This window comes from Chamaea fasciata, unplaced genomic scaffold, assembly GCF_029207755.1.
Source record: "Chamaea fasciata isolate MVZ Bird 193981 ecotype frontalis unplaced genomic scaffold, bChaFas1.0.hap1 SCAF_16, whole genome shotgun sequence".
In the NCBI taxonomy this organism is placed as follows: domain Eukaryota; kingdom Metazoa; phylum Chordata; class Aves; order Passeriformes; family Sylviidae; genus Chamaea; species Chamaea fasciata.
The window spans coordinates 11,034,824-11,611,539 of NW_027094101.1; the positions used below are offsets into that span (position 1 = coordinate 11,034,824).

The window sequence follows — 576,716 nt, forward strand, 5'->3', positions numbered from 1 at the left end:
CAAGGAGCAATCAATACCCCACAGAACAGCACAGCACAGGCACTGGCTGCAGCCAATTCTGCTGCTCTCTCTGCTGTGCATTGTTCATTTTAATGTTACCCTGAAAGGAGGGAGCACGGCAGGTCAACCAAGGAAAGTGGCAGTGCTGCTGTACAACCCAGGCCTCATTCCTTGGAAAACTCTTGTCAAACCCTGTCAATCAGGCCCTTACAGAGCATGGTTCATGGGAATCCATTAAGCCTTTACCCTGTTCACTGTCACTGCCAGTGCCACACGTGTCCTTTGGGCTCTGCTCCACACCCAGCACAGCATTTCCCTTCCCACCAGCTCTCACCAGGAACAGCTTCCCAGAGAAAAGCAGGACAGAGTCCCAGGGAGTCAGGTCACCCTCCTCCTCCTCCTGACCAAGCACAGGCTGTTTAGAGCAGGATAAATGCCCAAACTGAGCCCGGGTACCTGGGGGCCTTTGCCCATGCTTTGGTATCTGGCTGTTGATTCACCCAGCACAGGGCAGCACCATAAGGAAAACTGGATTATGGGACCGAGGATGCTGCTCTGAGCCAAAGAGCCTGTCCTCAACACAGCAGCGTGGTTGTTGGGTCACAGCATCCTTCATCTCTTTGCACATCAAATCAAAATCAACAATCCCTTTCTCCCAACCTGCATCTGACTCTTCTTCAAGGCTGAATCTCCCCTTACAGTATCTTCAGTGCTTGGAGCTGAGTCTCATACTACCTGGCCTCTGTTTTAAAGCCTCAAAATGACAAAAAAGGAAAAACCCAACACCTAAAAAAGCAATTATATTAATTGCTCATTCTGGGTGCAGAAAGACCCTCAATTGTTTGAAGCCCTTGATTCAAAAGTATGGCTGTTATAGGCTGCACAACACCCACTGCTGCCATGTCCTCTGCAGTACCCAGAGGTGCTTCTCTATCCCAAATTATAGGAAATTAACATTTTCAAAAGCTTTGAGTGTTCCCAGGCAGGAAGCATTACAGGAGGCAGCAGAATCAGTATTATTTATATAGATCCCATTATTACAAACTAGAACTCCACACTGTCACTGTAATAAAGCATCACCCAGGAGGTCACTGAAAACCCTGAATAAAATCCTGAAATCCTGTAATACAGGATGAAATAAGAACAAAAAGGAGGCAGCTTTTCAGATGCCTTGATGTTATCCCTTTAAAGGGAGCTGCCTTGCACCAGCACCAGCTCAACCCCTCCATCTCAACCTCTGCAAGCACACCAGAAAAAAACCTGGTACATCTACAACCACCTTCCATCCCACATCACCCCCCTCCCACCCAGGCAAGATCTTTGCACAATGACAATATCTTATAAATACTTATTTTTAGAAATTATTTCTATTTTTATGAAGAACCATGAATTATATACATCACTCAGAAATCTAGAAAGCAAGGAGGTCAAAATGTCAGTGTTCACAACAGTGAGCAATTCCAGTCAGCTGCCCAAAATTTTCTCAGTGATCCTTCTTACCTGAGGATGCCACCGTCACAGAAAAGACTTGAAGAAACTTATTCTTCTGAATGGAGAAAAATGAAATAACCTTACCAGTAATACTGAGCTAGCCTGCCAGAAGAGAATGGAAGACAAAAAAATATGATTAATGATGCCTTAATCTTTTAATGCAATAATTTCTGCCTTCAACGGACTTCTGGTAAATAGCACAAAAAGTCTCACTGGGAAATTCCCAGACGCATTAATCTTGCTGCTGGGCCCTGGCAGGTTCCCTGTGCAGCAGATTGCAGTCAGAGGCTCCTCAGTGCACCAAGGGGGTTGCTGGGCCAGCAGACAGACATGAATACCTACTTCAGCTCTAAAAGCAGCACGGGTTCCAAGTCTGCTCCAGCTCATTCCATGGGGAACCGCATCTGGAGCTCTGCCACCCCCTTACACACTGTGAGAATCCTGAAATTCCTGCTTTCCCCATGTCAGCAGCTCCTCTGTGGAGCCTGAGGTTATTTCTGGTGCTCCACCATGGCACGCTCAGGCCACCTCTGACTCACTGCCCCTGCTTGCTCCATGTCAGGACAGCACAGTTCCTTCAGGTGACTCACATCCTGCATGACCATCCTGTGGTCCATCCTTGGTCCATGCAGTCACACCTCCCAGCCAGCAGGATGAGTGACAATCCCCCAGGAGTGTTTTCATCACTCTCCTGCCTTCATCCCTGTGGTACAAGTAGGCTTGGGGGTAGCAGACACAACAGAATTTAAAGCTGCCCAAAGTAGGGTCAAGCAGCTCAGAAGAACGAGCAGGTTCATGTGAACCCACCATGGACTGTGCTTTTCAGAGCACCTGTTAGTTTCAGGAGGAGCATCAGGTGATGTAGCTGAGGGTTGGAGCTGCAAGTCAAAGTGTCACACAAAACCCAATGAGAAGGGGCCCTGGCCAGGGATGGAGAGAGAGGATGGGCACATGTACGTAGATAGGTTGGTTTTCTTTTGACACATCTTTGGTCAATAGACACCAGAAGATTATGTAATTTAATTTACTTAAATCCCCTAATTTGCACACATTTCATCCTCTTGTACCTTGCTTCAGATAGCAGGCCTTGAGGGCATGGATTTGAAGGATTGGGCAGCAACTTCACCAAATCATTTCCCACAGATCCTTAGCCCCAAACAGGGAACAACAATCAGGTGACACCAAACGACAAACAAGGCACACACATGAGTTTGGCCAAGTGAACTCGTGCACCTTGGCAAGAATCAGCTGTACAAGAGCTGCCCACGCTGGAGGGGCAGAGATTAAAGGGTAGAACTTTAGGAAGTGCCTCCAGGCATGCAGGTGATCATGCCAGAGATGAATAACAGCAGGGGACAGGAAGCAGCTGTGGGAGCTGGTACAGGAGCACGTGAGCTGTGCTCATCCCATCACCCCAGGCAGCACACCTGGGCTTCCAGGGCACAACCACACCCCGGGACAATGGGCACTGGACTGGCAAACCCTGCTCTGGGAGCTGCCACCCAGCACACAGCTGATCCTGGAAAACATCTGAGCTGGGGATCTGCACTGGGACAAGGCCATGGCCAAGTGCCCCATACGGGGAAAGGAGGGTCCCTGCAGCAGCTTGGGATGCTCTCCAAACATCCCATTTAAGCCAAGAAACTCCACAGTTTTACAATAAGCCATATAGGGAGTTGGATACATGTCTTGCATACGTACCCTGGGCATCCCCAGGTGTCTGCAAAGATTAAGTAACTTGACTATCTCACATTCTGAAATCCATACCATGAACTCAGACAGTTGGAAAGAGGGCACCAGTGACGTTCTGCTTCCATAGGGGATGCTGCCATTTTAATGCAGTTTAAAAATGCATGTTGCTGTTCCCACCTCCTCCATCTCTCTTCATACTTTCTCGCTGCACTTCCCCCAGTCATTTCAGCACATCCCCATACATTCATTCATCATCCTCCCCAAGCTGCCTTTATTGGATCCTGCTTTGTATTTGGTGCCCCAAGACATTTCTCTTCATGCCCAAGAATAACCAAAAAAATAAACCTGTGGAAAAACATAAATTTGGCTTTAAAAGTAAAAACGTATTACCCTGAGACAGCTTAGCAGTATGTCAGTATCTAACTAATGAGCATCATTCTTTTCTAACCCCTTTGCTTTATTTGCAAGCCTTTGAAGGCCAGGCTGTGTGACAAAAAGGGTGAACAAGCTCACATAGGCCAAGTATCCAGTACCAGAAAGACTCAGAAGTACCTACAAGGGCAGGAAACATGCAGATGAGAGGTCGAAGTGGTTAAGGAGAATACTCAGCATGTATTATCAGGTGAATATTGAGGGACCAGCACCTGCTCCAGAAGAAAAGACTGTTCTAAGTTCCCAGAGCTCATAAACTCTAAAAGCTTCCATTGATGTAATTTCTCTCCCCTGTCACTCCTCCCTTTCCTGCCCATTCACGTAACCAGAGTTTGACAAAATTGCAACTAAAGTTCCAGGCTCCCGGTTGTGCCTGCTGAAACTTCCCGTCCGTGCTCATTTTGCACAGGGCTTTAGCAGACTGCACAGTGCCATCTAGGCGGAGGAAGGAGGATGTGCTGGAGCCAGCCAGCTGGAGGTAATAAATCCTTCAGGGCTGCATCACAGAATGCCTACAAGATGCTTTGCAGAACAGCTCTTTGCACGCTGCAGATTGTTTTGTGGCAATTTTTTTGAAGTACTAAAATCCTTCCGTGGCTGAATGAGCAATGGTCTCAAATGGCTTGTGGGATGAGACGAGAGCCCTTTTAGTTTAGCATTTGAATATTTATGCATTCTCATAGAAAAACATAATAGCTCCTTATTTTTTCCAGGCTATTTAAGGTTCAGATGACCACTGAATCAGGACAATTTCTAATACTGGGCTTCCAGACAGAGCCTCATTAAAGAACACATGGACCTGAATGGGGCATTGCATGCAAATTAATGAATTTCTTGCATACGTGTGAATATTTGCCTATGGGGAGGTATTGGAAGGCATAGACTCCTTGAGCTGTGGATTTTTAGTGTCAGGGTAAAAACCTTGCCTGTATCATAAGTGGAAAAGTATTAATCTGAGATGACCACAGGGATGTGGTGGGCAGCAGCTGCTGCAGCAGAAGAGGCTGCTCCAAGGGACAGTGTTCCCACAAACCTGCAGCAAGAAACCAAACCACATCAACACCAAATTTCTGCTGTCCTGTGTCAAGCAAACGGCATCTTCATTTCTGTAATAGTATGAACAGTTCAGGAAAGTCTCTCCTAAGCTCAAACATTTCCCTTATCCCCAGCTGTGCACAACCACTGCTAATCCCAACCACCCCAGAACACCAGCAGTTCCATAGCCCTTCACAAACAATGCTGAAATGCAGTGACCTCCTAAAGGTGCTTGTGCAAGACTGAAATGTGCCTTTGCTGCCCAGGACAGCCCTTCTGGTGTAGATGAGCCTGAGGATGAGCCAGTGCTTGTGAAGGTTGTCAGGGAGGATGAAGTGCCCACTGACCTGCTTGGCCATCACCTCTGTTAAATCCGGCAGGGGAATCACTCCACTGCACCTTGCTGCCTGCCCTTGCCCAAGTTCACAAGATAACCTCAGGAAAAATTCAGCAGAAGGCTGAGCTGGGGACACAGCAAGCAGAATAAACGTTCACCTTTCTCCTGTCAAAACCTGACCTAACAAATTCCCTGTTTAAACTGTGCAGCACTGAAACAGACCCATGAAATGGTTTGGGTTAGAGGGAACCTTAAAGATCATCTCATTTCAACACCCCTGCCACAGGCAGGGACACCTTCCACCATCCCAGGTTGTGCCAAGCCCCTTCCAACCTGGCCTTGACCAGGGATGGGGCAGCCACAGCTTCTCTGGGCACCCTGTGCCAGGGCCTCACCTCCCTCACAGCAACAACAGCCAAAAAATGTTTTGTTTCAAGAGTCCATATTCAAGAGACAGCAGCACAAAGCTGCCCTCGGAAGCACGATCATTTCTTTGGGAGTTATAAAACCAGGCAGTAGCACAGCAATGTAATAAATAATAGAACCTGGTGAATAATGTGAATAAAACGTTTTCTCTTCCTATTTTTCATGTTTCTAAATATATTTCCTTCTGTTGCTATCAGGCCTATTCTGCTTTGCCTTTCACAAACCTTCGTGCAGAGCAGAAAAAATATTGCAAAGGACTTGGGAGAGAAGCAACGGGGCTGCTGTCACCCCTGCCTTGTTCCCCCTTCCTCTGGCACACTCTCTCAGGACCAGGAAGTCGGGGGCTGGATTTAGATTCATCAGGAAAGCTCTCCCAGCCTGTAATTATGCTGACAGCTCCACGAAAGCTTTACTTTGGGTCTAATTAAGACTTACTAGATTTGAAAACAAACAGAACTTGGTTCTTTCCAGTGTGATGTGCAAAGCAAAAAGGTGAAAACAAAAAAAAGGATGGAAATTCAAGGAGAAAAAAAAAAAAAAAAAAAAAAAAAAAAGAAAAAAGAAAAAAAAGAGGTCTGTGTCCAGCATTTTGAGTCAGGGCATGGAGCCCTTCATGAGCATCACAACTGGGGATGGTGGCCAGAGGGACAGAGCCTGACCCAGAGCTCCTCACCCACTGGTTAGGGGCCACTTGCACACTGCTCCCCAGTATTCTGTGGTTAATGCTGTGAAGCAGGAGGGAAATTCAGCCTTTCAGAGTGTCTGATGGCTGAGAAATGGGGCAGGAGAAGAGGCAGTACATGCAGGTTCTTGGGCTGCACTTCCACAGCTGCAGGAGGAGAGAAGGCACAACCTGAGCTTGCCTCGGTCAGCATGAATGTCACCTTAGTTTGTGTACTGAATACCTAATGTCGGTGCAGAAAAAGGACACTGAAGCCGAGTTTTTCCAAAAGACACTCACAGGAGCTGCACCAGACACCAGCAGATGCAGTTCAAAGGAAAGGGGCAGGTTCCCACCTGGTGCAAGTGGATTTCCCTTTCCCCAGAGAGACAAGGACAATAAATGCAGCTCATTCACTCTTTTCATAGACTCTTTTCTCACGTTAAGAGCAGAAGATGAGTGTGAGTGTGGAGCTGCAGTAAATACCCGTCCTTCGGGGGCTGTGCCCAGCACAGCTGCTTGAGTGCCAGTGCCCTCTCCTGTTCAGTGTGCACCAGCTTCCCTGCTCGTTCCACTGCTCGGCTGCCCGCCTTCAGAGGCTGGGGAAACATTCCCAGCCTGTCGTCCTGCTCACAGCCCATTAAAAATGGTATTTATAAGGTTAAGGGAAATGTGAAAATGCTGCAGAACTCCTGTGGACGCTGTGTCCTCTTAGCTGCAGTCCAGAAGAGTTATTGCTTGCATCGGGCCATTTAGGAAGAAATAATCCTCAAACTATCCCATGCCATTATGTACAGCAGCTTCGCATCTTCTTTCCAGAGCACATCTTCAATGACATTCACTTTTACTCTGTGCGGCTGTAACTTGAACTCCAGCCACTGCCAAATGTATTCACAAAGTCACAGAGGAGGAAACCGAAGCCAAAGGGAGTCTGACATTGGGGCTTATCCTCCCACCCTACATGGACAGTTTTCCAGGCTTTTTACACTGTCCTGTAATTACAACAGCACAGATTTATCTCCATTTTAGCACAGTATTAAAAGCAGTGGTGCTGCTACAAAGTGTTTCCAAACACTCTCCTCTCAACCCAAGGATTTCTGAAGGGGACTGGTGAAGTTTTCTAGTCTGATATTAAATGTCCTAAAGCAGCTGAAGGAATGAAAAGAATGAGTAGCAAAACTTTTCACTATTGGAAAGTGGGAATATTCCCAGGGACGCGGTCCCTCAGCTGCCTTTAGAATTGTTATTGACGTGTCAACAGAGGGAACATTTTTTCCTCCTTCTGAATCACCACTGCCTGGAGCCATGCTGTCATGTGAGAATTCCAGCCACCAGGTTCCTACAATGAATGAAGGTCTCCAACTCCCATCCTTGACATGACAACACAACTCTTAATGGCTTAAAACAAGAAAAAAAGAACCCAAAAGAACTCCTCAAAACAAACTCAGCTGAGCAAGAGCGCTGCAAACCAGGCAGTGAAGGCCCCCACTCAAACAGGATTTCCTAGTTCCTGACCTGTCCTTGTTACCCCAGCAATTACCTTTCCTGCTGCCTCCCCTCGGTGCCACAGTGCTCACACAGTCTCATTTCCCCAGGGGCCAGGGCCACCCAGCAGCTCAGGAAGTAGAGGGGTGACACACCAGCTGCTGAGACCATCTCAGCCCCAGCCAGAGCATGTTCACCAGGCTGACACAGACAACCCTGATCAGTTGAACACGTGGAGAGCAAAAAACACCCAAGTTAAGCAGAGTAGGAACACGTTTAGCACATTTCAGCTTTAGGAAGCTTATCAGCACCCTTGTGCAGGAAGGAGGAGTTCCTTGAGACCCTGCTGGGCAGAGCATGGCTTTGGTGGCACCACTGTCCCCAGCACCAAGAGAAATTGCCCTACAGGCAGCCAGGGGTGCCCAGAACCTCCCAGCAGTCAGGCTCTCCTCCTAGGATGCTGGACCATCTGAGAGCTAAATTGCTGTAACTGGAGCAATACCAGTTTGCCCAACTAAAAACCAGGGCTCAGGTGAGCTGGCAGAAAGAGCTCACCCTGTAAAGTGACTCATTCTCCTCTCTCTGTCTCAGTTATTCTCACCAGCATCAACCAGCAATGGATGACAAGAGCAAGGCCTCTGTGATCATAGATGGGCAACCTGACACGATGTGTTATTTCTTGTATTTCCTCTATGTTTTTCTCCAAGTAAAATTAATAAGATCAGACAAAATTTCATACCAAAATATCAACTAGGATGTTGGTGGCACTATATTTATACAGTATCTCTCGCCTTAAAGGATGCATTAACCTGTACAGTAGCTTAAATTAATTCTGCTTTGTGTTCTGGCAGACAGAAATAACAAATACAGCTGCTCTGCTATCAGCTGCCATGTCTGCTGCCATTACCCTTTCATAAACCCATTTGCTGGCAGCTCCTGCAGGGAGCAGGGACCTGGTGTGGGGCTCACAGGGGTCACAGAAGAGCAAGGCCACCCTGCAGTCACTGGGTGACACCAGGGAGACACCACGGAGCCCTAGTCCAGCCAAAGAGCAAAGCTCAGAGCACCTGTGCAAGGGTGGTCGCACCCAGGAGGTACCCACAGCTCCTCACATGCAGATTTGGACATCTCTAACTTCTTTTTTCTGCAGCTTAGATCTATGAAGGAAAACTAATCTGTTCCAGTTTGGATGCTCACACAAAACCCATCAGTAAACCAGGGTTTGTCCAATGATGATTTTGGGTTTTGCCAGTTCTTTACATAACATATGCTCACACTGAAATAATTAAGACCAGATCTGGAACTTGCTGAAAGCCAGCTGGGGAATGGGGATTTATCCAAGAACAAGTTTTGGGACTCTTACAAAACAAGGGAGATGTTTCACCCAAGTAAACTGAAGTTTAGAAGACACTAGAGGTGTTTTCCACACCACAAACTGTATTGGTTGGAGTCTAAAATGAGTAATATGCAATGACTTGTGGCTCTTACTCCAAACTCCCAGTTTATAGGAGCCCTACTACACCACTCTGAGGAAAAGCCCATCAAGGGACTTCCACATTCACCATCTGTGGATGCCAGATAGACATGCAAGCAGGAAGCAATGCCCCATATTTCTGAGAAAATCAGTCCCAAAGTAAAAATAAGAAGGGAAAGCCATACACTCAGGAGCCTATCTGTATTGAAAGTCACCTTCATCGGGCCAGTGATGGCCAGTTTCAGGCCAATTTCATCAGTAAAATCATCTCCTGTATGTCAAACCCATCAGGTTTGGGATCTTCTGGCCTGAAGCAGCAGCAGCTGAGCTGGAGCTGGTTCCTAGAGCTGATTCATGTGCTGTAGGTGTGGGTATCCCCTCCTGCTGCAGGGCACCAGCCAGGTTAGCTCAGGGAGGCCAGAGTCATCCTTCAGGAGGTGACACACACCATGACACTCCAGGTGGGCATGTTCTCTGCTGCTGAGGCTCCTGCTGTGGCTCCACATCAGACAGTGCAGAGCAAATCCTGCACAGGCTCGGTGAAAATCCACCCCACAGCTCTGCCCCAAGCTCTGCATGGCTGCTAAGGGAAGCTGCTGAAGGTTTCCTTTCTGTGGGACACAGATATTAATTAATCAATGAGTTTAAAGCCATTTATGGCACTAAAGGTCTCTCCTGAAATTTCTAGTCAGAGCTGATGCCTGTACCTGCAAGCTGCTTTTCTCTCTGCTGATATTCAGTGTTTTTCTTCCATCTGCTCAGTAATGACCTCAAGGTCCGTGTGCTTGGGGTGAATTTAGGTAATAATTACCCCTGTGAAATGTCACCACACAGAGGTGAGAGAGGGACTTGCTGAGGCACAATGTCACCACTGCAGGGACAACACCATTCCTCACAGTCCCCATCCCAAAAGCCTCCCCAGCGAAGCACTCCCTTCTCTTGTTTTGTGGCCCAAAAGTATCACCTCACGATATGATATAACTCTATAAATAAAGATACAATGTACAATACTTGTGATAACCAAATTGCTTTCATAACAAATTGCTAGCAGCCTCTGAAATCTCTAAATACCCCAAAGCAGAAAGTATTTAATTGCACTCTGAGTCACTGATGGATTTTGGTCCATCTGTAATACTTAAACTGAGTAGTTATCTGCAACAGCTACATCCATATTAACAAATAAATTTTAAAAAAGTCAAGTCTCAAGCACACTGAAATCAATACAGCTTGAAATGTACTCATTTGAGATGAATCTAAAACCCTCACACATTAAAAAGTGCCAGCTCAACATTTTTCTAGGAATTGAATCACCTTCCCACCAGCCCCACAGGACTCCAAAGAGTGCTTCAGAGAAGAGGAAAATGTCCAAAAAGCCTTAAAAATAGGGGAAAAAACCTCAGGGTGGCAACAATGAGTAATTTCTGCCATGTACTTCCAAAGGTAAGGGAAAAACAGGGGCTACCCAAAAAAAAAATTCAGGGAATTATCCACTGAAGGGCTCCTTGGTTTGCAGTCTTCTGCTTTCTTTCAAAGGGAAGAATATTTTCTTTCAACTTCACATAATTTTAAAACATGAAAAATAATAAAAAAAAAGAAACCAGAACAGTGTAGCAAGTCAGTTAAGTAAATATTCTCATGTAGTAATATTTATTAGTTGTAAGCAAACACTGAGTCCCAAAGCCTTGAGGTAAAATGAAGTAGTTCAAAATCTTCCCCACTGCACGCAGCACTACAAGGCACAGACATGTTCACTCCAGTATTATTTTGCATGTCTTAAGTCATGTCTCCACTCCTGAGCACACCCTAAGGTTTGATCAACCCTAATCTTACATCAAAAGAGCAAAAGGTTTTAGTAGCTGTGTAAAGAATTGATTTGTAAGAAATAGAGGATGGAAAGTTACCTGCATGGACTAATAACTCTATAAGGCTTCCCAAAAGAACACGTCAAACCATTTGATACTATAGATCTTCTAATAGTTCATTCTACAGCCACAGCACATGAAAAATACGTCAGAATCTGTGCTTCCCAGTTGCTGAAATTCATCAGAATCAACAGGAAACCTGGAACAAAGCATAGTTCCCATTGAGATGAAAACACCTAATTCCTGCTGGCCCTTTGGTGGACTTTGTCTCACAACTGTACACTAGAGACTATACAGATAATCTCAACACAGACTTATTTAAAACAAAGAAAAAATCAGAGGATGTGAGGAAGGGGAAGAATGACAGCAAAGGTGAGGTATTGCTGAGTGAAAGAGTCAGGAGGTTCCACAGGGGGGCACAAGGGGGAAACGATTCGCCAGAGCAAGATGCAGATCCACAGCTCCGGTTCTACTTACAGAAATGGTTAAAAGTAAAAAACATAAACGGTTAAAAGTTTAAAAAATGTACTTGCTTGCCTGTGGCAGCCGTGTCTCCTGTTCTGAAGCCCGCATGCATCTCAGAGGCCATTCCTTCAGTCAGGAGGGTCACAATAACACAGCTGTGCTATGGATCTGGATTGCTCAGTTCCTGCGTCATCCATACCAAGGGTGGCAAAGAGCCCTGGCAGCCCCTCGCCTGGCTCCAGGACAGACGGGAGGGATTTCACAGTGTATGTAAATTTATTTAACCAGGAATTTGAGCTCAGAGCTTTACCTTACCAAGGTAAGTTCAGGGAAAATCCACGTGGTGACAGCGCACTCAGCCAGGCTCCAGTTAGCTGCAGAAAAGTGAGTCCTGATTCCTGGGCTTCACAAACATGGAGCCTGTGGAAATAGTCTGTAAAATGGGATTTCGGTTACACCTGAGCTGGAACTGTTAAAAAAAATTCCTTTTGCTTTGAAGTCCTTGATGCAGGGCCAGAACCATTAGTGTGGATTCAAGCCTGGGAATTATTTTGGTTTGAAGTGAACATCTGTTCCCTCCCTGTGCCCCTCAGGCTGGGCAGGAGCCACGTTCTCTCTCAGTGTGTGTGAAAATTTCTTGGATGGGCAGACCAGACCAAACACAAAAACAAAGGTGGCAGTATGGCCCAGATGGAACACTTGCCACAAGTTTGCTTCAGAGGGGCTTCAGCTCAGAGTCACCACGGCCATCTCTGACCCTTCCTCACCCCCCGACAGTCTGCACAGGGACCTTAAAACAACGCCCAAGTCAACCTGGCCAGCCAGGGCCGGGAGCCTGGCGTGAGCCCAGGGCTCCTCACTGTGCCTGCAGCACCGGCAACACCAGACACCAAACCCTGTGTCCCCAACACCACACTGACACCTCCCAGCAGCGCTCCTCTGCAGTCCTTTAGCAGCTTTTTCCTTGGAATAACACCTTGTGGTAAGGAGGTACACCAATGTTTAACCCCAAATGTGGCTCAGACCTGGGAGCTGCAGTGGGGCCCGGCCGGGCTGCCATGAACCCTGTGGGAGCAAACCCGCACAGCAGGCTGTGGGACAGGGATAAGGCTGTGGGACAGTGAGATAAGGTTGTGGGACAGCGAAAAAAGGCTGTGGGACAGTGCGATAAGCCGTGGACAGTGCGATAAGCCGCGGACAGTGCGATAAGCCGTGGCTGCCCACGGCCAGCACCGAGGCTCTGCTGGCTCACACCCTAGATGGCAGCAGCACCCAAGGAATGGGCTGGGAAACCCGAATCTGCCCATGCCTGATGGGGTTTCACGTCCACATAAATCTAATCTGAAGGCTTCCAACTAAAAAGAAATTCTGGAAACCTGAACAAAAGGAGCACGATGTGAACGCGGAGTGTTTCTGGAGGCTGGGAAGCGCGGTGTCAGATCCCCTCACGCCAGCACGGCGAGGACAGAGCCAGCTCTGCCAGGCAGCCTGCAGAGATCACAGGGACACTCTGCTCTTCCCTGTCACCAACCCACTTTTCTGTCACAGTAATGGCAACAAACCTGCTGTGAAGGAGTAACTGGGAGGGCTGAACCACGGGGGAGGGAAGACACCCTCACCATGGGGAAAGCTTGGCCTGTTTCTCCGTGGGATCCTTTCTAAGTCACCCCCACACCTCTCAGTGACTGCACTCATTTCAGTTCTGGTGCACCTCTTGCCCAGCTCCCTGGTGGTTTCCCAGTACCCAGACAAGAGGACGGTCCCAGTCCAGGAGCACAGATGTGGCACACAGCGGGGCAGTGCTGGGCAGCAGAAGCTGCAGGGACATTCCCGTTGCATCCGCCCTGTCAGGATTCCCCCAGGAGCACGGGGCAGCAGGCAATGCTGGCTGCCATTCCCACACTGACACACAGGACAGGCACTGCACAGCACCCGCTCCGCTCTGCAAGGTGTCAGAGACCTTCAGAGAGGCCAGAAACGCCAGACTCTTCTCTCCCTGCCCATGCTGGAACTACCTCTGCTCTCCAGTGCTCTTGCAAACTCTGCAGTCCTGCAGTGAACCCCTGGGAGTTCACTCTACTCCACCCCTCATTCTGAAGAAACATTAATATTTCAACATCAATGACTGTTGATTTTCTTTTTTCCATCTTGCATTTCTTGAGCACATCCTGGATGCAAACAAACTTGAGAGAGAAGAAAAGAGAGCAAATAATGTTGTTTAATGGACAATGTATTACCAGCTTCATGATGTGAAATGCTAAGCCTGGGCTTTTCCACATGGATTAAGTGTCACTGTGGCAGATAATGGACACAACATGTCTACAAATGGGAAACAGAATGAGATACAAGTAGCAGAACTGGGCAAGTATCACTCCATCCACGGCCTCATGCACCTCCCTGCAGCAACCAAGGCACCAGCCTGAGCCTGGCTGGGCAGTGCCACAGGTTTTACCAAATCACCTGAAAAGCATCTTGGCCATCTTGTCACCCATTTCACTGCTGCCTAAGAAAAGTTGACTTCGGGCTAGATATTCAAGAGTTACTCTTGTATAATAAAGTCATGATTATGGAGATTACACCAGCTCTACTGATATATTTGAAAGTTTAAACCCAAGAAACACACAGGATTAATAAAAAGTGACAGTTTCAGCTCCGAGGGCCTGCAAAGTTGCCTTCAGCCACTGAGAAAGTAGGCAAAGCAGGCTGTCAAGATGGATTTTGATCTTTACAAAGGCAAGGTGACAGCACACTGTGCTTCTAAGGAAACAAACACAGCCAGTAAATTCAGGATTTTCTGTTGTACAGTTCTGTTCATCTGATAATCTTAGGAGTTCATCAGCTAAAAAAAGCACTGATTCCCCACCAGTGACAAGAGCAGGCAAAGGCACTGTTAGGAAGCAAACCCACAGGGGAGGGATGCAGCCCTGCCATCACACAGGGCACAGCATCTCTTGGCACAACCTGCTGGATGCCACATTCCGAAAGAAAATCTGGGCTAAGACACAAGAAGCAGAACTCTGGACCCTGGGAGAGCCAGAACTCCTTCCCCACACCTCAGGCTGCCCATACCACCTTGCTTTTTCTCTGCCTGCTAATATGGGGACAAATGCTGCTTTTAAAATTATTTAAGTAGTGGCTGGATCACTGCCACATTATGGGCATGCTCCAGAGTGAGACTTCCAAAAAAACCAGGAGCTCCACCACCACACGGGACTCACAGGACGTGAGATCTCTGTAATCTTGGAGAGGATTCTCACCTCCTCCTCTCTACCTGCAGCCTGCAAAGATCAGTGAGCTGCAGCACAGCCACCCCTGGCAGGTTCTCCCCTCATCTTTCCTGTGAGGCTCCAGCATGGAAGAAGCTCCTCCAGTTCATTCCCAAGCAGTGGAAATTGGCAAGGCTCCATAAAGCAGCTGAAGATCTGGCTCCACTTGATAGTTTTATCTGAGATCATGATGAACTTGACTAGAGGGTGCCAGCTGGATTGCTTTGGGGAACCGTATTTATAGATAACACTTGAAAGGGCAAGTTCAAGGTGATGGCCCCTGGTGGCCCTTTTTCGTATTCCTTCAAGAGATCCTTATTCACACCTACTCAAGTGCTTGCCGGGCAGGTTGGAAAGGCAGCAATGAGAGCTCCCGGTGTTTTGTGCTTTCTCCAGCCTCCTGGCAGGAACACTGCTGCCATCTTGCCCTGCACCACAGGCCATGGACAGCTGACGTGTAGCTGCACATTCTTCAGACCAAACCTTCATTTTTGTGGTCAGAGCGGTTTGGGTTTTTCCTCTCAGAGCAATGAGATTCTCAGTGCAGCAACAGCTGATCACCACCTTTTAGAGCCACCCTCTGCTTGCCTCTGAGCACAGCACCTGTTACTTGACTCTGGGCATTTTGTTTCACAAAGAATATTGCAAAATCACTGGCAAGAATCACCTGAGGAATTACTTTTGTTTGCTGAAGGACTGGTTTTCAAAGGGGTAAAGGGACTAGGCATAGCATCTAAATAATCCCAAGGGCCCTTTGCATTGCTTTAAAAAACTTGGGAGATATTTTAAAGCATCAGCATCACTCCCATGAAAACCCCTGTGACACAGAGATGCCTCCACTGAGCCTAAACCATGAACCAAAGCCACAGGCTTAAAAAGGAGAAAGGATCCCCCTCCACACCATGGCATCAGGGCTTTATTTGGGAACTTAGAGCCTAAGTGTAGCTCTAAGTCGTACTGCACGTGGACCACTGTAAAAATGACTTTTTGAAGTCACCCAAGCCATCCATTGGCAACTACAGCCAATGCTGAACCAGGGCCAGCAGGAATACAAACCCACCCAGTCTGAACTCAGAGCTATTGCAGCTGAGGGCAATGAGAGCTCACAGGAGAAGTCCCTTCACCTTCCAGTGCTCCTGTGCCACCTCTTGCACATCACCTATTCCTTCTATTTTTCAAAATCTCCTGCTGACTATCTGTGACTATCTGGGCTTACTCAGGCATTGGAACAACTTAAAAAATCTGAATTTCTGGAGATTTTAAGATTAAATATAATAACTAATCTGGACTCCACTTTTCAGGCAATATCCCAGGTTTATGCAAAACAATTTCAAGAAGCCAACAGCCCACTTGGTGCTTTTCTGAGACACTGCCCAATAAGTAGAAAGTTTTAGACCTTTATAACAGGTTTAAGTTCAGGGTTAGGGTCTCTCAGTAAGTCATAGAAGAAACAGACATAACAACAGTTAGAGCCTTAACTGATTATGTATCTAATCCTCAGTGTTCTGCCCTTTCCCCTTATCAAATCACATCAGAATGCATATTAACAGAATCCAACATATACAACATTTCACTCCCCAGTCCACTGTATTAGTTGTCAATCTGCCAGAACATGAATGAGGAGGGGGCTTGGCCTTAATACAGAACCACTGAGAAACTTTTAATGCCTTAGAAAACAGCATTTTTATGCCTTTATCAAAAGCAGGCTCTGGCAGATGTTCTCCTTCCTTTGGAGGTGATGCTTCCATCAGGTGACACAAACTCCCAGCACACACCTGCACCTCCACAACCCAGCCCAAATTCACTCAGTTACTTCAAAGCTCATGAAATGTGCAAGATGGAGACAAGAAATCCATGTAGTCAAATTTGGGATTGGTTTCCTTTTGAAGGGCTACCTATACTTGGGAGTAGCAATTTTGATGACAACCTTTAAGTTTCCAGAGGAGCATGTGCCTCATAGGAAAGGAAAATCCATCTGTTCTTGTCAGTGCTCAGTGTCTTTGAGCAGCAAGGACAGCAGTGCTTTTTACCCCCTCACAGATAAAACGGGGTTGAGAAAGCCAGGACAGAGCAAATCTTAGACAAATTCAGGTGGAAAGGGAGCCTGGGAGGTTACCTGCTCCAATCTCTGCCCAAAGCAGGTCCAAGAACAGGATGGAGTCTGCAGTTTCTTCAGGGGTGGAAGCCCCAGAGCCTGCAGGCAATCCAAGATTAGGTTAACTTCGAAAAACCACCACAAATTATGCAAAAGCACTTACCAGAAACACCTGGACCTTGAGACAGGTGGTGCTCAGCACAGGGAGAAGCTTCTTGGGTATGGTCACACACAGGAGGAATAAAACCAGATGCAGACAAGGCTTGTGGGTCAATCAGGAAAGATCAAGTCAACCTGGAAACTTACTCTGAGGGAACTCTTAGGTCTTGTGTTGAAGGGATTAAAGAGCCAGTTGTTGGGATTTAAATACGCTGAACCCATTTTTCTGGAAAATTTCAGCACAGGACAGATGAACTGCTCATATATTGGGACAGGCATCTAGGTCTAAGGAATTCTGAATTCTGACAGGACTACATCAGAAGCTGTTACAGAGCTAGCAGGTGCAGACTAATCAGGTTTTAATTAATAACCTCAGACTCCAAATGAGTTGCATCCCTGCACTGGAAGCACACAAGCCTCTACAGCTACAACATTCAGGGCATCTTCAGCAGATTCCTGCTCTGAAAACTGCAATCCCTTAAGTCAAAGACTTGAAAATTCATTTCAGCAGCAAGACACATCTTCAGTGATTCACATTAAGGACAAGAGTTTCTCCAGGGAGAGGAAAAAAGCCTGCCTATCCCATGGGAGATCACAGATGCTCTTTCACAGGAAGTAATTTAAATGTAGCCAGGAAAAAGCAGGTTTCATTTAGTGAGCTTTTTCAGCAGAAAAGCTTAGAGATGAAAGCAAAAATACAAATTATAGTTCCCTCAGTACAATAAACAGTCGGATTACCGGCAGGGCATTCAATGCAAGTCTCTAGATGGTCCCCCTCAGCTGAGAAGTTCACTCACCTCTAAGCACATACCACGTATTTCTTTTTGTTGAGGCTTTCAGAGAAAATAGGGAAACAGGCATTAGAACACTTTTGTTGAAGACAGCATTAGTTATCTTGGGCTGTACTCTATGAAATAGATATGGCAATATCACTCTTGCAAACTTATGGTGAAGCTCTCTCCCCAGAGCTTTGAAATTTGAAATGTATTCAAAAAAACACAGCAGGTATTTTTTTAAAAACAGCCACAAGACTGGCATGTCGAAGATGCAGAGATTTTTGTGGTTTTAAAGTGATCTAGAGACCATCATTTTGCAGAGAGGCAACACTAGAGACTATGAGTTATAAATTATATGAGATAAAGTAATTACTCACTTAAACAGCAGAACTTGGTATTTTATTTTCTCCCCATCTTGACCTTACATACCCCATTACAGATGGTACTCAAGGAATTCACTTCAAAACAAGAAAGCTAGGTTTAAACAGCAATATAAAAATGGAAATGCCCAAGAAAGGAACAAACTCCAACCTCTGGACTTGGCAGCACTGGCCTGTTCTGTGAGCACATGTACACAGGGCTCACAGGGAGGGCAGGAGCTGGACATGGCCCTCTCAGAACTCCAGTAGAAACGGAACAAGGTTCTGAGCATACCTAGTTTAAATGCAAACATTTTGTATCCTCTGCTTTGATGTTTTGTAAAAAACACACCAGGTGTTCACAGTACCAAAAAAAAAAAAAAAAAAAAAACACGTGGCTTGAGTTTTGGAGCTGGAAGAGCATTGTGAGTTTTTCAAAGATGCAAAGTTGTTACACCGTGACACCACCAACAGGGACCCCAGGATTCCCCCTCATGCACAGCTTGCTGTTCTATAGCATCCAGAGACAGCTCCACCTTAAAATAAATCTGATAGAAGAACAGTGAGATATTACAAAGCATGATCAGACTAGTCTTACATGCTGTTTTAACCAGCTGATCAATGCATTTAATAGTGAATTTTAAGATTTTCTACAAGGCAGTGTCTGCCCAAAGGGCTCACAGCAGATTCCCAGGAGATCCTGGTACTTTGTGCACTCCTCCCTCACATCCCGTTGTGGCCAAGGAACAGTCCTGGTGTTCCACAACCCTGGTAACTGCTGGGGCAGCAGCACCACCAGCCAAAGTCACATGGGAGATGCTGCAACATTGGGCTTCCATCTCTTTTCTAAAAACCCCGAGCCAGGAGATGCTTCCCTCCTACACAGCAGGGACGCAGGTTGGTTTACTGACTACAGCCTGTGTGTGTTGTCCTTTGGGGACACCGAGAGGAGCCGGTGGGAGCAGGGCAGCAGAAGCAGCAGTGCTGATCAGGGCTCAGAGGGAATTCCCCATGCTCCATCACTCCCCAGGCACCCCATGCACAGACAGGGAGTGCCAGGGCTTTCCCCCTGGCCTTGCACAACCAGAGGCCCTGGAATGAGCAGCCCACGGGGCCTTGTGGCCACCACACACAACCACATCAGCCCCACCTGGGGCACAGAACCCCACAGAACACACCAGGCCTGCATTCCTCACCTCTGCCAAAGGATTACTTAGCTCTAGGCTAATAATTGAAAGATGCTGGGGTTTAGAAGCCATTTAAGAATCCTTCTAAATTCCTGTTGGAACATTTCGCTGGCTAAGTAAGCGAAAAAATGTTAACATTAATTAAAAAGATACTTTTGAAACAAACTTGAAAGCTCCTATGACATAAAGCTTTCCTTCATAATGGAATTCTAAAACCTGCTGATAAAGCAAGTGGAAAATAGTTTGCAGGTTTAAGGACACCCACATGAAGCAGGAAATGCTGCTAATTAAAGCACCTGATTTCACTTAAGTCCAAAGAGCATTGCCAAAGACTGGAAAACTCTGCTATTGAAGTCAACATCACTTAACTTCCTAACCTACGCCACTTAAATCTCTTTTAAGATGCTTCTTCTAAGTATTAGCGATGTAGAAGTCTGCAGAACATCTTGTACAAATGTAGCACACCCCAGTTTTTGGTACCAAACAAAATCCTGTGTGTAAGCTACACCAAACAGCTACCACCAAAGTGCACTCAAGGAAAGCCCTGATCCACACAGCTCACACTAATAACATCTTGTCTGGGATTACCCACGGCCTGTATTGATCAGAAACTTAAAAAGAACTACAAAGCAGTCTGATTAGTTGTATTTTTTTTTATTAGGTTTATTATGACTTAGAGTTTCTATTACTCCAGCTGGGTAAACCACATTTGAAAGTAAGTTTAACTGCAGGACTTCAATTTCAACCAAAATCATTTTTGCATTACTTTATTGTAATATAGATTTAAATTGAACATTTAAAACTTACTTCATTAATAAGCAAGCCAAGCTCAGTAGCTTCAGTGCAGGATGTACTTTATGTAACTGCCGCACATTCAGGTTAGATTGGATGTACATGGAGAAGAGACCGGGCAACTGCACGACTCAGAGGAGAAAGCAAAATTAAGCACCATTTTTACCAAACGAAACAGTTCTCCAGTCAGCGTTCCTCACTGAAAATCAACTCACTTCTGGCTCCAGGAGCTACAGTTTGGATAATAGCTGAAAGCTATTTCCAGAACATCAGTTTTCTACACTGGCACAAGAAATAGTCTTCAAAGCAACAGGTACTGGACTTTTTTTATTAATTTTTTTTTTTTTAAGAGACAACCTGTTCTCCTGTGTTTATCAGGTGAATACATGCATTTTTGATCATTCTGGCAGAGGTCAAAGAGCAAACAACAGTTGGGACTAAATGAAAAACAATCAAAAGTTGCCAAATATTTAAGGTACAAGCAAAAAACCATTAATGCAACCAGTTTAATATCAAAGTCTGCTTTCTTTCAAAGAAAAATGGCACAAATTAAATAAGAAGCCAGACAAATTTAGTTTTAGATGGTAGTAGACTGAATTAATGCTTCAGAGCATTAACAAGATTTATTTCACTCCAAGAAAGGGGAGAAGGAATTTGAACAGGCTCTGTATTTGGGCTAGACCAGCAGCACTGCTACAGTTCAGCCCCTGTGCGCAGAACTGAGACCAGCGTGATGTCACCTCTACCTCATCAACAGTGAGGTGTGGTAGAAATTGCAGAGCATAAGCATCTTACTTGTACAAGCCAGTCAAAAAATAAACAGAAGAGCTGAAGAACGGTTCTCACCCCTGTCCTTTCTGTTCAGGACTCCACCTTTCTTTCAGAACAGAAAAATCCCTCTGCCAACAGTCTAATAAATACTAACATATATTCAGATACCATCTTCAAAATCTTTGCTGAAAATGCAGTCTCCAAATGAAAACTAGCTTAATGCAGTATTAACATCTTACACAAACTAAACCTTATGAATCGTAGTTAATAGCAGTAACTGAAATTAATGTATACTGAGTCTTCAAGTGATGTGCAAGTTCAGCTATGTAACACAGGTGGGGGTTGGAGCAGTTCTTCCCACTTTGCTTTGGACAGCCCTGACAGCTGTCCATGAGCTACAGAGCCTCTCACTACAGTACTGAGCAACTGCTGACACCTTCACGGGCTCTTCAGTGTAAGGAAATGTGATGGAAGCACCACAAGGCAAGGAATTCGTGCTCAAGGAGAGAGCTTGGAGTATCTCACACAGCATTGCTGTCTTGCCTTGACTACAGACATGGATGAGAGGGCACCAGGGTAAAAAGGGCAAACCTACAGTGAAGTCTGCTTTGAACAGCAAAGATAATACAAAAGACATCTGATTCTACAAGCACGTAAGCAAAAGTCTTGAAGAGCTGTGTATTAACATGGAGCTCAAGGTGCCTTAACTTGGCCAGAAACCACAATATTTAGTACTGGGAATCTAGCATAGCTACATTTAATCCCAGGATCAGCCTATGCTTCCAGTTAAAGCATGCATACCACCTCTCTAAATACCCCTTTCCCAACATGCACAGTTGGAGCTCTTCATTTTTCTTATTCTTCCTCTGTTAGCTCTTCCTTTCCCAGGTAGAGAGTTAGAGGCCCTAAAGCCAGGGCTCTCCACCAAAGACTTTCTCCCTCTACGTATAAAAATAGTCAGAACACTCCCAGACTGACATCTGTCCTTCCCCAGTCAAAACCAGCTTTGCAGCAGATCAGTCTTGATCTCTAGTTCAGTTTTAGACTATGCTTAAGTTACGGCAGCCAGAGTTCAATCCTATGAATGTAAGCTAAACACAAAAAGAAAGCCATTTATCCTTTTTAATTCATGCTTACAGCATGTTTATCCAGAGTTTTATAATCAACTTCCAGTTTTAAATTATTTTCTTAGCACTTCACAGAACCTGCATGTCACTCCCTCCTGAAGGGGGTGGCATCACAGAATCTTGTTTAAGTTAGTCCAAGTTTCCACATGTGACCAGAAGTCTTACTTGTTAGAACACACCCCTTTTCCAACTATTCCCCACATTCCCTCTCCTCCCACCCCTCCCCAGCAATGGGCAATTACTCCACAAGAAATGTAAAATAGGATATGGGTGTACACAAAACCTACCCTTCACTAATACTGAACAGAAAAGCCTATTTTCCAATTACAGGACATTTTTCTCTAAATTTAGGTCAGCACTGGTGCAGTCTGCACTGTGTATGATTACCACAAGGATAATACCAATAAGTACATATATTTTCTCAAACTGATTTAAAAGCCTATGAAGTTAATTGGGGAAAAGTTTAATATTGCTACTTCAGAGCACTAGAACACACAAAGTGAATCCAATAAAGATCCTTGTATTGATTCAATATTAAGTATTAATTGCATGACCATCATAGCACCTCTTTACATTATCACACAATCACCAGAATTATCAACTGCTTTTAAAACTAAAAAGGGTACAGTCCAATATTTATAACTTGCACACTGTTACTATACAGAAACTAGGTGCATGGTACAGTGCTGCAAAAATGGAAGCCTGCAGTTTTGACAAAGATGCCAAGTCATGTTGTAGACAATTTCAGTCAAACTGGCAATACTGTTTAAGCAAATACTCAAAGCAGGAAATAAAGGACAAAAAAAAAAAAAACAAAAAAAAAAAAAAAAAAAAAAACAAAAAAAAGGAAAAAAAAGAATTCTATAGCCAAATAAACATCTGAAATTTCCTTTCCCTTTAATAATACAAGTAAGGTCACTTTTAGCCTTGGAACAGATACATGTTCGCCTATGATGATCTTGCTAACTACTACACAATATCTGATGTCCTCTGCTAAGAATATAGTTTAAGAAAGCCGCAGTTACAAGAGGCATCTAATGTAATATCTAAAACTTCCTTTATGGCATTTATTGAATTCTTTCTCTTAAACAGTGAATATGGAAAGATGGCCTCATGTTTCCTTTTCAATAGTACTCTGAGGATCAAGTGGCTTTCAAGCAGCATGGTGGGTTTGAAATTTTTGCAGTTTAGATCATTCTGTTGCGTTTATGAGTTGGTGAGTCTGTAATGACATCGCCACACTGGGCTGAGGTACGCTTTCTAGTTCCACCATTGTCCAAGTGGAGTGCCATTTCTTCTGATATGAAAGTGTTCAAATCAACATCATGGAGTCCATTTCTCCTTCGACTAGCATTGGAGCCACTGCTCACGTGAGTAGGCGAGCCTGGGGTACTCGAGCGAACACTTATACTAGCCATTGCACCACTAAGACCTGGGGAGAGAGAGAAAAAGGTCTTCAGTCAGACAGCACACAAAGTTCACTTCCCACCTGTGCCATACAGGATCGCGCCCAGCCGAACTCCGCTGAGATCCCAGACACACTTCACCTTACTGTTTGTACCACTGCAGTCTAGAGCACACCTCCTCAGCTTTCAGCCCGTGAAACAATCCAGTAATTACCACAACTGCTTTTAATGGCGTTAGAAGTCAGCTCATACACCAGGTTGTAACAGCACACTCCGGCAAACATTAACTCCATAAGCGGGACACGCTATTCAAAACATGGACGTACTCAAGAGCAGGTAATTTCCATTTAAAGGCTTCACGCTGGACCAAGAGTTACACAGCCCTGCCAAGGACTCTCCAGCTGAACTGACCTGGTCTCGTATCAACACCACCACCCTGCTTCCTTTTCACTCCCTGAAGGAAACTGCAGCATGGCAGCAGGTCTCACACAGGTGAACACCACAGCTAGTTTATAAATACAAGCTTTTATTTCATGGCTAACACTAGCAGTCAACACATTGGTACTATTAAATTCAGAAATGCACTTAAAGAACAAGCAAGGAAAACCACATGACAATCACCCGAAATTTGTTATCAACAGATCTGATACAAATCACTGTCACAGGTACCCTGCAAGTACTTTGGTTTGTATTCAGATTAATAGTGTTGGATGCAAACTGAAGTTTATTTCTTGCAGAAACAAGGCCATAAAAAGACAACCATGAAGTTTCATACCAATTTAACCTCTTCCTTCTGTAACAATACAATTTTACACAAGTGGGACATTGCAAAATATAAATTTAGTAAGGACTAATACACGAAAAGTCTAACTACTTGATTTCCAATTCAGGCTGTATTCAGAGGCAAACAGGAGCTCAGAGATAAGACAAACATCTTCGCTACCATAACTTCTTCAAATCTGAGTATAGTAGGAGAGTACAGAAACATCTGTTGGCCCTAGGAAAGATAAGGAAGATGACAGATCTGCGTATTTTCTAACAGTAAGAACAAAGAAATGTTGAACTATCCCGGAATATTCACTCTTGGTAACCTTCAAAATCTTAGAGAGAGCTCTCTTCTCCAGTCTCAGATATTCTATAGCTCTGTCCAGCCATCATAAATCTTGTGTGCATTAATTCACATCTCCACGTACTGTCAAATGAGCAGCCAAAAATCACTGACTGACAAGTCAAGCCTAACAAAACCTGACCCATCAGCTGCTGGGAGGCCAAACAGGCAACTTCAGAGGCTCTGGGAAGAGAGAACTGCTAAAACTACACCAATCACCAGAAACCTCAGTGAGAAGCTGAAGGCTAAAAGCCATCGGCAGCAATGGCAGGCTGATACACCAGTCAGGATGGAGCAGGCCAACCAACTTCACTCTGTTGAACATTACTGAGTGAACATTTAAAGCTTCAAACTTGTAACAGCACAGGAAATACTTTTACACAGATCTGGCATTGCACAACAACCAGGAGATACAGCCACTAATCACTGATTCTTTCTTAGGGCTTTTGTTTACAGCTCCAAGCGGTGTTCAAACAGGGCTCAGAAGCATGGTCTGAACTCCAAGAGGCACCCTGCAGATTTGATTAATAGCAAAATCATCATTCATTCACAATAGCAGAAAGCATTTAAACAGAAGAAGCTGTTTTAGTGTAAAGGCAACTCAGAAATGAAGCTTGTGACAGTATTCTCAGGATTAAGGTCAAGCTTAAATTCAAAACCATTAGGAAAAGAATTTCCCATGCATCTACCAAAGAAAGTAAAGCAGCTACTTAATGACAAATGCATGAGAAAAAGCCAATTCAGACACCATACCTTGGATAAACTACTAACATGCATCATTTGGGCAGGTAACAAATCACAATTCAAAGACATCAGTAGTTTAATTTCAACTGGCATGACATACATTAGAAAAAAAACATTAATTCACCCTGTACATTTAAACTGGAAAAAAACCTGACAGCATACAGGTGACATTTTTTCAAACCCAAACTGATTGTAGAGATTTCCTCCGACATCTCTATTCCAAGCAAAACTGCTATGACCACACAAGTTCAGTGTCATTGCTTACACTTGAGAATCAACAATCTACATCACTTATCATTAACTGCTATACAACTCATACCAAATGAGCAACACAGAAATTCAGTTTTACCATGACATCTTTTTACTATATCTAGCACCCAAGTAAGGTAAGAAAAATTATTCTAAATAAACCTCAAAACTGACCTATAATGTGAAAAGACATTTTTTTGGCACCACTGAAGAACTATGTTTTTAAGTGGAGCTTTTTCAAGTAACAAGCATTCTTTAAAATAGTTGATAGTTAAAAGATGCACCTGTAACACACTGCAGCACATTCTAAACCAGACTGGCTAAAGTTCACAAGCAATGCCTAAAGCAGTCACTGACTTCCCACTATTTAGGTAATGCTGAATCATTGTGCATTTAAATACACAAACAACCTTCGAGAGATAATTAGGAGTTAAAATCTTCAATCCAACTTGGTGTCTAAGGCAGGAGAGTAGCTCTGAATTAATTTCTACAGATGAGAATACAAGGATATTGCATCACAGCCTGGACTTTGAGCTACAGGTTAATCCAGCATCTCACACAGGTATTTAGTACCAGTAAGAGTCATGGCTGGGCACACTGACAAGCTGAGTGACAACCTCAGCTCCTGGCAGGTAACCAGATTACACAGCACTGCCCATCCATGCAGGACAGCAACACTTCCAAATGAAACACTCACATCACAGTTTAGAATTGGCTAATTGAGCTAACAGGGAAGAGTCAAAGCCAACTCAAGACAAATTCAAGTATCAAGATGCCACTTCATGGAACCAACATCTCTGAGAACAATCTGCAACACCCAAAAACTCTACTTTTGGTCAACAGGGAAGAAAAGAGTTAAGTTTTTCCTTAGGAAGCTGCGGCAAGGCAGAGGAAATCTCAAAAACCATTTACTGTGAATTACTCTGGATTTAAGCTTTCAGCAGACTCAGAGCTCTTCCCAAAGTCTTTAAAGGAGTTAGTGACACTAGGAAGTGGTGAGGTGACACAACTGTCAGCAAACACCATTTCAAACCTCAAGTATCTATATTGTGATTAATATGGCCTAAGCACAGGTAGACCAGTGTTGTCCATACCACAGGACAGAGATCCAAACAGCTGCTAACGTAGCTTAACACTTCCCATCATCTCACATCCACCTGTGAAGTCTCCCCCTCCTTTCTACCAGGGACATTTCCTTTATTGTTTAAGAAAGCACACATGGCTCTCACCCCCTTTTTAAACTGGAAAGGTTTTGAAATGGAAGGCATACCTCAAACGTTTCACAGTGCCTAGTACATTCTCATTCCTGTCATATCTTTCAGTCATCAACAATATGACATTTCACAGATAATGACTTTACAAAAAGTTATATTCTAAAGGTCTAATAGTCCTATTAGAAAGAGCTGTGACATACTAGCCAATTTATAACTAAGTACACTCCCAAACTATCAAGATATTAGAATGCTTGACCAAAAGTATGTTTCATGGATTACAAAACAGTTGAAACTGTCAACTCAAAATTAGCAAGTTTATCACCACTGGTCTAACAAACTGTAAATGCTGTTTCATCTGCACTACAACCATGCCCACGTACAACTTATTCAGGTCACCACCACAGCATAATATACCGGGTAGCTACTGTTCAGTGCAGTAATAGTAACTAACTATTGTTTTCTACAAGTTTTAATCAGGAAGTATCAAAAGGAACATTCACGCTCAGATAAGTGTGACTAAAGGAGGAATTAGTTAATAACCCCAGATAAATACAAAATGGCATGCAGGGAGATCCTTGTCACCCTTCTGTCATATTCATCCTTCCATAATACTGGCTCAAAGAGCAAGTTTTAGCAGCACATACCAAAACACAATTCCAACACAGCTATATATACACACAACCTTTAAATTAGACCAATCTGAACTCTGTTCTCCCATCCCCTCTTTCACCAACTGCTGCTTCTGCACTCTGCTAACTGCTCCTGGTTTAAACTGCACTTCAATATTCTGAGAAGCAAATCTGAAGGCCTAGGGGAAATTCAGACTCTTAAGGGGACACACTTACACATGGAAGTGTTCTCCCTACCCTAAGGAGACCAAATCACATGAATTTTATACATCAACACTAAAGCTCAAGACTAAAGCTAAGGAGAAAAAGAACTAATATTCTCTCACTGTACTGTTGCCCTATTTTTTCCCAAATTCACCTAATCTTTGATTAAGAATGCTCAAGTCAAATGCATTTCAGCATTACCTTTCCAAGCTTGCCTCTTCCCCCTCCCCAAATCCCAGCATTTTCTCCCATTCTCCTGGGAGGATGGGCTGTGAAACATGGAGGACATCCACAGTAAAGGACATGGGCTGTGCTCCACACCTGGTACAGCAGCTACAGCCAGGCACAAGGAGTCCCAGCACACAGAACTGTTTGGGAATCCGGTACTGTTAGCTCAGATTGATGGAATTCTGTCATTTGAAACTCATCTATTACAGAACTGGAAACGTCAATACACAGCCAGAGAGCAGGTGAAGATACATCCGTGCTTTCCCTGGCTGCAATCACATTTCAGGGACTAATGGAAGTTAAAAACCCAACTCTGTAATTGAGATGTTGGACAATAAAGGTATTATCTTCTACTATCACATCTTAAAACACCAAGCATCAGGCTGATGTTTCATTAAAGTTTCAGAAAACTGCACTGGCACTTCACAGTAAAACATCATGTATTACCTTGAGATAACTACTCAGCTTTTCTGAAAGGCTTGAACTTCTTTTCAAATAGTCACAATTCAAGTCACCATTTGCTTTATTTCAAAGGTTACCCATCAGCATGCTAACAGTGAAAAGCTGATAATAAGGGAAAAGATGTTGTTTTCCAACATTTACTCTCTCAGGAGTAAGGTTCCAAAGTCTCATTCTCACTAACACTGAAGATTTCAGTAACAACTGCAGAGCATTGGTGCCAGAGTTAAAAGGGAGATCACACACATCTTACACATTCTCATGCCTAATTTTTTGTCATGACAATTTTGCTTTTAGCTACTATAACAAGTTCTTCTCTACTGTTCTGTTTTCAAGACAAGTTTTCTTGTAGTAGAAAGTCTTGATAATCAGTATAACAAGATGAAATTCTGGGGTCAACACCCTGCCCAAAAAACTGTCAACCATCTTGAAGAGATAAAATACAGGTCAGAGGGCTGGAGACAGAAGAGGCAAGGCCAAAAATCCATTTTTAAGATATTTGTTTTCAGATGCAGCATACAGTTTAAGAATTGTACTAATGCCTAAAGGATGCTATTCTCCAATGGTGTAGTCTAGGGCATACACCTAGAATTGTATTTGATGTTCCAGGAAATACTGAAAAATTAGCTATTTTGTTACCACTGCTTCTGTCAAAAATTTCAATGTGCTTATGATGCATTTAGGGGTTTACATGATGAAAAAAGAGGTATTTTCCACCATCAAAGGGCAAGATCAGCAAGTTTTAACACCGTGGTCTTTAGACATATATTAGACCCATTTCTGAGAAGCCAACACCACCTCTGCTTCCACTGAGCTTCACGTGGTGCTGTAGGCTATCCATACCTATCACCGCTTCACTGGAACAGGTCTTGCTGCAAGCAGCAAAGTTTCAGCATTATCCCTCAAATCTAATTCAACCCACTCAATGAAGAAATGCCCTACTCCCACCAGGAAGCCAAGCAGCACAAAACAGCCCCCCTCCTTTAAATGCCAGTTGTAAACTCCTCTCAAAACCTCCATGCCTGGACTGCTCCTCACCATCACCAGGTTCTCATGTTCCCTCGTGATACCCACAAGCAGCACTTTCAAACATTGTGCCAAAAATTACAATTATCTACACACACCTGAAGATCCTTGGCAGGTTTCAAAATCAAAACGTAGTTTTGGGAAGCCTTACAATAAATAGGAACTGAGTTTGCGACATTGCTTAATCACAACTTCCTTAATGTTGAAGGAAAAAAAAGGGGGAGAAGCTGGAGTAATGCAGACATTGTAGGCAATAACCTAAAACCAGTTCTGAGGCCCAATACAAGCCTAGTCACTAAAGGATCAGCACAAAAGCATTTGTGTCAAGGACCAGATTGAAACTGATATGAGGAGAACCTAATCCAGAAGGTGACTGACATGTAATCTTGTCAACCAGCTGATGAAGGGGAAAAGTACATTTTGAGTCCCTGCAGTGCCATTACAGGGACAGAACTTCCTCATGAGCCTGCATTACACTGTGAAATATGGGAAACTTAACACATCATTGTTCACATCCTCATGCCATAGAGAAGTGACTTCCATAAACCACCTCTGTACAAAGCAAACGCTAGGAAATGATACATGGGCACAAAAGGAGCCATACTACCACTAAAAATGCCTCTGAGCTTACTCACAGAGCTCACTGTGCTGAAGTGAGTCTACCTATACTTCCTCTCACCTGAGACTGAGCCTTTACAGTTAAATCCAACTCCACAGACTAAACTGTATTTTGAGAAAATCATTTTTATGAGAGTGCTTATCACAGTGAGTGCCAGCTTCTGCAGTTGTTCTCATGAAATTAATTTTATCTACACTGAGTAAGCAATAGTGGTGCACAGAATTCCCTAACCCCCTCCCAGTATGAGACAGGAAACTGCCAAAACCGACATGACTGGGTGGGGAAGCATGCTTGGTTTAAATGGCAACAGAGTAGCAAGTAATACCAGATTTAGTCTGTCACCTGTACAGTAACAGTGTCTGGATTGTGTCTCTTGAAAAACCACCACAGCACAGCAGAAGCCAAGATCGCATTTTCAGGAATTGACTCTTCTAATTAACTCAACAATTCTACCCCCGACTGAGAATATCCAGACAGTAAAAAATTCATTTAGGTTCCACTTCTAGATAGCTTAATTTTTACTCTTAGAGTAGTCTAGGGTTTATACCTCAAGATATCTGCTACCCTTTTGAATTTTAGAAGGCATAAAACCCAGAGGTGAACTGCCTCATCTCACCTCAAGAGCAATTTAAAGCACATTTGTCTATCACTTCCTAAATCATAATCCAACACAGAATAAGCTACTGAATATTCATGTCTGAAAAGAGATACACCACCACCACTGCTGCTGATGGCAAGGAAGGCAATTCAGTATGACACTGGAAGACAGTAAATCTGAAAGAGAACTAGAACTAAGTTCTGACCAGCACTCAATTATTTCAAACACGTCTAATTGAATCACCCTTCCCAGGGTACTTTAAGTAGAGTGCTGAACTGCATTACCCAGTGCCTAATAAAGGTGCTAGAGAGCTAGAGACAGAAGCCTCAGATGTCAAATTCCCTCCCTAAGCCCCCCAAAATTTGCTAGTGGTCAAATCTTAATATTTAAGTAGTTGCTAACATAGCATTGCCATTTTCCAAGAATTCTGTTTACTTTAGCATTGGTATGAATGCCAAGTCTCTTCATGCTTCAAAACCACTATCAAGACTTGATAATTAACTGTTGAGTTCACAGCTGTGGAATACTACAGACCCAAACTTCACTTTTATTCAATACCTTTTCTTCAGTCAAAATACTCAACTATACAAATTTTTAGCAGCCAACACATGTCTTATACATGCAAAAACTCCCATAAAGAATGAAGGGGATACCTTCAGCTGGAACAGCAGGTACACGACACGTTACGGCACGGCAAACATGCTTTAAGAACCCCCACCCAATGTGAACCAAGTAGTATTGAAAAAGTGACTGTTACCATGCAGAGCTATGGCTTCACGGAAGGGTTGCAAATCAGTCTCTACAGATGAGCTAGTTTCTGTCGAAGTAGCTCGGTTAGGGGATACTACAGTCAGTCTTGGGGGAGCTCTAGAATTCCTTGGAGGAGGGACTTTTCCACAAAGGAAGCTGATCAAGTCTTCTCTTCGAATCGTTCTTCTGCGTTTTTTAACCCAGGCTAGCACATCCTTGTTCCGCCGCTGATAGCCTATCTGAATTCCTAAATCAAAGCTCCGCTGGTGGGCATCCACACTCTCTGCAGGAAGACAGAAAAAAGGTCTCAGTGTTACACAGCAACGGACAGCACAGCTTCCACACACTGATGTGGCTTCCTGTCAACCATGGGAAAGAAGAAGTATCTACATCTTCTACAGGTGACACCATAAGGCAGCACACCAAGGCGGCTGCAGCAGCCAAGAGGAGCTCCACTAAACCTGAAGGGAGTATCGGCCAAAACGTTCCATCCTCTTTACAAGACACAGTCAACAGCAACTCCAACACCACTTAAACAGCGCTTACTGCACTTCAGGTCAACACTGCAGCACTGTTTATTTACATTAAAAACACACTTAGAGTTTGTCAGACTGAGGAAGATACTAAAATCAATGGACAACAGACGTAGACACACAAAATGCATCAATATAGCCAGGAAGCCCCAACATAAGGAGTAATTGCTTTTCTTCATTCTGACAGGTAAGGAACTGCCAGAAAAAAGAACCTGACAGAAATCTTGAGTTATTTTCAGCTGAATTTCAATTGCAGAGGCAATTCACAGGCCATAGTTTTGAAACTAGTTAGAATACAAGTGTCCCCAATGTCCTTCAATTAGCCAACAAACCATTTAGAAAGGCTAAGAAAGTTTCCTTGCCCATTTAGGATCCCATGGCAATTTTGATATACAAAAGCTTTAAACACACCATTTACAATAAATCCTACTACAAAATGCAATTTCACTCTGTTAATGCAGTCACCTGTGCCCATCAGTTATAACTGTGTCTCCAAAAGACTTGAATACCATGTATTAAGTTGCTTTCAAACTTGGGGAAGTGTATTTCTGGCTACCAGTTTGAGTAAGTTTCAAACCACAGTAACAGGTGGGACAAATCCTGTTCACTACATAATTATGCTCATCTTGCTCATCAAAGGTTTGCTATCAGAGCTTTGACAAGACCTATTTCATTTTCATGTGAAGTACTGTTATGTTGCTCTTGCTCCTTAAAAGACATGAACATATCCACTCCAACTGTGTTTACCTGAATTCCACAAAATTTTCTCGATGTAGCAAAGCTGATTTAAACAGCATTTTATATTCTTGCTTTATTATTGAAGCCCAAGGCAGAAACCATTTGCCCAGAACATGAAGGTATTTCTTTAAGAACAGCTATCCCAAGATACTGGTTTATAAACAGTGATGTACACATGTAATGTAGCTTTGTCACACTCCAGAACCCAAAAAGAACTACCATTAAATGCTATCCTTGCACTTATATTCTAAGGCACCACTGCACAGTCCATAAAAGACAGCACTGAGATCAACACTGCCAAAGAGCAGCCCTTCAAACCTAACAACAGACCAAAACCACCTCAAACTGAGCTGAGTGAAATCTTGGAGCTTTTGGAGCAGAAACTAAACAGGTACACAAAAGACACTTCACCTGCCACTTTTATCCACTCTAGAGTATTTTCCCTGCACTACTTTGTAATCTAAAGGCTGCTTTTACAAATGCTAATTCCCCTGAAAACAATGGCAACGGGACAGATTATTCCTCCTGCCATTTTATACACCACAGCAGCCCAGACTCCCATGCACTGGCAGGAAAAGCTGCCCAAACACTCTGGAGCCAACTTGGAAACTGAAAATACTCCTTCAATCACTTCCTGAAATACCAGGAGTGTCCTTCTGAGGCTTGGAGGCCGATTTTACGTCAATACCCTGCCTTCCTTGTGTATGAGAATGCTTCACCAAGTGCTAACTGTGAACTAGGTGTGAGGTCAAACACTGACTGCTGATGCAGCCCAGAGAAGTTTCAAGCATCATTACACCGGGTAGATTAGATTTTTATGGTAAAAGCCACAACTACTTTGTTTACAAAGTTAAGCCGGCAAAACCTAAGCAGCCCAGCTGCATATATTCTGAAATTACCAAGTCAAAATTAACATTAAAAAACATTCAGGGTTTTTTTTTAATAAAAACAAGGCAAACTGTAGGCTCAGAAGTCTTACTCTAACATATACCAAGAACGTCCCACAATGGCCTTAAGTTCTAAATGCTACATTACAAGCCATGCCTTCACTTTTTTAGTGCAATCTTCAAGATAATGATGTGCCTTGAATGTAGTCTCTATCCCCAGCACCAGAAATTCAGGATGTAAGACCATCAGTGTGGTGTGATATTAAACTTCTAATCTATATGCAGAAGAAATGCTGACATTCAAGACATCATGGCATTCTCATTATGCACCATTTCCCGGGTTGCTCCTGTTAAAAAGATGATGCCTCAAAAATCCAAGTATTTATCAGATCAGAAAGCAGCTGACAAGGCAAGAGGCAGTTTGTGGTGTTCACTTCACCACACCAAGTACTCCTCCAGTGTTTTGACAGAGTCCTCCAAAACAAACAGTACCGAGAACGTGAAAAACAAGAGTTTTTTTCAGAGCCATGTTCAGCACTGGGGAAGGCAAGCTCACAGTAAGAGACTCCAGCTTGTCAGATATGATGGTGTTCAGCTGGTTCTACCAGGTTACCACCAAATTTCTACTGACTTGCAAGTAAACTGAAAGATGGCATTCCTGAGTAACTCAGGTACTTCAGCACTTCAGGATCTGTTTGAAGAGAACATTTGTTTCAGGTGCTGGTTTTTGAAGTATTACATTATACCTGACTAAAGTCAGTTTCCAACTTAAACTCCAGTTTCCCTGGTCACCTACTCACCAGTTAATCACATCATCACCAACAAAAAGGCTCCTTTTGCCTAGAGCACAAGTAATCAAACATTTTAACCAGAAATAAACAGCCTCTAAGTCCTCACACTAAAGATGCAGTAAGGGAGAGCCATGCCATTTGTAAAGACAGACTGTAATTACTCCAGACAATTTATGAACACCACCTGCTGCTACTCCAGCACCAGTCTCCAATGACTATTGTCCCCGGACATGTTCTAGTGACCCACTCCCTCAGGCCAGCACCTTCCTGCTCTGAGGTGCTGCCCCTGCCCATGACCTGACACACAGACAGAGCACTCAAATGCACTTTCTGCAGGAGGCAAAGCTCTGGCAGTGAGGGCTGTGCACCTACATTTCCTCCTTGCTCTGTCCACATCTGTCAGAAACCTGATCACCCACCACAAACACAGCAAGTTCAACTGCTTAAAGCAAACCCAAAATGACAAAACTGGAGGCAAATGAAGAAGCATAGATGTAGAACTACAGATAATGCTGTACAGATCAAGGAAAAAAAAAAAACAACAATAAGGGAAATAAATCAAACTATAAGCCAGAAAAACAAACCTCTGGAACTTTAAAGCACTTCCCCCTCCCTTAGATTGGAAGGCAGTAACAATGGGAATCACAATGTGCCAATTTCAGCCTTCACTGATACGTATCATTTTAGCACAACCTTTTAAACAAAGTTAAAACCACTGAATGATCCCTCAGCAGACAAGAATTCCTGTGACAAGCCAAAGAACTGCAGAGTTCAGAAACACCCAGTAAACCAGCACTAAAGCACAGCCACATGCTGAGCACACTGCTATCAAAGTTCTGGCTAACACTGCCTTCTTGCAGCAACGCTGGACACAGCCATAATGACATTCTAGGGCTTAAAATAAACTGGGAGGCTTACTTAAGAAGCCTCACTGCAACAAGGAGATAAAACTTTCTGTCACATAACATCTATGCAGAATTTTATGAACACTAAACCCGACTTTGCTTCAACACAAAAGAGAAGGCATTATACTGACACCCCAACATCTAATGCACCGTGAAATATAAACAATGCAGGGAATTTCAGTACTGTTTAACAAGGCATTGTACGCTCCCCTTTAATTCACAAGAAACACACACACATTAAAGATTCTCTTTTTCAAGGGTCTCAAAGTAAAACACCCTTTAAGTTTATGAGTCACGGACATGAGGCAACTGAAAAGATTCAGCTACCGTCAGCTAAAGAGGCCCAGGGAAAACCTGCAAGATTCAGGAAGCAGTCTCGGGTTAGATTTTATCAGGGTGAATAAGAGACATTAACAGGCTCTACTTATGAGTAAGCCGGGGCAGGAGGCAGAGTGGGGCCCGGCTCGGCGGGGAGGGCTGCCGGGGCAGCGGGGGGGCAGCCCCTTACCTTTGTAGAGGTTGGTGACCGCAGTGGCGGCGTTCTGGAAGGGGACCCAGAGGGAGAGCCCCGGCTGCTGGCACACCCGGTCTGCAGGGAGGGAAGGACACACGCTGTTTATTTTGGAGTCACCCGCTCCGAACGGCCATGTTAGGTTTCGCCATTTTGTTCCACCTTCCGGAGCCAGCTCCGGATCGGGGCCGAGCGGGGCGGGCGGGCAGCGGCCCGGCCGTGGCAGCGGGCGCGGTACCCCCGGCGCGGTGGGGAGCGCCCGGCCGCCCCCGCCCCGGCCCCGCCGCACAATGAGCCCGGCCCCGCTTCGCCATTTTGTCGGAGTCTCTTCCCGGGGCCGGGCGTCGGGAGCCGCCGGTAGGGCCGGGCTTCCCGGCCCCCCCCACCCGCCCCGGCACTGGGGGCTCGCCCCCGCCGCCTGGACCCTCCCGGCGCGGCCCCCGCCGGAGCGCCCCGACACCCCGCGGCCGCGCTGCGGCCCGAGCGCTCCGGCAGCCAGGAGAGGGGGTGCGGCCGGGCCGGGCCGGCGCAGGAGCCGCCCCGGAGGCCGCGCCGGGCGCTGTCCGGGCCGCGACCGCGGCTCCCCCTCCCTCTCGCCATTTTGTTTTCCCGTCCGTCTCTGAGGGCGGCCGCGGGCCGGCAAGCCGCTCCTCCCGCCGCCTCGGCCCCTTTGTACCGCCGCGGGCACCTCCCCACCCCGGCGGCTCCGCGGCTGCTCGGCGCCCCCACCCCCCACTGCCCGGGCCCCGGCTCCGCCGCGCTCGGGCCCCACCGGCCTCCCGGCCGCAGCCCCCCAGCCGTGCCCTCCCCGGGCCCCGGGCCGTGCTCACCCTTGTAGAGCTGCGCCACGGCGGTGGCCGAATTCTGGAAGAGGTGCCACAGCTTCTGCTGCTTGTGCTCGGGCTGAGCCGCCGCATCGTCCTGCAGCTCCGGCGCCAGCGCCTCCTCCTGCTCGGCCTCAGCCAGGCACTGCCGCTCCCACTTGCTGAACCAGTGCTCGGGCCCGTGCTCCTGGATCTCCGCCTCGCCCTCCTCCTTCTTGTCCTCCATCCTCCGCCAGGCTCCGCGTCCCACCGCCGCGTACACCCGGTCCCGACAGCCGGCCGCACTCGCTGCGTGCGCCGGGCCGGCCCTACCTCACACCCATGCCGGGCCCGCCCGTCGCTCCGCCGGCCCAAAGCACTCCGAACGCCGGCACCGCCCCGAGCGCACTGAGAGCCCGGCCGAGGCGCCTGGGAACGCACAACCGACCCGCCCCGCCCGCAGCTCTCGATTAGCCGCCGCCGCCCCGGCACCGCCGGTTCGGGCGGGATCCCCGGCGCTCATTGGTCTATTCACGTGTCCGTCAAGCGGGACACCCCGGGGGGCGGGGCTAACGCGGGTTTGCTTACGCCGTCACAGTCCCGTGCCGGGGGCGTCGGTGCGGTGCGCGCGCGCAGTGGGCTGCCTCGCGCGGCCCCGGCCCCGCCCCTGGCGTGAGGCGGCCCCGCCCGCGCCCCCCGGCAGGGGCCCCGCGGCCGCCCCGAGCGGGCGCGGCGCTCCCGGCCCCGGGCGGCCCCGGCGGCCGCCGTCCGCCACCGTACCGGGAGGTGGCAGCGGCCGCCGCCGCTCCGCCGAGGGGCAGAGCCCGCCCGGGAGGCAGTTCCCTTCACGACCCCGGGGGAAGATGGCGGCCTCACAGGGCCCGAGGGCCGAGCCGTGTGACACGGCCGGGCCCGCGTCCAGCGTCCGGCGGAATCGGCTGAGGGGTTTGCCCCGAGAGTTCAGAGCCACGGCATCGCTTTTCTGCCTGTTTTACACGTTATTTACTATTTCTTGATGCTGCGCTGTACCGGGCACAGTCCGAACAAGCAGACCGAAGTCACAGCTGCTTTGCACACGTTTAAAAACGCTCCTTTCCTTCGCGATCTCGTAACTTTGCTGCTGTGAAAATGCTCTTCCCTGCTGGTCCAGCCACACTTCCAGTCGAAGCAAACGTCCCCGCTGTGGAGCGAGGGCCGAGCACACCTTCACCCACCCCCGGCTGGGACCTCACTGAACCGATCACAGACACACGGGCAGCCTGCTGTGCCCATCCCACCCCAGGGGAGAAACCCACCGGCTTCATGGGCTGTTTCCTCCTCTGACGCGCTGTTTGATCCAGTCCGTATTTGTTCCCTTTCTGAGCTTCGATGTTCGTACAACTTCCTAAAGCATTCAGGAATCCGAGCCTAAGTCATATATAGTGGGGAAAGAGGTGGTATGAGGGTATAAACGGAACTGTTGTGTTTGGGTTTTTTATCTCTGAGGACAATTGAAAACTAAAGCTGCAGCTACTGTATTTCCTAAACCACTGAGAGTATTTACTAAGGACCACCTACTTTTGGGTTATGCCCTGACACTCCTTGTGAGTAGAGGGATTCAGAGCACCCATAACTTTGTACATGTCTCCTTAAACTGAAATTGTGGCATTGGCTTTTAATATAAGTATCTCAGATATATAACACTAATGCACAAACACAAAGGCATGGATATTCCCTTCCTTTCTAGGTGATGCTCTGTACAATTCTTGTTTAAGATTATGAACTTCAGCCAAATTGGTTTTGTAAACCATCCATTGATCAGAAGGGCAGTAAGTGCTAAGTAAGTATTTTGATGCAACACAGATTTTTCTCCTGTGCGACTGGTTTAAGAAAGCAAAGAACAGAAGAGGAAATCTCTGTTGAATGGGATTTCTTATAAAGTACCTACAACTTGGAAATATGCATTCCTTATACTCTTAAATTGTTGATATATTGTAAAACATCACACAGGAATGTGTGATGGGCTTCTGTTCTAGTATTTTCCAATAAATCGAGTACTGAAATTCATCTCCCTCAGCAGAAACACAGCAGAAGTTCCTGTCAGCTTTCACAGGCTTTGCAGACGCTCTCTGAGATCAGAAGTTATGGCAGGGAGCTTGATGGAAGAGGAGGAGACATGGCTATCCTGGACTTTGTCTACCACACATCTGTTTTTCTGACTATTTCTAAAGAGTTGCATAATGTTGGCAACGATGAAATAAACAGTTCATTCCTGCAATACAATGTAGTGTCAGTCATAATTTATCAGGCAGACTGTCCTGAAATTTGGCTATGGCTGATGCCCATTCAGTGCAAATCAGAAAGGGAGTGGTAATGCATCTCTGGGCAATCCTGGGTAAAAGCTTAGCACCTGAATTTCCTGCTTTAATTTAGACAAACACAGCTACACACCATTCTCGGGAGCAGCTAGAGCTGATAGGAACTGCTGGGATTCTGAGGGTTGTTTTCCTTTCTACACGTTACACCAGGTGGGGTGGATAATGCTGGTGTTGCATGAATGATTTTAGAGCTTTATGAAGTGGCCATTGGTGATTTCTGGGATAGTAATGGAGAGAGGCTTAGCTGAGAACGTAGGGATGCTGCATTTTGAAATTGGAAAAATGTCATTTTTTGGTAGAATAAAGAACTTTAACTTGGTCTACAGACTTCTTTATGCCACCTGAAGATAGAAAAGGGTGTTCAGGCCTTGGGAAGGGAACGAAGCACCTTCTGAGATTAGAAGAATATTGTACCCAATGAGTCCTGCAGGTAGAGAAGGAGAATAAAATGGAGAATGAAGATGATGTTGACTGACTTTTTGAGGTTATTTGTGGAGGAGGCAGCAAAGGAGAGAAAAAAAATGAACAAAAGCACTGTGCATGATACCCCTTACACCCAAACACTCCTCTCCCCAACAGCTCCTAGGCAGCTCTGAGCAACACTGATTCACTAAAGAATCTTTTCTCCCTAGAAGTAAAGAACAGATTTTGTGCTTTTGACACACCATCGGTGGCCTGGTACAAGCACAACTGGGCTGGTTTTGGTTGCTGGTAAAGGATTTGCTGGCCAGAGTCAGATGCACAAAGACCGTGAGGGCTCTGAAGTGCACATGGCAAATGTGGAATCTGAGTAATCTTAGTGTTTCACATCTTAATTTCCCCCATGGGAATGCTGTAGTGATGAGAGCATCCCAACTGAAGTATCAATGGAGATAATTACTGGAGCATGATGAGAATATGCTAATTGTGGAAGGCTCTGAAGACTTGTTTTATTCCCTTATGCAGACTCTTACCGGGAGTTGAATTTAATGAAAAATAAGAGAAAACATTTTTTTAAAAATATGAAAATATAGAATGGGGGAAGAGAAAGGTTATAATACAATCTATCCAAAGTGAACACTAACATTTTAAATTATCTGAATGTGTAGATGGCTGAATACAGCCATGGGAGTATTTCCACAGTGCTGCAGCCAAACTTGGACACTTGTATAAGAGAACTTTCATGATATTTTAAGAGGAGGAACTGAAGGAGTAGGTATTGATTTCACCAAAGGGAAAACCAGATCTGAGTGATAATATTTTCATTCCTCTTCACCATTTTGTCCTTTGGGATCAGATTCTCAGTATGCTGTCCTCCAGGAAAGCAGGTCAGCAGGGAAGGTGATTACTCAACTGCAAATTGTAATGTTTCTCAGACAGAATTTTTCATCCCAGAGAAGTCCAACATAGTGTGGCTGAGCAAGCAAGCAGCAGGTATTTACGAGAAGTCTAGCTCACAGCAAACAGCCGTGCACTGACTGCTGTATTCACATCATCAAGACAATTGAAGCTGCTCCTGATGTGCTCAGATGAGTTTTTATGTCTGCTGGCTGTTACTGCTGTTCCCCACTGAAAAATGTGATGATAGAGCACCCTCAGTGCAAACACTTAATCAGTCTGAAACAGAAACTGATTGACAAAGGCTGACACCACCAAAGTATGAGGGCTCCTTATGGTTGCAAGAGCTTCATATTCTCCTGGTTTTAAGTCAGGGAGGTAGAAACGTAAGGAAATAGGATTAAAGGATTTCTTTTCTAATATGTGCTTCTAGGTAATGGTTTGCTCTGAAAATCCAAAACTAGGTAAGCACTACAAAAAGGTTAGTTGAATGCTGTTTTGAATTTTAAAATGTTGTTAACCTTAAATAAAAGATGTATATTGCAACAGCATCTGCATCCTTCCTGCAATTTCTGGGAGCACTTTGGTAACAGCACTTCTAAGACCATGATCAAAATGATGTCACATAAAAGCAACTTGAAACTATGTGAGTGAGGCTTGGTCAATTTGGTTTTGCCTAAAATAGTGATCTAGAGACTTTGCCCAAAAGCCGTTCTCAGTTTGAGAAGGAAAGCAGAGTGAGACTCTGTGAGAACAAGATTCTCTAAACCTCATGTCAGGGCTCTGATGTCAAAATCATTAAACAATCCAGACAAGGAGCAAGACTCTCCTTTTGTGGGAAATACCACATGACTCCTATGAGATACAGATAATTTATGTGTGAGCTCAAACTCTGCCAAAAAGAGTAGGAGACACAGTTTTCAGTTTTACTGGGTTGTACCTCACCACATATTTGGTTCCACTGAAGTTAAAGGTATTTCTTGCATAACAGGGTAAAGCATGAGGTGAATGTGCAGTTGTCCTCCTGCTCAGTACCTCAGAGCAGCCTAATCTTTCTTCATGCCTTAAGAACTGCTCCGAAAGGAGAACTTTACCTGTCTATAAAACTTCTCTAAACAGTTTGTTTATCTTTTCTTGAAATTCAAATCTCTACAGTATCATAAAAAAAAAAAAAAAAAAAAAACAAAAAACAAACCAACAAAAAAAACCACACCAGTTTCTACATAGCACACCAGTAAAGATTTGCCAACAAGGTCCTATTGCTGAGGGCTGCATACAAATGAAAGAGATGGTCTTTGCTGTGCAGGACCAGCAAATAACATTTTCATGCTATACAATGAATGAGTAGATGACTTCTAATAACACCACCCAATTTGTCTGTGCACAGGCTGGCCATCCTTAGTGTTGTCAGCACTGAGACAGATCTCCAAGCTGAATTCAGTTTGGGAGTTTGTGCTATGGTTATGATTCATAGAACTGCTGGCCCAATATGCAAATTTTACCCAAAATTGAATCCCAAAGCCATGTCCAAGGCTGCAGGAGAAACAATATTCCATAATCTCCAACTGCTACAGGTCACATTCTAACTGTAAAACCACCTTAATTGCTTACTGCCAATACATGACTGTATTAAAAAAAAAAGGAAGCATTGGGAAAAGACAAATGTGGAGGTCATCTAAGTGTTTCCTTTGCTAGTAGATTATTTGCTCCAGTGCCTCCGTGAGACAGGAAACCAAGGGGTTTTAAAAAACCTGAATGAAAAATTTCTCCGTGTGAACTTATGGTGGGATGTTGGGATATTTGGCACTATGGAAATTACTGCAGCTGGCAGGTGTTTCAGCACTCGCTGCCATGTGTTAGTTGAAGGAGGAGCAGGATGCCAAAGGTCTCCAGTAGGTTGCCTGCATGCTCCCAAAGGCAGTTCTGAGTCACTGCAACATTTAGTTGTTCTCTTTTTATAGAGCATCACAGACTATGTAGTTTGCTGTATCACTCTCTGCAGAGTGTTTTAGACTTGCAGATTTCAAGGGTGTTTCTAAAGCTAACCCTGTGCTGAGGGTTTGTTTGTTTGTTTGTTGGCAGGAAGTCTCCATCCAATGGCTTACTCTCTGAGCTGTCAGCAAACCTGCGCACAGCCAGTTATGTCATATAACCTATCACTCCTGAAACCAAGAAATGGGCTCATAGGCAGAGCACGAGTTTATTACTTGCTGTGGTGGGTGCAGTCATGCAAACACTCACTTTGTGCTGCTGGAGTTGGCTTTGGAGGGCAGCATCTTCTCATACCTGATATTATTGCAAATGAGAACAAATGCCCTTCCTTTTTCTGGTACCCACACCAGTGCTAGAGCCGAGCCTGCCTCAGCCTCGCTGACTAACTCACACTGTCCCAGACACACACCAACAGGAGTGCTGCAGCCTCTGATTCACTTGTACCCCTGGAGCTCTGCAGGGAGTGATTTTAGTAGGATTAGATGGCTGAGTAAGCCATGACAGCCAGCTTCCTGATCCAGCCTTTGAGGCTCAGCAGAACCCCCACTGGAGCTACTGAACATTTGGCTTGCTCAAGGACAAATGAATTTGAACATTTTTCTTTAAAAGAGCAAGTGCATATATTGTGCATAGTTGTAGGGAGTAATATGAACAGAGGTTAGATATCAGATTTTGGATACCAGCTTCAATGTTCTTTCAGTTCTTCACCAAATTATTTCTCTCAGAAAGTGCATCTCTCCCCACACTTTTCTAATCAGTTGAGTAGGAAAAATCCAAACCACCTACTCCCATGTTGTAATGTATGTAAAGACTGACTGCTCAAGTTTAAAGAATTTCAAGTGCTAAATATAATATTTGCAGTCCTGTAGCTCAGTTATTGGAGGATTCAAGAGCAGTTGGAATACCAGTAATCTCTTGGGACCCTGGCCAGGGAAGACTTCATTTAGTTTGTGTGGGAGTAGGATGCACAACACTTCCCAAAATGGGTCCTCTAGCTGCTCTGCTCAATTCTCCACCTATATAAAGGAGATAATACACTTCTATTCCATCAAAAATGTGGAATAATACTTGCACTTCAGGGATCCCCATAGAGTCAGTTCTTTAAAATCTTCTTTACAATTTGTCCTGAGCAAATAGAACGTGAGCTGGGGGAGGTAGTGGAATCATTCAGCCTCAGTGGACAATGTATGTGGTTTCTCTTCTGCAATGATCAGTTTTCTAGCTCAGGGAAAAAGAGGGTGATGTCCTACTGACTCCAGAAGTCTTTCATGAAATACCTAGTCTCACCAGGCAGACTGCATAAGATTTTTGCCACAAGATGTGAATAAAATGTTTCAAATGAAACAGGATGAAAATACTCAAGAACATGAAGTTTAACAGATGAATTCTGGTTTGTAGGTATAATGTGACTTTATCACCTCTGGCTGCCAGGCTGACATTTGCCAGGAGCCTCACCCAGGACAGCAGGAGTGGCAGGACTGTGGCAGGGGTGGCAAGAGGTGACAGGAGCCCCAGCACCAGCTCCCCCAGAGCAGCTTAAAATCAGTTTCCCCAGGGCTCATGCCATGATCTGAGCCCCCTTCTTCTGAGCGGGGTAGAGCTATGGTGGTAGAGGGCAATGTTGTGAAGAACAACCAAAACTTCAGCTCTGGTCATTAAACCTCTCCAATACTCTCCATAAGGAGTGAATGCTGGGCCCCAGAAGGTTGCTGTGTATTGAAGAAATTGAAAATCCTCTTTCCCAGATTTGACCCCATTTTTCAATAGCTCTCTGCAGCATAAGAGAGCTGCTGCTAATGTTCCCAGTGGCTGCTGTTGGATGAGTGCAGGAGACTTCAAGTGGCGCTGGAGCTGGGGCTCGGGCTTCAAGTGCTACTTCAAGTCCTGAATGTATCAGGCTCCTTTGAGAAGCAGGGACACAGAGAGATGGGTGTTGCAGAGTGCAAACCTCCTCTGATGGGGCAGTTTTCTGGGTTTCCATGGTGAGAGCAGCCACCATGCTGTGCTCTGTTGTAACAGCCTCAGAAATACAATGGCCAGAGTCTATTCCAGTGCAGATTTATGAGGATGCTGAAGCACTTACTCCAAAGCATATTTTCTCCCCCCATTGCTATAGTCCATTGTTGTCAACAAATGTTCTGTAACTCTTCCTGTATTTTACTCCTGGGAACAGAGAGAAACAAACCCTAAAATCCAATAAACATGGAAATGGAATATGCTTTCTCTAAAAAGTTTTTTTTTTTCTCCTATATTCTCTTTGTCTTTTACTCCAGATCTGAAGTTCTAGTTCTGGCCTTGCAGATCAAAGTATATTGGGTCATCTCTGCCTACTTTTGCTGCCCCAGCTCACCCCATTTCACTGTGGGCAGTGTCAGCCAAACAGGGACAAAGTACAGGCACTCACCAAAAGGTCCTCAGCCAGAATTTTCCCTCCATTTCTTTTTTGTCAGCATTCCCAGTTGCCCATCACATGCCAAAACAGATCAGATTCAAGGCAATTTTTCATCTCACTGTGTTTGTAACAGTGCTGGTTTTCAGTCAGATTGGTTCTCCAACATGGTCACTGGCCTCACGGATTGTGGAGGTGCTGACACACGTTACAGGGCAGACATGAATCAATATAAAGTCATCAAGCAACAGCAGCTAAATACTGTGTTCTCAGTCATTCTTCTCTTCTGCAGGTGAAATATTAGCTGCCAAATTCCTTCACCTTTAGGTTGTCTTTTGGGAGGAAAGAAGGAATAAGCTAAGGGAAGGAGAGTTTTTTAAACATCAGCCATCCCTGAGGTAAAAATGTCTGCTGAAATGGTGAGGAAAAATCATAAATAACCCCAGTACAACTGATAGAACAAATAAGGCATTCTAAAACTCAGCTTCCATTTGTTTTATATTCCCTGTGCCCCCACTGGCACACAGTGGTTTCAGCAGGCTGTGTCAGCTGGAGCTCTGCCAGCCCAGGGGTGATCACTGCCAACCATCCAGGTTGTTTATCTGGAATAAAGTACCAAAGTACCCTCCTGCCAGCCAGAAGGTCCTGTCTGCAGGTGGGTGCTGGATGCCAGGTGTACAAGAGCCTGTGGGATCTGCTCAGGCTGTGAATTCCTGGGTGTTATCATCATTTGGAGCATTGGGTTGGTTTCCTTTGATGCCTCAAGTCTGCCACAGGTTTGAAGAGATTGAACTTGCCCACTCAGAGCAGAGCAATTTTGGTACCTTTGTGTTTGCAATGAGTACTGTGAGTTCTACCTGGCTGCAAGGTACCCATGATGTGTTTTCAGGGACAGCAGTTGGGTCTTGTTGGATATTTTATAAAGTGTTTTTAGGTCTGGGGTTTTCCTGTACCCAAACCCCAACAGTTGTGGAGAGCACAGCAGTGAGATCAGCTATTTGATACATTTCCTTTCTTCCCAAGAATTCTTACTATTCTTCCTCTGAAGTTTTGCTTTCCTGCTGTCACCTCTTTTGTTGTTTTTTGGGGTTTTTTTCAAAACTGAATTGTTCTAGTCCACACCATGTTTTCTACATAATGTTTTCTCCATTTTGGGGAGAATGATTATCATATATCATCATATATCCCTTTCAAAACTTCATTTGTATTTATTTCTGTCAACTCAAGGTCAGTGTGCCAGGTCCTTCCCTCTGAATCAGTGGAAACAGATTGTAAAAATACATATGGGATATGAGATGTCTACATTTTCTCCTCTGGAGCAGACTCAGGGTCTTGGCTCATGTTGTGTCACAGCTGGCAGTTCAAGGGATGTTGGGGATGAGGATTGAGGGGAAGGTGTGTGTCAGTGCACAGATGTTCAAATATTTTGGGGGAAAAAGATAATTATTCTGTTCTAAAAAGCAATATATTTCTCTAAACAGCCTAGAAGCATCACATTGAGTTAGAGTTGGGAAGAGATGTACTGCTGGTTTTCATTTGGGGAACTTAATACTGCACATATGCTTTTTGTAACTGTTTTATCTGAATTCATGACAGTTAGATTATCCCTTGGCTTTATATTAGTGTCTAATATATTTAATATTCATAGATCCGTAGTTCAGCATGTGTAATCAAATAATTACAGATGCCATTAGCTGAGTTATCACACTAATCTGGGTGTATTTCTATGGATAATAATTTAATGAAATTATCACTTAATTTCTGGAGCCCTCTGCACAGAAATGAAAACGAAATGAAAGTGCTGCTCTTTTCCTTCATTAAGAAACTCCAGCTTTGATTAACAGGATCTGAACATCCAAACATTTAAAACTTGGTTTCCTGAATTTCTACTCCCAGTGGCATTCACAGGAGGACACCAGATTAAGTAAGTAGAACAGAAACTCCCCATTTACACAAAGGCTGTGTGGGAGGGAGGAGGGAGCAGTGGTTCCTCCTCCTCCTCCTCCTCCTGCACTGCACTCCTGGAGCAGGGAACACCCCAAGCTTTGCATGGCAGGAGCAGCCACGGCAGGAGATGCTACAAGGGGGAAAATCTCTGTCTGTAGGTGACTGCCTTTCACCCCTAAAGCCTGTCTGTGGAAGGCTCATCAGAAAGGCCAGGACGACAAAAACGTTGGGAAAGGAGATCTGAGGGGGAGAAGGGATGGATGGCAGAGAGGCTGTTCCCTGCAGAGCCTCAGGCACTGACAGAAGGCTCAGCCCTGGCTGTGATGGGGCCTCACCTCGGCTCTGTCAGGGCTGTGTCCTTGCTTTATGTGGTGCAAGTCACACAGTAAATGGCTCCTTACTGTCATTGACAGCAGGGGTTGTTTCTTCATTGCTTTTGAACCAGCTTTGAACTCATCTTCTTTCTCAAATACATTTGAGAACTATGATACGAGCTCAGTGCAAGGCCAGCAGCTGCAGAGCAGTTGGATCTTCAGGTGTTCCCTTACCTGATCCTCCCATCACCTCAGTGCCCATATCCTCCACCTCTACATACCATACAAAGGCAGGCTTGGAATCCCACAGCATCCACAGGGGACAGCAGCTGGGACAGTGAGCCTGGCAAAGCACATTAGGAGCACACACTCCTGGATACCCCAGCCCGTGGGGCTGCCTTCCACTGGGGAGCCACTGCAGCCCTTTGGACAGGGAATGCTGCACCTGGGAGAGCCAAGGGAGATGGAAACAGCCAGGGATCTCTTCAGGAATACAGGAGAAACAAAATAAAGGGATTAAAGAAATTAATGGATTCATTATCGGCATCACAGTGGTCTGGATGCTCCTGACTAAGGAATTCCCCAGATTCCCCCTATAAAGCCTGCAGGAACAGGGTCAAGGAGCCTGGCAACCATCTTCAGCAGTGAGGCAAGTACACAGCAGCCCTTCCCTGGTGCACACTCCCACAGTAATGGTTTATGGACTTGCTGAGCCCATGGCTCCATTCATTTCCAATAATAATAATGCTGATCTGCCCCTTTATAAATTAAAGCAAAGCTGTTGGGAAGTTATATACTGTGAGATCATTTTCAGCAAACCAGACTGTAAGTAGCCTTTTTTCTTCTGTTTGACCCAGGAGTGAGTGCAATTGGATGATACAAAAGGATGCTGTGGTACCAAGGTGTGAGTATGGGGACCCTGGCCTTCAGCACCCTTGACACTCCCTTGGTCTGAAATTTTTGGCTGAGATCCTCTGCTTTCTCATATGCAGAAAATCAGATTTTCATAATAGCATTTCTGGTAAGCAGAGAAAATAAATTGGAATTCTAGATCAAGGTTTTGTTGAAGCACTACCTTATTTCTGGGTTTAAATCCCTCCTCATTTTCAGGCCTATCCTTGGATGTGGCTCTTCACATTCTATGCTGGGTATTGCTGTGTGCTATTAAGGGAATGTTATGTTCCACTTGAGAGGTGGTGAAGTGAAAATCACATAAATACTCAGGAAGAGCTCTTTGAGATGCTTCAGGACTTAAAGACCTATGAATTTGCAAGCTCTTACTAGCATGGTTTCCTTTTATGGCACATGTTTGTATCAAAATATGGTATTTTTACATTCAGATTTGACATGTGGATTCCTTCCAACAGGAATAGAAGGACGGCATCAGTCACCTGTATTTAAAATCCAAATGGAGGATGTTGCATATAAGAACTGGCATTAAGTAATGAGAGGGAAGTCACCAGTGACTTCTATTGATCCTCAAAGTGTGACCCTGAGCAAGTCCTTGAATCTTCTGTGCCTCAGCCTGTGATGCTCAGACATGATTAGCATGTGTACTTTATCAGCAAGGTTGTTGTGCAAGTTATTTAATGAGTGCTTGCAAAATGATTTGCGGCATCTGAATGGCAGAGGCTGTGTAATTGCACAGCACTGCTCTGGTGTATAATTGCAGAGGCTGCAGGGAGCCTGTGGCGAGCCACTGCCTGCCTCCCTGCTGAATAAACCATGAACAAATGAGCATTTTAGTGCTGGGAGGAAAATCCAGTTACCCTGGAGCATGATTGTGGATCCTCTGTGTTTCTGGGCACTTCATGTTTCCTTGTGTAAAACTCAGGGGTAGAAGTTTGCTGCTGAGTGCTAAGCAGATTTTCCTAGTGCCGTCTTCTGAGTTGAAAATATTATTTAAGCAGAGAAAAATCTGTCAAAGTCAGCAACAATCTTAACAGCAGGGAGAAAATACCATACTTTGAGTGTGTCTCCATCATGTTGAAGAGCTTGCCTCTGGGGGTATCTCTGTCCCAGAGAAGGAGTGCAGTCCTTGCATGGATTTTGTCAGGCCTTTCTCTATAGCCCTGTGCTCCTCACATGTCCAGCTGGAAGGTCAGCTCGTGGATAGCTCTTTGCTGTCACATAATACTAAACCCTGCCAAATAAACATGTCCAGCTCTGGATCTCCCACAAGAGCCAGGATCCTGCTTGCCTCTCCCTCTGCCACCTCTGCCTTCAGGGCTGATGTCATCCCTGATGTCCTGGCCCTGAGGACACCAGACATGGCTCCAGCCAGGGCTTTGACCTTCTGTCTGTGTAAATAGAACAGCTTTTTTCCAACGTTTGCGCTAGAACTCCCAAACTGCAGCAGTGCAGAGAGGGAATGGTTCAGCTGTCACTTTTGTCACTTTTTTTCTCCTGAGTAGGTGCCTTTACAGAGAGTTCTTCTGGTTTAGACTTCCCAGCTGTGTCAGGAGGCTTTGACATGCACCTTAAGACACAAAATATTTACTGTTAAAGAACATCTGTAGGACCTGCTCCAAGCACCAGCCTGTGCTGAGGAGATGAATTCCTACTGATTTGGCCTTTCATCCCATACCAGTTTTATTAAAACTTTTCACCTTTTGAATTGTGCTGTTCCTGTGCAGAGCCAGGGCTGTGTGTGTGTCTCACCCCATGTATGCAAAGCCCTCAACACAGGGTTAAAAACACTTGTTAAAAATTAGCATGTGGTTCATTTTGTTCCATGTAAAGGTATATGCCCATTAATTTTGAATGTGAGTATAAATTCCATGGATTCAATGTAATCTGCTTCATTCCTCAGTAGGGATTTCACTAGGATGGAAGGAATAAAGCTGCTGCCCACCCTTGGACACAAGCTGACTTTGGAGGGGATTTACTAGCATTTAAGCTTTAAGGTTACACAAAGACAAGAAGTTTGGATTGCTATAGCTATCTCACCTGGATTTAGTTTCAGTCCATTTCTTTAAAGAACTACTTGTGAGCATAATTTGAATAAACAGCCTTTAATACTAAGCCCAGATGTGCTTATGATCGTAGATGATCTGTTTCTATGGTGGATGTTGAATTACTCTTTGTGATTTGGGAAAAAAACTCCTGAAAGAGATTTTTAAACAAATAAGCCCATTTTTAAGGCAGATGCCAGTTTAGGTGATGATCTAGAAATAATTATTCTTTTTACCACTACAATTTAAAACAGCTATGGCATGACATTGTAAGCTGTGCTTTGGACAATGTTGTCAAAAACCATGCCCAAAGTCGCTAAAGGCCAGAAGGCTTCTTATATGGAAAAATCATGGGCAAAACTCTTAATATCTTCCAGAAGGAAAGAAATCTGTGCAAGCACTTCAGATTTCTTCATTCTGAGTGCAGATCTAATTTTTTAGGCCAGCTGAACAAAATGTCTATATAGAGAGCTCCAGAAAGAGGAACAAAAGTAAACTATAAATATTCAGCTCTTGATTTCAGATTTTAATAAATTATGAGCTCTGGGAGAAGTATTTTTTTCTTCTAAATAACAACTGGCTTGATTCATTTTATAATTTGGTTGTATAGTGCTTATCCCCCTCTAATCTGGATACAATCCCTAAGTCTCTGGCAAGGCTTTGAGATGACACATCCTGAAGGAAATTGGGACCAAGGGTCTAATGAGGAACAACCACTCCCCGTGGAAGCTGCAGTCTGTATCTCTGTTCCCGTGTCTCTAGCTATAAATAAAGTCTCCTGCACCGGCAGCTCTGATGTGTGACACGATGCTCAAAGATTACCTGACCCATATAACAATCAGGGAGGGCTCCGGTGCCAGCCCCGGACTGTGTCCCCGCAGCCGGGCCACGGGCAGGACGCTGCTGCCACCCGGACACCCGCTCTGTGAGCACACCTGGTCTGGGCACACCTGGGGCACATCTGGGGCACACCTGGGGCTGTCTGACCGCGCGTACCGCTGCCTTGGATTGACAGCCTGGCTGCGGAGACACTTCCAGCTCTCAGGGAGGCGAAGCTGAGGAGTCTGAGGAGATCCCCCTTCCTGCATCACTGTTCTCACCTTGGAAATATCTCTGCAGACACGGGAATTCCGGTGGGAATCGTTAAGTTGCACCTTGTTGATGCTCCCCTGACACAGCGGTGACGGCGGGGAGTGTGGCAGCCCCCGGGCTCCCCGCGGGCCCCGCAGCTCCCCGGGGGAACCGGCGATAAATTATTACCCCGCCGGTTTAGAAACTGCCGATTGATTTTCAGTGCTCAGAGGCGGATTTGTGGATGGGTAAAAACCTCCCGCCAGCTGAGCTCTCCCGGGGCCCGGAGCACTCGGCGGGAAGGAAAGGCTGAGAATGCCAACTGTTGCACGCGCAACCCAGGGAAAGAAATCTGGGAAGGTGAATGACAGGGGACTGGCTGCCCTCTGCTGTCCCCTGCCCGCCGCTGCTGTCCCCTGCTGCCCGCCGCTGTCCCCTGCTGTCCCCTGCCCGTCACTGCTGTCCCCTGCTGTCCCTGTTGTCCCCTGCAGCCCGCTGCTGTCCCCTGCTGTCCCCTGCCCATCACTGCTGTCCCCTGCTGTCCCTGCCGTCCCCTGCCCGCTGCTGCCAGGTCCTGTGTGTCGCTGCTGTCCCCTCTCGTCCCCTGCCCGCGGCCAGCCCCGTGTCCCAGCCTGGCTCACAGCCGCTTCCCAGCGCTTCCCCCGCTCCCAAGGAATGTTTGCAGGGAGCGCGTGTGCCCCAAGCCAAACCGCTGCCTGTGAGGAGGGTGTTTCTCTGGTGACTTTGAAATTATTTCATGTAACTTCAGGCTAAGCAACGTCTCCTCCTCTCTTTTAGCTTAACGCCCACCTCCAGGGCAGGAGAAGGGTCGCCACGCTTCCCCGCAGGCTTCCACCTACTGACCTTCCACGCGGGTTAATTATTTTAAGATCTACCCGAAATATATTTAGAAATTCCAACAAATAACTTCTCCTCCAAAATAAACGCTTCCGAGCGCTGCGGGGTTTACCACGCCATCACCCTACACTTCAAAGTGAAAACATGAATAACTAATCATAAACGTGACTCGCGCACTCCGCTGAACGCATCGGCAAAATTTCACAGGGCACCTTTTCCTTTAATAGAAATCACCAGAATAAATTCTCTCTGCTGCTCTAAGAGGGGGAATTCAATTTACCCTCAAAGATCATTAAACACTAACGCAGCTCTAACTTCGGGAACCTCTTTAAGGGTGCTTGTTTCCAGGAAAGAAAAGCCTTTTGGAGTTAAAATAACGAGTTGTGTCAGGAGTGACTAAGAGAAATACTGGAGAGAGAAATCCCGGCGTATCAGTCAGGGCTCCAGGTGACTTGTAGGGACATCCACCCCCTCTTGCAGAGCGCTTGATGAGGGAAGCTCAGCGCCTTTTGTGTGGGGCACAGAGCGGATGGGCTCACGTTTAGCACCTGATTGTCATCGTTAGTGCTTGTGGCGGGTAAGGGAGGGTCCCTCACGGTCCCGGAGGCACCGACAGCAGTCCCTCGTTCCCTGGGACTTGCAGCTGTGAGCACATCGTCAGCACAGGTTCTGGTCCGCACTTATTTTGTGGTTTTTTTTCAAACTTCTGCGTCCTCTTCTCTCGTTCCGCCCGCTGCTGCGACACCTTTGTCTGCTCACGCTGAAAGATGTGCTGGCAGCACCTCTTCTATGGGGTGGTGCCAAAAAGCTTTCCCAAATACCTTCCTCTGGATGTAAGGAAGATTCCACTCCTACTACCACACACACTCTGGACATGACAAAATAACCGGGCTGCTGCCCTTTCGGGGGGGTCACGTTTGGTTCTGGAGGGCTCTGCCCAACCCAGGAGCCCCTGGGCCGCCTGCACAGCCCGGGCTGCTCCCAATCCTTGCTCCCCATCCTTGCCCGGCCCGGCCTCTCCATCCTTCCTCCCACCCTGCAAGGGCAGCAGCAGGCCGTCAGACTCTGCTCCGCCTGCCCACCTCACCCTCAGATTCCCAGGTTTTAGGGAAATTGCTCTTCGGGTTGATGGGGCTGATCCCGAGCTCAGGCCGTGATTAGGAGCCCTTTTGTGGGGCACTGCCTCTAAAAGCACAAAGCTTCCCAAATCACCTTCCCCTCCTCTGAAAGAGCAAGCAGCGTGTTATGAAAAAAAATTATCTAAAACCGGGGCTGAAATTCTCATAATTTGAAATTTGACATAATTCCAGCGTGTGAAACTTTAAAAAAATAATAATAATAAAATAATTTTAAAATCAATTTCTGCGAATTTATAAAAATTGATTTATGCAAAACACCTCATATAAAAATTGAGAATTGGCAGCGCCGCAGGAACCTGTGTACCTGAAAGGCCTTTTTTGTCCCCTGCCAGCCCACTTTAGGGACAAATAGCTGGTTGTTGTTAAGATCGGGAGATTAGGGGAGCTGGCAGAGCCCAGGAATGTGGGCTGTTAAGCAGACATTTCCCATCCATCCTGGCTGGGGGTTTGCCCTCCCCCCGACGCCCTTCCCACACAAAAGTTACATTTGCAGCCCCAGAGCTCCCTTTGCAGCCTTTACAGAGGTTTAGCTCTGCCTTGTTTTCAGCATCCACCGAGACGTTCCATGGTTTACTCGTTCCTGGGATTGCGTCCCTGTGCCTGCGCTGTGCTTCATCCTCCTGCTCGGACTGACAGCATCCACTCGCTTGATATAAAGGGACTTTTTTTTTTTTTTTTTTTTTTTTTTTGGCTAAAAACCTGCAGCAAGGGGGACTCGCACACAATACCTGGCAGGAGCTCCTTGCAGGCTGACTCTAATTGTCAGAAATTCTTGTTAAGGCAAGGCTGCAAAGTTCTAAGCACAATCTTCTGTCCTTCCCATTCCTGCTGAGCACTCAGATGTGCTTAAATCCCTCTTGGTGACTCTTGAAGTATGAATATGCTCGGATACAGAGTATTTGTCATTGTGCACACTGAATGTTTGTGTCAGTGCCATCGCCTGTGGGCAAAACAATGCAACTTCCTTTTCTCTAGAAGTGGGAGCAGAGATGCCCCTCTGTGAGCTCGTCTCTGTCTAACATCAGAGAGGGATTCGCAGATTTAAGGTGCGTTCAGCAGGTCTGGGGAGGTTCCCCTTCCTGCATCACTGTTCTCACCTTGAAGATATCTCTGCAGAATTGAAGTGTTTCGGGCGGGGCTCTGGGGAGGGCAGCCACGGGGCCAGGGATGGGCTCTGCCTGGTGGTTGAGCTGAGCACTGGCACAGCTGTGGGGGGAGGAGGGAGCTGCTCCGGTCCCGCATGAAGGGGAAGAGAAGAACCCCAGCTCCCTGTGTCAAGGCTGGCTGTTACCCGCATTAATTGGGATCGGGTTGAAGGGTTATGGTGATTTTCGATAAAAGCCAATTCCTCGTGGACAGAGCAGCCCAGGAAAGCCCTTCAGATCATGTCAGAGGTCTGTGCACGGCAGGCTTTGGCAGGCAGTGGGGAGCTGGGTCTGTCCCGGGAATGCTGCTGGACTCCCGAGCCGGCGGCGCCGGGAGAGGCGGAGCACACGGGGATGTGGTTACCTCACACAGGATCACTTTGCCTTTAGAGAAACGTGAAAAGCCTCAACAGGCACCTTCTCACCAGAAACACTCTCCAGTGCGTTTGCCTTTAGGTGTTGCACAGTCTGTGTGTCTGTTGTGCCTCTGTCCCTGTGTAGTATCTAAAGCAACATTACAAATTCAAATGGAGCACTTTATGGTCCTAATTGGGTTAGGTTTGGTTTTTTTCATTGTGCAGCTTTACAGCTACGTCTTTCTAATGAAACAAGAAAACCAAACCAGATCCTGACTGACTAATGTCACTGTAAACGCTTCTAGGGCAGACCTTCCTGGGATAACGGGTGCACGCATCTCTTCCTGGGAAGAAATAATTTTCAGGGACCTTCATGCTGATATTTCACATAAAACCTCTGTCTGACACCTGCTAACGGGAACAGAAGCTCAGCTGAGGCGGGGAGGAGGTCAGGGTGCAGGTAGAGTGGAGGGAGGGGATGGATGAGCTGACCCGGGTCCTTGTCCGGCCTCCTGAGCACAGCTTGCCCCTCCAGGGTCGGCGGGATTAGCTGGGAGCCGATGTGTATTGAGCAAAGGGAGAAGATTGAAAAGGTGTGCACAATAACGCTGAGTGCTTTGGAAATCACGGCCATCAGCTCAAATTAGCATTAAACCGCTGCCCTGAGCAGCGCCTGGGGCTCAGAGCGGGGCGGGGAGGTACCTGCGCCCAGAGCCAGCATCCAGCTCCCTGTGCCCAGCTCCCTGTGCCAGTCTCCTCCTGGAGCCTTCAGCAGCCACAGAGGTCCTGGCTCTGTGCTTGGAACACTCAAACCTGCCCTCAGCTTCCCATCCAGGTACTGAACTTCCATGAAATAAGTAAATGAACATGTACTGGCCACCGGGAGCTGAGACATGAAACATAAAGTTACACAACTCGTAATGTCCATTTACCTTTTGGCATTTTTCAATAGTTACAGCCCCTAAAGGAGAGCAGTGATCTCAGAAATTTCCTAACCCTTGCAATCAGTCCTGGGCTGAAGTGCTTGGCAAGGCAAGAAGAGTCTTACAGAGGAGTTACATCACCACCCCTCTGTCATCCTGTCATCAGTCTCAAAATGTGGCTGAACCAAAGCCATCCCAAGCGCTGCACTCGCCGCTGACCTCTCACAGACCTACACAGGGTCCTGTACTCTTATTAGTCCAGAAGCTTTATCAGGCGTGTGTAATTTTTTGCAGAATCCTGCCGGGATGGCCCCGGGGGCAGTGAGAGCACAGTGTGTCCCCCTCGGGTGGGTGCAGGGCACCCCAGGCTCCCTACAGAGCTGCCCAAAAAGGGGGTGCTGCTGGGGGTCAGCAGCTGTGCCTGAGCCCTCAGGGAGGGGCTGTGAGCAGACAGATGTAGGGACCAGGCTGGCCAGCTCTGCACTCAGGGGCTCCTCGGGGCCATCTCTCAGCAGCCTGGGACCCAGGGCCCTTTCAGAGACACTGGACGAGGTGACCTGGAGGGGACTCTGTTGTCATCTCAGGAATTTTCTGTTGCCTGAGCACTGGCTTGGAGCAGCAGCACACAGACCACTCCAAGATTTTTAGAAGTCAGATCTCCAGAGTCAAGGAATTGCTACTCGCTACAGGAGGGGAAACAGCAGAAGAGATTAATCTTCTCCGAGGCAAGTAAGTGTTCAAATAAAATTCATCACTTAGTGAAATGGCTGCCATTAAAGCAATACCCTCTGAACCTCACGAGAGTGGTTTTGCTTTAAGTACAGCCTGAACTGACAATTAGGAGACCTGTGGCTGATGTAACTGAGACCCCAAGGGGTAACAGAGACCACAGGGAACTCAGTCAAACACAAGGACAGGAATTACAGGACTGGAATCCCCATGAAACCAAGACAATCCTATTAGACTTCACTACTTATTTCCCAGTAAAAATCCATGACAGTCCTACCACATCATTTTTGGAAGTGAGAATCACTCAGGAGCCTCAGCAAAAGTGCATGAGATTTTTTCCTGTTGGACAAGGAGATTGCAGGAATCCCCAGTGCCAAGATTGTGCTGACCTGCAGTGCTGACCACCCGGGGCCAGTGGGGCTCTGCACTTCCCACTTCTCCTGGGAGTTACACAGGGAAGGTGATGAGGGCAAGGATGGAGTGCATTCCTCTGCTTCACAGCAGAGCTCCATATGCTGGGACAGGTTGCAGAAAAACCTTGAACTTTATTTTATAGCTATGCTTGGAACAAGGTTTAGGAAACACAAGTAGCTCCACTTTAGAAAATTGGAAAAGTGCCTCCTTGGGAATAGGGCTGCATTAGCAGGGCGTTTTGGCTGATTAAGTGAATTTGCATGCAGATTTTGCTGTTTCAACAAAGAAAAAAGAGAAGATTTTTCATCCTTCTTGGCTGTTAATTTTTCCAGAATTTGCCTGCCAGGGCAATTGTTTAGGATGGCGAGCGATTAAGATCTGTTTTGCAAACAGAAGTATAATGAGGTTTTAATATCTGGTATTTCCACAGCAATACCCTCAAATCCCCATAAGATAAAATACAATCAGGAAGAACAACAGACATCTCCTGGGTTGTCACCAAGAAGTTTCTGGCTTCGGTGCTTTTGTGTGGTTTTCAAAAAAAAAAAAAGAAACAAGATGTAAGATTATAATTATCCATGATGGCAACACAATGCTCATAATGAGAAAACAATGCTCTTTGGACTTCCACCCGGGGCAGCACCCGCCTCTTCCTCTCTCCATCCCTCTGAGTAGCTGAATTAAAAATAAAATGTGAGCTGGAGGAGGAGGCACGGTGCCCACAGGCAGGAGGAGCGGCCCCAGCCCCGTGGCCCCGCTTGTGATCCCGAGTGCTCTGGGCCCACGCCAGCCCTGTGAGGGAGGATATTGGATCATTTTTTGCTCTGACAACAGGAAGCCCCAGACAAGGCATTTCCCATTCTAGTTCCAGCATTATATGAATGGCCTTTTTAAAAAAGGAATGTCCCACAAAGGAGTGGTTTTAACAATGCCCCTGCTCTCTCTGTACTCGACCAAGCGCGCTCCTCACAAGTCAGAGCAATACTGCTCATCAGAGCTTCCTTGGGCACCTCCTCTTCATGGTACTGGCCATGGAACCACCTGCACTGTAAAGAACAACCCTTTATCTGAGCCTCCAACACTAATGGTCCTTACCTGGCACATTTCCAACAGGATATTGGAGTTGGGATCCATGTGCTGCCCAGACCAAGTGCTTAACGCTCACTTCAGTCACAGAGGGAGAGGAGGGAACATCCCAGCCATGCTGGGGTCTCACTTCTGGGGTCCCACCACGTCCTAGGCACAGCTGAAGAGATTCCTGCTATCCTTGATGCCCAGGGAGAGCCCCTACCAACTCTGACCCTGCTGTCTGACTCTTACTGTCTCCTCTCCCCTTTTGTCATCTCCCTTTTTCCCACCTTATCCTCTTCTGCAAACCCCTTTTCTTCCCAGATCTCTCTCCCTACCTTAGTCCCTTCTGACACTGTGTCTCTAGAATAAGGTCTCATGTTCAGTACGTCAATGTACAGAACAGCTTAGACTTCTCCCAGTCATCGTGTCAACAGCTGGACCCATGAGAGGATAACTGATGCTTTCACTACTGCCCATCCCCTCCTTTCCTGTAGACATGGATCCTGGCTGCCTCCAGACACACTGTCCATTAATCAATGCTTAGCTAAGTCATAATTTATCCCTTTAAACTCTTTTTGCAAGTCTTCCAGCCTTTGAACTGCTCTGTAAACTTTGCTCCAGTGCATCTTGGAAAGAACCTTTAAATGATTCAAATATTGCCTGAATTTTTCATGCGTCCTCTGCAGAGAGGTGTCATTCATTTGAACAATCAGCTTTCATTTGCACCACGTGGGCAATGGGACAGGGAAAAGTTAAATGTTCTCCTCAGAGTCATGCAACAGCCTAGACAGAGATGTGGTTCCTTGACCCCAGTCCCAGTCCTGGCCCCAAACCACGTGGCAAGTAGATATCTATCTCTTTAGGAGGATTGCCATGCTGATCTCATCACTGGCATCTCACCCACCCGTTTTTTTATCTCTAATTATGTACTGACACAATTATCCTTCATTACAGAGAGTGCCCGCTGTGCACACACAGACAGAGAAACAAGCTCTGCACTGCAGCTGGGCCATGCTTTATTCTGTCTACAGCAGGATTTACCCACCAGCAGCATTTTTTAACTGTTGAGTGTAATAGAAACCAGTGAGGGGGATGGGTCTTTGTTTTCTGGATAGAACTGCCCTGGCGTCATAGTTTACAGCTCATCCACAGAGATACAAATTGTTTTCATTTCTTCTCGCTTTTAGCACTTTCTGCAATATTAAGTTTATCATTAGACATGATAAAACTGCCATCACTAAAGCCTTCTGCTTGGTTCAGGGCACTTCCCCATGTCATCTACCTGTATTTATTTCTCCTTTGCAAGGATATAAATAGACAAAATGCATGGCCTGAGGCAATCTGGGTATGGCAATCACTTCAGAAGTCACCAGACGTAAATTGATCAGATCTTAACTGCATAAGAGTGAATAAGGATCCCTGGCCTGATGACTGCCATCCATGGGTCATCCACGAGTGAGATTTTGGAGAGGAGAGGGGACTGCAAGTGAGGCCGAGGTGCAGCCCCACACCTCCCACTCTCTGTGCTGTCCTGATCGTCCAGCCTGGTTTCCCCCAGTGAGGTGTGGGTGGTGGGGATGGCACCAGCCCGTGGCTGACCTCACTGCCCCAGCTCCTGCAGAGATCTCCCTGCACAGGGACTGCCTCTGCCAGGCTGCACAGTCAGGGTTATTCCCTGGCAGTGAGAACAGCTCTCTCCTGCCCACGAGTGTGCCCCTGGCATCTGCAGGAGGGGCCCAGGGCTCTGCTTTATGGGGGTCCAGGCCCTCTTGGGTGGCTTCTTGTGCCTCTGGTTACTAACAGCTCTGGCCCAAAGCCTTTCCCTGGCATGTGGCACCTTCAGACAGCCAAGGCATTTGGTGACAGAATTTGTCCAAATCTGTCATAGGTCAGTGCTTAAATAACTCTATTTGTATCTTAGTTCCTGTTTTGTTGCATCTTCATTTTTGAGTCTACCTGAGAAAGAAAGAGACAGTTCCTGGTATAGTATAAACCTCTGTTTTAGCAGCTGAGGGTGTGAGCCTCTATGTCTCATACCAGAAGGGAACTTCTCTGCTGTCAAGAGCTGGCTTTCCCATTTAATTCAGTCCTCTGTCCTGCTGCCAAGGCAATGGGTTTCAGATTCCTCTGAATTTTCTTGGATGAGTGGCTAGACCATGCTGGTTTGCAAACTTACTAAAAAAAGGAGGCAGGGCTGTGTTTTCATTTGCTTGTATTGTTTTAAGGAAGTTGATATGTTCCACAAATAAAGATACTCTTTGTTTTTTTGCATGACAGCAAAAGAAGTTGGGAAGATGAAGCTCCAGAAAATCCATCAGGAATTCCCCAGCCTGGTTTTTAATCTGCGTCACCTCACCAGGAGTGAGGTGCTATGTGACTGATTCATATTTTGATAGTGCTGTATTTTATGTGCCATTTATCAGGTTTTGGCACCATCAGAAAAGTTCTAGTGAAACATTTTTGTGGAGGACAGAATGGGAGGAGGACTGAATCGGAGGTGGACAGGAAGATGATTCTCCCCTGACTTGGTGGAAGAAATGAAAAATATCTCCCATAAAAAAGAAGTGACTCTGTGAGTTCACAGGGATGTAATGCAGTCTGCCTGTGGCTCTGCCATGCACTGTGCTCAGAAACTCTAAAAACTCTCCTTTTCCTTTTTCTTTTTCTTTTAGAATCAAGAGGAGCTGTATAATATTTACACCCTTCTTGAACAGGGCAGAGGAGTGAGTCATCACACTTATCTCACCACAGTCCCTGACAGCAGCGTCTGAGGCACTGGGCAGCATCACTGACCCAGAGCAGGGTGGGGGAGGCAGCACAGGGGCAGCCCCTGCAGGAGCAGACACACACCTGGCTGCTGGGCAGCAGTGATGTACACGCCAGAAATCCTGCTACAGCACAGCCTGTGTCTCTCCGGACACTTTCTTGATTTGGGGCACACTATTAAAGATTTGAGGATTCTTCAAGCAGTTTTTGTTTTTAAATGAAGTTTTGGCAAAGCCCAAACAGCTCTGGCTTGGTGAGTCAATGTTTCTTTCAAGCTTTTCATCCCACTGGCAACCTGACTGGTAGCAAACTGTACTTGAAGGACTATTTTCATATTATCCTTGATGTTATTTCACCAGATCAGTGTAACATTAGTCACCATGTAGAGCAGAACCAGCTGGAAAACAGCACAGAAGCCGTGTGTTGCTCTTGTTCAGAGTTCAGAGAAACACTCAGACACAGCTCAGCATCCAGCTCTGCCGATGCACCTTAAACTGATCTTTTGTTCCTAATCCTAATTCTCTGGAGATAACGTCCAGTGAAATTGCTCTAACTTTATTTGTGTTGGTCTAATGCTGATCAAAGATCAGGATACTTTCACATACAGAACATCATGAGATAAAGACCAATTTTAGAACCAGAGAGGGTGCAGAGCATGCCATGTCTTTTCATAATGAGCTGTGACAGGGAAATAAAATTACTTGTCTAATACTTCTGAATCTGGGAGGACTGAAGACAGGTTCCAAATAGGCCCCTGTGTTACTTTGCTCAATGAAAATTACATTATTTTATCATGTTTTCGTACTAAGAGGTTGGTTTATATCCTTATGCATACCAATAGCAACATTTCTAGTTCAGCATTCACGACTTTTTATCTCCCCTACCACTCCATTCCACATATCCATTTCCCCACTGAGAAGCTTCCAGCACGGAGCTGTGTTACCATCGTCAAGCAACCACCTCGATATTTGAGTGTTGTATCTCAGCTGCCTGTAACACGAACTGAGCTGCTCAGGACAGCACTGCAGCACACATTTAGAGAGTGATTTGCCTAAAAAGAGGGAGAAGAGACGGGCTCTGGTCTCTACTATTGGGCCTTCCGACAACCTCCTGCCAGCCCTTCCACTCTTCTCCACTGCTGAGCTTTGCCTCTCATTATTCCCCTGGAGCACGGTGGATCCCTACAGTCTCTTAATAAAGCAGCACATTTTGTTTTTCTCCCTGCAAGATGTCTCACAGTTTGGAATTTGGGAGCTGAGGCAAGAGGTAAGCAGGTTGGTTTTGGATGGTCTCACAGTTTGCCACTATACCAGAGCTAGGGGAAGGCTAAACCAAAATGGAAAGCAAACAGCACTAAGCAAACTGGAGGTGATGATGATGGGAGTGGGAAATGAACGCTTTGGGGGCGGCCAGATATTTTTTGAGCCACTCTCAACCTACAAACTTTGCTTTTTGTTAATTATCACCCTACTGCTCTCGGTATCAGGATGACAAAGACTGTCTCAAGCATCTGATAACGAGGGAGACTCTTCCGTGGTCTCCCATGCACTGCAGAGCTCACATTGGTGGCCCGGCAGGCTGTGACAGCGTCCTCCTGCATGTCTCCGAAGAGAAATGACAACTGAATGTCGCACAGAAACTTTGGTGACATCTCTGAGCATTGCTGAGAGGTTTGTGACATTTGGCATGCTCAGGGCTTTACGCCGGGCTTTAATTCTGGATCTAGGACAAGGTCCTTGTGCTTGGGCAGCACATCTCAAAGTTTGCCTTTCTATCCCCCAGCTGGCTCTGGCTTGGACTCCAGTGCAGAATAGAAGCCTTTCTCTCCACGAACAAGGTAGCAGCGCACTGGAGACTCCGGTTCTCAGGTTCGGGCTGTACCTGGCATCTACATTTGCTCTGGTGTACCAGTTTCTGAGTGTGCCCCTCTCATGGGGAGGGTCACATGTTAAGAAATAGGCCTCCTAATTAGCCAAATTCAGGCTGTAGAATTGAGTGGCTTTTCCACAATGGATCATTTACATTTACCCAGAAGCGGTACCCCGGGTACTTGGAAACTGTCAAGAAGGTTCTCACCTTCACTCTGGGAAGAGATCAAGTAGACAGTTAATATAAAATTTCCTTTTATCCTTTGATATTTGCCTATTGCCTCTCTCTTTTCAGCCCATTAGGAAACAAGGTCAGCATCACCTCAGAGAGTACGTGTCATGCTGTTTTGCTGTCCCCTACTTCTTTTTGTTCACCAAAAGCCATGCTGATCTTGGCTGAGCTTTGCCTCAGCCCTCACATCTGGAGGGTTCGTGTAGTGAGGAACCAGGAAGACTGCATAAAGAAAAGGCACTTTCACAAAACAGGAAAGGTTATTCCCCTTAAAATTCTTCCTGTTATTTTATTTTCAGTGAAGATTCGAAAATTCTTCTACAGAAACGCCCTGGCCACGAGGCAGTGAAGTATTTTCCTAAGTCTCTTCCCAAGCTCTTGTAGAACATTGAGTCCTTCTGCTGTAAGGGCTCCATCTTCCCTGACGCAATCAGTGGTCTTTCCAGAGAAGCTATCAGTTTGATGCTCCCAAATTCTCACTGCTTCCTAGGCCCCGAAGGCTTGGTAATAATGTCCAGTGGAAAGTCTTCTAACCTACTGAGCTGCTCTCTGGTGCGAACCTATGCGTCCTGCTGCCTCTCTGGTATCGAGTCCAGGCTTGTCAGTAAGTGACTCTTCCTTCTGGAGTCCTACATGCTGAAAGCAGATTTAGTTTCATGATTGTTTCCCATGAAGCCCGGATGACTCTTAGTCCTGGGAAGAAGTAGGTCGTATTAGCGAGGCTAACAGGATTAAGCACAGTTCAGTAGGACACTCAGATGGCCACGGATTTCTGCCCTGCTGACAAGCACCGTGCAGCACATCACAAAGTGCCAAATGTCCCTGGCAAAGGAAAAACTTAAATTCTCCTTCCCTTGGTACATATCTACTTCTACCTTGCATAAAGAAAAAAAAACGGGCAATCCCATGACAGGGTGCTGGGAGCCCTCAGACAGAAGATGCAAAACGATTCCCATTTTACCCTTGACTTGTCTCTTTACGCATTACTCCTCGAAGCACCCACCAGCAGAGCGGGAGCTGTGAGCGTGTGGGGGCTGCGGGGCCGGGCACAGCCCCCAGCCCTGACTCCTGTCTCCATCAGAACCGCAGCGATTACATCCTCGCCACTGCCTCTAGAGGGTAGAGCAATCATGAGTCTCCACAGGGGCAGGCGGGCTGAACAGTGCCATTTCAGGCTCCTAAAAGCTTTAAAATTTCCTTAGCAACCCTGCACAAAAACCTGCCAGTCAGTGCAGCCAGCCGGCAGACCTGAGACTGGTGATGCAGCAGTTTCGCAGCGCGCTGCCAGATTCATCCCGCTCCAAACATATTCATAGCAGTCTCATGGACGTCCCAGGACTGCTTTGGCAGCAATTGTGCGGGATAAATAAAGCTCCCATTGTTGCAGATGACTCTGCTTTCAATTGCACGGGAATTCAGGCCAGCGGGGACTTCTGCCTGATAAAGGCTCGCCCATTTCGCACATTTGTGCCACTGCTCTGCTTAATGCAGGGCTCAGCTGCAGCGCTACACTGCACCTTCCCCAGTTTATTTTGGGGCAGCTGTTTCCTAGTCATCTGCAGCACTTTTCTCAGCAGCTACACCTCCACTATAATGTTTAATTTCTGCGTCCCCAGCCTCATTGCAGTGCCATTTGAACAGGCAGGAGTTGATGTATTCTCGGCCATAGGTAGATCTGGCTCTGCATATAAAAACAGAGGGTGTCTTTGCCTCAGAAATCTTTTTGGGGAAGAGGGGTTTATATCATGGGATATAAGTCTATAATCAATAGATTATAATCTTGTGTGATTTCTGAACTACTGAGTGGAAGGAACAGTGTTCTTTCTATGATATGCCTTGACAGAAAATCTTTTTGTAGTTGAGTATGAGCTGTGCGTGTTCACTTACAGCAGTCCTGATCATGACCTCTGAACATACGCCTGAAAACTCCTTGGATTTCACTAGCTGTAAATATTCCTTTCACAGAAGAAATTAAAAGGGCCTGATGCAGATGTTTGCATTCTACCTTAACTTAACAACGCATTTATTTGCCCCTCCAGCGATCTAGGGAACAATTACTGCTCCTGACTCACGTACAGCCTGAACAGCACAGGGGTACAGCCTCCTCAGAGAGAAATACCAGTCCATCTTCATTTGCTTAACTACCTTCCTCCTAAAACACTTCAGAAACTGCATGCAACTTCCCTGGAACAGAAATTTCTCACTAGTAGGCACCTGAATAATTACAAGTCTTATTGAAAATTTTATTCCAGCAATCTGCTCTGCCTATACAGCACGTGTGTTTGAAGCTAATCAGAGCTCAGAAGGCAGTTTATATAAGTCAGCCTGGGGATGGTAACATGATAGCAGCCGTGCTTGTTTATAACACAGCCTTCTACATGGTGCAAAGTCTGAGTTTGATTGTTTATAGCAGCAATGAAAAGCCATGCCTCTGCCTTGCCCTTTGGTTGCTCGTCTCATCTGAACCACTGAAAGCTGCAAAAAATTCCAACAGCACTTTTTTCTAGATGTTTAATCCACTGTGCTGCAGGCTGTAGAATAGGGGAAAATAAAAAGTAGTAAAGTTAAGGTAGACAGTTTTTCAGGAGTCTAACCTCTCTCACAGGGGCCAGAATGAGTGTCAAAACACGTGTCTCTCACTGGAGCACCGGGACAAAGCTCCCCATGGCCCTGCAGTGCTGCAGCAGCTCCTGGCCTGTGCACAGCCAGCACACACAGCCCAGCTGGGCTCACAGGGCAGGCAAGGAGTGGAATGGGGACTGTGAGAGAGTCGTTTGTTTTCCCACTTCTCTGGATGCCAGACGTCTCAATCTGCTTGCAATTTGGGGAGGGAGAGATCCCCAGGGGAGCAGGAGGGAAAGGAATGGAGGAGGCTGTTTCCTATGCTCTCAGCATGGCAACCCACTGAGAAACAAGGGAAGACAGACAAGAAACTTGCTAAAATACAGTCAATTATGTCTAAGGACACTACAAAAGGGAGACATGTTGCTTATAAGCAATGCTCTAGGAACAAGAGAAATGGCAAGACTTGGTTTCTGCACATTGTCCCGTGCAGATCAGATTCTCTGATGTCTGATAGCACAGCTGTGCTCTCCTTGCAGCTTTTATAATTGGGGAGGCACGGTGGGGTTCTCCCCTGCACAGGACACTATAGGAGTGACACGCAGAGCACTCTGGGTGTATTAATTTGGGAGCTAATCTCTTTGCTGCTGTGGGGAAAAATGACAAATGTGTAGAATGCAGCCTGAGCCCTCACAGACATACTGAGGACCAGCACAGAGGGCACTTCCTCACTGCTGGAAGGAGGGTGGCACACCTGACCTTGGTCCCAGGCAATAACAAGTAACACCACGTGTCTAACTTGGGGCTCACCTTTGCTTTTCTCAGCCAAACAGGAAGCTTTTTCCTCACAGGTTTCCCATGGCCCTGCTCCAGCCACGCAAAGCACACGTGGCTGACAAGGGAAGCACAGAGCCCTTCCCAGCACTCCTGGTTCATCCCACACTGAGGAGCCACAGAGCTCAGGTCACCAAAGGACTACCCCAGCGGCTGGCACAGACCCTTCTAAAGCCCTGAGTGAACAGATCACCCCTGAGTGTGCAATGAGCACCCCATGAGCAGGCCTGGCTCTGCAGGGAAGGTGTCAGTGTCCCCCATGAGCACAGCAGGGTGGGTGACACAGGGCTAAGGAAGGTGTCAGTGTCCCCCATGAGCACAGCAGGGTGGGTGACACAGGGCTGGCTCATGGCTGTTGTAAAGGCTACGTGGTGAAAAGCCACCTGAGCCTGGTGGCTGAACACGACCATGGCTTATGGCACACCCCATTTTCCCCTTTACTGTGCTTCTCCAGGAATAAGGTGTCACAAGATGCACCCTGGAATGTGTGACAGCCCCAAAGCCTCCAGTGCACTGAGTTCATGCATTGGCTGTGCTGAACTGCTCGTGTTCCAGAGCTTGAGGATGTCTCTTGCCAAGCCTGTAGCATGTTAGCTATGTGAGCTCTGCATTTATTTTGTTATCAGACTCTTCTGTAGCTCCTGGGAGGGGGACTGTGCCACTCATGGCTGTCCTGGGCTCTTCCTGCAGGGTTAGCTGCTGCTGGAGGGTGAGCTGCTGTGTGATCCTCTGCTCTGCTGCTCCAGGCTGTGCTCGCTGTGAAAGACCAGGATATTCAGAGGACATGCTCTAGTAATTTTATTGGTTCTCTTCATCAGTTTTCAGCATCCATCTTTAACCTTAAAAATATATTTATATTTCTGGTGACTGTAACAACTGCCTTTCCTTCTCTCAGTATCACTGACAGTAATAGTGTAAATCCACAGATGTATTTGCTTCCTTAGTGTATAAAAATGAGTTTCAATCCATAAAGAAAATTAGACTTTAAAACTGCTATTTTGGTGCTGGCCTTTTTTATTAGAGTGAGATACAAATCACAGAACTCTTAATTTTCTTTGTGCTGCTGCCCAGTTCCCTCTGTTCATGAATTAGCTGGCATTTCTCCTAGTCCACCATCAGTGTGCTGAGATGATGATAAACCTTACAGAAAATTATTTTGGGAGTAGGAGTAGGTAGTCTGAATTTGTGAATTTTTAATTCCAGATATATCTCAGAACCATTTTGTCTTTCTGTGACAACATTCCTCTGGGACAAACTGAGATTGCCTACAGGTTACTGCTATCAATTTGTGCTTCTTTCACTTACTTAACCTATTTTTCTGCTTCCTGGATTCAACCATTAAGCCATCCAGTCCTTCAAGGAACGATTCAAACTTCCTAACAGGTAAGTCATTGATATTCAAAGACTTGTATTTCCTGGGAGCAGCTGTTCTACCGGGCCTCTGCAATACCTATATGTATTATTTATTTCCAGTGTAAGGGTTAAGGAAGCGTCCCAAGCAGCAGAGGCCACACTGGCTGCTGGCTGCAAGCCACCACACAAACACCTCCCATTTGTAACACCCCCACTCCAGTGTCTTTTGCACAGTAAAAACATTTAGCAATGAACACAGGCCACGAGGAGTTTATGTGAGTCACTGTCCAACACAATAAATGTCAAACGCGAGCATCTAGTAAACTGGAGGGGTTTTAAAATGTCACCAAAAGGGGTTTTGGGAAAAGAATCTCCATGAGTGCTAAAGTAAAGCAAGGTGACAGGTCTGGATGGGAGGATGTGGTCAACACTACGGCTCTGACAGCCAGTCTTCCTCCTTTTCACTGATATGAGCCTGTTTCATGTAATTTCCATGGTGAGTTTTCTGTGTGCAAACTCACAATTACTACAGTATGTGTGTAATTGGTTCTTCTGTTAGTCAATTGTGTGGCTAAATCATCTCTCCATAAATAAAGCAGGAAGAATCACACCCCATCAGTCTAGGAAAACAAATTAAAATAAGATATTCTACATGAAGTTTTGTAAAAAGGCTTAATTCCCTCAGTCTCAAGAGGACACAGAGCGCTCTGTCAGCCTTGCTGTTGCTGGGTCTGGTCATCTCCTGCTCCCCTATGGTGCCAGCTGCTGTTCCCAAAGGGATCCTCCAATCCTGGGCACTGTCAGAGGGGCTCCAGCAGTTCTTGCTTGGTGATAGGAAACCTGAGATTTGTTATTTTGTTAATTGATCCGCTTCACATTCTCTCTTTTGGAAATGGAAAGAAGTGGATTGAAAAAAAAACCGAGAAAGAAGGAGGAAGCTCCTTTGGGCAGGAACAGCCAGAGTGCTGATGAGCCAGAAGAACAGGAAGAACAATAGGCCTTTGTCCTTGTCACACTATTTTGTTTCCCTTGAAGTCTGATATCCCAAGAAACCACTCCCAAACCAGCCTTGGTTCCCTCCAGTTGCCCCATAAGATGTTTTCTGGTGGGAATTTCCAAAGTGCTCTGAACATTTAAGCTTTGAAAAGTTTTGGCTTCCCTGACAGTTACAAAATGTTGCAATTTTAATTTTTTTTTACCAAAAAACTGATTTTTAACTAGAAATAAAAGTAATGAGCCTGAATTTTATGTAACAGAGAAAGAGGAGAAGGTGACTGTGGGAGCACAGGCATTGCACAAAGCACATGTGTTGGCACAGGTCTCCCTGTGCAGCTCCCTGGCAGTGCCCAGACCCACCAGAGGCAGAGAACCAAGGCTGGGCACACAATGCCCAAATGCACAGATCCCTCCTGGAGCTGCACCCTGGCACAGCCCCTGAGTGCCTGCCTGGGCTGCCCATCCACACCAGGACTTCAGCCTGCTCTTGGAGATTCTCTTCCATTCAGGCCTGGGCTTCCACTTCTGCCTCCTTCCACCTCCACACTGAGATGTAGCTCCCCCTGCTCAGCCACCAATTCCCAAAATCACAGTTGTCTCTACAAGTCCTCAAGAGTCAGCTGGAGTCCTTCCAGCTGTGACTCCTCCACGTTTCCTCGCTGCCCTGCTGCTGTGTAGATCTACTCCACTCCTCCGTCTCCTCCATTGGGGCAGAAGATTGAGGGTGTCCCATAGATTTCCAGGCAGCCAGTCCTCAAGATTTTGCCTGGCAGGATTCAAAAAGGGCTTGTCTGTGTACAAGCTCTCCACAACCAGACACATCAGATCAACAGTCTACCTGGCCTCTAGCCCCTGCCACGCTGCCCAGAACCTCTCCATCACTGCCACTGTCTGATGCTTAACCAGGCTCCAGCATGCTTGGGCCAGAAGATTAAATCAGCAGTCTGAGGTCACAGCACCTTCAGCCTTGTTCCTCTCCAAGGCAGAGATATCTGATCCTCTGGGGAACCAGGTCCTAGATTGCCACTGTCAGCCCAATACACTGAAGCACATAACTCTAGCCTAGATTGGCATTAATACAGAGTTGCAGCAGCCCCAGTGCTGATTCACAAAAAGTTCTGCTTGTTTTGAGGGCAGTGACAAATGGCAAGGGGATGGGAAAGGTGAGCACAGTGGTGACGTCTTCAAACATATTGACTTTGGCAATGTAATATTTCTGGGACTATGTGACACTGCTATAAATTGTTATTCACACACACAGGAAATGAGGACATTGGACAGGAAAAAGTATCCTACTCCCTTGAAACCAGTGCCCAGCTGTTGGACTGAGAGATGGTCAGTAGCAAGTTGGAAGAACCTTTGAAAAACAACCTATTTAAACATGAAGTTGCTCTCACATTTGGACAACACTTCCTCTACTCTAAGTAATTTTCAGCTCTCAAATTGTAGGCTATAGAGAGGAAGAAATCAATTGCAGTAGATTTGCAGGTCTGCAAATGGCCATGTGTGAAGTTATGCATAGGAATATCCTCTTTGGAAAGCTGTGTGAGCCTGAGGGCATCAGGGCTCATCCTCTTCTAGCTGTACCTGTGCTGGCTGAGGCATTGTCTGCCTTCCTCAGGTCCTGAGTGTCTGTGTAACCTGTGCAGGACTCCCTCCTACTATTTTAAACCCCTTAAGGCACAGGCTTCCACCTTTTTCCTGGAAAGGTGTGTCCATGATTTAGTACCTAGCACTAATAAGGCATTTTTCATGTACTCACTGTAAAGTCTTTGAAAATATTCTTTCTCCTCTCTTACCTTTACTCGAATTCCCAGAACCAATAATAGCTCTTTTTTATTTTGTACCTGTGTAAATCTGAAATATTCCATCAAATAAGCCATTTCTGAATTAATATATGCATGGTTTTTCCTAGCTGTAGGTTTGTACTCTAATTCCGGTTAAGCATTAGTGCTGTGAATGCCTAGTGAGATCTTACAGTGTACTAGCAACACCCAAACAGCATTGACTGTGGAATATCAACTCCTTAAAAAAAAAAGGTTACTGTTGGAGGAGAACATTCAGATCCTCATTTCAGTGAAGATTCTCAGTTCTATATCTTGACTTCTCAGAATGATATAAACACAAGCCTTTATAACCCAGAGAGGTACAAGTGCCAAGCACAAACTCATGGTCGCCACAACAGGATTGGCTGCTCCATGCAGCTCCCAGTCTGAGCAGGACTCGATGTTTTACCAGAGAAATAAATCAGAGGGCAAAAAATAAAAGAGGATAAGAGTGGGAAGGAAGTCTCACAGAACAATACAGAAGTTACAAAATCAATATCTATCAGACTCTCCTGTTAAAGGACAGGAGTGAAGAGTCTCTTCAGAGAACTCAGCTCTAGTGAGCGGCTGCCCTCTCTAGAGGGCTGTCTGGGCTCTTAGCCCTGGAGTAGCAGGAGGTGACCAAAAAGAAGATACAACTCTGAGAAAAACCATGTCAGGATGGAATTATTGGGAGAAAGGGATGGATACAGAAAGCAAGCCATATTTGAAACAAAAGGTGCGGTAAATCAGAGAGATTTCCATCATAGCATTGCATTCTCTGAAAGATGTATGCAAGGTTACAGCAAAAGCAACTCAGAGCTAAGGAATATTATCCTGAAACAGATGAAATTTCTACTGGCTTGAGAGCCTGATTTATATAATATCAGAAACAAATTCCACAGCACTGGATGACTAAAATAGGATTTCTTGCTGTAGACCAAATCTAAAGCATAATGGTTTTGTGGAGCCATGGAGAAAGTCTACACAGCGCACCTGCAGTGGCCTTTACAACTTTACCTCTGGTTGCTAACAAAAATTTAGACTAGGGCTTCATTATAAGATTCAGGGTAAAAATGGCAAAGTGTTTCAAGTCTCCTCTTTGCAGGGAGATGAGTTCCAATGTTCCTTTTTGCAGGGAGACCTCTCAGATGAGTTCTCTGCAGCACTTTACCATTTAAAATCTGAAAGATGATAAAGAAGTGACTGATGCACTTTGAGGTCAGCAAAAAAGTATTTAAGAAACCAGACAATGATTGGATCCAAGGAAGTCAGCAATAGCAGACCCTCATAAAGACCCTAGAACAGACCTTTTTGTCGGAGGTTTCAAAAATACCCATTGCCATATGAACTCACAACAAAGTCTTAAGAGTCTGCCTTGGAGTAATTCAGTTCGGGTAGAAGTTGTTGGCATTTTTACATCAAGGAGCCAGACTGCTTGGATGCATTGCTTCCCACATGTATTGGGGAAGGTCAGTGCCCTAACTTGGTGCTATGATGGGCTAAGTCACCTAGGAATCATCAAATGAAAGCACCAGCCCCTCTTCACTTGCAGCTGTAAGTCTTCCCAAGTTTGAAATCCAGCTGATCATCACTCAAAAATCTTCTCCTCATTTTCAAAGGGCAGAGGCAAAAGATTTGTCTTTGATAGAAAGCTGACAAGAACTTTAAATATTCCAGCCTCCTGGGGCTTGGGCTATGCTGAAAGATGGCTTTTGCTCCTTCATCTTCTGCTGTGGAGGATCCCTGAGACCGATTTCCTTGAAGCTACTCAGAAGCATAAAATCCTATTAATAAATAAGAATCCCTGTCCCTTGCTGTGACCGGTGCATTCAGATGATTCTGTGAGTTAACCCTTGGCAGAAACATCCAGTATATATCTAAAACTGCTCCAAATATCTTCCTCTGACCCTCTCCACAAGTTTTCTCCATAGAATCAAGTGTGTCTTTGTTTTTATTGTTAAAACCCAAGCTCAATCAAAATGTAGCCCGAGTGAAAGGCCAATTCACTCCTACTCCAGTGGCCATAGGAGGGGTTGCCCAGAAAGCACGGTGTGCTGAAACAGTGCTGCCTGCTCTAAGCTGGGATGTCAGCACTAGCTGAGTGTCTCCTATCCAGACAACAAACCAGCTTGATTAAATACAGTTAATATTCATGGCTAAATATTGAGGAGAAATAAAGGTAGTTAGATGCCACACTTGGCTTTGACTTCATCACTGTGGAAATGTTAATTCATGCCCTCATCTTGCTTCCCACACTATTGTCAGTTCTCCTTCTTTGTTCTTAAAAGTCCAGCTTCCCAAACTCCTCTGAATGTAAACTGCCACTGACAATAGGAAGAAGTGCAATTATGTGATTCCACCAGCAAACAACTCCAGTTTCAGTTCCATTTCAGAATCCCAGTTAAATTAATCCTTCCTATTTTCAAGTCTTCAAATGCAATTGCCTGAAGGAGCCTTCCAGATGCTTATCTCTGTGCTCCAAGCCCTGCTCTATTACTCTAAATGGTATCTTCCTCCTCTCTGCAACAAGCTGCAAAATCCAGGCATTTCTGGGGTGAGAAACTCCTCCTCCTCAAAAAACACATCAAGAGCAGTTTTTAGCAATTAACACTCAGTTTCTGCTCAAATGTCTGTAGCATTTACCTCTGAAAATTACCTTAAGGAGGAGGAGGCAAAAAAATCTCATTTGTTTCTCAAGACCTTTGCAACAAAAGACTAAAGATAGCTTTTTTAATTCTGTCCTGGTTTTTTGGCTTACACTTTGACATCCCCAGCTTTGCTGGCTGGCAGATAGCATAGGAAAAACGGGAGGGTCACAATGGCAATAAGGCTGATATCTGAACAATCTAAGGGCAGGGGGTTCTAATCAAACTACCTCTTCCTCCTACTGAACTCTAATTGTTAATAATAGGAGAGGACTTACTCTGGGCTAAATTCAGCAGTCACATCTTTGTCAAAAGCCAAAGGGCTTTTACTTCATGAGTTTCTTGGAGGAATTGTGAAGCTTCATAATTCTGATTTTTTTTTAAAGGAAAAATACTTTTGTTCATTTTACTGGGAATTTCTGACCTGAAATAAAAACTGGAGACACTGAAGGACACTGGATTGCTTCTTGGATCTTCTTGCCCAGAGGTCCCCGCAGGATCAGGGCTCTCATTTGAAAGTGATAGAGACTTCTGTCTTCTAGGACCTAGTTCTATTCACTTCAAAGCAAAAGGTGTGTCTTCCCAAGCCTATCTTTTAAAAGTTTCTCTCTGCTACTGGTTTCACTTCTATTTTATTCTCTCTCTAGGACCTTTTCTCTGCCACTTAACAAAAATGGATTAATTCAGACAATGCTGTGCCACTCATATGAAGTAAAAATGCCAACTACAGATGTCACTTTCCTTGTTCATTTAGTCATTCTGTGAATAGATTTTGTGAGCTTTGCTTGTGAAAGAGTTTACAAGAATAATCTTCAATACCGGAATCTGATCCATCCGTGCAGACTCCACTGACTTCATTGGGTCTGCTGGGGCTGATCAAATTGCAGGATCAGTTCCTACATTTGTCCTGAACTCTGCCAGGTTGTAAATAACACATTGGAAAAGAAATCAAATCCATCTCTTAGTATACAACAGATTATTCTAATATGACAGATACAGATTGGATGTAGCCATGGCATCCCCTGGTTACGCTGTCCTTGCCCTGCTTTCAGTTTGTTAAACTGTCGGGATGAAGTGAAGGCCAGGGTGAAGAACCAGTGTCAGAGAGAAGCTCATCATCAATGTGGAATCTTGAAAGTAGGAAGGGATTTGTGAAGGCAGGTTTTCCTTTGAGGAAGAAGGCACAGGAAGAAGATAAGGAAATTGCTGGAGTTAGATGGCAGGGGGAGTCTCAGGCTGATGCCTGGGCTGCCATCAGCTTCACAGTACACAAAAGCTAAACTGAGCATCCAGGCTGGGATGTGACATGCAGTCAGGCAAAGGGAGGTGATTTCAGAGAGGAGAAATGACTCGAATTTCAAACCCTCAGATTTTTCATGTTTTATTTCATATTCATTTTCACTTTAACATAGTAGTTTCCTTAATAGTTTGTTTGCCTAGCAGCACTAACAGCTGGCAGAGAAAAAAAAAAAAGTGTTTTGTTTAGCAGACACAGTACCTGCCTATCTCTCTGTTCCTTTCCTGCACTCAAAGCAGAGAAACACATTTGTGGACACACAACTAATGCTTCTAGTTAGCAAGGCCAACTTAAATGTGTGCTGTGGTCTTTAGGGTCAGCCATTTGGTGCTTTGCAGAGCACGTGACACAGGTGTGACAAAGACAAGAACTGAAGTACCATTTCCTAAGTCTCAGAGTGGTACCTTAACTGGAAAGTTTTTGTTCTTGTTTTGTTCAAGAACTCTCTGGGCAAAATGCACAGAAATTCTTTGGTATTCTCAGTTGAATAGAAAAGTGGCCAAATGCCATTACAGGTGATCCTTGCTTTTGATGGCAAAAATCAGGAAAATTAAAAATGAAACAATTTTTAGCAGCAGGGTGATAAATTGCTATGTCAAATGAAGAATTCACCTCATTTTCATCCCACTGCTCTATGCCACCTCTGTTGGGGTGTGTGATACAGGGATGGACAGAACATACAAACCATTAGTTTTTCTGAAAAGGCCACTAACTCACTTTAATAAACACCCAGCTCACATTCTGGACTGGTAAAGTACCTTCCCTTCCCTTTTTACTTTGGATGTCTATCGCTGTAATACTTGACTTTATACTTTACAGTGTCCAATAAAATATGATGAGAGAAAAGAATCATTGGACTTTTCAAACAGAGACTGATCACCACCTACCAGTTTAGGTGTAAACACTCAAGTTTTCAGCAAAACAGTCCTGGTTTTATTGTGAAAATTAAAGTTTATCAATTATTATTTTTTTTTAATAGTTATGACATTAGATGTCTCAACTGCCTGTAAAAGCCATATGAAGATTTTGGCTTTGAAAAACTGTTATAAAATATACTTTAAATCATGTAAATCTTTGAATTATGGTGTACTCAGTTGTAATGGGTTCACCACATTTTATTACTGAGGAATAAGGATTTATATCTCTCCTTAAAATATAATGTTTGTGTGATTAAAGAGAAACCATCAAACCAAAGATCTCTGTATTGAGAATATCCTTGAAAAATGTTGCAATTATGTATTTTACTCTAGTTTTCTGAGGAAACAAAGCTTAGGGTATTGGACTGTCGGCCTGTCCATCAGTCTCAAGAAAAACCCCCAATCAGTGAAGGGGTGGGAAATACATGCATACTTTGTGGAAATTGCCGGCACATTAAAGAACCATGGAATTATTGCAGCTTGGAGGGACTTTCAGAGGTCATTGAGTCCAGCCCTTGCTCAGAGAAAGACTGGGGTTATTTGGAGCCATTTACCACTGGAAAGAAAAGCCATAAAAGTCTGAGGTTATTGCAGGATATTGAGTGTTACGAAACGTAGAAAATACGTTTACAGGGCATGAAACTTCATCCATCTCACTACTTGTGGAACAAGTTGCTATAGCTAAATACATACATTGCAATCAAACAAATAACCTAGTTCCCTCAGCTCATTTTGAACCTTTAACAACATTTTATGGCTTTTGTCTGTTGGCTTCCTGTCTCACCTGCTGCAGGAGGCTTGTGATTGTTTCTTTCCCCACCCTCAGTTTGAAGGTGTTTGCAAGAGCCACTGATTACCTGATTCAGCTGGAAGGTCTCTGGTTTGCAATTATGTTTATCTAGAGCACCTGGGACAATGGATATGACTCTCTGGGTCCCTAAATGAAGGTCCCTTTCACTCTTTCCAGCTACAAAGCAACCCAGCCAGCGCAGGCAACGGGGCAAAGCATTAGAACGACCATGAACAACAGAATAGGAGGCTTCTGGCCACTGTGAGAACTGTAATAGCAAGTGTCTGATTGTGCATATGTGAGATGGAGGAGAAAAACAATGAGAGACCAGAAGAGGCTGCCTGAGTGGGGCACACTCAGTGTCTTGAGTGTGTGTCAGAGCCTGCTGGCACAGAGGCACGTCTGCATTAATGGATATTCACCCACAAACACAACAGAATAGGCTGCACAAGCAGCAACCCCAGTTCTGCTGGTTTAATGCATCTGTATTAAGGGTGTGTGCTGGTGTAACTGCCCTTGTGTCATTAAACGGCCATTCATCCTCTTAATTATAGACACAGCCACCTACACACATTATGGAGCACCATCCGTGGTGCTGGAAATGACTCCTCACTGGCCGGGAGAGGCCATCCCTGGGCTGAACCAGGGCAGCAAATGGAGCCAAGTGGGAAGCAAGGTTTCCTGCAGCACGGAGGAAATAAGCAGGCTGGCAGAAACACGCCTGGTCTGGCTGATTCTGCCACGGGGCACAGGATGGGCTGAGCACCCTCCTCCTCTCCTTCAGTTTTCTGCAGTTCCCTCCCACAGTTTTCCAAGCGGTGGCCATCAGGCCCTGCTGAAGATGGGGGGACCACGGAGCAGGGCGGGATGAACCCCTCGGCTCTGCCACGGTCAGGATCTCTCTCCTGGAGGGCAGAGGCACAGGGAGACAAGGGGCTCTCTTCGGTTCCCCAAGGCTCAGCCTGGAGCACAAACACGGTCTTGGGAGTGTTTTAAAAATAAACAGCCTGACTTGGATTTATTTTTACATTTCAGGGAGGCTGAGGAGCAGGTCAGCCTCTCAAAACAAAGCCCATTCCTTCAATGGCATTTTAAAGACGATAGCACCTCTTTAACTCCATCTCATTAGGATGACTAATGTGGAGGGAATGTGGCGAGGCTGCAGCCAGTCCCGGCCCTATTGACCACACGGGGGGATCCCCTTTGCCTGCTGATACGTGGCCGGGACCTGGGAGGTGAAATCCCGTGCTCAGGTGCAGCTTCACCAGATTGCCCTGTGGGCAAGAGACCCAGAGGGAGGGTTGGGACACGGGATGGAGGCCTGACTTTAGCGAAGATTCTGTCAGTGGGTGTAAGAAATGAAAGGAAGGAGTGAAAAAGCAAGGACAAGAACGAAAGGAGTGGATACTTAGACTCTATTCACAATGTTCCTGCTAATGGTATTTACTTTAGTTTTTTGTAAATATCAGCAACCCATGCCAGAGATTTGCCCAACTTTCCTGCACAAGGAATTTACCATCAGAACTACAGTGGATGGGAGTCGCAGGAGGATGTGATGTGCAGCGCAGAAACAGATTTGTAAGAAAACAGGAGGCATTTATGGATCAGTTGGATGAGTAAGCGATTTGGAATCAGTGCTGGAATGGAGGCAATGGGAAGTGCTGGCAGCAGTGACAAGGCCAGGTGGTTATACAAAGGTGACCGTCCTTTCCTTTAAAGGACAGAGCCTTTGTGTCTTGTGCTGGAGAGCAGAAAATTTCAGGAGGGAGTGGCAAAGGGTCAGGAATATTCAAGAGACGTATTATTCACATAGTTAGGATAAAGTGTTAGCACATGTTGAGATCTAGACTTCACCTTAGGCTCAACAGTTAATAAGATTTTCTATTTCCTGCTCAGGAACAATCAAATCACACTGCTACAATCATCGGCTGATGGTATAAAATGCCTCCTATTTAATTATTTCATAAATGCATTTGACATTGCTACATACCCATACTTAAAATTTATTCCCTCTTAAATATAAATGCTTGAATCAATTCCAAATAGATTTTTGCTGCTTTTTGCACAATGTAAACAACACATTTTAATATGTCTTTTCAAAACATTTTAAGGTACTTTAGACCTTATTGTAGCTGGACTTTCAGAAGATAAAGTTGACTTAAATTAAGAATATACAATCAAGTGCTGGATTTTGATAAGCTGCCTTCACGAACTGATGATGCATTGTTCCCACATGCAGTTAATGACAGGAAAATTCCTGCCTATCTCTTCAATACTACCTTTAACACTTTTCCACGGTACAGATGAATTTTGCACAATTTTTAGCACCCTAAAACAGTAGGAATTTTGGAACGTTATCTCAACAATTTTGGAAAATCATCTACCTTAAAATGAACTGAAGCTCAGAGAAGTTTTTGCACACAAAATCATGTTTTTAAGGCTTATGATAACATGAGCCTACAGTTAATTTTAGGGACTCGTTCTTTGCAGTAGTGAAATTGTTTTCCTCAGTTGTTGCTTGCCCACAAGCCCAGTGTCCGTGGCTGAAGAATCAGGTAATAACCCGTAGCCACCTTCTTGTGACATACTGGTTCATCCTGTATGGGGGATCACTGGGAAGGGAGGATGGAGGGATGAGTTTAAACCTGTGTATGATTTAGGAGGTTGGAATGGAAGTCGTTAGGAAAGAGTAATTGTTCTGGGAGGTAATTATAGGGAAAGACTGGGAAAGGGGAACTCAAAGTTTAGGACATGAGGAGACTAAAGATGTGTGCATCAATCTCTGTCTGAACCTCTGCCTAATCTCCCTCTTTTGCTGAGACACTGTTAACCCAGATTTGGCAGATTTGTCATGTTTTTGCCTGGGTCAATAGCAACAAATAATTTCCAGATTTGTAATTAATTTTTCTTTAAAAAAACTTTTAAAAATTCAGAGGAACAGCAGGGAAAGTCAGAATATACATTCTGAGAGGCAAGCTAGCAAATTAAGTGCTTGTAAAACCTGATCCCCCCACTACAATCCTCATCTTCACTTATTTTTCCATTTTCTAGACCTGGAATTTACTTCTTAAGGGAGGGTTTCACACACCACACCTGGAAATTATTCTCCTGCCCTGTCTACCCCTGTAGACTCCTGTGCTGCTGAGAAGCCAGACACATTGAATTTTCCCCTCAGATTGGTTTTGCTTTGCTCATTTTATAAACCAGAAAAACAAATAATTTTAAAAATTGATTTATCTACCTGCAGGCAGACTAGCACTGTCTGCACAGGCACATTTTCAGTCCCTTCAGGAGGCCGAATTTTGCATGTTCTGAGTCCTTCCCCTTGGAGACTATCCTACTGCCTGTTTCCCAAGATCCTGAAGTAAACACGGGACTGTTTAATCGAACTCTCCACGGCCTTCCAACTACACTTTCACCCTTAAATGATGCAGCTTCCTTCATTGCTCTATCTAACCGCAGCCTGGGCCAGTCAGGTATTATCTATTCATCTGCACCCCTGCCTTCTCCATCCATCCCGGGAAAACAGATAGGTCTCTTCCCAGGGAGCGACCACATTCTGCAGCCAAGGCTCGTGACAAAACAGTGGCACGAGGGCGAGGGACAGACTTGTTTACAGCAGATTCTTCTCTTTCCACTCATGACACAGATCCGTCCTTTCCCCGCCCGTCCACGCCGCCCAAGAGGCAGCGGGTGCCTGCGAGGGCCGGGCCGAGCCCCGCGCAAGGCCCACCTCGGGCACGGCCCCGCCAGAGCCCCCGGCCCGGCCGAGCCCGGCTCCGGGTGCAGCCCGTGCGGGGCAGGCTCCGCCGTGAGCCCCCGCACAGCCGCGGGCCCGGGCGCAAGGCGCCCACGGGGCCGCTCCGGGGCCGGGCCCGAGCCCCGCGGGTCCCGCGCGAGGCGGCCGGTGCGCGGCCGTGCGGGGCTCCCTCCGCCCCCCGCCCGGGCCCGCACGGCGAGCGCAGGGCGCGGCCCCCGCCGCCCAGAGCCGGGGCGAGCAGCGGGCTCGGGTCTCGGCCGCAGCGGGCAGCGCAGAGCCGCGGCCTCGGCGCTCCGCACGCAGGTGCCGGCGGCCCTGCGGGGAGGCCGCGGCGGCGGCGCCGGCCGGCCCCTGTCCCCGCCCCTCCGGCCTCCTGGGGCGGCGGCGGCGGCCGCGGCGCTGTTCCCCTCCCTCTCTCGCTCGCTCCCTCCCTCCCCGGCTGCGGGGCTGTTCCCCCTCATGCGGATGTGACATTTCACGGCGTTACCGCAGCCGCCATTTTGAGGCACAGAGCGCTGGCGGCGGCGGAGCGGCAGCAGCGCGCCGGGGCTCGGGCGACGGGGGCGGCCCGCGGGCCGGGAGCGGCGAGCCGGGCGTCGGCCAGCGGCGGTGCCGGGGCGCCGGGGGGGGGCGGGAGGGCACGGCAGGGGCCCCGCGGCGCCTCCCCGACTTCGCAGCGCCGCGGACACCTCGCCGGGGGAAGGGGAAGCGCCGGGCGCCGCCGGGCCCTGACTCCGGGTCTCCCGTCCCCCCCTCCCGGTCCCCTCCCCTCCGGCCCCCGGGGAAGCCGCCGCCCCCGGCCGGTCCCTCCTCCCAGCCCCTTTTCCCCGACCGGGTGCCGCCGCCGAGATTGGGCGAATAGCGAGCAAATACGTGCGCGTCTCGCTGCCTCCGCCGGCGCCCCGCTCCCTACTCGCCGGAGCCCCGCCGCAGCCCCCCGAGCCGGGCGCCCAGTCCCGGCCGCTGCCGAGGCCCCTCCGCTCCTCCGCCCCTTCCCCTCCCGACACAGGCCCGCAGCCCCCCGCGGGAAAGGCCCAGCCCGCCGCTACCGAACCCCAGCCCCTGCCCGACATGAACCACCATCAGCAGCAGCAGCAGCACCAGAAGCCCGGGGAGCAGCAGTTGAGCGAGCCCGAGGACATGGAGATGGAAGGTAAAGCCGGGCAGGGCCCGCGCCCTCAACTCCGCGGAGAGTTTCCCCCTCCGCCCCGCTCCCGGGGCTCGCCCAGCGCCGCGTCCCCTCGGGGCTGCTGGGCCACCCTCCGCGGTAAACATGCTCTGCCCGGGCCGCTCCTGCTGGCCCCGGCACCTCCGGGGCGCGGGGAGCGCTGCCCCGCGGGGCTGCGGGGGGACGCCGGGGAAAGTTGCGGTGCGGGCCCGGGGGAGGCGGCCCGGGGGGCTCCGCAGGAATTCGCACCGCGGGAGGGGGAGGGCGCGGGGGAAGCGCCGCTACAAAAGGAGCCCCGCGCCCCCGGACCCTCGGAGCCTCCCGCCGGCCGTCGGGGCGAGCCGGGGGGGTGTCCGGGGGTCCGGTCAAAGTAGTTGCCGTGGTTCCGGGGCAGCGTTTTGCCTGGGGCGGGCCAAGGGGACGCGGCTGTCGCGGGGCTGCCCGGCGGGGCGGGCGGGCGGGGGGCTGCAGCCCTGCCCTGCCCGGCCGCTCATTGTATGCAGGCAGCTACGCTGCTCGCCATTTTTAATTAACCCTCCTCGGAGGGTTATTTACAGAACCCGCTGCCGGCCGGGCCTGCGCGGGTCGGCGGGCAGCGCTGGCCATGTGTAGCGCCTGCACAGCCCGCGGCCCGCATCCTGCACCGTCATGCAGTTGCGCTGGCTCCATAAAGGAGGCACTACGTTTGCATGTTCCCTACCACCGTCCGGTGTAGTCTCCAGTGGTGCCTTTAGCGGGGCCTTTTTTTTTTTTTCCTTTTTTTTTTTTTTTCTTCTTCTTTTTTTTTTTTTTTTTTTTTTTTGCATTGTGGTGTTGTTTTTGCACGCCCTCCCCTCTTCTGACCAACACCTTCCATCTGAATTCAACGCTGTAAAATTATTTTGGGCAAATGTACGACGGGGTTTTCGTTCCCAAAGGAAGGACGGCCACAGTGAGGTAGCTACTCCTACCGATTGACTTGGAGGTCAAAATCACTCACTACCTAAATATCGTTTAGAATGCCTGGCTGTGAAGATGACAATTCTCATCCAACCGTTTTAGTGAAGAGTGACATAAATACTCGCCAGCACAAGATATTTTGCTTGAAAATGGGACAATCGACTTAGCAAATGTACCTTTCTGCTAAATAATAGCCATTGAAATTGGGAGGAGTGAAGGTGTTTCAGTGGAAGTTTGTCACAGTGACTGGTGAGATTACATTTCAAGATTAGAAGGTCATTACATAAAGCCTGGCTTTTTAAAACATGTGTCTATTTCATACAATACTGGCTAAAACTTATTTACTATCTAAGTTACTCTTCATGTTTGTTTTAGTAAAATCTCCAGATTGATGTTTCTGTACAATGGGAAAAATATACAAAAGGAGGTGATTTAAAATATACCTCCTATTTGTATACATACAAACATTAGCATCTTGTGAGTTACAGTTTCCAGCAGATTGTTTGGTAGTCTTTAGTAATCTGCATTTCTCAGTGTCCTTTTCAAGTCCTTTCGAATGTTGGCTGTATTTACTCTTTTCATTTCGAATTTTGTGGGCTGGATGCTCTACCATGCTAGGCTCATTGTGACATGCTGGACATTTTTGTGCAGTTTAAGGGTGTCCTGAACTTCTCTGGATTGCACCCTCTCCGCCAGTGGGAGTATGGGAGTCCAAAATGCATGCAGAAATCACTGTGGTGGGTGTGAAAATCATGCTGATGGCCACCTCCATTGGAGGGAAGAGTCTCTGCACATGTCAACATAGTGACACTGAGAATTCATCATTGTCTCAGAAATCTATTTGAAATCTGTTAGACCACACACAGCTGATTCCAACTGATGTGACAAAATTGGTAATTTTTGAGACTTTACAGAACTGTCCATTTATGTAAAAACAAAACCAGAAAACTTTAGCCTTTGGAGGTTTATTCCCATACTTGATTTTTCTTAGAGAAACATGTTAATTTTACTGGACTACAGAGATCAGATTATTGCTAACTTTTAATAAAAGTTGACATCATGGGTGTATAATAATTTAATGTGCAAAACAATGTTCATCGTCTTAATATATGGATGTTTGTGCTTTCCTTAGAGATGTTTTCAAGCAGTGAGGAAAAGACTTAATAACATGTAGTTAGCTTAATTTTAACGTGCAGAGAGCAGTATTGGATGCCATTCTTCAGTGAATGATCACATTAGATTTAGGAGGCATGTGAAGAATGCACAGTGGAAAATTGCACATCTTGATTTTAAATTACTTGAAGGTTTGCTTAGTCCGTGTACAGCTACACTAGATGAACAATTTTTAAAGAGTGAAATAACATTTTCAGATGTAGTAATCGAAGTGTGGAATTAAACTTTTCAGGGTTGAATCAGTTATGGTATTTGTTTGCTCTCATGTCCCTGTTTTTTCCCCTCCTCTTTCCCTTATGATTAATTTACTCTTCCTTGATGACCTTATGGACACTCTGTGTAAATGAGAGTACTACTGGACAGGGCTTTTGGACTTCACAAGGGATGAAGACATTCTCTCTAGAAAGAAAAATTAATCTCTGCATCATGAAGGAAAGCAGCAGTGACAGCGCTGGTGAGGGCCGGGTACCTGCTCAGCAGGACCAGGCTGATGCAGCCTCCCTGCTTGCAGCACTCACTGTAATGCTCTTGTGTTACCAGCCATCCCTTGGTGTATTTAGTCCTGTCACCTGTGGGTGTTGGTGATCAGCTTTACCCTTACTGGGTGATACATGGACAGAGAAAGTTTAAATGTCAGAGCACTGTAGGGGTTGTGTCCCTGTGGCTGAAGGCAGCTGCTTCCCAAGCTGAGGGGACACCTGGACGTCACAGTGTTTGCTGCTGCTGGTTGTCTGCTCATGTGCCACACCAGCAGCTGGCCTGCTGCACCTCCCTGTGACTATTGCAGACAAAGTGGGGGGTTAAAATGCAGTTCAGGTTGTTATTGGGTTCACCCTGCAGCCCCATTTACTGTTGTGTGGATGTGGTGGGGGTTTGGCACTGGGGCAGGAAGGATGCCGACAGTTACCTGGCCAAATTCTGTCACTGGTCCTGGATTCCGTGTGCACCCTTCATTTATTCCCTGCTGCATAAAAGCATGTGATTCTGGCTGCCTTGGCTGCCTTTGGGCCGAAACAGAGTGGGAGTGTGCAGATGAGCCGTTGGTGCCTGGGTGTTAGATAAATTAACAGTTTGGGGTGGTGATTAGTAAATTATCCTGTGGAAATTCTGCAGAGTTTATTTGTATGCTAAATAAGTTTAGTGGAAGAAATATTAGTTTTTTCTGTACTGTAAGTAGGGTGTGTAGTTTGCTTTATCATGCAAAGAATTAGGGCTCTAGTGTTGCTAGTGAGTTGCTCTATAAAGTGAAATTGAATCCAAGTCTGATACTTTATATATGCTTCCTCTGTAACATCTTCTCACAAATGTGTGCGCTTCAAAGAACTCAGCTTAATACAAATCTAGTTACATGTTGCACAGAGTTCTTTCATGAAAAGTCTCATTTGCAGTTTAAAAACTGTAAGTTTCTCTTGTTTATAATTTGTTTTTTTTTTTTTTTTTTGGTAGTTTCAGCCTCTGCCCATAGTTCCATAGGTACGTGTGTTTCTCATTAGGGAAGTTTCTTCCCTGAAGCAGCCAGCACAGGCTTAGCAACACAGTGTAACAGGCAGGGAACATGCAGTCACTGATAGGTAGTTCAGGTTGCACACTTGTGTTCTGTCCTTGTGACAGCTCTGCAGCCTCTCAGGCAAATGCCATCTTTTAAGTTTTCCCTTAGTTTGGGCAATTTAAAGTTGAGACTTGAATTGCAGGTTAAATGGTGCAAGATATGTACCAAAAAACCCCAGGAAAAACTTGACGTGTCTGTGTGTATGTGAAAAGTTTAAAATCACTGTTTTGCAGTTTTCATGAGCTGAAAGTTTATGCTCTTCACTCATTCCTGTTTTGCTCGTTACTGACAGAATTTGCTAGATTTCAGACCCAGTGTGGAATACTGGTCTCAAATACTTAACTTATTTTTGCCTATCTTCTAAATGCTTGCTTCCCTCTCATATTTTGTCCTCATTAGTATTCTCAATTCCTGGCAATTTAATATCATTTGCATACATAACCCAGTGTACACTTCTTTTTCTGCTTTCTTCTGTGCCTTCCTCCTGAAGGCCTGTATCCCTCTTTTTCCCTGCACTCCTTTACTGTCTTCTAGGTTGCTGTTAGCCAGGTGGTGATAAAATGGGGCTGTGTGTTTGAGAGGAAAATATGCAGACTAATTTCATTATCCAGCTGTGGATATCTACTTATTTATGTGTTCTTCCTGCCCCTTCACCTCTCCAGCATTTTCCACAAAATAGATGATGGTCAAGCGACGGAATATAAAAATGCTGATGCAGTGGACAACAAGCAAAATTAGGTTAATTCTGGTGTTTTACCTAGTGCAGAGTACCAGGCCTGGCCTCTTGCTGCCAGTAATGATCATGTTTGGTAGCTCTGGAAACAGCTTGCTTGGCCTTGGGAGAAGATGTGCATTGGATCATTCTCAAGTAGCCCCTTCATGCCAGCCAGGAAAATGGCCTTGGTGGCTTCTGAAGAATACAGGCTATGTCTGGAGCTCCTTCTGTGCATTCTCCATACACTGTTCTCAGTAAGTTGTAAGCTTTAGTAAACTCTCTGCGAAGGAGTGGGAATAGTGGAATAGTGGAGAATGTGTGCGAACTTTAGAGGGAAGTGCAGATCTCACAGTGCTCAGGATGAGCTGGTGTATCTCAGACTTCCTTACAGCACTCCAGTTGTTCCATGCTGTTGACTGAATTCGGAAGTGGCTAAAACTGCTCCCTATTGTTCCTAGGGAGTTCAACAAAGCAAAGGAGCAAGCTGTCAAGTTGTGTGAGGAGAAGTAATAGGAGCCCAAAAACTTTAAAAAAGCAGGTGAAGATAGTTGTTTAAAGCTAACTGAATCAGTTTCATTGCTGCAAAGTAATTTATCACAAGAGAATCTGAACAGTGCATCCAGCCTGTAGCAGTTAAACCAGTTTAACCAGTACATCTTGCATGACATCATTTGATATTTGGGGTAAGGGTGAAAATGAACTGGTTTAAAGCTTGTGAAGCCTCCAATTTTTCTTGAATGGTAATGAATTTAAAATAGGGGATTGTTTGCTTTAGTTTATGCTTTGAGGTGTCTCAGAGCAGTTGCTGTTGTTTGACTTTGTATCTTGGGGCTGTAGGGCTTAGGGCTGTTGATTGTGAAGGAGTAAAATATTGAGTGGCTTGCAATACAAGTTATTAGTAATCCATAGCGAGTGTGCTTTTTCCCCTGAAATACATACCTATATTAGTATATTCAAAATCTACTACATACTGATTTGATATTACCAGCAACAAGGTTAACAGTTACTAAAAGGTATTCTGACAATTATACACGGGGCTGGAGACGGGCTATCTTATTTGTCAGGTTATTAAATATATAGTGTTGTTTTCTGAAACATTTCCATTGGTCACTTAATGTGTTTTGCTGTGGTGGTTATAGCATTTTAATTTCATAGAGTAGCAAAAAGAGTGAAAGTGCATCTAATCAGAGGCAATGGCTGTAGCATGATCTGTATTGTTGCAGGGTTAGACTGCAACATTTTAACATTTCTGCTAATCCATTTATTTTTCATCTTGCTTTGCTGATTGCAGTAAAACTATTTTTATAAGTTCAGAAACATTGAGTAGGGTTTGAATGACTTGCCAGCAAAATGAAGCCTGGTGAGCTTGGAAATAATCTTGTTCTGACTTTGATTTGCCTTGATTCCCTAGAAGGCTGAGATTTTGTCCCCTAGAAATAATTAATTAGGCTTTCGGAAATTAGTAGATGGATTTTGAAAATATTGTGCTGACTAATTCCAGTTTGGGGAAGACAGTGTTAGTCTTACTGTAGTGTCTAAAAATCTTGGGGAGTCTCTTCAGAATTTAAAAATATGTTTGAAAACTGTTTTATATTTGACTTGTTATGATCTAGAATGTCATAATTTGATTGTCCAGTGTAACAGCATGGGCATATTTGTTAGGCAAAATGAATTAAAAATGTGGTGATTAAGTGATGAATTTTGAAGAAACTTTAATTCCATGCTGTAATCAATACAGCATAGCTCAGTTAGTGTTTTTAATTGCTCTTTGACAGCTGTTTTAATCATTACCAAAATAAGTCATTCCTGACCCATATAACGGTGAAGATTTAAGCAAAACCATCATGCTCTGTAGCATCAATGTCTTAGGAGAACAGGATGTTCACTCTCTGCAAACTTGAGTTCCCTCTGACTGCAGCTGTGAACTGAGCTCCAGAGTGATGCCACTCAGAGAAGGTGTGCCAGGAGCATCCTGCTTAAATTGGGGAAGGAAAAACACTGTTCCCTCAGCCTGTTTTTGCATATGTGCTGGTGTGTGGATCCTGAACACCATCAGCTTCTCTGCACCACAACCAGCCCTTGGCTGGCACCCCAAACCACGTTGCAAGCCAGAGGAAGACAATGTGGATATGAGCTGGAATGTCCTGTAAGGAGAAAGTTCAAAATAGATATATTTTTTTTTAGCAGTACTGCAGTGTTTTGCAGCCTGGGAGAGGTGATGAGTTTTTTTAATATAGTCACATCTCTTTGATATGAAACATAAAACTGCTTGGAAACAGAACTTGGAGCTTTATATGTTGTGTGTTAAGGGGTTTAATGCACTCCAGTAGAACTTGATTAAAATGCAGAGATCTGTGAAAATTATTAAGGTAATTTTTCATAATTTCCCTTTTCCTAGTGTAAATAGCAAAGAATGTGTAGGAGTATCATTGGTGTTCACTGAGCTCTAATCTTGATCATCTGATGATTTCACAAGGTGCAATGTAAGGATGTTTTTTAAGAATATGGCATCTCCAGCTGTGCGTGTGTGTTTTGGTAAAGGTCTAAGGACAGTTCTAAATGTGTATCCTAATATAACAATTGGATGAATTTCTGCCATGTTTGAAGAAAGGAATGGTTGGGTATTCCCACAGCAGAGATTTTCCTTCAGTGAGTTTTCTAATGTTCCTGATACTGTTCAGCAGAACCTAGGTGGAGATTTTGATAGTAGTGTGAGAGTACCTATTAAAACTTGGTGATGGTTTTAAACTCCAAATACAACTTAGCAGGTTAATATTCTTTCTGATAAATAGATCAGGCATTAGTGGTGTAAATTGATTTAATAAAATGCCTACTCAGTGAATTAAAAATGTACAGACATTACATCTATCTTTAGTAGATTAGGTAATAAGGGCCCATTATGGATCTGGTCCTGACAGGCTGCCTCAGCCCCCTGTATGACTTGCTGTTTAGCACTATGCAGTTTTTGGGCAGTAACCTGTTGCATTTTTTAGTCTTGACAGTCTCTGATTGCTGGAAAAGAATGAAGAGATTAAGAAATGTTTGGAGAGTGAACATTATTTTTTTTTATTTTTATGATTTTCTTCTTCCCCACCATGTAAAATGCATATTGTCTCAGTCAAGGTGGAATTCTGAGTCCTAGTACGGGGCCATGGTGATTTCTGCATCATCATTGATTTTTTTCAAGACCCAAGATCGCTTCACTTGGAGGTGGGGCAGAACTTGGATTCTCCCTTCCTGCTCACAAATCCAGACAGTTCTCTTGTGCAGCTGCCTCTGCTGCTCAGTAGTTGTGAGATGTGTCTCAGTTACTTATCACCAGATATTTCTGGTAACCACAGTCAGGTAACAATTTTTAGGCACAAGTTTTCCTTCAGAGTGTATTTTAATTCTTCCAGTTAGATAAATGGTTAATTTGCTTCTTTTACAGGTGTTGGAGCTGGCTGGACACTCACATGCTGCTGTGTGGGTATACAGACTTCAGGTCCTAAGACAGTGTGAGATGTGCTTGTTGTAAAAGGAAACTTGCTTAAGCAGAATCTGTGTGAACCTTTTATTGTTCATTAAATCAAGCTAAGGATGAGTTAGATTTCCTTCTTTCTTGGGAATAGCAAGGAATTGACCTCTTGTAAGGAATTTTTCAGCTGGTTAAGTGTTAGTTGCTTAATAATATCAAGGGGTGAACCTAATTCTGGAGAACAGGAGAAACTATTAGAAGTTTGAACACAGGGATAACTCAAATGTGTCTTTATATTATATGAATTAAACAGTGGGTCACAAGGCACATGCAAAACCCTCCCTACTAGTAGCAATTAGAGTAGTGGTATTTCACAATTTTCATCTGCTTTCCTTCCCATTCTTCCTGTGTGGCTTTCACCTCCTCTATTTCAGTCTGACTGTTTCAAATACTTCTCACAGTCTTGCATCAAAAAACCAGTCCCCTTAAAAGCTAATATAACACTTAGTAATATTTCTGTCATGCCACGAAGGTAACCATAACCTTAAGTGTTGGGTTTTTTCTTTTCTATTTTTCTTCTTTCTAAAAGAGTCCTTATGGTTGAGGATTTAAAAATAAGCAACAGTAAAATCAACCCCAAATCTGCCAGAACTAAAAACTGACTAATTCTTTAAAAGTAGTTTATTCTGAAAGTTTAACCACAGAATTTTATAATAATTGAGTTTTTTCTTCAAATATACTGCTTCAAAATTTTTAAATATTTCCTTATCCTGAGCAGATTTGTCTTGTTTTTTCAACTGATTTTGTTCATCAGGCTAATACCTGTGCCCTGGAGTGTATCACCCAAAGCAGGAGAGAGGGCTGCTGTGGGAAGGATGTGGTCTCTACTGGAAAGGATTCTTGTGGCTTCCCTCTGAAGGAGGGAAAGCTGTGAGGCTCCTTTGCTTATCAGCAGAGCTCTGCTGGGGAAACCCTCTTGATTTTGATAATAGCAGAGATTAATGGGAAACTAATTAGAAAGTTGCACAACAATGGACCTCGTTGTGCCTGTGTCAGGTACCTGTTGATAAGCCATGACTGTTGTGTCCCCTGTGCTTGGCTGGAGATGAGGAGTCACACCCAGGGGCTCTTCAGACCCTGCAGCTGAGCAGGAGCTGAGCTGCCTCTGGGCTCTAGAGGTGGGACTGAGCCTCTTGGCATTGCCACTGAAGAAAGGTCTGTGGAACCTCAGCATCTGTCTTCAGACCTTTAAACTCGGGATAAAAACACTTCAGCTTTATTGGTCAGTGACCTCTCTTGCTGGATTAAGAAAACATTCCAACTAATTCTGTAAGACCTTTCAGCATCCTGCAGCTACAGTGAACTGAGTGCAGTGAGAGCCCATGCCTCAAGTGGTTCTCCTCAGCATGTTTATCTGTTTGTTGTCTTTCAGATCTTACATACCCCAGAAGTGTTTGTGTAAATCTGTATTCCAACTAATAAAGATGAATAAAAATATAGATATTTTATGCTGCCTTTGAAGAACAAAACTGTGGTCAAATCCAAGAATAGTATGTGATTGCTTGAAGTAAAGCCTACTCAAGGTCTGAACATGAGCCATGGGAACCTTACTTATCCAAATGCGTAAACACTTGCTTTTGCTGGAGAAGTTGTACCAGTAGCACTGAAGTCAACACAGGCTGCAACTTGAAGGCCCATTTTGTTAAGATTATTATTATTGTTACCTGGCTTTTGCTCAAATGAGTCCAGCAGAAGCCCACTGAGCAGGTGTGTGCGCTTGACCTCTCTGGAGCCAGAGGCATCTCCCACATCAAGGAATCTCTGACTGGTGCAGTGTCAGGTGGCTGTGCGGCAGTCCGGCTGAGAATAATGCCTGCAAGAAAGACAAGCTTAACCCAAAATTGAGCACGAGCTGCAGGGAAGGTCCTTGATTTTGGTCTGGGCACCAGACTTCATTATGTCAGATGACTTTTACATGCTGCTGAAAGCCAGAGAAGAGTTGTGTCTAGTTCACTTGAACATTGCTACAGAGAAGAGGTTGTCTTCTAGAGCAGGTTTTTTTGACCTCTGTGCTTCCCTTTTGCCTCCTTGCTCATAAGAAGATGAATGAAGAGATCTGAATTTACAATAGCTTCCTTATTTTGTGTATATTTTTAGCCTAGCTCAGTTCACTGGTCTGCTTTATTGTTTGGCCCCACAGACAAGTGGATCAACTTCACTGAGGAGGCAGGAGGATGAGGAAATTCTTAAGCCCTTAATGGCTTCTGTAACTTGTTTTTAAAACATACCCAAGACCCTTTATTGAGCACCTGGGCCTGTCTCGCCCAAGAAATGCATTGCAGGGCTGTAGCAAAGTTCCAAATGTATAAAATCCAAGTTTACTGAGCTTTTAGTGCAGACACATGGTTTTAACATTATAAAAATTGAATGCTGTTCAGATGCAAACCACTTCTGGGGATGAAATTGTTCCTATTACAGGTCTGCTTCTGAATGTCTTTACTTCTATTACTTTTTTTTTTTCTTCCCACAAGGGTATTCCTTGTAGCTTAATATAGTTTCTTGCATTTTCCGGCTTGGAGATACATCTGAAGGGTCTTCAGTTTTTTCACCTGTACAAAGTGGGTTATTATTTCCTGATTCAAGTACATATTAAAAGTCAAACAGTTACCTAATCTAAATTATAAATTTAAATGTTAATATCAATTATACATTTAAATAATAATTTGAATTAAATTATTATCTAAATGTATTTGTGGGGGTTGTAGTCTCCTGTCCAAGTTGTCTTTTTGTGTGGGATAAAAATTTCCAGCTTGCATTGAGACCTGGAGTTGGTGTTTACTGCAGCTGTTTGATCAGCCAAGGTTCCTGCCCAGTGTAATGGTACTAATTTAAACAGGAGACACAGATTTCTGTAATATGGTTGGATAATAAAGGTTTTTAACAGGTGTGTTAGAAGCAGAGAATTTCTGAGTTAACCTGCTTCCTGATCTGGAAAGTTTGCAGAAGAAGATGCATGAAATTTCTGTCATTTTGAATTCATCTTAAAGAGTGCCTATTGCTATTAGCATCACATTCACAGGTTAGGCCTAAGAAGGTAAAATTGGCTTAGAACTGATGAGCTTAATTCTAGACAGGGTCTAGTTAGCAGAGCTGGAGCAAAATGTTGGCAGAGATTACCTGGGCTAATGCTAATTTTTGATCTCTCATTTTTAATATACCTTGCAATGCACATTAACCACCTCAGATGCATGCTTTATTAAATCAAAGGATGGGTGTACAATTGAAGTATTTAAAATCTTGGCAGCATACAGCTTTGTAAATAGATGTTTGTGTTTTCTGGAGTAAGAAATTTTTTAAAGTAAGTGGAGATGCTGAGCAATTAAAGTCGATTTCCACCCTAAATATGGACCGTTGCCTTCTGTGAGAAGCTTGTTAAACTCTGTGTTGTAAACCCACTGCTGGTGATGTGCAGTTTTGATTTCTACATCATGCTCAGAAATTTGGGGAGGGGTTATTAATTTAGTAACTTGCTTCTCCTGTGGGGATGTACTGTACCCCATTGCAGTCCTGTACCTGACAGCACTTCCTTCCTGGAGGGCCATCTCCCAGCTGGGTGACCTATTGGGATACACCAAAGGTAGAGAGGAAGGGCTGCCTTGGGGTGAGAAGATTTGAAAATAGATAACTGCTTCCAAAAGAGAAATGTGCCCTACCTCCTGGTCCAGTTCAGAAGGGCACCTGGAGAGGTGGGCATGCCTTGTTCTTGGCTGCAGCGTTGTCTGGGTGCTCCTTGGTGCTCCCTGAGCAGAGAAGAGGCTGGAGGGGTCCCTGCTCCTTTTTCCTGCTGCCACTGAGAAAGAAGATGGTGTGTTCACTGCCTGCCAGGCAGGGAGTGCTGCCAGCACTTGCTAACATGGAAATTTTAGTGGTATATGTTCCCTTCAGAAGTTCAGCTTATATTCAAAAGATAGCTTTATACTTGGCTGTGTTGAGTGGGCTTGAATTTTCTGGGAGCTGGAATGCTTCCCTCACCTTACTGTTTTTCTTTCCCATATTAGTTCACTCACCAAGATCTGTGACTCTAAGTCCAGAATAACTCTAGTAAGTCCATGGAACTGTAGTGGTTGAATGTGTGCAGCTGCCTCTTTGGTCTGCAGAGAAATTTGGTTTGTCTCTGTAATCTTCAGGAGCAGCAAAAGCTATTTTAAGGTGCTATTTTAATGGTAGTCAGCACCTGAATATACCTGAATAATTTGATTTATGGCCTACCCAGATTGCTTAATCACTTTCTGTGTTGTAAGATTTGGGAGAAAATACAAATTGCTGTAGATATGCCATTTGTAGTGGTGAGAAATACCTTCTCCTTTCTACCGAGTTCTACCAGCTCTTTGAGATGTGTTTTTTCAAGCTATGATAATAAAATACAAGGATTGGAGTTAAGTTGTTCAAGCTCTGCTGAAGTGCATGTTACCATTTAAAAAAGTTTATAGAGCACCAGTGAGAGCAGGAGCCAGCAGTGGCAGGAACAGCTCTTGTGTGCACATCATGTACCTGCCAAGGTTTTCACTCTCCTCTCTGGATTTCTGAACAAAACTCAAAAACTGAAAACCCTTAATGTGCCAGAACTCATGCTTTTTGTCTCCTGGTTTTCTCTGTTTCTCCCTGAAGATAAAGCATCATGAAGGTTATGGGCCTGTGTAAGCACGGATTCTGGTTGATGGATGTTGAGAAACTGTATTGCTGGCACTTGGATTGCTGATCCTGTTCAAGATCTGGCCAGACCAAGTACATTAGTATATGAAATAAAATGTAGGGTGATTTCTTTAATCTCAGATAAAGTGTTTATGTAAATCAAGTATTACAATAGTAGTGTCAGTAATAGTAAAATAACCCTGAATTCTGTAAATAATACAATACGACTGTTTCTGATTTAGTCCTCACTTACAGAACAGGAAGTGTGAAAGCTGTATCTTTGTTGAGCCAATTTGCATAGTTGTTAAAACTGATAAAAATCTCATGGAAACCCTGCACATCCAGCAGACTTTTTCCTCTAAAAAAAAGGTCATAATTGTCCCTAGAACAGCAGTTGTAACATGCAGTTAATGCAGTGCAGGCAGTGCTGTTGGCTAGAACGAGTTTGTCACTCCGTGCTGGTTCTTAACCTCAGCTGCAGAGGGATGCCAGGATTCTGCTGGAGTGCTTGGGACCAGTGTCTTGAGTTTGTCTGCACGTGTGCAAATGCATGGGGGCTGCATTTACTGGTAGGTGTGGGATAATCTTCCTCTTCCCCAGTAGCTGGAGCTCAGCAGTCAAGTGAAAGTTCCCTGTACAGCTCAGCAGGGTGAGTTCAGAATTGTGCCTGAGAATGAAGCTTGCAGGGGTTGGGAGTGTGCTCAGACTTCAAGGCTGCTGGATTATATTCAGACAGGGAATAAGCACTATTGGCATTGAAATCCTTACAGTTGTAGCCTTTCCGTTTGCTTGAGAAATTTGTGGAGTTGATTTGCAGAAAATACTGGAAATACCCATCGCTCCAATTAGAACCCCAAATTTGGCTGTGAACACTGTATGTGTTAGGTATGATGGCAATAGAAAAAGCTAAAACCAGGTGCCTGTAAGTTAATTGAAAGGTGTTTCTCTTTGTTCTGGGGTCATTTATTCTGTATCAGCACTTCGAAGTAAATTTTTTAATTTTCAAAGAAGAGAGGGTGGCACTTGCAGTGTTTTGAACACGGAAGGAGCACCTTTTTGTCTTGCATGGTGCAACCCAGCAGTAGTGGATATGGTGTTTTTCCTGTGTGTGCAGCCTGGGCCTTGGGATGCATTGCCTCTCTCCTGCAATTCAGCTGCAGGTGGCTAAAATCCCATGGCCCTGCCTTGAGAAGGGCAGTACGGGGAGATCCTACAGCTTGATAGAAGTTTTCTGATAAAATCCCAGAGATCCCTAGCATCCCACAGATTATCATCTAGATATTTAGTGATATATCTTGTTTACCCAGATTGTCCAAGTCCAAGTGAGACAGAGATGCACTCCCCGTCTCCGTGTCTGTGTTTCTCTTTTTGGTCTTGTGGGGTTTCTTTGATCCTAAAGTTTGCTGAAAATGCATCAATAATAAAACATCCACAGGGACATTAAAATACCTGAGCTTGGCCATATGAATTAAGAGTTTATGTTTATTTTAACATTTTTATGGTCAAAGGATGTAATGGGGGGAAAAAGATACATCTGCTAGGTAAAAATCTTGACAACGTGTGTGTCTGATGAGGTTTGTGTACAAGCTTAAACAGGTAAAAACTCCTGTTGCATGTGCACAGATAAATTTCCTGTTGTGTAGTTTAGCTGTTTGGAGTATGCCAGTGTTGTGTTACCACCCCGATGAACACAGCACTGCCACTTGCAGCCACCTGGTTTCTGTAGGTAAAATAACTGAATATTCTTTCAAAGGGGTCGGTTTTGTTCTTTTGCTGGTTTGAGAGCAGCTTCTCTTCCCTGATAACCTCCAGCAAAATAACCACTGAAGTAACCATTCTCTTTTCAGTCCCTGTCTATTTTATCTTCTCCTTTTTAAAAATTGTCTTTTATATCTCTTCTTATTCTTTATTGCAAAGGCACAGTGTGTCCCTTTCTTTCAGAGATAAAGTTTCCCCTTCCGGAAGGGATAACAGTTGCAGTTAAATTATTACTGTCTCTAGTAATTCTTAAATCCTGCTCTAATTCCAACTTTGACCAGTAACATCTGGAGCTTATTTCAGGTTTGGGTCAGACCTGACTGTAATGGCATTTAAATTGGAACTCTCTGGTTCAGTTAGTTTAATGAATAAAACAATTAGTCGCTTTTGAGTGAAAACCGTACAAATAATGCACATTAATTGCAGATACTTCTTTTCTTTATATGTACTTCTCTTTCTTCAGCAAGATCTCTTAAATCATGTCTTCTCTGCTTCTGAAAGAAGGAGCATCCTTATGTCTTCTTAATTGATTTTTTTTTGGTGAAAAAGGTCTGGAGCTAAGAAGTGCCAGGAATTGCATACTAGACAGTTTGTGGTGTACCTCTGTGTTTGGGTTTATTTTTCCCTTGTTCCCTGTGATCCACTGCCATGCACTATCCCATGCTCACACCCCTTCAAGGAAAACTCTTAGCAGTTTTAAAGAATGGAAAAGGAGTCCAGGAAAAAGAGAGGCAATGAGGATCCAGTCGTGGGGAGGACAGCCAAAAAGAATCTGCTTTTGTGTGCTCCAGAGATATACTCCAAATAGTGAGAGCATTTGTGGGGTAGAAGTTGTAGCAGGAAATGTGAATGGACTAACTGGAGCAAAAGAAGTGAGTGGTGAGGGTTTCTGTCCCAGCTGTGTGTGAGGTTGCAGTGGCTGCTGATGACACAGACCACAAAATGCTGCATTATTAGAGAGAAAAAAACAGGGTGTGGAGTAAACTTAAGGGACTTTGGGTTGTCCTGAGACAAAGGAAGAATCGTTCATCATCAATAGAATAAAGAATTTGAGATACAGCTCAGTTCAGTGGTGGTGTTTATAGCAGCTTCTAGCACGAGGCAAAGCAGGGAGGCAGTAATCAATTTTGGAAGTCCTCAAAATTTGCATCAGGTGAGTGGCACTAGCAGTGGAGTGAAAATAGAAGTAGCTGGGAAGATTTGCCAGAAAGAATAGAGTGTTGAGATTGGGAGTGTATTTCTGGAATCAGGGTGTTCTGCAAAGCATAAGAAAGTTGTTGCTCATTGAGTGACACGCAGCAGCCAACTGTCCTAATATGTGCTTTCAAGTCTGTTTTGTTGACTTTATGTTCCAAGAATAATTGACCAGAAAGCTATTGAAATACTGTCTGAGGATTTGGCTTATGAAACAAAAACTAAATGTAATATGTAGTAAGAAAGTAAATATGCAACAAACATGTGAGCAGTGAAATGCAATTTCCTCTTCAGAATGTATTTCTGGTGAAAAATGTGCTAATTATAACTGCTGCCACATGTGAAGTAACTCGGTTTTCCAGACAAAAAGGGGAAGAATTTTGACCAACTTGCTTTGTCTCCCTTTACAAGAGGGAACTAATTTGGGTGATTATTTGGGATGGTGACACACCAGGACATTACCAAGAGCACTGAAATATCCAAGAGCCCCACCATATACAATAACCTCCATCAGAAACATGATTATCCCTCCACCCCTGCCATTCGATTGCTCTTTAAAATGAAATGGAAATTAAATTACATAGGTGTGAGGTCTTCCTTCTTGAATGCACCTCTCATATTTCTGTTTCTGAAACAGTTGTTTTCATGAACCATGTAGTTTTGAAGTTTGCAGCTGCAGGTGTTACTGTATGAGGTGCAGGGTTCAAGAAGCTCTGTCTGTGATACAGTTCTAAAAGATTGCTGATTTAAAGGTGTTGCAGTGTATACCAGTAGGTTCTTCTTTACTTTTGTTTGTATTACAAATTGCTCAGGTTTGAAGATCTGAATTTGGCTGCGCCTGTGGAGGAGTACACAGCAATTCCTTTGCCTCATGGATTTCGGTGTGTTTGCGTTAGGATTTGGAAAAGCAAGTTAGCCTCAAAATCTGTATATGGCTGGGTCTGTATACTGTTTTCTCTAGAATACAAAGTGTAACTTCATTCCTGATTGTGATTGCTTGACTAACAGGCCTTGGGAAGCAGGGACTTGGTGCCGTGGTCCCATGGCAGCCTGTTTGGCACCAGAACAGCTGGTTGGCTATTTAACACTGAATAGTTAAACAGGAAAAGCTTTTTCAGTCACTTAAAAGTTTTCTTTTGTTTTCAGTAAGAAAAGAATGCGACTCAAAATTGCTGACAAAGAAAAGTGATAGAATTGTCAGTGGAGTGCTTAACTGAGGATTATAAAGTTCTCCTGCTGCATTCTTTTAAGAATTCCATGGTAAAGAGTGGAGACTGACACCCGAGATTCCATCCAAAACAGTTTTTCAGCTGTGTTATTTGTTTGAAGGAAGTTGTTCTCCATGTAGACAGTATTAAATAATTAACACTGTTTAGTGCTAATTTTGGTGTCTGCTAACATTTGGATGTTTTCAGTACAGTAACTTTCATCTTCAAAGCAGTAAAGTGAAGCTGATCTTCAGAACATTTTACAACAATAATCAGCTCTTTCTTAGAGCCTAAGTCATAATTTTCTTGCATTAACACTTGGGGGTAGAAAGGTTGCTGTCAGAATGGAGAAGGAAAAGAAAGGTTAAATCTTAGTTAAAAGGAATGCTGAAGAAAGTGTAAACTGCTTTGGGATTTAATGGTTCTGTTGCAGAGACTGAGGAAAACTCTTGGATCAGTGCTCGGTTAAGGCTTCTAAAATTATTTTAATGATTGCTAACGTTCGTGCTACAAAGTAGAAGAAAGCAGCCACATGGCAGATGATTCAGTAGATTAAGGCTGGCCAGAAATTTATTGGCTGGGGTTTCTTGGGAGTGTCTAGACCCCAAAATCTTTCTGGAGACTCAGTCAGAATAGGGACACTGATGGAGGGAAGGGGATTTCCAGATGGGATCGGGATGGGGTAAACCACCCCAGTCTGCTCCGTGGGGCACCAGCCCTGAGCCTTTTTCATCTTCAAGGCGGGGGCATCACCAAATCTCCTGTCCCTCTTCCATGCACAGTCATTCTGTGTTCCTCCTCTTCCTTCAGTGACGCTTTTGTAGACCGTGGCACAGTGCTAACAGGCAAGGCTGAAAAATTGAGCTTACTAAGGAACAACCTCCAAAGCTCCTGGGAGCCATGTCTTTTAGGAATTTGGGAAGCTGGTGGAGAGTAGAACTCGAAAGTGTGTGTATTGGAGAACAAGAAAGCTTCTTTTCCAGATCATCTTATTTGAAAAAATGAACGGTTCTTGTTTTGCTTATTTTGCAGTTGTTAATTTTAGATGAGAGCGTAATTACTTGTTAGTTACATCAAAAACAAACGTTAAAACTAACCTAAAATGTCGATTTCTTTTTTTGTAGTAGGAGTCTCTTAAAATCATGGTTTACTATTATGCTTGAAATGTACCTGTAACTAAACACAGTGAAAAGTGAATTTCAGTCGAAAATAATGATTTTGTCAGCAGTGCTCCCTGCGTGGCTGGCAGGAAGCAGTAAATGTTCCTGTGTTACCAGGCAGTGCACGTGTGCACGTGTATCAGTTCACATAAAGGACTTAACAAAACAACCTCAAACCTCAGGCCTTGAATGGTTTAATTGTTGTTGTCGTTTTCCCCACGGTTAATCTACACTTGTAAAAGCGACCCTGATGTGAGGTTAGGATTTATCAGCACCGGGCACCCCACGCTAATTGGTTCAGCTCTGCATTTCACTGCCTCGGCTCTTCCTCAGAGCAGGAGGAAACTCACCTGGGCGAGCAGGGCTCATCCTGCTGCCAGCCCCACACTGCCTGGGTGCTTCTCCGCAGCTGGCAGTGTTTGTCCTCAAGTAGAAGGGAAGCATGCCTTTTCCTTCGTTTTGAAGGAAAAGTGCCAAACACTTTGGCAATAAGCAGTTTTTTCTACAGTAAAGTCTTATAGATTCTGCAAAACTGTGTTCTCAGTCAAGAATTTCAGGGGTGTTTTTTTTTGTTGTTGTTGTTTTGGTTTTTTTTTTTTTAATACTTTAGGCTAGCAACAGGGGTTTTTGTTTGAATGTTCAAAAGTTCCTTATGGAAACCCTGAATATTTGCATAGGATTAGCCACTGTGGATTGAGCAAAAATTGTTTAACCTGGTGTGTTGAGGTCTGTCAGTGGCAGATGCTGATGTTAAAACACGAGTGCAGGGGAGGGATGGCGAGTTCCCTTCCCTGCTGTGCACACCCCGAGGGTGTCTGAGCCTGGCCACGCTGCCTCTGTACCTTTTCACTGGTCCTCACAGAATCTTCTTCCATTCACTGCATCGCCTTTGGAAGTGAACTGGGAATAATGAATGCTTTGTGCAAGTTCACTGTGCTGCTGCATTTGGAGCGCTGAGCGCAGCCTGGTTAATGGCCTTGCTTTCCTCCTCCATCTTGAAAAGGTAGCTGGGAAGTAAAGAAGTTACAACAAGGAAAATAAAGATGGTACAAGGTATCAAATGGCTTTTTAGTGATATTGACTGAGTAGATTAGGAAGGGTCCTGGATAACTGAGGAAAGATGTGCTAAAAGTCTGGAGAGCAGATTTTGTTTCTTTAGATTACATTCTGGTAATTTAATATGAAGTCCCTTGTGTATTACAAGTAGGAGCAAATCCCGTATCCTCCTCTAGTCATGAAGAAGCCAAAGCAGCACATACAACAGGCTTGATTTATGGTTCTTTTGTATAAACAATATCTTTCTGCTTCCATATTACATTCCAGATTGCTCTAGTACTCAGTGGACTGTGCTAATTAGAGCCTGTAGTAGTTCTTGGTTGCAGAAAATCAGCACCTCAAGAAGAGCTAAAACAGTAGTCAGTTACTGTGCTACTGAGATCATCCAGTTGTGCATCCCAACTGGACAGTGTATGCATCCAGTGGCATGGCAGAGGTCACCACTCTGTGTGTCCTCAGGGACAGTGTTTTTACATTTTTCTGGATTCACCATGGGACTACCAGATCGAGTCTGGAGATGCTTTGGCCTGGGATTTCAGGGCTGCTTTGGTGTAACAGCCACCTCTGCGACACGTTCCGTAGTTATCCTCAAAGGAGTACTTTCTTGTGAGCATATTTGATTTAGACTCCTTTACTTTCCAGCAAAGAAGCCTGGATTTAAGCTTGTTTGTGTTGTCAGGCGAGAAGGAAATACAATTAACTGTGCTTGCCTGCTTTTTCACAGTTTTATGTAGTTTTTAATGTTATTTTCCTGAATCTGATTTATTTGCCTTTCCCTCTTCTCACCAAAGCCTAGTCTAGAACTGCCAGCTACCTGCAACCACTGAGTCAGATTCCATGAACCTGGAATACCTTGTGTGCCTACCCATTTCTCTGCACAGCTGGGAGCATAAGGAAGAAGAGGGAAAGCAAGATCAGTGTTAGCAAATCTCCAGTAATAAAGGAAGACCTTTAAAAGCATCACTGAAAAGAGCAAAAAGAGATGCTGGAAATGTTAGATCCCTAAACGTGAGGGGTTTAGGCACATTGCACAGTTTCTGTGGCTTGGAATGATCTTTTTTGTTAAAAGGTAATTTAAAAGTTGGGGCTAAAGTAGGCGGTTTGTATTTTTTGCTCCTAGTGCCTATAAAATTAATTCCAGTGCAAATCCGTCTTGTTATCCAGTGTTGTTCTCTACTAGAAAATTAAATTTGCTTTTAAACTCCGTCATGGACAGATCAACAATGTTTCAACAGTTTAAAAATCACATCACCATTAGGAAAATACTGTCAAGCTACCTTCCTGTGCTACTGGTATTGGGAGCAAAACTCAGCGTGCTTCAAGGCTGAGTTCAGGAGTGAACAGTGCAATTAGCATGTGCTGTAAGGATGAATCTGGTCTCAAAACAGAGTTACCGAATTTGAAATAGTGATGAATAATATTTTGACTCTGTAGCAAAGTAACTGCGCAGAAGCAGTGTACCTTCAGAGCTAGTTTGGGCAAGTGGTGTGTGTGATCATACCCATGTAAGGCAATGTTTTATGCTACTGGTAAGTGTGCAAAACCTTTTTGCTGCTTAAGCATATTGTGAGTGTTCAGTTCTTGTATTTAATTAAATAGATGTACCCCAAGACTCTCTGAGACTGTGGATTATACTCATCCAAAATGATGCAGAAGCGAGTTCTGAAAAATTTATATATCGGAGTAATAAAAATTGTGCTGATCCAGGTGGTGGAGGTGTGTGCCTTTCTAGACTTCTGCAAGGAAAGAGGGAGGTGCTAAGGGGAGCAGAATCACAAATTCCATAATGTGCTTATATTATTGTCCATATAAACTCATTTGAATTGCTTTTTAATTGTCTGTCTTAAACACACCAAGGACACGTCCAGGCCCTTGCACTGCCCTGACTCCAGCTGAGGGTACATCCTTTTCTTCCCCCTTTCAGAACTTCATTTTTTGTGTGAGTAGTTTTGCAGCCTCTCTAGGGATGCCAGAGCTGGGAGCCTTTGTTGTTGCAGCAGGGAAGGCCATTACTCAGTAGAGCAGTAAAACATAAAGAGGGGTGTGATACTGGAAAAACACATTGTTTAGGGTGTGTTCGGAGGAGGTTGAGGAGGTTGGGACCGAGTGCCCGACCCGCAGCAGAGATGTAATCACACTGCCATCTCTGGAATGTGCAGAGACAAGACGTGACAAGTTGGGGTAGTTGCTTCTGTAGTCTTGCTGCTCTAGATACAGCAAGGAGAAGGCAGTGCAAGTCCAGGAGCTGCTGCCATAATGGCTCGTGACACTTCTGATGTTTTGGCCTTTCCTGATCATGGAAGAAAATAATTTAACTTGTCAACTGTTCTAGTTACTGTTTGTTGAGTGTTACAGGGTAGCCAGAAGCAGTCTTCCTGCCTTTCTTCATGATATGATAGTTTTCTAGATGCATAGCCTAAGCTAAAAGAGCTCTTTGGACTAAGAAAAGGAACTGTGAAAGATTTTTTGGCAGACTGTCTCTTGTCCTGATGACTGCCAAAAGGTTGGGACACTGTATAGTGCATAAAGCCAGGATAATAAGACAGGCAGGTTGGTATCCTTCTGCTAAATAATTTCACTGTACTGAAGGAAAACTCATACCAGGGCTGCTGCCTACCCCAGTTATTAAACACCTGGGGCTTAAAAAGTATTTGAAAGATCCCTTAAAATGTGAAGGCTGCCTATACACACTCTTCACCACGAGCATAAAGTTGTAAATTTGTTGGATAATTATGGGTGTGTTGTTAGTGTCCGAACTGAACTCTGGTTCATGCAGTCTTTCATTTGACACTGAATTATTCATGAAGCAAAGGGTTAAACTGCTGAAAGCAGGTAATTTAGTCACTCTTGGTTTCAGTAAGTTTTTGGGGTGACCTCTTCAATGGCAGCTTCAATTCCCCTGAGGTATTGATAATACCCTAAATGCTTTTTATGTATCAGTAGGAAATTAATCACATTTTAAATGCATTTTAAAGGTTTTATTTTGTCAAGTGCCATCAGACTGCTCCTGTCTTTGAAGATCAGCAGATAAATGAGTTGCTGCAGCAAACTGCTTAGTTATAGAGCAGGTTCTTGGTAGGCTATTTGTTCTCAGCAATTTTTTTATGCACAAAGTTACATTGTACCCCCTGTTTATTTTTGCATGAAGATAACTGTGTCAGTGGGCTGAAGCTTCTGACACTATTTACCTTACAGACTGGTATTGTTCATGCATATTGTTCCGTGTTCAGGGACTTCTAAGAGTGTAACTGCTTTGCTTTATCTAAGAATAGAATAATCATGCAATCTAGTAATACAATTTTGTTCCCATTCATTAGTTCCATTGGCGCAGTTAGGAACCAGTCTGGCCATGCTGTGCTTTGTCAAAGTGTCCTCTTTGGCCGGGCAGACCCAGTGCTGGGAATGAAAGGCAGCAGCAGCAGCATAGTGATTGATCAGTGTAATAAGTGGTGGCTGCAGTGTTGTTATGCTCTGTCTAGTCATTGCTACATCTTCTGTGGGCATGGCAGAGATGAGTCTGCTTCCAGGAAGTTCTCCCATCCCAGTTCTTCATTTGCTGTCTTGTGTAACATCATCTCCTTCTGTGGGAGATTTGCAATTCCCAGTCAATAATGCAATAATGACTTGTTTCAAATGACAATAAGAGAGCAAGAGACTTCCGTAGAATACTGTTTCATTTCTGTTTTGTTTTTTTTTTTTTTTAAAAAAAAAAGATTTGGTGTTGATTACTTGCTCTTTAGTAAATAAATGTCTTCTCTCTTTTGTTTCTAGATGTAATAGAGCACATTTTGAAAGGGTTGAAGATCTCTAAACCCTTTTTCCCTAGCTGGAAGTCTCCTCACTTCCTATGCCCCTAATACCTTTCTCCCTTAGTTTGTAAGCTTGGCTCTGCCTCCTAATACTTCCCTAGAAGCTTTTCCCCCTTAAGACAGTCATTGTCCTTCATAACTTTCTTGTTAAGGTACATGCATTTCTAGATACACCTTTTGGCACTGGATCAAGTAATAAACATGAAGAAAGAAAAGCTGTGAATGAAACCAAAGTAAGTTTTCCCCAGTTTTGCTACTGGGATAATTACCTTTTAACTGCTAAGCCAAATGACATAATATTTACAAGCAGTTATCTACATCTTCATCCATAGGATCACTTCCCTTTCCCCTCTTCCCATTCTTCTGGCCAAAATAATCTCTGTTACTGTTAGATACCTTTGAAATGTTGTAGGTGAATTGCTTTATTTTTGGATGCCTTTTGAAAGGCAGCCACAGTACAGGAATTGCTTGATTCCTCTTCAGATTTTTCATTATAGCAACCTAGGACTGTCTTGGAGAAATGAAACTGTGTAGAATGCTTTTCATTTAATTCCTTTTCTCTTGAGTCCCTTTGTGCAATAAGTGATGTTTGTATTCTAACTGCAGGTAGGGATTAGAGGCCAAATGGTTTCTCTTACTTTGGAAAAACTGAGTTCTTTCAGAGCAAATGAGGGGAAATTTTTCCTCTCAACACTTCTAGTAGTTCAAAGATTGACTACTGTAAATTAATTCCATTCAGATCATGGAGTTGGGAGCTTGTTTGGGTAATTTTGGTATGTGTGGTTGTTTTGGTTTTATTTTTTGGCCTGGGTATTTGGTTTTTTGTTGGTTTGGGTTTTGGTTGTTCTTTTTAAACCCTGCACTCCTGGGAGCCATCCTATTCATCTGGCTTTCAGAGCAATGGTTTCCAGACTTCTGGAGAAGCAAGCTGCTGGAGCCCACAAGTTTTCTTGTGAGCTGTTACAGCCACATAAAAACCAGTTGCATGGGAGTGTCTGCAGCCCCCTTACAGACATGGTCTGGGCAGATTTGCTCCAGAGTTGTGAAGTAACCTGTTGGCATTGTTTCTTCCAGCTCAAGGCAGGTATCTGTTCATCATCTTCTTCATATTTTTCTAACTTTCTTGTTTACTTTTGAGAAGTAATATTCTTGCTTTCTGTTTGAGTCTATTTAGTGTCCTCTTTGCACCACCACGGTTTGGTGACTGCTTTGGAAAGCTTGGCATTTACTGCTTACTTTAGGAATTTCTCATTTCTCAGTTATGTAGTTTGATATGCTGCCCAATGGCTACAATACCAAGGATCAATTTGGTGGTTAAAGAGGTGATATTTATTTTAGCACTTGCAGTCACAGAATGTTTATTCATTATGATTTCTAGCAGTGATGATTTCTTAATTTTTTTTTTTTTTTTTACTTGTGTGCTATTATCCAGGTCAGGCTGGTATTTTGAACTATGCCCTGAAATAAACTTGTAGATGTTGATTTATTTAATATACTGGTACGTTTTAAAAGAATAATTTTTAAAAACTTTTGAAGAGATAATGGTTTGTTCCACAGTAGAAGTTCTGTAGTGAGTGCAGAGGACCATGACTCTGCTGGGCTGCCCCGGGGGGTGTGACAGCTTCAAGTCCTGACACTGAGATGCACAGCTAGACCTGGAGTGTGTGTTGAGCGTGCAGTGGATATCCTTGATGCTGATGTAGATTGACTGCTACAGCATGGACTTTGATCATTTGCATTCTCTGGCTTTATTCTTATCTCCTGCCACCTGATATTTTAGCTCAGTAAGTCCTTTTCCTAGAGTTTACTGCAGGTTCACTCATCCACTGGAATTCACACACACTTGCCTTTATATCTGTATATAGTGTTGTATTTGTATTTAAAAAGAAAAACGCCCTTTTAAAACTTTCATGAAGGCTTTCATTCTGGAATGTATGTCCATTTAGTCCAGCAGAAGAGGAGAAAGTTGTGGCGTTTTCTGCTTTCCCCCGCTAAAAACAAGACCCTGGATGTGAAAGTTCATGGTATTCTCTAAGCTGCTGCCAGCAGTGAACGACTGACTCCCTTCAGGCTGCTGATGCTGCCCTTGGGGTGGCTCCCTGCTCATCTGGGGATGGCTGTGGCACTGCTGCGTGGAGGGCTGTGCAAGCTGTCTTCAGGGACTGCAACAGCCCTCAGTGCCAGTGATTGCCAGCGTGAGGCGGATGTGTGTGATAACTGTAACCAAGTTTTAGTATCGCTATTACTCCTCCGCTGTGGTCGCCTTAACCTCAGAAGGAAACAAACGTTTCATAACCTGCTGGGGACACTGCTTCAGTTTCTCCTCTGTGGCTGCCAGCTCCAAAAGCTAATGACAAACATTATAGATAATCTTTCAGACTTTGACTATGGCTGTGATGTGAGTCATGACTGAAAGCTTAGTAAAGTTACAGCTTGCCGTCATCGTTGTTAAATAGAGGCAGTTTGTGCTGTAGTGGAATTGCTGCGCTTGTGGAGTCATTCTGGAGCTTTGGGCCACACGTGACTGCAAGCACATGTTTATGCTGAGCAACGTGTCCTGCAGCTCAGGGACAGAGCACTCTGCAGTGCTCCTGTCTTAGAACTGGATTTAAGTTATGCCAGAAGTCACGTGAACTTGACAAAATTTTTCCCACTTTCTCATCAGTAGGAAAAAGAAATGGCAGCTTCCTTCCTTGTAGATTTGAATGTTGTGAACAGTAGAACAACAGAGCAATGTATCTTACAGTGACACTTGAGTTCATGTTGTTAAACAGACTGAATCCACCAGAACAGGTTTGTTTTTTTAATATAAGGTTGTTTTTGTTTGTTTGTTTTTGTTTTTTAAATCACTGATGCTATTTTAGTTCTGATTGCTTAATAGTGTGAGTATTTGTATATGATAATACTGAGCTCATAGTCCATAACAAGCAGATTTTTTCATATATATACTTTCTATATGACAAGTTTATAGTTTCAGAGAATTTAGTTTTTTCCCTTCTCCCTCCCACTTTTCCCCTGCAGCAATTGCCACAACCATTTTGCTTTCAGGCTTTCATCTCAACACTTCAGTGAGAGACTTAGTTAATGAGCGATGAGAAGTGTGTATCTGCAGAGTCATTTATATATAATCCAGTAATGTGTCTGTGTAAGGTGGCTGACACTTCTCACCAGCTTCCCAAACTGTGGTGTCACGCTCCAGTTTTATTCCAGTTGCATATCTCAGTGTTTAGACTTATTTCAGCATTCATGATCTTTCAGTAACTAAGGGGAAGCTCTTTTTTGTGCACAAACTCACATTTGTGAGTTTCAATATCTGAAATGTTTCACATTTCAGTATCTGAAATGTCTCTTCTTGGAAGTTGTCTTAACCTCCAAACTCAGAGACCCCTGTAAACTTTTCAGGATGTATTTTTCATTTGTAACACAGTGCCATGGGCAGAGAGAAAATGGTGTGAGATGTTAATTATTTCAGAAGAAATTGTCATCTCTGGTTTTTGTGTTGCCTTCCATTCCTTTTTGTAACGAAAGAATATCTACAAAAGTTTGTGTTGCATTTTGGGGAGGTGGAAAATAAATGCTTACAAAACAGTCTTACAGTGTCTACAACTTTGCTATTGAAAGCTGTATTCACTTAATATTGCAGTAATGTATTTAAAGAGTTAAAAACACTTCTTATTCCTAAAGTCGCTTTGTGATACTTCCTTAATTGATGTGGTTTATGTTAACTTTCAGTTGATTCATAGACAGCATGTCAAATTTATTCCAGGGATATCATTAAAACTGGGTATTGTGATGTGGGAATGGACAGATGACATGACTGGAGTGATGTTGACACACTGTGGTTTATTTAAAGACAGCAGTGTATTAAGTAGTATGTTTGGTAGCAAGGCTTTCCTGGCCAGTGTGGACAGGTATTTTTTCTCTTTCTTAATTCTGTAATGTATAATTTGAAAAAGTCTTTGGCATTGCCTCTGCTTGAGGCAAAGGAAAACATGTTTCTTAATTAAACCTTGGTATGATTTTACAGTTTTTTCCTATGAGCTCTTAAGGACGAGAGAGAAAACCACAAATTACTGGTTTTCAGTGCTCCAGTAGAAAATGCATTTTGTTGTACTGCTTGCTGGTACATCTGTTGAAGAGGGATTGTGTTTTGTTTGTGTAAAGGATTAGTTGAATTTTATTAGCATTTAGAATGTTTCCTTTGTTTACAGTAGCCAAAAGCATTGACTGGTGTTATCTGGTTTCCATATTGAAAGCTGTGTCACAAACTTTGTGTCCATCTATGTCAGGGGCATTCATCATGGTTCATTTGTCTTATCACTGAACAGTATCTCTCGGAAGCTGTCTCTGTTGAAGTTGATTGCTGTTGCTGTGATCTCTAACTCCTCATACTTTCTGAGGATATAGAGCACTATTTCATAGAAAGCTCTTTATTTTCTTCGTTAAGGACAGTTCTTTCCCCATGAAACACGGTGGCAATATTTAAATTCCCTGTTAAGAGATAACATTGGATGTGATTTAGTGAGGAATAGAGCTATTCCTCAGGTGTTCGCTTCAGTTTGTTTCCAGATACTAAGTTGCACTGATAATAACTTTTGGAGGAAAAATAATTTTAAAAAAAATTAGTATCAGTTTATTGTAAACAATTGTTGCATTTTGAGAACATGCTGTATGCTTCTAGAATGCAGTGACCCAGAGGACAGCTTTCTGTTTAGACCAGCACGTGCTGTTGAAAGGTTAAAAAAAACGGGACAGAAGGCAGGATGTTGAAATGAAATTGGAGATCTTTCCTTCTCACTCTTGATTGTTGTCATTTTTCCCGCTCTTAACTTGCAGGAGTTCAAACCTGTCCCCCCGTAGTTTTGTTGTGGTAAATGTTTAACTTGCTGTTCTGCCACAGCATTGCCCGTGCCGATGGCTGCTGAGGGGGCCCCTGAGGCTCCTCCACACCCGAGCCAGTCTTCTGCAAACCTTCCTCTTACGACGTCAAAACTTCAAGTCATACTTGATTTTGCTTTTGTTCTAAAGCTGAGAATTTAGAAAAGCACACGTGTTGCTGTGGGTGCTGCACAGTGTGTGTTTCACAACACCTCTTTCACTGGTACCTCCGTGAGATCTGCTGCACCCTAATAAGTGTCCAAAAGCCGTGTGTGAACATTACGTTTGTGATCTAGGGTAGCTCTAATCCACGAGTAAGTCTCTAACCTGAGCTGTTTCTGTCGTGCTGAGGGCAGAGGTTACTACTTGTGCGGATTTACTAGGAGAGTAAACAATCAAAATAGAAGTGCTGGGTGTGAAAGTATCTTCCTGTGTGCTGTGAATTGGAATGAGGCTGCAAAAGCATGGTATGCTCTGAGGACAGGCAGGACTCCGAAGCACCTGGTGACTGATGCGACTGCACTTCTCCCGTGCCTTATCCTACCTTTGAGACGAGCTCCCTGGCTTTTAAAACACTCGGGAGATGGTCAGTCTGTTGTCACTTGTGTTTGTCTCTTTTGCCCAGGAGAAACTCAGCTGCAATCTGGTAGAAGGCGAGTGTGCAGGCTAGTTGGCAGTTCTTGCAAACAACCGGGCCACCCGGTCTCTGGGCAGCCCGGTCCGTGTGTCCCCAGGTCCGTGTGTCCCCCGGTCCGTGTGTCCCCTGTGCCCGTGTGGAGCCCGGAGCCGGGGGGAGCTCGGCAGGGCCGGTGGCCAGGGCAGCTCTGTCCAGGGTGCTGACGGGCGAGGGCACGGCCCGGCTGCTGTGCTGGAACTGGGATCGTGCTGTGTCCCTTGGGAACGGTTTCCAAGCTGTGGCCCGGGTTACCCTCATCCCTGGCAGCGCACACAGTCAGTAGCTTGTGCGTAGCTTTTGGGTATAAAACTGTTCCTGGTTACACAGATCAGTGACCTTGGGGCTTTTGAGGGGTAGTAGAATAAGTTAATAGCATGAGTTGTATAGCGATGAGAAACTCATCAGACCTTTTAAATTAGAGTGGCTTTTAAGTAGTGCTTGTCCTTGAGATGGTTGCAAGGGCTTATAGGTTTTACAGTTTGATGATGAAACCCAGATTAGTTTATCCAAGAATATATCCACTTTTCTGAAATCATGCTGAAACTATCCACTGGCTTTTGGTGTGGAAGCAATGGAAGGAGGTGTTGTTCAGTTGTTGAAGGGATCAGGAAGGTGCTTGTTCAGTCAAAGCAATGCATCTTGGAAATAGTGGGGTTTCAGTTCATCGACTTGTCCCATATCTCTTGGTTTAGTGGCATTTACATATATAATGGTCACTGGAGCAAAACTTAATGGCAGTGATGGCTAGAAACTGGAAAATGTTCCTTAATCCCAAAAGATTTCCTTTCCAATTTTCCCCAAGTAAGGTTTAAATCTTACCATTACATTTGATTAGAGATTCAGGTTTTTTCTTAAAAAAAAATGTTGAAGATGTCTTAAAGTAACTTTTTCATTTAGAAAATCTGCTATTAGAAACTTGATCTTGTGTAAAATTTTCTTGAATTGTAAGAACACAAGAAAAGGTAAAGAAAATGTTCTTATTTTGTGAGACTTGATTGTGAGATGCTGATTGTAAGGCCATTTGGAACCTTAAAAGTCAGTTTATGTTCTGTGTATGTGTATTCCACATTAATGTGGACCTTTTTCTTCATCCATAAATATTCACCTATATGGGGAATTTCGGGTATCAGTACAGCTGTTAAACTGTAACTTTATTAAATACTGTTCTGTGGAAGTGTACACCATTCATTTGTCTCGTAAACACTCCCTGAGACAAAAAAGTTAATTTCTGATCAATAATTACATTATTAATTTTTACATACTTTGTTTTGTTTTAGCTGGAGATACAGATGATCCTCCAAGAATTACTCAAAATCCTGTCATTAATGGGAATGTAGCGATGGCTGATGGACATAACAACACTGAAGAAGACATGGAAGATGGTAAGTAGATATTTAATAAATATGATTTATGGTTTTTTTGGCTTCTTTAGTTTTATAATTTTGAGGAGAAAATGGTCCATCTCTTATCTTATGTCCTGTGATCTGCAGCTCATTAAAAAATGAATCCCTCTGTAGTTGTGGCTGCTGGCTTTCTGTGAAGGCATCCCTTTGACATAGCTGTACAACAGGATTAGACTTCTGAAGGCTTGGGATTTTTTTTTCTTGTACTCTTTCTAGGTACTCATTTAAAAATTGCTGAAAGTGCTTCTGTCCATTGTTAAGTTTTGTGATACAGCCCTTTAAAGGTGCTGCAGCTGGGCTTTGCTGAATAGTAATTTTATCAGTTATGCAATTCCTTCAGGGTATTTAGAATCCTTATCTGTCCTGCTCTCTTGTCAGGTGGCAGCTGTGCTCTGGTTTTGTCTTTGTGTGGTAAGTCAGTGGTAACTATTCTGTTGAAGAACATCTTTTGCTCTCAGTTCTGATGCCTAATTTTACTCGCAAAAGGAAATAAAAATGATGTGTTAATGTCCTGTTAATAAAAGGAGACGTGTTTTTGAAGTCTTTTTCTTGGTCCATTAAATGAAGATAAGGGTGTCCATTTCATTGCAGAAGATCAAATAATCATAACTCTGGGTATATTTTAAAAAGAGTAGCAAGTTTCTAAATCTGTTAGGTTTTGTGAGGAAAATGTGCAATGATATTTCTTTTCTTAGGAAAGGATATGGGCAGGGGCTGCTCATTTTGAAGAATGAAGTAAAATTGAGTTGGGAGAAGGGAAACATCATATGAGTGGGATTTGTTCTATTTCCCATGCTGTCTTGTGAGAGTACATTTAGGACTAGGCTTAAACATTTAGTTAGATTTGTGCAAAAACGTTGAGATTTTTTTTTTTTTTTTCAGAAAAATCGGAGTTTGAGGTTAAAGGTCAAAAAAGTGCTTACTTTCATGTGTTCAAGGAACATAGAATACTGATAAAAAATAGTAATGTTCCATGAAGGGAACAGGGCTTAAATTCAGAACAAGAGCCATCTCATTGTTGAATCACCTCTAGATCATTGGCAAAGATAAAGTTTTCTATGACTAGAGTCTTGCAATGAAAGAAAAATTTAGTTTTCTTAGCCTGTGAATTTTATTTGTGTGATTACCTAATCTCATTCAGATGGTTTTGGTTTGTTGCTCAGAGCAAATAGGTGAGACTGAAACAGGGAATCCTGTTCTTACCAAAAGCTTTTATAAAAGATGTTAAATGTCTGTCAGGCCATGATATTTAGAGGGTGACAAAAGAAGAAAGACCACATGGATTGGCACCAACTGGCTAGAACAGGTCTGTTTAAGTTCTGTTCTTGGCAGGGATGTTTATATGTAGAAAGCCTGATCATGTTTGCTGTTGGTACAACCATACATAACGCACTGGTGAATTAGAAAACTCCTTTGTCCACTAGTTGGTCTGTATATACTTGTACAAATGAGCCAAAATGGGGACTTAAACTGCAGAAATAGCTGATGAAAGCCAGGCTATATCAGATATTCACCTCTTCATTCAGAATGACACTGACCCTTTAATCACAAAACTACTGTGAGCCTGTTTTGTGTCAATTCCCAGCTGTTTGGCTCCTCTCAGAACTGGATATTGAAGGTGTTGCACCAGGGAGAAGTATCTGACAGGAGGCTTGTGAAAGCTTCTCATGCCTTTATGGACTTCCAGCCTGGTCTGGAGCTTGGGCCACTCTGCAGTGGGACATCCTTCAGGGTTCCAGTGTGATTATTAAGCAATACTGTTAAGAGTTCCTCATTATCACATTTGAATAAGGAGTGTCTGGCTACATGTTGGTGCTGCTACAGCTGTGCATTGACACAGATAGAAAAGAGTGTTATTGCAAAATGTTGGAGTTGCAAAAACATTCCTGAAGACTTGCATCACATAAGTGGATGATGCCTCTTTTCCAAGTCTTGTAAATCAGCTTAGTTGCTTGCTGTTGCATTATTTACACATCAGTGCAATTGCTCTCTTGCTGTTTGTGCTCTTGCTAACCTGGTTTGCAGCATGATGTGCATGGGTAATAGGCAGCTCTGAGATTCCAAAGACAGGGAGAATGGGAGAGACGGGTTTCTCTGATAAACATGCAGTTTTCCTTTGCTGTTACTCATAGCAAGAGGCATCAATCTGAGCTGATACAGAATGCACGAGGAGAACTTAGATACCTCTTCAGTGAAATTAAGGAGTTTAATGGTTCCTGTGAGAGAGGTGAACAGTAAGATGAAAGCTTGGTGCTTCCAACTGGATCATAGAAATCAGCTTTCTGGTGATTTTCTGAGTTCAAGAAACTTTTGAGGTGATTTTGTTCTTCCAGCTTAGCACATAAAGAAATGACTGATAAGATTGGGGTAAAAAAAGTGCAGCTCTCATCCCCTTTGCTAGGCAACAGGCTGCAGGCATTGTGAGGCACAGGGAACGGGAGCAGCAGTGGACCAGCAGCAGGACTTTCAGATAAGGCTGTGTTCTCTCAAGCGCTGTGACCAGTACCTGTTGCTGCTCTGTGTGAAGTCTGAGCAATTAAAAAGAACCTGCTGAAGGGTTGTGCTGTGCTTTGTATGGAGAATGACTTAAATGAACCAGACTTTAAAAGCTGGAATAGCAGCCTCTGCAAATAAAGGAAAAAGTAATACAAACAAGGCTCTGATCAAAACTTGTTTGCAAGTGCATCAGTATTCAAAGCAACACATAGAATAAATTCTCTTAGAAGTTAAAGTTCAAACAGAAGGTCCCTAGCTGAACATAAACTCACAGCTTTGCCATTACCTCCTGAAGTCTCATTTCTGTGAAGAATTGCAGAGGCAAGAAGGTTTCAGAAGCATCAGTCTTAGCTGTATGCTGGTATTGCATGCTGTATTTGGATCATTATTAAAATATTCATAGAATATTCAGCCAGTTTCTCCATTAATAATTCAGGTTCAGAATATTTTAATAACTCCAGTGCACTTTCAAGGTAGCAACATTTACTAAGAGAATAAAGAAGTCTGCTTTTCCCAAAAGTATCAACATTTAAATAAGTGTTTCATCCTTAAAATGGATCATATTCAGTATTTGGATCTCTGATTAGAAGGATCTTTTTTCTATTAAGATGCTGAATGTGACATTCATCACATCAATGAAAAAATGTTTTCCACACAGCAAAGACAGTCCATTGCATGTAATTTCTGCAGGTATTGTCAGCTGGATCAGTCCTTTTTACCTTGTGTTCAGTTTGTAGTTCTGGGATTTATAAAAGTCTCACTTGCCAGTCACTACTAAATTATCCTGCTGCCAATTGCAGTCTTTAACTGGCATCTGGAGGACATGTTCATGATGGCAAGAAAGGCTTTATTTATTGATATACTCAAAATAATTGTCACGTTGCTGTGTAAACTTCTTTTTCTAATAAAATTCATCCTTTAATCCATTTTATTTGCTAAGAAAAAAATGGGCTTACTGGAAAGAAAGAAAGGTTGTTATTTTTAAAGAAACTTCTATTTTAGTGTTGACCTGTGTTACAAGGCTGCATTTTTATGGAGCAGTTACTAGTGCTTGCTCAAATATTTTACAGAGAAGAGTTCCCATTCCCTGGTGAGCTCTCATGCATAGGCTTTCCTGAAAAGAAATCAAGAAATACAGGCAAACTTTCTCTGAAGCATCTGCAGATGCTGCGTGGGCTGCATTTTTTAGCTGACACTGTAGCAGCACTGCTGCATCCTTGTGCTGAAGTGCACTGAAAGCTGCATCAAAGGAGGCGGAAAGCAAACTTGGCTCGTTTTTCAGCAGCTCACACTGAGCCCAGAAGCACTGATATCGTGATTGTGAGTAGGGAGGTGGCCTCGAGTTGGTTTGAGGTACACGTGATGCCAGACTGATTTTAAATTGTTCAGTTACAGATTTGTTTTATCCTGGCTGCAAATCAAGTTAGAGCTCCCCTGTCTGCAGCCTGTCAGGTTCTTGGTTATAGATGATCAGCTCTTTACTCTGTCAGCGGGCAGTGAGTAGTGAAACTGGGAAGAGCATAGAGCATTTTTTATGTAGGTGTGAGACTGCTAGTTAGCTGCACTTCCAGGCAGGGAAAAAGGAGAAGGTAATCCTTTGAACTCTTGTGTTATTGAGGAAGCTGACAGCACAGGGCAACACGAAGGTCTTTGCAGGAGTAGAGGGGACAGGAAGCAGGTTTGGGCTGTAGTACCTTCAAGAGACAATTGGAATGCTCAGGGCTCTCAGGCCATACACAAAAAAATCCTCTGTGTTGCAGTTCAGGAGTAGGACAACTGCTTGAAAAGTGCTTCACAAGGGCAAAGAATGAAATCTGTCATAGCTCCCTGGCAGTTGTGGATAGAACTTGGTAATTTTCTGTATGAAATGTATAATCTTTACCCTGTTGCATGTTGTAATCAAGAGTGTTCCATTTTTTAAGTAGGGTAGCAATCAGGACTCACCTGTGTTTAGGAAAAATGATTCAACACTGTCTCTGGTGCTGTGCCAGGCTGAGTAAACCACTGCTGTCCAGTATGGCAGGAACACAGTTTGTTGTACTGTGTGCATTGTCACAATTTCACAATCTGGTTTCTGACTCCGTGCTGTTGTCCCTCAGTGCTCTTTGATTTCAATGGGGTGTCGCAGCATTTATGACACACCTTCAGCTGCGATTGAATTGGGTGTCACTGCATGTGTGACACACCTCCAGCTGTGCATCCCCCGTGGGTGCAGTGAGAACAGCAGGGTGACCATGGGTGCTGCCTGCTGCCCTGTTTGCTAGTCCAACCTCCTTACAGCCAGGAGGATTCCGTGTTACACAGGTGTCAGACTGGAGCCATGGAGGCGGAGGAGAGTGTCTTGTGCATCCCTGGCCTGTAGAGTTGTTGGGATAAGTTGCAGGTTTTTCCTCCCTGAGTGGAATACGGGGCGTGTCACAGTAAGGAGAGCCTGGCCTTGCGCCTTGCTGAAGCTGTCACAGTCTCTCCAGCACCCTGTTATAGCTGTGTACTACAGAAGCAGAACAGATTGTGGTAGGTGAAGAGCTGGGTATGTGGGAAGAAGGCAAAATTACTTTAATTGTATGTGTCAAAATAAGCTCTTTGAAAAAAAGAACTCATTTAATTTTGTGCTAGACCACTAAAAATCTAGTCTTTGCATAGCACAAAGAAAAGAAGACCCTACTCTTGAGCTAATTTTCAGCAAATTGATACAATTTTATAAAAATCCCAACAACCAACCTATGGCATTCATCTGTTTTAAAATACACTATTGCAAGCCAAAACCAACTAAATGGTGGCATGATATCAACAGAGCATTTGAAGAGATTGTGAAATTCCTTTGTGCCTCTGGGTTCATGCAGGGAAGTGACTTAAGCTGGGCTGTGGAGATGCTGCACAACAAGAAGAGTTAGAGTGGGCTGTGATTTAGTTGTAGAGCATTTGATGTCTCTGTCTTACTGCACCTGCTGCTTTAGAAGAAACTGGAGTGGTAACAAATCCTGCTGTTAAAGAAGCATTTAAGGAAATCGTGTACAAAAGGAGTGCGTCTTGCAGTGCCCTGTTTGCCTGAATGGAGTTGCAGTGTTTTTCAAAAAGAAAAAATTGAAACGTCAGTAATTAGGTAGTTCACTGTCCCAGTGGGATGGGGATGTTTGTTGCTTCCCACATCCCACTACATGAAACATGCTCAGGTTACACGATGTTGGTCATTTTGGAATGAAGAAGGTGAGGTGTTTCAAACAATGGGGTGTGTGTGTGTTACAGATACAAGTTGGCGATCAGAAGCAACATTTCAGTTTACAGTGGAACGCTTCAACAGGTTGAGTGAGTCAGTGCTCAGCCCTCCCTGCTTCGTACGGAATTTGCCATGGAAGATCATGGTAATGCCACGGCTCTACCCGGACAGACCACACCAAAAAAGCGTAGGATTCTTCCTTCAGTGCAATGCTGAATCTGATTCCACGTAAGAGCCTTTTAATTATTGTACAAGTCCTCACTTGATACTGGTTAATCTATTGCGAGAAATACAAACATCTACTAAAAAACTCTTCTCCTTGCTTTCTGCAGGAGGAAAGAATTCTTGCGAGGGTTTGAGCGCCCTTTACCCCCCACCTTTCTAAATCTCGAAGCATGAGAATAATCCCCTTTAGGATGAGCTAAAATCAGCTTGTGTGACTAGAAGTTTGTGGTAGAAATTAGATATATGCTTGCTGAAGAAGTCCTTGACTGACAGTTTTCTTGGCATGGAAAGAGTTCTGGGTTTATTTCAAATGAAAGTGGAGCTTCTCTAACCATGCTAAGCTATAAATGGTGCCCTGTGAAGCATGTGAACAGGTAACTGCTACCAGTGCGGGCAGAGCAGGACATGAATCCTCTCCTTAAATGGAGTTCATCACTCATCCAGCAGGATCTGAACATGTGTCTGTTCTTGGAGTCCTGCATGCAAATCAGCATTGACTACCTTTGACCACTTTTGTAAATAATACAAAAATTTTAAAAGATAACTGCAAACTTCCGGGCCATTCCTGTTGCTTATCCAGGAGTGCAGATCTCTCAGGTCTCCTTCCAATAGGGTAACTCCATTCTGGCACTGAATCTCACAAAGCTTGTTGTTTACTCTGAATAATATGTTGCACTTCCTCATAATTTTTATAGTATAGAGGTGAGTGCTCAGGGCAGAATGTAAACAAAAAGTTGTAAGTGTATTAACAAGTCACAGGACATGTGATTCACATCCAAGTGTTTACAGAAGAAGGATAACGTGATCTTCAGAAGTACCAACCAAGGTGCAGCTGGTGGAGCTGAGCAAGCAGTGCCACTGCATGAGGCAGTGACAGGACCTTGTCTGAGCTGTGTCCAGACTGATTGCCGTGCACAAGTTAGGGTGGTTTTGAACACCAGTGGTCATGAGGAAATGCTGCTGAGACAGTTAGTGTTAGGGAGTTTATCTTGTGGGAGGGAGGGTAGAAGCTCCTTATCCTTTCCTCACCAGAGGCTGAGATCTCCCACTCCATAGACACCAAGAGCACTTGAAGTTGGCCCATCCTTGTGCAGTGGGGCAGATCAGGACTAACTCACCTGGGAGAGCCGTCAGCTTCTTAAACCAACCTGCAAGTCACTGACACACTTTCCTGTCAACACTGCTGCCGTAAGAAAATCTCAATTTCAGGTTCATAATGCGGCTTCAGAAAGCCCCAGAGGTTCATGCCCTCAATAGCAATTAACATCTAGTAAGGAAAAAGAAATCCGGTGTGAGAAAGTAATGTACCAACAATCCCTAACAAAAAAAAAATTATGTAACCACTATAAAAAGCTTGGTTTTGAAAGAGTTTCAAGTGTTTCTTCTGTATTTATAGGTCATGGTCCTGTCATGCACAAGCAGTTCTCAAGATAATAAACTACAAGGATGATGAAAAATCATTCAGTCGTCGTATTAGTCACTTGTTCTTTCATAAGGAGAATGACTGGGGCTTTTCTAACTTCATGGCCTGGAGTGTAAGTAATTGGACATGTATTAATCTATTGCTAGGTAGGATTCTGTGCCTGTACTCCTGCATAGTGACATGCTGATAGCAAAGGGATTTTTCCCCCAAGCTGTTATTTTTTTCTATCTTTGCTGTAGATTTTTTCTCAATTTCTTACTCTATTAATTTGGTTTTTGTAGAGTGCTTCTACTTATGTTGTAATTTAAATACCCCCTCCTTATTTTCTGCCTGAATGCTTGTGTTTTGTTATCACCATGTGATAGTGAATGACATTCTGAAGCAACATAAATTTGCTTGCATTTCCATATGTTCTATGTGTATATGTACATGTATATTTAATGCCCTGATAATAGTACTAAGGTTTCTCTTGAATTGTGACAACTTTTGAAGCATTTGCAAAGGTTTTGGAATATTGTCCAGAAGAAGCAGAATATTTGATTACCAACTCTTACATCATTGAAAGCTGAAAACCTACTGCAAAGTCTTAAAAGGAAGGAACAAGTTTCCTGCACTGAGACACTAAAAAAGAATTCCAATGTAGTAAGCTGAAAAACAACTGTTTTGCTGTTCTTCAGTTCTCCTTCTTCAGTTTTTTACTACTGATAGCTCGGACTTGGACATTAGAAAGTGATGTCTAGCTGGATGCTTCACTGCAGTCACGTTGCATGTTCCACTTCTCATCTTCCTGTGTCATTTGTGTTTTACAGGAGGTTACTGATCCTGAGAAAGGCTTTATAGAAGAGGACAAAGTTACTTTTGAAGTCTATGTTCAAGCAGATGCTCCACACGGAGTGGCGTATGTATCATTGATTTAAAACAAAGCAATATTAAAGATTCTTCATTCTAATTGGGATCATTAATTAATTTTTGGTTGGGATCATTCAAGTATTCTGTGTTACTGCCTTTTGTAGCTTCCATCAGACATTCTCACTTTGCCATTGCTAGTTGATGAATTCTCACATGGCAATATTTTCATAGTCACATAGAGATTTTGTATAGCTTAAATTTCTGTTTGCATCAGTCAGCAAAATGTTGTGGAGCCTCAGCTTCTTTGTGAGTTGATTTGTGATTTAACACCTCTGCAGTTCTGGCCTGAGCATTTGTGGTGTGCGAGCTGATGGGGTTTCAGGTGCAGCCAAGTGGCTCTGCTGTCTCACTTGCCTTGGTTTACAGTTGTTGTGAAACCGCTTCATCTCAGTTGTTCTCCTTCATGGCACTTGTAAACAACAGGGTGGTACAGAGGTGCAGACTTGCCCTTTAAAGCACTGCTCTGAACTCCAGGACACTCTCATAGGACATCATTTTCCTGCCATATAGAACATATTAAAAAAAAAAAAAAGTCATAAAATCACTAAGCATTTAATTGCAAAGACTGTTGTTACTGGCAGGCAGCAGTGAAATGTAGTTTATTTGAACCTTCAGTAGCAGTGGAGAGTAGCTGATACCTACCAGCAGCACTGCCTTAGAACAAACACTCTTTATTGCTGGAATACAGAACTTTCTTGTTTTTAACTACGAACTATTTTCTAGGTGGGATTCAAAGAAGCACACAGGATATGTTGGCTTAAAGAACCAGGGAGCAACCTGTTACATGAACAGTTTGTTACAGACTTTATTTTTCACAAATCAGCTACGAAAGGTAAGTAATACATGGAAGAATATGAGATTATAACATTGGCTGTTTAAATCAGCATTTATAAATGCTTCAAAGCAGACCTTTGTGATCCTTTTGCCTCCTTTATCCTTTCAGAGGAGTTGTGACTTATGTGGTGATGCGCGTCTTACTGCAGGCAGAGAACAGGAAACTGCCTTTTGTAGTTTGTGGAACACAAGCTTTTGTCTTTTTTGTAGCAGGCAGAGCACCTGGAGAAGACCTGAGCTTAGGGGTATTTCTCTGACTGTATTATTTGTTAATATTGCTAGGAATTGCTGGGGGCGGGCAAGATAAAAGATGGAAGCAATTTCCCTTTTCTGAAACAGTTAAAATAAGGAATTATGGCTTCTCAGCCCATAAACAATGCACAAAGACACACGTTTGCTCCATCTTGAAATTCCTATTATGCAGCAGAATTTTTTGTTATTATGGTTGCCATCCTTGTAGTGATGGAAAGCATTGTATTTTCAGTAGTTTAAACAATGTCACTTTATATTTCCTTTAGTAGTATTTTTTTTTCTTTACTGTAGATGTTATTTCTTTGCTGGAAAGAACTTCTTTAAATACCTTTTAAATAAATATCTCATCTAAAGCCAATATAAAGTACACTAGATAATGTATAATTTTTAAAATGTTGCAGTACCCTTACTGGGATTAAAACCAGAAGTGATGACTTGATATTGGAGGTGGCTATTTAGAAGAGGGGATGTACTTGGAGAAGGAAAACAACTTGACACTATTCAGTGTATTGGAGTTTCCTATTGATCCTAATTCATCCTTCTGTGCATTTCTGCACTTACTGTCTGTCTCTTGATGAAAAGGGAGTGTTTTAACTTGGGCTTTTTTTATGTAGACCAGTGGTTGCAGTTCAGTTAAGCTTCCTTTTCCCTTTTTAATGTACCTGCGTTCCGCTGTCTTTAATTTCCCACCATCTTACTATTTATATCCCTGTGGCCTGTAAGTGTCCCAGTTGGCATTTCTTTTTTCTCTTTGCAATGTGCTGTTTACTCTGAAGTGCTGCAAAAAAAAAATAATGCCTCAAACTCCAGTAGAATGTAACTGAGATCTTCCCAATGCTATGGACAGCAAACTCGACTTGTTTTACATGATGCACCTGTTCTTTTTTTGCAGGGTGTGTAATTTACTCATTCAGTTTATCACTCATTATAATGCCTGTTCTTTTTGCTCAGCACTCAATGTTTGTGCATTTTATGTTTTTGGACAACTTCACTTTGCTCTTGAGAGAAAAAAGCGTTTTTGTGATAAGCTCCATCTAATGCAGTTGAGTAGTTTGTTCAAGAGTGTCTTGTAGTCACAAAATCAATATGTACCATGAAGTAGTGAAGAAGTTCTTTTTGTGATACAGATTGTTTCAACTGAACTTATCTTGCCAGCCGTTCCCTGCACTTCTTCGCCAGCTCCAAGATAAAAGCACTTTTAGCATCTCTTAATATCTGGCTAGTGACCACATGAGAAAACTTAATTTACTAGAGGTGGTAGCTGCAGCTTCCTTTATGGAAATGTTCCTGGACATCAGCTGGAATGTTCAATTCCTTGCTCATTCCTCAGGCTTTCAGAGCTCCCCCCAAAACAGAACAGATGATAGCGGCAGTTTTAGACCCATTTTAGCACCCATTTGCCATTGGTACAGATCAGGAAGAATCAGTTGTTGCCTTGTCTGAAAAAAGTATTTTTTACATTTTTGTTTTTACTTTGACCAAACCTGTTCCTCTTAAACCAAAGTAAAATAAAACGTGCAATATCCTTGGTTTGCTTTTCACCGTTTCCATAATTTCAGTGAACCAACCTTCCTTGGAAGAAATCATGATTTCTGTTGCTGTTACTTAGAGCTTTGTTCAGAGAGAAGCTGCTGTCAGGAGCAGAGCTGGGGAAGCAATGAACAATAGCAAAGGCAGGCACGTACCTCTGGAAAGTCAGGCCCTGGGGAAGCGTGGGTGAGGATTGATGGAGAGGTCCTTTCTTCTCTGCTCTGCTTCCAGATAACAGATGGGAGGTTCTGGGCTGTTTGAAAGGAGACCTCCTTTTTAAGCAACAAGAGGTGGCGTCAGTGGTAGGGAATAAAGGAACTTGCACATTAAAGCATATTGTTATTTGTTGTTTGTGACTGATAAATATGTGCTTAACTACAGTCCAGTAGGCAAGGGGCAGTGGACACTTCCCAGTGGGTCCAGGTTTGACCCTGGGCTGTGTTATCTGAGCTGTCCCAGAATTTTCCCAGTGCCTGCAGCCTGGCAGTGCTTGTGGCTGCATTCAGTCCATTTTGGAACTTTTTGCTGGTTCCCTTGCAAAAGTCCCTACAACTCATTAGAACATTACCAAATGTTTATAGAAATGCATTAAAATAATAAATACTGGTCCATTTCTCCCTGATCTGGCTCTCTTCAAGTTTTCCAATATATTTTACCTAACCTTGGAATTTCATGCACAGTATTTGTTTCCCTTCTTTAAGTAATTCCTGGCTTTAGGCTGAGTGTTCAAAGTTACCTATATCATTCTATTATTATATAAATATCTACAGTTTTTCTCATATCTGTCAGTATGCCTGTACATGTCCCTATCCCTCTTTGTTTTAGTTTAGTGAGGGAACTTCTCAGGTGCTAAATAAGAAACCCTGCTTTTTCACGTGGATCAGAAGGCCTCACTCCTTTATCTTGAGGTCAAGCTTTCAGAATTTCAGAGAGGGTAAGGCAAAACAAATAAAGATTTGAAGAGGATAATATTTAAAAACTGGTAGTGTGGAGAAAAACTTAGAGAAATGAGCTCCAATATTACCTAAATACAAAAACAGAATGAAGAGCCAAGAAAGGCTGTGTTAAATGTCTGCTTTGTCATAACATATGTAGAATTTCCAAGGAAATAAAACTGGTGTTTTTATTCAATGACAGCTGGAATGTAGTAATTATAAGTAAATTGTAAATTATTATTTGAATATAACTTGAGAGATATAGGAAGGGAATTAATCGTCCAGATGGTATATGAGAAAAGCATTTTTAAGAACAGGAACTAAAGGCAAAGGACTTGATTTTGATTAATTATCAAGGTATTCTGAACTCCAGTTTATGCATTTTTGATGGAAGAGTCAATCACAAGGTTGATTTTTAGCCTGCTGTAGGTTTAGCATTTTAATATTTATTTTTTTGAATGTATCAGCACTGACTATATTTGCATTTTTTCATGACTTGATTTTCACGCCTTGTTTCTATTTGTTTAAACATAGCAACTATCTATATATTTGGTTTTTAAAAAGCATTTATAAGATGTTCAAAAAAGTTAATAGGGGCTAATGATAGAGTTTTGGAAGATTTGAGACTTGGTCGTTCAGCTACTTCTGTTTCTACCTTTAGCTAGTGACACCCAGTCTTAAAAAGGTTCATAAACCAGGTACAGGAAGAGGTTTGAAGTTGACTCTTCAAGGCGCTGACTTGTTCTGGTGTTGATATTTTAAAGCAAGAAATAACTTTTGCTTGTGAAATTGAAGGTGTAAGTCTACCTAGTGATATTTGGAGTTTGCCCAGATTGACCTGGTTAACTGGGATTCTGCATTTAGTTGATAAAAATAAAGCAGTTGGGAATTATTTGCTTTATTAGCTTATTTGAATTGTTCTGATATTGAATGTTCTGAGCTTTGGAAGGAAATTTTCATAATCAGGGCGGTCCAGCTTTGCATTAGGATGTATGGAGAGGTGGTGGGATCTCCATTCCTGGAGATGCTCAGAACTTAACTGGATCTGATCCTGAGAAACTGGACCCAAGTCTGAACTTGGCACCTCTGTGGGCAGAAACAGAACAGAACCTACAGAGTTCTCTTCCTGACTGCATCACTATAAACTCTTGAAGCAGTGCTTAACACATTACAAAAGTTGAAGGTTTATTGAGTTTCAACAATTAAAACCTGTTGCCAGTGATAAAATTAAAGATGCAGTTTTCTTCAATTTATTAAATTTTTAGAAGCAGTTTAGGCAAATCTCAAAGTGGAGCAAAAGAAGACCTTTTTTTGTTGTCATTAGGGTGAGGTTGGGCTATTGTTCTTAAAATTACCCTAACAAAGACTTCTGTTGACTGTCCTTCATAAAAAAGTTGTTGATAAATTTCAGCTTATTTTTATCAATGTTTCCTTTTTATATGTGTAACTACTACTAATGGTGTAGTTGGAACTACACCATTGTAAAAGTTGGAGAAGTAAATTTTGGAAGTTACTTGTATTCGTGATTCTGTTTTAGGTCATCTCTATTAACTGGTAACTTCTGAAAATTAAAAATTTTAAGGGTACCATCATGTGAATTATCATATTACTTTGTAATTGTATGATTAATCATTGTTTTTCTGTCAGACTATCAGGGATTTGCTTTCTTAATGAAATTGTTTCTCTTCATCTTACTGTAGCTATTCTGATGATATTCTTTATTCTTGGAAGTATTTCTGTTTGCTGTACTTATGGAAAATGTAGTGGATCCTCAGAACTGTAATAGAAAACTGGTCTGTCAGCATTTTAGGCACTTCTTTTGTTGTTATTCTTTCTTATTTTGTCTTTTGCCACGCCCTTGTATTGTTTTTGTGTCAGTGTTGTCATTACCTGGTGCCTGTCCCCTGTGGTTCCCATGGCTGTGCACTGGGCTGTCCTGGAGCAGTGACTGGGCTTGCCCAGCAGTTCCAGCTGAGGTGCTGCCCTTGCTCTGTGTGTAGGAACTGCAGTCCAGGCTGAGTTAGATGTGCTGCACACCTTGGGAATTCTGGCTAATGCCCAGACTGAGGGAGAGTCACTGAGGTCCACTTCAGCACTTCACTCACAGAAATGGATCATTCCCTATTGTTTCACAGGCAGAAATTCAGTCTTTTTTAGTTTCACTTGTTGCCTAATCTCCTTCCAGGGTTGTCTGTTTCTTTTTACATTTACGCTTCTTGAATGAACATCCCCCTTTTGTTTGCTTTTCCTTTCCCCTAGATGTATTGATGTACACTTTTTAAAAAGTAAATCTCATTTCAGTGACTGTTGAACTCTCCTAATCCCTGTTTGGTCTATTTGTGTAATTTCTTTGTTCCCAATCCTTCCCAGATCAGTATAATCAGTGAATTGAATTGTTAAGCTGTTTATTTGCTGGACAGCGATGACGTTAAGTCAGAATGAATGAATCGGGAGCTCTCAGAGCTTCCTCTGACACCTTTCTCCATGTGGACCATTTCTGTTTTCGTTCACTTGTTGTCCTCTATGGTTTTCATGTGGTTGCTTTTTCACAAAACTAGTTATTTTCAGAACTCTCTAGTACTGACTGGTATATCTGGTCCTACTGTAATGATTGCACAGACATACCGGGCATGAAAGGTATTTGTAGGTCTTCAATGCTTTAGTGCATTTACTGTTCTAGGCTGGAATAAGGGAACTATTGAGATAAAATAACCATGAATGGAATCTGTTGTTCACATCTTTCTAACCAGTGTGCTCTAAGAAGAGTTGGTCCAGACAATTAATGTTTTTACACTACAGTACAAGATTTTTTTCAGACTATATTGAAGTGTTGATTAAATTGAGCTCTATGAAGGAAGTCACTGAAGAGGAAAGAATGCATTAAACAGGATGAGCAATGAACTTTTCTGATACTAATTGAACTAAATGCTTTTTCAGGCTGTGTACATGATGCCCACAGAAGGAGATGATTCATCCAAAAGTGTTCCTTTAGCATTGCAAAGGGTATTTTATGAGCTACAACATAGTGACAAACCAGTTGGAACTAAAAAGTTAACCAAATCATTTGGGTAAGTTTCAGAAACTTGGACTATTTATTGGACTTGGGCTTCATAAAGCTTTTCTTTAAAAAGATTCTATTTTAATAAGGTTACTTCTAGAGAGGTGCAGAGAAGTGGTAATATAACATGGTGTTAATTGTTAACTTTCTGTAGTCTACTTGTAGTCTATGGGTTTTTATTTGTAGCCAGTACTAAAGTCAGCTGATACAAAAGTCAGATTTTTTGGGATGGGGAATGGTACAGAAACAAAGGTGTTAAAAGCAGGGTTATAATTTACCTGAACATTGTGTGATGCATTTGACTTATGTAAAATTCAGAACACAATAGTCATTAAGACATTGCTGTTCATGTATTGTTAATGTCTTTAAAAAATGGAATCTGTTTTAGCTTTAGTGCAGTAGCAGTAATTTGCATGTCCGTGTTGTTGAACATTGATGGCTGCTGTAACATTTTAGTTAGGACAGAAAGATTAACATTAGTATAACCTTTACAAGTCTTCTCTTTGCATGTCTGGTAAGTGTGGAGTAGGATTTTATTTTTTATTATTTATTTATTTTGTATTACTTTGTCTCACTGTATTAATAGGCCAGTCTTGTAATAATATTGACAAGCACTGTTTTATTTCAAGACACATTAGGAACACATTTTATTTCAAAACACATTTTATGTCATCTTTTTCGTACAATTGTATTTGTGTTCATCCTGCATCTGCTGCTACAGCCTGTAGTTGTGCTCTGTCCTAAAACCACTCCTTGTAACCTTGTGTCTTTGCAACCTTGGCTCTTCCCCTTCAGGGGAATCTTAAAAGGAAATCAGTAGCCTTAGTGTTGTCTGTTTATTTGGCCATATCATCTTCTTACTAGCACATTGTATATTTGCTTTATCAGTGCTCCTGCTGTCCTGTTACAGGACAGGACTTGGTGATAAATATTTCATCTTGAGTTAAGATCCCAACTGTGTCATATTAAGTATTTTGAAGAGGCCTTTCCCAAAGGAGTTGTAGATGCTTAATTTTGTATCCAACAGCAGGGTTTTAAAAATGTGCTCATGCCTGCTTTTGTTGTTGGAAAAGAATTTTAGAAGATTTAGGTTTCCCCCTTCCCTCATCATTGAATCAGAGAAGGTTTTGGCCTTGGGAGCGCTGGGTGCTGGTTAGGGTATTACTTTTTACTGAGTGTTGTGAATTTCTAGGTTTAACTTCTTTAAGTAGAAAGTGATGCCATATCTGAAGGAGCCCTTCTTTATCCTAATTTTAGTGGGTGACCTTTTTCTTTGGTTTGTCCTATGAGCTGGCTAGTGTTTATAGCCTAGAGAGTCAGGGCATTATTTTCTATTCTTAATTATCTGACAGGTCACTTGATTCAGCTTGTACAAGTGTGGACCCCACACAGTTGTTGGCACACTTTGGAGATTAGTTTGCTGCCCCGTGACAGTGGGGGTGAGTCACTGAGAAGAGAGTGGGAGGGAGGATGAAGACAGTACTGCTCCTGCTCACCCTGCTGCTGCTTCCAGGGCCAGGGTGGGACATCACACTGTAACTGGAGCCTCCGGTCAACAGAGTTTGTTTCCTGTAGTTGGGAGTGATGACTGCTGCAAAAGAAGTTGTCAGACTTAGAACTAAAAAAGCTTTCTTGAATTGAAGTTACAGTTCTCACAGGTGTATTTAATGCTGGAACTAGAAACACTTTATGCTTCTTGTTTTATTGAAGGCAGGAGTGCCGCAACACTTGTTGCAGTGTGCCATGCTGGCTGTGAGGCACTTAGATCCTGCTGCCCTCGCCCCTGCTTTCACACCGTGTGTTTGCACATGGACAGTTCAGAAAGCTGAATGCCTCCTTGGAGTTACTGCATGCCCAGGATTAACTGTTTAGATGAGCACAAAGGAGCCAGTCTTTCCTGTAAATCCATTTGCTTCCTTTCCTGTGCTGAAATAATCCCTGAACACCACTTGACTGCACCTGAAGGGCCCTTGGAATAGAGGCAGCTGGGAACCTGCTGTGGAAACCGATGGCATTGAATTGCTCCCAAGCCCTTACTTAAGAGTTTTTTTGGCATGAGCTGGGGCTGGATTGTAGACTGGAAGAGCAACAGCCTGCCTGTGGCCTCCTCAGCTGTCTCTAGTGCAGTCCGTGCCCCAGTCCCACATAGGAGAAGGGTTAGGGAGAGGGCACAGAACAGCTGCCAAAACGTCCACAAGTTTCACTGCCCCTTCTTCTGCACAACTAAAGAACCTGTGCATCAGCCAGGAGAGATGCACAGAGTGAGATCCCGAATCTCACTCTGTACATCTTGCTGTGTATTACATTCTTGATCTGCAAAGAAACAAAAAAAAGTCCTTCGAGGGGTTCTTTTCCTAATTAGTAATTTTTTATTTATTTGCCTTACAAAGGTGGGAAACTTTAGACAGCTTCATGCAACATGATGTCCAGGAATTATGTCGAGTGGTATGTTTATACTGTTTCTTGCTGATCTGTGATGTATAAATTTCTTTTGATATTCTGTGTGTATATATATAATAGAGCTTAGAGACGATCAGAGTAATAGTGGCCCTGATTAATTTAAATTAGATCTCAAAGGCAGAGTTTTTTGCCTTGGTTTCTCTTTAAGAATGGGATTGCTTGTGGCATTTGTGGGTGAGGAATTTGTAAAGAGTAGGGAAGCTTGAAAATTGCTAGAATATGTGCTAGTAGTAACTTTTATAGCCATGGAGAGAAAGTCAGTTTTGAAGATGGAATGCATTGTTACATCAGTGGGGGTTTCCAGACTCAAAGAAGTGGAGTAGCTGGAGTAGACCTCACTTTAGGGGGAAGAGGAGGATTTAAAGGACTAGAAAGGAGATGGGAGTACAAAGAGGACTTGGACTAACATTTCATTTTTGTCCAAGTGACTTAGCATCTAATCAGTTAAGTAGTTGTGTGTGTGATGAATAAATTTAAAAACTGCAAGTTTATCTTGTGCAAAAACTGATTTTTCTTTCAGCTTCTTGATAATGTGGAAAATAAAATGAAAGGCACGTGTGTAGAAGGCACTATCCCTAAATTGTTCCGAGGGAAGATGGTGGTATGTATTTTATACCTTTCTCAAAAATAATTTAAATTAACTCTTGTTACTTTTATAAAATTGAACTTCTGTGTTGTTTTGCTTTTGTTTACAGTCTTATATCCAATGCAAGCATGTAGACTATCGATCTGAACGAATAGAAGATTATTATGACATCCAGCTAAGTATAAAGGGAAAGAAAAACAGTAAGTGATACATTGTGATGTGTACCAATCCAGTACTTCAATATGTTGGACAGCTTTAGTGCCTGTTGTTTTCCAGTGAGTTTGTTGGTGAGCAGTGTTTGGAAATATGTGCTTTAGGACACTTTATTGAGAACATTTTCAATGCAGAGAATGTTTTTGCCTGCATTACATTTCCTTTTTTTTTCCTTATTCCAACCACTTTCCCCGCTCCGTCCTCCCTAATTCTCTCACTGCTATCTTTTCATAAAACTCTGAAGAACTTTAGGAGTTTTCTGGTGTCATAAGACTGTGCCATGGTGATCACAGTGGTATTGTTGCAATAATTATAATTTTTATATAAAGATGAATTCAGATGAAAAAGATTCTTGTTTAGACATGGCCGTAGTAATAAGAAAAAAACCCGACTTACTCAGAACAGCATAACAGTGGTCCCTTATCATCTCTGTACTGACCACTTGGGGTACAAGGCACAGGAAAGGATGTGTAAGAGTCCAGCAGAGGCCTCTGGCTTGATGCTTAACGGTTGGAAAGTGAGGAATTGTGGCAGGCAGCTGTAACTGTGGGATTTTAAAATCTACTGGTATTCTTAGATACGCCTCTGCAATATGGTGCATTTCTTGACATTCTTAAACAATGTAAAACTTTACTTAAAGTAAGGACAGAAATATTCAAACACAATCTCCCCTGTCCTAATGTTTCATTTGATGAATATCTTGCAGGCCTAGAGTAAACTTACACTTTTTCCTCCTTCTGTACAATTCCCCAATCTTTTTTCATTCAGTTTTTGAGTCCTTCATTGACTACGTTGCAGTGGAGCAGTTGGATGGTGATAACAAGTATGATGCAGGAGAACATGGCTTGCAGGTATTCTTCTTTTTTTAAACCTGGTTTTAAATCCTGTTTGTTTATCCTTGATAAAATAGCAATGTTGCAAAACCCATTCTAGATTTTATCAACTGATCTTGGCGATGTTTCTTCTTAGACAAGCTTTTCATATAGTTTCTTTTATTTGGTGTTAGGTTTCTTAAGATGGAGCTCAGATTTTATAGCAATTTAATTTGTAGTGAGTTTTATGTGTCAAAGTCTTCAGTTACTGGAATGGTTTGCTTTTCCACCAATCTCAAGACTGAGAAGTTCTTCCTCTATGAGTAATTTGTTCTTCCACGTGTCAAGTAAAAAAGCAGCACAGCTCTAAAAGTAACTTTGGAGAGCTCGTGTTTGTATTCTCAGCAAGAACACCAAATGAACCCGTGGAGATTAAACATTTATGTGTGTGCATGTGTTTCTGAGCTCTTCAGTTGCACTTTGGTGCACCCACTGGAGTAAGCTGAAGTCCTTATAAATAATGTTTTACTAAAGCTTATTTCTGCAGCTTTGACATACCAAGTTTTGTCAGTAATGTTCTACATATTCTTTAGCTGTTCTTAGGCAGGTATAGCACAGTAGCCAAATCCTTGTTGGCAGGATGCAATGAACACGAAATTCTTAATTGATCCAAAATGAGCTTTTGCCTCCATATTCTCTCAATTTTATTTATGCAGGTAACTTGCTCTTAGTGCAGTGGGGAGTCCACATATGCTTGTATGAGTGGCCTAAATTTAATTTAACTGAGTTCTGTGTTACTGGAGTAGTTCATGGAAGATTGGTGCAGCATTAGGATACTCAGATTGCACCCATGTTTTGAACTATTCTGGTGCACATTGTGTCATCAGATCTATAAAAGTCCATATGAAGAGTGTCTGCAACAAGCAAGTATTTTGAGTTGCTGAAAGTGCTGCAATTTCTGCCCTCTGTTTCCTTTAAAATGTCTAGGAGGCAGAGAAAGGTGTGAAGTTCCTAACATTGCCACCAGTATTACACCTACAGCTCATGAGGTTTATGTATGATCCTCAGACTGACCAAAACATCAAGATAAATGATAGGTAAGTGAATTGAATTTTGTTGTAGAATTTAGACCTGTGAATGTAATTTACCAAAAAATAGCTTCCCAAAATTCTGGTTCTGACTAAACTCTGAGAGGCAGGCATGTGCAGTCACACACAGTGGAGGTCCCCTAAAGGTGTACTGGTTGAATGTTGAAGTTCAGAATGACAGATCGAATGCTTGGTAATTTGTAGTGATTGTTTTGACCATGAACTGCAACTTTTAATAGCTTGTGTAGCATTCTTTGTGCGATGTGTGGATATATTGCCACCAGAGTTAGCAGGTTGAATAAGGAGTTACCTGCTTGCCCTCCATCTGTTTCCATGGATGGACGGAGAGCCATTTGCCCACTCACTGTAAGCAGAGGCTGATAATTTCTCCAGGAGATACGTGGTTGGTTGTAAGCTGAATGTGTATTGCAATTATCTCATTCTCACCAAGGTGAGATATTTCAGAGTAATGTTCCAGTTCCGTGGTACCTGTGCTAGGAAAGCTGCATTTGTCTGCTAGAAAATAACAGATTTTAAAGCTTTTGCCTTGATGCAGTGAATCCAAACCAGCTCTAATACAGTTGAAGTGCTCTTGCCCTTGTTACTGAGGGCATACTTTCCTGAGCTACTTGAAAAGTTTATTTTTATTCCATATTTAAACAGTATAAATTCTGCCACTGTATGCAGCATGTCCTGGATAGAAATGGCGTTGTAACAGTAACGTTCCATTTTCATACTTTGCTTTAGGAGTACACATAATGTTCCATAATACTGCATAATAATCTGTGTCTATCTTAACTACAAGTACAATTGTCTTCATTCTTTTCAAAACTAGGTTTGAATTTCCTGAACAGTTGCCACTAGATGAATTTTTGCAAAAAACAGATCCTAAAGATCCTGCAAATTACATTCTCCATGCAGTTCTAGTGCACAGTGGAGATAACCATGGTGGACATTACGTTGTTTACTTAAATCCAAAGGGCGATGGCAAAGTGAGTATTGAAAAGCACCTAAAAGTATTTGTGTGTTTTAAATGCATGCTTACAGTTTTTATAATGGGCAAATATTCAGGATTTTTGACCCCTAAAAGAAGAGTGCACATACACTTGGCTTTTAACAAAAGACTTTTTAACTGAGGAAGTCCATTTGCTTGTGTGTGTATGTGTTGAAGTTCTTTTGCAATCAGATTTTATCCAGCATGTTTCTGAGGCTGACTTTGCTGAAGCAAATATGAGCATTTCCAGTGTTTCTGTGTCTCAGAAGTTCAGCATGTTTGTGTATGTCCCACTGTTCCAGGTTTAGGTGACTTGATTGGATTGGACATTTATAGGTCAGGTGCCTCTTCCCTTGAGTTGACTGGTTTTGTGTGCACATGATTGTTCACAGTAAGAGTAGAAGTCATGTTTTCCTGTGAATTTATTGCTATTTGTAATTTATTCAAAATTGTTTTAATTTAAAATTTGACGTACATTGCTCTAAATTTACAAAGAATTGCTATAGATGGCTTGTGCATCACTGCTTTTTATTTCATTTTACAACAGATAAAGTCATTTTTCTGTTTCCTACAGAAATATTAGATATTTGAATAATAGTCTTTAGAAAAGCTTTTTGGAATAATTATTGTGCTTTAGGTACTCACTGAAAAACATTCAGTAAAGGTTTGGTATTTATAGACTTCCTTATGCTGAGCACAAGTAGCAGGTAGCACAAATTATACTGAACTAGGTTTCCTTTTAAAAGCCATGCCACTTGAAGGTAATTTTAGTCACTTCAAAGAGCTGAAAGACAGGCCAGAAATAGGATTAATTTCTCATTCAGGAGCATGTTTTTACGTGTAAAATCACCTTTGTATAAACCTCCCTCCCCAGTGGTGTAAATTCGATGACGACGTCGTGTCGAGGTGCACCAAGGAGGAGGCGATCGAGCACAACTACGGCGGGCACGACGACGACCTGTCCGTGCGGCACTGCACCAACGCCTACATGCTGGTCTACATCAGGGAGTCCAAGCTCAGTACGTGTCCTGTCTGTGCTCAAAGGGGCCTCACAGGCAGGGGTCAGGGCTGCTTTACCTCTCAGTTGTTGGCAGTTGTTCCTACACAACAGGACTGCCTTGTCTACAGTCGGGACGTAGAGATGATCAGCCAGCCGTTCTCTCACTTTTGCGAAGTGTGTTCTGCTCTGGCTCATGTTTTAGCTCACTAAGGCACCTGCAAAGTGCTTCAGCCTAGGCTTGTTGATAGGATGGGAAAGTCAGTGATGAAACTGACTTCAGTGATGGAATTCAATCAAATTGATTGAAAACATGTGGATACATACATCTGTAAAAAATGGAGTGCTGGAAAATATTTTTTGACTACTGAACTGAATATTTCATTCAAAAGTCAATGATACATATTTCATGGAAGTAGTGCATTTTGGCTTGTCATAGAAGTGCTTCTTTTGCTAAAGCATGATGATATCAAACCATGTTTTAAAGTGAAAGATGAGGAAAGCTGGTTTTGACTTCAAATCAGAGGGAAGTCAAGCATGTATGGAAAAGAACCTGTTGGATGTAAATCTTGAAATATCGTCATAAAATCTGCTTTCTAGGTGAAGTTTTGCAGCCTGTCACCGACCATGATATTCCTCAACAACTTGTGGAAAGGCTACAAGAAGAGAAAAGGATAGAAGCTCAGAAGAGGAAGGAGAGGCAGGAAGCTCACCTCTATATGCAAGTGCAGGTCAGCTTTTGAAACAGATTAAGTTACAACTACTTTACCGTGAAAATTTAGAATATTGAACCACTCTGGAGGCAAACCTTGATTTTCTTTTCTTTTTTTTTTAAACTTTTGTTCTGAAGACAAATTATGATTTTAGTGTTTTTAAATATATTTACATATGCAACAAACTGTAATAAACCACACAGTACTGTATGTTATAAACATTTCTGTTTTCTTTAAAATTTGTTATGCTTGTGAGTAAAAATAGTAAGTTCAGGTGAAAGGGAAAAGGACCAGGTTATTTCAAATGGCTGGCCAGCCACTGCACTTTTATCTCCTTCAGGAATTATTTTCTAAAATTAGAATGTATCTAGCCATAGGCTGCAGGTCTGGACTATTGCCAAACTGAGCTCATCAAGTAGAAGCAGAAGGAGAGAGTGCTTATATTTGCAATTATCTTTTTGGAAAAGCCAGATGGACTAGATTGTTATGAATTGCCTTAAGGAGCCCTGTTTATGGCTCTTTCCAGAGCCCATCTGGCACAAGGAAATAGAACCCATTTTCCATGTGCCTCCATGTTTCCTTGCCTGTTCTCTCTGGTGGTGAGTAGCAGAGATGCTGGTGAAGTCCAGCTTGTTCTGCACTGCCTTTGCACTGAGTTTGCAGTGGGACGCTGGCAGCATTGCACTGTTTGTGCTTCTGTTAACAGAGAGTGCAGGGGAGCTGTGGGAAATACGGGGAAAGGGTTCTGTGGCCTCCTTGCATTGTACCCGTCACAGAATTACGTAGCCTTTTTATTTTCTCCAAGTGCCAAGATTGTTAGAGCACATTCCAAGACTTGGAATCTGAGCACGACTGGTTTTTAATTGCTTGGGATTTGTAAGAATTAATGTATTTAATTACTTGCACTGATGAGATTATCAATCACGATTTTTTAATTTCATTGTAATCTGTATTCTTGCAAATTTGCTCCCTGAGAACATAAATAGTGTTAGCACTGTGCCAGAGGGCCAGAGGGGTTGCATAGTAAAGCATCCTGAAGAAGGTATTATGTGGTACAGCTGGGCTAGTCTGAATGGTAACCTTTAAATGTAATTTTTCAGATAGTGGCAGAGGATCAGTTCTGTGGTCACCAAGGCAATGATATGTATGATGAAGAAAAAGTGAAATACACTGTTTTCAAAGTATTAAAAAACTCCACACTTACAGAATTTGTTCAAAACCTCTCTCAAACCATGGTGAGTTTTCTGTTTTTCTGAGGTTTTTTTGGGTTTTGTGGTTTTTTTGGTTTTTTTTTTTTGATGAGTTATTCAGTTTTCTGAATACCTGCATGCACTTATTTTGTTACATTATGGTTGTTTCATAGCCCTTACCTTTTCCACATATTGACAGCAATCATAATTTAGACCTTTTAACACAGAAGACCTGTTTGAGTTTAATAAAAGGATCTTAGCCTATTTCCCCCTTGTTTTGATTTAGTTTCCTGTCACAATTTTTGTTTATTTTAGGGATTTCCCCAGGATCAAATCAGATTATGGCCAATGCAAGCTAGAAGTAATGGAACAAAAAGACCTGCAATGTTAGATAATGAAGCAGATGGCAATAAAACGGTAAGTAGTCACTGAGAGGTGATATTACTACTGTACATCTCCCGTGATTTTTAGTTCTCTTTAAGAATATCTAACTTTAAGACATAAAAATTTTCAGGTTTTTACTTTAAAATTGATTGTATTGTATCTGGTGAGGTTTGATATTCGGGAAGACTTTTAGGTCTAGTGGTGTTTAGTGGATTAATTTGAATAGGAAGCAGGGGTGTGGTTGTTGCATGATTTTTCTGCTGTGGAAGAAAAAGTGTGATCATGATTTGTTATGTTAGATTAGAACAGAAATGTCCCTTTTACAAAAGAGGCAAACCCTCTGGATTTAAGGAATTCTGTTGCTTAAAATGTAAAACCTGTCTAAATACCACCGAAAACAGAAATTGGTTTCACTGTCTTTTGATTCTAAAATGAAGTAATGCCCTTGCCATTATAAAGGTAGCTGTAGGTAAACTTTTAAAAGATAAAGAAGTGGGTTCATTTTAAGTAAAACCTACTATTACTGCTTCATCAAAGTTTTTGGTAGTTTTATGTATATATTTGTTAGTCTTAATAAATTTCATCAACTTCTTTGAGCACAACTTAAAAAATCCTCTCCCTCTTGTAGAATGTCATAAAGTTCTTGTACCTGATTAAAATGCAGATACCAGGTTGTATTAAGTTCTTCAGAGACTTTTTTTTTTTCTTCTTTCACATCTTTTTATGTAGATGATTGAGCTCAGTGACAATGAGAATCCATGGACAATATTTTTGGAAACAGTAGATCCAGAGATGGCTGCTACTGGAGCAACGTTACCCAAATTTGATAAAGATCGTAAGCAAATGGGCTAAACATTTCCAAAATATAAAATACTTGAATTTTGGGTGTATCTCCAAAAACAGTGTGCACTCCTTTTTTCAACTATGTCATTGATGTATCCATCAAACTACTACAGTGCTGAAATAAGTTTTTCTCGTGCAGTTTTGCCTTCCACTTGAAGTAGAAGACATGCTTTGCATTTTTTAGACTCTCTGAATAAATTTCTCTCTACATTTTAAGGGCACTGAATTAATAAATCAAAGACACATTTGTTACTGTGTAAATAAAAACATCTAGGTGATCTCCTTTCCCCTCCCCAAGCCTTACTTAAAATTAAATCTTGTTTTTTTCATTTGTAGATGATGTAATGTTGTTTCTGAAGATGTATGATCCGAAGACTCGGAGTTTGAATTATTGTGGACATATCTACACCCCAATATCCTGTAAAATACGTGAGTTCTGAATTTCAATTTCATTGTAAGCGTTGAAGTTTTTTAAGTAGATTGCACTTCCTTTTCCTTTAATAATAATTCCATCACTGAAACCAAAGATACACCACAGAAGTAAATTCCTATTTCATTCAGCACCTGAGAGTTTTCTTCCCCATGTGGTGTCAGTGGCACCTCCTGCAGGTCTGAGCCTCAAAACCGCACAGGTGCTCAGTTCACTGTTGCTGTACTCACCAGGTGTTACAGCTGTTTCAGACCTGTTGTAAAGCTTTAGGATTTGATGCATCTCTCCCAGTAGCTTTTCAAATAACTCTTCTACAACCTTTCACTATGGCAACCTGAGCAGCTTCTCAGCCTGAATTGTGTGTGAGCCTTGATCTTCATATGGGTCAATTTGAGGAATTCAGCAAATAACCACTGACTGAAAATATTTCAGTTTTTCATTTTGAATGTCTCATTTTGTTACTTACACATATTTTTTAATTTTGTATTTTAGCTGTCATTAATTTTTTTTTCAAAGATACTGTACCTTTTCTCTGGTGAAGGAGCAGTGTTATTTCATCTCTTGGATTTTCAATGAACTTACATGTATTTTTGTTGTTCAAATGAAGTGGAAAGAAATCGGAAATGTGTGTGTGGTCGAATGTCAACAAGGGAAACCTTAATGTGGAAGACTCTCTTTCTTAAGCATTGTAGAACCATCTACCCAGGGTAAAGAAGGGGATTCTGTCCCTTCTGTAGTTGGTCTCACTAGCAATTAGTGCAACACATTTCACATTCCTTTTTTTTCTTCTCCAACAGGTGACTTGCTTCCAGTTATGTGTGAGAGAGCAGGATTTCCACAAGAAACTAACCTTATCCTCTATGAGGTTTGGATTGATAGACTTTTTGTAACTTTGTCTTTTGCATGCTGAAAAGAAAAAAAAAATTGTTAATTTAAAAACGTTGCTCATGACAGTGGCAATTTATAAATTATCAGCACTGTAATCTGTAACTTTGAAGTCTACAGTGCTGCAAAAGAGTAGCAGCAGAGAGTTAACTTCAAAACAGATTTTATATCAAATAGATAGAAGTGTAAAGCTTTAAAACCAAAAAAATATCTCCATGAGGTCCTATGTGAGCAGCTTTGCAGTGCTAAACCTGTGTTGCTGAGTTAGAGGAGCTAATGCTGCTGACATTATTGGCCATCCTGTTCTCAGTGCCCACCTTAGTGAAGTTGAGAAAATGTTGCATCTTCTTCCTTCCCCAAGCCAAAGTCAGCAAACAAAACCCTTAGTCTACTGTGCTGTTTCTGCCCAAATACACAAGCAATGAATCTTCATAACTGCTACATTTATTGAGTGCTGATGATGCAGATCTTGCCAAGGTAAAGTCCTTGCTCGAGTAAGAACAAGGAATTGGGTTTTTGTTGCAATTTGTGGTAACAGTCCTGCTGCTCTCTGGTGGTTCCAGGGCAGCACACACACTGCCTTCCTAAAAAGCAAAGCTGTACTCCTTGCTCTGGGCAGGTCAAGGTTACAGTGTCATTCCAGTTTGTTTACACAGCTGCTTTTATCCCTAGGTCAGCCCAGAGGTCAGCTCAGCTGCTAGTATAAATATGGAATATGCATATAGATGTTTAATAATACATGCATTGGATTTGTATAGATACATATCTATCCATTTGTTTCAGTTGAAAGAATGTACAGGTCACCTTATCTGATGATTTCCTCACTGTTGTGACCTTTATTTGTGACCTTTATTTTTGTCTTTTATTCTATAATCAATAATTTTTGTTCTTTATTGCAGGAAGTTAAACCCAATTTAACAGAAAGGATTCAAGACTATGATGTATCTCTTGATAAAGCTCTTGATGAACTCATGGATGGTGACATCATAGTGTTTCAGAAGTATGTATTTTAAGGGGGCACCTAATTGCAATTAAATTACCTGTTTCACTTTGAGAACTGAACTTCCTTTAAGCTTTTTTATCAAGAGCAAAGTATTACATTCCAATAGTAGATGTGTTCTCCGCAGTTCTCATTTGTTTATTCAAAGGGGAAATGAGCAAATATCAGTGGTATTTGAGTGTCACCTGCCACATTGCTTAAGGAAATGGTGTCCTCCCTAGTTTAGAAAACCAGTAACCTAAAATAGCTCATAGTATTACCAGAGTGTGTTCAGCAATGCATCTGATTTGTGCAGCTTTGTACTGGAGCCACTGTAACACAGACACCGAAGACCCTTCCAGCATTTCAGATCTTGGGCTCAGTACCATGGCCACTGGACAAGGCTCTTGGAGCTCTTTCAGCCCAGAACTACACTAAACTGCTTTCCCTTTTTGCCTCTCCTTATGCTCACAGTCAGGTCCTTACTGCTCTGCAGTGATGAGATGCTCCTGGTTTGCCTGAGCACGTGCCACTCGTAGGTGAACTGGTGCTTCAGCTGGAGATTTCTCCAAGGCAAAGGGGAGCTCCTCATCATGTATCCAATAAAGGGAACTTTCATAAGCTTGGCAGGGCTATAAATCAGCATTTCTATGCTCTCACTCCTGATGGTCACACCCAACTGTGTTGCTCTGTTTCTCTCCATGAGCTGACAGTGGGTGGAAGCCAGCTAGTCTATCTTCAGCACTCTTACCCCAGATTATGTGAGATGAATGTATTTCTCATGTCATGCCTTGGAACTCGCATTCCCAGTTGACCCAGTTGGTGTTATGCACCCTTGGCTGGCTGCTGACTGCTGGGTAAGTGCACAGCTTGTACCCTGGTGCTATTTCTCTGCAGAGAAGTTGGGGTACCAGTCAGGACTGACCCAAACCAGCCCCGGTGCCCACTGTTCTGCCTCTCCGTGCCAAGGCATGTTGTCCATCGGGCCTCTGTGCAAAGTGATTGATACAGGGGTTCATGGAAAGCTGTGCAGCATTAGTACAGACACCCAGGGATGTACCAGGGTGGGAGGGAGGGCCAGCTCCTGCTGCAGTGGTGCTGTGAACCCACAGGAACCAAGAGCAGGGCCAGGCTGCAAGGGAGCAGCACAGCAGGCACGGGCCCTGCAGTGCACAGACACACCGGGCTCTGGGTCACTGCTGACTGCACCAGTCCTACTGTGGACCAGTGGTGGCTCTTGCAAAAGGTTTCTGAACTTCATCTCTCTCTCCACTGTTGCTGACATACTGTAGAACATGTTTTTAAAAGCACCAACTGTCTGCGTGTGTAACAATGTGATGTGTAACGTATCATCATCTATTTGCTCTTGTAGGGATGACCCAGAAAATGATAACAGCGAGCTCCCAACAGCTAAGGAATACTTCCGAGACCTCTATCACCGTGTGGATGTCATTTTCTGTGATAAAACCATCCCCAATGACCCAGGCTTTGTTGTTACTTTATCCAATAGGATGAATTACTTTCAGGCATGTGTCCTGTTTCTCTTTTGTTTCCTTGTTTGGAAAGTCACTTTTGCACTATACATACTTTTCTGAAAGTTCTGAAGCTGTCTGTGTACGTTTTTTGCATTGTGTATGTTTCATTTTAAATGAAAAATTTATGGAAGCCACTAAGGCTTGTGAGAAGAATATACTGTAAACTCCCCTGTTTTATTAATAATGAGTTATTTGGTAATTGGGTTCTTTCTTGGTAGACCATTCTGCTCTGTCAGGGAAATGATATTCTCATGAAATTATGCATTTGCTTTCAAAGTGACATGCTAAACTTGCTCAGCTTATTTGGCCATTAAAAGAAAAATGCCTTGGGAATCTAGTGATTACTTATTTTGTGCCTGTAATATCAACAACAATATTTTGTAGACCAAGCTGTACTGCTTTCTTCACACAGTGAAGTTTAATGCTCAGTGACACTAACAGATCAAGCCTGTTGTGTTAATAATAGATGAGTTGGGGTGTTTAGATGAGGAAAACTGGACATGGAAACCTAAGAAAAAAACTGAAATAAAGCTGGTCTGGTCTATGAAGACCCTGAATAGATTTGACTCTCTGCAGTTCTCCTGCGGTTGCTTTTGTCAATGTCAAAGAAAGAAATCACTTAAAACCAGATAATTTTATTTTCTGTCCCCAAAGACAGAAACTTTGAGCATCTGCATACACAGGGAGAGTCAGGGATGAGTTTTGCTGTGCTGTTCTCATCATCTGTTTTTAGGCCAGTTGCTCTCTCTTACTTTTTTTTCACTTGAAGTGTAAGGTCTGTATGGTTTGAATTTTTTTTTTTTTTTTGGTAAGGGAAAACCTGAATGCCCCTGTTTTTTGTGAGGCAGTGATGTGAAGTGTACTCTTGGGAATAATGTGGTATTGTTACTCAGCACGCTAACTTACTTGGGGTGAATTAGAGGAGTGGGAATCTTCAGAGCAAGCCTTACTTATTTCCCTAATAGTATAATTTTAAAAAACCAAAAACCAGCAAAAAGCAGTCAAACAGCAAAACCAGGCAAGATAAGAGTAGAGCAATTGTTGTGGATTTAGTGGCCTTTTGGCAACAGTAACATACTGTATTAAAACAGCTTCCTATGGCTTCCTATTTTTTTTCCCTTAGAATATCTTATTCTGTGTCAAGTGTTCAGCAACTAACAATTCTAGTTTATTTAGCCTTGGGGAGGTAGGCATAGTGGGTTCTCTCAGAATTCCAGTAGCATAATGTTCCTGTCATGGAATGAATGACTGTATGATTGTAGAGCAATGTCATAACTGTGTGAAACAATTCAGAACTTACCAAAAATTTATTTTCAGGTTGCAAAGACAGTCGCTCAGAGACTTAACACGGATCCAATGCTATTACAGTTTTTCAAGTCCCAAGGGTAAGATGAATTCCTTAGAATTCTGTGTCTAAGCTGTTCCTCAAAAATTAGTCTTTTCCAGGTTGTTAACTAATTCTCTCCCAGTAAGATATTAACCTTTCTGGCAAGCACAGCAGGTTGCTTTGACAGCTGAGGTATTGCAATATCTGTCTCTAGAGCCTCCAAGAATTGCATATTTTAGAAGAGTTCTAGTAAATGTCATTTTAAAAATCATTAATTACTTCAAAGCCTGATGCTGTGGGATAAATTGCTAAGCTGATGGAAGTGCTGTTTCAGTGAATGCAGAATTTCTAGAATGGAGGAGAGCAGACACAAGTGCACATAAAAGCAGTATTTTTGCTGATTTTACAAGTTTAAATGCAGTAGTTACTTCGCTGAATTCCCCTCTCCTCCCTCAAAGTCTGCAAATGAGCTTTTATGAAGATGATGACAATTTAACAAGTTCACAGGTGCTCAAAGGGATATTTCCGGTTAAAGTGGTGGTTTTACACGTTTGTGTAAAACTAGATTTGAATCTGTATAAAACTACAGCAGAAAGTAGTGGATTACAGCTCTGTGTATGTGCTTCAGGAATAATGCACACACAAAACTTAGAACTTTCTGTATTCATGGAAGTGGAGATGCTCTTTAGTTACCTGAGGCTGTCTCCCTTCATCATCAGTGGGAATTTGAGTAGCTGTTTGTAGTTTCCAGTGCTGCGGTCACTGTGGAATTTGCTGTGTCACATGACTCCACAAATTAACCTTTCACAATCTAAAGCATGTGCTGCTATGCCAGTAATTTCGGAGGAATGTGGGTCTGCCAGCCTGCAGCACTGACATGAGCTTGTAAACATCCAGGAGTGTTAATACACACCCTGAATGTTCTTCTGTTCCCACAGCCCAGCTGTGTTTAAAAATCACTCAAGTTCTGTGTGTTGTGCTGCTTAGGCTGTGTTAGCAAGTACTGGAAGCCAGTAATAAAAATGGTCTCGGTGCTTCAATGTACTGAGCAGTGATGGATTTTGAAGAGATGCATTTTAAGAGCATGTTTTCCTTCCTTCTTTAGTTATAGGGATGGCCCTGGTAATCCTCTTAGACATAATTATGAAGGTACTTTAAGAGATCTTCTGCAGTTCTTCAAGCCTAGGCAACCGAAAAAACTCTACTATCAACAGGTAAGAGTCTTTTCTTTTTATTGGGGTGAGTTATAAAAAATAATTCTGCCCTATTCAAAGTATGCCTAAAGTGTTTTTCTCTTCTTTCTTAAGCTCAAAATGAAGATAACTGATTTTGAAAACAGAAGAAGTTTTAAATGCATATGGCTAAATAGCCAGTTTAGGGAAGAGGTGAGTGAAGCCATTACACACTTGCTGTCATTTCTGTGTCAGAGCTGGTATGGCTGTTATGGGTCACACACTCTATGCCTGAGTAACACAGAATTAGAACGAAGTTGTACATGATGTTAAAAAATCTAAAAAAACAACAGCAGAAAGAACCCAAAGAACAGAAAAAATGTTTTAAAAAAATCAGATCTGTTAACAAAAATTTTGAAGATGACATAGGTGTTGACTTAAGTTATCTTTTCAAGATGAGTGTTTAAGGAGAACAATCCAGTGTGTTCTGTGCTTTAATGTGGTTGTTTAGATTTTCAGATTTTCTAAAGATTTTTTTTGTGTTTCAAACTCCACAGGAAATAACAGTATATCCAGATAAGCATGGGTGTGTGCGGGACCTGTTAGAAGAATGTAAAAAAGTTGTAGAACTCTCTGAAAAAGGTTCAGGGAAATTAAGGTAAAGCTGGAAGAATATGATTTCTTCTATGATCATATAAATTTTATGCAGCAAAGTATCTGTAGCATTTAAAATACTGTAGAAACCATTGTTAACAGATGAAATGTAATACTGTGTTAAAAGCTTCCAGATTGCCACTGTTAAGGGTTTTTCTTAACTATAAATATAAATTTTACACAGTTATTTAATTTTTTGTATGATAAAGTTACATCCTTGAGTTTCATCAATTGCATTTGTTAGTCATGACTTATTAATTGCATAAAATCCAAGCATTTCATGCTATTAATTTCTCAGGAGTTACAGGGGTTAAAAGTGAGGTCATTTAAAGAGAATATTTAAAACAATCTCCACTAGAAACCTATATTTTGTAATGGCACATCCTGGCTTTTTGCCATGAGCCAGAAATAATTTAACCTCTTATGGCTTTACTGCTTAATTTTTACTAAAGATTGGATTTAAAATTTTATAAATACAATAGCAGCATCAGTTTCCATTCTACACTAATCTCTGTCAAGGTTTGAGAAAGATGTTGTTGCATTGATGTATTTTTTAAATGCTTTGAAAAATCACTTTTTAAAAGTGCTTTTGCTATTTATCTTTAAGGCTGCTAGAAATTGTAAGTTACAAAATAATCGGTGTCCATCAGGAGGATGAGCTGTTAGAGTGTTTGTCACCTGCAACAAGTCGAACGTTTCGAATAGAGGTGAGTCATGCTTGTCTTGGCGAAGCTTTAAAACCTGACTTGGAGACGGGAAACACTTTCAAGGGGTAATTTTCTTTTTCTGGGTGCTGGTCTCCAGATAGTGTGATGTCTGTTCAGATTGCATAATATTACCTGTATTTTTAAAAATAATGCTTTTTAAAAGATCATCCTTTGTTCCATCTGCTTTCCTATAATGGTTTCAATCTTTGATTTTTGCATATGTTTTTATAACAATACATGAAGACTTTGTAAGAGCCTGTCAATAAGACATTTAATGTCTTGGTAGTAATTCCAAAGTTTGTTTTAGAGTTCATGGTAGAAATGAAAAGTTTCCAGTGTAAAACTGTAATGAGGAGCTGACAAGAGGCCTGTGTCCCTGTCAGCTAGTTCTGCACTGATAGAAGATTTCTTGTCAAAAAAGCCATTCAGGGAAGCCAGGAGAGTGTTTCCTGAGTAGGGGAAGCTGAAGTGCTGTCATGTCAGGGATGAGGGACTCTGGGAAAAGACTCTGTCAAACAACATGCCTCTTTTAATTGTTTTTGAATAAAATTGTCTGAAATCCGTTACAGTACATCAATAATGCTTTCAGTTTCTTAATAACTGGAAAAATAACTTCAAAACTTTAGTTTCTTTTTGTGGAAGTTTAGCTGATTGGAGTCACAATTCTCTGTCTGGATCTAGGAAATTCCTCTGGACCAGGTAGATATAGATAAAGAAAATGAGATGCTAATCACAGTGGCACATTTCCACAAAGAGGTTTTTGGGACATTTGGAATTCCGTTCTTGCTGAGGATACACCAGGTGCAGTATGCCTCCCTCTTTCCCCCTCTGGGATTATACTGATGATGTTTTCTTAAAGTACTGTTGAAGAAATGCATTAGTGTAAGAGGTGTGTAGGAAAATCCAGTTCTTGTACCAAAGGTTCTGCCCCTCTGTGCCCTGCAGAGTCCCCCTGCAAACCACAGCCCCGTTTCCAACAGCACTGGAGTAACTGCAGTGCAGAGTTGGGAAAAGTTGCCCTGCCATGGCTGCTCACACTGAGACATGATTGTGGAAAATGGGGTTGCTTTCTCCATCACTTTCTGAGATGACTGCATTTCCTCCCTTCTGTAATTTGATGTGCTTTATCTTCTAGGGCTGAAAGTTGGTACAAGAACAAAAGCTAATTTTGAAAGCTTAATTTAAATTCTCAAGTTTTTCTGTGCTGCTGCTCCAGCTGAATGTCACCCTGATTCTCTTCATATCAATATGTATTTCTGGGAGCAGTTAGCCATTTGCTTCTAAACTTTTTCTGGTTCGTGTATGTTACATTGTATGAAAATTACTTTAAAAATTTGGGAATGAGAAATATGTCCATATCTCTCTACCTCTAAAACTCTAAAATTATAATTTTTCTAATTTCCATATTTTTGATCAAAGAGTAAAATCTGTGTGCTGACTTTTGGTGGAAACCATTTTTCGGCATTTCCTAGTTATGACAGTTAATTTATATTACTCATCTTTAAGTTGATAGTATCTGTCACTTTTTTTGGGCAATGTACAGGGAGAGGGAGCAGAAATATACTACAAAAAGTATTCTATGCTTAGCAAGGATATGGGGATTTTTTACAAATTCATGTTTTGCTGCTGATTTTCTAACTTTGCTGCTTAACTTTAACCTGACTTGCACATATTAAGTGGCAGTGCCTGGCCAATTTATGGGGCAGTTTGCATAATGTTGAATCAATAAGACTTAAAGTTCCTGAATTTAAGCAAGTTGCCTGCTGTTGTTCCATATTGTAGAGAATGTTGTTATTTTGTAAATAACAGAGATATTGAGGCAATGTTTTTCAATGAAGCTTAAAGGAGGAAATACTAACAGCCTCCCTTTTTTCCCCTAGATTTTTCTGACATTAAAAATCTTGTTGTAATTATTAGGGTGAACACTTCAGAGAGGTTATGAAGCGGATTCAGACAATGCTGGACATACAAGAAAAAGAATTTGAAAAGGTAATTTCAAGTTGGGAGAGCTTTTATTGCTGACTGTAAACCCTAAATGAATTTATTGTAATCAGTTGGAACACCACAGACTTGGGGTAAGGGTAGGTTTTGTGTGATAGAACAGCTGCTTGACTGAAATAATGCTTTTTCTAGAGCTAATTAGTTAGGATGGGTGGGATCAGTTGAGAGATCAAGAGAGATGTTCTGCAAAACATTGAAGTAACCTAGAAAAGTGTAGCTGGTGTGGGACCTTTAGAAGCCACCCCCACATCACATTCCTGCTCACAGCAGAACGTGACTCAGTCAGGTTGTGCAGGGTTTTTTAGTTGCAATTTGTAAACTCCTAAGGGTGGGAATTCTGCCCTGTTCTGGACACGGTGTTTTAGAGTATTTTCACTATCATTGGGAGGGCTTTGCTTTCCTTGCACATAATCAGAATGTTTCATTTTGCAACTTGTGGAGGTCACCTCTGTGCAGTTTTTTGAGAAGAGCCTGCTCCTGTGCACCATCCTTCAGGTGGTAGAAGGCTATAGATACCCTGTCAGCCTTTTCATCTCTGGGCCACACAGAACCCATTTCCCAGAGGTTCCTGTACACCAGGTTCCCCCCAGTCCTCTCACAGTCTCGCTGGACTGTTCCTGCACTTACTGCAGATTGTTGTCCTGTCTTTTTCCCTGGAGGGCTTGAACCTGGACACAGTATTCCAAGATGTGGGTTCATGACTTCCCAAGCATTTAATTTGTCCCATTATCCAGGTTGTTGATGAGGGTTTTAACCAGGATTGGCCTTTTTCAACCCTTGAAGAACACTTCTTAAAACCAGCTGCAAGTTAGACTGTGAACTTAGGCTTGTAGATTTAATTTTAATGTTGTATCCTACCACTTGGTTTTTGTGTTTTTTTTTCTCCTCGTAGTTTAAATTTGCCATTGTAATGATGGGCCGACACCAGTATCTCAATGAAGATGAGTATGAAGTGAACTTGAAAGATTTTGAGTCCCAACCTGGTAAGTTGTTAAGCAACCTCACTTTTCTTTTGGCCTGCTGAAGTTGCTCTGCCAGCTGTTAGAATGTATTCATCCTTGACTCAGGATACAGAGAGTTTGTTCTTTTTACATGACAAACATTAGATGTAGTGACTAAGCAAGTATTTATATACACCTGTGTGCACACTGAGCAGTGTTACATGAATGTGTTAGTCCAAGAATGTGTATTTTATAGGCATATAGATAAATAATCTGTTTCCTTTTGAGTTAAAAGATTGCATGTGAATGACCAAATGGGTCCAGTATCAGTATAACACACTTTGCAGCATCAGTTGCACATTGTCTTTATTGTCCATCTACTCCCTTGCATGTTTGATTCTCATGGAGAGTTAGTATTTGTTTTTGCTTGATATCCACAATGAATCTGAAGATTCTAACAAGAACATTAAATATGTCAATTTGATGCTGGTTAGATTTCTCCCTCCCCCCCACCCCAAGATGATTCACCAAGGTGAATGGAGCTGAATTTAGAAAGTGGCTGAAATGCAGCTCCATTCTAAATTTGTCTCTGGATGGGCTGCCATCTTGTTTACTTTATTGAAATTTAAACCTCTATTTTCTTAGACATTTACACATGGGAGAAACCAGGTTAATCCTTCAGGAGTTCCACCACAGGAGTGTTTTCATAGTCATAGGATGGCTTGGGCAGGGAGGTGCCATAAAGACTGTCCCTTTGCACCCTGCTGCCATGGGTGCCACACACCACACCCGTCACTCAGTCACCCATCAAACCTGGCCTTGGGTGGGGCAGCCACAGCTCCTCTGGGCAACTTGCACCAGTGCTTCTAACTCCAAATCTTTTCTTTTTCTCTTTGGAGAGTTCTGTTTGGGAATGGCACCTTTGGATCCACAGTCAGGGATCCATTGAAACCCTTGAATTCATTGGGGTTTCTTCTCCCAGCTTAGCGGAGTGTTCCTCTCTGTGAGTTGCACTGACTATTGGCAATTCTATTTTTCTGATAATTAGGAATTTTGGTTTTTATTGGTGGGTTTTGGGGTCGAGCTTTCTCCAAGCTGTGCTCTGAATTGATGTAACAGCTGTAAAGAAATCCTGTAGCTCTCCATTTATTTCAAGACCTGCAGAGAGTTAGTGCTGTGTCATTACTGGGCACTTGCAGGAGCCCAGCAAACAGTGCTTTTGTTGTGTATGAAGCACAGGCAGGTTCATGGCTCGTGGCTTGCCAGAGCTGTGAGTGTCTGCAGCTGCACAAGTCTCACACACACACACCCAGGAGTCACTGCAGGACCTCTCTGTGCACCACTCGTGAAGGGTCTCTGGATGGTCAGCTGGGAGGTGGACATTTCTCCACAGACAGATGAACTCTCTCTTGTGTGGTCAGAGCCGGCAGAGAACTGATTTTATTCCGGGCGTCATCCCTCTTGGGCCAGGGAGGGAAAGGCAGTAGTAAGGAATGAACCACTGGACGTGGTGAGCAAGGCAGAGCCAGTGGTGCCAAAATAGCTTGAAAAACTGACCAGGTCAAAGGCACAGAGCATTTCAGAATGTTGAGAAGAGAAAACTTGAACTGCTTGTAGGAATTGTAGGGAATGTGAGAGCAAAAGGTTTTAATTGGAGAGTTCATGGAATTCACCCCTGTGATAGAATATGCTTTGATAGAATTAATTTCTACAAATGCCAAATTCTAACGCACACTGGACTGATGGAACCAAAGCTGTGGCATTGTCCAGTTTGATTGGCATAGCTGATGTCAGTAGTGTCCCCTCTGCTTTTGCCAAGCTACACTAACTACAGTCATGACTGCTGACACCAACGTTCTAATTCCTTTCTTCAAAAACATTCAAACTCTCCCACTAAGAATGGCAGTTCTCTTTTAATTTGATATTGACCATTATGTCAAACAAGAAAAAGAAAACCAAAATAATTGTGATTGAAGAAAATATATCACGAAATGCAGATGCTGGCAACCAACAAGCTCACGTGTTTTATGCTTTAGTGGTTGCAGTTGATGGCTTTGAATGCAGAACGTACTTTCCTTGCTAGGAGCCTCTTTAGTTTCTGCCTTTATCATTTCACTTCAAAGACCATTGGATGCTCTGCATTGAGAACATCTTAAAAGGGAATTTCTCCTATTTGCAAGAAACATGTAGACTGTGGTTTTTCATGAAAACTAGCAGTAGAATAAACAATATTGGCTTGAACAAATTAAAAAATCTGTATATTTCCTTTGCAATCTAAGTGACTAGGGTTTTTTCTTAAAAATAAAGAGGAGGGTCAGTTTCATGATTCCTTAATTAGTATTATTTGCATTTTACATGAATTTACCAGGTAACCCCACTTAATCCAGGTGATAGGAATAGCAGAGTTTATGGCAAATCATGTTGGTTGTCATGTTTCAATGGCAGATTCCTCCCTGTTTGGAACAGGCTGGGCACTTTGGTGAAAGCTGGTACTGTGATGTACCTCTGGCCATAAGTTATAACAGTGGTTCTTTTGCTTTAGCACGCCCTTCAGTGCTGTAAAGTCCTGTAGGTGGCTGAAGAAGAGAAGAAGCAGGTCCCTGATGCAGAAGGAGCTGTGGAATGTGCTGTTGGAAGGAAAGCCCTGCCCTGCACTCCTGTGTGATTCCCAGCAACCTGTGGGCAGGGCACATAGCAGTAGTTTGTGTAATGGAAATGTTTTTAATTTAGTCTTAAAACTTCATTGTATTTTTCTCTTTTCTTTTCTAGGCAACATGTCTCATCCAAGGCCATGGCTAGGGCTTGACCATTTCAATAAAGCCCCAAAGAGAAGTCGCTACACTTACCTTGAAAAAGCTATTAAAATCCATAACTGACTTACTTAACCAGATTGTCAAGGCAAGGGACAAAAATAAGTGTGTGTGTGCACCTTTTTAACAACTGTAGAACTTTGGTACACGTGCACTATATCTGAAGTCTTCAGCAAGAGGATTTGCTGCTGATGTTAATTTTATTTTGTTGAGGCTGTTCAGTTTGGCTTCTCTGTATCTATTGACTGCCCTTTTTGAGCAAAATGAAGGTGTTTTTATAAAAGCTTGGATGCCAATGAGAGTTATTTTATGGTAAACGTAATGCAAGGCAATTGTCAGCATAATGAGGGAAGAGTTTAGTAGAACAGTTGACATTGGCAAAATTATTTGTCTGTAGTACGTTTATAGATGGCATAAGCTGACTGGCTGCCCTTCCCGTGTGGTGTTCACCATCACTGCAGCTAGTAAGTCTTATGTTTAGACTCACATCAGATTTATTTCCTTCAGTTATACTTTAAATGACATTTTTGTGCATTTGTAAATGCAAAAGAAAAACTCACATCATCAATAAATAGCAATCTCTACTTCATTGTGTACATTGTTGGCACTTATTCGGGATTTTTGTCTCCTCCAGCTTCATAGAATCTTTTTAAATAAACTAGTTTTCATTTAATTTAGTCAAATACTTTGCATCCCGTTTTGTCAAGTGGATGCCCCGAGTCCTAGAAAGAGATATTTGGGTCTTTTTATTAAATTTCCAACCATTGAGAAATACCGTTGTGATTGATTATGCCATCTTCTGGCAAACAGAATGACACTCAAAAGTTGGCAAAAGCAAGTGAAAAGATTATAAATATCATTAATTTAGTTACCATGGGAAGAGATGGGGAAAACACAAGAACTAGCCTTTTAGCACAGAGGGCATGCTCACTAGTGTTTAGTAAGCTGTTGACTTTGTATAAAAAAGGAGGAAAAAAAAAACGAAAAAAGAAGAAAAAAAATGAAAAAAGAAATTGTATATTTAATGAATTAACATGTACAATTTAACACTTGGAGGTTAATTTTATTGGGTGAGTCTGCAAGTGAATTTCACTGATGTTGATATTCATTGTGTGTAGTTTTATTTCAGTCCCCAGACTGCTTCCTTTTCTTTGGAGCTAATGCCAGCCGCGTGTCTAGTTTTGAGTGCAGTAAAGATAGAATCAGCAATTCACACTTAATTTTACATTTTTTTCCAGTATTTTATTTTGTTTCTGTAGCCGCAGTGTACAACTCCTCTTCCTGTATATTGCCTTTTTTTGCTGGAAAATGTTGTATGTTGAATAAAATTTTCTATAAAATTTTTTTTGATGAGTGATGACATGGACATTGAAGAAGATTTCTCCTCTCCTTGGAAGTAGAGTTTTGGGAAACATTTTCATTCTTGAGATTTTGCTAAAGGTGTGGTTTTCTTTTTCCTTAAGTGTTGACAATTGTATAATCTTCATTGGTTGTTTTGGGGAAACTTTGTGGGGGTTTCTGTTTAATAGTTTTGGGGTTTGGAGGTTTTTTGGGGGTTTGGTTTTTTTACGTCCTAACTCGTCACATTTGAGCTTAACAAATAAAAGGTTTTCCAGGAAAGGAGCCATGTACAAAAAACACAAATGGAAAAAATTATTTTACTAGTTTGTTTATAAAGTTTGTAGTAGAGTCTTTGTGGTAGATTGGACTCTTCCTGCCTGTACAAAATTTTGTGGTCCAGATTCTCAAGTCTAATATTATAAATGGTGTAAAGTGAAATCTGGAGTCTCTAAAGGTAAGGTCTCTTCATAGAATAATAGATTCCCTCTGTAATGTGTTCTCTGTATTCATAACCAAAACAGAAGGTGCAAGTTCTAGGTATGTTTGATTCTCTCTTTAGTTTGTATCTTGCAGTGATTTTAACTGTCTCTTATTTCCAGTCAAGGCAAACTAGTTTATTTTTGTTTTGTTGTCTGAGTGTGTAGGTTAGAGGTAGAGGGAAGTGCTTAACTGGCATGCCTTAAGTGGAGAAAGCTTTCCTTTGCTTTGCATTTCCATCGAGCTGGTGAGAATTGTACCATCCCAGGGATGTTTTTACTGGTACTTGGATTGTCTCTACAGGCTTTCAGTAAATGTCAGGATTTGTTTCCAAACTGTTTCTGTGAATCAGAGGCTCTGGTCAGCAGTAGTAAGCCCTAATTATATTTAGTGTTGTTTAGATTGATATAAAATTGAGTTTGTATCTGAATGTCACTAAGTTTTCACATTAATTTATGGGATGGTGGCAGCTTTTAGGGACTATCTTAACACAATCCTTCCTATTTCAGAAGAAAAAGCCGCTAACAGTACATTTTGGGTGCCTTCTGGGTTTTAGATGACTGGATTTTATGTGCTTCAGTATTTGTGCTATTCCCACACTAGTTTGGTGAAGTCCATACTTTGAGGCATTCCATATGCAGTTTTCAATTACTGAAGGATTTTCTGGGGAAAAAAAAAAAAAGTTTTGGAGCACAAGTGACTTGTTACTCAAATGTGGAAACACCTTTGAAGAGAAGAGGACAGGAGGGTTTCTCAGGTGCAGTATGTTTCAGTTCATTAAAAAAAATTCACAATGCAGTCTTCAAAACTGCCATGGCTTTTCATTTCTTTATTCAGAGTTTGGTATTACCTGGATAATAGACAGTGAATGCATTTAATTAAGGTAATGGTAATGTAAGTGTTAAGCAATAAGGATGTAATGTCACAGTACACAGCATCACAGCAACATGTTAAGGGCCCATTCGAATTCTCCCTACGAAAACAGAGCGTTGTTCCTGTAGATTTACAATAGTGCCTTTTATCCTAAAGGAGTCCAAAGCATTCTTTGAAATGTGAGCAGATCACACCAGTGATAGCTGCTGACTAGAGAGTGACAAAGCCAGCCCCAGCCCCCTTCACCCGGCCGGGCTGGCACAGCGACCCGAGCCGGCCGTGCTGCCGCAGGACGAGCAGAGCCAGTGCCTCCCGCATCCCGGATCTACCTCAGCTGCTGCCCTCCGGAGCTACTCCAGCATCCCTGTGCCAGCACTGCCAGCATTGTCAGCATCCCCTGTGCCAGCATCGCATCCCCTGTGCCAGCATCGCATCCCCCGTGGACCCGGCTCCGGAGCTCAGACCTGGCTGCGGGCGGCAGCGCCCACATGGGAGCCACGCTGGGGGTTGCTGTTTGATATCCTCTGTGAGAAATCGTTTTCTGTAGGAACTGTACATATTGTAAATAAACAGCCCAGGGTAAACACTGCATTGGTGTCTTGGCTCTTGATTTTGGAGAGAAGTGGGAGTTACAGCTCTTGGGTTGCTCAGAACTCAGAGGGGTTTTGGTTGGATCAAGTAGATGAAGTTTACAAGGTTCAGCTAAATTGTGTGTCAGGAACGGCATTAATAATGTAAGGTGTGCTGGCCAGAAGGTGAATTCTCACTTGTACATCAGCTTCCACGTTTTGAGCCCTTGTTTTTTCTGAAACATTGTGGTGTTGAGGTGCAGAGTGTCGCTGTTTGATATGTGAGCAGCAAGTGTCATTTGTTGTTGGCAGTTAAACCTGCCTGGTTTTTGGGGTCAGGAAAAGGGGGAAATGTTCACATGTGATATGTCCTAATCTGGCTCCAAATCTCCAAATGTGTTCTATTTAATTTCTGCCCCAGGTGATGTTGAAGTTAGCTGTATACCAAGCACAGCAGGAAATTAAATTTGCTATGGCTGGAAGCCTTTATTTTTTATTAAACAGTTGTGTAAAGCTACTGTGTCTACAAATTGTGGTGTAAAAATATGCTAACTACTTCTGTTAAATACCTTTTGCACTTCTCAAATCATATATAATTTCTTTGCTATGTCTGTATTCATGTGGATTTGGGTTTTGCACCTTTCCTGATTAATGTCGCTGACTTGGTGCATTATTTACCACTAATTAACAGCAACGCTTGTGGTTTCACAGATTTTAAAATGGAGAAAAATCCTAGCATCCTAAAAAATGTGTGAATTGGTAAAAGCTGTTGTGCTGCCATGTGCATTGCTGCCTTTGATCTTAGTCGGTTTGTATTCCTTTAGGTGGCAGTAGGTTGGGTGACCAGGGGAAGGACAGTCACTGACCTTGGTAGAGAGGAGTGAAAGCTGGGGCAGCTGCTCTGGGGGTGGGCTGGGTGTTGAGGTGGCTGGGAGGTGTTGGCTCTGGGTTTCATGTAGGGCTGGCAAAGTGGTGGTTTAACAGTTTTTACATGGATTGAATACGGTTTTTTCGCGTCTCAGTCTGGAGACTGGGGTTTCTGTGGTCTAAAGGCTGCAGTGGTGTAGGTGTTGAAGTAAAAATCATAGGCATAGGCATATGCCCAGCCTAGCTTAACTAAACTGTGGCATCAGCTGAGTAGGAGCAGTTCGTGATGCAGACGGTGACAGCTGCCTTAGGGTGACAGCCCTGGTGGGCAGTGCCCTTCTGGAGCTCATTCCTATGGCTGCCTTCAACCCCGCTAGTGTCCCACAGCCGGGGCTTGCCCTCGCTGTGTCGCAGTGCCAGCCGCCGGAGGAGCTGCTGGGGGCTCTGACCTGGGCTCTGCCCGTGGCCCTGACCCCGGTGACCCTGACCCCGGTGTCCTTGACCCTTCCCGGTGTCCGTGACCCTTTCCCGGTGTCCCTTCCCCGGTGCCCCCGCGGGCGGAGCGCGCAGTGCGCCCCGTGCCCGGCAGGGGGCGGTGCCCGGCACGGCGGCCGCGGTCAGTGAGTGACCGACAGCCGGACACGGGCACTGGTCACTGGTCACACACCGCAGGGACACGGGCGCTGGTCACTGGTCACACACCGCAGGGACACGGGCACTGGTCACTGGTCACACACCGCAGGGACACGGGCACTGGTCACTGGTCACACACCGCAGGGACACGGGCACTGGTCACCGCAGGGACAGGGGTTGGATAAGGAGCTCTCCAAGTTCTTTAAGTGCCCGGTGGTGCAGCCCCAGTGCCCGGAGCAGGGCTGGGGAGCAGCCCAGTGCTGTTGCCACACATCCCCCCTGCCCTCAGCAATCAATGTGCCAATGTGAAAGCGTTCATGTTATAACATGGAAATACACGAGTTTCTTCTCTTCCTCTGCTGATTTTTCCAGCCAGCAGTAAGCTATCAGTGTTGAGAAGGGTCTGGGCTCCTCCTGGGCATTGTAATTGCAGATATTTCATTTCACAAGAAAAGTGACTGTAAAGTTCTGTGTAAAGGTAAAGTCTAGTAAGTCCTGCTTTGGGAGATGATGCACTGCAGTGAGAAGGCTGAGAGGTAAAATAAAGGCCTTGTGTTGTGGTGACTTTTTTCGAGCTGTGTTCGCTGATTTTTCTTCTTTGTGTGTTTGCCTTTTGGATTGTCATTTGTTAATGTGAAGTGTCCCAGTGACCTGCACCTCTGCTCTGGGTGCAACGGGGCATGGCAGCATTGCAGACAGCAGATGTTCTGCCAGTATTGTGAACAATAACAGGTTTATTTTCTTACCTCATACGTAACAGAATAAAGACAGTCTCATAACTTAGTGTTTTGTTAATAAATAATCAGCTACACTGTACCACCCACAGCCCTGCAGGGGTAGATCCTGGAGGGAGAAGAGCAGAGAGAAATGAAATCCCAACCAGTCAGTTCCAATGCAGAGAAGGTAAGAGCTTCTCTGAAACATCCACGTGCAAACCTTGGTTAGTGGTGGGCTGAGAAGTCCAGAGGAGTCTGTGTCACAGCTGGGTGGGAGATTTGAGAGGAGCTAAAGTACTCACCAGCTGGAAACTTCACAGCACAGGACAGAGAATCAAATAGAGCATTAATTAAGTGACATGGCAGATTAGTCTTGAAGTATTTTTTGGTTTAAAGCCAGTCCAACCATGTGGTGGTAAACTGGAGTTTACCGGGCGGGTTCACGAGCAAGGGAGTTGCAGAACCTAAGCATAGTCCTGAGGGTTTCCCAGGAGTACTTTCATGTGCAGAATCTTATGCCATCAGGAAATGGAGGCTTTTCATCATCTGGTTGCGTAAACTTTGTTCCTATAGTCTTTTGTATCTATAAATGTGAAAGTGGCAGCATGGGCAGTAATGATCTGCATCCTTGAAGATCTTCACAAAGAGAGGGACGAAGCAGCACCCGAAGCAGCACCTAGAGCCGAAGGGGAGAGGGACATGCACAGAATGATCACTGCCTTGCCTTTGCTGCTGGCCACAGCTGGGATTTTCCCCTGCCTTGTTCTGTCTGCCTTTCCACTGCATGAATCCACTTCTTTCCCCAGTCCATTAATGTTTAAAGTATCTCCCAAAAAATTAATCTTTTTTTCTGACATCTTATGCATGAGTCTGTTTCTGAGCCTGATTCTAAGTTACAGTTGGGAAGTAGACAACATTTTGCTAATTTCTGCCTGTCTCACGAAAAGTGAAACATACGGGGTTAAATTTAGCAAGTTTGCATCCCCTGTAGCCATGATGACTGTGTCTAGAAAGGACAGGATAGCTTCTCATCAAGTGGAGAAGGGCAAACTGTCTGTATGAGCACTGACTAGAACTTTGATTTTTAATTACTCATTTTTAACCTTCTGCCCAGTGCCTGTGAAAACTTACCCAACCATGCACAGGCTGGTGCACAGGAGGTAGGACAGCTTGCCCAGTCTGTAGGTGACCTGGGTGGTGATGTGCTGGCGGCAGGAAGGACAGATTGTGGATGTTGGTTTGCTGGAGAAGATCCCTGCCACGATGATGGGAGGCTGGGGCACCAAATAAACTGGGTTCAGGAGGAGAGGAGAAGCAGCCAGATTAGAAGCGCAGGAAATATTTTGCAAGTTATAAAGCTTTAATTGGGAGAATGTGGGTTCTTAACATGGTATCTGTGTTGTCTTTGTTGATTTCAGATGTATTTCTAAGAACCACTGTGCTGGTTGTTCTGTGTATCCCAATGCATTGCAGTGTTAACTCGGGGAAGGACACACACAGGGAATTGTCTGTGGGATAATCCCCAGTCAGGCAGCCCCCACCACCCTCTGGTGGATGTACTCTGACACTGGGGACTTGTCTTCTGATATTTAAAAATAATATGGAAATTCTTGCTCTCCCTGAAGAAGAGATTTGAAGGATGTTGGGGAACTTTCTGGATCAACTTTTCAGTAGTTAGGAGAACAAAGCAGTTCCTCTTACACCTAAATGCCATCAGACAGCTGCTGGTGCTGTCCCCAGTTAGTCTCTAGCTCATGTTTTTGCAGTCTAGACTTGCCTATCATATTCCCTGAGGGGTATGCCCCTTGTAGCTACATGAAGGATACTTTTTTCAGAAATGTCTTCAGCAAAAATTACCATTTTAAGGATGCTAACATGTTTAGGGTACAACTTCACACTGTAGCCTGAGGCAAAACTTGAGGAGTGGGAAGGTATCTGTTAGATAGGATAGAGCATGTCTGAATTCAAGTGCCTTCTGGTTTTAGGGATATTTAAAAATGTATGTCTCCTTTCCTTCTATGAGGTGTTATTGGCTGTTCTTCAAAGCTTTTCCTCAGCATCTCCTTTGAGCTTCTCTGTTTCCATAAATGTGACTAGAACAGGAACACTGGTCTTAAAATTATTTGTTCTGAAAGCTCTGGCTTCTGGCCTTTTTGGTTTGGTTTGTTTTTTTTTAATGGGAACTTGTGTAGATTGGCTAATGCTGGAAAATCAAATCTGAGTCCCTTGTCTTAGTTTATCTTCTGACATTTCTGTGGAAATTTTCCATCTTATGAGATTGTGGTTGGGTCAGCAAACTCCCACCCTGTCTGTGGATGTTAAAACTGAGCCCATTTCCCTCCTGCTGGCACGCAGCAGCAGAAACTTGTCAGAACACAACCCCTGTGCTCACCCGGCTCCTCGACGATGGTGGTCTCTCTGTAGGAGTAGGGTGGGGGAGAAGGGTACTCGTAGCCCCCTGTGCAAAGAAAAACAGGGGGAAATGTGTAAGTGCAAACAGCTCTGGCTCCTAAAAACCCTGTGGAGTGAGAGGAGAGGGGCCTGGCAGGGAGTGCCAAACTCAGCACGGGGAGAAACAGCCACTGGACTGATCTGTGGGTTTGCAGAGCCAAAAGAGCCTTCTACCTTCAGTGGGAACTACCCTTACCACTATTTAGAGCCTTTGTACTAGTTTAAACTTTATCAGCTTTCAACAAAGTTATGGTATCATACTTTTTGTTCTAGAAAAAAAAAAAAAGTTAAAATATCTTTTTCCTTTTGTTTAGGGAGAAGGAAAGCTGGTGACTAAGACACCTGAAGCTTTTTCAGTTCTTTTGCTAATCTTTCAAATTAAGAATGCAGTCAGCCTACCTGAGGTGAAATGAATGACTATTTAAAAAAATACATTTATGAATACATTCAAAATAAATCCATGTTAAAAGCTTTACAGCAAGCTAGCGTGGATGTGGTACCAAACAACAGGACTGGTCTGGGACAGGAGGACAGAAATCTTGGTTGGTGACACCTGGACAGCACCAAGAGAAACCCTCACCCCAGGCAGAGCAGAGCTGGAGTCCAGCCTGTGCTCAAGCTTCTCACAAACCATGTGAGTGCAACCAGGGAATGAGCCCACAGGGATACAAATGGAACATAAAGCTGGAATTTTCCAAAGATAAAATACAGTGGCAAAGGTGAAAAACATGTTAGCAATATTTTTTTGAATGGCTTGCCGGAAGTGGTAGAGATTTGCAATGGGGTTTGGGTTTTGTGGTGGGGATGGTGTTTAGTTTCTGGTTTGGAGGTGTTCTCTGATTTTTTTCGTTTGGTTTTTAGGGGGTATCATTTTTAGGGAAAAAAATGTAAAAAATTAAAAACGAAATAATTTCATTCTGCTCTAGAAAAGGAATGTGCTTAGTACAAGTGAGTTCCCACTCGATGTGTGTTAGTGTAGGATCTGGATGTGTGCAGTGCCTGTGCTTTGGCTGAGTGGCTCACAAGTGGGAGTCCTACTCCCCAGTCTCTTGCAAGCTCTGCTGAGCTTAGAAAGAGGCCAGAGAGATCTTTGAAGACAAAAATATTTCCAAGGATAGCTGATCAGAGTGAAATGCTCTGAAAATGAGTCAGGTTTAGAGGCCCAGGACTGACACATTGAGCCTTATATGATCTCCCATTTGGATTTTTTTCTCCAGTTCTGTCCAGTAAATGAAAATTTCCTCAGTCGCAGAAAGGTAACCAAGGTACAGTCACTAAAGATGGGGAGTGTTGTGAGGTACCTGTGCAGCTGTGAGAGCAGTGCCTGGTTTCAGAAGGAAAAGCCAACCCAGGAGAGCAGCAGCTCATGGCACCCTCTTGCAGCTGAATTATCAGCTCCTCCCCATGGGCAGGGATTGTTCATCCCTGTAAGGGCCTGGCTGCAGAGCTGGCCTGGGGAGGGGAGCTCTGGCCAGCAGGGATGGTAGGAAAAGGCCAGACCTCTGTAAAACCAGGTGACAATTAAAGCAGCACGCAGCCCATCCACGTAGAGTTTGCTGCTGAACATTTGCACATGAGGAATATGGAATTATTGTAGCGATACAGCTGCAATAAACCATGTTTTGTTTTGTTGTTGTTGGTTTTTTTTTTTTTTTAATATTAGCTAAACCAACAAATTTTTTTTTTTTTGCTATTTTGATGACGTTTCTATTAGGAGATCCTATCCCAACCCTGGGTTTTATGTGCTGGCACCGACGCTTTCTAATCCCACCACATGCAGGCAAGGTTGGGCCCCAAACGTGCTCGGTGATGTGCTGGAAGCCAACCCCCAGTGAGCCCAAGGCGCCTGTCCGGGTGCTGGTTCGCAGCCCTGCTCACCCTCCTGGCCGAACTCCGGGGCGGAGGGCTCGGGTCTGTAGCGCTCGTAGTGCGGCTCGTACACCATCGTGGGCACCTCCCGACGCTGCTTCTCTCCGGACATCTCTGCAGCTCACCTGCCCGAGAGAGGCCAAAATAAAACCTTCTGTACAAATAAAACCTTCTGTACCTGACTCTCCGTGCCCTGCCTTTGCTTCTGTAGTTCCTAGTTCTCAAGCTCAGGTGGTGCTTAGAGGGAAATCGGCTGCTCTCACGCTCTGGATTTTTTGCAGGCTGAAGAACAGTCAGTTCCTGTCACACTTCATGATGAGGAAGGTGGAGAGCAGAAAATACCATTTTAAAGTATTTCTTTGTGCTGGGAAGCTGAAAACGTTCCCCCAGAAAACACTATTCGAAGTGTGCGAACTCTTGACTGAAAGAGTTACCTTTGCACAAGAGTTAACCTTTTTTTTTTTCTATGGATTGTCAAACCAGCCAAGGAAGGGAAGAGCGCACTTGGGGCACCTGTGAAAAACCTTCACGTGTGATTAAGTCAGCGCAATCAGCGGCAATTCACTTCTGTATTTCTTCGGGTTATTGTGCAACCTTATCACCACTGTTATCGTGACCAGTTTTGTCCTGTGAAACTATTGTCTCATCGGTAGGTGACAAGCTTTTGTTGGGAAACATCCTTATTATGGATGACTGCGCTGCCTGAGGCTCTGAGCAAGATGAGGCCACAAAACGTGGTTTTTGCAGGTGTTAGCAGGAGCTGATCCTCGCAATGAAGGCGGGGAGGAAGAGGGCACGGATGGAGATGTGTGTTTGTATTACACACATTATTATTTGTCAGCCGAAAGGCGTTAATTATTCCTAGCTGCCCCTTGAACCCATATGGACCGGGTGATTTCCTACTAACATTTACTGTAAGAGGCCTTTGCAGAAGAAAGGCACAGCCTTTTCGCACAGATCAGCGAGTATTTTGGGGGGAAAAGGGAAGTTTTTTTGCGAAAAGGAGCACAGATGCACAAACTGCCCGAAAGTGTGAGGTCAAAGAAGAGCAGCGGAATAATTGCTGGGCAAGGCAGGATGGAATCAACAGGTCTGTTTGCACGGAGTGTTGTAGAGGAAGGATCAGTAGTGCTGAGATAAAGCATCAGCCCCTCGGGGAGAAAAAGATAAGAAATTTAAAAATATCACCAGGGAAGATGTGCCGTAATTTTCACGAACCAGGATGAACGGCAGGTGATATGAAAAATGGTAGCAGAATGAATCATAAAGGGAATAGGGTAGGACGGTGTGGAGAAAAAAAATCAGAAATACAGCACTGGCCATGTTAAGGCCAAAGATGCCGAAGGAAATCGCAACTACAAGGATTGGAGAGGATGGCTGGAGAAAAGTGCATCTCAGTATAATTGTCATAAAGGAGTTAAAACAATGGATTGGGAATGGCAGAGGTATTAACACGGCATTGTTGAAGCTTCATGAAGATCCCACTGAGAAGAAAAAAGGTGAGAGTCAAGAGAATTTGGGTAGGATGAAGCTGTGAGAACCGCGGGAGAAGAAATAGAGTCAGTAGTGACTGTGGGCTCAGGAGTGTGGTGATAGATAATGTTACATTTGCCCCCGTTGGCCAAGAGCTGCTCACCTGGGACCGGGATTAGTGGGGGAAATTACAGAGAGTCTCCAAGTTTTTGTCTTATTCCTGTCCGGGTACACTAAATACTGGGTGGTGTCCATTTGGGTGACACTTCTGCAGAGTCCATCCCGCTGTGAAACAGGAAAAAGAGGAAAGGGATTTTGAAATCCATCCAGTGCCTGTAAGCCCAGGCAGGCACCTGCAAGAGGCACGGGGTAGGAGGGAATAATAATGGCTAAGGCAGCGAGAACTTGTCAAGTGAAGCGCTGAGTGCAAGCACACACTGACTAATCCTGGCACCACCCAGCCAGGAACCAGGATAACACCGCCAGGTAAACGTGTAGGACACCAGGTGCCAGAGCGAATGAGCGGGGAATTATACCCTGAGCAGGGAATAGTGTGGGATGCCAGGTTTGTGTCTGATCTCCTGCAGCTGCCAAGCACAGATAGAACTGTGGGCTGAGGCTGTTGACAAAGCCCTGGATTCGCTCACTTTCAGTGTCCTGTTGGTGCTGCAGCAGCTGTGTGTGCTGGCAGGGCTGCCCCAGGCTGGGAGGGCAGCCGGGCTCAGCAGCCTCCTGAGCCTGTGTGGGACCAACACAGGGGTTTGGATACCCCCTGGGCCTGACTGCTGCACCTCCAGAGGGCCAGGAAAGGCATTTTCCAGGGTTGTTTGTGCAGCTCTGCAGACCCTTTAGGTTGGCATAGAAGTGCCTGCTCTCGGATCTTGCTTCCAGCCGTGTATAAGGTGCCCGAGAGCCCTTTAGGGCTGGGGCGCCCAAACCTGTAGGTGTTGTTGCCATTAGAGCAAGAGATTTCCCTCTTTTTCAGATGTTGGAGAGGAAGATAGGGGAGAGAACAGCGTGAGTAGCCCTGGAGGAAAAAAAGTCGTAAGAAGAACTATCAGGAAGCAGTTCCTGAAGAGCAGGAAAATTCCCTATGAACTTGCCTACAGTAACACCCAGGAGTGTCACTATTAATACCTTAGGAGTGGTGTGCACTCTCCGCAGTCACCCTGAGCAAACAGAGCTCTGTGCAAGGGCACAGCAGCCCCTGGGGCACTCCTGGGTTTGGCCGAAGCAGAGTGACTCAAAGTGCTCGATTTGCAGGCAGAACTGCCGAGCCCCAGGGCCACCAAAACAATTCCCCGTCTTCTCTCTAGTCTCGTCTACATATGAATATCAACCGGTTTGCATTGGAAAATAAAGCTGACTTTAAGTCCTGTGGAAGTCAGTATTTTAAAAAAGCAGTAAATCACACCCTGAGGTACATGCACGAAGAGCCAATTCAGTGAAAATAAGGTGCAAATGGCAAAGCCTTTCTGTTCCAGGGAGGAGAGATTCCGAGGAAGGATGGGCAGGCAGTTTCCGTCATCTTCCTCTGATTTGCTCCAGGGTCTGGTATTTGGGTGTGAGGAGCAGCCTGGAGCAGGCAAGCAAAGCTGATGAGCTGTGAAATTCCAGCACAGCCCCACGCTCCAGCTCCCACCGGCAGCTCTGCACGTCCCTCCTGAATGTCCCTGTCGGCTAAATAACCCCAAGGGTGGGATTGGTGCGAAATGTGCCTGCAGGGGCACGGGCACTGTCATCGCTACTTGGGAAGGGGTTCCACTTGAAAATCAAAGTTCTGTGCAGTACTAACACTCAGGTTCATACCCGGCTCTCAAGGATGGCATCTCAGCAAGCTGTGGCTTTACAAGAAGTGTTTAATCTCCATTCCAGCTTCATCTGATGTCAGTGTGGGATTTGCCATTCAGTGAGGGTGTGTTCGGAGAAAGGAAAAAGCGAACATGGAAATTGGGAGGAAACTTTAAGATTTGGGTGTTTGAAGGATATAGGGAACTAGATTCAAAACTTTGGTAGTTTGGAAGATGAGAATTAAAACATGATAGTAAATGATCTCTACGTTTCACAGACGTATGGAGGAATAGCTGGAATTTTCTCCAGGGGCCTTGTTGGCTTGTGGGATACTGGCCCAAAGGCTTTCAGTTTGCTGCAATGTGTTCTGGTTCTCCTGCCATCGCTAGTTTAGTGTTTTCCTGGGCATTTAGCCCTTCCAGCTGTGTTTATGAGGCAATTTAAATTTCTGATATTTTAAAGAGTGGCCATAAAATGCCATTGCTGGCATGCAGTTACATCTGGGTCTTGAACAATATCAAGAGCCTGTTTCACTTGATTGAAGCACTCAATTCCAGGTTTTGGCTAGCAATGAAATACTGAATTCCTCAGTGCAGAAATCTTTTCCCTTTAGTCCTGAGCCGGCCATTTCGGGTAACATTCACAATGTGCTGAGGGTTTTCAGATGTTCAAGAAGGAATAGTTCCAGCTCTAATACAGACAAACATAATTGGGGAGCAGCACTCAGGTATTTGCCTATTCTCATTCTTAAATAGAAGCTAAAAGAGACGACTGCTGGCAGCAAATGAGAAATTGGACTTTAGAAAGTATTCATTATATCTGAAGTAGACAACCTTTTCAAGGAGATGAAGAACGCTCTGCCAATTCCCCATTCTTTACTCATGAAATTAATTTTTTAACATCACAGTTATTCTGGCTTTTAAGCCTGAATCAGGTTACCAGCCTCCTCAGATGGAGAGGGTGTAGCAGAGGGGATTTGACTGAACATGCACCATATTTCTTGTTGCAAACACTTCACCTGGTCCCCTTTACTTGTCTGTTGACTGCCTTGACTCCCTCCCCGAGATGTGCCCTCACATGGCTGCTGGAAAGGCAGGCACTGCCTGGATTTTCCAGTCCTGTCCCACATCAGATGTTTATGTTAGGTTAATCCTTCATGAAGGGAGCCCCAGCCTATAATTCCATACATTTACTGCTCCTGTTGCTCTCACCTTAAAGCAATTCAAAACACTGTAAACTTTCACAAACCTTCTAGTCTGGAATTATTAATAGTAGTTTCTTGCTGTGTGCTATTGTGCCAGAATCATGCTTTTACAGAAAACCTTCTCCCCTCGAGCCAGCCCAGAGAACATTCCTGCCCCTTTCCACTCTTTCCCTCACAGGACAGAGCAAGGTTTGGAGTCCTTTTTCATTTCTGTACAGTGGATTCACCCTTCTTGTTCATGAATGGTCAGTGACCTCTGTCCTCAGTCAATGGAATGCTATGAATGTCAGCTTGTATTTAGTGCAAAAGTTGTCTGCAGAAGAATCCAGCAGCACTTATTTCCTTTTCTCAGCCACCTCATGCTGATGGTTTGTATTTAAGTTGTCATTAAGCAGCAGCAGGTCTTTCTCCTCCAATGTCATTCTGTACTAATGAACTCCCAGCTTGCAGCTGGATTTTTGGTAGTTTTCTAAGTGCACTGCTTTGTTGCATTATAATGCACACAAATACTGCCACAACAGGTCTCTAACTTTTCTTATTCCCTGTAATAGATTTTCTGCTTCCATAATTTGTTTCTTAAGTCATACATTTTATTAGCCACTCCTATATTTCTGCCAAGGTTATTAATTAAAATGCTGAATAAGATCCATCACTGCTTCCTGTGCCAACCTTTGATGCAAACCAGGTTTATCTATTAAACCTTGTCCCTCACTTTACTCTTTGAAGTATAATCCCTTGTTCCCCTGAGCTGAACAACTTTATTCATGTTTAAAGGGTGCTTGCTCTGAAGGGTGAGCACAGCTGAGCCCTGGGATTGCATTAGAACTTGTCCCTCCCTAATTACCATTCCAAAAATAGAGTAATAACCACTAAAGGGGCGTATTGTCCAGTGGTTTGTGCATTAACCTGGGCTGGAGAAAAAAAATAGGCTCAGTTCCTGTTCTGCCACAGTGACATTTAACAGTTAATTAATCTTGGTTTTCCTTAGCTCTGTTGTGGGCTGAAATACTACTTTGGGGAGATCCTGCATCAATTCTGCTGTGACATGGTCACATTTGGTTATGCCTTACAGCTCGAGCAAAGAGAAGATAGGAAATGCTGAGTTTAGATTCAGCCTTTGTCCTCTATGAACACAATTGTGTCTTTCACATTCCCTTTTAACTTCCAAAATTGAGGGGAGCCTTACACAGTTGTTTCCAGCACTTCATCATTGCTTTAAAAATTGATGTTTGCCAGCTTTTAATTTAATTCTTTTATAGATGAACATTCCCTTACCAACAGCATGAACCAAGGGTAGCCAGCACTTCATTTACACTCATTTAAAAATAATGTCCAAAACTTGTCCTTCAAATGAAAGCTGATAGAGCAGCTCAAGCAATGTGTCCTACAGAATCTGGAGCTGGTTTAGCAACTCTTACAAAGTTATTATGAATAAATTCACTTGAAGCAAGCAGGTGTGTGCTGTGCTTTTGTGCGTGAGCTAAGCCCTTTCCTATGGCGCATTAGTTAGAACTTCTGTCCTTATTACTGCTCTCATTTCACCTTCACAGAAAGCTCCTTTTCCTCTCTTCCATCTCTAATCTGTTCTAGGAGAAAGAGAAAATGTCCTGAGGAAAATCTTTGCCTCTAGATTTTAGGAACATGAGAGAGGTTTGTAGATTTTCAGAGCCTGACAATTTAATCACAAAAATTTAGCACTGACAACAGAGAACCACAGCTGCCACACTCCCTGACTCCCTGTGTGCCCCAGTCCTCCTCACCTCCCTTTCCCTGCCTCCTGAGGAGCAAACACAGGGCTGACCCCAGGCCTTTGGAAAGCTCTTACCTTTCCGTAGCTCTGGCAAATCTGGGGAGGGAGGAAAAGCTTCAAAGTGTGGTCCCTTCATCCATGTCTGTGCAGTGTCTGTGTGTGGGGAGGGAGCCAGGGCTGAGCAGTGACATGGCCCTGGCTCCTGCCCTGTGACATCCCCTGGAAGGGGAGTCAGCCTGCACAGGGTATAATTACCCCACTTTGCCACAGCCCCAGCCTGCTGCTCACACCTGCTCCGTCACACAAGGAATGCTGTGAGACTGGCTTGCACCAGAGGTTGTTTTGGTTGGTTTGTGTTATTCCCAATATCCTGGAAATTTTTCCTTTGTGCTAAGCTGAAAGCTAATGGAGACGGTGAGAAGCAGCCCAGAAATCACTTGAGGACAGTGGAGAGAAAAGTGTGTATCCTCACCCACTGTGCTTCTCTAGCAGAAAAGAATGATAAAAAGGGCCAGGTGTATCTGGGGCTCTGATATTCTACTGTTGAGACCAGTGAACATTTTAAATTTCTGACCAATTAAGCGAGCTTAGATCAGCAAAGATCTCTGTGCAGGCTGATAACCATTGATATTTTAGCTGGGATATTCTTGGTAACCAGCCTGTAGCTGAACTGGAGTTTTGTTAAATAGATGCTTCGTGGTGGATTGTCAGATGCTCTTATTCTCCTCTTCAACAGTGAAAATGAGATGGAAATGTTCTTCAGGTGAGGTGAAATCAGGGAGATCACATTCCAATCACCATCCCAGGAAAACCAGACTTGACTTGGGGAAAGCTAACTGAATTTATTGCCAATCAAAATATGTTTGAAAGGTGAGAAACAGAGACAAAACCACCTCCATCACATTTGTGGCCAAACACGCCACACGTTTGGCACCTCCAAAGTACCAAGTATAACTGGCACCAAGTATAACAGTGGCTGTGTGACCCTCCCAGTAAGAACTGGCTTTATTCATCTGAACCTCCTGCAAAACTGTTTTGCACAAAGATCTTCCTCCACAGGAGGAACCCAACCCCAGTGCTTCCCACAAGGATGATGCCCTGGGTTTGCCTGGCAGACTCACATCCCCAGCACAGAACATGCTGTTGGCTCAGCTCCTGGCCAAAATCTTATTTAAGAAAGGCTGCAGAAGTGCAAGAAGCCCCTGAGCCTGGAAAGTCGGGATTACACAATAAAGCAAAATCATATTTCATATTTCCCAGTACAGCTGGGAAACTGCCATGGGAAAAGGAAGAAAGGGAACGGCGTGCACTCCAAGTTTTCATGCCCCTTTTGTTGCCACAACTCAGAAACTCTGGAAACAGAGATTTTTGTTGTTGTTAATGGATGTTTTGGTGGGGTTGGGTGCTGTTAGCGGTGACAGCACATCACCTGCTTCTCCTCCAGACATGAAGGACCAGGTACAGAGCTCTTACTCACATTTGCTTCACTGCCAAAGTGGAGGTTCAGCCCTTTGTGCACTACACACATCAGAGTACTGCAGACTCATCTCACAAGAGTCACATCTCCAGGCTAAACTAAAAATATGAAAGGATGGCTGACAGTAACCGTGGCTGATCCCATTTCTGCCTTTCAAATCTTTGCTCTTTCACAGGTTTCTTGTGTGATATTGGACAAGTTATTCATTCCTCTGTGTTTTCTTCATGTAAAAAAAATAATGGTGTGCATAATGAACTGATCATAATGAATCAATTTTAATAGAAACGTTAAGATGCTGCTTTATGAAAACTCAAATGCTTTGTGGAGAGGCTTTATTTTGACAATATTTTCTTACGAAAGTCACTGTATGTTGATACTGCAATGTACTATTCCCTAAACTGGAATCAAGGTCTAGGGAAAACACTCTGGAAGAAAAACAAAAGGGGGGAAGAGTCAAAACAATAATATCTGTAGAAAAAATGGACTTTTAGATATATATACATATATTATATATATATATATATATATATATATATTTATAAATAAATGAATGTATATGTATATGTATATGTATATGTATATGTATATGTATATGTATATGTATATGTATATGTATATGTATATGTATATGTATATGTATATGTATATAAAAGTCCTTTTATATATTTATAAATCAGGAAATCAGTGTGGGAGAAAACGACCATTTCTTAGGGGATGGGTGCCCCATCAGCCTGTGGGGGCAGTCAGTGGTTCAAACTTTGGCTTACATGTGTATCACTGGCTTTGCTTCTCAGTCTTAATTACCCTGCTTGCTCTAGGAGAAACAGTGTGATACTTGGCAGGAGAGAGATTGTATCAGCTCCCTGTTTATCATGTTTGCTATCAGGGACAAACAAGGCTGCAATAACCATAAATTAGTCCATCAAGTGATGATTGCTTTTCCTATCCTTGTAAAAAAATAGCCACTTGCTGCATGTAGGAGCTGCTCACCAATACTGGCGGCTTCTTTCCCATTTTTGCTTACAGCTTCTCATAGGGTGGGAAAACTGGATTTAAGATTTTTGGGGGGTGTTTTTTCCTGCATGAAGCTGCTAGCCCTGTTTCTGCCTGTGGATGTCGTAACTGTGGAGTTAAGATAAAGACTCACACACTGTCTTTGTGTGAGATAAAGGATGTCAATCCTCACCTGGGGATTTCTGCTGAGCCAGAGCATTGCTGGATATCAAGCCCTATGTGACCCAGGTAGGGGAAGATACCCCTGGGGGAGCTCTGGGAGGTTTGGAGCCTGGCCCAGGACAGGGCATAGAAATTCTCTGTCCATCAGAGCACCCATCAGGGCAGTGGGGACAGACCTTGTTCACCCACCTGCGCAGGTGGAATGGGGCACAAAGCAGATTTTTGTTCGTGTGTTCTTTGAAGCGAGGTTGTCTCTTTCTTGCTGTTTTGTGTTCAGGTCCAGCCTAGCTGACTGCAACCTCTGTTAAAGCATGACAAAAATAAAACTGAATTGAGATCTTATTACAGATAACTCATATTTTGATATAACTTCTCTGCTACTGGAAAACTAACCATGGGTAAAGGTCCTTTGCTAACAAAGTTTGGAGAAAAATCTGAACCATTCCTCCAGTTATAGAAAGAAGAGACCTTGTGTAATTCTCCCCCCGTTTACACCAGCAGGTGTTTGTGTGCAGTCAGTGGTGTCTGGAGCTGTGTTTTGTAATTCAAGAAATTCAGTGTCTGTGAACATCCCCGTGTGCCATAAATACAGTGCAGGGAGAAAGAATTCCTTTCCCAGTTAAAATGCCAGTTTATCACAGGTGAACACAGCTCCTCTTGGCTGGGAACTCGCCTGTCCTGTTTGGTGTCTGAATGCAGCATTTTCTTGGAACACTGATTACTCATGAAGGATAAGGGTGACTCAGATATGCAACACCATTCTCCTCAGATAAGATCTAGGGATGAGTTGCTTTAGTGTGCAAAGTAAATATTTGGGTGACACGTGGCACAGAGCTTAAAGCAGAAACCACTTCTGCGCAATGCTTTCCACAGGAAAAATTATCTCCAATGTGACAAATTGGACACTGGCTTTTTCTAGTAATTTGCTCACTGAAATAAGAAGTAGAAAGAGCACCAACAGCACATCATGCAGGAATCTGAAAAATCACTGTACCCTCTGCAGCTCATCTGATCTGAGATCTCAGCCATTAACTAGTTTTGTTAACAGCACAAAAGTAATGGGTTTTCCCCTCCCCTCCCCCGTGTCTTTTTTGTTTGTTTTGTTTTGTGGTTTTGTTTTATTTTCGGGTTTTGTTTGCTTTTGGGTTTTTTTTTTCCTTTTAAAACAACAGTTTTAAACGCTCTGAGCTTGGTGTTAGAAAGATGGTTATAACAACCATGTAGTCTTACTCATCAATGATGTGAGGCAGAAAACACTTAACACTTTAATTCAAAATTAACCACTGAATCAGAGGAAAATGAGTGAATGTCCCTCTTGCTTTGCAAGGAATATCTTTATGAAAAGTATTTTATTGTTTTCTTATTTTTATTTTTGGATTTTGAAAAAAATCCACAATCCTAACATGGTATTTGGAAATTTTGGAAATGATACATGGGAAAAGTCAGTGAGAACATTTCAAAATGTATCATTTTTTTTAGAATTTTTTGCTGGTTTTGACCACCATGGCTGCTAATGGTTTTCAAGAGGAGGCTGTTCTGTTAGATGAGGAGCCCTTGCACTCACAGCAAGTTCTGCTTTCCTGCAAATACATCCCTGCCACCAGCAGAAATTCTTGTGCTTCCAGCCTGGAGCACACAGTTAGCTCTGGGCAGGGCAGGCAGAGCTGCAGGGGACCCCTGGGAGGTCACTGCTGAGCCCTCGGTGCCTTGAGGGGACAGGGCACAGTGTGAAACCCACAGCACAGACACCCTGCCACAGGAATGGAATTGCATCTCCTGGTTATTATCACACCTGAACAACTGCTACAGCCAGAACCGTGAAGGATATCAGACTCATAGGCTGGAAAAAAAAATCAGGGAATTGTGAAATTTCATGCAGGGAGAACAAAGCCTGGCATGCTGACGTGAGTGTGGTGCTGACAGTGGTTATTACACAGCTGGGCTGTGCTGGCAAGGTCCAACAGGTGTCACATTTTCTGCTTGAGTTTAAGGGATTTCTGATTTTTGCAACAGTGGGAATCAACAGCATTGCCACCTACATGACACACATTACAAGAGCACCTTACAGATCATCATGCTGATCTGGGAAGGCAGAGGAGTGGACCCTTAACCCTCAGGGTCGTTTGGGACGTTCATTATCTAGATCCAGGTAATTAACTTCAGTGGTGAGGACTGAGATGCCGGAAAGAGCTGACCAGCAGAGCTGGCTTGCAACTCTGGGATGTTTCTGATGTAAGAAACAGTCTGTGGTCAGATGCCTGAATTATTGTCTAATCACACACTTTGGTGCAGCCAGAGGAATAAGTATCTCAGGATTCCAGTTGCCCCTAGATCTCAATTTTATTTTAATAATCAAAGTGGACAAGGTGGGGAGGAGATTGAACACAGTTTAAACGGGCCAAGAGTATCTGTTCCTGTGCACAGGCTGTGATGACCTGCTGTACACAGAGGGGCGAGGGCACTCCTCTCTTCCACCACAAGGTCAAAGGACGATGCAAAAGGCATAAAAACACAGACTGGCAGTGCCTGATCTTCTCATCAGAGGGGCTTCAAGTCCCTGCAGCCAGGAGGAGTCTGAGCCAAGGGAGCTGCTGCAGGTTCAGCCTCGGGGAGGCTCCCGAAGACTCTGGAGTCCTCTAATTAACTGGGGCAGTAATTAACCTTAGTCCCAGCATGGGGCCCTGCACTGGCAAATGCACCCATTTGTTAATTTTGAGCATCTATAGTTTACAAGTTTAAATGGGTTAGTTTTTGGTTTGGTTTTGGTTTTTTAGGTCTGTGAGTCCTAAGTTTAATTTTAGGTAGTCCTGTGAAGAGCAGGGAGTTGGATTTGGTGATCTCTATAGGTCACTTCCAGCCTGCAATATTCTGTTTCAGCTTCTGGAAGCAAACAAAATTATCTGAAAATTATGGTGTTTTTTTTTTTCTTTTTCTTCCCAAGAGAATTAAATTTAAATCTTGAACAGCTGGACTTCCCTTCAATTTCCTCACTTGAAAGAAGCAGCATATTAGAGCACCATTTCTATAAGAGAAAGGATGGAAAGAGCTCAGCTGTTGGTTGTGGCAGGTTAATGGCTGAATCACTGACATAATCAAAGATACAGATCCCAACCAGTAAATTCCTGGAAATGCAAAGAGTTCTTGGAATTTCTATGCTGAGATTTTCTTGGAAGATTGCTTCACCTGCCTGGTACATAGAGAATGACATTTTGTAAAAGAACATATATTCCACTTTTATAGTTCATAATCATGTCTTTCTTTACCTCTTTCCCTTGATCGAACTTCTAGAGCACTTAACAAAAAGTCTGTCAGAAAGGAGGTTCCACTTAGGGAGAGCAGCATTCCCTGTACTCTGCACAAAGGACAAAGCAGCTTTTCTGTGTGCCTGGTGTCTTAATAAAGATGGTGCTGGCCAAAGAATAATTTATATGAGTTAGATGCAAAGCATAACTAGATACAACTTCAGTTGTTGAGATTGTGACCGTGATATGTAGAAAACAACATCATAAAATCAGAAACTAAAATGCAAATTAGTGTCACAACAGTAAGCAGAACCAATATTGTATTAAAACGGCAAACTCTGGCTGGAATTGTACAGACACCACAGCACTCGGTGTGTGGGAGCGGATTCCAGCCCCAGGAGCACACATGGCTTTGTCCTGGGTGCAGCTCACCCTGCTGGGGCTGGGTTGGAGGCTGCTGCCCTCTGCAGCCTGCAGAGCTCCAGAGCTCCGGGCTTGCGGCACTGACAGAACCAAGAGACTCTGCCCCCTCTTCTTCTCGCTTTTAGAAACCTCAGGTTAAAATGTATTTGTGTCTGATATCCCAAAATATCTTCTTTCAAGTAGTTCTACAGAATAGTTAACAAAATTTGGGAATTACAAAACCAAACAGAAGTAATGAAAAACCCAGAGCCATGTACTTAGATCTTTTATCTATTCCAGCAACAATTCCACCAGCAATCCGTAGTATTGCCTATTAATGGTCACTCACTAAGTGTGTAATCCAGTATCTCATCTCTTACCTGAAGATTACAGCTTAAAAGCAATGAATCCTTTCCATCACTGAGCTCAAAGTAGGCCACCCAAAGATCTGTGTGGGGACAGGATAATGGGATTTTCTTCTGTAGCTCAAGTTGGGGCCAGAACCTGCAGCCCTCCATAATCCCATTCCTCACAATCTAGGTGCCTTTAAAGTTATTTTTGGACTTGCTCCAGGAGCCCTCTCATATCTGAATGACCCTGTTGCTGAGCCTTGAGCAGCAGCTGAGGTATCAAGACCTTACTAATTAAAATGATCCCTTCTACTTTATATGGAGTGCTTTTCTTGATGGAGACAAAAGACACAGCAGGAAGTCACACTTGTGGCTGGAACGATTCCCTGAAACTTGTCCAGCAATACCAAATGTTTATCAGTCTGTGTCTGAAACTGTGTCAAGAGGGGCTTGTAGAGAGTTAAAGGTGTGCAAAAGTAGTACAGGAGATCAGGGAGGGAATTATCCTGAAATCAGCTGTAAGCAGGATGGTTATTAAGGTACTTACTGTACTGCAGAACTTGCTTAATGCTCTCCTGTCAGGCTGTGAAACCACATCTTTATGTTGGGGCATGTCCCTTCTAATTTACAAGTCACTTTTGCTTGGTTTAAAGCCATTTTCTGCTATTTCAGTTTTCAGTCCCAAATTGCTGCAGAAATTCCACCCTTTGTAATGCAGTTCTTATTCTGCAAGCTCTGTGAAAATGCAGGCCCAGACCCTGCAGATGTTGGTAGTTGTGATCACCGTGGTCAAGTGAAAACCAGACTGATCCAGCTTTTTATTTTCTGGCCAGAAGAGACAAGCTCTCTGCCCCTGCACAGTTTACTCTTGTGGGTACCAGCTGGCTGGGCTGCTGTGTCCTTCACTTGGATGGCAACTGTTCCAGCTGCTGAGAAAGTCACCAAACATCCCTGTGCTTGGTGAAAGCAAAATAACTCAAAGGCACCCCCAAGGACCAGAAATTAGACACACTGAGGAACTGGCCAGGCTGGGTAATCCAGTAACTGGGAACTGGGACTTGTCCTGGCTATGTGTGTGAGCCAGTACAGAAAGAAAAAAAGAATAAGACAAAAGAATATGTCAAAGAAAGAGGTTTTTGTGCTCTAAACTCTTTGGGTTGTTTTTGGGGAAGGCCCTTAAAATCCTGACCCAGGAAGATGGAGATAACAGCAGCAGAGCACATCCAAAGGTAATCTGTGTGAGTGTTGTCAGGAGGCACTGTGGGAGAGAAGATGATGACTGTGTGCCAGCACAGGGGATCTTGAGCACAAGCTGAGAGTTTCAGTTGTGAGTTTAGCTTAGTTTTGAAGCGTCTGAAGCTCTGTAATGCCATTTTTAATTTTTAAGTGGTTTTAAGTATGTTAGTCTGAAAAAGAAGGTACAGAGAACTCCTTCAGCACAAAACTCTGACCTAAGTCAGCTATGTTTTACCAGACACTGTTTTCAGGAGAATTTCTGTGCTGTACATGAGCTGCCCTCTTTGCTTCTCAGATCCCTCTTTGCCAAGCAAGATGCCCAGTGGTTATGTATGGAAAGACCAAGAGACACACCGGTGCTCCTAACCAAACGATTTCACTTTCAGAGCATAAGGAACTCGTGCAAGTGACAGGTCAGAGAGCAGATTAATTTGAACACGGCGTGCTTCTCTCAAGCCCTGCTTGGAGGGGAGGTGTTTCCTCTCAAAAAATAATAATTAAACAAGAGTGAGTTAGATTATGTACCCCTGGATATGCTTTGCACTGCTCTGTCTCTCATTAACTCCTGCAAAATTACTGGTCAGAGAAATGTATCTCATCTGTCTCGTGGTGCCTCTACCAATTAGCAATGATGACATTATGCAAGAAATTAAAAGATGATAAAACCTTTCATGGCTGAACTTAATCTTTTTCCTTGACCCCTTTTCTCCTGGCATCCATTTAATTTTATTTCGCAGCAAATGGTCAAATCACTGATTAATTGATCAGCCAGTGGCATTGCTGTGAAGTACAGAAATTTTTCTGCAAATGAAAGTGTTTCTCTTGCTGTGCTGTTGCTTGAGTGCTGCTCTCAGTGGCTCATGGTAAAAGAGCTCAGTGTTTCCTGGAGCAGTCGGACAGACCAGTGCATTAAGAAGCTCAGAAATACTATTTTCCCCCTTTTTTTGTCTGTCAGCTGTGACATTTTCCCATCTGCCTTCACAACCTGTCTCTGGATTGTTGTAACAACATTAATCAGCAGAGTTGACAAAACCCAAATGAGTGACAGCAGAGAAAGACCCAGAGATGCCTCATCAATGCTTTTGTAGGGGCTGATCAGTCACATCCGCTCTGCTCTGAAACACTTCTGAGTGTTCCCTGAGCAGCACAGAGACAGAGTTCAGGTTTGGGCTCCCAGTGTCTCACGGGGAGGGGCTGTAACAGGATCTGCTGGCAGGAGTGTCCCTGGCCTGTCCCCGGCCTGTCCCTGGCCTGTCCCTGGCTCTGATGTGCTTTTTGCAGAGGAAATCTGAAAACTGAACTGAAACTAAAGCAGCACGCACTCAAACACACAGAAAGTGTGAAAAATCCTATCCCTCCCAGCTGCTCTGGAAGGATTGGTTAGCAGTACCCTGTCCAGCTGGCATCCTCTGGGAATGAAGTCACTCCCAGGACAAAGCCAGGAAATGTTGATTGAAGCCCCTTTTCCTCCTGACAAAGTCACTCACCAGACACCCACCATAAACCCAAAGCTGATGCTGAAGGAGAATGCAAAGATGAGTTTCCACATTCCTGGAGACCCTTGTACCACCACCCTGACCCCCTTCTCAGCCAGCTTGGTGTTCCAGCCAGCAGTAGCACAGCCTTTCCAGCTTAAATTTATAACCAGATTTTAAAATCTTCTGCAGCATTTTTGTGTAAAATCATAATACTGTGACTTAGAGACTGCAGCATCTAATACTGCCCAGCCCTTAAAGTCAAGAAGGGTTTTAATATGTGGAGCTGCAGCATCCTAATCACTGAGGGATGGCTTGTGTCTACAGCAGACTACACCCAAAGCAAAGCTAAAAGCAACAGGCAGTTTCTAATGATGATTTATGGTAGATAATGTCTTTAGCCCTAATTGTGTTTACTGTAAGTGAGGCCCTTGAGGGAAAACCAATATAAGCAGTTTCTCAGTCAAGAACGGAGGCACAAGACAGGCGCATTGTTTAAAATAAAATCCTCTGCCTGCCACCTGCTAGTGAGTTTTAAATCTTTTGGAAGGCGGGACAATAGTTGCAGAGTAAATATTTGCCTGCTAGGGTGATAGAAAGACCTGACTGACAATCGTGCCAGCTTTGGCAGAAATGGAGACATCCTGGCTTGGCAGCTTCCTGGTTCTTGTGGCTGGGAAATAACTGAGACTTTGGCCCAGGGATAGTGGATTTGGAATAACTGCCAATAGTGTACTTTTCTGTGTTACCATGAGAAACAGTCCATAGTATCTCAAATTGTCCCCATTCCAACACCCCAAATTTAGACATAGTCCATATTATCTAGACTGTAAAACACTGGTGTGGACTAGACACACAAGGCAAAATGAGAAGCCCAAAAATAATACCAAGATTGCTCCAATGAAAGAGCGTTTTTTTGATTTCTGTGCAGAGAGTAGCCATGCAGTTAATTAGGGAAAAGGAGAGAGAGGAAACATTGAAGTTGTAAAGCTGCTTTGTCCAAGGGCCATTGCTTCTTCGCTGTCTTTTTCCTCTGACACTTTTACTTTCTCTGCCGAACAAGCTGCTGCCCTCAGATTTTATGCTTGAGAGACAGCACAGTGTTTAAAGAGCTGAGAAATGTGTGTGGCTTGAGAAGCTGGAAAAACTGCAGCAGGCTGGGGCCTGGGATGGGAGGGGAGGGAGTCTTGTGTGTGCAGCAGGCCGCTGCTCAGATCTTCCTCCTGACTTCTCCCTCATGATGCTCTGAAAAGCTGGGACGGAAGACTGCTTATCTTTGCCAAATTAAGGAAAATTAGGAGAGTGAATGCTGCAACCCAGAGCATGGAGTGCTTCTGCTGACTCCTAGTTTGAAAGACCAGGCGTTGATGGGGTATTTGAACTTCAACAAGAATAAATCTCTTTATTTTCAAGTCTGTCCTGCCAGCACATTTTCCTTTGCTATGAAAGCACCTGAGTACATCATTAGAAACTAGAAAATATAGATAATATCTGGTTTGGTTTTCTTTTCTTTGGTTGGGTTTTTTTGTTTCCTTTTTCACATGTATAGATTGTGAATGTCTCAGACAAAAGGGAGATCTGAGACTGACCAATCTCTTCAAAAGAAAAGCGAGCCTGCAAGTCACCCCTGAACAATTCAGTACCTGGTGGCAGCACAGTGGTGAGGCTGCAGGGCTGCTTCTTCAATTGCCTGGCTGAAGTGAAAAATTGAGAGTAATTTCACTCTGAATCAGCTCAAAACAAAACATGGACTGAATTGGAAAATTGCACCAAATGGAATATTGCATTTGGCATAAAGCATCCCTGCCATGATGCAGCATTTAAGACATTTACAAACTAATAATAATAATAATAATAATAATAATAATAATAATAATAATAACAATAATAATAATAACAATAATAACAATAACAACAACAACAAAAACAGTCTGAACCTGTTTCTGAGGTGGTATTGCCAGAGGCTGTGGAGTGACAGCACTGGTGGGATTGCAGCAGATTTAACATCAGAATGGGGAATCGCCTCATTGCTCAGGGAATTCATTTAGTGAGCATTTCTGTCCAAGTCAGCCCAGAGATTTTATTCCTCTCATGTCCACTGAAACATTTATGTGTCTAGGTTAAATATTGCACCACATACAAAAAATTATATGATTAATAAAATCATCCTTTATACAGTAGTTCCAGTCCATCAATCTGGAATTTGAGGTTGCAGGTGGAGGGTTAACGGAAAAACACAAGGTTACGGGAGAAAATTGTAAAAAGAAACAAAAAGCAGTGCTGCAATACTGTTGTCACCTGGATACAGCTCATACCTGGAGAAACCCTAAAGAACAGGTGGCCTCTTCTTGCTTCAAGTGTTTATGATCTGGGATGTTGATTCCTATTTATTCCTATTCACTCCCCTTTAGTTCAGCAGAAACTGGAGGTAGCAATGGGATCATCTTAATGTTTAATTGAACCAAATACTGAATTCAATGTCATTCTGAAAAAATCAGAGCTGTTAAGTGCTTCTGCCTCGTGCGTACTCTCTCTGTTTTTCCCCAGGCTTAATGATGTGAGACACATCCCAAAGTTGTCACTAACACATACAGACCTGAGCATGTATTGGGGTTGTTGCTCTTGAACATCACTGCACAGGAATGACTTTCTACAGGCTGACTGTGAAATCTTTTCCAGGGTCAAAAGATAATTAGAGATCAGCAGAAAGGAATTAAACACACACACAGCTATGTGGCTGAAAATCTGGAGAGAAGGATGAGGTGCCAACTGGCCTGATGAACTAGTAGGAAGTGTTATATTGATTTCTTTTTTAAAATATCAGTTAATTCAAACAATGTCTCTGGGAATTTTAATATTTTCCAATGACTTGTTTGATCTTGAGGAAATATGGCTGCTGGAAGGAGGGTAGGTACAGAAAATTCCCTGATCAGGCCACTCTTATTTTGGCTTTGCCCTTGCCAGCTGCCATGGTGTTGGCATAAAATTAGTTTCAATATTCCCTAAAAAAAAACCCAAGATGTGACATTTTTCACCACTGAAGCTCATCATAAGCAGGAAGGACAACCACTTTAAGCTGTCATCTTTGTGCAAACACCTCTCTTATGTTTCCAATCTTCCCCTGTTTCACACACTAGTGTGATACAAACATAAAATCCTTCTATCCTTGCATTTAGCATACAAAGAGGAATTCATTTGTATGAATCAGTGTTCCATTAATGCCTCCAAACTAGTGTTCCATTTATGCCTCAAAATTTTCTGAAAACAACAAAAAATTGTTGGACTGCATTAAATTCTTTGGTTGTTTTGTTTTGTTTTGTTTTGTTTCAAAAGTATAGAGCCAGTGGTGGACTCTGCTCACATAACTAATGAAATCAAACACCTGAAACTGTCAGTTTAAGGAGTTAAAAAAAAAAAAATACTGTGATGCCTGCCCCTGCATGGCCAGTTCCCACTGCCAAAGGATCCCAGCCTGTCACTACACAGAGAATACCCATGAACAATTTCTCCATGCTATGAGAAACAGCCCTCAGCTGAAAGGAAGGAAAGGCTAAAGCTCAAAGAGGCAGATGAGCCCTCCTGGTTCCATCCTCTTTTTGCTCCTGCCCTTTCCCCACCTTGAGGGCAGGAGGAGGGAGAACCATCGAGACGAGACGCTGAATCTGCCTCAGCGAGTGAAACCTGAACGGTAGAAGAAGCAATTTTCTTAAACACTTCTCTCCCCAAATAGGCAGAGGCAGCAAGCAGTGAAATGGGTGGCAAAAGCCTGGGAGCAAGGTAGCTGAGAATTTCCTGTTTGCTTTATCTGAAATGAAAGGGCTGGGAAGCTTTTCCTGTTGGTGATGGGAGCAGGGTCAGTGCTGGGAAATGTGGGGTGTGGAACATCCCCACAACCATGGCCAGCCAGAGCTGAGGATAACTGACCAGCCCTCTCTGCTGCAGAATGCTCTGGAGGCTCGTTGCTGCTGCACAAACAAGCTCACAGTTACAGTGAATTCACAGTGGAATCCAGTGACCTTTGCAGGCAGCAGTGCAAGGGGCTGAGGGTTTCCTGCAGGAGCTGCAGCACCCTCACCCTTGTTAAATCCTTCCCCAGAATGACTCAATACACATCCATCTAATGGACATGGCACTGCCTAGAGATTTTAAATCCTATTTACTTGTTACTTAATACATTTACCCCCTTACTCCATCAAATTTGTGCAGAGGATTTGACCTGTCCTTGACACCCTCCACACGCACACATTTTTGAGCAGTTATTTTCTGATTTTGATCTCCTGATGAAGATTCAAAATTAGATGAACAGCTTCTATTCAGTTTTTTAATAGGCAGGTTCTTTGTCAGCTTTTCTTGCATCCAGACATGCAGAAAGTACATTGAATTCCTTGCATCAAGGATTGTTTATGTTTGCCTGTACCACATGTGAATGTTTCTGTCAATATAAAATACAGACTGAGCAACATCTCTACCCACTCCATGCAGTTCCTGTGCATTCAACTAAATATTGACTTACAGGATTAAATGGTTTTTTTGCATTGAGACCCCCTTTATATGTTTGGAGATATTTCCTCTGAGGTGGAATGCAGCAGCAGTTTAAATGGAGAAGTGTGCTGTTCTGCTAGAGAATGAGTGAAAATATTCCCATCATTTTCCATCCCAATACACGAACGACTCTTTTCTTACCACTCATCTGGTGTAGAAAGTACTCTCCGAGATGTTACAATCATATTTAAACATGTTTACCTTTATCAGCTCATCCTATTGATCTGTTTGCAAGATGCCATCAGTTGTGACTGTCCTGGACTTAACCCAAAGGACTGTACAATTGTCATTATTGTACAGCCCTTTGAAATACAGCACAGCTACATTTTTTCCTAATCTCTATTCAGCTGTGCAGTAGAGAAATATGAAGTGCCATTAAAAGAACCTGTGAACATTGTGGAAAGCATAAACAAGCTTTTTTCATAAGGACAAGCTGCAGTTAAAAAACAACAGCACCACTGTTTATGGGGTGAGTTTAACAAGCCAGATCAATTCTGCTGCTCTGTACGGAGAGGTTTTTATCCTTGCAGACATCATTCCCCTCTTCCTGCAGACTAGAATTCTCACTAAATCTCTTTCAAACCAATATTGATTTCTGTTATTTAGACATGATATTCATGGTGCATCATCATCTAAGCATCAAATGCAGGGTGTGAAACCCTGGGTCCAAAGGAAAGCTGTGCTAATGAGCTCCCACAGTTCAGCTTCTGTCCATGGGGCTGTAAGGGAAAGTCAGAGTAGGGAGAACTATACAGTTTGCTTCTTTTGCTTCAGTTAGAGCAAAATAATTTCCTAGGAAATATTCTCTGCAATGCAAGATGTCATAAACCTCAGCACTTCACCAAAGTTACGGAGAGAGTGGGGTTTAGTCTGTTCTGTCTGAATTGATCTGGCTCTACATCTGGAATGTGTATGTCTTGGGGATCTATGTGGTCTTCAGTCCTGAAGCTCTGAGTCAATGCAGCTCTTTTCGCTAAGAGCAGTCCAAAGTTTATTAATCCAATGGTGGAGGAATTACAGCATCATCTGCTGATGAGAGGAATCTTCTGGATGAGAAGAGTCCAGTACTCAAGCCCCCCCTCAGATGACTTGTACATTTGGGCTAAAAGAGACCAGCTGAGAGACTGGAGAAATCTTCTCTTCCCTAGGAACTGCCCTTGCTGGAGGCTCCCACATTCATTGGGATGGGTCAGGACACTAAAAAAGGGGGGAACCACCAATCCCCCTCTGGCTATTGTTCTGCAGAAAGGAATGGGGCAAATATTTGTGTCCTGAAGGGAGAGAGGGTTGGGAAGCCCAATCAGAGAAGGAGGAGCATTTGGCTGAAAGTACCTCAGTTCTTTTCAAATGATGACTTCAGACACTGTTTTCTGACTATTTGTCAGTTTTATTTCTTATATTGCATCAGCCCCTGTGCTCCATGGGGTTCTAAAACAAACGTTGCCCCCCCTGCCTGGCTGAACCCAACCCATGTCTGTGCTCACATGCACCCACTGCACAGTTCCTCCGCGTGTGAGGGGCTGTCATCTGTCCACTGTCTTCCAAGAAAGAATTTTCCTTACTTCAACATTGTAAATGTTTCCATTTAATTTAAATCTAAGTAAAAAAATGCCACCAACATGAAGGATGTAAAGAAAAGGCCTTGTAAAAGCCAATTTATCTCAAGGTGATCTGCCCCTTTTATGGCTTCAGTGTGCCTCTAATGGAACAGGGCAGAGAGCTCTGCCTCCCCTACTCTATTCCTACCAAGTGTAGCCATTGACTGTTTGGTGTGAGAAGCCTCTACAGGTCTCCAGCACAGCCTGATTGCACTTTCCGAGGCTTGACAGACTCTACAGACTCGTATCTAAAAAAAGAATTGATTAGGACAATGAATGCTGTGTCTGATCATTAAATATTTAAACCTGGTAGGCTTTCAAGAGTGGCAGGCTTGCCAGCCTCTGAAAACACCCTTGTTTTGCCAGATCTAACTCGCAGTTGTCAGTTTTCAGAAGGCTTGAGGTAATGTGTTAATGAGATTTAATATCCACAGTTTTTTAAGGGAAAAAGAGGACAGAGACTGGGCCTTTAATTGTGTCTTGTAGATTGATACAAATAATCATACATTAAGAAATGTAGCTGGGAGAATGCATTTCTCCCTCCCTGGTGTGGGAGTGAAAATGCTGATGGGATCGTTGTCCAAAGTTAAACAAACACAAATATTCTAACCCATAAGTCACATTGATCACTAACACAGGAAATAGCATCTTGTTACATGGACTGTGACTGAGGTTCCTGCTCCAAACTTCTGGAAACAAGAGAGCACAGAACCTTCTGGATGCTGGGACATTGGAGCCTGGTACTGACCTCTCTCTATCGTATTATTTTCCACTTCTGTTTTCATTCACCTAATATTTCTAGCACCACGGCAATTTTTATCTAAGCCTTTTTTCAAGAAAAAATTCCAGTTGTTGATTTTTTTTTCTTGCTGTACAGTGTGTTGCATTTACAAGTGTTTTGGAAGAATCTATTTGTCCAGTCAATTCCTGTTGCTAATAAGAACCAGTCTTACACCAAAAGGGATAAAAAGATATTTATATCAGATTAATCACAGTTACGACAGGGTATCAATTGATAATAAAAAGAGATCTTTGCATGATGTAGAATTTAAGTGTAGATATGACCTCTGTGTGCAGATGTGGATCTAAAGAGAATAGACAGACTTGGAAAAGAGGAGAACAGTGTATAATCTGAGGATGGACAGGTAGTGAGGGAAGAGGAAAGGTGGAAACATCCAGCCTTTGTATGGAGCTCCTGGCAGCAGCAGCTGTCACAGCCTCAAGGGGTGCTGCTGGTTACATGCTCAGTGTTGGTGGTTTCCCCCCAGGCAGTTCCCATCTCTCAAGGCAGGTCACAACAACATCCCAACCCACATGTGGGAGAGGATTGTTTTGTAGGCTCTTTTTCACCGCAAAGATTTTCCTGTGTGTTCATTTGGACAGAGCATAGCTGCTTTTTTTCTTTTTTTTCCCCCTATAATTAGCTATCAGCATGTCATCATTCCAAATTATGTGATCATTATCACCAATCTTCATCACTGTGAATTATGAATATTATCATCCAATGTGGGGTAAAACAAACGCATTTAAGTGACTGCAGATAACACAACATGGTGTGTATGCACTTTTGTCCAAGAGTGGCTCAGCAGTCTGACTTGCTGCCATCTTTGGAGCATGACATCTGTCAGAACTACCAAAATATGAGTCAGTTTGATCTTTGCTCCGTTTCAAAGCTGGAAATTGTGCGAAGGCCACAGCAATATGTTTGTTGAGTAGCCGCTTTTATATTTTGTATTCCAAGAAGCAGCTGCCTGTTTCAGTGCTGTGCACTGGCAAGGCACAGTGTGTATGCTCAGAAGTTCTCCACTCCTCAGTGGTTACTTCACTACACTTGTAGATGAACCCTTGGTAACACTCTGTACCTGGAAAGGAAACTTCAGCTGTGATGCTGAGTCTTGCCTTCAAATGTTAATGCCCTTTGCTTATCAGCTGCTGGCCTGGCCCTCCAGCATGAATAATGCAAACCTGCAGATCTCAGTAAAGAGTGGAAAGCAAGCTGCTTGGCATCTGATGTTGAGTTCATAGCAAACAGGTCTGGTGGTGGGTGCCATGCTGAGCTTGCCAGGGATGGCTGGAAGCACAGGAGAAGCTGTCAGGAAGGGCAGAGGTGCAGGGATGTCAGTCTCCACAGGACAAGCAGAGTGAGGCAGCCGGTGATAAGGACTGAGAGTAAATGCGAACAACAGGAGGAAGGGGTAGAAGTTGGCAGCTGAAGAGCAGGGAGCAGGGGACAGTATTATATTTCTGACAGGCAGCCAATATTAACAAAATAAAAAGGAAATGATGGAGAAATAGTTCTTCTCTAATGCCATGTTTTTCTACTAGAATGGGTTTGTTTTATTTTAAGGAAGCCCCTTGCATGTGAAGTAAAAACACACGAAAGACAAGACATAGGGTCTTTAAACACCCCAATTTCCCTGGAGCTTACCTTGCTCAGCTTTTCTGTGTTTCTACTTCAGCACAATCCATAGATGTTATTTCCCTTGAAGTAAAAAATTTATCCTTTTGACTGTGAAGACAAACGATCTGAAAAATCAAGTTTCAGAGCTGAATATTAGGTGACTGTATCAGGACCAACAGACTGACCTTAAAATCTTTGGTAGCTGTGTGGCTTCTGACTGATTTCATGCATCAAAAGATTCCTCTGCTCATGATAAACAAAATTCCTCTTTAGAAGGAGTGGAACCTGAAAAAAAGCTAGCAAAGAGAAAAAATAATGTGAAGCAACTAGATGGATTGTGCCTCCTGCTAAGCTGCTCTTTAATGACTTCTGCACTGGTATGGAGTCCCTTGTTTCCTAATAAAGAACCTGGAACTGTTTTACTGCAAGAAAAGGAAGAAGGAACATAAGATACAAAAAAGCAAGCTTGTGCCTGCTCTCACTATTTCACTAGCCAAATGAAATAGCCAGCTGACCAGACTAGGAGTGAAGCAATACCTGTTTGGTAGGGTTTTGCTACACCTTCCAGGATGACAAAACGGGAGGTGATTACAACTTGGAGCTGACCTACTTCTTGTCCATGACATTGTGTCCCAGTCTTGGCTGTGGGGCTCAGGAACTAATTTCTCACCCTGCTATTACGAGTGCTCTGGATCTGATAACTAAGTTTGGGGCTAAATCCTCCCCTGAGGGAAAGGTGGAAAGATATTTGTTAAATTCTTGTTGAGAAGGTTGTGTTAGTGCTACTTTTAGCACACTGCTTTATTGATGACTGTATGGCAATTTGGGGCTTAGTTTTTATTGCTTCAAATCTCTGTAAACAATTTGCAAGGTTATTTGTACCTTTAGTTAACATGAATTGAATTTTAATCCTAATCACAGAGGAAGATTTGTTTCTTTATGAGCATTTTTTTTTCCCTGGGTCTTGCTGCTATGATTTATCTGAGAACAGCAAAGACGTCCTCAGTTCCTACGCTTTGCAAACCGAACAGGGCTCATCTGAAGCATGATTCAAAATTACAGATGATTAAGATAGTGAGAGCACACAATAACTTGTCAGATGCCTGGTAGGAAAAAATTGATCTGGTAAAATAGAATGAGTGTATCCCATTATATAGTAAACAGCCTTGAGTGAAAGGCAGATCCCACTCTTTGAGGCTGGCACAACAGTGGGTTCCAGCCAGCACTGGGACTGGACAGGAGAACATGAAGTGCAATAGAGCATTCTGGACTGAAGCACACCTAATATGCCACATATTCAAGGAGTTAAGGTTATTTTTCCTCCAATTATTCTCTATTACAATCTCATTGCTCTTATCTTTAAGAGCCTGTTCCTAATTTCCAGGCACAGCTCATTCATGTCCAGCCTACACTCTCTGTGCTTGTGCCAACCATAGCTTTTAGATTAAATAGTTCTGAAGTCCAGTCTGGAACAGGAAATCAGGATTGCCTTTGTGATGTGTGGAGTAATCCTAGACCATTTCATGCCTTTTTAATAGAGGTGGGCAGTATTTGCCCTACGTTGACAAGCAGCACCCATCTAATTATTTAAAGTTGCTCAAGCCACCTCATCCTTGCTGCTGCACAGGGATACGTATCACCCACCATTACTAATGAATCACATTACCTGATACATTTTCCCCCTACACACTCATTTCCTTGACTCAAATTGTGTAAGTAATTGCACTTTGAATACTTTAAATGAATGAAAAGGGGTATAATGATGCTATGCTATCAAGAAATCCTTCTGGTTTCTTGGGTTTTTTTTCCCTGTCAGGACTGAGGGAAGTGTTCAGTCCCTGCAACAGCCTAGAGCTGTGTCTGAGTAAGCAGGGGATCATCCAGCAGGAAAGGAGAGAGGCAGGCGAGTCCTGCAGCTCTGGACCTCCTCCTGCCCTCCTCCCAGCTGTGAGGTGCTCCTCGCTGGCCCAGCCCGGCAGCCCTGGCTTTAGGGAAGATCCCCAGCCCTGCCTACACCCTGGGAAGGAGCTGCCCTGCTGCCGGCCACCCCACACCAGGGACAGAAGGAGAAAGGTAGGCACGTGGGCTGGAAATGATTAACTGATGGTCTGTAATTGTTCTGAGAGAAAGGAGAAGGGGAGGAAGACAAGTAGGAGTTTGGGGGAAGCTGGAACGTCTCCTGTCTCCAGCAGCTGTTGAAAAAAAGAGGAAGGCAAAATCCCATTTCCTAACTGTGGTAGCTGGGGGTACACACGCACACACGCTCACAGGAGGGTCCCTCAAACGCCCCATCTGTTTTTGAATGCCATGGATCTCCCATGGGCTGTACATTTCTGCCTGGGAAGCAGAGGGAGAGAGGGAAGCAAGAGGGATGACTCAGGAGTGCCAAACCTTTGAGGAGAGCACAGCTGTAACCCCAGATTGTGTGGCTGGGGGAACTGCTCTGAACAGTGCTTGCTTATGTAGTGCCTTCATCCTTCTCTACCTTGGAAAAAGCAGTTTTGGCACACAAAGCAAAGGAGAAAAGATTTCCAGGAATAAATATTTAATTGTATCTTTAATTGATATTTTAAGCAAAAGAAGTCATCAGTCATGTAACTGGATCTTAGAAAGAGGTGAGATCTTGTGTGGACCAGAATGGGATGGAGAGGTAAAGTACTTTGGAAGGCAACCATGTGGTTGACACAGGAAGCTGGTTGCTGCATGCTGTGAGACTGTTTGTGATCAAACACTCTGTTATGGGTCTTCTGTTTGCTTTTCCTCATGAAAAAAAATATAATAAAATGCCAGTTCAGATCCGTGTGCAGCAGTTTTATCACAAATGGTTCAGTGCCTTTTCTTGTGTGATTATGGCTGGCTAAAAGAGTGCGTACTTATGTCTCCTGAGTCTTACCTCTGTAATGATATGAGGCCACGCTTTGTCCGGGTATCTACAAGTGAAAAAGAACTAGAATGGATTCACTTTCTAAGCTCTCTTTGTAAAACCATCTTTTAAAATACTGTGGGTTATTATCAGCTAGGAAAATTACACACAAATGAACGCATTGCTAGAACTGGATGCTGGATGAAGACAGCACACTTTATCCCAAGGTCTCTCAGTGATTTTTGTGCTCCCAGTAAAGTCCGTGACCGTGAACTGGGAGCCTGTTGTCACTGCCTCCCTGGATTGTGCCATCAGGTGTCCTGCGGCTGCCAGCCCATGCCCTGTGTGACAGGAGATGCCAAGCCCATCCAAACGGTGATAGCACAGAGCACACGTGTGTGCTCTCTCGGCAGCGCACACCACGGCCCCATCGCCACCTTCGGGAGGATTTACCAGCGTTTTTCGTCTGTCACTTCGCCTGCTTCTACTGAACTCTCTGGCCGTGCCATCCTTTCCTGAGCGCCGTTTCCACCCGGCTGGCGTGGTTCTACCTTGGGGCGGGCGCTCCGGGCCCGCAGAGCCCGGACAGGTCGCGGCGCTGTTGCCGAGCCGCAGTGGGTGTCCCGGGCGGAGCGGGGTGGAACCGGGCGGAGCGGGGCGGAACCGGGCGGAGCGGGGCGGAACCGGGCGGAGCGGGGCTCCCCGGCCCGGCCCTCCCCGGCACAGCGCCGGGGACAGCCCCACTCCAGCCCGGGGAGCGGGGCCGCCAGCCCGTCCTGCCCAGCCCAGCCCAGCCCAGCCCAGGTGAGCGGGGTCTCTCCCGGAGAACCAGGACGGAGCATCCTTTGGGAGGCTGGGGGGCCGGGCCGGGGGGGAGCGGGCTGGGAGAGCCCCCCGGGAGGTGTGCGGGGCCGCCTTCTCCTCCTTTATTTCGCTTTATTTGTTTCGCTTTATTTATTTCGCTTCAGAGATTAGGGCTAGTTTGCATTGTTTTGTTTTTGTTTCGTTTTTTAACACTTTCGCTTTTTTGTTGCGCTTTGGAACCGGGGGTGTGACATCGTTACTCTGAGAACGGCTTGTTTTAGAAACGACGAGCGAGACAAAGAGTGCCGAGAGCTCTCTCAGGCGCTGGGAGGATAAAGGGCTCAGCACTGGTTGCTCGGAGGGGCACTGCAGAACTCGGAGCCTCGTGAAGGCTCTGTTGCTGTAGCGTGAACTGCCTGCTCGTACAGTCGGCACTTCTGTTCAGGAAAACGGGGAAAGCAAAAAAAAAAAAAAAAAAAAAAAAAAAAAAAAAAAAAAAAAAAGAAAGGAGAAGCAACCCTTTTTCCGTGTTCCCTTGGCGTGATGGATGTGTGTGCGTGTCACTTCTTGCTCTTGTAAAGAAGCCTCCGAGGCTGATTTTTGGATCTGTGTCTCTGAATTTGGCTTTCAAGGAGGGGATTTAGAGTTCTTTTCTGATGCTGTTTTTTCTGGCACTGTCGAGCTACTTCTGAGAAATGTTTGCAAAACCTTTTGTGGTGCTAGATTTGATTTCTTAGAGAGTCTCAGAAAACTTTCAGGCTGCTTTGACGTGACTCTCCTAGTCGTAATTTTTGTGAGGTTGAAAAGGTTTTTTTGACTGCTGTTCTTAACCTTTACTTTCTGACTACTATCTTACGTTTGGCAAACATAATTTCCTTCCTTCTGTTGATTATTAATAATGGAAGATACCAAGGCCTGGGAACGTAGGTGCAGAGGGCTTTCACGAATATATCTTAGTATCTCATTAAATCTAAAGAGGCATAACTAACATGTAGCAAAAAAGTTAAAAAAAGCCCCAACTCATACGAAGGCTTTGGGTGTTTACAGGAAAAAAGTTGTGCGTGCCAAAGAAACTGTAGGAAAGATGAGCCTATTCTCTGACAATGGGTTTATTTTCACATTCTTCGTGGGGGTGTAAAGGAGAGAAAACACGTTTCTTCCAAGTGGCCCTTTGCAGGGGCAGAGCTGAGGCAGGAGCTCATCCCACGTCCCCGTGTGTGCTGTGACACCCACGAGTGACGTACCCCAGTGTGTGGTTGTGCCGCTGCTCTGGGCACCTGCTGCTGGCTACTGCTGCCCCTGCACTGCCCCCAGCTTCTGCCACTGGGCTTTGCCCAGGGTTGTAAATGTTCTGACCAGCACCATCCCCTCCTTTTACTTACGTGCATGTAAGTACAGAAGTGCTGATCTACGAGTGATTTGAAATTAGCCAGGTAAGGCCAGGTAATGCTGCCTTCTGTCTTCTCTTACCACTGTGGCTTTCTGGGTAGTGCTGTCCTTTGGGTGAATCCAGGTTTTATATTCAGTTAAAGAATGAAACTGACCATGAGCAGGAATGTATCTGCTGCCAGTAGAGCTCCCGTACAACAAACTGCCAGACCCTGTTTGTGCACCACACCAAATGTGGTTCCTGGGAGGAAATGTGGTGTGTGGGGTTTCTTCTAGGTGATAGGACCAGCAGGCTGTGCCAAGGTTGTTTGTGGTGTCAGGCATGACATTGACAGAAGTAAATAAATCCTTCCCCTGCTTCCATTTCACTCTGAGTGGGCTGTGGGGTGCAGAAGGAGTTGGGATCTCTTTTATTGTGGCTGGGGTGTCTTCGGGGTGAAAGCTGAAGTTACTTATGGCACCTTTTTGTCTGTTTTTGTCTCAGGTTTCTGTAAGAAACCATTTTTGAATCACTGGGCAGGGAGTAGACTTGGCAAGGATTGATAATAACTGCTTGAAACTTGGGAAAAGACTGATGGGGATCAGCATTAGCAAAATTTATTGATATTGTAACTGTTCAAGTATAGGTTGATAAATATCCTGGATGTTGGTGGTGAGAGTTGTTGGTTAATCTGCCCCTCATCTGGAAGGTTTCTGGCAAAGACTAAGGAGAGAAATTCAGCTTGAAAATTGTAAACCCCATCAACATCAGGGGGAAGGATGAGTGGGGATCACATCCCTTCCCTGAGACTGGCAGCTGCCATCTCCTAGGGGCCTGGGGGCCAGCAGGCTGAGAAAAGCATTGTGCACAGCAGAGGGGTGGCAGTCTTTGCAGAAAAAAAAAAAAAAAAAAAAAAAAAAAAGGAATGAAATGTTTATTTTTCTCTCTGCACATCAGCTTTTAAAACTCAAATCCTGCTTTTTGCAACAGGTTGATGTGGAAAACCAAACAAAAAGGCCCAGCTGAAAACCAAACAAAAAAATCCAGCTGAAACACTGTAAAGAAAAGAGAGATGCACAGAGGTGATTTGGGTTTGCATGATGTGTTACTCCCCAGCACAGTGCAGATAAAATGAAAAATAGAAAGTGTTCATCTGACTAACTGCTTTGCCTTTTCTCTCAGAGCGGGGTAGAAACAATTGTTCTGCTTCCTTCTCTCACTGAGTCTTTTCCTCGTTTTTGAGGCAACTCCCTGGACAGAGCAGCGATCTTTATTCCCTCCCCTCCCGCACTGATTGCGGCTGGTTTCCGCTCCGGATGCTGCGGGGGCTGCGGGGGCACCTCAGCCTCGCCTCGCCCGCTGCTCTCAGCGCTGCAATCGTGCTCCTCTGAGCGAGCCTCAGCTGCCAGGCAGCGCTTTCGGGATTCGTCTGTGTGCCTGCTCTCCTCTTCGTGACCTGTGTGTCCGTGGCTGGCGTGATGGAGCCCGATGGAGGCAGCGGGATGAGCGGCCGGCCCTGTGCTCTGTGCCCTGCTCGCCACCGCTCCTCGCTGCCTCCCCTTCCCGAGAGTGAACACACGCCTCTCGGCTTCTGAAAACGAGCAGAAGCGAGATCACTCTCTGCCGAGATCTTGTCTTTTTTTCCCCCTCAGCTGGTGGCTAAGGAAAAGGCTGAGGTGCAGGAGATGCAGAGATGGGATCCCCTGTGACAGGAGGTGACACCTCGGAGCGCTGTCCCCGCCTTGGTGGCAGCCGGCGGAGGAACCAGACTGACGCTTTCTTTGTCTCTGCGTCGTGCAGGAAGACACTCACTTAACTTTCGTTTCTGTCATTTTTGGGGCATGTGGAGCACACTAAAGTGGCGTTTCTGTTGTTTGCCACCCCGAGGGAAGCTGTAAAATACCATGTGAGTCAAATCGCATCTGCCCAGGCTTGGCTGTAGTGCCTGGGGGTAGGTGTGGCGTGGGTGCTGCCCGGGAGCCTGACCTCGCTCTAATGGACAGGGCTTCAACAGCCTGCAATCCCCTCCTGCTCCACTGAGATCAGCTTCGTCCTGTGCTTCCTCCGACGCTACAATCCTACTGATTGATTTCAGAGCGCTGCTGGTTCTTTATTTGCCGTTGGTTTGCACAGCAGCTTTTTTTTTATTGGGTTGATTTAAAACATAGATTATATATACTTATAAAATGAAGTAACCTATCAAATCTTTGAAAAATAACGATTGTCTTGGCTGTAATGACACTTGCATTGAAGTTCTTGCATTATTAATGCAAATTGGAAACTGAGTAGAAGTCTAAAGAAAATGAACATTAAATTTTTGACCTGTGATGTGAGCGTTAGGCTCTGCTCATCTTGAATTGTGTATTTCTGCAGGGAGGAGCTGGTGATAGGGTCAAGGTCTCAACAGATGTTTAAATACTAGGGTGTTTCAAGGACAGCAGTTATGAGTTTGGCTTTTGGGTGCTTGCTCAGCTGTTTGGGCAATAATTGGTGGCCTGTGACAATACTTCTTGCCCGGCACTGGGGTCTGGGAAGACAGACCTGGGCTTGAGCTGCTCAGCCTCCCTGTGATCAGATAGCGGAGGGGTGAAAGCACAGGGAGAACAAAACAGCCTGCAGTTAAATCCCTGGGGGGTTCTGAACTGCAAGGGAGGGCTCTATTACCTCTCTCTGGAAAAAGCAAGAAGGGCCTGTGTGCACCACGTGCTCCTTACCCCGATGGCTCCGTGCCTGATCTGATCACAGAGGGCTCTGTGTGGGACCGAGGAAAATGGAGAACCTTGACCTGGTAGTTTCTCTGGAATATTAAACCTTGCTGGTCCTTTGCCATACCTCATGAGCAGCACATGACTGGGGAAGTGGCAGAGCATTAAGAGCTAAGGCTGGTCCCGAGGATGGAAGCAAAGTGTGTGCTGGTGTTGCTCCAGGTGGGAGCTCATGGGCCAAAACTGGAGAGTGCCTGGGAGCTGGGTGAGGAGCCAGGCTGGATGGGGCACTGATGGTGCTGCAGCCATGAGGCCCCAGAGGAGCGTGGCCAGAGCTCCCACACGACGCTGGCAGAGCCTCTAGCAAAGGGTCTGTCCTGTTCAGCCACTTGTCACATCAGCTGTGGTGTACTTGTCCCATGGCGGAGGACAGGCTGCCAGTGGAGACACAGCTGCCTGCTGCAATTGCAGATCTCGGTGACTAACAGCAAAACCAAGACAAAAAATTGGAGAATTGGAGTGGGAACCTCTGCTTCTGACTGTTTGGCAGTTGGCTGTTGGGATAAGGAGGTTTGCACCCCATTCAGCATCTGGTGTTCGGCTTGTCTTCCCAGTGCTGGTTTTGGGCATGGTGGGAGGGATGGTGAATTCTCTGCCATGAATCCCACTGAGTTCCACCAGCACAAGTCTGCATCTTAAAAGTTTTCCAGAAGCACTGCTTTTCCCAAGGTTTCAAATTCTTTGCCACTTGCTATATAAGAGAATGCCCAGACAAAGGGTAGACTGTGTCCAGGAAATAAACATCTAATCTTGCCTGTCCAGTGGGGGAGGATTTTTTTTATGTCAGTCCTGGTTTAATGTTTGGTTTGTTTACATTGCACAGCCAGTCACGCTGATGGGGGCCCTCTGGCGAAATGGAATATATTGTTTTCTGAGCTCCTGCCTTCTCAGTGCTTATTGTCTGCTGGCTTTCCCTTCACGGTATGATTTCAGGAGGCTGGTCAAAGGCATTTGCTTGTTTTCAGTTACATCAGTTACTTGATGAAAGTAAGTCATGGTTGTGATTGCAACTTCTTGACAATTTCCTAAAAGGGTAAATGAAATTGCCAGAAAGCAGCGTCAAAGAATTTCCTGTTTACAAAATTTATACCTGTTACTGGAGCTTACATACACATTAAATACATGATTTGGATCTTCTCACCCAGCTCATCAAGGCAGTGCCTGTCTGTGCAGTGGCAGATCCAGAACAGGAGCTCTGCTGACCGCCAGGAAATGCAAAATTTACTCAGCTGTGAAGACTGTGACTTTATTTTCTCTAATATTTGAAGAAAATCTAGCAGTGAAAATTATGAAATGTGGTGATAGCCTTTTCATGGAGCCTCTTTGTCATGGAGACTGGTAGGAGGAGTTCTTAAAGTGATTTCAAACTATTTAAAGTACTGGGTTTTTCATTTTACTGGTAGAGGAAACAGTAAATAGACTGAATATTGATTTTCTGCTATATGGTGTTCCAGAAAGTGTGCTCGAATCTTACACAGGTCTCAGTTTCTGAATAAAATGTTCCTTTTTTTTTTCTATGCAGAAGGCTGTTTTTTCTCTATCCTGGGAACTGTGTCAGTCCTAGAAATTATTCTCACCAATGTTTAGGACACCAGGAGTAGAAAGAGTATCTTAATAAATATTTGTGCGGTCTCACAGTTTTCTGATACATTTTTTTCTTTACATTGATTTTTATTTTTCTCCCTGTACCAGGCTTAGACCAAAATGATCTCTCTCCTTGGGGGTGTGTGATACACTGCGGTGTCTTTCACCCACAGCAGCAGGGACTTCAGGACAGAAACTCACTGCTGGAGCCCAGTCCAGGCTGAATCTGGCAGAGCTGCTGCCCAGGCACTGCCAGCAGCATCCCAGCATCATGATGTCACCATGCTGCTGTCTGCACCATCCATTTTTCACATGCTCACCTTCCCTTCCATCCCTCAGGCTTTTCAGGTAGACAAACCTCACCTGAAAAACATCCCAGAGAATTAAATAAGGAACAAAGGTAGTGCAGAGCTGTCTCAGCACTTCTCACAGCCCCATGGGGACAAAAGCGGTTTTGCTGGACACTCACTAGACTAGTACAGTTGGGATCTGGGATTCTAATGAAATTTGTTATTAAATGTTTTAGTGTGTCTGCATTGCCTCTTCCCTGGCAGGGGTCCTGGGGAGGAACTGTGTCTCTCTGGTGCCTGTGATGTGGAGCTGTGCAGTCTGGGATCTCCTGGCCACCAGCACCAGGCTGAACCCACGAGACGTGCATGCACCAGTACCATGACATGACTTGCTCTGGCCTTGGGGCTTGCATCTGAGGCAGGCAGACCCTGAGGATTCTTAGCTGTGTAACACCGAATTTCACACAAAACATTGCCCTAGATAAAAGTAACAGCGGTGCTGCTGTTAAATATATTCCTGTCTTTGTTTTTTTACTGATCTCACATCTCTCTTGGTAGTGGGTCTGGCGCAGCTTTGTAAGGTCATGGAGCTATTAGCAGGTGGCTAAACATGTAAATTGAATCAAAACAATCTTTCATAAAGGCATTCGCTGCTCTTCCTGTGTGCAATGTTTGCTCTGCTTGTGTGTCCTGTTCCGTCTCTGATTGCAGATGAAGTAGATGCAGTTTTTGGATTACTCTAACACAACACTCAGTACAATTTTCTGTTAAACATGTGCTTCTATATGGAGGTTTAGTTTTACACCTAAGAAATGTGCCTCAAGGTTTGCCTGCTTATTTTCAACTCTAACATTTGATTTTTGCCTTGCCTGAAAAGCTTGAGCTGCCCGTTCCCTTGCTGTGGTCTGCGTTGGCTTTTGAGCTCTAACACAGCAGCCACAAATAACAGCAACAGTTCCCGTGGTTCTGGACAGCTCTGTCCTGTTCAGCACAGCCCCGGGGCCGTGGCTCTGGAAATCACAGCTCAGTAAATAGTTTTGTTGATGTGTAAGTAGGCACGGAATGGAGCCCGCACACGTGCCCGTGCTGGCGCTGCGGTTTTGCAGGCACCACAGCACAATAGGACTCCCTCTGCCACTGGGCTGCCTGTGAGCGCAGGCTGGATGTGCTGAGCCAGAAAGACTGGTTTGTGCACACATGATAATCAGGGAGGGCAGCCACACTCCCCACAGGTCCTTTTTCTCCTTAGTCGGCCCTGAATGATGTGTTCCCTGCAGCAGGCTGGCTGTATAGGGGGGCTGTAAGCGTCGCTGACGCTTGAAAAGAACTTTTTGTCCTAGAAGCCTCAAGTGCATCCTCGGTGGTGTTTTCCAAGCTGCCATGTGAGAGGATGTCATGGAGGGTTCGTACCACGTGTAGTTGCCAGAGGATATGGGGTGGTTATTGGGGTGGCTGGTGTCCCTGGAGCGGCTCTGCAGGCTGTGAGCTGTGGGGTGTGCTCTGGATGCATCACAGGTGTGACTGCCTGTCAGTGCGGTCGATCACACAGGCAGCTCTGTGAAGCAGCAGCTGGCAGCGGGGATAGTCGTGCTGTCAGGATTGAGCGGGGCTGTGAGGTAAAATGCAACATTTTCTGTTCAGCCAAGGAGTTGGGTTATCTGTGATTGCTTACATATTCTCTGTTCCACGAGTTGTTTGGTTATGTAAGAAAAACCAGATGTGTGGAACATGTATATTTATGTAGTTCTTATCCTACAGACTTCAGTTAAATTAAAGCAATTTCAGCTTGAGAGTTAGGAGGTGGCCATTAGTTTTACACTGTTAATGGAGAACTTGCCTCCTGCTGGAGCATGAGGACACTGAGAGGGGACTCGGGGTCACATGTGCAAACTTGTGTACGGCATGGTGGGATATACTGGAAATTGTGTTGAGGGAAAGAAAAACCCAGAAATGCAATTGTTAAGTGGCCAGTAATCTTTAAATATATATATAGTTTTATATATAGAAGTTTCTCCATTAAAATGTAGGTCTGTCATCCCATCAGATGCAGAGCATTTTCTGTTTCTTAAATTATTTCAGTCAATTTTGTATCTTTTGGTCATTAATTGATATTGATGTAAGTTTGTGATTCTGTCTCAAACACAAACCTTTTGTTTCATTTATTTCTGAGTGATCCATTTGAAACAGACTCAAGTTATTAGTCTCGGTGCTTAAAAACATGCATAGGAAGTGTCAGGCAGTGAGACTGGGATGTGGCCTATGGTTTGGGATAACCAGAAAGTGGAGCCTTGCCAGTCCAAAAGGGCATCTGGGGTTCCTGGGTGCCTCACAGAACTAGTGTGAGGATCAAGTTATTTTTTAGTGGTTTCTGACTCTGTACCCTGCCAACTGCATCTTGCTGGAAAGCTGGCAGATGAAATACCCTCAGAGGATTTATTATTTTCTTTGCCAGAACACGTATGCCTCATAAATTTCCATGGTTATAGATCTCTGTAATGTGAACTGTTTTCCCCTATTGAAAATGTTGATTAGGGAGGAAACACAGTGAATAATTGTTCTGAGTAACACTTGAGCCACATAAATATTTCAGGGGATTTCAGTAGCCTTAAAAGGCTCAAAGTTGCACATGAACAAACTTAACCACAATTGTGCCTGGAGTTTTGTGATGTGAGAGGAGGCTGAAAAGGGGAGAACTTTTCAAAAGTGCCCAGGGATTTACATATGTATAACTTCTTTATAATAGTATGACACTGTATAACCCATTTGCCTTGTAGATGAGCCTTAAGATGCTTAGACACAAGACACATGAGAGATTTTCATGTTTTGGTATAAATATTTTCTGCCAATATGAAATAAATTCTGGAATATATTCACAGGAGATGCTCCAGCATGGAAGCAATGGCAGAGGGAAAGCTTCAAACGCACTGAAGCAGTAACTGGGTTCCCAAGTTGGAAAGGAAGCACTGGAAGGGACAGAAAGTTCCCTTTTCAGCCATACATTGTATTTTATCTGGGAAACACATCAGCTCACTGTGACTGAGCATGTTAACAAGCTGAGAGACATGAAGTGTTGCCTCTGCTATCCCAGAACAGAGTTCCCAGCCCTGGCTAATGGAGGAGTGATAAAGGCAGCAGGAACTTGGAGTGACCAGCACAATGGCTCTGTGCTGGGGACCAAAAAACATTGAATAGATGATATCTGCTTTCTGGCCCAAACCAGCTAACTTGTTGACAAAGCCAAATCTTCAGAAAAAATTGACACTCGTAGGGTTTATTGTCTAAGAAAGAGTCATGGGAGCCATTCAAGTGACAAAGTGGGGAGTGCTTTGTTTTAAAAAGGTTTTTCATTTGTACTTGGAAATTTAAAGGGGGGAGGGCAAGAACACAGAAACAGCTTGTAACTCTTCTTGCTCTCTAGCCTATTTATGTCACTTCTGTTAGAAAATTTAAGGTTTGAATTATGAATAAGTCTGTACACCCTTTCTTGTGTGCTCCTCTAAGATAATGTTTTTTTCCCCATTTGTTTCTCTACATATTCCTTTTCCGTTCCCTCTCCTTTTCTAATTTGCTGTTGCCTTTTGGTCTCACTTTCTTAATCTCCCTGTGAAAGGGGCCTCTCCTCACTGTCCACTGAGAGGAGTGGAGGCTCTTTTTCATAGACAGTGAAGCTGTGAGACTCCTGGCCACAGGACACTGCAGAGGTTAAAAGATTATATGAGCTCAGGAAGGGCCTGAAAAATCCCACAGGATTTACTAAATCCCACTATGTTACTAAATACCACTCCGCAACCTTTAGTTTGCCATTTCTTTAAATGAGGATAAGGGAAAGGTGTTCAGAGTAAGCATCACTGTGCACTCACCTTGTATTTAACTCTGACCTAGGCAGCCACACCTGGCTACCAGTGTTGGACCAAGTAAAGTCATCCTGATGTTCCCCAGTTTTACAAGGGTCCTTTGTGACCTCCCTGTGTGAAGCCTGGGGACACTGACACTTGCTCCTGGAGGTGACCTGCTGTGTCCTTGGTTCCAGGGAAGGAACCCTTGGACTGGAGCTGGGCTTTGGGAATTGGTGTCTGTGTTTCTGCTCTGGGTTCTGGCCCCCTGGGGGAGGCTGGCAGTGGCTTTGGGAGCAGCTGGGCAGTGCTGTGACACGGTGTCCCTGCTGCCACAGAAACAGCCAGCCCGGCAGCTCACTCAGAAAGCAGTTGGCAGACCAAAAGCAAGGCAAGGTGCTGGGCATCTATCTCATCCCGGCCTGGTGCTGGCTCAGTGCCTCTGGATGTGCTGCGGGATCAGCTGCTCAAGGATGGGTGTAACACCCCCATCCTACGGGACCCCCCCATCCCGCAGACCCCCCCATTCCACAGTTTACTCCCACCTGTTTGGTTGGTGACAGGCTGTGGTGTCCTGCCCAGGTAAGAACCCTCCCTTTTACTGCTGTCATTTAAATGTTTGATTACATTAGCCAGTACTAGAGGTGCACAGTGACTTAAGTTACTGGGCAACACTTGCACCTAAATACCACCATCATCTTCATCCTTGCCTGGGAAGAGCTCCCAGAGGAGGATGCTTGTCTGTCACTGCTTGTCCAGGAACCTGTCACTGCTTGTCCAGGCTCGCCCTGAGCTGGAGAGTGTTTTCCACCACTTGCAATCTGTTCCTTAAACAAAAGGAGTTGGATAAGTGAGATTTTATAAGCAAACTGAAGACTTGGACTTCTCCTGTGAAGAGAGTGTGAGGGAAGGTGTGCTGGTCTTGGGACAGCTCTGTGCCATTCCCAGCACTTCCTGAGGAAGTCAATTTACCACTGGCTGCTGGTACGTTCCGCTCCCACTGAAGGTAGGATGGAACCTGGTCCTTCCCATGTGGTTGTGCACACTCTGAGCAAAGCCAGGTGTATGCTGTCCTCATGGCAGCTGGCAGGACATCTGGTTACAGCCTCCTGTGCTCACACACCAGAGGAGGACCCTGGCTAGCTCTGTTCCAGGCAGCTTGGAGCAACAGGTTTGTGCATCATCAGTCATGGCAAACACTGGATGTCCAGGAAGAGGGGATCCTGATTCCTCTGTGTTTTTGATAAAATGAGCCACAGGGTATCGCCATATATCCTTCAGTATAATCCTAAATCAGCTGAAACATGTACTTGATCTGACTAACCACTCAGTTCCTTCACCTAAACTTTTCTTTTTCTTTTTTAAGTGCACCTATCAGCTTTCATGAGCAGTGGAAAATATGGGACTGCAGGAAGTCCTGATCTCTATCGATGTGCTGTATAGGCTGCTGATGACTGAATTCCTCCCCATCCCTCTCTGTGGTCTCTGCTGTGCGGGGTGGCTTTGTGCTGCCCGGGCAGCGTTTCCTTCAGACACAGACACTGCTCACTGCAGGAGCAGAAGGGCACACCCAGCATTTGGGGACAGTGTTCAGTGCTGAGATTGCTTGGAAATAGCCGCTGCTGTTTGTAAACGGAACCCTGTTTTAATCCAAATTAATTTGTACTCCCAAACAAGCTATAGGAATTTTCCTTGTTGGGTTTTGCTTACCTTACAACCAGGCTTTTCCTGGACCTGGTTGGGCAATGTCCTGGTGTCCATCAAGTGACAAACCCCTCCAGTGTGTCTGCACCCCTCTGCAGCCCCCAAGAGCATCATGCTCATACCATAATCCTCTGTGACATGTCTCACACGTGTTGCAACTCCTCGGAGTTTCAGTGCTAATTGAAATACCAGTATTAATTGTGGAAAGTTAGTCATGCAAACTAAGCTGGAAGGGGAAGCTCTGGGAAGCCGCTGTTTCGTAACTGTTTGTGTTTTGTCAGTGCTTCACTCTGTGGTGCAGTGCTGGGACACTCACAGTGCTGGGATCCTTGTGTGCACTGGGGCCCCAGTGCCAGAAAGGGCTTTGGAAAGAGCTCCAGGTAGGAGCAGTGCTGTGGCTTGTGCTCAGGGAGCTGCTGTAGGACTGGGGACACCCTCAGCCCCTCACCTTTATCAGGGCAGGGAGCAGGGAGTCCTGGTGCCTTCACTCTCTCGGTAGATGGGAGCAAGGGGCTGTGGATTTTCTGGCTGAGAAGAGGTTTGGTAGGTGTCAGCAGAAAAGCAGGTGAAGCCGAGGGGTTTATCTGCACAGCTTCCTTGGAGTAGGAGAGAAATGCAGCTGCGTGGAATAAATTTGGAAACCAGGACGTTTGAAAGTGAAAATTAAGAAAAAGTAAGAAGAGTTTCTGGTGTTGTTTCTAAATCCAGGAAAAGCCCAGAAAACAGTCAGATTTTCAGATGTCTTTTAGACGTATTTTTCAGATTCCTTTTAGAGATTGAAATGAAAGAGAACTTTCTCCCCAAGAGCTGCTCTTGAGGGGCTTTGTTCTGTCCCTGAGAAAACCCCTCATTTCCCAGGCAAATGCAGCCAGTGCTGTCCTGTTCATGGAGCATTGTGGTACCATCTGAAAGCAGCTCCTCCAAGCAGGGTCATTTCCAGACTAGGAGGCCCGAAAAATGCATTTTCTCCATGCTGGAGCGCTGAAGGATGCACGGCAACTTTGCCTTGGGATGAGCTCTGTGCTTGTTCACTGGAGGTGTTGCAGTCTGTGATGTGGAAAAGAAACCATTCATAGATGGAGAGATTTCATGGAGTCTGCCACCCTGCCACATCTGTTTGGACTATTTCCAGGCATTTACATTAATTAAAAGTGAGACAAGATTTCTGTGATAGTGTTGTGCTGGTCAGAATGGATAACTTCCCTAAACTTGCTATTTTTAGGGTATTCCTAGAGGTATGGGGCAGGCTTTAAGAGAAATAGGATGTATAGATATACAGAGAAATTACGATGAACTTTATATATCCCCAACCATACCATTTCAATAGCTTTTTAAAGTTATTTTTCATGGAGAATTTCAGAAATTTCTCCTGCATGTATTGTGCTCTTTGTAGTTCACTTGTTAGAGGTGCTTTATAGGTCACTTGTTACAGATGACATTTTGGGGTCTCTTTCTGCACATGTTGGCCAATTTTTCTAAAAAAATTTACGGTAAAAAAAAAACCAGATATTTTTGCTTTGAAATGTTAAATTAGTCTATTGTTGCCATGATGCTACTGTAATTTATTTCATTTATATTCCAGTTCGGTGCATTCCTAAATGCAGAACATAAAATAAGAAAGATAAATGATGCATGTTGAAATATGGGGAGATTTCAGGGTAATGTGGCACGTGGCTGGAGTTTCCTAAAGAGCCTGAAAACATCACCCCCTTACATCATGTTCCATTCATTCTGTAAATCCCCTCAGGCATATGCTTTGCTGGCTCAAGCAGCAGAGAGATGCTGTGTGTGCTGCTCCTGCTCCCTGGCCTGGCTGGGATCTCACTCTGCTGGGCTTTCTGCCAGGCTGCTTTGCTGCTGGGAAGTGCTGGCTGCCCTCGCGGGGCACAGGGGGATGGATGCTCCTGGCAGTCCGGGGTGGGGACACTGGTGCTGCTGTCTGGGCTTTGGGGCATGCTGTCCTTGCCATGGCCAAGTGGAGAGTGGTGCTTGGGCCGGAGAGACAGGGGAAAACCTGATGGAAGTGGGTTGGGAGATGTAGGGGACTTCTGAGAAATGTAGGAAAGTGGGTTTGTTCAGCTAGCCACAGAGCCAGAAAGAGAGGAAGGGATCTGGGTGCTGAGGAAGGGCTGGTAGGCAGCCATGCAAGGGGTGATTCTTGGTTTGCAGGGAGTCAGTTCAGCACCCAGCATGACATCTGGGAAACATCTCTGAAGACTGCTGGTAACTGCTGTAGGAAGGCAAAGCATTTGTGAGGAGGCGGCTGGGAGGGCTGGGGCGTGGGTTTTGTTTTGATTTCAGTTTTTGCTGTAGGCTTCCTATGTCAACACTGCCCGGCCTCCCGGTGCCTCCAGCTGCGCTTGCAAGAGGGGACAGTGTCTCTGCTCCTGCAGGAGGGCTGCCAAGGGAAGTGAGCTAATCCCTGCATGAACAAGGTCAACGAGTGGCCACACCAGCACGAACTGAAATGGCCAAGCTGCCATTTGTCTTTGTAAAGGTCCAGATGAAGTGATCTTCTGCTGAGGGTCGCAGGAGGTGGGAGCTGCTGACATCCTGCTGCACACGCACAGAAAAACTTGATGGTTCAGGCTCCCAGCCTTCTCACTGCTCCTGATTTTTACAATTGTCAGGGAAGCCCAAGAAGCAGAGGGGTGAGACAGTGCACTCTCCTGTGCAGAGATGCAACATGCTGCCCATACAGACTGAGCTGCAGCACAGGCATCCCCTGGCTGCTGGCCTGCATCCCCTGTGCTGCGCTGTCCCTGCTGCCTGTGCTGGGGGAGAGTCAAGGGTAGGTGCTGCTGGCTGCCTCCAGGTGTGTGTGTTGGGGTCAGCTCTCACTGAGTTCTGTGTGTGTTTGGGTCAGCTCTCACTGATTTCTGTGTGTGTTTGGGTCAGCTCTCACTGAGTTCTGTGTGTTTGGATCAGCTCTCACCGAGTTCTGTGTGTGTTGGGGTCAGCTCTCACTGATTTCTGTGTGTGTTTGGGTCAGCTCTCACCAAGTTCTGTGTGTTTGGGTCAGCTCTCACCAGCTCTGAGCACAACACAGGGCTCATGTAATAGAAGTGATGAGAGTCGAGGCTATTCACCTACCTTTGCCGTGGGCAGAGAACAAAAAGGGTATTTGTACAGCAAAACAGCACTGAATGTTCTACATCGCTGTTTTATTTCATGTTTAAGGAGCAGAGGGCACCAAAATAATATAAATGGGAACAATAACATATGGTAGCACACTTCTAACACCATTTAGTCTTTTTTATTTGTAAATATTTTTGTTGTTCGTCTGTGTTTTAAAGAAAGGAAGGAAAATTCTCCTGCCTCTCGAGCCTTGTTTGAGGAAGGGCATTCTGTGGTTGTATTGCAGGAGATGGGTGAATACTCTGCATTTTGCTTGTCACCTGACAAGCTGGTTTATATTTAGATGAGGAGAGAAAGCGTGTGATTCTGAAAGCTGCATTTTCACTTGTGCAGAGCCCAGCCCGTGTGTGCTGAGTTATCAGAATTAGGTTTTAATTGTTTGCTCAGTTTGTAACTTACTAGAGCTATGGTCCTGCTGTGTCAAACACATTCCTTGAAAGCAAGGTGTCCAAAGCAGAGGTCTTTAGAAAATTGAGACTTCCTCTGTACCAGCCAGCACAACAGGTCTATTCTGGGGAGGAGGAAGTTTGGAAAATCCCAACTCTTTGGTGTTATCATCTTGGTCTGAGCTGAGCACTGTGCTGTGACACTGGGCAGGGCACTAGCTCATGGGTGACAGATGCCATCCATATTTCAAATGCCATCCCTAAAGCTGGGGTTTTGTTCTCAGATGAGTTGTTCTTGAGAACAGTGAGGAAAGCTCAAGCTGGTAGATGAGGGAGTATGACTGACTATTCACTTCTATCTTCTGAGCACCCTGAGCAATTAGAGACAAAAGCCTTTGTTCCCTGGTGACTTCATTCTTAGGAAGCCTTTTTAATTTTAGTCTTTATTTTCAGGAAGAAATAATATGGATTTGTCATTGACAAGAAGGCTGCATCTCTCAAATGTCATGTGAAGGATCCACTCCATAATTCATGGGCTGGGGCGTGTGGGTGTCAAGAGGAGGGGTGCATAATGGATATAAGAGATTTCAGTTCAATTAAACTATTGGTCTTAAAGGCAGCTTTTCTTGCCTTCGTGATATTTTCTTGACTCAGATCGCCACATTTTTCGCTAACTCATCCAGATAACCAGATATTTTTAGTCTTCTTAAGTAAAACTGTGGTGGGTTATTGGTTATTTTTGCACATCATCTTCCCCTTTCAGTGTGGATGGGGACTTGCATAGTAATATGAGAGCAGTGCTGATTATTTCCTCTTATTTCTGCCACTGCTGCTATAAGCCATGCATTTGTGTGTGTGGCAGTGCTGCTGTTTCTGATCCTGCTCTTTGCATGGATTCTGGGAGTTCTGCCTGTTGTGTGATAAGACATGTGTTGCTGCTGGTGTGCTGAGAAGGGGATCTTCTCCCTCCTCTGCTGTAGGACCTGAATGAGAGCAAACCTGAGGCTGCTGGGGCTCTGAATGAAGATGTCCTAGTTGCTGTGAGATCATGGCAAACTCAGACCTCCCAAAGGGGATTGCTGGGTCTGCCAGATCTCCCCAGGCAGGAGGGGTCACCTCCTCAGGGCTGGGCACTGCCTTCCAGCTTTGTCTGAGCTCCTGTCCCAGGCAGGGTAAATCAGCTGCCTGGCTGGCTCAGTCTGAAGGGAATTAAGGAGCACTCCTCTGATTCTCTTCTCACAGTCAAGCTGAAGGTGTTCGGAGCTGACAGAGCTGTGTTAATAAGTGAGCAGCAGCAGCAATGAAGTTATCATGGTGGTCACACAGCAAAACCAATCTGCAGCAGTGGAGGTGCGGCTTTGTCTCAGCATTTCTTCTCCAAGAGCTTTTTTCTTGTATCGTGTGTTTGTGTGCAGATGCAGGAGCTCCTCTGTGCTGCCTGTGGTCAAAGCCCACCAGTCTGGGAGGTGTGTGGGGCACACCAAGACCAAGAGCTGGGGCACACCAAGACCAAGAGCTGGGGCTCAGCTGTGCCTCAAGAGCCTGGGAGGGAGGGAGGAGTGAGCAAATACATTAGTTATGGAGTAATCTGTTTGCCGTGGAGCTTCCTACTACAGCTGACAAAAGCTGTGACATTTAAAAAGAAATAAACCCCACAAAACATGAACTCACTGATACAGAGCAGGAGCTTGTGGTGGAACTGTGTCCGTGCGTACGTCTGCAGGAAGTGACTCATGTTCTTACAAAATCAGCTTTGTGAGTATTTGTGACTTTTCTGACAATTCCCATTCCGGGCTAAATCAGATCTCTTCCTTTCCGCAGGCTCTCCTCAGGCCTCAGGAATGTCTTCGGAGCCCGCTCCGTCCTCCTCGCAGCCGTGTCCCACCTCTCCGCCGTCCCCCGGCTCCCTGCACCTGCCCGAGAGCCGCCGGCCCCGGGAGCGCTCCCCGTCCCCCATGCGGGGCTACCTGATCCCCAGCCCGCTGCCCACCCGCCGCACCAGGACCTTCTCTGCGTGAGTACCTGAGCCCTGCCTGCCCCGGGCACCGCCGGCCGGGGCACCGGGCACCATGGAACCGTGGAACGCTGCTGCCTTCTCCGGGCGTCTCCTTCAGGAAGCGCCCAGAGCAGGCGGCAGGAACAGCCATTTCGAGTCCGTGCACACACACATGCCTCACCTGAGGAAGGACAGGAAGGGCCAGCTGCGGGATATGTTCCAGCGAGGTTTATTTCAGCACGCCAAAGGGATCATGGGCAGAAGACACAGACCATGTGCTGCTCAGGGGTTAACTAGGGGGTCAGTGGGCAGTGGTCTGAGGGCACAGGGGCGGCACAAAGGGCAAAGCCTGTAGAGGGGTCGGAGGGGTGAACACCCTGAGGTGTTCATCTGAGGGAGGGCAGGGTTTAGTCACCAATGGGGGAAGCAATCCAAGACAGATTGGCAGTAGTTCTACAAGGCACCATGAAGGAAGTATTCCCTTTCGGCCTAGGCTGGGAACTCTATGGTAAATCTTCCCAGGGCAAAGCCTGGAAGTTTCCCTGAGGGGGTTTTTAGGGTTCCCACAGCCCGGGGCCACCAGCCCCCCTTGGGCACCTCCGGAGGGAGTGAGCGGTGAGGGGTGCTGCTGTCTGGAGGTGCTTTGGTGTGTTAATCTTCTCCTTGAAGTTATGATGCCTTTGGACTTTTTGTCCAAATTTTTTCAATGTTTTAGCAAAGGGCGTTCAAAGCCTCTTTAAGACAAGAGTTTTGCAGAGAGGGGAAAATACACCAAGATTTTTCAAAACAGAGTGGCTTGTCTGAAGCTTTGCTTCACTGCAGACATTTGGGTTGTGACTTCCAGGACCAGTTCCTGTTGGTGTTTCCTTCTCAGATCCAGATTTTTGTTTTAGTATGATCTCTCTTCTCACTGCCCCTGAAGCACTGGACCAAACCTCACTGGAAGTTTTAGGTTTTTTACTCCTGACACCTGTGTTAACATCATCAAGGTTACATTTTAGAGATACTCCATCACTTTTCAGAGGAAAGTGATGCCTTGTTTCCTTTTCTTATTCATCTTTCATATCTTCATCTTAAGATTGCTCAAATAGACCTGTTAAAGAATATGCTGGTTATCATGGTGTGACTCCTGATCTCTTTCTCTAAGGTTTTTTGTATGAGGTTTTCCATGAAACGAGGTAATATTTGTTGCTTTCTGTAGTTATTCGAGGTGGTGATGTTTCAGCAGAGTTGGCTTTCCCCGAGCTTTCCTGGGGCCCCGTGGTGCTGTGCAGGCTCCTGTGAGCCCTGTCCAGAGGGAGCTGCTCCCCAGTGCAGCAGCAGAGGATGGTGCGGGCAGGTTTGGCCATTGCAGAGAATCCCCAGTGCCTGTGAGGCGTCCCAGTGAGGGGCTGACCTCGAGGAGGCAATGTGGGCTTCTTTGTTCATCCTTTGGACCAGGGTATAATGTGAAGCTTCTGCCACAGCCTTTTATTTCTGTGTGAGGAAGGTCTGGCCGTGCTGAATGAATGCTGCGGCAGTAGGATCTCAGCCCCACAGCCTGTTCTGGGCCACTTGCTCTGCTTGGTGTGCTTTTTCCCTTTTGCTTCTTGCAGTGTTATCCAGCTCTTTTCTTCCAGAGTTGTCCATGAGGATTTAAATAATAACAGTCTCACTGATGCTTCATAGTATTACTTCTGAATTCAAAATGAGGCAAAAAAGAAGAGGAGCAGAAGAAAAGTTGATATGTTGTCAGTTTCAAAAGCCTTCAAATACCCTGAACTTCCTGATGGAAGTAGATTGCTAAAAGGAACATAATTGACTTAATAATTGGGGTTGCCCTTGAAAAGCTAGTCCAAGCTAGCTTGCCTCAGTGCTGCGTTAATAATGAGCTCTTTGTAAATCTTCTCAGCTGTTAATCTTAGTCTGGTTCTTACAAAAAGAAAGAATTTTTTATTTGGCTTCCAAAGTTCTTCAATCATTAATTAGTGTAGGAATCTTGCTGTATTTGCTTGTCCTGAAAACCAAAATAGCTCTGAATTTTTTTATGTGTGTGTGTCCTCTTTAAACAAGAGGAGCTCTAGGTGAGCAGTTGTATAAAGAGATGAATGTGACAGGCAGTGGCTTATTATTCAGTGGGATTATTTAATTTTGGTTCAGTGGAAGTGGGGGGCCTCATCCCCCACAGTGCCTTATCTCTTTAAAAGATGCAACTGAACTTTAATAGCTTGTTTAGGACAGTGAGTGCTTTTCTGTGTAACAAGCACTTGTGGGGTCAGGTGTGTTGACAGCTTTATGGAGCTGGAAATGAAGTGATTTAATGGAGATTTCTTTCTTTAGCACTTTTAACTGCATTTCTTTGTTAGTTTGATTTAAGGGACAAAGCTGTTACCTTTTTGTTAAAACAGTTTTATTTAGACTTCAGTAAAATTCAAACATTTGGGACAGTGATGTCCAAGTTGCCATGATGCAGGTAACCAAATGGCTGCACAGTCATTGTGTTTGAAGAATTGCACCAAAATCCTCTTCTAGCATGGAACCTACTGGATACTCCTGGCATGAAGAAGGTTCTGATCTAGCAATGCTCAGAGTAAACCCCATAATATGTCTAAACCAGTTGTTTTTCATTAATGGAAGTTCTTGGGTGAGTTTGGATTCCTGGAAGTTGCACTCAGTATATTTGATGGAGAAAATGATTTAAGCACACAAGTTTCAGGACAAGTCATTTTTTTTGATGGCAGTAGGTCACCCTAAAGGTGGTTCTGCAAACGTGTCTCATTTTGAAATACAGGTGCCATGGCAGTGCAGGAGGAGTTCAGACATGAGTCTTGCTGTTATGCACTACACTTCACACTTCCTGTGAAATCTGCGAAGGCACAACACTTAGGTGCACACTGCTACTCCCAGACTCATCAAGGGTAGAAGATTCTCACATTTAGGATGGTGTCTGGAGGGAAATTTGGCACAGTGGTGGAGCAGTTGAATTCAAGATGGCAACTGATGCCTTACAGTGCTAGCAAACATCATCTTCTTCTCCGTGTCCCTTCCAAAGGCCCCAGGCAAAACATGTGCAGTGTGCGAAGGGAGTGCGGAGCAGCTGCTGCAGAGCAGAGTGCTCAGTGGCAGGGAGGGCTTGGCCCTTTGCTGTGTGCTGTGGTGACAAGGGGAGTGTCTCAGCCCTGACCTGCTCTTTGTGTTCCCCTGCAGCACGGTGAGAGCCTCTGAAGGGCCGGTCTACAAAGGGGTCTGCAAGTGCTTCTGCCGCTCCAAGGGCCACGGCTTCATCACCCCCGCGGACGGAGGGCCTGACATCTTCGTGCACATCTCAGAGTGAGTTCTGCCTGTGGCCAGGGCTGCAGCTCTGCTGTGCATTCATTACCCAGTGCTTTCACAGAGTATTCACAGAATAACCAGGCTGGAAGAGACCTCCAAGATCATCGAGTCCAACCCAGCCCCAACACCTCAACTAAACCCTGGCACTGAGTGCCACATCCAGGCTTTCTTTAAACACATCCAGGGGTGGTGACTGCACCACCTCCCCGGACAGACCATTCCAGTACTTTATCACCGTTTCTGTAAAAACCCTTTTCCTAATATCCAACCTAAACTTCCCTTGGCACAGCTTCAGGCTGTGTCCTCTCGTTCTGTCAGCGCTGCCTGGAGAAAGAGACCAACCCCACCTGAGCACAGTCACCTTTCAGGGAGTTGCAGAGAGTGATAAGGTCACCCCTGAGTCTCCTTTTCTCCAGGATGAATACCCCCAGCTCCCTCAGCTGTTCCTCACAGGGTTTGTGTTCCAAGCCCCTTACCAGCCTCCTCTGGATGTGCTCAAGCTTCTGACGTTTCAGACACAAGACTGGTTTATAATCTGTCACCCCAGCAAAGAGGAATTATGCAGATGTTATTGGCAGCAATAGATTATTCTTTTCCTGTGTTATTTATTACAAATCTGTCAAGTTAAAAACTAGAAGATGATCCTTAAATCTCTTAGAATAAGCTATGATGAGTTTTTCTCAGAAACGGAAACTTGTATTCACCTGAAGCAAATATTCCATGCAGTGTCTGCTTTTAACGTAAAGATTTATAACAGTGAAAATTCATTACTTTTACTTTGCACTGCTTGTACCATTATTAAACTAAAGGTTAATTGCCTTTATTGTTGAGAAAAGTCACCCTTTATTACTTCCTTGAATTTATCTAGTTTATGCTGCGAGCAGTTCATAGTTAAAGCTGTCTCTTAAAGGGTTCCTTTTTGTCCTGAGCACACAGAACCACCCCCCCGAATTTACCTTTTGATAAACTAAGCAGATAAAGCTGTATTAGTCCCTTGCTGAGAATTTTTCTCCGGTCTAAGCCAGTCTCTGCAGCATACTTAGAAAAGAGACTGAAGAATCTAAGTATAATTTTAAGACTATACACTGTACACACACTTTCAGAGTAAGGAGGTAAAATCTCCTCCAGTTCTGCTCTGTTTCTCTCTCTGTACATCCCATAATCACATTAGCCCTTTATCCCCTGTCTTTGCAGAGTTACTTACCTGCTGTGACCTCAGCATCCTCTGCAGTGTCAGAGTTTGGTGCAGTCCCACATCCAGCCTGGCATTCCCAGCCGTGTTTGCATTCCTCATTCCTGGCTGTGAGACTCCTGGTTTGGTTGCAGAGGAGCACATCCCAGTGGGACAGGCCCTGCCTGCCCAGGAATCCCCAGCACACCCTGTGCCTGCACTGCCCTTGGTGTTTATGGCTTGGCTAATCTGCAAGGTTTAATGGGCAATTTTAATATTTGTTCCTGGGTTGAGATGTTGACCAGCTGTTGGTCTCTGAGGGGGTGTGTGTTAAGAATGCTCGATGTTTATTCTCCTGTAACCTCTTCTAGATCTATCACCAGTTTTATTTTACCTATTGTTCCCAGTATTGAAGCTCTATAATCCTTATTTGTTGTTCGGAGTGGTTATGCAGTGGTAAGTCAACAAAAGCCTTACCAAACCTACTCACTCTGCCCCAGCTGTCTTTCCTGGTTGTGTGTGCAGCACGTGACCTTGGAGAAGGAGCACTTGGCTTTCCTCCAGGTTTCTGGAATGTTACTGCACCAAGGGCCTTGACAACCCAAAGCTTTGTTGGGTTCATGGGTGCAGACAGGCTCAGTGGTCTGACTTGTGTTCAACCCAAGGAAGTGTCATTTAATGCCTCCTTTCTCTTTTGTCTAATGCAAATGCACTGTCTTTCTTCATTCCCTGAATAACTTTAAAATAGCATTTCCTATGTCACAATTAAAAAAATTTAACTGTGAACATCTAGTCTGACCTATGCAGTTACTGATCAGCAGGGGTTTAGTTACAACAGCCTTCTTGCAGAAACATGAATTTTCAGTCTTCTAATGAATTCCTTTTAAAGAACTGTCTATTTTCGGTCCTCTTTTTTTCCCCTGTACATTTTCTCTTCCAATTAGTTCAGTAAAATTTTCTTCACTTATGTGAAATTAATCCTTTTAAAACCCTGGAGATTACTTTTTGATTTGGGTTGCTGTCTTGTTTGTCTGCACAAAACGTGAACTGCTCTTTCAGGTTCCTATCCTATGGCCCAACACATCCTTCTGTGTTGGCCCAAACCCAGGACTTGATTCACAAGGTGTTCCTGCCCTCATTTCCCCTCCAGTCAGTAGAAACTCCAGGGGTGGCTTTTCTGTTTCCCTGTTTAAGACTCCCATATGCCTCCTGTGCTGAAGTCCCAAATGACATGATGAAAATAACTTTGTGTGCTGTGATTTTTGGGTGTTCCGTGTGAAGCCCTCTGACAGGAGTCCCCTCTCGTGGGCTGTGCTCTGGGCGTATTGATCCCATCTGCTCTCACGCTGCTTTGACTGGGAGCCATCAATAAGCTGTATTTCAGTAACTGTGCCCTCCCCTTCCTACCACCCACTCCCTCCACCCTAAAGCACCACTGAACGAGTCACCAGGGCTGTAAAAGTTTACAGTTCTTGAGGTGTTTTCAGTGTGTTTGTTCTGCTGCCACAGGAGGTTCTCTGCTCTGCCAGCCTTGCCCAGCCCTGCCCTCGCTCCACCCTTGTCTGGGAAGCTGGAGCAGGTGAGGGCTGAGAGGGGCAGAGCTGCTCTGGCCCCTCAGAAGCACCCCTGCTTCCCAGCTCCCAGCCCAGTGCCCACCCACGGGACCAGCCTGGCTCTTTGCCCTCAATCCAGTTTCAATCCAGTGCTCACACAAGGAGCAGCACCACGTGCTGGGCTGCAGAGTGCTGTGGCATCCCTGCAGTGTGGCAGGAGGAGGTTGGAGGGGACCTCCTGAACCCTGTCCGCTGCTGGGAGGCACTTGTGCCTGCCTCTTTGAAACCTCATGGCTGACAATTCCAACCTCATGGTTGGCAATTCCAGTGCTGAAGGTCCACTGCCTCCCTGGGGGATCTGTTCCTGCCACAAACTGACCTGGCTCTGAGCCCTTTCTGATGTTTACAGACTTGGCTTTCAATATGGACCTTCCCTTCCCCTCCCATCTCCACAGCAGGCAAACCATGCCCTCCTTCTTGCAGAAACTGTGTGTTCAAAGGCTCTTCTCCTTGCTCTTTCAGAAACATCTTAGCAAGGTTAGTTCATATGGATTTTGTAGGACTGAAGTGTTTTGTGTTTTTGCAGCTTCTCTAGGTCAATTCTGCTCTCTTGAAGTCAACAGCAGTTTTTCTATTGTACCAGGAATGGGCCACTGTTTAAAATGCTTCACATGTAGGTACTGTCTCAGAGCTTCAGTTCAAAAATAGCTGATGTTTCTGCCTCAACCTGTTAGTGAAAAGTGCTATTATTGAAGTACTGAAGGTTTCAGCACATTGTGTTCTTTAATTACTCGGAGTATATTTGAGTTGTTGGAAACAGCTTTTAGTGCTGGAGGGTGATGGTATCACCGTCTTAATTCTGATGCAAGGCAACACTGGAAGGACAAATTAGTAATGCCTTTCATTTCAGTTTATTTCACAGTGAATTTGATAGATGGCTCTTTATTAACTGGAATTGCTTTTTGTGGCAGCATTCTGTAACCAGGCCTGTGGCTCAGGGGACTCCAGTGACTGGTTTGCACAGTGTGGGTTTTGACATCCTCCTTATGTTTATCAAGTGATTCTTTTCTACCTGTTTATTCAGTTAAATCTGAGTGTGAGGGAGATGTTAGTCTGTTCACTGTCTCAGCGTGCTATAGGCATCTACTCATGAAATGAAAGCGGATTGTTTCTCCCGAATTCTTTCCAAAAGCTGGGATTTCAGGAGCTTGGATAAAATGGTTATGCCAGTTTGGATTTGCCAAGATAGGCTGTTCCTCTGTGTTCATCATAAGGTGATGATTAGAGAAGGGTTTAAGCATTGGGACCAGCTGCCTATCTTGCAGATTATTATGATTTTCAACATAAACATTTAATTTGAGGAACTAAATTATTTTCTTCTCTAAGCTTTGAGGAGCTGTGAGGTTAAACTTCAGTGAAAATGTCTTTCATAGGACGGGATGTCTGTTTCCTGTGAGTTTCTTTATGTTTTGTAAGATAATAACAAAACTTAGGTTGGTATTTCCTTTCTTATAAGTGAGCATTGGCCCAAAAATAAAGTCCAATGTGCATGGCATTCAAAAGCTGCACTTGGTGTCTGCAAAAATTTTAGTATATCTGTGCATGAATATGGACATGTTTTGAGTGGAACTTGCACCAAAGCTGCTTTATTGTGTTGGACTTGTGAGATGTGGGTAGAAATATGGGGTTACAGAATTGTTAGGGTTGGAAGGAACCTCTGGTGATTACCCAATCCAACACCCCTGCCAAGGCAGGGTCACTTAGAGCAGGTTACTCAGGAATGCATCCAGGTGGGTTTGGAATGTCTCCACAGAGGGAGAGTTCACCCCCTCCCTGGGCAGTTCCAGTCACCTGTGACATAAAGAATTCCTTCCTCATGATGAGTGGAACTTCTCGTGTTTTAGTTTATGGCCATTGCTCCTTGTCCTGTTGCTGGGCACCACTGAAAAGAGTCTGGCACCATCCTCTTGGCACCTGCCTTTGAGATAATTAAATCTAATGAGATCCCCTCTCAGTCTCCTCCAAACTAAACGGTCCCAGCTCCTGCAGTTTCTCCTCATTAGAGATGCTGCAGGCCCCTCACCATCCTTGTGGCCTCTGCTGGGCCCTCTCTGGTGGCTCCTCGTCATTCTTATCCTGACGAGCCCAGAGCTGGACACAGCACTGCAGGTGTGCCTCAGCAGGAGTGAGCAGAGGTCACCTCCCTGACCTGCTGGCCACTCTCTTCCCAATGCATCCCAGGGTCTCATTGTCCCTCCTGGCCCCCAGGACACACAGGTGGCTCACGGTCAGCTTGTCACCCGCCAGTGCCCTGAGGTCCTTCTCTGCAGAGCTGCTCTCCAGCGGGTCAGCCCCGGCCTGTGCTGGTGCTCGGGGTTATCCCTCCCCAGCTGCAGGACCCTACAGTGGCCTTTGCTGAACCTCAGGAGGCTGCTCTGCCCAGTTCTCCAGCCTGTCAGGGTCTGACCGAATGGCAGCACAGGTTTCGAAAGGTGCTTTTTGTCTGCCTGGCTTTGTTTTACTGAGTGACTCTGAAGGCTGCAGAGATGATTTGTTTTGGTGTTCGGTTACACTTGTGTGGAGCCACTTCTCCTTTATACCTAATCGGGTACAAGTGAGTCCTGCTTCCTTTGCTTACTGCAGACAGCTCTCAACTTGGTATAAATAGTTGTGCTAGGGAAATGTCATGGCTCTTTGGTGTGAGGGGGTTTTGTTTTTCTCAGATTCACACTTCACCCCTCTCTGGAACAAACACGAAATGTGCTTGCTGTAGTGAGTATAAACCCCTAGCTGGCAAGCATGGAGGCAGAAGAGTTGCTGGGATAGTAATTCCGGATAACATCTCTGGAAAGCGGGAAGCAAAGGCAAATTCATTTGCCTGGAGTGAAATTTTTAAAAAGCCCATAATTACATTTTTATTAGTGACGTGTACTGTTAATGCTTTCATGTCCACCAGCCTGTAAGACGAACCACTGTCACCAAATTGATGGTGGCATTACAGCATCAGTGTGAGAGCTTTATCCTCCTGTATGTCACCTCCTTGGCTCGTGTTCCATCCTAGGAGTCAGTCAGCTCTCACAGACACTCCCTGGTGTGTTGTCACTGGCATGCAGTGGCTCTGGTGGCCTCCCTGTCACTCTCTTGCTGTTTCACCTGTAGCTGTGGGATGTTCCCAGAGAACAGACAGGGATTCCCTGCAGTGCTGGCTGTTGATGTCCCCTGCCAGGTGCTGCCTGTACAGACAGCTTCGTATCAGCTTCCCTTCCCAGCTGAGGGATGGGGGAGGTGGGGAACCTGCAGCAGCAGATCAGGTGTTGTGCATTAGAGCTCTGCACCCACTCTTCTCCTCAGTGCATCTGGGAGTGGGCACACGATGGAGCCTTGGTTTGTGCTCCAGGCTTTTCATTTATCTGGGATTTGGCCTGAAGCCTGTGTACCTGCAAGGGCAAGGCAAGGAGGTGGCTCACCAGAGAGCAGTGATGGATGAATGACCACACTCTTGGTTTTTTAAAAGGATTTTATTTTGCAAAAGCAGCATATTTAATGAAAGAGAAAAAACGTGCAGTGCTTGTGGGTTTTCCGCAGTTTGCCAGCACTTGGCTCTGAAGGGGAAAATGCTGCATTGCAGAGAGGCCTTCAGGCTGTCCTTCAGGCTGGATTCCTGATCCCGTGGGCAATGATGGCTCTGGAGAATTGATGCTGTGCTTCCCCAGGGACACTGACTCATAGCACCCCTGGGTCCCTGGGGAGATCCTGCTGTGCTTCACTTGTGCATTGTGGTGTGACCTCAGGTTATGCCTCCAGTGTCTGTAACTCTTGGGGGCTCTGGCTGAGCTCCCAGGTGGGGATGGTCCCTCTCTGCTGTTGCATTCCAGCTGCTGGCTATGCTGGAGATGTTCTGTCAGCTGCACCTTCCTGCAGGGAGAACCCAGCTGTGTCCCTGCTGTACCGAGGAGCTGTTTGTGTGTCCATGGAGAGATCATCTTTTCACACTCCTTCCTTTCCTCTGATTTTCTGCCAGATCACTGTTTGGTGCAAAGCATTAGTGCCACATCTCCTGGCTTCTCTGTGGTGGTGTTCCTCTGGTAGAGTGGAACAATATGGGCTGGAAATCACCTGATAATTCTAAATGATCTGGGAGCAGAATCTGAGCTGAGAGAATGAACTTCTCTGGCCTCTCTGGCTTTTCTGTGACCTACCAGCAAAACAGTTTCTGCTGACTGCAACCAGCTGCTCTGAGGGTGCTGGGAAGCCAAATCTCAGCTTTCTGATTGCCTTCAAAATACTGGATGATTTACGTGCTTTGGACAACACACTTCCTTCCTGATGTGCTCCCTTTCTGATGCTTGGCTGCAGAGTGAAGTGTCTGAAGTAAGTACATTATCTGGGGCAGGAAGGAGAGGCAGCAGAATTCCAGATCTTTCTTGAGAGGGGTTTGGAAATGAACATGGATAATCTTTTTCCTAAGGGTTCTCCACCCCCCCTCCCCCCCCCCAGCTGGCTCGGAAAACTCACTTTGCAGTGGTGCATGCAGGAGCGTCAGGGTGCTGTGGTCATTACTGCAGCTAAGGCTTCCCAGAATCTTCCCCTGAATGGTGTGTCTCTAATAGGGGAGAGCCAAGGCTGGCACTCTCTCAGGCAGGCACTGGGCACTGCAGACAGTGGCTACTCCAGGATGGGGGTTCTTGGTGAGCACAGCATGGAGCTGCCCTGGGCTTTGGTTTCCAGGTGCACACAGCAGGTGGGATTGCACACAGGCTGGGTGTCTGCAGGAACAGGGGTCTGCTTTATCTTTGAGCCCTCACAGGCATCCTTGGAAAGCTCTCCTGTTCCTTCCTCACGGGCTGTGCTGTGCTGGCTGGGCTTGGATTAGCTGCTGGAAGTAGAGATGGAATGGGGACTCAAACACCATGAGCCGGTGGAGAACTGGGCAAGAGAATGGTGCAGCCACAGGACTGGGAGAGAAGTGCAGCTCCTGGGAAATTTTCTCTGCAAGAGCACAGGGACCAGGGCAGTCCTTGGATTTTAACTGCTGGGATTCTTCAGTGTCCGAGCCTCTTTACACTTGTCTGTCCCAGCCAGGAGTGTGGGAGAGGCAGCCCTGCTCCTGCCAGCCAGCTCCATAAGGTCACTGCTGGCTTTCCTGCTGGCATGCACAGGGACTACATGGGAGGGCATTTGGGATTAGTAACTCAGAGTGGTTCATTATTCTGTTGTATCTTGCCATTAAAAATCCTCAGGTTTCTTGAGACAAATGTTGAGATGTTAAAGGAATTTTAAGAAGCTCAAGAGGTAATAGAGCCCACTGACCCATGGAAGTGCTCCATGGTGTCATCCATGGCAGGCTTGGTGACCAGCAAGGCTCAGAATTCACTGAAAACTCTTGTTCCAAAATGTTTCCACGTGACTTTGGCTTTGTCTCGAGAGGTTTAACTAGAGCCCTGGAATATGAATAGCAGCTGTGAGAAGGAAGAACTAGAACATTCCTTATTTAGTTAATTTCCTAATAACCTCCCAGTTCCCTAAAAATAGTGCAGGATAAAATGCTCCACCATATCAGACTGGCGCTGAGCTGGGAAATGGGAGTTGCTGGGTAATCTAAAACTCACTCTATTGTGTCTCTCTCTGACTCTAACGTTAGGGAAGCATTTCCTATTTTTAGCTTGAATTTGAAGTTCCTTAAGATTCCTGGGTATGTAGATATTCATTATTTTGAATTGAAAGTGCACTCCAATATCTCAAATAGCAGTGAAAACCTCCACATTCTTCTAGATAAACATTTACTATATATGTAAGGTGAAAGTAAAAAATACAGATCTAAAATTATTTCATCAGTATGTAACATCAAAAAAGTCTGTGTTTAACTTCCTTTACCAATTTTTCCAGGTAACTTACATTGTTTACACAATGTCTGTTGCAGCCTGAATCTGTTCCAAGAACTCTGTTACTCTTTCTGGTCTTTTCCAGTTCATTTCCTGCCCGGTGCTTAAGGCAGTTGCTTCCTGCTGGAGGATCTTCTCCCAGCTCTGTGTAGGGCTCCAGTGTCACCATCTCATCACCTCCTGAGTGCCATCATACTGTTCTTTCTGGAAGCCACCAGGAGCACTGCACAATCTGGGTGCTGTTTGTTTCTGCTGCCAAGCATCACATGTAGTGATAGCAGGGCTGGAGTGAGTCTGTGTCTGTCCCAGAAGCAGCTTTTGGTGGCAGACACTGCCCAGGAGACACTGTTCACTCACAGGTCTGTTCAGGCTGCAGACCAGGACCTTTGTCCTCTTGCTTTACATGTGCTAATGATCTCGTGTTTGTTAGGCACCAGGAATAACTAGGGATCACAAACCTGCAGGAAACAAAAGAATATCTGATCTGTGGGAGGAAAGTTTAAAGGCCAAAAGCACAAAATGAAATTGGAGACGTTTGTCTGGCCACGACCTTTATACACAGCTGTGCTTGGTGGGGTAGGGTCACCTCAGCAAGTGAGGAAAGACAACAAAACAGGGATCAGATGAAGCCCTGCTGAGGCTGAATGAGGTTTTATCGCAAGCTCCAGTCACTTGTAGTGTCAGCTTGGATAAATGGTGAAGCCAAGAAAGGCTCTGAGGCTGTCAGCATAATGCTCAGCCCTGCCAGAAATGCTCTCTAGCAGAGAAAAGTGCACCTGTCTGGTCTGGGTATTGCTTAGGGCTCTGCAGATTCTGGGGATAATCTGATCTGTTCAGTAGAAGGAACATGAGTATTTAACCTTATGATTCAGCATAAGAAATGTGGGTCAACAAATATTTTGAGTTCTTTCTTTTTCCTTGGCAGACCAGAGGCTACACAGGCAGTGCCCCAAAGAGTCACCTCCCGAGGGCTGAGGGATGTGGTGGCTTTCAGGGACAGCCGAGTGTGTCCTGCAGTCTGGGCCTTTGCTTCTCCTCTCCCTGGCTGCAGTGTGTTGTACGTTAGGCATGTTCTGTGTGTGTGTGTGTGTGTGTGTGTGTGTGTGCGCTGATCCACTTGGTCTCATTTCCTGGAAAACCTGAATCACTTTGTTACCAGTGTACCTGCAACACACATCTTACCAGAACCTGTCCAGGTACACATTCATGTTTCAGCTTTAAACAAAACATACGCCTAACAAACCAGCAAAAACTCATCTTTTTTAATGCTCAAGCTGTATTTCTTCCTCACTTGATTTTGAATATTTAGGTGATACCTAATTTATCTCCATTTTCCAGTAGCTTGAAACTTTTTTCTATTGGTGCTTCAGGAGACTGCAAATCCACTTTCCTTTTGCCTTAAATATATTTACCTACTTTTGCAGATTTCAAACGTTTATTTTACTAACTGTGGCTTATCCTGTTGTACAGGAGGTTTTAAAAAACATGTAAGGTTCCTGTTTGTTAAAAAAAGATGATATTTCAGCCAGACCTGAGATCCCTTCCTGGGCGGGGCATCCGTTTGGTTTGGTGGCTGTGCGGTTTGGTCCCTGCAGGGGCTTGGGGCTCTGCACTGCATGGCTGGAGCACCAAGGGGAGATCATACTTTACTTTTAGTGGTTTGAGCTCTATAGCAACAATTTTTTTCTTTTTTTGCAACAAAGGATCAAGGTTCCTCAAGACATTGAGAGGTTTAAGTAGGAAAGGTGACGTCGTTTTTTTTCTATGCCATTCCTACTTCCACTTGTGGTTTGACCCTTTCAACCCTTTCCTGTGTCTCTTCTTGGGGCTTTATGTCTCCTCATCAGCTTCCAGTACATCCTTGCTGCAAATCCGCTGTTTCAAAGTCAGGGCAAACTTCTGGGTCTTTGGTGGCAAATTCCTTTGTCACGAGGAAAGGTAAATCAGTTTCTGCTCCCGGAAGGACAGTAAGGGTTGGGTGTGCAATCCCTTCACACCTGAAAGGATCTTAAACCTGTTGGAACTGGGGAAGTGGGGCACAAATGGAGGCAGTAACTGGAGAGGAGAGCCACAACACAGGTCAGACGTGGGAGCTCGAACGGAGCCTGTCCAGTGTGATACTGGGCTGGGCTGACAGGATGGCCTGGAGACTTTGGAAGTAAGTAAAGGTCAGTTGGATCAGCCTGCGTGGGTTGGAAAGGGCTGTCAGGTCTGATGAAGGAGGCTTTATCTTGATTTTTCTGTAAATATTTCTTCTGCTTTCAATTTACTCCCATTTTCCCAGGCACTGCTCTGAAGGGTTCAGCTTAGGACATGCCCTCCTGGGTCTGATTGCCACAGTCACAAGGCAGCTCTGGAGTAGAGGTATTTCTAGGGAAACTAAGTTTGAAGGACATGCATTTCAAGCCACAGGCCTTGGGAAAACCTTCCAACTCCTCATAGCAGGTTTTAGATTCATATTTAGATACAGGAGCATTTTCAATATCATGTTGATACAATCAGTCAGCAAACAATGACTTTTCTTTTGAATTTCCCGTTGGAGAAGTCATGATTTAGGGGTCACTTTTAGCTTCCCTTGCACATGCCTGGTTAACCTGTCCTGTCCCTGGGTATGGGCTGCTCCTGCTTCTCCACAGCCTGGCACCAGCTCCTTGAGCAGCACTTGCAGAGCAGCACTCACACAGGAGCCCTCAAAGGGGGAAGGAGTGGGGAGAGGCAGTGCTGGAGATGAAGCTGCAGAAGTTGTGCAGAACTGTGAGGAGAAGCAGACTCTGATGTGAGGTTAGAACTGGCAGTAGGGGCCAGTGTATTTACCTCCTATCAGCCTTGCCAGCCTTTCCTGCAATAGAAAAGCCCTAAGAATAATGGGTCACAAAATGGGAGTGGATGTAAAGGGCACTGGTAAAATCTGAGATCCCTGCTGTTAACAGAAACAAGGGGTAAAATTCCTGGGTGGGGTGAGCATGCTCCCAGTGTGCTCTCAGAGAAGGCAGATACCAAATTCAGTGGTGCACTACAAACTTCAGACCTAGACCGCTTTTTTCCTTTCCTGGACCCAAATCATACCTCCAGTGTAACAGGAGTTCACAAGCGAGTCACACCAATGTGGCATCCAGTAGAATTTGTTCTTAGTGTTGTTCTGTTCCTAAATACAAATACTGCTGAGAAACACTGAAAACCTTCAATAAGAAATGTAGAGCCAAGGCTGTCAGGACAGGGGAAGCTGAGCACGGGCTGGTGTAGGTATATTTAAAGAAAAGTGAAGTGGCATCTTCTGTGCTGTCAGAGCCTCGTGGCAACGCAGGAGGGAGGAATCTCTGCCATGTTCACTGGCACATGCTGGGATTTTTATTACAAAGCTCTGATCTCAAACACAGGGGAGGAGGTGAGGAGAGCTCTTACACTTTGCAGTTCTCTGTTTCATCAGCACCTTGTTCTGAACAGAAGGTGAAGATGCCTTTTTGGCATCTCCCACTGGTTCCAAACATGGACTCACGTGCAGTAACACAGTGCAGGCCTTCCAGTATCCCTTGGCATCACTCTGGGGGAGGCCAGAGGAGTCTCCTGGAAATCTCCCTGAGTGCTGGGTGAGTGTTTCTGCAGGCTAACACATCAGGATGGCAGAACTCTCTTTTCTCACAGCAAATAATTTTGAAATACTTGATACCGTATCTCACTCGGGCTCCTTTTTTGTTTCACACCACAAACTGTGTTATGGTGGAGTAACCTAAAGGTAAAATCTTGCCATTACACGGTACAATTCTTTTTAAGAAAAAAAGGGAAAACAGCCCACAAACTGAAACTTCAAAAGCTTAAGTGAGAAGGGGGAAAAAACCAACCAAAAAGAGATCAACTTTCTTTAGTTTAAAAACCTTGTCCCCAAAGTGAGTGGCAGCCAGTGGCAGCCCTGCCCTCTAGTGCTGCTGCAAGTGAGGTGCTGGTGCGCAGTTCTCAGTGCAAGCCTGGGTTCACCTGAGTATTCTTTAAGGCAGATTAGAGTGGGGAATTTTGTGGGTTTTATTTTGTACTTCTTGTCGTTGGTTGATTTTTTAGGGCGATGGTGGTGTTAATAGTATTTCAGAGGATTTCCCTGCAAGACAACCAAAATCACCCTCAGACTTTGACGGATGGCAGGCTCTATAAAATCCCTGAAGTACTCTGAGCACCTAAGATAACAAATATAGAAGTATCAGTAAGTTGAAGAGGAGAAGGAGAGTTTATGTGATCCACGACTAACTGGAGCTTCCCTCCACAGCATCGAAGGCGAGTACGTTCCCGTGGCCGGCGACGAGGTCACCTACAAGATGTGCACCATCCCTCCCAAGAACGAGAAGCTGCAGGCAGTGGAGGTGGTGATCACTCACCTGGCCCCTGGCACCAAGCACGAGACGTGGTCTGGCCATGTCATCAGCTCCTGAGGCGTCCCCTGGAACGTGTTGCAGGACCTGGCTGAAGGATGTTGTGCGTGAGGAAATACTGCGTTGTCAATAAAGCAGAAGCAGGCCAAAATTACCAGTTTTTTTACAGCTGGCCTGATTAAAAAAAAAAAAAAAGGCAATTCAAATGCTAATGAAAAAAAATCTAGCGTAATGTGTTTACAAGAAATGTATTTAAAGAGACCTAGTTTGTGTGCTTGGTGGAGGAGGGGAGGCTTGGGTTTTCTTTTTGTCTTGTGAACTGATTCCAGGAAATGCCCAGGGGAAGGGGGGAGAGGTTTCAAGGAGAGCTCTTTTAGTGCAGAGGGTCAAGCACAGCTCTGAGCCCTGGGTGTTGTGTGAGCCCTGTGTTCCCTTGGGCTGCTCTTCTGGGGCTGCAGTACCTTTATTGCTGATAACAGTGCCTGAATGCCTTGGCTTGGCAGACAGAGGTGTTCATTGCTGATTTGTTTTCCTCGTGGAAGGAAGTTCACAGACAGAGCAGCTGCCACAGGGTGGAAAATCTCCACCAGGTGGTTATGCTCCAGTGCCCATCAGGTGCACCACTGCAAAGGGTGTGGTTGCACAGTTGTGGAAACTGTGTTGTACTGCTAAAGCTGGGGTTGTTGGTGAATTTACTTAGGTGCCTTGACGGTTGATTAGCAACAGATTTTATAGGCCAGTATTACAAAAAAAAAAAAAATCTATCCCAAATTTAAATTTGCTTCAAGGTAAGTGGTAGAAAACTGTAGAGCAGTGGATACTTCATAGCCTCTGACTGTGTCTGAATTTTGACAAGGCTGAAGATTTGCCTTCTAGACTGCATACAGCTGACTGCCATGGTGTGCCACTGGGCAGGCAGCACAGCTGCACTGCTGCACAGCAGGTGTGTGCTGCCCGGGTGCCTGTGTGTTGAATACTGCGTGAGTTACTCAACAGGCTCAGCTGTCTTGGTGAAGGAGATTCTGCATCTGTTTCCCTGGCAAACTGGCTTGGTAGGTTGTGATAGGGCCTTCCCCAGATTCCTCATGTAGTTGTAGTGCTACTAAATTGGTTTTGTTCCTATTTGCCTTCCACATCTTTTTTTTTTTTTTTTTTTCAAATGAGCATTTTTCTCTGTTATGTTCCTAACAGTGGATTTTTATTGACTTTGCAAATAAAAAATAAAAAAGGCACAGCTCTTATTAGTTGTATAAAACAGTGTAGCTTCAGTTGTGTATTTGGAGCTTCACCAAGAGGTGCTCGCTGTCAGGACCTGTCCTGAGCCTTTCACAGCAGCTGACCTGTCCCCAGGTGTGGTGTGGTGACAGCACAGGGCTGTGGGGTCAGAACTGCTGTGCTGGCTTGTTTTCCCTTAGCTGTTCCTGTGTTACACCATGCTGTAGTGGGCTTTGGGTTTGGTTTTTATGACCCATAAGCCTTGGTAGTGGTGGGTTTATTATCACTGTGCAGCTTGTTGGAATATCACCCTCTGCTTTCTTTACAATAAATGCAACCATGTCAGTGCTTTAATGTGTTTCCAGTCTGCTCCCTGGGTAGCTGCTGCTGAAGAGGATCAGCTTTAATGAAGAGGAGAATGCAGGTGCCTGCACATGCACCCCTGTCTGGAGACATTTAAAAGTTTAAGGAAATGTTTTCACATCCATGACTGCAGTTAGCAGAACAATTAGGAAATAGTAAGGCCAGGGCATGTCAGAGGAGGCTCCCAAGACAGGGCAGCCAGAAATGTTGTTTGGGGTGAAAACAAACCTGCCTTTGGGGGGTATTTTGTGCTGGTAACTTTGTGCCAACACAGCGAGCAGCGCCACAGTAAAATAACCAAGTCGTCAGGTACAGGACAGGGAGCACACACAGAACAGCAGCTCCTAAAATGTCAGTCCCTGAACACCATTCCTGCACTAGGGATGGTTCTGGTCCTAAGTCAGCTCCATTCAAACAGGAATTAGCCGGGGAAGGAGTGTGCTAGAAGACAAACCAGTTCTGGTGCATGAGGTGCATTGTAGCTCCCCCTCCTTTTTTTGGAAGCTCTTTTGGGGATTTCAGGTGGTACACAAAGATTTTATTCTCTGCTTTTTTACTGTGCAAGTATCCCATGAACCAGGAACATTCAAATTACTAATTTCTTTGTACAGACAGGCAGCATGCAAAAGGTCTGCTTTAAGTATTTTATTTACCAAAATGACAAATGGAAACGGTATTTTTTCATGGTAAAATCAGATTTTTTTCTCCTTTACTGAATCAAACCATTCATACTCAAGATTACTTTCCTAATGCCAGATGAGAAGAGTAATATTAACATGACACAGTGTCAGGCACTAACTTGAATTTTGTATTACATCTTGTAATGTAGTACAAAAAATCTCACCTACCCTTAAAGCCCTAACCAGGAATCTCAGAAAATGATCAGAAAGTGACAGAAATATATTTTGCTAATGTGCTGAAGTTATTTTAGTTGATTTTTACAATCAATTTTTTAGATTTGGTCTGCAAAGAGTGTAGGTACCGTGACCTGTGCCTTGGCACCACATCCATCCCAAGGAGGCAACTTCGGCACCAGCTGGTCCAGCATTTCCTGGGATGGCAGTCAGGGTTCTGAACTTCTGGTTCAGTGCCATCTACCCAACCCCAGGAAGAAATAAAACCTTTCCCTTCTGCTCATCTTCCAGTTTTAGACAAGAAAATCCCATCTGTCTTTTAATTCATGTTAATTAATATAGCATAAGGTAAATATTTAAAAAAACCCAACTGCATCTTTTAAAAAACAGCCTCAACAGAAAAAAACCCTTGGGATTAAGCCTTGCAGGCCAATTTTGAGACCACGAATCAACAAGAGGCAGATTATATAATTAATTAGTTAAGGATGTTTACAGGTATCTTAAAAACCAACCCAAAATATAACCCAACCCAAACCCAACAACCAAGCAAGAAGTCTTCAATTAAAACACTTCCCTTCAGTAACGACTGACCTGCAAAGCACCTGCTAGTCATGACCAATGACAAAAAAACAATACAGAATGAAGATGATGTTTCAAGTTATTTTGGTGTTTTAACCGTCTTGGAAGTGTGAATTCTGAAAGTCTTTTATTTAAAAAACAGATCTTCACAGATTCTTCTTGTATCCTGTGGGGATGTGACACTGTGGCCTTCTGTTCTGGAGTCTGTGAAAATTTCATAGTCATTCCCTCCCTGGAAGAAGGAGAGGATTTAATTTTATTTAACATAAAGCATAATTACAAAAAGGGACACATGAAGGGACACAGGGAAAGAATGGACTTTTCCCAAGGGCCTGCAGTGATTAGGCTCAGTGAACAACAGCACTGCCCCTGTATGAGCACAGGTCCCCAAAATCCACGGCTTCATTCCCAAATTTCTGTTTGCCACACTGCCTTCACGGGGTCAGCATCAGCTCTGAGTACTTCAACTCTGGAAATGCTGCACTGCCACTTAGAGGGTTTTAAATGAACTGTCCGTAAGCTCTGTGCAGAGGGACAGGTGATAACTTTTGCAGCTGATTTGGGGGAAAAAAGCTTTAATTTCAAGCTTGTCTTTTTCTTATAAAACTTCACCTTTTAAAATGTATAAGGTCCTGTGTAACTTAAGAGTTTTATACCGGTGAGTTCTTATAAAACTAAGCCTTTTCTTATAAAACTTAGCCTGACACTGTCCCTTGGCCATATTCAGACAGTTTTTAATTTCAAGCTTGTGCTGGCCAGTGCCCTCACAAGCTCTTGTCAAGTCTCTGTTCAGGATTTTTAAAAGCCTCTGAACTGCCCTGCAGAGCTCTGCCCCATGGTGAGGGACAAAGGACTCTGTTCTGTTCCCCAGGGTGGAGACAAACAGAGCAGTGAGCAAAGGCACAGTGTGAAATAGGACAGGAAATAAAGATGTTTAATAAACACCAGCTAATAAGAAGAATCAATCCACACTGACCAAGCAGGACAATCAGTTTCACAGTCATGTCACATAGGTGTTTAACAGAATTACAGAAGTTCAATTTTAAAACAACCTCTGTTAAGGCAAGAACCCTGTGTTCACTTCAGGAAACAGAAGGAAACCTCCCAGCTGCAGCCAGGTAAACATGGACACATGTTTATATCCTGACTTCAGCTCTTGTCAGGACTAAGGTTGTAAGGTTAGAACCTACAGTCTTTGAGGTTTAATTACAGCAGCTCACAAAATTAATACATCAAAGTAATGTACTCACTGGCATGGTCCTGTCTCCAAAGAAATGAATAGTCTTGTATCCATCCTTGGCAACAATTCCTAGACAGTACCTTTTATCCCAGCCATCTGGGAACACATCAATGCTGATCTGCCCTCCTAGGAGAGAGGGGAACCAACACTTTGTTCATTTCTGAAGGGAGAGGAAGTGAAAAAAGCCTGAACTGGCTAAGACTTTAGGCAGAGGGAGCTTTGCAGAAGACACAGAAATGGTGTGAGACCCTGGAGTTAGGTCCTGCAAGTACAGAAAGTGTTTTATAGGGTATCAGTTATTACAGCTGTGATTCAGAGATTATTTATCCATTCCACAAAGTCTGAGCATGTTCCCAAATACTCCTTGTTATCCAAAGGAACCTTTGTAAAAAGAAATACATTTAACCCCTTTACTCTGAGAAAGAAAGGACACAAATGAACACAGCCACTGATATATGGACAGCCATAAAATCATAGGCAAAGACTTTCTAAGGCTTTCAGAGTAGGAAAGGAAGAAATCAGCCCTTTCAGCACACCCTAACAAGACAACAGCTGTTGCAATTCTGAGCCCTTGGCCTTCATCAATACCTAAGAACATATTCCCAGCTGAAGGAGGTGTCCAAAAGGTATTTACAACATAAAGGAGAGAGAAGAACTACACTGCAGTTCACTTTTGCCTTACTGCTTTGGCACTAATGCCAACCACACTTTGCAATTCTGAAAAACAATAAAAGGCAGGAGTGTGGTAATGTATTAGGAGAGAGGGTAAAAAACAAAAAATGCATCAAAAATAAATTCCCCCATATTATAATATTTTCCTTAAGCTTGCACTTGCTTTTGGATTCTTTCCTTCCTCCCACACAGCAGGTATAGCTGCAGAACCAAGGGCAACTGGAACAGCACTGAGGGAGTAGTTCTGATCAAAACTGATTCACAGAAACAACTCTGACTAATCTGAAGCATCTAATGTGCTCCAAAATGAGCAGAATCAGTCACACAACTGACATTAAAGGACAATGAACTGATGACAAGAAATGAAGTTCTCTTTGTTGATGGATTTCAATTAAAACATCCCAATAAGACCCTGAGAGGAAAAAGAGGCTCAGTCTTGCCTGCAGCCACCCCCAGAGACAGCTGTCATACAAATGAGATGGGATGTCACAGCCATAAGAGAGTATGACTTAAATGAAATTTAAATTAATTGATGTTTTAAATGACATTCTTTTAAAGTATTACCTATAGAAAATGTGAGGCCTTTGCCTGCAAATTCTCTTTGTAGATCAGCTACAAATTTCTCTCTGATATGCTCCTTCTGTTAAGAAAACAAAACCAAACATCAGTTACATGCTGTGCTGATTGACCCAAAATCACCTCTAAGAGAATCGTTTATTGGCTTGAATGGACCCAGGCTGGTTACAAAGAAATAATGCTTTTACCTAGGACTGGGATTTTCAGAAACCCCATGTATAGAAGCAGGATGTTCAGTACCCTGGATATTGGATTAAAAACATGAGCCGAACCCACCCTTCTGCAAGTAATCTTTGCTATTCCAACAATAAAAAAAAATTGTCTATTGCCTGAGGTCTGAATGAGGAAACTAGTTAAACCACATGGAAAGGATTAAAATGAAAAAAAAAATTGCAGAAATGATAAAAGATTTTTAAAAATCATAACCTGGCCATATCTGCCTCCTCCAGGAGAGCTGGGTATCTTTCAAGAGTTGTAACTCACTTTATCAAGTTCATAGAACTCAAGTCGTTCTTCCTGGCTGCAGCTCCTTCCAATGGGGGACACATTTAACATCCCGTTCCTGAACTCGATGAAAGTGCCTCTGCAAGGGAATTGATGAACAGGACAGAAATTAGATGACAAAATTGCTCAAAACACAAAACATCACAATAAATTTCCATTTAATTCTAAAGGCAGTGGAAATCAGCTGTCTCTCTGTATGCATAAACCCCAAACATACAGATACGCCTGGCACCAGACTTTGAATCTGGCAACCTCAACATCATCCTTACTGACTTTTAAAAGTACAGTTTGGTTTAATGAGTGTGGCTGGAGCATCCCATCAACCTCAGGGCCTGACAGGCCAGGCTGTCAGTGTTGGGGTGAAGCTGCAAGATTCACAGCAATGTGGGCAGTGTTCTGCCCTGCCTCACATAGTGCATTTCAGTGCCTGGAGCAGCTGCACCTCACACATCACACAGAGCTGGTCTGGCTGCACCTCTCATCTCTGGAAAATACCATGCTGCTGAATTCCAGACATTGCAAGGGAACACTCCTACTGCAAAACTGAATCTCCTTCTCTCTGACACAGAAGTGCTGAATCAGTATTTCAAACCCTGTGCTCCAGCTGGGAACTTGTCTTTGCCTGCATGGATGGAGCTCTGTTTCACACACAGAGCTGTTCCCTAGGCAGAAATGACTCATTTTTCTGCTGAGCACCCTGAGCTGAGCTTTATCTCCCCCGTGAAGAACAGGGCCACAGTGAGATGTCTGTGTGCACATACCTCTTCTTTGGAAGTTTAATCTTTGCAATGTAACTCAGGCAGTAGTTGATGACATCTTGAAGGATGTCCTCGCCCAGGTGACCCTGAATGCTCTAACAAAACAAACACCATTCAAGCAAGTGTCCAGAATCTGAGATTCTAAAAGCAAGTCACATGGAAAACACAGACATTGGGTAATCAGGGATGGTTAATACCACAGAGAAACAAACAAGCCTTAAATGAGTAACATCAGCTGATGCTCACACGGTACTAACTCCAGGCTCTTTTTGTTCACTTTGTAACACCAAACTGTCCTTTAATATGCTTCCTACTTGTACCTGCTTCAGAAGGAAACTGTATGCCACAGGCAGCAGCCCTAAACAAAAAGCTGGATTTAATGTCCGCTACAGGCAAGCATGAAGAAATGGAGCTTGTTCCAGCAGTAAACTGGAACCAATGGTCAAGGTAGCAACTTCAGCAATGATCTCTTTTAAATGTTTACTCTCCATTACTTATGTTAAACATTATATGCCAAATGAATGATCCATTAACAGGACTAACGTATGAAAGCAGCAGTAATTTTGATCTTTGGAAGGGTGATTACAGAGGATTACACTGTACCAGTCAAAATCTTGTTTAGAAAATTCCTTTTTTCCACTATTGGAAATTTCACACTTACCTGCTTGCTCAAGAATTTCCCATCTTTGTATGCTACCAGGCCATTTTCTGGGAACACGTAGTCATATTTTTCTATCACTGAAAACAAGCAAAAAGACAGTAACTCATCATTTCCCCCATATGCTTAATGCAGAATTGCCTTAAATGTTAAATAGGCTAAAATACAGCAAACAATAGCTCCTAAAGCATGAAAGTTTCAGCAGCATAGCATCAAGCACAAGATTAATGCTAGTCCCATTTCCCCCTATGATTAACACACACCTCAAATCACATGAAGTCATTTGTTTGACTTACCTGTGGCTTTACTTAGAGGCATATGACTCTTTGCATTAAGTGTAAAGAAATGACCAAACACCTCAAATACTGCAAACGCGTGGCACACAGCCTGGCTAGAGAGCAAGTCACATACTGCCCTTTTAGGTTTGTTTCCTCAGTGTCACTAATCTTCAGCAGATATCCGGGAGTTGTGAGTCTTAGCACAGCACAAGATGATACGGTTTTACTGGAGACCACTTAGAAGGCAAACAAACTCTGAGATGTCTGGGCGCTACAGGAGGCCATCAGTGGCACCAATTAAGGACTGATGAATTAGGACCATTAAAAATAAAGGACTAAGGCAGGAGTCCATCGCTGCATCAAAATCCCACAGTGAACAAAATCGGGTCCTCGAGGGATGTGCTCGACAGCTGAGTACCCACACGTGAATGTCACATACACGACTCCACTGTACACAGCAGCGTGAGAAATCCCTCCCAAGCTTCTGTCACCAAGGCAGGATTTCACCATTAGTAACAATCGCTTAATTTGATATCGAGATACACCTCTACAGAGCAAACAGGCTGCGATTTCCAAATGCCGGTTTAGTAGCTGCCCACAGCCTGCGTGAAAACACACCACCACCAGGAAGACAACTAAAGGCAAGGGAAGGGAGGGATGGACGGGGTTCAACCTCCACTTAACCTTCGGGGCTCCCCGCGGGCCCCCGGATTGCATCAGCCCGGCCTCACCGTCCTCGCCCAGCTGCTCGCGGATCTTGGCCAGGTCCGAGCCGCCCACCACTCCCACCTTCACCTTCTGCCGCAGCCGCTGCACGAACGCCGCCATCTCCGCCGAGATTTTCTGCGGTCCAAAACAGAGCCGTCAGATTTGCCATTCCGCAACCATCGGCACAAACCCGCAGCACCGTGCGCGGGTCTTTAAGCAGCGTTAAATGTGCTCAGTGTGCCCAGGGAGCCCGCGGCATGCGGCACACGCCGGCCCCCCAGGCAGGAGGCGGTGTGCCGTCCGCCCCGCTCCCGGAGGCCTGGCGGGCAGGAGGCGGTGTGCCGTCCGCCCCGCTCCCGGAGGCCTGGCGGACAGGACGCGGTGTGCCGTCCGCCCCGCTCCCCGCGGGCTGGCAGCCCGTCCCGCACTCGCCTGGCGCGGGGCCGTGAGGGTGCCATCCACGTCGAAGAGGCAGAGCACCGAGGGCGCCGGCGCCATGGCTGGGCTGGCGGGCCGCCCCTCCCGGCGGGCCGCGCGCGGGCCGGGCGCAGCCGCGCTGAGGCGGCGGGGCGATGGCGGCGGTGAGCGCCGGGGTTAGCGGGGCGGGCTGTTCGCCGTCGCCCTTCTTCTCCCCTTTCCCGACTCCTTCCCTTTCGCTGTCTCCGTCGCTGTCGCCGTGCCGTCGCGGGCCGCTCGGTGACGGGTCTTTGCACGGACAGGTGCCCGCGCGTGTTGCAGCGTGGCGGGGGCAGCGCGGAACTCCCTTCCTGCCTTTTCTCCTCAGTTCTGCGCGTTCCCAGCGTCTGCTCCCGCTTTCGGCCTACTCGCGCTCTGCTCCCCTTTACCGTGCTCACTCCACTATTCTGTTTCTCTGAAATTGCCGTTTACGCGGTTATTTAACGAGCCGCCGATTTCACCGAGGTAGAAGCAGCTTTCACTGCGCTCTTGCTCAGGCAGCGGGTGTGTAGGGGTCGGTCACCGAGCTCACCGATACCGGTTGTGTTAGCAAAGTTTCCCTCTCGGTGCGCAGGGAAGGATGCGAGCACCAACCCCAGTTCCCTGTCAGAGCGCTGGGTTAAGGTTACTGTGAGCTGGGGCTTGTGCTTTACTGTCTGTGGGCGCCCGAGGGACCAACTCCGAGCTCACTGATGGGGTTTTATAGGGGACTCAAGTGATGACCGGTGGGAATCTTGCCTTACAGGCTTGGCTCTGCACAGTCAGGACTAAAGTCTGCACAGCACCAGCTTTTGGGAGATGCCTGCAGAAGGAGCTCTGGACAAGGTCCTGGAGAAGGGAAGATGCTCGCCTGCCCTGGATTTTTGGCTCATGGAAGCATTTGCAGTCACAACCCCGGGGAGTTCCTGGTGTCAATAATTACCTCAGGAGACCGCGAGAGCCTTCTGTGTGTTTGTCCCACTCAGCCCCTGCTGCTGTGCTCCAGCAGAAGGCTGTGGATGGGAGGACTGAAGAATTTAAACTCGTCTACAGGTTCCCAGGGATAAAATACTGCAGGGTCCTGTCGAGACTGAAGCTGTTGCAGACTGCCACCTCCATGACCATGCTGCCTCCCATCTACTACCTCTACCTGCAGGGCCAGGTGTCTCACAATATCCTCTTCTACACCACTGGCATCGCCGTCTTTGCTGGGGCAATGTTGTATGGTATGAGCTACTTCTTCAGAAGAATTATTGGATTAATCTACTTAAGTGAAAACGGACAGACTGTCCGAGTGGCCCACCTGACGTTTTGGGGAAGACGTAATGATATTTACTGTCCTATAGAGACAGTGGTGACCTTGGATGAAGTTGGAGATAGCAAGGACGAGCTACTTCACCAGTTCAAACGATCTGACAGTGCAGATACTTTGTATTTTACAATTAAGTATGGCCAGATTGTAGACAGACAGAAATTTACTCAAATATTTGGAGAACCTGTGTGACACATTTCCCATGATTTTCCATGCTGCATGTTCATTGTGCTTATTGTTCCCTGAGGTTTAAGTAGTTTACCAAACTACACATCTCTGTCCTTTTCCTGTGCAAAACCTGCTGTAAGTGCACCCAGTGTAAAGTCAGTGGTAAAGCACAGCCCATTGGATTAAAGGTCTTGAAGCTTGTGTATGGTGTGAGGAGTGTCTGTTCATATCAGATTCAGTAATGTCACAGCATTCCAAGCCTGAACTGTCCTTGGAATGTGCTGTAGGAGGCCAAATTACTGGGGCTAACCTCTTTGGTTGGCCTCTTTGGTTGGTATGAAACATGAAAAAGCTCTTGAAATGAAATGCAGGAGCTGCCAGAGCATCCTCACTTCAAACTCAGTGTTTCTTTTAGCTAATTTCAGGTTGGTTGGGAAGCCTCTGGAAATCAAAGCTGGTCTGGCACATCCATATGATGGGTACTGCTGAATGTCAGAGATGGACACACTCATGTGTTCATGCAGTTGAGGGAACTGGGAAGGTGTCCTGGCCTCAGGAGGGTCCTGCAGGATGGGAGTGGAGCTGGGCAAAACAGGGTGTGTGTGCTGCAAGACACTGGCAGCTCAGCTGTTAAGTTAAAGGCTGGGACAGTATTTCAGGAGCCTCTTACAGAAATTGCCATTCTTCACTGGAAGGGGAAAAGCAGCACCTGAAGTCTCCATGAAGGATTGTGGTCTTGTACCAGTACCATGGAATGATTTCTCCTTTTCCAAAACCTCAGTAGAAATGAGGAATTTAAACCCAAGAAAGAACCAAACCTATCACCTATAACATGTAATATTTTCTGAATTGTCAGAAGCAAGGTAACTCCTTACGCCCCTCCTCTAGTTCTAACTTCATTTGAAACTGGCAAATAAACTGACTCTCACCAATAATCTGGAGTGTTCTTTCCTTATTTCTTCCTCTTGTGAAGTGAAACCTCTGTTTCTTGGCAGATCAGCAAAGGCAGTTAAGTAAAATTGCCATTTAAGTGCACAGGGTTACCCTGAACTACTATTTCTCATGGTGAACTTTTCCTAATGGGATTCTGTGAGTTTAAATTTTGGCTGACGCTGTGTAGCACACCAATATCGAAACAAATCCATATGTTCCTTGGTGTAAACACCATGGCAGCAAAATACAGTGGGGGCTGTACAGGTACACTGTGTTTTCTGGAGGTTTATCTTCATCAGAATGTATTTAATATGCACTGATGGTTCATTTTAGGTGTGTACTGGGTGTAAAATGAAAAGCCCCGGAGAAGTTCAATTATAAATATTTTATTTAAGAATATTGATTACACATGATTGATGTCATTTGTTATGAATCTGTGTACAGTTACTAGTTACACCATGAAGTGTACTTAAGTATTTGTTTAAACATTTATTTGGCACTGTCCACAGTATGCTGTAAACAATATTAACTTTATATGCTTCAGCTGCAGTGCTTTCTATGTATTCTCTAATGATTTCATCAACATGTTGTACACAATTATACAGTTACTGAGTGTCAGTAAAAATTATAAAAACACCTAGAGTAGTCATAATAAAAGTGAAGATGTGGTAAGACTTCAAATTACTGGACCTTTGCTTCTGTAAAAGTACAAGACTTGCTAGAGACATTCACTAAAACTACTGCACTGATATGTTGAACAAACTAATTCCCAAAATGCTGTCAAATCCAGTTCTTGGTTTGACTTTCCTTTTGCTGATAATACGCTTACGAGGACAGCGATGACAATGAAGTTTTGTTGAACACCAATTTTTACCGGTCCTTCCCCCAGATTTCTACAACCTCTGTTCAAAAACCTGCTCAGGTTCTGCCCAGCTGGCCCCAGAATTCTGCTTTCTGCAGAGTTTATAGAAATCCCACTGGGTTTAAGCTGGCAGAAGTGACTGTGCTTGAGTTTCCCAATACCAGTACTTTAAAATGGGAAAACCACGATTAACATTTCTCAAAGCAGGTAAAGAACCTTTTCACATTTTGGTAGCTGTATTAAACATGTAAATCTTTTAACTTCTCTGTCTCTTATTATGTACTTAAAAATTGTGGTCAGGTCCTGAAAGGGCAACTGTAAAAGTCCATTGTGGTCCCTGTTTTTTGGTGCACAACAAAAAGTTAAACTTAGTAAACAAAATCCAGATGCTCACCAAGAAAAAGAAAGGCACCAGATCTAGTTCAAGTCAGCCTTCAGCAAACAGTAAAGAGACATCCAAAACAATTCTCTGAAGAGAAACAAATTAATGAACTGTTGACACATTTTTTGATCCTGTGGCTTTCTAGAAGATCTCTGAAGTATCAATGACTTAGAATATACTATTAGAACAAAAATAGAATTACTTTGCATTATAAATGTGCAGTCAGGACTAGGCCTTCACTGTAGTGGCTCTGATACCAGATAATGGCATTTCTGCTTTAGTTTTACAAAATACCTCAAGTATTTGTGTAGAAGTTATAATAGATAAATTAATGGCTACTGTGTGTTCTGGGCAAGCAGTAAAATAATCTGGAATCATTCTAGACTGCTGGCAGAAGTGGAAGAATGTGCTTTGCATGGTTCTCTAAGCTTTGTCAAATTACATACTTCAGGGTAGAGTTTTCTCTGTACAAGTCTGCTTGTAAGAGAAGTCAAAAGTTTTAAAACCCATCCATGATGAGGACAAGAGGACAAGGGCTTCAGTGCCACTTGCAGTGCCGTAGGTGTGGCTGAGGGCACCGGTGAAGCAGTGAGTGCAGGCTGGGCAGAGCTGACAGTGCCCTGATGCAGTTGGTGTGGCAGATGCCTGTACTCGAGGGAATAAAGCTGGAAATTATTCTGTAAAATACTGTGCTTGGCAGTGGTGGAAAGCAGAGCTTTCCTTGAAACACTGATTTTATTCCAGCTGCCATTGGAGAATGGCACGCTGTGTGGCAGGCGTGTGGCTCTGGTTGTTTGGCCACGCTTGTTGCTGCTCCTGGACACAAATCTACCAGGGTCACCTGTGGAAACAGACTGTACCAGGTCCTGCTCAGGCAGTGGAGTCAGGGAGGGACGTGTCTGTAGGGAGGACTCTGCAGTTCACATGGCCCAGGCCAGAAGAGGGAGGTTCTAGGGAATGCACCAGGCCACGTTTTCTAGGGAATGCACAGTGAGGGACAGCTGCATGTACCTGCTGGTGACCAGTGCCAATGCTCTGCCTGGGGCGTGTGTACATGGAGCAACTCGCCTTGGGCAGGATTACAGACAGAACACAAACCTCAGTTTATGACTTTACACTTATCTTGTAAGTAGAGAAGACATGAATTAATGCAAACTAATTTCATAATCAGCTGTTCAGTGCGAGGGAACTGCTTTTTACTTGAAGTTTGCTAAGATGTCACTGAAAATGTTCAGGAAGAGGTGCGCGTGGTGATCCTTGAAGATCAGTGTTGGACGGAAACGGATGGATCTGTCTCCACAGCCTCCCAGAACAACACCTGAAATGAGAACAGAATAGGTCCTCCGGTCATTTCCATCTTGGCCAAACATCCAGAAAAATCCAGGTCTCTGAATGAGGATAGTCCCACTGTGGAGGGCCAACAGAAGCTCCCCAAATCCTGCTAGTCAAACCATGATACAGCATGTTGTGGTGTGAATGGCCTCAAGGTTCACATCAGCTTAGAAGAACACTGTAGGTGCCTGGAGCTGTTCTATAAAACACTTGGAGTCTTGGGAGTAATCCTGACAGCAATGGAAAGAATCCATCCAGCACAGAGCTCAAACAGCATCTGAGATTTCAGAGCTTCAGTACTCTCCTGGTCAAGCATCTTGGTGCCACAACAAGACACAGGAGGTTTCTTTGCATTGGTTTTTAAACTAATTCATTTTTAATGACAAGAAGTTAAAATGTCTCAGTGCCTGTAAACCTCTCCCTGCAGGGCTTTAAATGCACTTTTTAGCTCAAAATCAATTTAGGAATCTTTGAGCAGCGAGAACCCATATTACTAAGCTGAGCTTACCCTGCCTCAAAGCAAAGCCTTGGTTTACCATAAAACAAACCACTTGCCTTCTCTCCCTGCTGGCTTAGTTTCCAAGAACAAAAAATTGCGTCTTTTACACTAAAATTTTGGTTTCAGCACAGCTTAGATGTACCCTGCCTCCTTCTTTCAGGAGATAGGAGTAACAGCAAAAACAGACAGCAGCAAACACAGGGCTCACACGGTTAAATTTAGAGAGTATTAGGTGTGGATCCCAAGGTTCCCCTCTTGATACCTGTGCCTGCCTGCAGCTGTTAACAGTTCTGTGGGAAAAGAGGGATGTCACTGTGCCCATTTTAGGCACTTGTATTTCATCATTAGGAATTCCTAGGTATAGGAATTCTGTATCTATAAAACTCATCATTCTTCTCCCTGTGTTTTCCTGTGTAACGTTAACTTTCTTGTAACTTTCCTGTTTCTAGAAGTAAGCCATGTCCACGGGCACCTAAAGTCACTGCAGAGGACTCTGAACTTGATGTCACAAAAACTCACGCCCTACACAGATCTCTTCCAGTCACCTCAGACCTGCAGAGACTGGTAAATGTACACACCATGCAACAGCCTGCTCTGAGGTCTCTGACAACAAGTATCTCCAGAAAAGTCTAAATCCAGCTTTGTCATTTCACTACTGTCCTCTGATACTGAAATACTCATACACAATATGAAAAGGAAAATGTGAAGCATTACAACAATTACCTTCACATGTGAATGCCACCGTTTGTCACGTGAAGCTCATCCACACACAAAGTTTCTTACCTTTGTTTCTGGCTATTGTAATTAACTTGTTCCTAGTTGCATCATTTGGAGTGTCAAACGAACAGAATGTTCCTCTTCCTCTCACTCTGCTGATGAGATGGGGGTAACGAGCCTGCAGAGACAGGAGAGACAAGCACATGGCAGCTGCTGCAACAGAGGGCACCTGGTGGCAAGCCTGGCTGTGCCAGGTGGAACCTGCTGCCTCCTTGCTCCACTGGAGTGTGGCTCACATGGCCTCGTGTCCTGCTCAGCCTGCAGAGCCCAGCACAAAGCAGGGAGGGACAATGAATCTGACCCATGAGCTGGGTCAGGTAAAACATTCTTTGGAATGAGCATAGCACACCCTATTTACATCTACAGTGGAAAACGAGCATAAACCATCTGCAAAGGCTAGAAACCAGCTCATTCTTACCCTGCACTGAGACACTTGCCAGTAGTATCTGCATCACTTACTCTCAATCACAATCCTCATCTTTTGGAAGAGCAATCTTTTGGATAGGGCTAGTTGTATTCTGGCCCTCCACAGTATGAGATTATAGTATTTTCTGTTCTCCTGCCTGCTATGTCTTAAATGTGTGGAGAGAGCAAGGCCTGTGAGATTATTCTATGCAAAATGTCTTTGGGAGGTGAGCACTTGCAAGCTTGTCCTTAAACACCTGTCTGTAGAGCTCCACAGTAGAAGAGGTAAAGAATTTCCCTTAAACAAGGGAGGGAAAGATAAAATTTTCTTATTTCAGCAGCCCAGCAGAATTGGAACAAAATATGAAAGCACCTTCCTTTAAAAAGAACTTTAGGACAAGGAAATACCAGCTGCTTACTGTAACAAAACCTTCTAGCGAAGTAATTTAATTAGCTGCAGTACATACCTTCAGATATTTTGGGGATCACCCTTTATATTGGATTAAGCTATACAAACCCAGCATTTTTAAGTCAGCAAAAGAAAGTTTACTTCAATTCCAAATGGGACACAGTTACTCAGGCCAGTGTTGAAGTTATTATTAACGGTCTAAACCCCAGCTGGAGTTCCTCAGTCCCAGTGTTTTAACTGGATGAGGTCAGATCCTGCTTCAGCAGCCAATTTCTCCTTCTTACCTACAATCCTTCCAGGTGTTTACCTGCAAATCCAGCAGCCCAGTCAGTAGTGCTTTCCCAGCGTGGGTTGCATTGTTTAGAAGGTCTTCTGTTTTAATAACCTTAATGACTTCAGCAAGCATAAGGTTCTTGGATGGATCTCCAAGCCAGGTGTTAAAAATCCGGTAGGGCTTGGGAAAGGGTGGAAAAAGAGTTGTGGAACATGTTAACAGGCAAATCACTATAAATTAAGAAAAGCAAGGCATGACACTGGCAGTGCAAACATGTGGTGTATGAAAAGGCATGCACTAATCTCACCAACCCCCCCTTTTTTATGTTGTAAAGCAAAATCCCATTGCTGAGCTGAAACACAGGGTGATTACTTCATGCTTCTCATTTAGTGCACTCTACCTTGCTGCTCTGACATGTCACTGAAACACAGTATAGATGACAGGAAATCAGCATCATCTATACAGGCTTTTACATCAAGCTTTATCTTCTTCCCCTTAATTTGACTCTTTTTCTCATTTATTACATCTAAAATGTCATTAGTGCAAAGAAGAAATCTTGCTGACAGAATCTGTAATGCTGACATACAAGCTCTGAAGTTCCCAAGTTGCCCTACAGGAGAAGGTGTCAGTTTGTGGTTGGATTTTGTGCTGAAGGTTTATTCCATTAGGCTTAACCCAGTTCTCCTCTCCTCCCCACAAGCTTTATGACCTTGGTGACTGACAACAACTGGAATAAAAGTGAAGAGGTGATGATAACTGTTGTGTGAGCACACAGCAAGTTTCTGTAATACAGCAGCCCCATCCAGCTGAACCCACACTGCTGGAGGAAACCTTGTCCCTTCCATGGATCCAGTCACTCCTCAGGGGGTCACCAACTAGGAAAGAGTTCAAGTTTCATCAAATATCTTACAGCGTTTGGCCTGAACTCCTCTTTGTGGAAAAATCCTCCTGTCATCATCTTCTTACTGAATGTTACCACATCAGCTGGGTCATCCAGGCCCCAGTGCTCGTGTGCCCAAAATTTCCCTGTGCAGCCACCTCCCGTCTGCACCTCGTCCACCAGGAAAGCACAGCCATGCTGCAGAGACAGAGTGAGGAGCAGGGAATGTGAGCTCTCCTTCCCAAACCACAGACATCTCCCTCAGAGAACACATCAACACAATCACAGGCAACACTTCTCCTTCCTCTCCCTTCACTGCCCCAACTTCCCCTCCTCAACCCCTCCACCACGGCCCCTCCTGTCAGATTTCACAGTTAAAAATTCAGCTGTTTTTTCAGGAAGGCACTAGAAACTTGTTTACTGCCCATACTCACCAAGTACATGTTTTTATATAGTCTTGAGCATTTCTAGAGGATACCTGAAAACGTCTGGGAGGAGCAGAGGTGGCATTTTCAATGCCCGAGGGAAGCAGAGTGTCATTTCTAGGGGCTTTGTTTGTTTGAAATATGCAGTCTCTGCCCCCAGTCAGAGTTGGGCTTTATGTGGCACAGAGGCAGTACCAACAGCATGAGCTGGTCAGTTTAGGGGGTATGAAAAGCTGCCTTTTCAGCCAACTCTGCTGAAAGAGCTATTCATGTGAGCTGGCAATGTGGGGTCTTTATGTGAAGGACTATTTTGTCCAAACTTTGTGACAGGGACAGCAAGCTATATCATAATACTGTATTTAAAAACAATGGGTAAGTACTTTTGGCAGCATCTCTTAGGCACACAGATGTTTTGAGGGTGAAAAAAAGCATGGACTAAGTATTACTGAGGGTCATAGCTTCTAAATAGGCAACTTTACATTCCGAGTACCAAAATATCTGTCCTTTTCATTGTTTTGTTGGAACGTCAGCACAATGGCTGGACTCGAGTTGTCTTTCAGCTTTTTTGTTTTGCAATTAAAAACATGTCATTAAAATTTGTACTTTTCACAACCTGCTTCTTCAGAAACGGAACCTCCTCAACCAACTAACATGATCATTTAAAGAACATACCTGCAAAACTCATAGCTAATGAATCAGAGTAATTTCTCTCTCACATTGAAATTAGAGGATAATTTATTGGAGTGAGGAAACCATTAGGTGTGAATCAAATGGAAGAGAGAGCAGGGATTGCTTGTATGTGGTACACAACTACCCTGACTGCTGCCAAGGAGGCCTCCAAGAGCCTGGGGCAGGGCAAAGCCTCTGGAGACACCGACAATGAGTGGGTGCATGTTTAGCTACCACTGAGTGCCCAGAGAAATGTTTTATTACCTTTCTGGCAATGTCTCGTAGCTTTCTGAAGAAGTCATCTGAAGCATGATTGTCCCCCCCCTCCGACTGTATGGGTTCCACAATGATCCCCGCCACAATCTTCTTCTTTTTCCTGTACTTTACAATCAGGTCTTCCACCTGTAAATCAAACACTTATGGTACATCCTCCTTGCAGAACATTTGTCCATTTCCTCCCAACTAGATTAAATCTCATCAGAACTTCAGATTTTCGTGGACATTCCTGGCTATAAAGGTACCAGGAGGCACAAAGGATGAACAAGTGGCTCCTCCAGCATTTAACACTGCCTTCTTGTATCTGAATGGGTTTAAATCATGTCCTAATCACTAGCTGCACATTTATCTACAGAGTTGTGAAAGCTCTAGCCAGGTTCAGCTGGCAGTGTGCTGAGCACCACCGTAGCTCACTGTGCCATTGCTAAGTGATATGCAAGGGGATAGATTTTGTGTCAGAAACCAAAACTCTGCTAATGGATTAGAAAAGGTAATCTGGAAAATTCACTTTTTCCAGTCACCCACTTCAGATATATTAAAATTAATCAGATTAAATAGTGCAGAAATTCTGTTTTAAGGGGCTGACAGATAATTCTCATTAACCTCCTAGTGCCAGTTACTGCAATTAATGGTGTGTTTGTGCTTGAAATCCCCCTCACAGCCCTCAGGGCCACAGCCTCTGCAGGCTGTGCAAAGCAAGGGTTTCCAAATGGGGCCAGGAAGCCAAGCACAGACTTGCTAAGAAAAAAAATTGGCTTTTTGGTTTGTTTGTTTGTTTTTAAAATAATGGCTTCCAGCATTGCATTTCTCTCACCAAAGCTAGCCTGGAGCAGCCCCAGGGAAGGCATTTGCAGTGCTTTCTGTGTTCTCTGGAGTGAGGCAGGTTTGGCTAAGGGGACTCACAGGTCCACCCCTGCACAATGAGAGCTTTGTGCCAGAAGCTGCTATGGAAAAGCTGGAAAGGCTGAAATACTGTTAGGGGTTTTCTCTGCAGAGTGGGTTATCCACACTCTGCTCTCTCAGCCCATGGCCCTTTGGCAAGAGCTGGCAGACGAGTTCACTGTGATACAACAAACTTCTGAGGGTGAAATTTCACTTTGGTATCACTCCTGCAGCCCTGTATTCCCAGTAAGCTGGCAGGGAGAGGGGTCTGACTGTAAACAACAGTGAATGCTGGTCCAATCACAGGCTGTTCCAATCCCTGAAAACATTCTTTTAGTGAAAAGCACTAATCCTACCAACACTATTCATTATTTCAAATCAAAAACAACAGAAAGCTGCCAGGAAATTTTTTACCTCCTCTAAACAACGGGCTTCTTCCTGTTGATTTTCTTTCACAAAGTCTTCCAGGGGATACTTGAGCCTTGGAAATGGAGCAATAGGCCAGTCCAGTGAGGGAATGTCCAGTTTGTGAATTGCTTTAGAGTGGGTTGTAGCCAAGCAACCTAAGCCCAGAGAGAGAAAAATTAAAATAATACCTATCTAGGAACAATACAAGAAAAAAGCTACCAAGAGGTGAAATGGCCGGACTGTAGAATTCTCTTAACTGTTCTGTGTTTTTACTGTCTTCTGAAATACTGGGTAATTGGATTTAGTCAGGCTTAAATGGATTGCTCTAGATTTTAAGCACCAGTTTGCACATGCTCCAGAAGAGCAGGAGAACCTGTCAGTCTGAACAGGTTGCTCAGACAAGGTGGGTTCATCCCTTCAAAGACAACTGCTCACAAAGCTCACAGTTATAGCACTCTCAGGTAAAACATGCTTAGAACAGGGACTGAGCTGATTGAAACCAGTAAAAGTAGTGACAGCATGTTTGTGGTGATTTTACCCCAGGAGTTAGATTTTCATGAGTACAGACAGGAAGCTGCAGATTCAGAATGAAAATAAGAGCCTGTCTGAAAAGAATTTTTCCAAAACCATAAAATCAATTCCTACTGTCACTCAAACATTCCAGTGCTGGTGGGGCTTCCAAGGCAAACCTTAATGAACCTACAGCTTCTCCACTGGCACTGTGTGTCTGAGGACAAGCCCAGAGAGCTGAGGGGTGAGGGGGGACAAGGACAGCTTACCCAGAGTCCTGCCGTGGAAGCCGCCCATGAAGGAGAGCATGGCGTAGTCAGGGCAGCCAGGGGGCTGCAAGCAGAGCACACAGTGGGGTCAGAGAGGGGCTCACACCCCTCTCACTGGCCCCTGAGCTCCTCTTCCATCAGGCACCACCAACTGCTACAGCCTTCCCTTCAACAAGTACATTGGTCACCCCCCAAACCCCGGCACGAACACTGATGGATCCCTGGTGGTTTATTGTGGGCTGACATCAGTGCACAGCTGAGCTCAGACAAGGCTCAGCCTGCAGCACAGCCACCCCTTTCTACACAAATCAGGAGCACAGGGTTACGGGGTGGCTGTGCCTGGCGTTGTGGGGGCTCAGTGAGGAGAGGCTGGGGCCCCCCTGTGCTGCACCCCCATGCATTCCTGATGACTCCCTGATATTTGTTGGGAGCAGTCTGTATTTCACCGTTTCCTAAATGTACAAAGCCCAGATTCCTCTTCACACATAGCAAACCAAATGTTTCCTCCCAATCTTCCCTTCCAAGCCCAAACCAGTGGAACATCCGTAGGTGTGGCAAAGAACAAATGTTACCTGGTTAATCATGCAAGATTCCAGTTCTTCTTTTGTGACATTATTATGGCCCCTCTCCTTGTTCTGCAGAAAACCCAAACAACTCAACGTGAGTGTTCCTGTAGTTGTACCCAAAGCATTTATGGCTGAACCACAAACCAGTAATGCTGGGATTCAAGACTGGAGTCAAGGAAGACCCTGACTATAGCTTTCACATGCTGACTACAATCTGCATTTTATTTCCTTTCCTTTATAACTTCTAAAGTTGTGTCAATTTAAAGTAAAAGCTTAGACAAATATGTTTTAATAAAGATTTTATACTAGATTGAATATAAAGAACATCATGAGCGAGACAACCTCCAAGCCTCACTTTGTTTTGCAGTAACAATTCTGATTATGATTAAGTACTCATTTCTACATCTAAACCTACAAAAACATCTTAATGTTTTACTTACTCTGTACCACATGAATATTGTTTTAAAGGCATTTTCATTAGAGCAGGATCCACAAGACATGGTTATAACCTGTGACAAACCCTTAGGAGCCACCTGTCAGCAAAGACAAAAAATTACTCTTGAAATACTGAACACAAGTATAGTGCAAAATTATAATAACAGTGATGATACTAATGGTGATCAGCCCACAGGTATCTCAAACTTACTGATAGCAAAGACTCCTTCAGTTTTTCTGTAAAGTTCTCTGGAGGTAAAATCCCGAGGGCAGGTCTGTTGATAAAAGTGCTCTAAAAAAGACAAAGGAAGAGAAATTGTTAGGTCTTACTATCACATGGAAAATAGGTTGATATCAAAATAGATTATAAATACCAGGCAGAAATATGTATCATGGCACAAGTAGTTTTAAGCTAGGAATTACTATTCCTGCCTTAGCATATGTTTTTCTGTCTAATCCTTACTACTTTATTCTTGCAGGACACCTTAGGAAAGGTGCATACTAACTCACACTGACATTTCCTCTTCAACATTGCCATTTTAGCTGCTTGATCTCCATTTTCCTTATACACAGGAAATATGCTCTGAAATCTTTATTACTTGCTTTCAGTTTGAGTAGCTAAATTCAGTTAGGATAGCAGCATTTTCATCCTTGCTGAGCTTCAAGACAGACCATTTTGGAACACTGGGAAGGTGGAGCCAGGCTCCAGGCTCTACAGTGGAAGATGAGAAGCCATGGGCATGAATCAAAGCATGATTAGTACTGATTTGGGCATAGGGAAAAGGTTTTGCAGGAAGAGAAGAGTGAAGCACTGAAACAAGGCTGCTCTTTTGGAGATCTTCAAGGTCCCAGATAAAGCCCTGAGCACCCTGGTCTCATCTCACAGCCACCCATCTTGGAGCAGGAGGTCAGCCAAGAGACCACCTGAGGTTCCTTCCAGTTTCCGTGGTGCTGTGAACTGGTCACATCAGGATTCACACCTTTGGGAAAGGTAATTTTGGTGTCTGCAGCCTGCAGCCCACACAGAGGTTTCTAAGGAGCAGCTCTGGAAAAAGCCCCTCAGCCTCCCCAGTCCACTAATGGAGATGAATGCCACATTTATACAATTAATTTAAATTGTGTCACAGATTAAAATTGATCCATTGCTGCTCTTAGTCTTTGTGGGTAATCTTATTTGATTCATACCGTGCTACTCTTTCTTTTAAATTAAATTTTCTCAGCGAAGGACAAGCTCAATAAATTTGCCAACTGCCAAGCACCTTTATTTGCTTTTTTTTTTTGTTTGTTTGTTGTCTTTCTTGTTGAACAAGTAATGCCTGAAATTAAAGGCTGAGCTTTGATAAGTTAAGTCTCAGTGGGTTTCCAGAGGGGAGACACAGCCTCTCCCAAAACACTCATATTCCAGTGCAGCTCAAGCTTGCACATTTATCAACATCCTTCACTCCTCGTCCTCAACACAAATATTCATTCCAAGATGTGTGAGGCACAGCAAGAGGTGTAAGTGGTCACACTGCACCTGTAAGGACATTTCATCAGGATTCTCAGGGAAAACCAAGTATCACACAAGACAGAACACTGGATGAGCTGGGACTTTCTAAATTAAGTGTCTTACTTCCAAAACACTGTTTCAACAGACTCAAAAGAAAATCTAAGCAAGGATGTTAATGACAGGTTTAACACAAAATTTTTGTTTAGTGGCTATAAGAAATATTACTTGACTTTTTATCTCAGTTCAGAAGTAAATTTTTGTATCAAGTTAAAAAGAGAAGACCACAAATTTGTGGATTTGATTATGGGTTGTCACAGTCAATTGCCAACATTTGCCACTAAGCAGAAAGGTGTACTTTTCTTTTGTAGTTAATGAGATACCCAGAACTGAGAAAAACAGAACATTGACATCAAGGTGCCAGATGCACATTCTGTGTTCAGAGCTGGCTATAGAGAGGGTATGTGGAGCATTACAGACATTACAGACAAACCAAAACTCCCTCCAGGAAAAACACCACAATCCCTTTGCTAACACTGACTGAAGTTGGGCCACTCGTGCGGGACTTTGGAGGAGGAGTTCCTTCACTGCAGGCAGTGTCACCCAGTGGGCAAATAAACAACTGTCACCAACAACAGGACTTTTTGATTTTTTAATTGGTTTGGGGATTTTCATTTGTTTGTTTTTCTGTTTGTTTTTTAAATCTGACTATGCCTACTGCTGTATTACAGTGAAGATAATATTCTCAGAAATCATCTTTATAAGTTAATATAAGTATTCATGAGTATTAGACCTTCCAAAATATCCAGATCTGCCTTTGACACCTTAATAACTCCAGCATTTCTAGTCCCGGTATTTTGTTTTGTTGTTTGTTTTGGGTTTTTTGGGGTTTTTTGTTTGTTTGTTTGTTTTTTTTCTTGAAGTATTTTAGTCCTAAAAAAGGCAGAATTTCTCACCTGAAGATATGAGTACTCCATAAAGGAAATCAGCTCAGGGAACTCAAATGTCTGCATTTTTTTGCCCTGCTGGAGTGCACTTAGGAGATGGCATTCAGTCAATATTCTCAACTTCAAAAAACCCCCTAAACTTCCCATAGCATTCCAGATGTAGGGGGCACCATGTCCAAGATACTGCATTCTCTCTCAAGGTTTTGGGCTTGCTTTCAGGCTCAAAAATCTCCAGAAAACATAATTAAAATGGTTAATTTGAGACAGTATGTTTGAACTATGATTTAAATGTGGCTGCAAATATATCAAGTGCCTGCACCACCCAAATGTTTACTTTTTGTAAAACTTCCCAGAGGTTTTGGTGTCTTCTTAAACACTACAAAGCTCTTTTCATCTAGTGAGAAGTAAGGCAAGCAGATCCTATCATACATTAAATGGAATCATCAGCATTCACTATCAGTCTAAGACAAAAAGAGAAAGCCCACAACAAGGAGAGAGAGAGAGAGAGAGAGAGAGAGAACTCCTTCACGTACTTCACGTTCTAATTCACTTACCAGGTTCTGTGGCTGCTGTAAAAGCTTTATCAGAGAGGGATGGCTGTAACCTAATTAAAAAGAACAAGGAAAGAAAGCAGTTTTTATCTGGTTTCAATGAAGTAATGCAAAGCATAATCTAGAGAATAACCATAACTTAATGCTTGACTATTTATGTGTAACTTGTATATTTTTAATTACTAATAATGGGACTTCTTTTGAAGTAGGATAAAGCTCTGGCTCTTTGTCCCTCTGCAGCCTGTCTGGATGCAGGGCACAGCACAGCACTGCTGCTGGGAGCTGTGGCACACCCATTTCCTTACTTTGACAAAGTTTTGCAGAGTAAAAACAACCATTTATCCTTCTTAATAAGAAACTAAGATAGCTTCAGTTTTAACAACAATGAAGGTGATTAATTTATACCCATTGATAGTCTACAGGATAACTTGCTTGCTTACAGGCAAAACCAATTTATCTGTTGTTTAAAAAAAAAAATCTTCGAAGGAGGCCAGGAATTTAATTTTAAGCCTGATCTCTAATGTATGAAATGCCAACACCAGAGATTAACATCATCTTTTACATTTCCTTGTAGAAACAGTTGGAAACCTCATCTTCCTTACTGCTCAAGAAGTCAGACCACGGTAATTTTGTTACAGAAGCTTAATGTGCTTCTGAATCCCCGTTCCAGTGGAATGCCAACAGCCCTGATTATCCTGTTTGAGCAATGGAGCATTAGGTGACTGTGTTAACAAATCCATTATAAATTCAGTTTTGAATACTTTAGCTGAAAACAAGAGAATATCCATGTTGTTTTAGAGGCATGTCATGCTGATAAATCTGTTAAAATTATTATGAAGATAATAACAGTGGCTATTTGGGACACAGATCAACTATATCTGCATGGCATCTGCTGTCATGGGAAGAGCTGTTGTTCAGCTAGAGGGAATGACACATTGAGAGCTGTGTGCTTGAGAGCTGCACCTGGGGCTGCTCCTGAGAGCCCCTTTGAGAGTACATCAAGTGTTTTAGAAATCTCCAGAGGGCACAGAAATTTGTTATAAAGAAACAATGTTTAGGAAGCTCAAGGATTATCTCTGGGGTTGCTTGTGAGGATTTGGAATGCTGTTGCTAGTGTTACTGTATGTGAAAGTCTTTGTATCTTCTCTCATTATACCACCAACTTCTATTACCCCTGATTTACCCTTTTCACACACACAGAATCTCTCTCCAATTCTCTTCACTTCAGGCCAAGTGGTCTGGTCTTCCTCCTAACACTCCCTCATCCCTGTGCCTCCTTAGAGGGGCCCAGTGAAGGAAGGGAGGGATGCTCAAAGCCCAGATGCTGTCAGAGCCAGGCGGTGTGACAGAAGCTGAGCTGGCATGTGGGTTCACAGTCAGGAGCTCACACCAGGAAGAGCTAAATGCTTGAATAACCATTATATAACCGTGGTAGACAAGTCAAACAGCTCCAGGCTGGCATGGCAAACAGGCACTAACTCGTTCCAGTGCCATGGCCAGCACAAGGGTTTGCAGAGTTACAGATCTGCTCTCAGAGGTGACTGAGCTGGCTCTAAGGAAGGGCACCTGCTCCATCACTCTTGCTGTGTGTCTGGAGCAGCGTGACAGGAACGTACATGTCCTCCAGGCTCATGAATGTGCCTGGCTGCAAAAGGAAAAACAACCAGAGCCTGCTAAAATAATGAGATGGAGAAAGCCCACGGAATCATTTGAACTGAGCAGCAGGCTGCTGTCAATAATACCAAACGACACCTCTCTGCATCTCCCCAAACAGAACTGACCTTCCCAGCACTGACAAACACATTGTTTCATTTGCTATTCCAGGATGTTTGCTGGCAAACATGTCAACAACATCCCTCTTGCACTTGGCTCCATGGGGTTTCTAACTCTGTTAGACACAATAGATGCAGGGTGAAAGGAATATACTGTGCTACAAACTGCCCATAAAAGTGTGGTAAAAAACTATTTTAATATTTGTTTTTCAGCAAGAGACAGCCTAGAGCATCTTTGCCTAGAGGTTTTTTATACTTTATTTCTTATCTCTCCACACAGGCACTTATTACCTCTCAACCTCTGCTGATAAATATATTCTGTGCAACAGATCATTATTAAATCTTGGGGAGTCCTGACAGATTCATGCAAGGTTTTATTGGATTTACTTGCAGAGAGATAAGCACAGATGACTAACAAGCACCTTGTGATCTTGTTTTGCTCTCCCAGTCCAGGCCCTACCTCTGTCACCAAGAGGAACATTATTAGTAACCTGGGCAGCTTCAGATAATCTTGTCATTCACCACAACTGAAACATATAAATCAATGCTGTGTGTTTGACTTAGGTCAGCCTGTAAGTATTAAATTTCCATTTACTCTTTGTTGCTGTACATCCCAGAGCCATTACCTGAGAAGGTGCAAGAATGTACTGTAGTTCCTTTGAGGAATGTGTTCCCTAGGATAAAAACCCAGCCTGTCCTCTGGAAGGCTCCAGAAAGACTGCTCATTTTTGTGTGAAGGAGGAACTAAATGGCTTAGGAGGATCAGTCACACCCCTGAAGCTTTGTCCTATGTCACCAGTTTTGATCAATCAGAGACAGTAAACTGCAGAGCCCCTGCCCATTAATATCTTTCCTCCATAATACTTCAATATTTTACACACAAAACTATATTTAAGGAGGTATGCTTGCACCCTCCAGCACCAGAAGGTCAGAAAGCCTCAGTGCACTGCCTGCACTATTCCATTCTTTAGGAGTATGCACTGACTTTCACACTTTGGAGTGTGCATTTGACTATATGACCAAGACTTGTTTCTCCAAATCAATTTCTTGTGTGGAGAATGGGAAGCCACGAACACTAAATGCATCTCCTTTCCTAGAAACCTAAAATCCAAGCTCATTGGCATACAAGCATTGTGCTCCTGTGTCTCATCCCTACTTCCACATGAGCAGCGGCCAAGTTACTTCAGGGCAGCCTGAAAGATACAAAGTAATGAGAACTTGTGTTGGGGGAAATAAGCTACAGACACTGTGGGGTTCTGGAATGATTACACTGATGGAACAGCAAAAACATTGGCTGCAAAGAAGACTGGGATAAGTGAACACCCATCACAGTCACAAGGTCTTAGATGCCAAAAGTTTGGTAACAACCTGAACATCATCAAATTCTGTTTCCCAGGAAAGGAAGCCTGTAGGGATGATTTTGAGTCATCAGTTTCTTTACATAGCACAAGATCTACCTCTGAAATTACCCCAGCACTTCTGCTCTTTTTGCTTTTGCAGAAGTGTATTTTTAAGCAGCTGAGAGGAACCATGGGTGAGGAGCAAACAAACTGGACTGAACTCCTACTGAAATCTGGATGCCTTGCAGCTGGGGCTCACATTTCTGCCTTGCCTCAGCTTGGAAGGTCTCACAAAGTAATCAGCTGACTCTCTTGCCAGGCCCCGTGCCTGCTCCCCCAGACAAATGAGCTGCCACCTTTGCTTTCAGTCAGCATCACAGCTCAGTGCTGGGCTTCTTTCATCCTGCTGCAGCCCACATGGCCCACTCTTTCTTTTTTCTTCCCCACTTATTTTGAGATAGAAATGTTAACTGAAGCATATAATTTCATGTTAAAATGTCTACATAATGGTTGTTAATGTTTAAAACAGTAACATACTGTTACAGAATCACCAAGTCCATGAATCCAAGCCAACAAAGACAACCTGAATTGTGGAACTTGCACATTCAAACTGAGGTTAATACTAGAGCTTCTTCCTGTCACCACTATGCAGTTTAAATGAGGTTTAGGAATTGAATTTGTAGTTTCTTCAGGTATCTAAACCCCCCACGACACAATACACAGCAGTGAGCTGCCCTTGATCACAACAAGGTGCTCATTATGTCACCTCTGTTTCTTTCAATTAATCAACCAACTTCCCTGGTAGTGCCTGAGATTAGAAAATTACAGGTTGAGGACAAACCAAAACATTTTGGTACAACTGTCTCCTACCTATTGGGATGGAAGAAATCTGAGAGTAGAGATCCAACATACGATTGCCATCTACATCTACGAGGTAATTCCCTCGGCTCTCTTCATAATTGCAAAAGAAGTGCACAGCTTCTGCATTCTTCAAGGAAAAAAAAAACCAATTAGTGCTTTAAAAAGTGGCAGTATGTAGGAAGGTGCAACTAATGGTTATACAGCAAAACCTGATAAAAATATCTAATGCTAGGCTAGAAAGACACATTATATTCACTGCACGGGAATAGCTGTACAGCTATTTTCGTAACGACTGTTAAAAGGGCAAGTCTTTACTTTTTCTACAGAAATGAAGCACAGACTTGGAGAAACTGCTCATCTGAGGAAGGCACTATGTACTAAGGCTGATATACTTTTAAACTCAAGCTCTAATAAACTTTGTTTTCACTGGCCACTCTGTGACAACTCCAAGGTTTTTCTTTAAACACACATAGTTTAAAAACATACGTTGAAAAAACAAATCCTGATGCTAGCAAAATGATCCTGCAGTATTGAAAATATACTACAAAAGATTTTATTCAAATGCATATATAAACCACACATAATGTGTTTTCAGTGTGGAAGCCCAGAGTCAGTGTTTCACCTTTCTTGGTGGCACAAACATACAGACCAGGATTTTAAAACAAGTTCTGAAATCAAAGTGTTAACACCCCCCAAAACACAGAAAACTTGACAAATTACCTGAATGCCATTCAGCTTCTTCATTAATTCCTGCAGAAAGGCAAATGTCAGAGTCTCAGGTGTGTAATTAGCAGATACTGATGAAGAATATATGTCTCTTTTTTGTGATCCCATAAATCATATGCTAACTTTGTAGTCCTGTGTGCTTACCAGGCAACTCTACCAGCCACAGGAACTTTCATGGTGCATCTTGCAAATATTACAGTCAAAATTATGACCAGTGACATGCAGAGGGGCTGCAAACACAGTTTAACTGTACATCTCCAAAAAGGGAAAGCTGCCTCTTCTATATTGACCAACAGAACTCAGAGAACAAGAGAGGAATCAGAAAATAAGAGAAGACAGAGTCACACAGAAGGGATGCTGGTACATTAGTTCTAGAAAGAATGCTTATTTTTATTAAAAAAAACCAACAACCCAAAAAACCTCACAAAAACCAAAACCCGCCACAAGCACAAATGCTGACTCTGCCAAACAACATCCAGAAAATTAAAACTCTTGCTTCATTTCAGAACCAAAGCATTATTTCAGATCATAAATAGTTTCAATTTCAGCAGGAGGACAAGTGACCAAGCCTGATGAGATGTTTTATGAAAATGATGCTCTTTTGCTGTGTATTATTCCATATGGGAACTTGGCAGTTGAGATTCAGATCTGCCTCTCAGAGAGGGGCATTTTATTCATGAGCTTTTCATCCTCAACCTCCTGATAAAAGTGGGCATAGACTTATGGAATCATGTTTGTTCATATCAGATTTAAGGTTTGAAATGAAATCTGTTTTCTAGCAAATTAGACACAGCTAAAGATGCAAAAATCCAAGTTACTATACTCTGGAAACTTACTCTAGATCGTGGTCCAGGAACTTCTGTCTTCATCAGAGGTCCATCATAATCAAAATCCACATCAATTTTAGCTGCAGCTTGACTGATATACCTGTGTCCTGTAAGAAATAATGAAAACCTGAGTACAGACCATGTTTTCTGTGCTCTCCTCTCAGAAGATACATCCATACCTTGCCTGACTGAGAACACTTGACAGATGAGACCAATTACATTGAACTGTTTGAAATGATCTATGTATCTCATCTTTGACCAGTCTTAAAATAAAACCAATACCAGTGAGGTGGCTGAAAAAAAATAAAAGCAAAAAATTCCTAGGGAAATGACAAGGTAAGCCTAGAGAAACAGAGGCAAATCCTCCTGTAATGCACAGGAGGATTGAGAGCACATCTCTTTCCATCTCTTTTGTTGAGTCTCTCAATTATGCCCTGTGCAAGCCCTTGCCATAAATTCCCCACTCCTACACAGAGATGATTTAGTTAACCACCAGTAATCACCAAAAAGCCTGATGGACCCCACAGGAAAAATCCAGTATTTTGTTTTTCAATAGCTCAAAGAACACTCTTTGGGAAAGATTTGTCTCAGAAAGGAAAATGGCCTTGTCTCACATGAAAACAGCATCCTGCAGTGCAGCTCTGAAATCTGAGTCCCAATCAGTGCCAAATTCCCTTCTGATCTTGCTGTTTTTATCCACATGTGTAGGGAATCATAATAAACTTGACACCCTAATGAAAACAAAAAGGCAAAAATCTCCTGTGCTTCACTGAAACAGGCTCTGCTTCCCTTTCTGAAATAACTGCTTTAAAACACAGGCTTTAGGCAAACTTCATATGACAGAGACACTTCTGGTAAGCATGTATTCCAAATATGTATTTCCAATATGTATATTCCATTTCAGGGGTTATGGGATAATATGGGGATTGTACATTTGCAAAAACAGGAAGTACAGATACCAAAGCTCTACCAAGGCTACCAGCAAGAGACTATGAGCTTGCTCTGCATGCTGTGGTTGAACTAAACCAACATTCTTGGCAATTCCATTTTTGTCATGGAGCACCTGCAAGCCTCCACCCAGCATGGTATCAACAACAAACTGATCTTAATGCTCTTAGCTTCGGGGTATCAGATTTGGAGCTGAAAGAAGAAAGTGTAACTTTTTTTAATATTTGTGATAGGCACAGCTAAGCTGGAGCAACTTGGATGGCCCAAGATGAAGGTCCTTTGCTCTCCTTGTCACCAGATCCAGGCTCAGCATGGGAAGTCAGGCAACACCAGCTCTTGTCTGGGGCACTCAGAGCAGCAGGGTCTGAAGGTACCACTCACCACATCCTGTTGTGCCAGGGCCGTGCTGCCAGGTGCTAAACCAATAAACTGTACCCCAGTTTGGCACAGGTGCAGGGAGGGAGATGCCTGGGCAGGCAGGCCAGCAGTCAAACACATGGAAATCCCTGGGGTGCAGCACTGCCACCAGAAACCCCAGCAGCACCAGCCCCTCTGCACTTCCATCCATACCCCCCTCTCACTGCCAGAGCTCTGTTCCAGCAATGTACTGAAAATGTTTTGTGTTTGGAAGTAACAGTTGTTCAATAAACCAAATATTTATCAAGGAAAACAGAAGGGATACTGTGACACTGCTCAGCAGTGCTCCGAGCACAGCCATTCAGCCGAAATTTCCAACAGTGACTCGAGACATTTGCCTCAGCTTGTGTCAGCCCAAGCTGGGATGTCTCAAGCAAGCCTGATTTCAAGAAACTATCTGGAAAATCACCACCCTTTGAAAGCATCTCTGAGCACTTAAAGTCACTGCTCATCCTGGGAGAACTTAGCCTGCAAAGATGATTATTCTCCCCGGCTTTAATTCAGATGCGTCAGTGCCTCTCCGCAAAGCTATTAATAGATTTTGTTACAGCAACACCATTTTTGTGTCATTCTGTTTAGCATTCATGTAAATTGGAGACTGCATGGCAACTGCTCCACTGAGGGGGAAAAAGCTACTGCATGTAAAAAATCAGAATCTCCACATAGGCAATAAGGCTGCAGGTGTAGTGGACACACTCTCAAGTTTAAAAGGAGAAGAGATCAAACTTACTCTTTTGTGCACTCACTCCTTCCCCAATGGAGATCCCACCAAACCAGCTGCAAACATTTCTGCTTCTCCTATGTCCCCTTCTCTCTCTCCCCCCGGGCTCTGGGTGCTATTTCTATGACAAAGGGGAAAGCATCCAGAGGCACAGAATGTACAGGACATTTTGGGAGTCAGCACTAACAGGAAATATATGGAAACCCAGCATCAGACTTGGAATTGTTTGACACAGCTACAGATTTAAGACAGGTGAGGTATAACCTGCATGCACAGTCCTCACCCTCCTCCTCCCCAGCCTGCCTGGTGCCCTGCTGCCAGAGACCCTGTGCCACCACATCCCCCCTTGCTCATCTCCCAGGATCCTCTCATCTGGAGAACACCTCCTTCTTTAATCTTTTCAACTGAGTTCTCACAGAAATGCACTTGTTTGGACCATGATTAAAGATTTCCTCTTCTGCAAACACCCAAGCCATTCCTGCAAGGTCCTGACTGCCAGGCTGGAAAACCCAGAGCAACAGTCCTGGCCACCAGCTGGGAGGGGTGGATGACATTCCCCCTCTTCTGCTTCCCTGAAGGATGATCTGTGAGATATTGTAACGGGTAAGGATGCTAACTTAAACACAAGTTCAGTGATTTCTCTAAGCAAGTTTTGTTGTGGATACTGCAAACAGCATGATCTCCCCTAGAAATAAATTCATATTTACAGAGCTGTATAACAGGGACTTGAATTGGAGAATATTTTAATCTTGCCCTAACTTGTTTAACAGCACAAGTCAAGAGGAGGTAGCTTCCTTCAGCCCGGCTGCGTAACAAAGACCCAAGTGGGTCAGTCTGCTTTGCAACTTTTTAATCATCATCATCTTTTTGCTACAGTTTATGCCACAGTCTCTTTTGCACACGTACATTGAACCAGAGCAGCTTATCCAAACCACAATCATTTTCAATAAGTCTGTGAACCAGAGCCAGTTAAAAACTTAGCAACACAGGTGAACAGGCTTCTCTGCTCTTGCCTGTTTTCTCCTAAAGCACACCACAGGCCATCAGGCTCCACAGGCAAGTGATTTCTAGGCTGAATCACTGATACAAATTTAATTTCACGTACTTGTTTTCAGGAGCCCACGGAATGTCTCATTTTATTAACTCCAGTATAATGGCACTGTACCCATTTATTGATCTTACACTTGCCAAAGCATTGTTCCACCTCCTGACTCAGGCAAATACTGTGGCTGGCATCTGAAGGAACACCTTGCCATAACCAAAACAAAAATGTCCTGTGTCACCAGATCAAAGGATTTTGAAAAGTGGTGTTTTGCTTTCCTTAGGTATAGGATGAATAATGTAGGCTAGAACAAAACCCTCAAAAACCAACACTCCAACATACAAGCAAAGTCTTTAATAGTAAAAGCTACATCAAAGTGGAGTAAATCCTCAAACTTTATCTTTTAGTGAAGCTCTTCTCCCTGTGAGAGCACAATAAATGATTGGCATAAACTCACAAAATTTCTAGCAAGGTCAGTGGATTTATTCCAAACCCCCCACTCACTACTCATCAGATAGGCATATTTGTTCACAGGGCTGATTAAAAAAAAAACAAAACAAGCCAAATTTTAAGAACACAGAAAAGTTTCTCTGCTTCCCCCATCTTAACTCTTTTTTTTCTTCCCCATCTCTTACTCAAGTAAATTGGGACCCTGATCAGAAATTGTACTGACAGTGAAAGTGGTGGATCCTGCCGAGCTTTGTCTCTATGTGACTCTATTGGCACAGCCAGGGGACACTGTGGGCACAGCCAGGCTGTGCCAGCCACAGCACTGACACACAAGGAGCTCTCCTGGCTAGGGGCACCTGAACAGCACATAAACAAACTCTCTTACTGCCACACGGCCTATGACTTTTGCAGCCCAGTGCTCCCCTGGTGCTCAGGGACCTGTCCAAAGCCTTGTGGTGACAAAGGCAAGTTTGGAGTAGCAGAGAACTCCAGCTCAGCTGCAGGCAGCAATTTTCTGAGCACAGGTATGGCCCCAGCACTGCTCCCCTGCACACAGCCCATTTCCTCCCAGCCTCAGCACTGCCCTTGCTCTGCAGGCCAAACAGGAGCTCAGGCCACTCTCCAAAGGCACAGAGGATGTCAGAGCCCTGCCAAAGGCAGCCTGGGCACCCCTGCCTGGGCACTCCTGGCCTTCTGGCACCCCTCTCTCCACACCTCCTGCAAGGCTTTGTTCTGCCGGCCCCAAAGAACAGCAGGACACGGGTGCTGCCTCCTGCCCACAGCACAGCTCCAGGACGTGGCTGCTCTCCTGCAAAGGCTTTTCCAGGCACTTGGACATGGTGATGGATGGCTGCATCAATACCTGCTTTGTTTAGCCTGGAGGAGGATTTCAGGCCATGCTCTGTCTGCCTTGCTTCCCCCCAGCATCAGTGCCACAGTCTCCTAATGGTGCAAGAAAATGCAAATAAATCAGGTCACTCGCTGTAGTGCTTCATCCCCCGGGAAACTGCAGCAGGCTCTGCTCAGCTGGCATTTCTGTCTTGAAGGTGCCCAATAAATGAGCTGTGCAACTCAGCCCAATTTTTCCCTGTTTGACTTTTTAGTATCAACTTACCCTGCAATAGAAACCCTGAAGATACAAGATACAATGTAATTCAGGCTACTCCAACTTGATGTTTAGGAGTTTTAGACATTTGCAGGCCCGGTCAGGGGTTTTGCCTCCCAAAAAAACAGCAGAGATGGGACAGGTAAAAACTTAGATTCTCACAATGACCAAGCAAGGTATTTTCAAGAACTGAGAATCCCTGGTGGCTGGTCCTTCAGTAAACTAACAGCATTAACTTTGTAGTAAAAGTTAATCCTTTGATTTTCTGTTGACATTGGAACAAAATGCCTTAGAAAAAAGGGGATTTTCTGCTATATTATCTTAAGAACAGGAGCAAATGACACAACCTCAGCTCTCATCTTAGAAGTGTGTAGAGCTAATGGGCTCTGATCAAGTGTCCTTCTCTAAAAAAGCATTACCAAAGCTCTTAAATTACATTTAGCTAGCATGACCAAGAACAGCAGCCTTTTTCCCCTGGTAAACAAAGCTGTCTCTCTTTATCATGGCAAAAGTCAAAACACAAGCATGGGTACTGTTAATGAACATCACTTCAGAGAGCACATAGGCTGAACAATTTCCACAGAATTTTCTACCCATCCCATTTAAAAAAGCTGGGCATTATAAGTGAAATTCTACTTTTCTTGCAGACTTCTCAAAGCTCTCATCACACATCATCTTTCTGAACACTTGAATAACATCAGAAAATTATCACATCCTTCCTTTTCATCCAACAGGATGTCATCACTTGCGAGCCGGCAGAAAAGCTCATTTCCCAACTTTACCTCCCCGCAGTGCCCCCGTTGCTCACCAGGAGTCCCAGTCAGCAATTTTAACAAAGTGCCACATTGCTATAGCAACATAATTAATATAAGTGCACCCTGCTAATTTGGTGATGCTGTTCGTCACAAAGAGCTCCACTGCAGGCAGGTCTGTGCTGAGCGCTGATCTCTGGTAACACAGCTACAATCAAGGCAGGGCTAGAAAAAGCTTGAACCTCTCACGTGTCTGACCAAAAAAACCACTCGTGTTAGCACAGCTCCTGAGTGTACAGCTGGGTATTACCTGGGAGAAACTCCAGTGGAGGCACTGAAAGGACATCTGTGTCATGCACAGGAGGAACAATTCCAAGGAAAAGGAAGAGGAATGAAAGTCCATGCTGGCACAACCAGAGCTCTCAAACACAAGTGTCTTGCTGTGAAGGGGTGCAGAGGGAAAGCTCCAGAGTCCCCAGGGAGGCACAGGCCACATGCCACATCACTGCTGCCCTGTGCAAGTGCAGACAGACAACCCCCCTGGCTTGCCTTTAACTTCCCTTCCACAGTGTCGATCAAACCACCTTCCAGACAGAATTTTTAGAGCATGGGGGCCCTGACAGCCAAAAGTAGGAGGACTGTGATTTCCTCCCAGTCCTCTTTTATGTGTTACAAGTAGAATCTGTTACTAACAGATCTTGAAAGGGAATGGCAAAAGGCCAGGCTAGCTAGAGATGTTTGGGAAATGAACATCACTATTGCATAACATTGTGAAAACTGAGATTGCTATTTACAGAGTGCTTATGCTGCAAGATCAGAAGCTCTTCCACATGAGATTGTCTGTGTTTCAGCACTCCCACATACACATTTTGGATTCTCCAAAGATGAAGAAAAAAATCTAATACCACATAGGCCATAAAGAAGTGGAAGAAAGAACAAGAAAAGTTCCCCTTCACCATCCCAGCACAATCCCAAATCAGCTCCTCAGGAGAGTTACAGGAGCATCCAACTACTGCTCTTGTAGTTCTTGTGATCTGAGCCAGTCATAACATCCTCCCTCTTTCAACAGCTCAACAGCTACAGAGCTCATCAGGACACCTCTGGAGTCCACAAGGAACACCCAGGAACACCCAGGTGGGAAAACAGCCAGCACTGCTACAGCCACCCTTTGTGGCACAGAAGGAACAAGAAAACTGGATGGGAACATCACATTCACCCAAGGAACTGAGAACAGCAGTCCCAGCTTGGACTCTGCCTTGTACCAGAGCCTGCTTACAACAACAGGTTTTATGTGGTTTTTTAAAAATAGCTCAGCTTTTTGTGAAAGAGTTCGATCAGACAGAAAAGTAAAGGTTTCTTAGTCCAGCAGGAGAGGTTGCACTCCAGTTTCCAGGGCTTCAGTTGAAGCTGACCTTAAGTTGACCTCTACAATCCTAAGAGGGAGATTGTTCTCTGCTTCTGCCACACATCCCTCACACAAATCCAGGCTGTTCTCTCTGATTTCCTTAGGGAGGCTCTAAATGTACAAACCAAATAAAAAAAGTAAAAAGTCTTAGCAAGGATCAATACTGGAGACAAAAGTGTGACTGAGAATAAATCATTCTCATGGCTTTCCAGCCTCTCTGTGCTAACTGTGACGGGGACAAGTCAATAACGAGTATGACCATCTCTCAGACTTTACTGCAGCACACCCGAGTGCTAAACATTATTATCCTCTCCAGAGAGACATCAAACAGGTTGAGTTAGGTGAGGTACAGCCTCAACAAGTGCTAGTCTACTTAGTGCACTGCAATGGAAGGGCACAGACTCTGGAGGAGAAAAACTGGACCTACAAGGAGAGACTCAAGCAGTATTTGGCAGAGAGAAAAATATGAGGATTGGGGGAGACAATAATTATCAAACTAGTAAAAGGCTGCTGCAAAGAAAATATAAACATTCCAGACTCCAGGTCCTTTGAGGGCAGGACAAACAGTAAGGATTTGATTATTTTTCTTGTTTTGAAACTTAGGCTAAATATTAGAAAAAAGGTTTTAAAGGTAAGGTCAGTTCAGCAATAAACAAATTGCCTGGGGAGGCTGCAGAAGCTGCAGAACAGATTAGCAACCTAGCAGGGCATGGGCCTGCAGTAATGCAAACTGATGCCACCTTCAGGCAGCAGCCTGACCTTCTGCCATGCTTTCAGTGCAGGATTCAAAGGCAAATTCAACCCCTTGGGGTAATCAGCAGGAAACTGAACCACATCTCTGGAGTGCCAGCCTGTCCTCACAGCTATGGTACGGCCCTACCAGCCAACAACCAACTGCCTCCAAAGCACGGAGCCAGAAGAGCTTTCCTGCTGCAGTGCCCAGCTGATAAAACCAGAGCTGCCACGAAGAAAACAAACATTCACATGCGCACTGCCAGTTGGGATCGACTTGCAGCACAACAGGCTGACAGGAGCAACAGAACTCAGTTCAGGTGAGATGTAACACCAAGATACACCTTCATTTCTCCATCATCAGCCCGTTTCTGGCCCCGCCTGGCTGACACCCAGGGACAGCACAGTGCAGGAGGCTTTGTAAAAGGAAGATTAGGTTAGTTACTCACTCTATTGTCATTCTGCCACCCTTTCAAATCCTAGTGAACTTTATCTTTGAGGCAAACTATCAAGCAGATCAAACAGAGAAGAAAACAAAAGCATACCTGATTAAGGGATTATTTTCAAGAAGGGTGTGATACTGATAGGCTTCACATTTTTGGGTAAGATTTAAGTTGCGTATTACTTTCATGTGTTTTGCTTAGCTTTTGCATTTTGCTCAACTCAAATGATTTCCATTTTCTGTTTCTAGTTTGCTTGCCAGGGTTTAGCATTGTGTGAGTAAGGAGAGCAGTATGCAAAGGTTAAGTAATAAAGATTTTTCAGCTAGAGAAATAGTTGAGGATGAAAAGATCTCTTTGTGCAAATAAATTTATCATAGATTCAAGATGAACAGGATGATTTGCTTAATGCACACATACAACTGAAACACAAGAGCCTGCAGACACAAAGACCTACCAAGAGGCAATCTAATCCCTCCTCTCCACCTCCATCCCCCCTTGGCAACCCTGTCATTTCATTATCCACAAAAAAAATAAAAAGCATCAGCCCAAATGGCGCCGCAGGATTTCTGTGGGAGTAATGTAAAAGTCTCTTTTTTAGCCTGTAAAGCTCTGAACTTGAGTGCTCAAAAATACCTTTGAGGCCAGCACGCTGGAGCAGGGAGCTCCTGGATGTCACCCTCAGCACTCCCCTAAAAGCCACAGAGCTCAGCAGCACTGCAACCTGAGCTGGGGCTCAGGAAAAAGGCCTGGAGCTCCAGCTTTGGCTACAGCCACCAGAGCCTCCTGCCTGTTCCGGGAGGCAGCAGTGTCACAGGACACAGTTCATCCTGCTGAGGGGTTCTCCTCTTGTTCCATCTTTCCTCATCTCTGCTCACTCACACAAAGCGTTCAGACCCAAAGGCACACAACCTGCAGTCAAGGCCCTCTATCATTTGCTTCAGCATTTTAGCAGGCTTGGAAGTTTCCTGGAAGCAAGGATGGATTAATGGAGTCCAGGGCTGTTTTCCTTTCTTACGAGGATCTACACTCCCTCAGTAACAGTGAGAAAGGAAGAGGAGTGTGTGCACCTGCCCTCCCCTGCCCACCTGCAGTGCTTGGGAAGCAGCATGGAATTGTGCAAGACACTGGGAGGGCCAGGGAGCATGAAGTGATGCTGAGGTGACAGATGAGCTCACAGGACTGACAGCTAACGAGGCCTGCTTGCTGCAAGCACTTTCCACTGCCCACGATCGATCCCTGCTCGTGCCCAGGGTGGATAACCAGTGCGTCACTCCCAGAAATAGAAGCGCATCCTGCACTGAAACACTGACCTAATATTTTCTAATAGTTATAAGACCAGACTTGGTGTTCTTTAGTCAAAGGTCAGTTGCTTCCTGAAGTGCATTACTTAAAAGGAAATCAATGATGTTCAAGTTTCTGAGCAAATGGAAGGGTGTGCTTGGTTTATCCTGGCAGTAGCAGAAGGAGCACAGTGGCATTGCAGGACGAGGGTGGAAGGACAGGAGAAACACTAAGATTTACTCAGCCACAAAAAAGCCATTCAGCCATACTGTACTCAGTGTAACAGCACATGGAATAGTTGATTATAAGACTCCACGCCCATTTGTCCAACGCAGCCAACAGGAATTTAGTTTTTATATCTATTTCACAGAGACTGCAGGTTTAACATACACATACACATGCTAAATTTCAAGCCAGGGCCAAGCCAAAGCTTGCTATTCACTTAGGACAAAGTAGTTTGATGCCATGTAGTAAGTTTTATTTCACACTAGAGCTCACTTGAGGCAGAAACACACAACCCCAGTGAGGGTCACATCTTCATGCTAGTCACACAAAACTTCTTCACAAGGGAAGACAGGTAAGGTTATGCTACACGGCACAAAGAGAAAACCCAGCTCATTTTGATGGATGGTTGCCTCATCTCTGCACCATGTAGTGCCAGAGAGTAAAAGCAGAGTTCCAAGCGCTGAAGAGCTTTACTTCAGTTAGCATGTTTACAGGGCAAATTATTAACTTGATACATTCTTGTCTGAAGAATGAAAAAAATCAGGTATACTTTGGACCACAATTGTGGTCCACTTTGGACTACAACTGCATCATTATCTAAGATGCAGAACATACTCCTCAGGTTTTGAAAGACTCAACACCACAGGACAAACTCCAGCAATGTTCAAATTGGAATTCTGTCCACCAACGTGAAGTTAACACCAAATAGATGAAGAAGGAAAATGCAAAGAAACACCAAATACTAAGCAAATGCAAGGAAACACTTACCAAACACCAGCAGTCTGGAGTTTTGCTGCAGGCAACAGGTCAGCTGTCGACTAAGCAACATTGACGCCATTTTATCTGGTCTTTACTGCAAAAGGCTCAATCTTGAGAGATTTCTTTCTGGCTGATATTCTGGGGAAAAAAAAAAACAAAACAACAAACAAACCACTTATTCATGTCCCTATAGATGCAGCCACTATCACTGTGCTGTTCATTTCACCTCACCCTTTGATTAATTTCCATCCAAAGACACCGAGGGCATGGTTTGATGGATTAATGCTGATGTTCAGAGCAGTCTCAGGATTGAGCCCCACATCTGATTCTTGGCCTGCTCTTGCTAAGGCAAACGACTTCAGGCTAAAGCTGTGTGTTCCAGCTTCAGCAGGGCCAGGGGTAAAGGCCAGGACCTATTTTCACTCGCTCTTCCTCTCTACTTTCTCTGTATATGTAGACTATGTTGAATTTTTAAAAATTTGTTTCCAATCAGTCTCTGAAGCCAAAGCTGTTGTTTTTGATTTGACCTAAGTTTAGGAGAAAAATCTAATCTAATACAAAAGACAGCAGGACAAGCATTAGGAAATAAAAGAAAATCAATCCCTTGAAAAAACAGTTTTTACCCATTAATCACAACTCTGTGAAGAGAGAATGTGAGAGCTGAGATTGTCCAGCCTGAAGAAGGCTCAGGTTGCATCCCATCAATGTGTAACAAATACTTGATGGGAGGGAGTAAAGAAGGAGGCAGGGGCTTCTCAGAAGCATCTAGTGATGGGGTAAGAGGCAATGGGCACAAACTAAAATACTCTGAGCTCCACCTAAACCCAGGAAAACCCCAGGCAGGTTGCCCAGAGAGGGCATGGAATCATGCCTGGAGATATCCACAACCCAAATGGTGCAGAGCAGATTGCTTTAGGTGTCACTGCTTGAGCAGAGGGCTGGAGCAGACACCCCTCAGCTCCCTCCCAACCGCAGCCATTCCATGGTTCTACCTCAGCTGGTCACATATAAATGACCTTGGAAAGTCAAGCAGCATGAAAGATAACATGACTCCCTTTTCACTCTGGATCACTTGTGCAGAAAGCCTGGCTGGAAGTCAGGAATGGATAAAACATGTCATTGAATTATTATCCAGGACACAGGTTAAATTCAAACTTCACACTTCTCAGCATGGCCCCCTGTGTTCTGTGTAGGACACTGGAGCCCTCTGCCTGGCATTTGTACCTTGCTGGATGCAGACCATGGAGCAGCAGTGGACCGAGGCTTGCAGTCCAAGTGACAAAATGTCACTATTATCCATAAACCTGGAAAAAAATCTCTTTAACAAAGACACTCAGAGTAGAGCTGATCTTCCAGCAGGAAGAGATCACAGTTTACAGCTTCCATCAGTCCTAAGCCATCAATAGAACATGCCAGCAGATGTTCATGACCAGATGCAGAGAAGTAGCTGAACTATTGCTACCATGATAGCAAGTAACTCTTACCCAGAACTAAAACATCAGATATTGAGTTTTTGTATTGTCTGTACGCAAAATACTATCTGTTCTCCTTCACACTTGAGCTTTTTCAAAATACATAAAAGAAAACAAAAAGCTTCTTGCCCACAGAGATTTATAAATTCAGAGACCTATTAAGACTCAGGAACAAAATCAATTTCCTGTGCCTCCCCAGACACACAGCACTTGGTAGACATAGCACTTGGTTTCACTTAGTTCAAGTTAAAATTCAAGGTAATTTGCAACGTGCCAAGATGAGCAAACACTTGCACAACACTTGTGCACACACTGGAAAAGCAAGATTAGCTTCCTAAGGCTTTGGGTCACAAGTGCAGAGGGAACTAGTTAATTTTGTTTTCAGAAAAAAAGTAACTTCACTTATAGGACAAGATTAGTTTAATTCATTCATTATTTTTACTCTCTCAGCTTCTTTCTTCACCTGTGTTAACTTTTGCATAATCAATGTGTGAAGAAATATCCCAACACCACAGATTTCTTATCTCATGACTACCCTCTAACAAAAACCAAATGCCAGTCTAAGGCAGTAGGAAAATGCCCAGCACCTTGATTGATGTCCTCTGCTCAGAGCTGTTTATCTGGCCTATACTTCTCCAATCTCCAATTCCCTCCATAAGTTTGCCCTGCAAAGTATTATTCAGAGTCTTTAGGAAGCTGATAAAAGGTGAACACGGCTTTGCAGGACTCACAAAAGGAACAGTACAAACATACTTAACAACCCACCGAGGTTCACTCCTTGCCCTCATGCCCTTCAGTCATCCCTCATGGGGGTTTTGCTGCCAGCTGCCCAACTTTCCTTCTCCGCAAGGATGAGATGCCTCTTCACATACAAATCAAACACACCTTCCAGTCTCCACACACACTCCACAGCTTTAACCGCCAGTGTGCAGGTTTCTCTTCTTCTTCCTTCCCTAGGTGAACCACACCTATGCCTGCTCCCAGAATGTTATTTATTTCTAATTATATTTACCGTTTATCTCGAGTCCTTTAATAGCTAAACTACAGTATTCATTAGAGGCTGAAAAATATAATTGGAGATGATATTGGCTTTCTGAACTACTCACAGAAAAAAGATTACTGCATGAGGCTTAAAAATAAAGTAGCTTAGCCCTAATTTTCCTTGACAGTTCTTACATAAAAAGTTTTACCATTATCTAGACCAGAGTCAGAATAAATCATGTAGTATCACATGTGAGGATAACTAAAGCCAGCGTCCTTCCATCTCCATTATGCACACAGGCTCTCACAGGAGATCAGCTGATGTGATTGGTATCTCCGTCTAAGCACGCATTATTTGGTTATCACAATAACCAATTGAATTTTGCCTCCATAACCCATCTCCTGATCGATTCCCACGGGCCCAGCCTGACCCAGCACTGCAAGCAGCAGCAGCAGAGTTTGCCATCCAGCAGAAATCAGCTCTCCTGCACATGTCAGAGCCGCAGCAATGCCATGCTCCATCACCGCTGCTGCTCCGGAGCCACTGCGGGCACACAGATTCCCGAAATCCAGGCAAAATACAGCCACTGATTACAGATATCTGACAGGAAAGGGGATGGCAAGGACCATCAGACCACAAAGATGTGACACCCTTCCAGAAAAACTCATAAATCTTCCCCATATATTTTTCCTTTATGGCCCACTGTCTGAGCTGGAACAGGCCATGGATGACTCCACAGAACTGCTATTCTGAAGTGAATCTCGGTACCTTAATTTTCCAAAGGCATCTGCGTAATTTTCTCCGTAATTTTGCATTACATAAACTGTGTTTGCCACTGCATGTGTTTAAGTCACAGTCACATTCTTCTAGTAAGAAGAATTATTTTTATTTTCAAAGAGGAAGCTCAGTCCAGTTTATCACACACAAAACATAAGGATATGCGGATTTTTTAAATGCATGCTGTGAAACTGGATGTATATTTTTTAAAACAGCAGCTGCTAAATTTCTGTACCAAGAGATAATTTCTGACAGATAACACTAGTTACTAGGGACAACAAAAGCCATTCAGCAGCAGCAGCCTACTGGGAACGTAGAAAGAAGTATCGTTTCCAGGAGTGAACAAAATTGTGTTTCTGGGGGGAAAACCTGGAAAAAGCTTTAGAAAGACGGGGCTTGATCCAGATACACGAGTGAAAGTAGACAAACTAGGAGTTTGTGCAGCAATCTCACTTCCTAGCAGAGAAGCTAATGCAGCATGACATCGTGTGCCAGGCTGCAGCTCACCTGCCCTGGAAATCATCCTCTGGGGAGACGCAAAGGTAAAGGCAAAACTCAGACCCAGCAGGATGGGAGAAGTCAGCGCTGCAAATGTGGGGGAAGTCAGCACTGCAATTTTGCATCTCTTTCTTGCAACTCTGCCAAAGACACAGAAACCTGCTTGAAATTCACGGGGGCACATTCATCTGTCCCTCAGCTGCTCCAAACCCATTTAACCAGGAACAATAAAGTAGTTTAGAAACAGCAGCACAAGCTGCATTGGACAATTACTTCACAAGGCTTCCAAAAAGTGGATTTGGGGAGCTGGGGAGCAGGGAGGGAGCTAAAGGCAAATTCATTCCTTCTTCTACTGTCTTGCTTTGCTTGACTTTTCTAGGCTGCACAGCAAGGGTATAGTCATGCTCAGTGCTAATTGAGAGATTTCAAGCATCTCTAACTATGTCTCAGTCCTGTTTGCTTGGATCCAGCTGGATGTGAACCCAGCACTAGGCTCACACACTGTAAGCTGCACAGGGGCTGCTGCTGGGTGCAGAGGCTCCAGAGCCCTGTCCCTGTCTGGGAGCTCAGGGTAGCACCAGCACTGTGCCCAAATGCCAACCCTCCCTCCCCACAGCCAGCCTGCCCTGCACCCTCCAGGTGAGCTGGCACAGACGGGCTGCAAGGAGGGAGTCCCTCCAAGGCTCCATTTCACAGCTCAGTGTGCTTTGACACTGCTCTTTCTGCATCTGCCTTTTAACAGCAGAAGGAACTGCAAATTGAGGAACCAAGTCAGCAGTAGCTCATGAGACTAGAAAGGACAATATTGAAAAGTCAGGCAGGACCCAAGCCCATCCTGGACTCGTTAAAGGGATGCAAATCTCCTGGTTTGTAGCGTTCATGAACAAGCACCTTTAATGACATAGCTGATTCAGCTCAGGTATTTTACTTCTATGAACAGCTCAAGGAGATCCCAGAGTCTGGAACAACCCCACAATTTCAAAAAGAAATATAAGTATGGGCAAAGTAGAAGACAGTCAAGGCTGTCATCTGTTAAACATAATCATGTCCTACCTTAGTCTGCATTTGAGGAAGAATCAGGTAATGTAATGTCATCATGGTGTCTGCATAAAAAGATCCAAGGAACACAGCACTAACTGTTTGAAAATGCACAGCCCTACCCTCCTTTGGGGGGTCAACATCCAGCAGATCAAAGCAGGAAACACCTGAATGAGTTCACCAGTCAGTGACAGAGCCCAGGGTGATGTTAGAAATCCTGACTTGCTGCTTAAACCTCTTTAAATGTAGTAAAGAACAATGCAAATAAAGAGGCTTGGCAGCATGTTGATGTATTTAACTGCAGTTCACTTGGTCCCAGGAGCAGAGTTAAGAGTCCAGTATAGATTATGCATTTATGAAAGCCTGATACACACAATGAAACGCAACAGGTTCTTTTACTTCAGCTGGGGTTTTATCCCAGAGTATGGTTCTGAAACAAATTTGAATTAGCTTATAAACAGCATTTGCAGGAGAAGTCTGTAAGAGTAACACCAAGAACTTAGAAATTCAGTCAGAGCTAGGCTAAAGTTATCTCAAATTAAATAGAACAGAATCGAAAAGTCCTATTAAGAGGAAGTTGAAAGAAAATTTACATCTAGTGTTCATAAAAGGCTGGCATTAGATTTTTTCAATAAGTGTCTATACAAACTCAGCACAAAACAGAGCTGGGGCCCTCAGCTTGGAGAACAGTACCTGGCAGCATCCTCATGAGAGGGCACAGCAAGGAAAAGGAAACTGCTGATCCCCCACCTTGGCCAAGCAAAGGCCACAGCCTCGTGCTCCGAAAGTGAAGGTGGCTACAAGCACCCCACAACATGGAGCCCACACAGCAGGGTCAGGACAGAGATGGACACTCTGAAAGAGGTGTGCTGGCTCTGCAGGACACAGCCAAAAGAGAGCCCTGAGCAATCTGAAGATCAGCACTCACGTGGCCCAATTTCATGGGCAGCAGCTGAGAAAGAGCAAAGTGTGGCTCTCCCCAAGGCCTGGTAAGCTTGTGCCTGCAGAGGTCCCCAAGGCAATTCCCACCAGGAACTCCAGGAACAGACCTGCACATGGAAACGTGGATCCACCACCTACATGGATTTTGTCAAAAACTACTTCACAAGCTGACAGGCTGTTTATGCCTCTAATAATCTTAATGGCTTTGTGTAGAACAGGATGTAATTGAAAACTCCATGATTGTACTTAAGTTGTCAAGGACACAGTTGTCATAGTTACAAGTAAAGCTCAAGTGTTGGTTAATCAGGGTTGCCTGTTTATTTATTGACACCAACAGCACTGGACAGTCCCACAAGTCTTCAGAAGAATAGAAACAGAGAGACTGGTTTTGTCTTTCATGTCTTGACATAGCAGTAAATACTGCACATAAAAGCATAATAAACTGCTTTTTTGGCACAGCTCCCTTCTCTCCCTCCACATGCAGCTGGCATTCAAGTCAGTCTGCTCTGAACACTGCAGCAAAAGCACAAACCAAGCTGCACTGCACAAGATGAAAACCTCACACCTACAGCCTGGAATTACTGTCCAGTATCCATCAGGACACAACAATCCCTACCTGCTTCATGGCACCTGCACTCAGGTCAGGGCTGAACCAGCAGCAAAGCCAGAACAGGCTCATCTAAAACTTCCATCAAGTTTTAAAACTCATTTACAGTCTAAAGTCTCACTACACTCATGTGTCCAGGTTCTCCTCCTCAGGTGCCCTCTAGGCAGGGTTTGGTGGCTGGACATGAATATATGATTTACTTTTTTCTTAAAATAAAATCTTTCTGCCCTTGTCTCTGTTTACCCTCTCTCCAAAAAATATTGGGCTAAGGAAAGACTCCTGGTCCCTGATCCAATGAATAAGAACAGGTAGGAATGCTGTGATTATGGCACACTAGGATCCAGGTGACCCACTAAACTTCTGAGCAGCTCCTTTTTGATCCAAGAACTATTGGCACAGCTGAGGTAGGATGGGATGTGCCTATACCTTCTCTGTGAAAGAAGTACATTGTTTCAGAAAAAGAAAAAATGGAACTGAAAAAGCATCTAGAAATTGGGCAGGTTCCAGATGCAAAGCCAACAGTACCTACATAAATGGCATAATGGTGCATAAATGCTGATAAAAAACAATCACAACTAAACTTACATTAGCTAAAAAATTCTATATTTTTTTTTAGGAATTTCTAAGTAGTTCCCCCCCAAAAAACCTGCACATTGATATTTCAGTGAACTCTACCAGTGAGGTACATCTAAAAACATCTCTTCAAGCCTATATTAAACATCTTCTCAAGCATATTTTAAATCCATTATTTTAAATGCAGATAGCAATAACATTCCCAAGCCATGCCTGTTCATTTCCACACATTTCCCACACCAAAACAGTCCAGCTCACAATGGATTAAACAAATTATGGCACAGCCGTGCTTTTCAAATTAGTTGCTCCACAAACATTTTGTAGTTTTGAAAAAATGAAAGTGTTGCAAAATACCCTCAAGTGGTATTTCAAAGGAAATTCAGTTATATTCCTTGTAAGATTTTATTCCAGCATCTTACTGCTGCCTCCTCAGAGATCAGGAAAATAGCTAGATAAATAGCATCAAATAAAAGCACAATTTATTTTCCTGTATCATAAGGCATAAAATAGCTCATTTGGAGACAGCCTGCACCAAACCAAGGGAAACATCTTAAGCCGGGGCAAGAGCTGTGGTTTCTCAAGGTGACCCCCATTCCAGCTGAGGACATGGAAAAGCAGAGCCACGCAGGAGGTTTCCTCTACAAGGGGTCCAGAAAACAAACCAGGAGCAGCTATCCCTGCATATCCACGGCATGTAACAACACACAGAGACCGGCTCAAACACAAATCCCCAAATTGCCCTCTGGGCACAGAGTGTGGCCGGACTGTGCCCACCCCACCGCCCGCGGGCACACGGCAAAGGCACTTACAGGACTCGGATGCAAACTCCAGCTCTCCCGTTGGAAGTGCTGCTCCCAAGCTCCCCACAGCCAGCTCCTGGGTTGGAAGCGCTGCTCCCCGCTTCACTGCCTGCTTCCCTTCAGTGCAGGCGGCTGCTGCTGGTCGCGCTGGGGAGGAATGCCATTGCTGCCAGCTCCTTCCAGCAGCCGCGCAGCGGGGACAGGCATCACCCAGAGGAAGCCCGAGCTGCAGTCCTGCAGCTCAGCTCGGGGGGATGCCCCAGTTAATGAAGGTTAATGGGACCAGCTCCTGGCAGCTACAGCCTGTGCTCAGCCAAAGCCAGCAGAGAGGAACACCCGAGTCGCCTCAAACCTGAGAGCATCTGGCTCTGGAATGTGGGTGTCCCAGTTCATCCGAAAGCCTCCTCGGCAGCTCTCTGAAAACAAATTCTGAGACGCAGAGCCAGACTGCGTTAAGGTTTGAAACGGCTCCTTAGTTTCCAACAATTGTGGAAGTTGAAGAACAGGTTTTGTCCCTAAACCCCTTATTTTTACTCTGGTTGGCAAATATCCCGAGGGTGACACCCAGGCTAACGACTGTCACAAAATAACCTTGGTTTGGTCCGTTCCCTTCAGGTGGTGCGCAGGCAGCACGGCAGCCAGCACGCATCCCAGCAGCACCTCCCGCTGCACACTGCTCCTGACAGGAATGGGGGGGATGTGGACACCCACAAAACACCAGCAGCACCCCCTCAGGCACAGGGATGCAGGGAAAAGCAGCACGGGGTGCCATGGCCGAGGCTGGACTACAATCACCAGGTTGCCATGGTGCCGGGGGGCAAAGAGGGAAGATGCGCCAGAACGCGGAGAGGCTGAGCCGCTTCAGATTTAAATCCCTGTGACAGCATTTCGAGCCACTGCACGGTTGCTGTGGCAACCGACGAGTGAAAAATCACAGAGGAAATCTGTAATTATTACAAGCGAGGTGGTGATTTACCCACTTCAGTAATCAGGGCATTAAAAGGGCCGGAGCAGAGGAGGGGGAGCTCGTGCCCCCCAACAGGCAGGGCTGCAGTGCAGCAGGGACCCAGGCAGGAGATCCGAGATGGGCTCCTGCTTTAGGCTCTGTAGGATCCAGCTGCGGGGAGGAACACTTGGGCAGGATGCTTCCTCAGCACCGGGGCTGGACTGAGATGTCACACCCTGTCTGCAAGGGGGGAGATGAGGGAGCAGCCAGAGTGAGCCCCAGACTCGTGCTGCTGGTTCAGCACGAGCAGAGCAGGGCATAAGGAAGGGCCTGAGGCAGGCAGAGGCAAGGACAGATAGCAGCAGCAAGGGACAAAGATGGAAGATGCAATGCTCACAGGAAGCAGATAACGTCCCTGGCAACTGAGTGACTCCAGTGTGTGCTGTTCCGGCAGCATCTCACTTCCTTCTCCCTCCTCACCCAGAGCAGCCACAGCAGCAGCAGCACAGGTTTGGTTGGGGTGGGTGGTGTGATGGTCACTGTGCCAACACAGGAACACTGAGGGACAAAGTCGTTCAGGCAGAGCAGATACACTCTGCAGTGTCTCTGTTGTGACACTACCTTGGCCAGGTCATTTACACACCAACAGATGCCACACCAGCAACCACACAACCCATTTACATCCAAGTTTTAAAGTCACCATGTTGTTTTCCAGAGCTTTTCTAAACAAAATGGACAATTGGTCAGCACCCAGACAAACTGCCAATCAAAATGGCACTAACACCAACAAGAAAGAGAATCCAACGTTCTAGTTCCCTTTTCCTTTGCTGGAGACTGTAGCCTGGGATCTCATGTGAGTGCTGGGAGCAACTCTCAAAAAAGGAGCCCAGACTGCAGTTATTTGTAAGACAGATCCCAAAACAAGCAGCTGATTTGATCCAAAATAAGAACTGAACCTCATCTCTCACCTTCTTCATAATTTAAAATCTGTTATTAATTACATACACAGACTGTAAACAACACATTTAAACTGGCTTGTATTGGTTACCAGTCATTAGAACAAACTGGTGGCTGTAAACTGAAGCTGTTAGCCAGGTAATCCACCACAGAAAGTGCCACAATCCTATTCAGACAGATGGTTAATGCAGGTACACATCACAAAGCAGAGGGGAAAGGACTGAGAAAAGCTATAGATGCTTAGACACACCATGTACAAAACACTGAAACCAAGAGCAATTTGTTGTGGCAGTGATTTATTACTACACTTATTCAGTGTAGTAGTAATCAGGATTACAGCTCCTAAGGAAGACCGAGGCACTTGTGCCTCTGCTGAGTGGATGATGTGAGGCTAAATTCATTAAACTGATCATTAAATGATGCCGGATGTAAAGTACTTTGTGCTGCTAAGTGCTAACAAGTTATATGGCAACATCACCTAGAGACTCCAGTCAGCACTGTGCCCCATCGTGCTGAGTCATGTCGTGTCCAGTGCTTGGAAACCCATCCTGCAGAGAGACAACAATTCTGCTGTAGACTTTCATTTGTAGTGGATTTCTTTGGCTTTAACCCTTGCATCAAATGGCTTAAAACCAAACTGCCACTTCCTGGGTAGAGCCTAAATCCTTGCTGTTCTAAATTATCTAAGATGCATTAAAAATGTGCAGTTCACAAAAGTGGCAGCTGTAACAAAAACCCCATGGACTTGCATCTGATTTAACCAAGACAGTGGTAATGTAATCTATTTGAACAGTCTGTCATTGGGAAGGATGTGGCCAACCACCTGCATTAAGTTCACATTCTGCTCTGATTTGCAGTTGTCAAGGGAAGACTCACTCATTACACAACCCTCCACTGTTAAAATGTAATCTCCAGCTCCAGTAGAACCAACTGTTAGTATACTTCTCTGTATCAATGCTACAAACTGAAATGCATGATGATGATAACAGGCAAAATAGGGATCAGATTCTGGCCAGCCTGGTCCACAACACCAAGTGAAGCACATGGTTAGTATCAAAGATATTTTGTTTTTAAGGAAAATATTGGAAGGTTTGCTGTGTTACCAATGCATTTCACTGCAAATGATGGCAAATTGCAGCAGCAACTCTACAGCCCTCCTTTAACCCCTACCTCACACCCTAGAAAGCATCTGCTACACTTTGTTAAGAAAAACAAAACATTTAAAAAACCACAGCTATAACACTTGAGAAGAATTCAGTATTCAGAAATAGCAGCTCTAGGGTAGAGACAAGATGTCAAAATCTTAAATGTCATACATGTCTGCAAGAAATGGGAACAAAACACATCAGAATCACAAAGCAGAGAGCAAAGCATGCAGGATACTCAGCACCAAATCTTAATCCTCCTTCAAAAAACAGAGGTGTCACAAGACTCAACAGCAGGGTCTCAGGGTCACAAACTTGCACGAAGAGAGAAATCAATGAGCCCTCTCTTAAGGGCTTATATTTGGAGAAGGAAGATAACACAAGCTGGAGCATCATATCAACTTTTAGGTACTGTGAGCAGTAATCACTAGGTTCACCTCAAAATATATTAAAAAGTATTTCAATGCAGTTGGAAGGAAACAAAGTAAGACTATATAAATGTTGACCCCAAGTTAACGACAAAAATCTGAGCAAACGATTTGCAGACTGTAGGATACGGATCTTATTTGGCCAAAGAGGATTGCCATGAAGGGCAAAACAAAATAAAAAGGACAACTGGGATTGCTTAGCTTTGTGGGAAAGCCAGCACACTGCAGCTTTCCAGCCTGTGGCTGGCCAGGGGGCTGCTTCCTACCCTAGCACATCCAATAACTTTACACACCGTGTACGGAGGCAGTTTTTCTTTTATAAAAGAAGTTAAAAGGCTCGTGAACAGAGTGGAATTCAGCACAATCAATACCACAAACTGCAGGGATTTCATTTGGTGGGCAGATGTTGAGCTTGAAAAAGTCAGAGGTTGCACATGTGCAGGGCACACCTGAACTGCACCTGCAGTAGTCACTAATGAGTAATTGCTGTAACTCACACTGACCCAGGGACAGGGGGATCACCTCCCTCTGTTCTTCAGCTGTCACCTGCTTTAATTCCCATTAAACATGAGAACTTCACATTCCAAAGGAAAGGGATACAGGAATTAAACATAATTACTGTGAAATTCTACTATTCAAAAGTCCTAACATCTCCTGTTTATTCAGGCAATAGGTAAAAAGGAGTCTTCCTTTTCCTTTAACAGCAGTTGGGGAGTTTTCGAAATAGTTTAGGAAACAGATATGTACACACAGTGTTAAAAAGACTCTGTTACCAAGTTCCCTAGTATGTTTAGAACATTATTTTTGGGCTCCAGATGGAGAAAGAAGCTAGTGCCAATCTGATTCAGCAAGATACGTGTTTCTCGAGTGGTCCCTTTTACTTCACTGGGCCCATTCACAAAACTAGAGTTGGGAACAAGCCAAAGAACTCTGCTGAATTAAAGGCAAGGTAGAAAAACTGGGAACTGGAAGACTCTCTTGTGATCAAAACCTGGAAGTTACCCACTAGGGAAAAATCCACAAGGCTGCTGCATGAACTGCGCTTATTTACTCCTTATATACTGCCTGTTTAACCAAGCTAATGAATCTGGTGCATTATCAGACAGGCACTAAATACCTGGATACAAATTTGCGGAGACAAATTGGACCTTACTAAGTGTGCTAATGGCTAAACTCACTGGTGAAGGCTCATCGAGGTGCATCTCTACTGCACCCTCAGCTCTCATGGTAACACTGACACCCACAAGAAACTGGGCTCTGCTTTTCAGTCTGGCACATCCAAGTGCAGATTTTATGCACCACATTTAGGTAGTTAAAAGGTGTTGACCAGTATTGGGAAAACTACCATAAAGATTTGGACAAATCTTTATAGAAATTCTAATACAAGTCCAGCTTACTTTGCTGGGGTAAGAGAAGAGGGACCTGGAACCCAAAAACTGATGAAGGATGCCTTGTATAACTGTGATGTTAAGATAGACTGCTTAAACAGTGGGAAACAAACCCAGGATAACTATCCCAGTATGGAACAAAGAGCTAGTAGCCAGGTTAAACAGCTTGTTTATTTATTTAACAAAACCCTTTTGTGGGAGAAGTTTATTGTCCTAAGGGTAGCTCATAAAAGTAAGCAGCATTGGCACAATGGGACAGGGAGCGGTTCCCTTCAGAGTGCTGCCCTTACTGGTACTTACCCTCTCTCAAGAGGGCACTGCCACAGAACTTCAGGAAATGAAAACCAGCAATTTTCCCTTCTCCTTCATAAAATCAGGGTTTCACCAAACGGATGCAATTGCAGGATTTATCAGTAATCAGGTAATTCTTCACAGAAGATACATCACATGATTTGTCAGTATCATCTTAAGCTGCCCCTTTTCCCTCTTTGCTGTTAACTAGTGACAATAAATAAAAGATATTCAGAGGTTGGAGTTTCGCAAGAGATGAGAGGAACGTGGCTGCAAGCCTGCTAATCTTGCTCACCAGCCAGAGCAGAGGATCAGTTATGCAAGGCTGCATGTGGATTTTGACCAGATATAACAAACAGTTCCTTTCTCCTCTCTTTTCCGTTTGGAGCAACAAAAGTGAAGCTGTGAGCCATTTCCTATCATTTATCAGATCACTCTGATATGCATTTTCTTTGCATATTTTCTGGGGGAGAAAAGATACTTTATGCAAGTGCTGCATCCCAAAACGATGCAACAAGCCTTGGGTTTGCAGGGCAGTAGCACCTTCTGAGCTTCTTTTCTGAAGAATCCCACTTTGAGCTAGCTTTTCTGCCACCTGCCCCCATCACTCAGTCCCACAACCACACCAGAGTGATTCCTAATTTAGGGAAGAAAAATCACCAAACCCTTCTTGGTGTCCAGTGGAATCACAAGTTCAGCTCAGAGCAAACCAGTGAAAGGAAACAACCAAGCAGTGTGAGGAACAAGAAGTCCTCCCTGAGGAGCCACCATGGTTGACTCCCTGTTGGAACATCACCTACCCATGGAACCCATGGCCATTGTCAGTACTACTATTTTGACTGAACCAAGTCCCACTACACCGAAATCTACAGAGAAGTAAAACAATTAACTCTAAACTGATACACAATCAGGTAATGGTCCCATTTTATGAATACATGAACAGCAGGAATCCTACAGCCCGCATCAGAAACAAGAGGTGTTCTCCAATCACCTTCTTGGACAAAGGAAAAAATAAATTACTGGTGAGAAATTAGGCAAGCAGTCTCCTGTTACTGCTAAAAGAAAATGGCATTTGAATTTCATTACTGAAAGAAGAAAAGCACAAGATTTGTCAGTGATAGTTACTGCAATGCACAGATTGTTGCTGCAGTCAGTAAAGTCCTTCCCAGTCAAAGGCCCTATAACAAGACCGCAGCCCCCAGCACTGCTTGTCATTGTCTCCACTTGCCTCTACTCCCTCCCTCTGTAACACTAAACCAGCTCTTTCTATGTTGTGCTTCAGCTGCTTTTCACAACGGCCAAGGCAGAAGCATCATGTTCCAGCAGCCCCTTCCAATACCCAGAGCCCAAACCACAGAACAAAGATATGCTCCCCTGTAGATCCATTACCTGCTAAAACCACCCTGCAAACAAGGAATGTGGCGTTCCTCCGAGCCCAGCTCATCCTCTGCTTTCCTACCTCCACCAGCACACTCTGATTGTGTAATCCTATTTCTCTCTCCAGGAAGCTGCATTGCAGCAATAGCTGTGGAGCAAAAAACAAGGCTTGCTTTATACTGGAGCTGAGAGGGAGAACACGACAGTGAATGGCAGCTCATTGCACACAGGTAAATCCCATCCCACACTCCTGCAGCTCACTCCACACAGGTAAATCCCATCCCACACACCTACAGTTCAGTTCATACAGATAAATCCCATCCCTCACACCTAAAGTTCATTCCATACAGGTAAATCCCATCCTACACACCTACAGCACAGTCCATACAGGTAAATCCCATCCCTCACACCTGCAGCTCACTGCACACAGGTAAATCCCATCCCACACACCTACAGCACAGTCCATACAGGTAAATCCCATCCCACACACCTACAGCACAGTCCATACAGGTAAATCCCATCCCACACACCTACAGTTCAGTCCATACAGGTAAATCCCATCCCTCACACCTGCAGCACACTGCACACAGGGTAAATCCTACCCCACACACCTACAGTTCAGTCCACACAGGTAAATTCCACCCCACACACCTGCAGCATGGTCCATACAGGGTAAATCCCATCCCTCACACCTGCAGTTCAGTCCATACAGGTAAATCCCATCCCTCACACCTGCCATGGGGGCCCATCAGTGTGTGTGTGCTCAGCATTCCCTGAAGTGATGAAGCTGTTAAGGATGGAGAAGCCATGGCTTGCAGCCTGGCCACAGCACCCTGTGGCAGGATTACCCTCTGGCCCGTTGCCATAAAGCATCTTATGCCTGAAATCTGTCCAAAGCAGTTTGGTTTGGTTTCTCACAGCTTTTTTACCTGTCATGTTCTCTAATTCCCAGCAAGGCTATAATTTATATGATCAGATATATACAGTGAGAGCTGTTAAAAACGCTTCAATACAAACTTACTGCCTCCATCCTGCTCCCAGTGTCCTAATTTTTTATCTGAACATCACAACATCAGTATAAAGCAAGAACCTTGCAAAAAAAGAGTATCCATGACAGATGTGGAAGAGAGTTAACAGAGAAGAACAAGATGGCTGGTTCCCATTATTTGAGAAGGAACCTGACAGACAAATTGGTAGAAAACATAACACAAACAGAAACTATTACTGCTATTAGGTTACACCAAGTTTATTTAAAATACTTAATTTTCATTATATTTATGTTACTTATGCACATTTTTGTAGTATTGCCAGACCAGTTAAAACATATGAGTTGATTTCAGTTGTGTTTGTTGTCAAGAGATGCTGCCAAGAACTTCCTTACACTTCATCTTTCACTAAAAAAGGAAGCCAAAATTGGCATGCTGTGGTGATGTTCGAAGTCTTCAATCAAAATTGAGCTTGATGAGTTACAAATACAAATGAGGGATATTATTCTTTCCTTTCCCTGCAAACTAATTTTCTTTTCCTGTTTTCCTCGGTGGCTTCTGAAGCCTGTATTACTGCACTGCCTCATTCAGAATGCAAAAGGCCTGGAAGGGCAAGAGGGTATCTCTCGTGAAAAAAAAAATAAATTTATAGGGTTGTTCATTTGCTGGGACGAAAGAGGAAGGGGTGGTTTTATATCAAGAGTAGAGGCAACGAAGTACTGAAATCAGCCAGCACTGGAGGAGAAATTTCCATGAGGAACTCGCTGGCCTGTGCTTTGCCCAGTGCCAACGCTTACTGATGGAACATGGATGCTTTAAAATTGAGCCAAACATCAAAAATAGGACACCACAAAAACATCATCACTAATTTATGTGTTTTCCCAACACCCACTGTTCTGTTCTGTGAGAAACCAGTGGTGAAACAAAGGTTATGAGGGAAAAAAAAAAAAAAAAAAGCCCTGAATAAAACCCAACATCCCAACAAACAACTAGAAAGAAAACCTTGTGCTGGCAATCCACACTCTTGGGTAACACTTTTCCAGGTTACCTGTAAACATTCCACCCACAGGTAGGCTGTGTACTCCAGGCTGGGCTGTCCACTGCCACCACGGGCAAGGCAGCACCTCTCCCAGTGTTTCCCTCAGTTCACCCCATCCCCCTGGCAGCTTCCCTTTCCAGCAGCTCCTTCACCCAGCAGGACAGTGGATGCTCTGCCGTGCCTCCTGCAGAGCTGTAATGGTCTTCCAGGCAGAAGCATTTCTATTTTTAGAGCTGACAGGTAGGACTAAGAGTTCCTAAAACAGATCTGAGACACCATAAACACAAGGGCTGGAAAGCTGGTTGGGAAGAGCAGTGGAAGTGGAGAGCACATCACACTGACACTGCAGGCAGGCTGAAAGGCTTCAGGAGAGGAAACCTGGAGTTCATGACATGCAGATGGCAGAAGAGATGAAAGGAATTGCAGGAGAGAAGCTCAGATCCCAATTCCAGGATCATCCACGCTCCCAAACACGGCCCACAGCTGGGACAGTGACACGGTCTGTGGGGAACAGAGAGCAGACTGTGACATGGGAACCTGACCCCAAACCCCTCCACTGATCCCGCAAAAGGCACCCCAAGGGAGTCAGCACGGAACACAGATGCCCTATAAACCAAAGGAAGCATGTTCAGGTTTCTACCACAACAGCAGATCCCTCCTGAGGCAAAGGAACATCTTTCCGCTTGGGAAGACATCTCAGACAATACAACAGTCATCCTCTTATGGGTTCCACCAGCAGCCCTCACTTTGGAAAAGGCACATTGTCATGGCCCAAGCAGGCCAGGGTTAAATTGGGTTAGTGTATTCCAGCAGGCGCCAGGTAAGGATTGCCCAATTCCTTTGCTGTTATCCAGCCAATTTTCAAGGTACTTGAACTCACTAGGTTTCAAACTTCAGGCATTCTGAGGCCATTGCTAAAAAATTCCTAAGCAAAACAGAATTATATATGGGCACAACAGCTGCAAAGCAATGTATTTTCATTTGTAAAATTAAAACTGAACTTTTTTTTGGAGACGGCAAGGGAAATTCCTGCTGGAATAAGGAATATTTCAAAGGGTTTGAGATAAGGGAAAGCTGGAGATAGAAGTTTTTTCTACTCTCAGAATTACAGCTACACAGCTAAACCAGTAAATTTGGCACTTCATCCTGTCACCTGGAGTGTACTTGAGACATACTGACTTTTTACAGGAATTCTTTAGCAAGCTGTAGAACATCCCCCAGAAACATCAGCAGAATTAGATGTCAGTGTTTAAACTGCCAAGTTTCCCAAGAGTCACAAGAAGGTAAACACTCACTGCCAATGCCAAGTTGCATTTCAGGAAAATCACAAAATCTAAATGGGAAAGTCACCAAGTCTGAAGCTTTATTGCCTTCAAAGTGCCTTGTCACAGAAGTTCTGTAGCACAGTGCCCTTCAGCCAGAGCCCCAAGGAGGAGCTTGATACAAAACAAGCACTCCCCACACAAATACTTTATCTCCTGCATAAAAACTGAGAGAGGTTCACTGAAATAGTGGCAGAAGACATTACAAAGGGGAATTAAGTGTGGAAAACTAAGTTGGCATTTCTTCATGCTGACAGCATTCACTTACTAAAGGCAGTACTTTTAGTGGAGTGACTTTGGTGCTTTCTCACATCAATCAGGACAGTACAGCTTTGTAATTTCATAAAAGTTGAGTTCATCACTAGGGCAGACCTGTGTCCTGGACACTGTAGGTGCCCAACCCAACTCTCCACAAAGGCACTTAATGAGATCAGTTCCTTGCTGATGCCATAAAATAATTCCATGACTGTCCAGCCTTGCTAGGACATGCATCCATTTCCACAACAGAATTTATGGGTGTAGGAGCTGTCACACAAAATTCAAAATACTCCAAATGCAAAAACTAGGAAAAGAGAACCTGAACTTCATGCTGCAAAAAGTGGGATTTCTTTTCAAAAAGAAACTCATACCCTCCAAAAATATCCTCCCTGCTGCAAGTAGATGTATCTCTACTGGACAGCAAGAGAGACAAGCTGCTTCTTCTTCCACACAGCCAAGAGCTGCAACACATAAGCAAGGTCCCTACCGCATTCTTCTGCTGAATTTCTACTATTGGCTAAATATGGAAAATGAAGAGCAAAATATTTTGTGAAAGGAAAAACAAACAATCTAATACAAGGATACAGAACCTTACTCCCACAGATCTGAAGAGAGCCTGAAAGCCACAGAAATAGTTTACGACAATATTCTCTGTTTTAGACACTTTGAATGCTTTGGAAAACCCCCAGAATACTGTTATTTTTGCACAAACACCATATGGCTAAGAAAATATCACTTTCTCTGTTTTTCTGGACCATAGCTGTCATTTCAGGCAACAGGACCACAATCTGATAAAACAGACCACAACATTCAGAAAACCAAGAGGGAACAGAGATGGTTTTCAAGCCACAGAACCGTGGCTGGAAGAATTATCTACTTTTAGCTGGTAGCAGCTCTGACCCCTAAGGCAACCTCTTCCGTACATAAAGAAGAGAAATTTGAAAGCAGATCCATCTGTAAAAAGAATAGGGTGTTTTCAGCCTCTGGAAAGATAAATCTGTTACATAACTTTTAAAGCATATCCATCCTTCCACAGGCCACGAGCCCACTGTGATAATTATCTGTGTGGTGCATCCTTGGTCTTTCAGCTTCATTGCTCCTGATGTGTCATTTCTGCATTACTTACCTGTACTTTCACAGCTACCTGCACAGCAGCACCAGCTGCCTTCCTTCTGATGGAACCCAGCTCTTTTATGTCACTTATTCTTTCAGATGGGAGAAGAAACCTCACTATTTGATTCAGACTTACCACTATGCCTGAAAAACTCTTAAGAGCTTAAAAAGAACTGCAAAAGTAGAACAGGCCCTACTAGAAAAACCTGCTTGAACAAAAGTCGTGCACACAGATGGACAGGACGCAACATACAAGGAGGAACAAAAACACATTTGAAAATAATGATGAGAAAGGTCTTACATGAAATCTGAGAATTACTCAAGATCTTTTCCTTTCTCCTCCCTGCTCCTTCTGACAAAGGCAAAGCTAACAGCAAAGGAGATTCACCCAAGTTCAAAGAGTCCCCATTTGTTTAAAAGTTTCTGGTATACAGCCAATCCAGCAAGATTTAAAGATACAACTGGGTGTATCTTTACAACAGAGATACAACACATGAGTGCTACCCTGTTCATATAGCACAGACACACATTGCCACTCAACGGCCTTCTTTTCTGAGACACATCTACAAGCTGTTTTCATTTGGGTAAGAAAAATAAAGGAATTTAATTGGTAATTGAAACAGACAAAAAATTTTAACAGTGTTTCTGGAATGGACTCTCAATCCTAGAATTCATGAAACAAAGCTCGGAAGCCAAGAAACAGATCCAACTGGCCACAGGGCAGCTGTGAACTCTAATAATCCCTGAATTTATGAGGCTAAGCAGTGGCAGAGGTACATCATGACATCACCTGAGCTGTTTTAATTCTGGCCCAACACTCAGAGCACAAACCCAGAGGAAGACACTGCACTCCCAGGGCAGGAGTGGTGCCTGTGCAGCTCCACCCGCACACACAGGCAGCTACAGCTGGCCTGCTGCCCAATGTGCCTGTGGGGACACAAGGCATTGGATAAATTGCTCTCAAACTTGCCTGTTAAGCACCACACCACACAGACAGGGCAAGGGGAACCACCTGGAGACTCCCCAAGCTGCTGGCAGGGGCAGCAAGAGCTGGTTTCAATGAACATACACGTGGCAGGCAAGAATCTGAATTCCTCCCTGCTTCTGAAAAAATCCAGATCAGGATGTTCTCCTTGCCCAATGACAGCACAGCTGCCAGCAGGACACCTAGTGATTTGCTCGGTGTTTATTTGCATGCTGTGCTTGCTTACTGCCTCTGGGCATAAATACCCAATTTTATCCACTTATTTGAGTTTACTTTGTGTCTGGATGCACAAGACACCACACTGTACAGCATGCCTCCGAGGCCATCATCCCTCACAAGACTAAAGGCCTAATGAAAGACTAATAAAACAGTTTTATTGCATTTTCCCACACGTATCTTACAAGAGGTCAGCTCATCTAATAACACTGCACAGCACTGACTCGGGTCTCCATTTATCTGCAGGTCTCTGAATCACTGTCCTCTGCACTCGGGATTGTCCAGGAGGAGCCACACACACACTGCAGACACAGAAGACCTGAACACTGATTCCCAGTAATGTGCCCTGCAACAACAGCTTTCTTTCCCTGTATCTCTGTCAGCCTCCCCATCTGTACAGTCAGACCAGTGATGTTTGAGGAGTGCTTTAAACACTCCTCAAAGGATGAGAAACACTATAAAATCCAGGTATTATCCTTCTTTGCATGTGCTGTGCTTCAGTATGGTGAGCTGTGATCCAGCATTTGAATCACTGACCTCCAAGTCTCCATTTGTAACTCCAGGCAGAGAAGACAAACTGCCTCCCAGACAGAATTTGCCCAATACTTACACTACAGAAAAGACAATTACAACAAGAAACCAACGTAACAAGCACTGCAGAACTGCCAATTCAATTTATAACACAATAACCAGGTTATAACAGGATTCAATAGGTAATTTCCTTATTGTAGAGCTTCCAGAAGGTAACCCTACTATTACCTTCCTTTTATACCAGTTGGCCTTTAACCTTTACCAAATTCCTTGCTTCAAACTGTAAGAGCAAAGACCCATTTTAGAATTCATACCCATCAACTGTGCCTTTGAACTGTAAGGCAAAATCCAATATTTGCAAGTGTGAACATTCATTACTGATTAAAAAATAACTTGGAAACCTCCCACAGTAGTTCAGTTTCTTTACATAACATTTCCTTCTCTGTTTATTTCATAAACAGAGATGGAGAATCACACAAATAAAAGCCAAGAGGCCAGGCAGAGGCAAAGCTCTGGCTGAAGAGCCCCGTGCTACTTTAAGCACTGTAAGGGAAGTGATGCTAACGATGTATCAAACCAAAGCATGAAGTATTGGCTTGGGTTTTCCAGCACCAGCTGGAGAACAGGCACCTGAAAAGCCCAGCTGAGCCTCCGCCGAAGTGCAGCACCAGGCCTCCACTAACACCATTACTCAGCTGCCTGCACCGCCTCAGCCAGGGGCGCCCTCCACGCACAGCCGGTGCCGCACTCCCCACGGTTCGCAGCTGTTTCCTCAGGGGTTTTGTACCCTCGCCTTCCCTTGTCCTCCCTTTCCTGGCCGCAGCTCCGTGCCGGGGCCCAGCCGCCGCTCGGCGGTGCCGCTGCCGGGGCACGGAGCATCCCAAAGCCACTTCCCGGTGCGGCCGAACGCGCGGGGAACAACGCGCCCTGCTGCGCTGCGCTGTCCCCGGGGTCCGCGGGCACGGCTCCGGGCCCCGCCGGGGTCCAGCCCCGCGCTCGGGTCCGGCGGGGCACGGCAGGGCCCCCCGAGGGGCAGGACGGCCCCGGCCCCCGCGACCCCCGCTCGCCAGCGGAAGCCCCGCGGTCGCGGCCCAGCGCCTCCCCGCTCCCCGCGGGCTGCGCCGCGCCGGGGACCCGGCGGAAGGGCATCGGCCAGCGGCGGGGGACGCGGGGCTGGCCCGGCAACGCGGGCACCGCCGCCGGCGGGGATGGAGGCGGCGGGAGACGGGGGCCCGCGGGGAGCCCCGCTGCCGGGCGGGAGCGACGGGCGGCGAAGGCAGCGGCCCGCCCGCGGCCCGGCGCGGTCGGGGCGCTCACCGGGAGGTGCGGGCTGCGCGTCCTGCGGGGCTGCGCGTCCTGCGGCGGCCGCGCCGGGCTGAGCCGGGCTGGGCTGGGCTGCGCCGGCCGCGCTCCCGCCGGCCCCGCCGCCCTCGGCCCCGCCCTGCCGCGCAGCCAATCAGCGCCGCCCACTGCAGCCCCGCACCCGCCGCGACCAATGGGAGAGCGCGGCCGCGGCTCGCCCCCGGCCGGGAGGGGCGGGGCGGGGCGCGAGGGGCGGGGCCGGCGGGGCCCCTCAGGGCCGGCGGGGCCCGGCAGGGCCGGCAGGCTCAGCGGGGCTCGGAGCGCCGGTTGCCGCTCAGCAAGGGGCTGCCCGCCCTCCTCTCCGCCTGCCCCGCGTCCCCCTGCTCCGTGGGCCACCGCGCAACCGCGACAGGGGCAGCGAAGCGGAGCCTCTTTCCTCACCGCGATGGGAATCCGTGCCTGCACTGTTACAGCTCCACAAAGACCCACTGTCCTCTCCTTATTGCCTCGCATTTACCTGCTGCCACTTGGGACCTACTTAATTTAGCAAAGGCGGCAACTGAGAAAGTCTCTTGGTCTTCTAACTCTGATTAGAAATTCAAATTAAACCTAGTGTGATGCCAGATTCCGAATTTGAATCCCTAAGCTTCACCAGCATTTAAAACTGGCCTAGACAAAACATGTTTTTCTTGGGGACAGTAGTGGACTGAAGCAGCTCAAATCCCATACCGAGCCCTTCCGCTCAGCTGCTGCTTGGTTCTGCTACAGCAATGCGCTATTTGCAGACACAGTGCTGCCCCTGAAGCTCCAACACAGCAATAAATATTATTATGTATCTTGTCCTCAGCAGAACCTACGGCAAGCATGTTGAACCCTACCTGGACTCTCATCTTACAGAATTCCATGTCTCATTCACAGTCTTGGTTTTCTTCAAAACCTAAGACCTGGCTACAAAAGGCCAGTAAGAGCTCCTGAAATGCACAGCTCCGTCCCCTCTCCTGCGAGCAGCACACGGGTACCCTCTCCCTGTCCGGGTGACTCCCCAGAACTGGGATTCCTAAAGGACGCACACTGGGTCACAAGGGAGGGGAGCTGTCAGACCCTGCCCAGCCCTCAAGTGCCCCCATGGAAGGCTCCAGGGAATATCCTGGATCAGCTCTTGTGGAAGAGCAGCTGAAGGCCACTAGACAGAAGAGCTGCAGAGGACACGAGCAAGGCAGGAACTCTGCAGGCTCTGAGAGGCCAGAGCTGTTCTTTTGTGCTGCAGCACCATCAGTTTGCAGATGGTGTTAGAGGATCCTTCTGTCCCTGCACACACCACTCCAGGCTAGGCCATCTACGCCTCCTCATTTCCACTTACCCTGCCCAGAACCCTTATGTCTGTCAGTTTATTCCAGCAGGAAATATTTAATGGTCCAAAATCGCAAGAGAGGCGGCAGTTTAGCCATTCAGATGGCAGCAAGCCATTTGTATCATAAAGGATAAGGAAGCACTAGAACAGACTAATGGGAGAAGTACAGGATCTCCATGTTGAGAGTCTTTGATAACACTTATCAAGATTCTCAGATGAATATGATTCTGCTTTGAGAGGAATACAGAGCAGATAATTTCTTGGTGCCTGTTCTGATCTTCCGAAAATGTAAACCTGCTACTGACATCCCACAGAATAAGACAGAGCAGTAAACTTCACTTTTTTTCGTGCTATCTTCTGTCCAACTCTGTCAACTTTCTTGCCTACTTTATTATATGCATATTTACTTAACTTTGAGGCAGGAAGTATGTTACATCTAATTACTATTAACATCTCATATATCTTACTCATTATGTGACGAGAATCCCCTTTGAATATTTGCTCAAGAAGCTTAGAGAATACACTTGCTCAAGGAGCTTAGAGAATACACTTGCTTGCAAGCTACAGATGTTCCTTTGCATCTCTTCTTGCTCACACCAGTGGGGCTGGCCTGGGCAATGTGTACACAAACACACACACATCTGTATATGTAGGTATTAGTGCCTTGAGGTGCTGGTATTGTTAAAGAAATTCCATGTGCCATCTGCTGGGGGAAACTTTCTCTGAGGCAATGTGCTGTACTGACACAGCTGACTGCACTGCTGGCAGCATAACGATGCAGTTATTTCTCAAGAGGAAGCTTTATTCTCTTAATGCACCAACTTCCAGCACAGATGCAAAGGACACACAAAAAGTCAGGGTCAAGATGAGTCTATAAAAGAACACAAACTTCTGGACCTATATCATCACACCATGACATTCTGGCAGCAAAAGTAGCTCATTTTCAAATCCTACTTCACCTGAACCTCCAAAGTGTTCAGGTTACAAATACCATGATCACACTCAGGAGGTGAATTGCATTTTAAAGACAAATTGCTAAGCATTATGTGAATATTTCTTAATTTATTTGCGGGTTGAAAAATCTCTGCAAGCTTATGAAACAGGCAGTCATCCTTGCCATGCCATAACAAGCAGACAGGAATTCAGCACCCACTTTTCAGAAGCAGTCTTCAGTTTCCTGTACCCAACACTTAGCACCAATAACTGTCCCTAAAGTCAGCAGCAGCATTTGGCTGTCACACTTGTGGCAGTCTGACTCCAGGCAATGTGGTTTCAGGCACAGGACTGAGGAAAACCAGCTTGGCTAATACACCCTGCAGTGCCACATTGGGAGCACAGTTACACGTAACTCCAGAGTGGACCCAGATATCCTCTGCCACCAAAACAGTTCATCTGCTCTTTCCTTATACCCCCAGCAACAGATCCCCCTGATGGCCCTGAGTGGATCACAGGAGTCAGCTGGATTAGGTCTCATTGATCCAATCCAGAAGTACACCTGCAATTAGGTTTCCTGGGAATCAAACCCATCAGAATTCAAACAGCAAAACTGCTAAAAGCAACTATGGAAGGGGAAAATACACAACTGGAACACAAAATATGCTCAGCAAGTAGAGATCTCAGATGCACAGAATCATTTCTCCAAGTTTTAAGATGTTGTCTACCAGAATGAAAAAAACAAAGCAAACAAGAAAAAACCGAGAAATGCAATTGCCAGGGACAAAGCCCTTAATCCTCTGGTGAAAATGGAAAAGGACTGGAACTAGTGGTGGATGTAGAAGTTCACAGTGGTCGAATTAATGAACAATCTCATGATAGTTATCTTCTATAACACTTTGAGATCCAGTTTAAGTCTTCATCTTCTAAGGAATGAGATGTCCTCACCACACACAAAATACATTCACCTTTTCCTAGAATGTTTCCTGAAAACCCCAAGCTGCTGGAGGCAAAGCTACTGTCAAAAAGTAGGCAATTAAACACCATCTTTTTTTCAGGATTATTTCCACTGTAACTTCATCTGCAAGTCTAGGTGAGGTGCAGAACCACACATGCCACCTAAACTGTTACTCCGAAATACAATACTGTCAAACTAGAAAGGAACAGGGTGTTGAACAAACTGTAAAATGTTTTGACTCAAAGTGTTGTACAGCAGATGGAGCTACAAGGATGGCCTACAAATAGCCACCTACACTTGGGAACACCCAGCAATGACAAATACACAGAATTCATCCCACCCAGGGAGAGTCTTCAGCTTTCTTCCACTACAAAATGACACACAGACGTTCACAACAAAGCAACTCTCAAAGTTTCACATCAACAAAGATTTAAAAGAAATAAATGCAATTAGTTTGCAATGCCTATTTGGGTGTCACATAAAAATTCAAGTTCTTCTCCTGACCAGTATCTATAATTGTGTCACCTTTACTTCTCTTAAGAGATAAAAGCAGGAGAGGGGTGGGGACTGAGAAAAGGTATTTGTTGTTTCACCATACAGCAGTGACAAAAGCGAAAATCAGTTTGTTTCAAACCAGATTCCTCCTGGAAGATCATGTGTCTATCCATTACCATACTTCCCAAGAAGATTTGGACACTCCTCCCTTTTATCAGAACTAAATGCACTGCAAGGTTTCTGCAGTTCCCCTTCAATTCCTCTATTTTCCTCTCTTCAGAAAATGATCCATCTGGATGACCACTAGATTTGCCAACCAGATCCAGAAATGCTGCCAACTGCCTGATGACTTTATTGAGCAAAAGAGAAATTCACTTTTCCACATGAAAACTTAATCTCCACAGCCCAGTAGAAATATTCATAGGTTTTAAATTAAGTGCCTACTTTCTCTTCCTTCACAAAAATGAAGGACTTGCAGGGGAGTTTCTGTTGATAATTCCAAAGACTTATAGAAATCCTGTGTGAGAAAAACCACAGGATTCCCTGACTGCTCACACTATTTCACATCAGTTCAAACTGATTCTTGTACAGCCTTCAAAAAATCACTACTGAAATAAGCAGCTACGTTCAAAAATAGTCGACTCTACCAAAGTTATGAACATAACAAACCAAGAAACACTAGTTTGGGAATCTTTGGATTAAAATACAGTTTTTTATCTCTGAAGTTCAAATGAGGGTTCTGAGAGAGAAGTTTTGTATTAATCTAGGCAGGTATGTGCTAACATAATGTAATTTTTACTTTGACTGTACTCACAGGGAATGGCCACCATCATCTAATAACCTTTCATCCCATTAAAGAATGCAAAAATAGGTCTTCACAAACATTATGAAATAACTGACTTACACCAAATGTAAAACAGGCTTTCAAGAAGTCCATCAGATGCTTCTAATAAACATCTTGCACACTCCCACACGGGAGGAACAGCTCCATCACTGACACTCTCCTGGTGCTGAGGAATGCAGAGGGCACAAGGATTTCCATGGCAGTGTACATATGGCAAAGGGATATAAACACAACAGTGTATGTAACATTTATAAAAGCATGAGAAGATTTTTGGGTTTCATTAATAACATCAAACAGATTTAATAAATATGTTTTATTTTAATCCAGAAGTAAGATATTTGAGGCCCCTTTCGTGTGGGCAAGACATTCTTGGCCACGTCCCTACCCCCAAGCTCATGTGTATAGGCTGAGGGTAGAATTCCAAATATTTCAAGAGCTGTAACATCTCCCTCTATGTGGTTGGTACCTTCTCACCCTCAACCTGCCTAGGACAGAATAGCTTAAAATTCCTGCAGGACAATATAGGGTTGACCTCCTACGCTCCAAAACATCTGTGGAGTATTTTTAGAGGCTCAAACAGAATTCATCTTGTCTCCTTTCAATTCAGACAGTGGCCCTAAACTAGAGGGGATTTATATAGGGCAAACTGAGAATTAAGGGCCAAGTTTCATAAGCAAATTTCTTAAAGAAAATTTCATTCATAACAAACAAATCTTGTCCAGAACATTGTTTCACAAGTGTCCATAAATACAAATGATGTCTGGAACTGGGATAAGACTGAGAACGGTGTCCATGTTGTGTAAACTAAGAAGGGAAATGCACGACATCTGCAAATCAGCCACATGGAAAAGGTTAAATTCTTCTCTGCCATACTCTAAAAGTGAAGTCATCAATCCCAAAGAGCAAGCCACCCTGTCACTGCCACTGTCTGGCATCCAGCAGGTACTCAAACATCAAAGAAATCATGTCCAAGTGCAAAACTCCAAAAAATGAAGTGCCCAAACCAAAAAAGTAAAGCAAAATTCCATTGCAATACTTTCTGAGAACACAATTCCACCAGGAAGATGCTTTTCTTGGGATGAAAATCCTTATCTTAACATCAAAATAGCCCTTCTTCTTAGGTAAAGATCTTCTCTTTTCTCACGGGCCTGTCATATTAGGTGTTCAGCCATGATCTTCCACAATTCCTGTAGGAGCAGAAAAAAATACAGATGTAATTAGATAACCAGAAATATTGTATCTGGCATGTTTCTCAACAACAGAAGTTTTCAGCCAATTGACTTCTTCATAGATATTAGAATATTATTTCGTCAACTCTGAACTAGGAAAGGAATTACTAAAAGTGTGAAATGAAACCTCTCCTACAAGAAAATAAATGAGAAGAGGATATTAGTCCCATTTTCCAGTTCAATGACAAAAATGGCATTTTACAAAGCAGAAGACTCTTATCCTTTGAGGAACTGAGTGGAATCTCAGCCACTCCACTGCTGCTGATAGAAAATCAGCTCTGTCCCAGCCAAAACCAGGACATGCCAATCTAGTACAGATTATGTAAGCACAAACAAGGATCATTTTAAATCAAAAAAGCTAAATGGAAATAAAAAATGTTTATTCTCCTGTTCTTACTTCATGTTACATAAACAGCTAACAACTAATTTGAGATGATTAGCCTGACACATTACATTTATTTTCATGAATGCCACTTACCAACTGCTCAATTCGCTCATAAACAAGGAACTGGCAGAAATCAAGCTTAACGGGCTCCACTGTATATTTCATTTTTCCATCTTGAAGGCTCTCCAAATCATCTAGAGTATTTCTAAAGTGGCTGTAGGCTTCACATGTAACATCCATATGTCTTAAAGTGAAGTTCAGCCTGGCAAAAGAGTACTTAATTTAGAACATCTCTCCTACACTGGCATCTTAAGTGGGTGTGTAACTCCCCTGACCTAATGAAAAAATGGGTCTTGTCAGCATAATTGACTCCCTTCAGCAGCCAAAAAAATGTACACCCCCCATTCCTGAAAAGCAGAAATGATGTTATGTCAGCATCAATACACAGTAACTCTTGCATGAATCTTTCCATTGATTTTAGGGCACTTTGCCACAACAGAATCATTGGCTTGGCTTCCTGTTCAAACACCTGGCAACAAACCACAGGAAGAGTTATTGCTTACATATCTCTAGAGATTTAAGCAAAGCCTGTTTGTGTATCAGCTTTTGAATGGACTCCAAGGCACAACTACTTAAAAGCATTCATTGATTCCTTTAAAGCAAACAAGAGACACTGTTCTAGAATTGCTCAAGCTAGGAAATAAATAGCCTAATTCTAAACCACTTCATTCCACCCTGTGACCTCGAAAATATATAGCAAATGTTGTCAGGCATTTTAGAATACATCAATGTAGCCATCTATTTATTCCTATTTGCACAGAGGTTATCTCAGGTGAGGCAAAGGTAGGACAACAAAAGGCAAACTCTTGTTACACTCAAGTTCTGAACTGATAAAAATTAAGCATGTAGAAAAAAAAAAGCAGGAAAAAAAAAAAAGCTTGTCCTGAGCATATACTGCAGCCTGTGATCATCTGATACAATGAAAATCAGAAGCCAACCCTTAATTAAAACACACAAAGTGTTTAGTGCTTTTTCTATTAGGTTCTTGGTAATACTCACCTCTTTTCCAGTGCTAAATAAACTGTGCAAGAATTTCTCAAGTTGTGTGTGATTCTATACAGAGTCCTGAACAAGGCATCTGTCAGGTCATCATCATAGAACACTACAAAAAACAAGATTAAGAGCATATGTATAATTAAGGATAGAATTTACTTAAGTGTCCATTATGAAACAACAGGCCTTAGTTTGATTACTCTGATCAAACAAGTCACTCTTTTATCTAAGTGCAAAGTACATTTTTAATGACAGCAACTGACCCAGTAGGAGTATTCACAGCTGCTGTTTATGCCAGGCTTTCTTTAAGCTTTCTCTCATCAGAATGGGAATCATTTGTCAGACAATTTACAAGCTTTGACAAGAGTTCTCTCAGCCTGGAAATAATCTTACTACAAAGCTAAAAAACCAGGGTATTAGAGAGTAGACAGCCTCTTTTCTTACAAAAACCCACATCAGGCCATAATTAATTTGCCATTATAAACAAATCTCCTTTGAAAGCTGTCTTGCAACTCCTTTCAATGTCATAACTAAACCAAATTCTCCTTTATCTGTAGATCAAAACAATGGTTTTCCTATACAGATAAGCTAGCCTGTAATTTTCAAGTCGTTCACATAAGCAAGAAAAAAAGCAGAAAAGTGATATCCAAAGGGATGGACTCCATTGGAAAATGCAATATCTGGAACTGTTATTCACATTATAGAAAATCTTAGTCTAATGACCTATTTATCATTATTTGCACAGAAGTTATGTAATACAAGACAAGGACAGGACAACACAACTCTTCTGATTCCTTAGTTACTTGTGATTATGTTTAGTCACAAAGAATTAACACACCAAAGAAAAGGAAGAGCTACTAGCTTGCAACATCTGTTCTCATAATTGCTAATTCAGAATGTAAATATAAGCCTTTAGAAAAGAAAAATACAGGCAGGGCTTAAGGCAAATTAAGGCAGACCTTTGGCAAATTAGGTAAGGATCTGACCTATTAGATTTTTAAAAACAAACTAGGTATGTTTAAATTATTATTCACAATGCTCAAGTGTTTGATTTAAAAGCTTACTGTTTATATTTCCCTACCATCAGCTGCCATTATCACAGAACAGTGATCAAGCAAATCAGCAATCTCTTCTTCAGACCAGCTATAAGGAGCTTCAGGATCTGTGAGAAAGAATATGGCATTGGTGCACGTGATTAAATATCTCAAATGACTGGAGAAAAGGAACTTCTTAGCTCCTGTGGGCAGCTGCTACTCCATAAACAAAGCACACCACTCAAGGGAAATCAAAACCTTCCCTCTTCATTTTCTGAAGCTGCCTCAGTCCTCTGCTTTCTCTGTGTTGTGTCCAACCCTCCCAAGGCTGGAGGACTGGCAAGCAAAAGTTTTCTTTCACTTTAGAATTCACAATCCCGTAGCAAGATCACTGCTTTAAATACATTTAAAGCAAGCACACCTTTAAACAAAACCCTAGATGTCCTTATATAAGTTTTGATTAATCTTTCTATTTTATCATGCTTTTAAATATTTATTCTTCATGAAAAGAATCTTTATTTGAAAGTCTAAAAAACATAAAACCTTCTCAACTGGTGGTATCAAATATTATCATTAACCATAATTGTCTTTGAGGCCCAAGAGAGGCTTTTGAATATTTAACACCAAACACCAAGCCCAATCTATAAGGACTCATTATAAGCACCTACCAGTGCAGAATTCATCTTTCAGCCAATCCAGTTCTTTCACTTTTATGTCCCCTCCTGGGGGTGAAGAAAGATCACATCAGTCACAAATGGCCTTTCAGACAGCAACTGGGCTAAAGGAGAGAGTCAGGATCTGACCATACAGCACCTACCTCCTGACTCCATCAGGTGTTTGTTTAACGCAACATTTTGCTCACACATGGCCAGAAGATCTTCACCTACATCTGGAAAAGAAGTGATAATGATATTAAAAGCAAGAATATTTTGTATGAGCCATATATGCCTCCCAGACTAACACTCAAAGTTTCTCTCAAGCCCATAATATTAAGGAAATTCAGAGCAACTCCATTCCCTAATGAATGCTTCCCTACTATCCTTCTTTCTTTAGTCTTTCAGTCCCAAGCTCTGAGCAACCCTTGAAGAAAGAAACTGGATCCCTACACTACCTATTTTAATCTGGACACACTATCTTGAGTTCACTGCAACATATCTTGCTTTTAAACTCTTGAGCTTTCTCAGCCCCTGGAGAAAGTTCCTGTTATTTTTCAAATTGATCCGCATTAATAAAAAATGATTCACTATAACTGAACAGACAAGTCTGAAAATACCAGGACGAAAGCACTGCTTTGGGAAGCTTCATGAAAATATTTAACTGAAAACAACTACCTTACCTGTGCAATAAACTCTCTTGGCAACTGTTCCCATGATGATGCTGGTAATCCCAGTGCCACCTCCAAGCTCCAGCACAGAGCAAGACCTGAACGTGTCCCTTTGAAAGAGAATGTAATCAGCCAGAAGGAAGGCAGCACGCCAGACCTGGGGACAAGGGAAGCACTTAAAACTCAGTCAGTTCTGAAGTACATCCCATGAAAATCAAGACACTGCGAGGCAGAACACGTACTTGTTTACCAACGTCTTCTAAGGGGGTTGCCATAGTGTGCTCTGTGTGAAAATGAGAGTAGAGCAGAAAATAATTATCTCAAAATTGTTCACATCAAGTTCCACAGTGGCAAGTTTGAAACTAAGGCTATGCTTCCCTTTAAAATATAGAACTAAACACTTCATTCTATAGAATAATGCTAGATAATGCCAAACACTCACTCTGACTAAGGAGCACTGAGTTTCCCCATGGTATTCAACTGCTCAAATCACTTCCAGAGAAGAAAGGTAAATTTTTACTTGCAATATCACAGTATTGCATTTATTATTCTCTTTCACTTAATAAACTGCTGTTCCATTTCTAAAGAAAACCTATTATTTTTTTGTTTTACAGAAACATATTCGTCACATTTCTCCCTGAATGGAAACTTATTATTTACCTATTTTGACCACATCACTGCAAGTGCACTCCCACTCTTCATCTTCAAAAGCATCTTCTTTCCCTTTCATCAGAATCACAGGGCACACTATATCCCTCAAAAGATCCTCTGTTTGTAAATCAGAGGCACTTCGAGGCCTTCTGACCACTTCCAAGTCTCCATCATCATCCAGCAGAGCTTCTACTCCTTCACTATTTAATTCTCCTTCTTTTTTCACATTACTCCTGTCCTTGTCACACAGTTCATCTCCACTTCTGCACTGGTGTTCTCCACCTGCGGTGATTTCTCTCACGTGTTTTCCAGATGCCAAATCTTCTGTGCTCCAAAGGAGTTTGAAATATGACAGGAATACTGTAAGAACACAGTGTGGGGGTAAAAGGTTAAACACCAGATGAGGCAGAATCTGTGCACAACTTCTACATGCATGAGATTTTGGTATGCATTACATGTATTAAAAATCTATAGAGTAAAAGATGATATGGGTAACTTGAAACATAGTTTTGTTTGCTGTGAAGAAATACTTCTATTATTAAGTTCTGTCAGCAGAAATTAGTCAAGCACTTTCACAGTCCACTGGCTGACTCAGCATCCGCAGAGTCACAATGGGCCCATTCATCTGATTTAGTAATACTTATTTTAACTATAGGCAGAGGAGATGCTTTCTTACATTCTCCAAAAGTTCTGTTAACAGAAGTTCAAATTAAGTTGAAAGCAGAATTAATATAAATTAGAATTAATTTCTTTTGGTTAAGATTCCTATCTTGGAAGAAAGAAGAATGTTCCAGTGAAGTGCAAATTGAATTTTTGTTTACTGCCTTGAAAGCCTTTAGGAATTCAAGTCTTGGAATTGGCTCAGTATGTAAGAGCAGAAATAAGTGTACAGGAGACAAAGCTGACACTTCTGCAATTTTTTTAAGTGTTCAAACTGATTATTCAAAGAGATTAAATGACTGAAGCTATTCTCAATGATGAATTAATTAAAAATCTTTTACAACAATCCCTCAGTGACATCAGCATCTATTAAAATTTTAAGTTATTGAAACGTGGACCTGGCAATTTTAATTACAGGAATCTGTAATGCCTGAATACCATCCAAATTCACAATTTATGGAGTTCTATTCCAGTTTCTTTAGTAGGCAAGATGTTTCCAAGGTGGTCTACTGAAATCTGACTGAGGTTCCTCTCTAGTGAGACCATTTTTAGGTAGATCTAATAAAATCTTCAATGCCTGTCCTAGCATGAGGAATTTTTAAAGTCTCCACTGTTTTCATGGTCGCCAAATGAAACTAATTGGACTAGAGGATGCCATCAGTGGATGAAATGCTTTGTTCTCCAAGTCCTTTCTGATCTTCTGCATTTCTACAGCATGCAAAAGGTGGAAAGTCAAACTGACTCAAAGGGGAAGAGACTAAATCCCCATAAACTTCCCCAAAACACAGCAAAGTGGCACTGGTAGATTGTTATGGCATTAAACGCTGTCATGCTACAATCCAATTCTTGTCTCAATAAGCAGAGGAATTTCCCAGACAGAGCTCATTCAGAGTAGTTGGAACACACTGCCACTTCCTTCTGCTGAAAGGTTTTTTGCACCAAGCACAATCACAGCAAACACATGGCAAACAGCATGAAGACCCACAACAGCATTAATTACCTGGGTTTTGACCTGAACAGGGTCAAAATTATTATTCATTTCTTTGTCAGGCCTATTTGATAATTTTTCACATTGTCATACACCAGAACAGCTCCAGAAGTTATTCTTTTTATGTCACAACTGGGTTTGAAATAACAATTAACACCTCTGTCACTGCAGGACTTTTGTGCAGAACATTTTGCCAGCAGCTTCAAGGTCAGTTCCCTTGACAACTTTATAGCAACCTACAAGCTGGCAATCAGCCAGGGGCATTTGCTAACTCATTTCCTCTACAGCCTTGCCTCTTCAAAGTCTATGTCCCTTAAAGCCACTGCTACTTTGAGTTTTCATGTTGACATTTTTTTTTAAGCAAACACCCCCCAAAAAAAACCAACCCCACCAACAAAAAAAATCAAAATTAAAAAGGGAAAATCACAAAGCCCAAAGAAAGCTGTTATGCTCCCCTGGAATAGATGGTATATCATCATATAAACATTTAATTAAACTTGATAAATTAATTACTGATAGTTAATATTTTAAACTTAAGTTACACTATTTAAAACCCTTGGGTTCTCATCTTTTGTTTGTGTATGAGAAACATCGCAACCTTATTTTTAAGCATGATTCCCAAAGTGCTATATTGACCCTATTGCTCAGTGAACAAATACATTAAATTAAACCTGCAAGGGAGTGAATTTGGTTACTTTTTCTCAGAAATTTAAAGTTTAATTTTTAAGACAGGCTGTCTACAAGTTTTCATTTCTGGAGTTAATTTCATGAGGAGAACCCAGCCAGCCCTCTTTCCACAGCCTGTGTAGGAAATGATTCTGCTTATAACTGGAATAAAATATTTAACTATAAATATCAACCACTTAGAAGAGGACTCAGCCTTACAAAGACATGAGCACAGCTAAAATACAGCCCCATCAGAGTCACATCCATTACCTGGCTGTCCAACTGCATTCAGTCGTACCATGAGGTGTCTTTTGCTTGGGCAGTGCAAGTGGACATCAGACAGCACAGTGTCACTTCTAAACGTGGGGTTATCCATCTCCTTCTCTGCTAAATCTACCACGGGGTGCTGGTGAGAGGAACATCTGCAGTGCTCACAGTCCCTTAAGCAGTGCTGCCACAAAGGGATTCCATTCTCTTCCATCTACAGGTATCCAGTAAGTTTTGCTCACCAAGGGAACTTCAGGACATCGTTTCTGAGAAGGTGTAACCGTGTGAGCTCCACCACGCTCCAAGACAAGTTACTCATCAGGATATTCAACCTAAAACCAAAGACAGGCAGCTTTTAGTTGTAGCCTGACACTGTCTGAACATTGCTCCAGCAGTATTTCAGAAGATAAAAATCAGATGACACTTTTCAACAAAGTAGCAACGCTCCAATGCTCTCTTTTACAGAATCCTCATTTACTTAACTGTTAGTAGTTCAGTGGCAGCCACTGTGTATTTCAGGAAGAGCTACTAATTTGCTTGTGTTACAAACAACCACCTCTGAAAAAAACCAAACATTACCACGAGTGCACAGAATTACAATGCTAAATCAAGGTCTTCAAAGGGAATAAGGCCATTTCCTGTGTTGGCATTAACATCTCGAATGATTATGCTAAATTTGCTAACATCCAGTTGTGCTTGCACAAGATCACTGCATGGTTCAGGCTGGAAGGGACCACAGTGGCTCATCTGGGCTCACCTCCCTGCTCAGGCAGGGTCACTCTGGAGCACAGGATTGTCTCCAGATGGTTCTGGAGTACCTCCAGTGAGGGACACTCCACACCCTCTGTGGACAATCTGTCCCAGTGCTTGGTCCCTGCACAGAGAAGTTCTTCCTCACGTTCAGGTGGAGCTTCCTGGGCATCAGCTCCTGCCCCATTGCTGGGCCCCAGGGAGCAGAGCCCGGTCCATGCTCTGAGGCCTCCCTTTGATATGAATACACATTAAGGTCCCCCTCAAACACCTCTTTTTAACTTCAGCCTTTCCTCGTAAGAGAGATGCTCCAGACCCCTGATCAACCTAGTAGCTCCCTGCTGGACCATCATATCCACACCCAAACGACGGCAGGCTTTAGAGATAATCTCTGTATCCGTAGCTGTGCAGTTCTGTTCACTTCTGCCAGCTCCAAACCTGCCCTTTCCCAGCGCAGCGCTCCGGGCATGCCCCGGGGTTCGCGCCGGCGGGACCCGTCTGTCCGAGTCCCCACGGCGGGACCCGCCTGTCCCGTGTCTCCACGGCGAGACCCGCCTGTCCCGAGTCCCCACGGGGGACCCGCCTGTCCGAGTCACCACGGGGGACCCGTCTGTCCCGTGTCCCCACGGCGGGACTCGCCTGTCCGAGTCCCCACGGGGGACCCGTCTGTCCCGTGTCCCCACGGCGGGACTCGCCTGTCCGAGTCCCCACGGGGGACCCGCCTGTCCCGTGTCCCCACGGCGGGACTCGCCTGTCCGAGTCCCCACGGGGGACCCGCCTGTCCGAGTCCCCACGGGGGACCCACCTGTCCCGTGTCCCCACGGCGAGACCCGCCTGTCCCGTGTCCCCACGGCGAGACCCGCCTGTCCGAGTCCCCACGGCGGGACCCGCCTGTCCCGCTTTCCAACCGCTCGGATCCCACGTCTCCCGCTTTCCCCGCTCAGATCCCACCTCTCCCGCTTTCCCCCCGATCAGATCCCGCCTCTCCCGTTCCCGCTCGGATCCCGCCTCTCCCGTTCCCCGCTGAGATCCCGCCTCTCCCGTTCCCGCTCGGATCCCGCCTCTCCCGTTCCCCGCTCGGATCCCACCTCTCCCGTTCCCCGCTGGGATCCCACCTCTCCCGTTCCCCGCTCGGATCCCGCCTCTCCCGTTCCCCGCTCGGATCCCGCCTCTCCCGTTCCCGCTCGGATCCCGCCTCTCCCGTTCCCCGCTGGGATCCCGCCTCTCCCGTTCCCCGCTGAGATCCCGCCTCTCCCGTTCCCCGCTCGGATCCCGCCTCTCCCGTTCCCCGCTGAGATCCCACCTCTCCCGTTCCCGCTCGGATCCCGCCTCTCCCGTTCCCGCTCGGATCCCGCCTCTCCCGTTCCCCGCTGGGATCCCACCTCTCCCGTTCCCGCTCGGATCCCACCTCTCCCGTTCCCGCTCGGATCCCGCCTCTCCCGTTCCCGCTCGGTCCCAGCTGTCCCGGCCGCCCCGGCGGCGCTGTCGCTATGGAGGCGTGGGCTCCTTCCGGCTCCTTCCGCTGACGCGCTGCCCGGCGGCTCCCGCGGGCGCTGCGGGCCGGGCGCTGTGCTCGGGGCTCGCCGGCGTTTGAGGGTTACCCGGCGCTAAACCCCGGCTAAAAGCCTGCCAGGGGAGAGGCAGCGCCAGCAGCGCGGTTCGGGCGTGCGCTGAAACATCCGCAGGACTTGCTCGGAGTTTCAACACGCGTTTCCTACTCGCCTTCTTTTATAATTGTTTTTAGCATCGCTTGGCTGTCTCGGTTCATCTGTAATTCCATGCGAAATCTACAAGCGGCTTGAAAACAAAATGGAAAAACCTCTGCGGAGGCAAATAGGCGTTTCTTCCTTAGCCTAGAGAGTATCGGAACTCTAGTAGCACTGTAAGATTAGCTGAAGGAACAGCTCTTCACTTGTTTGGGTGATTGGGGGTTTAGTTGCCTGATTCTGAAGAGTTTTTAATTACACGTAAACTGGGTGAAATAAACAAGACTGAGTTAAGCATTGAGTGGAAACATCATAAGCAGAATCTTTGGGAGGCTTTAACAACAGAAATTTGTCTAACAGAGTTAGACCACCAGATTTTAATATCTACATTTTGGAGCATGGTGTCTTAGACAGTCATTTCCCATCGGAGCTCATCTACAGTGAGAGCTGGCAGCTGGTGTGGCCCTGGGGCTGTGCGGTCAGTCCAGAGGGTGCAGATGGTCAGTGGGCACAGGACACCTCAGCAGCTGGACACGCTGACCAGCCCTGTGCAAAATCACAGACACAGGTGCTCTCCAAACTCCCATCTGTGTTCTAGTTCACCTCCTTGGTGAGTCTGCCAGGGCTCTTGAAGTTGTTTTATCTTTTAGCAGGAGGATCTTGTTCGAAATCGGGCATTTACATATTAATTATTTATCATATGATGCTAATGTCAATTGCTATAGATGATCCTTGTATTTTTCTTGAGTAGTAGGAAGTATTAGTCAATGCTTAAAAAACTTTGGAATATAATTTATGGTCTGTATCTATTTCTAGATGTCTCCTTATCATCTGCCTCCCTCAACAAAGGCTAAGAATTATTTTTAAAAAAAATATTAAAAGAATTAAATAATCTTTCCCCATTTTTACAATCAAGAGTTTTGAGTGGCAGTGAAATGGAAAACACAGAAGCCATTCAGATATCTCATTGCAGTTTCTGTGGGGAATTCTATTGGATGACTATCTGATAAAAATGCTTTGGAAATTTGTTCTCCTTTTATCTGGCTCTTGTGAAAGAGCAGATACACTGCCACATAAATTATTACTGCAGTGTCTCTGCTGGCATGTTCCTCACTGCTATGGAGTGCTAAACAGGCAAAGCAGATTATATTTGTCACAAAATCTCACCAGTCTGCATCAGGAGGCACTTACTGGTACACAGGCTTAGTATAATTAGAGGAGTAGCCAAAAAGCTGCATTACATGGGGACTTTTAAACACAAAGGTACATTATGTGAGAAATGGAGCTGCTACAATTGCTTTTCTAAGAAATGTTGATACATATGCATAATATTTGGGCAAAGCAGGAATATCTTGTGGCTGTAGAAGGTCTGTGGCTACAGATGTTATAATGTGGGGGATCATGAAAATTGTTTAGGGAGCTGCAGTTTCTGTACTACGCACAAGAAGGCTTCAGCAGCAAATTCCTGAGATGTACCTAGTTTTTAAGGATGCACCTCAGTTACATTTCCTGTCTTCCTCACAGCCATGTGACCTAGGAATTTGTTTAAATTTACCTCATATGCCAGACAACTTTATCTCACATGCCAGACAACTTTACTGAGGTTTAACTGCTTGTTTGAAACGATGAATTGGGCCAGGGCCATCCACTGATCAAGTCCTAAAAAGTTGACTGTGCTGATTGCTTCAGGTATGTCCCTCCTGTAATCCCCCTTTGAATTCAATGTCATGTGTTGACACTCCATGGGGTTTTTTGGCAGATCAGGTAATACTGAGTAAGAGTCAGGATATTGTATGTCTTGTGGTTTCTCATCCGTGATAGATTGTGACTGGTCAGTCTTTTTTTAAACTCATTGCAAGTTGTGACTCTTCAAAACTGGATGTGTAGTAGTGCATGATGAAAAGATTAAATCTGAGAAGGAATAGCCAAACCTCAGATCAACCAGCCAATAGTCAGTTATTTCCAAGGGCAGTGAATCTGAAAATTGTAATAGTGTATATTGTCTAACAGCTTTTCTCTTTTGAGCCACAGGGGAAGGAATTGTGGTAAGTTTAAAAGAACAATAAACTCCAGAATCCCATTAGCTTTACTGGAAGGCTGGATCGTAAAACTGTGTTTGAATTTAATTCTTCATTCCACAAAAACAACAACAACAACAACACCCCAAAACACAAAACGAAAAATAAAACATAAAAAACAGGAGAAAAAATGTGATATTTCCTGGAAACAGACTGTGAAAGAAATTTGGTGTGTTGATTGTGCTTGTTGCCATGGCAGCGATTAATTACACTCATTGGTGCACGCTTGCACTGCCTGGCTTTCCTACAGTCAGGTGGGTAAACATTCTGGGAATCCCTCCCTTCTTCAGTTTACAAATAATCTACTTCCAGTAATGCAGTCACCTCTTCACAAATACAGACAGGGCAGAGGAAATGAAATAAAGAAAACAGAGGAATTCAGTGGGATTCTGCTGCACCTGCACAGCACAGGTTCAGAACAGTGGAGAGAGAACTGCCCTAGAGATGCATTTTACTCGGGAAAAGTCCTGGGAAGCAAAGCTGGTGATTCCCAGAACACAATGCCCTCTGAATCCTCCAGCACCCAAGTAACCCTGCAAGCAGAACAGAGAGGGTGAAAGTTGCTTATACAAGCTTTGCCATGCTCAGGCTGAAGGAGACTGATAATTTTGCTGCATCACTCTCTGGGGACTAATAATTGACTGAAACTTTGAGAGCTTATTCTGCATTATCTTTGTTATTCTGAGCAGCAGATTGATGTTGGCAGGTGCAACCAACACCTAGTCTATGCAAAGCGAAGTGTTCCTTCTCCATAAAGCTAAGCCTAGATGAAAATTTTGAATCTTTTATGCTAAAGATCCTAATTTGACATTCAAAGGCCTCAGGGAATTGAAACTGAGTCTTTAGAGAAACTAATTTGCACTACTGGCTTTTTTCTTTCATTATAAACATTTCTCAATGAATATGTGAAATTGTTTTGTTAGTTGTGTTTTTAGTTTTCTGACTTTGCAGGAATTGTTTGTTCCCTAGCATGGGAATGAATGCCTAAAAAAATTATGGTCATGTGGAAATGAAATCTTTATGTAGAGTGGAGTTGATTTACTCTTGATATAAATGTTTGTCATCGGAGTCTGGTCAAAAAAGGATCTGGGGTTAGCAGGCTCTAACTTAGGTTTACTGTGAAGTTAGACAAGACAGAGTCTGCAAAGACCTCAGCATATCTTGATGGCTAAAATAGATTATTTAATAATGTTTCTAAAAAGAAGCACATGTACAAACTTTGTGGGCTCCAGGATTAGAACAAAAACTCTCACAGACACAGAGTATCACTGATAGGCACCTCGCACAACACCTGATTAACAGCTTGTGACCAGCTGGGTTAAATGTTCCTGCAGGTTTCTACCCTTTGCTTTCCCTTGGATTTAACTGGGAGATGACAGTGGCAGATCATTGCAGGGGAGTGATGATTCAGGAGTACGAGTGCCTCTGGTTCAGATTTATGAGAACTGATAAAACCTCTGTCTAACACATGTTATCTGTGGGGCTAATTGAAACTTTCAAGTGACTCTACAAATGTAGTTGGAAAAAAAGAGACAAGCTTGGGATCCCAGTTGAGACCCCAAGTTTCTCAAGTTACCCCCTTGTTCATTTTATCTCCCTTCATTAGTTAGTCTAACAAAACATTTCACTTTGCTTCATGAACTTTGTATCACCCAAACATTGCAATTACAAGGAGGTAGCAACTGCCTGGTTTGTGGAACTACAGAGGCATTTTCACACATTACAAATACAACTTGGAGATGTGAGAAATAGATGGCAAGAGCTCAGAACAATGCTATAGCTGCTTAACAGTGTATTTCTGAATACAAAGACTGTTATATTCCCAGCCATATACATCTTTCAGTGGTTTTGCAGAGCAAAATGTGGTCTGTAGTGTTGATGATTACTGTGCTTATTTAAACATTCTCTCTCAAGGAAAATGTTCCTTTCAACTGATCCTACTGCTGAAACCCTACTGGTTCACAATAGCTTGTTGCCATGGATGGGTAATGATGTCACACATTCTGCCCAGTGTCCATGCCAGAAAATAAATGAGAATGACTTTTTTAATTACTCAGAGTTACTTAGCAATTCCCTGGAAGGCCTGAAGTGAATTACAAGGAAGAAAACAAGATTCCCCCTTGACCCTACCTGCACAGTATCTTTATGCCAGCGAAGAGACGCAGTAAAACACCAGAGTAAATTCTCTGCAGGTTTGAAAACAAGGTTCTATTACTGAAATTCACTTTGTTACTCAACAGATTTCAGCGGGCTGAAGATGAGCGGAAGGCTGGGTCAAGCGTGGCTTTAGGGCTCAAACACGAACACTTTGTAACTATAGTTTGTGGAAGAGGGAGCTTGTGTCTTTCCCTCCACCGTGACACTCTGACAGGACAATAATCCCGAGCAGGGTGCAGACATCACTGCACCATGTCGTAAAAGCCACGCTACTGCCTTCTTTCACACCCCCTTTCAAATTAGGTTAGAACTGGCCTTTTGGGGTGGGCATCTGGAAGGCACAGAACAAGAGGGAATCTCTTGTAAATATACCAGAAAGGCTGCAGGAACACCAGCCCTGCCTCTGCTCCCCAAACCTCGGCTTTGCTTCCTCCTCCCTCAAAGACAGCGGTGTTCGGAATGCGGGAGCTTTGTCCCCTCCGAGGTGAGCCCGTCCCGGAGCTGCCGGGGCGATGCCCGTGGCCGTGTTTGTGACAGCTTGTCCCTTTCTTTCCGTGAGGCAGCGCTGGCATGCCCGATCGCACGAGGCTCCGCGCTCTCTCCGCACACGCCTGCGGGGCTCGGGGGGCAGCGGGGTCTCTGTGGGGCCGGGCCGGGCCGGCGGCGGCCGCGGGGTCCCCGGTCCGCCCGCGGGGCGCGGAGCAGCCGGGGCGGGGCTCGGGGCGCGCTACCTGTGCGGCCGCGGGGCCGGGCGAGGCGCGGCGGCGGCGGCGGCGGCACCATGAGGGTTAACTTGGGCGCGCTCTCCCTCTTCGTGGCCCTGGTGGGACTTTCGAGCTTCATCTTCCTCGTGGTGGCCATCGCCACCGACTTCTGGTACATCATCGATGCCTCCAAGCTGGAGGCGTCCCGGAACGGCACGGACGCGCTCAGCTCGCACTCGGGGCTCTGGCGGACCTGCCGCGGTGAGTGCGGGCCCGGGGCAGCTCCGGCGGCGGGCTCCGGGGCGCGGATGCGGCTGAGGGGCTGCGGGCTCCGGCTGCGGGGTCTGGGTGCAGGGATGCGGGGTCCGTCCGGCTGTGGGCATGCGGGATGAGGATGCGGGGTCCGTCCGGCTGTGGGGACGCGGGGCTGCGGTGTCTGTCCGGCTGTGGGGATGCAAGGTCCGGCTGTGGGGATGCGGGATGAGGATGCGGGGTCCGTCCGGCTGTGGGGACGCGGGGCTGCGGTGTCTGTCCGGCTGTGGGCATGCGGGATGAGGATGCGGTGTCCGTCCGGCTGTGGGGACGCGGGGGTGCTGTGTCTGTCCGGCTGTGGGGATGCGGGATGAGGATGCGGTGTCCGTCCGGCTGTGGGGATGCGGGGGTGCTGTGTCTGTCCGGCTGTGGGGATGCGGGATGAGGATGCGGGGTCCGTCCGGCTGTGGGGACGCGGGGGTGCTGTGTCTGTCCGGCTGTGGGGATGCGGTGTCCGTTCGGCTGCGGGGTTCCGGCTGCGGGGTCCGGTTCGGGGGCAGTGCCCGCTGCCCGCGGAGCTCCGGCTCTCCGGGCGCTCCCCGGCCGTGCCCGGCACTCGTGGGCAGTGCCTTGCCAATGCCCCCCGTGTCATTGCCGATGGAGACATGGGGAGAGCGAATTTTCTGCTGCTGTAACCTAATTTTACATTAACTTTTAATTCAAGATAATCTAATAAACGTTAACCATTTAGAAGGAAGGAGATGTCTTTTCATTTGGTTCAGGAAATTAAGGGGCAAAAGTTCTGGGTTAAAGCCATTGAAATGATAAATAATAACATAACGAATAGAAACAGAAACATTATATAGTTTATTTACATAAACAATACAATTAATTTAAATAGAAGTATTATTATGTATCATAATATAGGATTATTATAATCCTGTATATCAATATATAGAGTTTTCCCCATGTAGTTAATTGATATGCTAGGCATTTAACTTTTGGCTTTGATTCCAATCTTAAAAGCCAGGAGTGAGTAATGTTTGCCATAGGCAAGGTAGGACGTTGCTTCCAGAGGAGCAGGGAGAAGGAGCAGGTTACAGGAATTCTCTCTCTGCTGTGCACTGAGCAGATGTTTCCCTGTTGACTCCAGCGGTCAGGCCCCATGGGAGCAGCTGATGCTGCAGGCTCAAACCCCTCTCATTTCCTTCCCTACCTAGGAATGGCTGTTTTAGAAGCAGCTAGTATTATATGAATTATATGTACATGCAAAAAGCCAAATATATATATAGCAAACAGATACAATAGTGTATTTTTTTTCCTCATTGTTTTTCCCCTTTTTTCTAATAGTGAGGAGTGAATGTTATCCCTTGATCAACCCCTTCTGGCACGAGAATGCAAACATCACCGAATCACACAGACAGCTTTTGTGTGAGTAGCGCTTATATCATTTTATATTTCCATCCACCCTTCCCTCCCTCCCTGGCCACTTACAGGGACTCATTTCTGATTCAGACGGGGAATTCACTGAGAAAGTGTTTTGATTCTGCTTCAGTACAATATCTGTCACTGCCTGTGGTCTTTGAGTGCGTTTACTGTGGAAATAACAATCTATTTGATGACAAGTTCAGCTAATTTCTTCCACAGGAGCAAGACTTCTCTGACTGGAATGGCACAGGAAGGTACACAATTGTTAAAAATGAAAGGCAAAAGTGTTCACAATCACCTCAAAGGAGTCTGATCACTGAAAATGCTTAAGAACACGTTTAAACTAATCTTTATCACAGCTACTTTTCTAGCATTTCAGTGGGATTCCTGGCACTGATAAAAGACATAAGTATGTGAGAATTTAAGAAAATAAATCAATGATCAAAAGCAGTGTTCAAAGTCTTTGAAGAACATCGTGTTCAAAAACATTAAGCTTCTAATATATTTACTTCTTTTTCTTTACATTCATTTGTCAATGCCAGAGTGTTTTCAAAAAGTCCAAATGGAACACTTTCAAATATTTACAGTCATCTCATAGAAGATGATTTACTGTCTTTGCATCATATATTCAGCACAAACCTTTCCTCACACACCCTCGTGTGTGGGCTTGCTTTTTACAATTTTTTTTATTTACTCACCTCTTCTCCCTGACTCTGCAGAACACAGGCAATTGTCCTGTTTCTTCAAATGGAACTCTTTCCCTCAAAACCAGCCATTCCCTGGGCTCCAGAGAGGCTTGAAGTGTCTTTAGTTTCTTGGAGCAGCATCTCATGATCCAGCTGCGGGTGCAGCACACGAAGGAGGCCTGGGAGGTGCTGGTGCTGCTGGGGCTGTGTCACAGGGGAAGTACAGAAGGGGTCAGATCCCAGTGAGCTGCTGGAGCAGCCACATAAACACATCAGCAGGTTCAGTTCTTACAGCCCAGCATGTCTCTCTCTGCTTTCAAACAGGAAGTGCCATTTCTTTAATCTTCCATGCTCAAAAGAGAGGCCTGGTACTGAAATCAGTGAAGTGATTGTCTGCTGGATCACTCCAGCCTGTGAGGGGTCAGCATTAACTGAACCTGCCTGAGCATGTTTTAGGTGTCAGCACCTCCACTGTTATGTTGGCGATAGTCCAACATTGCAGGATGAAACCGTTTGCTTTTCAAAAGTTGCCTGCATATTTGCAAAAGGTACATCTGTTATTTTTCTCAGGTGAGAGGCTGCAGCTCTTCAGTTAAATAACAAAACAAAACCAAAAAGCAGTGCTCTTTTGGTTGTAAAAATGATGTTGGCTTGGAAACAAAGGATGGCTCTTTGGGAGTCATGAAGTGTGAGAAAATAGTGGATATGAATAAAAATTGGATTAATAATTATGTTTACAGACTCTTCAGGGCCTTGAAGATTTTTTTTTTCTCTTGCTTTCACATCAAGTACTATTTTTGGGTTCCTGGAAAAAGACTTCAGGTCTGCAAAGACACTTGAATATTTTATTATAAACAGGCATAGTCTGCCTAAAAATGATGAGAGAAAAAAATCAAAGATACTTCAATTGAAAGAACCTGTTAGGTTTGATTGGAATGCCCTACTGAGTAAACTTTTTGATTTTTTTTGCTCAGCTTCAAGGCAGTTTCAGTGTGGTGAGGCTACAGATCCTCAGCAGTAGCAGCTGAACATAGAAAGTAGCATGTCAGTACTTCTTCCTTCCAGGAAATACAGATATTTATAAGTGAGATCAGATCCTGAGATAGTACCTTCTACATCAGCCTTACTCTTCTCTATTAAATGTTGCTGACTGTGGCCACTGCACCATATTTAAGCAGATCATGGCAAACCATCTTCATCTATAACACATTTCAACAAGAATTTTAGAGGGAAATTCTGTGATCATGGATTGCAGTGTGGTTACAGCAGTTTCTTCATCTGCTGCCACATGTGGCAACCAAGCTAATTGCACAGCTTTAATTGGTTACTTCAAAAAAATTACATTTTTCTCTCTGTGTGCCTGTGAAGGTGTCTGTGAGGCACAGTCACATGGGATTAATCTCATTCCGTCTACCAGTACACATGTATTTCTCACTGTTTGATTGGCACTGAATTTCATGAGCTCTGACAACATCAAACGTGTTTCTTTCTGATTATTCCTAAAAAGACTTAGAAAGGACTGTCTCCTAAAGTAGGCACTTAGTAACACATTGGTCACATCTCTCATTTTTCAAGAGTTTGAGTGCACTTTCTGGCGTGTCTAAACTAGACACAAATGCCAAAGAGAAAGTCTGTATGTAAATGCAAAGAGCTGGGCCTAAGTGGGAGCAAAAGTGCTGGCCACTGCCAGAAGACAAACCCTTCATCAGAGAATTAAAGGCCTTCATGGACCCTTCCCCCACATTTCCGATATCTCTCCATCCCAGCAGATTCCTTTTAGGCTTACTGTGTGCTTCAAATCGAGCTCCTGGCAAATTAAAATAATTGGGAGCACGAGTTAAAATCCTGTGCTAGCAGCAATATTACCCAGGCGGTCAACCCAGGCCTGGTTAAACCTGGGACTGTGATGAATTTTCATATCACAGGAGCACTCTTGAGCTACTCCTCTAATGGATTAGATGCAAACACATTCTCTCCTCTACGTTAGCTTTCCATTTCTCCTCTTACCACTCCCCCCAGTTGAACATGCAGTGTGTACCCTCTGTCCCCCTCAAACCCATGATGGATAAAATATTTCCCTGTGACAGATTACAGCATGGCCTGGTTATTTATTTGTTCAAAACATCAGCCACTGTCTAAAGAAAAATACCATTCGACTGCCTGCCACTAGCTTTTCTGAAAGTTCTGCATTAATAAAATTGTTTTTCACTGGAGATGGACAATTTCCTCTGGCCCAAACATGAATAAAATGAAAGTATCACTTTCTTTAATTTAGACAGTTTATTAGAGTCTCTTGGTGCCTACTAGGATTAAAGATAGCCCTCTGAAAATTCTCCTTAGAATTTAAATTTGTCAGCAAAGACACCTCTGATATTTTGCCTTGCCATGTGTTCTCTTGTGCCAGCTACGGCAGACAAGCTGCAAGAGCAACATTTTTCATGGTGAGCTGAATCCACCTCTCTTTAAACGACAAAATAAGGATGTCACTCACTTCAAAGGCAGCTGCGTCAAAATCTGAGCAGCTTCGCCATTTTCCAGTAGCAGAAATGTCATGTCCAAAATCAGATCTAGATGTTGAGGATCACACACAGAGAGAAGGAAGCTGCTGAGCAGAAGGAATGGCAGTGCTTAATCAGCTGAAACCTCTTTTAAAAGAAAGAATTCTTTTAAAAAGAATTTATTAAAAGAAAAACCCAAACAAGAAACCTCAACCTGTTACACTGGTGAAAAGTTGCTTTTAGAGATATTTTTGTCATATAAATATTTTCCATTTACCAAAGCCTTTGTTGTTAATAATGAGTAAATACCAGTACAGATTTAGCTGAAGGCAGCACCAGTGTAATCCTTGCAAAATGAAAAATACCGTAAACATTTCTAATCAAAACCAGACAATTTCCCTTGAATCTCAGCTTTGCACTTGAGCTGCTGCAGAGCTGGGGCTGGAGTTATAAAAAATAATGTGAGGGGAACTGCTGTTCTTGCTTACTGTCTGTGTGACACACAAACCATCTGCATTAGGTGTAAGGTAAGATTAAGCGTCTGATTTTTCATCAGATACTTGAACACCATGGCTAGCAGTTGGTTTCCTTTTACAGGTCCATTTTTAGTGCTCTCCTCTCTTCCTGACCCATCCAGAAATGAGTACTTAATGGATATGATTTCCACTCATATTGTTTTTCCTGTTATAAAAATCAAGTTGTGCCCATGCACAACTGCTTCAAGTATTTTCCCCAGAGTATTTTTATTTTTTCTTTTTTAGACATGAATGTAACTGGAACCATGAGGCTGCAGACAGGTTTGTGCTTCCTGCAAAGAAACAATCTTTGCAGCAGAGGCAGCTCTGATACCTCAGTTGTTTTAATGTAGCAGCTGCCTTGGTTTCTTCCTCAACAAAATGAGTTTAATAGTACAGATGAACTTGTCTGGATTTCCTTACAGCATGTGGACCCTGTAACAGTCATGCACCAGCTGCTTTCACACTTCACCCTGCTCCTCATGGTCCTGCTTCATTTTTACTGAGGTGCAGTTTATAATAGAGCAAAGAATGCTCTATTCTTTGGCCACCGTGCTATTTTTTCCTGAGGGATTTACAGTTCTTTGCAAATTTTCTTTTGGTTTTAAGCTACCAGAAGGAACCAGCTGCAGCTGGAGCAAGAGCCATTTCAGAGGCCAAGTGAAATAAAACCCAGATGATGCACATAGAAATTCTGGTTTAATTGATCTGGTAGGTGTGTACCTGTTTCTGAGCAACAGTGCACTGTTCCTTCCGAACATCTGCTTCAGTACTTACTGTAGATATTACAGTAAATATACACAGAAAGCTGAGATACCTGCAGCACCACTGCAGCTGAAGCCTAACAAGTGACAAGTTCTGATGAATGTTCTGGTTTTCAGATTCATTGATACCACAGCAACAGAATGTGAGCCACGGTGCATTGCTCATCATTCTACCCATTCCTGCTGCTGGAGGTTTTTGTCAGTGCCACCTGCTCCAGGTCTAGCATCATTTTATTTCTGCTATCTGCAATTGGCCTTCCTGTTTAGCTCAGAGATTTTTTGAGAGAAGCATGAAGCCCAAACATGTTACACACAGACCAGAGGCTGGCTAGTCATCCTGGAGACCCCTAACTCTGTGAGCAGTCCTCCTCTATCACCTTTTCTCTGGTGAACAGGAGGGAATCCAGGCCTTCCTGTCCCTGTGGCCCAAGCCCAGAAGAGTCACATTTAGCCACCGACGAGTTCTTTTCAGTTGTTCGTTGGTTTTCTGAGTTGTTTCCTAGCTTTTTTCCTAGCAAGCAGGTCTATCATCAGACTTTCCTCTGTGCACTCTTTCTTCCTGGCTTTGACAAGTGCTTCTGGAGCAGCCCCATTGGTTTTAACAACTGCCAGGAGTCTGTTCAGCTGGAGGCTTTTCTCTTTCTATCTGGCTGTTTAGTTACTGCTGGGTAAGATAAACAGGCCCTTAATTAAGCTCATCTGAGCTGCTGCCATGTGGAGTATTTCTGATGAGGTGATGTTACAGATTTCTAGGCACTATTTGCTGTTATAAGCTGTGCAAACAAATCCAAAGTTAGTTTGAAGCAATTAACCTCCAGGATGTTAACAGGAGATGATTAACAAAACCGCTGGGCTTGCATTTGGTTACTTCTGACACCGCTCAGTGTCTCTATTTCATTCCACATATTTCTCTCACAAACAACTCCTCAACAACTGTGTCGGGTGGTAATTTAGAGATGCCTGCCAAATTCTCAGATCTGGACGCACACTGCAGATGTCACTCCTACAGATACTCGGCCAGACCTCTAGTAAAAGAGCTTTGGCTAGCTAATGTAAAACTTCAGTAACTATGATGAAGCAATTTCATTCTTTTTTGCTGCAAAAAAGGGAATGCTTTTTAAAAGTTTGTGAGTTTGTTTCAGTATTTCTAAGATTAAACCTTTGGGTCTTTCATGTTGGACTAACAGGGAACTCAGGTGTTGAGAAATAGATGTGGGAAACTGAATTCTGTTTTACAAGAAAGTGCATATGCCTCTTCTTGTGCAAAATGCTTAAGGTTTTTTTTTCCAATACTAGATTAATTTCATCAGTATGAAGACATTTTAATGTTTAATACATAATGCATAAATGCGTATTTCAACAGAAACTAAAAAAACACTAAAATGACTGCAAAATTAATGTTTTAACTTCTTTCACAGATGATTATTGAAGACAGAAACACAGTAAAGATATTTTAAGTCATGTTCTTCTATAAACTAATTCTGTTCCTCTAATCAAGGAATATAATGGCATAATATCATATGCCAGATGGCATGAATTCAGATTCCTGAGTGGTTTCCATGGCAGCATTTTAGAATAAGTTTTTCAGGCAGTTGCAGATTTCATAGTACAAATGAGTATTAGATATTGAACTAGAACACTGGAGATTATAAAAGTACTATTTAACCAAATAGAATTCACTAAATATTTGATTTAAAAAAAGCTGCAGGTGATTAATGAGAAGTGTGATCCCAGCTGTGTGTAGGAAAAGTGAGGCTCTGTCACTGTCAGGTTTGTGGGTTTCAGCTGAGCTATCCCTAAACCCTATTTTTTCACTGAAGAGGGCATAAAAATCAGAGTTATTCTGATATTTCAACTGTCACAGATCATTAATGAAACCTAGGACACTGCCAAGGATGCTCTGGAACCTTTTTCCTTTCCTTCACAAGGTTCCATTCAGGGTTGTGTTTTGCTCACCCACACATGTCCTGGCTCAGGCTGCAGTAGCTGAAATCACACCATGACAAGAAAAGTCAAAGAAATGGCAAGTTAGTGCTGCTGTCCTGAGGTGGAGTTTGTTAGCAGTGACTTGGATTGGTGAGGGACACCTGAAAAATCCCAAGGCAGAGAGCCAGCCACGAATTTGTTCATGTTTGTTCTCTCTCAGCAAGGCCAGGCCTGAGGACAGAGTTGCACCATTCTTACATTCACACTTTTTAAATGTCAATTGCAGCCTCCCAAGATTTTATTCTCCCAAGGCTTTTCCACCTTTGACATGCAAGACCAAATCTACGAGGACACCTGGATGTCAGAATGGTGAGGAATAATCAAAATGGGACCAAAAAACCCTCAGCAAGCTCAAACGGGGCTGAAGACCATGCTGCATCTCCAGAATATGAGAACTGAATTGGGTGCCCAATCTCTATTTTGTCACGTTGAGTTTCATCACATCCCCAGCAACCACTTCTAACCACATAAAACTCCTGAACTAAGTTCCATGGCTATTTCTCACCTTGGAATTCAGCTAAGATTTGCAGGCAGTTTTGACATGCTGGTTTGTTCCCAGTGAGCTGAAGATTGATCTGGCTGTTAGCATTGAGAATTACTTTAGGTCTGTGTTTCTTAGCCAGGAACAGCAGCTGTGGCCAATTTTGCTGAAGGAAGGCCCAGGGAGTGTCCTCAGCTTTAGAATCAGAGGAAAAATACTCTCTTCAATGCAGAGAGATTTCTGAGAATCATCTGGTCCTGGTGTGAGCATATGTGAGATTGAATATGAAAATATATTACAAGTGTAAATAAGCAGGGTAAAAAGAAGTGTCACCTCCCAAAACTTTGTCATTTGCCTTTTTTTTTTTTTTTTTTTTTGGAGCATATTCTGTGCTACACAAAACAAATAATTATGTCTGGAAAACACATTCTACTCAAGTACAGACATCAACAGTGTCTGCCTGATGCCATGCAGACCCTTCCTAACCTTCCAGGCTTCTGGAACTGAGCAGAGACATGTACACAGTTGTGTCTGATCTTTATAATGCTACAGCAGAGGATGAGCTGGATCCTCAGCCAGTGGCAGATACAGTACCTCCAATTCTGTGGGCAGTTACAGTGACTTGAAAAAATTGATCATTTGATCACACACCAACTGTGAACTCTTAAGTGATTCTTTTTCCTAAACTAATGGTGTAGTGTTCCTCTGTGAAATTAAATGAGACAATGAAGCCTAGACCTCTTCAGAATATGGATTTTCATTTTCTTTTCTCACTTACTCTGCACTTTACTCTGGTATGAAAGAAATTGATACTGGAATTACTTTCTTTAGGTTATTATTCCAAAAAAAGGTTGGGTTGAATGTTGTGGATAGATGGCTTCAGAGGGAACAACGACACAATAATGGTTTATGATGGAAAAAATAGGGTGATAGGAAAAAATACATAGCAACCCTCTGTTTACACAGCTATTACAATGTTATAGGGATCAAGAAAGACTAATGTAAAACATTTAGCATGGGAGGAAGCAAGCAGGATAGGTTAATGCACTTAGTGAAGCTGCTGTAGAAAGCAGTGACAGAATCAGAGCTGGATGGGAAAATTTGCCTCTAGTTGATGGTCAGCTGCAACAAAGGAAAAGGTCAGCAATTTGCTACATCACTGCAGCAGAGGACACGTGACAGAAGAGAAACCTTTAATCCAAGCATGGCTGCATCTCACCAAACAGAACAGTGTGATTCACAGAACAGGGCTACTTTTTGTTAAGGTTGCCAGTGCCTACCTGGTATGTAGTGCACCACCTGATATCAGCTAGCTCAAGAGCTGGGAACAGTTAAATTGCTCATATTTATCTGTGTAGACATATCCTTTATATCTGTGGTCTCTGTTTGAAACACAGGCTGTGATCCTGTGAGGGCTTGTTCTGCTTGTTACTTTTTCCTCCATACCATATGTTTGTCCTGCTGATTTACTCTGAAAACCCAAGGGCTTGTCCAATTTCTTGTTTGTGCAGCACAGAATGAGGCTTTGATCCTGATAAGAGGCTCTGCACTTGATAATTATTGGTACATCCACTAATGCCAAAATAAAATATTACAATATTAACATCCTTCGTTTTTCCTCAGACATGCACGGAACATTTGTTATCCTGATGCCCCTCAGCCTGATACTGATGATTTTTGGAGGAATGACTGGATTCATCAGTATTCTTGCCAGGGCCTACCTACTGCTCCTAATGACGGGACTGCTTTTCCTTTTTGGAGGTACTCAATTGAACTCCTGGCCTAACTGTTTTAGATAATGAGGGGTTGTATTTGGGAAACATCACTTTGTTTCCCAGGGAATAAAAGGCAAGCAGGGATTTACTTTCAGAATAATGCTGGTGTTCATTCACCTGGTGTCTGCTGGGGTCCTGACTCTGGAATAGAGCCTTAGGAAAGGCAAATATCGCTCCTTGGGGAGCGAGTCACCCTTTGAAGAGTCTGTGTTTTCTGTGCCCAGTAACACAAAAGATTTAATAACTTATCAGCATGCTGCACAAATTCTTTGCAGACAGGGTAATGGGGTGATGGAAAAGAGACTGTGGAATAACTACATCATAAGGTTGCAACTATTAAGAAAACTGATGTTTTTAAAAAGGCATTTGCAGTCCGTTCCTGAAAAGGCTCTTGTTAGGCATTCCTGGGTTGGCCTCATTGCTAGTTTTGATCTAGAGTGGTGTCCCCAAACTGTGGGTCACAAAAGGAAACCCCCAGAAGTTATTTTAGTTGGAGTGTAACATTTCAATCTACTAAAGCTAGTAAAATGCTTTTACACTTCTTTTCCTTTTTTTCTTTTTTGCTGTATCCAAACCCACTGTGTTTTAGAAAGTAATTTATGAATTAAAAAACCTAAAGACATTCTGTCAAAGTAGTAAAACTGGATTAAAATCTGCATTTTCTATTCCAAGCAGATTTTCAGTGCTGTTTCACAATGTAACTTAAAGCAGAAATTTTTCCCCACAGAAAAGGGGATCCTCAGAATTGGCTCTCATCAACCGCTCAAACAGTCCTATTTTTAAGAAGAAAATGCTAAGAGACTGCTAGAAGAAAATGCTGCTGTCTCAAAGCCTTGACTGAGTTTTTAGTCTGAAATGCTCTAACACAGACCAACCATCCCCCATTATGATTGCCTCCTAAAAAGAAGAGCAAGAAGAGCAGAAAGCTGTATTCACTGAAAAGGCTGGTGAAAAACTGCTCCAAATAGTCAGTGAAAAATGAAAAGCTGGGAAGTGCCAAGCATGATTATCCCTGGGGCCTCTCTGAGCCATTTGGGGCTGCAAAGAGGGAAAGGAAACACAGAGACATTGTCAGGAGAAGGGTGGTTGAGGAGTTCTGGGCATGCAGCTGGAGCAGTTTCCCAGGAGAACATGAACAGGCTGTGGGGTGGCCTTTGGCTGAGACCAGCCCCCCATCCTGCTCTTACTGGATGCACAGAACAGTTTTGTAGGACACTCAAATTCACAAAGTATTAGTTAGATAGTTCTGTCTCAGCAGAAAGGGGTATCTGGAGATGCCATTCCAGATGTGTGGGGTTTTTTAAGCCCTCAGAACTGATAAGTTCCACATGTCACAACATCCTGTATGTTTCCCCATTTTTTAGGAAGTGGAATCACAGAATTCAATGCCCTTTGTTGAAAATGTCAACAAATCAGTCATTTCCATTTCTGACATTTCCATTGCTGACAAAAGGTATGAAGTGATTTTTTCCCCCCTCCTTGCAGAGGGCTAGAATAAGGTGCAGGCATCATGGGACGGTTAAAATCAGGAATATGAGTATGAATTTGGACTGATGGACAACCCAATATTCTTGTTTTGGTTTGCCTCTAATCAAACATATATTTCTGGCAAAAAGGCAGACTCATCAAGACTTACTGTAATTTAACAGAAAGCTATACTAAAATTTTCTCCCTCAGTTTCAGATAAGACACTATCTTGTCCTGAAAGTATTTCAGTATTTACTTTCCCTGGGCTGCAATTCTTTTATCCAGGACCTTGTTACTGGAACTTTCCTGCTGCTGATCCAGTAAAAGGTGATTTCCATCAGTATGTGTCCTTTGACTGACAGGGCTGCCAGGGCACAGGATGTAGCGTGTACCTGTTCCAGATGTGCCATTCCCTACATTTGCCTCTGTCTGTAACAGTTCTTTCATTCTGAAAACATCTGGCTCCTTGATGGAGTGCCCTTATTAGTTTATTTTTAGTCTGTCCCAAAGATGTCTTTGACTCAGGTATCTGGAACTGATGGAAAGCCATGACAACACAACCCTTGGTGGGCGGTGATAGTGAAAACCAACAAATTTACATTAAACACTCAAAACTGACCATACTGAGAAAACAGCCTCAATTCAGTGACCTGAAATAGAAGAATCTGGGTCTCTATGGGCTTTCTTGCATACAGGGAGACAATTGTACACAGTGCTCAGCAGTGAGGGATCAGGATACATTTTAATACAGTACTGAACACAGAGATGCACATGCATTAGATATCTGTAAAATATAGGGCCTGATTTTTATCGTGGGAGGCTTGCTGCCAGACATTGTGGTTCAGTCTTTAACAGTGGGAACACGTTATCCTCAATGGACACAAATAACCCTGCCTTTGCTTCCCTCTCACCTTCATTCCCCAAGAAGCCAACCTTAGCTAGATTTCAAAGACAATCTCTAAATGTGGCCAGGCTAGAATAGGGAGGAGTGGCAAAGAGACCCTAAGACATATCCAGTTGATTGTTTTTAATTTCTTCAGTGGCTGCTAAATAGCTGAACATGTTTCTCTTTTCAGCTCTTGTTACCCTTACAGGGATCAGTGTCTATATTGCATATTCAGCTGCTGCCTTCCAAGAAGCTGTTTGCCTCCTAAGGAGCAAGGATGTCCTGGTGGAAATCGATATCAGGTTTGGCTGGTCCCTGGCATTAGTCTGGATCTCCTTTGTGGCAGAAGTGCTCACTGGGGCCATGTTCCTCCTGGCAGCAAGAGTGGTGGGTCTGAAAAGGCAGCGTGAACAGGCTTTATGAGCAACAGGTGCCTTTGCAACAACAGAGCCCTGCAGAGCCTGATAATTCGGATTACTTGGTCCATCTGGTCACTAGGGCTAATAAGAGTGGCTAGGCTGAGCATCTTGTCAGCTGCTGTAAGCCTTTTTCCTCACAGGTGGCTAGAAACCACAAAGATTCTGGTAAATCAGTAAAGCATTCCAGGTGGTGTCAATTAGGAAACCCTTGTGTCCTTAGAAGAAAGTGCATTGCAGTGTTTGTATTTCCAGAATAACTTCAGCTGGCAGCTCATCAGGCATCTCCATTCATTGCTTGGAACAAGGCAGATCTCTTGCTTTCTTTTCTCTTTTCTGCTGTCTCAGCAAAGTGCCTCAGAGTACCTTGCAGGCCAGATTTTGGGTTTTCCTGAGAGTTCTAAGAAGGACGTGGACCTGTTGGAGTGAGTCCAGAGGAGGCCACGAAGATTCTCAGAGGACTCAGCACCTCTGCTCTGGAGATGGACTGAGAGAGCTGGGGCTGTTCAGCCTGGAGAAGAGAAGGCTCTGGAGAGACCTTAAAGCCCCTCCCAACACCTAAAGGGGCTCCAGGAGAGCTGGAGAGGGACTTTGGACAGGGGCTTGGTGGTTGGAACTAGATGATATTTCACATCCTTTCCCACCCAAACCATTCCAGCATCCTGCAATGCAGCAGATTGTAATGGATGTGATGCTGAAGTTCTCGAGTGCAGTGCAGTGGTGAGTGCACTGCAAGAGAAAGATACAGCTGTTTTCCAGATGTTTTAACTAACTACTGGAGACAGCCCTAATCTCTCAATGATCAGCCTACCTACTTCTCTTCTTCAGCTTATTACTAGCTGTTTTTTCGACTCAGCAGTGCAGAAGATGTATCAGATGTATTTTCCGGTTTTTACTTTGCAGTTTTGATGATTGATGCTTCTTTTTCATGAAGTTTGTGCACATGCTTTGCTCTAGAATGTTTCTCTTATGCTGAAACTGCTGAGTAAACTGAAGGTGCAGGACACATGAATTTCATTTTGGGTGCCAAGCATTCTAGTTTGTCCTCTGGCTAGTGGCATCTAAGAGAACATTTACTTCAGTGCCCACTGACGTTACTGAAGAAATTTCCCCCTGACTGCTGTGTTGAAAAGAGACTGGAATGTGATAACAGCTTCACTACATTTCTGTTAGATCACATATTTCTGGAGGCTCTCAGCACACTGCAGTGCAGGATTGTGACTCAGGAGCTGTGTCAGGCACTCTTTGTCATTGGGCAAGTCCCTTGTACATTTTCCAGCAGCACAAAGGGCATCATTCACCTACCTCTGTTAAACACCAGAACAATTTTATCAGTGTGTCCTGTGTTAAAGATTGCACACTTACTCTCACTGAGCTCAGCTCTAATCTTAGTCCTAAAGTACCAATTCTTTTATGAAAAAATAGTGGCAGGGAGCTCCTGAGAGCTGACAGTCTTTGGAGATGGAAGGGAGCATTTTAATGCCACGTTGTGAATGGAGAACTGAGCCAGGAAACTTGTCCAAGGTCACATGAAACCAGAGTTTCTGAATCCTGGGCCAAGACCTTACTTGTCAGATCTTGCTTGTTATCAGAATTAAATAAGGCTCAAAATCCTGAATGGACTGAGCAGTAGAAATTCTGTGACTAGCCAGTGTAATTTTGTAATTCTTAGTTGCTCTCACAATGGTTTTCAGGTATTTTCCATGTTGCCTTATGTTGGGACCATGTAATTGAGTCATTTTACAAGTTAAAGCATACCAAATCAGCTCTATAAGAAGTGTAAGAAAAAATCCTTTGTAGTCAAATTTCCATGTGCTTAAGTGAATTATGTAAAATGTAAGTCTCTGTTTTGGTGCTGGTGAAACTATTTATAATGCAATTTGTATGATGCTACTCAGACATTACTGTAAGGTGTAACAGTAAAATATCATCTGAGTTGTTTTTTGAATATTTATTACAGATGTCCTTTTAAAGTGGTTTTGAGTGTTATAAAATTAAATAAAGTGACATCTCAGAGTGGGAATTATTTACCAAGACATGAAAGAACTAAGCTATTTATTTTCCTTTAACTTTTTCTGCAGATTTATTCTACTGTTTTTTATGATGCTTTTGAAGTTCCTGTGTCAATGTGGTAGGTGTTTAAAAGATATTTACACAGCTACAATATAAAATACTCAAGTGATCAAATCTAATTAGAAAGCCAATGAATCTGTTATTGAATTAGAGCAATTGTCATTTCCATGGCTTTCCTAAATTTCTCATTCTGGCTTCCTGCAATATCTGGCACAATGGCAATAAAAAATATCTTCTGCCCCTGAATGTTTGCATAACCCCTGAATTTCTCTGAAATTCCTTCTGAATACAAAGAACAAAAGATGGTTTGGAATAGTCAAATTAGCATTGAACATTTTGAAAAATTATACCGGGAAGAGGAAACATCCCAGAAAGGACTTTATGTAATTTGAAACAAATGACCTTATCAGCTTCTTCCTCTGACTGAAATTAATGTTTATTTAATACCGTGTTCTTTGCTGTGTTATCCCCAAAATACTTTACTGAGATGAGGACAGAGACTGCGCCCATCACTTTCTGGTGAATTGCAAACTCATTGGTTATTTGCCACATTGAAAGTGAAGAAAAACAGATGTACAGAGCAGAGCAGCACTGTCTGAGCGGGCACACAGCTCCTGCCCAACACCAGGCACTCCTTTAAGGAATTCCTTGAGGGGTGGCAGAGAAGGATAGGGGAGACCAGAAGAATCCTTGAGCGTGAAAAACATGGAGATACACAAGATATTTAGAGGTCAGGCTGGTGAATGTAATGCAGACGTGAAACCACAAGGATTCAGTGTGTGTCTGTGCTGTCCCCGAGCTGGTTCCTGCAGAGCAGTCTGTGTCCCCACCTCTGATGGCCAGGGGGACAGCACTGGTTTGGACACAGCTTCAGTTAAAGGAGCCCCACACATCTGTTATCAGTGATCCACAGCCAATAGTTCCTGTGGGAATGCCAGGTGCCTGTCCAAGTCTCTCAATCACACCCTTCTCAACTGGACAGGGCACAGAAAATCCACTAAGTTTGGGTCAAGATAAGGGTAGGGAGAGGTCACTCACCAATTACTGTCATGGGCAAAACAGACTCAACTTGAGGAAATTAGTTTAATTTATTAGCAGTCAGGGTAGGAGAATGAGAAATAAACCCAAGTCTTAAAAACGCCTTCTCCCCACGCCTCCCTTCTTTCCAGGCTGAACTTTATGCAATTCTCTACCTCCTGCCCTTTGAATGGCAGGGACAAAGAGTGGGGGCTCAGTCTGGTCATCACACATTGCTTGAGAAGCACCTTCCTCCTCAGGGAGTGGACTCCTCACACTCTCCCCCTGCTCCAGCATGGGGTCCCTCCCAAAGGACACAGCCTTCCATGGGCTTCTCCAACGCGAGTTCTTTCCATGGGAGTTCTTCACAAACTGCTCCAGTGCAGGGCCCTTCCAGAGGCTACAGTCCTTCAGGGATTGCTCCAGCCTGGCTTCCCTGCTGGGTCACAAACCCTGCCAGTGACCCTGCTCCAGCCGGGGCTCCTCTCTGTGGGTCCTGCCAGTGACCCTGCTCCAGCCTGGGCTCCTCTCTCTGTGGGTCCTGCCAGGACCCTGCTCCAGCCGGGGCTCCTCTCTGTGGGTCCTGCCAGGACCCTGCTCCAGCCGGGGCTCGTCTCTGTGGGTCCTGCCAGGACCCTGCTCCAGCCGGGGCTCCTCTCTGTGGGTCCTGCCAGGACCCTGCTCCAGCCGGGGCTCCCCAGGGGATCACAGCCTGCTCTGGTCCTGCCCCTGCTCGGCCCGGGCTCCTCCACAGCCCCCGCTGGGTCTCCGCACCCTGGGCGCCTCCACGGGCTGCGGGGCCGCCCCCAGGGACCCTGAGCTCGGGCCTGGAGCTCTCGGCTCCTGCCGCTCCTCCGCCCTGGGCTCCGCAGGGCTGCTCCTTCCTCCCACAGCTCTCACTCCTGTCTCGGGCCGCCATTTGTCCCTGCACAGCTGCTGGTCCCCGGTCCCAAATCCGCCCTCGCAGAGGCGCTGCCCTGGCCCTGCCGGGCTCGGCCTCGGCCGGTGGCCGCTCCAGCCTGGAGCCGCCGGCCTTGGCCCGGCTGGACACGGGCAGCTCCCGGCAGCTCCTCGCAGAGCCCGCGCCTGCGGCCCCTGCCACCAAAGCCTCGCCACGGAACACCAGTACAACTTGGCCGGCTCTCTGCAGACACAGGGGGATCGTAGTCTCCTCCTTCCAAATGGAGAAGCAATCCCGGTTGGAGACCAAACGATTTTATCACTTGTTTGCATTGTTTTGCAAATGAAATTCGATGGTCTGAACTAATTAAAATGGAAGAACAAAACCTGAAGAAATCTGAGCCTCCTTCATAAATAAAGATGTCCTTTCCTCTGGTTCCTTATGTAAATTCCTTGCAGTGAAGCAGTGCCTAGTTAACCAAGATATATCAATAAAAAACCCATGTCCCCTGGCCTCCTAACTGTCATTTCCATATTAGCAGACATAATTGCCCAATCTCAGGATGAAAAAGACTAGAATAAATGCTCTGGCTTTGTGTTAGAGAGTCAAACTACCCTGAGAGTTGATATAACCATGCTCAAGAGACATTCCCTGGTGCTTTTAAGTGGGCACAGCTGTTAGCACAGCAATGACGAGCTCGCAGGAATTTGGTCAGGTGTTCTTAAAGGCCACTTAAAGGAAACGACTTCGAAGGCTATGTTCTGCCCAGAGTTTTAGCTATCCCTCGTTTAGATTACAGGTCTTTAATTACTAGAACACATCCTAGTTAAATTGCAAAAATGACGTCTTTTTCCTGTGACTAAAGCATTACAGTGCTGTTTGGCTGCAGCAGCCTTCTCTGCTTTACACATCAGCTCGAACCCTAACGAGACCCTCAAACCTCCCCCTCCCTTTCTGCCAGTGTTTCCAGCAGCCTCGTCCGTGTCACACCCAATTTTGGGCGCTCACAGTTTGTCCTGCGGGGTCACACCTCACTTGGGCGTTCGTGCTGGCGCTGCTCAGCTCTCAGCGGACAGACCTGTTCTCTTTGCACACAAACGGTGGTCTGTGCTGACACCTCCTGGCTGCGCTGAGCGCTTGGCTCTGTTTCAGAGGAGCCCGTTCATTCCTGTGCCTGCAGCCCTTGCCGGGCAGCCAGCCACCGTGGGGTTATCAAAGGCAGTGGGGCTTCCCGGTCTTAAAGGTCTTCTCCAACCTGAACTATTCTGGGATGCTGCACTAATTCTTGTATGGTTTGAAGGGCAGGGGAGACTGTCATGCTCAGTATAGCCTTGCTTCTGTGTTTTAAACACAGCATGAGAGATTCTCATTTGGGAACTGCTGAATCCCAGTCAGCATCACCTCTGAGCTGCTGGCATCTGGAGTTAAAATGTCAGCTGTTGGAAAATGTGCTGTTAGCCATCATCTGTTTAAAACAAAATAAACACAAAATGTTCTTAACGGTTGTAATGCTGCTGTTCTTAGGAAATATAGCCATTCTAATGATGGTTATGTTTTGATTTAGATCAGCCAGCACAGTTTTTTAATGCATTTGTGGCATAAATGCTGAAAGTACTAGCTGGAGATAATAAACTTGAACATCTGAGGATGCAAACAATAAAAAACCCCAACCCCCCCTACCTTTATACCATGGCTTATTTCCATAGTAAATTTATTATTATTTACAAAGATATAAATTTTAATAATTATTATAAGAAATAATCTTCATATTTATAACAATATATTAATGACATTATTATATTATTACAATACAATATAATTATATGTATAATATATAGTAATGCAATATAATGATATATGAAATATCTTATATTATATGTTATGTATATTATAATATATAATTATAATTATAGACAGGCTGTCTTAGAATTGAAGAATTCAGCCTGACTTCAGGATTAGTCCAGACAATCCAAGAGAAGTTCTGGAGGAAACAACATACTACATTTTATTGTGGCTCTTAATTTTTATCCTCTCTCCATTTTTTTTTTTTAAAGAAACTCAGGAAGTTGTGCTCCAAGTATGAGCTGAGAAAAAGCCCCAACACCACTGAATTTTGAAACTATGCAACAACTGTCAAAGCAGGGGAGACCAAATCAAGCCTCTCACATTTATGAGATTCAATCTTCCTTTCCTAGTACCTGTGGCAGCATTACCCACTCCAGAGCTATGAATATATCTCTGCACAGACTCTTCAGACACAGCTGTAATTCTCCCAAGCTCTACAACTGGGGTAGAGCATCTCCTGAAAAAGAAACAACCAAACGTTCTTAGCTGTGGTGCAGCATTGACTCTCTAGACTTACATGCTGGATGAGCAGTATTTGGGAATAATTCCTTCATCCCTGGACTGTGGTCCCCAGGCAGATGAACAACAGCTGGTTTAGAACCTGCAGGTGACTGAGGGGAAGGAAGAGGGAAGCAGTGCCATACCGCACTGTAGCTGAAGTGGCATTGACAGACTGAAGTCTCTTCTGTGTGACAAAGTTTTGCAGCCTACTGGTGAAGGAAACCCATCCTTGTGATCTTACAGGGACCTTTCAGGTTCCAGCAACTTTGAGGACAAGGCACTACAGTTAATACTTGTAAAACTGCCAGAAAGAAAGGGATATTGGGCTTTAGGAAGGCAAGTTTTCATCAGTTAATGAATTACTGCTTATCAGCCAAGCTGTCACAATTGAATGTATTTATGCTCCCGAGTCACCTCCCATCACTCTTGGATGTTAAAATGCATTAATTCAGCACAGTACCTCTCCAGCCTGGTCCTGTTCACACAATTGTTTAAGCTATTGGGTTTAATATTTCATTTGGAGCAGACCAGAGCTGATGAGCAGTGAAGTATTAAAAAGTAGCACTTTAGTGCTGGTGGTAGCCTGCTTGTTTGCCTCATTTCAAAGGCAGCTGAAAGACACCTTGGTTGGGAGTTGAAGGGATGGAAAGCAGCTTTTGGCTCATAATTTTACCATTTTTGTTTTTGCCAAGGACAAAGCAGACACTTGTCATGGAAGGCTGGGATCCTCTCAGTGTAATGCTCCCTAGGTGTTGAAAGGAATCTCTGTGCCAATAGCTGAAGAGCATTTGCTAATGGCTTGTGCTTCTGGACAACACATCTGGCTGCTGATGGGGCCAACATATTTCTCCATCCAACCTGGCCTTCTCAAATATTTATAAGCTAATGTTCTATGTAATGCCTGTAGCATACAGAGAGGCTGAACTAAATTGCTCTGTGGAGGAGTCTTTATTTTCACAGCATTTTGGAACTGACTGCATCAGTGCTGTGAAAATCCTTTGGCATCATAAACCATTTATTGCCACAGTTCCCACTTGACTAGTATTATACAGTGAAACATTTAATTATGCAGGAAAAAAAAAAGCCCCACCAAAAAGCCAAACAAAACCACCCACCATAAAAAAGAATTTTATAACTGTCAAGCAATATCCATAGATGGAACAAACTTTTTAGGGCTTGCAATTACAAGTCTTTTGAGTTGTGTGTCTTTCTGTTTTTATGAACGGTACCTTCAGGCATGGCAACAGCTGTAGCCAGCAGACTTGGCAGCTGTATCTCCTTATCTGTGGCAAAATTCATGGATGACAAGACTTTTATTAGTTCCAAGGCACTTCTGACAAAATGGAGAAGTTCTACATAAGTTGCTGAGAAGCGTTTGTTTCCTTCAGTGATCAGACAGAGAAGGCACCTATTGAATACAATGTGCAGTGAAAAAGTGTGTCTATTTTTCAGAACTCAAGAATAATGCAATATTTAATGAAAACAAAAAAAGAAATAGGTGCTTTCTCAGCCAATGGAAATCATGACAACCCCAATCTTGTCTTTTTGATTCACACCCAGCTATTTATTTTTGAAGCACCTACTAGAATGTGTGTGAACATCCAAGTGACATCACGTACTGCTGGCAGTTTCATTTTGCTGAACAGGTGGCAGGTCTTTCCTTCAATCATCCAGCCCCCTGCCCAGATGTGTGCCCCAGACCCACTGGGGTCACTTGGAGGTACCCAGCACCTCGTGGCAGGGAGGGTTTGGTGCAGCTTTACCTGGCTGTCCTGAGGCATCACTGCAATAACAGCTGCCAACAGCTGGAGAGGGAACTCCACCACTGGTGATCACATCCTGGGAGAACTCTTCTGCCTGACTGCTGTGCCTTGCCATGGGTGAACTGGCAGTGGAAGGTGCTGGTACCAATCCAGCTGATCCACACTTTGCTGGATGGGCTGACTAACAAAAAGGGGCCAGTGCAGTGTCTTCAGGGTCCTACTTTAGTGACCATTTGCTTGTCACATTAGTGTGCAGAGACACAGGACTGTGAGTCTGTGCAGGGAGCTCTGCTGGGCTGGCTTCCCTGAAAACAGGATTTGTTTTCCCCCTCAGGGGTCTCTGTGTGGGTAGGCAGGAACATCAGCAATATAAATGAGAAAAAATCCACTCCCCATACAGCTATCCAGTAGGAAAACCACTCTCCTTTTTCCAAGCCTCTCCTGGACACAGATCTGTCCTTCAGAAATTCTGGGGCTCACTTTCCTGCTTTCCTGTTCACCAGAAGGTCCTTTCACTCCTCCTTGGCAATGATAGCAGTCATGGGGACCCTCCGTCACCATAACAACCGGGCTATTTGTCTTATAATTCAAACTGCCCTCTCTAACTTCAAGGGCCTCTTCCTACACACCATCCAGAGCTCATCAATCCTTCCCGGAGCAATTCTACATTCTTTATTGGAGCAGTAACTCCCACACCCACTCCTAAAGCTGCCTCTGCCATTTGATCTCCAGAAGCCTGATGAACCGTTTACTCACCCATTTGGAAAGAGAATTGCATTGGATACAGGAAAGCCTTAGTCTTTTCAAAGACCAGCTCAGCCTGTGATTAACTCTGTCGTTGTGGGTTTGCCTGGGGGAGCAGTGCCCCAAGGAGTCCAGAAAATAACCCCACAGACAGCAAACCTCTCACACAGTAAATCCCCTTGTAACTGCAGATTCCTTTGGAATCTAGGTGACATGACAAGCATTTAAACACTAAAGACTCTTAGAAAGCAGCATGTCTCTCCAAAATGACAAGTGCAACTCCAAAATCTTACTCAGTTACTATCTTTTTGACACAGGACCAACGGAATCAGTTTCTGTGCTTCGCCTCTAATGGCAGTGTTTCTACTCAACTGCCTCAAGCTGAATAACTGACTTTACTACCCCCCCCCCCCCCCCCCCCGGTCATTTAAAGATTGAATAATTTTAATCAGATTTTCTTTCATTTTATGTGGAGACTTCAGCCTGCACTGTCAGCTGCAACCCATACATACACTGCACGTCAACACAAATATTTTCTACTAATTCGGAAATTAGGTTAAAACGTGATTACCCTCTAAATAGCACTGCTTCATGAGAGAGAAGCATGCAGTATAAATTAGTGCTTCAAACGGGGTTTGCAACACACATAATCATAACTTGGCATTTCACCAAACTCGTTTGTGAACTGTTATCACGGCGTGGGGAGCCCAGCTTAGCGGGAGCTGTTGTGTGTGAGTGTGATTTTCCGTGGAGAAGCAGCCCCGGTGATGGAGCACAGCCCTGCACTGCTGTGCTTTGCCCGAGCAGCCACTGCTCGTCACTGTTGTTCCACACAAGAGCCTCGCTGCTGGGAGCAGGCAGCAGCACTGGCGGAGTCTGTTTGCCTAGTCAGTCAAGGGAAGGAAATGTGCTACATACCAAGGGATGAAGCCAAGGGGGAGCTTTTCCCCCCAGACCGGAGGCCATCCATACATGTTGCTCTTTCCCTTTTTCCTTTGCCTGTACAGAAAAAAAAAATCCTTTTTTTTTTTTTTTTTTTTTTTTTCTTTTTTCCCCTTAAACGTATAAAAAAAAAGAGTGGTCACTAGGCAGGGATCACAGATCCTGTGAGAATTGCCAGCTCTCCATGGGAAATGTGACAGGGCACTGAAGCTCTTGATGCCCAAGTCCTGCAGCAATGACATCTGCTCATGGTGTTACTGTGGGGGCTGAGTCCAAAGACACGAGGTGCTCAGATACAACTGCAAGAGCAACATCATGTTCTTCTTAGATTTGGAGTGTTTATTCCTTTCAGGAAAAGGGGAGATTTTGGAGTGTTATGCTGTGATTATTCAAATAAAGAGCTTGCAAGTTTGGCATAACTGTAGAACCAGAAGGTTGAAAGGTGTTTTTGTAGAAACACGACACTCCAAGAAACTTTGTCATCAGCTACGTCAGGTCACCTAACTGCATAGCACTGAGCACCCCCTTCCAATACCTGCCACTAAAAGTACGGGCATATTTCCAGTTCTTCACCGCTCTTCCCCAAGTTTTCAGCAATTCCCACATTGTCTGAAAATTATTTATCAAGTACAGACCTTCTGTGGCACTCAACACTCTGAAAACAATAGCTCCCCATCCATGGGTGTCCCTACTGTGCTTCCAGCCCAGCAGTGACTGCTGCACTGACCAGATCCTCCTGCTTCAGCCTGCCTGGACTCTGCTGGCAGGGAAATTCATCTCGTCACTGGCAGTCCATGGACCTGGGGTCAGAAGGAGGAAGCCACACTTCATCTGCAGTGACACCAAAGTGCTGTGTGTGCATTCTCAAGCCAGGTTTACCCATCTAACTCCAGCTCCAGCCACCCAGCTGAGGGACACATTCCAGCATGGAGTGGCTGTGTTCCTGCCAGGTTTGTGTGGTGCATGGTGACTCCCATGCCACTGTGCTTTTCCTGATATTGCTGCCCTGATTTGTGATGATTACAGTTATTTCACAGATGCTTTCCCACATCCCCAGTCTGCAGAAGAGATAAAATCTGAGAGAAGCATTCTGCTCTCCTTCCCTAGGGCCCCACTAAAGGTAGTAGGACTCAGATGCCAGCTTTGTAATGTTGAGCCCTGGCAATTTCCATCCTGGGATTGCCTGCACTGACACAGAAATACCTGCACCTCTCTGGCTGTATGAAGAAGCTGAGCCTCTGTGAGCTCAACCTGTAGATCCTGTGCCACAGAAATGAAGAAAATTCCAATAAGAAAACATCCTGCAACCTCCAGCCATAATCTTAATCCTTCGAGAGGCCTAAAATCAGGCCAGAATTCCTCATGCAGCACAAGAACAAGGAGTTTTGTTTCTGAGGTTACGAAACCAATGTTTATTTCATAAGCCTAGATCTACAAACATGAGAGGAGATCATACTGCCAGAGGGAAGGAAACCCTTTCCTGAAGCAAATGGCTGGGCTGTAACACGGCATCCTACTGAGACAGGGATGATCTACAAAGGGGAAGACACACACAGCTGGGCAATCAAAACGGTTGCCTCAAGATTGCCGAGCTGAGGGAAGGACTGAAGAGGCACGGAAGCGAATCAAAGTCCAGAACTGAAGGCAGAGGATGGAAAATGTCCATCCTTCTTCAGGCATTGTGAGAAAATAGCTTTACCTTTGCCTGCAGGTTTTTGTTCTGCTGTGGAGCGCTCCTCCTGTGCTGCCCAGGGGGGTGTCCTGGCAGATGTCCTGCTCTCTCCTCACTCAGCATTGGGGTGATCCGAGAACTCCTGGCCTGCAGCTGTTTTCTTTCCCACAAATAACAGATGAAAGAAATCTGACAAAAAACCATGGGCCAGATTCTCCTCTTGGGCAAAAGCCTTGGCAGAGAAAGTGGGCCCTTGGGGAGCCACAGATGCTGCATAATAAAGTCCTGGTGCCCTCTGGCTCCTGAGCCTGACTGACTGCAGGTCCATCCTGGGCAAGGGAAGAGCTGTGCTTTGCCTCGTCCATTGGCTGAACTGAGAATTAGCATTTCAACCAGTAATACCTGATTTTATGGGACAAGAATCACCAGGAGAGGCTTTGCTGGTGAAGTTTTTAGCATGGCAGCTCTGAGCAGTTTCAAGTTCTTTGTGTGACAACCTCCTGGATGGCTGGAGCCAGAGAAGCCAAGTCTGGTCTTTACCTGACACCATTGTTGTTGCCTGTATAGTTGCGAGATTTATTTATGTTTTGTTTGCTATAAAAGCCCAGATGGAACCTTGAGGGTCTCTTTGCAGACCCAGCTCCCTAAAGCTCTTCAGCATGCATACTTGTAGGTCCAGCTTTGTGTTATTTAGAGTTTTTCTTGTTGTTTTATGTTTAATGTGTTTGCTGTCTTGATGGCTCTGTCAATATATATTCTGTGCTGAAAAAGTTAAGTGTCAATATATATTTAAAAAGAAAAGGGGGGGTGGGGAAGGGTGCCAAAAATACCCATCCAGAGTTTGGAAATGGAAGGCAAATTGCAGGTTTGTCAATAGTGTGTTTGGGAGCCTTTTAAGTAGTGAATCACTTGATGCTAGCTATTGTAAATATTGGTTTAAAGGTGCTATGAAATTGATGGTGCAGTTAAACCTTCCTCCAAATACTGATCTATTTATGCTGCCTCACTCAGCATCAGATCCAAAGACCACTGAAGGTAACAGGAGTCTTTACGAAGTCCTTCACAAGCACGGTGTAGTTCCAGCAAATTCACATAGTCCTGGGCTGGGAGCATTTTCTTACAGTTTTTGCTAAATTAGGCAAACTATTCTCCAGATTGTGCCATTTTATTTATTTTTTTTTTTTTAATTTAACAGTAGGAAAAAATGGTTTAGAGTGACATTCAGAGAAGGGTATCACTCTCTACCTTAGCTTTTCCTGCTGTAAGGTTAGACCCTGAAAACAGCATTCAACTCCCAGCACAAATCATTGTCTGGGGCTGAGGTCTGAATCCTGAGCAGACCTCAGCTGAACATTATTTTGAATAGCAAGTGGGTGAAGTTTGCTGTGTCTGCAGAGTCCTTCATTGAATGCTGGATCTGATCAAAGTAAAACATTTGAGTTCTGATGCCAAAACTGTGGACCCGAAAAATGATTAATGTAACTTCTAGCCGGGCCAAGCTCCACTCTGCAAAATTTGAGAGAATTCTTTATCTCACTGACCCTCGTCTCTACAAAATCTAATTTTATCTTCTCAGAGGCATGCAAAACTCTCAAAATCTGTACATTAGATTAAGTCCTAATTTAGAAATAATGAATTATTATTGATGCCTAGATTCCACAAAAAGGTTTAACATCAGCAGCACAGCCATATTTGCCAAATATTTAATGGATGTATATGGAAGAGTCTGGCCAGCACTGTCCTAACTCTGGCTTCTGGACTTTGTTTTTTGTTTCCATGGAGATACCTAAGTGGAAGAAATGTTTTAATGTAAGGTGAGCACCTGAAATCCGAATGAATAAATGGGAATTCAGGCTCCACAGAGGTAAATCAGAGCTTTGCTGTTGTTGGCCTGAGCGGAACTGGCATATGTAGGTTTGGAGGTCCTGGAATGAAAATCCATTTCTCAGCCTTGCAAAGTCAAGCATTTAAGTCAGCCCAGCCCTTATGACACCATGATTCTTGCCTGGAGTGTGAGTATACCTGAACTCCACATGGAGAAAGGAATTAATGAGGAAGAAAATCCAACAGGAGAGTTATTCATGCTCACTTGATTTTGGTGTAGCTGTCTATTGTAGCACATCTGCATTTTCACCCTTGTCTCCCCACTTTCCCCCCATCCTTTTCCCAGGGAATAAAGTGAAAGAATTCTGCTGTGGGCAAGTCTGGAACCTGTCTGGTTCTTCACCCGTGGTTTCCATCAGAGAGCAAGCCGTGATGAAGGTGACAGGGCCCCTAGGAGCCTGGGAGCTGAGATGGCAGCTGCAGAAGGAAATGACAGGTCTCTGGAATTACCTGCTCCCCTGGAACAGGTGTCAGCACTCGTGGGTCAGGAAATGCCTGAAAGTTTCAGTGCTGCAGGCGGAGCTGAGAGGGGAAGATGTGTTTGCAAAAGGGCATCTTCACTCACTTACGGAGTGCAAGTGTTGTGCTAAATGTCCTTAAATCCCGGCGGTAATGCAGTCGCCTGTAATAATAAATAGCAAATGACTGTTGTCTCCTCTGGGACCACAACTAGCATGCTTCCAAATAGGAGTCCTCCTGCGCTGTGCTGAGGTGTAAGAGACCACATACCTACCATAAGTTCTGGGGGAAAACACTGGAACATAGATAATTTAACCTGAAATCTTTGATTGCTTCTGTTTACAGTTTTGCATAAAACCAGTAATGACACTTTCAAAATCCCCAGCAGCCTGCTCCTCCCAGCTATTCTGTGTTCAAAACCACCTGAGAGGTAACAATTGCTGGTGTGTTAGGACTGAAAAATGTTATTATTTATCTGCCTTTCCATTCTACTTCTTGCCTGCTTGTTTCCAGGGACATTCTCATTTAAAATTTCCCCCCAAGTAAAGATACAATTGTAAATCCCTCATTGTGCCATTTTTGGGATTGGTAGGAGTATAAGAAAGTGGATAGATCAGCTGAGAAGTGAGGAATCTACCAGATTATGTAAATTTATTATGTTTTAAATATGGGTAGCAGCTCGCCCTCTTTGTTTTAAAATGTTCATGTATGTTTCTGGAAAAAAGGATAGCAGAACATCTAATAATAGGAAAGGGTTTTATAAGCCAAGACACTCAGTGTCTGTAAAGAATTTTACAAACATGAGCATAACTATTCTTGATGACTCATCTGTAAGTAGCTCTCATTATTTCTTTTCTTCAGATGGGGGAAGTGGCATCCAGAGAGACCAAGAAACTCAAATAAGCAGCATGTGTTAAGACAAAAAAAAAAAGAAAAGACTAGTAAATGATCTTGTTACCTCAGTTCACTGCCTGAAATTATTGGAGTAATAACACACCCAAAAATTCCAGGATCATGTTTCACACTGAAATACAGAGAACAAGAGCACCCCAAGGAAAACAGACATAATTTAATCAGAGGCTGTAAAGAACACTGAAGTTTTTTGAGATGATCACAATTTTCAGACCAGGCTCAGTTGTAACAAAACCTTTAGCAACCCTCCAAAAGCTAAGACACTTCCCCACTGCAGTATCCATACCCAGTTACACGACAGTTTCTTTCTCGTGTAAACCAATATTTCTCTCCTAGACCTGGGAACAGAATTCAGCACTGTAGATGCCTGTTGTCTCCTTGCTGTTTTCCAAATAGGTGCTTAAGCCCACAAAGGAGAACATGCTGAGTTCCATGGTTCTGAAGCAGTCTTTTAGAAAGGCAAAATCTGCTAGATTAATTCCTACATTTCTGACCACTGAACTATTTCATACTTTGAAAGGTCCATGAGAAGGCTGCCACCCAGGTGAAAGCTGAATTTTGCAGTGAGTTTGGTGAAGGACAAAACTGGTCTTACAAGAAGATGGAAAAACCTTCTGAAGGCCTGAAGAGACCTCAGATTAAGCTATTTATCTTTCTTCTCAATAAAAATGGTTTTGCTCTTGGAGTTTTGAGCTCTAGAATCTCATCCTACATAGCAGTCCTAGCTAACAGTCACTCTGTATTGATATAATATAATAATATCAATATCATTGATATAAGATATGCAATACTCACAAATGTATAATCAGGATTTCACAGCTCCTCAAGGGAAAGGCCAAGGCCTACTTTGCATATTTTCCTCTTCCTCAATTAGAGAAGTGAAAAATTGTTTTCTACTGGCTAGAGGTCTAGCATGCCCACTGTCTTATTCATCTCAGAGAGCCACATAAAGCATAGTGGAACCTTAACAAGGATGTCGTTTCCATTAACTGCCTCCAGGATGGCATTTCCTAAATCATGCCTTGACCATTTATGAAAGCACCTTGGTTATATGGGATCACTGAACTTCTGCTTCCTCCTCATACTTGCTGCACTGCCATGGTTTCATCTGGGGTCTGTTTCTAATCTCAGTTTGTGGTTTGGCTCTTCACGTTCTTTCAATTAATTTTGCTCTGCTGTTAGAAAACAAGCAGAAGATGCTTGGCCCTGCAGAAATGTTGGTGCTGCTCTAACCCCAACGAAGCCTACTGGTCCCTGCTGTTCCCTGGAGAATGATGCTTCTGTTAGTCAAGTCCTTCCAAGTGCCAGCATTAATCTCTTCCTTTTCAGAGCTACTGACTAGCAGCCTTTGTTCACTCTCTGGGCTCAGCACTGCTCTGTAACTTTCCAATATCTGGTTACATTTCTGCAGCCGGACACTGCTGTTTAACCCAGCTGCTTGGATTTCACTGAGCTGGAACTGCGCTGGTCACTGGCTTATTAACACAGCTGAAAATACGGCAGTGGGATGGCTGAGAGGCTTCTTTAGCAGTGCACGTGTGCTGGGAATCCTCAGATTTCTTCCCAGGGCCCTAGAGCTCAGGAAAGGCTTTTGAGGAGGACTGTGCTTTCCTGTAAGATTTGGGGAGCAGCGGGCAGCAGAGAGGGGCCACAGACTGTACCCAGGGGCTTTTTCTGACCACAGAGGCTGTCAGCCCTGTCTGAACCGTCTCAGGCTTCTGAAAACATCTCATTTACAAGGGGCGTGCTGAGAGGCTTCACAGGGGTATTAGCACAGTCAGTTCCATTACAAGAACATGACATCTGTCTTTCCCTCCCATGTCCTCCCTGTCTTTCTGCTGATCACTCAAACTCTGCAGAATCACTTTCTATTTTCAGCTTTTCCCATTATTTTTGCACACATCTTCCACCTCCTGTCCTGTTCTCATCCTGGTTGCTTTCACTTTCTGCGGCATCTTTCTCCACTCCCTTTCACCGCTATGCCTGTGTTTAATTGTTCTTTCCATATGAAATCCTAATTCTCCCTTTGCTTTGCATTTGCTCTTCTTCACTTTTATTATAATTTATCAGGTTTTGAACTACACAGGTCCTAAAATTATTACAAAAGGGATTAAAGTATATCCATATTATGATTAAACTCAGATGAAAACCGAATATAGGAATGTTTGAATGTAAATGGCTCAACAATTGCATTAAAAGGGACCAGTTGTACCTCAAAGCACTTTAATCAGTGCTACAGTTTGGAAAGGGTGACCGTGCCAAAAGATCATGTGTGTGTTAGTACACATGCATGTGTGCAGATACACACCCAGAAATAAACCCCATGCAGCTGACGGTTAAACTGATGAGTTTATGACATTTTTCAAAGGTTTCTGGCACACTGAAATATCCACACAGGCAACTATTCCCATCTGTGTGCTGGCTGGAAGCTGCACTGCTGCTATGTGGGCCTTTGAAAGCAGGAGGTCTGTTATATGCAAGAGAGGTGATTTTTTTTATTTTTGTAGTTCTGCTTTGCTTGTCAGAGTTAATTAGTTTAAAAATAGGCCAATTTACAATGTTTCAGAATACCACAGCCCATTTTAGAATCGAAACAGGCTTGATTTTCCAGTTAGCTGCAATTACTGGTACAGGCAAGGCAGAATGCCTCAGAGAATGACCTCCTATAATTCTTCACAGGTGCCAAAACACATGGTCAGATGCTAAAATCATTGCAATGGGCACAAACACGAGTGTTATCGAATGTCTTATTTTAATGGGTAAGAACTGTTTCTGTCCTTTAAAACACGGTGACAACCACTCATTTTCCTTTTATTGCTCACTGAGCATTTGGTTTTATTGCAGCCCGCGTGGAGGATCCATTACTGCAAACAGGGCTGGGCAGGTGTGTGCAGCAGTGATCTTCTGAAGGGGTCAAGCCATTGTTCAGTTTCTTGTTTACTATTGCTTATCTCTCTTTTGCTTATCTCTGAAAATCCCTGGTTTTTGATCCTCCGAAACCAAAGAGAAGCATCCAATCTAACTTCATAAACCTTCAGAACCTGGACCCAAAAGCGCTGGGATGAGGTGTGGCCTAAAAGGTACATAATTATGTACATAATTATGTACATATTAATTATGTACATAAGGCAAAATGAACTCCACCACTCCTTGTTTACTTCGGCCAGATGCTGGTTTCCAGAGTCATTGGCAGGGACATAACAGGTCTAGATTCTCCCATATTTTCTCTCAGAGAACCTTTCTAGATATTTCATGTTGATTTCCCCTCATGCATAAGCAGTTATACCGTTGACTTGACTCTAATGTCTATATTAATTTTGGTACATTTTTAATTAGCAAATAGCTAATTAATGTGGTATAAGGTTATCTTGTTAAATGTTAATTGAATATGTAAACATTCTTTACAAGTTAATATTCAGAGGAAAAATATGTAATATGCATTTGTTGCCTGTGTCATTCTGAATTAATTACATGACAACCAGATTTATCCCTTCCCAACTTGAGAACCCTCAATAAGTACTCTTTTAAGAATCAATTGATACTTAATTAATATGTACTGGCTGTCCTATTCAATTTAAATTAGTTTTTTCAACAAGTTACAGCGCTGCTGAAAGACACGGCAGTCGCCCAGTGACACAGAGCGTTTTCTGCAGAGAGCACACGAGGGTGCTGTGAGAAAAGGCTTGGTGCCGCCAGCCCCGCTTTCCTGACTGGGCACACAGCCTCCTCCTTCCTTCTCATCGAAACCAAAAACTGCCCACACAGAGATCTTCTATGAAAGTCGCATGTGCTGTATCTTATCCCGTGGGGCTTCCCATCGCTCAGGGCTGTGCCGCAGCTCCCCGCCTGCCCGGGGTTGATGAGGGCAGGAACCTTCTCTCCCGGTCAGGTGGGAGCCAGGGCCACATTCCTTCACTCACTCCCCTTTTGTGTTCTTCATAGCCTGCCCTGATGAGATACACCAAGATTTAGCTCGTTGTTTCAGTGCATTGATATTCCCAGCTACAGGAGAGCAGCGTGATTGAGTCCCCCGGGGGCTGAATTCTGGGCTGGATGCATGGCAACAACGTTCACGTGTAATTTATGATGTCTGTGAAATCCTTTACATCAGCAAAATGGTGGCAGAGTTTGCCTTTCCTTTCATCACACACTGAGGCTGTTAATGAATAAGGAACGTCTGTGCTGCTGCAGTTTAACACGTTCTGTGCCCAGGCAGTGGCCACAGGAACCTGACTGAGGAGATTTTCTGCCTGCCCTGACGCAGATCCCTTCCTCTGCACCTTCACTGCAAATGAGTGTGGGTTTAAGTTTGGGGTGGTTAAATTTCCAGCGATCCCTGAGCATTTTATAAATAACAATGAAGTGTCACCGCACCCGGGGGCTGGAAGTGTTGCGGGTGGGTTGGATGAAAGACAGAGGTAAAGCCTCTTGCCCAAAGCCATAATGTGATATAATAGCAGCTCCCGAGAGCTCTGACTGTCAGCTTCTCCCTGTAAACAGAAAATCACACTTCCCTTCTCAAATAACTGCACTTCCTGACCTCTCTCTGGACAGGTGATCTGTCATAATAAGAAAAATAAAATCCCTGGAATTCTGACTGGACCCTGTAAGGAGGGGTCTGGTCTGGCTCTCTGAGGGCAAAGCAAAAGATCCCTTTTAGCCTTCCGTGGTATCAGAATGACAAATGGTGAGGATTAAAGGCTCTGCTTTTCATAGGTGCTTCGACCCAGGGCCTGCTAGTAACTTCAGGAGGAGTTTTAAATCCTTAACCTTTCTAAAGCCACATGTGAAGGCTTGCCCAAGGTCACACAGGCAGCCTTTTGCAGTGCTATGGCAGCAGTAAATTTGGCCAATTGTCTTGTCTTTCAGTTTGCTGCTGTTACTAAATTCTTCTTTAAGGAGGTTTGCCCCATTTGTTGCAGCTGAAAAAGCTGTTCTTACAGCTTGGAGCAGCTGAAAGAATCTGAATAGATTGTATTGTAATCATTAAATACCAGTTTTCTACTGGATATAAGCAGAACACCTATTTTTAGTTAAAAAGCCTCTGTTAGGTTACACAATATCTTTTATGGCTGAAGTAATGCAGCAAGCTGGCACAAACCAAATGGTACTTGACTGTTTGCAAATTGAGCATCAACAGGAACAGCAGGTGGTCACTCAGCTCCAGACTTCCATGTTACAATAATAGCTGCAGTAATAATGCTAAATAAATAGCACCCAGCAACCCATGTGCTTTGTCACGGGGGGTTTGAATGCTGAAGGCCCCCTTTTACAAGTCACCTCAGACAATTATTGCTGCAGCTTTATTTTTATCATCACTTTCTCCATTTTTCTATTGTTGAAGGTTAGGATTTGTATCCCTAGTCAAGACCTTCAGATCAGATGGATGCTTTCCTGGAGCTCCAGGGTGCCTTTTTATTGTACCTGACTGCTGCACCTAGTTTTGTCTAGAGCACTGTAAACCCTAAAAGTAGGAATACATGACCCATTTTAAAACATCCAGGAATTATAGCAAAAAATTTCTAAAATAGGCATGTATGAGAGCAGTATTCTTAGAGCCTTTCTCCCAGCTTCACTTAACATGAACCATCTACTTGGCTTCCCTGTGTCCACCACTCCTGCAGAAGAACCGAAGAGTCACTCGGTGTGGAGCATTTTATGACACTGTGTAGGTTACATGGGAGGAATTCAAATTGCCAGGTAACAGCCAGGAATTTTAAACTGGAAGCCAGAAGTTAGGCTAAGAAAATCTCTAGGTGTCCAGAAATGCTGAAAATTTGCAGATACCCATCACCATTGGCCTACCTTCTTTTTCTTCTATTTCTTGTTTTTATTTCCATCAGCATCAACATCATTGTAATTTTATTATTACATACAGCCAAATTTCTACTTTTTGTCCCCAGTGAAGAGCACTACTGACCACGACGACTGCAGTGGAAGAAGATGCTTGTCCATACAGAGATGGCCCAGCCTGTCCTCAAATCATTTTTCACAGCTCTCACTGTTTGGCGCTTAAAATTTACTGTATATCTGTGAGGAGAGTTTGCTTGTCATTCCTTGGTGAGGATGAGGCTGGTGCAGAATGAAAGGCCTGAGATAAACAGCACCTTGGATGTAGAAGGAATAAGAAACAGCTGATAAAGGAAAATTCTAAGACAGCCTTGTGGGTCTGGAAGAAGAAGCTGAAAGCGAGCATTATAAAAATGAAACCAACAGAGGCTTTATCTCAACAAAGTTTAGTTTCATGTATACAGTGTTTAGTATTTAGTATTTATCTTGTGCATAAAAGCCCTCCCAGGGGTGCTACGAGACATACCCAAGAGTAATGCAACACCTAATTATCGCTATTAGAAGACAATGAAAGACAACATTAATGCTGAACACATAGAGTAGATACAAAGTTTAATTTTTAATAATTTTCAGCGCATTCCCATGAAATTTCAGATCCCCAGAAGCAAGCAATATACAAATGCAGCTTGGAAGTATAACAGAGCAGTTCAGTTCTCCCAGGAGCAGTCCAGCCCTCATCCAAATGTTCTAGCTGCCCCAAATTCTAATTTGAGGGGACTATCTGCTAATTCATGAAAAAAAAATTTATGGCAGGACAAAACCCACTGTATTGAAACATTCCAATGTTGACTGGATTGTTTGAAACTAGATTTTCCCAGTCAGCTGAAAATAAGAAGCAACACAGACCAGGTTAATAGATTCCTAGTGATAGGCCCTGAGGCATGAGCAATCTGAGCTGAAGTTCCAGAGGCTGTGGACAGGCACATCCTCTGTGACACACCTGGATGATGTCATGGGCGCTTGGCCTCAGTGAAAATTAGCTGCTATAGAGCAGGGAAAGCATGGAAAAAATTCAGCAGCACTCTTGCACGTAGATGGCCCTGGATTGCAGATGAACCTTAGCAGAGAAGGAAGCAGGCACTGTGCTCTAACAGGTGTAACACACAGGGAGGAGATTGCTGCAACAGCTCTCAAAGCACTGCAATTCCCAGAGCTGACAACCCCAAAGATCATACAAATACTTAAAAGTGAAGCATTAAACAGGGCCTTGTCGGCTGAGTGGCATGTCTGTTAAACCTTCTAAAGCAACACAATCAACTACTGTCAGAAAATTCAGATTCATATTTGTGTCAACATTTGTGCTCTCCGGTGTCAGCTGAGATATCCTCTTCTCTGCTTGTCTCCTGAAATGATTACTAGACCTTGGGAGAGCTAAAGCTATTTCTGTGAGCAGCTGGTTCTGATACTGTAAAATGAATCCACTCTGCATTCCTCTGAAATCTGGTGACAGGTGCGAGTCTAATCACAAATGGCTGGCACTTCATGGAGAAGGGGGAAAAGTAGGGACTTTACAGGAATCTTGCATTTTCCAAAGAGTGGTGGCTTTGGCTGGCGTAGAGTCAGTTTTCTTCACAGTAGCTGGTGGTGGGCTGTGTTTTGGACCTTCCCTGAAAGCAGAATTGATACTGTAGAGATGTTTTTGTTACTGCTGAGCAGTGCTTACACAGCACCGAGCTCTTTTCTGCTTCTCACCCCAGCCCAGTGAGGAGGCTGAGGGTGCACCAGGACTTGGGGGAGCGCACAGGACGGCAGGGATGGTTCCAGACTATATGGCATCATGCTCAGGGTCCAAAGCTGGGGAAGAAGAGGGGGAAGGGGGGACGTTCAGGGGGATGCAGTTTGTCCTCCCAAACTTGTGACAGAGCCCTGCTTTCCTGGGATGGCTGAACATCAGTCTGCCCATGTGAAATGGGCAACAAAGTCCTTGTTTGGCTTTGCTTGCACACATGGCTTTTGACTTACCACGAGCTTTTTCATTTTTACTGCTCCCTTCCTCTGCCCAGTCCTGCTGCTGGGGCAGACAGAGAGGGTCAGGGTGGTTCTTTGCTGCTGGCTGGGGTGAAGCCACAACACAAACCATGGCAGAGGGGGTCTCCAGTACCCACAAACACCCTCATTCTGGCCCAGGGGCTGCTGCAGGACGTGGCAGATGTGCTGTGGGATGCCCAGTGCCCACAAACACCCTCATTCTGGTCCAAGGGCTGCTGCAGGAGGTGGCAAGTGTGCTGTTTGCCCACCCTGGTGCACCCTGCTGTGTTTGGTCCCTGGGCTGGGATGTCCCCCATGGGTGCAGCACACGTCTGGGCTCCCCTGCTGCTGCTAATGAGGGAAGAGCCCTGCTCCTTGTGCCTGCTTTACTGGCTGTGACAACACAGAAGCTCTTTAAGTGGAATTAAAAGCCTTCCCTGCCCTTAATATGCGTGAGAACAAAATGACTTTCTTCAGCAAGATACTCTCATTTTGTGAAACTTCAAAGAAAGCTCAAACTCCCTGTTTCTTCAAGAATAACCCAGTTTGAGGAGTATAATACTAATAAATGCATTAGAACTATTTTTAAGTAAGCAAAGACTGGATGATAGTCATCCAAATTAATGAAGGGTATGAACCTAAAATTGATTATGTAAACTGCATTAAATCCCTGCGCAGATTTAATGATTTAAATTCAAATTTAATTTAGATTTAACTCAAACACTAACTTGAATTAAAACCACTTTAATTCTGAATGAGAGTGCCCAGAATGGGCTTTAGTATAGGTTAAAAAATCTGCTCTGTGCAAAGATTTTCTTAAACTGCGTTATTTTTTTCTTAATGCCATTAAGTCAGTAGTCAGTAGATTGAATACAGTGGGCTCTGAAAGAGAGCCTGAGCTTGGAAGTAGAGCATGACTCACCAAAATGCATAAGCAGCCCCCAGCCATAAGTATAGGAGAAAAACTCGCATTTTTCAGGCTAATTAAATCCCTAAAGGAGAGCTTATTCTTGCACTTTACAAAAGAAGAGGAATTCCTTTCTCTGATGTCCAGGACAGTGGGCTGGGGCCTTGGATCTTCCCCTTTTATCCATACCCTGTCCCCTAGGAACAGAGCTGGAAGGGAAAGGAAGTCCCATGTTGCTGACTCCTGTTGTTGGAGTTCATATAACCCTCAATATCTGAAGGAAAACTTGACTGTTGGAAAGGAGATGGAAGCTCCACCCTTTCCTCATGCTTACCTGTGGGTCTCACATGTGTCTCACACAGGGCAGGTGCCTGGTGGCTCCCCAGGAATCCTCCCTGGGGCACAGCAGAAGGGGCAGCAGAGCCAAGCAGGGCAGGGCACAGGGGGTACAGGGGTGCTGGACTGAGGAGTGAAGCTGAGCTCAGTGAGGAAGGGGGCTATGAGGGGGGGTGTGTGTGTGTGTGTTAGTTTTTCATTTCTCACAAGCCTGCTCTATTTTTACTTGGCAATAAATCAGATTCATCTTCCCCAAGCAAAGACCTTTTTGCCTGTGATGGCAGCTGGGAAGGGATCTCCCTTCTTCATCTTTTCCATTCTATTCCCTGTCGAGGAGGGGGATGTGACAGTGGCTGTCCCCGGCCACTGCTGAGCCTCACCTTGCTCAGGTCAGGGCAGGTCTGAAAAATGCTGTGAAAACTGGGGGTGGTTAAACACCCCCACCCCTCACAAAGGCATTGGGTGCTCTGGCGGTCATCTGGAACATCCTGCTGAGGCAGCTGGAGGGTTGGTTATCCACACTTGTGTGTCCCGGGGTCGCTGGTGCCACCCACTCCTATTCCAGCACTTGTCCCCCTTGGCTGAGCGCAGTCAAAATGGCAACAGGGGATGGGAAGGGTCTCTGTAAGTCACAAGCTGAGTCCTCTGGGGTGGCTGTGGATGGGACAGCTTCCCCTCTTCCACGCAAAGGATTTTGCTGGAAAAAGGCCTTGAATTCCTGAGGCCAGAAGAGAGGCTGGCTGGGTGCCTTAGCGAGCTGCCTGCCCTGAGCAGGCTGGGTTTCTCTTTAAGAAGGCACACGGTGTGCTCCAGCTTAATGGTACGTGTTAAGCAAGAACATCTGCTTATGAAGAGATAGATATGCTGAAACATTTACTGATGTTTTGCTTCCTCCCCTTGTGTCACCTGAAATCTATCATCTCACTATGGCATCCCAGCACAGTCCTGCTTGCAAATCTAGGGAAGCAGGGCAGTGGTGCACAGCCTCTAGAAAATGATTAGTGGTCTGTCAGGCTCACGTCTAAACATGGGCACTGACTCAGATGTGTTACCTATAAATCTGTTCATCAGCAGCTGAGGAACATATGTGCCTCCTCTTCCTTAAACATAAAAACATTAATTACATTATATTGTACCACGGTAATGGGCAACATAGTGACAGAAGCTTGCCAAAGCTTTAATTTTAACCATAAATCTGGTAGGTCTGGAATGGTGATTCAAGCTGCTTTAAGAGATGAAGATAAAGCTGAAGTCAGGTGTGTAGGAACAAGACTTGGTGGGGGTGGAGAGGAAAATTAGCATAGACTGGCTGAAATACTTGAAAATGAGGTAGTAAAACTACAGTCCTCCCTGGACAAGGGTCAGAGGAGAACAAATTGCAATTCACTAACAGATCCTCTTCTGACTTTCTGCAATAGTTGGGGGATAAAAAGTTTCTTCTCTCCTACTGCTGGATCCTGGCTTCCTACTGTTTGGTTTTGCTGTCCCTCTTTTTTTCTTCCCTGGTGTAATCATCTAAGCACAGAGGGAATACTGAACAAGCAGCCCTTGGTGTCCTTTTGCTGGCTGGATTTTCATTTTAAATAGAGCCGATCAGGAGAAAAGATGAGGCACAGCAGGTAGCTTGCACTGTCCTTTGTGTCTGGATAAAAGCAACGAGAAGGAACATCCAGATTATTTATCAACAGAAGCAGGAGGAATATGGAAATCTGTGTGTACCATTAAACATGAAAGGCACCAGGAATAGGTTCTCCTATTGTGTTAGGTGCTGTACCATCGACTCTTCAAAGGGTTTATCAGATGGAGCAGTCCTGCTGCTTTGGGAAAGAGCTGTAGGCAGTGCTCTGTGCCCCTGCCTGCCCCATGCCTGCCCCACTGCCTGCCCCACTCCTGCTCCTCCCGGCTCTGCCTCAGTCCTGCCTGGCTGCCCCGAGCTGATGATGCTCACAAAGATGTGCAGGTGGAGATTTCTGCTGCAGTTGCCCCAGTCTGCCTTGTTCCACCCCAGGCAAAAGGGCAATTTGTACCCTTCTGGAATTTGTGTGGATTCCCTCTGAGCTCCCTGCCTTCATTTTAGGATTTGGCTGCAGAGTTTCAGAGCCATCTGGACATGCACAGGTAACAAATCTAAAACAACACAGCAACCTGCATCAGATTGGGCTGGTTTTGGTACCAGCTCCTGAAAAGCTTGTCTTCCCTGACTGTGTCCACTCTTCTATGAAAGAGGAAATTACACTGGAGACGGGGCTCTGCTGAAGGGAAATCTACACCTTTCCCTTCTCATTTGTTTATTTCTTTTCTCATTCATAACAAAATCATCTCTATGAGAGTTGTAAATACTCAATCTTTTCCATGCTGCTTCTCCTTTCTGATGTGAAAAGCTTTCAGAAACTCAGTACTTGAGCTACAGATGTATTTGCCCTGACTGAGCAGTGCTTTAATTCATCTTGGTCCAGCTTCAACAGGCCGTGTTATCACTATTACTAAAAGGGCAAAAAGCTGGACTACCATCTACAAATAATCAGGCCAGAATTTCGGAGGTCCCAGATAATATGTGGTTGTTTAGAAATTCTGTAAGGTCCATGACTTTTTTTGTTGTTTCCCTAGGCAGGAATCACGACATGGAAAATGCTATTTACCCCTTGGCTAAAGGAATTTAACTGCCTGCCAGATGTATGAGCCTGGAGAAGAGAGAGTAGCAGCAGAATATGGCAACTCCTCTGACACAAAATCCAGGCTGGGGTGCAGGGCAGAGCTGCAGCTGCCGTGGGGGGCGTTTCTGCCCTGTCAGAGCAGCACAGGATGTATCTATCATAGAGGAGAACTCTGAATATTCACTGTGCACTGGACAGCAATATTTCATTTCATGCATCATTAAGAACCTGCATTGATTCCAAGTAGTCATATAACCTCGTCCTGCACTTACGTGAAAGCAAAAGGGGGAGAAAAAAAAATAAATGTCCCCTTCCCAAGTCACTGGATAACTTTAAAACTTGGGTACTTGGAGAAATATTATTTCTTCGTGTTGTCTCTGCTGGAGACCAGGATGTTTGTGCAGTACCCCATGACCTGGAAACCAGCAAGGACTCCAGTGAGGGTTTTGGTTTTCATAGATTTGCTTAGCACACATCCACTGTGCCTCATCTCCTTGTCAGTGGTTTGATTTGGAGTAACTTTCAGTTCAAATATAATAAAAAGAGAGGAAATAGATGGGAATAAACTGGCACAGTAGCTGGTGTTGGTCTCTGCAGCCAGCTGAGCTGGCTGGGAAGCACATGCTCCTGGGCAGAGCTTTTGGTGCTCTCTGGTGTGATCCTGCAAAGCAGAATAGCTTAAAATAAAACAACACCTTAGTACATGTTTCAGTTTGAAGCTACGTGGTGGATTTCACCCAATTTGCTGTTGGTGCCTAGAGCTACAGCTGAATTTAGGCCTGGATTTAGGATAAGAACTGTGAAAGGATTCAGTGATACTGAGGCTGAGTTTTCCAACACTAACACTTCCCTGCTGGATAAGACAGAGGCCTGTGAAGAACGGGAGAGGTGTTGGATGGTGGTGTCTCCCTCCCCAGGCTGGAGCACATCAGTTGGACCATGGCCTTCCCAAGGGTTCTCTCTGGATTCTGATGGGGCTGGTGGCCCCATTGTGAGCTCAGTTTAGGGTGAAAAGATCCCAAGCAGGATGATCTGGGAAGACTCAATCAGCTCTGACTGGATCCTTCCAATGGGCATTGCTCATTTCTAGCCACAGTCCTTGGCAGATTATTAACATTTTAAATTGAATTTTCTACTAATCACACACACTTGTCATTCTCAAAGGGAGGCTGAAAATGTTTGTCAGTTGAAGGAAGGAGCCCCTAGGACTGAAAGAGGGCATTTATGAGGAATGATGCTGCTTGCTCATACCAACAGTCCCTCCTCCTCAAGGAAAGGGGAAGGGGAATAAAGATGAAAGTTTAGCTGGCATTAGCACCAGCTGCTCTTGCTGACATCCATCTTCTCAGTAAAAAACTCTTTGAAGGCTTATTACCTGCCTTCAACAGGAGAAACTGCCTCCTTGCCACTAATCTGTACATCAGCATGTCCCAGCATGTAGAGTAATGCACTACAGGAAATAGTATCAATTTCATATATTATTTGCTTTTTGAATGAGACACACCCTCCATGAGGTATATGGACTGTCAGGGACTCTCACCTTCCATGAAAAGACTATTTCTTGTACATGACTAGTCCAGGGTAGAATAAGAGCTTTGCATTCACTTCTGACTGTAATTTAACAAAAAAAACCCTTTTCTTGTATTTCAGTCTCTCATTGCCATTGTTTGACATTTTTTTATTCTCTCTGTATCTTCAGATCCCACAGCATCTGGTGGCAAATCAAACACGGTAAAATGTTGGTTTTGAGCTTAATAATATTTTCCAAGTCATTTATTTACCAAATGCTCTTGGTGGAAGTGCTTTGTTCTGTATGTTAACAGGTGGGATGTACTCAGTGTGAATGTGTGGGTAATCAAAGCAGAGCAAGTCTCTCAGGGTGGTGTGTTCGAGTTGGACAAGTTCTCAGTGACTCAGAGGCTTCATGCTTTGATTGTCTGAGTTTCTTGGCCACTCCTCCCAAGCACGGCCATGGATTTTGCTGTCACATTTCTTTAACTGTGATTTGTTTTTCAGTGCCCGTTTTGTTTCTCTTGCAGAGCAGTGGTGGCCCTTATCAGGGAGAACAGTGAGTGGACTTATCCAGTTCAAACCTTCAGCTGAAAGGTCAAGATTTGGATAGGAAGTGTCCTCAGCTTCAGACCCAAGCCAGACCTTGGCTCTCTGTGCTCTCCTTGGCAGGCTGAGCTTGCCTTTAGAGCTTGCCAGATGTATCTTGTTCTCCAGGTGTTTACTCACATTCCCCCAAACAGAACAGAAGCAGCAGTAAAATGTCCAGTTGCTGTTCTATACATTGACTTTGGATCAGGTCACAGCCCAGTCTAACATTAGTCACCTGAATTCTGTAGGACAAGGAAATGAATAAAGAAACATTATAAGTAAAGTAGATTTTTTTTTAAAATTGAAAAACCACATCTTTCTTTCAAAGATTTTTTATCAGATTTCTTTTTCTTAGAATTTCTACAGAGTTACGGTGTTACCTTCATCACCTCTGTGGCACTAAAACATAAGAGGCCATTGCAATATGATACTATTTATTAAAAAAAGCATTAGAAATATATCTGTTAATAAACAAAAGAGAGACCCATTATAATGGTATCAGTCTGCCTAAAATCATAACCCTTCTAATATAAGAGCATTGAGTAAATTCAAACTGTAAACTTAGACATGGAAGTTGTTTGGGTTTTTTTTTTTTTTTTTTTTTTTCAATCCACCAAACAACAGGAGCAGATGTAGATTATTTTTTGGATTAGACATCCCTCTTTTGGAATGATTTCACATGCTAACTTTGCTTGGGAACTGCTCCTGTTGGTGACCATGTGTTCAGCACATCTGCTTTGGCTTGTTGTTTTCTCTGAGACTGACAATATTGTGGCAAGGCGTCAGAGTGAATTGAGGTGAAGGGAAAGGAAAAAGAAAATTAGCATGAAAGAGCTGCATTGCAAGTTCAAATGAACCCTGAGAGACTTTCCATCCCTTGATCCTCCATGTGTGTATCAGGGTAGGTGTAGAGGGATTTGGAGAGGTGGGAGGAACTGACAGACTTGAAGTAATACCTGGGCTTGTCTTGTCACAGTCAAAAACTGAGCTCAGTCAGACACACTGGGAGGACATTTCTGACTTTTAGCCCACGGGAGAGGATGCCTTCAAAAAGTTGGGAAAATCCTGCCAATGACTCATCAAGGCTGGTTTCACTGTTCACTGCATAATGCACTCGTTCATCAAACCAAAAGGATTTCAATCAATACTGTCAAACTAAAAAGTCATGTATTATCTACACATGCACCCACACATGCACTCAGTTATACATAATGCGTGTGATGGCCATCATCAAATAAATCACAGAGCTGGCTTCCAAACTGAATTTACCAAAAATCCTCCTCTCTACCTGTCTCTTATTTACACTGAGATTCACACATAAAATCCAGTGGTTTTTATCTTCTTCAAGCACCTTCATCTTCTTTCCCTTTCCCTTTCCCTTTCCCTTTCCCTTTCCCTTTCCCTTTCCCTTTCCCTTTCCCTTTCCCTTTCCCTTTCCCTTTCCCTTTCCCTTTCCCTTTCCCTTTCCCTTTCCCTTTCCCTTTCCCTTTCCCTTTCCCTTTCCCTTTCCCTTTCCCTTTCCCTTTCCCTTCCTTGCTGATTTCTCAAGTGTCACTTGGTGGCTCCCGCCACCTGGTCTGCGCAGTCATGTCCATGTGGCATCACTCTCTAGAGGTACATGACAAAAGAGCAGGCTAAGAATGGCTTTTAGAGCAGACCAGTGATGCAGATGAGGATTGAGTACAGAATTTGCCTGTTAGGTTGAAATCTTACTCATATGAAGCATTTTATATAGGAATCACAAAGACTCTTGCAAAATAGATATATAAAAACATAAAAAGACATAAGAGTTGAAGGGATTTTTTTGAATGTGCACAAAATAGAGCAGTAAATCATGTAGTAAAGGTTTAATTTGACATGTGATGTGCAGTGTAGTGCTTAGTCTAGAAAAGTACTTATATACAGATTTGAAATGCAAGGATGTGAATAGGCTCAGTGGAGTTAATGTCAGAATTCTGTTGGTGTGGGGATGGATGCACTGAGCATTCTTCAGGAAAAATACTCTCCTTTTCCTTATGGGCTTGGGCTGCATGAGGCAGGCTCAGCTCAGCTCCTCTATGCTCTCGTGTGTGCACTTTGACTGCTCTGATGTCCACGTCTCAGTTTTCTGAATTGCCAAGCCAAGCACCTCGACCAGCAGCAACAATTCCTGCCATTCTCAAAGGAGTAGCAGATATTACAAACCTTGTGATGTTACAGTTGGGCAGGGTTACCAAGCTACTCTGTTGTGGTCACCATAGAATGAACAAAGTTTTAATTTTGGGTAATTATTTTGATTGTTCTTACTAAACAGGAGGAAAAAAGTCCTGCTCTTTCCTGCAGCTCTGACTGAAGCCTTGGTTTTTTTGTCCATTAATGTAGGTGTGTCTGTAGGGACAGTTTCTCTCACCTTCTACAGAATGTCTTCCTTTTCAGACCTTGTTCCCCATCTCCACTCAGCAATCATGTACCAAATATTGAGACAGCATTTTCAGATCACAGCCTGGACGCTTTGGTAGCCTTCTGGCAAAACCATTAACACCCAGAGGCTTTGAAGCTCTGTTTTCTGGAGTATTTAGTTACTAAAAAACCTAATCCTCGCCTGCTTATTCTATTTTTGAGAGACACATTCAACATTTCTCTGCTAAATGAGTTGAACACCTTACAAAATCAAAGAATTTGTGCCAGGGTCGACCTTACTGTGACTGGAGTTCCCTCCTTGGTGAAGGTTGAAAGCTGCATGGGCAGGCACAGATGGGAGAGGTTTATTGCAGGTATGGGAACCCAGCTGATGAACTGCAGTGCTAGGTGAGGTATTTTATTCAGCATTTAGCTTTGCCTCGCATGTCTGCAGCCTATTAATCCATTCCCAGGAGACCTATTGTAATTTTCCAGACACTTGAAAATTTTCAAGCAGATGTCACTTTAAACAAAAACCAAAAAACTTGGAGAGATATCTGCTGATCCTTTCTGGTGTCTGCAAGCAGTAATTTCTACACTGAAGTTGTTCACTCTTAAAGTAAGAGAGGGACAGGCTGCAGTAGCTGACTGGCAGCAATATTATTTGCATTTGAAAACAGAAATGTGGAAAAGGGATGACTGTTATGTTGGAGAAGGAAAATTTGGGAGTGCGCACTTGGTTTTAATCCTGAAAAGGTCTGGAATAATCCAACTGGGATGTGTCTTGATAGGAGAAACCTTTACATAAGCCTTTCTTTGAGCCTCACTCAGGCAGATAATGAAATTATCTGGAAGACGAATAGGGAAACACACTTTGGAAAACACCAGTGCCGAAAGCTTTGCTAAGTGACATTTAAGTAGGGAGCTTGTCAGCAGGTGGCTCACACCTGAGGAATTTGAAAGTTTTATTGTCACAGTATGGTTATAACCTTCCCTTTGCCCAACCCCACAGAATGATGTTTGAAACTAGATAATCAATGTATCCCGCTCCTTTGCAAGCTCACAGATTTCCAGCACACACCCAGTTTTCTGCACCCTTTGTGGACAACCACAGAGGTAAGAGCATCAAGGTGAATTCCCAAGGTTTGTGTTGCCTACATATACAGGTGACAGATGAATACACTCATTTTTCCAGTTACCTCACTTGCAGCTGTTTCTGTGGGGAGGTTCAGGCTGCTGCTTGCTCAGTGTGCTGAGAGCTCTTGGGAAGCTGAGGTGATGCTGTCCAGAATCTTTCCTTGTCCTCCTGAGCCACATCAGAGCAGATATGGGAGGGCTGAACAAGAGCACAGCAAACCTGGCAGCTCGATCTCAGCCACCTTCACTGTGCCATTAAAGCCGCTCAGGAGGGTGCTCCTTCATTCATCCCTTGTGTCAGAGGAAAAGAGGAGCTTAAGCAGAATTCATTTTCTGTCTCTCCCACTCAAGAGTTAACAAAACAAGACCACGTGTGAAAGCTGGATGCTCCCTGGGTGCCAAGGTGGTGAAGTATTAAGAACTTTGCTGGCTCAGTCAGGTCACTTCACGAGCATCAGAAAATCAGGCAGTGGACTGTGTTACCCATCTGTCAGGAAAGCTACCAAACAGCTTTCAATTAATTATTTTTAGGAGGAATACAGATTGTCTTCGCCTGAGACAGGGCTGCTGCAGGCCAGACTCTTTGCTCCATAAAGCAGAGCTGTTCCAGAGCAATCACTGCAACTTTGGCAGTCTGTGGCAGCTGAGGATGCAGCCTGTGCTAATTTTTGCTTAAGCCTTGTTCAACAAAATGCTTTAACACATGAGGAGTGTTAGGTTTCTCGGTAGTTCCAGGTAATGATGAGATTCTGCTTGATCTGGGTAACTCTTGCTGCTTGAGTCTTCATCAGCAAACTTGCAACTGTTCCAGCTGAGCAAGTTGTGTATTTAATGCCTTTTCCCTCTGCGCCAGAGGAAGTGGTTTGCAATAGTTATCGAAGTAAAAACCACAGACATAATAGGTTTAATGTGCAAAATCAAATCATGTATCTATGAATATGTGAGAAGACATTGAGAAGAAATACTCATTGCACAGAGCGCTCTGCATGTGCAAGGCAAGCTCGTGCAACGCCACCTGATTTATGGCAGGAGCTTCCCAAGACAAGAAGTTTTCAAGGTTCTCTTCCCTTGCACTGTCATTCCCAGCCCCTCCCTTGCACACAGACAGGCCAATTACAGGGAGAGCTCAGAAGTTTCTGTCACAACTCCTGCAGTTTCTCAAAACAAGTATCAGTTTAAAAAAGCATAGGAGGTTGAAACTGAAGAAAGCTACAGGGATATAGCTGGAGGGGGAAAAGGGAGGGAATATCAGTTGTCGACTTCCAAAGCAATTGTGGATATGGATTGCATGGAAGGCTTCTCATCAGCAGGGAGTCTGACAGGTCTATCAGGGGAGAGTTCATCTAGTTCTGTAATAGTAGTTATTTGAACAACTAGAGATCGATATAGTTTCTAGGGGAGATGCTGCTATTTATTGGGAAATAAGAGACAAAGTTTCCTCTCTGTTTCTACAGTAACCACCATCAGGAGGACTGTGCACGGGTTTCCTGGCTGGGGTTCAAGCCTGGATGTCTCCAGAGCCATGGCAGGCTGTGTGTGCCACCTACAGACCCCGTGACTTTGCCCTGAACCCCTCAGAGCTCAGGGGGTCACACAGTGGGCAGTGGAGGGATGGGCTAGCACTGGAGGAGGACACTTGTGAAATAAAATTCAGCTTTGAATTTGCAATTTCCTCTGTTGGGGTGTTTGGGCAGGGAGCCACCCATGGCTGCCTGTGAGTGATTCCTGTGGCCTCTGCTGCTCCAGGCTCTGTGGGAGCAGCCCTGTGTGCAGGAGCAGTGTGCTCACAGCCCAGGAGGCACTCAGTGCTCGAGGCCAGCAGCTCATCCCTGTGCAGAAAGCAGAAATATCCTGGTAGGTGGAAGGGGAATTTCCTCCAGCAAGGGAGTCCACCTCATCCATTGCATTGTGTGACACACCTGGGTCTGTCACCCCGCAGGAAGGGGGGTGTGCAGGCACTGCTGCTCTCCACCACCTCACCCTACAAGTATCCATCACTTGAAAACAACACACTTAGCATGTGGGCACTTCAGGATCTGATTAAGTCATGATTAGGGAAACAGCAAATGCTTCTGCAAGATGCATCATCAAAGCCAGGAAGGAACACTTCCACTCTGCTAGCAAACATACCTGCAATATCTTTACCTTAAATGAGCTATAAAGTTGTCTGCCTCCCCTTCACTGTTTACTTTGTGTTCCCGTTTTCTGCACATGCTGCAGTATTTGCTCCTTAAGAGGTGTGTGTGATAAGCTCATGAATAACAAATGAGGATTTATGTTTGTGGATTGTGAAATGATATTAACGTGACTATTACTTTTAATCTTTGCTTTTGAATGATGTATTGAGCTGCAGGTAATCCCAGAGGGATATTATTAGGGTCTGAGTATTGAAAATATCTCCTTCTTTTGTCTTCCCTCCTTTTAAGCGTGGAATTGAATGTAGAAAAGTGAAGGAAGTAGGACAAACACAGGCTTTCTGATTTAATGCCTTATTTTATAGTCCTAGACCCCTACCAGCTGTATCTTCTAAGGCTGGGGGGAGGAGGGAGAAAAAAGATGAGAAATTCTGAAATTCTAAGCAAGCTACCTTTTTTGAGAGAAATTACAAAAACCTCTCCATGCTAAACAGTCATCTCCAGTAATGAATGCTGAAATTTGCTGTTTCCAAGAAACTTTCATTCACTTAAAAACCCAGACCTTCCTTACTGTTTGGGAAGAAACAAATTCATTTTCTTTTCAGCTTTTGATCTCCAGAACTGGGAGCTGGACTGAATTTTGCAGCCCAACATTTGCAATAAGAGTAGACAAAAGCAAAGTGCTTGCAATTCTATTGGAACAAAATTGAATAGACTGTCTCTTCAAATTTACCCTTTTTCAGCTGACTGTGATAGGATGCTATTTCTTTAAGAGGATAGTTGTCTGAAAATGTTCTGCAGGACTGTAAATATGACAGTAAAAATATGATGTCTGGGATGGTTTCATGCAAATGTCCCCCCTCCCTGCATACATATTTGTAAGTAAACAGAAAATCCTGCTATCTCTTCAAATCTACTTTTCATTTCACAACATCACCAAATGTTGGTTATTATGTATGCATATCAGTAATACTGCTGATAACTTACATTCCTACATTATTTTTGTACCTCTGATGGTAGAACTGGCTAGATACTAGAGGAAATTTGGGGACAGAAGGAGAAATAATTGATGCCATTTAAATTCTCATTTCTCATTCGGATACACTTCTACTAAACGTATTTCCACGGTACCCATCCAAACCAACTCTGTCCAACTTGCAGGGGTGTTTCAAACTTCCTGGGAATTGTACCTGGGGTTTGCACTGGACCTTCCGTAGCAGCAGCAGATGTGCCCCAGGGAGCGGGGCTGGACAGGGACAGGAGAAGGTGACTGCTCCTGGACAGGGGCAGGAGAGGGTGGCTGCTCCCAGAGAGGGACACAGAGGGTTGCTTCCCCTGGACAAGGGCAGGAGGAGGATGGTTGCTCATGGAGAAGGACAGGAGAGGGTGACTGATCCTGGACAGGGACAGGAAGAGGGTGGCTGCTCTGCTCTGCACTGCTGGGACTGACACAGGCTGGGCAGAGCCAGCTGCAGAGGAAAGCAGAGTGGCCAGCGTGGGTCACTGAAGCCCCATCTCTTCCAGAGGCCGCTGCTGTCCAGTCTGTGTCCCAGCAGCAGCCTGTGAGCCTTAGGAGGGGACTTGTCAGGACAAGTCCCCTGAGTGACTGGAAAGTTCCCATCTCCGGGAAATACTGGGTGCAGGAAAGCCTTCTGCAGGGCTGGGGGCCACCAAGCCACAGCGTGCTGTGTCACCTGCTCTTATCCCCACTGAGGGCAGGAATGCAGAGGTGTCCCCAGGGACTGCTCTATCGGCTCTTGCCTTGCACGGGGTCACACTGCAGAAGCCTCCAAGCACTGCTGGAAGGCCAGGCATGGACTCCTACCTCCCCTCCCGAGGGGACCTCCAGCAAAAACACTGCAGGTAGCTCAGCTGAAGGTAATGCAGGTTTACAAAAAATGGGGTGAAAAGCCCACAATGCTCGGGAGGCTTGCAGTGGGTGGGGATTTCAATGTGGTCCCTGCTATGGGGCTGAGCAGAAATGGAAAAATCTGGGACCCAAGGCTGCCTGGGAAGGAGCAGGGTCCCCTTCCAGGAGCAGAGTGACTGCAGGTCTGCAGCCCTTGTGTACTCACAGCTCAGGCCAGCCAGGGTGGATAAGGGGTGAAGGTTAGGTCCCTTTTGTCCTTTCTAACCTTTACTCTGTGAGACATTTTAAATTTCAGTGGGAATTCTTATTCTTAAAGCTCAGCCAGTACTGTCCTTGAGAGCTGGTAGACCTAATTATGAGAGGCTTAGAGGGATGGTGAATAGATCATCTTTGCTTCTTGAGTTAATCTTGATATATAATGCATGGCAAATATTGTCTTGTTTCTTTTAAAAACCGTCAGTGAGAGGAAATTCCAGAGACGGGAAATGCAATCTTTCAAAGGATTAAGAGAGAACTAACTAACATGAACCAGATCATTAGCTTTGTATTTTCTGTTCCACCTTCTGATGCCCATATTTCACTCATGAGGATGAGTTGGAATGACTCCAAAAACTAAGTGGAAATTAATTTCTCAAAGGCTGATCTGAAAGTTAAAATGCATTTCAAAATCACTTGCTTTACAGATCCCATCCATTTGCCCTGAAGAAAGAAAGAAAGAAAAAAAAAAGCTTTATGTAGCAACACAAAGTACAAGTTGAAATGAATGTGGGTGAGGCACTGCAGGAGGCTGGGGGGAAGCAGGGCTGCAGTGAAATGGCACAGCAGCCACTGGGAAGGTGTTTAACAGCTTTGAAAGAGATGCTTAAAGCAGAGGATTTTTAAAGGAAGCCGGGAGGACGATGCAAGGAGGATTGTACACACTGCAATTTCCCCCGAAATATTAAGATATCAGAATTAGGTTTTTGAGGACACCGCCTATATTATGAAACCTACGTTACAACAAAATCAGGAAAAAAAAAAAAGGTTTGATTTTATTTTCAACATTATGTTCTCTAATACACACCATTTAAGAAGCTATTTTCAAATTGAGACTAACACTGATAAAATGTTAAAATTCTTTTCTTCCTCTAAAGCATGACTTTTATGATACCTAAATTGAAATATTTTTAAAATAGTAAACCTATGGAAGGTTTAATTACTGCAAGATTAATTTTTTCTGTGACAAAAAACTGCTTTGCAGAAGGTTCCAAAGAGCTCTTTTGCAACTGGCTTTAACACGAGCAATTTCCATTGCTAACAAAAAAAGAGAGAGGTAATTAATTGGGCGTTCTACTCTGTTAGAAAGATTGTCTTCTGAACATATCTGAGCTCCAAATAAACACAGCGGAACTGGGACAAAAGGAGGGCTGTTGTGAGGTCTGATTCTAGGCCCAGGCTCAAATAATGCCCCTCCTTTTAAGGCTGAGAAATAAAGGGTAAAACACTGGTGCTTTGAGTTATGAATGCACTTCAGATCTTTGCTGAACTATGACATGAGCCTAACGATGATAAATATTGTGAAAGTGATTAAAGCACGGTTGCACAGAAATGCATTTGTATTATTAATATTAGGTAATTAAAGCCCTTGCATTCTTCCCAGCTATTATTACAGATAGGTAAGAGGAATCACAGTGACATTGATACTTTCATTTCCAGGAGTGCTGAAAACCCTCTTCTGCCCCTCTTTGCCATGATTACTTTTAGCATCTCCAGACAGTCACAGGGCAGCAGAACAGTGGCACAAGTCAGCTGGCTTCATATCTATCCTGCAGATCAGTTTGGAAGGGATTTCTCTTGGCATAGCATAGGCAAGCAAGGATCAAGTACTGCAAATAAGGTATGAATCATTTAATCCTGACACTTTGTACTGTGATTCACATTGCAAGTGAAAGTATGCCTTGGGGTAAATAAAATGCTGACTCTGCAGGAGGAAGTGTCAAAATCAGTGTGGATTTTAATAGCACTGGATGTTAGCACTGACATTTCAGCATGACTGACTTGGGAGATGAGTTACCACGTGCCAATCTAACTGAGAAAAATGCCCACTAAATCAGAGCTAAAGACTGAGTGGGAGTGACTGGTTCCTTCCTGCTCTGGGGAAGCACCAGAGAGCAAGAAGTCAAGCTGGCCAAACTCTCTGGAGAAATTCTTTGCACCAGTGTAGAACTGAGGTTTCCAGAGCTGCTGTGCAAACTTCTTTCTTAAAGTTTAACCTAATTTGAAAAATAAAATGCAGTACCCATGAAAAACCCCTTTTTCCCAGTCTTCAAATGGATATTTTCATCCTGCTCAACCTACTTGCACTGAGTTAAAGCAATAATTGCTAATGCTGCTTTGGGTTCAGTGTTATTCTGGACAAATTATGGTAATTATCTAGATCACAAATATATGTAAAACTCTTTGGAAATCTCTGTAATTGCCCTTGAAGTTCAAATGTCTGATGTTTAATACGGCCTATCCCATTAAGTATTGTTCCAAGTAAAGTCAATGGCAAAAGTCCCAGTGACCTCGGTGATGAAGGTTCACACCCTTAGATTTGGTTCATCTTAGTTCAGAGGGAGATTTTGTTTTCTTTTAATTCACTAGGTGGTAGCAGTGTACAAATTGTGTTGTGTGGGTTTAGGGATATTTTTTTTTTCTAGTTCTAATCAGACTTGCTTCAGGACCTTCCTTCAATTCCCAACCCATCATTTCTTAGTTTTAAACACCCTTTGGAAGGGATGCCAAAACTTGTGCCATTCTGCAGATGTTTTCTTGTGATGGCAGAAGTCACACTGTGTTGGGAGAGAACAAGCTACTGCTGGTCAGAGAATGACATCAACATCTGAGGCTGAGCTTAAACACTTCCATCCAGCCAACATACGCAAAATGGAAGTGCAAGACATTAAATCTCCACTAGTTCTGTATCCCTTCCACCAGTTTTTACTGAATTCCCTGCAATGTGTCAGGCAACAGGATTAAATGAATGTCCATTATTATTGCAGTCAGTCCTGGGAAAGTCAATGTGTTCAGCAAGGGGCACTCTAGCTGAAAATAGGCAAGAGGACTTGGGCTTCCAAACCACTAATCTAGGTAGGGTTCTTGCTGAGTGTAATCCATATTTTTCAGCAGTGGCTGTGCAGATTAATGAGAAGCTGTCATTTGAAACAGATGTTGCTGTTTTGTTCACTTTTATCGTGCCTAATACACTGCACATTCTGGGATTAACCTCCTGATCTACATGCTGCTACATGAGCATTAACCATTTCTTGGCAGAGAGGAAGGAAGGATTAAACCTCCCCCCTGTGCAGTCTTTCTCCAGAAACAAGAAATTGCTTTCAGGCAGCCAGGTATAACCTGTGACATTTCACTTCCACCACTACCATGCCCTGTCTTTTCAGTGATGATGGCCAGCTCTGGGTGGTGCTCTGAGGGAGCTGGTGACACAAATGTGCCACTGAAAGGGCTCCTTCCTGCCAAAGTGCTGCTCAGCATCTCTCCAGAGAGTCTGTGTCCCCCTGGCTCCTCATCTACCACTGCTCACCCCTTCTCTCACAGTTTGCTTTGCTGCTCAGGAACTTCTGGGGGCTGGGGTTTCTTAGTTTTAGGTTTACCCGAAAACTAACTCCAGAGAAGGTGCTGGGCTGTTGTGGACTACCTCTGGTTTGGGATCACAGCTTAGCAAGCACACAGGGGGCTCCTCTCCAGGGTCGTCTGGTCCTGCCTCCCTGTGTCTGAACAACTCTGGTCAAGCGAGCTGTCTCCCCTAGGGCAGCAACTTGAAACCAGATCAGCATTTAAAAAAACAAATATGCAGCTCTACATTTCATCCCTAATGTTCTACTACAGTAGGTCAGGGATGGATGAATGATGGAAATTTGAAAGGGTCTATCACAGAGACATTTTTAGCCTAAAAAACGTGTGATGCTTAGGAAGATGAAGATATTTATGTACTGATAGATAATGGCCAGAAGTAGCAGAGATATGATGAATACAATCCTCCAGTGAGCAGCAAGAACTAACTGTAGTTATCCAATATCTCTGTCTGATCCTAGTGGGATGCAGATAGGAGCCTTATCACTAACTAAAACAGAGTCCTGACTGAATCAGACAGGCTGACACTGGCATCACTTTGCAGAAGTTGCTCTATATAAAGCTTGCAGCAAATGTTATTTTCTGGTAGTACAATGAAATAAATCCAGGGGACATTTGCAGGAGAGCTTCCAGAATTCCTCCAGGCAATGACTGTGGAAGAGAGACTGTAATATAAGTAGACTCTTGCTTTGTGCAAAGCATGGTGACACAGGCAGATTAACACTGATAGGAGAAGGAGCACTCAGGTTTCATCAAGATGGTTAAATATCTGATGTCATTTTGCCAATTTGAGGGGCTGAGTGGCAGGAATATACTGGGTTTTGTATGCTATTTTTGGCAGCAAATGAGATACAGAATTTGAAAATGCTCATGCAAATGCAAAAAAAAATCGTTGTAAATAGATGTCATACCTAAATGAACTGTCCATTTTCTAAGTCTTTGTATAATACCTTGGGTGATATGAAACTTTAATAGTCAGGACTACAAAATAATCCTAAAATGTATGATACAGATGATGATAGAAGAAGACAGACAAGATCAGATTTCCATTTTCTTTTGGTCCTCGTTATTTCGTAATTGCTAACAAAACTTTCAGGCTAAAGGTCTCAATCTAAAACTTCAACAAGGAAATGATTCACTCCTGCAAAGTAGCAAACAAAATATCCCAGTTCATGTTGCAAACACGTAAAGGAGAGGAAAGCAGAGTATATGCTGATTCTGTGTCATCCTAATCCTACAGCTATCACTTAGGAATTAATAAAACATCCAAGGCTCTCTTGCAGCTCCATCCCTGCTGGCTGCTGCTCTGGTGATACATTGCAATAATATGCCAGTGATAATATTCCAGTAATAAATGATGGCAATATCCCATCAGATCCTCATCACTCCAGCCAGGCACTGTGGCTGTACATCAGCAGGCAATGGAGTTTAGGCATTAGTGGCAGAGGCAAATTTCCTTGTACATCCTCTGAACACAGGGTTTGACATAATGCAGCACGTGCATGTGGAATGGAGCAGGGACTGCATGTGGAATGTGCACTGCAGAAAGGAGCTCTGCTTACTCACGGAATACTTAAAATCTAAAGGGCGTGTGAGTGTGCAAACCATCAGAGAACAGGATCACAGGATCATTTAGGCTGGACTCCTAAGACCATGGAGTGATGGAACTGCTTGGGAATCAGCTCTCCAGGTTTTCACCATCCTGCACTGCCATGTGAGGGTGTTGGGTGATTGCCTCTTTGTGGTATTAATACAACAAAATGATGTGTAGGGCCCTGGCATGATAGGTCAGGGTCAGGAGGCTTTCAATTTAATTTGTGACTGCTTTGCAGCCTGTTCCTAAGACAGTGATTACTGCCAGAAGGCTTGTAAACTATTTTGGGATTGCCAACCAACTCTTCTGCAATAAGGGTATGATATTACACCTGATATGCATGCAGATGGACAAGTAATTGGAGGGAAAAATTAGAGATATTTCTCATCCCTAATTATTCTTTATTTCTTTGTTTGGCAGCTGTCTTCTCGGGAAGCTTATACAGATGCAAATCATCACAGCAGTGGCGTTTTCTCTGGAGCCTTCTCAGATGACATAATTCATGGATAACTCTCCAGTGAGATTCCCTGAAGAACTGATGCATCCCAGCTCCCAAACAGTGATGTGAGTTTGGAAAGTCATGCTGAATCACCTGCCTTCAAGCAGGTTTAAGCAGAAGGGAAGATTTTACTTTGGAAGCCAAAGCAGCAATACCAAGAGGGTTAAGGGAAGGCAGTCCATTTTGGTGAGCAAAGTGCAGTTTCAGATGTTCAGTTTTGATGACAACAGACCAGAGAATAAAGCTATGCACTTTAAAGATTTTTCTTAGCCTTTCTGATACTGAATTTCTCCAGAGGAATTCAGTACCAGCCAGCTCTGTGATCAATAAGTATGCTATTGATGGAAAGTGAGGGAAGGACTTACAGAATCATTAAAGGTCAGCTGATTTGTCCCTAAAGCTCACATGCTCAGCATCTGTTTACCTCTTAGGAGTCACAGACTGAGGCAGGGAAATGCACCTGGGAAAGAGGTTGGATTTTGTATGGCTGGCTGAAATTTGTATCTCCTAGCACTGAAGAATATTAATTTCTAGGGATGGTCATGAGGAATCAAATCAGTCACTTCTGCTCCCACTGTTCGATGATGCAAAACAAGTAAGATTGTTCTATTTGAGTTCAAATAAAAAACCCAAGCCAAGTAAAGCATCACTCACAAAACTTGGAGAACTACAGTTTCATCACTCAAAGTGCTGCTACTGTAAATTTGGTTCAGCTACAAAGATTGCAACTTTTAGTACATTATAAATAAACTTTTCAGGATGCTGTTGCAAGAGTCAGTGCCACATGCTGTAAAAAAAGCAATTAGAAGAAAAGAAAGTGAGGAGAGGTGAGAATCTCTGAGCGGAATATACATGTGGTAACCCTGCAGAGCATCTAGAGCCACGGGGGCAAACTGCAGGTCCTGCTGGGCTTGGAACATTTTGTCTGCTTTATTACCTTCCAGGAGTGATAGTGGAGCTATTGCCTGAGATGGAAAAAATATCCACCTCTAATATAAAGATTGCTAGTGATGAAAACTATCACAACCTTCACTGAATTGTTCCTCTGCTTCGGAAGCATCACTGTTAGCAGCCGGAAATACATGTCTGAAACATACAAAATTTAGGTTGCCTGAAGTTGAAGCAATTTTGGTTCTACCACAGATTTCCTTGTTCAGCAGACGTTTCTGCTTTCTGGTGGCTTTTACCTTTCCAGTTATTTACTCCACAGCCAAGTTATTGTGTGCCTTTCTATTCTGTTTGACCTTTAGTACACCTATTGATTTATTTTCTTTTAAACTTCCCAAGCCCATGGTTTTATTTTGTCAGCTGTATAGCAATGTTTTCCTTAGTGTATTTATTAAATGCTCTTCCTAAGTGAACTAGGCTAATAATCTCTCTAAGATTACCTTGAGCAGATATATTTTCCATCCTCGATCATCATTAACAGTAGCGTGCACCTTTCAGTCTCTGTTAATTGAATTAAATATGAGCTTTTCCTTTGCTGTCCCATACTGAAGTCAACTTGTCAGGCTCTGTTGTCTCAGCCACCTGCCCATACTTTTTATTGAACTAACAAGGAACTAGCATTTTTAAAATTTTCTGGAATTCTCTCCTGTCCATGGGTTACTGAAAAATGAACATTACCTGCCAAAAAGGCTTCTCAGCCAACTGTGTTAAAATTTCTCAATGCAAATTACCCAGAACTTCTGATTTAAGTATGTCTAACTACAGTAGCTGTTGATTAATATCCTCTTTAGTTACAGTAGGTATAGAAAGTATCTTATCATCATCCAACAAATACTTCATCTTTTCCTCCAAATACAGAATAGACTTTTTTTTTTTTTCAAAATAAAAAAGAAGTATCTGTTGTTTCTGTTTGTTCTGTTTGGGAACAGACCTATTGGTCTCTTTCAAGTGGGTTTTTTTCCACTCTAGAGATGTTTTGCAAAAACTGTTCCTTTATTAATGTTCTCGATGACATTTCTGTTTCTGTTGTCAATTATCTATCCTCTTTTACTATCGCATTTGTCTTTTTTGTCCTTATTGGAAAGACTTGCTTTTATGGCTGCATTCACTTCCTACTGCAGAGGTTTTTGATTTATTATGCTGAGTTTATTCTGTTGTGTTTTCACACAGATACAGCCCTCTTTCTCCTGTTAAAATAAGATATCCTTAAGTTGTTACAAAGCTCTCATATTTTCTGCCTTATTTCCTTCTTCCAGTTGATCTTGCTCATAATGCTTTTGGCTTTTAAAAAGCCAACTTTCTTAAGGCACCACTGTATTCTGAACTGGTTCAAACTTCATTTTCCATGCATATAGCAGTACTAGTTGAATTGTGACCATTCATATGTCAATAATGAAGCCAAGATTGGTACTTGGTGTAGATATTTCCCCTTTATTCAAGACCACATCAAAGGCAGGCAAAAATTACACATAAAGCTGATTCATTCACTCCTAACACTGAACTATTCCATTCTGGGAAAGGTTCCTCATCCTTCCTACGGGAAAGACCTGGCTGCAGAGTTGAACCAGGAGAAATGCCAGCCTCACCAGAGGAGTTTTATAGCTCCCTGTGGGATATGGCAAATCACTCCAGCTGGGCCCAGGCACAAATTCCCCCTCCCTCCTCCTTTCCCCATGGCAGGGTTCCCTGGCAGCCCCTGAAATGAGGACAGGCAGCTGTGAGGCGTCCTCTGCCAAGGCAAAGAACATTAACCCTCTTCTGATCACCCATCTGATGGGGGCTGTAGGACTCAGGAAGGAATCATTCTCAGCCCATGAGTTCTACCCCAAGGTTGCTGGTGTCAAGGGAAAGCTCTCCTCAGTGAATTCTGCAATGGGCTGGCTTCCAGGCTGTGCTGATGGTGGAGGTAAAGGATCAGACCTTGGCTTTTTAGAAGGCTGTCTTTTTTTGTGTTTCTTTGCAGTTATTCACTCAGCTGCTGGCCAGGAGCACAACCTGCTTTAAGGCTTTATATCTGTGTGGAGCAGGTTTGGGCTCTCGCTCTTTTGGGGGAGAGAAAGGGCTGATGTTCCCCATTTCCCCCTCTCCTTATGGCTCAGTATTATGCTCTCAAAACAAATCCCCTGTTCAGTCTGGGACCCTGGACCACAACATCTCCACGCTGTTTTCCTCATTGCACTTTACTCCTAGCTGCTGTAATTGAAGCTGGTTAATGTGCAGTGGCTTTGTTAGGTGGTTAACAGATCCAATTAGGGCCCAGGTCAATATCTGTTCTGTTGCTTTGCAAGGACAAAACTGGCTTACATCTTAACTGATTAGAGAGAGAGAGAAAAAAAAAATTCTTTCAGCAGCTGTTTCCCAGTGCACCATCTCCTCCGTCTCTGGAAGTTCTTGGATTTGCATGTGTCTTCAGCAGCTGAACAACAGCAAACAGCAAACTTCCTGAGGGGCTGCTCAGTGCTTTCACTGGGGACAGTGAGTGCTGCCACTCCCAGCTCACACCATCAACCCCTCCCAGCCCTGCTGGGTGAGGGAAAACACGTTTCCTGACCCTTTGCAGGGGCTCAGTGGTCCCTGGAGCTGCCCCTGAGTCACAGTGTGCCCAGCTCTGTGCTCCCCTCTGTGGTGTGGGGTCCTTGTCTGTTCCCTTTGCACAGCTGGAACACCCCATCCCATCCCATCCCATCCCATCCCATCCCATCCCATCCCATCCCATCCCATCCCATCCCATCCCATCCCATCCCATCCCATCCCATCCCATCCCACTGAAAGTGTGGAGTCAGCATTCAAATATGTAAAAAATATTAACAAAGCTTCTCTAGAGCTGGTCTTCTTCCTCTTCAGCCAAAAGAAAAAAAATCTTTCTATTTTGGAGCTTAGGTTCTAGGCTTAAGGAGTACATATACATGAACTTTCACCATGTGATTCTGTATTTTATAAAACCATGGCAAAGAAGAAAATATTCTGATTGCTTGCCAGGTTCCTCCCCCCCAGCCCTGCTCCTGACTCTAGGAGTTTGTTGTAGAGCCAGGAATATTCCATCCCTACAGCTAGGCTTTGACAGTAGCTTCCTTTTGTGATTGCAAGTGAGCCATAAAAGAAAAAAAAAAAACCAACAAAAAACCCAGGAAGAGTTACAGCAAATTAATAAGTCTGTTTTGCTGAATATGTTACTTCTATTAAAATTTTAAAAGAGTTTTAAGTGACAGTAAATGTGGTCTTATTTTAGAATGGTTTCCATAACACTACACAACAGTTGCCAATGGCACTTATGCCTTGTCGAGCATACACACAGTTATTTAGCTGACAACAGTGCTTAAGCTATTAAACAAGATAATATTGCAACTGTTATGCAATGGTAAAGCTCGCACTTGAAAGAAGTATTTGGGGTTTTTAGCTGAAAGTTGACTTTTTTTTCCATATTCATTTATGTTTGCTTTATTAGAAATGTATAATTTAATGTAATATTCAAGGCCCTTAGGGTATACACTCAGTTACCTATAAAACATTCATGCACATTGAACACTTTTTGGTGCCAGTTCTTGGCTTTGTACATCTGCTGTACAATACTGAGTATTCTAACTAACAACACGCCACTGCCTTAATTGAGTTTAGGTGTTCGAGTCATTTATTTAAATTTAGTAGTGTGAATAATTTATTTCAATTTACATTTTAATTATTTTACCCACTTTTTTGGGAGTAACCTCATTTTCCAGCTTCTAAAAAAATAATCGGCATATGTTTACTGCAGCAACATTCACACTTACTAAATTCTCTGAGAAGTTTACTTCCAAACTGAGAAATACTAATGAATTATTCATACCCCAGGCGCTAGCTTGGTGTTGAATCAGGATGTCCAGATCTAAAGGAGACCTGGCCTTCTAGAACTCAACATTCCCTAAAGCTCCCTAAGATTTGTTTGTCTGCTGTGGCAAGTTGGACTAAGCTGAATTTTAGTATGGTGAAATGTGAATATCTCTGCTGTCAATATGGATTTATATGTTTCTTTTTTATTATTCCTATATTTATTAAATATATATATTATATTATATAAATATATTTCTTATATTTATTATCTGTTACTGACCAGTTTATTGGGGCATCATGCATGGCATGGAGTTCCTTGTGTTCTCTTCCCCAGCTAACGCATAGATAGTAAGGTCGGAGACAGGCATTCCATCCCCAGCTGGTGCTCACTGCATTCAGGGGGCTCACAGGTGAGGAAAGGGAACACAAGCACCTCATCTGTGGCACCCTCAGATGCTCCCCAGTGTGCCCAGAGCTCCAGTGGGATTGTTTGTGAGTCTGCTGGGAGAACTGCAAGGAGGTCCAAGATCTAAGGACTTATGTCCTCAGAAAGAAAAGAGGGATTTGCTGGAAAACCAGCAACAATTTAGAAAGCATTATTTATTTATTTAGCTAATTGCTCATTCTCTGAAAAATCTGCTTGCTTTAAAGGTGGGCCTGATTTTAGAGGGGCTTAAGATCTGCAAACATACCCAGTGTCTGAATCCAACTCCTGCAGAACATCTCTCACTGGCACCTGCCTGTACAGGTTTCAAGGTGTTAACAGGACAAACACTGTCCCCATTTTGTGGTTTTATACCCAGAAAAAGATGGCTCCAACAAAGGGCAATGAAAACCACCCGGCATTAAACATGTGAGGGGTTTTTTCCTTAGTGGCTGAGTCAATCTGCCACCGCTGCTGTGTGCAGACGTGCAGCTACACGTGCACCTGTATCTCTTGGGTTGTCTCGTGTTTTAGAATGATCCTTTCCAAATACAATGTAAGCACAAGCAAAAATAAATGCATTGTTTCCAGCCTGGATGTCTTTACTCCTTGGGTTTCTGCATATAGCTATATTTGTATTATTCAGCACTGTCTCTTTAGACTCATACATATCTTTTCACACACACAGGTGTGCCCTGAGATGTTAAAATCTCTTTTGCCTGTCGATCTATAGCTATATAAATGTTTCTCTGGGTAATAAATTTCACCACATTTTACTTTAAAATGTAATTTTTTCCAAATTCATTTTTACTGCTAAATACAGTCCATAATGGCCTGTCCATAAACGAACACCTTGAGAATGGAAAGTGGTTAGCTGAAAATATTTTTAATAATAAAAAATCTTTAGCTACAACAAACTACATACAAATCTTTGTTTTGAATATCAATGGAGATGCTACTCAAAGTAAGTTGGGGTTTTTTTCGGCTGTAAAAGCCCCTTCAGCCGAGCAGAAGAGGGGTCTGCAGGGAAGAAGTGACTGGGGGAGTTCTGGGCCAGATGTGGCGACAACCATTTCAGCCATGAACTGGAGCTTTCCAGAGTTAAATCCATGATCTGCGACACCGACCAACGTGGTGTCAGTGCTGCTGAGAGCTGTGCCCCAGAGACTTCCCTGCAGGCCAGGCAGCCGCTCCAGCGCGGACACAAAGGCCCTGCCGGCCTTGGCGAGCTCTCCGCTGGGGAAGGCCCGCTGTGAGCTGCCGCGGGGGCGGCGTTTCCCCCGCGCCACAGCCCGCACACCGCAGCTGAGGGAACGGGCCGGTTCAGCAGATGGTTACAGACCTGGCTGAACCAGAGCCATCCCCGGCGCCCGCACTCCTCGGGGAAACGACTCGGGGAAACGACTCGGGGATGACTGTGGCAGGCACAAGGCTGCGGTGGGCTCCGTGTGGGGAGCCCCTGGCTGGGGCTGGGGTGCGGCTGCCCCAGGCACTGGGACACAGGGAGGGGACTCCAGGGGTGCAGGGCTGGGTTGGAACCAACAGGCAGCAGGGCAGGAGCATCTCGGGAGGCATCCCACCACGAAATGTGCTCCAGGGACCATGAGCTGCTGCAATTTACAAGATCTACCCCCCAGCCATCTTTAACTATTCATTCCTCAGTCTAGAGCCTCGCTAACACAGGCAGTTTTCTCATTCAGGCCCCTTACAAACCCTGTCCTGAAACACAACACGTTTTGTACTAATGCTGGTGTGCCAGGAAAAGCTGCTGTGGTGAATGTGCACTATACAAAGCTTCTTGTGTTACAAACCTACATGTGGCCTGGAAATAATAAAATTAAAATAATTTTTGGACGACATGACCACTCTTTTGAAGGTGAAAGACCTTCCTAAAAGCTAGACAGAATATAAGCAAAAAGTGGAAAACTAGAATCAGTTAGTGAAAACAGAAAAAGAAAAAAAAAAAAAGAGAGAGAAACCATCTATTCCACACAATATATTTATAATTTGTTTTTAAAATGGTTCAATTTTAAGGTATATTGTGGGCAAAAATACCTAATAGTTCTTTGTCTCATTGCACTCATTCTCCAATACTGCACACATGCAATAAATTTGCAAGAGGGAAGATCGAGAGTGATGGACATAACTGAAAACAGTTTTGGCCTTGTTGGACTGTGAGAGGCTTTTCAGGGGCAGATTTATTTGAGAAAGGGACTTATTTGATGGCTCTGAACCTACCCCCTCTCCTCACCTTTGTGCCAGAGGCACAGTGGATATGCTGGCAGAAGTCTCATGCCATACTTTCCCCCTAAGCCTCCACTGCTGGAAACAGGATATTAAATGCTTGGCAATAAAGCAGGTTCTGCTTGTTGTTCAGTAACCTTGTAGCCTTCAGCTCTGCTCGAAAATCTTACAGGAGCCGAGTACCCAAGCAGGAATCAATGATTTGTATCAGGGAGGTAGGAGGATATTAAAGATACACCGGAGGAAACAAAAAAAGAGGCCAACCTTGGAGCAGCCAAATAGGTAGAGACTCATCGGTTCAACTCCTAACCCTCATTACTTGTCCCTTCCCGTTGCTGAATTTAATCTTACATGATTCTTGCCAGCCCCTCCTCTGGCACTGCAGCCTGGTTTTAACTTGATGAGTGGCTTTAGTGCTCAGGCTCTGCTGGGCAGGGAGTTTTGGCTGGCGAGGGAGAAGAGGCAGGTGGGGAAATAGCACTGCTGCTTCTCCCTCTGGGCTCTGGTGCGCCTCTGGCAGGACAGCTCGCAGTCATGGGAGAGGGTCTGTGAGCTCTGATAGAGCTGAGCAAAGCAAAGCTTTCTTCCCACCCTTTCGTTATTAGTCCATCCTCGTTAATGAGGGCTGCGTGCTCCCTGGCAGCCACCTCCTTGTGATGTCCAGGAGGAGCTGTGCTGCTGATCCTGCTGGGAGAGAGGGAAGAGGCAGGTGAGGGGCAAGGAGTGGGGCCAGGTGAGTGCTGAGCTGCAGGTCAAGGTGTCTGCAGGTCTCTGGGTGCTGCTGGACATGGGCAGGGCTTGGCAGGGCTTGCTACTCCTCCCCTCTTGCTCAGCCACTTCTAACAGTCTTCCCCTAACTCCTCTATTCCTTCCTCATCTTTTAATAAAAAAAAATCCAGACTTTTGTTAAACTTGTAATACCCAGAGAGCAGAATGAGTTCTGCCCCTTTGTCTCTGGTTTTCATTGAGGGGTCAAAGCTGTGATACAGGCCTGGATGTTGGCCAGGCAGCTCTCATTGTAGATAACATCCCAGTGGGCCTGGGGATCAATCCTCACACAGACAGAACAATCCTCCTTTTCAGGGGTACAGGTTTCTGTAGCTCTCCCTGAGCTGGCTGAGCCTGCTCACACAGGGACTGTCCTTTGAGCAGGCAGGTGAGGTCAGGACTTGGATGCCTGGAGGGTCTGTCAGGTACATTTGGCAAGTGAGGAAGCCCAGGCTGTGAGTACAGGAATCAAAATATATTTCAAAGTCCCCAGTGAAGGAGGCAGTCGGGTTTGGGAGGGCCAGGAGTGCCTGGTGCAGCTGCTCAGGCAGAGGAGAAGCAGCAGGGCTCAGGCCATGGACACTGCTCTGGTGGCAGGGCTGCAAGGAAATGAAATGTACATGTGTGTTTTGTTTTTCCTCTGAAGTGCATAACTCATTGAGAAATCCTCAGGGAGTCTTTCTGTTTACAGATTCTGAGTCAGGGAAGAATTACCTTGGGGTGTTTTGTTGTTGTTGTTGTTGTTGTTTTTTTTTTTTTTTTTTCTTTTTTTTTTTTTTTTTTTTTTTTTTTTTTTTTTCCCCTGAGTGCAGTGGATCAAGTGAGTCAGATCAGTTTGGTCAGAGGAGATACCACCCATGATGACATTCTGGAAGGGCAGAGAAGAACAGGCTGAGAGACTGCAATTCCAAACTGGGAGAAAGAGAAGGTCCAGGACCTCATTCCGGTCTCTGAGAGCTCACAGCAGAGAGCTGTGGGGACACTGAGCCATGATGATTTGGGGACCACCACGATGCAGAGCTCTGCAGGGCTGAACCTGGTCCCAGTCACAGCAGTGCAAACCCAGAAGAGCCTGTGAATTCTGAGATGTGGTGAAGAGCCAAGGGCAGCACATCCAGCCTCCATGTGCAGTCCCCCTTCCGTCTCTCCCTGAATCCAGTGGGTGAAGCCTTTCCACACCCCTGCACATGCAGAGCTGTCCCCCACCCCTCCTACAGCTGAAGGGTCCCTCCTGGAGTGATGGTGGCTTGTTCTGCTGTCTGAACACAGCATCTCTCACCTGGCCTCTCAAAATTGATCTGAAATGACCATTCATTCTCGTGTATCACCATCACATCCATCTGGAATGCTGGGTTCTTCCCAATTAAATGCCAATCTTCCAGATTAGCCCAAGAGTAATATAAGAATCATTAACTAATTCTGAGCATCCTCATTCTCCTGGCCCTAGCAGAAGGCTGGGAGAGAGGATCAGTGCTGTTAAATCCCTCTGCTGTGCTCTCCTAAGAAATGCCACAGCCCTCAGCCCCATCTTGCAGTATTGCCATTGTTGTCCTTTAGGGGTTGATGTTAATGACGACTGAAAAGGCTTAATGAGCATGTGCCTTCAATAAGCTCTTTATACACCTTACAAAATAATTGCATTTCATTGAAAATTCCACAGGGCCAAGCTCACAGGAGCAGTCAGGGGTGCCAATTTAATAGGATATGGTACAGTGCTTTACTCAAATAAGGCCAGATCCCTCAGAAGTTCACCTTCATGGCCACAAAGGACAGCAGGGCCTCGCTGAGCACAGGGCTGGGGGATACCTGCTGTTATCCACCCTGGGACACTGGGGAAAGGCTCTTCAGCTTAAGGATCACAAAACACCTCTGAAATGCAGTGGTGTTGTATGGCAAGAGGAACAGGATTTGCGTTCTGACAGCAGGAAGACACCTGGTGATCCCTGATAAAAGGTGGCTTGTCAATAGCCTGTTAAACATCCTTCAAATAGAGATGGTGAGCTCCTTTTCCTGCTCTTGTTCCCAGCCAGCATAGACCAAAATTGTTGATCTATTAGGGAAAGAAAGATATTCCCAAAGGAATGCCTTGCAGTGTCTTCTGGGATGCAATGGGGCCTCTGCCTTTAACAACACAGAGCAGTGGAAGCTCTTAATGGGGCTATAGAAAGTTCTTAAATAGAAAGGAATGACAAAGATCCTATTGAATCTGGCTAGGGTAAGTTTCTCATCATGTAAGCATTTTGTCAGAGGAAGTGGCTGAATGACTCACAGATAAATTGCTTGTAATACATTTCATTGGAAAATTAAAATTTGTAAATTTATTTTTCATCTTTAGGCAAAATGCTTCCACATCTATCATTGAGGAAATATTCTTTGAGTCCTCACTGAAGAAAAGAAAGTAAAAATGGAATACTCCCATAATGCTTTGAATGTTATAAAATATATTTTTCTGGATGAAATTTAAACCCTTGTGAAAACTTTTTCAACCAGTGCCAGTTTTTAAATATTGTATTATTTTACTGCAAAAATGCTTGAGGATCTCATAATTCAAGACCAGACCCTTCAACAAAATGTGTCTTTTTTTTTTTTAATCTAATGGGCCCATGAAAAGTCTTCAAAATATTTACTAGATGTGGCAAGAGGTGTGTATCAGAGGCTGCAAGGACCAGGGTGCCAGGGGGCATCCTTGCTGCCCGTGGCTCTCAAGGCAGGGACTCTGCAGCTACTGAGGAGATCTGAGCTGCAGCCTGGATCAGAAAACCAAGGGAAACCTCCAGCATCCAGACCCCAAACTCCTTTAGTGGAAAAATTCTGAATTTTGTGTTAACACAAAGTCAATGCAGAAAATCACAGGAAACTTTAGAAATGTGAAAGTCTGGTGTATTTTTTTCTCTGTTTTATGGTTTCTGAGTCCTTATAGGAGACTACTGCCGTGTTTTCCAGTTTTTCCTTTGTAACTGTGGAAGTTAACAGTGTGTTTTAAAATGTCATATGCCTGAATAATTATCAAATTCCTCCTATTCCTGTGACATTTCCAGGCTCCTGTCCATGGCTGCTCATTCCTACCCAGCCAACCAAAGCTTCTGAGACTGCAGCTGAGGAACACTCCCAATAGTATTGCTTAAGCTCTTTGCACAAGCACAGGGTGGGATGAAAAGTAGGGAATTTTCCAGGCTGGGTCAACTTCAAGGAGAACAGAATGGTTTTCAGCTTGTGCAGATGCATTTCTGGAGGTTTCCTCCATCCCTCTTCTGCAGCACATGATGGGACCTGCAAGCTTCTCCCCAAGCCACAGTGCTGTGGTTGTCAGGAGGAATCCACCCCTGGCAGAGAGAAATGTCCAGCACAGTCACACATTTTGCCAAGAGCAACTGCTAGTTTTGCCTACAAGGTAAATAAACAGCAGAGAAGGTGGCAAGAAGTTAAGAAGGTGAAAAGAAGAAAGGTTAAAAAAGAAACAAAACTGTTTGAGCAAAGCAAGGCCCAAGCACTTCCCATTTTTTATCCCTACAAAAGGGAGCCAAAATAAACCAGGGAGGATAGTGAGGATGTCACTGGCACACAGGGACATCTGCCATGGACAGTCACTCGTGGACCACCGAGGTGGAGCTGTGTACAGGCTCAGCCAGGCTCTGGAGCCAGCCCCTCCAAATGTGTGTGCTCAGTGCCAGGGGTTACACTCTGCTGCCTGTCTGCAGTTTATAATCGGGAGCTCGATGAAATAATTTCATTAGGCAGGTGTGAGGTGTGAGGTAAATGTACAGCCTAATCCTGTATAACACAATCATCATCACATTTTGATTCCCCTGCCCATCACCTTCCACATTCATCTTCAGAGACCTCTTAATGAAACAGCTGCTTAGATTTAATTAAACAAAAGCATTATATAAACAAGTTCTTTTGTTTTGTGTGCTGAACAGGGCATTCATCTTCAAAAGCCTTTCTGCCAGAGCTGGCCTGGCTGCCCCTTGACTTGTCTCTACTCCAATTACCACTCCAGTTTAGCTGATTAATTTGTAGCCACTGGCAAACATGCACAGTTGGCAGGACATCATTCCGTTTCAGTGACAAGCACTATAAAAAGATCATTATTTTCATTAGCATAAATAACTGCATGTTGATAGAACTCTGGTTTCTGAAAATAGGTTAAAGTCTTAACTGTCTTTATTCATTACCCAGATATAATTGGAAGTAAAATTATCACATAAGTGAACAATAAGCTATCAGTGTATAATGCTTAATGACTGCACTCGGCCCAGTAATAGTCTGGAATGATTTTTTTTTTCTTAAAATGAGACTTTTTTTTGTAAATGCCTGTATAGACACACACTAATTTTTTACAAAACCATACATATTTGATGGTATATAAGAAAAGTCAGTGAAAGAAACAATCATGCACAAATAAATATTTCTCCTGCATTTCCTAGGGCATACAGATATTATTTTTCCAGTCACTGGCCCAACTTGGATGCTTTGAAAGCTTTTCTGGCTCCAACCTAGTAGTCAATCATGTTCCCGAAAGTTTTTCCTTTACTGGGTCTTTAAGAGTTGATATTTTATTACATGGTTCTTTGAGAAGAAAGGTTTAGTTTTTTGCCATTCTCTTTTCTCCACCATGATGACACCTGGTACACACCAAGACACCAACAATAATAAAAGAAAGCAGCAATAATAAGAACCAGTGTTTGAAAGGTAGCACTTTCAATAGGTTTAGTCCCTTAGCCCAGCTCAGCAGCTCTTCAAATGAAAAAGTGTATTAATACACAGGATGTGACCATCAGGGTGGTTTTAACTCACTGTCCTAAAGGGAAGGTTTGAAATGAAGTTTCTGCTTTAAGGTCTTAGGGAATATTTGGTTTTATTTCACCCAGAAAAATCCACAAATCTAAAAAAAAAAAAAAAAAAAAGGAAATAAACACACTGAACCCTCTCTCTGTAGCAATGGTCCAGAGTAAACACCAGCAAGTGTTGGCCAAGAATGAATTTTAGTCTCTGTATTGCCCATATGTGTTCCTGATCCTGAGAAGAGCAGCCCTTCAAAGGTACCACTGTTATTTTTTAACTTAATGCACTACTGATAGCATTAGTGGTAAAATAATTTTTCCTTTGTATTATACAGCAAAACAAAAATTGGACACTGCATGGAAGAACAAGAGAGGCTTTTTTTAAACTTTTTTTTTACCATCAAGAAGCCTTGGCACTGCTTTGAAATGTTGCCCAGAGCATTTTTGCGCCCAGCTTGTCTATGTCTTTGTGTCAGAAGATGACTTTGAAAATCAGCTGGTTTATATAACAGAGAAAAGCCAAGGGTAATAAAAAAAGAGAGCAAATGATTGTGTCGGTATCGAATATTTTCCAGGAAAAAAAAAATGTAGAGGAGTGGAAGGTGAAAACAAGATTTAGACTCCTGACATGTACTGCATCCCCAGAGTTCCTCACAGGTGTCCCCAACTCCCAGACAGAGCCTTGCCCTCCTCCTGGGGCTGCAGGAGGAGAGCTGAAGAACCTCCTACCTTGTCAAAGGATACTCAAGCTGAAAATACCTTGCAAAGTGCTGTGTAATATTTACTGAAATTTCACATCCAGAGTGGGATGCAGGGGAGAGGAGGGTGGCAGGTCTGACAGCACTGCTGAACACCCAGGCTAGGAATGGAATTATGTGTTTGGATGCTGAAATGGATTGTTTGAAGCAGATTTTGAAATCACACTTGTGAAATGCTTATTTCGCAACAAATAGCTCATTAGCCAACAGTAAAAACACATTGAAACACATTTTGCTTTGTCAAAAACAAGAAAAAGAGAAAAAAAAAAAGAAACAAGCAGGAGAACCCTCTGAAATCATCACATGGAGCATGAAGAAGTCAGGAAAATGCCTCCCAGGAGTAGTGATTTAGGAAGCCATGGTGTTTACTGATGGTAGCAGGAGCCAGAACTGCAGCAGCCTGTCGTTACATGTTGGGGAAGGAAAAAGAGGTTAAGGGTTGTTTGCAGTCGACAACAACTTGCAGAGAGGAGCAAAGAGTTTTGTTTGGTTGTTTGAAGCTGCTGCAAATCATCCTTGAAGGGTAAACAAATTGTGGTTTGGACTTGAGTATTTGGGGTGTTGCTGAATAGGATGCACTGTATGACAACAGAAGTCAGACATTATGGTAGAATAAGAGCTTGCCTATTTCATCTCTAGAGAAAGCTGGATATTTGAGCTGCAATGCAAGTGTTGGCAAATTGTGGCCTTTTAGGATAATTCCACCGTATTTCTGAAAAGCTGCTCAGTTCACCTGGGTTCTGTGGGCCCAGGAGAGGAGCTTTGTGCAGAGCAAGGACTGCTGGTACAGCAGCCAGGGTGCCTGCCTGCCACGTCAGCTCAAAATGTGCTCCACCATCCTTCAGGGAAGTGCTGCTTTCCCAGTGGCAGCAAACTGGCAAACAACAGCTTGCCTGAACTTTCTTAATGGAATAAAAAGGCACTCTTTATTTTAGACTGGTAGGCACCTCTTGAGTTTTGGTAAACATGAAAATTCATTTACCCGAACTAGCAGTTATAAATGGTTTTAAAATACCAATTACCAGTATGGGGAAAAAAGGAAAAAAAAAAAAAAAAAAAAAAAGGACGAAAGAGACCAGAATATACAAAAGGGAAAAATCGTCATCTTGCATTTAATTGACCTCAAGGCCATTTACCTGGAATAGGGGCTGCAATGTCTTATTAAACTCCCAGACTGGCCAGTGTGGCCTTAGAAGCACTTGCTCCACCCACAGGCACAGGTGGCAGCTGGTTTGGCAAGCCTATAGCGAGTGACAGAGGGACTCTGTGCTCCTCAGACCCCAGGCAAACACACGTGCTGCTGCAGCCCATGCTTGAGATGTGTTTTTTCCTTTTGAATGGCTATTTCTGTTACACTGTTATTATCTCAGGAATTGTCCCAGAAAGCACAAGCAAAGCAGGTGCTTTTCCTCGCCACAGTCAGTGCTGAGGACTCACTCTGATGTCCTAGCCCTTTGCTGAGCAGAAAAGGCTTGTGCTTGCATTTTCTTCAGCTGTTTCTGTCCTGGCTGCCAACATGGCTAAACTCATGATGGATCAGACTCATTGCTGCAAGATGCTTGCTTGGAGCCAACGATCCAAATGCTTTAAGAGGCATCCATGCTGTTCTCCAGGTATCACTGCTGGCTGCCCTCCAGTAGCCTTATCTGGCTAATCTAATACTGCAGGAACACAACTGTAGAGATTAAAGTAAAAAAGCAACGTGTGAGGACGAATTTCTGTGAAAACACTGATGGGGGAGAACACATTTTTAACATCATGCAGGTGACCTGGGATGTTTTCCATTCCTGTGTCTGTTTCTCTACATGGAAAACAGCACATTTAAAAAAAAAATAGCTTTTTGAGCATGGGTTTTTGGGCTGAAGGATCACAATGAAGCTTTATAGCCCTTCTTTATGAAGTGTGGCATTTCTGACATTATTTGATGCGCAAGAGCAACTGCATTAGTCAAAGGCTACGCTTGAATAGTTATCACTTTAAGCCCATGCCCTGGGAGTATTGTATTCGGTTCCCTCATTATTTCCAGCCCTGCAGGTTATACCAAGAGTTTCTATTAGTACATTGCAATCATAAAATGAAGGTAGTCACTTTCTATGAGGGTCAAGTTTCCCTGCTAGGTGCAGGCAAAGTTCATGCCACAGCTCAGGTGGACAGGCAGTGCCCCATTCCCAGCGTTTTGGGTTCCCAAATGTTCTGTGTACAGCTTTGGTACACCTCAACTTTTGGATCCAAGACTCACTTGGACAGCTCTAAAACATTTAACAAAGTCTAACGCTACAACATCCATGTGATGCAGCCATCAGCCTGCTCCTCTTTCACACAGGCCAGAGTAACTGTGGAGAGTTTGGGTCAAAGTCATGGGTATTGCACGTTCCTGTAAGAGAAGAGCATTCTGAGCATGGAATGAAATAGAGAAGAACAGGGAGCACCCTCCTTTTTTGAGCCATGTCTGGGGGAGCTTTATGGCTGTACTGCAGCGCATGGACACGTTGCCACATCTTGTCTCTCATTTGTTAATCAAGTTTTGCAAAAGCAGTTGAGATCACTTGTGCTAAAGCAGCCTTTCACAGGGCTGCCTCAGGTCTGATCACCAGTAATCAGTGCAATGGAATCAGTTTAATGATAAGATGATAGGATAAAATCTTAATGCATCTCATTGATGGTGCTTTGCTGAGGGGCCCAGAAAAGAACTATTTGGCTGTGTGTGTTGTCTACATTCAATAATGCTTTCAAGCCTGGTCTTTAAATGTGGCACCTTCCCCATAAATAGCTCCTATTCTTACCTTAATTGCAGTCCTAACCAGCACTAGTAAAACAGTGACATCACAACTGAGTCCTGAATCATTTCTTGTCATCTTAAATTGTAACAGAGTTTTGGCAATACATTAAAAAGATTTTAATCAGGTATTTTCTAGGAAGCTTTCTGAGGAAACACCAGGTTCCCAGCAGCCTCAGGTCTATGGCATAAAATCCTAAAACTACAACAACCTTTCTTTGACCCTGCCTTTTTACAGTAGTATATCAAGAAGAAATAAAATATTGAAATTACAAAATATTCCCCTGCATAATTTTTTTTTTCCTGAGATAAAGTTAAAAAAATATGATGTGCTAATAGGTGTTAACCCTGCCATTTGAAGAATTTGAATGCTGTGGCGTTAGGCAGGGTATCAGATGATAAATGGACTATCAGGATGATATATTTAACATATTTATTTAGAGATAACTTTCTAAAAGGCCTATATAAACTACAGATATGTCTAGTACACACAGAGATAGTCAGTGGAGATACCTGAGCGATTTTCTTTCTAATGTTGAGTGTTTGGTAAAGCTTCTTATTCAAAGCATGGTCAGTTTTTGAACAGTTAAGGCAAGGCTGCTAACTTTGAGCATTTGCTAAGCTGCTGTTACAGTGGCCACCTGGGTCAACAGGCTGTTTACCACTTGGCTATTTACCGCTGGGCTCATGGTCTGCCTGCTGCTGAGGTGCCTGTGCTGTGTGAAAGGCACATTGTTTGCGCTGAGGACATTCCATCCTGCTGGGGATGGGGCTCAGCCAGCGCGGACAGAACCGTGCTGTGGAGTGCAAGCCCTTCCCCACAGGCTGGAGAGCCCAGCCCTCATAAAGCTGCTCCTCAAAGGCCAGGAATCCCCAAACCGGGGCCTGCATTGATTGGTGCCGACAGCGAGGACGAGCGGAGCATCCGCAATTCCAATTCTCCTTTGGTTCCGCACAGGGAATTCTGGGGAGAGGAGCTAAAGCAGCAAAGCCCTGCCAGCATGAGCATGGGAGAGGAGAAACCCAGAGCAGGCAGGCTGCACAACGACCCAGCAGCAGGAACATGATGTATGAGCACTCTGCTCGTTTGCACAAGGCGGCAGTGGAACACTAACTTGTTTCCATGGCAACCCGAAAAAGAATTACGGCTCTAAAACCCACTGAATGGTAGCCCCATGAAAAAGTAAAGGGCAGACCATATCTTTCTGAAATATAATTTAGTACTAAGTCACCTGAACAGTATTAGCTAAAAGGATTTCAGCACTAGGCTTGGGAAGTGACCCATTTGGGATATGGAGTGTTAGGTTTTCCTAATGGTGTGCCTGAGATCTGACGGGCCTGGTGGACACATCATGGCAAACAGCATAAAAGAAAAGGAAAATACCTTTATGCTTAAAATCTCTTAACAGGAAAACAAGAAATTATAGAGGTGAAGGGGAGTGGAATAATCTGATAGACAAGTGGCACTTTTGTAAAGACATGGGGACACGTGTGTTGAGGGCCTGGTAGAAAAATACACGGGGAAGGAAGGAAGGAGAAACGTGGTGAAAATTGAATAATCTCTTGGGTGAGCTGGGGGAAGCATCTATATTTGGGCTGGAGAGATGTCCAGTTAGACAAGGAGGCCAGAATCTGCCTCTAGCATGATGCATTTTCCTGCCCTCTGAACACTACTCAAATCTAATCCTGAAGTCCCTAAACATTTCAGAAAGTTTTTGGACAGAAAAAAACCCCTCCCATTAACTGCAGCCAGAGTTGAGAAAAATTCTCAGGATTTGGTCATTTCCGTGAAATCAGGGCTGGGGAGAGGGGAAGGGGGCAGTAATTTGTAGATGCAAGATGACATTTTTTACACAATGACAGTTAAATAATCAAATTTATTATGGTTGAAAAATTATGGAAAGCAGGAATCTAAATTTATTGTCGGACAGTTTTCTTTACAAACAAAAATTAGATCCCAGCAAAGTCCCATGTACATCAGTCACAGAGGGCACTAACCAACATTTGGAAAGTGTGGTTGGAACAAGGCAGAGAGGCAGATCTGGAGCTCTCACAGACTGATAACACACAACTGCACTGTTCAGGGTTTGGTCTGTTAAAGCTCATTGCAAATTACAGAAATCAGTATTTTACCAAGAAATATGGCCAATAGAGTATTGAGAACAGTGTCATGTCATGAAAATAGACTTTCTTTCAGGAGTGGGGGCCATTCAGCTCCTCCCAAGCCAAACGTGACTGTGGGAGTTGTGCTGAAATCTGGGTGCCCCTGCTCTCTCTCAGTGGTTTACAAAAAGCAGCTGTCTGTAAAAACTCATTAAAAAGTCTTGTTCAAAAAATAAGTACAAGAACTGACCTCGGTTTCTAGAAATGGCCACAAGAAGGAATTATTTCAGTGTTTGGGTAAATGAGACCTTCGATCCGCAGCCCTTTTTTTCTTTTTCCCAGCAGAAACCTGCAAAAACCCATTGCTTGGAGTCTTAACAACACCAGTGTCCTGATTCTCAAGAATGATCAACACGGTTAATCCCTTAGGCTGGGATTTTCAAAAGAATCTCAAAAGAGAAACTTTAGTGAAAGAAATAAGCGCTTGTGGCACCCTGGCCATCCCTGCCTGTGGGCCCCAGCAGGGGAGAAGCCCAAGGCTGGTGCTGAGTCCCCAGTGAGCCGGATACCTTTGCCCTCTTCTGGGAACACTCTCTTAAAACATCCTATTAAGGTATAGGTTGAAACAAATCACGAGTGTGTTTAATAACGTATAAAACAGCTTAGTAAAATTGTCATGAAAATTTAAAAGCTTGGGCAAAAACCCTACACCTCTGCCATTTATACTGATGACAATGATAATGAAAAAAATAATGATGTTTTAACTCACCCATCAAAAAAATTTATTCACCCTGAGAGAGTAGAAATGTACAGAGCAAGGTGGAAAGATATACTTACCTTGAATTTATAAACTGCTCCTCAGATAAAGAAATACAGGATGAGGAGTTGCCTCATTTACATTCATTCATTCACCCTTGGCCATTTTTTCAGCCAAGTGGATGCAAATTCTTTGAAGCCATTAGAGCTGATAAGGGAGAAGCCCTAAACCTGAGCCTGTTGTCACTGTCCACACATCCAGTGGGGATTCCCTGTGCACCCCAACTGCCAGGGACACCCCACCCACAGCACCCTCCAGGCACCCCCATCCAGTGCTTGGAGTGTGAGGGAAGGGGTCAGGACGAGAGGTGAGAAATATTTCCTTGTGGAACTGGGATGGCCTGCCTTGCCTAAGTCTGCTTAGCAATTTTTCTGCTTAATATAAGATGAACAATCTTTCCTTTCTTCAGTAGCTACGGGGCAGATGAAATAGTAGAAATTAGATGATGAATACTAATCTGAGAAGGCAATTCCAATGCACATGTTTCGTGCTGGTTGATGTCCAGGGAAGTTGTCTCCTGAACGAGAGCTTTGCCATCAGTTGGGTATAAAACACATAAAAACCCCAACCAAACAAAAAAAAAAGAAATTATTTACCCTTGAATTCACATGCTGAAAGACCCTGAAGGAACAAAAGGCAGCAGGGGAATCAAACAATAAGGGTTGTGGTGAGGAGATCAATTTCACAAGGAAGATGTTTCTATTTTGGAATTGTTTCATATCACAGGAGAGGCCCAAGCTGGTCAACCTGCCTGGACACGGCAGAGCAGAAGTGATACTTGAGCAGCCCATAAAGAGGAAAGCTTGGCTGGATAGGGCACTTCTCTTTTATAGGGCAAAGCACAGGCATTTGCAATCAAAGCACACACATGGGCATTCAGCCTGAGATTTCCTGAAGACAGTGGTGTAATGAAAAAAGGGGAGAGCACACGCTGAGCTGTGTGCGGCTTTGTTTTGTAGACAGTCACAGCTTAAGAAAATGGAGATATGAGTGAGGACTTTTGGGAAGGTTGCTGTGCTACAAGACGCATTCGTCCAAGTGTTTATGTCTGCCTCTTCCTAGCTGCAGATAAAGGAAAATGAGACTGTTCTTCTATGACCTTGTCTGGCATTAGCCCCTGACCTCACCTGGGTACCAGAGGTATGCTTCAAAGTAAACAGACTCATGTATTTAGCATTTAGCCACTTCAGGTCTAAATTCCAGCTTTTTATCCCTGTTGTATGGCGAACTTAGGCAATTTGCCACTGCAAAGAATGAGAATCCCACCAGCAAATTGCTCCTCGCAGCGCCCAGCAGCAGACCTTGTAAATGGCTATGATTGAATTTATTCTAAATTAATTCAGAAGCATGTGGGATTTTAAGACAGAAGAAGTGATCACTGTGCAGTTAATTGGGGCTGCCCTCTTAGCCCCATGCCCTGTCAGCCCAGCTAAGCAGCTGTCCCAGCAAAGGGAGCAGGGACTCCAAGGAGGCCAGCAAAAAGCCCTGACAAGAATTTAAATGAAATCAAATTGCCAAACTGTTTGCTCCGCTGCCTTTGTTGGGGCTAAGTCTGCAGAGAGCTGGAACCAAATGCCAAACACAAACAGAAGACCAAGCCCAATTTGTGTGGCATTTCCACTTTGCCATCTCGGGATGCTGCTGCTCTGGGCTCTCTGGGAAGCAGCCTGCAGGTGCTCAGCTCTGTGCTGCGGAGTCACTGGCAGGATGTGTCTGCTCTTACCTCTGCAGTGCTTCTCACAACAACAGGGCTTTGGGCTCCGTTTGCCCTGCTAGGAATGGGGACTGAACAGAGCAAACCATGCTCAGCATCCTCCTCTCCCGCGCCCCGTGCCTCCTGCCTGCTCGCACTCTGCAAGCTGCGGGCAGCTGGGTGCAGGGACAGAGAGCCCTAACCACAAATAACTCCTGCAAACGCCGCGCAAGTGCTGGGCTGTGACAGACGGAGCAGCACCGAGGTGTGCACAGCAGGAAGGCGTCAGGCATTTGGGAATGTGGGCTGTCAGACAGCAGTGCTGGGGAGGGGAGCTCAGGCAGCCCCCGAGGGGCCGCGGTGCTTTATGTGCGCTGCGCTCCTGGATGAGGCTCCCGCTAACGACCTGCCCAGAGGAGCCTTTAAAACAAATTATGGATGATAAAGCAAGAATCCAAGGTAAATTTTCAGAGCTGATGAGTGAAAAACAGCTCACATCTTTATGTGCCGGCTGAGCACATTCAGGGGAGAGCCGCTGGGGTGCAATAAGCATGATTCCACACTATGCCACTTTTAAGAGGAAAACTTCATAATCCTTGGCAACTTCTGCATCCTAAAGAGCAGGGTTTGAAAAGTTAACACCCACTGAAATCCTTCCTCCCTCCAGGAGGCCATTTTTGCTCAGGTAACTCCTCCCTTGGGGGCTTTGGGTGAGACACACTCACCTGCTGTGTGAGGACAGGGAGAGGAGGGCCGGGTGGGGCTGATGGAGCCGGGTCATGGACCAGCAGGTGCCTGGCAGGGCGACCAGCCCCACCCTGGGCTGCCTGGCTCGGGGGGCACCAGAAATGCAGCCCCTGGGTGAGCCATGCTCACGTGCCTCTCTCCTTCTGATCCCTCAGGCGTGGCATTCACAGCGACTAGGAGCAATTAAGTATTCTAGAATTCTTAATTTTTAGGCAGCAGCTCATCCTACACTAATTAGTGCAAATGGGGGGGTGGGGAGAGGGTGGGGAAAGCAGAGTTTAAACACTACAGTGACAGATGCATTTTATAGGATCTAATGATTCATTCTGGGATGCAATCCTCTTTTCAAATACTATTACCAGCTACTGTTCAGGGGCTGCCTGTTTTCAGGGCTGTGCCCATCACAGGGCAGATCCAAACACAATTGGAGATATTGCAAAGGTTTAAATGCCTTTGATGTGGGACGTAGCAGACATGTAAAGAAATAAATCTAATTAAATTCTCTGTTACATGGAATATATGTGAATACAGGTGCATAAAATGTTCTGTGAGGTGGCTGTGATGTCGGTTCAAATCCAGCTGCCATCTGTGGTTATTGGTGAGCCACTGGTAAAGTTTCAGCTTAAAAAAAAAAAGAAAAAAAAAGAAAAAGCAAGATTTACAAATACCCCTTCATGCTTTTGGCTGCCCTGTCCATCCTAGGAGATGTTCCAGCAGCCAGTGTGACAAAGTGTGCTGAAACCCATCTCTTGCACACCAGGACACCATTATAGAGACATTTCAGATGTGAACTCAGCTAAAATCATTGAATTATTTTTGAATATTTTAAACACATTAGAGAAATCTATTATTTTCTTACCCATGTTTCACATGTGGTTTTTGTAGACTCTAGCAAAGCACTCTTTAGGGAACAAAATCAAGAATCCTCAGAATAGAGCTGCTCTGTAAAATCTCTTGATCAAACAGAGATTTCAGCCCAGGAATCCAGATCTTCTTCAGTCCAGCTATCATTTTACTTTCTCTGCCTTGCCAGTATTCTGGAGGTGCTTTTTGTGCAATAAGAAACAGGCTACAACCAAGTCTGTTTCTCCAAATTACTGCACAGGTGATGTCTCACCCTCTGGGTATCTCAAACACTACTAGGGCTATATATCAGAGTCCCTAAAATCCAGAGAGATAATTTAGCCAGCACTTCAATTTAAGTGACAGAAAGTTAATCTCTTTCATCCCATGCTTTATTAACAGGCATTCTTAGATGGCATCAGACCCCAAATCTACTTAGTCCAGCTTGTTGTCTGCAGAAATAGCAAGCAAGAGGTGAGTAAAAGAGAAAGTAGGAGCCAGAGGCCATGGTATAATGTGTCATCACATAACTCTCCTCATAACTCCCAATAAAAAGACAAAGACTCAAGCCAGCTCTAAGGAAAGGCTGCAAACCATCACACCACAAAAACAAGCCTCCTCCCAAGGTGGAAATTCCACATCCAGAGCCTGCCTTGTTTACTGGGTGGCAGCTGGGCCCAAAACAACCTTTGGCAAGTGCAACGTAAGGCACTTGAGCTGGTCCTTGCTCCAGTTTCATCTGCAGAGATAATTAATGGATGTGACAAGCAGCAGACTCTCTCTTTGCGTCGTCCCTGAGTGATTTGCCACACAGAGGGCACATCCCTGCCTGAACACCTCGCCTACCACTGTGGGGAATATTTATACAGATTTGTCACCATGAGCTAGCATGATGCTGCAGTAATCATTAATCTGCTATCTGGTGTTTAATTGCTCTTATCTGCTGCTGCAGAGAAGAGGAGCAGTTCATTAGGCAGAAGCAGTTCCCTGCTCTCGCTCTGGCCTGGAGCCGGAGGGTGGCCAGCCCCACTCCCTCCCTCCTGTGGCCGTAGGGATCCACAGTCTGGGCATCACTTGTGCTGGAAATCTGCTGGGTTTTGGGGTGTCTGTGGCATCCCCCACACCAGGGTAGGGCTGGACAGGCAGGGCTGGGGCTCTGAGGGCAGCAGGGTTCAGGCAAGTGCAACACTGACCATGCACCTCAGCACTCTGGCAAAGCCTCTGGCTCCAGCCAAGCCTTTCCTTTGCCCCAGCCTGCCCAGCCTCATCCCACACGTCCCTCAGCCTCAGCATGCATCACCCTGACCCCTGAGCACCTGGCTCATGGCAAACCCAAGCCAGGAGGGGCTATTGAATGAGATTGGCTGCCTGCTCCCGCTCTTTAAGCTAAGAATGTGAAGTATATGCCTGCCAAAAATAACACAGATACAACTTAGCCATAAGACAGGAAAAACCCAGCAGCTTCCCAGCAAGAGGTGTGGATCTGGCTCTCCTGGAACAGAAGGAGCAGAGAAATGGGATACCGACATAACCGAGTTTTCTCTGCTGCGTGCTCCAAATGACACCTTTTGCTCAGAGGCCCTCAGGCACAAAGAATCAGGGTGGCTGGGATGTATTAAATAATATGTTTAGTTTTGGGGTAATAATATGTCTTTCAAATGAGAATGGTCTATTGCGGCAAGCTACAAAGAAGCAGCCAGTGCACTTTTTAAAGCCAAAATAGGCATTTTATGATGCAAAGGATAAATCTGTCAGTAAAGATACTCGTAAGTCAAGTAAATACAGCTGTTCTCTTATGTGAAGAGCTAGATATTACTTTTGTGGGGAAAATTCTACCATTTCTTAATAGTGAGCAAAGAAAGAGAGAAAAACAGGGAGGTAAAAATGTGGGGATTTTTTTTTACTGGACCATTGAGCTGTAGCCAGAGGTAGAGTGGCCAGGGATGGGCTCTGGCAGCAGGATCTCAGCACCAGCATTTGGGGTGTATGGTGGGGGAAGAGGATGTGCAAGCTGCCACCCTCCCAAAACAGAGGATGTTTGCTCCGTACAAATATCAGCTGGTCGGAAAGAAGAGCTCCTTTTCAAGTTGCTAATTCCTCAGGTCTGTGTCAAACCTGAAAACACAGGTGTGGTATAAAATTCACCTGTAAGGGACAATTTAACACTGGCTTAGCTAAATATTATTTCAACAGCAGCCACAAAGACGCAGCTACGTGGTCCTAACCATGATATTTTCCAAAGCTGAGAAGAAAAGAGAGGAAAGGGACTAACCTTCAGGCTCTGGAGCTGGGAATAAGAAGGCAGAGAGGGTTCATGCTGACAGCAGCCCAGAAATAGGTGTGTGGTGGAGGAACAGGCACTCCCATGGTGGCAGCACTTTGGACGGGGGCATTCAGCTGCCCACAGACACAGATCTGTGTGATCCATCACAGAATGGGAGCTGGCAGGTGCTAGGCAAAGCTGGCGTGCACATGCCTGTGTGACTCTGGATGTCTCATGTGCTTTGTAGTTCTGACAATAAGAAATCAATACTGATATTTTTAGGAAGATATTGTTTTGTAATTCTAGGTCCCAAATGGGACTCTTGCAGTAATATGGATGAGAAATAGAAAACTCCCAAAAATCATCTTAGAGGGGCTGAACCCTGTTGCTCCAAGTGGAGGTATGTACAAAAAGCCATACAAAAACCTTCCTGTTCAATACCAGACTGCAAGATCAGCTATAAAACTGCGGGATCAAAGGTCTGTCTAGCTCAGCATCCTGCTGCTGGCATGGGCTGATATGTGATGCTGAAAGCATCCTGCAAGGGCAGGATGGTCCTGAGCAGTCTTCCTCGTGTGCTGTCCCCATTCTAGACAGTGCTCTTCTTCCCCTGTCGGTGTTTCAGCATTTCCTGAGGCAGCAGTTGCCTCCAGCCCACAGCATGCAGCCATACCTGTGCCTTTTATGCCTGTTCAAATTCCATCTGGACCCACAAAGAAATGGCAGCCTCAGGGAAGGGGCCCCACACTTTGTGTGTTCTGGGGCTAATGAGATGTGTACAAGAAACCTGAGGTCCAGTTTCTCCTCTAACCTGTACCAAGGGCCTCGTGGGCATGTGCTCTGCATTCCCAAAGATTAGTGCTTCAGCTGGGCCTGGAGTCCAGCTGGACCCTCCCCAGGGACACTGGGAGAACAGGGGCGTGTGCTGGCCTGAGCACTGCTGGTGCCCCTGCACACCCAACTGCTCCCAACGCCTCCTCAAGAGACAGGAGAGAAATGAAGATCAAAAACTTATGGGTTGAGATAAAGAAATGAGATCTCTTACCAATTTCATGGACAAAACAAGTTTAACTTAGGGAAAATTAATATAACTTTTTGCCAGTAAAAATAGGGTTGGACAGTGAGAACCACAGACATCAACCCCTCTTCCCAGTCTCAGCCTCACCCATCCAGAGCTGCCTGGAAGTGTGGCTGGTGAAACTCAGGCCGCTGGCTAATGCCCTGAGACAGGCAGCTGAAGGAGCAGAGTTTGGGGACTGGGTTTCCTGTGCTGGGCATATTCTGCTTAATCTCTGACGGTATCTGGTGTTTAATGACCTCCTGCCCTCCTCTCTCTGCCCTCTCCCCCAGAGCTGACTTGGCTGAGCTCCCAGCATAAACACCAGCTCTTGAGTTGTCACCAGGAGGTTTTCTCAGGAAAAGCCACTTTCTCTGGCACAGCATATAGGGATTTATGTTGGATTGCAAAGGAATGGCATCATTGTAATTACAGAAACAGGCTTATCCTGTGGATTTTCTCCAGGTGCCACCATCCTCTCCCAAAGAGCTCCAGCTGTCCCTTGTTCTCCATGTGCAGGCTGGAGGAGACAACCAGGGCTGGATGAGCCTGTGGAGAAGACTCCTAGGAATGAGGCTTTAACACAAGTTTATTCAGGATTACTCCACCCATAACTGAATGTGCGCCAGGGTTTGTTCCCCCAGAACAACTCTGGAAAAATCAAGTAATGAGAGGAGGAAAAAAACCCTGTGGAGTTAAGTGAGCTTTGGATGTGTGCAGGTCCTACCGCTTTTTGCAGGCCCAGTGCTCCCTAAACTGGGGCAGCAGGCAGGACACACTCAGTCCCCACTGCTCCCAGACCCTCTGATGTACTGATGCCTCAAAAGGAAAAGAGGAGACATTGACAAGTCACTTCCATCAGGAAGCTATTCAGTTTGTGTGGTTCTGAATTGTGTCTGCAACAAAGAAATCTCATCACAAAGCATCTTTAAGCACAATGAGCAATGAGGGAGATGGGGAAATAATGAAAATCAAACTGATCTACTGTAGCTCTTTCAAGCGTGCTCTGTTAGGGAGAAGCCCAGGTAATAAATTATCATAATTTTGAAATCTGAAATTGAGCTCTCTTACAAATATTTCCTGGTTACAGTTCTTGTCAGCAAACAAATAGTAGTTAAAATCTCCAATTCCATTCCCTTCATTTGCACCGTGGTCTTTCAATTGAACAAATTTGAGCTGGGTTGTACCTCCTGTCTGAAGCTTCCACCCAAATATGATAATTTCCAAGAGCTTCCAAAAAAATCAGGATAACAGCTTTTGAGTTATGTGAGGGAACGGAAAAAATATGCTTTTCCATATGTTGTGATTGAAATGTTGCATTTGCATAAGTCAAAACCAGCTGTAGCTATAAAATTTTTAACTTAGCTTGATTTATTGCCCTTCTTGAGGAAGGAAAAACAAAAGATGTCTCAAGAACGATCCGTTCAGTGGATTTTGAGTTAGGACATGAATGGTTACGTCTGCCATATGTGCCACTGCAGTATTTCCTAGTGGGGTTTTCTCAAGGCTCTTCAACAAGAAGGTTTTAGCCTGCATGGCACACACAGATCCAGGAGTTCTAGATGAAGATGACAGCCTTAAAGTGTACTCAGCATTAGTCTGCTCTTACAAATGATATTATTGCCTACAATTGTTTATTTATCAGTAGTGTTTAAATGCTGCACAGTCATTTGGTTTGAGGCTAAGATGCCACTGAAATGGACTTAAAAGTACCAGTGTGACATGTCACACACCCTGCCCCAAAGATCTTGAGTTGTTCAAAGCAGATACATGGAAAGATGTGCCAAATATGGCAGGGATGGGAAACATAAACAGGGAACTCAGCACCTGAATGGCACCATTTCCTGTTCCAACAGGAACCTTGTCAAAATTTCTGTGAAAGGAGCATACTTTGCTCTCAGATTTTTTTTGTGTTGGGTCTTGATTTTTAGTTCCCTCTACTCTAAGAAGAAAAGATTCTTCCATTTTTCATCTTAGATGCACCTTGGAACTGGTGTTCCTTTCCCCTCCTAATGTTTTGTCAGAGGAGTCACCCTGCACATAAGAGATTCTATCTTGCTCCTCTCTCCCTGGCATTGCAGTGAGATAGGAAATAAGGCTTTTCTGCACAGCAGCGGAAATTTGGTCCTGGTGAGGCAGGAGACAAAAATTTCCATGCATTTTGGTGGGTGAGCAAATCAAACAGAAATGGCTGAGTCATTTTACTCGTCTCTGTGGAGTGCTTTGGGTTCCATAAGGAGACAGGTTCATTAGTGCAACATATGCACTTGTTTACCTGTGCACTAAAAAGTTTGCATAACATTTTTCAGCTCTTCCACTGGATCTAAAGAAAGGTCTCATCACTGCCTACACACACTGTCCCACCTGTGTCCTTAAGGGGCTGCAGCAAGGTGCCAGTTTGTCATCAGTAAGAGTCAAAGGTGGACACTGGGATAATGCTGAAAGTAGGGGTTAAAGAATGACACAGTCCTTGTCAGCAGGAAGATTATAGAATCACAACCTGAGCAATTTCAAAGAGGGAAGCAGCCCACCACGTGGTTGTTAAAGACAATATTAGGTTAATGCTGAACTGAACGAAGCCACCCCGAGCTCCCGTGGCAGAAATGTGGTGCACTTGTCCTTGAGGTGTGTCAGGCTCTGACAGCCCCTGTCACCTTCTCGTCTCAAAGACTTCTTCTGCAAATAAAATCTTGCTGAGGTCTGAAAAGCAGTTGGGGTCTGCATGAGAACATTTGGCTGCCCTCGCTCAGGGTACACAAGGCACACACGGCTGGTCCTGGGACTGCAGCAAGAGCAACTCTATCTATTTGGCTTTCTGTTCCCCACCCCATGCTCTGCAGCTTTTGCTTTTGCTGGCAAAAGTTGTTTTCTCAGTGTCAAAAAATGAGCCAAAGTCTACAGTGTAAAATGATTTTTTTCACCTCTCTCACCTTTCCATGGCGATTGGCAGGATTTGCAGGTTTCACATTACGTGTCGAGCTGCTTCCAGAGGCTCCAAACTCCCAGACTCTTAAAAATCAATGAGCTAGACACAGTGAAAGCTCAGGAATTTCTTGCTTCATCACGTACCACACAGTATATAATGGTTGTTAAAAGAAAGAAACCAACACAGGTATACACAAACCTACTCAGAATTACAGCTTCTCTACATTTTGGAGGGCTGAAGTTTTGGGGAACTTGACAATGTGTCTGCCTGCATTAACAGATCTCATCAACAAAGAGGTTATCAGGTAGGAGCTGTATGTGGGGAAGAGGTAGCAAACATAGTCCTAGTTTTTTGGCTTTCCTCAACATTTTGGCTCTGTGGCTTGAGTGGAAATGAGGGAATATGACAGGAGTAAGTGTGATACCAGCATTGCTTTGTCAGCATAGAAGACCCACTTGTCCTAGAGAAGAGTTCTGGGGAGGATCCACAGTCACAGTGGGACCAGTGGGGAAAAAACATTAAAACCAATAAAATAAATAAAATTTAATAGAAATAATATAAATATCTAGAAATAAATAATATAATCTAAAAAATTAAAAAACCTCATTATGATAAGCTGTGAAATAGAGCAGAGTCTACTCTGTTCAAAATAATCTTATGTAGATTTCAAACATGAACTTCACAGTGAAGAGTAAATGAGTGAAAAGTAAACGAGATTATTTGGGAGAACTGAGCCTGGTCAGACCAAGGTCTCCAGGGATCTGGGGTGAGGGAGGGGGATGGTCTGCCCTTTGCCTGGAGACCACCCCCCTCTGTACCCACTGGAGAAGGAACTGGGGAGTTCCTGCCCACCTTTCTCTTCTCATACACTGGGAAGGGACAGGATAATCAGCGTGCAAGTGATTTGAAAAAGAAACTCCAATGGCAGGCAGGAAAATACTTATTCGTCCACCTAACAAAAAGAAAATTCCAACAACCTCTTTCAACAAAATATGTTTTCCCCTTGCTGGAGTAATGAATCACTCTTTACTTACACATGGGAAGTAGCACCTCACAGTAAATGGATGGAAGTGGGAACTAATATGAAAATGTCACTTTGTGAAGGGCACTGGTAGCATTTGTGAAACATTCCAGTTTTTGACCATCTGGCAATGTTGAGGGCTAAGCTAATGCATAGACCTTGAGAGACCCCATTTGTAGCAGGAATTGCTTTAGACTTCAAATTTTAATGGAGTGAGATCTCCAATCAATGCCACCCTAATAATGCAGAATGGATTTGGGCCAGGACACAGCACTGTTTATACTGGCTTTCTCTGAAGGGCCAGAATTGCAAATACAGAGGATAAATCTTTCTTCCCTAAATTGAAAAAGATCTATTAATAATGATTGTGAGCCAAGAGAAAAATCTAGACCTCTCTAGAGACAAAGGAACTGGCAAATACAACTGGGAGGTCGTTAGCTCAAGCTTTGCAATTGCTGTCCAAACGGGCTCTCTTTCAAACCTGTCAGGAAATTCCTTCTGCTTCTCAAAAAGTGTCTGCTTGGATACTGCAAAAGTCAGAGTCATACCCAAGGAAAGGACACAGGGAGCGAGATGTGAAGTTTAGCAGTGACTCCGAACCCGAGTTTGCTGATTTAGCACATAAGGAATAATGTGGGGAGGCGGTTGGCCTGGGAAGTGTGGGAGGTGAGGCCGGAGCTGGATTGCCAGTGCCGGGGCAGCTCTGTGCCGTTGTCTGCCTCAGTTTCTCCCTGGCAAAACAGGAGCAGTGACAGTGACAGTGACCTTGGGAAGCCTTTCCCTTGACTCCAGCACACACCACAGATGGAAAGTGCTTGCCAAGGGAAAGTGCCTCTATTTTGGGCGGGGAGAGGTGAGGCTCTGAGCAGCTGAGCGACTTATCTGCAGGCACACAGCGAGGCACAGCGGCGCCAGGAATAGCACACGGGTCTCTTGGCTCGGCAGCAACAGATAATGCTTAATAAAGAATTTAAAACGGCAATAAGGGCGCACTCCTACCAACTGCACATTAAATGAGGAATCCCCTGGCTTCCTTGGGAAGCAAATGCAGCTTGGAGTGAATTAGGGGTGCAGAGCTGGGACCTGGAGGATGGCTTTGGATGAACAGTGTCACTCCAAGTGTTTTAGCAAGCGAAAACCAAAGCCAGTGCTGAGGATTAAGATTTGAAAGTAAGCGCTGACATACTGAGGTCCTTGGAAATTTTGTCTGTGAGGAAATCTACTGTATAATTAAATTTGCAGTTTCCTTAGTGGGACCATCATTTCCTTCCACGAACAAAAAGATAAATTTCTTAGATATTCTGTCATGGAGTCTTCTAATGTAACGAGGCTTGACAGACTGAATAAGTAACTCCGCAGCTTTTAAGAATAATCTTTTTGATAGCAGCGATTCCCTGAGATGATAACCTTCCTAAAGACAACTAAGGAGTCTGGCAATGAGCTGAGAAGCGTGGTTTCGCCAACCACAGAGGAATTACAGTCATGACCTTGTCCAGCCTCTCTGACAGGATTTTGGCAATGACTGCAGGAATTGGAGGCTCGAGAGGAAACGCAAACTTCCTGGTCAAAATGCCAGCAGATAAGTAATTCAGCGGGAGTCCCCCGGCTGCGCTGGAGGGGTGAGGATGCCAGCACTACATTCAGATGAGATGAGAGCAGTGGTGTCATCAGAAACGTGTCTCACACCTGAGGCAGCCTGAGAAGAAGAGGGTGTTCAGAAAGACCTTCTCTGACACATGGCTGTGACAAAATACCTGTAGATCATTTTATTCTTTCTGTGATGCTAGTTAGACAACAACTTTTGAAAATTAACCTATTTGTAGGTCAGAAGATATCAAAGAGCTCTACATTTTCTTCCTCTGGTGTCTCCCATTTATATGGACAGGGCTGCTGCCCTTCAGGCACCAAAGCAACGGTTACTGTTTTTACTGTTGGGAAAACCTGACTGGAGCTTTATTTTCTTAAATTCTAATTTATTCAGACTGGACGAGCAGCATTAAGTCTTTGAGAAAAAGGTTTAGCAGTCCAGGTTTTTCTTTTACAGGATTAAATTATACAAAAATTCAAACCTGCTCGCTGTCTCCACCAAACAAATCAGAAATATGAGTCAACAACAGGACAGAAATCCTTTATCAGCAAGTGTGTATAGGTATGGGGTCATGAAAATATGGGGCATGGGGTTCCTACATTGGCTTTTAGTGCACGAGTAATTCATGGCTACAGAGAGAAATCAAACTGCTCTGCCTCTCCTCTCCCTGACTCACTTCAAGGTCACCCCCAGAGGCAAAGCAAGGGGATGAGTGTATCCATGTTCTTCCACATCCAAAGCATCTGGTGGGAAGTGTTTTTCTGCAAGCACAAACTAGAAGTCTCTGTAAAGAAACAAGCTATAAAAAAGTGTCCATTTATGCCAACTAATGTCCACATTCACACATCCTTTGGTTGTGCTTAGAGGACCCTCCTTGTCTGCCTTGGCCTTTGTGCCAAGAGAGGCAGCCAGTGCACTTGGGGCATTTAAATGTGTCTTTGGCAGAAAAGGACCATCCAGACCTCTGGAAGAATGTCAGGATTTGTCAAGTTTGAATGTCCTCTCTGCCGTAACTGCAAGTCATATTCCTGCCTGCTTTTCAGTCCTACTAGACAAGAAGGTTCTGCTCACTCTAGACAATCTTTTAGGGTGTGGTAGTTAAATATCCCACTGCTGAAATTTGTACTTACAGTTCAGGGAGCAAGGACCCACGCACGAATGAGACTTTTATTCCTACAGCAATTCTTTCACTCTGCCTATCCTAACGAAGACACAGTTTCCTGCATTGTTATTTCTTTCCCTTTCAGAGCAAAACCAACCCTAAATTGGTCTGCACTGAACAATTGAGTACAGCCTGATCTGTGAACCCTGCAACAGAAATGCTCTGTACTGCAGCTGAGAACAGACTTTCAGGAAGGCTGATACCCAGCTCCTCAGCAGGCATTTACCAACAGGATCCAGCTGACATTAAAAGGAGTCCAGCCTCAGATACATTTTAGAAACTGGGTCTGAAGTCTTATAGAGCTGTCTGAGTAAAGCAGCTGGATCTTGAGAGAATGGGGGATTCTCTTGTGGCGTGAGGCTGATTTGAGTCTCTATCCAGTTTTTTTTTAACATCTGAATGGGTGCTGCATGTCTGACAAACACTTCCAAAGCTGGTTTTCCCCTTTTTACATCTGGTAGCTTGCATGAAATAAACAATAATTTTTTCTGCTAATTGAGTTCATGTAATAAATTTTAGTTCAAATGGAATTCCTTCAGGGAAATGAATGAAGTTACCCACATGGCTGAGTCCCAGGAGAAAATACTTTTTACATGTGAATAGCATTTTCTGACAGTCTGCAGTGGTGCATTCTCTTGGCAGAAGTCCTTCCATAAATTACCAACTACAGTGTGTAAAAACATCAATTTTGGTATGTTACCATGAGATTCCTGGCAAAACTACATGTGAGAGAGTTAATTCATGTGCCTTGGCAGCTACCTAGTGATAAAGAATGAAAGATAGGTTCACAACAAGGGCCCTCAGGAACTTCAGAGGGACAAATGGTGCTCTGATCACTGCAAAGCTACTTAGGGATAAGGAAAAAAATTGTCAGCAAGTTTCTCTAAGTCAGAAATACACTCCAAGAAAATCTGAAACATTTCTGTAACCTCATCCTGCCAGAGTGTGAAGGATTCAGATTTAAGCCTGGATGCCCCAAAACACAGAAGAGTGAATGTGATCTGAAAGCAACTTTAGAGCTGTGGAAAGGGACGCACGACATAAAGAAAGGAAACAATCCTTCCTGCCTTCTGCTCCTGGTTGGAGAGCAGGAATAATGGTCATCTAACAGAAGGCAAAACATTTCTAACATCCACTAGCAAACATGTGGTCACTCAACAACTCATTAGACCTCTGGGCCTTCGAGCAGTAAAACACCATACAAACCTTTTCTTTTCTTTTTTTTTTTTTACAATGTATTCACAGTCATGAATGCAATACATCGTGGAAAATGCATCCACAGTGACATCAAGGGCTTGCAGACCAGCATGCCTCAAAGCATCAAGTACTGTGACACTAATCCTGCCTTCCACTGACTGTGAGAACACCTTTTTTTTTTGTGGCTGCTGCCTCCCTTTGTCCCAGGCAGAGGCAGAAGGCAGCGTCAGAAGGACCTTTCAAACACTCCAAAGGGCTGGTTCTGCCCTCAGGATGAGCCCAGCCCAGTAGATGACCCCCATGAACATTGTTCCCCACAGCTGCAGACACAATTTTCCCTGCCACCAAGGAGCTCCAGCACAGTTAGGGATGAGGGATCTGCTGTTGCTGCACCACCACAGCACGCCAGATGTGAGTGGCATTGTTGTGGGGGATGGATGGGAGCACCAGAGCCCCTCCCTGGCTCCTCCGGCAGCTGGCCGCCCATATGGTGGTGGCACACACCCCATGCTGATGGATGCTCAGCAGATGCTCTTCAAGAGCTAAATAATGCAAAAAAGAGGCTGGTGTGAGCAGTAGACAGCCCTCATAGTCCAGGCTCTGCTCACAGCCAGCAAATGCAGCAAATTGGAGAGAGAAGGGGATGCAGTTTTAAAACGAAGAATAATCCTAAAAACCCCAGGCCAGTGTGTTAAAAAAAGTAGTTCCAGGTGCTGCTGAAGAGAAAGTTTTACTTTATTAACAAGGTTCTGCACCTTCATTAAAGAGAAAATTTTACTGTATTAACAAGGTTCTGCACCTTCATTAAAAATATTTGTTTTGAAGAAATTTCTTACTTAAATTAAATGAGTCCTTGGCCTTCAGGAATTTGTCTGCTTTTATCTGGGACTGTACTAAAGACACCCATACATGTGTGTTCATAAAGTGCTTATAGTCTTCTCTGAAAACTCTGGGTCCCTCAGGACCAGAAACCTCCACTGGAGTGAATGGAATATCTCAGTTCATCTGCAGTGCTGAGATGGGTACAGGCAACTATTGGAATCTGGATCTTCCTAGGATAATGCCAGACTTATTTTTGTTGTCATGGTTAAAGAAAGATAACCTCTCTGCTCATATCAATACTTTAGAGCATCTTCAGTGGCAGAAATTAGGTCAGGCATAGCAAAACTGCTGGTAGTTGAGGTGAAAAAAAAGATCAATAAGGTTACCTGATGCAGAGGCAGCAGAGCCAGCAGCAATCACAATATTAGCACAATATGCATCAAAATCCGCTTATATGTGGGAGTCACAAGAAATGGAAACAAATACTAAAACCCACACACAAGACATAAGCTGTGATTCATGGGATGAGACAGGAATGCAATTTTCAGAAGAAACGCCACTGAAAACAAAACAATCCAAAGGAAAATGCATTAGGTATGAGCCCATTTGAAGGGAAAAGGCATCAGAGCTGCCAACATTGCCCTGTATCTCCTCCATTTTGATACCACAAGCAGCTGCAGGGAAATAAAAGTTAGAACTTAATATCCAAGGTCATTAGTGCTCTCAGTAACAGATTACCCCTGAAAACATGTTAAAGAAGAAAATTGTTTTAAATATAAAATTGGAATAAGCCAAAATTAGCCAATAAAGTTGAAATTAAAAAAAAAAAATCTATGCATTGCTAACACTTGTTAAAAAGAGCAAAAACTGCAAGGGGTTTAATGCTTAATGTGAATTAACTCAGCCGTGTGTATTATACAGCCCAAGCCACAGAAATGGCCATCTAAATTGATTCCTGAGCTGGTAGGCCTGCAGCAGATTCATAAATGATAATGCATGTATTAATAGATGCTTTCACTAATTTCACTAATGACCAATTTTAACGAGAAATTTGGATTTGTAGATGAACAGAAACATTCCCATTCCATCATTTGTACACGTGCCAAGAATTCCACATCCTAGGCCAGAGACTGAGCCAACCACAGCACAGACTTATCCCTGCAAACCCAGGGCAGCACCAAGAGTCACTCCCTGCCCTCACGGAGCTGGCCCTCCTCAAGCACCTTCAAGATTTATGTCTCGCAAAATGCTGCTTGACTCTGGAAAATGCATCCCTGTCAGTTTTTAGGGCTGGGTGACAAATGGTGTGGGCTTGTGGTGCTGCTGAGGAAGAAATCACACATGAACCAAGCTGAGAGCCCAAAGAGCAACCCCTGAGTGACACTCCAGGGAGCTGTGGGGACCCAGCAGTGTCCTGCTCCTCACAGGGACCATCCCTGAGTGTGACACTCCAGGGACCCAGCAGTGTCCTGCTCCTCACACCATGCTGGGATGCTGCAGCAGCTGGACTCTGCCTTCCCACCTTCCTTCCTGGGGGAAAGGAGCACCAAGTGCCCTGGTGTGGCTGAGCCTGGGTTATTGAGCTGCAGAGTGAGGGATGGGCTGTGCCAGACAGGACACAGCTCCTCAGCCCCTGGCTCCACCAGCTGAGGCTCAGCCCCTTTCATACCCCATGCACACCCCTGGCAACCCACCTGGCCAGAGGAAAGCTTTCAGAACTGCTCTGGGGATTTCTGAAAAGAGCCTGGTGCATGGGAACAGAGGGATCCTGCAGGCAGTCCCTTGATTCCTACGAGGCACTGTTAAAAAAACCCAACCAAACCATTTCCAGTGTCCAAGCCTGGCTTTGCCAGTAACCGCACAGCCAGAAAGATATCCTGGCTGTTGTCCTTTCCTACCATTTTTAGTCTGCTCTTCCAGCACCACAAAGGTTCTGTGGGCACCCAACACCTGGGTGAATGGAAAAATCATTTCAACTGCAACATTAACTCTGGAGGCTTAAAGGTTTCATTTTTTCCTAAATTTAATTTATCTTGCAACTAGAACAGCTTACCAGTGAACACATGCAGAGACTCATTATCTCTTCCTTTGGCTTCAAAAGGCTCTGGAGGTTTCATGGATCTGTTCAAAACCTCTCCCACTTTCAAGTGCCACCAAACATTATTCACTAATGGTAACAGGAATCTCCAGACACAGTCTGTGTCTGGTCTTTGTGGCCACTAAATCGTTACTTCCTTTCTCTTCCAGTCCTCTATTCTGTATTTCTATGTGTTAAGGTTTTGTGCTTTTTTAACGTCTCTGCTTTCACAATTTCTTCTGACTAGGATGCTTTTATCCCCAGCATAATTTGGTACATATTTGAGTAATTGTGCCTTCCTGGGCATTCAGTAAACTATCCTTGAAAATGTCCAGTATTTACTCCATTAGTGTGATCTGTCAGGAATCCTGACAACCACAGCAAGCTTTGAGAAAAAAGCAGGTAGATAGAATTATAGAATAAGTCATGTTGGAAGGGACAAGAGGTCATCTTGTCTGACCTTTCACTCAAAACAGGGTCCAAAAGGGGTTAGCAGGCTTGTGCTTGTTCTGTGTTCATCAAGGAAAGGTTCAGATTATGAAGACCTAGAGCCACAACCCTGAGTAACTCCTCTTGTCCCTCATGAGGAAGTTCAATATTTCCCTTTCCAGTGGAAAGCTATCCTAACTTTAGAAACTAAACCTGTAGCATGGCCTGAAACGACACATGGGGATCTTTCCTCCCCATTCTTTGCAGATATCTGCTCAAGGAGCATCCAGCAGCATGCCCTCCTTCACTGGATGAAAACTTAACCCAGTGTTGAAGGTTAGATGTGAACTGGAGGAAATCTGCTAACAGATCACAGTGTCTCAGATATAAAATAACCTGCCATTGCCTTTTCTTCATGTTATACCCATAGAAACCCCATTTTAGCATACTTTTTCTGCTTAGGCATCTATCTGCACTTTGGTTTTTCAAATCCAAGTCCACACAAAATTTTTCCAATTATTTAGACATTACCCTAGCATTACCCTACAGATAGCCAAAGCTGTGTTCTTTACATTTCCATTTGTGTTTGAATTTGTCACAGTCCCAGTGTTTAGCTCTAAAGTGCCAATGAAGCCAGCTACCCAGCAGCTTTCACAGAAATGCAGATCATGGTGCAGGGAACCAGGTGGGGAAGTCCTGCTGCAGAGAAGAGGAGGGGTCTCCTTTCTTCATTCTTCCCACATTCACCCCAGATATCATCCCTGTAACTATGACGCATAATCTTATAAATCAGCACAGAATTTAAGCTTGACATCTGTGCCATCCTGTTTTATGTATTACCCTGAAACACTTTCAGCTAATTTCGATCTTATGAAAAAAAAATTTAAAAAGTCTTTAGAGGCTTCACATATTGATCCAGTCACTTACATCCATATTTTCTTTTTGGTAGGCTGTACTTTTGCTTTTTACCTTCCCTGTGAGATAGGTCAGTAACTAACTTCTTTTTGAGAACAGAGGTAGTAAGGTTTATTTTTTCCACTCCCCCAGCATGATCCCAATTTACCCAAGTGGGGCAGGTGCACACAGAGGTGACATGGGGACACACCATCCAAACATCACAGACTAGTTCATGTGCACAAGCACAGGAAAGAAATCTGCCACTAACGTGATCTTCACCGGTTTTGGGTGCTCTTGGGTTCCAGAGAAACTATCCCGCTGCTTTCTGAGGCTGCTGCCCCCCCCACAGCTGGGGATCCCCTGGGAAAGGGTATTGTACTTTGTTCTCAGGCACTGGACGTGAATGTGGGGCTGTCTGGAACTGCACCATGCTAAAGGTACTCGTTGATGCTGCAAAGACCTGGGTTTTTTCCTGTTATCTGCATGGACTACCCATTTTCCCAGACCAGCACCATGACAGAAATTTGATGATAGAGTATCTTTCAGTGGAAGCAGTTTCTACGAAGATGAAAGATATTTCTAATAAACTGCTTCAAGAGTAAATATTGAAAATCAGAAGGGATAACAAGCAGAGTCTAGATGCAAGTTTACACATGAGAAAGTTCAAGCTGTATTGGCTCCTGTTGCTGCAAAGTAGACTAGAGGAGATTTAGACAAGGGTAACTCTTCATGAGGCAGACTCTTCATGTCTCTTTGACACCAGAGTCAAAGGTGTGTAATAGAAAAGAATATTTTGACCTAAAAGACACCACAGAGTCTGTACTCTAATACTGTTAGGATTAACAGTAACCTGTGAATGATAAAAATGTACTGAAAAATAACGATAACAAATATAATGAATGAGATCAGAAGAGATGCTCTGTGCTGGAAGATCTGACAGAATCGGATGGATGCCAAAACCCCCTCTAAAATAATCTATAACAGGAAACCAAGCAGGGTGCAGGTAGCCCTGGAGAGACTCTAGCAGATGTCTGTTCAATGAATTCTGTTGCACAGATGTTCCTTTGTAGTTCTCAAAAACCTTTAAGGCTCCTGGTCAGTAAGGAAGTTTGGAAAAGATTCAAACTTCAGCTCTGCAGTGTCAGCATAAATTCCTGTCTGTGCTAACTAAAGCACAGTGCTAGCAAAAAAGCAATTCTGTAAAACAATGGCATGAAATCCCACCTTCATTCTCCCTGTATGATTTCCAGATCAAACACTTAATCCCTCCCCAAAAGTTTCCTCTTGTCAGTGTCCCTTACTGGTGCCAATGCAGATGACCCAGGTGCCTGGGAACTGTTTACAGTAGCACTGGAGACGCAAAGCTTGATTTGTGTGAAAGGAATGGCAACTTTCAAGTGAAAAATACTCTTAAGAAGGGTGAAGAAAGGGCAAGGATTGAATGATTAGCTATGAGGAGTCCTTAGTTCTGGAGAGACCTTAGAGCCCAGAAGCCCAGACTGGCCTTTACAGCTGTCTGACTCAATGGGATATAACATTTGCACCAAGGTCTGGCTGCTTAGCTCGGCTCATTTAAACCAGACTGGAAAGGACAGCTGAAATCTTGCTGCTTGCTTGCTCAGGGGAGGCTGGCAGTGTCTGTATGAAAAAATTAAACTTGGTTTAAAAAACGAAAAAACCTAAACCTCCAAATTGCCAGCAACACTGGAAGTACAACTGCACCTTGTCATTTCTGCTGCAAACTGTTTGATCTAGGATGTTAGCATGCATTTGTCTCACCAAATGCTGTCCTTGGCTACACATATAATTTTCATTTGCTTTTGTGTAAGTGGTATTTGTATGTCAGAGCCACTGCTTCCCAGCTGAGGACTACAACAGGGCTAAAAATGGGATGGGAGCTGAGGAACCCATAGTGCCTTGGATCACCTCAGTCCCCTCCCAAAGGACAGCAAGACCACACTGTGGGAACAGAGGCATGTAAATAACATCACATCTTACCACTGAGGAGTAATCATCAGGACACAGATAATGCAAGTCCACATAGTGGTGCATCTTCACATGAATTCACACTGAACAGCAAGATTCATTAAAAAAAGGAGCCAGTTAGCAGTAATGCATAATCTCCATTATGAAATCATGAGCCCTGACCACCTACAAAATGTGCTACCTTGGCTTAAACAAACTGAATTACAAGTAAAATTAATGCACCTGCAAAGAAGCGGTGAATAATCAAACACAGACAGCAAAGACAAAGTGTCTGAGAGAGGAAAAGCTCAGAAGGATGCCTGTGATGGCAGTAAAAATCACAGAAAATTTGCAATCCCAAAACATGATCCCCCCTCCTTTTCCAACCAAATTCTTCTTGAAGATATTATATATAAATAACTGTGCCTTGCAAGCCTTTCCAACAGATACAGGAACAGTCTTCAGGACATTTTATGGTCTTTTATAATCTTAATCTATTTTTCACTTTAGAGAAGCCAAATAGTGTTTACCAACATGCAGTTACCTAACAATTGCCATACCTCATGAGCAAATCAATAGAACATCTAATTGCATTTTTTCTTGCTTATATTACAACTAGTTAACAGAAACTGTTTGGAAAAGGTAAAAGCACATCCAGAAATGCATACAAAGCAGAGGTATTCAGCAGGCCTGGAAGAGGAGATCAGACATGCAAGAAGAGGGCAGGCATTTGAAGTCAGAGATTTATATTGGATCAATTATTCCCAACTCCCTCTGACTATCTCAAATGGCAGAGGAATACAGCCAAGTAATGGACAAGGGTTTCTTAAAATTCAAAGTCGGTCTTGATTTGTGTCTTATTTAGAATTTCTATATCCCAGCATGATCCCCGTTATGTTGCAAGACTTCACAATTAGCAGCTTGCAAATGGAGATGAGTCCTCTCTCCATCAATGTGCACATGTGCTGGTGCAGTGTGGGGAGTGAGACAGTATTTTAGTTGTGTTCTTTGCTTCATGAAAATCCAAAGTGTTGTGAAATAGCAAAGCAGAATGAAGTGGTACCGATTTCTGGACTCCCACTGCACACGGCAAGCATTGGAGGCCAAGAGGTTACCACGGGCTGGAGAGCTGGGAATGCAGCAAACAGAATTTCCACTGTCTTCACAAGAAGCACTAGTCAAGTGGGGTTTAGAGTTAATTTGATTTCCACCCATTAAAATTATATGTTCCACACAGAAGAGTCATAAAGTGCCCATAAAAGCAAGAGCACTTGCACACTGAATAACTTTGGCGGTGGGGTTGGCTCAGGGGTGAGGAGCAGCAGGCACAAGGGCAGCACAGCGAGCCCTCCCAGCCTGTGGCACCAGGGCTGTGGGGTGTGCAGACCCCCCAAAAGTCACCCTGGCTCCACTGTTTCACGTGAGCCAAGCAAAGCAACACAGAGAACAGGACACAAACCATCCCAAAAAGCAAGAGTGCTTGCCCTTCTTTCCCAAAATAGCCTGGTCACAGCAGGCCAGGGGTTGGTTGCAGGGTGGGGTGTGCTGTGAGCGCTATCAGTGGCACACTGACTGCCACCTTCTTGAAAAGCAGCTGCTTGCTCCAACACGCCAAGGAGCGTGTCTTCAGATGATGTAAATCTGCTCAGCTGCATTGAGCCGTGGTAATTTATACCAGCTGAGGGATGGACCAAAGGCATTTATTAAGGCTGCAGTGTATTTAAGAACAAGCAAAGATCAATAGTCCAACAAATATTCATTTCACATCACTGCTTTTCAGAAGAGAGGTCAAATGGATCCTTATACATTTTTTTTTTCTCTAAAATTTCAAGCAGAGAGCAGAGAAAGTTGGTAATTAAATACCTTTTGAAGGAAGCACAGGCAATGAAGAACAGGCAAGAGCTGGTAGTGCATAGAAGCTGCAGTTCTGGCTCTCAGGTGGCATTAAGGGCTCTGAGAGAGCATGACTTATCCCTTGAACTGTCTTCTGGGGAGCCTGGTATCTCATCAGTGACAGGCCACTTGGAATGAGGGTAACAAATGAACAGCTCAGCATGTGGGTCCCAAAATAAAGCAAATTGAACTCTGGACATGTAGAAATCAGTACCTTTCCCTGGTTATTTTTCATTTTAATGTACATGAATTCAGTGAGCTTTGTATTGGTATTGCTCTCTGCCTGGCTATAAGGAAGAAATATAAGTGGCATCACAGGGAAAAAATATTCTCACGAGATTTCCATCCTAATTATGCAAACCCAAGACAACGTTAAGATTTTAATGAAATTTCTAAGTGTATTGACATTTTCAAATACAACATGACAAGCCTGGCTTTGGAAAGGGAAGCAGTGATTCCTGAGGAGAGAGTACACACAGCCTACAACTGAGCAATCATGCCAGACCTTGGGACAATTTATATCAACAATGTGCCTCATCCGAATGACACAAGGAGTTATATCAGCAAAATGCCTCCCTTAGTGGAGGAGAAAGAGAAGAAAGAACACCATATGTTGGGTACTAGAAATCAGGGGTGTCAGTGATGGTAATTTCCTGAAGCTATAATGAACGTGCAAATGAAAATTTTAGGTCAGGCTGCATTCCAAAATATGGAAAATTATTTGTCTTGCAGGTTAATCTAAAATTCATATCACCATATCACCACCAGACTGCCGTGGCTTACTGTGTTGATCTGTTCTCTCCATCCTCTTCAGAGCAGAGCCCAGGCAGCTCTGCTCACAGTTTACAGCAGGGGAAAAAAAAAAAAAAGCCATGGGGCTTTAAATTTTTAAGTCGGTGTTTTGAAAATACTGCTGTATGCATTAGGCTTCTCCTGTTTCAGAGGCCCTTTCCTGGAGAGTCTTCCAACAGGAATATCATTTACATCAGCAAGGCTTTTTGGCAGTTTTTCTTTTTTTCCTTTTTATAACCATGTTGCAGTGAGACATCAGTTTAGGCAGCCAGCTCTGCAATAAAACTGACAACAGGTTTATTCTCCTGCTCCTCATGGGACCGATACGAATTTTAGAAAAGAAAGCAGGAGGGAAGGAACAGCAAAAACATGTGCCTATGATCTGCTCTGTCCCAGCACACCAATTCTGCTGTTTCCAGAGTGATTCTCATTTTAAAATACAATGTTTTTCTTATGTTTCATTAGATATTTATCCATTTGAATTACTCTGCAAAGGCAACATATCCAGAGCAGAGGTATTAGGAGGTCCTATCACCTTCAGAGCTGCCAAGATTTTACCTTTGGGGTCAAACTGCCCATTGTCCTGTTCTTGTCAAAGCCATGGAAATCACTGTGAAACACCAGTGCCCTGGAACACTTCTGCCAGAGGGAATCCCCCCAAAACCATGGAAAAGGTTTTGAAAAGAAAAGCAAATGAAACCCAGGCTCTTCAGATCATTGTGGAAGAAGCAATGATCTCAGAAGGAAGCTCCTGAACCCTGCCCTGGCTGCTGTGCCTGAGGTCACACAAGTTCAGTTTCTGCTCCTCTTCCGGGGAGCCACTGGGAGCAAAGACCTATTCTTTTTTGCACTTTTTTGCAAAGGGTAACTTTTTTGATGACAGAAAGGTGATCTTCTCTTCCTCACCGTCAGATAAATGATTGAAACTCCTGAGCATGCAAAGATGGTTTGGATTCCCATTTAACCCTACTTTAACCCGAAATGATTCTCCAACAGACAGTGGTGAAAAGAGCAGTGAGCACAACACCCAAGAGGCAAGGAGCTGAACCAGCAGTCTGGCAAGGTCTCATGGCCTGGAGCCAGGGGGGTGTATCTCACAGATGAGCTGCCTGTGGTGCACACCAGCATGCTTGGAACAGACATGCTGATAGATTAGAAATTCCATCTTGATTTAATGGATTTAGTCCCAACAGTCTAGGACATAATTAAATCTTTAAGAAAGGATTAATCCATCTTTACTACCTAGTATTTATCATCTCTAAACACTCACAGACCGTGTGCGTGTGCGTGTGCGTGTGCGTGTGCGTGTGCGTGTGCGTGTGTGTGTTGGGAGGTACAGACGCATTTATTTATTTAGAGAAAAATGCTGTTTTATTAGCAGGAACCATTTGCAGATTTGCCGAGGCTCCAAAGTTTGTATCTCCGAGTCGACCCCATTAATTCCAGTTGCAAACAGCAGCTGTGCCCAGATGATGGCGCCTGCAAATCACGGATCCCTTGGAAAGAATCATTAGGTAACTCGTTCTGGCGGGTTACACACTGTGGGCTTTAGGGTTTATTGCAGAGGAAAATAGAAGTCTTATTGTATTGCAACCCCTCAACCACCAAACCCCCAAACATTGCAACCCCTGCCTTCCTGTCCCCAGAAACCGTGGGCTCTGTTATGGTGTTGTGTTAAATTAGCTTTTACAGCTACCTTCCATTTGGGGAGTTACAGCAGCAGAATAAGATATAAGAAAATACAAAGGGTTTAGACTAAAGATTCTTCACCCCATGGGAAATGCATAATTCAAGGTATTTGTAAATGTGTTTGTGATGTGCTGAAAAGCTGAACTGGAACAAAACAAATAAAGCCAAGCAACCAGACCCGAGAATCCCAATCCTTGATGGAAATCAGACAGGCAGGTTTAGATGTATTTTTGAGGGGATTGTAGGATTTGGGTCAGCTCAGGGAAAGGCTGCCCTGGTCAGCAATAGTCTCACACCAGAATGAAGCTCCGAGTGCTTTGTGCCAGGCAGGGACTACCTTTTATACAGGATAGCTTTTGCTCATTTTGGGAGGGGTGAGAAGGGAGGGAAATAAAGCCATGGAGAGAATAGCAGTGTGGAGGGAGACAAGATTAATTCTAAGAAATCACACATGTTTCAGGGATTCAGGGTCTGCACACAGAGCAAGAATATAAAGCTTCAGACCTAGTGTCTGAAAATCAGCTCAGCAAAGCATTTGAGTTTGGCTGTTTATCTGGGACTGGTGTCTTCAGAAACCAGAGTTCTCTCTGACCATTACCTCAAATAGCTGAGGATACCAGAACAGCTAGCATGCAACAAAGTTGTGAGAAAATCCTGTTTCCTAATATAAAAACGTTTTATTTGAATTTTGTGATCATTGCTAATAGAGGTTCAGGTTTAACACACCATTTCCTCTAAATGTATGTGTTCAGATACATAAATGTTAATTCTGACCTTTGTCTACTAAGTACATCTAATTTTCCTCACATATTTCAGTCACCTGTAACAAATTACCCATCCCTTCCAATTCTCTATGTTCAATGTCCTTCTAAAGATGCCCAGAAGAGGAGAAAAAAAAAAGTCTGAGGAGCAAAGATATGCCAAATTGATTTCAGATTTGGGAGCAATGCCACATTGTCTAGATTGTTCCTTTAGGGAAAAAAAAAATCTCCAAACAGGAAAATAATAAAACACCCCACAATCAAACTTGTGAGCATTATTTTTGTCAGGGAGGACTTTTCTAGAAGTTTTCAGGTTTGCTATTTGCTGACCCACAGAAGAATCACTTTTTCTAGGTCTTGCTCAGCATTGAGAAATCACTAAATCCCACGAAACTCAAGCATCCCAAGTCTTCAACTTGAAGCTTCAACCAGCAGTTAACTTTTAATAAACCTGCTGGCAGCAGCAGAAGCTCAGAACTCCTGTCAGAGTTGAGAAAGCAAGGCTCTGCAGTGCTCCAAGTCCCTTCCACAGCCTCTCTCTGTGGGCTGGTTGGATCCTGGGCTGTCTCCCTTGGGAGGACACTCCTTGCCTTGCTTTGGGATCATGCTGGGGCCTTGCTGGGTGGCCCCAGCCCAACTTTCTTCCTGTGGCTGAGCCCTCGCAGCTCTGGGAGCAGCCCCTCAACTCCTCAGAGCCCACCCAGCCATGGGTAACACACGACAAGAGAAGAAAATTCTCATGGTCTTGTCCTCAGATGATTTCCAGTCTAAATTCTAAAGAATCTCATTTCCTTCTGTGGCTGTTAGAGCTTTGCTCAGGCTGGGAGCAAAGCATTCCCAGCCTTCCCTGGCTGGGGTGCAAACAGCAGTCATGCTGAATATGATTTGGGGTTCAAGATTTGGAGAGTTTTGAGAGTTTTGAGAGTTTTCTTCATATGCTTAGAATCAAGATTCTCAGCATATATGATGACAATTGATTTAAAGATTTAAGGTTGATTTAAGAAACCATGAACAATGAGAGGCACAGCGCAGATGGAATCTTTAGGAATGACTAAACCAGGAGCATTTCCAGCTATCTTGTGTAATGTTGGATTAATAATTACAGAAAATTCTTAAACTTTGGTTAAAGAAAACCTGTGCTTAAAGACTAACATGTTTTTATCCTAACATATTTTTATCTATACATGTGAGTGCCAGTTGTTTGGAATGGGGCTCATGTTTTCTGACACCCCCCCTACAAACTGAGCACCCAGAGAACCAACTGGGCCCTCCTGACTCGTGGTTTACCCAGAGCCATTTCAAGTGCCAAAATATCATAGTGAGGGTTTAAAGATAAAAACAAAAAGCCTCGAGGAATGTACATCTTAAAGCCATAATCCTGTAGGAATGTACAGCCACAATCTTGTAAATGTCTTACCGTGAATTTCTTTTACTAACACAGATGATAGATCTATTAAATAATTTCCTCCTTGTAAATGTTAAGAATAGTTTGGTCCCAAAATGGAATCTTTGACTTCTTTAAACATTTCTCTCTTTCTGTCTAAGTGCTGGGGATGTACATTTTCTGAAGAGGAAAAAAAGAAGACAGTCTATTTCAGCAACTAGAAAAATTATTATCTGGGTTTAAAATTAATTCTGAAAGACAAATTTAACCAAAGTGACTTAAGAGGTGGAATCAGAGGTCTGTTTGAAAGCCCGTGATGAACGTCTGAGAGTTGTGCCAAAGACTGCTTTCCATCAGCTCAGTGTGGATCCAAATCCTCTGGGCACTCCAGAAGAGAAATGATCTGTTCGATCAGCAAATGCAATGGAGAAATCCTGCTTGTTATTTGTTGGTGTCTCTTGGACGACCTTTTAAATAAAAAAAAACCCCTGTCAACTAAATCACATTGAGGTTTTAACTGTCATAAAATTCATTAGGCTGGGGAGGATATGAGGGGATCATTAAGTCCATGCCAAAGCAGAGTTCAGAAGTTAGTAAAACTATTACTGGGAATACTCTAGTACTCATCTCTTGCATCTGACTGTTTTCAGGAAAACATACAGGAGTTTAATTATCTTTTTCTTTTCGGACTTCTAACCTGTGATAGACTGCGTTTAAGTCTGTCAATAGGCTCAGAGGTTTCTAGTGGAGGAAAACACACACACACAGAGACTGAGTAATCTATAGAAAGGAAGGATTCCTACAGAAAAACGGACTGTAAATTCTCAGTATTTGTCAGAAGTCTCAGACTTTTTTTAGAGTGAACCAAATGGTTCTTAAAAGATTTCCAAGGGCTCAGTTCCCAGTATTTGGTAATAGTTAGGCTTCTTTAGTCCTGTCCCCAGAATCCCTGGTCACTGAGAACAGGAATGTCATCAGGAGAGCTGAGCACTACCTGTAGTTAAAGCACTGTACCCCTGCTGCGAGCAGTGCTGAGGGAGGGCACAAGCAAAGCAAGACTAGGAAACTCAGCTCTAAATATAAATATCTGCATTCATAGAGGGAGTTAATTTCTTTCTATTCTGCCTGCACAGAAAATCAGCATTACTGGACTCTGCAAGCCAGTCAGGTATTGCAGGAAATGCACTGAACTGCCTCGCAGCACACAAACACCTGAAACCCTGTTCCTGGGCACAAAGCCACGACACAGCTTACCATCCCTTGGCTGGAACAATACTGAAATTAAAATAGGTGAGATGAGTGAGATATTTAATTTTTCAAAAGCTCTGGCATTCCTCAAATTAATGGAACACTCCTCGGGTTTGGCTAAGGTAAATACAGAATCAAACACAGCCATCAGGGTTAGCAAAACAGAAATATCGAACTCCCAGCACATGCTCCAACAGAGTACACATTTATTCATACCCTGTTAGAGGCTCAAGAAAGAGACTCTGATTTTCTGGAACATGTGATTTATTTCTGAACTGAAGGCTAATATATTCTTTAGAATAAAGGAAAAAAAGTCTCCTACCCCCTCAAGGTTTTGTTTGCTTTTCAGCAATCCTGGTCTTACCAATCAGTGTGTTCAAGCCAACTTAAAATATCTCCCAGACAAACGAAGCACAAAGCAGCACTCCTCCAGCTGGACCAGCAATCTTTCCCTATTTTTTAAAATTTGACAACAAACCCATCATCAACTGCAATGGATAGTAAGAGAGAGCAGGTAAAGGACCAGGCACAGAAATTCTGTTATTAGCTTTCTCAGCTGTAAGACCTAAGAGGGACAACAGATATATTTTTGCTCCAGATGGTTCCTCAGAGGAAATCTGGGAATCCAAAAACTAAGAACAAAAGGATGAAAGAGAAAGAAAAGAGCCTCACAAACTAAGGCAGTAAAATACAAATAGACTACCAGGAAAAAGATGTATAGGAAGAAGATAGAAATCTGTAGGATGTCCAGTAGATGTGAAAAATCTCAGTGTAACAGGCACATAAAGCTGGACCTGGAAGAGACAATACCCTTGAAATTCTCACTGTAAGAAAGGCTCATGCTTGTTTTTTCTCAGCTGTGCTAGTGCCACTGAGGGAGGGTGCCACACAGGCCAGTAGAGTTCAGGTCCACAGGAACTGAAATAACAGTCCTCACATTTGAATGGTGAAAATGCTAAAGCCTCAAGATCTCTCCTGTCCACAAAACTCTTATTATTATTGGTAATGAAGCATGAGCCAGACAAAGCACAGCTTGACAAAGAGAGACCGAGCTGAGCTTGTGGATAGGCAGGGAAATCCCCCCTCCTTACACTTAAACTAACAAAAAACATCCCCATTTAAAATTTCTGGGAGAAATGAAGCACTGTGGTGAGGAATGGCACTTTTTGAACCCCCCTTTCCCAAGGGGAGCTGTGTTTCAGCAGCCCAACAGCAGCAGGAGGTCAGCAATGCTCCTGAACAGCTGCAGCCACCTGCACAGCTGGCGGGATTGGCCTCAAGGCTGGGGCTGGTAGGGGTGGAGGGTGCCCAGTCCTGCCCTGCCAGAGCTGCTGGTGCACAGAGGAGCATTCCCAGTGCACCCAGCTATGCCAAGGGGCAGCTCTGCATGCACCAGCATCCGGGGAAACCCACTGGAGAGGCTGTGCTGCTTCCCTAAGGCCCCTCCATGGCAGTGGCAGGACACACACCATGCCGGAGTGAAATGGATGGGGAAAGATGAGGAAAATCATCTAAATTTGCAGCAATGGACTGATTCTTTATATGAGAGATGTTTCTTTCCTGGTAATAAAAGTTGCTCCTACAGCATTCCACTCTTTTTTTAATTTTTTTTTTTATTTCCAGTACAGGTACTGCTTCTTAATGGGGTGACAGACTATGCTGTCTGTATTAGTCAGCAGTGGAGCTAAGAGAGTGGCTTTGCCTGGTGATGCCAAGGCTCTGTAATTTCTGCAGACATCCTCGTCTGAAAACACCTCGGGTGACAGTTTGGCAGGCACGCTGGCATTTCCAGCTGAGTCCCTGCTCCTCCTCATTGAACTCCAGCACTGCCTCAAGCCACTGAATGAGACAGAAACCCCTCCACAGCAGGAAGGGTGAAAACTACGTGAAGACTATTCTGTGTCTCTGTGCCTTGATAAAGCAAATAGACGAAATGTGGAAGAGGAAAAGGAGGCACAGAGAGCATAACAACCTCTGGTCCTTGGCAGGACACAACTTCCTGGCACCTTCTGGCCAGGACTGAAGGGATGCTGGAGTTGGAGCTGCTCTCCCAGCCCTGCATGTGTCCTCATGGCTGCTCTGGGGTGGCACCCACACCCCTGAGGGTGACATCTGTGCTGGGCTGAGCCCTTGCCTCCCTCTGGTTGTTCACTGCACCTGCTGAACTCACAGGTGAGAAAACACTGTTCTCACACACTTCTATGAGCACTGCATTTTTGGTCCCACCACGTGTGGATTTTGCTTTAGAGACCTGACAGCCCAAGTCAGGCCTCTCTCTAATCTTCCTATTCCCCTTGAAAAGCAAATGCATTTCTTTATTTAAAGACCACAGAGGGCACTCACTTCAGCCTCTTGGTTCTCACTTGCTGCAGATACTTTGAAAGACTAACTCCTGTTAATTAGGAAAAGATAAAAAAAATCAGACTGCACTGCACCTTGCAAGTGCAGGTCTTGCCCTGGCCACTTCCAAAGGCGGAGAGGCTTTGGAAGTTGATTTACCAAACACGTTCCCTAACTGTCACTTGAGTTAAAGCAGACCCCATTTATTTTCCCAGCCTTCTGCAGGCTACATTCCCAGTGAAAAGAAAGGAACATATTGATAACAGCAGGCTCTGTCACAGGGGAGGATCGAGAATCACCCACGCGTTGCCTTGAAAACAAACAACCCCCAAACAATTGATCAGTCACTGCTGGTACACAGGCAGTCTATTACGGATAAAAATACAGGTGGAAAAAATTCATCAGGGATGTGCAAATAACCTCTATTTAAATTCAAGCACAGTAAAGCAAGCTTTACTCCTATAAACAGGAGTAGTGGATTATGGATGCATTTCTCTCAAGTCCTGGCAGAGAGGGAATGCATTTCCAGGCTAGGGGAGCCAGAAAACTGAGTGATTTCCCTGTCGAGGCTCTGATTTCTGAGATGGCTTAACCTGACTGCCAGGAAAGGTGGAGGTGCATCACAAAGTGCTGTATAAATTGCTGCTCTGGCTCCCTGTGTGTAATGTGAGCACAGCCCCCAGGTGGGCTCAGTATCCCACACCCAGAAGCACTGCAGGGCCCCTGCCCAAACCTCAGCACCCCTGGGGAAGCTGTGCAGCTCAGGGCCAACTGCAAACAAGCCATGCTCGGCCTGAGCAGCTCTCACTGGACATGTGAAGTGTTAAATTAGTTTAAAAACCCCAAACTTGACAGAGCAGCCAACGGAAAAGACACAAGGCAGGATATGAAAGACATCTACGTGTGCATATTTATGTGTGAAAAGGAGAGAGTGAGAGCAAGACCACTTCAGCTCCTCACCTGAGTTATCACTGCCAGTTCCTTCCCCATCTTTTGCAGTAGGTGTCCATGTGTGTGATGCACTTCTCAAAGGAAAGGCTGACTCTTTTGTTGACACACTAAACCTGACTCAATATTTTCCAAGAATCAAGCAGACCTTGTCCTGAATGAAGAAGGATATTAGCCAGACTTTTAAATCCAGAGCTAAGAAAAGAGAGTGGCCGCCGTGCCTTTTGGTTTTTAATTTTCCCTTTCCAGCTATGGGCACACAATACAATGTCCAATTTTAATTTAGTCTCCGCACTTGATTTAGTCACTGCTTACCTCGATTTTCCCATCATGGCTTTGGGAATCCTTAAGGCTTTCTCAGTCTTATCTCAGAATGATGCACTTTGAATGGCAAACCAGACCATGGCTGTAGAGCCCTGCCAATTTCTCTAAACATTTCTGCCTAGGAGAGAAAACACCACAAAATATCTCAGATAGAAAGGAATTGTGACAAGAATTTGCTCATTTCCTTGCAAGAGAAAAGGGGGACAAAGAGAACTTGAACTTCAAAAACTCAGGTAAGCAACAATAACTAAAAGCACTTAATATTATTCAAGCCTCAACTCCTCAAAAAAAAGTGAAAGAAAAATGTCAGCATTTCGACTTTTCTTCTCACTCATGACCATGCAGAGTTCCCCATCTGTGCTGGCTGACCTTGGGTAGTTGCCAGCCATCCACCCAGCTGCTCTCCTCCTGCCCCTCCTCAACAGGAGCTTTGGGAGTCCATCTCTGCAACAAGCAGCTTGGACAGCTTGCAGTGCTTAGTAGTACCCAAATTATAACCTGTGTGAGAGGCTTCCATGCAGTGACAGAAGAGCAGGGTTACCAGAAAGCCTCATCTGCACACACACAGTCACAGCCCCCTCCTGTGCTTGTTCTGGGGGTTATAACCCTGAAATCTGCACAAGGGATTCCTCTGTGGCTGGTGGTGCAGTGGTCTGGCATTGGAGGCTGAGTTTGAAGCAGAGTTCAGAGTTCGTACAAGGGAGAAGGTATAATCCATCTCAAAGTGCGGCTGGTTTCAAAAAATATAAAATCTATGTAGATATAAATTATGGAAGTGACAGGGAGAGAGAACATCTTCAGCATGGAGAATGAGAAGATGCCTTATAGTTTGCTACTCAGAAGGCATTGGCAGAATACAGTGGGTTTTGTTGGAGCTCTAAATTATTTGGAGTTGGTTTTTTTTTAAAATTTTAAGAGCAGCAATCAATATAAAAAAAGACCATGCCTATAAATGGAACCAAAAGAAATTTATCACCTTCTATTCAATCAGGAAAAGAAGCACACAAGTCTGCCAATTTTTTTTATCCTTACTATTTTCAGTCCTAGAGATCTTTTCCAGCAATATCAACGTCATCAAGCAATGTATGACATCAGCTGCTGACTGCTTATACTTTGGTGGAGGCAGATGATATATCTCCACTTTCCCTGCTTGAACTCCATTCCATCTCTCTCTCTGCAATATCAGAAACAGAAAAGTACAAAAAGTTATTGCAGTAAAAGTTAATATAGGGAAAAAACCAGTTTATTCACTTTAGCTGAGAGAACGGGGTCCCTGATGAGTAATCACAAGTCAGGAAATTCTGGGATGACTTCCAAAGGCACAAATAGGTGCTGGGGCTCATAACCATGGAAAGCCTAAGGTAGTCAATAGCTTGACTGCACCACTCGTTAAAGAGTGACAGTCCCACTGAGCTGAATTTCTGCTCAGGCTGGAGAGGCTGGGAGCCGTTTTCCCTCCCCAGTGTCTCTGACATCATCTCTTCCCTTATTTTCCCTCCCCAGTGTCTCTAACATCATCTCCTCCCTCAGATGTACAAACACTGGGCACCCCATCAGCCTGATGGATACAGGATACCTGCTCCTGGTCATGAAGTGCAGGGTAAGGAGGTGCTGCAGTCCCTGTGCTGGGTGAAAGCCAGCCTGGAGCAGGCTCACCAGGAATGTGGGACATGGACACGCCGAGCCATTAACACCACAGGTCTGTCCACTCAGGACACACAGGGACTGCAATGACACTTTGCTGCGATTTGCTGGCACTCCTTTGTCAGGGCACACCTGATACGGGGACATCATTTGGTGCCTTTTGTCCTTGGTGCAGAGCTTTTTGTGAAATCTCCTTGTAAAATTATTTGTTTGAAAACAGGATTTTTAAACCAAAATAAAACCACCATGAAGAAAACAACAAAATCTGCCTTCTCCCTGCCAAATCAGCCTTGCATGGCTAACAGTGAGGTCATTCTTTGTTTTGGTTCAGGCAATTTCTTTTCCAAAAGCTGTGCTTTACTCAGAGAGACTTCATTCACATATGCAATTAAATATTGCTTTCCTGAACAGAAGTGGCCACACAGAGCATGCTGTCAACACATCCCTGCAAGATTTCTCCAAGAGTTCAGCAGAATAATTAGCTTTGGTACCGTTGCACAGTAGTTTTTATCTATCAGAGTTTTATCTTGCCTTTTCTCAGTGGTGAGTCTGAGAGAAATTCTGAACGTTTGCCTCATGGGTCTAATCATCTTATTGATGCTCAAAGCTTTTAAATGTGATCTGCAGGCCCTTCACTCTTTGACATTCCAGTTCTTAAAAAAAGTCAGATATTTTGGCAGGTGCTTAGCTCAGACTTGTTCTTTAGGCTATAAGGCTTTTGCCTGTCTAATTAGCTGTGGCAAAAAAGCTGAGAATGTTGACAATCTGGGGATGTGAGGTAATAAAAAATAGATTATTTACCAGCAGCAAATTAAGCTCTCTAAGAACCAGTGCGATGAGTTGTGCCCCTCTGACAATTCCCTGTAGCAGATAGATACCACTGTCTCCATCTGTCTATCTTGTGCACAGCGTACCTGACGGCGTGTTTCTAATCTATTTTCCCATGCACAAGAATTGATCCACCAAAGCCTTCAGAGACTAAAGAAAGTAACCTTTCTGGTGACAGCAAGCAAAATCTGTCTGCTTCCAAAGATGATTTTTTCCCAGTCTCCTTTGGGGCAGTGCAAATAATTGGCCAGAGTTGCCAAACGCTGCTCGGGGCTGGAGAGGCAGGGTGGCTGTGCTCCTGGTTTGGGCTGGCAGACAGCAGCATGGAGGAAAAGGCAGCTGTGGGTGATGGATGAGGTCTGGCTCCTCAGAAGCAAGCAGAAGCAGTACTCAGTAGGTGCCTGCTCTGCTCCATGCAGTGTCTGCTGGCTGTGAGGGTGCCAGTGCTGCTGTGGGGCCAGCGGGACAAACAGCAGCCCAGACTTGGAGACAGAAAAATCCACATCAAAAAAGTTAGCAATGGAGGTGACATGACTTCTTGCCTAAGCACACGGTCCGCAAGGAAGAAGAGCACGCAGGTGCTACAGAGCATTTTCCCCCTTTTAAAACCAGTCCCAGAAGAAGGCTATTAAACACAGTGGCTCATTAGAATTGCTTCTTTTATTTCAGCCAGTTTACTCCAAATGACAATCTGCCTTGGCTTTACTCCTTTTTTACACCACACTACTTTTCAAATTCCTCTCCCAGAATGTATTTTAAGGAATGGGATTCTGGAATGATTTTTGGTTTACTCACACCAGGATATATGGATATGGGAGGATGGTACATGCAACATATAATATCCTCTCATGCATATTTCTTTAGGAATGGAGTAGCCACATTTCCTATATGTTTTCCCCACTACCTTGTTAGCATAGGCATTAGACAGCCCTTCATATCCTGTAAGCCAGTGCAATAGTCTGATGTCAAAAGAATGGCAGTAAAACCTCTCGAGGTAACAATACTTGCTGCTATAATATCCCTTAGTCCAGAAAATGCTGGATCCATCTTTGGATCCAATGACTGGTCACAGATTTCAGCTTACGTGCTGCAAGGAGTCCCAGAAGTCCAATTCTTTGTCAATGAGCTGTTATTGTAAGAATATTATTCTGCTTCTTAGGGAATTTGTTAATCAATATGGGCAGAGTACATGATGCTGTAAAGCTCGTGCACTTCATTTCTGCGGGAAGCAGAGGTGACACCAGCCCTTCCCTTTGGAATGGCCACACCAAGGCAAATGCAGCACTTCATAAAGGATACATGGATATGGATACTCTGCCTTTTGAGCAAAGACTGCAAATCGTGCAGCATTTTCAGCTGTACCAACTCCCTCATGTTTTGGCTTGTCTCATCATCCTCAAAAGCTAAATGCGATGTCAAGGTTTATTGAGAAGATCACAAAGCAGTTTGCATTTCCTAACAGCTGGGGATGTCTGAACCAGTTCAACAAACTGACACAGACGAGTTAAAACCCCGTTCACACATCTATGCTAAATTCCAACAGAATTGACTCCAAGGTTTGGTCTGAAAGTTATGCAGCTAAATCCTTACAGAGATGGACAAGAAAGCAAAGTGCAGTTTCCCCCATCCAGGTAAAAGGCTGGAAGTATCGCGAATCTCATGAGTGTGATTATTGCTGAGAGGCTGTCGGTGCAATTTTAGAGATCAAAGATGATACAGAAACATTCTGTAGCTCTGTTCTGTAAGCAGTGTGCAAGGAACAGGTAGGTATAATTTATTTTAGCAGATTTCAGAAAGGGATTGAATATTTTGGTGGAACAGAACATCTAAAATAGCAAATAAGACTGCTTATAAAATGCCCATGAGTGAACTGTGGGCACAAACCTCACAAAAATCAGTGCAAGGTTTTCTATTGACTTCTGTAAGCTTGGGCTGGATGCCAATGGGTATCTATTAAGATGAAGCTTTCTCTACAGATAGGTTATCCATAATTTTCTGCTAGAAAAGGTTGTTACACCCCAAACTACTTAGTCCTTTACAGCAAAGGACCTGAGGACAGACAAATTTTAATCTTTGGATTTTTGTGCAGAAAAAAAAGCAAACATATTCTGTTTAACAACATATTTTGTTGGATATTTACTGGAATAAATTTCACTGAATCTGCTGTCTCCCTGGTGATCACAGTTGGTAGTAACCATTACAAGCACAGAGAACATGTGAGCATACAAATTCCTGTTTGATTTTCAGCTTTTTCTTCCTGAAAATACTAGAAAAGACTGAAAAAAATAACTTTCCAATATTACAATTAATTTGAAAGGAACATAAGTATCTATCTGTGTTTTGTAAGGCTTTTAAAACAGATACTGACAATGAACTTGGCAGATTTTTAGAAAGCTTCAATATAGTGAAGGTAAAAAACAAATTAAAAGAAGCCTGTGCAGTTCAGAAAGAGAAAGAAAGTGCCATTATATCTCTTTCTCCTTCCATTATCCAACACCATGTTACACTGCACTGCAGAAGCCAAATACTGAAGCAAATTACCTGTCAAGGGGATTTTATCAATAAATGCTTGAATTCAGCTTTCAAGGAGGGCCAAGGCTGGTACATTTTCCCCTACAACTGCAACAGTGCCTGGTTCTGTAACTGCTACTGCAGCACCAAACCTCCTTCAGGGAGGCAAAAACTTGGGTAGGAAGCAAATTTGGAATCAAGAAAAAAAATAAACAAAAAAACAAGGAGGAGAGAGAAAGAGAAAAAAACAAAACCAAAAAGTAAAGTGATTTTATTCTGGCTTCTTGAAGTTATGTCCATGCATGTTCATCTGTTCCTGATACCTCCTGAGCCCCTGAGTGATCTGACCCACACGAGGGGCAGGGCTATCAAATCAAGTCTTCTCAATCTCCAGTACAGGAAACCTCACTGAGGAAAGAGATCTTGCTAAGGGGCAAACCACAGCCTGACACTCCATTTGTTAGGCACAAAGAGCTCCTGCACAAGGGGAAGGCCTGGAAGGTGGGCAGAGATGAGAGAGTGCAATGCAGACTTGGGAAGGAGCCTGCATGGTCCTGGACACAAGGGATTCCAACCCATGGGATATAAATCCATTGAAAAGCTTCACTGGTTGCACTGCTCATGGAGCTGCATGTTTACAGTTTGGGAGGAAATGGTCTGAAACCGAAACATCAAAAAAGAAAAAAGAAATGGGCTTTAATGCAGGGTTTATAATGGTTTCATTAAAAAATTACAGCCTCCTAAAGGTCCTGGGTACAATTACAGCCACCATGCCCTTAGTGCAGCAGGTATTCACTGATGAGGATGCACAGAGCCACCACACTGAAGGGTACTTTGCTTTAAATTGCAGCACAGTGGTCAAGTTTTGCCTGTGGGGAAAACCTGTCAGGAGGGCACTGCCCGGGCTGGCTGGGAAGGTACAGCAGCACAGATGGTTCTGAGAAACCCAGACCAGTGTCTGGAAAGTCACAGGCAGGGCTGTGCTCCTGTTGAGGCAGGGAACTCGAGTCAGGTGGGAACAACTCCCTCATCAGGGCTCTTATTTCATTTGGGCAAATTTTAAATAGTTTTGCCTGACACAGATAAGCTGCCTCAGCATTTCAACCTGTGCCTTTCCCAGGAGCTTTACAAAAAGCAGAGAGTAAAACAGTAGCTCCTGAAGAGTTATTTGTGACTCAACAGGATGTAAAATGTTGTTTCTATAAAAATCTTGTGCTGTCCCTTCATCAGAACAGTACCTGCCCAGACAAACCACCAGGTTCCAGATTACAATGGGGATTCTTCATTTATCAAAAAATGAAACACATTGGAGGAGGTTTTTGGGTGTGATGCACTAGAAGAGCCACTCATTCCTGCTGATCTTGTGCTATGTGGCCCATCAGTACTCCTTTTTTTAAATTTTTTTTTTAAAAATTTGTAATTCCCTGGTAGCTGTTTAATCTGTTGGCCATTTTTCCATTTAGCAGTTTTGGACAGAACTTTTCAAGCTGGTGTGAGCCCTTGTGGGCTGGAGCCACACACACAATAATTATACTCGCATTCCTATTTTCCTGGAGGTGTCTTCCTGTCTCTTTGCTAAGGGTGGGCTGTGCTGACATTGTAGGTGTGACACTGTGGAAACAAATCCTCTGAACCTAGAGGAAGACAAAATCCTCCAGACTAAGTTTTCAGCTAGTCTCAGATATCCAGTGTATTAATTTTTAAAGTAATTGGTTTTAATATATATAACACATCTTAAAACAAGTTGGACCCTTACATAATTAACATTAAAATTTATATAGAATTGAAATGCTGATGGTTACTCTAACAGCAAAAATCAGAAAAAAAGAAAAAAAAATCTAAACTGGTTTAGGCTGTGTCAAGTCTCAAGTTCTTTAGCAAAATTTTAGCAAATGTAAAATATTTTCTTTTGTATGCAGGTTTTTTGAAAATTGTTTCTATAGAGTCTCTTAATACGTGCCAGTGTCACAGTGACAATCTCTGAACCAAACAGGCCACTGATATCATGTAGCAAGGCCACTCTGACCTATGAAAATCTGAATTTCCAATGGCATACAGCTCACCACGAGTCATCTCTTACAAATCGAACATTTGCAACAAATTCCCTCTACAGTCATCAGTTCTGGTGCAGAGCACAGCTCCCCATAACACATTTTTTTTTTCAGGAGCTTGTATTGTGCAGGCAGAGAAGAAAGCGAGGCTCACGTGGGAGAGCAGTGCCTCATTTACTGCCTGGGACCATTTCAGGCAGGAAAGGGATGTAGAAACAGCGGAAGAACAGCTGATAATGACAGTGTCTGAATCAGACAGCAGGAGAGGAAGCTGCCACCCTGAATCCCTTTTTTACTCCCCCTCATGCTTGGATGCTGGGGAACACCTCAAGTCAGTGTCACATGGGGCACGGGGGATTTTAAAGCACTTTGGAGCAGCACTGCTCAGCCACTGAGATGCTGCAGACAGCAAATGCACTGCACAGCATTCCCATTCTCCCACTCCTTTTCCTCTCTGCCCTTTTGGGGAACATTAAGTAGCAGCACAAAGAATTTCTGTGAGACTGAAGTGAAGCACTGCTTAAAGAACGACTACAAAAAACGCCAAGACATAGTGATGAAAAGGATTTTGAAAGAAAGATCCTTAATTTGAATGGAAAATGTCTCTAAATCCTTTAAGCTGCTTTGAAAATCTCAGCCTCCATGATATGGTTTAAATCTAAGATAACAGTGCTAGTCTGAAATTAGACAGAACACAACCTTACCTAAAAGGAAGAGGGATAGAAAAAGCCAAATTTCCCCTGAAGTTGGCTTGTTTGTGCTATTTTATTGTTAAAGACTTGATTTATTTCGAGGGCAACCTGACAATCTGAGCCTGTTATTTCAGCATGGGAAGCACTTTGGAGCAGCAGCATCAGGCCACAGGCAGTGCCCAGATAAGCACCACAACAAAGGGGCTGTTCTTGGGGAGCCAAGCTCACAGCAGAGCTTTAAGCTGGGCTCAGAGGAGTGGTTGGGAGAGTTTGAAGCACCTGCAACTACACAGGAGGCTCTGGATTTGGAAAGAAACTTTACTGTCAGAAGATTATGTCACTGCCTAAAACAATTTAAAATGAACTAAGTACTGCAGCAGGGATTCACAAGCTAAAAAAGAAATCAAGAGATTGTATTTCTACAGATGCCTGCTGCACTGACACTGTGAGGCAGAGTGCTCTCACATCACTCACTGGAATGCAGCACACAGATATATACGTCTACCTACAGCTCTTTGCATTTTACTCTGCTTATTTATGTGCCTAACTGTGCTGGCAAGAAAACTTCATCTTAAAATTCACTATTCCTTAAAAAAGGGGGTAAAAATGAAAGGTGGCCAAGTGTTATACAGAGGGCAAGGATGAAGATGTATTTAAAATAATGTGGAGTGTGAAATAACCAGGGTGGTAAGTATTAAAGCTCCTTAGAGAGGATAGAAAAGAGTACAAAGAGAAATTTAAGCTTCACTTGTGTTGGAGGATTTATTAGTTCTTGAAAAGGAAGATTTCAAAGAAACTAGTAATGAATGAGGGAGTAATTACATACTGAGTTTGCAGAGAACAAACTAATTATAAAAATATGGTATGTTGTAGGCCATCTGCCCCCCAAAAAAGAACTGAATTGTCAAATTACTGAGCCAGAGATGACACATTATAATTATACTGTTACTATGCAAGATTTAATACAAAAATCTAACAACATTTTCCAATAACCACCATTTCTCTTTCTTGTTTGAAAATGAGAATCATTATATGCTATCATGAGGTTTGACGCTGCTTGTCAGCATCCCAATGTGTTGGGAGAACTGCATTACCTATCTTTTAGGAAGGAGAGAACCTAGTGACAAACCCAGGGAGGCACTGCCAGAGCCAGCTCAGGAAATGAGGGAGTTTCAGCCCAATTCAGAGCACAAAGGAGTCACCTGATAATCTCAGGCGAAATTACTGCATTCTGTGAATAGGTGCACAGAAATTTAACAGAATGCATCAAGCCAGCTGGGTGCCCCAAATTTTTGCTTTGCCTTTGGACTTTATTTATCAATTAAGTAGATTGTGTTTCCCTGCAATCTGTCTGTTGACAGAGTCCTTCCTTTGAGAATGCTCACTGGAAATCCAGTTTAAAACCTAGTTTTGGTATAAATACAATAAACCCCACCATTCTGGCTGTCTTAGGACTATGAGCCCCTCCTGGCAGTAAAGATATTTAGAACCTGGAGTTGACTTCAACCAGTAGGAGAAAGCAGTGGTGTAGGTAGGAGGTTTCAGAGGCAGGAATCAAATGGCTCCAAATTGTGAAGATTTCATTTTATATTGGAATAGGCTTGGCTTTTAGTTTTTCCCCTTTCATGGTTCTTTATGAAGCTCTGCACAGTAATTTCCAGTGTCTAAGATCATCTTTCATATAATTTAATTCTGCCATACTCAATGGTTCTTTGGGATTTTAGACTCAGGAGACTTTCGGTTACTAATGGTGAGTTTTGTCTTCCCTGAACAACACAGATTCAATAATTTGAATTACTATTCAAATAATCAGCAGCTATTGCTACTGTGAAAAATGAAGGGGCAGAGAGGAAGGGTACAGAAAACCAAAATATGGACTCATGCCAATAGCATCTTAAACAGAACTGAGATTTTACTTTGAAGCCCTGCAGAGCCATGAGCCTTTCCCCCTCTCAGAGCAGATTTTCATGGGTCTCTCACACTTCCCCCAGATTAGCAAAGCTCTTTGTTTCAGGTGAGCAAGGAACCCTATCAAAAACAGCATGATCCTCGTGCTCTTAGAGTACAGCTGCTTATGCGCCTTCTTGGCTCCAAACACTTCAAGAAAGGCATCTACATTCTGAAACATAAAGAAAATAAAACCAGATAATTTTTCTTCATCTAGTTTTGGTCCTCTGAAAGTCTGGGTCTACAAATTTATTTGACACCAAATACCCCTGGGAGAACAGTTCCATTGACTTTATGTGTCTTTAGATAAGAGCCGACCACAGGCAAGTGAATGTAGGAATGAGAGGTAAGGATTTTAAACAATGGGATTCTAACCCTAAACTACTTCCTACTACACCTAAGCAAGAATCTGCCTGATTTTTCCTTATGCTCACCAGTAACTAAAAATGGTAATTTCCACTTCTATGACACATCTGTAGCAACAACCAAAACCACTCACAAAAGGAAAAACTCACAAATATTGGAAAGAGTTTCTGGTGGTATTTTCAATTCCTGACATACTAAAGTACAAGAAATAATAATAATAATAAAAAAAATCTCTATTCATGCATAAAGTCTTCATATATCAAAAAGCCACCTCCAAACCCACAAACCACAACAAAAGTCAGAAGAGAAAGAGGGGGTGAAAAGGAGAACATTCAAAGTTTTTGGATTTTTCTCCTAGTGCCCCTGAGTCCTCAGAAGTCCCAGCATGATTCCAGGTTTCTCTTTGCCCAGAAGAGTGGAGGGGAAGGTTCAGTGCTCCAGCAGCAGCTCCTGTGCTCAGGGCCAGCAGAGAGTCTGGGCTCAGCCCTACACAGCTGAAACAGAGCCACTGACACCTGCAGCTTCTCCTGCACCTTTTCTGTCATCTTGGAGACATCAGGAGCTAAGTCTGCATCAATTCATACAGTTAATGCTTGCTCACATTAGAAGTGGTTCAGCATGTGATTAAAGTTTGCAGTTTAATAAGTAATTACAGCGTTCCTGCCGTCCAGCCTGCTGCACTTTTCTACCTACAGCACTGACTTGAATACAAAACCAGTGAGTCTATTCATGCTGATGTCTTCACTGTGTGCTCTGCTCTTATTTGCACCCCCCCAAATTAAACATTTAAGAGGCAGTTAATAAAACTAACAGTTAGACGAGACACATTAAACAGAATTTCTGCAGAATATATTAAAATTTGGTATTAGGATAATTATAAACCAGGTTACATTTTCTTCCACTTATTTTGGTTACAATAGATTTTTACAGTACTCTAGTATTTAGCTAAATTTGAAATAACAGCTGTATTTCCAATGCAACAAATTAAATTGGTGTATTCCTGGTCACATATTCACACAAAGACGTGAAGCTGCCACTGGCTTCCAAGGAGAAAATTCCCCAGGAGTTTAAGGCATTTAGGCTGGCCTTGCTCATTCAGCTCCTCTGCCAGGTAGGAAAGTAGGCTACATCTGAACAGATAAAATAAAAAAATAATAATAATAAAAAATAATGCTGTATATTCAACTTATTAAAATAAATTTTTACCCTAGTTTTTTTCCTCACCACCAATATATATGTAGCCCTGTGCACTTCAGTGCCCCAACACATTCTTTTCAGTTGTCACTGTAGTCCCTGAGTTGTGCCATCACTGTTAGATGCACTCAGGCAATAATTATATTTTAAAACTGCTTAAGTTGTTCACACAACAGTATTTCTTCACCATCAGGTGAACAGACTTTTAAAATGAGCACCCCACAACACATTTACACGTGTGTTTTTCTGGCTGGTGTCAAGCCCAAGTGACCACTACTGCAGGACACTTCTTCCTGTGTGGCACACCCTGCCCTCAGCACGTCCTGCACTGAGCACAGCCAGGCTGCGACGCTGCACATGCCAGAGCAAAGCAATGTCACCAACCCAGCACAGCCCTCCCTGAGATTAATTGAAAAACAAACAACCAACCAGAAAAACCCTGAAGAGAGATTTTCCTCATCTCAGTATATTAGAAGAGGGATTACTCCTGACAGCAACTTGAGAGAAGAAGAAATAAAGGACAGAGAAGGGGGAAGTAGTTTGCAGCATTCAATCAGTATGCAGCATCAGACTCTTAATTTGCAAAAGCTGTGCTGTAGAGACATTCCAGCATCGCTGATGGCCACTTTGCTTCCAATGGCTGTAGCTACTGCAGATGAAGCCTAATGACTTCTGTAGCTGTGGAAAGATTTCCCCAAGTGAAAGTAGTTGTTAAAACTTTGTTTCCCCACTCGTAGGTCGGTCAGACAGAGCACACACAAAGGGGAATCCATTTCTGTGATTTTTGTCAGGGCATGTCCTCTTGGTTACCATACAGCATATGTTCAGATTGCTTTGATTAGCTTTCCCTCTCTTGGTGTGTGCAGGAAAGGCACAATAACTTCAGTCGTGTCATTAGCTCCATCTCAGGGCAACTCCCTGAGAGACACCTGTGAGGTTCCATGACTCACACATAACCCTTTTTCCTCATTACTCCAGCCCCAGTAGCAGGAGTGCAATATTGTCTCCCACAGATCTGTATTAGTTGAAGCTTGGTAGGGAAGGAGGTTTGTATGGGATCAAAGCTCCAGCCTCCACTTGTCCACCTGCTCCTGGTCATAAAAAGAGGTCACCTGGCTGTACTTTTAAAATAAACTCAGTATCTAGTTAGCCTGTGGTAGCCCAGGGAATATTTTAATTTCCTTTCACAGAAACAGAGTAGATACTGCTGACCTCCAGGAAAAAAAAAAACAAAAAACCAACCCAAACCCAATACAACTATATTAACACAGTTTAAAGTAATCTTCTGAATTTCCAGTAAGGCAATATAAAGTAAGGTTAAAAGTCTCTCAACTAGTTTACTCAATACAGACTCAATTATAGAACTACTAAAAATGACCAGGTCCTGAAAGCATCTCTGCTGTAAAAGAGGAGCTGAAAGCAGGCAGTGCATGCCACCCACTGCAGGCTGACAGTGGGTACCACTACAGAGTTAATAATAAACAGACACCATAGATCCTCAGCCCTGGGCTCTGCACCTTCCCTACACATGGTGAATGCACTGTGGCATGAGCTGAACCCCAGGTCACCAGGCTCCTCTCTGCTCTTCTGCCCTAATGGGTTTAACAAATCTTCTCTTTGTTGTTAATGCCAAGCAACTGCTACCAGTATCACTTCAACCTTGATGTGTCTGCTTAAAATGCTGCTCTTCCTCCAAGTAAAATCATTTTGATCAGATTCTGTCCTCTGCGCTTCTCATCTCTCCCCTAAACTGAAATGTGAAACATTTAAAACAATAAAAATCACTGTACTGGAAAGCTGCACTGTTTATTTTTCGCACACTGCACGCAAGTGTACAGCAGACCTTTAAGAGTTCTAAATTCATTCTGACCTTCTTCATCGGTTATTTACTTTGAGCCTTGAGGAAATGCTTAGCTTAAATGGCCTTTTTCCCTTTCAGAAATCTAATCTTCCAGAAAAATTCCACTGGACAGCAGGTTTTGTAATGGAATTACTGTAGTTAATTCCTATCACAGCAGTTCCTTAATGAAAGGCTGGAAGAAAGTCAACAGGTACTGTATTCTGTAAAAGGGACTGTAAATATGAGTGTCAGAGTTCAGAAAGGTGTGTCATCTTCCCATCAAGATAATTAATGGTCTCTCGAGTCAGACAATTAAAGGTTGCAATAATAATCTATAAGATATCTCCCTTTGTTTCCCAATTAAAACTTTTCAGACTAATTAAAACCATGCTTGTGTCATGCAGTGTGGTGGTTTCCAACCGGGGCAATAAAATAATGGGTCTCAGCCAGAGAAGATAAACGCCTGGAAAAAAATTACCCATTTAAGCACCATCTTATGTCAACATTGATCTATGAAGTTTTGCTTCACATAGTGGAGGAAACCATCTTCTCCTTAAGGTAACCTGCAGTCATTTTCATAAAAGCTGAGAGCCTCGACTTTTATTAGTTCTCTTCAGGGAAACCTTTATCCATTAAAGTCCTGTAACCAAGAGCCAAGTGCTTGGGTTCCACAGAACAAATGAGCCCAATGTAGTGTCAATTATACAAAAAAAGAGAGACAGATTAATTAAAACTCTTCAGAAGTCTCTTCAATATCATTGTCTGATATGCTTGCTATCAGCAGAGCATGTCTTCCATCTGGCAGCTTCAACAATATAACATTTCGAGGCTGTTCTTAAGGTAATTATATTAAATATTCTGAATGTGATAGGAAGCAATTGGTATTAGTTTCAGATTAATCTCTGCACATTCTGCCATTTCAGTTCTGTCCTCAAAGATTGAATTTGTTTTCATTGTGATGAAAGCAAACTGATGGTCAAGAGGGCTTTCCTCTTTCTGGCTGGGTTTTTGCTGTGTCAGCTGGGACTACAAGGGAATTCCATGTTACAGCACTGTTGGGGCTCTCCCAGAGGAATCAATGGAGCAGGACACAGTACTGTGACCTGGTCTCTGAGATGAAGCTAAAAAGGACAGACCCCATTATCTGCAACCTCAAAGACGTCCTGTAGCCTTTTCTGCCATTAGTATAATAGTTTTATAGACTTAAACTCCTCGTTGCCCACTGCAGAGATCTGGGGATTTATCTTTCTTGTGGAACATCAGTGGAGTACAGCAAAATCACATCACTCAGCAGTTGTACCCTGAATGACTTCTGTCTCCATTTCTATCCCTGATCTCACTACTTAATTAGTGGTAGCTAATTACTGTGAATAGCCTTGCATCTTTAACTAAATGAATGTGTGTAATCCTCTCTGGTTTTCTCTTAGAAAAAGGGAGGGAGTTGGTGGTGTCACACAGACAAATATGCTGCGTGGGAATACCTACAGGGCAGAATTGTAGGAAATTTGTGCCCATCTTTGCTGTTCTCCCATCTTCTGGAGACATGGGTCAGAAGCTCTGGGACCATGGTGGTGATAAGCTCTGGGATCATGATGGTCAGAAGCTCTGGGACCATGATGGTCAGAAGCTCTGGGATCATGATGGTCAGAAGCTCTGGGATCATGGTGGTCAGAAGCTCTGGGATCATGATGGTGATAAGTTCTGGGACCATGGTGGTCAGAAGCTCTGGGACCATGATGGTCAGAAGCTCTGGGATCATGATGGTCAGAAGCTCTGGGATCATGGTGGTGCTGAGCTGAGAGCTCAAGGGGGTGCAGAGAGGTGATGGGGCTGGTGGCTCCTGGATGACACTGAGGACAAGCAGAGCTCATTCCCCTCTGTGTGAGGTGCATCAGGACAGTCCAACAGGAGAGATCTGAACCTGCTGGGAAAATGCTCTCCCTCCAGGACCACAAGCAGGCACAGGAGGACTCCTGCATTTCCATGCCTGATGAGCCACCAACAATGAAACATCGTCATTCCATGTGTACGTGCTCATGTCATTCACTCCAACCAGCTTACATTTCACTGAACAGTGGCAAACTTTGCATGGTTTACACTAAAAACTCCAGCTTTGTCTCTTTTAAAGCTTTCTTACACCTTAATTTTTCCCTGTCCCCTCTGCAGATCACTTGGGCTCCTCAGCCAAGGGTGTTGATATCAGTCTCTGCTACCCCTCTCCTCACAAAACCCCTCTGCTCACAAGTCTACCAGGCATTTGTCAGGCTTCCTGAGTTTTACTTTACTATAAAGACAATTCCTACTACAACTGGGGAGTTGCATCAATTCTGCTATAAAACAAACAAACGAAAAAGCATCAAAGCTGGACAGAATTTTCCTGAGTCAGATTTGCTAGGAGATGCTGTTATTACCATGAATTTAATTAATTCAATGTATAAAAATGTGTTTGTTCTTGCTCCAGAAATATGATCTTGATAAAGGGGTCTTAGAATTATACGTATGATTCTCTGTTTGGCGGTTTATGTAGGTACAGCACCAAGTCTCTAAGCCACTCTGAGTTAAACCAGGTTTTTGTTATCAGTGATATGGAGCAGGACCAATTACTATCAATTGCAGTAGTATGGGCAACTTCATCCTTTCAGCACTATGCAAACAGCACTTGTCCTCTTGTAGAAATTAAAAATGAAAGCTGAGAGACTTGAGATAAGGCAACTCACACTTTTTTTTTTTTGGAGAGGCCAGGTATTTCTTTTAATTGAGGGCTATAGGAGATCAAAGAGACAAACTTTAGTCAAGGGTAAAGTCTTTCACACCTGGAGCATGCTTATTTGTAATTTCATTGCTGAATCTATGAACAAGAATGAGGTTATCTTCCAATATTTGACTCAACATGAGAAAGATATGAGCCTACTAGCTTGATAATTGTTTCTATTAGATGTTGTTTCTAATAAACTGATGAAATCCCTGGCAAATCAGGAATTTCTTACTTAAAATTCAGAGAGCTGAGTCTAAGAGCTGCACTGACGTAATGAGGACTGGATGAATCTTAAGGTCTTGGAGGACAAACAAGCCAAGTTTGTCCACTGCAGTGATTGTTTACATGAACATTGCTGCAGGTGTCAGTTCTGTTCCTGTTTTTTGTTCCCGTAGCCTAAAAGAGTTTAATTCTATGGTTAGAGAAAACCTGAGATCCTGAATGAGAAGCTTCCCACAGAGAAGTTGCCTTGGCCATATCCCCATCTCCAGTGAACTTCCCTAGTGCTGATCAATCACCAGGCTAAAAGCTTAGGAGAGGGCCTGAGCATCTGAACCTTTTACTTTCTATGCAGTTCTGGTTCCTGTTTCAGGTGCAAAAGAGGTCAAGTTTTCTGTTTATACAACATACGTCATGAAAGGATGCGAGGGGCTAAAAGTGTGCACACACAATTGATAAGACAGACACTCATATCTGAGTCCTATAAGGCTCTGGCAGAACAGAGACACCAGAAAGATCTGCACAACTCAAACTCTCATGCAGCAAATCAGTTACAAAGATGAACAATGAGGTCAAGATGCTCTGTTAAGGAGAAGTTTCACCTTCTGCCAGTGCCCACCTGGGAAGTTTGGGAAAAGCCTGGTTTGGGGAGGCAGAGCAGCAAGAAACCTGCACACATCACACAGACCTGCAACGCTGTGGTCAGCCACAGATTTTTTTGAAGCAATGAGATGATAAGGAAGCAGGACAATCTGTTTTGAACACCAGACTCTCCTGGGATTCAGTGTCATAACTTTTTTATTTCCCTCCTAAAATGCTAATTCAAATGTGCAACTAAGTAAGTGCCAAAACAACTTGTAAAACTTTTAGTAACCCCACATTGACAGAAAAGTGGTATTGCAGAATGTGCTCCGTTCCCTTTGATCTATGATTTATTGATGCACACTATGAAATATTCATTAAAACAGACTGCTGTTTCCCGTTGATTTGTCATGTTTTTAATTCATATTTTAACACATTAATAAAACTGACACTATTAATTATTTTTTGAAATACCAAATATATTTGAGATGTAAAACTGGCATGGGTTATGTTTGATATTAAAGTATCAGGAGGAATTAGTTCAAGCAAAATATGATCTGCAAGTGCTTGTAATGATCCTGTATATTCTATTGCCCCAAACAACTCCCTAGTTCCCTTCACTACTTTGAAACAACTTTAAATTACAAATTCAAACTGCACTTAGAAGCTGTTGTAACATTAAGCTCATGCTGCTTCTGTATTTCATACAAATACATGTGTTAATCAGTCTCTGCAATGGAGGTAACACAGAAAAATATTGGAGTGGCACAGGAACCTGTTTTTCTGAAGTGATTACTGATCTTGGTCTTCAGTGGTGTTTTTTTCCCAGCAACGGTTTGGTTTAACAATCCACAAGGCAGCTCTGTTCTGCCACTCCATCTGCTGTGTAGCAATAATGGGGAGGCTTATGCATTTTTAAGGGAAATATAGTCTGTCTTATAACAGGCAGGCTCATAATTACAGCTTCCAGCTTGGAGGAGGAGATGTTGAAATGTGCCCATGAAAAATTAAAGTTCATACTGGTCAGAAAAACACCACTGAGCTACCTTCATTTATGTCACCCAATTATTTGGCCCTCAGAGATGAATTATAAAGTATTGCTCAAACTCAGAATGACCACCTTTTTGGACTGTATTGTTAAGCAGATGGCACTTGAGATCTGGCCGTTTCTACTTCTGAAGATCTTATTTTCTAGAACTCAAAGAGATTTATTAATTTGCTCATTTAAAAAAATTAAAATTCCAAATAAATAAACAATTTTAAATAGCACATCATATGAACACTCAGGGATCAGCTCTCATTTCTCAGTTAATGTTTTCAAGAGCTTACAGCTAGAGAGAAAAGCAGAGAAATGTGGCTGACTCAAGACCACTCAAATGCCTCGAGCATCTTCCACCCTTCTTGTTGCCAAAATTCTGCAATTAAAAGAATTACAACTTTTCAGCTTTCACTGGAACCAGACTTGCATGGGGTTTTTTTTTGGTGTCAAATCTGAAATCTGAGATGGGCATAGCTGTGCATAAAACATTAAGGGTTTAGAAGTTATCTTTAGCTCCATGAGCCAAATCAGAGCATCTTAGATTTAATCAGACACTAACTTCTGCCCAAACCTGAAGGGTCCCAGTGAGACAGCAGGTTCTAGGTGTGGGGAAAATGTCACCGTTAGGCCGGAGCTGCGAGCCCAGAGGGTGTGACAGGGAGGTTGCTGGCTGTCCCTGTGTCTGCCCAAGGAGTAAAGCCATCCACTGCTTGTGGTGTAACCAGACAGGAGCAGAGCCTTGGAGTGACCAGAGGGCACCAGGGCCTGCCTGAACCCCAACACTCCGCTCTACCTTCTCTGGTTTGCCAGAAGGGTTTAAAATGGACCTGTCCAACACAGTTTAAGGGTTTGGAAACTTGCCTAGGAACGACTAAAAATGTCCAAATGTGTCATTAGCATCTTCCTCACGTGGCAGAAAGGCAACAAACAAGAGAGGTGGCCTGGAGATTTGAGCATGCTCACACTTGCTGCACTGGAATGTGCTTTGTGTGGAGAATTCCAAAGGCAGCTGCTGCAATTCTCTGACCTGATGGTCAAAAGAACTTTTGACTGTTATGTCCCAACTCAGGCCTCCCTGCAAACACTGAGACCTGAGTGGGAAGAACTGTCCTTGAAGCCTCATGGAGCTCTGGCTTTGGCAAAGAAAGGAAGAACTGTTGTCCACTCATTACACCCATACATAATCTGCCAGTCTCAAATCCATGTGTTTTCTACTGACAATGTGGAAGTTCACATTTTTCAACCTTTATTTTTGTGTGTGTGTGTGTGTGTGTGTGTGTATTGATTTGTTTTATAGCAAATCAGCATTTCATCTGACCTTTAAAATTGAAGTGTCCATGGTTCAGCAGCTCCCAAAGCCTTTGCCATCACATAATTATGGGGCTGTGATTCAGGTCTGTTTAACAGCCAACCTCAGGCTGGAACTTCTGCAAATATATTGTAGCTGCTTCTTTATTAATTATCAGCAACTTCAGCTACTGAATTTCAAAAGACACCAATATTCCAAAGAAACACGAAGTGCTGACTGAAAATAAGAAAGAAACAATGCAGCAAAAGGCCAGAGTCCTGCAGACCATTCCACAAGGGTGTGCCTATGTGATTCTTGATGTTGCATTTCCCATACTGTGTCTGCAAACTCAGGGCCAACCCAAAAAAGAGACTGCACAAATGTCACTTTCTATGTGGTAATGACACTGGAAGGCACTCACTGATCTAGAATAAGCATCTCCTCCTCTACTCTGCTGTGGAGAAGGCTTCAAATGCAAGTAAGTTCAGACCCTGTATTGGGTTGGAAGAGATGCTGGTGAATTATCCTGTCAATTATCATTTTCTCTTTACTAGAACTGAAAAAAGATATAACACAAAAACCCTCAAGATGCACGTAAATTTGTTGTTTGAAATGCAGATGCAGATGGAACACAGTCCTCACTCCAGTAACGCTGGGTTTGCAGCTCTGTGCCCACAGCTTTTGCTGAGCCGTGGTGTGGGGGTACCTGAACACCTCACATCAAAAACTGCAGCAAGATCTGGGGGACAGAAGGGATAGGTCAGTAAGAAATACATCCATTTGCAGCTGTGGTGTAGCTGGATATTGGGGCTGTGCCTGGGGGCACAGCCAGGTGCCATCACCACGGATCCTCTGGGTGACCTGGGCAGGCCCAGCCAGGCTCTCACAGATGGGGTGAGGGACAACAGGCCAGCTGGACAGGAGGGGACTGACTGAACCATCACAATTAAATGTTGGCATTATTGTTGTAGGAGCTCTCTGGGACGGAATTTTGGGCACTTGCAGAAGTTGCCCCAGGCAGCTCCTGCTGTGTTTAGTCTGGTCTGAATGCCTAAATGTGTTAGTTAACAAACTGGGTGGAGAATGCAGCCTTGCCCTCCAGAGATTCCCCGTGGTGATTTCTGCTGTGGAAGGGATCAAGCTGTGCATCACTATTTGTAAATAGCTAATAGAAATTGTTGCTGTGTGGGAAGTCATTTGTATGTAGTTAAGCTATTTAAGAGTTGCTTTGTTTTTAGCTAAGATATACCAGTGGCAACGAATTAAAGATGCTGGAACAGCCCCTAGGACCACAGGCCAGCTGAGTGACAGCAGTTTTGGGTCTCACCTAAAGCAGCTGTCACTTCTTCCAGGACACCTACAACAGAGAGTCCCACCTTCACCAAGGAAATAACCACCCACCCTTTTTGGGAGACTGGGTTCCCCATGTGAGCATTACCTTGTGCAGAGACCCCCCAAGTCACCTCCCTTTTTAAGAACCCTGTCTGGGAGTGCCTGTGCAACACGATCCAACCACAACTGTTGGTTTGTCCTGGAAGGACAGAGGCCCAGGGGGACAGACTTATTCTGCTTTCGGTGCACAAAAAACTACTTATAACGCTTGTCTAGATAACACCAATCACCTTAGCATGTGCACATCCCACAGGGGCTGTGTTGAGCACTGGACAGAGTCAGGGAGGTCCAGTTGACCCTGCAGGAGTTATTGGGCTATTTGCTGTGTATATGCCTCAGTTTCCCTCCCTGTAAAAGGGGGTAATTTACAGCACTAGGAGTTTGTGGATGATTTAGGAGCTACACGTTTATTATTACTTTTCTCATCTGGTTTCGACAACTAACGATATCAGGTCAAAAGCAAAGCAAGTTTTCATTAATGAAACATGAATCCTTCCCTAATGCAGTGGGACTGAGCAGTCTGCAGGATGATTTTGTTGTCTGATATCGTTACCCTTTATGATCTCATATTTTATGGTAGTTAATGCCATTGGAGGAAAACATGATTAGAGCAGAAAGCAGCTTCAAAGCAGCCATTGCTGAGTGCATTCATCACACTCGCTGCAGAGCTGGATTTTTCCTCTCTACAAATATAATCAATCAGTGCAGGTAAAGAGTTAGTTGCAAATAGAAGCCCTTTAGGTGAACTAGTGTATATCCTGTTTTTATCAGTGTTCTGGGAAGTGTAGTTAGACTGGGATAAGTTATGTGGTGTGGGCTTAGGCATTAATGAATATGAGAAACTAAATTATTGAATTTTGCAATGCAAATTATTTTTTGAGCACAAATTCTTCACTTTTGAATGTTAAGGGCTCATAAAAAATGTCAATGGTTTATGAATTAGGCCATTAGCATGCAATTTGTGATTCAAACAGTACCACAGCCTCATGTAATAAGTGACTGAATAAAGAGCAGCATTCCTCTCTGCACTTGCAAAATAGTTTATCAGGAAGGAAAATGCAGGGAGATGTCACACGAGGGACTCATTCCCTCCCTCTGGAGATGCACAGCTACACAGCAGAGGGGTCCTATGTCTATCCCTAACTATGGTGCCTGGAAAAGCTGTATTTGTGTGATCCATGCAATCATGGCAACAGGCAGAACATCTGTATGTGTGACATGGGCCCAGAACTCATGGGGTGTGTCCCCACAGAGGTGCTGCCGCCTCAGCCTGGCCAGAGGTACCAATGAGTTTAACTGGCTCGAGACCTCAATGGAAATAATATCCACCCATGGTGGGAGAACTCTGAATGTTTTTGAGTACATACATGCATCTCGAATGAAAACAAAATCTGTGCTGAGCAAACGTGTCTGAGAGGTGGGGTACCCGGCATAAGGCAATCTGAAGGTGTCCCAAACACAAATGTGAGCTCAGAGTGCAGGGAGAGAACTGCTGTTTTGGTGGCAAATTCCCTATTCAAACAGTAGTGCTTACAAAGGTAACTAAAAATGCAAAACTATTACGGATATAAAAATTCCTACTTGCTCAAGATGAGAAAAATTTTGCAAAGAAAACAATAATTATGAGAATATTTATGTGACAGGTTGAATATTGCTGTTATCTAAAAGATCTCTGCAGCTGCTAAATGTTTCAGCGTCTCTGCTGGGGTAGAAAAATTACCCAGAAAGGAGGCAGAGGAATGGATAGAAAAGGGCTGTTCAATGTTTTTGATATATAACATACACACTTAAAATAGTATTTATGCATTACACATGATACAAAGCTATATGAAACTTCTGAAACTGCCAGTTTGAAAATACAATTCTCTAATCTGTGCCTGTGGCATCACTGACCCTCCCTTTCTCCACCGGCAAAGTTGGTGGCAGAGAGGCTGAAGTTTGGTGCATTCCAGAGGCTGACCTTTGGGATGGTCTCTAATGAGGCAGAAGGTCAATTCCAGGGACCTTGGGAGGGGATGTGGCCTTCTTACAGCCCCTCACAGTGAGCAGCACTCACCTCAGTGCTTGTGGTTAAAGTGAAGAGGGGCTGAGCAGCTGGGGCAAAAAAGAGGTGTGGAGAGAAACCTTTGATTCTGGATCAGAAAGGACAAGGATTTTTGGCTGTCCCTGCTGCTGGCTGTGGTCAGGACTTAAAGGCAGTGCACATTCTCTGCCTACCCCAGCTGTGTAACTGATCTTGCCATGGGCCATATCCCAGAGCCTCTGACCTGGCTTTCAAGGCTGGATCAGGTCCTGTCCTAGATGTTTTTCTCTCTCCTTTCTTGCAGCTGAACACACACACCTATACTCTATGTTTGCATGTACTAACCAGGCAACGAAGAGATCCAGGTGGTGGGTGTGTTTGAAAGACTGAGATCAGGCCAGTTTCGAATTTCAGAACAACACCAGATTAACATTCACTTACCAATATAGGTTAATTATGAGACTTCATGAAAAATTAGTATTACATATGCCATTAATTCAGCCCTTAAGAATCTTATTCTAAATTACCTGTAAGTGTACAGCTACCGTGAGGGTGGTGCAAGTAGTTAATGCTGATTCAGGGTGGCCAAGCTTATGAGCTCTTCCCTATCTTTCTTATCATTCCCGTGGTTCTGCTCGTACCTCAGCTCTCCAAAAGCAGCTCCAATCTGCTTCTGGCCATTTAGTATTTTCAGGGGGACAGGGACTTGTTCTGTTTTCACCAGACATCTTGTTTGCTTGTTCTGTGTGGTGTAATACACACACACATAAATAGTACACAAAACATGCATATTTCTTTTCGTTTCCCATACAACTTTCCCACCCTTTTATACCCTCTTTTCTTACAGATTTTACTATATACACATTTTACCAGGTACACAGTATTTTTCCAGTACTTGCATTTGTGCAAGGATACAATTCCTGAATGGTCTATTTGCTGATACACGTTATTTCTACATTTCTGCTTAGATTTGCATGTTCATTGCTTATTCAATTAGTGGTGTTACATCAGGGCACACTGACACACTATCACCAGACATGCTATTTTAGCATGCTTATGTCCAGGTTAATAGTATCTTGCTTGATATGCTTTCACTCTATAGTGCAACAGGCCCTGCTTTGGCTGCACTCTTTCATGTTCAGTGGATCTATTTTGCTGTCTTTTCTTAAAGAAAGTGTCATTGCTCCTAAAACTGTACTTAAGATGCTCCTAAAACTGTGCTTTTCTCTCTGCTTGCTTTACCCACCTGATGGGACATTTGCCCTGCCAAGAGTACTCACAGCCTGTTGCTAACCTTTTGCCTCCATAGTTATGGTGTTATTCTCTGTGAGTGGTCACTGTCCCTTTCAAAGCAAAATTTAAACAGGTTTCCTGCCCCTCCCATGCTTTAATGGGCTTCTTGTGATCCTCACAAGCAGATTGCCTGGGCTGGTGGTCAGCAGCTGAAATCAGTGGTGCATAAAACATGCTAAAACCCAGGAATGCTGATTTATTTATGACTGTCTCCTGTTACCTCACCACACCCACAGGAGTTCAGTATCACAGGAGGCCGTGTACCTGCCAGGACCTGCCAGCTCCCATGAGCAATGCCAGCATCAGGGCACCCCAAGGACCTGCTTTTACAGCTCACCACGACACCAGATGCCAACACAGACCACATCCCTCACTCCTGGCGGCGAGCAGGGACCGAGGACACCCAGGTCTCTCAAGTGTGAAATGTCGGCACTCAGTACCTCAAGCACTGTCAGGCTGCCCATGGCCCGGGGAGAGACGCCTCTCTCCTGGCTGGCTCTTGAAGCCCAAGTATTGCAAAGGTTAGAAATCATAAAAGAAAACCTTAGAGGGGATGTTTATTAATTTGAATTACCAAAATAACCAAAGTGAAGACTCCGATGTCAGATGTTACTGTGCCACCACCCGATCTCTTGGTTAACAAAAGCTGATAACCAACCCCTGTGCTGCACACAGACACAGGTGGGTGCAGAGCTGTGCAAAGCAGCACCTTGTCTGCAGGAATGGTCAAACTGTGAGCATGCACCCAGTGGTGCTCCCTGAAGATGTCCAAGATCCCATCCTCCAGGGCTTAACACATTGTGATCAGAGCACTGAGCCAGCAGAGCCCCCATCCCCTGAGCTGGGAGGGGGAATCCTGCCAGGACAGTGCTGGGCTGCTCTGGGTCAGTCTGGGGGGGCTGCCCAGGGAGGGGGTTCCAGTGGATGGGCTGCTGAGGGGGCTGAGATGGGGCCCAAAGCATAGGAGTGACAGGCTGAAAAATGAGAACGTGGAGGTGTTTGCGCTGTAACTAACCGCAGAGGCACAGAGTTATATTCTACCAATACTATCTCAAATTTAGGTCAATACCAGGCTTTAAACTAATAAATTGTGGGGGAAAGGTTGCTTTTTCAATAAAAGACAAAGAAATAAAACCCAACCTATGGGCCTTTTCATGATTAATCCTGCTCCACGGGCTGTGCTCAAGCTCTAGTTGACCAGAACACGTTTGATTCAGTGCAGCTGAGTGGGTTTACATGACTCATGGAGATGTGGCAGTCATTTTTAAATTATCCTCCGGGCTTTGGATTTTAGTGTCATGACCAGGTTTGCATAGCTGCCAGTCACCTCTTAACATGGCAGGCAAGCATTTTATTTCTGATTGCATCACCCGGTAATGTAGAATATGTTACAGTCTAATTTTTATTTATGGGTAAAAGGACACGCACCATTTCGCATGTTTTTTAAACTGACCACCAGTGAGTCGTTTACAGCTGTCAGTGTCACTGTTTCCAGTGTCAATTCTGTACCCCATCTCCTGTATTCCATGTTTTTCACCCCTCCCTGTTGCATCCTGCACCTACTTCTCATCCCTGCTGTCATACCAAGCCTGTATTTCTCTACACCGCATCGTTCTGCTGGAGTCATAAATATCCCAGTCTACCCAGAACACCCTGCTTGTTACTGCTGTCTGTATAGAAGTGCAGATCTCCATCACAGACAAACAAAAGTAAACCAGAGACAGACCCCTGATCAATTATAGAAGTTGCCATCTCAGCTAAACCAAGTAAAGCAAAGGCAGACCAAGGAGAGATCAGACAAGGTGGGCCTGACAAGCCTCAGTCACCGGGTCTTGCAAACTCAGGACAAAGCTTGTGGCCTATTATCCACAAAGGAATTCTGTATTTCTTCACTGCTACAAAAAAGGAACTATTTTCTTTTTTGTTCTGCTGTGTTTGCCTATTCTTGACTGGAAAGGAGTTGCCTGCAAAGCGCAATAGAGCTGTGCTGTCCTGCTCTGCTCGGGGTGGGCAGCTGCAGTCACAATGAGCCATGTAGAAAACTTGTACCTGACCTTGAAAACTTCTATTTCCAACTAGATCAGCTTCTAATTTATGAGAATGAATTTACAGTCATAACGAAGAAAAGGAAGTAAAAAAAAAAAAAAAAAAAAAAAGAAAAAGGAAAAATAAAATCACAACTAGGGTGCACACATAGAAAGGAAATCTGAAAGATTGGTCTGAATGTCAGGAGTCCTTTCTCAGATGGCCCAGGTCTGAAAGTGTTATTGAGGTGATTAGTCACTAAATCCAGTGTCAGAACTCCTTCCCTCCAATAGCAACCATCCCAGCATCCTGGCCTTTCAAAACAGCAGTCACATACCCTTCCCTAGCAGTGAATGATGGTTGCCTTGTGTAATAAAATATTCAACTTCACAACAGCGCTTTATAAAGAAGGAGGTTCATGAATTTTTAAAATTATTTTGTAAATCACTCTGAGAGCTGACAATGAAGGCTAACACCTCTGCTGGTGTACAACTGCCAAGTTATCCTCGTATTCAGTCTGACACTGGGATTTGTGGGAACCTTCCCCTCTGATGTGTCAGAAACCCCCTTGTGAGTGGAGTGTGAGAGGCATTGCCCCCACTCTGAGCATAGCAACCCAACCCACGCTCTGAGAGCTGCTCAGGCACCCAGGGCAATTCTGTCAGGAGGAGACGGTTTGAGGGTTACCTGATGGGATGTGTCTGTCAATGCAGCAGGGCTGTGGGGAGCACGGGTAGCAAAGCTGCTTCCTGGCATTCCCTAGGCAGCAAACAGGCAGTTTGAAGCGTGTTTGTTTTGCAGTGCTGATGACTACTTCTGTTCTTGGAAAGAAACAGGTGGGTGACTCAGTTTTTGTCTATAACCATTAGCAGCAGTGTCCAGATCAGTTTTTGTGCAATTAGAGCAATCCCCAGCACCAATGACTGCAGGAAACTCCCCTCTGTAAGATGGCAATCTCTGTAAAGCACTACGGACAGAACTGTGCGGGTGGGAGGAAGGGAAATGCCTTTCACACTGCCTTTCTCAGTACTTTCCGTGCAGCTGCCTGAGAACAGGCGGCCTGGTGATGGCTGTTCAACAGTGCAGCCAGAAAGGAGAAGTTACCCATCAGCAAAGCTAAAAACATTCATGAAGGTGAGCAACAGCACCTGCAGGAAGGTGGGAAACATTCACACATCATCAACTCAATAGACATCAACATTTTTAGAAAAAAAAAAAATTAGTTACCATGGTTGCACCTGTGGATGGAGAAACCCATTCCTGCCAAATGTCAGGAAACAATTGGCTGGAGAGATGTTTTGCTGTGACTACACTAGAAAACAAACTGGCTACATTTTTATTGCAAGGTGCTGCTTCAGTGAGAAACTCCTCCTTGGCCATCCCAGCAGGGAGGCAGCACGGGTGAGAGCAGGTTTGTTGTGCATGGCCCTCCTTGGTGCTGCAGAGGAGGCTGAGGGCCCCCCAGTGCTTGCAGCAGGGCACACTCTGGGTTCAAACCCTGCTGGTGACCCAGATGGAGGAGTTGTTATACAACGTTCTTTAATTGGCAATTTTCTGCTCTGTTCTCTTCTGCATCTGTTATTTATGTATCACAGCTTTCCTGCATGCTGGTAGACAACAAGGAACTACAGCAGTGGTATCCCCTCATATTTAAAACATTTAGACAGACAAAACCCCAAAATTCACATAACAGAATGGTTCATTACACTCAGAGGAAATTTTGTTGCTTTACAAAACATTTCTCTGAGATGATAAAGCCCACATGGCTGCTGCACAACAACTACTGAGCAACAGAGGAAGAACAAAGAATAAACCAAACAGCGAGATGCTTCAGCAAAGATGCTGACCCAATATAGCAGCTTCCAACATGCAGAGCTGCAACCACAGCAGTGCCTTGGAGTTAAGTGCCAATGAGCTTGGTGTTATGCCAACAAAATCATCAAGAAGCTGGATCTCTCCTTGTTATTAAATTGGGCAAGCAAACGAATGAAAGGAATCAAAGCAATAACAAAGGGCAGATAACCCCTGGGCTATCTCGTAAGCAGTGGCTGACAGATGTGGATTACTGAAAAAGTAAAGAGCTTGCCACTTGTATGTAATAAAGCCACAGGGATTTCAACAATACCCTTTTTGTTTTAAAGAAGAGCAAAGGCATATATTGTCAAAACCATAAAGCTTGCCACAGTGCACTGCTGCACTATATAAAGACATCACAGGCTTACGGTTTTGAAAGGAGTGACAGCTATTACATGCTGAAATTTTTCAGTGAGGCACTGCATGGAATAACCAAGGATCATGCAGGGAAGCATCATCTATTTTTCCCTTGACAAGAACACCTGGATGACCCCTCTGAATTGGTCAGTTGGACTTGGTGGCCTGGACATTTATCACTGCTACTGATTTTTGTTGTGGGTTTTATTTTTTCAAACAAACTCTAAGAAAGCATCATTTTGGCTTCATAAAGAACCCAGAGGTAGAAAAAAAGGTTGTCATGTTTGTTTTCAGTCCTTGTGCTGACCAGGTATAATTTGTCATCTGAGGGTGCAAGCTGCCATTTGAACTAGGACTTGGCTGAATTTTGGCACAATTTCTAGTAGAGCTGTAAAACCTGTCACCATTTTCACTGCCTTGTCACCTTACAATGCCAAGGAAGCACTAAAGGTGTCTGTACTCGGCACTGGCGAGGCTGCACCTTAAATCCTGGTGTCATTTTTGGGCTTCTCCTAAACAAGACAGAGATTGAGGGGCTGGAGCATGTCCAGAGAAGGAAAAAGATCTGGGGAAGGGTCTGGAGTGCAGCTCTGAGCAGCTGAGAGAAGTGGGGGTGTTTAGCCTGGAGAAAAGGAGGTTCAGGGGAGACCATTCCTCTCTATAACCACCTGACAGGAGCTTGTAGCCAAACTGGGCCTGGTCTCCTCTCACAAGTGACAAGGGATAGGACAAGAGGAAACAGCCTCAAGCTGAACCAGGGAGGTTCAGAGTGGGTTATCAAGCATTGACACAGGCTGCCCAGAGCAGTGGTGGAGTCCCCATCCCTGGAGGGAATTAAAAACCACACAGATGTCCCCCTTGGGGACTTGGTTAGTGTGGCCTTGGCAGTGCTGGAGTGACTGTAGAGTTCTTTTCCAGCCTGACCAATTCTATGATTCAGTGACGAGATCCCACCTTTGTTGCTGTTGTAAGTCTTTAAGCCCTTCCCAGTGAAATTCAAACATACACTGTACTCCTCTAAGACTAATCCTTGTCTTAATAAATGCCTCATTTCAGTTTGCAACTGCTGTTTTTCTGCCTGTGAAAAACTAAATGCATTGCATTACAGCATAATAGGTAACCTTTTCATACAACATATAGCAGGCATTTGATATACACACACAATCAGTGTAACACAGAGAAACCTACCTGCTGAAAAACAAGCCCCTCTGTTCATCTATATTTCCATTACATCTCCCTCTAAAAGCTTCAATGAAAAATATGGGAATATCATCTTTAACAACCTGCCACATCTTAAACTTCCCATATGGCACAGAGCAGGTTTCTCTCTGTTCCTTCCAAGTATTGCTGTTCAGCCTTTTATATCATAACCCCATGGTGTTACCACCGGGAGTTTTCAACAGGGCTGGTTCCCAGTGATGTGAGGCATGAAATGTGATTCTAACCCTGAGAAATCCCATGGTGTCCAGCTCAACATCTCCCTGTGGATAGTTTTGGTTCTTCTGAGTGATGATTTACAAGACATATTAAACTACAGCAGTTTAATGTGTGGCTTCAAAGTTTCTAAGTTTGCTTTTACCTGATGTAAATCATAGTCCCACAGCTGCACATAGGGTCCTCCTGCATCACAGTGAACAACATGGAAAATGTGTATTCAAAGGTTTAATTGTTTCTAAAGCACATTTCTGTTTTCTTAGTGTACCTATGGCCCATGGAGTTTCTTTGCATTTATTTGGGCAGAGCCCACAAAAAATTGCCAGAATGGGTCAGTCTGTCAAAGCTGACACAGTGACTTTGTTGGTGTTTAGATAAAGGCTGAAGGAGTTCAGAGAAAGGCAGAAAAGCAGTTCTGGAGATTCTCTTTAAGTTTTACCAGTACCCAGCGATTCAAAATCCAGATCAGCCCAACTTTAAACCAAACTGCAATTATATTTTAATAACTCTCCCTTTTCAACTTCCACTTTTTCTTGTATGTCATGTCTAAGTGGAACTATGAGATGCCTTTTCTGCACTGGAAAATGAATGAACAGCAATTCAGTTCTAATAAGATCAGGAAGAACAGGTCCTGCTAACAACAAGCTGAAGGTTTAGAATTAAAACGTTATGAAGTAGAAATCAAAGAATGGTTTTCCATATTTAAAGATTTTCCATATATATTTAAAGATTTTTCAAAATATGACAGAAAACAAGCAAATAAAAAAAGAGAAAATAATATAGCAAGCCATGGAGTCATTTTAATACATAAGAAAAATGCTACAACATAACTTATAGAACCTCTGAATAAAATATGTGAATAGTGAAAAAGGTAGAGAGAAAACCAGACTATTTTATTAATTTTAAAATAAATTTACAGCAACTATTTATAAAAATTGGTTCTTGGGAAAAGAATGACTCCACTAGAAAATATTGACATTAACTAACTTCAAAATATCTGAAATTATCAAATAAAACAAGTATTACAACCACTTTAATGGGCAAAGTCTCCTGTTTCCTCCAGCCATCACATGATAAATCTCAGCCCACACATCAATTTGTTAGAAGGCAAGTCAGAACAATAACAAAGACAAACAGCCATTAGTGGACAAGACAGTTTCATCAAGCAAGATCTTACAAATAATAAATTGTTGTTTGTCATCAAGGCACTTTTAATACACCAGAGTCCTTTCCAAAAGCACCTATAATCAATTCCTTCTAATTTACAAACTCAGAAAGACTACGAGAGTGATGGTAATTTCATATTTTACACACCCACAGAGGTTACGACAATTGATTCAGTTCAGCAAAGAACCGTAATGACTTTGAATGCACTTGAAAGATTTTTGCATTTGTTTTCTGGAGCTGTAAAAAAAGTAATTCAAACTCTGCCACATGGGCACAATTTGTAAAGGTTGTACATGAAAAGTATGGATTCAGCTCTGACAAAGACAGCTCTCGTCTTATTATAACCCATCTGCAAGGCATGCTGGGCACTGCACTAAAACACTTGGCTTCCCTTTGTGTGGACTTTATGCAACCTGAATAGATTTCAGAATCCCTACAGAAAAAAAAAGAGGGGCAGTGAAAAATGAGTGACACTTTAAGCCACTTTAGAACAACTGGGTTTTAGTCAATTCTTTTCATCAATGCTTAAAGTAAGGATATGCAACCTCTGCCCTTAGATTAACAACCCCCATAAAGATGAAAGCAATCGGAGCCCTCTGCAGCTCAATGCAAGGTTTCCAGCCATAAAACAAGACAAATGGCCATGTGGCCTGCCTTTCACTAGCCAAAAGCAACCAGCAATGAAGCAGCAGCTTTGCTATTTCTGCCCTCAGAATAATCTGAAACAGCTCAATTTACAAGATCATCGCATAAGTGGGTTGTGTTTCTTTCCTGTTGGCACTTTTAGAAAAGGTTCAGTGACCAGAGTCATTGTCTCTGACGGGCTATGGCCTCCGAGCAAAAAGACATCAGTGGCTCCACTCTGCAAGAGGAACCAAGAGTTGACCAAAAATACATTTTAATTGTTTTTCCAGCCCTTTAGATGAGCCTTGCCACATCCCATCTAAGCAGACAAGGCAAGAGCAAAGAAACTCCATCTGGTCCTCGTGCCAAAGAAAGGACTTGGTCTATCAGGGCTTGTTAGAGAAGAAAGGAAAGAAAAAGATACTCAGACATCATAACACTGCAATGTGAGGATTTAAATAGCACTTTCAACAAATTGGGGAATCTCCTGGGTGCCAAGTCCTACTTTAGGAACTGTCTCTGAGTGTTTCTTCTCTCCATCACAGAGAAAGATCAGTAGATCTGCAAACATGGACTACTCCTACTTGATGCTTCCAGCAGCAGAAACCTTCACAGGACCCTCTGGCCATCAAACAGATTTTACTTTACTTGTGCATTCATCCTCCTTTGGTGCTTTATGAGATGTTGTAAGCTTTACTGTGGGGACAGAATTCATTATTATTATTTCCAGTGCTTGCTATGAGAACACTGGGTGCACATTTGAGTGAGTTCTGCTTCATGGGCAGCCTGCCTTTGGATGAGCTCCATCCTCCCCAAGGCCAGGAGGGAGGACATCCCCTGCAGTGCCCCACACACCTGGAAGGAAGGGAGCCCTGGCAGCACCTGAGCAGTTCCATTGTGAAATGAAAGGATGTACAGGGCACATATATCCAGCTAAAGTAATTCTTTGTTAGTTCTCTGATATCAAAGGAACTATGCCTGGTATGCTGAAGAACTGATTCATAATTTCAAATGGATTTTTTTCATTCATATTTAAGGCAGTCTTGACTTAAAGATCTCACTCAAGATCTCCGTGCTTCTGTGTAGGAAGACACGCAGCAGGAGCTGGAAAGCAGTACCATAGCAACTCTTTTTTAATACTCCTTGGCAGTCTGTCTTGCTCATCTGAAAGATCTTTTGGGTGGGTCCTCAAAATTGATACTGAGAGATGGTGCAGCTTCTGCCAGTATGGAATGGGATCTCATTGGAGGATTTTATGCTAAAAATGGATGCTACAGGAAAGCTGTAAGAAAAATACCCACCCCCCCGTTTATATTAATGATTTAAAATATGAAATCTTGTGTTCAGAAAAGGCTATGGCAATTCTGCATTGTATTCAGCAGATCTAGAATTTCAAGTGCAGTGTTTGGGGGCTTAAAAGCTTGCCTGGTTAGACAGCTGATGAAGTGAGAAGCAGAAATTGCTACTTTCCTCCAGACCAAGGGAATCAGTGTCATGGAAGACAGTGTAGTAGCAAAGAGATGGTGCTGGTGAGGTAACACACTTGAATGATTTTATGATTTATATTCTCCTCCTTATCTGTGACAATATCCATTCTCTGAAGATGAAACAGGAAACATACAGCTGCTGCATATATATTTATTTTCATTGTGTTCTAGCTTTCAGAACAGTGCCAAGGTCCATGAAAATAATAACCTAAGGCAGCAAGAAGAAAAAAACAGGGCTGCACTGAACCTGCCCCGTGTTCCCCTCGCAGCTCTGTCAGGGCTGAGCAGGGGCTACCTCATGCTGCCAGCCACCTGAGCAGCTCCAGTGCAAGGACAGCTTCCCTTGTGCAATACAATGTGCCGTTCATTCACTGTTTGCTCTTTGATATCTTATTGATATGACTTGAATCTTTCCATCTTTACCTGATGCAGTTTGCTAAGAGCCGGTGCTGAAAAACCAAAATTGTCTGCCTGGAGTCTCTGATGAAAGAGGATAAAGCCTCATGGTAAACTTAACAAAAGTCAGGAAACAAATTTAGGAGCCTAACTAACTTCTTCCTGTTGGAGAAGAGCTACTTCATCCTTTCTGAGGGAGAGGCTTGGGCTCCAGCGTATTTTGGGCACTTTAACAGAGATGCAGCCAGGCCCAAGGAACAAAGTTCCCACCCTGCTGACTCCAAAATATTGGCCCCTATGTTTAACACATAGACTTCAATCAATCTAAGGCTGCTGATGCTAAATTTAATTGGCAATACAATTCCCAAATCATTATTATTATTTTTCTTTATGGTTAAGTTGAATATTATTCTTTTTCTGTATGGTTAGGTTGAATATTAAAGTAATTACAATCTATGATTAGACAGACAAAATACGACCTTGCTTTGAAACCACGGTAAATCACTGATTTTCCCCCAAAACTCCTACAAACAAGTACATTAGTGCACTGTTGGCCTACATGGAACTCAAGACAGAATCTCAAGTCTGAAAAAAACATTCTGAGAATATTGGAACTTTTTGCCTTCTTTCCTCAAGGGACATGTGATACTCACAAGGCTGTGTTAAACCTTTCTCTCTTGGAAACTATCAGAAATACTTTGATAAATGAAGAACTTTAGATATTTCTTGAAGATCATGATATACTCACAGAGTGAGTTCCAAGTCTACTTTTAGTTCCAAAGATATTGCACTGGCTGGAAAGTGGTAAATGATTTTTTATTAGTCGTAGACAAAAATCAAATTTGTGCCTCAATATCCATCAATCTTAGTAAGACTATGATGCAGTGATACTCTTTTATTGGCTAGACTAATGAACACTGGAGTCAGTTCCTTTGTCCTCAGTTGGTTAAAAAAGTTATTCAGGTCCTACTCTCAGTAGTTTGAAGCCAATGGTCTGATTTCTGCCACCACATTGATTCCGGAGAGAACTCCACTAATGTTTTCTTCCTTATTCTTTAGTTACAGGTTTTTCTTTGCACACAACAAAAGTGAATGAATTGCTCAATTTTCCCTATTGCAGCACCATTCAGCCTGTTTTTGCTAAAGCTGAGTGTGCATCATTTTGCTGTTTTGTGATTCTGTCTTGTGGAACTCAGCTTGGAGCTGGGACTCAGAAGAAGCAATAACAGCCAAGGGAGGAAAATTGCTGTCCTCAGTCTCCTCAGACACAACATGAGCACTGAAGGGGATCTACATGAACCTGCTTCACCTCATACAGGAGCAGGTGCTGGTACCTCTTCACTGAAATTCATGGGAAGAGTAGTAGCTTAAAGCAAATGGCAGCTTCGTTGGTGTGACTCAAGCCCTTTACTTAAAGGTCATATGTTCTTTACAAAATGAAGCTCTTGCCACAAAGGGGGTCCCATATCCCAGACTGGATGGATTTCCTCTCATTTGCAGGCTGTTTCAGAGCAGGAATATAAATTATGTTGTTTAATCCTCCCCATGGGCCCTGTTCCTGCCTCCTGAGGCTGTGCCCTGGGCTCTAAGTGTTCCTGCAGCTTTGGGTTCTACAGCCTGCTGTGTTTCCAGCATCAGGCACTTGTTTTGCTTTCCTCACAGTGGTGCCCAACAAAACCCTGAGTCCTGCACTGTTATTTCTGATCACTTCAGAGATAGATCCTGCATCCTTCTCTGCAGTAATTTATGTGCCAATTCTTTACCAGCACTTAAATCACTACTAACTACTTCTAACCAACCATTTTTTTGCCTTGAGATGTTTAATTATTACAGGATAAATGGTACTAGTGAGGGATTCATGGGGAAACAGTAATTAGCAGTTCCATCTATCTCAATAAAAGAAAATATTATTATTAATTAATATCCATACAAGGCAGCAGAAGGAGTTTTTAAAAATCTACAATAGAGATATCTACAGGGGCCACATTTGCTCGGAGTGTCTCTTTGACAGGTGCCCATTTATTATTTTAACAAGCTGAGATTGTCTGCATCTTCAATCACAGGAGGTCAATCCTTCATTCCTGTCAAATCTTTGATAACTAAAGTGTCTGTATTAATAACTAAAAACTGGAGAGAACAAGCTCAGATAGCTCCAGTAGGGGGTCACATTACTTGAAATTGCCAAATGCCAGTCGCTTTGAAAAAGGAAAGAGTTTGTCAAAGTGTGCCGTGGCGGTGATTCATTTAGATTCACTTTGGCAAAACTTGGCCGCCAAGCAGCCCTTTATGCCCAAGCAACCTCTTTTCTACCACAGCACTTTACTCCTGCAGAGGAAGCTGTCACTGAATCTATGAAGGGAAAGGAAAGGAGTTTTTTAAAACACCCAGGTAACACTTCACCTATTGCAAATATTTGATGTGGAAAATAATCACGCATCAGGCACCTTATATAAGAAATGTAATAATCAAAAGTTACAGGCTCTCATGGAGGAACAAGTGAATGTTCTACCCAGATTGTTAGGTTATTAAATTGTGTCCCAAGGGGACTGTTTGCAACTGCCCCAGGAGGACTAAAGGATGGCAAATATGTAGATTTACTCTGTCCTTAGTGAGAAATTTTCTTACTTTTAAGAAAATGGCACGTGAGTTTCCTATGCTCTGACTGGTTTTGGAGCTAACAGCCTTGAAAGAAAATTTCTGAATGTCTGTGGTAGGTCAGAGCTGAGGACCAAACCTGAGGATACGAGCAACTGGAGAACTTTGTGTACTCACAGGCTCCTCAGACTGACTCGTCACACCCATCAACCACATGTTAACATCACTGGTGTGTCCAAAAACACAAAACAGTGTGCCACAAAAAGAGCCCAGACCCTGGTGCTTTCCATTTATAGAATACAGCCCGAACAACTTGCTCACACAGAACTCCTCTCCTCCTCTTGTGACACAAACTCGTGGTGAAAAAATGACCTCAAGTCATCCTCTCAGACTGCATCCAACCTTACAAATTAATTTGATTCTCCAACTTGACTTTCAGAGACTTTCCTAAACCCTGCAGATTCTTTCTGCTGTTGCCCTCTTCATCTTTACAAGCCCCACATTTCTCTCATCTTTAGAACAAAATATAAAAACCATTGGGTTTTCAGAGCCTCCTTGGGTGGCTGCCCTCAGGGATGTGCTGTACAAATGCAAGCTCTTTAACCTCAGCCTAGGCAGAGCTGCTGGCTGTGGGTCCCCAGCCTTGCTGCTCCCTCAGGTGCTCAGCAGCACTGGTGAGCAGTACTGGTTTCTGAGGATACAGTACAAAAATAACCTCATATCCAACACTGTATTGGAACAGGAGGAAGCTCAGTATTTTATGGGAACCTAGTTATGACGTCCTCTAGGCTTTGACCTTCTAGGAATGCAGAGTTTAATAGTGGTGGAGACTTTTTATTGCCCCATTAGTCATTGGCTGGACGGAGTTTAGCAGTGGGTGCACTGACAAAGGTGATGTTCGTGCTGCAAAGCTTAAAGACAGAAACACAGCACAGCTCTAGAGGGACAAATGTGGTCAGAATTAGAACTTGAAAAATCTTGGACTTATCGACACAGCTGAAACCTCAAGTTTTGTTCCTGACTTGTGTTGCTCAGCCAAAAAAATTTCTCTGTCTGACTTGTTTTCCTCCTTTTCTCCCTAGAGCAGCAGTAACAGAGCTGATCTCTCCTGCCAGGCTTCACTGAACTGGCTGTTTCCACTGTGGTTCTAAGGGTGTTGCTTGTACCACAACTATGAATTTCTTTTTAATGGTATCAAGATGTGATAAGTACTGTACGAACACACAGACAGATACAGTCCTAAACCTGAATTAATAAAGTGGCAATCTGATGCAGAGGAAAAGTTTATTCTTAAACATGTCTCAGAAGAGAAGGATGAGTCTGTGTTCAAGAGGATGGATAAGTCTGTGCAATAACGCCTATTGCTTTATCTTACAGGTTTGATTTGGAAATCTCCTGAAAGAAAATCTCCCAGTGTTTGACAAAATTTCCAATTTTTTTTCCATATGCATAAATTTTAATTAAAAAATGAATCTGCACTTATTTTAACATGGAACATCAACTTCTATTGCAGAGGGAAGAAGACAGAAAGAAATTGTCCTTGTTCTTATGCTGCTCAGAAAGGTTTTGTCCTTCTCATGTCTCTCACATTACCTGCTCTTCTCATTTCCATATTTTTGTTTTCTCCTTCGTTTCGCTCCATGGCAGCAAATAATGCTGAATACCGATGTAGTTGCATTCATTCATTTACAGATCATTTCTCTGAGCACCACACACCAGCACTCAGCTTTTCCAAATACAAATCAAGGCTGGTTACCTTAATTACTCATGGATTTCTGCAGTGCACAGGTGAGACGGGCTTTCATTACCCTGTCTATGGTAAAAGAAGCAGCTAAATCTACATATTCTTTCAATGACTGCTCAATGTTCAGTACTTGCACAGATGAATCCTTGTCAGGAATAATTCAGTTTGCCTGAACAAGGAGTTTCAGGGAATGACATTACTTTTAAGTGAGGAGATGAATAGTAATACAACTGATTGCTTTGGGAGGAACATTAAAAAGAAAATCCAGTGACTTTTTCACCCAATTTACTGTTTCTGGGAGTATCAAAACAAAATTTAGACATGCTATCATAAAAAAGAAAAATTTAGACATGTTATCTGTAAAAAGAGATTCTGGCTTCTCTTTCAAGTAAATTGGTCGCAGAGTATTAACAAAAAAAATTCACCAAGCAAAATGGAAATGCTAGCAATGCAGCAGTGCTTAAATTTTATGAGAGTTAGATTATCACTAGGTACATAAAAATGAGCGGGAAATCTGCAGCCGACAAGAGCTTGGTGCATAATTACTTTTCCTCTCTCACCAAATGGCTCCAGGTCGGAACACTTCATTTAAACACAAAGACAGTGACAAAAGTGCTGACTTGTGGTAAATGTGTGCAACACAAGCAGATTTAACACTGCTAAAGAAGTTAAAAGAAATGGGAGATTGTAGGGGTGGAGTTTTTTTTAAAAAAAAGTTTCTCCACATAATCATTTTGGTCAGAAGGGACTGCTGTTGGTCTGCAGCCCAAAGCAGGGGTAGGTAGGGTGGGCTGAACACAGACCTGTTTGGGATAGCTCCCAGGACTCTTGTGGATCACCCACGTGGGAGAAAGCTCTAACTTGTGTCTGGGTAGTCTTGCCAAGTCCACCTTATGCTTGTTGCCTCCTGACCGTCCCCTGTGCGTTCTGAGCAGAGCCTGGTCCCACCCTGGGCAGCTGCAGAAGCCCTCTGGGCTCTCCTTGAGCAACCTCCTCAGCCTGTCCCATACCTGGTGTTCCCAGCCCTGTTCCCCTGGGTGGCTTTGCTGGGCTGGCTCCGTCCTGTCACTGTTTGCAGCCAGCCCTGCACACACGGCTGCAGCTGCACTGTCACCGGTGCCAGACGAGAGGGGAAGGGTCACCTCCCTCACCTGCTGGCTCACACAGCCCAGGAGGAGGCTGGCCTGCCCTGCTGCAGGAGCACACTGCTGCCGTGTGTCCTGCCCGTCCCTCAGGCCCTCTGACAATGCTGCAGCTTAATTAAAAAGAACTGCTGTTGTCAAAAAGGAAAGCACGTCGACGATCGTTCCAGCTCTAACAACTGGCTCACTGCTCCCTTCATCCAAGATTGGTTTGCTGTTCCCTGCATCTGAGTCCTCCAAAGAGCAGCACACACTTTATGGGGCTGCACAGCCCATTTTGATGTTTGCGTAAAACAGGCTCGTCTGAGGAACAAACTAGATTCTCTCCCATACTTCTTTTCCAGACAGAAGAGAAACACTGTAATTTCCATTAGTCTGAATATAACTTCCAAATAAACAACTCCCTCCAGTGCACCTCAGTGTAAGCAGATGCTTAAGTCCAGTCTGATTCAGCAAAGCTTTAAGCATGTATCTAAGTGTCATTGCCTTCAGAATGAAAGTTAAGTGTGTGCTGCTATGCTTTGCTGAATTTTGGCCTCACGCTATAAGAAAAGGATAATTTGGCTCATTATATTTTGTGAATGACACAATGCCCCTGAACATTAAAGTTTATATCTATTTGCATATATATGTGCAGCATTAGGTTTGGCTCTCAACTCTGTAGAGATCAAAGTACACAGGGATCCTTAGAGACTATCAGACAGCAATTACACTGCAAAATAAATTATAGGCAGTCTCCCTTTACATCTCACTATGTCCAGCTGCACATTTCCTTGGGTTCCTTTACTGCCCTTGAATGAGTTTTAGTTATTGCATAAGATCCTCTTAGATGAGGGCTTATGAAACAACCACTTCATTCCCAGTGGTGAAACAAAGCTCAGTTTTAACAAGAATATTTTCTCAAAGTCAAAAAATTTAAAAAAAGGGAGAAAATTATTCTCTCATGGGTTGTGCCCAACTGATTCCAAAGGTCTTGTTGAGGCTTTTAAATAACTTTCTGCAGAGGACAAACAGAGGCTGCGGGGCAGTCTCTGCACAAAGCATTCCCATTTCTGGGCAGATTCGATGACTTTTCGCAGATCCCGATTTCCGTGGGCATTAATTTATTTTGAGGCTGTCTGTGTGAGTGCTCAAAGCATTCCTGTCACAGACACAGCACGTACTGCGTGCAGGGCTCTACTCTCACTCATGGAAAATGCTTGTGACTGGAAGTGTGAGAAAGTCAAGTCTGAGTTACCCCACTGCAATGCCTAATTGAGGAATGTCTCTGCGTAAGGGCTCCTGCCTGCCACACTGATGGGCTCTGACATTCTTTTTCTCTATCAATGTCAAGTGCTTATTTGTGACTTTAATGATAAATTACCAGTATTGGCATCGTGATTATATCTGACTGCGCTTGGGATGGAGATTTAAGAACAGATTGAGGAACCGAGATATTCAGCTCCTTTCATCCATCTTTATGAGGTGAAACACAGCATCTGAAAACTCTGAGCTCAACTGTTCATCTGAATTTTGGTGAGGTTTTTAGCAAATTGTTAGTCTGCAATTGTGATCCCAAAAAACTGAAATTATCTTTTCAGCTGCTGAAACATACTGATCAGGAAAGAAATGGCCCCCTTCTCCAATCCCATATGTGCATACCAGATTGCGAATTACAGGCAATGGCAGCTGAGAACTGCAGATTTTGACCCACCTGGAAAGGTAGTTCACAAAAATACTGTTTTTCCCGGTGTTTTGATCACTTTCTTCCACCCATCCAGCTCATACCACACAGGCACTGAAGATGCCAGACCTTCACTGGGACTCCTGACCTCAGAATCTTCCAGCTGGCAGTCAGTGCTTGCTGTAGGCAGAGCAGAATAAGGTGGCAAAGTAGCCATAGTTAATTTGCTTATTTTGCCTAGGTGAGAGCCCTGGAAATTCTGAGCCCTCAGCAGAGAAATCTAGGGTCTGGTACAGGCTGCGACAGGGATTAAAAGTCTTGGTTTGCAGCAGAGCAGTCACCAATCCTGTCCCTGTCCTGCAGTGGCAGCAGGAGCAGCAAACTCTGCTCTCCATCCCAGCTCCATCCCCAGTCCCGGGACAAGACACCCAAACCAGGAGCCAGTCCTGCTCACTGCTTAGGAAACTCTGACCTCCTATTAAACCCTGTAATCCTCTACAACTGGGTACAGGTGTTGGAAATTTGGCCAAACAAGGTCAGCCCTGCACTAACACAATTCCATCTAACAAAGGCTGGGAAGGTGTCACGGGTGATGCTTGATGCTGCTACCAATATCAAATCTCTTATTTCTCAACGTGTCAGCTCCTGCCCAAGAAAGTTTAGCATCAGGTCTGTTGCCTTCCAACAATTCACTAAGTGAATTTCTAAATATCCCTCAGAATGAGAAGCAAGCACAGAAACTACACAAATCCCACTGTAGCCTGCTGGTGTCCTGATACTGCATCTCTCCTACTACTTAGATTTTTTTCCCTGCTCTCCTCTATTTCTCCCTTGAGATGCTAATTTGAAGTTCTTTGAGACAGGAATATTTTTTCCCCTTTTAATGTGCAATGCCTTGCCAAATGGTGTGCTGGTGTTTGATTAGGGCTTTAAGCTCTATAACAATAGAAATAAATGAGACTAAAAGTGTGCGGTTCAATATTTTACAGCAATGATAATTTCTGAATTGGGCAATCCAAGTTTAACCCAATCTCTGTCTAGAGACAAGCTCTGTGAGGCTGTGGTATCTAGAGGCACCTGGAAGCCCACATGATTTGTGACCCTTTACTTCAGTTTCCTGAGTTTTCAAACTTGCACAGTGTGAATTCTTTCTAAGGACAAATATCAAAAGAGGAACAGGAACAGGGTGATTTGTGATGAATAAATCTCAAAAAGTTGAGAAGCCATGCTCTAATGGGACATGCACCACAGATTTTGAAAAGCTATCTGAAACTGAAGCAAAATTCCTATTTCGTAAAGCAGAGTTTTGGGGATCACAGTCTTTCTTGCCCAAGGTGAATTTGGTTGTGTCATTCCATAGAAAGCATATAATAATTTAGATTAATGCTCATGACTGAGACAGAAACATCAGGTAATAGTGGGAAAATAAGGAAAGTGAATCTTGCAATCTAAAATAAGATTTCAATTTTCAGTAAAAGCTCCAGATAATAGAAGGAATATTCACGTGCTTTATTACTTTATTCAGTTTCCCATCTATCCCTGAAAAAGATTTTTCTTAATTTAAGAGAAAAAGTAAAAGAGCTTTGGATTGAACTGCATAACCAGTGAACCAGACAATCCCAAACTGCTCAAGCATATCCGACATCTGCTTGAAGAACTCGATTGCAAATAGCAGGAGAGAGTTTCCATTACAGTACACACAGAGCTGGGCTGGGAGAAGCAACATTAGAAAGTGTGATTCCCATTTAGCAATTATGCCTTGATTGTTGTTTATATGTTTGCTCTACTGTAACTTGCCTGCCTTATGGTGGCACTACTGCTAGAGAAAACACAAAAGTAATTTAGTTTTAAAGGGGAAATGAAAGTTTTAAAGCAGTTTAACATTTCTGTGAAACTGTAATGGTTGGAGATGACTGGATTGAGTCGATAAAGAGTACTAATTTCAATAGTAACTCACGCCTTAATTCTCCTCACAGCAACAAACCTCCCTCCCTCCTTTCTGGCACACAATATAAATACTCTTTACACCGCAATCAATAGAACCTGGGAGAGAAAAAAATATTCATTTTTATTCCTCAGAGGCTTCATAAAGACCAAGTTTCCCCTAAACTCTTATTTACTCCTATGTAAATGGCATTGGTTTTGCAATGAGGTGTAATCACCAGCCCATCATTCATGTTCCCTTCCTCTCTTCTAGATTTACTACCCAGTTTCTCCACTGGTGCCTGGGATCTCAGAGCCAGGAAGTGGTGATAAGTCTGCTGCAGGCAATGCCCTGATATCAGTGATTACTTTTAATAAGTCAGTATTTCCAAGACACAACCCTGCAGAGGACAGTCAGGGACACCTGGTGGGAACAATGCTGTGTCGTCAACTGTTCCTTGCATCCCTGGAGAAATGCAGAGGCTGAGTGGAAACCTCCTGAAGGTCTCCACACTTCCCTGCACATCTCAGAAACCCTTGAGCATGGTGTGGTGGGTGCAGCACTGACCATGCCTGCTGGGTAGCTGCCATTCCTCCCTCTGTTTTCGTCCAGATAATGGGCATTTGCTCAATTCCACGTGTTCCAGCGCTTCGCACTTGGCCCCAGAGAATATCGTGTGATTAATGCATCAAAAGGCTTGTCTTAAAATCCTCCTCCCCTCGCTTTCCAGCATTTTATTCTCTCAGTTACATTTTCTCTTTGTTCCTTTCTGCAAACCCTAGTGTAAATGTTTTTTGAGTAATTAATGTGTCAAATACCAGACCTGAATTTTCATGGGCAATTAGTGGGCTGAGTAAAGCCAGCAAAACGCATTTCAGTTTTAATAGTGAATTGTGGCTCATTTGCTGTTTTGCAGAAATATATCCCGGAATACTGAGAGCTTCATACGCCGGTATATTTTTTATTTTTGTTTCATCTACCAAAGCTCCCTCTCCTTTTCTATTTTTCACCACATACAAGATGCTGCTTGTAGTCTATTACAATCTGCATATTGTCCTTGTGCCTCATCGATAATTGATCAGGTTAACACCTGCTTTCTGCTGGCGCCAGGAGAGTTTTGTTTGTTTCCACAGGACTCAGTAATTCCTCAGGGCCTAGCAGAATTGCACTTCCCAAAAGAGAGGTGCCATGTGCCCCCCACAGCCTGCCCGTGGGTTGTCCCTCTCCGAGGAGCTCAGGAGAGGCTCCAGGGCTGCGTGTGGGCTCACCAGCTGATGACCCATGGTGGCACAGCAAAGTTGGCTGTTGTAGGCAAGGCAAGAACATTATAAATCGGATTACACAGGAACCTCACACATCCCAAAGTCCTGCTGAAAGCACGAGACACCCATTGTGAGGAGAGCGGGTGAAGGCTTGAAAAACTGCCTGGAGAGAAGCACTAGTGTGCAGCTTTACCAATGGGACATGTACTTCCAACCAATTTATAAGTGTGGAAACTACATTGCTTTGATATTGCAGGGCTATTAAAAAGACTTTTATTCTCTCCACGGTTTCTAGGGATTCAGCTGTCTGATTCAAAAAATACCAGAATCTGAATCAGTTCAGCTTAGAGACAAGCAGTCAAAATTATTAGCAAGGCAAGGAGCTGGTTCAGTCTCAAGGACATAGCACAGTAGTCTGACTGGCACAATCCATCACAGGTTGTATGTACCATAATTGTACACCACAGATTTGTAAATAATCTCTTTCTTGGTGTCTGTGTTGACAAGGAATTTTATGTGTGAGAGCTCCCTTGGTGTGTTACCTTCTGTCTAAACACACTATCCTGACACTTAAGAGTACCCAGTGCATCTTTAGGAGGTTCCTGAGGAGCATCAGAGGAGGATGAGATTGAACAAGGCAGTGTAGCAGAGGCATGCCATGACCTGGAGGTCAGGCTGACCTTCCCACCCAAAAGAACTACCTTTCTTGGACACGGATAAAAGAAACTTACTTTTCTGGGGCACAGATAAAAGGGTTAAGGTTAGGGCAGAAGTATGCACCAAGGCTTCCAGTGTGCTGTTCTATTTTCTTGAATACACTGTGCCTTAGAAGGAATAAATGGGCTTTCATTAAAAAGACTGCCACTCTCATCAGAATCTACAATTTCAAGCCTATCTAGATAAACCCCTACTAGCAGCAAAATAGAGATTATCACTGCTGCACAGTAATGAATGTAATGTCCCATCAATGCCATGGCACCCACAGTGCCACAGGTAGAGTAAGGGAGGAGGTGTCACACAAGGAGTGTCTGGGAGGGACAAATGTGCCTGTCATGTTCCAGACATCCATAACAAAGAATGAAGATCAAATATACGGTTACTGAGGAGAACAGAATGAGAGAGAATTTGTCAGCCATCATTACACAATGCCACGTGGGATGACAATTTCTAAATGCAATTGGTAGCTTTGGGTGAAGAGTTTGAGGTAAAATGCGACTTCCATACGGCTTTGGAAGGTACCAAGCACCCACCTCAAAGAGCAAAGCCCCCTGCAAGTACCTCTACTTCAACTTGCCTGACTTCATATCAGCAGCCCAGTGTCCTCCAGTGCAGGACACTGTAACTGGGCCCTTTGCTCACTTGGATGTGTTCCTGTCAATTACCTGCTGTAGTAGTGTTATAAAACTCCTGTGTTTTATACAGGGATACTTTTCCACATTTCACCTACTCCATGCATGGCAGCATAGCTGTTTCTATTGATACTCACATAAAAAACCCCAGAAATTCATTCCAGAAAGATCTTTCTCCTTGTTTCAGATATATGATTCACAACCCACTCCTTCCTCCCCAAGACCTATACTGTAGGCAATAGCACCTCTAATAAGCTTAAGGGAAAATAAAATAGATTAAGAAGGATCAAGCAGAGTTGCAGCAGTCAAACCCCACACCAGACACACAGGCAGGTCCCTGCTATGGAGCCAAGAAAGAGACAAAGAAAAATGAGTTGTCAAGGAGATGATTCTACTGAAGAGACTCCTCCTGGAGCTGGACATCTGGGTGCTTCACATGCCAATTTTAAATCATCAGTCAGCTGGTTGGGGGGGTTGAGGGGTGCAAAACAGGAGCAAATGTTCATTGCCAGAGCTGGGAAGGGGATGCTGCAGCACAGACCCCAGGCTGCAGCTGCTGGCTCCCCACTTCCAAAGTCTGCTCATCTTGAGGGGATGGGGCCAGAGCAGCACCCCAGAAATTCACTTACTCCAAAAGCCTTTCCAGCTGCTTTTTGCAGATCTAAGTTTATTTTAAGGCTATAACTTTTGAGTGTTTCACCACCGTGACAGAAAGTCTTATTTTCTATATGAACTGCGCAGACCCAAAGTAAAGCTCATTTGTATGGATTGCAGGAAAACAATGATCACTGCTCCAAAAACCAACTCACATCGTGAAACAGGCAGGCTTCCTAAAGGAGAACTCCCGGGCAACCTACTCAACCCTATGTCCTTCCATTTTCCAAATTATTCTTTCAGAGCATTTTCAATGCAGTGCTCTTTAAGGAAAGCATATTTCTAGACAAGACAGTCGACTGTATGTACAGACTTTCTGCAACCTTTTCACCTACCATATAAATTTTGAGTGCCTGGTTTCAGTAAACCTGTATGCAGGAATCTTCTGATCATCACATGGATATCAGCAATGCATGATTTTCTGTGTAACCATACTGGAGTCCCAGCTTCACACTCTCAAAGCCAGTGTTTGAAGGAACAATAAAACACAGAAAAAGGACAACATTAAAACATTAAGGAAAATAAAAGTACACGGTTTACAAGGATCTGCAAATCCATGCAAGAGTTTAAATATCTTGATAACTGCAAATGGGGAAGAAAAAAATATCTATAGGAGGGGAAAATTAGAATGGTTAGCATTTGAGCTTTAAGTGAAGTTTACAATTCTTTCTAGGATGGCAGGGTATGGATGTCACTCATTTTCAATTTCAGCAATAAGCCTGAATTTGCTCTGTTTTCAAGCTTTGTTCACCACATACAGCATGCTCAGAGCTTGTGTTTTTCTTTCATTTACTGATGGTCTTATTATATCCTTATTCATGAGAGGAACACTTTATTGCTGTGGTATTAAAATTGTCGCCTGTGAAAAGGGGAGAGATTCTGAAGCGAGGTATAACTTACAGCTTCAGAATACCGGAATAACTTTGGGTATAAATTTGCAGCATCCATGAGTTTTCTACCTGAAGCCAGGGAGACTTACAACCAGCAAAAAAGAGGAAAGTCCCAGTTAAGCTCTTCACTTCCACAAGGGAAGACTGACAAGCACACAACAGGGAGAGCACTACTGGACATGAAACATGTGTTGAAGATGGATTAATGAGAGGGGCTTGGAATGGCTGGGGTTGTCTACCTCTATTTCATGCTCCTCAAACCCAGTAGTATCAGTTTCCCACCATGTCTGTCTACTGATCAGGTCTCAGGTCAAGATTTCTGAATGCTTCTATTTGAAAGGAAGGGTGTCTACAAAAAACAACATTGGAGTCAAATACACATTGTCTACCTCAATGTCCATCTGACTAATCCAAGAACAAATATGAGGTTTTTAAGGTGACCTACAAGAAATTTATGTTAGCTCCCTAATACTATTGCAATATTTAGCACATAGTCCTTAGCCAATATTTCCAGTGAAAACAACGGGATGCTCCCTTTGTTCCAATCCAAGACTGGCAGCTCCTGTCCCTGTTACTGAACCCCCATTAGAAAGAGTCTGAAATCTATTAAATTGCTCTCTCAAATAGATAGATCTCTCAAAACAGAGCCAGTTTCCATTGCTAGGACAGGACACTGAAACCATTGGTTTCTGCCCATGTTTCCATGGACTTTGTTTCATGGGTTTTCATAACCTTTAAGCTTCATTTTTGTTTGAACTCAAACCTTTCAAGCTTTTGGTCAGCTCTGGAACCCTTGTAGTTATCAGCACTTCATCCCACTGATAAAAATCTCCTGGGATTTACAAGAATGTATCAGGAAAAAAAAAAAACCAAACCAAAACTGCAGTCCACTGAAAAATATTTCCTCTACCTGTACAAAAAGAGAAAAACACCAGACTCTGATAAAAAAAGTTCAAAGACATAAATCAGACTTAACCCTCACTTGCACCTTCTATTAAGGCTTAAACCTGAAACTATGTGCTATCAGCTTGGGTTTTGGTTTAAAAATGAGCTAGCAATGGCACCAGTAACCAAGCAACAGTAATTGCTTCTCTCAGATTAAACCACAACATGACATTAAAGCTCTGCTACTGAACTTCCCTACAAAGGTGCAAAATTTTTGCAGGCAGAAGTTAATTATGTAGAAGGGCAATTTCAATTTAAGTTGCAAGCGGCTCTGAGCTGTATGGAGGCAGGAAACAATGAGGTCAAGAGTTCAGCCTACCTGAGTTTTAAATCTAGAGGAGGATTATTGTAGCTTCCAATTTATAATTGATGCATCCAGCCTCTCAAAATAATTTCAACTAAATCAAAATAAATGACCTTTAAATAACTGCTATCCAGTAATATGATTGGACTCCACGGATTTTACCATGGCTGTAGTTGTTAGAATTTCACTTCTAAAGTGACAATGCTACCACGAATAAGAACTAGAGGGCATTGTGTATCTTATAACCAAACTAGAAAGTTCAAGTTACTCTTTATGAACATTCAAACCTATTTCCAGATAACTAGCATGGCCCTTTGTGTTCACTGATATGAAACAACTCCTTTGGACTAATTATCTCAACTTGAGAGTACCATCACTTTACAAATGATATCTATTTTTTCTATTAACACATTTGGATTCTTTTTTTTTTTCCTTAAATATAAATCAAAAATTAAGAGTCAAGTAGCTTTCTTATTTGAGTGTTATACAGGTCACGTGATTTTCAGGTATGAAATATTTAAAGCCTTATCTAGGTTCTAGGATATTTTTCTGAAGGTAGCTGGAAAAAGGAGAATAACATTTTGCAATCCACAATAACTTTTAGTTTGATATAGGGGGATGGAGCAGAGCAGATATAATTTGGAACATCAGCTGAGTGTGGAGGAAGTGAGAAGAGGAAGGTGAAAGGAAATTCTGAAGGGCAAACTAGAATCCTGGAATAGGTAACAGCGTATGAAACTTGGACCTACTTTGCCATGGCTTTCCTGCAGGAGCTCTGACAAGACTATCTGGTCTTTTTATGCTTCTGTTCTCAACCTGAAAAATGAGAATATCACTTCTCAGTTCTCTCCCTTAGAGGCCAGAGTGAAGATAAACCTTTACAGAAAATGCCATGGCCATGAAATCTAAAGTTCCTGAGACAAGTTGGACAGAAAGATAAGAGAAGGTTCAAGAGATCTTGAAGGACAGACATGTCTCAGAAATGAGGGAGTGGCTGATGGTTTCAACACTGAAGCAAACTGACACCACTTTGGCACCTGCACATCAGTGACACATGCTGGTTGTGGGGTTCTGCTGACTGAGGTTGTTGTGGATGGACTCCACACCTCTGCCACGGCTGAGATCATGTTGCTGCCCACTGAAGACACCACGAGTTTCCCCCCGGTGGCAAATATTCCAGATATTTCTGACAGCTGAGAGTGCAGGAGTGGCTCCAACAGCACACTGAACCATGCCAAGAGTCTGTTGCTTAAACAGTTTCCTCACACCAGAAGGCACAGAGGCATTTTTGTCACTTGCACAGCAGTTACCATTAGGAAGTCAATGTTTGCCAACATACCAGCCCAGTAGGCTGCAATTGTTCCATATGCTTAGAATATGGAATTTCTGTGGTAACCGTCAAATATCCAAGTGCTAATAGTGACTGTTCTCCAAATATCATTATTTTAGCTCCTTTCTCAGAGCCAAGAAGGAAATGGACTTCTCACCCAACTCCTTTTCACACCCCACCCCTCCCCCCGGTTTCCAGTAAAGTTCTCTTCTATTTTCTTTAACAGGGTTAATGACACAACCATTCTATCTTTCCCTGTTGTCACAGTTCCTTTCCATGTCCACTTTTAACAAGACAATTATCACTTTGCTTCTTGAGTGTGGGGGAAGAAATCAATGTGTGTTTTCCCTGATACTCAAGGGATAGAATGTGATGAACAGATGAGACCTAAAACACTTGGCTTTGCCAGGAAAGAACACATTATGTCAAAAGCAAAGCAAGTATCCAACATTTCCCAGTTGAATACAGAAGATTATAGTGTTTAGCCTTATGGAGATGAAACATCTGGAACAGGTATCCAATTCATAGCCCAGATCCCACATACTAAGCTCTGACACACTAATATTAGTATTCCAGTATCAAAGTTCATTTGAGGATCACTGTTCTGAGAGGATTTGACTTAGGAAGAAACCTAACTGCAACAAAATGATGTTGTTGAAGGCAGCATGGCCTCGTGGCCTTGGAGGGAAGGCTGAAGGAAGGCATTCTCTCAGAGGTGTGCGTCTGCTCACAGATATTTGCTTTTCAAGAGCTGGGAACAGCACTGAAATCTAAATGAGCTCAGATGAGTTCCTCACCATTACTCTGCACAGATGTGAACTAGCCCCTCACTGGCAGCACTATGGTCCGAAGCTGAACTCACAACATTTCCTTTTCTACAAAATGACCAGAACCTTCTTACTGATATTAAACCACCAAATTTTAATTCTGTTTTCTTGCATGTTTCCCTTATTATCTGTGTGTCAGGTTTGTTGAGTTTTGTATTTGCCCTCCTTCTTCCCAGAGGTACACTGTTCAACTTAAATTTTGAGCACAGATTGCAAAAACATTCCCACTGGACTTGCAGACAAGTAATGCTCTTAATTAGAGACAAGCAAACTGATCCAACCTAAATACGAACCAGCCCAGACTTCAGAACAAAGTGTGAAGGGAATTTCTGTGTTATCAAAGAAAATAATTTGCTTCCCAGACTCTCTCATTTTTGTTTGTCCTCTCTGACCTCATAGTTACTTTTGGAATGTTTTCTCTGTCTGACACTCTGTAGACAGAACACCCAACTACTTTGTTCAGTAACGTCTTAAAAAGGTAATAATTGTGATGTAAGGTTAGAAGTTTCTTGGGTCACTGGTTAGCAGTCACTGTCAAGAGCATCCTGGACATTTAAATTCCTCTGAAATTATGTTTACTCCATACATTCTTGATATTCATCTAAATGTCCAATCTTGTGCTGACTCATGCTCCTGGCCCTATCACAAAGGATTTAAGTGATAATAATGGGTAAAACAACTCCCTTCTATTAAGCTGTTTCTTTTTAGTATCACATCAAATGCTGAAAAAGCTCCTGACACTAACTCTCACTTCCCTGAAGCTTGAGGTCTACAAGAGAAGATGTGGGATTTAAATACAAGAACTAATCTGTACCATATAAAACATGCCAGGCCCTTTAGGAATTAGGTGACTGAATGAAGCCTTATTAATACACACACAGAGACCAAAGGAATAAAACATTTTGGAATCATCTTTCCCTTTCTGGCCAGGTAAAATAATATTGAATGGCTTGGAATGGGGACAGAGAAAGGTGGAAATGTGCATCACAACAGAACAGCACAATGGATGCCAAAACCTTGCACACAGTTTCCACTCTCTGCTCACTGTTTGACCTTGAGGGTCTCCCTGCCTCCTTCCCCTGGCAGAAAGACTTCCACTGTCTTTTCTAAGCCACTTCAAGATCTGCATAGGAAAATTGTTATTATGTAATTCCCATTCATTGAAATATAAGCAAAATCAAAATAACCATCAATGTCAGATTATAGTTTTATAGCATGACAACACAAATAATGTTTGCACTCTCTGTAACACAAACCCATAAATCCTCAGTGGATTAACCTTTCAGAAACCCTTGCCAACTGTTCCTGCCACTACAGCACAATTCAAAATCTCAAGCTGCCAAAGAGCTCTGTTGCTGTTTTCAGAATGCTGCAATCAATCATGTTAAGGAAGGGAAGATGAGAGAGCAGATTAAGCAGAGGCAGAAATGTTAACTTTAGAAGTAAGCTTCTAACTTTAGTTTTTACTGGAAAGAACCAAACATAACTCAGAAAACTGAGAACCTCCCTCAATTTCCCTTGCTTGAGTGGGGCGGATCATTTCAGCTTCGCTGGACTCTTCAGCTCATCACACAAATGTCTCTGTCCTACAGCACCACTTGTGCTCTGAGGGTGTGCGACCAGCACAGAACCCAAATGTCACAGGTGAGAACAGCCCCTGCAAAAGCTTCAGCTCCTGGAAAGACCAGGAGCATAAATTCCTCTGGAAGAGCTCACACTCAGAAATTCTCTGATCTGTTCCTGTTGATGGTACATGTGAACTCTCCCCCTGTGTTTAAATTAGTGAGCCAACACTGTAACAGTGCCCCGAGGAGCTCAGTGTGAGCTGCAGTGCCTGCCCAAGGGCTGCTGAAGTGCTCCAGCCAGGCCTCTCGTGCCAGAGGGAACTTCCTGGAGGAACTTCCCGCAATCTTGTGTTCCATTTTTATAAATCTACTAATTTTCCTCTGTGTTTTATGGCTCTCTAGAGCAAGGATTACAGCCCAGATCTCTGTGTGTGCAAGTATATGCTTTATATTATTTATGCTATGCATAAAATCTGTGCAATGGATGCACACACACCAACACTAGAGCTGGCTTCCTAATTTTTACATAGAGAAAATCTGCATAAACCTGTTCATCTACACACACAGGCCCGCTAGACAGGGCTCTGTGAACATCAATATAAGTTAACTACTCTTAGGCAATGATATTCCTTTAACTGAAGGTATTTTCTTTTTCAGATATAAATACAGTATTTTCTTGTTTAAAGCACACATGGGCTCTCCATAGTTTCATCAAATTTTTATTTTCCTTTTCTCCCTAGGGCACAATGCATGAATGCCACTGTCATAAAAATTAATGGAAAGGAAAAAAGAAAACAAACCAAACCTAATTCCAGCCTGGTCAGACTAAGGATGTGCGTGATGTTAAATGAAACCAGAGGAGTGAACGTGCGAAGGTGACCAGCACTAAAATGAAATCCCAGTTCCCAAACTCCTGGTATAAGGCTTTCACCTGAGGTTCTCTACAGATCCACTCCCAAAGTGGGCTGAGGAGTGACAACAGTGCTGAGGCTCGTGACAGTACAGCCTGGGTGCCACTGGTACAATATCTACCTTCTAGGTTGTGTGCAAGGGGGAAATTGCGTATGCTTACTTGTCTCATGGAGGGATCACACAGCTAATTTCATTAAAGCTCACCAAAGGCTTCAAAATTTGGAGTAAATGCTGTGAAAAACCCAACTATTAGGACTTACAGTCGTGAGAATATGATGAAAGGAAGACAGGGTAAAAGACTGACAGCACCTTCTGAATTTCTAGATCTGCTCAGATAATTTGTTCTGATCATACATGAGCGTCCTATTACAATATTTGTGGGAAAAAAACCCCAACAAACAAAAAAACCACACCACGGCAATTACAATCTGTGAACTAGTGATGTGAAAACTACATCATTCATAACAAACTTTCACCTAGAAGCATCCAAAGTTTGCAGTCTCTTATTTGGTCCATTTTAATACCAAGTCATGGACTTGAAGGGAATCACAGGTTCTGTAGATCATGCTTTAGCAACCCATTTACACACAGAGCTGATCCCAGTGGACTCATTCCTTCCTGCTGGGATCTCCAGGCACTGAGCCACGCCTGGAGCCACGGGTGATGCCTCAGCCTGGAGGGCTCAGTCAGGCTGCTCAAGGGTTTCAGCAGAGGCTGGCGCCTGTGCATTCCCTGGGGACCACAGCCCCTCCCATATCAGATCTACTGGATGTTATTCATCGCTGTTATCCTGTGTCACTGCAGAATATACAAGAAATAAACCTAGCTTGCTGTAACCAATAAACAGCCAGATAACCCTCAAGGTTTATATAAATCATGTGTATCTGCTTTAAAATTCTCCTAAGCCTAAAGAAGCAGCAGAGATACTATCTAGCAATCCTCATGTATTTCCTGTTTTCAATGTCCTAATGACGATCCTTGCATCTGTAGATGCAAGATTTCTCACAAAAAGGGTTTCCTTGTATTACCAATACATGTTTTAGCCTCTGCCTGTGTTTCCCATCTGCTCTGGGAGGATCTGGAGGCCGTGGATGGACTTTGGGAAGGGCTCTGGTTCAAACGCCTGTCACAGCTGCACGTACACACGGCGAGAAGCTGTGGCAGGGATGAACTGATGCATTAGTAGTCAAGAGGAGCAACCTTTGCATTCCAGTACCTGGCGCTTATTGTTGCTGTCAGGCACCTCTGTACTGATTTACAGGCACTCAGCTTTGATGGGAGTGCAGGAATTTGTTTTTCTCCGAGTCAGACCGAGAGTAAGCGCGAACTTACAAACATTGATCCAAAACACACTCACAAAAGGCACAGGAGAAAGACAAAGTACCAATTCAAGTTACATTCCTTGCTAGGAAATAGTTTTTAAGGCAAAAAAGAAAACAAGCCTCCCCAGTCTTATCAAAAACCATGGGAGAAACAACAACATGCCTGCTCACATGGAATTGGAGCTGAGATGCAAAGAGTGGGAATTTCATGTTAAAACACGGAAAACATCATTGTAATTTGTACTTCTAGAACTGAAAAAAGTATGATCTATTCTTTGATGTTCATGCAGCACAAGAAGATTTGCCAGCTCAAAAAAAAAAAAAAAAAAAAGTATTTCTAAGCTGAAAAACAAAACAGGAGCTAAATCTGCTCACAGCCAAATGGATGCTCTAGGACTGCAGTGGTTTGGACTGGAGGGCCCAGAGAACCACCTGCAGAAATTCATGTTGGGAGGCTTGAGGAGGAGGAAATTAATTTAGGGAAACAACTTTGTATTTGGTAGAAACAAATCATCTGGAGCTGATTTGAAACACCAAACCTCCCTGCTGGCTGATGGAATGGGAGTGGGGATTCCAGTGGGGAGCACAGAGCTGCCACAGGAAATGGTGAATTCAGGTCTTACTTATGGATTACTGTAATCATAAGTTTCAAATAGTCTTTCAGGAGCTTCAGGTGTAATTTCACCATTTCAGTGGTATAAGGGGCAGGTAGGGAAGACTCAGGGACAGACTCTGTATCACCCACTCCTCAGTGGTTCTCTCTGCTCTTTAAATGCTTAAATTTAAATGCCTAAATTTAAAGCTAATTTCCACAACCAAATTTTAACTGGTCAACTTACTTTTGAAACTGACTTCTATGAAGACAGAAATATGTTATCATTTCTATAAAATTAAAATTGTTCTTAGCAAACCTGAATATCTTTATTTCCCAACTGTGCAGCTGCAGAATTACTCCATCCAAGATCTTCCTCCCAAAAAAACCCACTCTGATTTCCACCACCTTACTGTTCACAGCGTAGTTGCTGGCACTGATTCTTTCCCTGCCTTATCTTGCAGTCTTGCCTACTGCTGTGTAATCCTAATTTCTGTAAGCATGAACCTGAGTTAGACCTGCAAAAAGCAGGAAAATATGGAGCTCCTGAAAAGAGCCTCTGACCCACCTGTGCAGTTCCTGCAGAGCTATGGATCCCCGGGGCAGACACAGCAGGAAGGTTTCTGTGTGGCACTGCTGCACAGCCAGCTCTGTGAGGTGTTGCAATCCTTTTGGCACACCACAAACACCATCTTGTCTCCAGGTATGGCTCCTTTTCATCTCTCTAATTCGAGGCATGTTAGTGAGGATTTATTTTCACTGCCTGCACTGTTTCGTTTGAAAGCTACCCAGGGCAGTCTGAGACAGGTGTCAAATCCAAATTTGGTAAGTAAAACTGGAGCAAAACCAAAAAACCCACCCCAAATAGCAAAAAACCCAAACGCCCAATGAAAACATCTTCTTGGACAAATGAGCATAAATTAAAATAAAGAACGGAATTACTGGATAAATGAATGAAAATGACTATTTGGTGGAGAAGTCAATACAGCTTTTGTCACAACTGTCAAAGCTACAGCTGCTCAAAGCTCATTGCTAAGAGTTCTTTGAAGAAACCAACAAGCACTGGAGTAAGGGAGTTTGAGCTGATATAGTCTATTTGTATTTCCAGAAGATACCTGACAAGGTCCCTCATCAAAGCCTTTTAAAGAAGCTGTTCTGTCGTGGGACATGAGGGAATGTTCTGTCACAGATAAAAGGGAGGTTGAAAGATAGGGGCCAACAGCAGGGCAGCCTTCCCTGCCGTGCAGGACGTCACTGGGGGATCCCCAGGTACCCAAACCAAGCCTGCCCTAAACAGAGCTCACAAAGGGCACCAACGGTGAGCAATTACCTGACAAAGGCTTCTCAGGATACCAAGTTTTCCAAGGTAAAACTGTTCTTTTTCCAGGGAACTAGAAAGCCACCTGTGGAGAGGTGCAGGAGGCTCTTGTGGTACTGAAAGGCAAATTAATTCCACTACATAACACAATGCATATAGGAAAAACTGCTCAGGTTTGCACAGAAATAGGTTCTGCACTGTTCATCGCTGAGAAAGAGACCTCAAATTGTGAGGAACTGGTTTGGTGGAAGTGGCAGCCTAGTTCTCAGTCACATCCTAAAAAGAATGCAGTAAAAACAGACAGAGAATGTAGCAAATGTTTTCAGAAGTAAAGCTTCCACACAAAGAACTGTCACACAGCCTGACTGCCACCATCCTGCAGGAGAGGTGAATGAAGGGATATGACAGAAGTCTATAAAATCATGACTAGCACAGAGAAAGAACTAACAAAGGGAGCCAACAGCTGCTCCATCTCTATTCTGCTGCAGGAGGGAGGGACAGCAATAACAAAAAGGCAAGTTTCAGAGAAGCAAAAGGAGGTACTACCCCCCAAAGTATCTTCTGGGACGTAGTTTATAGGTATGAGTTCAAATATCAGCTAGAGAAATTACTGGAAGAAAAAATCGTAACAATTTGTAAAAACAATGGAAAACATTAAGGCAGAAGTAAGCAGGAGAATATTCCAGGATGTGTTTGCCTTGTTTCTGACTTTTCCTCTGGCACTGGGCTGGAATGTTGCTGGAATTCCAGCCTGCCCTCCTAAAGCCCGTTCTGCAAGGCTTCAGTGGGGTATTTTTTACTGAGAAGTCAGACACTAGAGAAGAACATGAAGTCTTCTGACAGCATTTGGAGTTGTAGGAGGAATGAATCTGACTGCAAGAGTGATGACAGCAAGATCTGACCCCTTTTTCACCCTCACCCCTCTCCCTCTGAGTTTGCTCAGGGTGCTGGTTTTAGTGCCAGGGCTGGAATGGAGCATCAAGTCCCACCTTGCTCACACCACTAAAATCAGTGGGGTTCTGTGCTTGGGACAGAGGCTGAATTGGGTGGTCATTGCGCCTCTGAAAAATGATTTGTATAATTTATTATAGTAGCAGCATGTACAAAACCTACACAGCTTGGCTCCTTAACTTTTGGAATTGTGCTGTTCTGTAATGTTGAGATCAGAACATAAAAGGAACACTTAGCAGTTTAATTCACCATAAAGAAAGAACTTTATTGTCATGAAATGTTCTTGTTGGAAATGTTGTTTCTTCTTCATTTAGCAAAAATAACAATACCCCAAGGGGAAAGTAGAGTTGTGAGAATATAAGTTTCAGACTTAAATAAATAATCCAAACCAAAAATAGTTCTTTACACTGATAGCTCAACTCTGCAATGTAAAAGTGCTCTTTTTAATACTAATTTCTAGACCAAATCTGGATGATAATTCAGTGGCTCTTAAGAGTTCACATAAAACCAGGTAATTGACATCCACAGAGTACCTCACTGGTCTTTATCCTGTTCTTTCATCTTTTCAGCTGTGCAGTAATGCCTGTTTTCCTTATCTGAAGGAAATCTGATCAAGAAAAAACAGAAATACAGAACCTGGAAGACTGGCTTCATACACGTCACAGCTATGGTTTGTTGTTGAAGACTTTTCAGCACATGAATTGGGCCAGTAATTTCATCAGCTTTATCCTAAGGCTCATCGTGGGTCAAGTCTCTCTTGTGTGAAGCCATGGACACCAACAGAATCAATAGTAGAGTGCAAGCACTCAAAATCAGAGCATGATCTCAGTATGCTCACGTCTGGATCTCTCTCTTCAATTACAAAGAAAAATATTTCAGTGGTGTCTTTCTGGAATGCACCTGAAAAAATGCAGAAGGTGTTACTTAAAGCTGTATATTTTGTTCATTTTTTCGTCTTGAATTTTCAAATGCCTGAAAAAGTCTGTGCTGTGCTAATGGTTTTTATATCCCAGCAGTGTGTTTTTGCTACTGACCGGCAAAACAGTTATTCTCCATATTAAAGTATTTCTTTTCAAAAGACAAAGGAAGATGCTGTCTGCTTCTATTATGAGCAAATTAAGAGTAATGGCAAATGCTCAGCTTCATATGCTTATAGAAATTCATTGTTCTCCTCTTATAACTGAGCCTTTTATTTTATAATAAACAAGGACAGTCATTGGTATTCCAGCACTGTGGTTGCCTACCTTCTTAACTTCCACAGCATTCTTCTTAATTTATGTGAAGCCTTCTGATAATCCTTGAAGGCCAAAATTAATTGCTGTCTGTTTTTCCAAACTCTTTTAGGGTCCAGATTCATAGCACTGTGATAAAGATTCCTTGCCCTTCTTCCTGACTGAAATATATCTATATTAGTCTGCAGGTTGACACTTAAGTAAATCATTTATATGCAAGGCTGAATATGCTAATTGTAGAATAATTTTGAGGCTCTTTCTCCTCTGCAAGATAATTATTTCAGTGTGTTTAAAAATATTTTAAAACAGAATTCCATGTGGATGTCCTATCCACCCTCAAAATTGTCCTTTAAAATAGTATATTTTGACAGTTCCTGCATGGATAAAGATGTGGGGGTTTTAGCACAAGATAAACAGAATTTAACACATTACATCCCAGATAAACAGAATTCAAAAATACTTCTGTGGAGCAGTTTTTATCTTTTGGGTCATCCTGGTGTTCCCACGAAGCAAATGCAGTTCTTCAAAATCATGAACCATCTCCCAGATGGATTTCCCCAGTTAAAAGGAATCCTCAAAGAACAAATCAGCTCGACAATAGCGGTTTCTTTTAAAAGATATTTCTTTGCAGTTTCCAGCCCCTATACTACAAATAATCCCGTGGAAGTCACAACCCTTTAGCAGAGAAATCTGTCGAGGCTCTAACAGGAAGAGGAGGATCTGTCAAGCAAAGATGAGTCCCAAGAGTTAGAGGTGCAATAAACAGCACATAGTGGGCCTTATTGCTACGTTTTTGTGATAGCCAGAATTTTGTGACTGCAGAATGCAGGGGTTTATGGCACGGGAACAGGACTGGGTCCTAAACTTATGGATTTAAATCAGGGAAGAAAAAAAAAAGAACTGTAAGCAGCTAATTAAGAAATCCTTTGCTCCCCCAGATGTTCATGATTATAATAAGCATGTTGTACAAAGCAACATTTGGGGCCATAAAGAATTAGAAATTATAAAACAAAAAATAATTCTGACTTCTGGCTCTAGGCAGATGCCCCTGGTTGACAGTGGTACAGATCTTGTTATTACATGGCCATGGTCCTGGCTTCAGATGTCATCAGTGTTAACAGATGTGCACTATACAGACCTTAAATCTCAAGTTATCTTCACTGCATTGCAACAAAACCAGAGAAAGATGTCCCATTCCCATAAAGCTTCACATAGCTCTCATTTCCTGTGAGACAGATTTCATTGTTCCCTCTTTTGCAGTAGCTTAAATTTGACCAGTTTTCAGCAAGTGAAATGCTTAGTCATCTGTCATGACCACATTTCATTTTAATGCATTTTTCCATGAGTTTTTTGTCCAAATGGCCCTGCTGGTCATATTTGTTGTCCTTCAATAGATTAAAATTAGTTTATGATCAGGAGAAAATATGCTCCCAAGGAAATTTCAGGATGCAAAGTTAATGGAGTGTCCCAAAAGCCTCCAAGTGTCCTGTAGAGTATCCATCAAGCAAACCCCAAAGGTTTTGTGCAGCTTTACTTCCAAAATGATAAACAACTCCCTTGCTTCGCACCATTCTGCCTCGGAGTTCTAAAACTTGTGCTGATTACGGGCGCATTTTTCATCAGCTTCACATTGTCTTTCCAAAGTTCTTCAATACTTTTTTTTCCCTCCTGTTCTAAGCAATATGAATATTCATCTTGGTACTCACAGCAAGGCTGGATATCTTTGAAGCAGCAGTCATTTACGACTGGCAGTGACAGGTATTACAACATTAAAATGGAAACACGATCGGTTTGATCTTTGCCAACTTTGTTCTTTCCTTTGTAAGAGTCAGTGTGGACGTGCATCACTCCATTGTACTCAACATTATCTGTTCTTGCTGCTTCCACAGCACAAAATGTCTGCCCTGTCAGAACAGTAACAATAAGTTGATTACGTTCATTGTCACTCATTTAATTAACATCAGGTCGGGCTTTCATCTTGAAATTTTCTCTGTGTGTTATTTTCCTTTATATCAAGTCTTGTAACAAATAGCAGCCACTTTCTGCAAACAGAGTTTTCTTTATTTTCTCTTCTTTTTTCTCCTGTCTTTGCTCTGCAGTAGCACAGAGGAAAACTGATCTGTGGCTTGGTTCCAAGATACTCTCATATCACAAACAATGATCACGGATGGAGAGCTGAAATCTGTCCCTACACATAGTGGTTTCCTTTGGGAGGCACAGGACAAGACTTCGTCTGATTTATTTAAATATTTCCCAAGAATGTATAAGGTTGAAATTTCCAGAAGCAATCAGTTTGGCTTAACTGCATCCCCATCAAAGATCCCCATCAAATCCAACAGTGGGTATATTAGACATAAACCCAGAAGAAACTGAAAACGTTATTCACTGATGCTATAAAGAGTGAATTTCCTCAATATTCAAAATTATATCCAATTTCATTCTTCTCAAAATGACAAAATTATGACTTATCCATGTTGTATAGAAAAAACCCTCAAGCCTTACCACCACATATCTCAATCCTGTTTCCTACAGCCAAGTCTCCCAGCTAATTGAGTAAAACTAGAAATGGAATCCCTACTTTTCAATTTTTACTAAATCTTACAATTCTTTTTTCTAAGAATGCATCTAACACATGTTACACAGCCTGAGTTAAGGAACCATAAAAAGGAAATTATATGTCATACCGAGCTATGTGAAAAAGCATGTCAAAACATTGGCCAGTGTATTTGGTCATACACTATAATTTTGAAAATGTGCTTTTCCAGTTTAAAAAGAAAAAGAAAAAGAAATGCCCATCTGGAGTATTCTTTTCAACCTTTTCTGGATTTTGTATTCAGGAAAAACATTTCAAACAAGCAATGAAATTTGTTTAGCAAGTTCACAAACCTTACTGAGTACTTCAAACTTACCTCCACTAAAGGAATTAAGCACAGTAGCAATGAAAGAGTTTTTTTTTTTTCCTTTTTCCTATAGTTAGCCAAGACGTGGTCAGAACTACTGCTGCCTTAACTCAAGCTGACTTTGGTTTTCCCTAACTTTGAAAAATAATGAAGATCACCAAAACCCTGAGGAAACCAATACAAATTCTTTTGCTACAACTGTAAGGATTTCATATGCAAGATTAAACAAAGAAAACAAACCATAAATAAAAATTAAAGAAGCCAGTACCTAAAGTACTTGATTTTTCAAGGTTCTTAAAAAAATAATGAAGAAAAGTTGGTTCAATAAAAAGGAAGATCAAATAGAAAAATGATTAATTTCTACAGACGTTAATATTCAGTGTGTTTTTATAGAAAACAAGATAAACCCAAAGTACATTTATAGTACGACAACGTCTCAGACTCGCTGTGTTCAACACTGGGAAAAGAGCAGGCAGCAAGAGGGGCCAGAAGAAAAGAGACATTAGCGTGACACATTTCAAAAGTTTTAAAGATCTGAACTGTAGCCCTGCTTTCAGATCCAAGGAGAAAGCTCTGGACGTTGTCTTCCACATCAACTGCCCATTACCCTATGAAATCTAAATATAGGCCCCATGTGACAAATAGATTTGACTCTAAAGAGAGTCAGGAGAAAATACCTATCAATCAATAAGTTTTAAATGTGGTGCTTATACAGGTTCCAAAGCAATGAATTACACAGGACAGTGAGGCTGTCCTGGAAAAATGCACTTTTTTTTTTTTTTTTTTTTTTTTTAGAAAAAGTGTAGCATAAATTTTCTTCTGATATTTCATGTCATTCTACTTATTGATTGCATACCAAGTCTCATGAGCAAGCACAAAATTTTAATCAACTTCTGGACTCAATCCTGCCACCACAGACTTCAGTGGAAATTGGATCAATCCCATTATCTACCATATGACTCCACAGGGCTTCCACAGGGAGAACCTCATTTCTAGCTCCAGCCCGCAGGGCCCCCAAGGCTACATTTAAAGCAGTGAGCAATGTGAATACCAACTAGCCTAAAATAGCATTAAATGTGTTTAAATAGGCCAAGATAATTTGGACAGCTACAAAAGCATAATCCGCACTGAAAGCCCACCAATGTTTCCCACACATTTCTTACAGAAAATAAGCCATAAAGCCCAGACGTGTTAAAAATATATCACATGGGCTCCTCCCGGCCAGGATCACGTCTATGGCTGAAAAAAAATTCTAGCAGATTTACTCAGGATGAAATTCAGCCTCTCTTTGTCCCAAGGGTACAGCCAGCACAAGCTAGAGAACGCCTTGTTCCGTGAGGAGAGGTTCTACCTGTCTTGTTCCGCCGTGGTGCCATGACTGGCATTGCTAATCAGAGCAGGGAACCTGCTGCAGCACATGCAGAACTTGGTTAGACCCTCAGCTGGAGCAAATCAGCAAACCATCCCCTCTGGCCCAGCTTTCCAGAGGATTTTGGAATACTGGAAGCCATGGTGTAGAGATGGGCTCAACATAACAAAAACAGGGCTGGCTTCCAGCTGAAAGTCCTGCTCTGACATCGGCTGGGCTGGAGGGGGCACTTGCTGGAACCTTCTGTCCACAGCCCAAAAGGCCTCTGGCAACAACTCCACTGCTGGCAGTGGACAGAAGGGGAGCCCCAGCACATGGTCTCCCAAATGCTTTTGGAGCAAGGTGATGCTTGGGAAAAGGTTTGGAGCTGCATGCAGGAGAATGCAGTGTTTAGGACCAGCCTGTTTGGTAACAACAGGATAATACAAATGAAACACTTTTCCCTCAATAAATCCCCCCCGAAAGAGCAGATATCTGGTCAGTAAACATCAAGCTGAGACACAAAGTACCTGGACTGATCATTACATGGCAGTGGAAAAAAACATTATGAACAAACCCAAAATCTAATGTTCTGAGTGGTTTTCTAAGCACTTAGTGACAGTGCCACAAGAATAACTTACAAGCCTAAGATCTACTGCCAGGTTTAAGCCCTTCTTGAAATTAAGTGCTTCTGAAAATTTTATTTCTTGTTCCAGTTTTCTGTAAGACTAAGTACGTAAAAGAACTGGAAATTTCAAGTTCTGGGACTATAGGAACAGCCAGAAGTGAAATGTAGTCTGTAGGATGGTTTGGACTAGGTTGTCTCCACTGTCCTTGAGAGAAAAAGGGAACAGCTGTTTTGGCAGCTCCCAGCTCCCTGGCAGCCAGACATTCCCCACAGAGCCTCTGCTCAACACCCGGGACATCTAGAACTGCTGCCACCTTGACACAAGGAAAATGTGGCTCAACATCCCCACCTCAGTGACACCAGGCAGGCCTTAGGAGCTGCATAGAAAATCCTCCTGGGCCCAGGTACAGCATTTCAAACCCTGCATGATGGGAAAGGGGCCATGCACAGCAGCTACTGCTCATTACTCCAGATAATGGCTAGAATTAACTGAAACATTTTTGTAATACTCTTCAAGAACCTCATTCAATTTACCAATCCCTAGAAATTAATGGTATGAACTTGCATTAAATCAGTCTGTCATTAGCTTGGCTTTCTTTATGGCAACTCATTACGAGGCACTTCCTGCCAGCCAGAAGCCAAGGGAACGTTTGCACACAAATGAAAAAGCACCATGGTACATTAGCTCCCGGCAGAGCTCAGCTGCGTCCCACAGCACCTGACAGTCCCCAGGGATGAACATAGGGTGACAGACTGGGGACAGAATGGCTGTGGACCAGCAATAACCAGGATTTGCCCCACTTTGATTCATTCCCTTGGGACTTTGGAATGGGATAATGTGTTCACTGCCTTGTGTTCACTGTTCCTGCAGCTCTGTGTCTGAGTTATCATGGGGACAAGGCAACCACTTAAAACAGGCATCATCCAGTAGGGCTGTTCTCCCTCAAAATGCAGGACAGTGGGATGAGAATCTCACCATTTCTCAGCATTTTAGGGAGAGGGACACAGGCCCAAGTAAAGCCCTGTGACTGCTGGCAGCCCCACTGCCTTCAGCAGGGATACAGCCTGCACTGGGGGTTAAGCCACTCAGAGTTTTTGGGGACTGGAGATGGAGGCCCTTGTCATTTACAAGGAAAACTGCTCTAGGGAAACAGTCCGGTTCCTGGGGAGGGCTCTGCATGGCTCTGTGAACATCAGGTCAGACAAGATCATGGAAAACAACTGGCCTTCACTAGGCTTATGTTCCATAGCTACGTGTGTGTGCATCTGTATACGCCTGCATAAACCATATTATTGTTCTAAAGAGGCATTTGCATGACATTCTAGAAAAAAGGAAGAAAGAATTAAAAAGAAGTAAAAAATTAATTTGTATGATCCAAATAGCAGGAGATCTGGGTTCTTCCTCTGTCTTCTATATGGAGCACACAAAGGGAGTGGGACAGATCCACCAGCCCTCAGTAACCAGCTTACAACACAATTCAAATTGTTCGGATTTTGTTTTGAGGCTTGTAATTTTATTATTTATTATACACAGTGAAACTTCACTTACCCTAATGTCTTATCTAAAAAAACCACACTTGTTTGAAATGAGGTCATGTCCCTTGACATACATTAAGTGATGTGGAAAGCCCCCATTTATCCTAACACCCATTTATCCATTTTAATACCATTTGAATAAAGGAAGTTTCCCAATATGTCAGGCTTTTCTTTTTTTTTTAACAAAACTCAAAGTTAATTAAACCAAACTCTACAATATTTATGACTCTTTTTTTGTAGCTCAATGTGGTTTAGAAAGGTGATGTTAATATTGACATTAATTAACGTCAATCTTAATGTACTATTACATTAATAGGCTGGCATATCATTCAGCCTAAGGCAATGTACTGTGCTGCTGAAGCTATTTATAACAAAGTATTTTAAACAGCTTTGCCCCCCACTAAAAAAAAAAATCAATTTATACTAAATGTTGTTGCAGAATCAGATTCATCACCCTGGGGATTAAGAAAAAACGAAAGACCAATTTAATGACAGGATTTAGTTCATTATTTATCTTCTAGCATGTAAATTATAGATTGCCATGAATTTTTCATCCTTTTGGTGCCCACTACCTAATTCATGCGAAAAACATAAGTCTGTGTTACAAAGAGCGAGCTCCCCAGCTCTGTGTACCAGGAACATCTCCTCTGCCTTTTGACAGACGATAATCTGTCAAAATGAAAAATTAATGGAGGCTCCCTTAATTCATCATCTTCTGCCTCTCTTCTATTAATGGATTTTTTTTTTCCCCCCTCTATAACTCTGCTTGCACTGAATAGAGCTGGTGGGTGGGGGGGAGAAGATAAACAGGTCAGCTGACTGCTCCAGCTTGTGCAGGGCACTGTAATTCAGCTGATGGATGGATGACGTGGTATTTATTGAATGCATGGAGGAATCCTGTGGTTTCCAACACGGTCTGTGAGCATGCTGAGATAAAACTCATACCAAATGTCTCACCACTCTCAGCTTGGTCACAAAGACAATTACTTTGTACAAATGATCATAAAGGAGTGGCGTGAGCTAAGTGTGCTGTACTGCACACAGCTCAAGGCATCCATGGAGCAGTCAATAGAAAGAATAATTAGGATTCAGTTTGATTATAAAATGCATGTGAAAACAAATCAATCCGTCTCTCAAATTACCTTTGATGAAATAGTTTATGTTGTTGAACACTCCACTCCTCCCAGGATCTTAGAGCACAAAAAAGCATTTGTCCAGTGCACAAATATGCCATTCTAAATACTCTTCCTAATTTCCCTAATCACTGAAATCTAAAATCAGAAAGCTGCACCAAAGGTTTTCTGCTTTTCACAACTCATCTGCTTCTGCATGTCTGATGCCTTGCTCTGGTTGTGACAGGATAAAGCCCAGGAAAAGCATGCCTCATCACAGCCAGGGCGCTCTGACAGCCACATGACGTGATTGCTGAGGACAGAGGAGCTTTATGGAAATGGATCAGCCTACAAGTGAAATGAATATTTGCTAGGAAGAGCAGAGGGAATCATAATAACAGAAAACCATTTCCTTTCATAAAGCACATGCAGTGCATACCCATACATGCTTTGATAGAATCATTTTATGCTATGGAAATCCCTACTCAAACATCCATTTTGAACACTACTGTAACACTGTGGGTAACTCCAGAGCTGTTTCACAGAAAATAAAACCCCCCTGGTAGCCTGTGTCAAGCTGAGTGGTACTTTCAGAATTAATTTCTGAACTAGTAACCTGCAAAGCCCAGAATTAACAACCTCTCACATATTCATTTTAACCTGCAGCCAAACAGGACCATTTTCATTGAGAGCTCTCTGTTCCTCACAAAGCAGTATAAATATTGCAAACAAATCCATTTATCACAATTGGTAGAATATGATCACAGCCCTGCAGCCTGGCCACGTCCCCCCGGTGCTGATGGAAAGATGCCCACGGAATGCAGGAGCAAGCCTTGACCCACATTCTGCAGCTTGCTCAAATCAAAACTGCTTCATTTAGGTAGAGCCAACTTGAAACAAAAGAGTCTTGGCCTGGCACAATGACCAGCCTGACAATCCCCATTACTGATCCATGATAACTACAGCTACAGCTCCATGTCTTAGGCACTAATTATGATGAAATAATATCTTCTTCCCCTGTGATGGGGAAAGTAAGAACAGGAATTTACCAGTTTTTCAAAATAATTCCATTTGTTTGTAAAATGTCTTGGTTAAATATGGTAACTTTTGGAGACCTTTTCCACCTTCCAAAACAAAATCATAAAAACCTCACAAATATTGAATGAATTCTGATCTCTCTAAATGGAAGCAAGGTTAATTTATCATTACCAACAGCTTTGCAAATTAATTGACTGCACATTCAAAAATGGTTGCAAAATAAGACATCTTCACAAAAGTGGCAGGACAATGAAACTGGTACAAGAAATCTCTAGGATCAAAATTCATCAAGCCCTGAAAGATGAAAGATGCTCTGGTAGCCTCCATAGGTTACATAGGTGACCATCTACTTAATGTGTCATGCTACAGAAACCACCATTAAAACAAACAAACAAACAAACAAACACACACACACACAGAGTTATTGTTCCACTTTCTTTTCAAGTCTCAAAAAACACCCAACAGCTTTGAAGCCTGGAATATTATAACTTGCTAAAGAGAGCTCTGTCTCACCAAGTGCAAGGAGATGAAATTTTTATTGCTGCTCTCCATGCTGTACTTGGCCCGGAAACCAAACACCTTTCTCCAAAAAAAAAAAAGCTTACCTGCTATTCACCTAAGCTGGTTATTATTTCTTAATCAAGCCCTGCTGTACAGGTAAGATTGCACCCATGCAGAACAGCTATTTGCCTTTAAACTCTTGGTGATGGAGGATAATGCAAAGGGGAACAACGGAATCATATCAACCTGCCACGGGTCATAAAAGGAGCCCCCAACAACTTCTCTCCTGATCAAGTATTAAATCCTTCAGATACCTAAAAATTATTATGCTGATATGGCTGTTAAGGTCAAGGTTTAAAGTATAATGTGGATCTTAGAAGAAATTCTAGTGATTGATGTAACACATCAGACACTTACCTTGAAAAAGGTATTATTCAGCTGCCTCCACAAGAAGATTAAAAGTGGGGGGAAAAGAAGTTGAAGAACTGGTTAAATGACGAGTGGTTGTTCTCAGTGGTCAATGTTGCAATGAAATTACTGTAAAAAATAGCTGCTGATATTGAAACTTGCCTGCAACATCTTCTGATCTCTCTAATACATGTCCTCCAGGCAGCAGTTCTCTCCTCACCTCAGTAACCTTGTTACACCAGCTGGTTTCAAATATTAGCAATTTTCAAAATCATGACTGAAAGATGTTTGCTGTAAACTCTGCATGTGAACTTTCCGAAACTTTCTGACAATGAATCAGGCTCTGTTTACGTTTGCTTGGAGCTCAAGTTTCTTGCACACAAATTGTTCCTTTTTGTTTTGTGAAATTGTAACTCATTATTTTAATGGTTGCAAGGAGCTTGTGACCACCAAGCTTTTAAACAGCATTAAGATAATGACAACAGAGAAAAGTGGGCAGAATTTTGAAGAACTCACAAAAGTTATAGGGATCTGGGATGAACCATGCTTTGCTGAAGTCTTAATACACTACTGGTGACAGCCTGGGGTTTTTCCACAGCCTGTGCTTAATAACTTATATCAATTTATATCAAAGCTCCACTTTATCAATAGCCCATCTTCTACTTATGACAACAATATTATACCTGTTATATAAGCACCTTCATCATCGAGCCCATTACAGAACACTGATGTTGTACTGATGATTTGCCCTAATTCTAGAGTTACATTTCAGAACATTATCACTTCCACTGTGGGACAGAAAAGAATAGATAAGGAAAAGCCACAGAATCTCCACAGCTGATGCTGCTCTGGTGTGGCCCCGAGCCCAGAATGGCAGCAGGAGAACCTGATCCCCCTCCTCAGCAGCCTCCTCTGTCACATTCATGCCCACAGAAGCTGGGGGGACAACAGAAACAATTGCTCCTTGCTGCTTTGTTTACTCCTAGACACAACTAACTGAAACAAAACCATAACAACAAAATAAAAAGAATAAATAAAGGGGAAAAAAAGGTCTTCAATTCATATGACTGGAAAAATTCCGTTTCAGTTGCATAAATTTAAGTGAATGAGGCACTGCAAAGGAGTCCCTAGACAATGTGCTTTTCAGCAGAAAGTTCACCTTTTCCAGGTACTGGATGGAGTTTGAAAGAATGAACTTGAAATCAGGCGGGGGAGGCTGGGGAAAAGCAAGAGCTTTGCTATCCATTGGAAACCTGCCTCAAGGTTGCATCAGTTTAAGTTTTGGCTGCTCTAACACCACAGCATCACCACACACATGGTTCCACAGTGATATTTAGGGTCCTTTACACCCCTTTTGCTACAAAGTGACATAAATGCAGCTCTTTAGGCCCCTTGAGGTCTGTTCCATCCAGTTTACCTTTGCCCACACCTGCCTGTGCCCTCGCTGGAGTTAATCCTGATTTACAGCTGTGTCAATGGGAGCAGGATCAGGCCCTCTCCAGAATCAGAATACAACCATGTTGTGGCTACAAGATGTGTTTATGACTGAGATTAGCTTCATTAAAACACAAACTCACAGAAATAAAAACATGAGGCACCTGATTTTAGAATAAATTACCTTCATGAAATTATGGTCTTTTCTTCGCACTGCAATATTCACAGGAAATTAATGAGGTTGTCAGATGAATTCTATGAAGATTTATGTGCTGATTAGGTGACATGTCTTAAAACAAAATAAAATAATAAAGAACCTCTTCCATTAAAAAATCAGCACATTTAATTTGAATTCAATCTTTTATCAGATTACTTCTGTTTAGTGGCAAATAGTTCCTTTGTTTAAAAACCCTTCACAAAGACAAAGCCTCAGGAAAACATTTTGTAAAAGTATTCTGAAAGTCAAAGTCATTTTGACAGAAATCAAACCAGAAATAATTTCTCCCTGAAGGAATCCTGCTTTATTTTAATGATGTCTGGATTGTTTCCATTTAAATAGAGTAATGGGAATTTTGTTGAAAAAATTTGATTCAAACTGTCCGGTTTTAACAATAATCTTTCTTATAAGCTTAGCCGGTAATTTGTCATATACATTTTGTTCAAGTGGAGAAAACAAATATTAAAGGAAAACAATTTGACTAAAAACATCTTCCCTTCATTAAGGAGCTTTATGTTCTAATGTCTGAAAGTGAAAGTCTGCTTTAATGGCTGCTGGGAGCTGGGGATCTCTCTGTCAGACACTTACCAAGGCTTGCTTTCTGGGTAATAGAGGCTATTTATGGGGCTTTTCATGACCTTTCTTCTTGGTACTACCAACAGAGGAATACTGGAGGCATCTCTTTTGCATCCACATATCTGCTTGCTCACGGATTATTGTCTCGATTGTTTTCTTCATTTTGAAGAAAAATGTTGCATGTAATTAAGAGGAGATAAGAGCAGAGTGCAGTGTGTTCTATCACACATCTCCCCAGTCCCTGCAGTCATTACACACACTAACGTACATTACACTGTGGAGACAGATAGATTGGAACTGAGCTTGTGCCTTTATCGCCCCGTGCAGCACAAAGACTGGCACACATTCTGGAAGGCTCTTCTTCAGTAAGAAAAGTTCTGCCTGGCTTTTAATAGTCCAAGACAGCTGTTCTTTTAAAAGGAAAAAGGGCTCCACCCTGTAATTGTTTACCCAAATCTCAGTGTCTTCCCAAGTTAAATTGAAAGCCTATTTACTTTAAGTAATCCATCTAATTTTGCTTTGTGAAGATCAGACATATTCTGATTCAGAACTGAGTCCCAGAAATCCCCTCCACAGAAACACTTGGTCCTGAAAACTCCTTGTCTTAGCTTTAAACACAACCACTTTGGGTGCAACAGAAGAAGAAGAAGAACAACAACAACAAATATGCTCATTTTGGGGATTTCTAACCCAATAGCAGTAAACCTCTAAAGAGCCCCATCCATCAGCTAGATAGACACATGCTCTAGTGCCAGCTTCCAGACTCCCAAGGAGTCACATTCCTCCATGTCACACCAGCATCAGTCAGCTCAACTCTTAAACAGCATTTTCAGCATGATTTCCTTTTACAAAAAGGATTTGTACAATGATGTGCAGTGATTCACAAAGTTTGCTTTTGGTTTTCGAGTTTGAGAAGAAAACAGATTTGGTGTGTTCCACTCCAAATCCACTGGTAGCACACTTAAAGTAGAAAAACTTACACACTGCTATCCTGTCACAATTGCTGTTAATTAATAGTCCTTTGTCTAATGACAGTAAATTTGGGCCCAAGTATTGAACATCTGAACTGGCCGCAGATGCCCAAGGCCATGCTAGAAATGAGCCAGGGGTTCACCAAACATCAGAACCAAGCATTTAGATTTGGAAAAGGTGTTTTCGCATAATAGCACAACCAAAGGTTGGAAAAACAAGCTTCCAAAGCAGCACCAGGGAGTACAGCCTCCACTAAAGCAAAACCTGGTTATCTAAGCTATCAGAGTTGAACAGCACTGGAGGTAATTGCCACTATGTCCTACTGCCCAGGTTTCCCCTATGGTTCCAATTTGATACAAAAGCTGAGAGCTATATGAGGTTCTGAAAAATAAATAATTCAGAAGGTCATTAAGGTTGTACAGTTCAGCATGCAAAACTTTGGAGGCACCAGGTAGCTGGTTCCTTTTCCAACCTGAGAGAGGCTGTTTGTGTATACATCTGTAATGAGAAAATAGTCTTGAATTTCAAGAAATAACTGATCACAGAATCCTATCAAGCGAGAAGGACTCCTCAAGCTGGAGTCTCAAAGACCTGGGTACACAGCACAGACTTCTACCTCTGGCTGTGATGAGACGTCTGGCAACAATAAGTAGACTGTTATCATCACAAGGGATCAAGTGCTCCAAGCAGGGAGGGTTTCACTGTCTCCCTGTGCTCTGGTTCAGTGCTTAACACCATGATTGTCTCTGCATTTGCTTCCTCCAGCTGCCAGGCTAAGTCCTGCGCAGTCCCTGCAGTCTGGCGATGCAGCAGGCTCAACACAGATACTTTCTGGACTGAATCCAGAGAGCTTTTATTTTCAACATTAGAATAACCAGATGAGCATGGTTAGACTTAACACCACTGCAAGTGCTTGTCTGCGTATCCCTGCTCCTTCCTCTCCAGAGCCCTCTGCAAGTCAGTGCCAAGAGACTTCACCCCAGCTAAAGATGCCACTGCCATTTGCTTGCAGAGTGTTGGTCAGCTGTATCAGAGGTGTAAAAGCCAAATTATAAATAGGTTAGACATTTCTAAAGTAACTTTAAATTTTGTTTTTCTCTCTCTGTATAAATAAAATATCAACTGCTGATTTATACGGTATGACACTCCTGGCTCCCAGTTTAAGACCCAGAGCAAACCCTGGCAATCACATGCAGCTCAGGGCCACCTGGAAACCTGGCAAGTGCACATCTCAGCCCCTGGGCAGTGCTGATAAACCACAGTGCTCACTCCCACCACAGGAACTGCAGGCTGGGGTAAAGAAGGAATAGTTCTGGCCCTATGGATACCTGTGAGGCTGACAGAGAGCAGATGTGGATGACTGTGGTCTCCTTGAGCTGCCCTTCCAAATTAAACAGATGTTGGATGGCCACGGCCCTGCACAGCCCCCAGAGGAGAAGGGCAGGAGCTCCCTGGGTTCCTGGGACTCTCCCAAAGCACAGACACACAGTACTGTCAGGTCGAGGATTTTTGGACACTTGGATTGTCAAGTGGAAGAAGACTGATCTCTGATGTTAGAGCAAATCTCCCTGCCAATTTTTAAACAAAGAGAAGACAAACCTTTCCAATTAAAGCATTTAAATATTTTGTTTATCATGAGGAAAAGCTAATCTCCTCCTTTCCTCGGATTTCTATACTCTTGGATGCAGATGAACTATTTTTCCTGAAAGTTCTCTAAAATATTTAGCCTGAAGGAAATATTTGCATAAAAACTTTTAGTTTGAATAATTAAAACCTGGCAAATGAAAATGCCAAATGCTGGACTACCTTAAGAGTAAGCAGTGTTACCAACTCCATCTGCAATAGACACTTGCATAACATTTTATGAAACCCTTTAGGGCAGGAAAAATTGCACTTCTCTGCTGACATAATAATAATTTTGTATATGAAAGTGCTACAAATCTTCTAAGTTAGAGATGTCATTGGTAAAAAGCAAACAAGGACCAGAAAAGATCACAGCTCTACTTTCCAAACATCATGATACAGCTGCTGCACAAAATCTGTGTGCGAAATGCCTCTGAGAAAAGCAGAAGAGCAGCCTGGTTTTCAGACAGCAATCTACAAAATAGAGACACTCTTTTTTGCTTTTGTTAAAAAAAAAAAAAAAGAAAACAATTTTGAATGGAAAGTCTTTAAGTTAAAGACTTTTTTTTTTTTTTAATTTGAGCACTGATTTTATTAAATGTGGATGTGACCTGATTTCTAAGTGAACAATTAAATGTTATACGTATGAGATGGATCGGAATGGTACATTTACAGACAGCACTTAATACACCAGTGGATGTTACCAGAGTGTTACCATGGATTGCCTAGGTTTATTATTAAAGAACTCTGAGCCACTGACTAATCATTTATTGGGTTACATAGGAATAAAAAACTTATAGGCAATGGATAAAGGTATTCTATCACCAGCAACCAAACATTTGATGGACAAAACGAGTCAAAAAAAACCCCTCCACGAAACAACCAAAAAAAAAAAAAAAAGGAGCTGTACAGGAAGCCAGGATAAAGGACAGGGTTTATAACCCAGGCCTCTCCCCAGAATTACAGGTTCTCTTTAAAGATGGGTTAGATAAATATCTTTCATGAAAAGCTTAAATGTCTTGCTGATCCTGCCTTAGGATAGGGGAGGATTAGCCAACCCCCTTGAGGTTGCCTTTCATCAGAACTGTCTATAATGCTATGTTTGTAAAATGTTAGGGATTATCTTGGCAATAAGACTGTCTCCTGTTAGAACAAGACCTTAAAGAGACGAATTAATGACTCTGACTAATTGGATAATACAGCAAAGGATGGGTCACGTGCTGTATCGAGGTCGAGCCCTGGTCCTGTTTGGGCTGAGCGAGCTGGCACAGCCCTGCACTACAGCTGGCTCTTGGCTGCACAGATTGAGGAGCTGTGGCCAGCACTGGTGTTTGGGAACTGGATCCTCCAAAGGTCATTCCCTAACATGATAAATGCTGCCGCGAGGACGGGCTCTGCCCGCTGCCTGCTGCGTGCAGCTCTGCTCGGAGATAAGCATGGCGAGCTCCTGCACGTGTGGGTTGGAAATATCAGCTGGCTGTTTGATGTGCTGTGACAGTGTGGGAGGTGACCTTTCCCCTTGCTTGCTCTTCTCATCATCTGCTCACTGATGGAGCAGCAGGCGAGTGCAGACTGAGAAGGAAGCAGCACTTGTGTGGTGTGGGAGCAGCTGGTGCAGCAGCGAGCTGTGCTGGAGGGTGCCTGGCTGCTCCCTCACTGCCCACTGACCACAGGGACTCCAGAGCAGCCACAGCAAGAGCTCTGTTCTGCTGTCATTCCCTAGGACAGGTGTGTGCTTTAAGCAGACCTGACCTGGCCTCAGTGAGAGCAGCAGCCAGGCTGCCCCCCAGGATATTCCCCACGCCACACGGGGACAGGGCCGTGCCCATCTCAGGCTGCCTGTCACCAAGGGTACAATTAGCACCCAAATGACTGCAGGGCAGGCTCTCATGCGACTCTCATCCTTTCTAAGCCTCAGTGCAAAACCCCTTTTTCTCTCAAGTCCCAGCTCAACCGGACTAAGCAGAGCCTGGCCTTGAGCATCCTTGAACAATTCAATATATTTCCCAGTTAGTCACAGACAACACCATGGCGCTTAACTCATCACCTCAAGGTCCTTTCCAGAGTGAGGCAGACTTTTTTTTCCCCAAAGATATCCATTAACATTTGACAGACTGAGCCTTATAGCAAATGCTCCGGATGGACCTCAGCAGGTGATCAAAGGAGTCCTCTCTCCCACTGCAGGCTCTGCTGCCCTTACAAACACTTAGATAAGGACCCCAAATCTTTGCTTCTGTGCCATTATTTCTCCTGTTTTCCATAAACCAGGACCTCACTGGGGCTTTTTATTTCTTACAGGCACTTGATTACATTTAGCCTTTTACTGGTTTAGTGAACTAATTTTCAATCTACTTAAAAATGAATTCCAAATGCAGGGTCCATAATTAAAAAGAAACAGTTAATCCTTGGTGACAATCTGAGTCCAAAATTATGCTTCTAAATTATCTGGACAATCATTTAGGGGGAAAAAAAAAATCTCTTTCCCAAGTCTGATTACATCAATGCTCTAAAGAAACATCTCTTCCTTAGGTCTGATTTCCCTGGTGGTTGTGATATAAACCCTGAACTTCTTAAATGTCACTTAATTTATATGATTTTTCTGTTTACCCTTTTAAAATGACAAGTTGTTCTCTAGTATTTATGTCTGTTTGAAAATTAGATATCATGGGCAATCCAGTGCTGCAGTAGCATTTCTGTTAGCTTAAGCTTAGTAAGCACTTACCATAAAAAAAGAAAATAAAAATATGCCTACTCTTACTTTTTCAGTCTTTCCTTTTTTTGCTGCAACGTCCACCAATTTCAAACAAACTACTCAACTAACTTTTTACGGTTTGATTCTCAACAGGGCAAGAAATTTAAACTGGTTTCTACTTTGCCTTTGGTGAGAAATCGAAGGAGTTATGGGCCTGCTTTTAACTTTCCATTGTTGCCAAGGGTTAATTAATTTCACTCCAACATGTGGTCCCCGCTGAACTTTCCTCCTGTGGCATCACCTTGCGGCAGGCAGTGGCTTGCAAACATTATAATCTTTTCAGAAGACCTTTTGACAGTAATGAAATTAAATTGACCTGTGTTGCATCTGGTCTCTGAATTAAGACAGCAAGATTTGTAGGCATCAATTTGGACTGGAGAAGCATAGCCCAACTCCCCAGATCATGCTGAGTTTAAAACAATCTCCTTTTCCCATAATAATTTTACAGTCTTTCCAAAAGGCCATCCCTCTTAACACAGGAAAGGCAAAACAAGTTTATCATGCTAAACAGACATGTATGAATTACCTCTGTGTTTATAACCTGTGCTCGTAGTCATTTTATATCAGTGAAAAGAATATGAGTTAATCTTGAAATTAACCTATATGGCAAAATAGTTTTGGAGAATTATAGAGAATGCCCACATTCTAGTTTGAGTCTGGGAAGATACATCAGCCAGGAAGAGAATTTATTACAATAAAATGTAAAAAAAAATCTTGTTATTCTTACCTAAGGAGATGAGTCTTGTGTTACTGCACTGTCTGTATGCCTCAAATAACTTCTGAGACTAAAAAAGTTTCTTTTCTCAGTTTATAGCATGGGGCAGATGTCTGGGATGGGCATTCCCAAAGATTTGGTAAAGAAAGGACTAAACTCAATATCAGAAAGATCACGGATGTGGTTCTTTCTCTGGTCAGTGATCACTGCTATCGAATCTCAGACTAAAAGAAAATAGGTTCTTCCCCATCTCTCCGTGCAATTTAAGTCTCAAACTAACAGAAATTCCCACCAGTGTCAACCACTTAATTCTACCTGATTACCTGCTATATTAATATGATGATTTGCTCATTTGAACCCATTGATCTGTTGATTCAGTTTTAATTGCAACCTTGATTTGATCACTGTGTTGCTCCACTCTTAATTACCTCAGAGATAGTACCTAAGATTGGCTCAGTTATATGCTGTTTTAATTTCATAGCTCCTTGCTTATTCTAAGTTTTCAGTCCTGAAATGGGACACCAGGTTGCAACACAGCTCATGAATGCAAAGGAAAACTATTTGCAAGCCAGTGGCGACACTCCAAATGAGCAGCCAAGTCATCCTCATAACTCTAGAAACCATTGGAAACCCCTTCTATTTAATATTTAAATAGGGAACGTAAAAGATCTGACTGAACCTGCCCTCTTTGGGAAAGTATTTGAAAATTAGATTCCCACTTTGGGATTCAAAGGTAATCCAAATTTTAGACAAAGATTTCTGAGTTTGAGCAGTAACCCCAAGATTGTTATTCCCTAAGAAATAATAAATAAATAAAATCACTTGTTATAATTTTTGACTCATACTGAATCCTTACATTACCCTCCCTTAAGACAAAACTAAAATTTCTGCTGAAACACAGACAAAAAGGAAATGAAGCTTGATAGAGGACACATGTTGAATAAAAACCTTAAGGTCAGTTTTTGGGGGTTTTTTTGTGTAGATGCATACGAAGAGCCAAACCCCCCAAAGGGCCTTACAGGAGTCAGAATTAACTTTCATTGTCTCAAAGCCCAGGGCAGAAAGGAATTGAACCAAGGGTGAGAAAGGAAAGGTCAGAGATAAAGCGTTGCGTGAAATGTCACGCGCTACGCAGGAATGGCATGACGACGTCTTTGCCACTTTAGTGAAAAGGCATAAATGCTCGTTTTTCACCTGCTGAACACAAGGGCAAGGAGGATAAAGTAGTGGAAGATAAAGCAATAAGAACAAAGGGCCTCTGGGAGATCAAGATGCCATCCAGTGCGCTTTCTCTCCTGGCATATCTAAAAACCAGTCACTAGTACTAAGGTGAAACTTCAGTACTAAGTTGAGACTTGCCACCTTCCATGAGCACCAAGCTATTTTGAAAACCACCAAGGAAGACACTCTCACAAATTTTAAGACAAGAGCTTCAGCACAGTTGCTTTTTCGTGTAGCTGTGGGAGGTCCAGGCAACACACACCTTTAGTACTTCTGTGAATAATTCAGCGCCCTAGCCTGCTGGAATACCAAAGCAAGGGGAGCATCTGAGGCAGTATGCTGACATGTATGTATCAGTGTGGTGGAAAAATGGAACAGACCAATATTTATTTGCTTCACTGAAATTAACTATGTGACTTTGCCTTGCTCATATCACCAGAATTTCCTAAATTTTCTATATTTTTGCCAGTAAACTTTTGTGGGATTTTTCATGTCTTGAGAATATCTGGTGGGGATTTCTCCTCTGCGCTAAAACAGAGTAATGGAACCTTGGGACCTGGGGTGAAACCAGGGTCCAGGGCCATTATTCAGGAGGTGAGGGTGAGATCTGAGCTACCAGCAACTTGCACAGGGGCTTAACACAACATTTCTCAGCCTTCCTCAGTGGGAGCTGCTTTTGTCTGTTCCAAGACAGGCTGTGCTGCAGGAGGCTGAACTCTGCTCCCCCTGGGCAAGGCAGCACTGCTCCTGCTGGATCCTGCAGCACGGGGAGGTGCCCTGGGCTGCCCCCAGCTCTCAGAGCAGCCCCCACGCGCACTGGGGGTGCTCAGGCTCTTCAAAAGGCACAGAAACTGCCCCCGCATTTCCTCTGCCAGGTCTGTCTCTTGCTCTCTTTGTACCTGCCTGGCATAATGGGGTCTCCAGGCACTGCACTGCTAATAATAACTTCAAAGCACCTTTTTAAAGTTTAAGAGTTGAGCTTGAAAACAACTCCTACACATGACATCTTTTAAAGATAGCAGTCAGTGGACTAGAGAATATTGACAATTGCAGTACTAGGATAAGTAAACAAGTCTCTGTGGATTTGATAGCCCAATAAATATCCATTATTGCTTGTTGCCAGGCTATGTGCCTGAAAATGAAAATGAGGATAGAACAGTTCTTAATGGCTGATAGCAAAAATAATCGAGTCTTATCTAAATCAAACTTTATTGGCCTGGATGAATTATTTTTGGCCTCCTGTAATCAAAGCTGAAAATTCACCTGTCAGGCACAGTATGGTAAAACTCATTAGAGCCTCACCATGTGCTGTTATGAAATTGCTCCATATGGCAGTGCATGATTGTTTATTTACTAGATTCAAATATAGGCAGGTTTCAGAAAGATAAAAAAATAAATTATTATTTTCAAATTCCTTCAAGGTAGAAGTGTATATGCTGAAGTTCCAGACTTCTGTAATGGAAATATTTTACTTGTAGAAGGAATTTTGCCTTGTGCTGCAGTGAAGCTATTGATCAGGCAATTGGCAATCCTCAAGTGTGAGGACTCATTAAAGCAAAGGTATATGAATCATTTTTTAATGACATCTCTTTGCTTTCAGCAGCTTAGCATGTGTCCTGGTTTCAATGGATGCACTGTAATTTAGGCAAGCTGTCTACAGGCTTCAGCCATTACTCTTACCATATGTTTTCTTCAAAAATTACCATGCACTGGGGCCTGCTCGCTGCAGTCGTGGAGTGAGGTGCACTCTCTCTGCTGTATCAGCACGTTAACATTACTTGAAAAAGCAAGAGTAATGTGCTTATAAAAAGAAATTCCCAATTAGCAAGTTTAGTGCATGTGTGTTAACTTGGATTAAATACATTCCAATTATGGGCAGCTCATTATTAAAACTACAGCCAGCTGTTTGCCAGAAATGTGAGATCTGGTAAACAAGTTTTTCCCTATTTCCCTGCAAAAGATCCCAGATTATTTTCCCTTCTCATTGGTTCCCAAACAAGTACAACACTGAAGTACAAAAACTGCAGCTCTGCCACATCGTGTATACATTTCAAAGCAGAAAAATTCCAGGAAGTGTGGTGAGTTGGTTAAAACACAAGGAAAGTCAGATTTTAAAGGCCAGCAGAAGTTGCAGGCTTAGGCACAATTTGGGAAACAGGCTGTTAGCAGCTTCTCTAACTAGGAACACTGGGGAGAAAAAAAATTGTACAGGAACAAGGAGGATTTAATTTTTCTATATTATTTGAAATACAGAATTGAATTGAATATATATATCCATATTTTTTGATGGCCTCAGGTTCAAGCGGCTCATGTGCATGTCTTGGCTTTATTGTGTTAACAGTTACACCTTTCAGGTGTCCCAGTTTCTGGGGCATTTCAGAGTGGGCTCAGATTACAGAGAAATGTGCATTTGTCTTATACCTAAAATATTAAATGTTTTAATAAGCAGACACAAAACCAAACAGATAAAAGCAAAGGACACAAGGTATGTTTTCTGTTACATCCTTAACTTCATTGTGTCTAAATATTTACTTTAAAATCATACCTAAAATATCTACTTAAAAATACAAGCCACAATTTCAACTTATCCAGTTATTTCAATGGAAATTAGTTACTGAAGTAGGATTTAATGCTTCTGAGCTGCAAAATGTCCTTGGAAGTTTCAAAATATGACCATCGTAGGATGAGAGGATTTCTCTTCAGTGCCTTGTTTTTAGAAATACATTTTTTGGGAGAATGGTGTTGTGCCAGGAGGCCACCAGTAATATTGACTTTTGTACTGCTGTATTTACAGGAAAACAGGAATACAGCTCTCAGAGAGCACCAGCGGTCTGAGGGGGGTGGAATCTGTTAAATTCGACTTTTGTCGAACAACAGAAGCAGAAAACCAAGGACCCTCTCTCAGTGTGGAGATGGAGGAGCTGGTGGCTGCAGGGAAATACCACAAACAGCAGCAAACAACACCTCCATTTGATGCCTGTGCTCACCCAAAGCCCAGCTAAACCCATACTTTAGTTTCTGGAAAAAGGGTTTATTTCTCAGCCCTCTGCCTGCACAAACAGCCCAGCCAGGGCTGCGCCAAGCTGAGATGTGCCAGGAAACTGCTGCTGTCTGTTCACAGGCCTTTTAGGTCTGTGATATTTCAATTACACTTGTACAGTGCCAAAATCCAACAAAAGAAAGGGAGTAGATGCAATTAAAAAAAAAAATAAAATTTGCTCCTATAGCATATTTCATTAAGATACTGCTTTAAGCAGACTCAGGGACAGAGGACACACATGGCCAGCTCAGGTGGAGGTCTCAGTGTGGAGCTCAGGTGACCTGCAACCATCACACCAGTTCAGAAGTTCCAGAAAAAAAGCAGGAAGATTCTTCATTACTATTTAAACACAGAAAAAAAAAATACAATTATATTCCTGTGTCCTACCCTTAGCATCCCATTGTTGCTCTGTGTGGCTTCGTTGTCCTGGAACTGAGAGTAGTATTGAAAGAGGAATTTAGCACATCAAAGCACATCAAAGAAACACATGGAAAGTGGATGGACAACTGTCCTGAAATTTTCGGACACAGATAAACATGGGAATTTTTAAATCGTACATGAGGAGGCATGAGGAGGTCTGACAAAAATACTCTTATTTCCAGCAGTAGATGGGTTAAACAGCTTGTGGGTGACAGATGCAGAGTCTGTCCTGAATTATGGAATACCAGCTCCTTGTGTTACTTGAACAAAATTCCCACAGGCAACCAACAGTTTCCCAACTCAAAAAAAAAAAAAAACAACCCCAAAAAACAACAAAACCCCTAGTCCAAGCTAGTGATAACTGAAACAGAAGATACATCTGAAGGACACCTCTATGTCTTCTATGAATCTCTCTCTGTCATTAAGCAAAAAACTCTTTTCAAAGCCAGAGGAAAGAGGATAATTAAGAACCACAAGGAAATACCACTCATAAAATCATAGCACTTGGGGGCTTATCAAAGAGGAGAAAAATACTTGTATCAAACATACACCAAAGACAGAGCACTGGAGGGTTAGGGAAAAGACAGTCCCACTGTAGGCAGTCACACACTTTCACACTGTTATTAGGAAATTCTGTTTAGTAGACAAAGAGTTTGGTGACTCAAGGGATACTGCTGTAAAGGTTTTCAGCATTGTTTGTGCATAATCTACGTGTAACATTCAACTTGGGAATGAGATATGATGTAGAAAATTGCTTTTGCAGTCCTTGAAGCCAATAATTTAGGTCTGCAACCTTAATTTATAAGGGAAAAAGGAAGGTAGTTGGAACATGAATTTGGATCACCGTCAGATTTAGGAATGAAAGTAATTAATGCTTCTGTGAAACTCCCCTGATAGTTATTTTTGGATTCAAAATCTTTAAAGAAAAGTTTTAATTTAGGGGCAGAAGCTCATTATATTCTCAAAAGAATCCTGCTGTACTAAATCATTCTGTCTCCAATTCATAGCCCCACATTCCCTCTGTACATACAGCTCCTTCACTGATAAAGCAGCAAATTATTTCCCAGCTCAACTACTGAAACTTTGGCTCCCTGAGCTCTTCCAAATTGAGGATCCTTGCCCTCATATTCCAGGCCCTTTACTATTACCATGGAATGATGGTGACCAAAGTCTTTTCACTTCAGCTCAATATTCTCAGCTGGTTGCCACACCCCCATCTTTTGAGATTCCTGACAGCTTTCCAAGCAACTCCCTTGGAAAGACCCTGCTCTGCACCACTCCCCGACTTTCCAAACCACTGCTAACTGTTGTTTCCCTCTGTGGTACTCCCAAGACAACATGGGGTTGTCAAAAAAAATACTGAGGTGACAACTTCATGTGATTGACAGCTGTGAATTTCACCCCTCTGCTTTCTCCAGCTCCCCGCTGCATCAGTTTGTAATTTTATCTGACATTTTTTCACTTGTGGATTGTGTGTTGCTCTAGACTGTCAAATATTCAGGCCATATTTGGTGATATTGTGATATATTAGTAATAAAGGACAATAGAATTGTACTCCTGGGTAAGGGAGAGTCAAGGACTTCAGCAACTTTTAGGCTGTGAGTTTGTTTTTTTTTTTTTCTATTTTAACCTGTTCTTTAATGCCTTCTGTGACTAAGTCCCGGGTGATATCAACCAGGCAGAAATTAATATTTAATCCTACTCCAAAATTCCTGAATCCTTCAGGTCTATTAGTTCTGTAGGAGTGTTCATTTGCACTTAGAGCTGCAGCTCCAGCGATCAGCACAGGTTCTGCTGAAGCCAATGGAAAGGTTCTGGTTGGCTACAAGTCGCACTCAAAGAGGGACTCGGACGACCAAACAGAGCTGTGAGTTTAGGAGAGGTTTCATCTATTTACTTATTCCCCCTTATACAAAAATCACCTTTCATCTTTGGTTATTTACATTCTCCAAAGCAAGTGCTTATGACAGACAGCTGCAAACAAAACCCAAAGGTTTTGGAGCTGAAAAGCAAGCAGCTGTGCTCTGCCACTTCTATTGGCATGGGGACGCATTTTCAGATTCTCAGTCAAGCCTACAAGTGCTGTTCAAGGTTCACACAGGGATAACTGCAGTTTGCAAACTTCCAAAAGGCCAGCACAAACACTGGGGCCTTATCCTTGCTTTCAAGCCAAGGGGACTATTTATGTGAACAAATTTAAGCACTGAGCAAGCTTTCACAGGTTTGTGCACTGATATTATAATCACACACATGAGCAGAATTGTTAATTGTCCTAATTCCTTGGCTATTTTAGTAAGAATAATGAAAGGAAAATCATATGCATACTTCAGTATTAGCTTAGTCTCTCTTCTGCTGCCACTGATAGCTCTTTTGACGTAGAAATGGCAGCCAATGTTTGCTGAAAAGGATGGCCACACCATTTCCATTGTTAGTCCTTGAAGAATGTATTACTTCCAAAAAAATCCTATCTCTGAGATTTGGGTTTTGAAAAATGTCTCTCTTGGAGAAGTGCCATGAAGCATTACATTCTGCCTTTTTTTTTTTTTTTTTTAAGTAAGATTTTCCACCCCTGTTTTAATAGGCTGTTATAGCCTTTAACATGCCATGAAATTAAATGCCTCCATTGGGGATCCATAACTTATCATAACAATAGTATTTCTAGCACTTGTTGGAACTATGAGGAAAGTTGGAAGGTGGCATAATAATAAGTGTAGCATTTTAAAGGACTACAGAATTGTCACTATACATTACTGAGCTCCCATAGTTAACACCATGAATTAAAAGCATATAAAAGTGATAATAGCTGGGTTTCTAAAGAAATGACTGACACTTGGTGAGATTATCTCTTTGCTGGAATTAACCTGTGATCTGCTGGGAGCCATAAACCCCACAAAAAATGAGGAAGCATATTAATTTGATAACTGACCCTGCTTAAAGCAGGAGGCTGGAGCAGCTGACCTCCTGAGGTTCCTTCCAACCCAAATTATCCTATGATTCTAATCACTTCTACTAATTTTTGCCACGTACCTGTAATGATACATATATTAGGTATGTAGCAAGAGCAGATCACTTTCTTCCTGCTTGCATAACTTTACAGAATCTCCAGTGTAAAATTAATTAGAAATTGAAGGCCAGATTATGCCAGATGTAAATGGCCTTTTAAAAAAGGAGAACTGATATGTGCACCCCTCTCTGGCACTGAAGAGAGGCACACTGTCTAATTTATAGAGGTGCCAAGCATTTACAGTCTCCAACCAAATTTCTTTTCTTTCAAGAAAGGAGGGAAGTTCTTCAACCAAGAAATCTGCGTCTCCCAGGAAAGGAAAACTGTAAGAGTACTCTCAGCTCTGTGTGATTCAGAATCTTGCCCAGAACCAAAGCTTGGCTCAGTGTTCAATCTTTCAAGGCTCCAGAAAATAAATGCTCAGTGTAGAATCATTTAGGTTGGAAAAGAGCTCCAAGACCAACATTTAACCCAGAACTGCCAAGTCCACCACTAATCCATGTCCCAAGTGCCACATCTACACATCTTTTAAATCCCTCCAGGGATGGTGACTCCACCAGTTCTCCGGGCTGGCTGTTCCAAGGCTTGACAACACTTTCCTGAGGAGCCACTTTGCTGTGCTGGTTTATTCAGAATCACATCAAACCCTCCTCGAGCTGTGTACACTCCTGTATTTTTGATAGTTTGAAAGGTCTTAAAGAACAGCCTGTCACTGACTGCCTTTGAATATCTTTCTAGTTTTCAACACGATGGACATTTTGTTTGTTTTTTATCACAAGAGAATTTCACAACTCCCTTTGAAAGAGTTAAGAAGATACTTATACCTCCTCAAGAAAAGCAAGAACCACATGGCATAAAACCATTTTCACAATGACCAGAGTCTGGCAGAGACAAAAATCTGTCAAGTTATAAATTTATGTAAGGCACTTGCAGGAGTAAGATTACTTGAAAAAGCAAAACAATGGACAGTGATTATTTAGCTAGATTCTGAGAGGGAACCATCACATAGAGAACTTCCACCAGCCTTTATGTATCCTAAAGAGAACAGGATTTATTTTGACACAAATATCAAAATAAAAGAGAGTAATTGAGGGTAACCACAAGAGAGGTCAAAAATCTTCCTAAAGAGTCTAGGGCAAATCTATTTTTACTAGAAGGAAACCTGAATGCTCATTAATTAGCACTGTCAAAGACTTATCAACACTACTGGAAAGACACATTCCTTTTCTTGATCTAAATGATAAAGCCAAATGCAAAGGAGTTTTTCTGTAGAGACGGAAATTTGGATTAGCATCAGTGATTTAATCTGAGCCTGTCCACATTGGAACCCTGAATACACAGAGAGTTTGAGACCACACCTCAAAAAATGTTGGTTTAGGGTATGGGCAATCTTTCCATTGATGGCTGAAGAGGCAAGAACAGAAATCATATAAGAAATACTTGCACAGTCAATTGTCACTGAACGCTTGTGTGGTGTTACATTAGAGCAGCATGAGGAGGGTGAAAAAAATCACCAATTCCACCACAGACAGGCACCACTCCAACACAATGCCTGAAGTTTTCAGGCCATCTAAGGATTTGCCCATCACCAGACACAGTTGATGGCTTCAGAAAATGATAGCAAGGACTTGTCAGGATGAAAAATAAGTAAGGAGTAATAACGAAATATTAATATACACCCTGTTTAATTAAATGACAATATCATTTTCTTGTAATCCTTCTCTAACTCTGCTGGAAGAGTACAGTGTTGACATGATAATTTTATAAACTTCCTTGACAGTTCACGTTAAACCATCCTTCATTACCACAGATTGATAATTGGCACTTACAAAGGAAATGAAATGTCTGAAAAATTCATTAAACATGCCAAATATCTGAGGAGACCCAGTGAAATGGCAAAGTTATCTAAATAGCTGTGTAAGCAGCTAAAGGGCTGCTTTCCTTTATAAATTCTCAAAAAGATGAGGAAAAAGTCATGACTTCCTATTATATTTTTTAATGCAATGGAAATGAAGCAGTTACTTTGAGACAGATTCAAATCTTCCTTCCATCAGGTGATTTTGGGAGAAATTTCAATTAAGCCAATAAAATTACAGTATTTGGCTTTAGATCTTCTCCCCCCTGCTTTCACCTTCCTCCAGGAAATAGAAAAAGGAGATAAATCCTTACTTCTGCAGCTATTCCCTTGATAATCTATTACAAGAGAATCTTGTCAGAAAACCTTATTTGGATATTTCCAAGTGATCTATTCCCACTGTACTGGTCATTTCATCCCTCAGAGTCTATGCAGACCCATCCAATAAACTGCAGACACCCTTCCCTTTAATGCACTTTGGCATTTAAACTCCCCGTGGCTGCTCTATCTGTGCAGTTTAAACTGCTTGCAAAAGCAAGACCATTGTTTAATTACAGAAAGCTGCTAAATATTTGAGCAAAAGAAGTTCTTGAGGATATGCCAAATATCTTGGCCTATCCCTCAACCCAGGCCAGGCTCAGGAAAATGTGAAAAGAAACTAATAAGGAGTAAAATTTCATTTGTCAAAATTATGCTTGCTTGGCTTTTCACTGCTTAATGGAGATGGAAAAACATGTATAAAAATCATACATTTTGCTAGCTACACAGGATCATAATAATTTTCCAAAGTCATATAACAGGGACAGAAGGCAGAGACAGCTGAGCATCAGAACTGCCAGCTTCATTTGAACATAGCCTGACTACTGTGACTGGATCATCCCCTGGCCACAACTCACAGAAATTCTGGACACAAGAGTGGACAAGCTACAAGACAAAGTTGCCAACTGTCTGATACTTTTGATCCCATTACAATAATTTATTCTAATGAAAAATCACAGCTACTTAAACAAGCAAAACCACCATCTACCTTTACATGCAAATGAAATGGCAGAACCACATCTTTTTCAGCTTTAACATGAGTGAAATTTTCAGTTTCTCATTCAGTAAATGATAAAAAAGAATTCAATAAATTAATTATCTTATCTACAAAGGAACATTTTATGAAGCTCACTTGTTTCTTTTGATTGAAGATGGATACTTGGTGTATCAAACAATTCTATGATGAATCAGAGATGAATTTCTGCTGTCTCTTCCATGCTCCACATTTCAGAAGCTTCATATTCTGGACAAGTTGAAAGACCTTTAGCATAATTGACTTTAAAATGGCATCCTACCCTTTGAAAGCAAAAAAAGAAATATTTTTTATATTTTCTAATGTAGTTAATTATTTTCCCAACCTGTTTAATCTATCTAATGAAGCAGAGAAAGACAAACCATTACTAATATACATTATAGGATGAAAGTTTGATTGAATTTCCTTGAGACTATATAAGTAGACTTCTGAAAGCATAGGTGAGAGGAAGACCAGTATGGTAGATACAGATAACAAAAAAATTCTGCCATGATTGTCTTTCCCTCTAATTAACCATCAGCTCTTCTCATTGATAGCAGGGACGTGAGGTACAAAACACATCCCTCAGGAACTGGACTAACTTCCACAGATTTTTGAAAGTTCTATAAAAGGCTCAATATTAGCCCCTGTCTGGGTTAAACATATAAAAATGTTTATTCTATTCCATCTCTTGAAACTGGTTGGGGAGGTGTTTCCTTTATCTCTTGTAACTCCAGGCGGGAAGGGGCGGGTGCCTTCTGATAATGGGCTGACTGCTAAAACTGGGTGGGGCATTGTTCCTTATCTCTTTCCACCCTCCAAGGGGATATCTGCTGTTAATGGGCCATCAAGGCTCACCAATGACAGGACACATTACATCATCCCAGTGTGAGATGCTCCACCCAGTGGGAGGAGCCAAACCATTCCTGCCCAGATAAAAACTGAGACATAGGGACACCAGACATTCTGGTTTTCCACTGGATTCCCACAGGAAGACCGGACCCATCTCACCATTACTGGACCCTTTTTCTACAGGGACCATCTCTACTCCAACAGAACTACATCTGCCACTCCAGGAGTGGTTACTTTGGACAGCATCCAGCACCCTGACCAACAGTGAGGCAGGTTGTATTTCTGACTCTGTCAGGGTTTCTAGGATTTTCTGTTTGTTTTGTTTGCTTGTTTTTTGTACTACAATTGTATTCTTAATATTTTTTAGTAAAGAACTGTTATTCCTATTCCCAAATCTTTTCCTGAAAAGCCTTAAATTGCAAAATTATATTCCATGGGGGGGGGGGGGGGGGGGGGATAGAATTTACATTCTCCATTCCAAGGGAAACTCCAGCTTTCCCTGGCAGAGATATCCGTCTTCCCAAACTCAGACAGCCCAGGCCTCAAGGTTTATGAGACAATCATCCAAGTTTTGGCTGAGAGCTGCAGTGCAAGGATGTCTTCCAGGGGTCTGAAAATCCTCAGCATAACCCTTGTGAGTGGCAGCAGCCACCCCCATGCCCAGCTCTCACAGCATTCATTTCTTCATAGGACCAGGACAAACTTCTGGGAAAAAGGCAGTGAAAGTGGCAGTTCCACACAATACCCATGTGAGACAGTGTGAATTTATATTTTAAGGTGTTCTAGGATCTTGTAAAACCACAGAATAAATTATTTCCATATTTCAGCTCTGACCTTACCATAAAACTTTTGCTCTATGAATAATCCCATTTCATTATTGCAAGGTTGCATTTCTGAAGGTTGGTTGTAAATCATATCTATAAATAATTTCGCAAGTTACTGTTTGCAAGTTGCTTGTAACTTATATCTTTAGGAAGGCCTGTCCTTAGACCACCTCAATTCTGGTCCTTTACCTTTGCTATTAAGCTGAAAATCCAAAATATGCAGTGATGGCTACTTGAGTTTGTATCCATGCTGTGAATTACCATTTAAATTTCTTCCCTAACAACAACAGAACTTGCCCAGACAACCTGAACCATTAAACTAATGCTCTGGACATCATATTTTTTACTTCAACCTTTCTTTTCTCACAATGTGTTTTCTGACCATCAAAGACTCAAAGGAGAAGGAAAGTTGGGGGGTGGGTCAGACAACTGGATTCTAGTTTTTTATCACCCCATAAACAGATCTAATCAGCTCCTTTGTGACTTGCCAGAATTCCATGGAAATCAGTGTAAAGACTCACATTGATTTGACAGAGTATCTTTGCCAGGTTTTTAACGTTTCTAAAGCAAAATTTAATAGGATGCCTAATTAAAGACTTAATTAATGCCTGGATGATGTTTTCCGAAAAAGAACTGAAATTAATGCTCATGGTATTCACAATTCTCCACACCAGTCCACTGATTCTATGCTGATTAAAATCTTCTGAATGTATTATATATTTAGAATTACAGAAATCAATAATTAAAAAAAACAGACAACAGAGCTTATTCATTTAAGTGGAGAAAGGATTCATCTCCTTTTTCTACCTTGTAGGTGCTAAGAGCTTACTATAACCACTAAAGCCCAGAGAAATTTATGTTTTTATTTACAAAAGGCTGAATGCTATCAAAGATGCAGGCTTTTCTTCTTCTTTCTTGTTCTTTTTTATTTTTTGACCCTTGTAATAAAACTGATGTTTTTTTCTTGCTTTAGCCTGAAAGAAAATAGCTGATTCTCAGGTGGAAAAATAATTAGTAACATGGGAAGCTGAATGAATTTTGAGATATTGAGGAAAATGCAGTTTGAACTGTCAGGTTTACTCACTTACCCACAGGAACTACAAAGCAGCAAAGAAATAAAACCCTCTTAGAACCTAAAGCTTTCATCGAACTATTCCCTCTGGCTGATTTTTTTTCCCAAAACTCTCTTTTCCCAGTGGCTCCTATTAGAAACACAAACAGTTTGCCTCTCTGCATAGTGACAAATGCCATACTTCTTTTAAAAATACTCTTAAATTATTATTACCTTTTAATAAGAGGATAGAACAACTATGCAACCCGTACAGTCAAATACACTTCACAGGAGCCCTTGCGCTGCCTGGAATGTCAAAGGAAATGGGAGTTATCAGTAGTTCAGCTATCACTGTTTATTAGGCCAAAGGGAGTTGCCCTCTGTTTGGCACCCCCAACCAACACAGGTGTAAGGCTTGCCAATAACAGCAGGAAAAGATCTTTGTGTGGATTGGCACAGAGGATCCTTGCAGCCTCTGCCATACTCTACTGTGAAAAATTGATGGATAGAAATTGATTCCTGGTGTTACAATTACAAAAGAATAAAGAAGATCAGCACACAGTGCTGACCACTGAGTCTTTTGTTGTTTGTGATGTTTTGTACCTTTTGTTCGTGGTTTTTTTTTGGTGTTTTTTGTACCCTCTTCAAAGTCAAGAGCCCCAGGTGTATCAATGACAGGGATCAAACAGGGGAAGCTGGAGCTCCATGCCTGGTCTGAGATATGTGTTGTCATAGGGATCTCTGGGACACGTTAGGAAAACTTTAGAGGCTGGAAGCCACAATGCGTGGCTACAAACTTCTTTGTGAACACAGGAAGGGAAGAAGAAGAGATGAAGTTGCATTTTATGTAATAGAAAAATCCAAATGTATGAAGGTGAGCTGAGACCACAAGAAGTCTCTTGAGTGCCTTCAGGTCGGTAGTGGGTTCATCACCAAGGGGAAGTTTAGGTTTGGTGTCTGCGACTGACCCCTTAATCAGAATGGTGAGGCTGATGAAACCTTTCTTTGGCTGCTGAAAGAACTCTTGCACACACAAAACCTGGTCCTCAGGGGTGACTTCAATAACCCAGGCCCTTGTGAGAGTAGCACAGCCTGGCAGGAGCAGCTCCAGCTTGGGCTCTGGCACACCCTCTCTCCCTGGTTTGAGCTCCAGCAATGGCCATGATGGAGATCATCCCTCTCAGAGTGCCTGCTCCTTTGCTCTGATGCCTGCACTCTCACCAGAATTTCTGCTTTGAGCCTGAGTTTCCCCATCCCAGCAGCAGTGGTGCAGTGCCTCCCTCTGCCAGCAGCCCCTGACCACTTGTCTGCTCCTCCAGCCACAGGGATGTTTGCCCAACAACGCCGTTGTTGTGTCCTAGAGCTCAGTGCCCCAGGCAAGAACAGGTTATGCTGCTCTCTGTAAAGGGCTGCCTCCTCCTCTCTCCACATTTTGTTCCCTTCAGCTGACCTGCCGTGTTCCTAAGGCACTGCTTGTATCAAGAGCGTGTTCAGGGAAGCACAGAGAGAGCCTGTATGAGGAGCTGCAGGATGTTTTTCACAGAGACAACAAACTGCACTAGATTCCTTGGTAAAATCCACTAAACTTTGAATTCATTCTTAAAGGGAAGGAAATTACTGCAAGCCAGGACACACTGAAACATACAGGAGATTCTCCAGATCAAAGCATTTGCTATTTATTTTGTGACAACTCTTCTCTTACACTCCCCCTCTGAAGAATTTAAGTGCCTCAATTCCGTGTTAAGCTGTGCCCAGTAGAGACACCAATATCTTTGTGCATTTGCACTAGTGACTTGTAGCTGAGCCCCTCTCCTACTTCACTGCAGCCTGCTTTTCCAGGGGATGGAAGTGGTTCTGACTGCAAATTCCACTGCACTGGGACTCCACAAGGCTCAGCCCCTGCCAGACAGGGCATGGAAGCTCGGAGCACTGCCAGCCTAAAACAGGAGACCAGCCTGGTACTGTCACACAAGTCAGAACTGCATTTCTGATTTTCTCTTACAAGTCAGTATTTTGTTGACACTGTTGCTTGTGCCAATCATGTTTAGGAATTCCAATTCACATGTGTGCTTTTCATTAAACACTAAGGTCATGGTCCTTCAGGAAGAAAAAGTGAATTAAAATGCTGTGCATTAGAAAGAAGAATGGGGTCATTTCACTAGCCAACATCTCACCTGCTTCAGCCAAAGGTATTAAAAGCACGTGAAGTAGTGCAAGCTATAACCTTCCACTGAAAGATGCTGTTTGTATAGAACATTAGTAAACAGGGAGATGGCTGCATGGATGTGGAAAGTCTTCATCTTCCCTGCTCAGATGCTGAAAAGTAAAGAAATCAAAAGCAACAAGCTCCAAAAAGGGGAAGCCTACAGAAAGGATGAGAAGGAAACTTCTCATGGAGAGATTGCAGATAGTATTCCTACCAGAAAAAATGTTGGGAAAGTAATTACAGAGAGATTCAGGTCCTGGCAGATAACAGAACAGTTAAGGGAAAGTCATGAGGGAACTTCTCAGCACCATGATAAGCATCAATCTTTTCCATGGCACCATGAAATGTGGGAAGTGTAAATGACATTCCCTAATTACTTCTATAGAAAAAGACATTGTTAGAGGGTGAAGAGGGCATGGAAAGCATCAAGGCAAACCAGTAGTGATCCAGAGTCCAAACTCGATACTGGGCACGGAGGAGAAAGGAGGGGAACACATTTAAGAGCAGTTTATTCAAAGGCTGTTAAAACAGCCAATCACTGTTAAATTGTGCAGAGGAGGAAATATGCCCTGGGGGGAGTGCAAAGCAGATGATTGACTTCTTCAAATTCACAGCTGTGGTGGAGCAATCAAATAGTCCAATGGCAGCTTTCCCCTCAGAGACGAGACAACCTGGAGCCATATGACCTCAACCTTTGATACGCACAAGGAAAATTTAATGAGAGACTTGCTACAGAGTCTGGTGTCTAGAAGTGACAAATTGCAAGCTTTACTGACCCCTCGTGAAGGCAAAGTTTCAAACTTTCATCAGCGAAATTGAGCAACTGAGGCGAGCTTGGAAACTGAGAAACGCAAGGAAAGGAAAACTGACTCTAACCAGAAACAGGTTGATAAAAGCAGCTTAATTCCACATTCTTGCTAGCTAAAAGTGAGATGGCAATGGAGGAACACAAAATACACCATAAGAGCATCAACACACGATTGAGACGTCATCACTGGCTGGGAAAATCGATTTTCTTCACCCCTCCAAATCAACACTGCTTGAGAAGAGGTGCTCTGGTGATTAAGTCATTGCTAAATTCAGGCAGAACCAGGAGGGACCCAAGTGTTCACAATCACAAGAAAATAAATTAGATTAAACTCTCCCAAGCTGTCACAGCTTCCAAAAAGGCTTACTTTGGATTTTGGCTACAGGATAAAGCACAGGCACAGCACAAAACAGAAAGCTTATCTTTAAGAGCTTGCATCTTTGTAATTGCCAGAATGTTAACTGTAGGAGATTGCAGCACTGCAAACAAGTCAGTTAATATTTCCAAGTGCCAGAGATTTCACCCAGATTTCTGACACCATATCTCATGCAGTTAATAAGTTTCATGCTGATTATTAAACTGAACAACACAGAATATCATGCTGTTGGCAAAAATCCCCATTATCATTAATAAGATTAGAAACTTTCCTCTAAAAAGGAAGAAACAGCTCTAAGCAATTGATCTGTACCTCCAGAAGACTAATATTGTGAAAAAACAAGTGATTTCCCAGCCTCTGTTCTAGCTCCTATTCTAGCAGCGAAAGAACATTTCTGACAATTAAAAATCTCTACAGATGAAGCAAAATTTAACTTTTAGAAGTTTTTTTGCTAGATCAGAGCACGATATCTGAAACACTGTCCCTTACAGCCAGCATCGTTGACAGCTTCAGAACAGAAAGTGACTGAGAGTCAAACCCAATGATTTGGGGGGTTCTGCTGAAGGCAGAGCTTTTCTAGAACAAGCTGAATATGTGTGTGCCAAGAACCGAGCCTCTCTGGAGTGTCAAGTTAGGTACCTGAAGGCAGAGAGACCCAAAGTCACTAGTAAAGCTTAAAAAGCGTAGGCATAATTCCCAACACCCACACAATCTCTCTCTCTCTCTCAAAAAAGCCCACACTGGCAAATTGAGAATAAATCACTCCTCACAGAAAGTCTTAAATGACAGGATTTGGCTGCAGTGCCTACAATTCTTCACTGAAATGTTACATCATGTCACTTTTTATTGTCCTGTGTGCATGCAAATGTGTACAAGATTAGTGCTGCTGCTGCAGATGAGGAGATGAACAACTGCTCTTCCTAAGCTTGAATCCTTTAAAAAAATCATTGATATAATGAAATCTAATTAAGAACAAGCTTAGTGTCCTTTTTTTCTTTTTTTCTATTTTAGGAAAAGGGGAAGAAGCAGAACTCAGAGAAAACGTGTGCCAAAATAATTTTAAAAAAGCCTAGAAAAATAACCCTTTTTTCAGTTTCATCATAGCAACAAAGTTTAAGAAAGGAAAACATATCAGTAGCAGAATGTTTTAAAAGATCTCACAGTAAAATCCAGAAACAAAAACCTAGAGGAAAAACAGATTTAAAGGTTCTGAGTACACTCTCAAACTGAGACCAACCAAACTGAGGGTTAACAATCAATACTCTTTAGGCGTGTTAAAGCTTCACCTTCCAGCTATAAAAAAATCCAATGGTGGCTCCTATATTTGTGTGTGGAATTTTGACAGCAGAGCAGATATATCTTCATCAGCACTTTGTGTCTGCCGGCCCCCTCTCTTCAGTTCTTATTGTCATTTTGCAATATATTAATGATCCAAATCATCGAGTGATTCCAGTTAGGCTGCAAGAGGTTCTCTGAAGTAGGCAGCACTCCTTATAATGATAGATTGCAGGAATAATGGCCTCTTTACTGAAAGCAAAACATCAGAAAACTGCCTCAAAAATGGCAGAAGAGGAGGGACTGGAGATAGCAAGTGCTTCATTAGAAAAAATGTAATCAATGGTTTTAGAGGGCAGCATCATTTTATACTGGTTTCTGCAAGGTTTACCCGTATATTAATGATCATGCAGGCATTAAACATCAGACACCTAGGAATGTAAAGTGTTAAGGAAAGATTATTAAGGAAGAGATAGACTTAAACGATCTTAAAACTTTTCAGTTTCTGTACACCAGAAAAATATGCAGTGTTTTTCTTTCATCGTAACTCCCAAACACAAACATTATATTATAATATAACTTATATAAATTTAATAACTTAATTCTAGGGACTCTGGAGACAAGAGAAAATTGTACAGGTACTGGAGAGATTTCTTGAGCATAGCCTGGACTTGCAGCAACTACCCATTTCTCTAAGGCTGTCAATGGAAAAGCCCATTGGTTTGGTACACTTTAAACAGTCTGAAACTTGAAATGTTAAATAAAAATAGCATCATTCACAGGTCAATTAAAACAAACAGTGCTTTTCTCCCTTCCTCTCCCATTCTCCCTCCCTTTTATTTCATTTGACTTGCTGCAGAACTGACCAAATCTCATCCCTTTCAACTGCCCTGAAAAGCTCTTTAATTGCTTTCTGCTACTGCAATTAGTAAATGCAACATGGTGGCCATTATTATATTTCCAGGTGCTCTACAGATTTTCTGACAATAAACTGGACTGATGAAAACCATGGATGCACAAACAATCTGTAAAGTTTAATGCTTCCATTCATTAGGCTACCCGAGTAAGAAAAACAGCATTAATATGGATAGGTCCTTCAACTTCCCCCATTAATAGCTGGTCTTAATTCACAGGTGCCTTTTTAATCTCTCCTGAATTCCTCTAGAACCTAATGAATACATGCAATAATAACATCAATTCAGAATTTAATCCTGATTCTAGTCTGTCCCAAATTAGACCCCAGTCATTAGGAGATTACAGGATAGTGAATGATAGTTAATCAATGTGTTTAATTTGGCCCCATTATTTATTTGATGCAGTTTCTCTCATAGTGACTATAAATCTTTTTTCCCCCAAGCTTGGCCACCAGAAGCAATCCTGAAATATTGAGCGAAAAAATATTAGATTTGATGATCCTTTTAAGTGCAGGTTAAACTATAATTAATCTCTCTGCGTGTGCTCAAACCTTTCAGACCAATGCATATATGCACATATGTAATTCATACATACCAAACACTTCAGGTAAGATTTATTGTGCTTTATTTTTTTGTCTCTGTTAACTCTTAGCCCTATCAGTCAAGATTTCCCAGCACTTACCACAGCATTAGCCCTGAGCATCAGGAAATCACATTTCTTGGTGCCAAGGGTTTAAAAAGATTCTAATTCAGCTATTAAACTGGAGGCAGCGTGTGCCAGCCCCACAGCGCATTCACCCATTAATTCTGTCCCCTGGAAAAAAATGACTACCTCTTGCACCAGGCTGATAAAATGAGGAAACACGCTGATTATGTCTGTGGCAGCTATTCTTGACCCAACCAACAGTGACAGTCATCAAACCGCAGCACCTAGAGCGCTGCAAGCTGTGTGAGCTAACCCAAGACATCATTAATTCTAAACACCAGAGCTCTCCTCCAGATACTGGAGTTCAGAGAAGCTTAAAAACAAATCCCTTTGGTGGGTGGAAATTCTGTGTGCTGCTCGTAATCACTTCACTGACAGCATTTGGAAGTTATTTCTCTAGCTGGACAGGTCAAAGACGAGAAGCAAAGTGCCAGTGTCTTTCACTGGATTGCTCAAAATTGGACCTTAGATTCAATTAATAATGTTAGATGGACAGAGATCAAATGGATTGAGAGACTGGCTGGTTTTTAAGGGTTTTTTTATCACTTTTAGCATGACAGAATGGAGGAAAAAAAGTGGCTGTGAATGCTGTGGACTGAGTGATTTATCCAGCCAGGATCTGAAAGTATACACGTGTTCAGTTCAGGACAAATATAGGGGGAAAAACAACACAGCATTAAAAGAGCCCTTACAACCTAATCCTATCAAGTCTTTGGGAAGACATTAACTATTCAGAGGGGTCTTGGGACCTGAATTTCTTGGAAGTTAATTCATGAGATAGGATCAAGGGGGTGTCCCATGGGATTACTGTACATTAAGCTTCCATTGTAGCTTAATGAAGGATTTGTTCCCTCAGAGAGGTGGTGTACTTCATGCTGGGGTGTGCACTGTGTGACTTACTCTTAGGTGGAAAATCACAGCTCACCACATTGTCATGAGGCTGCAGAAGGCTCCCTCCAGGCCTGGGAGGTAGAGCTCTAACATCAGGGGCAGGAAAAGATGGAGGAGAACCAGCCCAAAGCCCGTGGCTTTCTTTTCCTTTGCGTCAGAGAGGAAAGGATTTGGCTGTATCTTTATGACACAGTTAATACCAAAACCTTACCTTGAGGAAAAATAAAAATTGGTTTTGCACATTTTTATGTTCTCTTCTCGTGTAGATTCATTATGATTATTTCCATTGCCAGGTTTAATCACAGATCCAAAGCGTTCATAAGACAGGAGAGCTCTGTATAGCTCTCTCAGGAGCCAAGAGTATTTTGGAAACAAAATGTGGGGGGGTGGGGTTTGTTAGGTGTAACCCTAAATTTTCTCATTTGCACCTCTCTGCTCATCTGTGGAAAGAAAAAAAAAAATTCCCCAGGCAGACACACATGCATTTTTTTTCACGGAGGTGAGTATCCAAATGGTATCTCAGAAAGCATTTATGTTGTGGACAAAATACCATGTACAAAATACCATGGAAGTGCACTACACAGTCTTCCAGTTTGTGTTTCTAAAGATAAACATGCTAAAAGCCAGTGGCTGAGTCCTGCATAGACGAAAACCACAAAATGTTCATGAGTAATTTCACATCTTCATCTTTCATTTCAAACATAAAGAATGTAACCAGAACTTCAGTAGAGCTCAGGATACTTAGTTTGACAGACAGTCCTGAAATACTGGTAATAAATACGAGCTAAACAGCACCAAGTTCCCACAGTCATGTCTCAGTCCATTCAGGGCCCACTGGGTACCCCATCAGTTTCATCTCTGACTTTTTATTTCAATAAATACATTCTGGACTCCTTTGAAAATATGGCTGATTGGAATGGGAATAGAATCAACAATTCAGTATAGAAACATCTTAGGCAGACAAATGGTTTGAATTCGTAATAATTCAATTGTTCTCCTTTAACCAAAATTTCGGGGTGCTGCTTTCCAGTAGCAAGTATTTTAGTTTTGGATAGTCTTGAAATGCTATTCAGATTTTTGTTGATTTTTTTCAATATGTAAGAATTTGTGTTGCCTTAGCAATAGAATTTCATGCTGTGTTATTGTCACAATTTCTGCACTCTTATTTATTTGGCCACAGCAGCAGAGCTAAGAAATTTTTGCTTGCTCATTCTCCTTTTAAGAAATTTTACTAGTTAATAAATAAGGCTTAGCCTTGTTGCAGGGGTCTGTCCCTCAATAGTTACTATTCTCTTTCTGACTCAAAGACCAGCTGCAATGAAAACAATGCCCTCTCGTTCCTCCCAACACTTAAAAAGGTTTATAGATCTCCAGCCTCCTACAACTCAGCAGAAAACTGCTCGCACTTGACAGTCTTCAGAAATCAGCATTGTTTCCACCCTCACTAAACCTGTCAGGCACACAAGGTCAGGAAATGAGGAAAGCTGATGTCACCTGAATCATTACTCCCTCTGCTTAGACCTCTCACCACACTCTTCTCTTCCAGAGAAAGCCACTATACCCAAGGGTAAAGACTTTGAAGTCTTTCAAAAATGTCATAAAATAGTTTCTGGAAACTGTTTGGAGAACTACAAAGAACCCGAACACTTCAAATCCGTAAACTCATGAATACTTTCTTGCCAGAGTTGTCAAACTGCAACAGTGTTTTGCAGGGGAGCTCATGAATATGAGCACCTCTGCAGTAACCTCTAATAGGTGTTTTTATTTCCTGGATGTGATTCTACAAGGACAGCAATAATGAATTTTTCCAAACTATCTAGACTCTACCTACTAGACATGCTAACTAAAAATCACTGTGTAAGTCTGCAAGACAGCTCAGAGAAAGCAGTTTGCTCTCTGAATATCATGGTTTGTGCTCCTAAAAACAATGTCCATAGGAAAAGAGGAAGATTAATTCCATCATATGCCTCTGAGACAGAAACATTGTTTCTGTTCTGTGTTAAAAATCATAGGAGCTGCTCATAACAGAATAGAAGCAAAAGACTTTTAGTGAACCAAGGTACTTTCTTTGGTGCCTGTAGGAACTTGAGATGGACTCACGGACAGTAATCACAGTTCCAAGACAATGAAACAGTTCTAATTAAACAGGAACACACACACTGCATGCCACTGACTGCCACAACTATACAAAACGCAGTTATGGGTCATATCCATAAAATCAGACACAAATATATGAGATATATATCACCCTGGTCCCCATCTCACTGCAGCATCTTTATTCATCAGAAATCCTGAGCTTTTCCCCACTAAGCCTTCAAATCCACAGGTTGTGCCACTGAGACATTGTCTTTTATTCCCCAGCCAGACGCGGTGTGCCTCTGGCCGTCCCTGTGCTGTGCAAGGTGAATGTGACAGAGCAAACACAGCCCAAGCAGAAGCTGCTGTGAGTGCCTGTGGCTGCCGTGCTCAGCCCTCTGCCGGCACAGGCAGCTCCCTGTGCCCCAGCTGTAGGTCAGCTGGCCACAAGCCACCTCCAAGCAGGAGCTATTAGGTTGTGGGATTGTGGTGCCAAGTCCAGGTTTACAGAGATGAGCTTTTTCTCAACAGGCTTGGTGGGCTGATTTTAGCATCATGCTTACACCTAGAACGTGCACCAAACACCAGCTCTGGTCTGGCGTAACTGAAATCTGCTCAACTTCCCTTTTAACTTTATTTTGCCAAATCAAATCCATATTGATTAAAATTCTCCCTTCGTTCAACAGGAGTTTTTGAGCTGATTTCAGGTGTGATAAGTTTAGAAACCCCACGTATTTTCTTTGGTCAGCTACAGTCCTCCCCTCCCCACTCTAAGCAGACTACTTTATAATGCTGCATTCACCCTTTTGTTAATGATAACGTTAAAGAAAAAAAATCAATGGCTCAATTAACAATCAGGAATGGAGCTTCCAGGCAACAAGCCCCATGATCAATAACTTATGTTCAGTGAAATTAAAGGTACTTGTTAAGTCAAGTGTTAAAAGCTGCACACACTTAATATGGGAATATCAGTCACGAACAGTTTGGCAGTTTAACTTGAGAAAATCAGTAAGTACAAAGTTCCCGTACTATGTTCCACACCAATGAGTGACTAATGAAGCATAAATATTCACACAAATTCATTTATGTAATAAATTCTCTAATCCCCCAATACACAGCAGTAGTGCTGAGTCCACATAAGCTTTCACTTTTGTTATGAGTTACACTTTTAAAATATGAATCCAAAATGAAGTTGGCAAAATCAAATTCCCAGCTTGCACAAAGGTAGCTCCCAGTGGTTTGAAGTGACATCAGTACACGACGGCCTGGCTGCTGTGAGTGACAAAATTTTCCATCAGCATAAAGGGGCAAGCTAAGATTTCTTCCAATAAATTGGTCTGAAGCTGCCAAAACATGCTTAAATGAAATAAAATGCATTCATCTTATGGGAGAGGTGAAAGCAAAGATTCGCAGGGTAAGTGACATGAGAATGTTTGAGGCCTTTGGAAGAGTTATGGACATGCACTGCGATACTGAAATCAAGAAACCTGTCCAGATGTAATCTGACTTATCCTGTTACTAGATTCCTACCACATTTTGTAAGATGGTGGTTTAGGGGGAGATTTTTCAAAGGCATGAAGGACAGTGAAATGCCCAGCTCTCAGTGGAAGCCTGGGTAAATCAGATGTCTCATTCTCATTTATGCAATCTAAAATCTCCCGCTTAACTTTTATACATCTGCTCTCAGTAGAGCTTTTCTTTGAGAAGAGAACATTTAGAGCAATGTCAAAACTGACTCCTACATCAAGCCTGTGACAAAATTCATCTCATGGTCAATAGCCTTGTTTTTAGAGCTCCACTGATAAGAGATGATTTAGCAGCATACTCCTACTCTGGGAATAGCCAAATTGAAGGCTGCTCGTCCGATTACGCTGAACTGCTTCTCCTCAAAGTAGGGAATATTCAGGGGATAATTTATCCTTGTTCAAAACTTTTAAAAATAAATAAAATGAATGAAGAGAAATCTTTGCATGGCTCATTTTGCATATCAAGGACTCTCTCTAACTGCAATCTGGTGTATACTGTACCCTTTTCCAAAGAGCACAGGAGCCTCATGAGGCTTGAATTCCTGAAGCAGGAACAGAGAATATGGGGATAGGGGTGGGGTGGCAGGGTGATTCTCTTTATTTAATGAGTTGCCCCTTTCTTCAGTGTCTTAAGATCACATCCGAGGCACTGCTGACTGCACGTTGAGGGGTACCTAATCAAAGAAAATCAGTCATCTGAAATTGCACAGACAGCATTGCACCTCCATCAAAAATCATCTTCCTACGGAGCTCCATTAATCTCTTCATCATTGTTTAACTCAAAACAAAACTTCTGTTGTAAGGGATATCAGCCTTTGGTTTTAAATTATAATTAAAGCTGTGCAGTGTTTGCTTTGCAGGAAGCAGCTGAGGCTATGATAAGTATTTGGTTTTCCAGGGTAATTTTCCCATGCAGAATTAACCAATGCACCTTGACTACATGCAGAGGGATGAGCAACTGATAAATTTGAGTGTGAATAACCCTATTTGCTAATAGAAAAACACCTAACCCTTTGATCTTGCTCAAGGAACACATTCTCAGCCCTCATGAACATGTCTTCTGCCTCGAGGGAATCAGAGGCCCAACCCCAGCTCTTCCCAGGCCAGGCTGGGAGGCATATCCATGATAGATGGATGGGAAGCTTCTTTTCTACAAGCTAGAGATAAATGTTAGGATAGGAGGCAAGGACTCCTGTTTCTGAAAGTACAGGTCCTTCATGCCTGCCTGCCTCCCCAGCAGGTCCTTATAGCCCAACCTCAGCACCCCATAAAGTTTTGGCTCAACCTGTTTTACAGGAACACTTTGAGTCCTTATTGCTCCCTATTTATTGCCCTGGTCATTTTACTCCAAACCTCTGTAATCCTCTCACTCACCCTTCTACCCAGAATCAGGCATGCAGCAAAGGGCATTTCACAGTGTGGGTGTAGTGTGTAAATCCATAAACAGGGTGAAACGGGAACAGTGGGCACCAAGAAATGCATCTCTGCTGGCTGGTGTGTTGGTGGTGCCTGCTTGAGAAAGAAGGGTGAGACTGATCCCCTGAGGATACCCTGGTATGCTCAAATAGAGAAGATATTTGGAAAGCAGGTAGCAAAAGACCCAGAAAACATCATATCTAGGTCAGTAGAAAATACTGGGAGAGCAACAGGAAACCTGCTGACAGCAGGGAATAAAACCTCAACTGATGGTTGTCATAATCCAGCAGGAAAGCTTCTCTGCCCAGTGCCTGCACTGCTGCCTCTCAGCACAGCTGCCCTGCCTTTTCTCTGTGCACACATTGTCCTGCACAGCACAGGGAATTACCCAGACAGAAAAGCATCCTCTGAAAATTAGGATTCCCTAACTAACCTCGTGGAGAGAGGTACTTGCTGCTTCTGCACTGCAGATTAACACACCCCAGAAATTCTGCCTGCAGCTAAGATTTGCTATGGCATGGACTGTCACCCACAGGGCCAGTTCTGACTGCAGCAGATCTGGAAAGACAGTATATCACACAGAAGGAAAAAACAGCCTTGTGGCACAAAGCCAGCAGTGGGTTCAGCTGTTGTTTGCTCTGGAGCAGCATTGATGCTTTCTCTCATGCCTCTTCTGCTAACAAAGAAATGGGACTGCAGCAAGAGTTATTAACTGCCTGCCCTTTTTTCAGAAGCATGGGACAATCTTGTGAGCTGCATAACTCTCCACACTGAATATTTAAAACGGTTGAAAGAACAAACAAAAACACTGTAAAAGAAGTGAAACCTAATTCACAGCAACTGGATCTAACAATTTCCTCTGTCCTCAACTCCTTCACAGCACTTTCCTTCTGAACATGGAACCAATACAGGGATGGTGCACATTAGTACATCTAAAGCTGAGTTGAAGAGGCAAAAAACCCCCCAAACCTAAAGCCATAAAAAACCCCCAAAACACCAAAAAAACCCCAAAAAACCAAACAAAAAAACCACAAGGAACATTGCTGTTTTGGGAAACAAAGAACTGTCTTGAGTGAATCCTGGTTTAATCTTCTTGATATCAACCAATCACAGCTACCTGACTGGAACAGAATTCACTTCAGCCAAGTTCTATATCCAGGACTATATAGGTCAGGATCACTACAAAAGCCTTTTCTAAGCTTAAGACATCTAATCAACACAAGACAGAGTTTAGAAACACTCGGGAACAAACAGCAACCTGCCTTTGTCAATACTCTACCACCATGATCAACAAAGTTAAGCTAGACACAGATTTTGTGTAATGAGGTAACCACAGGATCTGTTTTTCAGAGCTATACACAACACTTTGACTGACTTTGACAGCACATGCCAGTACTCAGTGTTTGCTGATGTACATTGCAATACCTGCTCCAGAATTGTTCATGTCTGATAAACTTCCTGGGAACAAATCTCTCAAATGTGCCCTTCCATGGAGGCAAGGGAGAGGCATTTCACACTCAGGTCATTTTAAGCTCCTTCTAATTGTACTTTTGAAAGATTTCTCACACTTGTCACTGCTTAACTTTCAGGTTCTTGGGAAACCGGGGTACCCTTCTCTTCCTATCCCCGTGGCCCCAGTGAAGGTGTTCTGTGCCTTCATTCCCATGTTTCTCCCAGGAAATCTGAGGGAAGACCAGAAGATGCAACCTGAGCATAGCAAACCTTTGCATCGTCTGTTTTTCTGCCTGCCTTGCAAAGACTGAACAGCAGAAGCAGTTTTTGAAATCACAGCTGCTCTTTGAGCTTGTCAACACAAGATGGCATATACTTTACACACATCTGACAAGCATGATGGATACTGGAAAGCAAAAAGGTTTTTTGTGTATTGGTTTAATGCTGCCCTCCTTACAGAACAGTCTCACTGGTGTTGTATAATTTGTGCTCTGTTAGAACCTGGAAAACCAGATTATCAAAATGCATTTAAAGCACAGAGACATCCCAGACACAAACAGATTCAATTTTGTCAGGGCCTTTTCCCAGCCCTTTGCAGGACAGTCCCAGGCTATTGGCATAACAACCTCCTTCAGGTACCTTGAGAGTGAGCAAACATCGTTCCTGGCAAACCTCTAATGTCACAGAAACAAATCAGGATGTCAGTGCAGAAAATTGGGACCCAAGTGCAGGAGCCATAAATCTGTTCCATCCTGATTGAATGAGTTGTGCCCTGAAGGATTGCAGAGTGCTGAATGGCTTTTCCCTGTCAGCTCTCCAATGCAGGCTGAGGGGGAACAGAGTTATGGAGAGAGGGTAGAGGTGAGCCCTCTTAAGGGCTCAGTGGAGAGAGGAGATGAAAACTCTGAGTCTGGACCGAACTAGCTGAGGAGAGAAATCAGACAATTGGACTGACTGGTATATTATTCAATATGATATACTTTGAGTTGGGTTTTTAAAGAACACTCAAGGATGTAAATGCATTATGGAAAGGCCTAAAGAAGGAAAAGAGAATAATTTACTTCCCAGCAGAGTTAAGCAGAACTGGCTGAACAGTGAAGTCTCCAGAAAGATGATGTGGCAATGCAGCTGTGACTTAAAACAGCAAGTTCATTTTTTACTATGGAAGAGGTATTGCTTATTTTAAGCTACTGTTTGGTAATTGATGGTTCACAGAATGACAAAACTGCTTAATAACAAAGAGCTTCTAGGATATCTCCTGAAATATTTAGTGAGGAATGCACGTAGAGTGCAACTATCTGTTCTGGCGTGGGTAGTCAGAGCTGATCATTTATTTATTTAGAGAGAAGAATGGGAAAAGCAATTTGGATCCGTAAGAGAGAATGAGACTTAGGCTTGAAAATTCTTGAATCACTTCGGAAAATAAGGCTTAAATATCTATGTCACGTAAGGCAAAGCCAGACACACATGTGCAGCCCTGGTATTTCCACAGCTGATGGCAACAGCCTGCCTGAACACTCCCAGCGTCTTCCAGGGCAAAGCCAGGCATTTTATTTTAAACTTTTTTCCTAACTGGCTCAACCTAATCCAGTCTGACAATCTGTTATGGTGGCATAGCTAACAGGGATTGTAACAAACAGCAGGGGGTTGTAACATCTTAAACAAATGCATCTGTTCCCAAACTGTATTTGCATGTGATATTATTACGTTGAAAAATTGATCTTGCAGTCTTAGTTCGTGCGGGTTATGAGTTTCAGGGTTGATATTTTGTGCTTCATGCAGCCTGTATGATGCTGGGCCCTTTGGATTCTTCTTTTCCCACAAAAATACAGAAGAAGAATCCAGGAGATATCCTTTTTACAAGTCTAAGAAAGTTACCACTCCTGCACCTTGAAGCATTAAGTAGAACATGGCAAGTTAGTATTATTTAAAATATTTGTAGAGGGAAATACCTCTGGAAGCATCAAAAGCTCAAGCTTGTTTTCATTACAGGTAACAGAAATTTTGCCATTGACTTAACTGGGAAAAGGAAGTAGATTCTAGTAAGGCAAAAGGGATATAATTTGGTATCATCAGTTTTCCAACTGCTGTGCAATAACTTGCATAAGCCCAATGGAGAGCAGAACTGGCTGGGGAAACACCTCTGAAAGATCAGAGATGTTACATCAGATTTACTGGCTCTCCAAAAGTGAAACAATTCTTGGGAGCCACTGAATTTTCACCAATGCCATTGAAGTTCACAGACTTTTTTTCCTGCCAGCTCACTCACTGCATGGCTCCTGTCCCAGACACATTGTCTGTGGAGAATAAATCCAAGCTGGGCACCCTTTGGGCTGCCAGGAATTGAATTTCTTCAATTTCAGAGAGCCAGGTGCTCTTGAAATCAGCTATAAGTATCTCCAGTACAGCTTCCTGTGTAGAAAAGCACAGGAATGTGGGATCTCGTTTTCCAAGGAGTGCTTAAGGAGTCTGAGGAGCAGACTAAGCAGTCTAAGGAATCTGACCAGAACGTTACTTGTGTGACACATGAATGCCAAGTTAGGATTCCTACACTTGGGGATGAACTGCATAAACAACACAGTTTCACACTCATATGACTCTGCACACCTCCTCAAGCTGCAATATTCCTGTCAGGCTCCTCTTACCAACACAAATCCTTTCTTGTGGGTTGAGCACAACTGCTGAGCTCCAGCTGCAGCCACCACCAGGGATGTCCTGCTGCAGTGGCTGCACCAGCAGGATGAGCAAGAATGTTTTTTTTACCAGCATCTTGTGAAAACCCATTGGGCTGCACAAACACTTTTCCTGGGTTGAAAAGAATTAATTGCCTTGAATCATTCTGCATTAGCAAGGTTGATTTATTCAACACAAGCCAATTACTGGGGATAGTAACAACAGCTCTGCAGTCAGCCTCGTGTCTTGTTCTCTGCTCTTGTCTCAGTGATTCCCATTTCCTCACATGCATGACTACTACAATAGGATGAAAATTGGATAGCAAAAACCTTGGTTTTGAAAGGACAACATGCAGAAACATCTTTGTGCAGTTTCTGCCTTGCTCATGGAAGCTAAAGCCGTGCAAGGCACCCACCCTTGTGAAGGTGGGGCTGGGAAAAGTTCAACAGAGCTGAGCGCAAAAACATTTGACGGGAAAAGATGATCTTTTCTACTCTGGCAGCTTTTCTGTTTTTACCTTTTCTCTACTTTTTTCAGCCAAAGATATACAAAGTTATTTCAGATATGCATTTCTAGTTATTTTATTATCAAAAAGACACTGAATGAATACTTGTTTACTCTCATTTTAACTTGACATATATGCAATTTTCTTGTTCTGAATGGTGGAACAGAAGAAAAGATCTGAAGTGATGAGTGTGGACACAAGGGAAAAAGAATGGACAGACAGGAAGATCCCTCAAGGCCAAAGGACTCTTCCACTGAGAGATATTATCTTTGAAAAGCAGGTCTTACACCAAGATATTTTTATGTCACTTTGGCAGCATAAAGGGTTCTCAACACAAAGAATTGGACTCCTGAGAACAAATCCTACAAGAAGAGTGTCAGTAATTGATGAAACAATGTCTGAAGTCTCCTCCAGCTTTACAGCCAGTACAGGCGTTGGACTAAAATGGAATCTGAATGTACCGAGCTAATGGCTTTTCTTCATCCCTGGTAGCAAACAGATGACAGGCACTGAGACATCAGAGAAAAGAAAAAGCCTTTGTGTTTTTCCACGTCCAAGCTGAAATCCCAGCACAGCATTTTTTGGTTTGCATTTGTTCTTTGGCCACGGCACCACAGCATTGCCCAGGAACCTGGGGCACAGAAAGGCAAACCCAATTCCAGCCCCGCTCCAGCTGCAGCTCTGGCCTTGCCCTCTCCAAAGAAACTAAAGTTTTCTGCAATATATTCTGTCTACAGAATATATTCAACAGTGTGACACAAAGGGATCTCATAAATTTCCCAGACACATTCCCTGTGTGTGGACCCTGCAAAAGAGTGGGCTAAGAACACAGGAGAGACAAAAGAAGAACTTGCAGTACCAGCAAAATGATTAAAATTTAGAAGAATATTTCTAGAATTATTTTGTTTAAAAACATCCAGGAAACACAACAGATGCACAAAACAACCTTTAGAGAACTGCATTTTCTCAGTTTTATTACTGCTTATTCCTTTTAAAGAACAACACACATGTTCCACAAGATCTTTTTTTTCCTGCTCTCTAATTTTCTAGGAAATCAGAATAAACTGCTTCCCTTCAATTAGGTTCAATTGACCAAGGGAAAAAAAAATAATATATATATATAAAAGGAAAGTTGGATTAAAGGATTCTGCCTTGAATTTTGGAAGCTTCATTCACAGCAAGTGCCCAGCAAATCCAAAGTGCTTTTCTGCCTCAACTAACCTCAATTAGTTACTGCTCAATTCTGATATAAATATATGATGAGAGAGGAACTTGAAGGTTAAAGTACATTCACCCCAACCTGGATACAGACACGAATCTGAACGAAATAAAAGCTTCCTTCAGTATGGAAGTTACAACTTCAACCAACAAACTGTGAATGTTTCTTTGATCTTTTTCTGTCATGATCCAATTATTAAAACACAGCCTCTGATTCCTGTTGTAGTTACACTGATTCAGACCAGCAGTAGCATCACTTGTTTTAAACCAAGACCAGAAGAACGTTCTGTAGCTCTTTTCAGAATCATGGCACTTTTGTGTTTGGAAGGTGTGCTGGATATTTTCCTATGACCTATAATTGGAGCAAACCACCAATTTTTATGGTACTGCAGCTATAAAAGAGATTCTAAGATCCTCTAAGGTTTTATCTGCCATTGCATGGAGCTATACATGAGTTGAGCAGTCCTGCATGGAACAGGAAAAAACACTGAGGGTTGGTGGCCACGAAGACATAGCTCTCACTCATAATTTGGTAATTTTTTTCTCACTGTCATAGAGCTCCTGAAAGATGAAAGGGTTTTCTTGGTAGTCACCAAGGATATATCCCTTTTTCTTGGAGAAGCTGAAGTCTGTAGGGGCTGTACTCTGAATACCAGCAGGAAGAGACCTATTCCTTGAAAAATCAGCCCCAAAGATCTCCAGCTGGAAACACAGAGTTGGTTGCTCAGTTGTTGTCTGATTACAAAGCACATTTGCTGCCTACACGTGGTGCCTCTGCCACCTACTCCCAGTCAGTCTCTTTCAAACATGAGACTGAAGAAAATGGCCCAGGATGTGCCACGTATTCACACCCAGCCCCTTCCCAGCTACTGTCTCAGCAGGAACCAGGGACAGTTATGTCAGGTGATGAACATTTTCATGGCCATGGCTCTGGTGACCATCTCAGCTCCCTTTGCAGTGACTTGATCTCAGAACAGTTGAATATCTGTCTCAGAACAGTTGTTTTCCTGTGCCTGGTTTCCTTACCTTCTTCTGGAAAAGTGGCTCGTGTGTTTGTGGGCAGGTAGAGGCAGTGAAGGACTCCCAAGGTTTTTTGGTTAATTTTTGTTTGGTTTTTATAAGATTCTAAAGCGGGGCTTTTGCATTTTAAAGTAACCTTTTTTGTTAACTTCTGTAAGATGTGAAGGCAGCATTACAACCACTTCAACAACCTTCCCCTTCCTAAAATGTCTCTGTGTGTTATTTCTTCTACATCAGAGTTACATCAAAACTTTCCCTGAGCCTCTCCAGAGCACTTTACTCAGAAAAGCAGCTATCAGATCAAAAAGGACTTCTGTTTATTAGTTCAATCTCCTTCATTAGATTCCCTCTATCATGTGTTTTCCCACACAAACAGTGATAAAAAAGTCTGCTAAAATCCACTGACAGCTGTGGCTGTGATAGACTTTTCCTTAATCCGATTAGCTGCCGCCTCCCTGTTCGCACCAGTTTCTGTGAGCAGTTACCATATTACACTACAATCTGCTGATTTCATCTGCACTGGCATCAGGCAGCATTCAAAGAAAGTCTGGCCTCATAATAACAGGCTTTGAGAGCCAGGAATCTCCTCTCCACACATATGCACAAGCTGCTGTCTCTCAAATTGTACAAATCTGCCTGATGCAGGAATTGAGCTCTGAATGAACAGGGCATTCCTACAAACAGCCACCTGAAACTGCCGTCACCCAAACAATTCTCTGCTCAGGCGTGTCTTTTTTTCAGCTCTTACGCTGTGATGCTTAAATTTGCTGAGATGCTCAAAGAAAACTCATCCTCGCTCATTCTTCTGGCTCGTGGAAAAAAAGAAAAAAGGAAAAGTTTCTTCAGATTGGAAGGGATAGAAGCAGCTTATGTTTGAGCACAGAAATCTTGTTCATGTCTGCTCAGCTCCTCACTTGTGAGTGCTTGCACTCACATTTCTTGCTCCCAGCAGCCCAAAGGGATGCACCGAGTGCTCCTTCTCTGCACGAGTGCACCAGAAAGGCAGGTTTTCAAACTCCTTCCTCACTGCAGCCACATTCTGGGGGAAAAACTCCTAAAACAGTTGAGAAAAGGGAACAGACCTCGACTCTAAATAGACTAGAGGACATCTAAAGAGATCTAAGTTAAAATAGAACTTATAGATTTAAGGTGGATTTTGAAAGAAATTCCTGTCTACTGATCATAATGATTTTGTCCTTCTGGCCTTCAGCTGAAAGTCACAGAGGTAGCTCCCCCAAAAAATGCCACTTAATTTCCTTTCTCCACCTACCAATTTTACAAGCTTTTTTTTTTTTTTTTTTTTTTTTTTTTTTTTTTTAAAAAAAAAAAAAAAGGAAAAGAAGATGGCAGAGCACCAAGTCACAGAGGAATTTTTGGAAGAGATATGGAAATTAGGGCTCATAATACAGTATATAAATGCTGCAAGATGCCAGTTTAATGGTTAGGAAATAGGCAGCAGGCTCATTCCAGGGAAAAGGCAATGTAGTCATTGTTCCTGAGTGGCTGAATGGTGTAACGAAGATTTTTCATCCTGTACATGCCCTTGGTCTCTGAGAAAGTAGTTTCCTTTAGAATCCAGCAGCATGGCTCTATCAATGATCCTGACATTCCAACATTTAATCGGTCTGAGTTTTTTAACCCGAACCAGCAAAACGACAAAAAGAACAACAAAAAGAACCAAACCTGTTTACTCTTCAGAACTATCTGCTTATAAGAACCTTTGGCTTTGCTAGTTTAAGCTTTTGAAATGTTCCCAAAATTATCAAAGGAGAAGCTCCACTGAGGACGTTCCACATTGGCCAATTCCAGTGCAAGAAACCATGGGATGCATTTATTGATTGTGGCCAATGCCTTGGCCCTGAGCAGCTGGACCCCCAACCTGCCCAGGAGTGGCAGTGCAGTGATGAAACTCTTTAAAACTTCACTTGCAGGAGAAGAATAAGCACTGGAGCAAGAAGGTACAACTGTACTCAGAGGATCATTTAACACTAACAGTTAAAGTTCCTTCTTTGCTATTTGCCACTTCTTCCAAAGCAGTCCACAGCTCTAAAGAGATTACAACCTCAAAATTCAGGTCTAAGTATTACATGCTATCAAGCAGGATGGTTTAACAGTGTCAGCACTTCCCTTGTCCTAGTTTTTTGCAGATGGAGAATTTCAGCACATTTGATAACTTAACTACCATTTTAGCTCTGATAGAAAGGCAAACTCCAGCAAAAATGGCCCTACCAAAGTGTTTTCCAGCTTGGTCCTAGCTTGCAATTTAAGAGTCTTAAAATAAATAAATAAGGAAGCTGAAATATTTTATTATGATTAGGTATTATAATAATAATATAATTTACATTATTATAATATTAAATATAATATACAATAATTTAAGATACACTATTATAAGAACATAATATCTCATTATTATAATAATGCCTTATTTACTGCAGGGAAATGCATATAATGCACCACTATAACTCACCAAAAATGTTTTGACTAATGACCAGATTTAGACTTTACACCGAAAATCAAAAATAGTAAAAGAAATTGAAATTTTCAGTTACATGGTCTGTTGTTCTTGGAAAAAGAAATTCTTTTATGAGCTTGTCCTTTGCTCAGGATCTAAACAGAGTCATTGAAACAATACCAAACATGTACTGGAGTTATTTGAGGACAAAAAGTAGAAAATTGGATGTTTATTCCACATGGGAACATGGGAAACAAATCAGAAACTCAGAAATAAAATGATATGATTACAAAAACTAAGGACTAAAGTGAAATGCTCTGACAATGGAAGGTTTCAAAATCATTTGTTACTTTTTTAATTCCATAAAACAAATTTGTATTTGAGAAATGAGATTCTCTGAATAATCCAAACAAGTCTTTCACTGTAGCAATGATTATTATCCTATTTAAATAAGAAACCTATGTTTCTGTAGTAATTATCATACCATATCCCTAATTAATTATTACTCAAAATATCTGTTAAAATTCTTGCCAACCATTTAGAAACAGGCACAAATTATTCCCTTTGATCAGACTTGCATTGCTAAAGGCACATTAAAAATACAGAGAGAGTCTGGAAAAGCCTTACAAAATTGTCCATAAAGCCAGAATTATGTTAACTACTGCAGCAGCCCTTACTCTGCATATTCACAATTTGATTGCATATGAAGACAATTACTGGGTTTGGACAAGAGGTCAACCCACACCCTCAACATCGACTTGTATACAGTTCAAAAGAATATAATTGCCCTCTAATTTGAATACATGACAAAAGAAATTAAGGAGAAAAAAAACCCAAAAAACTCCAATATTTGTGAGCTTCAAATCGTGTTACAGTTAAATAGGCGATAACAACTGCCTGGATTCTGCAAGGCTGAATTCGACCTCTGGATGTTTAGCACACTGCCAAGTAGTTAATGAAGAGAAAATCCTGGCCAGAGAATATGATGCTCTGCTCCTGGTCCTTTGAAAAACTCTATGGGTCTTTAATTCCCATGAACAGAATCTCATTTTTTAAATTATTGCTGTAAAAGACCCATGACAGCGAAGATAGATGCTTTTCACAATTCAAATTTGTGATGCTCCTGAACTTGGTCTTCAAATCTCTGATGTTTCTTTCACTAAACCTCCTCTGGAGTTACAATTTCTATGTCGGGATCCTCATTTCTAAAAGAAATACAGGTATCCTCTCTGTGCACGTTTTCACCAAAGCTTTGACACTGGTTTCAGAAGGCACTAAACCCACAGATGAAATAGGTACTGTCTGACAACCCAGTGGCATCATCCTGTCATCAACTCAACACCCTTTTTGCAAAATTATTTTGCCAATTTCCATGCAGATGGTCCCAGGTTATTAAATAATTTCTGATACTCTCTTAACTGAGCATAAGCAGACTAAATTGAAACATGAAGCATGCTAGGGATGTATTGATATCAGAGAGCAGTAGCATCTGCCTGGGTCAAACCCATTTCAGCTCGGGAGTTACAGAAAAGGTGGAAGCATTGGAGAGGTTTTCCTGCCTCTGAACGATGCAGCTTTTGAAAATCTAGGAAAATATGCTTTAAATCTTATGTCATCCTATTCACAAGAAAAAAAAAAATCCTTCATTTGGCACAGTTAATAAAAAATACCCTCAGAGTCTCTTACAGGTTAGATAACACTTAAAAACATCCAAAAGTGTGAAGAGTATTGAGCCACAATGATGCCCCTCGTTCACTTGTTATATATTCAGATCAAAAATCCCCCACTAATGAAAATACAACCTATGGAAAATTCCAGTGAAATGCAATCCAAGCAACAAAGTAGTTTCCTATAGTTTATTAGGCCAAGTTTTGAACTCAGCAGAAAGAACTCTGTTTTGTATCTAGTTCAACAAAACAAAGCCAGGACACCTCCAAGGCTCTCTGGAGGTCCTGCTTAATTATGCAGATATTTCAGGCTCTGTACTTGAACTGCACAGAAGAGCTGCAATGGACAGATCCCTATTTTAAACCTTGAAAGAAGATGCTACCACAAAAGAATGTTTTAATCAGCTGCTAAAAAAGTGGTTGAGAGCCTGAACTCTAAAAATAACCAAGTAGAAATTTTAGAAGGAATATTTTCCTCTAACAACTGTTGCAGTGCAATGATGAAGCCATGAGATTTGTTTCAATACAGTTATCCATATGAATCAGCAGGTAGGACTGCCCTAAAAAACCCAAACAAAAAACCCCACACCCCAAGTCTAACACAGATTAAGGGGCTTCTCCCTCCACCCCCCAATATGTAACATGTGATGCTAATGGGAGTTTTGTGCACTTCAAGAAAAGCATAAAAAGTAATTCCCATATGCTGCAGTTGCCAAAGGGAATTTGTTACATTCACTGGTGTTAAATTAGGCCATTGTGTATACACTTCAGAAACAGAGGCAGGCCATAAAAACTCCTACATGTTATTACTTGAGCATTCATTCCTCAGATTGTCTCTTTGCTGATATTAAAGTCTGAATGTTGTTCATCAGAGAGTGACTGATAATAAAGAAGTGATTGACAAACTTATTACTTGGCTTTAAAAATAAGTTCTCCCAATTCAAAAGATTCTTCTCAAGTCCAGTGAGATGTGGTTTGTTCTTTGCAGCAGACAGCTGTAATTGGAAAAAAAAATACACAGAGGGGAAAAATAGACTTGGTTTGTATTTCAACTGTGTAAATAACTGGGTACATGGTTCTTAGTTGAAAGCATCTAGCATGGCTTAGAGAGAGCAGCAGGAGCTAGGGATGGGGGGACCCCTTCCTTCCTCAGCATCACTCTGAGCAAGTGAGGTCACTCCATGGCATGTTCTCAAGGAGCTGCTGCTACACTAACGTCAAATTGTGCAGTAGCACAATGGGATGTTCCTTACTTGTCATCCAGGCATCCCCTGGAGCCCATAACCCCTGTGCACTTCCCTTTAAACCCACCATGACAAAAGCAATGGTGCCACTCTTCCCTCCCGGTCCTCCTGCTTGTTCCCAGTCCCTTTTTGCTGCCAGCGTACGGGGAGCTGGATGGGCTCCCTGGTGCTGAGTGAACCCTGCTGAGGGCAAGAAGGGCTGATGAGCAGGAGGGCGTGCTGGGACCAGCAGCAGCTCAGCTCCAAGCCTGACCAATGTGACTCCATCTGTGCCTTGGGGACACTTCCCAAACTGTGTGTGCAGCCTTAAGGCTTCTCCTGGTCACCATTTTCTGTCTTTGGGTGAGGACAGGACCCTGCCAGCAGAAAACAATTCCCTAGTTATACTACACTTATTCTACCCCCTTTTTAGCTCTCTGAGCATCTATTTCCAGGTCCGAGAAGCAGCAGTGCTGCCACAAGGAAGAGGCAGGAGCAGAGAGGCAGCTGCATGAGCTGCAAGGGCAGCCATGCCTTTCTTGGAGCGGCCCCAGAACGCCAACTGCAGAGGTGCAAATAATCCTTCAGTGCCAAGAGCCTGATTGAAGACTGCTCTTTGATTCATTGGGCTCCAAATTAAGGTCAGACCTGCTCATTTTTTACTTTCAATGAACTTTTAGCCTCAGGAACCAAGCAGCAAACACTCCAGATGTCAAGCACAGAGACTTAACTTCAGCAGCTCCTTCTCTCGAGCACCAGATGCTGCTGCAACAAGGTCACTAAGATTCAGGCAGAGGATGGAGGGCTCTGACTGGCAAAATCCACAGCCAGAAAGTGCAGCATGTGCATAGGTGTTTGCAAAAGCACAGGCAGTCTTCAGGTCACCTGACTTTGGGATGTTTTTCCTGGAATTTGCCTCTTTAAAATTGTATGCACTTAAAAACAAAACCAGCTGACAACAAAACCATATTATTAGAAACTGTGTGATGGGATAATGCCAGCTCATTTCATGAGCTAAGTTCTATGCTTTCATTCAAAATAACCCAGCAAACAATCTTTCTCAAGTCTCTCCCCCACCTCCCATTTTCTTTTAATTCTGGGCCAAGCCCAAATCCCCTGTCAGCCGTGTGCAGCTAACCTTCAATTTCTGTCAGCATGGTTTACCGTCAGCCTGAAATCCTCAATCATGAACCTACACACCGTTACCTGAAGCATCTGCTTTTTTTCTAGTTAACCTTTTAAACTATCAAAGCTCATTTTTTAGTCAGGGTCATCTTTCCTCTGCTTCCCCTTCCCTGATCCCTTTTTCTCCCTCACCCAATTACTCATACGTGAGCTTAAAAGCATGTTAAATGGATTTATTTGGCTCACCCTCTTTGACTCACTGGCCTTTAAATAAGCAGTAAATGTTTTGTTATTTAAGATAAAGCCATTGCCTTTCTGCATCTATTTGTCTGCTTATACAGCTGCATTTTGTTTTCAGTTTGGATTATAATTTACAACTTGGAACCTGGTTGCATAGCAAGAACTGAATCCATCTTCCTGCTTGCTCAGGCTTCTGAAGGAGTGTTGCCAATGGCTTTTCAACAGTGTCGTGCCACTTACATGCACAAAATTATAAAGCAACTTATATTACCTCAGAGTGCAACAACAGCAAAACTATTTCTTGGAAAGCCTACAACAATGCATTGCTGTCTAGGACTCCAAAATCACAGCTGCATCTCAGCAGCATACTTCAGATTTTATTCACCTGAAGAAGAGCCAGGCCACTGCAATGGCACAATGCAGCTTTCTGTCACTACAAGGTGTGGTGTGAACAGGGTTTCTGACAACCAGTGAGTTATCCCCAGAAAAGTGTTTAGTTTTGGCTTGAAAATCAGCACAGATGAGTGTTTTCCTTTAATATAGGTGAAATAAAAATTTACATATTTTGAAAGAATTAGAGCCCTTCTCCTGACTTACTCAGAAAGGAAAAACAGCAGGCAGTGTTTGGCTTGAACCCCTGCCCAACCTCTGACTTGTCTTTAGGTGACTTTTATTACTCACAGTAATAAAAAGACCATTATCTTGAAATTCAGGTACACAATTGAGATATTTCCAGGTAGTTCAATGACATTCAAAATAAGTGGAAAAATATGCATATTGATTTTCCCTTTTGACAGCATTAAGATTTATTTACTCTTGATGTTGCAGTGACCTCTAGTTTGTCTTGGTCAATACACACCTCAAGGGTTGATAAACCTTAATATTCACCTCCATGAGAGTCAATATCCACTTTATAATATAAAAGCTATCCCATGGGACAAACATTAATATTGTCGAACAGATTCAGTCCCTCACCTCCTTCTTCTCTTAATGTGAAAAATGACCGAGCTTGAATAGTTGGCAAAATTGAGGGGAAGGAAAAAAAAAAGGCAATGAATTCTGACAAACTAAAGAATGTGCAAAATGTATCATTGACCTTTATCTAAAAGGACTCTGGATGAAATAATCATCCATATTTGGGTATTAGAGAAAAGTCAGGCTGTTTTTTACAGGATAACTTCAAACTTGTTCTTGTAGAAATTTGCCCACAACTAGAAACTCGAGATACAACTTGCCTATTTCTGACTGTCTTGTGGTGATGCTCTCCCCAAAAGGCACCAACAGATGGGGTGGGATGTTGATCTCCTTCCCAGAAGACAACAGCAGCTGGATGGGATGTTGTTTTCCTAGTACCACTGTTAACTTCTGGTTGATTGTGCCGCTCCCAAAAATTCATTCTGGCTATCATGAGTTATAATTACCAGCGCATGTTTGGAAGTTTCCTACAGAGACAACCACAGTCCAGAATGACACATAGGAATTTTGTAATTACATCCCTCTTTTAACCATTCAGATGGGCTGCTTTGCCACTGAGGGTATCTTAGGCTCTATGGATTGTGCTCATTCCTGTCAAGGAACTTAACCAAGGGACAGAGTAAGTTTCCGCAGAAGAAGAGTGTGAAGCCAGTTTTGACTGACTGCTCTTGCCATTAAAATACCAGGTTTTTTTTCAAAGCTTACTATAGTAAACATCTGGGAATTCTTCTATTCAGGTAGCAGATACTGTGAGATGATTTGGGCTTTTTTTTAAAGTTTTTTTACAGAACTGCTGTCTGCCTCTGTGAGTGATGACCTGGCACTAGGCCAGGCTGACACACGTCTGTGTGTGCATCTTCTAAGCTGAAGAGAGTTATCAATGCAACTCAACTTTCTGATGATTAATTCCTACTTTCAGATTTTTCTGGTGGGAAAAAAAATCCCCTGCAACAGCTGCTGCAGCTCAGAAAGGATCCACTGCAGGATCCTTTGGACAAGGGGGAAATGTGTCCGGGTGTCCACAAGAGCTCTGAAGGTTTTAAGAGATGATATTTATTAGGATGATTGTAACTTATATTGGAAACTGGACCAGTGCCCAGGGCTGGGCTAAGTGTCATGAAAAGCTTTGCATGTCCTCCCATACATTTCACTGTATAATCATAAACTGCTATATTCATGTTGAAAAATGCAAGATTTTTAATAAAACACATGGTGCAGAACCATTTTCAGTTCTGCTCCACTAAAAATCTACCACTAAAAATCTACACCACTAAAAATCATAGGTAGAACATTTTTTATCAAATAGTCTTGCAGATTATTTGGGGTATTTCCAGATCTACTTTTACCATACACATTAAATTGGGTAATTTATTTCCCGGACAAATTAAAGAACTAATGAAGTTTTCAGGAGGTCTATTTTAGTTGCAATCTTACTCCTAACTTCCATTAATAATACAGTGCATGAAAAGTCTTCAGTTCATCTTTATGCTGATTATGGCATTTTGTATTCAATGGGTACCTCTTGGTCAGCAATAATGAAGACATAACAATAGAAGTGAAATAAAATTCAGTGAGTATTTTCAGGTATGCATTCTTCACTTGTAATTAAAGCTCCACTAATCTCTTTTAGAAGGAGTATTACCTGCAATATTGCTGGTACCTCACCTAAGTAGAAGAGCTGTAAATCAGATAGTGGAGCAAATCTCATTTAAAAACTACTTGATTCTATGTAAAGCTATTCACAAAAATTTAACACTTACATTGATTCTTCAGAGCAAGAAGGAAAATAATCAAATCTGAACTGCAGTTTAACAGTAAGTCCCACTGGACACAGCTGAAGCAAAGTCTTGCTTGTGAAAATTGCCAAGCCAATGCACAACATTTTTTATTGCCAAAATCTGGGGTTCTGCTCCACTATGTTGCCTCACTGAAAGCTCTCCCAAAACTATCCTTATGATTAGGAAACCTCTGTTAATCTCCAATCTGAAATTACTGATAGCCGGTTCAGACTTACTGATTTTTGTTATCATCATTATTTGGTGCAAATCCTTCTTTCCTGGAATAGACCCTGAACAGTTCTGCAGGGTTATTTCCCTCAATGCCTTAATTTCTTCACTCTGCGCCACAACAGATTTTCTAGTTGTCAGAAAGTGAGGCCATTCATCCCTTCTTTCTTGTATCAGCACCTTGGGCACCTCGCAGTTTCTTTTACTTGAGGGCACAGCTGCTGAGTGACAGGGAGAGTCCTTGCTAGATTCTTCTCCTTGACATCAGTTTTTATCACCAGGCTCTCAAAAGTGAGGGTTAATTCCTGTCCCTGTGCCATAGACACAGCAGCATCTGAACATGAACTTTCCATCCATCTTTTCCCCTCCTCTCAAAGCACACCCTGGAATTATCTGCATATGTTCACAATCCAGTGTTTCTAAAGGTGCTGCCACTTTTCAGTTGAAAACCAGGAGTGTTTTATGCTGTTTCAATGGTTTGCCATTGGGCTGGGCTTCTTACACGAACAAAATTTCAGAGATTAATGAATCTCCTCCTAAATTTAACAATAACTGCCTGTGCTTTTCCCGGAAAAATCAACATGTTTGCCTCAAATACAGATTTTGATTTTGTGCTGCTTTGGAAATCACCAGGTTGTACCATAAAAAAACCTAAGAATTTTCTGTGAAGTTAGGCTTGTCTCTTAAATACCCAGTACCCTCCAGAAGAGGTGATATCTGGGGATTTGGCTCCTTTTTGATACACAGAAAACTGAGGTTCAAGGGTTTACACTAAAACAGTGAGAACAATCATAAAGTACATTTTTCATGGGATAAGATGTCGTCATTTCCTGCCCAGATCCACTTCCATATTCTGTTTTTGGCACAAGAATACAGGAGTCTGAAGAAACACTTGTAGTTCTTTTTTGTGATGTGTATTTCTGAACACAAGCTGTGACATTAATCTAATGTATGTCTCTCTGCATTAACCAATCAACAAATTCTTGAAATATTGCGTTCCCAAAACTGAGTGCTGGAGGTTAGAACATACCTAAAATTTCCACTGATAATTTGCTTCTGCTCTTTTGCTTGAGTGGGTAAAGTCTAAATATTTACACTGTTTGCTACATAAATTGTATTGCACTCGGAGTCATTCTCAAGTTCTGCAGACCGGATTTGTTCTAAAAAGCCATGATATTCAAAAAAGTTTACAGTCAGACATTAAAACAAACAAACAAACCCCAGTATATATGGATACAGTGTAGATCTTGCTTGTTGAATGCTGGCCAAAATGTAGGAAAAAGCATAAATAGAGATTTTTTTTTTCCCCAGATCACTTTAACAAAGAGGCTGGAGGAGTTTAGAAACCCAGTAGTCTGGAAATCTGCTGCCTGTAACTGGTTCCCCTACAGATCTGCTGCAGTCTGCTTGTTCTCTCAGAGCAATTCTTAGGGATCCAGTAAATCCAAACACCACTGAGAGCAGCCTCTAACCTCATATTGAAGTCAGAGCTGTTTCAAGGAGAAGCAGGTTAACAGGAAACAAAGGCTGCACAAAACCTTTGCATTCCCGTGCAGCATCTCTGTCAGAACGTAAAAAATCAGGAAATGGGACCAAAACCCTGTAGCAAAATGAAGCAGACGTAAATAAATGACACAGGTGTCATTTACACTAGATAATTAACAAGATAAATATTAATCCAGAGCTTTTGGAGAATTCACATGTGGCTTTCCATGGTGTCTCCTTGGACAGAAAGATTTTCAATGCTTTCCCTCACAGTTGCTCAGTGTCCAGGGCTTTAGAGCTCAGGCACTACAGAAGTACAGGATTCCAGTTTCCCATCACACTGGTGTGCAGAGAGGCTCTTCCAGGAGCTAAAATGCCCTGGAGGGGTGAAGATGGCAGTAATTAACTTCTCATCCAAACTTCCAGACTTTGTGCAGTCCCTTCGTGGCTAAAGACTCCCAGCAGGTTTTGGAGAGTGCACTCCTCCTCAGGAGAGATTTGGGGGAGTCCTTTCTACAGCAAATCCCCAACCCCAATAATTCAGGGAAGGAAATGCAGCAGTCTGTAGGGCACAGTGCTGTGGGAAGCTCTGCCTGCAACACAACCCACAAAAAGGCCAAAAACTGGATTTTTTTTTAAGGAAACAGCCAGAAATCTGCATTTATACCATGGACCCAAATCTTTGATACCAAAAGGCAAAAAAGTGGCTATGAGACACTAACCATTTTTGATTTGTCTCCTGGAGGTGTGATACAGACCAGATTAAAATGCCTACGATTTTCTTTAGAGGACTCTCTAAGATACCAAACAACAAAGCAAAGTTGCCAACATTAAAAAAACAAACAAACAACAACAACAACAAAAAATCCAAACCCAAAACCCCCCCCAAAAAACCCCAAAAACCCAACCCACGACAAGCAAAGAGAAAAGGTCCCAAACATCTCTGGGAACAAACCTAGAAGAAAAATAGAATCCTACCCAGTAGAGCAGGCTGAGTTCATTCTGGCACCATCTCTGCTGCTGAATTATAAACCTCTCAGAAACCAAGGCTATAATTACAGCTGGGTGACACTTGAACTTTCCATGGCCAAACATTTCACAGGACATAATTTCTGCATGAGATTTCACGGCACATTTTAAAGCCTTGAACTTCCTCCATCGTAGCGGAATTTTGTGAACCCCTTTTCCCAAGACATAAATGAATAATTATTGGCAAGTTATGATAAAAATTAATTACTTTCCTTTTTGGGAGTGGGATCGGTTAGAAAGCTCACGGTGTATTGTTGGTGCTGAGGCAAAGGCTAGAGGAGAGTGGCTAGCAGTGTTATCTGCAATGTTTTGTTACAGTGAGTGATAGCTCCTGCTTTAGAGGAGAGGGCATTTCATCTCTTCTTTCGCTTTCAATCACATCTTTTCATTAGTGATGACTGAACCTCAAACCCAGCTGGAGATGGTGCAGGTGAGCACTTATAAGCTTGGATGGTTATCTGGAGCTTATCTGAACAACTTTTATCAGCAATATTGCAATGGGAATTTCACAAGAACAGTTTTTCTGGTTCTTCCTTTTCCTGATTAGGTACTGCAAGAGCTTGTCTGCTGCTGCATGCAGGACCCAGCCTGCTGCCTGGCTGCAGTCAGAATGGGAACAAAACCACTTCATTTCAACTCATTTCCCACGTGTCTTAGGGAATGCAAAATTAACACTGAGGCAACATCACAGTAAATATAGCTATTCTTAGTTTCCAGCCTAAAATCAGAAAGATAAAAAAGCTCACAAACTACAATCAGGTTTTTCTACCTTTCCCTTTTTATGTCACAAAACTAGGAAAAAGCAAATTCAGATCAGGTATGGGAAACAGCTGCTAAGATTTAGCACAACTGGATTGAAAAACAGAGGGAAATGAAAGCCTGGTTATTTGGGTCAATGGAAATTGGACAAAGCAAATTAGAGGAAAACAGAATACAGAGAGAACAATTTTGAACTGGCTGGAGGGTAAATACAATGACTAATGCAAACATCCATTCCCAGGGTGTTGAATTCCCCTGCACAGCAAACAGTTTTTACCAGCATCAATGGGGACAACTGGAAAATCAGATGCCCAGTTAATGCTGGTTTCCCTTCCTGTGGCTCTGCCCACCAAAAGCAGCTCCATCCATTCACAGGGGCTGCCAGCTGGCCCAGGTTTCTCCGAGAGAGGAAGGGGTGAGGCTCTGCTTGTCCTTCCCAGGGACCAGGCTCTGCCACTGCCACCCCTGTCTCAGACACAGCAGAACCCCAGGAGCTGCTCTGGCCCATTCCATCCCACTTCTAAAGTCAGCACAAAGTGGATCATGCCTCTGAAAAACAATGGCAATAAAATTGTTTTCTTAAATACTTTATCACAGGTTTAGGTCACCTAATATATTTAGAAATTAAACACCTTGCAGTACTTCCCTTCCTTTTTTTATTTTTTTTTCTCTTTTGTTGTGGGTTGGTTTTTTTTGAGGAAACACATCAATTAACAGATATTGCCAAAGGCAGACTTTTTGCTCAACAGCTGTTCTCTCACTCTAAAAAAGCAGCAGAATACATTGCAGACAGAAAAAGTCTCCCTCACTCTAGGCTGAAGTTAGATAACAGAGACCAAAAAGAAGTTCCAAGAGTGATCAGCCTGATACTCATTTTGTAAAAGTTCTTTTCCCTTTACATTGATTTTTCTCCTCTGAAATGTGAAATGTAGTTCAAAATATCCCATGTGGCATGTCAACTTCATTTACCCACTGCATTTCTAATATGTTTTCTCCATACTCTTCTACCCCATCACAGCAATTGCTGTATGCCACAGCATGCTATCATGTTTTATGCAGAATTTCACAGTGAATTCAATGGTGACTAATGCTTAAAAAGAGCTGCCACAACATGGTCCTACCTTTTATTATAAAAGCACCTACCCAGGGTGTGAGATCTGGCTCTTAAAGAGGAGCAGTCCCCTAATTTCTACCATTCATTTCCAAGCGTGGGAGGAGACCCACAGCAAAGCTCAGTTCCAAGTACCCATCAAAGAGTCACATCCAGACCTGAGTTTAGATTTAGGATTTTTAACAACCCCTTACTTTTAAGCTTTTCGGGACCAAAAGGCTTCACCCAGCCCTATACCCACACCTGTAGAACAGGTTCCCATCATGGAACAATGTCAGTCCCTCTGACACCTTGGGCGACAAATCCCACTCCAGTGGGAGAAGTTGTGTCCCTCCCCTGTGTAAAGCAGGAGCTGCCAATCTGATGCTGCTGGTTTTATCTGCATCCCACTAAAATCTGAGCAATCATAATTAAACTCCATTGACACGGCCCAGCCAATATCTGATGCTGCAAACGAGATAATCCCAGTTTATAAAAATATTAAAGCTATTAAGAGAACAAACATTTTCACGTTTGTTAATCACATCCAGCAAGACTTGCAGCAGGGTTTTGCCATGCAATAAATATTCAGGAGCTGGGAACTGGCCATATTAGCAGCTCTGCAAACACTGCTCCTTAGAAAAGTCCTTTCGAATGGGATGTAGGTGGCAGTGTCTTTTCTTCCTTGGCTGTGAGGGAGTACAAACAATTAGCTCAGCTGGGGATGAATCATCCTTAATGCTTCCAAACAGGAATTTGCCAAATTATATACAACATTGATTATGTTTCCTAGTGCAAGAAGATACAGTTTTAATTATATGACAATTTTTCATTCTTATTGCACAAAATTGTTGCTCCAGACAAAGAATGTCAACTGCTATTGTGACATCCCCTAATTCTTGCCTCTTATCTCATATTAGCAAAGACCCCTGAACAAAAGGGAGAGTGACTACTTTGACTTTTATTTTAGTGAAGCACTATTTAAATAACAGGTAAAATTTAATGCTGGGCGAATTTAAACAGTCTCAGCAGGTTCATAACAGTCAAACTCTCCTCAGAGTTATGGGAAAACTGAATGTATACCTTTCTACACCAAATTTTAATCTAAGGATCAAGTATAGTTCCTGCCTTGTCATCCTTCTCCCCCCCCCCCCCCCCCATCCCACTTTGACAAAACAGAAACAAAGTTAAAGCCACATTATTTTGTCTCCATCTGTTCTGGATATGTGTGGGGAGAAAAACTTATGGGCTACTCATATATTTTTATGTCTTTAAGATTTTGGAATCAGCTGCTCTGCAAGGAAAATAACACCTTTCACAACAGTTCCCTTTGTTGGCAGGTAAATTGCATTGTTTGAGTCTGTAAGGTCAGGAGAGGCTGATCTTCTGGACATCAGAGAGGGAAAGTGGTGGCCATTGTGAGTAACCGCTTGTAGTAAAAAAAGAAAGGAGGCACTGTCTGCATTCCAAAAAGTGGAAGCAGATTACAGCGTAGAGAGCTGCCACTGGCACCTGAAGATGCAGCGAAAGGAAGCCACAAAGAAATGGAAACTCAGAAAGAATGATATTCAAAATAATTTGGTCAAAGAGAGATAGGATAGAAAAACCCAGAACTGAACAAGAATGTAGGCAGCAGGAAGATGGGATCCAGTTCTAATTTGGGCTGTGTGCTGTCTGCTGCTTGTATTCAAACAAAAAGTGAATTTACTGAAATTTTCCCATGCATTTGGATCAGAAACAAGGAATTACTGTATCAGACATATCCACCCGTTCTTAAACTTTTTAGTTGGGCTCAGACTGACCCTCTAGTGTCAAAAGCCACAAGGTACATACTACTGGCATTCCTATATAGAGGTGAAAACACATGTAGGTGACATTTATCATGCCTTGTTAACTGCATTTGTAGTCTCCCCATGTGACATCAATGTCTGAACTCCCACAGAGTCTGAAGGGAGCAAGATCAGGTCTGCTATCTGTCACATTAGTAATTGCTACATGCATTAAAAATTAACAATCTAATTTGAAGGAGTGGCTTGTGAACTGAAGCTTTATTGGGTTAAAAGCAACACTTCCAGCAAGAAACATGGTTTATCTACAGCTAAATCCACTGCTTCCCATTACTGTTCACATGAGATCTCTCTCTCCCATCTGCAATATATAATCTACAAAGTCCCTGACCCAGTGATATACTCTTAGAATTGAAAGTTTAGACTGATGTTTTGCTTGAGATATTACATAGCTTTCTATTCCCATCAGTAGAAATTCATGCCCTGTCAACACAAAATTGACTGTTAATGTACTCAAATAATTTAGTTGGGAGAAAAGACAACTAATGCAATTATCCCTGAATGGTTTGGATATTAATGTCTCTGGAGCATGCTAAGTGCCCCAAAAGCCAATTGTAGCTTCTTGGAAATAAACCTTTAATCCTCTGCACCCCTCTACAAGAAAGAAAATCCACCTGGGAGCTTAAAAAGGAGAAGAAGCCAATTTTTCATCCACATTACTTGAGAAGAGCCTAGTTTACACAGGCTATTTTCTCATTTTTTCCTGAAACTCACTAACACACTCAGAGGTAACAAAATGCACTGACCTTTTCTAAGACATTTTACAGCTTCATGATCATGCCATTCATACACATAGATTACTAGTCTCTAATTAATATTCCCAAACCAAAATCAACATAATCATGACATAAAATGTTTTTATCCCCTTTCTCTGGAACCTCTTCATGTTGCTGTATTAAAAACAGAATCTTGGGATCAGAGCAGAAGCTGGAGTGAAAAAGGAGACAAATCAAGGCCTCTCTTTACGTTGCTGGTGCTCTTAACCATGGATTTTACACATATGTGTGCACACCCACGAGCTCTCACACGCGCTTGGGCAGCACCAGCAGCTGTGCAGATATTTGAACCACATGCATCCAGAGAAAGCCCCACACCTCTTAATTTGCAGTAGGCAAAACAAGGTGGAAGCAGGCTATGCGCAGGTGGTTTGATTGAATCAGCTGCTAAAACTCACAGCCAGTTCCCAAACTGTCTACTTAACACTGCCTCCAACAAGCCCTGCTGTCCCACAGTGCCGTGCCATCTGTGCCTGCTTCGTGTGCAGCTTTTCCTCCTCCTCTCTCACACGTTTAGATTGTACCCCAAAGCCTGGATTTCCTGGCCCTCCTCCCAGGGTAAGCTTCTTGTTACAGTGGCAGCACACAGGAACGGGATAAAGGCAAGTCAGCCTCGTACCCAAAACACAATTTCTGCAATGAATATGTTTCTTCAGGCAATTCCCCACACTTAGCTGCTCTGCTAGATTTTAGGATTGCTGGTTTAAGTTGCAGTATATTAAACTGTCACTTAAAAAAAAAAAAACCTAATGAAAAATGAAACAGCTGAAATTGATGAGCAGTAATAAGAGCTCATCACTGTGGAGATTAAAAAAAGTCAGTGGTAACACTGGGCTGCACAGAAAATACTCCAACAATTCTCTGCGCTTGATTCCCAGTGCTGTAGGTTAGGGGAGAGGAACTCCAGGATTTGATCAGCTCCTGAACTGAAGCAGCCAAAGGGGTGAGGATTTCTTCACTTACTTTATACAGTCTGTACCACAAATGGTGACTGTGGAGTTTTTGTCACCCCAGACACACAGGCTCACCTCCCCACTCCCTGGCATGTCACACAGGATAGTTTCCCAAAGACACAGGCATTCATACAATCCTTATAATCTAACTTCAAGAATTTTGGAGACATTGGCCCATTCCAAACAAATCTGAGAGAGCCCTAAATGTTTTATGGATACAGAAACCTGAGCAGAGAATGGAGACCTATCAGGGAGAACATCTGCAGAGTATGTCCATGCCTCACTGACTCCGGAAAAACCTGCAGCTTCAGGCAGAGCTTGCCCAAACCACAATTCAGCCCCAAGGCAGAATTCCACAGGAAACAGATTTCTGTCACTGTATGCCTTGAGGCTGTGGCCCACTGGAAAACAAGTGGCTCCATAGATCAAGTCCGGCCCATGAAATTCCCAGAATGCCTTATTTAGGAAAAAGTAGAGGTCCATGGGATCCAAAAGAATGAAGGTTCAAATTCTACCACATTTTTCAAGTATATTTTTTCTTTGCGTGCAATGCTTCTGTGGCTTCTTGAAAAAATGTTTTAGTTGATCATAGATAGTAAGGAAATTGTATCTCTGAATTAACCTTGGGTTCTTCCTTCCCTTGCAGTTTTCCACTTTTCCACCAGCAACATTCCCCTGGTTACTAAACACCCTCTAAAAACTCAATACTCAGCAGCAGCAGAAACTTCATCCTTTTACAGAACATACACTCAGGAAGTGCAGACTTCTCAAAAAGGCTAAACAAAATGTTAAAACAGATGAAGGCTGTTCTGCCCATGCAGAAAGCCTCTGCAATAATTGTGTAATGATTCACATTCCTGAGAATTGCCAGGTATTAAATTCAGGTAAGCAGAATTCTGAAATGGTCAAGTGAATACCGCTAGACAGGTTTCATTAAACAAAAAATGAAGTATAAGGAGAAAACCACATGCCTGGAAGACATTTGATTATTCTATAAAACTTGTGAGTAAATTTGTCCATGAATTTAACTTTAGTTTATTTTAGGAGTGGCAACTTCAAACAGATCATTTATTGACCAAACTGTTTTTCCTCAAAATCAACAGTCGACACTCATTACAGTCAATGAAAACAGACTGGGGTTAATCCTGAATATTCCTGGGGTCCTTGTATGTGGATTATTATTTGGCTGAATAAAAATAAAAATGTATGGGGCCATTATTTGTTCTAAATATACTGAGAGTTTTGGTGGCAGTGTAAACAAAACAAAATAGATTTGTTGCTGAGACAGATGACATAATCTGGAAAGCTAGGAGTTTAGGCGTTCAGATCATGTAAGGGGCAGAGCAAGCAACCTCTTATGTCCCTACCTGCAAAACAAGGGATAAGAATGTTTGCATCTTCCTGTTTTCTGTCTCTCTTGTCTATTTAGACTGCAAAGTTCCAAGATAAGACCTCTTTCTTTTGGATGGTAGAATGAAACAGATAAAGGTTATACTGTTAAATATCTTTCAAATGCTTTAGGTTGAAGAATGCATTTAGAAAGTTCAGATGTACTAAATCAAATTTAGGTTTCTAAAATTGTTCTGGATACCTTCTGAGAGCAGCTTTACCTCAGAATTAAGTAATTTCTACTTTTGGTCTTGGTGTGCCAAGTTTGTAATCTCTTCACATAGGATCCCTAGGATCCCATGTCTTATTTATAGCCTCTGGAGAAGATCAAGTAGCATTAAAAAGTTAGAACAGTTTTCAAAAACTCAATTTCCACACTGTCAAATCTCATAACCTACCCAACCCCTCCATCAAATACTTTCTAAATTTCTCTTGTTAGAGGAGCTAAAATTTATTGATAGCTCAATGACTTTGACTTGGGCAAACTTAAATAAAGGTGGTAGGATGCTAAAAGCAAGTGTCATGTCCCAACCCCCTCAAAAAAGGACACAAACTGAACTTTTAATCACAGTCTTTAAACTAAAATAAGTGCTCCAGCTGGGTTGAGGCCAGACACTAATGTTAAAGGGATGAAGTGAAACGTTCAGATTGTGTGAAGTTCAGCAGAGGAAGTCACAGATCCGAAATTTTCTTTTCGTATAAATGTAAAGGAAAGCAGAGAAAAACAAACCATGCAGAGCTGAAAAACTCACTGTACCTCAACAGCAAGACATCCTGACTTGGCAGGATATAAAAAACACAAGTAACATTCATTTTGTGCACTGCCTTAACATAATCCATGTCATGGTTAACTATCTTGCTAGGGTTGCTACTAAGAGAATGCATTAAAGCCTGATGGCATTTCCATGTAACTTCATGCACGCTCGGCTTGAACAACATGGTAGTTAAGTTATTCTTCTTTAATGCTATCTGTGGTGTTTTGGGGCAAAAGGAAATTCTTCTGAACTCCTCAGATAAACCCAAAAAGACAGGAGTTCTGTCTGAGGCTTTTGCTACCTTAAGGACAGCAGATGCCCCTGCTCGAGGAGGCCACTGCCTGATTAATTCCTGAGTCCCGTTACAAATCAGTTATATGAAGAATGAGGTATAGAAAGCAGATTTTAGATCTAATTGAGCATAAAAGGTTTGCCAATTTCCAAGACTGAGCTGAATCACACGAAATTCAACACCCACTAAATATTATTTCTCTCAACAGGCTGCAGGAAAGAGTTTTAATGATTTTACTTCTTAGACCTGAGCCAGCAGATACCCAGAAAAGATCAGTGTAATTGCTATTCCTAATTTAACATATTTTAAATTATTTCAAGTATTAAAGTGTCTTTCACGTTGACAACCAGAGGATACGGGGCAGAGGGAAGTTAAAAAACAAGATCCCCTTTGTGGACACAGGTTCTGATTCTCTGCTACTTTGCTCCTGGTTCTGGGATACCAAAGGAGGAAAAGCTCTGGCCAGCATCACTGAGGTCAGTAACTAAATACTGGGCCCCTAAAGACAAGAATCCAGGGATTTTTCAGGTTTATCTCTGCTTTCTAAAGGTTGGCAGAAGGGAAGTTGGTAAGAAATGCGCAAGATTCTGTCCAGAGCTATTAAGGCTTTAGAAATGCCCAGTTACAGGGAGCCAGCTCTGTGGTTTGCTGAGGGCTGCCCCAGGCAGCACAGGATGCATGAAGTCCTTGTCCATAATCTTTTCTGGGAGCCTGGAGCCAAACAGGCTGAATTCCCTTGGAATATGACATTAAGTCCATCAGGAAATCCTGCTAGTCATGCTGTTTGTATGAGGGCAGGTTTTAATTAACTGGAAAGTCTAAGATTCAAGATGTTCTGATTCTTGAGTCACTTCTGCTTGTAACTTAATGCATCAGCTTGATAACATTAGTACTTAATAAGCAATATGCTTATCATCCTGGGCAGAGTGAAAACGGGCAGTATTCTGAATTTCTGCTGCCTATTGTACATGGGAAATATATGAGAACTCATCTTTTTGCTTATGGCTCTGGAATTGTATACTCTGCTCGGCACTCAGTATTTCACTTAGCAAAGGACAGCACTTTATAACTATTAAATGCACTGCCTTAGGGATGTGGTAACCCATTGACTTGACAAGTCTTTTAAAAAATGCTATAGTCAAACAGCAAGGCAGGATACATAGGATTTATCTGATAAGCTGAAAAGTCCCTAATGACCCCAAACACTTCAGGCAACACTAAGTATAAAAGTCATTTTGATGAACCTGCAAATCACATATAAATCAGGAGAGAATTTTTGTGTCCAAATATTTTTAAAGGCATATATTTCTACTGTGTCTTCTTTTTCGCCCTCTACAATTCCCTTGACATGAAAATATAAGAAATCATTGTGTTAACTGATCTGAATTAAACATTTCTTCCACTTTGGCTCCCTACCTCCTCTTTTTATGGCTTCAGTGGGAAAATGGCAGCCTTCGCTCATTTTCCTTTTTGATGCCTTTCAACGGGACATGTTTTTCTGGGTTAATTTAAATTTACAAAGGGGTAGACAAAAACGATGCTTTCCCATATGACCATGTGGATGCTGTGCTAGTCCTGAGGATAATTTTAGCTATATGGTACATGCAGAATTGACAGGAATAAGCGACACGCTCTGTTCAGGGTGCCAGTGCCTGCCAGTCTGCTATTCCAACAATATTCTGTAATTAATGTTGAGTGAGCAATAAAGAAAGACCCAAGAGAAAGGCAAATCTGCTTGTTTTCTTTTCATTATGGATGACTATGCAAGAGGAAAGCAGGAATATTCTGACAGTGCAGCTAAGATCTGGAAACTGTACATCTGTTTTGATCATTTGGATCCCAGCATTCACAAAGATGAGTAGTTTATTATGCTCAGTGCCATTTGTCAATACATCTTTCCCTATTTGTCCCTGCTGAGATTATGGCTGCTACAAACTTAACAGCTGGCACCAGCACTGACAGCCCAGGGCCAATTTATGGAACTCAGCTGGTAAAATACTGACCACTTGTGACACAAAAGAATGTCCCCGTCCCAGCCATCCAGCTCTCTGCCCTTCTGGTGCCTCCTCTGCTCCTTTTGGCCAGGCTGCTGCAGGGAATGGCTCCTGCCAGCTCCCCCAGCTCCAGCAAGCCAGCAACACTCCCAGCCCTCCCAGCAGCTTGGAGGCTCTTTGCCACTCACCCCTTCCCAGTTCTCCTTCCGCTGCAGCTCAGCTGCGTTTTGTGTCCTGACTACACCATCCTGACACCCAAACTGCACACTTGGAATGTGGTGAGTTGGATTGTGCTGGGAGCAAACATCCTCCTCCTCCCTGCCTTAAGAACTCCATTTAAAGTACCAGGCTTTTCCCCCTAAAGCGGGCTGGTCTACAGCTGAAAAAGGACTACTGTGCTTCAGAATGTCTTTTTTTCTCAGCTGAGCAAGCCTAAAATTATTGACAGGGTCCCTCCTTTTTCCACCCGGTGTTCCTATGAATAGAATTTCACTGAGACTTTGTGTTGGGGTGAAAAGATCACCCATGTTACGACTGGCACCACTGTGAGGGTCCATGCAACTCCTTTGTGGCCAAGAGGACAATTTGCTGTGGAGAGTTTTACAGATCTGTGTGCTGGTGGGATTTTATGGTGCCATACAACAGCCCCAGTTGTGCCTGTCCTGGTCCTTCCACCCTTCCTGCACAGAAATTGTACCAGGCAGTCACCTGCTATGCTCCACCTTCTGTGTTCCTGTTTTGTACATCAGCATCTTGTGCTTTCAGACCCCCTCACATCCTTTGTTGGCACACAAGATACACCACATGCCCCTGGCTGGCACAGTTTGTGCTTTCTGTCCCCTGCATTCCAGCTGGAGCTGTGTGTATTAACAAAGCAAACCCCAGCATTAGCCAAAGTCTACGGGCTGGATTTTTTGTGATTTAAAGTGTACAGCTTTCTTATTAGGTGAAATCTTGGTCCAAGAGAAGTAAACCAGAACAGTTTCAATTAAAAGCTAGGAAACACTTGTGGGCCTCATGCCTGGCATGGTGCTATTTCATCTCCCTTTGGGATGGAATATTTCCTGTTCTGATCACTGCCAAGGCAAAAAAAGGACAAAATTAAGTATGCATGGATTCACAAGTCAAGCTCTCAGGCCTTTTCTGCCAGCGCCTTCTCCTTGGTGCCCCTCTGAGTAAACAGGACACAAAGAGACACAACTCCTCTCATCACAGAAGTATTTTATATTTGCACTTTACCTCAGTAGATAAATCTTTCTGTAAGGCAATAGGAAATGGCACTGTTTTGTGCAGCATGTTTCTGTTACTTGTCTTACTCCCAGGGAAGGAAAGTGGTCTCACAAGGCCAGTGGGACCTGAATGCCTGTTTGCTCCTGGAGGATCCCAGCTCTACGAAGAATTTTCAGTGGAACTCTGTTTGTGACGGCTTTGGAGCTCTTGGGAAGGTTTCACAAGCTCAACTGTTCAATAAATAATCTGTTGGAGCCACAACAGTGTTCAGAAAAGCTTTACAAGTTGGCAACTTGTATGTAGTGCAGCCACTCTGAATAGACTTCAGAAGCTGAAGGTCTTGCTTGGGCAGATAAAGTGTCATTTTACTGAAAAATGGTGTAAATTATAGAGATGAGATACACATTTCCCTAAAACACTCATTTTTAATGAGGTTAAGTCTATTAAATGCTTCAAAGTGGGAACTTGTACGTAAGGCCTCCTGTGCAAGGGAACACAGCTTGGATCTGCAAAGGATATTTCACAGAACTGCACTACAGGCAGCCCATGGGCTCTGTGTTTATATGGATTGTTTCAGTTCTGTAGCATCGAGAAGGCTTTACTCTGCCCCAATGAGGTAGAGTGCAAACAAGATCTCACTACCCTCACAGAAGAAAATCGAGAAGTGAAGTTAGGCTAATTTGTCCACTAATAGTTTGAATTTTCCTCTTAAGTCTCTGCAGAAAAAAAAAAAAAAAAGTAAAGAAAAAAAACCAAAAACCTTAAAACATAGCATCAGACTAATAATCGTCAACCCAGACTCAAAGTTTCAAACCATATCCAAAAAGTATCTATAACTCACAGTTTGTCTCCTACCAAATACACCTAAAGCTTATTTCACAGAGATGCTGTTCCTGCATCTTAAAATCTATGAAACTTGTGTGAAGTTAAGTCTGTTGGAACCTTAAAATAGACTTCCAAAACTGAGCAATCGGATCACAGAGTAAATGCGTATGCAAATCTCAGGCAAAATATATCAGCCTTGCTTTCTAGGCTTCACAGAAAGATCAGTCCATCAGTGATAATTAGCTGAGGTTAATTCCACTAGCACTTGGATTGTAAGAGAAAGCAAATCACTAATTGAAAGATGAAAATGGATATAGGCATCAGCAGTGCAGCCTTTCTGAATGCCTGCTGAAGAAGAGAATAAAGTAATGTGTTAATCTATATGAAAACAAAAGACACCTTCATTAGTGTTCATTTCAGGAGTCATTGCAGGACACTGCTGTTGCATATGAATGACTGAATAAAGCTGCTAATACAGCAGGGCCAGATTCTGCCCCTGTAGACTAATTCTAATCTCAAGCCCAACTCTGAAGTTGGTTATTTTACACCTTTCATTATTTGTTACCATAAAAGTGATAAAAAAGTATATGTCTGACATCTTTTTTATTCCAATATTTTAAAAACTGCTAAAAAATTATATTCAGAGTTCTCCTCACCATCGCTGCTCATTTGCTGCCTTCATTTGGCTTATGAACTGCCAGCAGAAGGTTTGGCAATGCAAATTTTTAGCGGCGTACAGCTGCACCACAGGTAGCTACAGAAACAAACAGGTAGAGCTCTTCTCACAGCAGCATTTCTGAAATTATTGAGATAAAAATAGAGCAACACGAGCACTCAGGCCCGGAATCCAAAGAGCCTGTTGCCCTCATTAGGGCTGTTATTCACATGAGCAGTCCTGCACACAGCCAGCAGAGCTCCCCAGTGTCCAGGATGTCCAGGTGCCCTTGGATCTCTACCTGGAATTAGTGTGCATGGGGCAGAGGGGCACCAAACAGAGCCCTCACCACTCACAATTTAAGCAATAAATAAATTTTAATAATTAAGTACTAAACAATCCCCTCTGTTCCTGCCTCCCCCAGCAAACACTTGGCAGAGCTGCACATGTGAAGCACGATACTGTACATGCAATTTTGCTGTTGGGACAAGGGAACAAACCCTGGGTGACAGATGGGAGTCGTGCTGCTTAATGCAACACTGGAAGACACTTAGTTACACACACTTAGGGTACAGTGACAGAAACAGCAGATGGACCTACCCAGAACAGGAGAGGCATTCAGCCTAAAACCTGAAGCATTTCCTTTGAAATTGTCCTGTTCCACCAGAGACATTTATTAAAGGCAGACACATTGTCCACACTGAGCCCTAGAAAAGGAGTTGATAATTTTGGGGGGGGGGGGGGGGGGGAGCGAGGGGGGTGAAAAAGGGAATTGTGACACATACATCCTAGGCAGAAGTTTACAGGCAGCCTTCAGATTTCTCATGCTGCTCTACACGCCTGATACATCTCCTGAGCTATTTTTTAAATGTATGTACATCTTAAGGTCTAAGATCTAACATGAATAATAACTGAAATGATACATAATTAAACATTTTGCACATCAATGTGTGATATTGATGGTTTAAATATTTCATGACTAATATGTTCAGTTAGGTTTAAGCCAAGCTACTGAGTTATTTCTCCCTCACCTCCACTGCCCTACATCAGAGAGTATTGATATAGCTTTCACCACAAGTTGAAAAGATTTCAAATCTACTTCCTGGAAGGGTAGTTAAATAATTACTGTCATGCTAAAAAAAGAAACCCTCGGACCATAAAGGATAGGGGGAAAGGCATCATTTTCTATGAACATGTAATCCTCAGCATCTCTCTGGCGCTCAGTTTTCAGCAGAATGAATGCTGGTGATAGAGTTCTTCATTTTCAGGACTAGTAGCCCAAGGTAGCAGACCTCAGAGCCCCTGGACCCACATCCTATAAGTCATAAAACATGGTGCCTTCTGTAATGCCAGCATCTATTTGAAGCCATTTACTGCACTCGGGTTAGTCATGTCAAGATCAAGGCCTGCAGCCTGAATAAATCACTGGTTCAGCGTGTTCCCTTCTCTGTTGCTCTGCTGCCTGGTGCTGAGTTACTAGAGAGAGAATTGCTCCTTAGGCTCAGTGAGAGAGATCTTTATTTTTAGTGTTGAGGACGAGAGGATCTGTCCTTGCTGATGACTCATGTCTGAAGGTTGTTACATTTGCAGCCTGTCAGAGGATGTGCTGCACATGAAGAGTAGGGGAAAAAAGTCCAGTGGCAGCAAAACTCCTCTTCAGGTTGCCTGACATTTTTAGTCCTGTTCAATGGAACTTTTCCTAGCATTTCCTTCCAGCTTTCTTCCCCTCTCATGCTGCATTTTCCACTGTCTTTAAACCTATAGTGTACTTTGAGGCATCACTCTGAAATGCCTTTTGAACTATCAAGTTTATTATACATCACTGTATCCAAAGCACTTTTCTTTAGTTCACAAATGAAGGCATTTCCCTCCTTTTTTTTTTTTTTTCTTTTTTTTTTTTTTCCTAGTTTTCCCCTATAAAAATGCCAGCCCCAAAAACACACACCAGGGCTTCCCCCACTGTCCTATAATGTACAATATAGATACAGGTTACCCCCATTCCAGGCCAAACCTCAGCATTTCTTGCACCTCTACAACCCTTTTCAGAACCTCTGCACAAGGCAGACTGTTGGGAAGGTAAAAGTTATTCCCTGAGAGAGCTGAGAAAGCAACAAAGGCCACAAAGAGCAAAAACATTACAGTTCTGCTAAAGCTTATAGTCAAGACTTTGAATGTAAAGTCAAGCTGCTAGTCCCAGGGGTTTTGAAGGCATCTGAAGGAGGGGGGTACCTAATTCCTTTGGGCAACAGGATTGAGGAACTTAGTCCCCATGTCAATAATTTCGTGTCACCTGAAACACCCACAGGTACAGTGCAATAAACAAGGAAAACCACACCAGACAGCAACTCTTCGCACTAGTTAGGGAGCTATATATATTCCGAAGGGATTAACAGGCCTGTGATCTGCTGCCAGAGCTGGTATCATACACACTGCATACTGTGCTGAGTGTGCTGTCCATGGGTGACCATAAATATCTGTTGTAATAAGGGAGATACAGTCAGTTATACAGCTGGGATAGCAACAGAAGGGCACATTCACTGAAAAAAAATCAATTTTAATTAGGAAGACAATTATATTTTCTCCCAAAGGTTGCCAGGGTCTCAAGATTTATCTTTAAGGTGATGGAGAAGTAATCTTTTGCCACTCTATATCTCTTGGGTAGCACCGAACTGAGGAACTATTTTAGGTCTAAGGAAAGACCACGAGGTCCCTCAAGGTCTTATAAGGAAAGGCAATAAAAACAACTGGCACATCATTAGTCCGTCCCTGCAACAGCAGCTTATGATTACATCCTTTGATTTCTCCTGGCAAAGGTTTGCTCAGTTGAGTCCCAAACTCTACATGGCTGCCTTCATTCCCATGGAGAGCTGAGCTTTGTGCAGGTAGGTGGCTCTAGGTTAGTGAGCATCTCCCCCAAAATAGGGACAAACTACACAAACTCTCAGATGGACATAGCTGCCTGGCCATTGGGAGTTTCCTTGGGACTTCTGTTAAGGAAATTTGTTCTAGTAGATGAGAAAATAAGTTATCCGGATATTTCTGAAGAAGCAGGAGACAGCTACTGCCTCATTACACTTTCCAGTGTAATGAGGAAAAGTCAGCAGTTGAAATGCACAGGAGGTACCTAAGAAATGTTTCTAGATGTCAATGCTTTCCTTTTCTCTACTGCTACTTCCTTGCTTTCTCTGCTTTAAGTTTCCTCTCTGCTCCTCCATGATCCCTCCCTTTGTTTCCTGGACAAAATGTCAACAGCCACTACAGCCTTGTGCCTCTTCACATCCTTCCCTCAATACTCACCTCTGCCAGGGTAACTCCCTGGAATTGCTCTGTCAGACTAATGAGGTAGCCTGCAAATAGCAGCCAGTCTCGATTTCCCTTCTCCCTCTTGACTACTTGTAAATAAAGTTCCCTGTGTGCAACTACCAAAGCTGGACCCATGAGCTTAGGACCACCTGGCACAGACTCATCCTTGACCAGCTAAGGTTTTGTCCTGTGGCGTTGCCAGGCCAGATCTTTCTCTATTTTGTGTATGTACACAGTACTCCACAGCCTTCGTGCAAGGCACTTTCTGCATTATTATCCCCAAATTCCAGGCAAACTACTGAAAAATCGTAGTTGAATACAGACACTTCAATCCACTTTGTTGAGCACCACCATTTGCAATAAAAAAGATGAGCACTGGATCCTCCCAAGCACTCCTGGAAAAAGATCTGTCAAATTACTGCCAATGTCCACATCTTCCTCTCCTCTCTACAGTGGATTTCTATTACAGATTTCAAACATCCCTTGCTCTGAAAACAGCCCCGTTGATGCCAAGATGTCTTCAGCACATAAAACAAGTGCAGGGTACATAAGAGAGAGGTACAGCATGGCTCTGGAGTTTTGCGTATTCTTGCAGCAGTGCTCTACTTTTTTGAGATGCTGGAATTGCCAGCGAGTGGCCCAAAGCTGCAGGACCTTCCAGGGTGATCAATCTGTAATTTCCACATGTCTTATTTTCTCTCTGAAACATATCCCATTATATATTGCCATGGTGATACTGCTGTGGTTTTGTTTCACATCCTAGTCAAATCAAAGAGGAATGCTCCAGAAGCAATAAAACATTCCCATGGTTTTTTAACACCACAGCAATTTAAAGCTGTGCAATGCATACTCTGCTATTCACTCATCTCCCAAAACAGTGAAAACCTTCTTGTCCAGCTGTCACAAATTTGATCCTGAATGTGCAAACCATTAGCAGTTCAGGAGGGCTGAAAACTCCTTGCTGACACTGACACAGCAGTAGTGGCTCAACACCCCAGAACGTGTGATCTGTGTTTATCAAAGCCAAAGGTCCAGCCCTGAACAGCATCACTGTGAGCAGCACCTTGGACTGGTTTCAAACCTAACAGTCCCCAGTAAGTGCAGTGCAGCCATTGGAATAATTGCAGAATTATGCTGATAAAATGTAGACAAGGAATTAATATCTGTCTGAACTTTAATACATAGCAAAATAAAGCTCAGGACCGAGACCAAAAATGCAGGAATTTTGTTTTTCTCATTCTTGGTGATCTTGGAGTGTCCAAAGTGGTGTGAAAGCCATGGAAGTAATTCTGTGGAAAGAACTCAGAGTCCAAAGGGGCATTTAAAGATTAATTTCAGTTGTAAATAAGAAACTTGCTTATTCTTTTCTGTAGAACACTAGGACAAGCCTTTTTAAAATAGTGTTTTATCACTATAAATTCTGGAAAGCTTTCTGATTAAATGCAATTGCATTCAGGGATGTTTTTATTATGCGATTTCAACAAACAAACTTGAGAGCAAAACTCAATTTAATTTCAGGAAGCAATGAGACAGGGTAAATTTAATAGGAACATATTGTTCCAGGCATGCTCTATGTCAGCCTGCAGACCTTGAGCAAAGCCAGCCATCTGAGAGCAGCAGGGGAGAGAATGAGAGAGACAGAGGGAGGTAAAGAATGAGAAGGAGGGGGAGGACAGCACCGAGAAAGAGACAGATAAGAGAGGAAAGTTCCTGTCAGACTTTTCTGTGATGAGAGAGAGAGAGGAGTTGAACACTGTGGGAGAAAGAGATATGAGGGAGACTCTGAGCTGACTGTGTATAAAATAAAAACAGTACATACAGCACAAGCCCAAGACGCTTTCCAACTTTCACAAAGTCAATGGAAAGACTCCTCTAATTCATCTGGTAGCATTGTTCAAGCTGCCAATAAATAAAAGCCAGTGCCTGTCCCTCTCTTCTCCCTGTCTTCGCAACAGGAGAGGGCTGTGGAACACAGAATGACACAGTCTGATCCTCCCTAATCAAAGCCATCAGGTGACAGGGAAGGAGTTCCCTGGAATTAAACAGGGCCGGTTTTTAGCCAGGTGTGCTCCCCATGCCCTGCTGGCACACCCCAGAGAAGCAGTGGAACAGGAGGCAGTGGGGCAGGACTGAGAACACCCAAGAATATTTTCTAGAGCAGGTTGTAAGATTTCAAGGTCTTTGAACATTACTTTCTCTATGAAGAGCTCATCAGCAAGTTCTAGGGAAAAGTAGAAAATAAAAGTACCCCTAAGTCCTTTTAGGGGAGGCACCAGCTTGTGAAATGAGCTCCAGTGCATCAGCTGACAAACTTTTTGTTGTCCTTTTGTTCTTCCTCCCTTCAGCTCCTGTCTCCTGATCACTTTGTTTATTGAACCAGATTGAAAGAACTCTGGTTCAAACCCTGTGACACCGTATTTGAAAACATGTCAGATGTATGTTTGGTTTGAGCCACACTGCTAATAAGAATGTTGAGCCACAAAGACTTCACCCTGATGACTCTCAAAATGTAGCTGAAGTCCCTGGGATGCAGGATGTTCAGCCTGATATACAGACACAGGATGAGAACGAATTTTACAGTTGAGCACCTGTAAACATCAGCTGCTATAGCAACACAAACATTGAATTCCTCAGCATGAGGGGCTCTGTGCTTTGTGGAGTTAGCCTGTGTCTGTACAACCAGAGTTGGGCTGCCTTATGGGACAGGATCCCTTCACATCAAATCTTAGATGTCACAACATCTGCATATGTGAACTTAGAAAAATAGGTTCAGATATGCTGTTTCCATTTATACTATCATTTATTATTCCAATTGTCCAAACCAAAGACTTAGCCAGGTTATAGAGCCCTCTCTTGCTCAGAAACTGTTTTGGTAAAAGGCTTACAAGAAAATTTTCTCCTCAGGATGGTGAAGATCAACGAACTTTTATAACTAAAGTAGCACATTTCTAAATAGCATAACTCTTTAAAATTTACGTTGATTTAACTGGAAGGACATTTAAGGCGGTTTTAGATTCTTTTGGAAACCTCTCCTTCAGGCAAAGAAGCTTTCAGTGCAGAGCTGGTTCTCTATTAACACGTTCTCAGTTGCTGCGTGGTTATCCCACAATGTACAATGATTTATGAACACAGATAGGATTAACTCTGACCTTGTGAAAACCAGCAACTTCCCTCTTCCTTTTCTCCTCACCTGAATAACTTACTGGACCCCTTAAACAAATTAAAGAAATAAGTAAGAGTGACTGGAAACACTGCTGGACTATTTAAGTAAGCCTCAGAGAACTCCACTGGATAATTTATTCTTGTGAGAAACATAATGATCACCCAACAAGTTTGGTTAGGAAGGTGGTTTATCAGGCCACCTTGATATACTAGGGCAAAAAAATACACAGAACACCTCCTGATGATGGATTGCAAGATATATTAATACAGAAAAGGATTGAGATTTACTTTCAATAGTAGATTAAGGTGCTCCAATGCAGCTGAGACTAGTTCTTTTAAAACAACGGGGACTGAATTTCTTCTAGATAAGGACTTAATTTTTATTGAAAACCTACCACCTTCAAACTGCTCGAAAGTTGAGGCACTATAAAACTGTCAAATAACACCATTATTAAAAGCTTTATTTGACAAATCTTCCACTGCTGGGATAACTTGTGTGTTTGCCTTCCCTCTCACATGAAATAAAATCATTCACTTATGCAAACTGCTGACAGGAACGGAAACAAATGGGGTTCTCAGCACAGGGTGAAACACACTATCCCCTTTCTGCAGCTTAATGGAAACCAGAGTTATTCATAAATCATAAGGCACTCAGACCAGAGAGCTGCTCTACTGCTGGTTGCAGAGTACTTGGGGGAATGTTTGGGAAGGACTCAGGAGGCTCTGTGTGGTGCTCCGGAGTAGCTGTGATTTTTCAGGAGCAGCATCTGCATGAAACTGTCCAAGAGGAACAAAAGAGACTGAACAGTACCTGACAACCAAATGCAGGATTTATTTTAACCTCATAACAAAAAGGTGTGAGCAGCTCTGCTAGATGGTCTGATAGTTAGCCTTTTATCTGTGCCCAGTGACCTTTTGCTAGCACTTGCTGTCGATTCATAGATTTTTAAGGCCTTTACACTTTCCCAGGCTGACCTCCAAATTAACATAAGCTTGTGTGAGCTTTCTCTTGTGAGCACCACCTTGGAGCACTCTGGTGTGAGCAGCTGATGGATAAATACCTAACAATACTTCTGCCATGCAGGAGGGATTGAGTTGCAAGTGGGTCAGGAGCATTTGAGAAGATTTACCAGCTCCAAGCACCTATGAAATATTCCCAAATATCAGGAATCTTTGCATCTGGAAATGCCTGGGGGAGGTGTCTTTTTGCTACACTTTAAAATAAAAAACAACTTCAGATTCACAGCCAAACCTCCAGAAAAACTGCAGGATGTGTCCTATTAGGCAAGTAGGCAAATTCCTTCCTTGGGAGGCCTCCCCCAAACACCACATTTTCCAGCACACACTTTGCCACTGCCTCCCCCAGGGACTGATTTCATTACACATCTGAATTTTGTACTGGGGCAGCTCCTATGTGATGTGGAAAACCCTGGTGATTCCTGAGTTGTCCTGGCTAAATTTCCTGTGGTGCATAAATCTGGGGCAGTGAGAAACAAGGCACCCCCTGGGCTCTGGGGAGTCTCCAACCTTTCGCAGGCAAAGGCTGAGTGAGACCAGGGGAAATAAAGATGTCCTTAGATCAGGCTGTATTTTAAATTGGATTTAATAGAGAATTTGAACTAGGCAAGGTTAGAGAAACTAAACAAAATTCATTTTCTCTGTTTCCACATAAAGACCAGGAAAAAAAATCGCCAATAAAGGGTAGAGGGGGATCTGAGCTCAATCACAGTCGGAAGAGTGAGGCTGGAAGTCCAGCTGAGCCACTGCAAGAGCACCAGAACTCTAACACACCTTCTGTAATGAATTCTGTCAATCAGAGCAGAAAGTCCCACTTGAAGTTAATGTTCCCTGAATATTTTCCCCATCTATTTTAAACTACAGAGCCTGGACCACTCCTTGGAGATCTGGGAAACATTCTACCTATCAAAAACATTATTGGGCACAAGTGATAAAACACTGGCAATAATAAAATTACATTTTCAGGACCCCATTTCACAAACCTTTGCCATGTTCTACTGCTCCACCACACAAAGTCATTCTTATTGTTTAACACCTTGAGTTTTCAAATTTCTCATTATACTTTCTTACCAAATAATAAGTCTATTTTTTTTTCTTCTATCCTTGTGACAGGCCATTCTGCTCCTGACTGTACAGGATTAGCTTCGGCTTCTATCAGTAATTGGTTATCTAGATTTTATTTCTGCTCTGCACTGCATCACTAAATAAAAACTGAATTGCTTTCCATTGCACTAGATTCAGTAGGTCCTGCAGTTTTGATAATACAAATTAAAACTCTGCTCAGAAGATATTTTTGGGGTTTGATTAGCAGAGAAATATGTACATGCTCTCAAACGTTCTCTGTCCACGAAACGGGAGGGCTTGTGGGCTGTAACAGCCTGATCACAAAGGGCAATGCATGGTTATGGGTAGATGAAAACACCCTTCCCTGCAGCATTTCATGGAACAACCCACAGCCCTGCTTTTCTCCTCTCTTTGCTTCCTCTAAGCTTCAATTCCCTTCCCCAGAATTCACCAACACAACTTCTGCTCCAGGAACTGAGTCAATGTGATACAAATGATTACTTCCCTTTTAATACTGTTTATTGAAGATTTAGAGGGGCAGGTTATAGGATGGCCTTTCTGATTTGTGAGATTGACCAAAAAAGGGGGAACATCACTAAAGGAAAAGCTTAGAAGGCCCATTACTCGCTCTAATGAAAACAGATAATAATCTGATTTTTAGAATTAAAATAACATTTGGAAGCACCAGGTGAAATCAGGCCCTGTATGGGAGGTATTCAACTGTCTCACAAATGGTGCACAAGTTACAGGCGAAAATACAGAGCGAAAACTGAGTGTGGAAAGGGAGGAAGAAAGGAAAACTGAGATGCAAAGGGTTGAAACAACTCATCAATGACAAGGATAATAAACCAAAGAGATCGCAGATGTCCTGAGCTTCACCACTATGAGTCATCCTTTTTCACACACCACTGAATAAGTTGATGAAATTATTAGACTTTTAAAAAGATACTGAATTTGTAGATAAAATATTCTCCAAACAATGCTTAGGAAAGAGTATTTTGTCCCATATTACCTATCGTTTTATATCTCTTCTGGAATGATTATAACCAGATTATTTTTCCTTTGAAGCAGAGCTGCCTCCTTTTGTGTTCTCTACTCCCTTGCCACATTTTCCCCTAAAGGAGCCCCTCAAATATTGCTTGTTTTTTTGGCTGTATTTCACTTTACACTGCAAGCCTGAAAGGACTTAATTTTTCTGTAAGTCAGCCCAGCCTTCTCTGAAAAACACCAAGAGCGGTGTCATCTACCCAGTGAGTAATTTGAATTGTGGCATCCTCAGGATCCCCACTCAGATGGATCTTGCTCTGTGCTCTGGGTGGATGCTTTTGAAATGCATGTGTGTGTGAGAGAGAGAGAGAGAGAGGGAGGGAAAGAAGGAATGAAAAACATCTTGAAACATTAAACTCTATTATTTTAACCGACCTTTTCACCTACTCTAAAGTTTCAGATGAAAATAAACAACGATGATGGAGTAAATGAATGTGAGAGGGAGAAACACCGTGCAATGAAATGTTCTTACAGGAAGCCTTACTGTGGCAATTGAATATTTTGTTTTTTCATTTATTGCAGACCCATGAGGCCCAAACTCCTCTGGCACTTGAGGTGCTTGATTTTCTACTCCTTGACTTTAAATGAGCTCATCCAGAAGGTTAATGCTTGCTTTACATTCCGCATGTGGCTGCACTGGGCTGAGTCCACAGAAACCTCCTCTCTCCACACCCTGGGAACAATCAGAGGCACCTCAGCAGGCCCAGGACTTTTGCCCCAGAATATGAGGTCAGGACTTTCCCCTCAGCCTGGCAGGCTCGTGGAGATCTCCTGGGTCTGTAAGGAGGCAATACACCCTGAGAATGTCCAGCTCTTTTCTGGAGCAGCACGAGGAATGAGGCTGGGAGCCCCACCAGCTCCTTGGGGGATTTTGCCTGTGGTACTCCATTGCTTATTCCTAATGCTGCCAAGCTTGCAGAGAATATAGATTTTCTCAGCCTGGTAACAGAGATGGAATGGTAATAGGTAGTAGGAGATGAGAAAGTGTTAGAGGAGTAGCATTTTCAAGAAGTGCAAACTTAGCACGATTTACAACAGTGTTTCAGGATGACTGACTGAAAATTCTTACTCAGATATAATGCCATATAAAAAGAAAAACTTGTAACAGCCACAGCCTTTCTGGAATCCCTCTGCCAGGTTTTGTCAGGGGTTGAATAACTTCAATTGGAAAAACAGAAAGGAAGATTTACAGGTAATCAGTGTTGCCAAAAATTGTGGACTACAACTGCTGAAATACTGGAGCAGAAATTCCAGACAAAGCTTTGTCTCACAAATAACATCATAACTGGTACCTCGAAAGTGAATATCGTTCAATACGTGGGGAGCAGTGTATGTGAAACAATAAAATTTATTGTAAAAAGCAAAAGGAGTGGGTGCTTTTCTGCTGGACCTGCATTCAGCACAGCTTCTGAACAACTTTGAAGATTCACTCACCTTCCACTGCAACCTTGCACCCAACGTGCTCTGTGGGCTCTAACAGAACCTGCCACAACATGTCTGTATAATCACACATTAATATATAATGAGTATTTTAGCACTAATGGCAAAAACCACAGCTTGAGTGACAATCCTGAAGTGACAGCTTCTCACCTGGGTGGGTCTGGCAAAATGCATATCCCTGGCCTGTTAAAAACATCTCCACTTGTGCTACACAGCTGAGGGTGCCTCTGCATCCAGCTAAAAGGAGACAGCTCCCAGCTATCAAAGGCTGATACCCGCACACCAAAGTGAGAGACCTGGCCTTTGGTGGGAGAGGATCATTCTCTGAACAAGGATCTTGCAAAGCCATCCTTGTCATGCTGCTACTCTGCAACACCCTCTGAAAGGATGGCAAAGCAGGGCCTGATGTTGCAGAAAAAAAACCTTTAACACATTCCTATCTCTTTGGTCCAGACTACAGCACAGCTAATACTTAACTGTGCTCTCTGAGCCAGGCTTTGCTCCAGCAGAGAACACATAATCCCAATGCAAAGGAATATCAAGCATAACTCAGGGAAAGAGAGAAAAAAGATATATATATATATATTACCCTGAGATTCTTATTTCCTTGGGTGAAGAAGGTAGAACTTGTCAGTTGTATTCAGATATCTATATCTGATTTAAAAACAGACAATGTCTATTGATGCAAATGTCTTATAAATATTTCTTTCTGTCAGCAGATAGACAATGTTGGTGTTTCCTTTTTCTTCTTATCTGCTAAGTTCATGAATGCTATCTGCCTGTAATTTGCCTCTCAGCAGAAAATGAAAGCAGCACCTACATACCAAAGAGCTGATAACACAAACTGGCACTTCCGTGTAAATGTGTTTGCACAGACATGTATTTGTTCACACTGAGCATCACAGACATCTCTAGGAATTCCAAAAGATTCTGCATTTTGGACATTATTTTTCTTCCCTAGGAAAGCACCAAAATGGATTATCTTTCCCCTGAATCCCACCCTTCCTCCAGTCAGGATTCTATTCTGTCTGCATCGTACGGAGGCTAACACCTGGCTTATGGGAGTGGTTCAAACCACTCCTACACCAGCCCAGTGCCTGTTTGGCCCTTGTGCTCTCAATGACATGGGCAGCTCCACGGGAGAAAAACACTTACAGGTGCCACGTTTTAAGCCCCATGTAACCTACACTTACTCCCACAGCAGGCTGAATTGATGTGGTTCTGCAACACAGCTCTAAGGGCTCCTCTCACTGCTGCTGACGCTGACACTGCCGTGCTTTTAACAAGGATAAGGGTTTTGAGGACATGCCCAGAATTTTACCAGCTTCATAAAGCTTTAGTGAAGATTTTCAGCCCTTGTGCCCCCCCCATGCTGATTTTGAGAGGGAATGTCAACTGTTCATGTTCAGTGTTGCACACGAGGATTTGAGCCCAAGAACTCTCCTGCCTTTGTGCTTGGACTGCTAAACTGCTACCCAAAGAACAAAGAAAATGAATATGATGGAGATACTCAGCAGGTCAGCAATATCTTTGAAGAGAAGGATTTTACTTAGACATTAATCAGTATATAATTGCTTACGTAGCATGCCTTTCTTCACTATTAATGATTTAACATGATGATTTACCAAGGCACTGAGAGAATGCCTGGATGGAGGGAGAAAAAAGCACAGAAATATAGCCTGTGGTATTCCCTGCCAGAGAATGAATCTACCCATGCAGGAGTGTCAAATTGATAATGAAAGATAAAATGTATGGGGAGCCCAAGAGGCTACTTTACATATTGCAGTGAATAATGCTGCTGCTCTCTCTGCCCATTACACTGGATCAGTTCCTTGCAGACACAGACAAAAAAAAAAATGGTAATCCCACATCATTCACAGGAATTGTTTTCCACTCAGGATACGGTTACCAATGAGCAATTCCTTATCTAGAGTTGTGCTAGTGAAAAAAAAGCATAATCAAATAAAATACCTGTTGTAAATAAGACGTGAGTACACCAAGATTTCCTCTTTTAATATTAACATCAGGCCCCTAACTATTGGCTTTCCTAGCAATTGCTCTGTTGCTGGTTTGGCTGAACGATCTGATGAACGAAACTTCCCATTTAAACACAAAATTTTTATTTGTTGAGACTGTTTCAACCTATAACAGTGGTTTTCAGGTGTTTTACTCTTCGGAAGCTGAGGATTATTTGTAAGTAATCCACAAAAGCAATCCGAGAAACTCAAACCTACTATCAATAGGTTTAAATTTCCTTACAGGGTTTGGATCTCCAGACTACAAAGTTCTTAAAGAGCATACATGAAAAATGCTTGAAAAAAACTTTGATCTAGGAAAATACTACGTAGAAAATATGCTGTTAAATCTGCTGTTAACAGTGGGATAGTTTGCTGTCTTCTGGGATTAAGGCACATGAACTAACAATTGGCATCCCAAAATTCTGTGGAAAAAACTTAAAAATATTTAATGGAAGCTGTGAGGAGAGAAATATTTTTAGGTTTTCTCATTTGGATCACCACAAAATTCAAAATCTCTGAAAATCTGCCCTCATTTGACATTAGATTTATATTGAAAATAACAATGTTCAACGACAGCTTGAATTTTTCTGTCACCAGTAGCATGACATCCATTCTTCCCCTTTCTAGAAAGGGGATCAGAAGCAACAATAACAATGTTGAATAACATTGTGACTGATTGAAACAGAATTCATTTTATGTTATATTTGAGTAGAACCAAACGTAATTGCATTGGTCACAAACTCTGTGCTCCCATAATCCATCAAAATTAATTTTACGATCGAGCACACATTTTTGGGATTCACACCCTCAAAAAAAACCCAAACCCAAAACAATGCAAAACAAAACAAAAACCTCTAAACTACCATGTACCATCCAAAACATTCTTCAGCTTTTGCCCCAAGTATAACCATACAGGTATCTTATGTGAAAATGCAGTTCTACTGTTTATAAAGTTTTAGTCTCTACCATCACATCAAAACAGTGGCTTGAAGGCAAAAAAGTCACTTTTTCCAAGCTCCTTTGTTTGCAAATTTGCATTCTGCTTGCATTTATGGATTAAGAACCACAAAATTCTAAAGCAAATGGGGCAAAATTGTTTATAATGAACTAAGCTGCTGTAACATCCTCCTGTAGGATGTTACTGTAGGAATTAATGGATCCAAAAATTGTGAGCATGAGACAGTAGGTGTTTCACACCATCTCAATTATCCACGGTCCAGTTTCTGATCAGCGGAGTGGTACAAACTGTGTGGGCTATTTTCTTCAAAGCCAATTAGCTTTTAGTTCCTAACAGTGGAATTATTCTAAGTGCCTGCCACTGCGTTTATTGAACACAGTCTGAAATCCTTACTCAAAGCATTCCACTTGGGGCTGGTGGCCTGGCCTTGGTGCACAAGAGCTGCACTGACCCTTTGAGAGGGAGGCTGTGCTGCCAGGGTGTGGGAGGCCCTCAGGGATGCTGCGGTGGCAGAAGCATCCCACTGGGGAGATTCACGGGCACCAGAAGTGTGGAGCTCCAATTGGGACAGCTACCTGGACAAAGCTGAGCTGAAGGGATCCCTGATGAATCTATCCCGTCTGAAACCTGTCACCTCAGCAATCCAGTCTGCTGTTGCTGCCTTAAGTTTCAGCTTTCATGTTCTCCAGATTCTGTACTCCATTGATATGTAACTCTGAACTTTATATTAAGTGTGAGCAAGTTCTCTTCACAGTTTAGTTGGACAAAACAATCCTTTTCCAGCCTGAGAACCAAGGACACTGTCGCAGCTTTGGGCCCAAAAAAGTATAAACGACAGGGAATTGAGGAGAGCAATCTGGGAGGATGGGACTTCATAGCCTGAAGCTGTAATTGGACAATTAACCCCAATATGTAAACGGACCAAAACTTATAAAAGTGTGAAACCTCATGACTCAGAATCCATCTGGAGTCCACCTTGGGTGTAGCCATAGCCAGGCTCTTGTACTGCCCAAGGTGTATCCTTTAAAAACCTTTTAATAAATGCCTATTTTATTCCTTTAACTCTGTCTAACCTCTGTTCCAGGTAGCCTCAAGACATCACTGTACACAAGGGGGGTTTTCCTGTGGGCTGAGCCTCTTCCCAGACAAGCTAATATGGAATGAACAGGACCTCCTCTTCCACAAATGTGTGCTACAGAACTCAGCAAATGCAGCACCTAACGTTGAGCTCCACAAGCTGCCTGAGCACTTGTGCTAAATCCCTGTTTACAGTCAGCCCAACCTGCGCAAGATCAGCTCTTCAAATCCCCTGCAAATACAGACACAAAGCCACAGTTTGTGTCTGGGTGCTGTGAGTCTCTCCCAAGAGACTGAAAGAAGCCAGCTGAAAAGGGTTCAGAGGCTTTCCTGAGGGTCTGGATGGCACCAGCTTCAGCTCGCACTGTTCCCTTAGACTGGGATTTGCACTACACTAAACAAAGTAGAATTCTTGCCCGTGCAAACGTTGGTGCCGATCCTCACTATGCTTTCACTGATAATTTCAGTGAAATTTCACAGTTCAGCCAAAGTCAACCAGATTGGGCTAATAAATAAGAAGCCCACGTGGCCTGGGAGAGGTTCTAGGATTGTGGGCTTTGCTGGGAAGATGAAGCTGATGAGTTTAGCTTTAGGTAGGAAATTGCAGTGCTGGAAGTCACCCCCCACCACCTGAGAACGCTTGAACTACAAGAGCATTTGACAGCTAACTCTGGAAAAGACATGACACAGTGAATAAAAGCATCTGGCCAAGACATGGCCCCTGGTGGCCTCTTCCTCTGTTAGAATTTTGTCTCAGAGATATGGAGGAAATGGAGAGGGAGAGAAAAATGGATATAAAACTGCTGACACTTCAGAGATAATATTTCTAACTTATGAAATACTAAAGCTCCTTTCTGCTAATACACTCTGCAGTAGTTAGCATTAGATCCACTTGGGACAATGGACAAAAAGGAATTACCATAGTTGCTTCTTATTCCATCCACACAATCTGTTTCCATTTTAAAAGCAATTCTGTAAATTTCTCACACTCCTTTTATTTAATCAATTCTGATGTAGAGTATTAATTTCTAAATTGCATGAATCTTAAGTATTTGAATACCCCTGTGGTCCTAAACCCTCTACATCAGTCCTGTGCATTTATCTTTGTTAGTAAATGACACAGTGCATGAAGAGTACAGTTAAAGAGTAGAAAGATCACAGCTGCTGTCATATTAATATTTAGAGAGTAGATTTAATAAATACCATATCTCACTCTATGTTATTATCTGCATTAGTGCTATCAGGTTTTAAGGGAATTCAGGAGATGGTTTCTTATCCATCAGGTTGTCAGAAGCAGACAAGAGGAAAATCAAATGTTCATTTACTCACATCTGGTGTTCCACAGGGATCCGTGTTTAGACCCCTACTGTGTTTATCTGTATAAATGGTTTCTATCTATCATCTAAATCAGAAGAGTTTATGTGTAGAGCAAACAACATCAGATAAATATCCTTATCCACTAACTTGGTATAAAAGTACAAACCAAATGTACACAGCACATTGTAATTTCTGCTATTTACTGAGGTTATAAAACCCTCTTTCCTCTTCCACTTTTATTTTTGCTCGAGGTTCATAACTTGATTTGCAACCAATTATTACTTTCCCCTTTTCCTCGTGCCTTTTATCATTACACTGATACATGGCTTCTCTTTCTCTTGTACCATATCAAGGAGCTGGAAAATCGTTTTTAAAACGTGTTATAAATAGGTAACGCTGAATAGAACATGAAAGAAAAGCAGATGTACCCCTGGAAATGAAATATTCAAACCAAGAGATATATTGCATCTTGCTGCAGGGAACCTGCCACGGAGGACAGAGGGCCAGGGGATTGAGCAGGGCTCTTTGCTAATGCTGCCATTATTATTCTCCTCTGTCTACCTGTTCTTTTTACGACATCAGCTTCCTTCCCCAAGGAGGAGCTGGGAGATTTTTTTATGGGAAGAAAGGAGCAGAGAGAGACCATAAGCAAATGGATCTTCGATATCAACAGCCACTTTGACTTACAGGTTTTGGTTTTTTTTTAATGTGAGTTACCTAAATTGTTTTACTTTTATGCAAATCTGGGTAATTAATGCATAAATTTTGAGACCATGAACACCTGTGATTCCAGCTCCCATCTTAAACAGCTCTATGGAGCTGCTGCTGCTCTCTTCCCTTCAGGCAGCAGCTATATGAGGTGCATATAGGAGCCATATCCTTCTGCAAAGACAACTGAGTGAAGGACATTTAAATCACCTCCCCATAGCACAATGAGTCTTGCCTAGCATTAATGCAAGGCCCAGATTTGTTAGGAAAGAGTTCTAGGTATCCTCTGTCCTACCACTCTTTAATTAAGACAAAAAATAGTGAAAAATACCTTGTTTCTTAAAAAAACCCCAAACGCTCACCTCCAACCCCACCTCACCTTGCTCTTTTTCTCTCTGCCCTCTGATTTCTATACATTAGACTCATTCCACGAACTGCAGTAACACAAGACCCTGGATTTGGTTTTAAGCAGCACAGCAGACTCTAACCTGCTCTCTAAATAAGAGTTCCCTGCTGATTGTATCACATCAGTTAAAATAATAAATGCATGATTCATTGTTTTCTGCCATCCTGGAACACAGTCGTACATTTAACACTCAATTATTAACAGGAGTGCTATTTGGAATGTCTCCTATGCCTTATTTAAACAGAAAATAATTATTAATCTCCCCCAATAAAACACATATACACTAATAAGCAGTCTGTGGCTTTCTTGAATCTTATTTTAAGAAGGATGTAGTTTGAAATAATTAAAAAGCAATACATTTTAAGACCGCTATAGATAAGAGCTCCACATCTGCACATATTTTACCCTGAATAATTCTGTGCAAATCTGAGTAACTCCTCAACACTGAAGTTATTCTTACACTTTCCAGAAAGATGCATAAAATCATTTGACCATCTATGGCCAAAGACCTTTCAATTCACATGCTGTCAGTAACATTTTGCTGCACATACTTTTGATTATTATCCCATTGGAAAGCATTACAAAATGAACGAACAAAATATAGAGCACAATAATTAACATGCAGAGGATGCAGAAAGAGAAAACACTTAATACGACTTTCTCTCTGCAGAGAGAATGAAGTAGAAAAAGTGTTTATCTCAGCAGGTGGATGGGTAAATGAATTAAAAAAACAACATTTGGGTGAGGCTACTACCTGTAGCAAATAGAAAGGTGAAGACCCTGTGAAGGATGGTGCAGGGGAAACAGAGCCCACATCACAAATCTGTGCTGAGGCAGAATTTTATCTGTTTGTGCTCTAAGATGGACTTAAGAATTGAAAATATATTTTGCAAACGTGCTTTACAGGGTTTCTCAGCCAAGCTAACATGGCAAACCACAGGGTGATGTGTATTTCCATGGGCTGGCATACCCATGATTTTACAGGGAGAACTAAGATAAATTAATGCAATTAGTTCAGGGAAAGATATAAATTGCTCGATAATTAAGATAACCCTGCTTTTATTCTACTATTTCACCAGTCAAAGTTTAAGACAGAATTTCAAAAATCAAATTTTGAGCTTCATTTATCCTCAAAATCCACACCTGCGAAGCCAAACAATGTTACCAGCTCCTTTAAAGCAAGCAACATAAACTACTGAACTAAACTGTGTTCAGAGACATAAACTACTTGACCAAGAGCCTTACAGGAATATTCAGTCTCCAAGACATCAAACTTAGAACTGGACTTGACTACCCTGTTCTACCAACTTCCTTTTGTCCTCCATGGCCAGAAGGCTCCCTAACTCTCCAAAAAGCATCAGGGCTAAGGCAAGCTTCTCCTTTGTGTGCATCCATACAAGCACACACAAAGGGTCATCCTAAACATACAGAATGCTCAGAAGCAACATTGTTCCAACGGAATATTTTGTCAGCTGAGATATTTTCTAGTTCAAAGTTATACCACACATTCCACATATTCTTGCTCTCTGATAGAGCTGAATGAACATGATCCTGAAAAGCCAGTTCTCATTTAAAAGCAGTGTGCAGATGGTTTCTTTAGGTGCACAGTCTCAGAAATTATCAAATTTAATAAAATCCCAGTCCTCATATATTCCAGATGAGAATAAGAAATATATAACGAGTACATTCTGTGCACAATAATTTTTACTATACATTAAAAAAATCAATTTTCACCACACTATGTGGCTTTTGAGAGTGAGTATCTGTGCTGTACTGATGGCCCTTCTCAAGTGAGGCATTTCTCGCTGGTATTTAGCTGGCCACACCTTCTGCTCTTAACACTCACACAAAAGTACAATGAAAATGAGTCTAGATTTTCTCATTTACAATATGCCTTCCCCAAAACTCATGAAAATTTCTACCTTCCTTTCCAATCAGTGGTATCAACAATTTCAAGGATACTGCAACAACAGTTAAAATAAATATGCATAAAGCACTAACCAGTGAAAAGGATCTGAGATAAAAAAAATTAGGACGAAATTACAGTTAGCATCAAATTAAATACAAAATGCAGTGATGGTGTTTTAAGAATTGAGACAGATTTTATGACAGTAAAACACACAAATCTAAAATGTTATTTAAAAGCAGAGCATAGTAATGACTGCAGTTACAAATGGTTAGGTTTTATGTTATATATTTGATTGAACCTGTGTTTAGTGAGGTATGGATCATTGCTTTTATATAAGTTGCAAATTCCACTTATTTCTGGAGTTGAATCCATTTTTAGGATTCAGATGTATTTTACTACTGTTTCTTCATGTTCTGAAAAACTGTGCTAAACTTTACAGCTTACACAAGAGGTATGGGTTTAGCCCTGTACTCAGGTGTGTCTGGCACAACGTCACTGCACACAAAACTTTTCAAGCAAACATTTCCATTTTCAGCAAGGAAATTGATGCCTGTGTTTCAGTTCACTCCATGCACTTCAACGAGCTCACTGAGGTCTATCTGTTGGCAGTGTGCAAAGCACACATTTTGAATTCCATGGCAGTCTGCAGAAATACCAGACTGCAAGCGTCACCTCGCTCCTTCCGAAGCCAGGTGCTTGGGCCAGGCTTTAGGCAATGCCCAGACAAAGCGGGTACAACTCAGCTGAGGGCACAAACCAATCCTCCTCACACTCTCATTGCCTAACTAGATGCAGATTTAGATATTTGCCACTTAACCAAGAGAAGGTACAGAATTTTTCTGCGGTGTGAGTCAGGTTACACCAATTTCGAGCGCCTCTGGAGCTTCCCCAAGCGGTGATTGCTCATCTGGAATACTCAGCAGCAGCAGCAGCAGCAAAGCAGCTTCATTTCCTCCCCCCTGATTCACGTGGGATCTGTCACCAAAAGCAATTCTGACAAGTGCTGGGGAGGAGCTGCAGGAGCCAGCAACTCTCACACGGCTTCATTACAGCCCCTGCTTAAATTCACACTGGGGACACCAATGTGAGATGTTGCTCCTGAGGGAGAAACTGCATCCAGGGGATCTTGTTCCAGGGACATTTAATCCAGCCCTCCTTGAGAGCTTTAAAATAAAGTTTTCTTCGGAGGCACATCAAATCATACATCAAGGAGGCAAACTGGCTTTGCAGCCTTGCAGTAATCAAGAGTAAGGCTCGATGGTGAGCACCATCTCTCATGGACTGATAAATTGGTTTCTCTCCTGATTTCATTATGCACTACTGGAGTTATGTTCATTGAAGTTAATGGGAGTATTTCCATGGACTTTGGTGTGTAGGGCACATAATAAGTTCCTCCATACATTGTAGTCTGAGGGCCAGAGCAGCACTTACTCATTTTAAGCACTATTTTAAGATTTGATGGATGGCTTAGCTCTGTTTTCCCAGTTTTCCAAGGACGCAAGGCAAAAACAAAGCTAAATACAAAACACTTCATGGCATCCTCCTTTTTTCTCTTGGTTGGTTGTGCTGCTGTTGGGGGAAAAATGAGCATTTTGTACAGCCGATAAATCATTTTGTCACCTTAATCTTTTATTGATCTCAATAAAAATTGTATTTTGTTTCTTAACAAAAATTCTCCAAGAAGGACATCACATCCAGAGATGTGTATAATGTAGGAAGTGCTCATCATTTAACATTCTTATTTATGGGACAAGATATGGATTTTTGTGGAAAAATCTTCAACTGTTTTTGTAAGGTGATGCATCATATTTTTAAAGATGTGCTTGACTAAAGGGCAGGTTGTTTACCAACTACACTAAGGAGTCATATATTATTGTGAGGTTTTAATAGAAAGAGATTATAAAAACACTTTTTCTGAAACAGTAAATGGGAAGGAGTAGAGAGCTTTTCTCCACTAAGTCTGTCCTGTCACTTCAGGTCACATCACAGTGATTTCATCTGGTTTGAGATTATCACACTGGGAAATCTTAGGGGAAAAAAAACAATGAAAGAAAAGAAAATGATTGCTAAGGGAGACCTACAGTGCCCCACAAGGATCAGTGTGACACCACGCTGCCTCTGAACACACAAGAAACCAAACACCTTAACTGTATCCCATGCTGGCACTTGTTTCTGACCATCTCTGAGAAAACAAAACCCATGCTGGAGCTGCAGTCTGGGCTCCCATTAGAAGCACACTGGTAGAGCAGGATTTCCTGTCTCCAGCCCAGCACAGGATGCACTCTAGGAGCCATGGAAAGGAGGAGCAGTAATTTTGCACAATCACACACCAAATTACTGACTACAGGCATGAGCTGCACCAGTCTGACACCTTCCTGTGTCTCACCAGAGACGAACTGTAATTAAGTCCAATTATTCTTCTCCATAATTGTTTGAAGAATCTGCAGGCCCTTCTCCTTTCTACAGTTTGGCAGCACCTTTAATGAAGGCTTTAGTGCACCATAACTCTGTAACCAGAATTAATATGTGCTTGCAATAATTGCTTAATAAAGGTTTCAGTATAGAGCAACCTAAATGAGGGCCAGAGTCTTTCCCATTTCATTTTCATAACCTACAGGACTACACCCAAAACTGGCTCCAAGAACTGACTTGCACAGTCTGCAATATATCCAGGCTGCCTCCCTGCCAAGAGAGGCAAAGCACAGGGAAAAGGCCCCTGCAATCCCTCTTTGCAATGGAATTAAAAAATGCAGTCTGAAAAGTTGCCAGGACTCTTGGGCCTAAGATTTCTATCCATCAAATCAAGACAGAGTCTGCTCCAAGAGTCCCCTTAATCTCTTACAGAAGGAAATTGCGTGGTCAGATAAGCATGTCCTTAACATCAAAGATTCATTGCTCATAAAACTATCATCAGAACCATCTCTCACGTGAGACAATCCATTCTGCACAGCAATAGCTACACCTTTGATTTCCTCCAATTACGGGTACGGGCTGGTTTGGGAGAGTTTCACATCCAATATCTCAGACCACAGCACCACGCTTTCTCAGCATATACTGCCTGCATAAAGGATATTTTGTTTCACATTTTAATGCTAGTCCCTAAACCATTTTTGTGTCATACTGTCGTTGACAAAAGATTAACCTTAAGCTGAAACAAGGACTACCTTTTTCTTATCAGGCTCTTGAAAATTTCCAAATACTCATCTAGATTTAGAGATGAAGATAGAAAATCTCATGTTTCTCATGTTCTGCTATTCAGACTTTGCTTGTTGATAGTCTGTGCATATACTGTTTTAGACTTTAGAGAAAAAGAAAGTTCCACCACTGCCCACAATAAACCAGAAGGCATTTATTCCCTGCTCATTCCTATAAGAAGTGAAGCTGAAGAAACACTTTCTCTGTTCTTTATTTGTTTTTCAGGGTCAGAAATTCAAGGCACATTGCACAGGCTTCTTATACCATGGTTAGAGGTCAAATCTCGTAATACATGACTTGTCAGTATCTTTTAGCACAATTGATAGGAGTGTGCTGCTGACTCTTGCATTCCAGACTGGGAAGAAAATGTTCAGAGCAACTGAGGTTATATGATAGATTTCGTAAAATATCACCAAGTCTCAGCAAGAAAGATGGTGTTGGAGGCTAAGGAAAAGGGCTGCACATCAACCTTATAAAATGCCAGAGTTTTGATTGATGTTCAGAACTGGTCATTAACAGCAGTGGCTCCTGCCAGCCACAAAAATCTCTACCTACTTTAGGAGGAGTTCATATACACAGCAGAAGCACTGACAGGCAGATGCCCCATCTGAACTCAAATAAAAAAGAAAAAAAAAAAAGAAAAAAGAAAAAACAGTGCTCCTTTATTATAGTTTGTAAACATGTGGAAAATATAAAGGCGAAATCTTGGAGTAAAAGGAAAATTCTGTCTGCTTCTGGAGACACACAACTGTACAAAATGCTATTTATGAGGGGACAAGAAGAGCCCAGAATAAGTCTAAGTTTTAATAACTAAAGGGAACTGACAAGTTCTCTGTTAACGTGGAGAATTGGCTTCCAGTAACTTGCAATTGATCTACTCACGTGTTAGCACGTCCAGAAGTGTTTCCAGCAGATCTTGGGAAACGGAAGGCAAATGCAATCAGCAGATGTGACTGCACTCAGAAACAAGGACTGGGGAGGTAACCTGAGATCTAGTGCTAGCAAAAATGATAGCCACTGTTTCTTGTTTTGAACTCACCTTCAATTAGCTAATGATAATAAAATCTTTTTAGGATTCTGGGAGCTTACTAAGGACGTATGAATATCCCAAAGCAGGTGTTCTTCCATTACTTGCTCCATCTATTTCCCTAGCAATCAGTGATGTAAATAAATCCCACACACACTCAATGAAATTCTCCCCTCACCTGCTTTTTATCCAGTACTGCTCAGGTTAGAGCACAAGGGAGGATGGTAAATAATTATCAGGGAAAGATGAAGCTACATACACTTTTTTTCTACACACAAAAAAAAAGAAAAAAAAAAAAGGTTTTAGAAAATTATGAGCAAAATACCAAGTAAACTACACGTGGTTATGGAAGATCTGGCTCTTCCCTTTACCCTGCTGGAATCCTGGATTACCTTCACTTGCAGCAGGACAGCACAATATTGATTAACAGGAAAGGAGAGAAGATCAGTCAGCCAGTCAGCAGGGAATGTTCTTTAATGTACCCTTCTTAGTTAAAAAAAAAAAAAAATCTTTTGGGTATAAGAGAAAGTCTACTATGATATATTTGATGACAGATTGGTATCAGCATTTCCTTTGTCCACATACCTACTAATTCCAGCAGATAAGGTGAATTTTCATTTCTGCAACTTTCCTTTTACTATAATTCTCATTTACCACAACTTTTCCAGAAATTACCATTTCAGCCTTCCATTATTCTTCAAGGACCCTAAATGTTCTTACAGATTGTATTATCAAATATTATCAAAGTGGTATCACTTCCACTCAGCATGAGCAGATGAATTAAAGGATATTTTACTTGATATTTTATATTTAACAAACTTTTTAAAAAATTCCCAGACATAGAATGGTGACCACTTTTCCATTATATATACAGTAGAAAAAGATTATTTATAAAAATAGCTTTAAAAGTTCCTACATATATATTCGAAAAGGAAAGATGTGCGAAACCCTTCCTAATTTTACAAAAAAATGTTATATTACAACTTTTGTCACTTGACTCCAATGCAGTTTTCAACAAGTTAAATGTGAAATGGGAGCAATGGAAAACAGGGCGAAATCTTACAGCCAACTCAGCCCTGTCAAGCAGTCAACAAACTCACACTACATGGCAGAAACTGTTAAAACACCAAGCTTAGGAAAATATCAAGGTCCAAAAAGCATCTGTTGTGCCACCTGATTATGGTGTGCATCTACTAGCACCACTTCTACCAAAATTATGGGTACAACACTTGTGAAGATCAATCCTTAGGTGGTTCTTTATGATATGAAAAAAAAAATCTCATAATAATTGCTTTATTATAGCTTTCCAACACAAGAAACTTATGTATTTCAGAGCCAAGTTCCTGCGCTTAGATAATTAGGAGGAAATACATATAACGCCTTTTTATAAGAACACAATTAAAGAGCAATCACACTTTTGTCGTGGCTGACAATTAGCAGCCCTCCTCTCCCAGATACATAATAGAGCTATGTCATTATCATTACCAAAACCTTAAGCCCACTGAGGGAGTATTAGATCTATGCAGAAAAACAGGTTGGGAGAAATCCTGGCTCCATGGAAAACAATGGCAAAACTCCCATTTTCCCAGCTCTAATTAGCTATGGTTAAATTACAGTGAACATAGAGTGAACTCGGCTAGAGCTGATGAAAGAAGAAAAGCAGATCTTAATAGTCAATGATCCCTCCTGAGTAGTGACTCCAAAGAAAGAAGTTCAGAACACTTTTTTTGAGGCAGCAATCCTAAATCTCCCAGAGTCTCCTCCTGGAAGCCTGTTGGCTTCAATTCCCTGATAAAAACCACAGAACCAAGGCAATGAGAGGGAAACAGTTTCACAATCAGGCAGCACATCAACACATGCTCATAGCATTTTTGTCGTGTGCATTTTCAAACCTCTAGTATCAGTATCTTGTATCACCTCCCTCCTTCACAAGCCAGGCACCCCAAAAGCAGAGCAGCCCTCTTCTGCTCTACTCTGACTGATAAAGGAAGGGACATCAGGCTGGGTTAAGGGGGACAGTCCAGCTTGCTCTAGATTTCACCTTTCCTATTGCCTGATATTGCATGAAAAGCATTTGTCCACTGTTGGTGCACAGAAAGAGAGGGGGACCACACATCAGCATCATAAATACCTTGATAATTCTGGTATTTAACACTTTTAATATGCACTCTCCTAGGAGAAAAAACAGGAAGAAAAATCAGAATATCATCATATCATTGTGCTGCCCATCTCCAGAAGAGGAAAAGGCAAAGTTGTTGAGATATGCAGAGGAACCAAACAATATCCACCTGAACAGGCACTGTGAGACCACCAGAGCATATGAAGGAAGCAGAACAGACACCAGCACTGGTCATCATGATAACAAATGAGACCACAGCAAGAGAGGTGAGAGTTCTGACAACTTTCCTTCGTGACATAACTCTCAACTCTTCAGTTTTAAAAGGTTCTCTTGAGTTTACGTTTTTCTAGTTACTTATCCACACCCTCAAAACACCAGATTTGAGAGGTTTTTCATCTGTAACTGAGATTTCTGCTCCTCATAGCCCGCAAGAAAAAGATGCTGTGTTCATCCATCATTTTTTTTTTTGATAGAGATACATGCTGAGCAGATTTCATCTCCCTGTTTTTAAATACATCAGCTAGTTAGCATGGCCCACTGGTCTATCCAGCTGCAAGTCTAATATGTTCTGGCACAGAAAGAGAGATAGATTGGGCCCAGCAGGACCTCCTAAAGACACTGCTCTCTTGTCTGTTCATTGGGGAGGGGAGTGACCTGGTCACAGGACTCAGACTGCACATACAGCACCATATCAAACTGGAGAAAAGCCACTTTGTGGAAGTGTGTTAAGCCCAGCCCTCAAATATTCTGTTCTATGTTGTCCAAGCAGATTTGGAGGGTTGCCAAAAGACGAGAGGCGCAAATGTTGGCGAGAAGCCAAAAGACAAGAGGCAATTGACCCAGCACTTTTCTGTTCTTTCCTGGGAATTGCAGAGCTACAACATGCCACAATTGCTTACAAATGTAAGGATTGTTTTCTCTACCTGTGCATTGTGTAAAGAGACTAATGTGCTTTGACCTGCAATTTGCAAAGGGGTTACAACTACCATGGGAGAAGCAGAGCGTAGTGCACAGGTTCAGAAGTGTTCAGGTGGAAGAAATGGAAACAGCTGAGTTATACTGCTCTCTGCAAGGGATGTGATGCTCCTAAATCTTTACTTGTACACAGACCCAACGAAGGCTAGCAGTATAAAAAAATCTTGGACTGATTAATGCACAAGCTCACACAAAAACCCTCAGAGCACCTGGCCTCTGCTGTTTTTGTGACGCCTGAAGGCCTTTGAGTTTTCTCTGAGCAAGTTCTTTGGAGCTGTGACACAAATTGACTCGGGAAAAAGGGGTGCCCAAAGCCCCTGCTCTGAAAGCAGGAATTTGGGTGGGTTGCACCCCCCAGCAGTGGGCACACAGGCAGCCCAAGCTGTTGGCAAAAGGTGCACAGCAGGGCAGAGAACACTGAACCGGTGTAAGCAGCCCTCTGGGCGCACAGACAAAGTGCTGGCCCCAGCTGTTTACCTGCAAGGGCTTTTATTAATTTCGTTCTGCCCTCAGCTGTGCCAGGATGTGGGTGCAGCTTCAGTGCCACTTGTCCCAGCACTGTGCCCTGGAATGGCTGTCAGGAAGCAGCATTTTGGATGCCCCCTCGGGCTGGTGAGGAGCTCAGGTGCAAGGACAAGGATGTCTCACACAGAGTTAACAGCGAGCACAAGGCTTTCTCAAACCATTTGATTTTGTTGCCCTTTTATAAAATGCAAATTAAAAAAATTATGAAACAGTAGGCAATAAAACCTGAATTTTTAATACCAAGCAATCACTGAACCTTTGCACGTGAGTATGAAGGACTAAATAATCCCATTCTTTCTCACAGCACAGACCCAGGAGAATTTCTTTCTCTATATTGCTTTTATAACAGCTATCTATCTTAGTCTGGTCTTGTTGATATATTTTAAGGCTTTTAATTTGGAGACTGTTATTTGCTCAGATGTTATCTTCAGCATATTAAGTACAGTAAGCTTCCACCAAGTCATACACTGGGCATTTGAGCCGGGGCAGAATTTCTGACTTAAATACCCATGTACAATGGCAGAATAAATAAATAAAGAACACCTTCAAGGCCTCCAAGCACCTAGTAACAAAATCACTCTAACCTTACAATAATGCTCTGCTTACAGTCCTCCCAAAATGCAAGTCATTTGCTGGATCCCAAATGATATTTGGTTGATGGATTGCTGGTGATTTCTACATCAGAGCACCTTGGAGCCCTAGTGCTAAACCCCTGACAGCGTTAGCATAAAAGATTTACATTTATGTTATGAGGGCCACACAAGAATAATAATTTAAAAATACATTGCCTTGGCTGCTGGTGCACCATGGGAAATCTAAGAGCAGCAGGCAGCATTCCTGCACTGTAATTACAAAATGGCAGCACGGGAGAGGCTTTGGAGACAAGGAACCAGAGACTGCAGCCATCTGCATGCCTTGGCGAATTGAAATTACAGTAATATATGAAGACATTACCTGAAAAGCCCAGCACCATTTAAATGATTTACTATTACGCCCCAGCAAGCTTTAATTTAAGGATAAAGTCATTCAGCAAGCTAATCTGATATAGGAAGCATTATTTCACACAGTTAAGTTAATTTACACTAGCTGATTGTTGTTGTTGCAGTTGGCATTATTATCTGCACAAACAGCCGATCGGCCCTGACAGAAGCAATATACTGTTTAATACAGCGTCTTAATTCAGCAGGCCAGCTATCTGTGATAAAGGTTTGTTTATAAGCAATAATGGGGAGGAAAGTCATTTTGAGGCTAAGCTGATAACACTGATGAGAACTATGTGGGCGTTTTTCTGGTAAGAAAACGAGCAGGAGCCATCCACTCATTTGTCCACCTGTCTCATAATAGGAACATCCCGACAGATTTCACTTACATGGGTTTTGCTTTCCCACCCTAACTGCAGAGTGGATCTTTGGCAGCGTTTTCTGCATATATTCCTTTTTGACAAAAAGCCATCACCATCCCAGCACTGTGTGATCACCATCACAGCTCCTCTTCCCCAGTGAATTACAGGCTACAAGAAGACCTCCCTAGCTAAACTCTGCCATGTGAGCTGCCTTTAAAAGCTCCTGATAAATCACAGAAAAGGCAAAACACACATGACACATCGCATAGTTTTGGCTGACTTAGCTCCAAGAGCTAATGGTGAGAGGCACTGTGATACTTGTGGCTGAATAAGATAATCCTGTGTTATAAAAAAATCTGATGGAAAGGGATGCCAGGGGCGACAGAGAGAGCCAGAGTCTGGGCCAGGGATGGCTTTGTGCCTCCTTTTGAGCAGAGCTTGGATCAGGCTGGCCTGATCCCATAGGTATTTGTAAGCACCTGTATTCATTAAGAGCTGTAAAAATCCTTACAAATGTCAGCATTGTTTTCCCAATAGAAAACAAGCAACAAATAAGAAGCTGTAAGGGAATTGCTTCCTGTAGCTCTCTCTTTCCCACCTGGTGAAGGTATCTTCTGAATCACAGACACCAAAAGTTGTTTAAGGGAATTCCTTCAAGTCAGCTGTCCTCCTCCACACAATATTTAAAGCTCCAGGAAAATGCTTCTTGAACTTGCCCCTCTTCCCCAAAAACCTATTACCCAATAAAAGGCATTTCTCTGTTCATGAAGTCAGATTGAATGTAATGCCAGTGTGACCACAAAAAGAAAAAACAACCAACCTGCCCCGAATTTGCAAGCAGACTTTTTTCATCTTTCAAAAGAAATATGATACAATATTCTCTAATACTGGCTCAGGAGCAGTGACAACAAAAGGATGTTTGGAGACTTCAGCATAAAATGTGCCTTAAAACCAGATCATCAAAAGCAGTTACAGGGCTCTGGACCATTTACAAGTCAAACCCCATTGAGTTAGAATCCTAAATACTTCTGAAGCCTCAAGTGTACAGATGCTTCTGAAAAAACATCTTTTCCACAAAAAAGCTTAAGCGTAAGTTTACACAGGCTGCTCTAATACCACTAAATCCCAGGCCTGTGCTCAGCTTTTCTGCTGGTCTAACAGCACACAGAAGGTTTGAATGCAGTGGGGTGCCAGCAGTTTGCAGCTCCCATGAACATGGGTTCTGCTGCACCCAACCAGACTTTTGGGAAGTTGTTCTGGCAGCTAAAGGGGGTGGCTGCTCCTTGCTTGAGCTTCTCTAGGCACCACAACAGCTTCCAGCTATCAGTACAGAGGTGTCAACTCTGACAACCCTCCCAGCACTCTGAGCAGTGCTGCAGCACCTGAGGTCATCAAACAAGCCCTGCCCAGCTGTAATCTGGAGCACACCCCCCTTTCACCTCTGCACTACAGTCACATTTAAATTTCTGCTGAGCATCTGTCTCACCAGCCACTGGATCCAGTCACAAAATCTAGCTGCATTTCCCCTGGGAGCCAACAGTCCCACTCAGCTCCGGGAGGGAGCAAGTGCACATCTCACATGGCCTCATTCTCCTGGGTTTTTGTTACTGACAGAGGAACAAGTGTTGTAGAAATTCGTTTTGATTGCCAAGTCTTAGATGGTCCGTGTTTTGCAAGCTTTTATTGTGGAGGGATTACATTATTGAACATCTTATGGCAGAAGCTCACAGAACCTGCACTCGTTTCAGCCACTCCTCAATTAGTTCTAATCAGAAATTGGTGGAATGCAGCGTGAAAGCACACAAAAAAAATTCTAGCAAAGAACAGCGCAAGGGATTTTTTTTCCCCATGTTTTATAGTAATAACATGATTTTAATTACATACTTCTTTCTGTTAATTTGATTTCTTAATTTCTGGGTTTTTTTGCTCACATTTGTTTATGAAAGTAAGTAAATAGTGCAAAATCATAATGAATACAAGATGTTTAAAAACATTCAGTTGGAGCTAAGTTGTTACTATGATATAGTTCTTTCTAATTATATTTTTAAAAACCTAAGGTAGAGCCGTAACTGGTGTAAAAAGAGGATCATACCTCAAGATTACTTCAACACAATAGAGGCAGCTGAGTGTGCGTGAGCCATTAGAGCACCTTAACCAAGGAGTAAGATTTGACTCCTGTGTAGGTTTATGTTTGACTATCAAGGTTCTAATGCAGAAGTCTTTAAGAAAGGGATTATAAAGGAAAAAAAAGAGGGAGAATAAAAAATGCCCATTTCTGTGGTTTTAGTTTGAACAGCACAAACACATTCAGACATGCAGAAAATAAAGAGGAATAATGCAAATTAATTTGAAATTATTTGGATGAATTAGGCTTATGGTATGATAACTGAATTATGCAGTTACATATGCATAACATAGCCCAGTGTAGGGGAATCTAAGGTAATGAGACTAAAGCCAAAACATAATCAGATATTAAAGAATAAAAGGGAGGCAATGCACTTTTACAGATCATTTGGGATAAGTTCAGGATAGGATGATAAAACAGCTGAAATGGTGCAAAAGAAAAACTGATATCAAGAATACAAACAGAATAAATTATTCATAATTTACTCACACATGGGTTTTCCTATTTACAATACTCCTTACAGAGAAAAAAAATTGTTTTGTGATATTAATTTAAAACAGGGACTAATTTTGTAAATCACTGAAGTTCTATGAAAAAAACATGGCTCCAGCCTTGCAGAGTCAGAGAGAGCTCATGTCCAAACTACTCTTAGGTACTTCATTCTATGACTTGACTCCGGCTACTCATTTTTTACTCCACTGTGACTGGGTAATTTGCTCAATGTCTTTACTCCTAAAATGAACGGCCTGTCAAGGATGAATTTCATCCACATGAAGGCTGAATCTAAGAAAATATTCTGGGGTTCTTGCATGTCTCATGCAATTTCTATTTAAATATTAAGATACAAATACAGAGAGAGTACATGGAGGCACTATACACACACACACAGACAACTGGGAGTATTTCTAATTTCACAACTTGTTCCACAGTCAGGGAGGTATGCCATTAAACTATTTTACTCCACCTAATAAAATTAGTAACATTTATTAACTGGGGGAAAAAACACTAATTGATTTTGTCTCCTGGACACCCATACCTCCTAGCCATGTTTAACTACCTGGGTAATTGTATAAAAATGTAGTGTACAGTTAGATAATGCATGGAATATGAAATTAATGGTTGAATTCCTCATGCTTGATCCATATTTAGTAGGAACCATCAACCCAGTCCCTGCTCCCTTTTATTCCAAAGTGGAACCCCCGTTAGTGGATGGCAACAGATGTTACAAGTAAAGGCACTGGGTGCAGTAGAAATGGCAAAGCTCTCTCAGTCAGCTCAGGGATGTGTTTCTACTGAAGAAGAGAAAAGAATAGGATAAAAAAAAATTTGTTTAGTACAGCCCATCAATTTGTGACTTCACTTCCTGCTTTATTCCTTTTGACAGAGAGAGGACTAAAAGGAACAGGTAACGGGATAGGTTGTACATTATTCTAAGAGCTAATAGTGGACTTTCATATTTAAACAAAGCAGGATGGCTTTTGGATTGGACTACAAGATTAGGACACGAGAAGACACAGGTCTCAAAATCCAGTTTCCTCAAATAATCCCTGTGTGAAAAATGGAGCAATGTCAGGCTGGGAGGTGGGGACTGCTCGTGCCTGGTTCCAGGCACCCACCCAGCCACATTTCACTGCCCTTATGACTGGGACCAGGGGACAAAACACCACAGCAAAAGCTCATGGGTCGAGATAAAGCCAGGGACATTGGTTACCAGTTACCAACACGAGCAAAATAGGCTCAGCCTATTTCTTAATAAGAAATTAAGAGCCCATTTCTCAGTGAGAAATTAATCTGTTGTCAATTAAAATGGCATTAGATAGTGAGAAGCAGGAACAAAAACATAAAACAAACCCTTTCCCCACCTTTGGTTGTGGTTTAACTTCACTTTCTCAGTCTGAACTCCTCCACCTCCTGTCCCCAGAGGAGCAGAGGCATGGACAAGGGCTGTGGTCAGTCCATCCCAGCCTCTCTGCTGCTTCTTTCTCCTCACTCGTCCCTGCTCCATGGGGGCTCCCTGGGGGCCCCAGGGCTGGGGATCATCCTGACTCCTCACTCATGGGCAGGTTCTGTCCGTTCTGGAACACGTCTGGGACTGGCTGTGCCCAGCACGGGGCAGCCCCAGGCTCCCCTCACAGAGCCCTGGGCACACCCAGCACTGCCCTGGCACCTCCCCTCAGGCCTGGATTTAGGATTTTTCTTCTCACTTCTGGTCAGTCTTTTTATTGTAATGGCATTGTTTTAAAAAACCACTTGCATGTCTTGTACTATCTCACCTTCTTCCATTTTATATTTAAAGAATTGTTCTAAAACTGCTTTTAAGGAGAAAAATCACTAAGAAGGAAGCACAAAATTATGTGCTGTATTACTAGATTAAGACATTCTTAGTCATATACAAGATCTTATTAAAATGCTGCAAATTACACACAATTTTTCTATCAATCATGCAGGACACTCCGCTACGTTACTTCAGTTAGAGAGAGAACAGGAAAAACCCTTAGAAAAATTGCCTCACAGTCTGACCAGAATGAACAAAAGATAGAAAAGACCTATATTCACTGCAAAAAGTAGACATGTGTTAGACTAGAAGTAACTATATGAAATTTCTCCCACAGGTTTGGGGTTTTTTTAAATAAAAATGAAGAGGGCATTCCTGTTGAAAGTATACAAAGAAATGTCTCCAAAGCAAGCCTCAGCAGGATAAAAATATTCCTACCACCAAAGATCATGAGGTTGTACTTAGATTAAGGGCTTTAAACATGAAGAAAAATCTTCAAGATCTTATTAATAGATATTGATGAGTTAATAAATTATCTTTGATTTTTTTTTTTTTTGAGATGGTGCAAAGTGCGGTAAAGGCTTGGGCCAGAGTCATGGCTAAAGCTGAAGCAGTCTACATTAAACCAAGCAAGAAAACAAAACATCTAAGGCTTTGCCATGGGATTGGAGTGGACTGGCAGACCTGCACTCCAGCTTCCACTGGCTGCAAAGAGCCTCAGGTGTTGGCAACTCAGAGGTGCAGCCACAAGAGTACCAGGCCATCCTCCGACAGCACAGGACAAAGGTTAGTCAGCTCTCCAGAACTCGAGGTGAACCACTCAGTGTGTTGTATCCATGTAAACCTGGCACATTCAGCTCTGAGTCACACATTCCCCTCAGCAGGCCATGGGTAAATCAGCACTAAAGGGTTATTCAGGGTTTTGCAAGTAGAAAAACAATCAATTTACTTAAATTTATGCCTTCAGTGAGAGAACAAATTACACTTTGGAAGACAGTTTCTGCAAACACCACCTGAAGCTTGCAGCCTGGCAAAGAGCAGACAGGTAGGAGACGAAGCTGCAGAGTGGTGTGGTTGTAGAAGATAAGTTCTAGCAATTAAAAAAGGAGTTCAGTACATTGCTTCTGATCATCCCAGCCATTTCCTTAGGGGTGTAATACAGAACAACTGGGAGGCAGCAACACTTCCCAAGATTCCATAAAGAATCATCAATATGAGTAAGAATTTCTGCTATTGCCATTCCTGTCATCATCCTGGGAAGATTTTTAATGCGAAATTCTGTGAAATAACGTACAATGATGAGTTTTTGGTTAAATACTTAAGAATTTCATTCATTTTTGTTAAGAGTTTTTGTTTGTTTGTTTTGCTAGTAAGTAACCCACAGAGATGAACCCCCTTCACCTCTGGGCATGAATAAGAATGAGGCAGGGTTTGTGGGGAATATTACTTATTAGATCAATGGAAATAGCAAGGAAAGGACAGACATGCTGTCAGGTACACAGGCAAGTCACATCAGTCAGCCTAATAAAAGATACTGCCTCTCCCCACAAACTCCATCTCACATTCTCAAACCTCTCTGATACAAGAACAATATGGTACACATAAAAGAGCACTGCTGCTTGGATCAATCAGATAAGAACCTTGCCAATAAAATAACTTTTTCATTAAAAGAGAACACATTTAAAATTGGTTTCTGATCTTATATGCTTCTTTAGGGCCTCTCTGACTGTATCACCAAGTAATGAATTCTAATTGGAAATATGGATTGACACCCCTAATTTGTGGCACATTAGAGGCGTGATTCTGTTTTCACAGGATTTTTTGTGCAACAGTGAATCATCTTCAAACTATACAGATATTTCTGGTTCACAAAGATCAGAACTGAATAAATATGTTTTTGTTGGACAGTCAATATACACTGGAGATAGCCAACATGGGATATTAAAGGCCTTGCCCCTGCTTCTGCATCATTTCAACTCTTTAACACACTACCTAGCACACAGATATAAATATTTGGATTAAATCACTCAAGCACTGTGCAGGCACTCATAACACTCAACTTTGTTGTCTTTCTGTATTCTAAATCACATGCATCAAATCTTCACTCCTTCTCTTACATTTAATATGCAGCTCTGGAACTGCAGTTATACATCATTTTCATTTGTTGAAGAGTGATATATAATCTGGACTGAAATTAAATAATGTCATCCTGTGTTTAGTATTTATTGATACAAATTTAGTCTGCTCATATTTCAACCTCCAATCTTCCACCGAATAATCTGTATTTAATTATGCATTCCACCTCTCTATTGACCTTTGAAAATACCCCTCATGACTACCAATCAAAAGTGATATAAATTAGAAATTCTTTTGAGTCCTTTTACACTATTTATCATTCCACTGCCCAAATTAGTCAGCACTTCAAGCTCATTCTCAAAATCTGCCCCCCAATCCTAAAAGCTTCAAATCCCCAAGCCCTTCAAGTTTCCCACAATTCCAGCTAATTATTAACATATCTCTATCTATTTGACAAAGAGAAGATTAATGAACACATGAAGCAATCCCACGTTATGTAATGGCTAAAAGCAAGGAACATTTTGGGCATACCATTCTAACCACTGTCAAATAAGTTTGTCTTAGAAGAAACTACAGCTGTACTTTTTGATATTCAAGTACAACTTACTAGAAACATTTATTATTTGATGAAAGAATCAACTAAAAAAGGCACAAGGAGATAATAAAGTGGGCAGAGTTCTAGCTCCCTCCACAATTTAGTTACTCATTCTTACAAGCTGGGTAAATAAGCTGCCATTTGAGCTGAAAAGGGATGTATGTTATAGATGTGTGGCTTTTAATTTACTAGACAATACATGACAGTTCAAACACAGACTCAACTCACAA

General features: G+C 43.3%; 9 protein-coding genes and 2 long non-coding RNA genes across 21 annotated transcripts; 5 read left to right on the plus strand and 6 right to left on the minus strand.

The window, feature by feature from the left end:
- Positions 1–21,871: 21,871 nt before the first annotated feature.
- On the minus strand, positions 21,872–36,748 carry HAPSTR1 (HUWE1 associated protein modifying stress responses). The gene is made up of 4 exons (XM_066197673.1): positions 36,322–36,748; positions 35,489–35,569; positions 31,134–31,409; positions 21,872–23,324 (listed from the first exon to the last, which is right to left on the minus strand). The coding sequence occupies exons 1-4, from the start codon at positions 36,539–36,541 to the stop codon at positions 23,080–23,082; spliced, it is 822 nt and encodes a 273-aa protein (XP_066053770.1). The 5' UTR covers positions 36,542–36,748; the 3' UTR covers positions 21,872–23,079.
- A 395-nt stretch (positions 36,749–37,143) lies between these two features.
- Positions 37,144–38,275, plus strand: LOC136297851 (uncharacterized). Its single transcript, XR_010723237.1, has 2 exons — positions 37,144–37,633; positions 38,021–38,275. It is a non-coding gene; the product is annotated as an uncharacterized lncRNA (long non-coding RNA).
- A 41,482-nt stretch (positions 38,276–79,757) lies between these two features.
- Positions 79,758–149,890, plus strand: USP7 (ubiquitin specific peptidase 7). Of its 2 annotated transcripts, XM_066198548.1 has the most exons (32): positions 79,758–80,251; positions 109,808–109,912; positions 110,312–110,344; positions 115,676–115,874; positions 117,268–117,406; positions 118,104–118,192; positions 118,927–119,035; positions 124,692–124,822; positions 127,203–127,257; positions 127,793–127,873; positions 127,968–128,058; positions 128,840–128,922; positions 129,871–129,980; positions 130,807–130,963; positions 131,840–131,984; positions 132,563–132,693; positions 133,776–133,910; positions 134,181–134,282; positions 134,979–135,084; positions 135,429–135,521; positions 136,320–136,387; positions 137,307–137,407; positions 138,759–138,912; positions 140,239–140,306; positions 141,354–141,462; positions 141,556–141,633; positions 141,978–142,078; positions 142,682–142,781; positions 143,463–143,582; positions 144,699–144,770; positions 145,675–145,765; positions 148,493–149,890. In XM_066198548.1, exons 1-32 carry the CDS (start codon positions 80,170–80,172, stop codon positions 148,597–148,599), a joined length of 3,345 nt encoding a protein of 1,114 aa, XP_066054645.1. In that variant the 5' UTR covers positions 79,758–80,169; the 3' UTR covers positions 148,600–149,890. The 2 variants fall into 2 exon arrangements, with proteins under 2 accessions (XP_066054645.1, XP_066054646.1); XM_066198549.1 differs by lacking the exon at positions 110,312–110,344 and having other exon boundaries at positions 79,759–80,251.
- Positions 149,891–154,017: 4,127 nt separating this feature from the next.
- LITAFD (LITAF domain containing) lies at positions 154,018–164,904 on the minus strand. 3 transcript variants are annotated; one of them, XM_066197997.1, is made up of 6 exons: positions 164,838–164,904; positions 164,623–164,700; positions 158,339–158,454; positions 156,402–156,467; positions 155,141–155,300; positions 154,018–154,685 (listed from the first exon to the last, which is right to left on the minus strand). In XM_066197997.1, the coding sequence occupies exons 3-6, from the start codon at positions 158,439–158,441 to the stop codon at positions 154,577–154,579; spliced, it is 438 nt and encodes a 145-aa protein (XP_066054094.1). In that variant the 5' UTR covers positions 158,442–158,454; positions 164,623–164,700; positions 164,838–164,904; the 3' UTR covers positions 154,018–154,576. The 3 variants fall into 3 exon arrangements, with proteins under 3 accessions (XP_066054094.1, XP_066054095.1, XP_066054096.1); XM_066197998.1 differs by lacking the exons at positions 164,623–164,700; positions 164,838–164,904 and adding an exon at positions 158,764–158,806; XM_066197999.1 differs by lacking the exons at positions 164,623–164,700; positions 164,838–164,904 and having other exon boundaries at positions 158,339–158,455.
- A 21,127-nt stretch (positions 164,905–186,031) lies between these two features.
- CARHSP1 (calcium regulated heat stable protein 1) lies at positions 186,032–221,018 on the plus strand. The gene is made up of 4 exons (XM_066197776.1): positions 186,032–186,113; positions 203,004–203,196; positions 206,365–206,487; positions 219,352–221,018. Exons 2-4 carry the CDS (start codon positions 203,024–203,026, stop codon positions 219,512–219,514), a joined length of 459 nt encoding a protein of 152 aa, XP_066053873.1. The 5' UTR covers positions 186,032–186,113; positions 203,004–203,023; the 3' UTR covers positions 219,515–221,018.
- A 644-nt stretch (positions 221,019–221,662) lies between these two features.
- On the minus strand, positions 221,663–228,380 carry PMM2 (phosphomannomutase 2). Its single transcript, XM_066198531.1, has 8 exons — positions 228,292–228,380; positions 227,883–227,994; positions 226,877–226,953; positions 226,219–226,310; positions 225,437–225,536; positions 224,942–225,017; positions 223,716–223,831; positions 221,663–222,697 (listed from the first exon to the last, which is right to left on the minus strand). Exons 1-8 carry the CDS (start codon positions 228,355–228,357, stop codon positions 222,593–222,595), a joined length of 744 nt encoding a protein of 247 aa, XP_066054628.1. The 5' UTR covers positions 228,358–228,380; the 3' UTR covers positions 221,663–222,592.
- TMEM186 (transmembrane protein 186) lies at positions 228,291–229,977 on the plus strand. Its single transcript, XM_066198530.1, has 2 exons — positions 228,291–228,440; positions 229,061–229,977. Exons 1-2 carry the CDS (start codon positions 228,432–228,434, stop codon positions 229,796–229,798), a joined length of 747 nt encoding a protein of 248 aa, XP_066054627.1. The 5' UTR covers positions 228,291–228,431; the 3' UTR covers positions 229,799–229,977.
- Positions 229,978–231,077: 1,100 nt separating this feature from the next.
- Positions 231,078–281,819, minus strand: ABAT (4-aminobutyrate aminotransferase). 3 transcript variants are annotated; one of them, XM_066198526.1, is made up of 16 exons: positions 281,746–281,819; positions 259,767–259,895; positions 249,487–249,584; positions 248,645–248,674; positions 247,934–248,051; positions 243,955–244,004; positions 241,179–241,259; positions 240,973–241,065; positions 240,539–240,601; positions 239,967–240,030; positions 239,194–239,342; positions 237,886–238,023; positions 236,558–236,725; positions 235,681–235,827; positions 234,566–234,677; positions 231,078–233,269 (listed from the first exon to the last, which is right to left on the minus strand). In XM_066198526.1, exons 2-16 carry the CDS (start codon positions 259,834–259,836, stop codon positions 233,148–233,150), a joined length of 1,503 nt encoding a protein of 500 aa, XP_066054623.1. In that variant the 5' UTR covers positions 259,837–259,895; positions 281,746–281,819; the 3' UTR covers positions 231,078–233,147. The 3 variants fall into 3 exon arrangements, with proteins under 3 accessions (XP_066054623.1, XP_066054624.1, XP_066054626.1); XM_066198527.1 differs by lacking the exon at positions 281,746–281,819 and adding an exon at positions 273,991–274,121; XM_066198529.1 differs by lacking the exon at positions 281,746–281,819 and adding an exon at positions 267,456–267,552.
- Positions 281,820–283,909: 2,090 nt separating this feature from the next.
- On the minus strand, positions 283,910–296,802 carry METTL22 (methyltransferase 22, Kin17 lysine). Of its 4 annotated transcripts, none has more exons than XM_066198275.1 (11): positions 296,727–296,802; positions 294,572–294,900; positions 291,997–292,347; positions 291,579–291,619; positions 291,349–291,493; positions 290,830–290,901; positions 290,681–290,734; positions 290,060–290,140; positions 288,985–289,087; positions 288,019–288,187; positions 283,910–287,498 (listed from the first exon to the last, which is right to left on the minus strand). In XM_066198275.1, exons 2-11 carry the CDS (start codon positions 294,780–294,782, stop codon positions 287,463–287,465), a joined length of 1,263 nt encoding a protein of 420 aa, XP_066054372.1. In that variant the 5' UTR covers positions 294,783–294,900; positions 296,727–296,802; the 3' UTR covers positions 283,910–287,462. The 4 variants fall into 4 exon arrangements, with proteins under 4 accessions (XP_066054372.1, XP_066054375.1, XP_066054371.1 ...); XM_066198278.1 differs by lacking the exon at positions 296,727–296,802 and adding an exon at positions 296,701–296,725; XM_066198274.1 differs by lacking the exon at positions 296,727–296,802 and adding an exon at positions 296,622–296,679.
- A 5,238-nt stretch (positions 296,803–302,040) lies between these two features.
- On the plus strand, positions 302,041–315,124 carry TMEM114 (transmembrane protein 114). Of its 3 annotated transcripts, XM_066198153.1 has the most exons (4): positions 302,041–302,224; positions 303,566–303,646; positions 312,197–312,334; positions 314,892–315,124. In XM_066198153.1, exons 1-4 carry the CDS (start codon positions 302,041–302,043, stop codon positions 315,122–315,124), a joined length of 636 nt encoding a protein of 211 aa, XP_066054250.1. The 3 variants fall into 3 exon arrangements, with proteins under 3 accessions (XP_066054250.1, XP_066054251.1, XP_066054253.1); XM_066198154.1 differs by lacking the exon at positions 312,197–312,334; XM_066198156.1 differs by lacking the exons at positions 312,197–312,334; positions 314,892–315,124 and adding an exon at positions 303,863–304,053.
- A 103,433-nt stretch (positions 315,125–418,557) lies between these two features.
- On the minus strand, positions 418,558–420,224 carry LOC136297928 (uncharacterized). The gene is made up of 2 exons (XR_010723248.1): positions 420,029–420,224; positions 418,558–419,535 (listed from the first exon to the last, which is right to left on the minus strand). It is a non-coding gene; the product is annotated as an uncharacterized lncRNA (long non-coding RNA).
- Between the last annotated feature and the right edge of the window lie 156,492 nt (positions 420,225–576,716).

Bases quoted from the DNA above. Each gene is read 5' to 3' on its own strand.
- METTL22 (XM_066198275.1), bottom strand. From the start codon at position 294,782: ATGGAAGAGAATGGAATCCCTTTGTGGCAGCACTGCTTAAGGGACTGT. The intron at 291,620-291,996 runs GTAAATAATAAG...ATTTTCACACAG, and splicing joins CAGTGATGTGGTCAAAATAG to AGCACACTATGGCAACCCCC. The intron at 289,088-290,059 runs GTAGGGAAATAT...TGTTTTTTGTAG, and splicing joins TGTGATAATGGCAGCTGATG to TGTTCTATGATGATGACCTG.
- USP7 (XM_066198548.1), top strand. From the start codon at position 80,170: ATGAACCACCATCAGCAGCAGCAGCAGCACCAGAAGCCCGGGGAGCAG. The intron at 110,345-115,675 runs GTAAGTCAGTGG...TGTGTGTTACAG, and splicing joins TCTGGTTTTGTCTTTGTGTG to ATACAAGTTGGCGATCAGAA. The intron at 129,981-130,806 runs GTAAGTGAATTG...TTTCAAAACTAG, and splicing joins AACATCAAGATAAATGATAG to GTTTGAATTTCCTGAACAGT.
- CARHSP1 (XM_066197776.1), top strand. From the start codon at position 203,024: ATGTCTTCGGAGCCCGCTCCGTCCTCCTCGCAGCCGTGTCCCACCTCT. The intron at 203,197-206,364 runs GTGAGTACCTGA...GTTCCCCTGCAG, and splicing joins CGCACCAGGACCTTCTCTGC to CACGGTGAGAGCCTCTGAAG. The intron at 206,488-219,351 runs GTGAGTTCTGCC...TTCCCTCCACAG, and splicing joins ATCTTCGTGCACATCTCAGA to CATCGAAGGCGAGTACGTTC.
- LITAFD (XM_066197997.1), bottom strand. From the start codon at position 158,441: ATGTCCGGAGAGAAGCAGCGTCGGGAGGTGCCCACGATGGTGTACGAG. The intron at 156,468-158,338 runs GTGAGCAGGGCT...TTCTTTGCACAG, and splicing joins CCCGGAGTTCGGCCAGGAGG to GGGGCTACGAGTACCCTTCT. The intron at 155,301-156,401 runs GTGAGCACAGGG...TCCTGAACCCAG, and splicing joins CACCATCGTCGAGGAGCCGG to TTTATTTGGTGCCCCAGCCT.
- ABAT (XM_066198526.1), bottom strand. From the start codon at position 259,836: ATGGCGTCAATGTTGCTTAGTCGACAGCTGACCTGTTGCCTGCAGCAA. The intron at 244,005-247,933 runs GTAGGAGACAGT...CTTTTTAATTAG, and splicing joins GATTTCTTCCATCCCAATAG to GTTACAGCCATCCCTCTCTG. The intron at 233,270-234,565 runs GTAAGAAACTTT...TTCTCATTTCAG, and splicing joins TACAATAGCCAGAAACAAAG to GTGTTGTTCTGGGAGGCTGT.
- HAPSTR1 (XM_066197673.1), bottom strand. From the start codon at position 36,541: ATGGAGGACAAGAAGGAGGAGGGCGAGGCGGAGATCCAGGAGCACGGG. The intron at 31,410-35,488 runs GTAAGGGGCTGC...GTCTTCCTGCAG, and splicing joins GGTCACCAACCTCTACAAAG to AGAGTGTGGATGCCCACCAG. The intron at 23,325-31,133 runs GTAACAGTCACT...CTCTCTCCCCAG, and splicing joins TGAAGCCATAGCTCTGCATG to GTCTTAGTGGTGCAATGGCT.
- TMEM114 (XM_066198153.1), top strand. From the start codon at position 302,041: ATGAGGGTTAACTTGGGCGCGCTCTCCCTCTTCGTGGCCCTGGTGGGA. The intron at 303,647-312,196 runs GTGAGTAGCGCT...GTTTTTCCTCAG, and splicing joins ATCACACAGACAGCTTTTGT to ACATGCACGGAACATTTGTT. The intron at 312,335-314,891 runs GTACTCAATTGA...TTCTCTTTTCAG, and splicing joins ACTGCTTTTCCTTTTTGGAG to CTCTTGTTACCCTTACAGGG.
- PMM2 (XM_066198531.1), bottom strand. From the start codon at position 228,357: ATGGCGCCGGCGCCCTCGGTGCTCTGCCTCTTCGACGTGGATGGCACC. The intron at 227,995-228,291 runs GCGAGTGCGGGA...TTTGGACCGCAG, and splicing joins CCCTCACGGCCCCGCGCCAG to AAAATCTCGGCGGAGATGGC. The intron at 223,832-224,941 runs GTAATACTTTAA...CCTCTCTCCTAG, and splicing joins AGGCCTCACATTTTCTATAG to GAGGGCAGATCAGCATTGAT.